This window comes from Rhineura floridana, chromosome 5 (assembly GCF_030035675.1).
Source record: "Rhineura floridana isolate rRhiFlo1 chromosome 5, rRhiFlo1.hap2, whole genome shotgun sequence".
Lineage (NCBI taxonomy): Eukaryota > Metazoa > Chordata > Lepidosauria > Squamata > Rhineuridae > Rhineura > Rhineura floridana.
Window position 1 is genome coordinate 182,983,841 of NC_084484.1, and position 570,814 is coordinate 183,554,654.

General features: G+C 44.2%; 9 protein-coding genes and 1 pseudogene across 30 annotated transcripts; 5 read left to right on the top strand and 5 right to left on the bottom strand.

Moving 5' to 3' along the window:
* Positions 1 to 632: 632 nt before the first annotated feature.
* Positions 633 to 252,307, bottom strand: FAM168A (family with sequence similarity 168 member A). 11 transcript variants are annotated; one of them, XM_061629079.1, is made up of 10 exons: positions 252,068 to 252,157; positions 201,024 to 201,121; positions 130,473 to 130,561; positions 35,950 to 36,030; positions 24,143 to 24,268; positions 14,535 to 14,677; positions 11,618 to 11,795; positions 9,256 to 9,336; positions 8,647 to 8,777; positions 633 to 5,477 (listed from the first exon to the last, which is right to left on the bottom strand). In XM_061629079.1, exons 3-9 carry the CDS (start codon positions 130,540 to 130,542, stop codon positions 8,665 to 8,667), a joined length of 792 nt encoding a protein of 263 aa, XP_061485063.1. In that variant the 5' UTR covers positions 130,543 to 130,561; positions 201,024 to 201,121; positions 252,068 to 252,157; the 3' UTR covers positions 633 to 5,477; positions 8,647 to 8,664. The 11 variants fall into 11 exon arrangements, with proteins under 11 accessions (XP_061485063.1, XP_061485062.1, XP_061485065.1 ...); XM_061629078.1 differs by lacking the exon at positions 252,068 to 252,157 and adding an exon at positions 221,361 to 221,543; XM_061629081.1 differs by lacking the exon at positions 252,068 to 252,157 and adding an exon at positions 221,361 to 221,539 and having other exon boundaries at positions 11,618 to 11,792.
* A 30,629-nt stretch (positions 252,308 to 282,936) lies between these two features.
* On the top strand, positions 282,937 to 323,037 carry PLEKHB1 (pleckstrin homology domain containing B1). The gene is made up of 7 exons (XM_061629640.1): positions 282,937 to 283,007; positions 284,891 to 284,951; positions 288,214 to 288,366; positions 301,037 to 301,139; positions 309,074 to 309,113; positions 316,961 to 317,063; positions 321,745 to 323,037. Exons 2-7 carry the CDS (start codon positions 284,915 to 284,917, stop codon positions 321,879 to 321,881), a joined length of 573 nt encoding a protein of 190 aa, XP_061485624.1. The 5' UTR covers positions 282,937 to 283,007; positions 284,891 to 284,914; the 3' UTR covers positions 321,882 to 323,037.
* A 9,802-nt stretch (positions 323,038 to 332,839) lies between these two features.
* On the bottom strand, positions 332,840 to 415,921 carry RAB6A (RAB6A, member RAS oncogene family). Of its 2 annotated transcripts, none has more exons than XM_061629092.1 (8): positions 415,303 to 415,921; positions 357,438 to 357,496; positions 349,232 to 349,285; positions 346,861 to 346,966; positions 343,593 to 343,704; positions 340,350 to 340,443; positions 336,616 to 336,682; positions 332,840 to 334,947 (listed from the first exon to the last, which is right to left on the bottom strand). In XM_061629092.1, exons 1-8 carry the CDS (start codon positions 415,370 to 415,372, stop codon positions 334,883 to 334,885), a joined length of 627 nt encoding a protein of 208 aa, XP_061485076.1. In that variant the 5' UTR covers positions 415,373 to 415,921; the 3' UTR covers positions 332,840 to 334,882. The 2 variants fall into 2 exon arrangements, with proteins under 2 accessions (XP_061485076.1, XP_061485075.1); XM_061629091.1 differs by lacking the exon at positions 346,861 to 346,966 and adding an exon at positions 346,688 to 346,793 and having other exon boundaries at positions 415,303 to 415,919.
* Positions 405,767 to 414,400, top strand: LOC133385745 (CBY1-interacting BAR domain-containing protein 1-like; annotated as a pseudogene).
* Positions 415,922 to 433,436: 17,515 nt separating the features above from the next.
* On the top strand, positions 433,437 to 470,873 carry MRPL48 (mitochondrial ribosomal protein L48). 2 transcript variants are annotated; one of them, XM_061629093.1, is made up of 9 exons: positions 433,437 to 433,655; positions 434,730 to 434,839; positions 439,459 to 439,511; positions 440,312 to 440,355; positions 442,496 to 442,575; positions 451,372 to 451,544; positions 458,377 to 458,479; positions 466,612 to 466,701; positions 470,626 to 470,873. In XM_061629093.1, exons 2-9 carry the CDS (start codon positions 434,747 to 434,749, stop codon positions 470,698 to 470,700), a joined length of 711 nt encoding a protein of 236 aa, XP_061485077.1. In that variant the 5' UTR covers positions 433,437 to 433,655; positions 434,730 to 434,746; the 3' UTR covers positions 470,701 to 470,873. The 2 variants fall into 2 exon arrangements, with proteins under 2 accessions (XP_061485077.1, XP_061485078.1); XM_061629094.1 differs by lacking the exon at positions 434,730 to 434,839 and having other exon boundaries at positions 433,438 to 433,655.
* A 5,192-nt stretch (positions 470,874 to 476,065) lies between these two features.
* LOC133385648 (cytochrome c oxidase assembly factor 4 homolog, mitochondrial) lies at positions 476,066 to 479,081 on the bottom strand. 3 transcript variants are annotated; one of them, XM_061629099.1, is made up of 2 exons: positions 478,513 to 479,081; positions 476,066 to 476,594 (listed from the first exon to the last, which is right to left on the bottom strand). In XM_061629099.1, the coding sequence occupies exon 2, from the start codon at positions 476,582 to 476,584 to the stop codon at positions 476,324 to 476,326; it is 261 nt and encodes an 86-aa protein (XP_061485083.1). In that variant the 5' UTR covers positions 476,585 to 476,594; positions 478,513 to 479,081; the 3' UTR covers positions 476,066 to 476,323. The 3 variants fall into 3 exon arrangements, with proteins under 3 accessions (XP_061485083.1, XP_061485082.1, XP_061485081.1); XM_061629098.1 differs by lacking the exon at positions 478,513 to 479,081 and adding an exon at positions 477,927 to 478,100; XM_061629097.1 differs by lacking the exon at positions 478,513 to 479,081 and adding an exon at positions 477,703 to 477,843.
* Positions 477,770 to 494,437, top strand: PAAF1 (proteasomal ATPase associated factor 1). 2 transcript variants are annotated; one of them, XM_061629095.1, is made up of 12 exons: positions 477,770 to 478,114; positions 479,203 to 479,243; positions 480,967 to 481,070; positions 485,726 to 485,815; positions 486,782 to 486,880; positions 488,251 to 488,401; positions 488,982 to 489,176; positions 490,402 to 490,493; positions 490,768 to 490,883; positions 491,263 to 491,345; positions 491,781 to 491,863; positions 493,952 to 494,437. In XM_061629095.1, the coding sequence occupies exons 1-12, from the start codon at positions 478,065 to 478,067 to the stop codon at positions 494,027 to 494,029; spliced, it is 1,182 nt and encodes a 393-aa protein (XP_061485079.1). In that variant the 5' UTR covers positions 477,770 to 478,064; the 3' UTR covers positions 494,030 to 494,437. The 2 variants fall into 2 exon arrangements, with proteins under 2 accessions (XP_061485079.1, XP_061485080.1); XM_061629096.1 differs by lacking the exon at positions 477,770 to 478,114 and adding an exon at positions 478,434 to 478,580.
* A 6,078-nt stretch (positions 494,438 to 500,515) lies between these two features.
* On the top strand, positions 500,516 to 521,405 carry DNAJB13 (DnaJ heat shock protein family (Hsp40) member B13). 3 transcript variants are annotated; one of them, XM_061629642.1, is made up of 8 exons: positions 500,522 to 500,766; positions 504,088 to 504,191; positions 506,381 to 506,542; positions 511,482 to 511,639; positions 511,966 to 512,079; positions 512,865 to 512,978; positions 516,060 to 516,136; positions 521,173 to 521,405. In XM_061629642.1, exons 1-8 carry the CDS (start codon positions 500,699 to 500,701, stop codon positions 521,324 to 521,326), a joined length of 951 nt encoding a protein of 316 aa, XP_061485626.1. In that variant the 5' UTR covers positions 500,522 to 500,698; the 3' UTR covers positions 521,327 to 521,405. The 3 variants fall into 3 exon arrangements, with proteins under 3 accessions (XP_061485628.1, XP_061485627.1, XP_061485626.1); XM_061629643.1 differs by lacking the exon at positions 511,966 to 512,079 and having other exon boundaries at positions 500,519 to 500,766; XM_061629644.1 differs by lacking the exons at positions 511,482 to 511,639; positions 512,865 to 512,978; positions 516,060 to 516,136; positions 521,173 to 521,405 and having other exon boundaries at positions 500,516 to 500,766; positions 511,966 to 512,048.
* Positions 521,406 to 522,550: 1,145 nt separating this feature from the next.
* LOC133385649 (dicarboxylate carrier SLC25A8) lies at positions 522,551 to 545,466 on the bottom strand. The gene is made up of 8 exons (XM_061629101.1): positions 545,293 to 545,466; positions 543,029 to 543,183; positions 534,047 to 534,276; positions 531,875 to 532,082; positions 529,916 to 530,110; positions 528,855 to 528,956; positions 526,530 to 526,710; positions 522,551 to 525,216 (listed from the first exon to the last, which is right to left on the bottom strand). The coding sequence occupies exons 3-8, from the start codon at positions 534,170 to 534,172 to the stop codon at positions 525,102 to 525,104; spliced, it is 927 nt and encodes a 308-aa protein (XP_061485085.1). The 5' UTR covers positions 534,173 to 534,276; positions 543,029 to 543,183; positions 545,293 to 545,466; the 3' UTR covers positions 522,551 to 525,101.
* Positions 545,467 to 548,779: 3,313 nt separating this feature from the next.
* LOC133385650 (putative mitochondrial transporter UCP3) lies at positions 548,780 to 566,183 on the bottom strand. Of its 5 annotated transcripts, none has more exons than XM_061629102.1 (8): positions 565,503 to 566,183; positions 561,400 to 561,641; positions 558,655 to 558,865; positions 556,985 to 557,182; positions 556,223 to 556,324; positions 553,980 to 554,160; positions 551,904 to 552,388; positions 548,780 to 548,979 (listed from the first exon to the last, which is right to left on the bottom strand). In XM_061629102.1, the coding sequence occupies exons 2-7, from the start codon at positions 561,523 to 561,525 to the stop codon at positions 552,274 to 552,276; spliced, it is 933 nt and encodes a 310-aa protein (XP_061485086.1). In that variant the 5' UTR covers positions 561,526 to 561,641; positions 565,503 to 566,183; the 3' UTR covers positions 548,780 to 548,979; positions 551,904 to 552,273. The 5 variants fall into 5 exon arrangements, with proteins under 5 accessions (XP_061485086.1, XP_061485088.1, XP_061485087.1 ...); XM_061629104.1 differs by having other exon boundaries at positions 548,780 to 549,035; XM_061629103.1 differs by having other exon boundaries at positions 551,892 to 552,388.
* Between the last annotated feature and the right edge of the window lie 4,631 nt (positions 566,184 to 570,814).

Here is a 570,814-nt window from a genome sequence, read left to right on the forward strand (position 1 = left end):
TTATTGTGTCCTGGTCCACTTTTTGTGTGTGTGTGTGTGTGTGTGTGTGTGTGTGTGTGTGTGTGTGTGTGTGTGTGTGTGTGTGTGTGTGTGTGTGTGTGTGTGTGTGTGTGTGTGTGTGTGTGTGTGTGTGTGTGTGTGTGTGTGTGTGTGTGTGTGTGTGTGTGTGTGTGTGTGTGTGTGTGTGTGTGTGTGTGTGTGTGTGTGTGTGTGTGTGTGTGTGTGTGTGTGTGTGTGTGTGTGTGTGTGTGTTTTAAAAACAGCACTTTTTATTGTTTAGCAGGGGAGCCACCAAACTCCTGTTCATCAATGAAAGCCCACAGACTTGTGTTCTGAAGTGCCCCCTGTAGCTTGAAGAAGCTTCCAACCAGTTCAACCATAAAGTTCCTCTAGTGAAGAATAATAAACATCAATCATTAAAAACAAAAACTTAAATAACACTTATGGTAAAAAGCGCCTTTTAAATTACATATCTGAAACTGCAAAAAATAAAAATAAAAATTGACTAGGTTATTATGGTTCATAAAATACAGGAGCAAATACTTGCGCACACACAGTTCAGTTATCCTGGAGTCGCGCGGCTGGGAGGCACCTCCAAGGGTCTTCAATGTTGATTGGGGCCAGTACAATGATTAATATGCATTTGTTTATTGATTGATCTTTTCCAAGTCTTGAGTTACAGTACATGTTTTAAAGTAAGGGTTACCTGTGGGGTTAGTTAACAGCAGTAATCAGCACTGGGGGAATTTGTCACAATGCTTTCTGTGTTTCATTATTGATGGGGAAGGGATGTTAATCACTGCAAATGTACAATAATGGATGCTTTGAAATGTAAAAACAACAATGAAGATGCAAAGACAGTGCCAACAGAACCGACAAAAGATGGCAGACAAGAAAATCTCCCCTTTTCCGTATCTGGCCACAACTCAAGCACGTGCATGCAGACCCACCCACCCACGACTTAATGGCGCACGTTGTTCCATGGCCCTTCAGTGCCCACCATGACTTCCTCTGCCTAGCACTGCTTTGTCCAACTGCTTTCCAATCAAGTTTAAAAGTATATACTCTATACAGTTATATACAAACAGAGCTCCAAAGACTACTTGTATTATTTAAACATTGGATCCCAATTACTTCAAGCTACCTTCATAAGGCCAGATTCTAATGAAGCCTCAGCTCCTGCCAAGCGGATCCAGTGCGAATTGCTAGAAGGGGGAGCACTTATAAAGAGGGTGCAAACTGAGGCCATCGGTGAAAAATAAAGGTCCACCCCCTCTGTCGACAACTTGCACAGAACTAGGGCACCGTACAAACCCAGGCAGCAGAATTTGGCTCAGTGGCTTCTCAGCCCTGTGCAGATTCTCTTGTCTAAGTATCTGTCTCCTGGGAAGGGCCCCCGGAGGCCACTGCCCACCTTTCGATATGGGGGAGATGAGCTCATCTCTCTGCTTGGCCATAAAGGATACTGGGTCACCTTGCCGAAGTTACTCCCTTCCACACTTTCTCGACTCGCAGGATGGCTGCAGGGCAGAGAATGGTAGAAGCCATTTGTATAGGCAGAAAGTGCTCTAGAGATGAGGAAGGATCTTCAAGGTTGCCTGCGGGTCAATATCCTGTGTCAAGAGTGGAGGGCTGCCTTCCAAATTCCTATCCTCTCTCCCAACTACTGATACTTCTCTTGCCTTTTTATGGAGAGGTGCCCCAGGGAAGGCATGACAAGAGCCAAATTCTGACGCCTGGCTCCTGGCTGGCTCCTTTTGGCACAGCTCCATGGGAGAAAGCAAGCCGCCTTCGGCATAGAGGGATTCCTCACCACCCACCATTCTGATGAGATGGCCAAAAGTGCTTGTAAAAAGGATCCCAAAATTGTTTGGGAGGAATTAATTTTTTTCCAGGTCCCTCCATTAAATGAAATAGCCACAATTATTAGAATTAAACATAATTTTCAAACGATTGCCTTTGTTCTGTGCAATAAAAGAGACGTATTGACTAAAAGGCATCACCCAGGAAAACTCTCACAGCCTACCTTTTTTTAGCCTTCTTCGAGGTCCCTGCCAGCAGCAAGGCTTCCGTGCTTTACATGTCACAAATTGACCGCCATCTGGGTGGGGGGGGAACCAGTGTCAAGCAAATAGGGCAGGGCAGGGCACCATGGAAATATGCCGGCAGAAAGGCTACCCTTGCTACGTCTGCTCTGAAAATGGAGGCTTCCAAATGGGAAAGGTCTTCAGGTTGACCTTTTCTTTAGCTGCTCTGTGGCCTGTCCTGCCAGAAGACCCTTCAACACAATGGTTCTAGCTGCAGGTAGCCAGAGTGACTGAGTACACACAAAGTCTTGCTTCTGGGGCAAGAGCAAACAAGGAAATCAAGAAAGGCTAGGTGGAGCCCACAAGCACTGCATCTTCATTCATTCCAGTTTATTGACCTAAAATGTTGCTAGGCTTCAGCAGCGCTCTCCACTTGCATGGTGCCGTCTAACGGATCTGTGCCTCTAACTTTCTGGGCCATCAGACGTGCTGGTCAGCATGAATTCATGGCAGGATACACGTGGCACGGGCCAGGGTCCTCATCTGAGACTCACAATTGGCTTTATACTGCTGCCTCCTAGGAAGCACTAAGACCCACTGTGCTCCCCCCGCTGCATCGCCACGAGGCTGCCCCTGCCCCCTGCTTCCTTCCCTGCCTCTTGCTCCCGGGCAGATGTACTAGCCTGCAAATCCACCCACCCCACCCATTGCGTTCGGTTTCAAATGCTGTCCTGGGCCCCTCGCCAGCGCTGCTAACTCCATCCCAGCCCATCTCCTCTGATCTCAACTACCTGCAGCCTGTACAGCCGATGGGACCTGCTTCAGGTGCCACCCAGGGACCAAATGCCCAAGAGCCAGAAGGCAGAATCCTGACTCTTCACGAACCAGCCACAGCTTACTAGGCATAGAGCTATGAGCACGCAACAGACTCTTTACCTGAAATATGGAGAAAGCACGGAATGGCATCCCCACAGATGCAAAAATGTTATTTCCACTCCACCACACCATTCCTCTGACAGTTTTCTATTTAATCGCCTCTGGTTTGGCAAATACTTTCTGGGCCTTGCTGTTTCTCCGGGGCAGGGGTAGCCAACAAGGTGCCCTCAGATGTTGTTGCGCTAAATCCCCATTATCCCTGACCATTGGCCATGCTGGCCGGGGCTGATGGAAGATGGGAGACCAACAACATCTGCAGGGCACCACGTCAGCTGCCCCTGCTCTAGTGTGCTGGAATGGTGTACCCTTCAGATTAAAGCTCTCCCCAGGCACCTTTTACCAGCAGCCACGTGAGACCAAGCTCCATTAGCCCAGCACTGAATGAAGAGGATCACAGGAGCATCACCGGCAAATGGGGGAGATCTGCAATTTCATCAGGATGGAACTTCTCAGCCATGAACTTTTCTCCACCAGCCCAGATCCCAATCCTGAGACGTGGAATTCCCACCCTGCCCTACACCCTACAGTATCACCTTATATACCCCAAAAAGACCCCAGCAGGAGACACACACACACACACACAGCACAAAGGGATCCAAACTAAAACTTCACAGAGATGTTGGGCAGTGACACACCCGCCTGTTACAGCTTGTGCCCCTTTAGGGCAATAAAGGAGCCTAGAGGAGAGGGTGAGGAAAGGAGCCCCTCATTCAATTCTCTCAGTGCTTGGCTGAAAGCAAACAAACGTTGGCATGACAGTTCTGCTGAATGGCCCCTAGCTATACATGCATCTCTCAGAAATTTGCTACACTGCCCAGACAGACGCACACACATCCCATTTAGAGCGGCTGAGCCTTGCCTGTAGCTAAGACTTCCCAACTACCTCTCGTTTGGGCTCTCCCATGTTTCATCTTTGCTTGCTGTGGACCGCCCTTGCCATGATGCATCCTGCCTTTTCCTCCTGCCTGACCCGTTGCCACCCTTTTGTCCCAGGGGCCACCATCTCAAAGAGGAGACCCCTGCCTGCCCACTGAGTTATGCTGTACTTCAGACATGGAAATGAAAAGACACTGCCCCTCTGTCTTCAGTCCTGCAGCGATGCACCCTTAACCTCTCCAGTCACACCAGTGGCTAGCTGCATTCATTCGAGTTTATACCCTACAAAGAAGTCAAACCCTCTTTTCCCAAACCCACAATCAGCTCCCTGCTTCCTTGGGCCAATTCACACAACCAAACTAGTGTGTCAGGAACGTGCCTTGGGTGAATCGAGTGTCGAGAGAGATTGTGGCAGACATGAGGTGGAGGACTTACGTGTAACCAAACAACAGGGATACTTCATCATGTGCCAAACTAAAGAAGCTGACTGGGGGAAGGAACATTTCACTTGATTTAAATTCAGTTTTCCTTAGTCTGGCTGAGTGGATTGGCCAAGAAACAGACACCAGGCATCCCAGGCCATTGGCCACTCGGTTTCTCCTTGTTGCACCCCGTGGAAGCAACTACTTGAGCCCAACAGTTGAAAACATCCACGGAGCTGCCCTGCTTGCCTGCAAAAGGTTACCATGTCTCCCTCTCTCGCCTGACCGACCTCTCCCAATCACTCTCCTCTTTGAATCGGGAACACAGTTAAATTGCTGTAAACATCAACAGAATGGCTCTTGCTCATTTAAGATCCTATGCAAGCAGCCAGCCGACTCCTCTGCTTTTCCTCTTCCTGTTGTGCAGGAGAAGACAGGGATGCCACCATTTAAAAATAAAAACAAGCAAACCCTCTGGATGATTCATAGCCTTCCTGCTTCCTTTGACACAAGAGGGCGTCACATGCCATTCATCCTTCTGCTCCTGTAAATGAAGGAATGAGCTCCACGTTTCAACGCAGATAATGAACTGTAAGTCTAATGCCAACACCTATCTGGAAGACGCCAATTTTCTTGTTTCACATTATGGAAGATGAAATAAATGTTGAATATATAGATATAGACAAATAGGTAGGCAGGTAGGTAGATATTAATGAAGCTGAAATGGGAAGGAGCCTGCCTGCCTGCCTGCCTGCCAGTGCTGTGCTTTTTCACTCTGTAACCCTGAACATCAGCAGTCAATCATTCTTGCTAGTATAAAAACCAAAACGGGCTCTGGATGAAATGCACAGCACCGGGAGACACCTGCAGCACTGAACTGAGGGACAGTGAAATGCAGACTGGGGGAGGAGGGGGCTTGATAGAAGCAGGGCTATTGCTCAGCATCAGTAAATGGCATGAAACAATTTTGAGGGAGGGAAGCAGAGAAAGCAAAGAAGAGGCGAGATGGTGAGGCCAATGGTAGGGAAGTGGCTTTTACAAAGTCAACTAAAAAAACATAAACTTAAAAAAAACCCAAATCCCTACAGAATGCATAAAGTGACCCTTGCACTTCTGTTGTTGTTGTCGTCCTTGCTGACAGACTTGGTGCCTTAGGGCTGCTGCTCCGGCACCGATGTAAGAGTTGAGTTGTTGCATACAATGTTTGACTCCAGATCTGCAAGAAAGAGGGAGAGAAGAACAGTTTGGACAGGCATTAGAAGCAGCAACACAGAAACAGCTAAGGGTGGGTTTGTATCTCTCCCGTCAGGGGCCCGGCATTTAATAGATTTCACTCTTCCAGCCAATCAACACCTTGCTTGGAACAAAGTTTCCTCAAGGTGCATCTCTCTGCAAAAAGTCAATTTAAAATCCTCATAGGATTTGCATGTCACCTGTGTTCTGTCAGTAGAAGAGAAGCATTTAAGAGGACAAATTCACACCGCAGGTGTCCCCCAGTGGGTGGTCAGATTTCTGCTGGTGGCTATGTGTTGTCATGGGCCAACTGAAGCTAGAGAAACAACAATGGTTCAGGCACATAAAAAGCAAAAGTAGCTGTGTTGGTCCATAACAACTAAAAAATGCACAGCTGAGGACCCCCCCAAAGTGTTTTGGGGGGGAAATGGTTTTGGTTAGTCTTATTAAAAGTATAATTACACAACCGTGAACTTTAAATTTTTTGAGAGAGAGTTGAAAGTAGTCTGAGAGAGGCTTCACTTCCTGTGATGTCACATTTGTTTTGTCCCACTTTTGCCTCTGCTCAAAGATATTGTGTATGTTTTTGAAGGAAATGCAAAAACCTTACTAGAGGTGAAAGCAGGACAAGCAACAGCACCCTTAGGGCTGGGAAGCAAATTAACAAGCGATTATCCCTCTCTGCCACGAATTTGACCTTTTTTAAAAACATTTCATTTCATTTTTCATTTATAACAACATGCAAAAACACTGTAAATGCGATACACAGAAATCATATTTGTTTTGTCTGGTCTGGTATACAATATGACCATTTTTATTGTCATTCTTAGTTTCTTACTATATAAATGAATTCAACTGCCCTCTTTGTTCCATAGCAGTTGGCTCACATTGCAAACAGGGGTGGTGGTGCGTAGTTGACTCTTTTCCACTTGATTCTGGCGGTCTATGGAACAGACCCCCATCTCCAGGACAGTTCCACCAATGGGCTTTTTGTTCACATGGGGGGCAAAACCTGCTGTTTGGGGTCATTAGGGATCTGCTACTCAGAACCCATCAGAATCTTCTCTCTAGCTCCCTCCTTTCCTCCCTCCAAGAGCAAGCTTCAAGTCCTCACTCTTGCAAGAGGCAACAAGCTTCCTACAGCCAACTCCTCTGTCCCACCAAGACTAGAGAAGGAAGCAGCGTTGACTCTGAATGAGCTTTACTCTTGTCACCTCAAGCAAGCGGGGCTGTGAATCTGCTAATAGGTGTTAAATATTTAAAAGGGTGTCAGGAGAAAGGAAGGAAGCAGCAGCTCTTGTCATTCACTGGGAGCAGAAATGCAGAGAAATAAAGTGTTGGTGTGACAAAAAGGTAGATTTAGGCTCAATTTCCGGATGCAACAAGCAGGAATAAGATGTTGACGGAGGCTAGAGAATCTCCTTCACTCACAGTTTTCAAAGCAAGGGGATACTGCTGGGGATACTGCTGGGGATACTGGAGATGCTGGACTTCCACCTCAAAGCTGCCTTTGGAACCTGCCAGCTCCCACAGTTTGATGTTCCTGCCTCTGATACCGCAGAACAGACTCACCTCTGCTCTCCTATTAGAAGCTGACGGTGCAGTGATGGAACTGCACCTCTTCCAGGCTGGCCTGAGTAACGGAGCCTGCAGCCTGAACTCGAGATCTCTCGGTAACAGGGAGGTTATATTTAACTCCTGCTGCCTGCTTGTTGTGTCATGCTAAGACAGCCTTTCCCAGCCAGTGCGCCTCCAGATGTTGTTGGACCACAGTTCCCATCAGCCTCAGCCAGCATTGCCAATGGTCAGGAAGATGGGAGTTGTGGTCCAACAACATCTGGAGGCACACCGGTTGGGAAAGGCTGTGCTAAGGTCTGTTTTGCCCTCTTGTGCTGAAGGTCCTGCTCTGACTGATATGCCCTGTGGCAAGAATTGGCAGTCGTTCTGGCTGATGTAGGTGGAAGAGCCCTGGCTTGTAACATTTCTAATGATCTAAAGAGGAAGAAAAAGCAATCCCACCATTGTTTCTTCCTTTTGAAAAAACTGACCCTATTTAGGAGGAAGGGTGCACATGCATGCGTCCACTTCCTAGCCCAGGGGTTCCCAATCGTGGCCCGTGGCCCACTGGCGGGCCACGGCACGTTTTCCAGGTGGGCCACACAGACTGCCCAATTCTTGTCTTTTTTTCTTGACAGGCGTATGGCCACACCATTTTCGAATTGTACCTGACAAAGTTGGCAGCACACGGTATAACTCATGAGTCATACCGTGTTCTGCGTAGTGTTTGGTTTCTGGCAGTTGCTGACAACTTATCCACTTGTGTTTTGTGGCGCGCTTGAGTCAGACACGCGTGTCACTCTCTCATGTTTATCACCTCCCAAGACACTATTTCTAGGTAAGTTATCTTGTTCATATATTTCATGGTAACAACTTCTATAGTGAAGAATATATATGGTATAATACACACATATATGGTACAATATGGTGAAAAGATACATAAATGGGGACCTAGCCTGTCTAAAGCCAAAGCGATCTATTTGGAGGGGGACCGAGAGGGGGATCTGGTTGCACTCGTGGTCCTTACACCTGCCTGTGGCATTTCTCCCACTTACATTCCCTGATGTCGCCTGCACCTCCCACTCAGTGCAGGCAAGGCTATGCAGAGACGGCAGCAGCTGTCTGCCTGGCAACGAGTGAAGAGATGGTTTATGCAGGTAAACAAAGCAAAGCCAACTTCAGTAGAGGCCGCTTAGTCTTTTTCTAGAGCAACTGGCCGCAAAATGTATCTGAGGGAGATTTTAGCCAGTTGCGACAAGAGGCTGAAACCTCCTCCGGCCTCTCTCCCAATGGTTCTAGTCTGGGCTCCTGTGCTGCTTCTCACCTCCGGGGTTGAATTTCCCCACCCTCTGTATGCACACAGAAAGACACACACATTTCCTTTAAAGTTGTGAACCCACTTAAAGGTCCCTGGCCCAAAAGCGAGAGTGATTGTTGCATTTTGGACTTTCAGTCCCATTTGGTGAAGTTTCCTGTAGTGTCCTTTAGGATTCCAGTCCTAGAGATCAGATCATGCTGCTTTGCCTACAAAGAAGCTTTCCAAATGCAATAGGCTCCCCCGCCGCCCGCCCTTACAGATCCTTGCTGTGACTTACATGGATTGGCCAATGAGATTACCAGTGTGGAGGTACGTAGCTGTAGGCAGGGGTCCCTTGAGCCCTGTACGTTGGCACAGAGACTGGATGTGCTCCAATTGCAGTGTGTTGAGGAGTGGTCAGCAGAGTGCCTGCAACAGGAAGAGGGAATCAGAGGGAACGGAAGCACTGGACGCTGCATCCCGGCACCTCAAGCAGTCGTTAGGGGTTGTGCCCCTGGCGGAGTCAGAACCAAGGGCCCCAAAGAAGGTGGGAGGAGGAATTCCCTGATGTGTGGGGCTTGGCTTTCTGGCATGAATCCCCTGCAAGCACTTGCATGGCAGGCAACCCTCTTCAATGCACACACCTGGGGGACTACACTGTATAGGCAGAGGCACCTTGACTATGAGCGGATGGAGGGCAGGGTGGGGGAAACTGTGCAAGCAGCCTTAAGGGCAGCACGGTGCAAAGGTTGACTCCTCGGGGATGGTGGAGGGCTGGCCTTGTCTGTACCATCCAACTTGGGAATGGCACCTGAGGTTGCCACACTGCTTTGGGAAGTAGGAGAGGACACAGAGGAAATCCCTAGACACCCGTTGAACAGGCCATGCAGAAGATCCAATCCCTTACCTCCAACAATGTGCAAAGTTGCACCCGTGTTGTAACCAAAGAAACAGACCTTCACTGGGGGAGGAGGGGGCGGGGCAGGAGCTGGCAGATAAAGGAGGCCATTTTATTTCAGCTTAACCATCCTACTGGTCTCAGGCATATTTGCACAATTAGCTACGGAAATCAGACATAATAAAGTGCATATATTTCAATGAATGCTTTTTTATTGAATGCTCTTCTGCCCGCCCCCAAACTGCAACAAGAGTTCTGCTGGTGGCATTTCAAGAACTACTGTTCTCCCAAATGGGTACATTGCTATTGAAATTATTGCTTGGCTGTCTTGTCCTGGCTTTCATCTACTTCAGAGCTTAGTTTACCCCCACCAGACATTCTGAACAAAAACCTGGCTTGCTTTCTTCCATTAGGACAGAGATTGCATGGAGGGTTAGCTTTCTCTCTGCCATACCATGCTGCTCTTCCTGACAACTGGGAAACTGTGATGTGGTCAAGGAACTCAGAATAAGCACTGTGATGCTTTTTCCAGCCTAGAGAGATCACCAATGCTGCGGGCCTACGCCATATCCTCGTTCAGTTCTCGTTCATGTTCTCGTTCAGGGGTGGGGAATCTTTTTGGCTCCATGGGCCAGACGCTTCGCAGGATCAGCCTTGCGGGCCAAATCTGAGAGGTGGGCAGGGCCAGGAATGGGGGGGGGAAAGAAGCCACCATTTTACAGGCTTGCTTTGTTTGCCTGTATGCACCTGTTCCTTGTTGGAGCAGTACTGAACCTTGCAAAAGTGATGTCAGCTGATTGACAGGTGGGTGTGGTTTGGGAAAATGGCCTTGCAGGCCAAGATTGGCCTATGGGCCAGAGATTCCCTGCCCTCTGCTCTAGCTCATGAAAGAGCACAAGGAAGACAGGGTGGAAGAAGGGCAGAGGAGCGACTGAAAAGGTTGTTGAATAGCCTCCCTTGGGAGCGCAGGGTGCTCCTTCACTGGAAATAGAAGGCTGGACAGTCACTTGTTAGGGATGCTGTAGTCCCAGGTCCCTGCACTGACTAGATGACCTCCATGGTCCCTTCCAACCTTAAAATTGTATGAAGGCACAGTAGTAAGTTAAGTGAGGAAGCCAGATTTCGACTGGACATCAGGAAAAACTTCCTAACTGTTAGAGCCATACGACAATGGAACCAATGACCTAGAGAGGTGGTGGGCTCTCCGACACTGGAGGCCTTCAAGAGGCAGCTGGACAGCCATCTGTTGGGAATGCTTTGATTTGGATTCCTGCATTGAGCAAGGGGTTGGACTTGATGGCCTTATAAACCCCTTCCAACTCTACTATTCTATGATTCTGAGTACCAGTGGGTGAAATGCCTCACTCTGTTAGTGGAAACAGAAAGTTTAACTTGGTAGAATACTGAGAGGATTCTGGTTTTACTGACGTTCCATCGAAGACTGGAAACAAAACAAAAGAAAGTGGCAGCAGGCACACAAAAGCTCTCGAAATGAATCACTACCGACAAGCAAGAGCTACCTGGATTCTGCTCTCAGAAAAACCAGATTCTGTGACCTGAATAAATTTTGCAACCATCAGACAAACGTGCACGATTTCTCTAGGTTTGCATCATTTGTTCTGCTTTTCAAAATGTGATTCATTTATCATATTGACACCCCTCATTTCAGCCTCAAATTGGCGCCCAAAATGGCACAGAGAGACACAATTTTGATAGGGTTATGTGGGGTGTGTCGCATGGCAGAGTATTCTGGTCCTAGCAGTCAATGATACAGTCCTCCTTCCAGGCTCTTCCTTCCAGAGGGAGGTGGGCAGAAGCAGCTGCAGTAGACGTAGCGGCTGGCTAATGGCAACGCTGCCAGCCCACAGAAGCAGCCCTTCTCATTTCTTACAATTTTGCATAATTTCCTTTTTACTAGCCATGGAGAGACATGAAGACTGCAGAAATCTGAATCGCAGCTGCCATGCTGTCAATAATATTTGCACAGCCACAAGGAAAGACTCTTTGGGCAGGGGGCTGCTTAGCAGAAAGATGTTCAGAAATCCAAATATTTGCACTTTCATGGAAGTACAGCAAGCACACAGACCCACAAAGATGTTTAGGAAGCGCAGACGAGACAATGCAGTTCTAGTTTATTGCAAATTGTACTGTAGCCTTTGGCAATGTGGTGCCCTGCAGGTGTTCTGGACTACAACTCCCATATGCTCCTTTGGGAGGAAGGGCAGGATATAAATTTAACAAACAGACAAACACACAAACTGGGGCTGATGGGCCTGTAGCTCAAAACACCAGGAGGGCCCCTTTGTTGTTGGCAAAGGCTGCTCCACTGCAAAGATTAATAAAACAGATATTATTTTTATTTAATTCTCACCTGCTGACATTGCCATGGTGGTCCCAGCTACCATCCCCATGGCCACGCCATTAGTCCTTGGGGCAGCCACAGGAGCTGGATAAATAGCAGAGGGGATGCTGTTTGGCTGGACCACAGTGGTGTGATGGATGACGTGAGGCTGTGCCGCATACACAGGCTGTGTGTAATATGCTCCCTGCTGGGAAAGAAGGGGAGGGGCACCACATTTCAGCAGGTCTGTTTGAAAAAGTCAGCACTGACACGACAGGACACACAGTCTTCGAGCTGCTAGATTCATTCAATTTAATTTAATCTACTCTTTCTCTTTCCAGTGCAGTCTTTCATTTCTGTGCAGTGCCCAGCAATTAGGTGCTAACCACCCCCATTGTCCATACTGGGTATCACACTTATAAGGAACATGTCAAAGACCTTTTCCACCTGCGAAACAGTTAAGCTCAAATTGGTACTGGGGGAGATTTCCAACAGGCAGGTCAATTTTCTCTCTGCACACTCCAGGGTTTGCTCTGTCTTGATGGATATAGCAGAACAGTACATCCTTTATTATGCAAGGGGAAAGGAGAAGCAAAGTTGGGATTCTTCTCAAAAGCACATCAGAAGAGCCTGCTCGATCAGTTCTGTAGCCTGTCTACTTCAGCATCCTGGTCTCACAGTGGCCAACCAGATACTCCATAGGAAGCCTCCAGGACCTGAGTACAACCATCTCCCCACTTGCAATACCCAGCAACTGGCATTTAGAGGCATCCTGTCTCCGACAGCGGAGATGGAACATAGCCATTGTGGCTAGTAGCCATCGATAGCCCGATCCTCCACGAATCTCTCTAATCCCCTTTTAAAGCCATCCAAGTTGGTGGCCATCACCTACATCTTGTGGGAGCAAATTCCATCATTTCACTATGTGCTGTGCAAAGACTTTCTTTTGTCTGTCCTGAATTTTTCAACATTCAGCTTCCTTGGAAGGCCCCAATAGGTTCTAGTACTATGAGGGTAAAAACCTTGCCTCTCTCCACTTTCTCCACAACATACATAATTTTATACACTTCTATCATGTCACCTTTTCTCTAAACCAAAAAGCCCCAAATGCTGCAACCTTTCCTCACAGGGGAGTCGCTCCACCCCTTTGATCATTTTGGTTGCCCTTTTCTGCACCTTTTCCGCACCTTTTCCAACTCCACAACATCTTTTTTGAGGTGAAGCGGCCACAACTGTATGCAATATCCAAAATGCAGCTGTACCATAGATTTATATAACATTATGATATTGGCAGTTTTATTTTCATTCCCTTTCCTAATGATCCCTAACATGGGATTTGCCTTTTTCACAGCTGCTGCATACTGGGTTGATATTTTCATCAAGCTATCCACCACAACTCAAAAGTCTCTTTCCTGGTCACTCATTGCCAGTTCAAACCTCATAAGCATATATTTGAAGGTAAGATTTTTTTACCCCTGTGTGCATCATTTTACATATGCTTACATTGAATTGTATTTGCCATTTTAATGCCCACTTACCCAGTTTGGAGAGACCCTTGTTGCTTTCCCTTTTTATTTCTCACCCTGAACAATTTGGCATCATCAGCAAACTTGGCACCTCACTGCTCAGCCCTAACTCCAGAAAAGTACAGGTCCCAATCCCAATCCCTGGGGACTCCACTTCTTATATCCCTCCACTGTGAGAACTGTCATTTATTCCTAGTCTCAGCTTCCTATTCTTTAGCCAGTTACGGATCCAGAAGAGAACGTGTGCTCTTATCCTATGACTGCTAAGCTTACTAAAGAATCCTTGGTGAGGGACTTTTACTGAAATCTTTTTGAAAATGGCTCCTGGATCACCCCTATCCATATGCTTATTGATTTTATTTATTTATTTTATTTGTTTCATTTTTAAACCGCCCATAGCGAGTAGCTCTCTGGGCGGTGTACAAAAGATTAAAAATACAAAAATACAAAATATCACAATAAATAAACAGTAAACAAAGAGATTTAAAATTGTAACATTAAACGCATTAAAATGCCTGGGAGCATAGCCAGGTCTTAACCTGGCGCCGAAAAGATAGAAGCGTCGGCGCCAGGCGTACTTCTTCGGGGAGGCTATTCCACAGTTCGGGGATACTCTCAAAGAACTCTGAAAGGTTAATTAGATGGGACTTGGCTTTGGAGAAGCCATGCTAGTGGTTCTTCACAAGACTTGTTCTTCTATATACTTGGTAATTTATTTGTAATAATTTCCAGTAGTTTCCCCACAACATGCTAACCAGCTGGTAACTTCCCCAGTCCACCCTCAATTCCTTTTAAAAATTGGCATTAAACTGGCCACTTTCTAGTGGGGCAAGAGGCTGATCTTAGGGACAAGTTAATATATTTTGGTTAGAAGATCAGCAATTTCACAGTTGAGTTCTTGACCTGGTGATTTGTTCTCGATAAGGCCTAGTAGTTCATCATCATGACAAATTCATATAGGATAAGGCTATCAATGGCTACTATAGGAGGTGCTGTGCCTCTGAACACTAGGGTGCTGGGAATTACAAGTGGGGAGAGTGCATTTGTGCTCATGTGCTGCCTGAGGGATTCCCATGGGCATCTGGCTGGGCACTGTGAGAACAGGATGCTGGACTAAATGAGCCTTTGTTGTGATCCAGAAGGATGCTTCTTCAGCTCTTCATGATGGCACCATTGTTACAGAATATCCTCCCAAGGGGGCCTGCAAAGTCATCACTTTGCCAAGTTTTAGGCATGACATAAAACATTTGGATTGTTCCAGTTCAATGAAATTTTGTTTTCTATGTTTAGATCAGCAGCTGTATTTTTTGGGTGTGTGTGTGTGTGTGTGTCTATCATCTGCTGTTGTTGTAAACTGCAAGAATAACAAAAGAAACACAAAACACACACACACACACACATATATATACACATACACGCACCTGAGCATACAGGTTCTGCTGTGGATAGGCACTTCGGATGGGGTACATCGCAGTTTGGTAAGGATTTGGAGATGGAGAATACGGAGGAGGTGCATTGTTGCTCTGGGTAGGAGGGACCTTGTAGGGGGTCCCAGTGGTATACCCTGTTGAGAAACAAGAAGCAAGGCCCGTCAGTCTGGCCCTCCAGGGTTAAAGCTGTTGTTGCTTGGGGCACCACCAAACAGCAGCATCCTATTAGCCATTCTCCTCACTCCCCTCAAGAAAGGGTGGGGCCTGGCTGGAGAGGAGGGGAGCCAAAAGTTATAGACCCTAGGCATTTGGGTAGCAAACAAAGAAGAGCCGTGAAAGAAAGCAACACAAACGAAGCAGGTAGCCCATGGAGGGCCAGGCTGAGCATTTCCCCCTAGGCGTTGCATGCAGACAACTTACAAGAACAGCCCTTCTAGATCAGACCAAATGACTATCTAGGGTTACCCAAGATGACTTTTGTTTTGAATTAATAAAAAGAACTAGGGCATGTAGATGGGACTCTGGATTATATGCCTTCCAATGTTTCAATGATGGAAACAGAGGCTCTCTGTACTTATAACACCTTCCATGCTCAACACAAGGCCCCGCTTTTAAGTATTGTCGAAGGTTCTTTCCTGCCTGCTATACGCTAAGCTGACCATAACAACAACTGAAAGAATACTTATTACAATGTATAAGCCTCACAATGGACCCAGATGTAGAACAGCTTCAAATCAAACATATCTAGTAACACCTTCTATGAGGCCAGACTGTTATATGGAGAGACCCAGCATCTCCCTAGAAGGCTACAAATGGGCACTATGGTCCCAGGCTATGGACTGAACGTACACGAGGCCACTACTTTGCCTGAAGTTCATTAGGTCTGGGTCTGGTCAGTGCCTGGATGGATGATTGCCTGGGAGCCCCTCTCCCATGCATATACCACCTTGGGCCCCACAAGGGAAGAAAGGTGGAATATAAATGTGAGAAAATAAATAGGATAGGGAGATTGTTTGTCTTGGGGGACAGGTACTTTTCTAGAGACAGTTAGAAGCTTGTGCTACTGCTGCTGTTTCTGTACTCACAACTGCTAACACAGATTAGAATAGTTGGGTTTTTACTTCATTGTTATCTATTTATTTTATCTGTCATTTCAGATAATGAGATAAATGGATGTTGTATTTTTATTGCCTTTATATAAATGGCTTCGAGACTTTTATTATATTAAGGGGCACGGATTTTTATAAATAGGTAGAAAGAATCACCATTGCATCCATAGCAATGCAGCGTTACTGTTCTTTAACGATCCTGTGAAAGCATAAAAGGATGTTTCATAGTAATATGGTCGCTAGCAAGAATTAAGTGAACTTGAAAATGTGCCCCAAATTAGGGAAGCTCCAGGGCACTATCTAGCTTTTCTGCTCCCACAGGAGGTGAGGAAGGCAGCCAGTCCTTGTCCATTATGGGTTCATTTGTGCAAATGCAAAATTCATCCAAAATCTGATACTGAGGCGAAAGAACACTGAACTGCAGGAAACAGATGGCAAATATAGCAATTCCCTTCAAGAGGGACGTAATTACCTTCTTGTTCACTGACCTCAGAGTCAGGCCCAGTATTAACAAACCAATTTTGAGATTTTGGGCATGAGAAGCCTATCAGGCTGGATTACTCCTGCTATGACAAATATGGGCAGTGTTTCTCTGAACACTGCTGCGCATTGTTAGTAAGGTGCTATTAACATCCTGGAATGAGTTGAGTGGGCTATTTCGAAATAGAGGTATTTTACAAAGCATCTGTTGCAGCGTGCGCCCGTCAACTGCATAATTAGAACACAAGGCAAAAGCCACTTAGGAACCCAAAGCATATTCCTATGCCACCTCTCCACGCAGTAGGTAGCTTATATGAAGTTTAACACAACAAAGGACCAATGTCGGTGCATTCAGGGACAGGAACATGGCAGGATTGGACCCTTAATGATTACTAGGATTGTAAGTGGGGGTTTGTTGCAATTCTACATGCAGTCAGTAGTCAAGTGGAGCACTTGGGTATTGAGCTTCCTACTTTTTTTTTTTAAACAGACAATAACTACTGCAACTTATTTCCTGTGCCTGGGATCCAAAGACTGCTTAGGCTCACACGAGGGCTTGTACCAGCCCAGTGCAATGTTTAGTCTCTTCCTGTCCCTCTTGGCCCGCTCCCACATCACAAACTACTTTCAAAATCACCCCTTTCAAAAACATTTGGTGAGCAGCACGGGGTGGCAAAGCAAACTTGCCAAGAGTTAAGGACTCTCTTTCAGCTCTCATTCACTGCCCAATGAAACCAAATCAAGAAGTAGGAGCAGGTATAGGAGTTGTTTCCCCCAGGATAATTGGACAAATCAGCCAGGATAACCTAAGAGGCCAATAGCCCAAGCAGAGAAATGGAATAGTGGGCACAGGAGAGCTCTTTCATACAGCTGCTGAACTGGAACTGATCTACCTAGTGAGCCCCCTGTCAGCAATGCAGCTGCAGAGGGTTTGCCAGTTGATGGTGGTCTCAGGAGCACCATCTTAGATCTCACAATTCCCCAAGAATCAGCTTGGTCTTGACTGGAAGGCCAGCAGAGGAGAGAGAAGCATTTCCAGATTTTAACCCCCCTTGCAGGTTTTCCATCCAATTCAGAAGCCAGCCCCCCCCCCCACACAATTAAAATTAAAATAAATGCTCCCAGCACCATCTGGAGAGCACAACCAAAGCTCTGCAAAAAAACCTTTAGGATCCTCTTAGCCTTCTCACTGTAACATCACAGCTTTGGCTTGAAATGCCAGAAATGACCCAGAGAACCCATCCAGCCAATGAGTGTATAGCTTCCCCTTCTCTTAAATCTAACCCAAAATATCTGGAGGGCACCAGGATGGAGAAGGCTGCTATAGGCCGAATCCCTTCATCCCCTTGCCTAAGCTCAACCCGTGCAATGCAGATCACAAGGAGAGAGCAGGCACACTGTTTCCCTGTTTCCATTTTCAAGGATTGGTTCATTTTTCACTGCTGCACACTGCCCTAATGAAGGGAGGGAGGGAAGGTCTTCTAAGTAAATAAACAAACATTGCCAGAGGTGCTTGCAGAACTGTAGCTCCAGATGTCTCAGGAATGTGAGCGGACGCCACTACCAAAGGCATCTACGTGATGTTTTTCCAGGTACAACATCATGCCACCCAATGTCATTAATAGAGGACTCAGGTTTTGTAGGCAGCAGACTCTGTGTGATTAAAAGCAGGCACCCTCCCAACATTTATGTTTCTAGCCACACAGATTTGGCAGAACAAGACAACAAGCAGAGTCATTAATTGGTCTGCCTTGGCCTGTAAGCAAAGCGCCCTCGTGACTACTCAGAGGAGCACTGTGCCTGCCTTACGCTCTCCTTTAAAGCTGCAACTAGCAGGAGCTCCTTTTAAACAAAGAGCTCAACTTGAACAGTCACACCTGCAGAACAGGGTCAAAGTAGCTGAGCTTGCCTCCGCATAAGAGTTCAACGCAACATGACCCAAGTGGAAAAGGGAACTCCTTCTCAGAGACTAGACTGTTGTGTATCGCCAAAGGTCACCTTAGCGTAATAGAGATTTTTCAGATCGCTTTGCACCCACTTCTGCTCTCTACAGGCCCATTTGCATTATTGACAAAAGTGCAGCATCTGTTTGACTCCTATTAAAAACAAGAATGGCTTCCTCCTTGCAGATACACAGAAGAACAGAAAGTTGCAACTTTGCCATAAAAGGGCAATCTGGAACATCAACACAAAACCATGGCAAGTTACCCTGCAGAGAATAATTGGCAAGCAAGGGATTTGGGTTGGGAGGGGGGAAGAGAGAAAGACAGACCCATCTAGCTCCAAGGCCACTATCATTTGGCAACCCTAAACTGAATGTATAATGGCTGTGAAACAATCCATGTTGCATTTTCCATAAGACTGAGTGCTATATGGATTTCACCGCAGGGAAGCAACGCTGGGACCTGAATCACAAGATGCAATACAGAAACATGTATTCCATTTTAAAGCCAGAATCTCACAAATCTCTCAGACCAGAACTCCCAGCAATCTCCTCCTCTGCAGTGTACTGTACTCGACAATCATGACCACCAACTCCCACTCCACACAGGAAGGGAAGGCTACCTCCCTCGGACAGCTATAAACCCAAAGCCTAGAAACCTAAAGGAAGTGGACTGGGAGGAAGGAATATGAGTACAGCCGTTCTGAAAAGAATAGTACCCTGCACATGATTACAGGAAAGCAGACAATCTGTAAGGTACCTTGATGAACCTTGTCACGGAGGCATTGCTAGCTGATTTGCAGTGTCTTATTCTCAAAATAGCTAGGAATGAGCCCCAATGTGTCTATTCTGAAAATTCCTGGGAATGAGCCCCAATCTATATGTGCAGCTGAGGGGGGGGGCAGGAGTATCACTTGAAAATGCCAATACACATGATCAGACTGCCACATGGCAATGCTTTCAAGCAACTACCAAAGACTGTGCATATTTAAAGGAACTTTAAATCCAAGGAATGACTGGATTCTGGGTCCATGGGCTACACTTCCTGGAACATGGACTGCTGGCAAGTTATGGGTTGCATCTCACAAGGACTGGGAAGAATGTTTGGCCACAGCATGGAGACGTTCATCAGGAGGGCTTTAAATCCTAAGGGGGAGGGAGATGTAAACTTGGCGGTAAAACTGATGAAGGCTTCTGCTCAGTAAGAGGAACTGAGGGAACGGCTCTAATGGGGCCTACTTATAGTCTTCATAAAAATGTAGGAAGGAAGCCAGGCTGTAAACCACATGGTCATTGATGTCTGTATACTAATGCCCAGAAAATGGGAAACAAACAGACTGACTTGAACTCTGAATACAGGAGTGTAAATATGAAGGCCAGACCACAAAGGAAGAGTACAGTCAGGTATCACGGAATTCAGGGATGGTGTCAGGCAGGCTAAAGTTGAGAATGAGCTGAGGTTAGCGAGAGATGCCAAAAGCAACAAAAAAGCTTTCTTCAGGTACATGCATAGTAAAAGACAGAGAAAACAAATGGTGGCACAGCTACTCAATGAGGATGGCAAAATGATAACAGATGACAAAGAAAAGGCAAAAGTGCTCAATTCCTACTTTGGCTCAGTCTTCTTCCAAAAGAGGGTCTATTTCCTCCTGGGAAACATGAAGTTGAAGGGGCAGGACTGCAGCTTGAGACTGATAGACAAATGGTCAAGGAATACCTCATTACTTTGAATGAGTTCAGATCTCCAAGGCCTAATGAACTGCATCCTAGAGTATTGAAGGAAATGGCTGAAGAACTCTCAGAACCGCTGTCTATTATCTTTGCGAAATTGTGGAGGATGGGTGAAGTGCCCGATGATTGGAGGAGGGCTAATGTCAAAAAGTGCCCCATCATATTCTGATTATCAAGCTAGCTAAATGTGAGCTGGATGGAACAACTATCAGGTGGATCCACTGTTGGCTACAGAATAGTATTAAGAGTGCTTATCAATGGCTCCCTTTTAAACTGGGGGGAGGTAACGAGTGGGGTACCGCAGGGCTCGGTCCTGGGCCCAGTGCTCTTCAACATTTTTCTTAATGACTTGGATGAGGAGGTGCAGGGAATGCTTATCAAATTTGCACATGATTCAAAATTGGGAGGGATAGCTTATACCCCTGAGGACAGAAAAAAAATTCCAAGGTGATCTTGATAGGCTGGAGCATTGGGCTGAAAACAACAAAATGAAATTTAACAGGGGTAAGGGGTAAGTGGAAAGTTCTACACCTAGGAAAAAGAAACCAAGTGAACAGTTATAAGATGAGGGATCTTGGCTCACAAGGTGAATATCAGCCAACAGTGCGATGTGGCTGCAAAAAAGGCAAATGCTATTTTAGGCTACATTAACAGAAGCATAGCTTCCAAACTGTGTGAGGTACTAGTTCCCCTCTATTCGGCGCTGGTTAGGCCTCATCTTGAGTACTGTGTCCAGTTCTGCACACCACACTTTAAGAAGGATGCAGACAAACTGGAACAGGTTCAGAGGAGGGCAACAAAGATGATCAAGGGACTAGAAACAAAGCCCTATGAGGAGAGATTGAAAGAACTGGGCATGTTTAGCCTGGAGAAGACTGAGGGGAGATATGATAGCACTCTTCAAGTACATGACAGGTTGCCACACAGAGGAGGGCCGGGATCTCTTCTCGATCGTCCCAGAGTGCAGGACACGGAATAATGGGCTCAAGTTGCAGGAAGCCAGATTTTGACTGAACAGCAGGAAAAACTTCCTAACTGTTAGAGCCATATGACAATGGAATCAATTACGTAGAGAGGTAGTGGGCTCTCCAACACTGGAGGCCTTCAAGAGGCAGCTGGACAGACTCCTGTCAGGTGTTCTTTAATTTAGATTCCTGCATTAAGCAGGGGGTTGAGCTTAATGGCCTTATAGGCCCCTTCCAACTCTACTATTCTATGATTCTAACTTCAGCTGATACAAAATGATACAACCTTTGGAAGGCTTAGCTATGAGGGCCACAACTAGTCAAGTGTTGCAGCATTTGCAAGAGTAGCTTTCTATCGCCTTCTGGCCTCTCTTGAACACACTGGTGAGGAAGCCTTAATGCTCAGCATCTATGCACAATGTTTGGGTGCACAGAGCAGCACACTTTGTGGCTGCTCTTCATCACCCTTCTTACAACCCTTTTTATGCCAGTTGATTTCCAGAGGTCGGGAGGAGGATGGCTTGCCGCCCTGGGCTCCTACTGAGAGGAAGAGCGGGATACAAATTTAATGAATTAATGAATAAATAAAATCATTCTAATGTCTTTTCTGGTTTCAGCACAGTGCTATAGAATCATAGAATCATAGAGTTGGAAGGGGTCTTGTAGGCCATCGAGTCCAACCCCCTGCTCACAGCAGGAAATCCACAGCTAGAGCATCTCCCGCAGATAGCTGTCCAGCCTCTGCTTGAAGACATCCAGCGAAGGGGATCCCACCACCTCCCTAGGCAGCCGGTTCCATTGCCGAACTGCCCTTACTGTCAAGAAGTTCCTTCTAATGTTCAATCTGAATCTACGCTCCTGCAACTTAAAACCATTAGACCTAGTCCTACCCTCTGGGGCAGCAGAGAACAAATCTGTACCCTCCTCTATGTGACAGCCCTTCAGGTACTTAAAGAGTGCAATCATGTCACCCCTCAGCCTTCTCTTCACCAGACTGAATATGCCAAGTTCCTTCAACCTTTCCTCATAAGACTTGTTCTCCATACCGGCTATCATCCTCGTCGCCCTCTTCTGGACCCGCTCTAACTTGTCTATATCTTTCTTAAAATGAGGTGCCCAGAACCGAACGCAGTATTCCAGATGAGGCCTGACCAATGCAGAATATAGTGGGACTATTACTTCCCTCGACCTGGAAACTATAGCTCTGTTTATGCAGCCCAAAACCGCGTTTGCCTTTTTTGCCGCAGCATCACACTGCTGGGTCATGTTCAACTTGCGATCTACTACAATTCCAAGGTCCTTCTCACACGCACTCCTGCTAAGCCGGGTATTTCCCATCCTGTACCCGTGCATTTTGTTTTTGTGGCCTAAATGCAGAATCCTGCATTTGTCTTTATTGAAAGTCATTTTATTAATTTCAGCCCAATTTTCTAGTCTATCCAGGTCCCTTTGGATTTTATTCCTGTCTTCCATTGTGTTAGCTATCCCTCCCAGTTTCGTATCATCCGCAAACTTCATAAGGCTTCCCTCCACCCTATCGTCTAAGTCATTGATAAGTCACCTCTTTGTAACTGGGCAAGTGACGAAGGAAAGGACGCAAATCCCTGCTTCGCAGTGGGATGAGTGGCTCTTGGTGGGAACACACACAGAGATACACCCTCAACCTTCCTGGAGGAAGGGCAGAATATAAATATCAAACAAGCAAACAAATGATCAAGTTTCCCATTATGATTCTAGAAATCTGCTGCTGCCCACACTGGATTCCCTTTTTTCAATTAGCACAATAAGGTTTTAAGATGTTTCTGAAAACCATGTCAGTTTCTGAAAACTACCAATGTGTCAGTACAGACTGCTGTTCTCTAATTTACTGACACGCAGTTTACATGCACTGGAGTCTTTCTACACATGACAGAGAATGGGGTGGCAAATTCTGGACTGGGCCTTTTCACAGTCCAGAATTCTGAGCACTCCCTTCCCCTCTGCTTAAAAAGCTGATTGTTGTAAACTAGCACATCAGAGATAAAAGTTTAAGCGTAGCCCTCTCCCTGCTGTGCTATGTTAGTACATGCAGGGAGGCTTTTTTTAAACATGGGCTGAGCATTCACAAATATGGGCCCCTTACTGCAAAGCCTGAAGGGGGACAGTCCAGAATTCTATCACCTCATTCTGCACAATCTATAGAACAGCTCTTAGCCCCGCAAGGCACTATTCCCTTTCACCTAGAAAATCCTTAACTGGCAGGCTTAAGTGCAAACTCTATGAAGCAATCTGTTTGTAGTAAATCAGGATCGAAGCTGCAGTGCTCACGCCATGCCAGCAGCGTTCATGATCAGAAAAGCCCCTTTAGGAATCCTAACACAGGAAACTGCCTTGTTCCAAATCACACTGTTTTATTTATTTATTTAATGTAGTTATAAACCACTTAGCTTCCAAAGTCTCTAAGCGCTGTACATAAATATTATAAAATCAATTAAAAGTAACCATTAAAACAGAAAATGCCCTTAATAAAACTACGGGGGGGGAAGGGTGCCTTCAACAGGGACGAGGCTTTTAGGATCTTAGCCACGAGGGAGTTCTAGAGTTGGGCCCATGATACTGTGCTCATGGCTTCTGGTGGATATGAGCTGTGCATCCGAGCTGTGAGAGACCACAAATGGAGCCTCCCTTGGAGATCTTGGCAACTGGGCAGCAATGCAAGGGATCAGACTGTCCTTAAGGTATCACGGACCCAAGTTGTTTAGGGCCTTGTAAATTAATACAGAAGCATTGACCTTGGCCCAGTAACATACGGGCAGCCAGGGCAAGATTTTAAGCACAAGCATTTCGTGCTTATCCATCTAGGCCCAGTTTTGTCATCTACTCCAACAGGTAGTCTTAGGTCCTTCCTGTTGCCAGCAACCGGATCCTTTTAACTGGAGATGCCAGGGATTGAGGCAGGAACCTTCTGTGTGCAAAGCATGCGTCCACCACTGGCTATGGCTCTACCCAGTCAGTGCAGATGGGAGGACTTTGCCAGGGGGATTCCTATAGCTGGGCACCATTTCCCAAGAAATATGCCCAGTGTAAATCCTATGGAAATGAATGAGGCTTGGCAGGAGCACGTGCATGTCATTCAACTTCTGCTTGTTTCAAAGATGGAGAAGAGCACCGCACTCATTGGAGGGTGTCCTGTGTAGAAACATGGCAGACCCCAACATTATTTCTGTCGCTTAGCACTAAAGGGAATTGTCACAAAAATAATGAATACAAAAAGGCAATACAACCCGCTCCCAAATCAAGAGAGAGAGAGGGAGGGAGGGAGAGAGAGAGGGAGAGAGAGAGAGGGCAAAACCACCAGGAAATAAAACCCCAGAAGTATAAAGTTCTATTTACTGAATGCTGCGGATGAAGCTTGGTAAGTTCTGTTCTCTGTCCCAGTGTCCACTGGGAGGTGAAAGGTACCCTCCGTGGCACAAGAGGACGATGTCTGAGGCCAGGCCTGTTTCATCAGAAGTGTAGCTTGAGTGAAGACAGAAGAGAAGATGTTACAAAGGGATCAAACACTGGGGAGGGGGGCAATCACAATGAAGAAGATGTGAGCATCCATTGCAAAAATGCACTTTTTTTGCGTGTGAAGTTCAGCCTTCCCCTGTGCTGTGGTGACAAGATGCATATAAAGGGACTGGCTCAGGTGTACATGGGACTTTCGGCCTGGAGCAACAGCTTGGTTTGAAACAATTTTTATAGCAGTCTGGAAAACGAGGTTCTACAATATTGAGTGGGTGAGGAGATATCTCCTGTAGGTCCAATCACCTGTGGCAGGAGTAGCAAGATCCAGAACATTTTGTGAAATGGATCCTGAGAAAAGGCAGGATGGGAGTGGGGGCAGGTCAGTTACTTCCTCACCTGCCAGCCACCTCGCTCGCCTTTTTCTCTGCTTCTGTCCAGCCCACTCAGAGCCAAGGAACACACTGCAGCTCCCAGAAGGATGCCACTGCTGAAAATCAGCCTCCCTGTGGTAAGGCATCCCACAGCCATCCCCAGCCCACCTATAATGTCTACACGTACTCATCACACATGTTTTTATCCAGATATGGAGGGCCCCTGTCCCCTCTCCTGCAACCAATGGGAACACAGAAACAAAGAGCAAGACTAAAAACGTGATGGTGCCAATCCATGTGGCAAGGGCACATGATTTGCATGCATTTCAATTTCTAGCATTTCCACTTAAAGCACAGGTGAGCAACCTGTGGCTCCAGGGACGGCAGCAGCCCTTGGCCCAACTTCACGTGACTGGCAAGGAGGGGGAAATGGTGTTGTAGAAAAAGGAAGTAAAGAAGGAAGATAAACAGAGTAGCAGAGAGGGAGGGAGAAAGGACTGGCAGGCAGTGAGAGAGACAGGGATGCCTTGTCCATTTGTGACTCCAGCCCACTGCTAGCATGCAGCCCCCAATAGATCACCCTGAGGAAATGTGGCCCTCAACAGAAATAAAAATGCATACTGACTCCTGGCTTAAAGCATAGATGAGGCAATGGTCTGATGTGGCATATGGCAATTTCGAACTTGGCATAAGAATACTTGTCATGGCTGGGGGTGGATGGGGGAGAATAAGTCACCAGAGAAGTGGCCGTTTTGCGAGGCAACTAAGCACCGACTGTACAGCGATCCCTCTTTGTCTCTCTCTCTCACACACACACTAACTCTCCCTTCTTCCATGTTTCTACGCTGTTGCTTGAATGAGAGCTCCCTTTCCAGTTTTGCAGGAGCAGCAATGGATGCCCCAGTTGCTCAGCTGCCCCCTTTCCAATTTAGAGCAACACCACAGCGCAGTTGTGAAGAAGTAAGACCATAAGCCAAGCCTGTTGGATCAGGCCGATGGCCCATCTAGTCCAGCATCCTGTTCTCACAGTGGCCAATGAAATGCTCGTGAGAAGCCCGACAGCAGGCCCTGAGCGCAAGGCCACTCTCCCTCCTGCCGTTTCCTCCAGCTGGTATTTAGAAGCAAGCTCCCACCACCTATGGAGGCAGAGCACAGCCATCATGGCTTATCCTCCATTGTCTAATCCTCTTTTAAATCCATCCAAGTCGGTGGCCATCATTGCTTCCTGTGGGAGCAAATTCCATAGTTTAACTAAGTGTTGTGGGAAGAATGACTTTTTTTAGTCTGTCCTCAATCTTCCAGCATTCAGCTTCATTGGATGTCCACGAGTTCTAGTGTTATGAGAGAGGGAGAAGAACTTTTCTCTATCCACTTTCTCCATGCCATGCATAATTTTATACACTTCTATCATGTCGCCTCTGACTCACCTTTTCTCCAAACTAAAAAGCCCCAAATGCTGCAACCTTTCCTCATAGGGGAGGAGCTCCACCCCCTTGATAATTTTGGTTGCCCTCTTCTGAATCTTTTCCAGCTCTACAATATCCTTTTTGAGGTGAGGTGACCAGTATGGTACACAATATTCAAAATGCAGCCACACCATAGATTTATAACAGCATTATATCAGCATTTTTATTTTCAATACCTTTCCTAATAATCCCTAGCATGGAATTTGCTTTTTCACAGCTGCCGCACACTGGGTCAACATCGTCAAGTTATCAACTATGACTCCAGGGTCTCGTTCCTGGTCAGTCGCTGCCAGTTCAGAGCCCACAGCATATACATGGAATGAAGATTTTCTGTTCCAGTATGCATTAAGTACACTTGTTCACATTGAATTGCATTTGCCATTTTACCCTCCATTCGTTCGGTTTAGAGAGATCCTTTTGGAGCTCTTTGCAATCCCTTTTTATTTTAACAACTCTGAACAATTTAATATCATCAGTAAACTTTGCCACCTCACTGTTCACCTCTACCTCTTGATCATTTATGTACAAGTTAAAAAGCCCAGGTCCTAATACCAATCCTTGGAGGATTCCACTTTCTAGAGCCCTCCACTGGGAGAACTGCCCATTGATTCCTACTCTCTGCTTCCTTCTACTTAGCCAATTCCTGATCCACATGAAGACCTCTCCCCTTATTCCATGACTGCTAAGCTTACACAAGAGTCTTTGGTGAAGTAACTTGTCCAAAAGTTTTTGAAAGTCTTGCTTGGTTCCAGATCTCTCCTCCCTGGCCTCCCCATCCACAAAAAGAAGAGGGTTCCTTAACAGTCTGGGCTTTTCACCATGGGCAGCTTTCCAGTTCAGGGGTGAAAAAAAAATATGAGAGAAATAAATGAAACATCAAAAATAAAATTGTCCCTCCACCCTTACATTAAAAATGAACAGACTAGAAATAATACAACAAAGGAGAATAAAAAAAACCTATCTCAACTTTAATGGCAATAAAGTTTGTGTCATAGTCTCTCTCTAAGAACATAAGAACATAAGAAGAGCCTGCTGGATCAGGCCAGTGGCCCATCTAGTCCAGCATCCTGTTCTCACAGTGGCCAACCAGGTGCCTGGGGGAAGCCCGCAAGCAGGACCCGAGTGCAAGAACACTCTCCCCTCCTGAGGCTTCCGGCAACTGGTTTTCAGAAGCATGCTGCCTCTGACTAGGGTGGCAGAGCACAGCCATCACGGCTAGTAGCCATTGATAGCCCTGTCCTCCATGAATTTGTCTAATCTTCTTTTAAAACCATCTAAGCTGGTGGCCATTACTGCATCTTGTGGGAGCAAATTCCATAGTTTAACTATGCGCTGAGTAAAGAAGTACTTCCTTTTGTCTGTCCTGAATCTTCCAACATTCAGCTTCTTTGAATGTCCACGAGTTCTAGTATTATGAGAGAGGGAGAAGAACTTTTCTCTATCCACTTTCTCAATGCCATGCATAATTTTATACACTTCTATCATGTCTCCTCTGACCCGCCTTTTCTCTAAACTAAAAAGCCCCAAATGCTGCAACCTTTCCTCGTAAGGGAGTCGCTCCATCCCCTGGATCATTCTGGTTGCCCTCTTCTGAACCTTTTCCAACTCTAGAATATCCTTTTTGAGATGAGGCGACCAGAACTGTACACAGTATTCCAAATGCGGCCGCACCATAGATTTATACAACGGCATTATGATATCGGCTGTTTTATTTTCAATACCTTTCCTAATTATCGCTAGCATGGAATCTGCCTTTTTCACAGCTGCCGCACACTGGGTCGACATTTTCATCGTGCTGTCCACTACAACCCCGAGGTCTCTCTCCTGGTCGGTCACCGCCAGTTCAGACCCCATGAGCGTATATGTGAAATTCAGATTTTTTGCTCCAATATGCATAATTTTACACTTGTTTATATAGAATTGCATTTGCCATTTTTCTGCCCATTCACTCAGTTTGGAGAGGTCTTTTTGGAGCTCTTCGCAATCCCTTTTTGTTTTAACAACCCTGAACAATTTCGTGTTGTCAGCAAACTTGGCCACTTCACTGCTCACTCCTAATTCTAGGTCATTAATGAACAAGTTGAAAAGTACAGGTCCCAATACCGATCCTTGAGGGACTCCACTTTCTACAGCCCTCCATTGGGAGAACTGTCCGTTTATTCCTACTCTCTGCTTTCTGCTTCTTAACCAATTCCTTATCCACAAGAGGACCTCTCCTCTTATTCCATGACTGCTAAGCTTCCTCAGAAGCCTTTGGTGAGGTACCTTGTCAAACGCTTTTTGAAAGTCGAAGTACACTATGTCCACTGGATCACCTCTATCTATATGCTTGTTGACACCCTCAAAGAATTCTAATAGGTTACTGAGACAGGACTTTCCCTTACTCTAGGAAGGGTATTCTACAAATCGGGGGGGGGGGACCAGAGAGAAGGCCCAATCCCTGGTTGCCTAATTTAATTATGTGTTTTAAAATTATTAAGACCCACTATGAGGGTGGATAAATTATTATTATTATTATTATTATTATTTTATTAACAACAATAGTAGTATCAGCAGCAGCAGCAGCAGCAGTTTCACATCATATGAAGCAGGAAAAGGAAACACTAAGGGTGTGTACATGCTAACTCCCAAAGAATCATGGGAACTGCAGTCTACCCTTCACAGAGCTACATTTCCCAGCACCCAGGATTCATTGGGGAAAGTCATGAGCTTTAAACGTATGGTGTATAAGTGCAGCTGTATAGCACAGCTGAAAGTGGTCAGGTTTCTTTTCCCTACTTGCCTAAATTTCCAGCACTCTCTCACAAGCCGGCAGTAAACTGCTAGTATGGCTGTACTTTCAGTCATTCCAGAGAAAATGGCCCCTTTTGAGAGGTTGGGCCATCTTAACAGATCTTGTTCTGAAACAGGGTCCTGAGTGGCTGAGGCTCAGCAAGGGCAGCTTCTCCCACCACTGTGCCACTGAGCTTCACTCTGCCACAAAGTTAAGTGGGAAGATACACTCCCTCTGAAGGAGAATGCCCTCACTTCCCATTGGCCTTTGGCCTTTAGAGTAGCCTCACAAGACAGGTGAACATCATTCATCCTCCTTCCACGCTCTGGTGGGTTCCCCTCAGTGGCCAAATTATTCCCAATATCCATCTGGAAACTTCCTAAAATTTCCCTCTGCTCTGGTAATCCCTCTGCCCTTTTATACTTTAAGTGAGGATGGTGGGACCTGTGTACCTCCAGTTGTCAGACTCCAACTCCCATTAGCATGGCCAATGATCAGGGATGATAGGAGTTGTAGTCCAACAACATGTTCTAAGCCAGCCTTCCTCAACCTGATGCCCTGCTCTAAATATTTTGGATTACAACTCCCATCATCCCCCATGATTAGCCATGCTGGCTGGGGCTGATGGGTGTTGCAGGGTATCAGGGTTGGAAAGACAGCTCTAACCCACTGAGCCTTGTAACACCTCCCACTCAATAGTCCATCTCTTTCTCTTCCTTGCCCCCCTCTAGTCCTGATCTATTACAATGCCTAGCCCTCCCACCCACGTCTAGCTTCTGTCCAGTAGCCACACAGACTCCTGAGTGATTTCTTCACCCCACCAGCGGGATTCCCAATGCAACAAAAGACACGGGCAACCCTTTGGTATAGGATCTGCCAACAGCAGTACTTCTAGTGGTAAATGGCAGTTACAAATCTCTGAATGATATCATAGCAGTTCCTTCAAGGAAAAGAAGGTTCTGCCTGACCTTCAAGTGGCCGCCTGCCAAAAAAAGAAGAAAAAAGATGGAGACATCAATAAAATACTACTTAGTTGAAATTGAATAGAGCAAAAATTCTGAAATGTAGAACAGTTTGGGAAGACATTATTTCATGCATGGCTTTCTTTAAACAGTCATATATAAGTCATTGCCCTTGTTTATACATAGCAAAGATACTGAAATACATGTATCTATATGCAATTAGAGACCTGCAGTCAAATATCTGGCTGGTTAGTTAAAAATCAATATATGGAACTCTGCCACTCACATTCCAATATCACCTTTTTCACCTCACTATAGTTCCTTCACAGCCAAAGCTTAACCTGTCTGAAACACACAACATCTTCCCCTAAACTGCATGTGAGGGTTTTCCCAAACAAACTGATTTTATTTATTATTACATTTATATTCCACCTTTCCTTCAAGGAGCTCAAGGTGGCATACATGGCTCTCCTCCCTCTCCATTTTATCCTCACAACAACCCTGTGAGGTAGGTTAGGCTGAGAGACTGTGACTGGCCCAGTCACCCAGCAAGCTTCATGGCTGAGTGAGGATTTGACCCCTGGTCTTCCAGGTCCTAGTCTGCCATTACAACACCCTGGCTCTCTATTTTCCACTGCTCTCACTTTTCGTACCTTGCTGATAATTTCCCCTGAGCAATGAGGAAGAACATTCCATGACATCACAGCAGAGCAGCTACTTTCAAGGAAAAGAATACCCATAAGACAGCTAGCAAGAAGAAGCAAGGAATACAAGTGGAATGGGATCACATCATCGTCTAAAGCAGGGATGGGTAATCTGTGACCCTCCAGATGTTGTTGGACTCCATCTCCAATCAGGCACAGCTTGCATGGTCAGGGAGGAGGCGAATTGTAGTCTAGCAACATCTGGAGTGCCACAGGTTACCCACCCACTAGAGACTCAAATGCCTTCCAGAAAGCTATAAACTCAGTGAATAAATAATGAATACAGTTAATAAAATCCCTCTATAGAAGTTTCAAGGAGCCTTCAAGATTCTGGTAAACCACTGATTTCAGGCAAATTACACAGAATTGTAGAAACTGCACACCAATCATGGGAAAAAATGTTCAATAGGAGTCAAACTATTTTTCATGAGTTACTCTAAATAAGTATGTTTCTCCCCAAGCCCTAAGGAAAGGGTGAACAGAAATTCAAATGTCAATTTATTTGAACTTTTGTTCACTATTTCCTTAGGTCTTGGGGTGCAATACAAATACACAATAAAAATCACACTAAACATAACATGCCACACAGATTCTCATCCCCAATGAAAAGCTTAATCCTGGACCCAAATGCCAGCCTTAAAAAGAAAGAAAGAAAAACTTTCAGGATATACTCCAGCATAGTTTGCAGATTGAAGACCACAGAAAAAATGCAGGAAGCTGTGATGTCCCTGTATATATAATACTGTAAATATGGTAAGTTCGGGTTTATTAGAGTATATGTGGTAAGTAGGCTGAGTGAGAGGGGGGAGTACATGGGTTGGAATGCTGATGAGTGTTGTACGATGATTGGATTGGCTAAGCGTTTGAGTGTCTGAAGGTATAAATGAGAGGATGACAGTTGAGTTGGGGGAGTTCGTTCTGAGGGTTTTGGAGGGTTGGTTGGTTTTGGAGAGGGTTGTTGGGTGGATTGGATTAGGCAGGTAGTGAGGCAGGTTATTGATGACTAGAAACATAAAGAGTAACGCATCTTATGAAACCACACACTTGTTGAATGAACCTTTAAGTAATCTTGTTATTGCCTGTGTATATAAATAAATATTTCTTGGTTTACCAAAACGCCTGGTCCTTGGCTGGGTTTACACAGACCAGAAGGGTGGGCAGGGCATATACCAAGGTGGGGAAACAGTATCAATGGTGGCAGCGGTGAAGAGATAGTGTAACATCATCAGGTATCCAGAGCAACCCAGGGCTGTAATCTTTATAGGCACAAAGATACAGGGGGGTTGAGGCCTGTAAGTGCACCCAGACACAAAGGAACAATAAGCCAGGAGGAGACGAAGGCACAGTCTCAAGGCAATATTGTTTACAGGGAGTGTCTGGTGGTGCTGCCTAGCAGGGGGATCTTAAGAGATCTTTGCTAGAGCCGGTGAGAGAACTGTTAAGAGACAGCAGGACCCTGAGGTGGGACAGTGACAAGGCGGTGACCACAGGAAGGGGCCTGACAGAAGCCAACAAGTAGGTTCGTGAAAGATGCTGCTGTAAGCGCTATCCCAGCTACAGAAAGGCTGCCTGGGCAACAGCAGGCAACCTATGCAAGCCTGTGGTCCAGGCTGCATTGGACGTACATCCCTTTGGAACCATCATCTCAATAGACTCTGAAATAGGGGGTGACCATGTATTGAATGGAGGGAAGCAAATCTCAGGCTAATTACAGCTAATTTTGTGGTTGGGTTTCAGCAAACATCCCTTCTGGGTGGGAGCTGATATAATGGATGACCTGTATTATTATCTGCTGTATTATTAATCGAAATGGGTCTAGCAAGAACTGGCCTCTGAGATAATTAAATGTACACTCTACTTATAGGGATATTGCAAGACACCCTCCCTCCAAATAAAAACAAACCTACTCACAGAAAGCAAAAACCCTAGAAAGGAACAGATGCATTATTTTTCAACAAGGAGCTGCTAGGGCTTGAAAGATACTTTAAAGATACTTGTAGTGCGAGTCGTTTCCGACTCTTAGGGTGACATCTTGCGACGGTTACTAGGCAGACCGTATATATGGGGTGGGATTGCCAGTTCCTTCCCTGGCCTTTCTTTACCCCCCAGCGTATGCCGGGTACTCATTTTACTGACCACGGATGGATGGAAGGCTGAGTGGACCTCGACCCCTTTTACCGGAGATTCGACTTCCTTCTTCCGTTGGAATTGAACTCCGGCCGTGAGCAGAGCTTCGGCTGCGTTACCGCCGCTTACCACTCTGCATCACGGAGGATCTGAAAGATACTTTACCCATCCTTTATTACAGTATAAGCCAGTTTATTACAGAGTCATTCTGCCTGGGAGGTTCCTGGCACAAACATTTTGGGGCCCTGGGCCGAAAGGCTAGAACAAGACTGTCTGGCAGTCAGGCTCACATGAAGTTTGTCAGATCAATATTGCACAAATTGCTTTAACCTGCTTTGCATCTCTTTCCAGCAAGTACTGAGATATAGGAAACAAAATCCACTTACAAGAAAGAAGATTAAAAAAGAAAATGCCTCAGAATTCCAGAGGACCAGATTATATTATTTACCTGAAAAGCTCCATCCCCAATGCCTTTTAATAATGCAACCTTGTTGGACAAAGGCACCCATCTTTTAGAAAGATCTTATATGCAAATGAGCTGGAGGAAGTATTATTAGTTGTTGTTGTGAAATAAAGCTTGAAAATCAGGTTCTGTTTTGAGTAATTCAGTACACTGGACTTATCAATAAGGTGTGCCACTTCTAGAAATGGTGGAATATGCAAGGATAATGCAGCCAACACCACATCTTTCCAGGCCTCTGTACTGAAGGCTTAGAGATCAATAAGTAGCCACTGATGGCCTTTTCCTCCATGAATTTGTCTAACCCTCTTTTAAAGCCATCCAGGTTGGTGGCCATCACTGCCTCCTGTGGGAGCAAATTCCACAGTTTAACTATGTGCTCTGTGAAGACGTTTTTTTTTCTTCTGTCCAGAATCTTTAAACATTCAGCTTCATTGGATGTCCACGAGTTCTAGTGTTATGTGAGAGGGAGAAAAACTTTTCTCCATCCACTTTCTCAATGCCATGCATAATTTTATACACTTCTCTCATGTCTCCTCTGACCCGCCTTTTCTCCAAACTAAAAAGCCCCAAATGCTGCAACCTTTCCTCATAGGGGAGGAGCTCCACGCCTTGATAATTTTGGTTGCCCTCTTCTGAATCTTTTCCAGCTCTACAATATCCTTTTTGAGGTGAGATGACCAGTATGGTACACAATATTCAAAATGCAGCCACACCATAGATTTATAACAGCATTATATCAGCATTTTTATTTTCAATACCTTTCCTAATAATCCCTAGCGTGGAATTTGCTTTTTCACAGCTGCCGCACACTGGGTCAACATCTTCAAGTTATCAACTACGACTCCAGGGTCTCGTTCCTGGTCAGTCGCTGCCAGTTCAGAGCCCACAGCATATATGTGGAATGAAGATTTTTTGCTCCAATATGCATTAACTACACCTGTTCACCTTCTAAAACAGCCTTTCCCTACCTTTGGGTCCCCAGATGTTGCTGGACAATAGTTCCTATCATTCCTGGCCATTGGCCATGCTGGCTGGGGCTGATGGGAGTTGTAGTCCAGCAACATCTGGGGACCCAAAAGTTGGGAGAGGCTGCTCTACAATATCCTTTTTGAGGTGAGGCAACCAGAACTGTATACAGTAGGGCCCTGCTTGATGGCGCTTTGCTTTACGGCGCTTCGCTAATGCAGCGGTCTCAATTAGACTAAAGCCCCACTCATATAGAGCTTGTTCCGCTTTTATGGCAGCTTTCGGGTGTCGCGCACCATTCTATTCAATGAGTGCTGCTTTTCAGCGGTTTCCACTTTTCAGCAGGGGTCCGGAACGTAACCCGCTGTATGAGTGGGGCCCTACTGTACAGTATTCCAAATGCAGCTGCAGCATAGATGTTTACAACAGCATTATATCATTAGTTTTATTTTCAATAGATTTTCCAATGATGCCTAGCATGGAATTTGCTTTTTCAAAGCTGCCGCACACTGGTCAGTCAACACCATGCATACCCCATGAACATATATGTGAAATTGAGACTTTTTTGCTCCAATATGCATAACTCTACACTTGTTTACACTAAATTGCATTGGCCATTTTACCACCCATTCACTTGGTTTAGAGAGGTCCTTTTGGAGCTCTTCACAATCCATTTTTGTTTTAACAACCCTGAACAACTTAGTATCATCAGCAAACCTGGCCACCTGACTGCTCACCCCTAACTCTAGACCATTTATGAATAAGTTAAAAAGCACAGGTCCCAATACTGACCATTGGGAGACTTCACTTGCTACATCCCTCCATTGGGAGGACTATCTATTTATTCCCACTCTCTGCTTTCAGTTTCCTAGCCAGTTCCTGATCCACAAGAGGACCTCTCCTCTTATTCCATGACTACTAAGCTTACTCAGGAGTCTTTGGTGAAGTACCTTGGTGAAAGCTGTTTGAAAGTCCAAGTACACTATGTCCACTGGATCACCTCTATCTATATGCTTGTAGACACTCTCAAAGAATTCTAGTAGAATTCTTCCTTACAGAAGCCATGCTGGCTCTGCTTCAGCAAGGCTTGCTCTTCTATATCTTGGGTTTATCTTTTAACAATACTTTCTACCAGTTTACCTGGGACAGATGTTACGCTAACTGTCCTGTAATTTCTGGGATCCCCCTTGGCTCCCTTTTTAAAGATTGGTGTTACTTTGGCCACTTTCCAGTCAGGTATGGAGGAGGATCTGAGGGGCAAGTTACACATTTTTGTTAGAAGATCAGCAATTTCACATTTGAGTTCTTTGAGTCGTTCTCTTTGAAGACTCTCAGGTGGATGCTCTCCAGACCTGGTGATTTGTCAGTTTTCATTTTTTTGTCTGTAAAGCCTAGAACTGTATCTTTTATCACCACTATTTGCTTTAGTTCCTCAGACTTGCTTCCTGCAAAAGTTAGTTCAGACACAGTGAAGACAGAGGAAAAGGATTCATTTAGCTTCTCTGTGATATCCTTATCCTCTTTTAGCATACTTTTGACAACAAGCAATCAAGGAAACCTATGCAGTATTGCCATGTATTTCACTTAAACAATGCATGCAGATATGTCTCAGTTCTTAATGAGAATACACCTGGCAACAGACTTTACAGTGTCCTGCTAAATGTTCCATACTACATGTTGTAAAAACTAATGCTGTGTTGATAATGGTAGATCTGATAACACTGCTGAGAAAATGAAATATCTGCTGAAAAGACACAGACACACTAACCACAATATGTGGCTTAAAAACAATGGATAAGGCTGAGATTTTGCATACCATCAAATGTGACTAATGGAAAAAGAAAGTTTATCTGTTTACCTGGGGCGTAACCAGGGCTGGTGGTCGGATACATATTTGGGTTGTAGGTAGGGGCAGCTGTGGGATACCCAGCGGGATAACCTGAAAAGAGAGATGAGATGCTTTAGCTGGTGGTAAAACAAGGAGCAAATATCTGTGCAGAGAGAGAATGACAAACTGCAGCAACTGAGAGCGGCAAAAGGATGACACGTCAGGAAAAACACATCAGGAAAAGCTCTAGCCAAGGACCCAAACTCTTGAACTCTGCACCACCCCGTACTCTCCAAAGGACAATTAGATGCATAGAATAACAAGATCAAGCAGGTACTTGCGTACTTGATAGCTCCCCCTTATTTCTAAAATACTCCAAGTGCACAAAAAGTGCAAAATTGTATTTATTTTACAGTGCTTGTACACAAGGTTCACAATAAGAAAATCAGATTTACTGGTGAAGTTTCCCTTCAGAGAGAAACAACAGCTAGGGAAGAAGGATTTTGATCAGGCCTGAGCACAGCAGAAAGTGACAACTGCCCATGCCCCCATCATGATCACTTCGTCCTCCCCCCCAACCCCCCCCCCATGGCTGCTATTTAGAAAACAACAGACACAAGAAAAACAATTATAATTTATTACCAGCCCTTCACCCTAAGGTCTCAGAGCAGCTTACAATTTAAAATATAACACTAAAAACGATTTAAAATGAATTACAATCACGAAAGTAAGGGTGTGTGTCTAAAAATATACCTCACAGATGTAAATGCCAAGATAAAGAGGTCTTCAGCATTCACCAAAAATTGCATAGTGAAGTTGCGAGACATACCTTTGTGGGGAGGGAATTCCACAACTGGCCACAAAGAACGCCCTTTCCCAGGCACCCCCCCCCAAGCTTCTGAGCTTCAAAAGGGCCCCCTTTCCTGATCTTAATACTCAAGAGGGTCAACAGTAGGGCCCTGCTCATACAGCAGGTTATGTTCCGGACCCCCGCTGTAAAGCGAAAACCGCTGTAAAACGGATCCCATTGACTTACATTGACCAAAATGGTGCCCGGCGGCAAAAAAACTGCCATAAAAGCGGAACAAGCGCTGTAAAGTGGGGCCTTTCTACAATTCACAACTGCTGTATTAGCGGAACGCTGTAAAGCGGGGCCCTACTGTATAGGGAAGGAGGTGGGCTTTCAGATACTTGGGGCCCAAGTCTATTAATGTGAGCACTTTGAATTGGGCCTGGAAACAAACTGGCAACCAATGCAGCTATTTAAAACATGTTGCCATTTAAAAGACAACACATATTGTCTAGTTTGGTCCTAACTGATCCGGAATGATCAGGTGCTGCTGTTAGTATCAATCCACTGGGGGCTGGGGAAGGTGTTCTTCAGGGTCCTCTCCCATGTCCACCAGATGCTCTGACTGCCACCTGTCCCTGCAGCCCTCAGAGGCTATGGCTGTTGGAAGCACCCGGGGGGAAGTAGTGACGTTCAGGGACCTCTCCACCTATTCCTCCTATTGCAGCCTTGCCAGGTGAGCGGCAGCAACCCCAGGAAATTCTTCCTCCTCCTGCTAGAACAGGCTTAGCACCCAGATGCTTTTCAGTCCCAATGCTGAACTGGTGATGGCCCCGGTCCCCCTCCCCTGAAAGGTGGTAGAAGCAAAGAGGGCTACTGGGCAGGGCACAATGCTCTTCAGGTTGTCACACAGAGGAGGGCCGGGATCTCTTCTCAATCATCCCAGAGTGCAGGACACGGAATAATGGGCTCAAGTTGCAGGAAGCCAGATTTCGACTGGACATCAGGAAAAAACTTCCTAACTGTTAAAGCCATATGACAATGGAACCAATGACCTAGAGAGGTAGTGGGCTCTCCAACACTGGAGGCATTCAAGAGGCAGCTGGACAGCCATCTGTCGGGAATGCTTTGATTTGGATTCCTGCATTGAGCAGGGGGTTGGACTTGATGGCCTTATAGGCCCCTCCCAACTCTACTATTCTATGATTCTATGATTCAGAGTCCTCTCCCCACTCCACCAGGGGTTTCTGTTGCCTGACAGCCAATGCACTCTGCATGTGAGGAAACAAGCTCCAGGTTTTTTTTAAAAATGTAGCCACTGAACCACCAAGAACACAATTACTCAGAATTAAGTATTTGCAGGATCTGTCCCCTTCTACCCCTCATAAGCCGTTATGGGACATGGCTGGGTTCCCTCTCCCTTTAAATTTATGAAGACTCCTCTTTGAAGTTAATTAGAATCATCTATTTCAACAGTCATTACCACTGCGCTGGAATAAATAACTATTTGTTCCAACCTCTCATTTTCATCAGTGTTGCATTCTGCTACTAAATCAGGTTAATTAAAAATGGTTACAGTTAATGCTGGAGATGCCAAAGATTCACTAATAGTATGTAAAGCCCATGCTATTGAGGAGGCTGTGGGGTGTACAGGATTCTGGCAATCAAACATCTCCTTGAGTGTTATTTATAGAACCAGCAACAGCACACAGAATTCTAATGAGGACATGGCTAAGTCAAAGGGAGAATCGCACACTCGGTTTCTCATGCAGAGCTCCTGACTGTGGGTTTGGGAGCCATATTTTTGCTGAGCGTTTTTTTTTTAAAGGCAACTCCACTGCCACGATGACTAATTCGCTGCTGTCTTTTCCCCACACATTGCATCCATCTTCCCTGCCTCTAAGCATTTTGCAACAAAGGGGCCCTTTACATGTTATAGCGTTGGCGTGTGAGCTTATTCTCCGAGGGTTCATTCCTGGACAGCAGTGTAACATCCAAAGGTCCGTCCCTGCAAAGGTGGAGGCCAATCATGCAGGTCCTTACGATCTGCTTTGTCCCCCTCAATCTGGCTGGGCGACCATTGCAGAGCAACTGGAACTGTCACGAGCTGAATCGACAGGAAAGCCACTGCTGGAATGTCTAAAGGGCACCAGAGGGGTGAAGCCCAGAGAACTGGCCTGGCCACTCGGGGACTCACGGCAGCTACTTAGGAGAACTTCACTGCAACAGAGAACAAGAGGGAAAGGGCTGCAGCTCAGTGGTAGCGCATCCACTTTGCATGCAGAATATCCCAGGTTCAGTCCCCAGGTAGGGCAGAGAATGTCCCCTCTCTGAAACACTGGAGAGCTGCTGCCAGTCAGTGTAGACAATACTGAGCGAGATGGACTAATGCTCTGACTCAGCATTGGGCAGCCTACTATGTTCCGTCTCCCCAGGATCAACTGGATGTGCCCATTTCTACCCCCAAAGGCCAGCCGCCAGAGGGCCTCTGCTATAACAGGGGCACAGAAAGGGCAGTAAATATACAAAGGATCCCTGGAGAGCCAAGGCCAAGTACGAGACTTGGGTGCTTCAAGCTCTAGGCTTTCTGGGTTCAACCGTGAAGCTGCCCAGGAGTCTTGAGCATTAAACCATTTTCCATTTTTGAATACAAATCATCAGGGACACTGAAGCAGGCGTGCACACACAGATGGCCCACCAGGGAAAACTGCTTGAACTAACTTAGCAGGTACTCTTGTTTCAGATTAGCAACTGCTGTATCTCAGTGTCCACTTTAACCAAACCAGCACAATAACAGGTGCCAGTAAAACAAAACACCCCCCAACCCACCACAAATGATCCTTATGAAGATATGAGAAGCAAAGTAAGAGTTTATTATTTATGAACTTAATAACGTACAACCATTACTTACCAAAGGCTCAGGGAGAGAGAGTCCCACCCCTACAGTTTGCAAGTCTCATGGGATCGTGAAGGGGTAATTCAATTCAGTAGGTATAGCACAGTGGGGAGGAGAGCCGGGCTGGGAGTCCAGAGTCTGTCAGTTCAAATCCCCGCTTGTGTCTCCTGGGTGTCAAGGGCCAGCTAAAGATCACCCCACAGGGAGTGGCTCAGGGGTGACGTGCCCTGCCACCTGTGCAGCCGTGGGCAAGCTACATAGTCCCAAGGAGCCCAGTTGCCCCCCAGCTGGCAGTTGCGGACAAGGAAGGGGCTGGCTTGTGCAGCTGTGGCAAGCTGAGCAGGCCCTAGCCAGCTGGGGAGGACTAGCCTCAGAGGGAGGCATTGGGAAGCCCCTCTGAATACCACTTACCATGAAAACCCTATTCATAGGGTCGCCATAAGTCGGGATCGACTTGAAGGCAGCCCATTTCCATTTCCAGTGCAGCTGAAGAAGATTCCCCCCAGGTCCCACAGTAGTGGGGGGGGGTAGGAGAGAGAGAGTGCGTGCACACAAACACACACACACACACAGAGGAGGGGTGCTGTACAACTTCTTCCTCTTCTTTGAGGTATATCTAGCAGTGTGAGTTGCCCTTCCCCAGTCCTGGTCATCTGGCTACGTTTGTGTGTGTGTTTTAAATGAAATGCACAAAAATACACAGAAAAGCCCTTCACAACTGACAGGGTCACATGCAAGCAATTACAACATGTGGAGCAAAACAAAAGCAAAGACTATACCCAGAGAGGTTATCACACGGAGAGAATCTGGTGTAATTACTTTGGGAAAAATACCTAAGTGAAAAGGCAGCCACGCTGACATGAAATCAATCCTTCTTCCCCCGCATTTGTCTTGCCTTTTCTTTCTCAAGGGCTATTCGCCAATTATTGTTTCTAGATCTATGTCAGAAAGGAAAGTGACCTACCTTCCGCACAGCACAGCGGACAACTTCATGAGCTTAAGCGCTTGAACTTGGTTCTCTTGTTCAAGCTCCACACAATGTACTCCCCACCAAAACAGTGGAGAGAGAGAATGCCTTGCACATGTTCAGTCCTCAGCACCTCCAGTTTTAAAGAAGGGGGGACAGGCAGTAGATGATGGAGAAAGGCCTCTCTCTGTGTGCCTGAGACCTTGGAGAACCTTTTGCCAGTCAGAGTACGCAATGGGTGGGACCCAGCAAGAATTTCCACTTGTGGAATGGAACTTCCCCCTTCCTCCCTCCCACACCCCCTAAGTTAGTTCTGTGGGTTCCCCAACTCTCCAGAGCAGCCTTGGAGAGGGCATGGGGTATACATGGGGAGGACAGTTCTGTTGTGCAAACTGAAATCCTTGCACTGATGGAACAAGTAGGTTGGGATGCCTCCCACAGCTAGAATACATGGACTAACTGTCTGACTTAGCCCAAGGGAGAGGCTTCGCTGGATCATCACCCCTCGCTGGATCGTCACCTTGCAGTGGTGAGTGGGCTTGTGTGTTCCAATGAACCCTGTGAGCGATGCCGTTAGGAGTCATGTACTCCCAGCAGGGTCACCCATGGCGGTAAGGTCAAGGGAGAGGAACCAGACAAAAAACGATCCAAGAATGTCCTCAACGGCAGAACAGGCGGAGGATAACAATGTGTATGTTACAACGGCTGTGAAGGCGGATGAAGGCTGCAGCAGATAAAGGACGTCCAATAGTCATTGTACCCATGCCACAGGATCAAAGCTGTTTTCTGTCAAGATTGTGTGTTGATCGTGGTGCACCGATCTCCCCACATAAAACAAATTCACGCACAGGCGTCTTCCATAACAAAAGTCTCATGGTGATTGGCAAATGGCGACGGTGGCAGGACTGTGAAATCCAGAAGCCCCTAGTCATGGTCTGGTACATTGGCGGTGGATACAGATACAGACGGATCCATTGTTAAAGACTATATTTTGGAAGACAACCTTACTCGGTCACGAGTGATCGCCAAGAATGTTTTGTTTTGTTTTCAGATGTGGCATTTGTGGATACTTGACTGAGGAAACAGAAAGGGACACACCACACGGCATGCTTTACTGTGCCACCCAGTTTTGCAGATTGATTCTGCAATGACATCCTTCCTCGGGCTCTGGCTGCCAAGCGCAGTGAAAGCACAAGAACGCATTCACTGCTAGCTGAAGAGTGAATATGAGAACCCAGAGAAACTAATTCATCAAAACAGCCAAATTACTGTTTGAAAGCAGTTTTTCCAGAGTTCAAGGGCCATTTGGTTTTAAAAATTGCTATGATAAACTAGGAGCCAAAGAGGAGGTTGGAAGCCCAGCTCCTGCACGTGCAGGACACAGAATAATGGGCTCAAGTTGCAGGAACACAGATTTCGACTGAACTTCAGGAAAAACCTCCTAACTTTTAGAGCCATACGACAATGGAACCAATTACCTAGAGAGGTAGTGGACTCTCTGACACTGGAGGGATTCAAGAGGCAGCTGGACAGCCATCTGTTGGGAATGCTTTGATTTGGATTCCTGCATTGAGCAGGGGGTTGGACTTGATGGCCTCGTAGACCCCTTCCAACTCTACTATTCTATGATTCTAAGAGAAGAATCAAGAGTGTTCTTAGTAAACTGAGGCCAATGCTCCAAACCAGGGATGGCAACTTTGGGGGCAATGCTTAGAGCCGGTCCCTTCCCACTTGGGCGTTCTACCAGAGGAATTAGGTATGAGGGGGGAAAGGCGTATACTGCGCCAATTTCAAAATGGCTCAGAATGAAAGAGCCAGGGTTTTCCAGTGATGCGCTATGTGTGAGATGGGCTGGTTTAAGGAAGGGCACTGGACAAGCTTGCCCACAAGAATCTTCTACCTTCACAGGACTGCTGAATTAATTTTATTTTTAGATAGTTTATATACCAATCTTCATATAAAGATCAAATAAGGAACAGGTTTGAGGCTTTAAACTTAGTTGACAGAGAACCAGAACTATGGAATGAAGTCAGAGACGTTATCAGGGAAGAATGCAAAAAGACAATACCTGTAGTTAAAAAGAAAGAAAGACCTCAATGGATGACTGAAGAAACTCTTAAAATGGTTAAAGAGAGAAGGAAAGCAAAAGCAAAAGGAGATATAAACATGGTTAGAACCCTAAATGCAACAATACAGCGACTAGTACGTAGGGACAAAGAGAACTATTACAATAGTTACTGTATAGAAATAGAAGAGGACAACAAAAAGGGTAGCTCAAGAGCCCTGTTCCAAAAGATTAGAGAAATGAAAGGGAAATTTAAATCAAGAGTACGGATGCTGACTAATCAACAGGGGAACACACCGACTGACCAATATGAAATAAAAGGAAGATGGAAGCAATACACTGAAGAACTCTATAAAAGAGATGCCAGGATGACAGATTCATTCACGGAGGAACCATATGATGAAGAACCAGAAATTTTAGAATGCGAGGTGAAAGCTGCTCTTGAAATACTTGGAAGAAACAAATCACCAGGAATAGATGGCATACCAATAGAGTTGCTACAAGCTACTGAGACTGAATCTGTCCAAATTTTGACAAAGATCTGTCAAAACATATGGGAAATTAAACAATGGCCCACAGACTGGAAGCGTTCCATATACATTCCAATTCCAAAGAAAGGGGATCCCAGGGAATGCAATAATTCAAACTATTGCCTTAATATCCCATGCAAGTAAAGTAATGCTCAAGATTCTACAACAAAGGCTCTTGCCATATATGGAGCGAGAAACGCCAGACGTCCAAGCTGGATTTAGAAAGGGAAGAGGCACCAGAGATCATATTACAAACATATGTTGGATAATGGAACGGACCAAGGAATTTCAGAAGAAAATCACCGTGCTTTATAGATTACAGCAAAGCCTTTGATTGTGTAGATCATGAAAAACTATGGAATGTTTTAAAAGAAATGGGGGTGCCACAGCATTTGATTGTCCTGATGCGCAACCTATACTCTGCACAAGAGGCTACTGTAAGGACAGAATATGGAGAAACCGACTGGTTCCCCATCGGAAAGGGTGTGAGACAGGGGTGTATTTTATCACCCTATTTGTTTAATCTATACGCAGAACATATCATACGGAAAGCGGGATTGGATCAAGATGAAGGTGTGAAAATTGGAGGGAGAAATATCAATAATTTAAGATATGCAGACGATACCATACTCTTAGCAGAAACCAGGAATGATTTCAAATGAAAGCTGATGAAAATTAAAGAGGAAAGCACAAAAGCAGGACTACAGCTCAAAGACAAGAAGACTAAAGTAATGACAACAGAAGATTTATGTAACTTTACAGTTGACAATGAGGACATTGAACTTGTCAAGGATTATCAATACCTCGGCACAGTCATTAACGAAAATGGAGACAATAGTCAAGAAATCAGAAGAAGGCTAGGACTGGGGAGGGCAGCTTTGAGAGAACTAGAAAAGGTCCACAAATGCAGAGATGTATCACTGAACACTATAGTCAGGATCATTCAGACCATGGTATTCCCTATCTCTATGTATGGATGTGAAAGTTGGACAGTGAAAAAAGCTGATCAGAGAAAAATCAACTCATTTGAAATGTGGTGTTGGAGGAGAGCTTTGCGCATACCATGGACTGCAAAAAAAAAGACAAATAATTGGGTGTTAGAACAAATTAAACCAGAACTGTTACTAGAAGCTAAAATGATGAAAGTGAGGTTATCCTACTTTGGACACATCATGAGAAGACATGATTCATTAGAAAAGATAATAATGCTTGGAAAAACAGCAGGGAGTAGAAAAAGAGGAAGGCCAAACAAGAGATGGATTGATTCCATAAAGGAAGCCACAGGCCTGAACTTACAAGATCTGAACAGGGTGGTCCATGACAGATGCTCTTGGAGGTCACTGATTCATAGGGTCGCCATAAGTCGTAGTCGACTTGAAGGCATGTTATAACAACATTGCAAATTTATTAAGAAAAAAGGAAGAAAAACCAGAAAAAGGGGGGAAACACAGGAAAAAGGGGGAAAGAGGAAAAACCATGGGAAAACAGGGAGAAAAAGAAAACCTTTAACAATGCAATAAGCATCAATACATCCTTTTCAATTTACACATACAGATAGATAGATGCCATCCCAATGTCCAAACAGGTATCCTAACAAAGTTGGCGTTTATAGAAAGTATGTTCACATGTACCCAGGGTGTTAAAGTCTTCAGACCACTGCGTAATAGATTGTGAATATTTATCCTTCCAGGCTCCAAGTATAAGTCTCTTAGCAACCATAAGGTGCTGCTTTCTGCAAAAGCCCAACTCATAGGAGAGAAACTACCTCACCTCTCAAATAACTCTGTGGGGGGAAAAGAGGGTGCCTCTCTCCTAAAAGCAGAGCTTTTGTTTAAAACAAACTTTTCACTGGTATTTTCTAACATAAAAATAAAAAACTTGCCTGCACACAGGCATGATACATCAAATGCAAAAGCAAAAAATTACATTTGCCATGGATACTAATATATAAAACTATTTTTCCTATCTTCTCTTCCCAGATCACACAGAGAACTCCAAAATATTTATGATTACAGCTCTACACAAAATAAGTATCAATTTTGCCAAATATGTGAGGCCTGAAGTGCAGGACCCTTTGCAAATGTTCACTGTGATGTATATTCAACAAAAGCTTGACATAGCATGTAAAAGGAGTCCAGAGTACAAGCAGAGCTTTCGAATGAAACATCGGAGTGCTCACTGGAAGGAAGAGGGTCACTTGCCATTTGCAAATTTATGGAGCACTGGCAGGGCCCCATTCCATTTGCAACCCTTGCTATGTTCTATAGTTACTTGCCATTTCTTCTGTTGAAAACTAAGTCCATCTTATTTCCTTGCCACTGGGCATTTCCCTCCATATCCCTTGTAGTTCAGGCCTGGAAGTGGCTTGCCTGATCAGGGGAGGCACAACACTAGTGGCAGTGTTGCTACCGTTAACCAGGGGAGGTGACGGAGAGTTTGGTGTGGTGTGGGTGAACCAGCAGATGTGTCAGATTGGCCCTACTGGTGTGCCCACACTGCACTGACCTCCCTGCTGCCTTGTCCTTCCCAGTAAATGTCAGCAACACCAATGGAAGCACAAGCAGTAGAATTTCTCTCTCCACTACAAAAGAGCAACAAGGCAGGAAGGAGCAGCTAGGCGACTAGAAAATTTTTTGAGCTTCCATGCCCTCAGCTGGGTCCAGCATCATAAATATATACTGGTGAATAATGAATTTATGCCTTTTGCACACATAGGGGGACTCTCACATCTATAAACACAAACATCTATACAGATACACATACACCTGGCTCCCCTACAGTCCTGTGAATTGCAAAACCTCAGATGCTAGAATGATTGCCCATTAATTGAGTCAGCCTTTGAAGACAGAAAACTCTTTCAAGATGGAATTTAAGGCTGCTATAAACAATATTTGCCGAAGTCTTTCATCTCTACCTGCTAAATCTATGTTGATTTGCTCAACATGAAAAGATTAAAAGTGTGCAAAAGATTCCATCCTTTTAAAGTAAGTGTAAAGTGAGAAGGAAAGAATGCAGCATTTTTGAAGCCTGGGCAGATAATGAGCACATTATGCCTTCCCCTCCCTCTTCTGAACCCATTTCAATTCTAATCAGCCCAAGAACTCCCATCAGTCAGAGATTGCAAGGCAATAGACAGAGGAGCTGAGATTAGCATGTTGATGACCAACAGAGCTTTGATCCACACCATTTCCCCTCATTTTTTTTGTTTCAATCATTTTCTCTATCAGTAGAAACTATTAGCTGTACCTGTATAGTCAGAGGTCCACTTTAGTACTTGTAATCCAGTGCAGTTATAACAGTGGTCCCCTGAAAACCACTGGGATGCAAGCTCCCACCTTTAGTTTCCCAACAGATGCTTCCCTTGTCAGTATTCGCCATGGGTTAGTGCTACATGAACACCAACAAGAACCTGGTTAGGGCCAACCAGCTTCTCTTGTAACCATGATGTGCAAATCTGCTTCAAACCAAAGTTTCAAGTTCCGCCCTCTGAAGGACCAAGGCTTTTGTGTGAGCACAGCCCACCGGAAAAGCAGAGGAGATTGGGCAAGTCTGAGGACTGACACCTCCTCAGTACAGGCAAACAACTTGTAGATCCAGCATTTGACTCAGTGGTAAGTGCATCTGTTCATGCACCCTGCAAAACCTCGGTTTATACTGTAAGTGAGGTTCCTGCTGTGATAGCTCTCCGTGTACACATGTCTGATTTTTCATGTTCACCCTGAACCAGAACAACCCTCAAGCATGGGAAGAGAATATAGAGGTTAGGTCTGTCAGGAGAGGCAACTAAATTGAAGAGCTCTGAAATTCAGACCTCAACCTCTCCATGGTCGAGATATGCACAGTACATTGGTAGTCTGTAATGCCTCTCCACCCAAAGCAGCTCTATTGTAATATAACAGTCTGTTCTATTGAAAATGTCATGCAACTGCTATTTTGCATTGCAATATGCCAGGCGGTGGGAGACAGCACACGCTCCCTGAAGTCGCAAGTTGTTGTCAATCTGGCAGGGGAAGTATGGCTACATTCTTCATTTGCCAGAACAACTGCAAACAAAACCAACAATTGTAAGAACAACACTTCTGTGCATCAACAGCAGGGTGGTGGTCATGTGCTCAATGCACGAAGGTTTAAAAATCAGATTACCCTTGACCTTAATTAATTTCTGTGTCCTAATTAACTTCAGACGGTCCATGTGTTATTTTGGACGGTTCTGGAGTAATACCAGCAGAGCAAATTGCTCTCAAATCCATTCGCTTTCGACAAACCCAAAAGCAGATGGAGCATGCACAGAATATTAGCAAAACCAGTTTTAGAGTGTTAAAAAGGCTTAATGCTTCTCTCTGGGCCAGAATCAAAATGATGCTTCAGGGAATTGGGGAATTCAGAGTATTTCAACTGGCAACGCTACACAGCTGGGTCTGCAGAAGAATCCAGCACAAATAAAGCCTAATTTCATGGGGTGGAATAGCAGGAAGGTCTTGTTCAAACCAAGAACAGATGGCATTTTCCAAGATCAATACAGTCCCAACCAGTATTAAAATGCCAACATAGACGACTGTTAGTTTTCTGTCTGTTCATCTCTGTATCTGAAAGCTTTAACTAAAACAAAAATGTAGGAACAGAGGAAGCTACTGATACCGAATCAGGCCTTTGGTCCACCTATCTCACTGTCCTCTACAGTGACTGGGAGTGCCTCTGCAGAGTTTCACCCAGTATGTACAGCGTACAGTAGTCTGGTTTCTACACACACTCACATACTCCAGGCAAGCATGAAGCATTACTGGAGTTCAAGAACACATTTCTGCCAGGCAAAAGTACTCAAGGGGAGTGCGCAGCAGAGTTGGTGAGAGGGTGTGGCCTAAGATGAGTTCAGACCGCCAAACAGAGAAGCCTAGAGGGTCACAGATGGCTGAACTGCAAAGGATGCTGTAGTGAGCTTCTGCTCAGTCTAATATAGGTACCTGCACACATCCTCAACTGCAGATCAGCACAGACTCACAAACACTCTCTCTCGCCAGTCTCCTCTTTTCAACTGTTAATTTTTTCCTAAACCAAGTTGAAATGGAGCGGTTTGTTGGTTTGCTCAGCTAGAGCCACTGACCCAAGATGGAACAAAAATGCAGAAACAGAACACACATTTAAGAATTAGCAGACACCTTGGTACGCCCTGAAGTTATGGCATACTGCAGCTCATTTCCATAATCTATTTTAAACTGAGCATGTGAAAGATGGTAGTGGTGGAAACGATGATGCTTGGGTTAGAAAAAAAATTGGCCTTAAAATCTCAAACTTTAAATGAACTTATTCACAGATACAAGGTTCAATTTATAACTAGATGACAAGACTAGAAATTGAATCAGCATGAAAGAGATGAGGGCTCAGGCAGCGGTTTTCAAAAGCACAATCGAGGTGAGAGCAGCAAAGAAAACCAGGATATGACAGTGGCATATCCTGCCCCAAAATATCTGACTCCTCTTTATTGGAGTTCAGCCTACCTGTCACCTTAGGCTATTTCACCTGGATTCCTGCTGGCTGATTTGTTTTTCAATCTGCAGTTCACTTGTGTTTTCAAATTGTTTAATAATTTGATTGTTTTTATTATTGATACTAGCTCTTATGAAATGGAAAGCCAGGTTAAAACCCTCTTAATCAAACAGGTACAGAACTTCAGTGGCTCAGGATATGCAATACCTGGGAGCACAGACCATGCTATGGTATACAGCCCCATCAAAATCTAGATAGCTGCAGAGCCCTATAAATGCAATATTACTGGAAGAATACACAAGAAACTTCCAAATGAAATACATTAAATGCCTTTGCAACTACCATTCTTTCAGAGGGATTCAGGAGAAATTGTTGTTGTTATGTGCGTTCAAGTCGACTATGACTTATGGCGACCCTATGAATCAGCGACCTCCAAGAGCATCTGTCATGAACCACCCTGTCCAGATCTTGCTGTGGCCTTCCTCTTTTTCTACTCCCTTCTGTTTTTCCCAGCATTATTGCCTTTTCTAGTGAATCCTGTCTTCTTATGATGTGTCCGAAGTATGATAACCTCAGTTACATCATTTTAGCTTCTAGTGATAGTTCTGGTTTAATTTGTTCTAACACCCAATTATTTGTCTTTTCACAGTCCATGGTATGCGCAAAGCTCTCCTCCAACACCACATTTCAAATGAGTTGATTTTTCTCTTACCCGCTTTTTTCACTATCCAACTTTCACAGGAGAAATAACTGATTAAAAACGGTGCTTTTTAATTGTGTATTTTGTAACAGTATTTAAACACACACACACAAACCCCTTCCCAGCAACTAGAGAATAATTGATGTTAAAATCAATTTCCTAGTCCACCAAATACATCTGCATTCAAGTAGATTTACCCTGGAGCAGTCCCATCATCCCGAACGAAGATCATAGTGTAATCTTGCACCAAGTTATTCCTATAACATGGTCTAAGATTCTGGCCAAAACCAGTTCACTTGGGAACAAATGCCACTGTAAAAAGGATTACAAGTAGAATAATTTGGCAATCCATAATACAGTTTCTCTCAGAAAAAGTCAACAGTATAGCCATGAGGTATAAAATAAAAAGTATGGACACATGCTGACTGCATCATTTTTATATATATCTTCATCAAGGTACATGTCTGAAGACAGTATAAATTGTAATGAAACATACTTTTGCAATTAGAGGATTTTTAAAAAGCATTTATTTTGCTTCTGCATGTCGTTTTGAGCTGCAAGAATCATGAACAATTCATTGATCAAAAATGAAAGCCAACTTATTAAACAGCAGCTTTGGCTCTACCACAACTGCTTGGCCTGAGTCTTCATAACAGTTAGAAGACTAAATGGAATTCAAACTCCAACACTAATACACACAGGCCTCAACAGAGAGCCCTCTCTACATGCAAGGAAGACAGAAATTACTATCATTAACTTTATTTATTTATTTATTGCTTTTCTTAACAATAGTGACCCAAAGCGACTTATAATCAATAAAAAGATTAAAAGCAAGAAAAAAATGAAAACTAATAAAAAGTTTAAAAACACAGTACATAATTTTTAAAGGTGGTAGGACAGCCCCACCCCCTTAAAGAGGCTACAACATCAAAATATCCCATTTTGTTCATTAACGTAATACTAATACTGACAGCGCTCCTGCTGGGAGGAAGGGCAGGATATAAATCAAATAATAAATAAATAAATAAAATTATTGATCCAGGTCTATCTGTACACACAAAACGCTACTTGGAAACAAAGAGGTAGGTTTTAAAAATATTAAATTACATGCTTTTTCCAACCCAGGATTTCTAAGGCCACACCCATAAATTATTATTTTTTAGGCAGCAGCTCAGTTTCCCACCTTTCACTGTATCCATACCAGAATGAGAATACTGTAGAGTAGGTAAGTTCCACACACCGGCCTGTTGAACGTCCAAGGTGGTGGTACAAATATGCAACAGTTAAATTAAATATGAAAACCATACCATAATGTGTCAAACAAGGCACTCTCATCAGCCAAGATTTAATTTTTTGGGAGTCAACATCAGCTTTTTGAGATAAGTGGTAACATGCCTGTAACATACTGGGGCCTGGAACAGGATTTTCATTTTGCTTTTGAAGAAGATTGAGAATCTGCAGGGAAGGGAAAAGTCTGATGGGTTTAAGGGGGTTATCCTAAGCCAGTTGTGGGGGAACCTGTAGCCCTTCAGATGTTGGACTCCAGTTCCCATCAATCCCAGACAATGGGGCCAGTGGTCAGGGATGATGAAAGCAGGTACCGCACCACTGTCCTAAGCCATTAGGTATACAGTGGAATCAAGGCTGTTGCTACTGAGCAGGAGCAAGGAAGTGATTACAGTTTGAAAAGGAGATTGAGAGAGGAGGACTGGGTTCAGGACCAAGGCTAGTAACAAGGCAGCCAGAGAGATTGGTTTAGCAAAGGCTACTCACTGCATCTTAAAGTACTGCTGTAGAAACGCTATCCGCCTTTACCATTGAGGCTGGCAATCATTCCAAAGACCAGTGCTTTGAGTTGTAAGCCTAGATAGCAGGCTATCGAGCCCGGCCCCTGCTCAATGCAGGGATCCAAAGTAAAAAATACCCAATAGGTGACTGTCTAGATCACAGACTATGATTAATGAGCATCCTTGTCTTTAGCAGAGAATACCCTGGATCCCTCCATTAGGTGCTTTTCTCTAGGGCAGCCTTTTCCAACCGGTGTGCCTCCAGATGTTGTTGGACCACAACTCCCATCAGCCTCAGCCATTGGCAATGCTAGCTGAGGCTGATGGGAGTTGTGGTCCAACAACATCTGGAGGCACACCGGTTGGAAAAGGCTGCTCTGGGGCCTAGGGCTGGGTCCTCTTTGGATAAGGAACTTCCAGGGACCTGTTTTGCTATGGAGCCATGGTCATGATGGCATTAAATTGTTTTTTAAAATTTATCAAAGCAATACAGAAACTCCTTGTAGTAGCCAAGTAATGGATTGAGGACATTCGAAGTCCAGTGTTCTCCCTATCCGGGCTCTCTAAGCTGGTCTCTGAGTTGATGTTGGAATCTCCTAGACTGTTGGTTCTTGGTGACTTCAACGTCCATGCGGAGTCCGTACTTTATGGAGAAGCCCAGGACTTTATGGCCGCCATGACAACCATGGGGTTGTCTCAACTAATATCTGGCCCTACCCATACAGCTGGCCATACCCTCGACCTTGTTTTTTATGCGGGACAGGATGATAATGATCCGGGAGTGGTGGATCTTTCAATAGCTCCACTGTCTTGGACAGATCACTTCTTGGTCAGTTTTAGATTAACTGCGATTCATACCCCCTGCAGGAAGAAGGGACCTATTAGAATGGTCCGCCCCAGGAGATTAATGGACTCGATTGGTTTCCTGGCAGCTCTTGGGGAGTTCCCTGTCCTTCAAGTAAGCGATCCTGTCAACGCCCTGGTCAACCTTTGGAACAGCTCGATGACCAGGGCAATAGACACAATCGCTCCTGAGCGTCCCCTTGTGCGCATCAGAGCAAAATCAGCTCCATGGTTTTCCAATGAACTGATAGCTATGAGGCGCACTCGTAGGGTTCTAGAGCGACGTTGGTGGAAAACTCGAAGTGAATCAGACCGACTTCTTGTTAAAGTATTCTCAAAAATTTATTCATCTACAAGATGAACTACGCAAAAGGCTTTCTTTTCAATGTCTATTTCCACAGCCGTTAATCAACCAGCGGAACTTTTTCGAGTGGTTAAAGGCCTGCTCAATCTTGATTATCAAGAGATTGACGCGGACCTCTCGCCATCTCATTGTCAAGAATTTGCCTCTTATTTTGCGAACAAGATAGATCAGATCCGCTCCGACCTGGATGCCAATTTTGATGCAGTCTCCTTGGATGTACCTTCGGCTTCTGTCTGTTCTATTAAGATGGATTCTTTTCAACTTGTTCAACCTGGAGATATAGACCAGCTTCTTAGAAGGATGAGACCTACAACCTGCCCACTTGATCCTTGCCCTTCCTGGCTCTTAAAACAGGCCAGAGAGGGTCTGGCCTCATTGGTCTGTGGGGTAGTTAATGCCTCTCTCCAACAAGGCTCTTTTCCAAGGTGCCTAAAAGAGGCAGTTGTAAGACCATTGTTGAAAAAACCCTCTTTAGACCCATTGTGTTTGGGTAATTATCGGCCAGTTTCCAATCTACCTTTTTTAAGTAAAATAGTGGAGTGGGTGGTGACCACTCAACTTCAACGTTTTCTAGATGAAACAGATTATCTCAACCCATTCCAGTCCGGCTTCAGACCTGGTCACGGGACAGAAACGGCTTTGGTCGCCTTGGTGGATGACCTCCGCAGAGAACTAGACAGGGGGAGTGTGTCCCTGTTGGTTCTTCTGGATCTCTCGGCGGCTTTCGATACCATCGACCATGGTATCCTTCTGGATCGTTTATCCAGGATGGGACTAGGGGGCACTGTTTTGGGTTGGCTCTGTTCCTTCCTAGTGGACCGGACCCAGAAGGTTATGTTGGGAGACTCCTGTTCAACCCTTTGGCCTTTGACTTGTGGGGTTCCACAGGGTTCTGTTCTATTCCCTCTACTATTTAATATCTATATGAAGCCTCTGGGCGAGGTCATCCGGAGGTTTGGAGTGTGTTACCATCAATATGCTGATGATACTCAGCTTTATTTCTCCTTCCCTCCTGATATCAAGGAAGCCGTCAAGCCCCTGAACCAGTGTCTGTCTTCGGTGATGGACTGGATGAAGGTGAACAAGTTGAAACTAAATCCAGACAAGACAGAGGTGCTTTTCATCAGTCGTGGGACTGAACTGGCAACAGGGAATTTACCTGTGTTGGATGGGGTTACACTCCCCCTGAAGACCCAGGTTCGCAGCTTGGGTGTGCTTCTGGACTCGGCCTTGAACCTGGAAGCTCAGATCTCGGCTGTATCCAAGAGTGCTTTCACCCAGTTAAGACTGGTCCGCCAGCTGCGCCCGTTTCTAAAGATGTCTGACTTGACGAAAGTAACACATGCCTTAGTTACATCCCGGTTGGACTACTGCAACGCACTCTACATTGGGCTGCCCTTGAAGACAGTTCGGAAGCTTAAACTGGTGCAACGTGCAGCAGCTAGGATGCTGACCAGGGCTGGCCTTCGTGCCCATACATCCCCCCTGTTACAACAGCTTCACTGGTTACCGATCTGCTTCCAGACCCAATTCAAGGTGCTGGTGTTGTCCTTTAAAGCCCTCCACGTCTTGGGCCCTGTCTATTTGTCCGATTGGTTGTCCTTTTATGTACCTCCCCGTCCCTTGAGGTCATCTGATGACTTCCTTCTTGGGATCCCCTCTGCTACAGAAGTTCGTTTATCTGGGACCAGAGATAGGGCGTTCTCTGTTATCACCCCTAGTCTCTGGAATGCTTTACCTTTGGAGATACGATCTGCCTCTTCGCTTTTTGCATTTCGCCGCCTGGTTAAGACGTTTTTATTTTGGGTTGCGTTTAAATTGAATACGGAATAAGATTTTTTAACTTGATTGTTTTTGATAGTAAATATAAGTTTATTGACTGTAACTTATAGTATACTAATTATTTATAGAGATTGTAAATTGCATTGTGTTTTATTTTATTTTTTTATGTCTTTTTATTGTCAGATTGTTCGCCGCTCTGAGTTTCCTAGGAAAATAGAGCGGGTTAGAAATGTTTTAAATAAATAAATAAAATAAATATTCTGATGAACATCCCTACTAGCACCCAGATACACAGCCAGGAGTTGGTCATTCTTCTGACTCATAGGCAGAGTCTGTGGCACCTAACGTTTAGTATTGATGTTCAGTTCCATGTCTCTTCTCTTTCTTTTTAAGTTCTTGCATGCAGCCTTTTAATTGCTTTTTCAATATCTCCCGTATAATCGTCTCTCCCTGTTGTTGCAAGGATTATGGACAAATAAAAAGATAAAGCTATGTTTTATTAATATGGAAATCCATGTGAAATTTGGAGACTGTTCCTGCATTGCTCCCCCAGCCCCTAGTCTTTGGAGTTTTCTAAATCTAGAGAGCAATAAAAGGAGGGTTGAAGCTAACTAAACAATCTAAACTGAGAAAGAGGCACTTAGAAATCCTATTCAAGACAGAAAGGAGGCACAAAAAAAGTGCTGGTGGCTGACAGTTCCTTGCCAGTGGGGCAGTGGAATCCACTCTGGGTTTTAGTCTAAATGTTCTGAAGTACCTTGGACAGCTCATTGAAAGGAGAAGATTATATTGGAGCCCCCAGCCACCAATGAAAACAAGAAACAAGAAAACTGACATAGGTTGGTGCCTCGAATGTGCGTTCTGCACTTTGCCTGAAGACATTCTATTGAACATAATAGATTGGCACCCAGGGAAACATCTCTGTCTTTCACCAGTCCTTCTCAGCATAAGCTCTTCAGCTGCCCTTCACCATACACACATGATTTCTACAGATCCAGTCTTGACTTGCAGTCAATGCTCCCAGTTTCTGGGCCGTGCCCTGTTGCCTGCCTTCTCTCCACCCCCTTTGCACACACAATCACTTGCCAATGTGACCCGGAAGAGAAATCTTCTGTCTCGAGGTGTTTCCCCAGGGCTTGGGGCAGGTTATTTCGTATCTCTGTTCATTGGGTGTTTTAATTACAGATATACATGAACTAAAGGGCATCCTTATGCACACAAAGCATGTACTGCAGCAGAGCTATGGATCGTCCTCAGAATATTTCACAGGTACAGCCCCTGCCTTCTTTCCTCAACAAAAGCAAGAAGCAATGACCTTTTGTAGCATTTTATAGAGCCATATGACCAACTCAGCCAACAACAGTCTTTCTACAATAATTAACTAAAAAACATTCATGTCTTTGCTTTGCCAGGAGGACCAATTCACCGTCACCATTTGAGAGAGGCTCACTAGGAGAGAATGTAAGAATCCTTTGCGTAAATATTTGGGAGTGTAAGCATCAAACACCTGTCATTCCCCTCCACAGGAAATTACTTTGTTGAGCACTACTGCCTTACCCAAATTTCCCCCCCCCTCTCTTTTTATCTTCAAGTGTTTTGAACCCTCTAACCCAGGGATGGAGAACCTGTAGCCCTCCAAATGTTGCTGCACTACATCTCACATCAACTCTGATCAATGGCCATGTGGGCTGGTGCTGATGGGAGCTGGAGTCCAACACCATCTGGAGGGCCACAGTTTCTCCAGCCCTGCTCTAAGTAATCCTGTGGCAAGGACGCTTCACTCTTCCCTGAGAAGAACAGAAGGTGCTATTCCCTGTAACTCTTTGAAGGAGGAGAACCTGATGGACCCATGGCCACAGTCTAAACTTGTTTAGATCTTATAATTCAGCAAGAGGCAGAACTCTCACTCACTCACTCACAATCATACATTATATTAAGTTTTAATGGGAGTGTGAGTTCTGAAGCTCTGCAAGTCATTTCCACACAACATCCCCTCTCTATTTCAGAGCTGCTGTTCACAAAAGGTCTCCAGTTAAAACTGGGGTTGCCAATCCTTTTGGGGCCTGTGAGCACCTTTGCAAACTGGACACACACAATGCAACCAATCACATGCCACAACCTATTCTAATAGCTACAAAGGAATTAATCTCAAATTAATTAAAGATAGATTAATTAAATTAATTAAAGATTAATTTCAGTGGGGGGGGGAGGAGAGGACTCTGTGGGCACCTAGAAAAGTCTCCTAGGAAAGTGCCTGTGTGACTGTGTGCATCACGCTGGCAACTCCTGAGTTAAAGGAACTCAAACAGCAGGGCTGGGAGAGACCCCTACCTGAGACCTTGGAGAATGTTTGTCAGAGTAGATAGTACTGGGCTAAGGGGACTAATGGTTTGACTAAGTATATAGCTTCAAATGTTCCCTGTGCTGTAAGTCAGCTATGCAATGAAGCAATGGAACCCAGAGACTAAATTGGACAAATACTCATAACTGCTGATACAATCTCTGCATGCATTTAAAGTTAAATTGGTCACAGGTCATCTCTGTTTTTGGAGACACAATGGGAACATGCCTACACACACTTCCTGTAAGCATTTTCAGCAGCTACATGAGGCTGCAGAGACGTAGCACAAGCTACAGGCTGATTGTAAAGTATAAAAGATGGACAAATGGTCACCTCTACAAAGGTAAGAGAGGATGAAAATAGCTTCCTGCAGGCTTGCCTCAGTAGCTCTCAGAGCTCCCAAGTAAGTTGTCTGTGCTGAGACAAATATGTGCAAGAATAAGTAATATTGCTTACACTATTGTTTTTACATTTCCCCTCTGGAAACATTTTAACAATATACTCTTGTTTTTTGGGGGGATAGTTTTGCACCAGAGTCCCAAACTGGCCATCAGCCTGCACATAGTACACATGATGTTCATAAAACGATCAAAAAGATTCACACACACACAAAAAACACACCACAAAATAGTAATGGCATAATGTTCACCTCCAAGATGCAAAAATCAGAATTTAAAAAAAAATCAAAGTAATCGAGTTTGCAGGCCAAAATTTGTGAGTAGTTTAGAGCTCAAGTCATTCATCACTGGCGATCACTCGTGGCTGAGTAAGATTGTCTTCCAAGATAAGGTCTTTAACGGTGGGTCCGTAAGTGACTGTGGAGGCCAATTCTGGATCCACACAGCCTCCCACAGTGAGGACATAAGTTTCCAGATGGAAGATGGTCACGATGAGGATTTGCTTGACGTGCCTTCCGCTTAGCTCATTTCTCCCTTTCGCCCTGTACTCGTGCTTCTTCAAAGTCCATAGCACCTTTGATAATGGCCGACCTCCAATTGGGACGCTCATGGGCCAAGGCTTCCCAGTTCTCGATGCTCATGTTGCATTTTTTAAGGTTATTTTTAAGAACATCTTTAAATCTCTTTTGCTGTCCACCAATATTCCATTTTCCATCCTTAAGTTGGGAGTAAAGTAGCTGCTTTGGAGGACAGTGATCAGGCATTCAAACAACATGGCCGGTCCAGCAAAGTTGGTGTTGGAGGATCATTGTTTCAACGCTGGTGGTCTTTGCTTCTTCCAATACGCTAACATTAGTCCGCCTATCTTCCCAAGTAATTTGCAGAATTTTCCGGAGGCAATGTTGGTGGAATCTTTCAAGAAGTTGGGAGTGGCATTTATAGATGGTCCATGCTTCACAGGCGTACAGTAAGGTCGGTAGTACAATGGCTTTGTAAATAAGCATTTTGGTCTCCCTGCGAATATCCCGATCCTCGAACACTCTACGCTTCATTCGGGAGAATGCAGCACTCGCAGAGCTCAGACAATGCTGAATTTCAGTGTCGATGTCAGCTTCTACAGAGAGATGGCTGCCAAGATAAGAAAAGTGATCGACATTCTCCAGCATCGCACCATTAAGCTGGACTGATGGTGCTACAGAGGGATTGGTTTGCACTTGCTGATGAAGCACTTTGGTTTCTTTGATGTTAAGCGAGAGGCCAAGCTTTTCATATGCTTCTGCAAAGACATTTAGGATAGTTTGAAGATCTTCCTCTGAATGTGCGGAGACTACATTATCATCGGCATATTGAAGTTCTATGACAGAGGTTGTAATTACCTTACTTTTTGCTTTCAGCCTACTGAGATTAAAAAGCTTTCCATTTGTTCGATATGTGATTTCCACACCAGTGGGAAGTTTCCCCTCAACAAGGTGTAGAATCATGGCAATGAAAATAGCAAATAAGGTCGGAGCAATGATGCATCCCTGTTTGATGCCTGATCCCACTTTGAATGGGTCACTTTGAGAGCCATTGTTATCCAAAATTGTCACCGTCATGTTGTCATGGAGGAGTCGCAAAATATTCACAAATTTATCAGGGCATCCAATTTTCAGAAGGATGGTCCAGAGAGCGGTTCGATTTACAGTATCAAAGGCCTTAGTCAGATCAAAAAATGCCATATAGAGAGGTCGATTCTGTTCCCGGCATTTTTCTTGAAGCTGTCGTGCAGTGAAGATCATGTCCACTGTCCCCCTGGAAGGGTGGAAACCATTTGGGGATTCAGGGAGGATGTCTTCTGAGATAGGTAGGAGGCGATTTGCGAGGATCCTTGCAAGAATTTTACCTGTGGTAGCTAGAAGAGAGATGCCTCGGTAATTCCCACAATCTGTTCTATCACCCTTCTTGAAAAGAGTGATAATTATGGCATCCCTAAAGTCTTCCGGGATCTCCTCCCTCATCCAGATTTCTTCGATGAGGTTATGCAGTTGTTGTGTAAGTGCAGGCCCACCTTCTTTAAAAACATCAGCAGGAATCCCAACAGGTCCACTAGCTTTGTTATTCTTAATTTGATTCATGACTTTACTGACTTCATCCAAATTAGGGGATACTGCAAGCTCATCTCTATTTTGTTGTTGTGAGATTTGCAAGAAGACCTCACCAGCCACATAAGAGTTACGATTAAGGAGGTTGTGGTAATACTCTTTCCAGTGCAGTGCAATAGACTCTTTGTCCTTCAGAAGTTTGGTACCATCTATTGCACATAAGGGATTTGTACCATAATTTATTGCTCCATAGATGGCCTTTGTGGCATTGAAAAAGCATGGTGCATCATGAGCATCTGCAAAATGCTGGATTTCTTGAGTTTTCTTTATCCACCAGGCGTTCTTAAGTTCTCTAGTTCTTCACTGGACCTCAGCCTTTGCACTGGCATAGATGGTTTTCTTAGCAGCACAGTTAATGTCTTTCTGCCATATCTGGAAGGCTTTCCTTTTCTTGTCAATGATATGTTCAATCTCACTATCATTCTCTTCAAACCAGTCCTGATGTTTCTTAGTTTGACATCCAATAGTTTGTTCACATGCGGCAATAATGGAAGTCTTCAGTTTAATCCAGTGTTCCTCGATGTTTTTAGGGAGTTCCGTAGGTAGATGTTTCTTGAGAGTTGTTTGAAAGCAAGCTCGCTTAATAGGATCTTGAAGGGCGTGGATGTTCATGTTAAGCCTTGGTTTTCTTCCTTGGAGCCTACGTTGAGGAACAATATTAATGGCCATAGTGGATCGAATTAATCGGTGATCTGTCCAGCAGTCATCGGCACTCGTCATGGCCCTAGTAAGGAGTACATCACGACGATCTCTGGCACAGACAATTACGTAATCCAGGAGATGCCAGTGCTTCGACCGAGAGCTCAAGTATTAGAGGTGTCACCTAAATTTAAAAATAAAAATAAAAATCCAGGATGCAAACCATAATCTCAGTACATTACAGCTATGGGAGCGGTTTTCTTTCTGTAAAAAAATACTTTATGGAAGAAGGGAAAGACAGATGTACAGTTAGGGCAGAGAGACCTATAGCTTAAGGCATACACAGTATGCAATCCTGCTCCTCTTCCAGTCTAGTACACTTTTCAGTGTAGCCTCCCAGCATTATGCCAGGCAGCTACTGAATTCCAATCACTATCAAAAGCAATAACAGTTGAGATGCAGGTTACACAAGCCTCGAAAGTTGACACTAACCTGCAGCAAAATCTTGCAACAAAAGCAACTTGCATCTCCATCCCAAGCTCTTAGGAATAAGAAGGAAGCAAAAAAAAAATGGCTTTAACCACAATTCTAAAACTGTGTACTAGGTATATTAATAAAGAAATAGGGTAGTCTACACTTCCACAGTATACCCATGGATACCTCCTTCACTCGTGGCTCTTGCCCATGAAAGCCAACATGTATTTGTTTCTAAGGGAAAATATCACTTAAGATTTTTTTGGGGGGGGGGAGAATCTTTATGGAAGTGTCACCAAATATATGAAGCTTTTTTTATCTGAATCAAAACCCACATAAGTATTTCATGATTAAATTTAGTGGGTGTGAAATTTCATTAGGTTGCTCAATTGTAAGCAGATTGGTTAATTAATTCTGAAGGATGTCAGGATTTAAGAGGGAAAAAATAATAACGGCAATTTTTTTATCTCACTTTCAGCCTTCTGCCATCTGTGCGATTATTCCCATTCATGTAATACATCAGCTTCTCGTAGCTTGGTCTTTGATGAGTTTATAAAGAATGTGACCTTATCAATCAAGGGAGGTTAACGGCTTGTAAATGCTGATAGATAGCCAAGAGCACATGGCCAAATCCTTTTGACCCCTTGGGTAAAAAGCTGAAACTGAAGTAGAAAACTCTATATTTCGTTTAGTTCCAACTGCAGTACAAAAAACAAAGCAGAAGAAGGAAGGCTAGAAGTCGCCATTCTTGGAAACATCAGCCCCAAAAGTATTAATAAAATTAGCTGATACATTCATCAAGCTGAAGTCCCAACAGGCCCTAACCCTAACCGCCAGTCTAATCAATGCATATTCCCTCTTATGCCTGCTCCCCATGTTCTGTCCAAAACTACTCACTGCACATAATCCTGTCTCTGTGCAAGTTCTCTAGAGCATCTGGAGGGCTCCATGTTGGAGAAGGTTGCTCTAGAGCAGCCTTTCCCAACCTTTTGGTTCCCAGATGTTGCTGGACTACGACTCCCACCATTTCTGACCACTGGTCAAGCTGGCTGAGGCTGATGGGAGTTGCAGTTCAGCAACATCTGGGGGCCCAAAGGTTGGGAAAGGCTGCTCTAGAGCAACCTTCTCCAACATGGAGCCCTCCAGATGTTTTGGACTATAACTTCCATCAACCCTGACCATTGGACCTGCTATCTGGAACTAATGAGAGTTGCAGTCCAACACATCTGGGGGGCACCAGGATATGGAAAGCTGCTCTAGATAATGGCTAAATTCATCAGGAATTTAGATGGGCCTGTGGCCTGATCCAGCAAGGCTCTTCTTTATGTTCTTATTTCTTATACTTCAAATCACCCCCATCCTAGTTTACACCTGTTTGACATAACCTGCACTTAAAGTCACTGTCAGATCTAGTTGAACCCAAAGTACCTTTGAACTGCAAAAATTGGCTTGAAGAATTTCTGGTTTAAAAATCTTAGGCCATGATCCAGGAGATTCAAGCTATGCATTCAACCAAAGCATTCCAGTTCTCAGCTGCAGAACAGGAAAGAACCTGTGAAGATGCCAGGTTTTGTGCAACTGTTGCTGGCAATCCATGGTCAGAAAGACAAGGTCAAGTGTCCATTCTCCTTTTCATTGTACTATGGATGTTGAATTAAATTACTGCTGAATACAAGAAACCATGCAGCACACAAGGCACTATAGAAATAGTAAGCTATTACATTAATATTTATCTGGAGAAGATTCAGTCAATTATTTTACACTCAGTGATCATGACTGCATGGCCAGAAACCCAGTGTTGACATCTGCCCAATCTGAAAAGCTTCCATTACAAGCAGAGCTAGCCTACCCCTTCCTAATTACTTGTGCCAAGTGATGCGACATCAAATATGAACCAGGAGATTACAGCCCCATGGCTCTGTCATTTACTTGAGCTGAAGAAAATTGCTGCAGACACAATCTTCTGCTTACTGATGCAGCTCTACTCTCAATTACTATTAATACTGTTAATTAGTGAATGAATCCCACATCTGCTTGGTGCTAATGCTAAATTCAAAACTGAGACAAGGGGGGTGGGAGTAAAGGATATGATACCTAAAGACCTTTTGTCCATCTTTGCTTCAGTCACAGCTCACTGAGCAAAAGGCTTATCAGAGAGCGTTCTCCATTGCCAAGTTTCCGCAGACATCACGACAACTTGGAGTTCCTACAGCACCTTTCCTCCAATAATCATCCAAATAACCACACTGGCCAAGGCCAGTATCAACAGGTGTTTCCACAGTATTGCATGGAAAGCCAGAGATGTGTTTTCCACCCCATTCTTCAAAATGGTGAAGCCATTTTGGGGGTTCACCCAACTGGAAAGACATGATGAGAGTTGGGAGTCAGTCTTTTCCACATACTTTAGCATTTATGGGACTCTTCATATTATATTTTAATGTATTAATTATAGATAATTATATCCCTCCTTTAGACAGCTGGTATAGCACAGTGGGGAGGAGAGCCTGGCTGAGATTCCAGAGTCTGAGAGTTCAAATCCCCGCTCATGTCTCCTGGGTGTCAAGGGCCAGCTAAAGATCACCCCCATAGTGAGTGGCTCAAGGGTTACGTGACCTGCCACCTGTGCAGCTGTGGGCAAGCTGCATTGTCCCAAGCAGCCCAGTTGCCCTCCAGTTGGCAGATGCGGACAAGGAAGGGGCTGGCTTGTGCAGCTGTGGCAAGCTGAGCAGGCCCTAGCCAGCTGGGGAGGACTAGCCTCAGAGGGAGGCAATGGTCAACCCCTTCTGAATACCGCTTACCATGAAAACCCTATTCTAGGGTCGCCATAAGTCAGGATTGACTTGAAGGCAGTCCAATTACATTTTCATATCCCTCCTTTAAATAATTTCACATGGAGTCTCTTTTCTTTAGGTGTACACCTTTTTTACTAGATACAACTAAAAATGTAGTGTGCAAATGCAACAAGAGTTAACACATACAAAAAAACCAAAGACATGTTCAACAGGGAGCTGGGACTAGTTGTGTATCCCTGTTGAGCATATACTTCATGGAATCCCCAAAGTTCATAGATGTCTGAAATGGCCTAAAAGGCCCTGACCAAACAAATGGTACTGATCCTTCCAATATGCACACCCAAATCTTTAATAACCAGGGCTTGGGGCGCTTAATTTTCTTGATTGCCTTGAAGAGGAGAGAAAATGTGGAGTCAAAACTGGAAAGTTATTTGTAATTCCTAAAAGGAGGGAATCGTTCAGCTTACAAAGGCTGAGATTAAATGTTAGAGAAAACGTGACACCTTGACCATAAAAAAATTGTCAATAGAACAATGCAGGACCCCATTTTTAGTAGATTTTGAAGGAAAGATTGGCCAGTTATCAGACAGAAATTCTTTAGGTATAGGAATGCTGGTCTTAGTTGCACACCACAATCTTTTTGCCAGGGTTCCATCTGCATACATAAAACAAATTAACTTTATATTCTTTTTTGAAATAATGTACACTGATTCCTTCAAGAGAAACTGATTAAAGGATCTTTTCTAAGAATATACACCAAGTCGCTTGGGGACCTTCAGGTATCAAGTGACTAATAAATAATAAATAATAATAAATAAATAAATAATAATAAACAACTTAAAAACAGAAGACTTTAAAACATGGAAACAAAACATCTTTAAAAAAATTTCAAAACAAAACAGCTTTAAAAACATCTTAAAAAGCTATTCCAACACAGATGCAGACAGGGGTAAGAGGAAGGCCTTCAGCAGGCACTGAAAAGATAGCAGAGCTGGCGCTTGTCTAATATTTAAGGGGAGGGAGTTCCACAGGGTCGGTGCCACCACACTAAAGGTCCGCTTCCTATGTTGTGCTGAATGGACCACCTGATAAGAGGGTACCTGCAGGAGGCCGTCACCTGCAGAGCGCAGTGATCGACTGGGCATATAAGTAACAAGATGATCTTTCAGGTATCCTGTTCCCAAGCTGCATAGGACTTTGTCCACCAAAACCAGAACCTTGAACTTGTACACAGCCTGTGAGTACAGAAGAGAAATACAGAGGCAGCTAGCAAATCCAACGCTTATCCTTGAAAGCTGTTTTGAGGCAAGTAAATACACTGCTAAGAGCTAAACAGCTCCTGCTTCCATGGAATGCACACATTTGAAAGATGCATTATGTTCATGAACCCAGCACATATTATTTGCTTAATGCTGATTTGGTTAAGCTTTATTTCGTCCTACTCAGCAAGGAGGTATAAAAGTCTTAGCCAACCTATTAAGATGAATCAGATGGTCTGAAAAACCTAACGTCTCTGTTTAAGAGTGAAATAGCTTTGTTATAAGCTTGAGTGCCACAGACGTATTCTTCCCTTAAAGACCGGTGAGGTATGGAGGAGACACAGTGCTTAAGAAAAAAAATACAGTGATAGAGATGCTTGAATAATTAAATAACATTCTAACACACATAAACTAATAGACATATCTTTACTGATTTGCTTATGAAGGTGAATTCTACAGCTGTGCGCCAACACAGAATAGAGATCCAAACAGCGTAGTATCTTGGGCACAATCCAGTCAAAATTAAGTGTTTGTCCCATTGATTTCAATGCCACAAAGTTAACCATGTACCCTATCGTCACCATAGAAATCAACATGATCTAAAAATGCGTAACATTTTGGAACATCCAAATCGTTGGATTTTCCATCCAACGTATGGAACATTCATCCATATTGTTTTGCTTCCATTTGTATTTGGCTTTCAAATTAAAGGAAAGAGAAGAGGGACATCATGGTACATTTTAGCTAATATCCAAGCAGCCTTTGAAAGAGAGGAAAATCATTTGCCTAGGTTAGATAACAGACTGATGGTTTTTATTTTGAGTTTTTCTTGTTGGTCCCTTCTCAGGATCTTAAAATGTATAACAAGAGCTGGATCTAACTATAGGGTCCTATGCTATTTTTCACCAGTATGGATTGTAAGTGGTTCATCCACTAGAAAGCTAATTAGCTTCCACCATGCCCAGACAAAAGGGTATCTGGCCTTTGAAGAACTTGTCAGCTCTCTTCTCATTTCCTTTGCTCATCAAGTTTTGGTGTTTGAAGAGAAGAAAAAATATCAGATCAGGCTTTTAGACTGATCAAACATAGTCACAGAATCATAGAATCAGAGAGTTGGAAGGGGCGTATAAGGCCATCAAGTCCAACCGCCTGCTCAATGCAGGGACCCAAATTAATTAAAGCGTCCCCAATAGGTGGCTGCCCAGCTGCTTCTTGAAGGCCTCCAGTGTTGGAGAGCCCACCACCTCCTGAGGTCATTGGTTCCATTGTTTTACTGCTCTAACAGTTTTTCCTGTTCAGCCAAAATCTGGCTTCCTGTCATTTGAGCCCATTATTCCATGTCCTGCACTCTGGGATGATCGAGAAGAGATCCTGGCCCTCCTCTGTGTGACAACCTTTCATGTACTTGAAGAGTGCTATCATATCTCCCTCCAGTCTTCTCTTCTCCAGGCTAAACATGCCCAGTTCTTTCAGTCTCTCCTCATAGAGCTTTGTTTCCAGTCCCTTGATCATTCTTGTTGCCCTCCTCTGAACCTGTTCTAGTTAGTCTGCATCCTTCTTAAAGTGCAGTGTCCAGAACTGAGCGCAGTACTCAAGATGAGGCCTAACCAGTGCCAAACAGAGGGGAAGTGATTTGTGATTTGGAAACTATACTTCTATTAATGCAGCCTAAAATAGCATTTGTCTTTTTTGCGCCACATCACACTGTTGGCTCATGTTCAGCTTGTGATCAACAATAATTCTAAGATCCTTCATACATGGTTTCTTTTTCCTAGGTGTAGAACTTAGCAGTTATCCCTATTTGTTTGCCGCCCTGGGCTCCTGCTGGGAGGAAGGGTGTGATATCAATCAATCAATCAATTAATAAAAACTTTGCTGAAGTCAAAATATATTATGTCCACAGCATTTCCACAGTATCAGGGAGGTCACCCAATCAAAAATGACATAGAATTAGTCTGGCAGGGTTTGTTCTTGACAAACTCTGTTGGCTTCTAGTAATCACTGCATTGTTTTCAAGGTGCTTACAAACTGATCGCTTTATAATCTGCTCCTGACTGGTCTGTAGTTCCCAGGTTCCTCCTTTTTGAAGACTGGGACATTAGCCCGCCTCCAGTCATCCGGCACTTCAGCCATTCTCTATGATTTCACAAAGATAATAGACAGTGGTTCTGAGAGTTCTTCAGCCAGTTCCTTCCATACTCTAGGGTGCAGTTCATTGGGCCTTGGATATTTGAACTCGTTCAAAGTAATGAGGTATTCCTTGATCTTTTGTCCATCAATCTCAAGTTGCAATCCTGCCCCTTCAACTTTACATTTCCTAGGAAGATCATAGATCCTCTTTTGGAAGAAGACTGAGCCAAAGTAGGAATTGAGCACTTCTGCCTTTTCTTTGTCATCTGTTATCATTTTGCCATCCTCACTGAGTAGCTGTACCACTATTTCTTTTCTCTGTCTTTTACTATGCATGTACGTTCCTATTGCTCTCAATGTGAAATAAAGGTATATGCCAACATTAGTGTAATTTCAGTGAATGCTGAACACATTTCTGTTCACCATGGCTTTTGCTAAATACTGATGTCTGCTGCTTGATTGTAATTTATATTTTTTATTTTACTTGTGTGGGGTGTTTTTATTGTATTTTGTTATTTGCTGCAGGGCCTTGAGATGCCTAACTAGGAAGTGGTATAAAAACTTTTAAATAAATAAACAATAAAACAGGGCTGCTGCAAAACATGGGTGCTCCATCTCAAGTTCTGTTCCTCTTTCTGTAATCATTCTGGAATGCATACCAGTCTCATGCTGTTACCACCCTGTGCATTCTCCCTCACCATTCTACTGATTGTCACTGGCTGTGTGAGGAAACACCGTAGATGACATCATCACAACAATTTAGAAGATAGGTATGCTGTGAGGAAAACTCAATGCAAATGTCATGCTAGTTAGCAAAAAGGATGGATTTCAGCCTTCTTTTAAATACGCAAAGGAGCCACAACATCCTAAGATTCACAGCTGAATTACCAGCATATTACCTAAACACTGGGCAAAAATGATACAACTTCAACACTTATGGAAGACCAGGTGTGAGGCAGATCAAGTATAGCATATACTTTCTCCAAAACACACACAGGAAGTCACACCAGCATTGAGCACTTAACCCTTAACCAGAGATCATCTCACCATGAGGTAACAATTTTGGATGTTGTCAGGGCTGCCAGAAAAGACAGCTAAGAGTTCTGACCCATGGGTACAATCCACTGTTCTCCTGTGCATGACCTGTGATATAAAGGGCATCTCTAAGATTAGCACAAAGATTGTGGAATCAGAAAATTGAAATGGCACATCCTCTTCCACTAATTAACATGGAATGCAATCCACTAGGAAGTTCTCTGAAAGTCACATAGAAATGAGGTAGTCAGTTCTGTGTCCCATTGGGCAACCAACCTTTCCTCATGCTACAGCCAACTTTGACCTTTCCACCAGTAGTATTTGGTTATCACAATTTAAAGTCAGACTCATCTCTCAGTCCTGCTACTCCAAAAAGACTTTATGAAGAAGTGAAAGAGGTGGGGAAGATTATATTTGCACACACACACATGCACATCAACTATGCTTCCTACAAAGAGAAATAAGTTCTTATCCTGCAAACAAACGGTGAATGGCAGCTTATGTTGCTACAGCATTTTGCACCCTTAATAGCCATTTTCCAGATCAGCAAAGCGCACTGGGTACTCTACAAAAACATGTAGGGCTAAGACCTTGCCCTGAAGGGCTCAACATCTAATTTACTGTGGCATGTAGTTCCAATTAACTCCTGGGGGTTGCGCTGCCCACTCCTTTGCACGTGGTGAGCAAGGGAACAGAGAAATCAGGTTGTCCATGTGAAACATATTTGCTGAGTCTCTAGATGGAGGAAGTAATTGGACACATGAGAAATCTCTGGAAAGATTGTTTATATTGACATAATTACCAGGCAGCAGGTGAGTTTCGCATTGAGATATTCACAGAATTATCGGAGAGTTGGAAAGAGTTCTTGAAGGGCATCTAATCTAGCTCCTTAGAGTAGCCAGAGTCCAAAGAGTACAACCATGTCTGAAACGGTGACATATTTCACTCCCTGATGTTACCAGGCCAGCCAACTACTGAGAAACAGAGACCTAAACCATTGCTTTATAGTGGTGGGGAAATGGGTGTGGTAAAAGGCAAGGCAATGAAAATTTTAACACATACACAAAACCCTCCAAAAATTATCAAACATTTGTTTTGTTTAAAAAAGGGCATTGGAATAACTTTTACCCCAATTAAAACAAACTGGAGGAATGACAGATAATGAAAGTTCTACAGGATTGGGGGTGGAGTTTCTAAATCATACTAACATGACGAAAACCCATATAATATCCCAAAAGATATTTTAGGTTTATAAAGCAGTTAAGGTAGGATTATTTATTCATACCACTCAAAGCTTCTACATGGGAAAGTCCTGTCTCAGTAACCTATTAGAATTCTTTGAGAGTGTCAACAAGCATATAGATAGAGGTGATCCAGTGGACATAGTGTACTTAGACTTTCAAAAAGCATTTGACAAGGTACCTCACCAAAGACTTCTGAGGAAGCTTAGCAGTCATGGAATAAGAGGAGAGGTCCTCTTGTGGATAAGGAATTGGTTAAGAAGCAGAAAGCAGAGAGTAGGAATAAACGGACAGTTCTCCCAATGGAGGGCTGTAGAAACTGGAGTCCCTCAAGGATCGGTATTGGGACCTGTACTTTTCAACTTGTTCATTAATGACCTAGAATTAGGAGTGAGCAGTGAAGTGGCCAAGTTTGCTGACGACACTAAATTGTTCAGGGTTGTTAAAACAAAAAGGGATTGCGAAGAGCTCCAAAAAGATCCCTCCAAAATGAGTGAATGGGGGGGGGGGGAATGGCAAATGCAATTCTATATAAACAAGTGTAAAATTATGCATATTGGAGCAAAAAATCTGAATTTCATATATATGCTCATGGGGTCTGAACTGGCAGTGACCGACCAGGAGAGAGACCTCGGGGTTGTAGTGGACAGCACGATGAAAATGTCGACCCAGTGTGCGGCAGCTGTGAAAAAGGCAAATTCCATCCTAGGGATAATTAGGAAAGGTACTGAAAATAAAACAGCCGATATCATCATGCCGTTGTATAAATCTATGGTGCGGCCGCATTTGGAATACTGTGTACAGTTCTGGTCGCCTCATCTCAAAAAGGATATTCTAGAGTTGGAAAAGGTTCAGAAGAGGGCAACCAGAATGATCAAGGGGATGGAGTGACTCCCTTACGAGGAAAGGTTGCAGCATTTGGGGCTTTTTAGTTTAGAGAAAAGGCGGGTCAGAGGAGACATGATAGAAGTATATAAAATTATGCATGGCATTGAGAAAGTGGATAGAGAAAAGTTTTTCTCCCTCTCTCATAATACTAGAACTCGTGGACATTCAAAGACGCTGAATGTTGGAAGATTCAGGACAGACAAAAGGAAGTACTTCTTTACTCAGCGCATAGTTAAAATATGGAATTTGCTCTCACAAGATGCAGTAATGGCCACCAGCTTGGATGGCTTTAAAAGAAGATTAGACAAATTCATGGAGGACAGGGCTATCAATGGCTACTAGCTGTGATGGCTGTGCTCTGCCACCCTAGTCAGAGGCAGCATGCTTCTGAAAACCAGTTGCCGGAAGCCTCAGGAGAGGAGAGTGTTCTTGCACTCGGGTCCTGCTTGCGGGCTTCCCCCAGGCACCTGGTTGGCCACTGTGAGAACAGGATGCTGGACTAGATGGGCCACTGGCCTGATCCAGCAGGCTCTTCTTATGTTCTTATGTTCTTAACCTAATCTCATTATCTGAGCGTAAGCCCCATTAAATTCAATGGTTAAATTCAATACTTCTGAGTAGACGTGGTTAGGACTGTGCTGTTAGTTTCTGAAATATGTAAAATGGAGCTATAAAGGAAAAGGGGGTAGTTGGCTGGCATCTGTAATGATGAGACAGTATAGAACACACATGATCATCATCATCATTATTGTTATTTACATTTATATCCCACCCTTTTCTCAAAAGGAGCCCAGGGAGGCAAATAAGCGATAAAACACCAAAAACATCAATAAAACCATCAGGAAAATAAAGCATCCTTTAAAAATCTTGAAAAATGACTTGAAGAACAATTCCAAAACAGATGCAAAATTGTCAGGTTTTTTTTCTTTATTTGGACAATTTAGAAATTCACATTTTGCAAGATGGAAGGGATGGTATTTTGGAGGCCTAGCATAAGTTAAAACAGATTCAATCGGCTTGGAGGTAGCTTTCACTTTTAAAAAGCATTAATCCTTGGAGAGGAGGGGTATTAGCTTTTCAAAGAAGTAATTTCCTGCTCAAGATAGCTGATGTGGAACACTAGGAAAAATTCGGCAGGAGTCTTCTGCTGAACAGTGCCAGTATCACATACTTCTGGTAGCTACCAATTATTCTGAGTGTGTCGCAAAAAGATGAGAGGAGAGTGAAGTTTCCAGCAATTTATATTTCTACAACATACTTCACATTTTCACAGTACTATTCACTATGCAATCTGCTGTATGTCTTGCCTGCCTTTCACAGAGTATGTGGAAGAAACATGTTGTACAACCGAGGGCAACAGGCAAACAAGAAGAATGCCTACTATTTTTAATTATCTTTTTGCTTCACACCTTTCATCATTGTACCCTGATAGGAAGAGGGGGGAAATCTCCCCCCAAGTATTCAGCTGACTGGATAGGAGGTTCTTCAGCTTCTCAGGTTACCCTAAGGAGCATGTGTTCACACTCAATCACCTCCCTAAAACAACATGTAATCCAGGTTTTCCTGGGTGTGAGTGTGAACATGTTCCCTAGGCTGATCCAAAAAGGTAAAGAACCTTACATCCAAGTCCACTGAATATTTACAGAGCTGGGCCCGTAGCTCAGTGGCAGAGAACATGCTTTGCATTCAGAAAATCTCAAGATTCTATCCCAGGACATCTAGTTGAAAGAGTTTCAGATAGAAGAGCTAGGAAAGACCTTGGAGAGCTACTGCCAGCCAGATTACACACAACTAGACTACACGGACTGATGCTCAAACTTGATATAAAGCAACTTCAAGGCCCCACAAATCCAGTTGCCAGGAGCAAAAGATGGACCCTACCCTAACCAGGACTCCCAGCAGCAAACAGATCCTCTTCCTCAAGTTGAATCGTTGAGAGATCTCTTAAGGTGCACTGAGCTTTGGAGAGACTGACACTGCTTCTGCCTGATTAGCTTGATAAGACACACGGCCCTCCGCCAGGTTCTCTGCATATGCCAAAGGGCTCAGGGAGGGAAGGATCCAATAGTGGCTGGCTCCGGAGTCAAGCCAAAAGTTGCAGACCCTTGAATATAAAAAGGCAGCTTCGTATGTCACAGTAAGTTGCCCCAAGGTAGTGTCACACTAGTCGCCTAGAGCAAAGTGTTTCCATTGGCCACACTTGGAGGGGCAACAGGTGGATCTGCCAATCAGTTGCAAAACCTGTTTGAGGCTGAATCTTTTTAAAAAAATGCACTGGAGCTGATCCCACCAGTTTTTACAGTAAAAAGGGGTGGAGTTTGTTTAGTGTTGTGTGCCCCCATTTTCAGGAAAGAGAGGTGGAGACACACTGGAACCGGCAGAACAGTAAGTGTGTCTCTCCCCTTTCATTCCCTTCCCCTCCAAGAGCCACAATCATGCATTACCCTTCCTTTTCCTTAAGTCTTCCATTCATTTTCTGCCTCATCTTCACATCTCAGGCCCTCCACGCCTCATTACATCTCTTGATTATTCCCCTCCTTACTCACATGAGTCAAGAATGCATCTAACATTAAAATTACATCAAGCCACTTGTATGAAAATATTTCACTTTCTAAAATCTAATGTGTTGTCGTGATAAAGCTTCTGGCACTGATTAGCTGAGCTGGTGCAGTGGCACAGAACGTTCAGATGCTCAGGGGACAGTTTATAGTCCAGATTCTGTGAGGGATGGGAAAGCTGTCAGTGAAACCTCAGTCAGGGGCAGACTGGGGATGAGGAAAGTATCCTGAAATGTACAGAGGCTAAGAGACAGAGAGCCCAGAAACTGAAGAATGAAGGAAAGGTGCAGGACAGGTGGCACACTGTCCCAGGACCAGGGCCAGCTCCAGGAATGCCGGGGCCCTTGGGCATCAGCTTGCCCTGGGCCCCAGCTTGAGTGTGCGCACACACACGCACGCACATGGATGCACAGACGCACGCACATGGCCCCCCCATGCCCCCCACCTACCTGTCTGCTGCCTTTTACCATTGCCCTTAATGAAGATGGAGGCCGCGGTTTCCCTAAGGGGATGACGCCTCCGCCACTACCTTTGTTGATGGCACGCGTGCGTGCTACATGCACACATCTCTGCCATCAACTAAGATGGCGACAGGGGCTTCAGTACCTTAGGGAAACCGCGGCCACCATCCTTGTTAAGGGCAATGGTAAAAGACAGCAGATAGGTAGGTGGGGTGTGGGGGGGGGCATGGATCGCAGAAGGGGAGCAGAGGGCCCTCCCATAGCTCCAGGGGCCATCGGGCCAGTGCCCCACCTGGCTGCCCTTTAGAACCGGCCCTGCCCAGGACATAGCATCCTAAAATAAATGGAAGGGCCCATCATCACTGACATCTCACTGTTTCTTTTTTGCTGGCCTGGTGCTAACAGGAGCACATACTCTACAAGGCTGGATTCTTTATATTGTTTCACCACATTGGTATGACATTGCATTGTGGAGGAATTAAAAGGCACTGCTGGCAAGTCATCCACACGGGACCACACTCATCAGAGTTGTTGTTAGGCCACCTGTTCCCAGGCCACATGCCGGTAAGAGAGAAAAACGGAGACAGACAGACCTATATAAACATAAAACATCATGTCATAATGCTTAATGTCTGCAGATTTTGCAGGCATGGCTTTGGAGCAGGAAAACTACCCATTCCAACTCACATATCCATCCTGTGAAGTCCCATACTGCCATAATACTGCCAATTATATTTTCCCAAAGTGAGAAACTATTATGCAGAATTGTTCCACTAGTGTCACATATGAAGCTATGATTTCTGGGTCAGCTTGGCATGTACATATCTCATATTTACACCAGCCATTGGAAGCATGAACCTGTAACCAGCTTGTTTTGACTCCATCCCTCCCACTCTGCCCATGCACCAGCTTGTTATTGCATCACTCCGCTGGAATGTAAAAATATGAACTCTCCTCCAGGCAGAGATTGTATTGCTTCTTCCAAAGAAGAGAAAATAGCCTTAGCACAAAAATTACCTTAATTCATTCCAACTCCATTGCTTGCTACTCACGTTCACATAATGCTGTAGAAGCTTCAAAAGCAAATTTTAGACTGTAGCTGCCTTACTCCATAGACAACAAAATACAATACAATACAAAACAAAGAAAAATCAATGGAAGCATTTCAAGGTTATGGATCAAGGCATGGTTGGGGGAGGAGAGAGAGAGCATATTGCGTTGCTAGTCTTTAATATAAATGTGAGCGTGGAACACTCACAAGGGCAAAAAGCCATTTTGATGTACATTGAGAGATTATGAGCAAGACATTAAAAGAACCATGCAATCTGCTTTTGACTGCTGCAGAGAGATAAAGCACAATCTTTGAAAGCAAAGGAAGGCACCTCGTCTTTAAAGAAAAATGCCAAGCGAGTCAGCTCTCCTGCCACCATTAATTCAGACTGCTTTATCTAAGATGACCTCACGCCACTGATCTCCGCATGTTTCCCCTTTCCATTGGAATATCTGGTTGCATTGTCAAGAGGACATGAAGTTACACAGCCAGCTTCAATTCACCTGAAGGAATTCCTTTGTCCTTACAAATGGCAAACTCTTTCCCAATAGGTAGGAAACTGAAGAAAATCAGATCTCTGGATTGTGGCTCAAGCAGATCTGAGTTCAAATTGGGCTCCTTCTGAGAGGAAGAGCTGGATATAAATTTAATAAATAAATAAATAAATCCCAGTTCACAGACATCGATTCATCAGCAGATGACTCTGTTTAATTTATTATCTCTGAGACCCAGTAAATCTGGCATGGGGAGGAACTGCAGTCTTCTGTGTTGTTAATGTCAGCCCACTGGCAGGGCAAGGAACAGCACTGCATCTTTAGCTTCTGTTCCCCAGTGACGATCCTGCATGTACCACAACCCCAGTTGGATTAGAAACTCTGGTTCTGTCAGTGGAGGCCCCATTCCTCAGCATTACAGGAGCTACTAAAGCAGCCTTCTGCAGTCTGGTGCCCTCCAGGTGCTGTTCTGGACTACAAACCCCATCAGCCATGCTGGCTGGGGCCCACGGGAGTTGTAGTCCAAAACAACGGGAGGACATTTAAGTTGGGGAATGCTGAGTTAAAGCACTACAGCTGAGCGGTCTCTAAGTAAAGTTTGGGATTAAAACACAGGACTTTTTTTGAAGGTGACACTGCAAACTCGAGGTGGGTGGGTGGATAGTAAGGCTAGAAGTTTGGGAGAAAAAGAAAGAATGAAACCCTCTTGCTTCACCTGTCAGTCTTCATTCCCAGATGTCCTAAGTGTAAGTGTATTTACTCACATTTATTCATCTCCCCCCCCATTCCCCCCCCCCATTAAACTTTCGATTGTAAGCTCCTTGGAACAGGAACCTACCTTTCCTTCTCATGCTCTCAAGTACCTATCCATGCCGGCAGTTCTATGCATGCTGTTTATATGAATGTGTTATTCTATGTTCAGATGTTCTTTGTCAGCTTCACGCAAAGGGAGAAGACAGCAACAGGGCCTGCTCCAGGCAAAATACTCCCCTCCCTGGCAGGGTCACGCTCACATTTTATATCAGTACTTTAAAACTGTAAACCGCCTTGGGTGCCTTGGCAGAAAGGCAGTATATATATGCAGGAAATACAGGAAAGTTTTTTGAAGGGCAGGGTGGAAATAATGCCTATAATAAATTAAGAATAAATAAATAAACAAATAACACAAATAAAATAGTTTGATACAGCTAGTCAATATGCAGGACAGGAGAGGCCATAGCCCTGGGCTCCTGCTGGGAGGAAGGGTGGGATATAAATCATCATCACCATCATCATCATCATCATCATTATCATTATTATTAAATGTAAATTTGTTTCAAACTGTTTTTAATATTGTATTTTATATTACTGTGACCCACCCTAGGACCTTCTGGTGAACAACAACAACAAGCCTTTTGAGACCTATCCCAGTCTGTGTCTGCGTTGGAATTGATTTTAATATGTTTTTTAAAAAACAGTATGTTTTTAACCCTTTTTTAAAAGATGTTTTTTAAGCTTTTTTAAAAAAATGTTTTTAAAGTTGTTTTGTTTTAATGTATTTTAAGGTCTGTTTTTATGATGTTTTTATGATGTTTTAGCGCTTTTGTTTGCTGCCTGGGCTCTTGCTAGGAGGAAGGGCGGGATATAAATCAAATAATAAATAATAATAAATAACCGCAGCAGCAGCAACAACAACAATAATCGGCATCGCATGCTTAACCTTTTCCCTTGCAGAGACCAAGAAGTCAGGAGAGTAATTAAGAAGCAGTTGCTGAAAGGGACCAAATGGAATGAGCTAAAGGGAAAAAGGGATTCCTGTCGGGAAATCACGGCTCTACCACTACAAGATCATGTCCCCTTCAGGATCTAGCTTCTCCTTGCCCAGAAAACTAAAATCAGAATAATAATTTTAAAACTAGCATGTCAGTGTATCACACTGGTGTCAAGACAGGCTTTCTGCAGTAGCCATTTATTTCAAAATGCAGGCCCACTGGCAAAGAAGCTAATAAAGACGTTAAGTCTTGGGTTTTCTGGAGTTCTTGGAGCATTACAGTGTGAAATGCCACACAGTCGAAGCTATGCACCATGCAAACACCAGAGGGGGTCAGCTAATGTCATTTGCCAGCACAGATGTGCACACTAGCTGTCGGGAGAAATATCTCAGCTCTAACCTGCAGTCACATGGACAGCTGCAAAAAGCTCCTTTTGAAATTTCAGTAGTGGGGAAGGAAGGAAAATCCCATCATTAAGGCGTCAGCCGGATCTGTGCATGCTTTGGTCTTCTGCAGAGTTATCAAAAGTGCAGCTGACCAAAAGACCCATTTGCCGGAACAGTTCCCTCCCCATTTTTTAAACTCGCTTTAAACTTAAATTCATTAATTGAGCATTCATTTAAATAAACTGATGTGACAAAAGCAGTTCTGAAGACAAATAAACACTGTTTATGTTCTTATGTTCTATTTAAAGATTAATCTGGAGGAGTGGAAAGGGGCATCTGTTTGCATGGCTGGCTACTCCTGACCATTCCCAAGCACCCTCCTATATTTCACACCATCCAAGTAGCCACAGCTCAGTACAAGGAATAAAGAATAGATATTGTTCCCGTCAACAGAGGCTACACAAACTCCTCCTCCAAAACAAACAACTCTCTGATCAGACTGCCTCCTCTCTACTAGCTAGGAATTCAGGGGCCACTCTCTCATATACTTTTTTAACTGAAGTGGTCATGCATGTATTTGCCTACAAGAGCATTCAGCATTTGCTCTTTAACAAAAGAATTATGTTGCAGATACAAGATCAGAATAGTGACATATTAAGATCCCTACCCACAGAAGTTCAGGGTGGTGGCTGCCCAGGACAGGGCATTCTCTGGGGCAGCCCCTAGTGGTGAGGCACCTGGCACCTTCACTGTACAGCTTTTGTCGTATGCTGAAGACATACCTCTTTATCCTAGCCTTTTAGATGTACATTTTTAGGATCCACCCTATTCTTACAATTGTAATTTGTTTTAAAGTCTTTTTAATGTTGTATTTTAAGTTGTTGTGACATGCCCTGGGCGGTATTCAACTAAAAAGGTATGCTAGTGCAAAGGTTAGCACTAGCACAATGGGATTCCCCCCTCTCCTCCCCCCCCCCACGCAGACTCCGTGCCAACCCCAAATCTGCTCTGGAAGATTGAGATAGTATCAATGAATGTACTACAGCACAGAGCTTGCTATTTAGCACAAAGTTTGGCACCATCTGGTTTCACCACATGATCCAAAAATTTAATGTGAGCATCTCCTGGGACACTGAAAGGGATCCTGGCAATGCACCTCTAAGTCTGCATGCTACTTCAACTGGGGTGCATAAAAACTTTGCTGACTGAGAGGTCAGGCTGGCCCTGCTGGCAAGAGAAACTCTGGCAGGGTGAATGAGGTGCTGGTTTCGGCTATAATAAAAAGACAAGGAGATCAGCAAATACTACTTCTATTTCTGAACTGATTCCAGACAAGAGACTTGTAAAATGGAAGCTGTTCTTTGAGATTAGTTTCCATTTCAAATCTATACTGGGAGACTCCAGAAAAATTCACTCCATGTTTGATGAATGAAGAAAATGGAACACAAAGGGAAGTTCAAGTACAAGCAACTCTACTTGATAGTTCTATTGCAATTTGCAGCCTGTGATTTGTAGGACTCACGGCAGGTAACAAAAAGGAATTTACACCACTGAAAACTAGATAGAAGTTAAATGTGTCTATTCATTTAATGTGTACTTTTTTTAAAATATGCAAATAGCATCCTGTTAGAGCCATACGACAATGGAACCAATGACCTAGAGAGGTAGTGGGCTCTCCGACACTGGAGGCCTTCAAGAGGCAGCTGGACAGTCATCTGTCGGGAATGCTTTGATTTGGATTCCTGCATTGAGCAGGGGGTTGGACTCAATGGCCTTGTAGGCCCCTTCCAACTCTGCTATTCTATGACTGTATGATCTGCTTCCATAAGAGGGCTACATTTCCCCTCCACATGTGCTGCGATATTGATAATTATCATTTGCATTTTAACACCCATGCATATTAAGTGCAAAGATGCACTAAACATAACATTCAGTTTGGCCCAAGGAGTATGGCTTGCAGCAGGATCCCTTCCCACCCATTCTCCAATGTTCCAAACAGCCAGCAACACCACAGCCATGGCTGCTCCACTTCTTTATGCTTTTCCTTGCACGCATGTACTATATATGCGTTCTTTATCATACGGAAACATAGTGACCAAGATGGAGTGCTGGCAGCCACGGCAGACAACAGACACATGCCAGGGGCAATGCCCCATCCCAAGGTGGCAGGCAAGTCAAGAAGTCCCATAATCTGAGTGGGAGTGTTCTGTAGCCTAGTGATTCAACACAGCCCAGATTCTACAGTGTTTATATAGTAACTAACAGAAATCCCACTTGGTCATGAAACAAACCCTTTTTGACAAGGCACTATAAAATCAACAACAGAAAGACTGCAGAGTTAACAAGGCTGTAAATCTGAATTAAATCCTACTGTAGTGGCATGAAATTCCTCAATTAAATGCTGGACAGAATGATCCCCTTGAGTGTCTCAGATGTCTGTAAAACATGTCATTTTATTTTCACTGGTTAGTGGACAGCGACAGAAAATGTGGCAATCTATATTTGTGTCTTGCCCTTTCGCATTAACATTGCATTTTTCTCTCTCTGTGAGCTAACAAAATCAGAGGGTGAAAACTTGTGCAGCCAAAATGGCAGAACATGAGCAGCAGGTATCAGCAAACTCAGGGAAATCCTAAGATTTACAGAAGTACAAAAACTCTTTAGAAAAAAATGGGGGGGGGGCACAACAAGTCAGTGAAAACTGAGCACGCTCACTAGTTATGGAATGCTCACTAGCGTGTTGAGGAGAGAGAAAACTGGAATAGAATGTCCTGGAGGATGGCAAATTTGGCTGGTCAGCACCCTAAACAGGAACACCCCACACAGCAACTATTGGTTGCAGGTCCCACTTTTCCTCTACAGATGTTAAAACGTTTGCATGTGAGACTGACGGAATGCTTTGATTTGAAGACACTGATATACAAGTTGACTATGTGGAAAACATAGAAAGAATCTCACACCCACCTCTTGCTGAAGGATTCTTCTCTTGGCCTATCTCCTTTTCCCTTAGGCACAAGCCGCACACATTCAGTTCCAGTTTAAACACTAAATACCCCAGGCTATGGTCTGAAGGCACATAAGGCCACCACCTTGCTGAAGCTAAGCAGGTCTGGGTCTGGTCAGTGCCTGGATGGAAGACCGCCTGGGAATAACATGTATGCCACCTTGGGTTCCATGGTGAAAGAAAGGTGGGGTATAAATGTAATAAATAAATAAATAAATATGTGGGATAGGATCTCCTCTAACCATCCAGGGGGGGCATTACTGGGCAGCTACTCTTTCCACACATCCCCAAGAATCAAGAAACAGGCTCTAAAGAATTGCTTATTGCTGGAAAGAGAAACACAAAGGATGCAAGAGATCTTCGCCATCAGTATCTTTCACAGAGTTATTTCACCACTTCACTCAAAGTTGGTCTCCATGGGAAGAGCAAATAAACTAAAAATAACTCAAAGGCATGACATTTTAACAATCTCGCATCAGATTGTCATGGCAATAGAAGAGTTGTGACCTGTTGTCATGTAAACCAAAGTTTGAAGATTAATGGGAAAGCAGTTTGTTCCTACTTCATGTTTACACTTTCAGACTTTAGTCTGACACACTTGATAGGGTGGATTTACACAGTATTAGGAAGACAAAAAAGGCATTGGGTTTTGTTCTTGATAGAAGTTGTTTAGGAATCATCAGAGTGGCTGGATGGCCAGCCAGATGGGTGACTAAGAAATCCAATACATTAAATTAAATTTAAGGAGGAGCTGGGGGGAGGGGGAGCAAGCAAGCAAAACTATATGATGTTATCACAACACAAAAATGAGCATATCTCTGCCATCTAGGTGTGAAGCAGAGGGAACCTAACACAAAGCTATAATGTTTGATGAGACCCAAATCCAGGTCTCTGCTCATAATCTCCATATTCTAGCAACTCTCCTAGCCTGCAGAAAGCTCAGAATCCAACCTTAGATTGCTATGCTCTGGGTTTTATATACCTATTCATCCCCTCCAAATGCTTCACCACTCAAAAACACTCAGTTTATACTTTTTGTTCGTTTGAAGAAGTGAACAAAGTGTACAAGTTAAAGAACCTAAACTACCTCAATTGCATAATATTATTCTGTTTTCACAATAAGAAATTTCAGCTTGTAAAATCTGGATTTTGAGCAGATTCCTCACCTGAGAAACAAGCATCACATTTTCAAAGGAAAAGGGGGAAAGACAGACAAGGGCTGAAGTGAACGCAGCTTTGAGTCAAAGGATCAGAAGCAGACAGAAAGAAGCATACCAGTGCCACACATGTGGCTCTTTCTTTCCATTAAGCTAACATAAGTCTTCCTGCCATCACCTCCCATGGATGGTTATTACCATGCACTTTACCTCCTGGGGACACCAATGAAAGAGGCAGCTAAATCCCTCTCCCTGGAGGGGAATGCTCATTCCTACAACATGTTAGGCATTTAATAAATGAGAGGCAGAAACATAATCCTCAAGAGGATGTGGAAGGCAATAATGTCAAAGGCAAGGCTGTAACTGCCCACCTATGCTTCACAAAAGGTAAGACAAATACAGGTTAAGGTACTTTCACTTCAATGGGGCTCAATGAGATTTATGAACTAAATCATTACAATTACAATTCATCTCAAGTACCACTGTGTGTTTTACTTCTTTGCTGAAATTTTCTAAACAATTTCATTTGTTTGTTTTAGATATATGTATATGAGAAACACAGTGCTCTGTGTAAGAAATGAAACGCTAGATCGAACCAGAGAGTGTTGCAAAAGCTCAGTTTCACTACAAGTTAAGATGAACATTTTCTGCCTTGCAAGAGTTCCAATATTAATCAGTTCAGATTATAACCTACAAAAAGCACTAGTGATTATGCTAAGAGTCATAAACGGGGGTGGCTGGGTGGGTTAGAACGGTGAATGATATTGGTCTTGCCTCCCTGAACCATTACATGTCAGTTCCAAACCCAGTTAATCACAGGCTCACTTGGCACCATCTAACTCCCTCCTCTACCATGGCAACCACCCCTTCCTTTTCAAAGGCAGACAGCAATAAGGAACCGTTGCCAGGTGTGGGCCTTGCCTCCATTAAGCTCTCAACACTGCCACAGCAACCTCTGGACACAAGAATCTATGGGGAAAATATATTAGTAGGAACCACACGGGTCCTTGTGCCCAGGACGATGCTGCTGCAGGAAAGCTGAGAACCTAACGTAAACCCAACTTCAAGGCCTCCTTGTCTGCCACCACCACCACCATGAAAGGAATGGGAGGATCATGGTGTGCAGAGCTGGGGAAGGCCTCTCGGCCCCATCAATCACTTCCCTGATGATTCCACAAGAAGCCCCAAAGGGCCAAACCTTAGGTTGTATCCAATGCAAGCCTAATTCAGATTAGACCTATTGAAGTTATTGAACATGACTAATTGAGGTTATCCGTTTCAGTGGATCTCCTCTGAGCAGAATTTAGTTCAATGCAACCCTCTGAAGTAGGCTCAAAAATAAACAATTTAATTTCCAGTATTGTGCTGTTTCAATTCTTTTCCCAACCCTGTTCCAAATAGATCCAGGCTGAATGGGAAAAGGGGTTACTCAAACAGCACAACATAAAAATACTTCAATTTATTGCTCCTCCACAACACATGGCAATATAAAATACCAGTGTCTGTTTTCAGGAACTTTACTTTCAGCACAAAGCCAGGGGCAGCTGTGTGGGTGTGGGTGTCCTAGGGGTCACCAAGCCCAACCAAGTTGAGGACTTCTAGGTTTGGGAACAGAGCCTGTCATTCACTTCTTCAATTTTCAAATGGTAAGTTGATGGTAAGTTAGTGTGGAATCTGGAGACAAACACACTGCTAAAAAAGCCCCTTTCAATCAGACATAATGCAAAACTGGTGAGGGCCAAAGCACTGGAAGGTCTTTCCGGGCTCGTGTATTTGAACAGTGCCAAGCAAGCTCATTGAAACAGCATTTTCTTCCTGCTGTCCTAGCCAGAGCTCTGGGAACCGATAAATCATCTCTAGCTGCAGATGCATTAACATTCCAGACCAGTAGTGGGTTAGATGAAATGAGGACGAAAGCCAGCAAGAGCAGAGAGAGAGAGAGGGAGGGAGAGAGAGAGAGAGCTTCTGTGCAAATGAGAGAAATCAAGACTTCCACATCCCCAAATGTTGAGGGAAACACAGATGCAGTTGAGCTATGCTAAAGGAACAAGGAATTCATAGTGCGGTAGAGAGCAAGCTACATATGAAAACCTGAGGGTCTGTGAGTCATGCTGTGTTAAAGAAGAGTGTGTGTGTATGCACACAGATTTGCAGGGATGGAAATACCCAGGTGCTGAGGTGCCCCTAGCAACTTAATAACTGGGCCTGGCAATTGAATTGCTGAAGAGGTGGAGAAGTGAATTTCCCTATCTCCCAAATATGTTAAATAGCACCTGGATGCTGCCATTATCATCTCCTCTCACATTCTCTTTCCAAACAATGCTCTCCATCCCTATTTGTTAATTTAGATTTTGAGCTAGCCTGCAATCCAGCCAAAAACAAAGTTAACACAATGAAACATGTCAGATATATCAAAACTGGCCCAAAAAAATTTAAAAAATAAATTAAAGGCAACAGAGAAATAAAACAAGTATCAAAAATAACATCAGATTTGGTTGATGTTTTAAAAGGTATGACGTGGGAAAATTAAAGTGTCTTCTCCTGGAACCAAAAGGGAGTAAGGGTTGGTGCCAGGTAAGGATGGAGGAGTCTTTTTTAAAATGGATTCATCTGCAGCTTTTGGTGGTACTGGCCCAATTCAGCTTTGCTTGCATCAGACTGCCTCTTTCATCGAGTGTCCACTTACGTCTATATTGCTGCTGCATTGTGGGTTGCAAAATTACACACAAAAATATACATATTATACATAATACATATTAAAAATTGAGCCTCATGCTGTACTATATTTTGGCATAATAATTTTGGATATATATTATTATATATGTGTTTTAATTTAGTTATATGCATTGTTAAATGTCTATGTGCTAGTTGTTTTAAGAAACCTGGAGTGTATATGGGTATAGTATTATATGCATAACAATGTGCATAATATGCAGTTTCAGCAGACTGGGGGGACCCGCTTCTCATTAGGATTAAGGAGCGAGACAGGAATTAGAAAAAAAATCCATGTGGATTGTCAGGCAATTCCATCCCTAGTGCTAGGCAAGCTTCCTTAGGAAAACCATTCCAAAGCCGGGTGTCACAGCCAAAAAAGTATTCTCACTAGTCACCAACTAACTTCAGAAGGCAGAGGAACCTGAAGAATGGCTTCCAACAGTGATCATGTGAGGAAAGAGAGTACCTCAGATATGCAGGTCGCAAACCACGCGGCTTTAAAAGGTAAGCATGAGCACTTTGAATTATGCTCAGAAATGGACGATAGTCAGCGAAGCTGCATTAAATCTGGAGGGATAAACCCACAGCTGTTGCTGCCCTGGTGAAAATACTAGCTCTAATTATCCTCTCAGATTAATAATTCTCCCAGATGATGGTGTACCATCTACCCTGGCGCTCAACAGCCTCCCTGACTAACCTGGCCGAGGTTATCTCCGGTGTGGTGTTGATGGTTTGGGATGATTTCATCATCCATGCTGATGATGCTTCAGGTCCAGCTCGGGCTTTCATGGCCTCGATGGCAACCATGGCATGGTCTCAAATGATCATCAATTCAACATACAGAGCAGGACATATCATGGTTTTAGTCTTTGCCCCATGTGGGGAACAGGGTAGTCTGGAAATAGATGGGATAGATAATCACCTCATTGTTATAGCCAGACCACTTCCTGGTGAGGTTTGGATTTGCAGTGAAGATTCTCCCCTGCACTTATTTATTTATTTATTTATTTGTTTTATTTTATTAAATTTCTATACCGCCCTATAGCCAAAGCTCTCTGGGCGGTGTACAAACAAAAACTTCCATCTACAATTAAAACACATATTTAAACAATTTTAAAACTACATCCAAATTTCAAAATCGTAAACATTTTAAGACAGACAAAAACACATATTAAAATACTAAATACTAAAATGCTAAAATGCCTGGGAGAAGAGGAAAGTTTTAACCTGGCGCCGAAAGGATAGTAATGTTGGCGCCAGGCGTGCCTCGTCAGGAAGATCATTCCACAATTCGGGGGCCACCACTGAGAAGGCTCTCTTTCTTGTTGTCATCCTCCGAGCCTCCCTCTGAGGAGGCACCCGGAGGAGGGCCTTTGATGTTGAGCGCAGTGTACGGGTAGGTTCAACACTTGTTATCAGTTAGGATAGTCCGCCCCCGAAGACTGATGGAATCTGATACATTCCTGACTGCACTGGGGGATTTCCCAGTGGATAGAGCAGGTGATCCTGTTGAGGTTCAGTGTCATTATGGAACGGTGAGACTCATATGGCCATTGACTCAACAGCTCCTGAGGGCCCTCTTTGGCACTGCAGAGCCCAACTTGCCCCTTGGTATACTGAGAAGCTGTGGTCAGTGTAATGGAGCAGAAGAGTACTGAAGCATAATTGGCATAAGTCTCACTCCAGAGCTGAACAAGTGTTCAAGCACATAATTGGGCCTACCGCATGGCTGTGAGGGCAGCAAACATACCTTTGAAGATGGTTCGGAAACGGCAGTTTGTGCAAAATGCAGCGGCCAGATTGGTAACAGGGACCAGACGGTTCGAACATATAAAACCGATTCTGGCCCGCTTGCATTGGCTGCCTGTATGTTTCTGAGCTCGATTCAAGCTGCTGGTTTTAACCTATAAAGCCTTACACGGCTTGGGACCACAATACCTGTTGGAACGCCTCTCCCGACACAAACCCACCCGTACACTACATTCAACATCAAAGGTCCTCCTCCAGGTGCCTACTCGGAGGGGAGCTGGGAGTCTGGCTACAAGGGAGAGGGCCTTCTCAGTGGTGGCCCCCAAATTATGGAATGATCTTCCTGACAAAGTGTGCCTGGCACCAACACTGTTACCTTTTCGGCACCAGGTCAAGACTTTCCTCTTCTCCCAGGCATTTTTTAACAGCATTTGAATAGCATATGTTTTAACTTGCCTATCGGTTTTTATGGGTTTTAATTTGGCACGGTTTAATTTATATACTTATTTTTAATGTTTTTAATTGTTGTAAACTGCCCAGAGACCTTCAGCTATGAGGCGGTATATAAATGCAATAAAATAAAGAAATAAATAAATCTTACTTTGCTGCTTCCGTTGCATCCTTGAGGAGCGACCCAGCAGAGTTGTTACGTGTGGTCTGGAGATTGGTCACTCCTGACCGGGGTAGTGGTGATGGCATCTGGAGCACATGTTGTCTAAATGTAACCAGCTGGCTAAACACACTGAGGATAAAGTCGCTTGTGCTGATTTAGACACTGCTATTGCAACAGTGCCAGCCAAGGTTTTCAATCCAATGCCGAACCCAGTGTTGAGGGTTAATGCAGCCTGATGATGTGAACTAGATGCTGGCAGTGATGCGCCCAACCACCTGCTCATTAGATCCTTGTCCTTCCTGGCTTGTTAAAGGTAGCCACAGCGGGATGACTGAATGGGTCAAATGCATCTCTGTGTGACAGAGTGTTGCCTGCTACCCTCAAAGAGGCTGTGGTGCATCCACTTCCTTAAAAAAGAAGCTTTTAAAGCTTTTCTTTAAAAGCCCACTCTGGACCCAATGGAGTGTAATAACTTTAGACCAGCCTCCAATACCCCTTTCTTGACAAAGGTAGTGGCTTAGAAGGGAGGTGTGGAGCAACTGCAGGCATTCCTGGATGAGACTAATTACCTAGATCCACTGCAATCTGGGTTTAGACCTGGTTTTGGATTGAATCAGCCTTGGTTGCCCTGATGGATGGTCTTTATTGTGAAAGAGATGGGGGAGTGTGGCCCTGTTATCTCTGCTCGATCTCTCCGCACCTTTGGTACCATCAACCATGGTATCCTCCTGGATCGATTCAGTGGGATGGGTATTGGGGCACTGTATTATAGTGGTTCCGTTCTTACCCGACGGGCTATGTTCAGGGAGTAGCGCTGGGTGAGTACTCCCTGGCAGTTGTGCTATGGGGTTCCGCACAGTACTATCCTTTCCCCTATTTAACATCTATATGAAGCCACTGGGCTTCATAGCCCATGCAAGTAAAGTAATGCTCAAGATTCTACCATTTTTACCATATAAGGAACGAGAAATGGCAGATGTCCAAGCTGGATTTAGAAAGGGAAGAGGCACCAGAGATCATATCACAAACATAATGGATAATGGAACACACCAAGGAATTTCAGAAGGAAATCACCCTGTGCTTTATAGATTACAGTAAAGCATTTGATTGCGTAGATCATGAAAAACTATGGAATGCTTTAAAATAAATGGGGGTGCCACAGCATCTGATTGTTCTGATGTGCAACCTACACTCTGGACAAGAGGCTACTATAAGGACAGACTATGGAGAAACTGATTGGTTCCCAATCCGAAAGGGTGTGAGACGGATGTATTTTATCACCCTACTTGTTTAATCTATATGCAGATCATATCATACGGAAAGCAGGATTGGACCAAGATGAAGGAGGTGTGAAAACTGGAGGGAGAAATATTAATAATTTAAGATATGCAGATCAGTATGCTGATGACATGCAGCTCTATTTCTCCATAACATCTGAAACAGGAGAGGCTATGATAGCTCTGGACCAGCATCTGAATGCAGCTGTGGACTGAATGAGGGCCAATAAACTGTGCTTGAATCCTGGGAAGATAAGAGGGTCTTTGGGTGCATGGTTCCCGTGTCCGGGAGACAGGCAAATTACCTGTTCTGGATGGGGTTGCACTCCTTCTGAAGGAGCAGGTGCATAGCTTGGAGATACTCCTGGGTGTCTGTTACTAGAAACGCCAGTGTCTTCTGTGGCTAGAAGTGCCTTTACCAGCTTTGTCTAGTTTGCCAGATATAGCCGTTCCTGAACCACTGTAGTCAATGCACTGGTGGCCTCAAAGCTGGATTATTGCGATGTGCTCTATGTGGGGCTGCCCTTGGGCCAAGTTCAGAAGCTCCAGATGGTGCAGAACGCGGCAGCCAGAGTGCTGGTGGGTGCACATGGCCAACAACATGCGACACCAGTTTTAAAACATCTGCACTGGCTGCTCATCATAATGCCTGCCTAGCATGTAAAAAATAATTGTATACCTGGAGAGGAGAAATATGCAATATTTAATCTACATCCTTCCCAATTTTGAAATACAGAATTCTAATGCACTACTCATAGAAACGGACAATGCAAACATCACCCAAATTGCTCATTACTAAGCTTGCCTGAATGGAAGATTACAAGTAAGTCTGGCAGACTGCTATAAGGATCCAATCTTCATTTGTTCCCACACAGAATCTACAAACTGTGCAAGCACGAAACCCAACAGAGGGCAGCCTTCCTACAAAGGATGGCTAAAGAGCCTGTTTTCAAGATTTCAAAACTGGTCTTGCAAATGTATGGGTTCATCAAGAAACATGTCCCTTGCATGATCTCATTTGTACAGTATGTTCCCATATCTTCAGATACAAGAATAGTCTCTTGCCTGGAAATAGGAATATGCAAATACACCTAAATGAAAGCCAATTATATGGCTTTATAATTAATGACACATATTGCAGGCAAGGAAGTTACAGTGCCTCACTCATGGCAGTCTAAAGATTCTAGTGAGACAGATTTTACAGAGTTCAAAAACACACATACACAAACACACTGAATGGAAAAGTGTCCTCACTTTTAAAGGTGAAGAAAGATACAAGATTTTAAGAGTGGCAGGGGCCTTTTGAAAACAGGTTTACTTCTCTGAAAAAACCCAGTTCTGGGCAAATAAACAAAAACAGTCTGGTAAGTTTCCAGCAACAGCCTTGCACAGGTTATAAGGTTCAGAGCCACATTTTCAAGTAGGCCAGGGGAGAGATAGCGGGCTAAGACATCTGAAGGCATTCACTGAAGGATTATCAAGGGGCTGGAAGCAAAGCCCTGTGAGGAGAGACTGAAAGAACTGGGCATGTTTGGCCTTGAGAAGAGAAGATTGAGGGGAGATAGGATGGCACTCTTCAAGCACTTGGAAGGTTGTCACACAGAAGAGGGCTGGGATCTCTTCTCGATCATCCCAGAGTGCAGGACACAGAATAATGGGCTCAAGTTGCAGGAAGTCAGATTTTGGCTGAACCTCAAGAAAAACATCCTAACTGTTAGAGCCATACAACAATGGAACCAATGACCTGGAGAGACAGTGGGCTCTCCGACACTGGAGGCATTTAAGAGGCAGCTGGACAGCCATCTGTCGGGGATGCTTTGATTTGGATTCCTGCATTGATCAGGGGATTGGACTCAATGGCCTTAAAGGCCCCTTCCAACTCTACTATTCTGAGTCTACTCTACCCCACACACACACATACCAAACTCCATTTAAGGAACATTTAATTTTAGATTTTACAACCCAGAAGACAGTAATAGCAGCCTAGAAAAATGTTATTATGTCTCCTTATATCTGGAGGTGTCAAGGTGACTTACATAGCAAACAAATAAATATTAAAAACATACAAGAATAATAACTCAAAGGGATCACACTCAGCACCCCCACCATAAATTTAGCACAAGCAATCACCATAAAACAGCAAACAGCTAAACAATCCACTGAGCAAGTAAGAGGCAGATATCAAAATTCAAATGTTGGGGGAACATTGAAAAAGGCTCAGGCTGGCACAGAGAAGATCCTAGACTTGGGGGCAGGCACACATCTTTACAGATAATTATGTTACAAAGATAGGACGCCATTGCAGAAAAGGCTTTTTCTCATGTAGCCAACCTCCATACCTCCCTTGGACAGGATACTCGGAGAAGATGACTTTAGTCTCCAGGTGGCTTCATATGGGAAAAGACACTCCAGAAGGTAATGGGGTCCCAAGCCATACAAGCCTTTATACAGTGGTTCTTAACCGGGGGTGCGAGACACTTTTTCTAGGGGTGCAAGGCCCAACCAAAGATTTTGGAAAACTGTCATTTATCTTAGCTAAGTTAGGCTAAAACACACATTAAAATAAAATAAAACAAAAAATGAACGGCTGCTCCACGAGCTAGAGGGAGCCCCAGCTGACGAAGCGTCAAGGCCCCAGCTGACAAAGCATCAAGGCGAGTTCGGCAGCAGGGCGAGGAGGCCAGGGCCCCCCACTCTGCCCGTCTGTTCCCTGACCTCAACTAAACCGCAGTCTCCAACCCATTGACGTAATAAACCTTAAACAAAACTATGCAGGTAAGAAGCCAGCAGGGGTGTGGGGGCTTTCCAGTGTTTTGCACCGCCTGCAGCATGTACGACTATCTGCCTGTTGGACAGAAGTCGTGGGTGTGCTCTCGGTGCAATGAGCTCCTGGCTCTCCGGGAACGACTTCATTTCCTTGAGGCCAAGGTGGTGGACCTGGAAAAGCTGAGAGAGGCAGAGAGGTGTGTGGAGGAGGCCTTCAGGGACGTTATAGCTGTGTCCCACTCCAACGATGATAGCTCTCCTGCTATCATGGACAACAATGGTCTCGGGGAAGGAGAGCATCCAGCTGAGGAAGAGGGAAACGATCCCTTAGAAGGGACCCTAGATAGTTTGGTAGACAGTGCTGGGAAGGAGTCAGTGGTCGTGGTGCACGTTGGCACCAACGACATGGGGAAATGCAGCCGTGAGGTCCTGGAAGCAAAATTTAGGTTGCTAGGTAGGATGCTGAAAGCCAGGACCTCCAAGGTGGCTTTCTCTGAAATGCTACTAGTTCCACGCGCAGGACCAGCCAGACAGGCCCAGCTTCGCAGTCTCAATGCGTGGATGAGACGATGGTGTCGGGTAGAAGGGTTCGGATTTGTTAGGCACTGGGGAACATTTTGGGACAAGCCGGGCCTGTACAAAAGGGACGGGCTCCACTTGAACCAGAATGGAACCAGACTGCTGGCACTTAAAATTAAAAAGGTGGCAGAGCAGCTTTTAAACTGACTGAGGGGGGAAACCCGACAGGAGCTGAGAAAGGTCCGGTTCGGAATAAACCTCCCCCCTGGGATAAAAACCAAAGAAATGATGAAATTTTAAAAGGGGTAGGCCTAGAAGTAGGCATTGTGAGAGCAGGGGCACAGGATATAAATTCAGAAGAGCAAAATTACCACAGGCCTAACCACAAGTGCCAAAGACACTTGAAGAGAGACACTGATTACAAGTGCCTGTACGCTAATGCTAGGAGCCTCCGAACCAAGATGGGAGAATTGGAGTGCTTGGTCTTAGAGGAGAGCATTGATATAGTGAGCATAACGGAGACCTGGTGGAATGGAGAAAACCAGTGGGATACGGTTATCCCTGGATATAAACTATATCGGAAGGACAGGGAAGGACGTATTGGTGGCGGAGTCGCTCTATACATGAAAGAAGGCATTGAATCCAGCAAGCTCGAAACCCCAAAAGAGGCAGACTCCTCCACAGAATCATTGCGGGTGGTGATACCGTGCCCCAGGAGGGACTTAATACTGGGAACGATCTATCGTCCCCCTGATCAAAATGCTCAGGGAGACCTTGAGATGAGATATGAAATTGAGGAAGCATCCAAACTAGGAAATGTGGTAGTAATGGGTGACTTCAACTACCCGGACATAGACTGGCTGCATATGTGTTCCAGTCATGACAAAGAAGCAAAGTTTCTAGATATTCTAAATGACTATTCCCTAGATCAGTTGGTCATGGAACAGACCAGAGGGACGGCAACCCTGGACTTAATCCTCAGTGGGGACCGGGACCTGGTGCGAGATGTAAGTGTTGTTGAACTGATTGGGAGCAGTGACCACAGTGCTATTAAATTAAACATACATGTAACTGGCCAATTGCCACGAAGATCCAACACGGTCACATTTGACTTCAAAAGAGGAAACTTCACAAAAATGAGGGGATTGGTAAAAAGAAAGCTGAAAAACAAAGTCCAGAGGGCCACATCACTCAAAAATGCTTGGAAGTTGTTTAAAAACACTATCTTAGAAGCTCAACTGGAGTGCATACCGCAGATCAGAAAAGGTACCGCCAGGGCCAAGAAGATGCCAGCATGGTTAACGAGCAAAGTCAAGGAAGCTCTTAGAGGCAAAAAGTCTTCCTTCAGAAAATGGAAGTCTTGTCCGAATGAAGAAAATAAAAAAGAACACAAACTCTGGCAAAAGAAATGCAAGAAGACAATAAGGGATGCTAAAAAAGAATTTGAGCAGCACATTGCTAAGAACATAAAAACCAACAACAAAAAATTCTATAAATACATTCAAAGCAGGAGACCATCTAGGGAGACAATTGGACCCTTGGATGATAAGGGAGTCAAAGGTGTACTAAAGAACGATAAGGAGATTGCAGAGAAGCTAAATGAATTCTTTGCATCTGTCTTCACAGTGGAAGATATAGGGCAGATCCCTGAACCTGAACTAACATTTGCAGGAAGGGATTCTGAGGAACTAAGACAAATAGTGGTAACGAGAGAGGAAGTTCTAAGCTTAATGGACAATATAAAAACTGACAAATCACCGGGCCCGGATGGCATCCACCCGAGAGTTCTCAAAGAACTTAAAGGTGAAATTGCTGATCTGCTAACTAAAATATGTAACTTGTCCCTCGGGTCCTCCTCCGTGCCTGAGGACTGGAAAGTGGCAAATGTAACGCCAATCTTCAAAAAGGGATCCAGAGGGGATCCCGGAAATTACAGGCCAGTTAGCTTAACTTCTGTCCCTGGAAAACTGGTAGAAAGTATGATTAAAGCTAGATTAACTAAGCACACAGAAGAACAAGCCTTGCTGAAGCAGAGCCAGCATGGCTTCTGCAAGGGAAAGTCCTGTCTCAGTAACCTATTAGAATTCTTTGAGAGTGTCAACAAGCATATAGATAGAGGTGATCCAGTGGACCTAGTGTACTTAGACTTTCAAAAAGCGTTTGACAAGGTACCTCACCAAAGGCTTCTGAGGAAGCTTAGCAGTCATGGAATAAGAGGAGAGGTCCTCTTGTGGATAAGGAATTGGTTAAGAAGCAGAAAGCAGAGAGTAGGAATAAACGGACAGTTCTCCCAATGGAGGGCTGTAGAAAGTGGAGTCCCTCAAGGATCGGTATTGGGACCTGTACTTTTCAACTTGTTCATTAATGACCTAGAATTAGGAGTGAGCAGTGAAGTGGCCAAGTTTGCTGACGACACTAAATTGTTCAGGGTTGTTAAAACAAAAAGGGATTGCGAAGAGCTCCAAAAAGACCTCTCCAAACTGAGTGAATGTGCCGAAAAATGGCAAATGCAATTCAATATAAACAAGTGTAAAATTATGCATATTGGAGCAAAAAATCTGAATTTCACATATACACTCATGGGGTCTGAACTGGCGGTGACCGACCAGGAGAGAGACCTCGGGGTTGTAGTGGACAGCACGATGAAAATGTCGACCCAGTGTGCGGCAGCTGTGAAAAAGGCAAATTCCATCCTAGGGATAATTAGGAAAGGTATTGAAAATAAAACAGCCGATATCATAATGCCGTTGTATAAATCTATGGTGCGGCCGCATTTGGAATACTGTGTACAGTTCTGGTCGCCTCATCTCAAAAAGGATATTATAGAGTTGGAAAAGGTTCAGAAGAGGGCAACCAGAATGATCAAGGGGATGGAGCGACTCCCTTACAAGGAAAGGTTGCAGCATTTGGGGCTTTTTAGTTTAGAGAAAAGGCGGGTCAGAGGAGACATGATAGAAGTGTATAAAATTATGCATGGCATTGAGAAAGTGGATAGAGAAAAGTTCTTCTCCCTCTCTCATAATACTAGAACTCGTGGACATTCAAAGAAGCTGAATGTTGGAAGATTCAGGACAGACAAAAGGAAGTACTTCTTTACTCAGCGCATAGTTAAACTATGGAATTTGCTCCCACAAGATGCAGTAATGGCCACCAGCTTGGACGGCTTTAAAAGAAGATTAGACAAATTCATGGAGGACAGGGCTATCAATGGCTACTAGCTGTGATGGCTGTGCTGTGCCACCCTAGTCAGAGGCAGCATGCTTCTGAAAACCAGTTGCCGGAAGCCTCAGGAGGGGAGAGTGTTCTTGCACTCGGGTCCTGCTTGCGGGCTTCCCCCAGGCACCTGGTTGGCCACTGTGAGAACAGGATGCTGGACTAGATGGGCCACTGGCCTGATCCAGCAGGCTCTTCTTATGTTCTTATGTTGTTATGTAACAGTATTTTTTCAGGGGGTGCGAGAGCATATTTTGGAAATCCAAGGGGTGCTGCCAGTGGAAAACATTAAGTTTATAGGTTAAAACCAGCACTTTGAATTTGACTGAGAAACCAACCAGAAGTCAGTGCAGATGGACCAGCACTGGCATTTTACATTCAGACCCTCTAGTGCCAGTTATAAATCTGGCCTTCAAATTCTGCACCAGATGAAGTTTCCAAACAGTCTTCAAAGGCAGCCCCACACATAATACATTACAGTAATCTAAGCACAAGGTAATCAGAGCATAGAAAATGGAAGTCAAACTATCCCCATCCAGACAGGAGTGTAGTTGGGCCACCTGCTGAAACTGGTAGAAGGCATTCTGTGCCACAGAGGCCACCTAAACCTCCAGTGACAATGGCCAATCTAGGAGCACCCCTAAACTATGAACTTGCACCTTCAGACAACCCCACCCAGAACTGGTTTTGCATCACTGATCTGAACCACGGAAGTGATCCAGAATGGGCAACCCCTCTTGCCCCAATCTCTGCCTGCTCTCAATTCTTGATTGTTCTCTTTCCCCCTCCCCCCAACTTTAAATACAACCTCCTCCTGCTCATTGGTGTGGTCATTGCCAATGGAAATTTTAAACATTTGGCAATTAAAAGGGTAAGGCACACAAATATCTTCGCATGCACATGCAGAATATGTTAGAGAAAGAACCAATCCTCACAATCTTAGTGCACAACAGTCATAGCTTGCAATCGTGCTGCTTTATAAACCACTTAGATTGCCATCAGTCCCACAGAGAACTCCTGCCAAGACTGGTCTCAGGAGGAAGAGGAGGCCTGGGATCCTGATGAGGGTCCCAGTGGTCTGGGTGTGGGGAGTGAGGCAGGGCCAAGTGATCTTCTCACTGACAGCTCTTCTCCTGAGGCATTCAGTGACTCAGACGAGGGGATTGTGCCATTCCCCCCCCACAAGTGAATTGCCCATCACGGATAATTGATTGCCAACCCTGCCTCCTGCAGTGAGCCCACCTGCTGCCCAGGAGGGAAGGCCCGTGGTGGGACAGGAGGAGGCTCTAGCAGAGTCGTCCCTGCCTCTGTCACTCCAGGTAAGTCATCAGTGGTGCTGGTGCAAACCGGCGGAACTCATTAGCCAGCCTACTCGTAGGACTGCCCACCTGCATCCTCAGCCCCGAGCTGAGAGGAAAGTCCAGCAACAGTAGCACATGCGAAGTGTTGCAACAACATCTTCACTTGAGTAGCCATCCCACTGTGCACCTTGTAGCAATTTTAAACCTCGCAAGCTGCATCCTGATCTATGTTCAAGTCGTGTGGTAACCCATGGATCAAAACCATTGGCAATAACTGGGCTGAGAGTCCCGAGTCTGATTCTGTTGGGGACAGCCAGGACATAGGGGTTTCCTGTCAAGGAAACTGTTTATAGATTTTTGTTAAATAAATAAATAGGTAAATACCATGGGGGACAGGAGCTTCCAATGGCTATTAAAGGGAACCTCAAATTGTTCAGAGGCAAAGAGCAAGAAAGGGCTATTGCCTTCAGGTTGTGCTTACGGGATTCCCAGAAGCACCTAGCCAGCCCCTCTGGGAAATAAGTTGCTGGGAAAGACAGATACTTGGCCTGCTTCGGCAGAACTCCTTACATTCTTATGAACTAAGGCACAGGCATGCATGCTGATGAGACGTGCAAGACTTCTGCCCTCCACCTTTTGAAAGAAGCTGTATGTTGGGGTGCTATGGAGCAACCAGAGCACTATTCAAGTGCACCTCCAGAGCATGAGGACAAGCACAGAAAGTGTTCAGAGAGGACTGCAGCGAGGAAAGCAAGATCTGCACACAAAGATTTCTCCCCCAACTTTTCTTCATTAACTATTTATGCATATACATACAGATATAAAAACAGAACTGTCTATTCCTTACAAGGTCCAGGACTGCCCAGGGAACATTCAGAAGATATTTGATGTAGTTCTTTCTTGCATGCTAAGAACTTCAGGGCCAAACCACTCCTTGGAAACACATAATATAGAAACACAGCAAACCTACATGACCCCTGGCAAGCGATTTCTAAATGTATACAGAGAGAGTGCGTGTATATATTTTCATGCTTTGCTTGGTTCCTAAGTTGCCACCTCAATAAAGGTATTTAAAAATAAAAGAAGAGGATTACTACAGGCAGAAATGCTCCCTTTTCCAAGAATGAATCCGTTTCCCTCAGCTCACCTGCCATATATTCTCATGGTGTCGATTTGAGTGGCTTGATGAGGAAATGGGGCTTTTTTTTCTATTCAATGAATAGAAAACCTGAGTCTGGACTGTATCAGTTCAGATACAGAGCTCTTCCATACCATCACCCTGCACATAGAACATTTGAATTTCAGGGTGAACCCTTTTCCATTTACATACTAGTTTCTGTGAGAGGGGATTTGTACAGAACAGCAGTCAGTCATGTGTACTACCACCTGCATTATGAAGTAGTATTGCCCAAAGGTTTTATGATTTCCTTTATTTTAAAAATTTATATACTGCTTCTCAAACATGCTTCCAAAGGGATCTACGTAACACATAGTATAAAAATTGCAATGCAAAAATACAATCCAGAACAATGTAAAGCCACAGCAGCAGATAAACAAAGATTGTCTTTAATAGACAAGGAGAATAAAAATATATTTGCCTTCTGCCAAAAATTAACAATGATGGTGCCAGGCAGATCTCACCGGGGAAGAAATTCCACAACTGGAATTTTCTGTGGGCATCTCTCTCTCTCTCTCTTGTAATCTCTCTGCCTCAGATGGCAGGAGCCTTTGGAAGAATGTGCAGACAGATTGGGGTTGGCGAGCAGGCATTTCTTTGTTGTTGTTGTTATGTGCCTTCAAGTCGATTACAACTTATGGCGACCCTATGAATCAGTGACCTCCAAGAGCATCTGTCATGAACCACCCTGATCAGATCTTGTAAGTTCAGATCTGTGGCTTCCTTGATGGAATCAATCCATCTCTTGTTTGGCCTTCCTCTTTTTCTATTCCCTTCCGTTTTCCCCAGCATTATTGTCTTCTCTAGTGAATCATGTCTTCTCATGATGTGTCCAAAGTATGATAGCCTCAGTTTCATCATTTTAGCTTCTAGTGATAGTTCTGGTTTAATTTGTTCTAACATCCAATTATTTGTCTTTTTCACAGTCCATGGTATGCGCAAAGCTCTCCTCCAACACCACATTTCAAATGAGTTGATTTTTCTCTTATCTGCTTTTTTCACTGTCCAACTTTCACATCCATACATCGAGATCGGGAATACCATGGTCTGAATGATCCTAACTTTAGTGTTCAGTGATACATCTTTGCATTTGAGGACCTTTTCTAGTTCTCTCACAGCTGCCCTCTCCAGTCCTAGCCTTCTTCTGATTTCTTGACTATTGTCTCCATTTTGGTTAATGACTGCCGAGGTATTGATAATCCTTGACAAGTTCAATGTCCTCATTGTCAACTTTATAGTTACATACATCTTCTGTTGTCATTACTTATAGCCTTCTTAACATTCAGCTGTAGTCCTGCTTTTGTGCTTTCCTCTTTAACATTCATCAGCATTCATTTCAAATCATTACTGGTTTCTGCTAGTAGTATGGTATCGTCTGCATATCTTAAATTATTGATGTTTCTCCTTCCAATTTTCACACATCCTTCATCTTGGTCCAATCCCGCTTTCCGTATGATATGTTCTGTGGTAGCCTCTTGGTCTAGACTCCTGACGGCATTGCTCTCAGCTTCTTCAACACTCTCAACCCCCCTCACCACATTAAGGTATGCATACTAAAGGGGGCAGGCATTTCTACAGGTGCCTAAGTGCTGCAGATAAGTTTCCAAGCACTGTCCAGCTGATCTAAGCACTATCTGGGACCCAGTGATGTTCTTTCAATGCCAGGGAGATTTATGTTCCCACTGTCAGGTCTTAGTCATTCAATTCAATAAATTATAGTCAACAACCTAATAATAGCATTGTGATCTAACTACAAAGGCAGCCTCACATATAATACATTACAGTGATCATTTGAATACAGTAATTCATCACAGCAGTGAAAAATTGTCCTGGGATCAGAGTGGCTGTAGGCACCAGGAACAAGTGCACAGTGACTGGACAGGTGCTTAGAGGTGTGGGTAGGGAGAAATGCCAGACTAAACAATTGTCTGACCCTGCTTGAAGCCATCTTCAAGACAAGGGAAAACATTAAGATCTCTCTCTCTCTCTCTCTCTCCACCCACACACAAACACCCACACATATTACCCAATCATGCTTTACCTGTGAAATGTCAGAGCTGTGGAGAGTCATTCATGGTTAACGTGTCATCAAAAGGGAGAGAAGGAGCATAACATGCTTGCCCATGTAAGAGTCTCAAAGCAACTTTTTGTTTATTAAAAACAGAGGATTAGCCTGTTTGAACATCAGAGGGCATAACAGCCAGCAGTTTCCCCTATTGCTCTCCATTTTAATTGGGGCCAGCAGCACAGTATGTTCCTTTGGGAAATCATTTGAAAAGTCATAATGTAAACCAGATTTAAGGCACAGGTTTATAGAGTTGGAAGCAAGAGATGCAAAAATGCATTCACACGTGCCAAAGGAAATCAAGGTAAATTCTCCATGACTGTCACCAGGCTGTGGCTTGCACAATCTGCCCCGGAATCCTAAGCAAAAAATTCTGAATCCATGATCTGAGGACTACCCAGGTAGGGATTCAGCTTTTCCACCAACACCAAGCTCTGGCTAAAAGGAGGGAACTAAAGAGTAGACACATCAGCCAGCATGGGGTCACATCACATGATAAAGACTGACCCCAACAAAAACTTCCGATGCACAGTACAAGGCGAGTCCAAGATCCTCCAGGATCAGCAAATTTGGAATACATGGATCTATTTGAGGGCTGTCCCTCACCCAGCCTAACTCTCTCATCCTGGCTCAGCCAGGGCCCAGGGATATGCCAGTTAACCCCCTCACTGCAGAGGAGCCTGGGCTAAACTCGCTCAACCAGCAGAACATAAATCAGCAGAACTTATGTTGGCACAAGTCCCCCAAAGGGGGCATTCCAGAGGCATGGCAGGGGGTGGGGTAGGGCAAGGAGAGACTCACCCCTCTTGCAAGCCTCTTTTAAGGCAGAACCTATACTGGCAAAAAGGGCAGTGTAAGTCAAGCTCTTTCTTAAAGGCTTGTTTTCCTTCCTCTAGGCTCCAGCTGGTTCAGCTGGCAGTAGCCTGGCTGCTAAATGGAGTTTGGAATAGGAGTAACTTAAGCTGTCATAGGTTCTGCCAAAGTCCTTTATTTATTTATTTATTTATTAGATTTATTAGTCGTCCATCTGGCTGGTTGTCCAGCCACGCTGGGCGACGTACAGAATAAGAACATACAAATACATTAAAACATTAAAATCTCAAACAGTAGTAATAAAACCTAGCCCACCCCAAAAGCCTGCCTGACGAGCCAGGTCTTCAAGGCCCGGCGGAAGCTCATCATAGCGGGGGCATGGCGGAGATCGTTTGGGAGGGAATTCCACAGAGTGGGGGCCACAATTGAAAAAGCCCTCTCCCTAGTGCTCACCAGCCTAGCTGTTTTAACTGGTGGGATAGAGAGGAGGCCTTTTGCGCAGCATCCCTGATGAAGCTGGAGGCGCTCTTTCCTTGACATCGCATTGCTCTGCTAAGCTAGCTTTCTGATCTGAGCAAGAACAAGGCTCAACTTTTTGCTACCAGTCTCCAGTGCTTTATCTCAAGACCCCCCCACCTCCATAGCTTCCATCAGATTCTCAAAGGGGTCTATGACCCCCAAACAAGGGTAAGAACCACTGTTGTACGGCATTATGATTTGACACAATTTACCTTTTGGACAATTCCTTCAGCTCAGATGTAACTGTGCTAATTTAAGAGATTTCAATCCAAGCATTGCAAGTACAAGATTCTCCTTTGAGTAGAGGCTATCCTAAGAACATAATTACATCAGTCAAATCCAAAGCTTTGAGGGTAGATAGGAACACTCTTGTTCAGAAAGCTCCAAAGGGTGCCTAGAACAGTCTCTCTTGTAGCTTGACTTTTGATTATGCAGTATATATAAATATTAACGCTACGCAACATAGCAGCTGTTAAAAGAACCCTATAATTCCATATAAAGGGGGCAGGAATATTAGTTTGTTCATACTGACATACATATTTTGATCCTCAGTCCCAGAGCCCATTTTGGCCCCTTACAGACATCGCCCTTATGGGTACTCTTCCTATTGAGAATACGCCAACAGGATGCATTCATTCAGCTGACCATTAAGATGTGCACATTTTTAAAAAATTGCTACTTTTGGCTGCACTTATTGGTTTATGTCATCAAATACTCATGTGGAAATAGTGACAATGGCCAGAGCTTTGAAAACATTAGCAACACCCTCAATTGCAGATCTGGTGCTCCTTTGGTGGGACATTTTGGGAGTGCCAGAGCACCATTTGTGACCTGTCTGTTGATACCATTAAAAAGGTACATCAGCAGGCTGTCAGACTGTTGATAAAGTGGGAGTGCACCAGATCCTTGCCCTATAGAGTTTAACTCCAAAAGGTCTCAATGAGGAAATGGATTTTCTCCCTTTGTTGTGAATACACATGAAATTTTTTCTCTCTTTTTTGTAATGTTTGAAAATTCAATAGTTATTTTTAAAAAAGATAGCTTCCCCTTCATTATTTCTCCCCTTTGCTACATGTTTTTGGGTTTTCCAACATCTACCTATTTATTTAGTACTTTGGTTATTTAGTACTTTCACACCATTAAGTGGTTAAAATCCTCTCTTCATTCCATTTCAATTGCCTTAACACATTGTGCCAGTTATGTTATGTTCTCATCTCCAGAATTTGTTTCATCAGTAGCACCTGACTGCATACAAAAATTGATTCCCGTTTATATAAAAGGTTTGGGTGCTTTGTCTAATGCAGTATTTCCCTAACTTTTTTATTTTTTTGTTGCTGGACTACAGTTCCCACTGGCCATGCTGGCTGGGGCTGATGGGAGTTGTAGTTCAACAACAACAAAATAAAAAAAAGTTTGGGAAACACTGGTCTAATGCATCCCTATAGAGTCTGACGCATTTGATGAGAACCCTGGCTAAAGAAATTATGTTGATTTTCAGCATTCAGATTTAGACATCATAGCATATATTGTTAGTTTTTTTTAAGGCTACATTTTGAGCCTTATTAATCAGTTTTTAGTTATTGTTCTCGATTGTTAAGGTTGTACCATTTTTAAGTGTTCTGTTTTCAATCTGGTTTTGTTAGATACATTTTTCCTTGATATATATTTTAAGTTTTGTATTTTTTTTATTTACAAAAAGCACCTTTGTGACTTTTGTTTCACATACATTTGCAATGACACTATGACGATACACTTATACTTTACTATTCCAGGTTATTTATGTATTTATAGTGTCCCTAAGGATTTGTTCCAAAAGGCACCAGGCCTGGAGTAAATTTTATTTCCAGCACATAGGTTTTTCTCTCTTTTTCCATCCCTCCCAATGATGCTTTCCTGGTTTTCTGAGTAACTCAGAGAGAACAGCACAGACTGCCCTGTCTTTCCACCACATCCCCGGACCTGTTTTTGACTTCGTTCTTGCCTCTCTCCATTTTCTTGTACATTTATATCCCACTGTTCTTCTGTCATGGAACCCAGGTGGCACACAAGTGTTTCCCAGGTGGTCACCCATCCCAGCCCTGATGAGGCCTGCTTAGCTTCAGCAAGGTGGAAGCCTCATGTGCCTTCACATCACAACCTGGGATTTTGCTTCTTGTCCACCCAACTTTGTACCAGACCACTAATGTGCCTTTTGACAATGTGTTTGCCTTTGTTTGCCTCATTCAGTGCTTGACCTTCAGCCCATCTGTACACACCATGCAATTAAAGCACAACCTGGGAACTGTAGTTTGTTAGGGGTTCTGGGAATTGTAGCTCCGTGGGAGGTAAACTACAGTTCCCAGATACTCTTGGGGGGTGTACACAGACCACGTCTTCTGCCTCTGGTCCATTTGACCCTGAGCTGCAGCCTATAGCGAAGCTAGGCCCCACGCCTGACAGAATGAGGCTCCTCATCAGGCTGCTATGGATATGGCCCATGGCCCTGTTTGATGGTAGCAGCAGTTGTTTTTCCAGGATTGTCTCTCCAGCCCTCTGTCTGCTCTTCCTGCCACTTCTACTGTTGTGTTTGTTCCTCCCTCCCCTCTCCTCCCCTCTTGGCAATTTGGCTTTTCTCATTCCGGAATGCTGTTTTGAGGAATTTGGGGGACTTATTAATGGACAGGAACTGTTTGTCACTGTGCCCAGAGTTATGATGTTCCTTGATGTAGTTGATTATATGGGGCTGTTGCCCTGGCCCAGCATGACTACTCTTAAATTTGCATTATAAAAGGCAGGCATCCAATGAAGAAGCAGCACAGACATTTCTCATCTGAATAAATGAGAGCCCCTTTTTATTAAAATGTTGAGCCATCTTTAGGAAGCAAAAAAACCAGTTTCATTCTCTTTTGTAATTCAGATTTAGCTCACCCCATGCAAAAAGAAGAATTAGAAGAAAGAGTAGGACATGAAGAGCTTTTGATATATTTTGTCCCTGGGCTTTTCTGTTTCAGGGTGTTTAAAATAAAAGCCACTCTTATGGCAATTCTTTGGCTCCTGAGCAGCCAAGACAGACATCTAAGGACTCCAGTGATTCAACTGATTCTTCAGTGCTCTGTGTATGGGCTCTCACACTGGCAACATCCAAGTTTTCCTGTCTTTTGTGCACTCGCTTACATTCCTAGGGACCTTGTTAAGCATTTCCTTTGAATTTGCCTTCCATTTCCTTTTCAAGTGTTTCTGTCTCTCCCTGGAACCTCCACAGGGCAAATAAAGGTCATCTGAGTACCTGATTAGCTGGCACGCACATTCACTTGGTCCCTCAATTCCATTCAGTTTTGCTCAAAAGCACTCTTCAACAGAGCCAGTTTCGTTCCCAGACATGCTAGTAGGCTGACTCTCCCACCCACCCACCTTCAAACATCTTACTTCTCATTTGGCTAATGAAAAAAAACATTTTCAGGTGGATGGCAGCAAGAAAATAATAAATCTACAACTGCAAATAACAGAACTCAGTAGATAGAAGAGAGGCCTTCAAAATATATTTTCTGAATGAACCTTTGTTATTAAATCCTGTATTGCCTCCCATGCAGATATATTCACTAATAGGAAAAAAAACCCTTGCGGTTTAAGAATGTACCTGTAGCCAACAGGTATTTCTATCAAACTTTAAAAAGCAGGGAAATTGGGCAGCTATAGTGAATTCACCAGGAGAGCAGAAGACCTGACCTCTCTGAGATATTGTATTGCCCTACATATTTGTAAAAATGCAACAATTTGGGTTGGTCTTTCACAATCTAATCCAATTCCTGTGTAGCTTGGAAAAATCTGGTAATGTGCCTTAGGTACATGGTGAGTGATGGCAACACCTGCAATCAGGACTACATCATCAAAGATGAATTACATATTTGTATGTTTGTTGGAGTTCTTACTTTGCTTCTTTCCTGTGTTACTACTGTGTTACTACAGAGAATCTAACCAAGAAAATTATATTTCACTCATTATTCATCCTAAAAATCTGTGTCAAATTTATTTCTATTAATTTCAAAGCCTTTTTATTGGTCACTGTCATATGATGGTAAAGACAGCCTGCTATGCTTAAACCACTCCACTTAAGGAAGGGTGGGCATGGTCAATTAAAAACACAGAGCAGACCTAGAAATTTGCTAGAATATATTTTTCACCTCCCACTGTTTTATCTTGTGCAAACTGAGAGACTCCCTCATGTCCACTGGAGACTATTCTGCAGAAATGTCAGTGCCATTATTCCATGATTGTTTCTGGAGTTTTGGTGATGCCACCCCAATTTCAGTTATCATGGGTAGCGGGAAGTATAGCCATGAGGAGGTGGTGAATTACCATAGAAGACAAGGGCAAGGCTATCTACACCTTGTTCCTTGCTGCCACTCCTTTCATGGATGGGTTCCTGGTTGTTCAACTGCTGTGCCCACTGGCCAGTGTGTGTTTTTGTTTAACGCCAGATCGGTACACAATAAGATCACACTCATCCATGATTTGATCGTGGATGAAGGTGCTGATTTGGTGTGCATTACTGAGACCTGAGTGGGTGAGCTAGGAGGAGTTGATCTGACCCAGCTTTGCCCACCTGGATACTCGGTGCAACACCAGCACAGGCTGCAGGGACAAGGGGGAGGAGTTGCTGTGGTCTATAGAACTTCCATCTTTGTCACCAGGAAACCACTCTGTCTTGGAGCTGGCTGTGAGCGCCTGTGCCTGGTGTTGGGCCAAGGAGAGAGTAAACTAGGGTTGCTGCTGGTGTACCATCCACCCTGCTGCCCGGCAGCTTTTCTGAGTAAGCTGGCAGAGGCCATCTCGGCTGTGGTATTGGAGGAGCCCGGAGATGGTGTATCTCTAAATATCTGCTGGGGAACATGAGTGGGAGAGGTATTGAGCTTACATACTACTTGTGGGATCCCTACTGGCAGTTGTTTGGCCAGTGTGAGAAAAGAAGACTTTTGATCTGATCCAACAAAACTCTTCACAGCACAGTTATATCACAGCACAGGTTAGGCTGAGAAATGGTAACTTGCTCCAAGGAGTTTCTTAGTTCAGCAGGGATCTCAAACTGGGGCTCCCAATCTAAGAAACCTTGGCCTGTGGTTTATACCACACCACTAAATCCTTGCAGCAGTCAACAAGAAACAGCCAACAAGACTTCTTAATTACTTTCACAAGATCTTACATACACAGCCGGGAAACACTACTCTAAGTCAACATTACAGAACTTAGCCATTTAAACTTAAAACACTTCAAAAGGTGCTGCTATCACTGCATATTATGCTGGAGTCAATTCTATACCACCATTGGCAACAAAGCAGCCTAGCTTCAGGCATATTCTCTGTGTTCGCCCCTTCTTGTAGTATTGCTTCTTGTCAGGAATAGAGAAATCTCACTCATCCATGCTTTAAAATTGATGTTGGAATTTGAAAACTTACTCTATACAGGGCTGGCACCTGAAACTCTAATGGTGAATCTCTTCCATGTTCCCCAAAGGCTGGTATACAGGAATCTGCAATATTTTTCTAGATTTGTTTATTGCAAAGGGATTTTCTTAAGAGTCAACAGAGGATTACAACAAAATACAGAGGGGATAGGATACGACTGGCAAGTAATTGTTGAACAGCGTTTTGACAGAGGGCTGGCATAAAAACTTAAACCAGCAGTCCACACACTTACTACTACAACTACTAGTATCAGCACTACGTGTTGTAAGCCACATAGAAGCCTTTACAGTCAAGTGATATGTGAATTTTGGTAATTAATTGATTGACTGATTAATTAATTAATTAGCATGACTACCACCACCACCACCTAAAACAAGTGAAATCACCAATACGTACATATGTTTAAATATCTGTCTGGGATACTGCATTAAATGCAACACACATTACTTAATGTAATGTAAAGAGAAAAGAGCCTCGTAGTTGCTCTATACGCAAGGCTGGAAAAATGGCAGGTGCATGAACTCCTAGAAGTTTAATGCTGAGTCTTACTATTCTGAAATATTTATTCAAGCTTCTGCAAGTCTGGCACATGAAAGATTGGTGCTGGTATTTGCCTAGACACTAGGATTTATATATGTTGGGACTGAATTTAAACCCCCAGTACCTGTAAAACTATAAGTTCACTTGTCTTACCTAAACCAGCTTGAGCATCATGGGAAATAGAACCAAAGTGGCCTTTATTTGACTTTTGATATAAAATGTCGGTTTATTTCCTGGTGACCTGACCCTTACCTACATTCCAGTGGCTCGCATAATAAAAGCCGGTTTAAGCTGGAAACTTCCCTACTATGCATTTCTTGTATCACATCTATGCCTATAACCTTGCTTATTGTTACAAATGCGCCTCGCATAGAAATGTCAAAAGCTGTTCCGCTGTCCCACAAACCTTGACTTGTAAAACCCTTTGATATGTAAGCAGAGTAATATCATGTCTGTCTCCAGTTTAGGGGGCGCCCGGTTGCAGCTGGGCCTCCCCTCAATAGTTGCCTTTGTCTGCTCCTGCATAGTGCTTATCTCAAGGACATGCGAAGTATGCAGACATAGAGTCTGAGAGATAGTCTTAATGTTTCCACTTTTGTCCTTCCCCTGGTACCCCTTTACCTCCTTACATATGCCCCAAAGCTATAACATGTAGCAATTGCTTCTTTTGTATTTTATGACGTGAACCCGATATTGTAAACTCCGGGGTAAGCCTATATAAACCCTAGGACACCAATAAACGAGGTTCCCATGCTGGCCTGCTTCGGCTTGTAAGTATTGGGTCCCCTTTGCAAAGGAATTGTCTTGTGTTACTTGATCTCTGATAGGGGGTTCATTTGCACTCAACTCCGCACTCCCGGGTGTAAGCGAGTTGGGGTTGACAGGATGACTTGCGTGTTGGGTTTGGACCTAACAATTGGGGGCTCGTCCGGGATCCCTTGTGCGGACCCCCTTTTCGCCATTGCACCCCTTAATTTGATAACAGGCGGCATGAGAGAATTTTCTCGGTTATCAATAAAAGTGGGCGGCTTTGACACTTTGGGGATAAAGCACAGTTGAGGAAAAACCCGTTATCAGACGTCATGGGAAATAAAGGGAGTGTGCCGGTAAAGGACAGCCCTTTGGGAATCATGTGTATGCTGTGGCAAGAGGAGGAATTGCCTGTGCGTAGGAGAGGCCTGAAAAAGAGAAAGATGATAGAGCTCTGTGAGGAGGAGTGGCCGCGGATGACTGCAGTGTCGGTGCCGGGTGAATGGTGGCCGAGGGGTGGGTCCTTTGAAACCGCTCCGCTACTGGGAGTGCGGAGACGGATTGGGGATACCCACCCGGATCAATTGGAATTTTGGCTCCTATGGAAAATAGGGTCACAAAAATGGGATAGTCTTACTTTGATGGCAGTGAGAACCTTGTCCATTGAGGAACCCCCTCCTCATTATTTTAATGACGATACGTCAAGCAAAAGAACGGTCTTGAACCGTTCCATAATACCCTCTGCTCCGGATCTGCTCCCAGGTCCCGGGGGCAGAGATCCCAATCCGGAGGAAGGGGCCCTTTCATATGTGTCAGACGATGAGACAGATGAAAAGGGGAAAGAGAAGGGGGCCTCAGGGGGTATGGACACGCGCCAGCGAAAAAAGGAAAAGAAAAGAAAAGAGGCAGAAGCGTTGGAGATGCCTTTGCTTGTACATGATCAGCCGTACGTGGATGGCCACGGGGGTATCCAGCGTACTGAGGTGGTTGAATTAAAGAGTTGGTTGGAATGGGACTTGAAAGAATGGAGTAGAATGGCTGGAACTTTTGGGGAACAGCCAAGGAGAATCAGAGAACTGTTAGGCAGGTTGTTTGAGAGCCACAATCCGACATACTCGGATGTGGAACATTTGTTGAGAAGGGTATGACATGTGAAGAACGTAGCAGGTTGTGGACAATGGAGACTGCATGGGCCGCAGAGGCAGCAGTAAATAGAGCTTGGTCGGACCGAGCACAAACGGCTGCAGCTTGGGCAGCGGGAGACTGGACGCAGCCTCGCCGCGCTCAGCTACAGACCGATGGAGATAGGATTTTGACACATTTGGAGCGGATGTCACAGAAACCCCCCAACCAAGCTAAATTTATGGCAATAAAACAAGAAGCCAGTGAACCTCCCAGAAAATTCTGGTCGCGCTTATTAGAGGGAGCACGTAGCTATACCAATGTGAACCCAGAAAACGTGCTGGATCATCCGACCCTCATTGCCAATTTTGTTCATCAAGCGCAGCCAGCGGTGAGGGAAATTTCAGACCCGGATGGTGGGGGGAGGCTGTGACTGTGATTTTGGAAGTAGCGGATTTTGTGTGGGACAAAGACAAGGAAAAAAGTAGAAAGAAGGAGAAGAAGGAGGATTTTGAAATGCTGGCTCTTGCAATAAGAGGCCAGCCACCAAATAGAGGATTTCGAGGCAGGGGAAGAGGTTTTCCGAGGGGGCCGAGAGCCGGAGACCAGAGAGGAAGGGGACAAATGAGGCAATCATGGCAGGGAGATAGGGCTTGTTTTCAGTGTGGAGATTACTCTCATTTCAGGAAAGACTGTCCGTGGAGGACAGGGAACGCGCAGTACACCCCTAACAACCCTTCTTACCCAGATTTTACAGGCACGAATGCAGAGTTCCCGCCCCCACCTCCACCTGCCGCTCAACAGGCACCGGCTTCATGGGACCAGTACGGCGGGCGCCAAGCGAACCAGCAATGACTAAATGTGGATAGGGAGGGGTTGGGAGTGGGGCTAATAAACCTTATGTCTCTGGCAGGTTTCTTTCTCTCTCTCTCTCTCCCAATCCAAGAACCCAGACTGTCCTTAGATGTGCAGGGGCAGGAGGTGACTTTTTTGGTAGATACTGGAGCCACGTACTCCTTGATAAATGTGGCATCTGATAGTTGGTTAAGTAAAGAAGTGAAAATGACAATGGGGGTAGACGGAAATCCCACACCTATGTGCATAACGTCACCATTGCGAGTAAAATATAATGACAAAGTGTTTAACCATGTTTTTCTTTATTCCGCTTCATGCCCTATTTCTCTAATGGGCCGTGACATGCTATGTAAACTGGAGGCTACCTTAACCTGACATGCTATGTAAACTGGAGGCTACCTTAACCTGCACCCCTGACGGGGTGGGCTTGTTGATGAGTGTATTGGGGGTGCCTGTGGGAACCACAGTTAAACACAAACATTTAGGATACAGCTTACCCAGTAACAATCATCAGTCAGATTCCATGGGACGCAAAGTGGTTTACCGTCATTGATCTAAAAAATGCCTTCTTCAGCATTCCTCTCCACCCAGATTCGCAGCATTTGTTCGGGTTCGAATGGGACCAGCGCTCTTTCGTTTGGACCCGAATTCCTCAGGGATACTGCGATAGTCCCGGGGTGTTTAGCCAGTGTCTACGGGACGACCTCGAGGGGTTCACCCCAAAAGGGGGTTCAGTTCTTGTTTTGTACGTTGATGACATTTTGATTGCGAATGGACACCAGGGGGCGCTGCGAGAAGACGGTAAGGCTTTTCTGTTATACTTACATTCAAGGGGTCATAAAATTGACCCGAAGAAAATTCAATGGCTATCAGAAAAAGTTAAATACTTGGGGTTCATTCTCACACCAGAAGGGCGACAAATGGATCCCGGGCGTGTTTCTACTATACAGAATTGTCCGCTCCAAAGACAAAGAGACAGTTAAGAGGGTTCCTGGGACTGATTGGGTTTTGTAGACCGTGGCTGCCATCCTGTGGAGAATTGAGCAAACCGCTACACGCGCTTACTGCAAGCAAAGCTCCTGATTTGATATAATGGAGCCAGGGCAATGAAAAGGCGTTTGAATTGCTAAAACAGAGTGTAGCCACGTCTATGTCTTTGAAACCGCCGAATTACGGTAAACCCTTTCATTTGTTTGTCCATGAAAGATCGGGGGTAGCTAGCGGGGTGCTGACACAACTGTATGGTCCCAGTCACTTTCCAGTGGCGTTTTATTCATAGCAAATTGACAATGTGGCTCGCGGGACCCCCACATGTACACGCACGCTAACAGCGGCGGCTTTACTCTTGACCAAGGTAAAAGGATTGACCCTCGGTCATTCCACTACTGTCTGGACTTCGCACGCACTTTCAGCTTTATTGCGAAAAGGTACCACGCAAGTGTTTTTAGCGCAGAGACAGCAACAGCTGGAAGCAGAGCTGCTAGAGGATCCTAATGTGCGGTTTGAGCGTTGCGGACTGTTAAACCCAGCCACCCTCCTGCCTGAGTTGCCTCCGCCTTTCCCGGACCATGACTGCATACAAGTTTTGCAATCTACCTTGCAGATCAGACCTGATCTGTCTGATGAACCGCTACCGGAATCAGATGTTATTCTCTTTACGGACGGCAGTTCCTATTACCAGGATGGGGTAAGATACACGGGGTTTGCAATAACAACACAATGGGAAGTAATAGAGGCAGCAGCGCTCCCGGGATGATGGGGAGCACAAGCAGCAGAAATCTACGCCCTGGCCAGAGCATGCCAGTTGTCGGCAGGCAAAAGGGTGACCATCTTCACAGATAGCAGGTATGCTTTCGGGGTCATACATTGTCATATAACACCTGTCCTGGCCCAGCTGCACTGGCTACTAATATGTTTCCGGGCCAGATTCAAAGTGTTGGTTCTTACCTATATAGCCCTTAACGGCATCGGACCGCAATACCTGGCGGAACACCTCTCCCGCTATGTACCTACCCGGTCGCTGCGCTCGACGTCGAAGGCCCTTCTCCGTGTCCCAACGCATAGGGAGGCACGGAGAACGATAACTAGAGCTAGGGCCTTCTCAGTGGTGGCCCCCGAACTATGGAACGCCCTCCCTGATGAGATACGCCTGGCGCCTTCTTTGTTATCTTTTCGGCGCCAGGTAAAGACCTACCTCTTCGCCCAGGCATTTTAAAAATTTTAAAATTTGAATTTAAAATTGAAAATTTTTAATTATGTTTTATTGTGTTTACATCCACTTGTATTTTAACCTGTTTTATTATGCTGTACACCGCCCTGGGAGCTTATTGCTATAGGGCGGTCTAAAAAATGTAATAAAATAAATAAATAAATAAATAAATTTGTGGAAATACAGGGGGTTTACAACTGCTGGGGGCAAACCAATCCAACATCTGGAACTTGTGCAAAAGTTGTTACAAACTATTCTTGAACCTTTACAGCTAGCAGTGGTGCACTGTAAAGCACACACCAAAGAGCAAGATCCTGTGACACTAGGAAATGCCCTGGCAGACCAAACTGCGCGCCAAGCGGCATTGTTTCCTATAAGCATGCCAACTCTGGCGCTGGTAACCACTGCTTTTGTCCCGCCTGTATCTGTTTCAATACCCCCGCAGGAACTGAAGCGATGGACTGAGCTAGGAGCGATCCTGAAGCAGCAGTTATGGACTATGCCCGACGGGCGAGCATGCCTTCCCAGAGCTTTGTACCACACAGCAGCGAAATGGTTTCACGACCATGGGGGTCACTATGGTACACACGCGTTAGTGGATTCGATCACGCGCTTCTGGTATGCTCCCGGAATTCAACCAGTATGTGGTGCAATAGTGAAAGCATGTCACATTTGCCAAGCAAACGGCCCAGCTTTACCAAACAGGGCCCCGCAAGGGGGTAGACCCGTACCGGCTGCACCATTCTTACACATACAAATTGACTTTGTTGATCTCCCTAAAGCAGAAGGAAAGAAACACCTCTTGGTCATGGTATGTCCCTTAACAGCATGGATAGAGGCATTTCCAACCACAAATGCCACCGCCACAACGGTGGCCAAACTACTACTGAAAGAAATAATACCGCGGTTCGGGGTTCCAGAGGTAATAGATTCAGACCGAGGAACACACTTCACAGGACAGATTTTGACAAAAGTTGAAGAAGGTCTGGGAATCAAACATCTATTTCACACTGTTTATCATCCACAATCGTCCGGGGCGACGGAGAGACAGAACCGGGAAATTAAGACTGCCTTGGCTAAGTATACTCAGGAAACAGGTTTAAAGTGGCCTCAGGTACTCCCTCTCGTTCTTTTCCATTTGCGTACCCGCCCTACCCGCGCCTTAGGGCTCTCGCCGTTTGAATTAATGTATGGCAGGCCTCCAACAAAAGGGGGGAGCTTGCCAAATGTGGATGTTTCACTATTGGGGGGGATCACATAACTGTATCCCAGTATCTTTCTCTGCAGAATAGACTTCGCGAATTGTGGAAAACTGCCGGATCCACCAAGATGGTACCCCTTGAGGACCAGGTGCATCCATACTGTCCTGGGGACTTTGTGTGGGCAAAGAAATTCGTGAGGGGCGATTCCTTGCAGCCACGATATACAGGACCGCACCAAGTCCTTTTATCTACACAAGCAGCTGTCTTCCTGGAAGGGCGAAAGTCGTGGATACATCATTCCCACGTAAAACCTGCTGTGGTGGCGGCACCTCCACCCCCCCGGGTCCCAAAGATACGCTTGCAGAGGAACGAAGAAACCGGCCAGTGGCAGGCGGCGCAACTTCCCTTTCAGGACGCAGACATCGAGTAAACATCAACGCAGAGATGCCCTGACAAGGATGGAGGATGTCTGCCTATTTGTGGGTTGCGGGCGTTTTGATTCACCATGCCTGGCCCCTATGTTGCCCCCCAAATGTGAAAATATGCAGTGACAATGACTATTATTATCTGAAAGACTTTGGACGAACAATTCCGAAAACACAGGACTGTCCAGATCCCTTCCTTTACGATGTGGATCAGATAAAGGAAGGGATGGTGAAGGCTGACATTGCGGGACATTTATGCCATAAAGCGGCTGTTATATTGCAACACAATTATACAGGCAGCTGGATAGTACATTGCATCCATGTGGAAATTGAATGGCCCATCAGACTCGCACTTCGGTGCAGACAATATCGCCCTATGCCTAACTATGGTTGTCCCCCTAATGTGGATGTAAACTCCATAAGAACAGAGTATAACATGCTCACTTTTCGGACAATAGATAATAGAATTTCTTTTCAGATCCGGACAACTGAAACACAGAAGTTTTGTGTGGGTATTGGTGTACCATCCTGTTATGCATGGCTGAATGACAAACTAGGGGCTCAGAAACCCTTACAGAAACAGGTACCACAGGCTGCACGTGAAATAAAAACATTAGGCGGGTTTAAACAAAGAAACACTAAAATAGGCGATGCGTGGGACGGAAACACATTTGTTGCCTTGATGGAAGAGACAGCCCCTAAGAAGGGCACTTGTTATGTCTGTGCACACACACCACCACACGGACAGGCTGGAGTCCCCTTGACTGGGGCCCCTTTGCCGTTAAAAGAGTATCTTTCCTTTGCTTCACATTCCAGCTCACAGGAACTAGAAGGGGGGCTGGTTCTAAGCGGGCCCATCGCCAGATCAGTCTGTGTAGGCAGCGGAAGCCAGCCGACGGGAGGGATGATGTGTGATGGCTTGATTTTCTCTACAAACCCGGGTAACTGGACATTCTTAAATGGGACACACAGAGCAGAGGGCTTAACTTGGTTATCTATCTGGCAGCATTTGCTGCGGCTGACTTTTGCAGACCATCATCTGGTGCCTTTCCTTGCGGACTTAGTGGATCACCAAACCCCAGCTGGACTCTGGTGGCTTTGTGGACACTCAGCGGTAAGGAAACTACCAGCATCAGGCTCCTGGACCTGCACTTTAGGAAGGGTGGTACCGGGGCTTCGGGTTTCCCCCACTCTGCCAACTCTGCGCCGTCGTAACAAGAGAGGCACAGAGGAGGCAGTATTGAGAGGTTTTTTTCCAATGTATGGCGCAGCCAAAACATATCAGGAACTCATAGAACTTTCTCAAGCTTTTGAACGTTTTATGAATGATTCGGCTATTTCCTTTTCGGACCTCACAAATGAACAGGGACAAATTAGAACTGTAGTTTTGCAAAACCGGCTCGCCTTGGATTTTTTATTAAGCTCCCACGGGGGGGTCTGTTCGTTAATAGGGAGCGAATGTTGTACCCACATTACGGACAGCAAAGCCGACGTCATCAAACATATTAATGATATCGGAAATATCTATCATGAGGTAGAGCGCATCGGGAATTTTTCCTTGTTTTCCGGGTTCTCTCATTGGTTTTCAGCATGGCCAGACTGGCACAAAATTTTATTTTATGTTGTTATGGTGCTTGCCTTATTGATTTCTGTTTGCTGTTGCTTGCAATGTATTCCAAATTTGATGCAATTGGCCTCAGTCTGTATAAACAAGCTCACACTGTCATTCTCCCGAAAACCGCAACCAACTTACATGGAAATGGCTTTGAGACCGATTTGGCAATCCAAGCAAGGTAATACAGCTACCTGAGAGACTAGTTAGTCTCTCAGGGCTGAAACGGGGGACTGTTGGGATTGAATTTAAACCCCCAGTACCTGTAAAACTATAAGTTCACTTGTCTTACCTAAACCAGCTTGAGCATCATGGGAAATAGAACCAAAGTGGCCTTTATTTGACTTTTGATATAAAATGTCGGTTTATTTCCTGGTGACCTGACCCTTACCTACATTCCAGTGGCTCGCATAATAAAAGCCGGTTTAAGCTGGAAACTTCCCTACTATGCATTTCTTGTATCACATCTATGCCTATAACCTTGCTTATTGTTACAAATGTGCCTCGCATAGAAATGTCAAAAGCTGTTCCGCTGTCCCACAAACCTTGACTTGTAAAACCCTTTGATATGTAAGCAGAGTAATATCATGTCTGTCTCCAGTTTAGGGGGCGCCCGGTTGCAGCTGGGCCTCCCCTCAATAGTTGCCTTTGTCTGCTCCTGCATAGTGCTTATCTCAAGGACATGCGAAGTATGCAGACATAGAGTCTGAGAGATAGTCTTAATGTTTCCACTTTTGTCCTTCCCCTGGTACCCCTTTACCTCCTTACATATGCCCCAAAGCTATAACATGTAGCAATTGCTTCTTTTGTATTTTATGACGTGAACCCGATATTGTAAACTCCGGGGTAAGCCTATATAAACCCTAGGACACCAATAAACGAGGTTCCCATGCTGGCCTGCTTCGGCTTGTAAGTATTGGGTCCCCTTTGCAAAGGAATTGTCTTGTGTTACTTGATCTCTGATAGTGGGTTCATTTGCACTCAACTCCGCACTCCCGGGTGTAAGCGAGTTGGGGTTGACAGGACGACTTGCGTGTTGGGTTTGGACCTAACATATATATATATATATATATATACACACACACACATATATATATATATATATATATACACACACACACATATATATATATATACACACACATATATATATATATATATACACACACACACACACACACACATATATATATATATACACACATATACATATATATACATACATATACATATACATATACATATATATATATATACATATATATATATATATATATATATATATATATAAATCAAGGAAACATTTCATCAACTATCAGGAAAAATCATGAGTGCATTTATTGGTGAATGCTTTATCCAGCTAAATCACTTCTGCTGATTTTTCAAAACATCACTATTTAATTACTATCACCACTCAATGTCAAAGAGAAATATATCAAATTGTGGCTCCTACTAGAAGAGCTAAATGATCTCACAGGATGCCCTGGGGAGCACCTCTGAGTTCATTACGATGAGGTGAGTCCTCCGCCCCTCCTCAAATCCATGGCAATAGAATTAGGTAACAGAATGGCTGATATTCTACAGAGCCTTTGCAGAATGGGAAAGGGGAAATAGAAAATTGGCGCTCTGGGCTCATCCAAACCAGAGCCTATCAGCAGATCAAAAGGCTCCCTACACAAACCTAACATTTTGAATGTTGTTTCAAGTACCAGAAGCAGCAAAAACTAGTTCACAAAAACTAGTGCAGGAGTATATGTATATACGCATTGTGTGCATGCATGCATCAAGTTTAACTTTCTATAACTGCTCACAATGTTTTTTCAAAGCATATTTCCCCCCACGTTTTCCACTGAAGGCTCTCCCTTTAAACAAAGGAACAGAAATAGAATATAGAAAAATACAAAATGGAACCAAATACCAATACACCAAAAACATATCATTGTGGCCTCTAAATTAATTTCCTCTAACATTCTACAGTCTTGGAAAGACAAAGCAAGGACCCCATATCATGGAATGTCAGCCCACTGTACACAGTTGCCCCAACCAACTGCATCCCAGCATCCCAGAGGAAAGCCCTGGGATCCCTTGGAAGAAGACAGGTTAGTAGAAGACTACAGCCTTTGTTTCCAATACATTTCACAAGTAACTCACTTAAGGGATACAAACTATATATACACACATACACACACATACAGTGCCTTGCAAAAGTAATCAGACCCCTGACTAATTCTCTCATATTACAAATGTACAAAGGTACATTGTAATTACATTCTGTACGATACTTTATTTTGAAACACTGACACTCAAAACACTGGTCAACACTAATTTTATTGCCAATGATGTTTGATCAATTTTAGGGTAACTTTGTGTTGCTGATTCCAAATATGGCATCGGTTTTGCTAGATTGGCTCTAATTTTTGAGATAATGCATGCCCCCATTGAAAAACATAACAAATTCAAAAAATTTAATGGTCAGGCATAGCCTACTCACAAATGACATGGAAACTGTCTCAAATCATACAAAAGTAAACACATGAAATACCCAATGGCGTTGTATTCAGTACAATAACATTAAAACAAAGTAAGCTGATTCAGATAATCACAATTAGTGCATAGAAAAACGCTGTGTGTACGATTTTCTTTATTGTGGGGCATCAGGACAATCACGTTGGAGGCTCCAGCAGTAGTCTGCCATCATGTGTCTGTCCCATCTGCCTTGATACCTTTCCTCCATCACCTTTATATCCTGATGGAACCTCTCCCCGTGTTCCTCACTAAAATCACCAAGATTATCCGGAAATCTGTCTAAGTGGCTATGGAGATAGTGTACCTTTATGCTCATATTAGTTCCCAAATGTTTAAAGTTAGCGAGCATGTTTTGCACCAGTTCTTCATAATTGTCTGCTTTGTGGTTACCCAAGAAGTTCTTGACAACTGAGACATAACTGCACCAGGCAGAAGCTTCAACATCATTCATAAATTTAGTGAAATTCAAATCATTGATGAGTTTACGAATTTTAGGACCATCAAAGATTCCTGCTTTTAATTTTTCCATAGTCAGTCTAAGGAACGATCTACAAATGTATTTGAAGCAATCACCATCTTTGTCCAAGGCCTTAACAAATTGCTTCATCAGTCCAAGCTTGATATGGAGTGGTGGGAGAATGATTTTTTCTCTGTCAACCAATGGCTTGTTAATGATGTTCACTGCACCTACAGTCATGTGTTCCCTTGAAGGCCATGTCACTTTTTCCCAATGATCTCGCTTTGCCCTACTATCCCACAAGCAGATGAAACAAGGGTACTTCGTGTATCCACTTTGCTGCCCAAGCAAGAAGTTCACCATCTTTAGATCAACACAAATAGACCACTGGTGCTCATGATAGCAGAGCTTCTGCAAGACCATTTTGATATTTTCATATTCTTCTTTAAGTTTTGTTGAGTGAGCAATTGGAAGAGATGCATAGCGGTTACTATTGTGCAATAAAACACATTTCAAGCTTCTGGTGGAGCTGTCTATAAAAAGCCGCCAATCTTCTGGTCGATATTCCGGTAGTCCCATTTGGAGAAGAAGTCCAGGAATGTTATTGCAGTATACAAGTTCTTCATCTTGGCTGAAGTATGGAAGAAGTCCCTCCTCTCTTGTTCGATAAGCTGTTATGTTAGCTTCCGGCTGTAGACAGTTCTTTTCCATTAGCCTGGATGCTAAAAGTTCAGATGCTTGCTTAGACAGACTGAGGTCTCGTATTAGATCATTGAGTTCTTTTTGGGAGAACTGCTCAGGTGTTGAAAAGCTTTCTTCATATCCACTTCCAGGGCTACCACCTGTGCTACACTCCACGTCCAGCATTTCTTTAACATCTGACAATGGAAGGTCAGGCAGTGAGGTAACACTGGTATGGGAACGTCTTCGCTGTGTGGCACAGGTCGCCTTGCTGAGTCCAAATCAGGATACTCCCACTTATGTTTCTTGTAGCGATTGAAGCCTTTCACATTCACAACACAAAAATAACAATCATCATTTTTCCACTGTCGTAGGCACTCTACACAGGTTTTGCAAACCTTATGGGGAGTCCAAGACTTATCTTGATCTCCAAGCTTCACTCCAAAGTAAGCAAGATATGCTTGTTTTACAAAGTCAGTGATGTTTTTTCTTTGTTTTTGCAGAGTGTATTCGCCACAAATGTAGCAGAATACATTAGGATTGTTTAAGCAGCCTCTTCGTGACGAACTCATACTCCTCTTAAAAAAAAATAAAAATAAACAATATGATATTATATGCAATGGATAAACTTGCAAAACAATGTTCAAGAGTAAAAAGACAGACCAAACCCTGCTGCATATGTCAGCAGCTATAGGTCGTATTGGGGTACAATCATCATTCGAGGGGTATCCATTATCTCAAAAACTAGAGCCAACTTGGCAAAACTAATGTCATTTTTGGATTTAGCACCCCCAAAATACCCTAAAGTCATTCAAACATACTTGGCAACTAAAACAAATTTTTTTGTTGTTGCGCTGTGAAATCAATTATTGTAAGGTGACATTGGTTTTATGTTGGGAAATGTTTGTAAGAAACATAAAAAACTGAAACATGTTGCTTGCATAAGTATTCAGCCCCCCCCCCCACATTAATATTTGGTAGAGCCACTTTTGGCTGCAATAACAGCTTTAAGTCTTTTGGGGTAGGTATGTACCAGCTTTGCACACAGTGTCAGAGGGATTTTGGCCCATTCTTCTTGGCAAATTTGCTCCAGGCCGTTCAGGTTGGTTGGACGTCACTTGTGGACCGCAATTTTCAAAGTGCGCCACAGATTCTTAATGGAATTAAGATCAGGACTTTGACTGGGCCACTGTAGAACATTCACCTTTTTCTTCTTGAGTCACTCCAATGTTGCTTTGGCCTTGTGCTTGGGATCATTGTCCTGCTGAAAAATGAATTTCCTCCTAAGCTTCAGTTTTTTAGTGGACTGAAGCAGGTTCTCTCGCAGTATTTCCCTGTATTTTGCTCCATCCATTCTTCCTTCAATTTTAACAAGATGCCCAGTCCCTGCTGATGAGAAGCATCCCAACAGCATGATGCTGCCACCACCATACTTCACTGTAGGGATGGTGTGTCTTAAGGCATGGGCAGTGTTAGGTTTGCGCCACACGTAGTGCTTTGAGTTTTGACCAGAAAGCTCTATCTTGGTCTCATCTGACCACAAAATCTTTTCCCACATCACAGCTGGGGCACTCTCACGCTTTCTGGCAAACTGCAGACATGCTTTCAGATGATACTTTTTGAGTAACAGCTTCTTGCTTGCCACCCTCCCATACAGGCCAGTGTTATGCAGAGCTCTTGATATGGTTGGCTGATGAACCATTACTCCACTCCCAGCCACTGAACTCTGCAGCTCCTTCAAAGTGATTGTTGGCTTCTCTGTAGCTTCTCTCACAAGTCTCTTCCTCATTCGAGCGCTGAGTTTTGAGGGACAGCCTTTTCTTGGCAGTGCCTGGGTGGTGTGATGCAGCTTCCACTTCCTGATTATTGATCCAACTGTGCTCACTGGATATCCAAACACCTGGATATTATTTTGTACCCTTTTCCTAATATATGCATTTGTATTACATTCTCTCTCACTTCTGTAGAATGCTCTTTGGTCTTCATTTTCCTTCAGATTCACAGCCTGACTAATGATTCTTCAACAGTGGGTTTTTCATCCTGACAATGTGACAGCAACTTTAATGGTTCACAGGTGGAGGCCAATGGTAAGGTAACTGTGTCCTCGACAGAGCAATTTCTTTCATCTGTGTAAAATAAGGTATCATACAGAGCAAAATTACAATGTACCATATATAATTCAGTAATATGAGTGCACTGGTCAGGGGTCTGATTACTTTTGCAAGGCACTGTATATACATACACATATATTTCAGATTGGTAATGCCTGTATATGAAAATCCTTGGGCTATCAGAGAGGATCCTGGGGAGACCACTACCTGATCAGACATGGCTCAGTGTAATCTAAGAGTTGTGTCTAATGCAAAAGTTGCACAAGATATAATATTTTGTGATATTAGTAGGGGTCCTAGGACTCATGTCTTGGATCTTATCCTCCTTCACTGGTCTCTCCAAGTTTATTGCCAACCCAAAGTTAACCCTAATTGTGCAGATTTTAGTCAATTTTGTATCCCATCCTCTGCATAATAGTATTACATGCAACACACTCTTGTTACATTGGATGTCTTGATATAACATCAGTGTTATATGCTATAACTGGCTAACTGCATTAGCTGTTGCCTTCTTATTTTCCACATACCTGAAAATTATCATTGGCTGGGATTCAAATAGTTATTTTTAAACATACCCAAAGACTTAGAATCATAGAATTATAGAATAGTAGAGTTGGAAGGGGCCTGTAAGGCCATCAAGTCCAACCCCCTGCTCAATGCAGGAATCCAAATTAGAGCATTCCCGACAAATGGCTGTCCAGCTGGCTCTTGAATGCCTCCAGTGTCAGAGAGCCCACTACCTCTCTAGGTCGTTGGTTCCATAGTCATATGGCTCTAACAGTTAGGACGTTTTTCCAGATGTTCAATCAAAGCGTGGCTTCCTGCAACTTGAGCCCATTATTCTGTGTCCTGCATTCTGGGATGATCGAGAAGAGATCCTGGCCCTCCTCTGTGTGACAACCTTTCATGTACTTGAAGAATGCTATCATATCTCCCCTCAGTCTTCTCTTCTCCAGGCTAAACATGCCCAGTTTGTTCAGTCTCTCCTCATAGGGCTTTGTTGTCCCCTGATCATCCTTGTTGCTCTCCTCTGAACCTGTTCCAGTTTGTCTGCATCCTTCTTGAAGTGCGGAGACGAGAACTGGATGCAGTACTCAATATAAGGCCTAACCAGTGCTGAATAGAGGAGAACTAATATTTCATGCGATTTGGAAACTATACTTCTGTTAATGCAGCCTAATATAGCATTTGCCTTTTTTGCAGCCACCGCACTGTTGGCTCATATTCAGCTAGTGGTCAACAACAATTCCAAGATCCTTCTCATATGTTGTATTGCTGAGCCAAGTATCCCCCATCTTATAACTGTGCATTTGGTTTCTTTTTCCCAAGTGTAGAACTACGCATTTATCTCTGTTGAATTTCATTCTGTTGTTTTCAGCCCAATGCTCCAGCCTATCAAGGTCCCTCGGAATTTTGTTTCTGTCTTCCACAGTATTAGCTATGCCCCCCAATTTTGTATCATCTGCAAATTTTGTATCATCTGCAAGTTGTTAATAAAAATGCTGAAGAACAGTGGGCCCAGGATCGAGCACTGTGGTACCCCACATTACTTCTGCCCAGTTTGAGAAGGAACCATTGATAAGCACTCCGAGTACGATTCTGGAACCAACTGTGGATCCACCTGGTAGTTGTTCCATCCAACATTTAGCTAGCTTGCTAATCAGAATATGATGGGGCACTTTGTCAAAAGCTTTGCTGATGTCAAGATATATTATGTCCACAGCATTCCCACAGTCTACAAGGGAGGTTACCCGATCAAAAAATGAGATAAGATTCATTTGGCAGGATTTGTTCTTCATAAATCCATGTTGGCTCCTAGTAATCACTGCATTGTTTTCAAGGTGCTTACAGACTGACTACTTTATAATCTGCTCCAGAGTTTTTCCAGGGATTGATGTTAGGCTGACTGGTCTGTAGTTCCCCGGTTCCTCCTTTTTGCCCTTTTTGAGGATAGGGACAACATTAGCTCTCCTGCAGTCATCCGGCACTTCACCCATCCTCCATGATTTTGCAAAGGTAATAGACAGCAGTTCCAAGAGTTCTTCAGCCAGTTCCTTCAATACTCTAGGATGCAGTTTATCAGGCCCTGGAGATTTGAACTCGTTCAAAGTGATTAGGTATTCATCGACCATTTGTCTATCAATCACAAGCTCCAATCATGCCCCTTCTACTTCATGTTTCCTGGAAGCATCATAGACCCTTTTTTGGGAGAAGTCTGAGCCAAAGTAGGAATCGAGCATTTCTGCCTTTTCTTTGACATCTGTTATAATTTTGCCATCCTCATTGAGTAGCTGTGCCACCATTTCTTTTCTCTGTCTTTTACAATAGACGTACCTAAAGAAAGCTTTTTTGTTGTTTTTAGCATCTCTCGCTAACCTCAGCTCATTCTCAGCTGTAGCCTTCCTGACGCCATCCCTACAATTCCGTGATACCTGCCTGTACTCTTCCTTTGTGGCCTGACCTTCTTTCCACTTTCTGTATGTGTCATTTTTTGTTTTCAGGTCATCTCTAAGCTTTTTGTGGAGCCACATTGGCTTCTTCTGCTGTTTTCCCCTTCTTTCCTTGTTGAAATTGCCTGCCATTGTGCTTTTAGAATTTCCTTTTTTAGAAACTCCCACCCATCTTGGACTCCTTTTCTCATTAGGGTCGCTTGCTTGCCATGGAACCGTACTTACAAGTGTTCTGAGTTTATTAAAATCAGCTTTCCTGAAGTCCAAGGTGTGAGTATGGCTAAGCTCAGCTTTTGCTTCTGTTAAAATCTCTAATCCGTCCTCCTGGTAGACAGCATACCTGGCGAGTCCACAGATCTTCTTGGCATACTTGGGTTTTGATCCCACGCAGTCGGGAGTCTCCCACTACTAGTACTCTTCTTTTTGTGGGGCGTGGTTTCATTGCCCCTGCTTGATTGAGCTTCAACCTCTTGATCGTTGTTGCACGGGGTCTCCTGTAATTCTTCCACCACAGGCTGTCCTCCAGTCTCCTCCTCGAGTGGTTGAAAGCAGTTCCATAGTTCCACTGGTGAAGCGTGTCTTCGAGCTCTTCTCCTCCTAACTGTCACCCTTTCCCACGGAGTTTCCTCCACTTCGTTGCTTCTGTCCAAAGCAGTCTCCTCTTCTGCTACCATATGCTGTTGCTCTTTCACCTCCACTTCTCTTTGCTGCTGTTAATTCCAGTGTTCTGTCTAAGAACTCCTCATCTTCTCTTATAGTCCTCAGTGTGGCCAACCGACATTCCAGGCCTCTCACTTTTTCTTCCAACAGTGCCACCAGCACTTGTTGCACATGTACGCCATGTTGTTCTCAAGCAAGAAAACAAACATGGCACACACCTTGCAGGTCACAACTGCATACCCAGTGATTTTTTTCCTTTTTACTTTGAACTTCAGATCCCATATCATATTGTGTATCATGAACAGCTTTTAAAAGTCTCTTTTGTGTCAAAAAGCAGCTTGCTATGGACCACCAGACAGTGTGTTGTAAAAAGCTTCCCTGGGCTTTGCCTCCCTGGGCTCCTACTGGGAGTAAGGGCAGGATATAAATCTAATAAATAAATAAAAGACAAGCACTAAGAACTCTTGGGTGCATGCAACTAATTGTGCAGTTGTCTGGTTCTGTTTTTTTTTTTTTTAAAGTTGTGATGAGCTTACACCGTATTTGAAAAGCACACCTGTAAGTGGAGCACCCTTAGCTATCTGTCATAGTGGGGCTGCACATCGCTTACATGGCTTACATGCAATCAGTTAATAGAAGGCACTTCCTGCCCACAGGGTTACAAACTAAAAAACATGACACACAAGGGGAAAGGGGCAGGAGGGGGAGAGGAAAAAAGCAAGGCACCCATTCTTAAATAGTAGTTCTAATAATGACCAGCTGTCACAGAAACAGTTCTGCGGTAGAAGGTGCCTGGTGGAGCTGGTCTTCCAGCAGAGGTGATGGGATGAGCCCTGCTTTTCATCTCTTCCACTGAGAATGGCTGCTGCCAGTTGACAGTTGAGGGAGAGGAATCCTGGTGGAATTAAATCTCCAGTGCAGATGGGAACTCAGTCTAAGGTGCCACCAAGATTCTTTGTTGTTTCCTTAGTAAAGCTCTTTGCCCCTGTAGCAACCAATGCCATAGAACAAACCTCATATTTTCCTACTGTGCCTTATGAGTGTGAAATTAGCTTTCAATGTAGATGCTATATGCAGCTGCCTGAATGTATACAGCACATTATCACAGCTCCATAAGCCTGCATTCGTGTTTAGAAGGCAACATATTTTAATGCTGTTAAACAGCATTTATCTTCAAGCATATTACAAAGACACACACAAAGAATCAAGCTCGGGCATGACATGAATGCTCGTACTCAGCCTCTCCTGACCTTTTATTCTCTTATAGCAGTTTCCTGATTTTCTGCTGGAATCGTCTGTGTCTGTTCCAATAGATAGTTTTCCTTCCAGAGCCTCTCTTATGCAACTCATATGGATCACCACACATCACATAATTTCTCTCTCTCTCCCCCCTCTCTCCAGGTGCCTTTACGTCTTAAGCTGACCTATCCCATCACCTTCCTTGCGCTAGCCGCTCTTCTCATATTTTAAGACTCTGCATGCCAACTGAAGTTGGTCAAAATGCCCATCTTCCTAACTTGCTACCAAGAAGATTTTTCCGAGGCAGACTCTCACTACTGGCTCCAATGGGCAGCCTGCTCCACGAGCTAGAGGGAGCCCCAGCTGACGAAGCGTCAAGGCCCCAGCTGACAAAGCATCAAGGCGAGTTCGGCAGCAGGGCGAGGAGGCCAGGGCCCCCCACTCTGCCCGTCTGTTCCCTGACCTCAACTAAACCGCAGTCTCCAACCCATTGACGTAATAAACCTTAAACAAAACTATGCAGGTAAGAAGCCAGCAGGGGTGTGGGGGCTTTCCAGTGTTTTGCACCGCCTGCAGCATGTACGACTATCTGCCTGTTGGACAGAAGTCGTGGGTGTGCTCTCGGTGCAATGAGCTCCTGGCTCTCCGGGAACGACTTCATTTCCTTGAGGCCAAGGTGGTGGACCTGGAAAAGCTGAGAGAGGCAGAGAGGTGTGTGGAGGAGGCCTTCAGGGACGTTATAGCTGTGTCCCACTCCAACGATGATAGCTCTCCTGCTATCATGGACAACAATGGTCTCGGGGAAGGAGAGCATCCAGCTGAGGAAGAGGGAAACGATCCCTTAGAAGGGACCCATTCCTTGGGGGATGAGCAGCTATCCTCTCGTGCCGAGGATATATCTCCAGGGGGTGGAGGGATCCTTGTAGTGGGTGATTCGATCATTAGGAACATAGACAGTGGGGTGTGTGATGGGCGTGTAGACTGCAAGGTGTTTTGCCTGCCTGGTGCGAAGGTTGCGGATATCGCCCGTTGTTTAGATAGTTTGGTAGACAGTGCTGGGAAGGAGTCAGTGGTCATGGTGCACGTTGGCACCAACGACATGGGGAAATGCAGCCGTGAGGTCCTGGAAGCAAAATTTAGGTTGCTAGGTAGGATGCTGAAAGCCAGGACCTCCAAGGTGGCTTTCTCTGAAATGCTACCGGTTCCACGCGCAGGACCAGCCAGACAGGCCCAGCTTCGCAGTCTCAATGCGTGGATGAGACGATGGTGTCGGGTGGAAGGGTTCGGATTTGTTAGGCACTGGGGAACATTTTGGGACAAGCCGGGCCTGTACAAAAGGGACGGGCTCCACTTGAACCAGAATGGAACCAGACTGCTGGCACTTAAAATTAAAAATGTAGCAGAGCAGCTTTTAAACTGACTGAGGGGGGAAACCCGACAGGAGCTGAGAAAGGTCCGGTTCGGAATAAACCTCCCCCCTGGGATAAAAACCAAAGAAATGATGAAATTTTAAAAGGGGTAGGCCTAGAAGTAGGCATTGTGAGAGCAGGGGCACAGGATATAAATTCAGAAGAGCAAAATTACCACAGGCCTAACCACAAGTGCCAAAGACACTTGAAGAGAGACACTGCTTACAAGTGCCTGTACACTAATGCTAGGAGCCTCCGAACCAAGATGGGAGAACTGGAGTGCTTGGTCTTAGAGAAGAGCATTGATTTAGTGAGCATAACCGAGACCTGGTGGAATGGAGAAAACCAGTGGGATACGGTTATTCCTGGATATAAACTATATCGGAAGGACAGGGAAGGACGTATTGGTGGCGGAGTCGCTCTATACGTGAAAGAAGGCATTGAATCCAGCAAGCTCGAAACCCCAAAAGAGGCAGACTCCTCCACAGAATCGTTGTGGGTGGTGATACCGTGCCCCAGGAGGGACTTAATACTGGGAACGATCTATCGTCCCCCTGATCAAAATGCTCAGGGAGACCTTGAGATGAGATATGAAATTGAGGAAGCATCCAAACTAGGAAATGTGGTAGTAATGGGTGACTTCAACTACCCGGACATAGACTGGCTGCATATGTGTTCCAGTCATGACAAAGAAGCAAAGTTTCTAGATATTCTAAATGACTATTCCCTAGATCAGTTGGTCATGGAACCGACCAGAGGGACGGCAACCCTGGACTTAATCCTCAGTGGGGACCGGGACCTGGTGCGAGATGTAAGTGTTGTTGAACCGATTGGGAGCAGTGACCACAGTGCTATTAAATTAAACATACATGTAACTGGCCAATTGCCACGAAAATCCAACACGGTCACATTTGACTTCAAAAGAGGAAACTTCACAAAAATGAGGGGATTGGTAAAAAGAAAGCTGAAAAACAAAGTCCAGAGGGTCACATCACTCAAAAATGCTTGGAAGTTGTTTAAAAACACTATCTTAGAAGCTCAACTGGAGTGCATACTGCAGATCAGAAAAGGTACCGCCAGGGCCAAGAAGATGCCAGCATGGTTAACGAGCAAAGTCAAGGAAGCTCTTAGAGGCAAAAAGTCTTCCTTCAGAAAATGGAAGTCTTGTCCAAATGAAGAAAATAAAAAAGAACACAAACTCTGGCAAAAGAAATGCAAGAAGACAATAAGGGATGCTAAAAAAGAATTTGAGCAGCACATTGCTAAGAACATAAAAACCAACAACAAAAAATTCTATAAATACATTCAAAGCAGGAGACCATCTAGGGAGACGATTGGACCCTTGGATGATAAGAGAGTCAAAGGTGTACTAAAGAACGATAAGGAGATTGCAGAGAAGCTAAATGAATTCTTTGCATCTGTCTTCACAGTGGAAGATATAGGGCAGATCCCTGAACCTGAACTAACATTTGCAGGAAGGGATTCTGAGGAACTAAGACAAATAGTGGTAACGAGAGAGGAAGTTCTAAGCTTAATGGACAATATAAAAACTGACAAATCACCGGGCCCGGATGGCATCCACCCGAGAGTTCTCAAAGAACTCAAAGGTGAAATTGCTGATCTGCTAACTAAAATATGTAACTTGTCCCTCGGGTCCTCCTCCGTGCCTGAGGACTGGAAAGTGGCAAATGTAACGCCAATCTTCAAAAAGGGATCCAGAGGGGATCCCGGAAATTACAGGCCAGTTAGCTTAACTTCTGTCCCTGGAAAACTGGTAGAAAGTATGATTAAAGCTAGATTAACTAAGCACATAGAAGAACAAGCCTTGCTGAAGCAGAGCCAGCATGGCTTCTGCAAGGGAAAGTCCTGTCTCAGTAACCTATTAGAATTCTTTGAGAGTGTCAACAAGCATATAGATAGAGGTGATCCAGTGGACCTAGTGTACTTAGACTTTCAAAAAGCGTTTGACAAGGTACCTCACCAAAGGCTTCTGAGGAAGCTTAGCAGTCATGGAATAAGAGGAGAGGTCCTCTTGTGGATAAGGAATTGGTTAAGAAGCAGAAAGCAGAGAGTAGGAATCAACGGACAGTTCTCCCAATGGAGGGCTGTAGAAAGTGGAGTACCTCAAGGATCGGTATTGGGACCTGTACTTTTCAACTTGTTCATTAATGACCTAGAATTAGGAGTGAGCAGTGAAGTGGCCAAGTTTGCTGACGACACTAAATTGTTCAGGGTTGTTAAAACAAAAAGGGATTGCGAAGAGCTCCAAAAAGATCTCTCCAAACTGAGTGAATGGGCGGAAAAATGGCAAATGCAATTCAATATAAACAAGTGTAAAATTATGCATATTGGAGCAAAAAAACTGAATTTCATATATACGCTCATGGGGTCTGAACTGGCGGTGACCGACCAGGAGAGAGACCTCGGGGTTGTGGTGGACAGCACGATGAAAATGTCGACCCAGTGTGCGGCAGCTGTAAAAAAGGCAAATTCCATGCTAGCAATAATTAGGAAAGGTATTGAAAATAAAACAGCCGATATCATCATGCCTTTGTATAAATCTATGGTGCGGCCGCATTTGGAATACTGTGTACAGTTCTGGTCGCCTCATCTCAGAAAGGATATTATAGAGTTGGAAAAGGTTCAGAAGAGGGCAACCAGAATGATCCAGGGGATGGAGCGACTCCCTTACGAGGAAAGGTTGCAGCATTTGGGGCTTTTTAGTTTAGAGAAAAGGCGGGTCAGAGGAGACATGATAGAATTGTATAAAATTATGCATGGCATTGAGAAAGTGGATAGAGAAAAGTTCTTCTCCCTCTCTCATAATACTAGAACTCGTGGACATTCAAAGAAGCTGAATGTTGGAAGATTCAGGACAGACAAAAGGAAGTACTTCTTTACTCAGCGCATAGTTAAACTATGGAATTTGCTCCCACAAGATGCAGTAATGGCCACCAGCTTGGATGGCTTTAAAAGAAGATTAGACAAATTCATGGAGGACAGGGCTATCAATGGCTACTAGCCGTGATGGCTGTGCTCTGCCACCCTAGTCAGAGGCAGCATGCTTCTGAAAACCAGTTGCCGGAAGCCTCAGGAGGGGAGAGTGTTCTTGCACTCGGGTCCTGCTTGCGGGCTTCCCCCAGGCACCTGGTAGGCCACTGTGAGAACAGGATGCTGGACTAGATGGGCCACTGGCCTGATCCAGCAGGCTCTTCTTATGTTCTTATGAACAAAGATACATCCAAACAGAACAACCACTTAGCTCTTTAGCACACATGGAAACTTCTCCCAAGATTTACAGCCTTGTAGTTGTTTTTACAATGGTCTGTTATATTTGGACAACTGCAGTTTCTGGGGAGAACTTTAAAAAGCAATCCCTTGAATAACACATTGCAATCGTCTAACCTGGAAGTTGCTGGAGCACAGGTAATCGTGGCCAAACTCTCTCCATCCAGGTGAAGTTTCAGCTGTCAGCTGATAAACAGCACTTCAAGCCACAGAGGTCACTTGAACCTCTAATGACAGTACTGGACCAATAAGACCCCCAGACCGGAAGTCTGATTTTGGGGGGGAATGCAACATGCACCAAGGCTGAATATCATTCACCTCAGTGGATGAGCCACAGTATCTCTCTCCATCTTTTCTGGACTGAGGCTGCATTCACACTGTACATTTATTCCACTATTCTACTTTAAATAGTCATGACTTCCCCCAAAGTATGCTGGGAACTATCATTTGTGAAGGGTGCTGAGAGTTGTTTGGAGACTCCTAATCCCTTCTGGGAAGAGGAATTGATTGTTAACTCACTCAGGGAATTGTAGTTCTCCAAGGAGAATAGGAGCCTCCTAGCAACTCTTGGCCCTCTTCACAAACCACACTTCCCAGGATTGTTTGGGAGAAGCCTTGAGTATTTAAAGTGGAATAATAGTGGAATAAATGTCTGGTGTGAGTGTGACCAAAGTCTCAGTGTGCTCATTTCATCCTGTCTATTACCACATCCAAGCACTGGGTTCAGGCACCCACATCTTCACCTGTGTGTGATGAAAGAGATAATGCTGGATGTCATCTACACACTGGTGACCCCTCAGACGACATATCTGTGGTCTCCCAGTGGAGATGACCTCTCCCAGTGATTTCATGTTGCTGTTAAACAGCATGGAAGAATAAAATCCTGAGAAACCTCAGCCAAGGGGTCGAGCAATAATCTGCAGGACCACCTTCTGGAAACAGCCATCCAAGTAACAACAGGACTGTTGCCAAGTAATACCTCCCACTGCACCTAGCCTGGACAGCCTATCTAAAAGGACACCATGGCCAAAGGCATCAAAAGCTACTGAAAGGTTTAAGAGAATGAACAGGGTTGCATTTCCCCTATCTTTCTCTCAACAAAGGTAATCCCACAGGGTGACAAAGGCAGGTTTTGTCCCAAAACCTGGCCTGAAACCCAAATGAAACAGATCTAGACAAACCTTTTATGCAAGAGTGACTGGAACTGTCCTGCTACTAAGTCTCATGTTGCTGATAAGGCAGAGTAAAAAAATATACCATGTACTCCAAATCAAGCTGCTGATTCATCAATACATTTGCAGAACATAAAGAACTGGAATGAGGGCATCACAACTCCCAAAAATTACAGGAAAGTCCTGGGTGTTTTTCAGTAAGGAACTCTGATGAGGAAACCTTTACACTTAAAGCAACTTAGAAAGTTAGAGAGATGGGATTGCTACTAAAGCAAGAAAACACGTGCATTAAATACCTCTATTAGGGGCTTTTATACTTTCAGCAGATTTAATTGCTAACATACCTTGTGCAATATTCACAAATTGCATACATCAGTAGCAATTCATGGCAAAGTTTATAACAACCTATGCAATGTTATTTGTGCAGAAGAAGCAGCTTTCAGTGGGGAGAGAAACCATTGGCTTTTGTAACGTGTGCAGGCTGAAGATAAGGGATTAGATCCCATAGAGCAGACACACCAAATGTTAAGCACAAATTGAAGTATCTCTTGAGACCATGCTTGGGGAGAGAAGTCTTATCAAGTAAAAGCGGGTACACCGAAGGTAACTCCAGGGTAATAATTAAATCCCAGAACAACAACAGAAACTTGGCTATACAAACTCGCTTTCTGGAAGGGTTCAGCTCATTCAAATTAACCAGCTAACTGAAGCACACTACAGAATAGTTCTTACTGCATGGTAAACTTGCATCTGGACTATACCACTTCAGACTGCAGACAGGGGCTGCTCTCAGGAACAAATGTTCCTCCGTACAAAGTTTTTTTTAAAAAGTTTGCATAAGGCTAGAAACCATCTCCCTGAATCCGTGGGCAGTACTCAACTAAACTCTTGCACTAATGGAAAGACTTCAGCTAGCACAAGAGGATTTTCCCCCTCCTTCCCCCGTGTATTCTCCTACACCATCCCAAAAACTGCTCTGGGGGGTTTAGGGAACCCCTAGAACAGATTTAGGGGGCACAAAGGGGGAGGAGAATATTCTGTTGCACAAGGAAAAATCCTAATACTGATGGAATGTTCAGTTTAGTGCTACATTGAATATACCCATAGCTTTCTAAATGCAGGGAAGGGTGGGGTTTTTTTGTATGAAGTGACATCTTATAATTAGCCCCCCACCTTCAGTCTGAAATGGTACATCCAGAAAGAGATGCATCACCTGTATGAGAACCAGGCCTCTGAACATAGCGAGTGTCACAGTATAAGCAACCTTACCGGTATAGGCCATGTTCTTCGGGTTTCCATAAGGAGCCCCAGGTTGGACGGGGCTGTAAACAGGATTCATTGTGGAAGACGTGTAAACTCTGAAAGAGAAAGGAAAAATGAATATTGGAAAAGCAGTCCTATTTTCCACCCTCACAATAGGTCAGTCAAGACTATGTTTATCATTCATGACACAGAGAAGCAAAGAAAAGATTTTATGACAAGACAACAGCTTATTTAATTTTTAGAGCCTTCAACTAATTTCCTTAAATTTTTCTCATGGTTGGCTTCCAGGACTTATAACTTGCGTCCTCATTGCAGAGAAAGAATTGCAAGAAAGAGCTTTTCAGGATTACAATGAAATGATAATTGGGAAACATCAAAAAGAACAATTCAGCTGTTCTACTGAGGGAGTCCTAGCCAAAGGACACTTCAAGGAGTTGGGGCCAAAACAAAATGTTTGGGCCAGAAATGCAAGTTCACTTCAGGCACATCCAATGCACATTTAAAGCACATGACTTTCCCCCAAAGAATCATGGGAACAATGGTTTTCCCCTCACAGAGCTTCCCAGCTCCCTTAACAAACAACAGTTCCCATGATTCTTTGGGAGAAGTCACATCCTTTAAATGTGTATTGGATGTGCTTTTAAGGTATGGTGTGGACCTGTCCTCAATTGAGTATAACATTCATTTCACAGGAAATAAATCATACCATATCATAACATTAATTATACCATCATTGTTGCATGGCAGCTGATGTGCTGGGTTTGAGATGCAGAAAATTCTGGTTCATGTCCTGCTCAGCTATAAAACTCAACTATTCCCATCATCCCTGACCACTGACCATGTTGGCTGGGGCTGACAAGAAATGGAGCCCAAAAACATCTAGAGGGCCACAGATTCCCCACTCCTGCTTTACTGGGTGGGCTTGGGGAAGTCACTTTTCCTGAGCCGCGCAGAGTTGTTGGGACCAAAAAAGAATAAACTCATGTATCTAAGGATGGTCACCATTATTTCTTTTATTTATTATTTATTTTTAAGATTTATATCCCACCCTTCCTCCCAGTAGGAGCCCAAGGCAGCAAACAAAAGCACTAAAAACACTCAAAAAGATCAAAAAACAGACTTTAAAATATATTACAGAACATCTTTAAAAACATATTAAAGCAAAACATATTGCATTGTACATTTGCCATTTTATTGCATTAAGATGATCAGCAATTCATCACTGTGTAATATGGTGAGAAATAACTCAAGATAAACAACAAGGACAGACTCCACTTATACAGATTATGATGCTCCTAAAATATCCAGAAAAAATAGAAATGGGTGGGAATCTTGCAGCCCAGGCATGTTTTCAGTCTCTTGGAAGAACATGACACAAGATTGTGCGCTCCACAATCCCATTAGCAAGCCATTATTAAGAGGGAATCTGGTAAGCAATAACCATGGTTGCAACACACTATGAAAGGGAAGGGAGCTCACAAGCAGACAGACACAATCCCAATCTGCTAACTCTGGTTAGATGGTCAAGAGCACGTTTGCACCGGGTCTACCTCTATGCCACCCTGACCTCAGGGAGAAAGGACAAGGCACAAGGAGAACAAACAATTAAATCACATAAAGGTGCAGACTTCCACTTCTAAAAGAAACTGAAGCCCACAATTTCCAGATATCATGAAATCAACGCAAGTGTGAAGGGACAGGCCTGGCTGGAGCTTTGGGCTCAACTCTGTAGTTAAGGTTTGGCAGCACTGAGGAACCACCAAGCTTTGATGGCCTACTTGTGTTAAACACAGACACAGTCTGGCTCGATGCAGCTCAGTTCTTCATAACACCAAGCTAGCTTCAAATTTATCTGTTGCCAGACCAACATATTAGCGAAAATATTCTTTCTGGCTGCCACACCAAACAGCATGTTCAGTACTATATGAAATGTCGCAGCTCCAGGCAGAGAGCTGCCTTTTAAAAAATTTAATAAACCTTTGGCCCATTATCTTTCTAATAGAGATGACTAAAGAGAGCCAGGATCTTTTTTCTCTGGCTTATATTTAGAGAAAAGCAAGGAACCCAGGAATTTGCATTGAGTTAGGCAACCACAGTTAATTATCTTAATGAAGCACATTCTTAGCTCTGATTAGTAGAAGGAAAAATCAGTCATTATGCTTTATTAGGCAACCCATTTGTCTCCACGGCTACCTAGACAATGTTAAATGTGGTACCCGTCACACTTACACCACTTCTGGCTTTCTTTTTTAAAAGGGCCTCACTTCATAAAATAATCATTCATACATAACAACAATGTGGACATTTATGAGTGATGAGCAATTTGTTAGATCATTAATTCTTTTTTTTTAATTTCCAGATAGTAAACAAGTCAAATGTTAAGCCTAGCAACAATTGGCTTGACAATTAGTGCTTAATTAATTAGCTTTCCTGTCACTTCGAAGTTAGCATTGTATTAGCAGCTCTCCAAAGAGGGATAAGATGATAGCTATAAAAAAGGCAAAGGATTTTTTTTGGGAAGGGGGAGGGATACAGACACTCCAACAGTCCCAAGTAAGAAATATTTGCAAAAGCCTCATCTCTCTACCTGAATCAAAGATCTAATCTGCTACCCAATGTTACATCCCAAAATTTACATGTCATGCATGCCAAGTTTATGGTCCTCCCAGCACTTGCAAGTTGGCACTGTTGCCCATCTGCAGTATTTTTTGTTACTGTATTTATTGAGCCATTAAGTTTACACCATAATATATGTATGTGCTGTGGCGGTTATTTTTGCCGCAGGGACCATAAGTCTTAATTTCCTGACTTGTGTGAATTTAAAATTCTCCACCAAAGTGTTTTACAGAGAGACTCTTTTAATGCCGGAGACCGTCTTTTGATTTAAAAAAGAACCTCAAAGAGAAAATATCATAGATACTTCTATGTTACAAAATCAGTGTTAAACTAATTTAACAGTAACGCCCTTCCTCTGAAAATGTAAGGGTGAGAAACTCCTACCCAGCAGAATAATACCCCAACATTTCTTGAGGAGATTCCAGGACAGTTAAACTGGCATCAAGTGCACAGTGCAGACATGCCATTGGTCTGCAAAGTCTTCCTCCAACTCTTAGCTCAGCCACCCAAGAAGATGGGTCATGAGACCTACCATTAGGGAGACAGTGAAGAACTCTGAGAAGAATGAACACCCAACAACTCAAGAAAGCAGCTATGAGGTTGCAGAGGGGTCAAAGAAACTATCAAGGTGGTCTGACAAGCAGCAACACAGCTTGTTGCAAGCCTCACCAGTAAAAATTTACAGGGGTCAGTAAGTACCATGTAACCTTCTCTCTCCAGAGCTTGGAAGTAATTAGTTACAAAAAAACAAATTACTTGTAATTTGTTACTTTTTTGAGGACCGAGTGGGTAATTCCTTTACATTTTGATTGTAATAGAATGAGGAGTACTTTATTACTTTGAGGTGTAATTGTAATGTTTCCAGCATCACTATTGGGCGTTACTGGAGCAGGGGATGTCTTCTGCTCCTCTGATTCATGGAAGAAGATTATGTGCCTCAAACTGGGCTTCTGTGCAGCGTCACTCTTCCCTCGTGCTTTCAGGGTGTTTAGTAGCTGATGAGGGAGGAAATGGAGAGTGAGACGAGGTGGAGTGGAGAAAACAATTGTTTAAAAAATGAACAGTGGTGGTGAAGAATGGAGTGGAGGGAGAAAAGGGCCAGAGGGCAAGGACGTGGATAAAGGAGAAGGAGGCACCAGCAGAATGGAGAGGAATAACAGTGAAGATGAAATGGGGTGTGTTTGTGTGTGAGAGAGTGAGTGAGAGAGAGAGAGAGAATACTGTGTTTCGCTTAATGCATGAAGCAGCCTCCACCCCCCACCCCCACTGGCTGCTTTGCTGCATTTGCTGTGTGTTAATTTTTTTGCACCTCAGAGGGAAATATTTGCTTACGGGGGTGTGCCATAGTTGGTGGCAGGCAGGGGTCTAGTTGTCCAGGGTTTCAGGGGGTCTTAGTCCCCTTACTTTTTGGGGAGCAGGGGACCAGTCTCCAGCATCCTACAAGCCAATCAGCATGAAAGGGGAGTGTGTCAGCCACTGAGAAGAGTCTTCTAAAATGCTTCCTTGTATTTTCCTGCTGATTGGAGTCAACCAGAGTGAAAAGAGGTGAGTCGGCCACTGAGACTCTTCTGTATCTCCTTTCATGCTTATTGGTTCCTAGGAATATTTGTTGTTGCGATCTGTCGTTAACAAGGATCTCATTCTCAACCCATCAGGGAAAAGGGGGGAGAGGCTATAACTATCATGAAGGGGCCCTGTATTTCTGAATTTGCCACTATGCTACTGATGGTAGGGTAGGGTCCAGGAGGTGGTTGAGTGAGAGAGATGACGCTTCCTGGCTTAGGTTCAACCACTCACCATATGCTCAGAGACACATGTTACCAAATTATTCCAAGCTACACAGGAAGTGGATTGCACTGTGAAAGACCAACCCAAATTGTGTTTGCATTTTTACAAATTTGTAGGGCAGTACAGTATCTCAGAGAGGAGGTCAGGTCTCCTGCTCCCCTGGGGCATTCACTATAGCTGCCCAATTTCCCTGCTTTTTAAAGTTGAATAGAAATATCTGTGGGCTATAGGTATGTTCTTAAACTGCAAGGTTTTTTGCCTATTAGTGAATTTCTCTGCTTTTTAATCTGGCAGGTACGAAATGTGATCCTGTGTAAGTTTGTTGAGAATGAATTGTACATTTGCATGTTTCTTGAGTTCAGTGGGATATAGTCCCCTGCAATCCTGCTTTGGATAGGTGAAACTGACCACAGGGGATGCGGAGGGAAGGAGGAGGAGAGGGGGAGGAAGGGCAGAAGGGAGGAGGGGGAGGGGAACAGGCAGGAGGGGGAGGGGAGCAGGAGGACAGGTTTGATCATTTGCATGTTTATTGAGTTCCGTGGGATTTACTCCTGTGCAATCATGCTTAGGATAAGTAAAACTGATGGGCTGGAGGGGGCAGGGGAGGAGGAAGGAAGCCGGGAGGGGAGGAGGAAGGAAGCCGGGAGGGGAGGAGGAAGGGAGAGGAGAAGGAAGACAAAGGCAGGTCATCATTTGCATGCTTACTGAGTTCAGCGGGATTTACTCCTATGCAATCATGGCTAGGATAGGTAAAACTGTCCATGGAGGAGGAGGAGGGAGAAGGAGCGGATTGGAGGGGGGCAAAGGAAGGGGGAGGGGAGGGCAGGTTTAAACATTTGCATATTTATAGAGTTCAATGGTATTTGCTCCTGTGCAATCATGCTTAAGATAGGTAAAACTGACCATGGGAATGGGGAAGGAGAAAGGGAGGAGGGGGAAGGGGATGGATGGGATTGGAAGGGGATGGGGATGGGGAGAGAGAAGCAAGGGGATAGGAAGGAGAAGGAAGGGTGAGATTGATCATTTGTATACTTTTTGAGTTCAGAGGGATTTATTTCTGTGCAATCATGTTTGAAAATGGAAATGGACTGCCTTCAAGTAGATCCCAACTTATGGCGACCCTATGAATAGGGTTTTCGTGGTAAACGGTATTCAGAGGTGGTTTTACCATTGCCTTCCTCTGAGGCTGAGAGGCAGTGACTGGCCCAAGGTCACCCAGTGAGCATCATGGCTGTGTGGGGATTTGAACCCTGGTCTCCCAGGTCATAGTCCAACACTGACCCGGGGAGGGGCAGGGAGGAGAGGGGGAGGGGAGGAGATTGGGTGGGTGGGCACTGGGCAGAAGGGAAGCCCCTTTTCTTTCCAAAAGGAAAACACTGTGAACAGTATCATTGCTTTTCAGCGTTTCCCCCACCTTTTTATTTTACAGCAGGCACATGTAGCCTCCCACCCAAATTTAAACCAAAGCTGTCCCTGGCTACATCCACACCAGGGCTTTATTCCACTTTGGACAGTCATGGCTTCTCCCAAAGAATCCTAGGAAGAGTAGTTAGTGAAGGGTGCTGAGAGTTGCTAGATGACGCCCTGTTCCCCTCACAGACCTTCAATCAGAGTGGCTGACTGTTAAACCAGTCTGGCCACTGGAGCTCTGCCAGTGGAATAGGAGTCTCCTCTCAGCACGCTTCACAAACACTTCCCAGGATTCTTTGGGGGAAGCCATGACTGTGTCATGTGAAATCAAAGTCTGGTGTGGGTGTGGCCCCCTGATTAGGCAAGCCAAGCAGCTGTGAGTCTGGCTTTTAGAACACTGACAGTTGGCTCTTACTGAGCATGCCCGACATTATCATTGAGATCAATGCAAAATTTCTTAATTAAAAATCAGCCAGGCATTTTTTAACTTTTAAACTGCAGAAGATGAAGGTCAGAGTATGGGGCAAGGTAACAGGAGTACAGGTACTCTGTATATATGGTTGATTTTTAATGAATTTCAACAGATTATGAGAACTCTGACAGAAAAAAGTCCAAAAGGGCTCTGGGGTTGTTTTGTCTCTTTTTAGACTTTGAACTCTCTATTCTCTCTGACTGTTTTGTGTATGGCCATGAAAATTTAGAGGGTTGTTAAGCAACTGTTTCTGAGTTCAGGACTTTAAGTTTTGTAAAGTTTTGTTTTGAAATGAGCTTATGGGAAGCATCAGAATGGCATGGGGGGTATTTTCAATTTAACACTGCGGAATGTGAAAAATCCACACTGGCAATAGTATACAGCCACTCTTGTGGCTGTATAACAACATTTGGGAAGCCTGTTTAAGAAAATGAGATAATATCTGCCTATAGAGCAGATATAGACCCTCCGTGGCGCAGAGTGGTAAGCAGCGGTAACGGTTCAGCCGAAGCTCTGCTCACGGCCGGAATTTGATTCCAATGGAAGGAGGAAGCCAAATATCCGGTAAAAGGGTCGAGGTCCACTCAGCCTTCCATCCATCTGTGGTCAGTAAAATGAGTACCCGGCATATGCTGGGGGGTAAAGAAAGGCCGGGGAAGGAACTGGAAATCCCACCCCATATTAACGGTCTGTCCAGTAAACATCGCAAGACGTCACCCTGAGAGTCGGAAACGACTCACACTATAAGTGCGGGGACACCTTTACCTTTATAGAGTCTCCTAGACCACAGAGATTCGGACTAACCACCCTAAGACCCCCTTGGAGATCACTTTGCCAGGAAACAATCTGATGTATACAGTGCCATCTTGCCCAACTCCTTGTGTTTGTATTTCCCCAACCTAGAGCGTTCCATGAGAGACAGCACTGAACTGTGATAAAGCCTCTTATGTGCCAGTATAGAGAGATGTGGGGAGAGGCTTAGAAATCTCTTAGGTTTTTGGTTGTTAGAATGTACCCTTTGTTGCTCCACTCACATCTGTTGCTCCATGCACTTTTCCTTCTGGTCCCACCACCACCGCCATGCAGCCCTCAGAAGATGCCCATGAGGGAATATAGTCCTCAGGCTGGAAAAGGTCTCCCACCCCTGACCTAGCCCATTAGGTTCCAAGGTACTCTGTAGGAACTGTATGAGCTTTTAGGCTATTCCGACCTTCAAATCCTACCTGATTTTCAGTGAATTCCTCATTTCCCTCCACCCTGAGCACTGCAGCAAGCCCATACTCTTAGACCTCACTAAGCCCCCCCTTCCCCCCGTGTAGACCTCACTAAGCCTCCCCACTGTACATCTTTAAAACTCACAGCCTGGAGATGGAGCGAGCAAGTGTGTGAGTGCGTGAACGACCTGGGGGAGAGAAGACAGCCTGAGTGAGGCATGGAGCTGACTACTGGAAGGCACTACTGTGAGGCCTCCCATGAAGTGGGTCAGCCAGGCCATTGCCTGCCACTGCCAAGCATCGCTGCCCATGCTTTCTTGTGGATGTCCGCTTGTTCTCCTTCCCCCCAGGTCAGTCATGCTGCAATTCACAGTGCTTGCCCCCCCCCGGGCACCGACACTCCCCATGCCAACCTGCTTGCCTCAGCTGTTGGCCCAGGCAACAGGCCTACACCCAGTCAGCCATCTTTGTATCTTGCCACTCTGCTGCCACGCCCCCAATGTCACCCTGTATGACCGCATGGCACTGTGACAGCACATCTTACATTTTTATTACATAGTAAGACATATCCATCAGATACCTTCTCCGTACTAGTTGTCACTTCCCATTTTTGGCTTTTGCTTTCTACCAAACCCTCTAGACAGCACCTGTCTACCCATCTAACTGGCAAATAATTAGTAGTATTTTCTTTCTGAACTGAAATAGATGAGAGCATTCAATGTAATTATTATTAATTTTAGTTGCCTATAATCCTTTTGTACTGTATTTGCACCAGGGCAGCACTGATCAGTCAATGTATCAAAGCTTATTTTCTTTTTTCCCCCAAACCTTAATTATTGCCTAATAAAGCTAGGGACCTCAACTTCTCTTAGTAATCTTGTATCTCCTCCTTCTCTAATTAGAGACTGGTGTTGCACATGTGCGTCCTACTTGTAAGTACAGCCAGAAGAAAATAATCTGTTTTAGATTGTTTGGTCATAGGTTGGGATGGAGATATAATCTTACTCTGGGAGCATTTCTTAATATCCTTTTAAAAATAAATAATATATTAAATAAAGTTACTAAAACTGTATTGTAGAGCACTACAATAAATTTAACAGGGCACCAGAGCTTGCCTCTCTCTTTTTTGTCTTCAGTTTGGTGCCTGTTCCCTTTTGTTCCTGCCACAATAGTTCTGGCACTGGTGACTTCAAGAATGGGTTACAGCAATGCTCTTGACCTGGAAATTGCAATTAGTGCAGAACGCTGCAGCCAGATTGCTGATACGAGTGAGACCTTGTCAGCACAGAACACCTCTGCTCAGAGATCTGCGCTGGTTGCCTATTTATTATTGGGACAAGTTCAAGGTGTTACTACTGGTATATAATACCCTTAACAGTTCAGGACCAATTTAACTGAGGGACCACCTTACCCCATTTGTGCCCACTTGAGCACTTTGATCTAGGAAACCGGCCCTGTTACAGGTACCACATAATACTCGTTCCACACTTGTAAGAAATTGTTCTTTTCACCTACTTTTTGGAACTCTTGACCTACTGACATCAGGCAGCCAACAAAACAAGGAAAAGGAACTCTTACCAACAAATGGAATCCAACAATCTGTCCACAGAGCACAACTCAGAGACCATCCCTTTATTCCACGACTGCAGTTTAAATTGCTCCTGCAGAAACTTCAAATAAACCTCAGGCAATCTGTGAACACACAGCTGAAGCAGCAAAAATACCCATTCCAAGGTATTTCAATTAAGTCTTTTCCTTGCTCTTCTATGCAAGTTTTCTTTATAAAATAAAGAGGGTGGAGTCACAGCAGCTACAGCAACAGCAGGAAAGTACTGATTAGATGCACTCAAGTGAAAACTGTGCTGTGGCTCCTCGCCTAAAAAACAGTATAATCTTGATGTCTCACTATTCCACATATCTCAGTTATTTGCTACGGTCAAAGAACCAGAGCAGCAGACCCCTTTGGCTCTTGCCTTTGGCTCACACCAAAGGCTTGTGCCCCTGGCAAAGCACCTGCTTTATATACCTGGGCAGGGCAGAAGCAATCTCTTAACATGCAAATAGTTGACAGACAGATGACCCATGACACAAATTTTTGTGGACTGTTATTCTGAACGAGAGTATATCAATTGGACCTCTCAAGAGAGGATATTGAAAATTATTTGAATAAGTTATCTACTGTTAGTGAATAGCAATGGAATATGTTTAATAAAAACATTTCAGTTGAGGAGATTTCAATGCAGAAAAAGGGCACTGGGGCTCACAGGTTTTTAGGTTTGGTTCTTAAACAGTTCAAAGAGATCCTAATACCACAGACTTTTAATGACATCTGAGAAGATGTTCCTATTCCAGACACATGGAAGAATCTTAGAATGATAATAATCCTGGAACTGGGGAGTAATCTGGAAGATATGGAACAGTATTTATTTATTCATTTATTACATTTGTATACCGTCCCATAGCCAAAGCTCTCTGGGTGGTTTACAACAATTAAAACATTAAAAACAAATATACAAATTTAAAAACACATTTAATTTAATCAGGATTTATTAATTTAATCAGGATTTATTAATTTAATCAGGATTTATTTAATCAGGATTTATTAATTTAATCAGGATTTATTTAATCAGGATCAAAAGCTCTTTACTGCTATTCTATTCTCTAGACTGTATCACTAGTATCATTCAGCACAGATCAAGCAGGGTTCACAGCAGAATGTCAAATGATCAGATCCAGTCCACAGACTTGTCAATAAAATACAGCAGAGTAAAAGTAATGGCAAACTGTTTGCAACGATACTATTAGATATCTAAAGCATTTGATCCGGTGGAGTGGCAGTTTCTTCTATAACTTTAAAATTGCTTTATCTGGAAAATAAATTTGTGGGTGCTGTTACAAAATTATATAGTAGTTCAATGGCAGTAGTGAGAGCCAATGATTTTTATGCCTCTTCCTTTGAATGATAGGATTACAGGATACAACCAGAGAAGGAAAAAACATCTGCTGAGTTTATTTGCGGATGGCATTGCAATCAGGCTTACCAGAAATAACTAAAAAGTCGGTGTGCTACACCAGCGTTGCAAGGTTAAAAACTATGAGAAGTTGGAATCCCTTTATATAAATAGTGACCCCAAAAAGCCAATAGAGATCAAGCATGCTATGGGGATTACACGTAATTTCAGATACCTGGAAGTCCAAATTCCAAAACAGCTAAATAAACTGCCTTAAACCAGAGGTGGCTGGCCTGTGGGCCATATCTGCCCCCTCAATGTTTTCTCAACCTCAAATCAGGCATTTTTATTAAAAAAAATTAAAAATTAGCTTATATATATATATTTATTTATTTATTAAATTTGTTAGTCGCCCATCTGGCTAGTTGTCCAGCCACTCTGGGCGACGTACAAGATAAAACAGTACATAAACAGTTAAAAATTTAAAAAACAGTAAAAACTAATCCGTCCCAAAAGCCTGCCTAAAAAACCAGGTCTTCATGGTCCGGCGGAAGCTCATTATAGACGGGGCTGTTGGTCAGTGACGCAGGCTGTGAGACTCACAGACAAGGTTTTTAGCAGAGAGAGAGAAACCTGAAGCAGAAGGGTTAAGCTGTGAGAACAGAGTTCCAGACAATCAAGGTCAGTGTGGCTGGCTGAGAGTGTGATAAGGTGGGAACTGGCAGGAACTCAGAGTGGGGGAAGAAATGTCAATGGAGAGAGATGTGTCAAATGTCTTTGCCTAGTAAAGACTCTTACATGAAACTTGCCTGGCCTGTCTTATTCCTGTTCTAAACGGCTTTTGGATTTAAAACCACGTCTCACCTACACACGCACGCGCCAACAGGGGTTATGGGCCCAGATTATCAGGCGTGGTAGCGGGTTCGAGAGCCAGTGAAGTGGCGTTGTTGCAGAGAGAAACAAAGCGCAAGTAAGAGGCAAGTAAGAGTGGGCAACATGGCTGTAAATCTATTATCCGGGATGCCGATGGAAAGGCTGAATGCAGTAAATTACTCCAGCTGGAAGTGGAGGATGAGAGCAGTTTTGATTAAAGAGGATTTGAATGATGTTGTGGAAAAACCCCCTCCGGCAGCTCCTTCAGCAGCGTGGCTGAAGAAAGACGAGAAAGCGAAGGCTTTTATTACTCTGGGGCTATCAGATTCACAACTGTTGCTGGTGAGTAATGAGCCGACTGCTAATCAGATGTGGGAGAAGTTAAGAGCCGCTCATGTACAGCAAACTGCGGGAAGCAGGCTGTGTTTAGCATGGAAGCTATATCAGATGTGTTTTACAGATGATGTGACTATGGAAGAGCATTTGGCTGAATTTCGTAGATTAAATGCAGAGCTGCAAGATCAAGGCGTTCATCATAATGACTTGCAGATGGTTTATCTCCTGTTATCTTCATTTGATCAAAAATGGGACGTGCTGGTCTCTGGTCTGGAAAGTCAACCTGACGGGAATCTAACTTTGGACTTTGTGGAACAGAAACTTCAACAAGAGTGGAATAGGAGACAAGAGAATAAGAAAATGGAATTAAAAGAGACTGAGACTGTGTCTGTACAACACCGAAATCAAAGAAGCAGGGAAGAGACTAAAACATGTTATTTTTGTGGATCACGTGGGCATATACAGAGACATTGTTTGAAGAAGAGGAATTACAGAAACTTTGAAACTCAGAGAGCAAGCGTGAACTTTGTTTCTAAGGAGAGCAATAAACTGATTAACTCTAAATGGCTTCTTGACAGTGGAGCGTCTAATTGCCTAATCACAGACTCTAGTTTATTTTACACTTCAAAGCCGACGCAGGAGAAGCTTTATCTGGCTGACGGATCGACTCAGGACGCGACTGCGAGAGGAACGCTGAAGATGGGTAATTTGGGAATTTTAACAGATGTATTATTGATTTCTGGTTTAAAATATAACATTCTATCAGTGAGAAAATTGGCTCAAATAGGTTGTAAAGTTACATTTGAAGGGGATAGATGTTTTGTGAGAAAAGATGGTGAAATATGCATGCAAGGGAAATTACAGAACAATATGTTTATGGTTGAATGCAAGCTTGATAAAGACATGTGTGCTTGGATAGCAGTAAATAAAGAGAAACATGATAATTGTGTCCATGAATGGCACAGAAAACTGGCACACACCCATTTCCAAAAGATACAAAACACCCCAAAATATAGTCAAGATTTGAAATTAAAACACTGTGAGCATGTGGATGAGTGTGAGGTATGTTATAAAACAAAAATGACTGTGAATCCAGTAAATAAGAGCTGTGAAAGCACGTCTACTGAACCCTATCAGCTCATACATGTGGATTTAGCTGGACCTTTTCAGTGCTCAAAAGGTGGAGCAAGGTTTTATTTAGTGATTGTGGATGATTTCTCCAGATTTACACATGTGTTCTTATTGAAAAAGAAAAGTGATGTAGAAGAGAAATTAAAGGCATTCATACAGAGAACAGAAACACAACATGGGGTTGTTATCAAGAATATCAGATCAGATAGAGGTGGTGAATTTACCAGTAATTCATTTCAAACATATTTGGAAAAGAAGGGAATAATCCAAAGTCTAACTGCTCCCTTCAGCCCATCCTCCAACGGAACGGCAGAGAGGAGGAACCGGTCATTGCAGGATTCAATGAGAGCAATGCTAGCAGATGCAGACATGAATCAATCTTATTGGGGTGAATGTATTCTGTACACTGTTTATATTCAGAACCGCCTAATGCACAGAACAATAGGCATGTCTCCCTATGAGAAACTGACTGGAAGAAAACCCAGGGTGAAACACATAGAACGTTTTGGGGCAAAATGCTGGGTACATGTTGCAAAACAGTCAAGAGAGCAGGCAGGACGCATTTTGGGATTTCAGAATTCATATTACAGAGTTTGGTTGCCTGAGAAACAACAAGTAGTGTTAAGCAGAAACATAAAGGTGATAGATAAACCTTGGAGAGACAGTCAAACAGTGATACTTGAGAGTGAAAGCAAACAGGAAGCTGCGGATGTTCCTTTCGGGCGGCAAATTCCATTAAAAACTGCATTAAAAGATTTAATTCATAGTGGCAAACGTACTGTTAAAAGACTGAGAAGTGAAGACATGACAACACATGATACAGAAATGCCAAGTACTAGTGGTGCTGGTCCGAGTAAAATTGAGAGTGAAGAAGAAATGGAAATAGATAATGTCAGGAAATCAGAGAGAAAAATGAAAGGTCAACCTCCTCAGAGATTTGCATTTAATGTTACACAACAGAATAATGAAAAAGGTGAAATTCCAGTAGAATGGGAAAAAGAGGGACCAATAGATAAAGAAACAATGGATCTAATGTGGAAGTTTTGTGTTGAGGAATGAAATAAATGTATCATCAAATAAAAGTGAACAAACATGAATCTGTGAAACTTGTGTAAATAAAGAATAAAGAGAAACTGAACTGAACTGAAACTGTAAATGTAAACTGTAAGACATTAAACCATGTACTGAAATGTATTGTAATGAAAAGTTAATGTTGTAGAAATGTAATAATTGTAACATGAAGTTTTGTAGTCTGTAAGTCTCAGGTGGGGGCTGTTGGTCAGTGACGCAGGCTGTGAGACTCACAGACAAGGTTTTTAGCAGAGAGAGAGAAACCTGAAGCAGAAGGGTTAAGCTGTGAGAACAGAGTGCCAGACAATCAAGGTCAGTGTGGCTGGCTGAGAGTGTGATAAGGTGGGAACTGGCAGGAACTCAGAGTGGGGGGGAAGAAATGTCAATGGAGAGAGATGTGTCTAATGTCTTTGCCTAGTAAAGACTCTTACATGAAACTTGCCTGGCCTGTCTTATTCCTGTTCTAAACGGCTTTTGGATTTAAAACCACGTCTGACCTACACACGCACGCGCCAACAGGGGCATGGCGTAGATCATTTGGGAGAAGATTCCATAGGGTGGGGGCTATTATTGAGAAGGCCCTCTCTCGAGTCCTCACCAGACTAGCTGTTTTGACTGGTGGGATCCAGACAAGGTCTTCTGAGGCTGATCTTGTTGAGCGGCATCCCTGTCAATGCTGGAGGTGCTCCTTCAGATACATACACATACACACACACACACACATAAACACACACAGAGCTCCTAAGGGGTCTCAACATGACAAAGGTTTTTTGGTGAGGAGTATATATCTACTCCCATAAGGCCCATGTGGCGATTCTGTGATGCCAGTTTTTTTGTTCACCCTTCAATCTGCCCCTACAAAAAAAAAAAAAAGTTCGGTCACACCCAATTTTACATGCAGCGAGGGGTTGATCGTGGGCCAGTGCAGCCTTTGGCCTCCCAAAGGGTTAGCCACCCCTGCTTTAACCATCTACTGCAAATCACCCCACGTCTACTAGTAGATCTCAGTCTATTTTCTCCCCATTCCTGCCTAGAGGTCTTTAGATGCAGAGTTAACTGGTTTCAGTAGACCTTGCTGCTATATACGCTGTTCAAATGCTGTATTTACACTATTGTTTTTGCATTACGAGTGCGGGCAGGCAGTTGTACCGGAAACATTTATTGCTCAGTTTGGTGAGTATCATCTTGCTTATACTAAAGTCTAGATTTGAACAAAACAAGGTGATGAAGATAGTCAACTACAGATCTCAACTGCACAGAGGCATTTGCAGGGGGTGGGACAGGAAGAAGGAACAAGGCTGAAAAACACAATGCAACCTAGAAAAGGGACTATGTCAGTCTAATGCAGCAAACGCAGGTAAGAATCTTGGGGCACCTAAAAGATTACACACATTTTACTGTGGCAAGAGCCTACCTCTGTAGACACAGGCTGGACATGTGTTTCATTATGGCAGCTTGCACTGCAGACATGATGGCAAAGACAATACAACACACAATGAAAAATAGAGAAAGATTGAATCCTAAAAGAAAAGAGTCAAAAGGCATACAGTAGATTTGTTCCAATGCAGACATTGGTATCCCTCACAGCAATGGCTGTACTTGGCTTAGAAGCTGTCAAACACCTAAAAGAGGAAGACGTCCTGAGAGGGTTCTGCTGGTGAACTACCTCTAGCTACTGGCCTATCTATTGCATATTTGCTGTGAAAGCACCCCACTGTCTCCACAGCACTGGGAAATTACTTTGGATGAGGTGTAAATAACAACACAACAGAGGTCTTCCCCTCACGTCTGTGTGTCAGTCAAAGGAGGGGAGGGGGAGGGGGAATAGGGAGGATCTGCTCTGAGAAAGGGAAAAGGAAGCACTGTAAACACTGAACTTGAACTTTCCATGCTGTTAATGGCTACAGTGTCACATTTGGATGCTCTCGCCTTGCTGAACAATAGAGCGCTTTGAAGGCAGCACGTGATAAAATGGAAGCAAAGCTCAGTGTTCACCAGGAGCTGCAGATGCAAGATCCACAAGCATTCAAAAGGAGATGCGAGAGGTTTACTTGCTGCCTTATTCCTTTGGACTAGTTGGGACTAGGTACAAGGAAGTGTGGCAATTTGATTTACAGTGCCTTACACTATGGGTGTCCAAGGCAGAAAATAAAATGGTGTTCCCTCTCCTGCTAATTAACAAGAGGCACAATCCACAAGGAACTGTTCCTGCTCCTGCACAACTCTGGTTCCTTTTCTTCTTTTTTTTCAATTAATCTTTATTCAAGTTTCCAAAACCAAAACAATACAAAAAGACAAAACACAAATCAACAACTAATACAATAAAAAAGGGGGAAAAAACAAAAAAAACAAAAAATATTGACTTCCGATTTGTCTTAGTTCAGCTATAAATCTATAATATATAACAAGCCTGACTCTAAATATATTATAAAATCACCCTCCTCCAGCGGTTATCTTAATTGGTTTCAAATCTCATTAACATCATATCATTTTCTTCTTCCACAAAAAGTCAAAGAGAAGTTTCCAATCCTTGAGATATATGTCCATCAATTTTTTTTCTAGATAAACATGTCAATTAATCCAACTCATCAAGTCTACTAAGTCCAGTAATTTCAAATCGCTCTTCTTCCATTATCCGTATTGATTCCATCTTCCATCTTCCATCTTTACGCACCCCATAATCTTGCTGTCATAGTCATATAATAAAAGTCTGATAGGAATTTCCTTTATCACAGATATTTTCTTGCCATCCATTCCGAACGTATCACTGAAGTATTGTTGCAAAGCCACATCTCTGTTCCTCTTTTTTACATGATACACTAGCACATCTCTTGAGGATTTTTCCATTGACACAAAACAGGGATTAATTCTGTTAACTTTCTCCATTTCAAGTTCCATCAAATCCTTCCAGTCCAGGAATTTTTTTGAACCGATAATATCTTTATCTCCAACCTCTTTAATTCCTTCAGGGACACCGCTGAGTTCCAAACCATAATATTTGTCTCCAGGATCCATCACAGCCAGGAAATCCAAATCCCCTTCCATGTCCATATTTAATCCAATCTCCATAGCTTGAACCTTGCCTTTAATTTCTCTTTCATCCTTTTTTGGTTTTCCAGATCCATCTTTATTCTCCTTTCTCATAGAATCCTGAATTTCTTTCAGCTCCTGTCTCATTTCGTCAAATTCAATTCTCAACGCTTGACTATTATTTCTCAGTTCTTGTTTTATTGACTTAATCCCATTCATTATTTTCTGAAACATGTCTAAAGATAAAGTCCCTTCTTGTACATCCATAGTCTTCTTAATTGTCATTCTTAAAGCCAAAGGAACAAAACCCCTTCAATTTTCAATGTCCCAAGCAAAGAGCAGTTTATTTCTTTATCCAGTTACAAAGGAGTTAATCTTTCAAACCAACTGGCGTCACACTCTAAACAGCTCTTATCTCTTAAATGCCCAGAAGTGCAAAAACAGCTTTAGTTCACAGCGTACAAATAACTAGTAGCAGAAAGAGTGAGCAGATTCGTCAAAAAAAAAAGTAGATCAGAAAAAAATAGTCCCAGACTTATGTTACACAAAAGTCTTATAAATCAAAAATCTCTTCCAATCAGAAATCCCTCATTCGTTGTAATCTTTATAATGCTATTTTCCATATCAGTGAAAATGTCGACCCAGTGTGCGGCAGCTGTGAAAAAGGCAAATTCCATGCTAGGGATAATTAGGAAAGGTATTGAAAATAAAACAGCCGATATCATCATGCCATTGTATAAATCTATGGTGCAGCCGCATTTGGAATACTGTGTACAGTTCTGGTCGCCTCATCTCAAAAAGGATATTATAGAGTTGGAAAAGGTTCAGAAGAGGGCAACCAGAAGGATCAAGGGGATGGAGCGACTCCCTTACGAGGAAAGGTTGCAGCATTTGGGGCTTTTTAGTTTAGAGAAAAGGCGGGTCAGAGGAGACATGATAGAAGTGTATAAAATTATGCATGGCATTGAGAAAGTGGATAGAGAAAAGTTCTTCTCCCTCTCTCATAATACTAGAACTCGTGGACATTCAAAGAAGCTGAATGTTGGAAGATTCAGGACAGACAAAAGGAAGTACTTCTTTACTCAGCGCATAGTTAAACTATGGAATTTGCTCCCACAAGATGCAGTAATGGCCACCAGCTTGGATGGCTTTAAAAGAAGATTAGACAAATTCATGGAGGACAGGGCTATCAATGGCTACTAGCCGTGATGGCTGTGCTCTGCCACCCTAGTCAGAGGCAGCATGCTTCTGAAAACCAGTTGCCGGAAGCCTCAGGAGGGGAGAGTGTTCTTGCACTCGGGTCCTGCTTGCGGGCTTCCCCCAGGCACCTGGTAGGCCACTGTGAGAACAGGATGCTGGACTAGATGGGCCACTGGCCTGATCCAGCAGGCTCTTCTTATGTTCTTATGTTCTTATAGGCTATTTTTATTTTCTTCCCCCTTAATTCCGTGAGTAAAAGAGGAGTTTTGACTCACCCAGGTTATCTTAAATGCTGTTCCTTTGACAAATCTCTTTAGCTGTATAGATAAGAAAGTGATAATCGTAGAGAGGAGAATGCTTGCCTGTTAGTCCGTATTTTTTTAAAGAAAAAAAAAACGGATCACTTGTTCAGCTGAGCTAGCTAAAAATCCTCGCTCCGTTCGAGCTGCTGGAAGACCTTCTTTCACAGACAATTCTGACGAATTCCAGTCTCCAACAATCACAACAGCGCTGTGTGGGAGATCTCACGTTTCTTCCTTATCCGGAAGAAATTATCCCCAGTCAAAAAAAAACTTTTCTGACTGGATTTATAGCTGAAAAAGTTTCATCCAAGACGAGAGCCGTCTCAGAGGCTGCACAGGCGGAGGGATCCTCCTGGGAAGTCCCAACTCTGGTTCCTTTTCAATGGGGTTTGCACAAGAGAACTTCCTGATGAACCATGCTCCATGGGTTCTATCTCTCTCTCATTTTTCTGTGCATAATATTACTCCAACAGTTGGATGCCTAACTGCACTGCAAAATTTGGAAAAATGTGAAATTTGAAGGACAATTGTGTTCTGATCTGCACGTTAGTCCAGGATTTGGGGATCAGATCAATTCACATTAGAATTATTATTTATTAAATTTATATCCTGCCCTTCCTCACAGAAGGAGTTCAGGGTGGCAAACAAAAACACTAAAAGCACTTTAAAACAACTTTAAAAACAAAAGACTTTAAAACACATTAAAACAAAACATCCTTAAAAACATATTAAAACAAAACACCTTTAAAAAACACCTTTAAAAACATCTTAAAAAGCAATTCCAGCACAGATGCAGACTAGGATAATGTCTCTACTTAAAAGGATTGTTAAAAGAGGAAGGCAGCAAAAAGGTAACAGAGACAGTGCCTGTCTAATATTTAACGGGAGGGAATTCCATGGTGTCAGTGCCACAAAGGTTTGCTTGCTATGTTGTGCAGAGTGGACCTCCTGATGAGATGGTATCTGTAGAAGGCCCTCACCTGCAGAGCACAGTGATCGACTGGGTATATAAGGGGTAAGACGATCTTTCAGGTGTCCTGGTTCCAAGCTGAGCAGGGCTTTGTACACCAAAACTAGAATTTGGCTCAGTAGCTAATGGGCAGCCAGCGCAATTCTTTCAGCAGTGCGGTGACATGTTGGCGATACCCTGCCCCACTGAGCAGTCATGCCATCGCATTTTGCACAAGCTGAAGCTTCCAGACCAACCTCAAGGGCAGCCCCACATAGAGTGTATTACAGTAATCCAGCCTGGAGGTTACCAGTGCGTGGACTACAGTGGTCAGGCTATCCTGGTCCAGAAACAGCTGTAGCTGTCTGACCACTCAAAGCTTGTAAAAGGCACTCCTAGCCACTGAGGTCACCTGGGCCTCTATATTTATTATTTATTTATTCAGCTTATATCCCGCCCGACTAGCAAACAGCTCTCTGGGCGGCAAACATAGCAACATATACAATAATAAAATTACAAAGTCAGTATAACAAATATAAAAATACACCATTAAAATAGAAATTACAGCATTTACATAAATAACTTAAATTAAAATGCCTCAGAGAAGAGAAAGGTTTTAACCTGGCGCCGAAAGGATAATAGTGTCGGCGCCAGGCGTACCTCCTCGGGGAGACTATTCCATAATTCGGGGGCCACCACTGAGAAGGCTCTAGATCTTGTTACTACCCTCCGGGCCTCCCTATGGGTCGGGACCCGGAGGAGGGCCTTCGTAGTAGACCGTAGTGTACGAGCCGGTTTGTAACGGGAGAGGCGTTCCTGCAGGTATCATGGTCCCGCGCTGTATAAGGCTTTATAGGTTAAAACCAACACTTTGAATCTGGCCCGGCAGCATATTGGAAGCCAGTGCAAGCGAGCCAGAACAGGTGTTATATGCTTAGACCGCTTCGTTCTTGTTAGCAGTCTGGCCGCCGTATTTTGCACTAGCTGTAGCTTCCGAACCGTCTTCAAAGGTAGCCCTACGTAGAGCGCGTTGCAGTAGTCCAAACGTGAGGTTACCAGAGCATGAACCACTGATGTAAGGTCCTCCTTACTCAGATAGGGACGTAGCTGGGCTACCAACCGAAGTTGGTAGAATGCATTCCGTGCCACCGAGGCTACATGGGCCTCAAGTGACAGGGAAGAGTCTAAAACGACTCCCAAACTACGAACCTGATCCTTTAGGGAGAGTGTAACCCTGTCCAGGACAGGGTATGTATCCACCATCTGACCAGAGAAACCATCCACCAGCAGCATCTCAGTCTTATCAGGATTGAGTTTCAGTTTGTTAGTTCTCATCCAGTCCATTGTCGCGTCCAGACAACGGTTCAGCACATCGACCGCCTCACCTGAAGAAGATGAAAAGGAGAAGTAGAGCTGCGTGTCATCAGCTTACTGATGACAACGCACTCCAAAACTCCGGATGACCGCACCTAACGGCTTCATATAGATGTTAAAAAGCATGGGAGACAAGACCGAACGCTGTGGGACCCCATATTGGAGAACCCACGGGGTCGAGCAATGTTCCCCAAGTATTATCTTCTGGAGACGGCCCGCCAAGTAGGAGCAGAACCACTGCCAAGCAGTGCCTCCAACACCCAACTCCGCAAGCCTCTCCAGAAGGATACCATGGTCGATGGTATCAAAAGCCGCTGAGAGATCAAGGAGAATCAACAGAGTTACACTCCCTCTGTCTCTCTCCCGACATAGGTCATCACACAGGTCGACCAAGGCTGTCTCAGTGCCGAAACCGGGCCTGAAACCCGACTGAAATGGATCTAGATAATCGGTTTCATCCAATAGCGCCTGGAGCTGATGGATCTTTGAGCACCCCAGACTATGAATCTGCTCTTTCAGAGGGAATATGACCCCATCCAAAGCAGGCAATTGACCAATTATCCACTTGGGAACCACTAACCCACAGCACCTGCATCTTGCTAGGATTCAGACTCAGTTTATTGGCCCTCATCCAGCCAACCACCAAGTTCAGGCACTGGTCCAGGGCTTGTATGGCCTCTCCTGATTCAGATGTTACAGAGAAATAGAGCTGGGTATCATTAACGTGCTGCTGATACCTCATCCCAAATCTCCTGATGACCACTCTCAAGGGCTTCATACAGATGTTAAATCAGCATGGGGGACAAGATGGCATGCTGCAGCACCCCACAACACAACTGCTAGGTGGGCCGAAAGACAATCACTCAATGCTGTTCTCTGAAAACGACCCTGAAGATAGGATCAGAACCCCTGTAAAACAGTGCTGCCGATACCCATCTCACCAAGTTGGCTCAGAAGGGTACCATCGTCAATTGTATCACAAGCTGCTGAGAGATCAGCATAAGAATAACAGGGTTGCATTCCCCCTGTCTTTCTCCTGGTAAAGGTCATCCATCAGGGTAGCCAAGGCCAATTCAGTCCCATAACCAGGCCTGAACCCAGACTGGAATGGATCAAGATAAGAATTCACAGAGGTCAAATTCCCCAAGCATCCCTAGTTGATATCTCCTGCATGTCCAAGCTACCAACTACTAGAGGCCCTTCACACAAACAACCACAGACATTGGAGGTCCCACCCTCAAGAAGTGCAAGTGCAAGCCATAAGAGGCACCCCTCAGGTGTGGAATGTGGGGCTTAGCTAGATCTTCAGGGCCTGCCTAAGTATGTAAGAGCTTAGGCCAGATGGCAACCTTGGAGCTGTCCGAGGTCCTGTAGCCTGCATCCAACTAACTATACTGCCTGCTTCTCTGACCAAGGCACAGTCACCTTCCTTTTGATCTCATACTGCTTGGTCTTAGCCAGCTTTGTCCTTCCACACAAGGACAAATCACGGCACCTAAAGCAAAACTGGCATGGTGAGAACCTACACTTGGTTTCTGGAGCTCTATCCATAAAAATAGGAAATTTGCCACATACTGAAATTGGTCCATATTTTTTGGTTGAAGCACAGCTGTGCAACCAAATATCAATCACTCCACACTTTTAAAAGTGAAAGTAAATGTTTGAGCTGTAAAGAGGGATTCTGGAGGGAACAAAAAGCAACAAAAGTAGATTTTTAAAAGCATCTAATTAAAGCAAGTTATGCACTGATAATGCCATTTATTTCAACAGATGTTTTACATCTAATTTTATTGCTGCCACTTTTAATGCGTAACACCTTTTACTGTGGCTGCTGTTGAGCTTTTATTTTATTTTTAAATCTAGGCTGTATTATATGCTCCTTGTTATTGCTTTCAGAAATTGGCTGTTAGTTGCACTTGTACTTTTTTATTAATTTATATTATATGGCTTTATGATTACGCTGTTCACCAAACTAAGTATTTTTGCAGAAGAGGTAGATATAAGTAAATAATTATTAGCGCTGTAATTTTGTTTGACATGCTTTCTCTGGAAATGGAAATTAACAGTAGAGGAGTAACGGCAAACCATATTAGAGACTTTCCCATCATTGAAAGCATGCTACATGACTGGACATCTACCATTATACTGCAGCCCCAGCTGGAACCTTTATGTCCCATTTTGTCCCACAGACACCATGAACGACAGTAGGTCTATCATGGGTCAGATTAAACTATGGCAACCTTACAGTCTATCTATGCCTAGACTATTGCAGGGATCCAGGTGCAGTAACAACATTCCACAAATATAAAATACACAATGTCTGTCCTGAAGACTTGATTGCTGAATATGCATCAGACATGGGAAGACAATAGAGTAGGAGGAGCAGAGAACAACAGACCCCATGCCCCCTACCCTCCTCGATACCATTTCCATGACATTTAAGACTGGGAACAGTCTGTTCCTTCCCTCCCCACCACTTGCTTGCTTTACACACCAGTGGAGTATAGCGGGTAGAGTATTGGATCTGTATGTTATGGGTTCAAATCCTGACTCAAGCCACAAACCTCTCTAAGCTGGTTTTGGACAAGTCATCATCACTCAGGCTATCTTCACATTATAACATAGCCTGGTAGTGCACTCTTATTTCCAAAACAGGCCAGCAGGCTTTTCTAGAGACATTGGGGTGTGACAGATTCACTTTGCAACTTTCCCAGCACTTAAAAAAATTCTTGCTGCCTCTCCAGAATATTCAATGTCTCCTGCCACATCAGCTGTCATTTGCGACATCTCCATCTTTCACCATGCAATGCCCTCCCCCCCCCATTCACCTTTGCCTGCCTGCCTTCTCCCACTCCAACAGCTCCAACTGCTACCGTGACCCAACATGAGGCTAGAAGAAGAATCCATGCTCTAAGAGTTCTAGGTGCAGTTTCAAATTTTGTATCACTGTGAGAGAGAAAAATAATGTTCATCTGTCTCTTCTTGAAGCTTATTGCTTTTAATATATTTATGATGTGTTTTCATTGCTGCATTCTGCCCTGGGTTCCTACAGGGTGAAGGGGGGGCATTAGAAATATAAATGATGATGATGATGATGGCGACGACGACGATGATGACACCTTTACCCCTTAAAAAACAGCCTTTGAAAACACATCTGTCATGGAATAAGTTTTGCAGGTTGATTTTTGTTTCTATCCACAAGAAAGTGATTGGCCCACAGAACCACCTACGGGGTTACATATTGATGTAACATAAAGAACCAACTCTTTCAATTTACACAAAAATTCTTGTCTGGGAAAAATGTTTGCTTGCCACAGCTGATGAGACAAACAGATATTTACAAGCCTGTTACAAAAACACAAGGACTGTTGGAAGGCTTTTACTAAGCATTATCTGAAATGATTAAAGAGCTGATCTACCTCATTGTCAAACAGAGTTTAATTCACAAAGCCAAGAAAGACTCAGTACCGCAATGGACTCCATAAAGAGACCAGAAGTAATAACATTCAGCAGTGATTTTAAAAAATTAAAACCCAAGGATTCTGATACAGAATCAGAGGCAGTATGCTTCTGAAAACCAGTTGCCGGAAGCCTCAGGAGGGGAGAGTGTTCTTGCACTCGGGTCCTGCTTGCGGGCTTCCCCCAGGCACCTGGTTGGCCACTGTGAGAACAGGATGCTGGACTAGATGGGCCACTGGCCTGATCCAGCAGGCTCTTCTTATGTTCTTATGTTCTTATGCTACACATGGATGGGGGTTATCAAGTTGTTTTTTTCAGTGTCATGGCTCAATTTTATATTAATTCCCATCACAAGAAGCCAGTTTTAGAAAATTCAGTGACTCAATGACTTTGAATAACTAGATCAATAGAGATTACCCCCAAGTCTTTCACACATGCTGTCAAAGTAGTAATTGTGTCTACAAAGACTTGATTACCTTCTCCATAATTTCTTCCAGTTATACCTCTGATCCATTATAGTCCATGTTTTATAGTTGGGCTTTTGTTTGGAGACATTCTTATCTAACAAGTCTCAAAAGTGTAGGTTAAAGACCGAAGCACAAAATTCCCCCTCCCCCCATGGGTGTGATCATATTCTGCCCTAGGACAGACTTTGAACTAACATGCGTCTCCATTCACATGAACATCAGGGGGGGAAATCTCATAGCTGCTCTCTCCAGAAGACAAAGATTGCACAAGCTGCTGCAGAACAAGAAGTATGAGCTGAGGGCTCACACATTAACATTGCTTACATAAGTGACGTCTTTCTGATTGATGTCCCCCCCCCCCCTGTGTTGCCCTGCACTCTGAAGCAACAGTGCTGGCTGCAGTTGATGGGAGTTGTAGCCCAAAACATCTGGAGGACACCAGAATAGTCTACTTAAACTCTCCACTTGATACAGAGCAGCCTCTGCATGGATACCTCCTGCTAGGGAGAGCCCAACACCTCCCTAGCTAATTGGTTCCATGGTCAAACTGCTCCTAACATGCTAATATTTAACCAAAATCTACCCTCCTGTAATTTAAGCCCATTACACCTCATGCTCTCCTTGGGGCAACAGAGAACAAATCTTTGCCCTCTTCTATGTGATAGCTCTTCAGGGATTTGAAGAACGTTCCTTCTCGGCCTTCTCTCTTCCAGGCTAAACTAACCAAATCATTCAACCTTTCCTCATAGGACTTGCTTTCCATACCACTGATCATCTTAGTTGCCCTCCTCTGAATCAATTCCAATTTGTCTGTATCCTTGTTAAAGTGCAGTGTCCAGAACCGGACACAGTACTCCAGAGGAAAACGGACTAGTGCAAAATAAAGGGGAACTATTACTTCCAATGACTAGGAAACTATAGTTCTTACTTACCCCAGCACTTGCAACTATTGTAGATGTTTTCCTGTATCGGTGTCACAGGCACCCATTAGACAATGATACCACCACTGCCAACTATATCACAAGTCCATGACCAACCTCTTTGTGCTATTTTAAAACAGCCTCCCATTTTTCCCCTCTTTTCTTCAGTGGCTGTGTGCTTAGACTTTTTCCTCTAGTCAACATACAGCTCTGCTTCCTCCTATTTGGAGAATTTAATGGGAACAAGGATATTGATTCACACTGTTACCACTAGTAACTAGAGAAGTGCTATTATCCCTTTGGAAAAGGAGTGTCTGGAAAGCCATAAATCTAAAGATTAGATACTCAGATATCTATGATGAAAGTTACACAGAGGCATTAATTTTGATGAGATCTAAATCTTAAAAACTAGCAACAGATTATTCTTTTTAATGTGGCTGCAGGCTATCTGGAGGCAATTAAAAAGATTTCCAAGTGTAGCAGTTTAATTTCACCCTAAGGCAATCTGTTTGCTACAAGGAAGCAATTAGCTGGATGTGCACCCAGGGGTGAGGCGATGCGGGGGCAAATGACGGCATTGTCCCCAAATGATAATTCTGCCACCCCAAAAGAAATTTTCCTTCAGACCCCAAATTTCTAGCATTGCAGTAACCTAAAACTTCAGCTGAGCTTTTAGAAATACAGTTTAGGCATCCAAAGAGAGGGGCAAGGCAAAGTTACCAAGAGGATACAAATACAGCAAATATAAGAGTTAAGAGCGTGAATGAAGTTAACGTAAGTCTTGATGGATGGGGGAGGGAGTTGGCAATCCTAAGGATTTGCAATTGGAGGAAGAAAAGGTGGGAAGGATAGTATTATAATGCACTGCAGACCATCTCCCCCTCCCCTGTAGTGCTCAGGGGAGCCTCTGTAGTTGGGGGTGCTACTAGTGCACCTGGTGGGTGTGCCTAGGCTTTTGGGCCTAGACAGTGCAGCAGCCTAGCTGAGTCCAGGGCAGGACCTGAGAAGAAGCAGAGAGGTGAGTGAGCTGGCTCTCCAAGGCCCAGAAAGCCTAATGAGACCTTACTAACTTAGCCCAGGCAATGGGGAGCTGGAATGTTGTGTGCGCGTGCATGTCTGGGGGACATATCTTCCCCAGTTCGTTAAAAAAAAGTTGAAAAATATTATTTGAAGCTGGTTCCATTTCAAAATGGTTTTGAAGAATATAATGTGGCTAGAGTCTTAGTTGCAGCAGTTTTAGACCTACACCCAACTGTGCAAATCATTATAAATAATTCACCTTAATTTAACTTTTCTCATGCAAACTTATGTACTACCAAAATAGGGTGTGTCAGATTTGCTGGTAGAGCCATCAGAAACAGTGTTAGCTTCTGCCCAGGGCCTTTCTGTAGAGCAGCGATTGTGTGCATGTGCAGTTGATTCAGCACATGTAGTTCGGAGAGACATACAGTTCCTACGTGACATGCTGTCAAGCATTTCCTTATGGAAAGTGATGTTTATAGGTATTAATTTTAATTTTTAAAGTGATACTTCTCTTAATTGCTTTCCTGGCATGGCAAAGGAAACCAGGGTAGTTTAGTTCTGGGAAGTAGCTGCCTCAGGAGAACTGAACGCACAGTTCACAAGCTGACTAAAACACTGTATGTATGTATTTATTTATTTATTGCAATTGTATACCGCCCCATACCCGAAGCTCTCTGCCAGTAGGAATCATATTACACAGATCCTCAAACTGCTTACCTATTTGCTTCCAAGCCCAATTCAAGGTACTAGTGTTTACTTTTAATGCTCCAAACCAAAGGTGGCTAACCTTTTTAAACTGAAGTACTGCATGCCCAGCAACGGGTGTGACCAGTGCACGTGTGCACACATTCAGCAGGCACACTGACCTCACATGCACACACAGAGCACAGCAAGACAGGTAGAGGGGAGGGACAAACACACACCCAGTAGAGGGGGCACACACACACATTCAAGCAGGCAAGGCAAACTGGCGGTGGTGGTGGGGAGTTCCAGAGTTCTTCCTCCTCATTACAACGCCTGCACTGTAATGGAAAGAAAAAGAAAATCTATTCAAATGACTTCTCATCTTGCAAAGAAGCCTCGTTTCCCTCCTCTGCTGCACCAATGGAAGAAGGCTCTAATGCTTAGGAAACAAGAAAAGCGCCTGAGCAATAAGACCTTCTTACAATGGCATCACAAAAGAGGGAGAAGAGGCTCCTCTGCAAGGTACCCCCCGAGACAGAGGCTCCTAATTTTTGGAGGGCTGATGGGCCCCACACAACACCACAGAATACAAAGTGCCACTGGACCAGGCTGGAGGTCCATCTAGTACAGCCTCCTGTTTCCCACACTGGCTTACCAGGCACATCCAAACATCCAGCTGCACTGACTAGCAGTGGCTCTCCAAGATCTACCTGTAGATACCAAGAACTGAACCTGGAACCTTCTGCATGCAAAACAGATGCCCCATCACTGAGCTACAGCCCTTCCCCTGGGACACCCACCAGGAGGACAACAGCCCTCACCCACTCTTACTACCCAGTGGCATATTTCTACTGAACCTGGAAGGTTCCATTCCACCATGAAGGCTAATACTCATCAACTCTCTACTCTCCGTTTGATGCCATCTAAAATAGTGGTCATTACCACATCAAGGGACAGAGAATTGCACAAATTAATTAGGTATTGCATTCATTTATATACAATGTGCAAGTGTACATTTATGGGCATCATTAGGAAGGCCAATCCTATTGTTTACTTCCCCCTCTTCTTCCTACTACAGTGCTGAATTTCCAGGCCCCCAGGGTCCTTCTCCCATGGGAGTGAATGGGCGGAAAAATGGCAAATGCAATTCAATATAAACAAGTGTAAAATTATGCATATTGGAGCAAAAAATCTGAATTTCACATATACGCTCAAGGGGTCTGAACTGGCGGTGACCGACCAGGAGAGACCTCAGGGTTGTAGTGGACAGCACAATGAAAATGTCGACCCAGTGTGCGGCAGCTGTGAAAAAGGCAAATTCCATGCTAGCGATAATTAGGAAAGGTATTGAAAATAAAACAGCCGATATCATAATGCCGTTGTATAAATCTATGGTGCGGCCGCATTTGGAATACTGTGTACAGTTCTGGTCGCCTCATCTCAAAAAGGATATTATAGAGTTGGAAAAGGTTCAGAAGAGGGCAACCAGAATGATCAGGGGGATGGAGCGACTCCCTTACAAGGAAAGGTTGCAGCATTTGGGGCTTTTTAGTTTAGAGAAAAGGCGGGTCAGAGGAGACATGATAGAAGTGTATAAAATTATGCATGGCATTGAGAAAGTGGATAGAGAAAAGTTCTTCTCCCTCTCTCATAATACTAGAACTCGTGGACATTCAAAGAAGCTGAATGTTGGAAGATTCAGGACAGACAAAAGGAAGTACTTCTTTACTCAGCGCATAGTTAAACTATGGAATTTGCTCCCACAAGATGCGGTAATGGCCACCAGCTTGGATGGCTTTAAAAGAAGATTAGACAAATTCATGGAGGACAGGGCTATCAATGGCTACTAGCCGTGATGGCTGTGCTCTGCCACCCTAGTCAGAGGCAGCATGCCAGTTGCCGGAAGCCTCAGGAGGGGAGAGTGTTCTTGCACTCGGGTCCTGCTTGTGGGCTTCCCCCAGGCACCTGGCTGGCCACTGTGAGAACAGGATGCTGGACTAGATGGGCCACTGGCCTGATCCAGCAGGCTCTTCTTATGTTCTTATGAGGTGGGGCAAGAGCTTTAATTTTACTATTTTGTAAATAAGGTCAAGTCAACCTTCACAAACACTATGTTTATTTGAAAAATACAATGAGGAAGTAGCAACTGTTGCTGAAAATTAAATACTATACGTAAAAGGTGTGGTCGGGCTCACTTTCAGGGTAAGCTCACGGAATGACAGCCCGAGTGACCTGGCACAGTCCCTCATAGCCATTAAATTTGTTGTGCAACCTCTGAAAAGCAACACATTTGTTTACTTGTGTAGAGAGCTGTTAGTAATATCAACCAGTAGCTTCAGCAATTTGTCAAAACACTGAGGTGCTACCTTTTAAACAGATGATGCCTTAAAGGGATTTATTAGCAAGGAACAGCATGGCAATGACAGATACCAAATTACATTTTCCCTTCAAAACATGAGGAAGCTGGGGAATATATTTCATTATAAAAAAATATTTTAACACACTTCTTCATTTGCAGGATAGAGGAAAGCCTCTGAAAGTGAAACACAGTGCTCAATGCCAAGAAGACCAGCCTTTCTTGCCTTGCAATTATCAGCAACATGATGCTGTGCATCTGTCTCAGGCAAGAGAGCCAGAGAAGAGTCAGAACAGGAGCTAGATATTCATGAACTCCAACGAAAGCTGTTAAATCAAGCAAAAGCTCAGAGGAGACTGAGATACATTGTCACTGCCAGCTCCTCCTCTACTTGGTCTTCCACTGGGTGGTTGCTTGCAACTGATTCTTCTCCTGAATAGACCCCTCCTCCCAAGTCCATTCATTCATTGGTGATCACTCGTGGCCGAGTAAGATTACATTCCAAGATAAGGTCTTTAACAGAGGGTCCATAAGTGACTCTGGAGGCCAATTCTGGATCCACACAGCCTCCCACAATGACATAGGTTTCCAGATGGAAGACAGCCGCAGTGAGGATTTGCTTGATGTGCCTTCCACTTAGCTTGTTTGTCCCTTTCGCCCTGTACTCATGTTTCTTCAAAGTCCATAAGCACCTTTGATAATAGGCATCCTCCAATTGGGATGCTCATGAGCCAAAGCTTCCCAGGTGTCAATGTTCATGTTACTTTTTTAGGTAATTTTTAAGGACATCTTTAAACCTCTTTTGCTGTCCACCAATGTTCCATTTTCCATCCTTAAGTTGGGAGTAAAGTAGCTGCTTTGGAAGACGGTGATCAGGCATTCAAACAACATTGTATTGTTTCTATCTTGTACGTCGCCCAGAGTGGCTGGTCAACCAGCCAGATGGGCGACTAATAAATTAAATAATAAATAATAAATAAATGGCCAGTCCAGCAAAGTTGATGTTGGAGGATCTTTGTTTCAACGCTGGTGGTCTTTGCTTCTTCCAATACGCTAACATTAGTCCGCCTATCTTCCCAAGTAATTTGCAGAATTTTCTGGAGGCAGCGTTGGTGGAATCTTTCAAGAAGCTGGGAGTGGCGTTTATAGATGGTCCATGCTTCACAGGAGTACAGTAAGGTCGGTAGTACAATGGCTTTGCAAATAAGCATTTTGGTCTCCCTGCGAATATCCTGATTCTTGAACACTCTACGCTTCATTCAGGAGAATGCGGCACTCACAGAGCTCAGACAATGTTGAATTTCAGCATCAATGTCAGCTTTTACAGACAGATGGCTGCCATGACAGGAAAAGTGATCAATGTTCTCCAGCTTTGCACCATTAAGCTGGATGGATGGTGCTACAGAGGGACTAGTTCGCACTTGCTGATGAAGCACTTTGGGTTTTTTGATATTAAGCGAGAGGCCACACTTTCCATATGCTTCTACAAGGACATTTAGGATAGATTGAAGATCTTCCTCTGAATGTGCAGAGACTATATCATCGGCATATTGAAGGCATTGAATCCAGCAAGCTCGAAACCCCAAAAGAGGCAGACTCCTCCACAGAATCGTTGTGGGTGGTGATACAGACAAAAGGAAGTACTTCTTTACTCAGCGCATAGTTAAACTATGGAATTTGCTCCCACAAGATGCAGTAATGGCCACCAGCTTGGATGGCTTTAAGAGAAGATTAGACAAATTCATGGAGGACAGGGCTATCAATGGCTACTAGCCATGATGGCTGTGCTCTGCCACCCTAGTCAGAGGCAGCATGCTTCTGAAAACCAGTTGCCGGAAGCCTCAGGAGGGGAGAGTGTTCTTGCACCCGGGTCCTGCTTGCGGGCTTCCCCCAGGCACCTGGTTGGCCACTGTGAGAACAGGATGCTGGACTAGATGGGCCACTGGCCTGATCCAGCAGGCTCTTCTTATGTTCTTATGTTCTTAAGTTCTACGACAGAGGTTGTAATTACCTTACTTTTGCTTTCAGCCTACTGAGATTAAAAAGCTTTCCATCTGTTCAATATATGATTTCCACACAAGTAGGAAGCTTCCCCTCAACAAGGTGTAGAATCATAGCAATGAAGATAGCAAATAAGGTCGGAGCAATGACGCATCCCTGTTTGACGCCTGACCCCACTTCGAGTGGGTCGTTCTGCAAGCCATTATTATCCAAAACTGTCACTATCATGTTGTCATGGAGGAGTTGCAAAATATTCACAACTTTATCAGGGCATCCAGTTTTCAGAAGGATGGTCCAGAGAGCGGTTCAGTTCACAGTATCAAAGGCCTTAGTCAGATCAATAAACGCCATATATAGAGGTCGATTCTGCTCCCGGCATTTTTCTTGATGCTGTTGTGCAGTGAAGATCATGTCCACTGTCCCCCTGGAAGGGTGGAAACCATTTGAGGATTCAGGGAGGATGTCTTCTGAAATAGGTAGCAGGCAATTTGCGAGGATCCTTGCAAGAATTTTACCTGTGGTAGCTATAAGAGAGATGCCTTGGTAGTTCCCACAATCTGTTCTATCACCCTTCTTGAGAAGAGTGATAATTATGGCATCCCTAAAGTCTTCCGGGATCTCCTCCCTCATCCAGATTTTTTCGATGAGCTTATGAAGATGTTGTGTGAGTTCAGGCCCACCTTCTTTAAAGACTTCAGCAGGAATCCCATCAGGTCCACTAGCTTTGTTATTCTACATTTGATTAACGGCTTTACTGACTTCATCCAAATTAGCGGATACTGCAAGCTCGTCTCTAGAATCATAGAATCATAGAATTGGAAGGGGCCTTGTAGGCCATCGAGTCCAACCCCCTGCTCACAGCAGGAAATCCACAGCTAGAGCATCTCCCGCAGATAGCTGTCCAGCCTCTGCTTGAAGACATCCAGCGAAGGGGATCCCACCACCTCCCTAGGCAGTCGGTTCCATTGCCGAACTGCCCTTACTGTCAAGAAGTTCCTTCTAATGTCCAATCTGAATCTACACTCCTGCAACTTAAAACCATTAGACCTAGTCCTACCCTCTGGGGCAGCAGAGAACAAATCTGTACCCTCCTCTATGTGACAGCCCTTCAGGTAGTTGAAGAGTGCAATCATGTCACCCCTCAGCCTTCTCTTCACCAGACTGAACATGCCAAGTTCCTTCAACCTTTCCTCATAAGACTTGTTCTCTATACCGGCTATCATCCTCGTCGCCCTCTTCTGGACCCGCTCTAACTTGTCTATATTTTTCTTAAAATGAGGCGCCCAGAACTGAACGCAGTATTCCAGATGAGGCCTGACTAATGCAGAATATAGTGGGACTGTTACTTCCCTTGACCTGGAAACTATAGCTCTGTTTATGCAGCCCAAACCCACGTTTGTCTTTTTTGCCGCAGCATCCCACTGCTGGGTCATGTTCAACTTGCGATCCACTACAATTCCAAGATCCTTCTCACACGCACTACTGCTAAGCCGGGTATTTCCCATCCTGTACCCGTGCATCTTGTTTTTGTGGCCTAAATGCAGAATTCTGCATTTGTCTTTATTGAATGTCAATTTTCTAGTCTATCCAGGTCCCTTTGGATTTTATTCCTGTCTTCCATTGTGTTAGCTATCCCTCCCAGTTTCGTATCATCCGCAAACTTCATAAGGCTTCCCTCCACCCCATCATCTAAGTCATTGATAAAAATGTTGAAGAGTATCGGCCCCAGGACAGAACCCTGTGGCACTCCACTCGAGACCTCCTTCCAGTCCGAAGCAGAGCCACCGACGACCACTCTTTGAGTACGGTTTTCCAACCAGTTGTGAATCCACCTGACAGTATTTCCATCTAGTCCGCATTTGACCAGTTTGCTAGTCAAAAGGTCGTGGGGGACTTTGTCAAACACTTTGCTGAAATCTAGATAGATGACATCTACAGCATTTCCACCATCTACTAAGCTAGTGACCCAATCAAAAAAAGAGATAAGATTAGTTTGACAGGATTTTTTCTTGACAAACCCATGCTGGCTCCTTCTAATCACAGCATTGTCATCTAGATAGTTGCCAATGGACTCTTTTATTATCCGTTCTAATATCTTTCCCAGTATTGAAGTCAGACTAACCGGCCTGTACTTCCCCGGATCTTCTTTTTTACCCTTTTTAAAGAGCGGGACGTTTGCTCGTCTCCAATCCTCCGGCACCTCTCCCGTTTTCCATGATTTCTCAAAGATGATAGCAAGAGGTTTCGAGAGTACATCCACTAGTTCCTTCAATACTCTGGGATGCAGTTCATCAGGCCCTGGAGATTTGAACTCATTTAGGTTAACTAGGTATTTCCTGACTATCTCCTTATCAATCTCGAACTGCAGTCCCGACCCCTTACTGAGATTGCTACCGATGCAAGGTTGGCACACTGTTCCCTTTTTGGGAGAAGGAGGCAAAATAGGTGTTGAGCAGTTCTGCCTTTTCCTCGTTATCTGTCAACATTTTGCCATCTTCATTGAGCAGCAGTCCCACCATTTCCTTGGTCTTTCTCTTGCTTCGAACATATCTGAAAAACCCCTTTTTGTTGTTCCTCGCTTCCCTTGCCAGCCTCAGCTCATTCTGGGTTTTAGCTTTCCTTACGCTATTCCTGCAAGCCCGAGCCGCTCGTCGGTACTCTTCCTTGGTGATGCGTCCTTCCTTCCATTCTTTATACATGCTCTTTTTTACTTTTACCTCCTCCACCAGTCTTCCGTGTAGCCACATTGGCTTTTTCCGATGTCTTCCATTTTTCTTCCTCTTTGGAATTGTTTGCGATTGCGCTTCATGAACTCCCACGCTTCCTGGGCTCCTTTTTTCTTTAGTCTATCTAGCCACGGGATCCTACCCATCATTTCCCTGAGCTTGCTAAAATCGGCTTTCCTGAAATCCAAGGTCCATGTTTGACTATATTCTTCTTTGGCTTTCCTCAGAATGACGAATTCCAGCATTACGTGGTCACTTTCCCCCAAGGTACCGACCGCTTTAATTCCCGTGACCAATTCGTCCCTGTTAGTTAAGATCAGGTCCAGGATTGCCGATCCCCTTGTTCCTTCTTCTACTTTTTGAAAGAGGAAATTATCAGCAAGGCCCATCAGGAATTTGTTGGAGGCTTTGTGCTTCGCAGAGTTTGTCTCCCAGCAGATATCCGGGTAGTTGAAGTCCCCCATCACTACTACTTCTTGCCTCCTTGAGATTTCAGAGATTTGTTTGAGAAAGGCCTCGTCTACCACCTCTTCTTGGCCAGGGGGTCTGTAGTAGATACCTACTACCATGTCGGTTTTATTTGTTTCTCCATTTATTTTTACCCAAATGGTCTCTACCGGACCACTTTGTTCGCTCTCTTGGATTTCCATAGAGGTGTATTTGTCTTTGACGTATAACGCTACTCCCCCTCCTTTTCTGTTGCTTCTATTCTTTCTGTAGAGTTTATAACCTTGAATGGCTATATTCCAATCATGGGAGTCATCCCACCAAGTCTCTGTTATCCCTATGAAGTCATATTTGCCTTGATGCACTAAGACTTCAAGCTCCCCTTGCTTGTTTCCCAAGCTCCGTGCGTTGGTATATAGACACCAGAAGTCTCTTTTGTCCCGATTAATATACCTCCGTTAATATACCGTGAGCTTTGCCGTGCATCCCTTTTTCCCTCCCAGTGTCTGCTGTACCCTTCAAATCGTTGCGTTTACAACCCGCTGTCTTTGGATCGGTATTTAAGCTATCATCTCCATCCCCCAGAGGCTTTAGTTTAAAGCCCTCTTGATGAGTTTTGCCATACTTCTGCCAAAGAGATTCTTCCCAGTCCTCGTGAGGTGCAGCCCATCTCCTGCCAACAGTCCCCCCTCCAAGAAGCTTAGACCATGGTCCCAGAATCCAAACCTCTCCCGTCGACACCATCTGCATAACCAGTCATTGACCTGCAGTATCTTCCTTTCCCTTTGTAGTCCTCTATCCTTCACGGGAAGAATTGACGAGAAGACCACCTGCGCCCCCAAATGCTTGACCTTCCTACCCAGAGCCTCATAGTCCAAGGTGATCTGTTCCAAGGTGTTTCTGGCAGTGTCGTTCGTGCCCACATGGATGAGGAGAAAGGGGTACCTATCTTGTTTCCCAATGAGCCTCAGCAGGTTGTCAGCGATGTCTCGGATGCGCGCCCCAGGGAGACAACAGACTTCCCGATTCATTTTGTCCGGCTGGCATACCGGTGCCAGCATACTGGTATTGGCATACCGGTACTGGCATACTGGTGTTGTGGAATTTGTGCAAGTCGATTATGAGTTATGGCGACCCTATGAATCAGTGACCTCCAAGAGCATCTGTCATAAACCACCCTGTCTGCAAAATGCTGGATTTCTTTTCTTTATCCAGCAGGCGTTCTTAAGTTCTCTAGTTCTTCTCTGGACCTCTGCCTTTGCAATGGCATAGATACTTTTCTTAGAAGCACAGTTAACGTCTTTCTGCCATATCTGGAAGGCTTTCCTTTTCTTGTCGATGATATGTTCAATCTCGTTATCATTCTCATCAAACCAATCCTGATGTTTCTTAGTTTGGTATCCAATAGTTTGTTCACATGCTGCAATAATGGAAGTCTTCAGTTTAATCCAGTGTTCCTCAACATTTTCAGGGGGTTCCATAGGTAGATGTTTCTTGAGAGTTGTTTGAAAGAAAGCTCACTTGATAGGATTTGAAGGGCGTGGATGTTCATTTTACACCTTGGTTTTCTTCCTTGGAGCCTACGTTGAGGAATATTATTAATGGCCATAGTGGATCAAATTAATTGGGGATCTGTCCAGCAGTCATCAGCACTCGTCATGGCCCTGATGAGGAGTACATCACGACGATCTCTGGCACAGACTAGTACGTAATCCAGGAGATGCCAGTGTTTCGACCGAGGGTGCTTCCATGATGTTTTAAATGTATTTTTCTGGTGAAAGAGTGTGTTTGTAATAACAAGACTATACTCTGAACATTTAGTCAGAAGTAGAATTCCATTCAGGTTGTTATTGCCAACTCCTTCTTTCCCAATGGTTTCTGGCCACAAATCGAAATCACGCCCAACTCTTGCACTGAAATTCCCCAGGAGGATAATTTTATCTCTCATAAGATAGTGTCCAGATGGGTATAAAAATTTTCCTTGATGTCTTCATCAGCATCTAAAGTTGGTGCATAAGCACTTAGAATAGTTGCCTGCTAGGTTTTGGCAAGTTTTAACCGGAGAGTTGAGAGATGTTCATTAATGCCAGCAGGAACTTCTGACGAGAGCTTCACAAGATTATTTTTAATAGCAAAGCCTACTCCATGTATTTGTCGTTCTTGTTCAGGCAGTCCTTTCCAGAAGAAGGTGTAATTTCCTTTTTCTTTCTTCAATTGTCCTTCTCCTGCTCTTCAAGTTTCTTGGAGTGCTGCTGTGTCAATATTAAAACGTCTCAACTCCCTCGTGATGATGATAGTCCTGCATTCAGGACATTCGCTATCTATATTGTCCAGGTATGTCCGTATGTTCTATGTTCCAAAATTCAAGTGTCTTTTGCAACGCTAAGTGGTGACCCCATTGGACGTGGTAATCCAGTCAGGGAGAGAGATGAGGTATGTTTAGGGCACCTTCTCTAGCCCCCTCCTCATATAATAATAATAATAATAAATTTAATTTTTGTGTCGCCTATCTGGCCGAAGCCACTCTAGGCGACGTAAATATTAAAATTCAATAAAATACAATATAATTACAGAATAAAATACAATGCAGTCAACACTAATGCAGGCGTAAAACTATGTAGGGCAATCAGAAACAATAAACAATCACAGAAAAATTAGCCCACCCCGGAGATCCCAAAGGCCTGTCCAAAGAGCCAAGTTTTTAAGGCTCGGCGAAATGCATCCATGGAAGAGGCATGGCGAAGATCAAACGGGAGGGAGTTCCACAGAGTGGGGGCCGCCACTGAAAATGCCCTCTCTCTAGTCCCCACCAACCTAGCTGTTTTCGTTGGTGGGACTGAGAGAAGGCCCTGCGTGGCTGATCTAGTTGGGCGGCTTAATTTGTGGTACTGGAGGTGCTCCTTCAGGTAAACTGAGCCCCCATATGGGGTGAGCAGAGTGGATCCTGAATAGGACTGCTCAGTTGTGGACATAGCTGCCGAACTATTCAACTGCCTCAGTCCTTGAGCCAGGACGACTGAGTCTGTATCCACCGCCCATGTGCCGGTCTATGACTAGGGGCTTCCAGATTTCACAGTTCTGCCCCCGTTGCCATTTGCCGATCGCCATGGGACTTTTGGTTTGTTTTGGTTGGAAGATGCCTGTGCGTGAATTTGTTTTATGTGGGGAGATCGGAGCACAACGATCAATACACAATCTTGACAGAGAAAGACTTTGATCCAATGGCATGGGTACCACAACGACTGGAAGTCTTTTACCTGCTGCAGCCTTCATCCGCATTCACAGCTGTATTTACCGCTATGGGTGACCCTGCTGGAAGTACATGACTCCCGACAGCATTGCTCATAGGGTTCACTGGAACATGCAAGCCCACTCACAACTACAAGGTCACTTTGTCCTCCCAAGTAGACACCAGGCAGCAGAACTGCCTCCCAGGCACTCTGGGCTTCCTGTTGGATTCGCTGCCACATTTGCTTCTGAGGCACATGCACACACATGCATATAAGCCTTTCCCTGCTGCCTCATAATCACCAATGGCTTTCCAACAGCTCTACAGAATCAGAAAGCCTATCAGGTGAGCAAGAAACTAATGTTCTGTGTGGAATTAGGCAGGAAACAAATGCTCTTTTTGTTTATTTGTGTCCAACATCTTGTTGTCAACTAATTTAAAAAATCTTCTGCAAGTATTAGCCAGAGTCAAACACATCCTTATTTTGGTTTGGTCTGAAGCCTCGTTACAAGCTCTTAGTAAGGCATCGGGAGGATAAAAATATTCATCAAGCCACTTCAGTAGCATTGCCAAGTCATTTCACATACGTTATTAAGCCACCAAAAAGAGGAAACATTCATTGTTAATCTGCCTGTCCATATTTAGGTATATAACCGATTTGCAGCAAAAAAAACCACAAGAACAAAGGAAGCTGCCTTACACTGAGTCAGACCATTGGTCCATCTGGCTCAGTACTGTTTACACTGACTGGCAGCGGCTCTCTCCCAACCCTATCTGGAGATGCCGGAGACTGAACCTGGGAACTTCTGCATAGAAACCATTGAAAAAGGAGGAGGAGGCAGAGGAAAGGGGGGGAACTATCTATAAGTGTCACTGCTTGGCCACCTGGAAGAGGTTCTCAATTGGCCTCATGTAATGAGGGAAACAGCCACTATCAGCCTTGGCTCCTATTGAGCAGGAGTAAAAGCAAAGCTACAGTGCAAGGGGAGCAAAAGCAACCAGAGTCATAAAGTACAGGCTCCCCCCCCCCCCAGCAGTAATCGTCATGCAAATTGGAGGAGATATCACCAGAGGGGAAAAGATGGAATAGAAGGAGTATATAAGAGTTAGCTCAATGCCAAAGAGGGCAACTTTTGTGGGTATGTAGCTGGTGCTAACTTTTGCAAAATGGAAAAGGTAGCTGTGCTGGCCCATAAGCAAAAAACAAAAAATCCATTATTAGGGCAATACCTTTATTAGTCAACCAAATTTCACAAAACAGTGTGCAGGTTTTCAAGGTCTCCAGAGCACTTTATCAGGAAGATGGTAAACGAAGTTCGGCCGGGGGAGCGGGGAAGAGGAGAGACTTGAATGGTGACCAAATCATGGGGTCTGTGTCTGGCCAAAGTGTCCACTGACTATCTGATGAGGCTCAGTTAGGAGCTTTTCAGGTTGCACCTGCAACCGCTAGGGAAAGCTACCCAATTTGGCTGCTAGTGGGTTTTTTTAAATCTAATACACAACTTAAAATTAATCTCTATCTTTGAAAACACGAAACCTGCTTAGCTTTCCTTTATTCCTGTTTTCCACCTACCAAGGAACCTGTGCGCTTTGCCTAAGAACAGAGGCAGACCTGGGTAAGACTAGCTTTTATGTTCCCTGAGATGGGTGTCAACCACTGTCCTGTCATTTCCCCCAGCAGGCTTAGGAGCAACCTGGAACTTGTGTCGCACCTAACAGAGCCTCGCCTGCATGTCTGCTACCTCCTCCCACATTCATCTTGAGACTCTGACCAGACATGGACGCCAGACCATCACCACCAGCCAAGTGTCTTCCTCCTCCCACCACCCACCCACCTCACCCTGTTTACAGTCTAGCCTGGTGAAGAACGTGAAAGCTGGCACACTATTTTGTGACATTTTGCTCAGCCTAATAAAAGTATTGGTACAACACGGATTTGGTAACTTTTATAAGAAACCCTGAGGAATCTAAAAATGGGCCATGTGAACTATTCCGATGAATTCTGCTTTGCTTCTGCTGGGTACCAAGTTTTAAAAAGCGGGGAGGGAGATTGCTCATATACCACACAGATGATGCAACTGTCTTACAATTTATCTTTTTTTTAAAAAAAATGATGAGGAACTGCTAATGTCAGAAAGGAACATCCATATGTTGTGTGAAGTTTGAAAGGCTGCCAATTGTACGCAGAAATAAATGTCTGCTTTTTTTAAATGCCAAGGGGAGGATTTATTGACATGTTCATCTCTCATATTATTGTGTCCTTCCATAAAAGAAGAGTTAAAGCCTTATTAAATAGGTGAAAAGAAAGATTTTACAACTGAATTTTAATAGATCTCAACAAAAAGCAATTGCCAAAACCAACAATGCTCCCACCACAAGAATGTGCAGCAGACAAACAGGCACATTTCCTTGGAAGAAGCATGCTTGCTGAATGAAAACAATCAGATGGTTTTATGGCTGCAGAGAAAAACTTTGAAATCCTCAACCATGATGTGCTACAGACTAAAACGAAATGAGGCAAGAAAAGCTTCAAAGTTATTTCTATACTTCAAGACAGAAGAGCTGGAGGCTGGTCTAATTATTTTGAACGGTTAGTGCTAGCAATTTCAGAAACACCAACAAGAATGGAAATTTCTTCTTTACAAAGCAGCATATGTGAACTTTGGTAACCTGTACTGACCATGAAACACGGGATGACTTATGGAATGGTAGGTAGCCAACCTCTCTTTTAATTAATATGAGTATATATCATTTACTTAGCATTAATATAGCACATTCCAATGTTCAAAATGCTTAAAATAATATTTATTAAGAACCTAAATAACTAGGCACTCTGTACAATTGTTGCATATGGTCTATGAAAAGCCAGACTATCATCATGGGTACATTGCAGATGCCAGACTTGAAACTACAGCGTCACGGCTCACTGAAGGCTACCAAGTGGAATTCATGGTTCAGGCAGGATTTGAGTAAGGGAATTCTGGGCTTACAAGCCTTCTCCTGCCTTCCCCAACCTGGTGCCCTCCAGATGCTTTAGACTATAACTCCCATCAGCTCCAGCCAGCATGCCTGTACTGGCTGGGGCTGATGGGAACTGTAGTCCAAAACATCTGGAGGGCACTAAGTTGAGGAAAGCTAGCTTACACAGTCTGAGGCAAAAGCAACGTATTGCTTGGAAATGCATATACTAATACTTTGAATTTATTTTATAAAAGCAGCTTTGGTAGGCCAGGATTTTGACTAGCCGAGGAGGGGGCCAACTGAAGCTGCCTTACACTGACACAGACCATTGGTCCATCTAGCTCAGTACTGTCTACAATGACTGGCAGCAGCGGCTTTCCAGGATTTCAGACAGGGTTCCCCCCATCAGCCCTACATTGGGGACCGAACCTGGGGCCTTCTGCACACATGGCAGATGCTCTGCCACTGAGCTCCAGCCCATCTCCAAATGTGGTTGGCCTAACACTTTTGCAGGCAGTGAAACAGTGAAGAGGATTTCCAGGGGCAAAAAGGGAGCGTTCCTGCTCCAAGCAGTACTCCTTTCCACTCCTTTCCCAGAGGCTCTAATCCCTCCCGGCTAAATCTGCGTCTGTGTTAGAATTGCTTTTAATATGTTTGCTTTATTGATTGATTGATTGATTGATTGATTGATTGACTGATTGATTGAATTTATTAGTTGCCCATGTGGCTGACTGTCCAGCCACTCTGGGCGACATACAAAATAGGCACACAATAACTAGACATTTAAAATCTAAAAACAATGAAGATAAAATGTAGCCAACCCCAAAAGCCTGCCTGAAGAGCCAGGTCTTTAAGGCCTGGCGGAAACTCATCATGGAAGGGGCATGGCGCAGATCATTTGGGAGGGAGTTCCACAGGGTGGGGGCCACAACTGAAAAAGCCCTCTCTCTAGTCCTCACCAGTTTGGCTGTTTTGACTAATGGGATGGAGAGAAGGTCTTTTGAGGCTGATCTTGTTGGGCGGCATCGCTGACGATGCTGGAGGCGCTCCTTTAGACAGACTGGGCCGAAACCGTATAGGGATTTAAAGGTCAAAATATGTTTTTAACTCCTCTTTTTTAAAGATGTTTTTAAAGCTTTTTTTAAAAAATGTGTTTAACGTTTTGTTTTAATGTATTTTAAGGTCTGTTTTTATGGTGTTTTAAAGTGTTTTTAGCGTTTCTGTTTGCTGCCCTGGGCGCCTGCTGGGAGGAAGGGCGGGATATAAATCAAATAATAATAAACAAATAAATAAATGAAAAAGGGCAACTGCCAAGTGTTGCACGACTGCCACAAAACAGGCAGCAGCAAATCAACAAAAGCAAAGGTGCACTGCAGGACCAGTTCCGGCACCCCCATCTCCATATGCTCCTCCCATGTCTCAAAGTGTTGAGGCTCAGAGTTCTTCAGAATAAACTCTCAGCTCAGCCCCAGGTCTAATACAGTTTTAGCAGGCGTCTGGAAAGGCACCAGTTGCTTCCAAAGAAGAAAGCAATTTGTTTCAATCGTGGCAGAGTCGCACTCGTGTGAGCAAGTGCCACTAAAGCTGCACTCTCCCTGTGGGAAGTTTAGTGAAAAACCTGTTGAGCACGTTCTGAAATCATGTCTCCTTCAAGCTTAATATTTTTTTAAAAAATTAGAAGCCTAAGAACTTTTAATACCTATAGAGGAAATATGTGCCAGGTTTCATTTTTCCAGCTTGTAGAGTAAGAGGATATGATTTAGCCGTTTCATCATAAGAAGGCATATTTCACAGAATCATAGAGTTGGAAGGGGCCTATAAGGCCATGAAGTCCAACCCCCTGCTCAATGCAGGAATCCAAATTAAAGCATATCTGACAGGTGGCTGTCCAGCTGCCTCTTGAAGGCTTCCAGCACTAGAGAGCCCACCACCTCCTGTGTCATTGGTTCCATTGTCGTACTACTCTGACAGTTAGGAAGTTTTTCCTGATGTTTAGCCGAAATCTGACTTCCTGCAACTTGAGCCCATTATTCCGTCTCCTGCACTCTGGGACGATCGAGAACAGATCCCGGTCCTCCTCTGTGTGGCAACCTTTCAAGTACTTAAAGAGTGCTATCATATCTCCCCTCAGTATTCTCTTCTCAAGGCTAAACATGCCCAGTTCTTTCAGTCTCTCCTCATAAGACTTTGTTTCCAGTCCTCTGATCATCCTCATTGCCCTCCTCTGAACCTGTTCCAGTTTGTCTGCATCCTTCTTAAAGTGCAGTGTCCAGAACTGGACACAGTAAAGATGAGGCCTAACCGGTGCTGAACATATGAAGTCATCCATTTTGAAACTGGATTAAGCTTGACAAAATGTTCACCGCCACCCTGGTACACAGACCCTCCACAGGGCTAAACATTTTAAAAGTCTAACAAGTCTTCTAAGTGATGCTCATCCAATTCAAGATTGTTTCCCTGGCTTAATTTGTCATCTTTCCTGAAGCAATTCTTAAAAACCAACTCTAGCCCTTTCACTGCATTACAGTATTCATCAGGGCCCTCTAGCAAAGCCTTTTAACAGCAACATGAGACTTCCTGATCTGCAACAAAAAAATTTATAGGCACCTGGGACAAACCAGTCTAACTCACAGCTAAGCACTTCATTCGTCTGATGAGCCAGGCAGCCTCTTTGCACAACTACTCAGATTCTATCATATTTAATGCCACTGTCTTCACTGGATTGATATCATTACCAAATAAATCTGCTATTTTAAGCAAAGGTGGTAGGAATAAAATGGGGCCTCACCATATTGTCAGCCTTCTAGTCTCTCTCTCTCTCTCTCTCTCTCTCTCACACACACACACACACACACACACACACATAGAGAGAGAGAGAGAGAGAGAGAGAGAGAGAGAGCTACTTGCTAGACAAGATTATAGAAAGATAGCTGGAGGCAAATGTTTCCAAATACCAGTTGCTGGAAACCACTGGAGGGGAGAGGGCTCTTTGCACTCAGTTCCTAATTGCAGGTTTCCCTGTCGGGCATCTGCCTGGCCTCTGTGCTAGACTAAATGGGCTACTGGCCTGATCCAGCGGGCTCCTCTCAGGTTCTTCTGGAAGGAGAATGCAACAGTCTACTTATGATGTAGGTTTTTAATAAATGTTATCTATGTAACTTGAGACAGTCTCTGCTCTGCATCCTGCCATAATATGTTATCTGATGCTAGCCTCTTGCAATCACCCCTTTTACATCAAGAGCAAAAAGATCCCCCCACCTTCAGGCCAGGATATAACCAAAGGCTATGACTGAACATCTTCAGAAGAGATGCAACTTGGCTTTTGTTTGATAAAGACATAATAGTAAATAAATAAAACTAATTTACTTATCTGAATTATGAGTTGCACTGAAGGACCCTGTTAGATTAAAAAGTGAGGTGCAAATGTTTAAAAAATGAAAAAGTATATTTAGTAGTAAGGGATGTATTATAGCTAAAATACACATTTAAAATATATTAGTTTTTTGTGTAGTATTTTATATTTCAGACCTATTTCTCACCCTGAGCCAGGTAGTTCATGTGGTGTCCTACAGGTGTAGTTGGACTACAATTCTCATCTTTCTTGACCACTGGGCATGCTGGGAGGGGTTGATGAGAGTTTGAGTCCAAGTGCTACAAGACAAAATATCAGTTTTTTCACATTCCTTTCTTTGTTCTTTGCTGATCTCCTTTTCAACTAATATTGCATACATCATTAAAATGTACCTGTCTGTGAAATGTAGTATTTGCCTTACTATGGTTCAGTAAAATGGGGATGCATCTGTTCAAGCCCATCAGCGGCTGCGGTGCTGCTAAAGAGGCACAAACTTTCAAAACTGTAACCTGAGAAACATTAATTGACATCCGATAATCCTTTACCCACCAAGCAAAGCAGCAATATGCACTCTCTTAATATAGAACCAAATGGCCCCCAAATAAAATAATCATGGTCATTGACAATACAGGCAGGGAGATAAATGCAATGACACTTTAGGGAAAACAAATGCAAGGCTTTATTGCAAGCACTTTTTCAAAGACCTGTTGAAGACATTTCCAGCTGTGCAAGAGAAGAGCTTACATCCAACAAGAGGACCACTAGAGAACTGTGGGGCAAAGCAAGGGATAGATTTTTTTAAAAAATAAAAAATAAAACTCGTGATACTTGAATCAAAGGCATTTCTTCTCCAGACCAGTCTCTACCCTGAAGAGAGAAATAACTGACACTAAGTGTTGCATTCACTGGAAAGGTGATTCACTAGAAAAGACAATACCGCTGGGGAAAACAGCAGTATTAATATGTTTTTTAATAATGTTTTTAACCCCTTTTTAAAAGGTTTTAAAAATGTTTTTAATGCTATTTTGTCTTAATGTATTTTAAGATTTGTTTTTATGATGTCTTAAACTGTTTTTAGTGCCTTGTTTGCAGCCCTGGGCTCCTGCTGGGAGGAAGGGCCGGATACAAATTAATTAATTAAATAAATAAATAATAAATAAAAACAGAAGGGAGTAGAAAAAGAGGAAGACCAAACAAGAGATGGATTGATTCCATAAAGGAAACCACAGACCTGAACTTACAAGATCTGAACAGGGTGGTTCACGACAGATGCTATTGGAGGTTGCTGATTCATAGGGTCGCCATAAGTCATAATCAACTTGAAGGCACATAACAACAACAACAACAAAGTGTTGCGGACAATTTGTACTACCCACAACCTATTCTGCTGTCAGCCTTCCACATTTTCAGTCACTGCACCAACCACTGGCAAGTAGGACAAGCTCCAGCCTTCCTCCCAGCTACAGATCCTGCAAAGGTGGGCAGAGAGAGTTCTGGATGTTGTGCAAAAGCCTGTCCCCACTTCCCATCTCCAAAGGCCTGAAGGCTGGCTGGTGTTTGGCTGCTGCATACCCACGAAAGAATGTCTCTCAAGTGCAGCATGGGGCCAAAGATGAACCCAGTTTCTCCCCAAAGCCAAGAAAGGGCGGTGGAAACAGAGCCCCAGATTTTCACAAAATAGAATCTGCACAAAACACAGTTTTGTTTGTTTTGAAACTGACCTTCCATTTTAGCGGTCAACAATGAGGATTAGGGATAGAAATTGACTAAGAGAATGGAGGTAACCTTAACTAGAGTGGCTGACCAATACTGGAGTCTGTCAAAAAAGAAAGATTAATGAAGAGAAGTAAAACATAATCTTTTTGGAATTGCCAAGCAACAGAGTAATGAACACTGCAGATTTTTTAACAATTCAGCAGCATTGTCTCATTAAAAGCAGATACTGCAGAAGAAGGTGGTTGTATAAGCAACATCTGTGTCATTTAGGCATAGTGCATCATGCACACCCACTCAAAGCTCAAGGAGATCGGATGAGGTAATCAGAATAGCTCATATTTCATGAAACACTCTGCAAGGCAGGTTTATAAATTATGCATCCTCCAAGTCTGATGAAAGCAGCTGATCCATTATATTTTGGGTGGTCGTGTGAGGAGTGATTTGTTAACACTCTAAATTAGCATTCTGAAGTAAATATTCTGAGACATCAGGCCTGTTTGCACATTCCTTTAATGTATGGCTGAAAGCAGCACCAAATCTTTTCCTAGAGTATTCATAACAGACAATAACAAACTGATGAGATTTACCATTGTCATTTCTGCTCTAAAATAGATTCCTCCTGTGGAGTTGGAAATTGGGGTTGAGACTAGTTATCCATGGCCATCCACTGCACACAGAGGTCAGCTGGACAGGTGCTAGCACATTCTCAGCCAATCGCTCCCAGGGGACAATTTCAATAGACTAGACGGCCAAGGGACAAAGCAGCAGACATGATGGGGGCACCTGCATCGTCTTATGAATATATCTGCCCCATTCACGTATTAAGTGGAGGGGACAGAGTAAAATAAAAATATTTTATTTACTTATTTATTTATTAAATTTATATCTCACCCAGAAGGAATCCAGGGCAGCAAACAAAAACACTAAAAACACTCTAAAACATTTTAAAAAGACTTTAAAACATCTTAAAAACAAAACATCTTTAAAGACATCTTTTTTAAAAACAGCTTTCAAAACATCTTTAAAAGCATTCCAACACAGACGCAGACTGAGATAAGTTCTCTACTTAAAAGGCTTGTTGAAAGAGGAAGGTGTTGAATAGGTGCCGAAAAGATAACAGAGATGGCCCTTGTCTAATATTTAAGGGGAGGGAATTCCACAGGGTAGGTGCCACCACACTAAAGGTCCGTTTCCTATGTTGTGCTGAATGGACCACCTGATAAGATGGTAACTGCAGGAGGCCCTCACTTGCAGAGCATAGTGATCGACTGAGTATATAAGGGGTAAGACGGTCTTTCAGGTATCCTGGTCCTAAGCTGCATAGGGCTTTGTACACCAAAACCAGAACCTTGAACTTATTTTAGCATCAAAAGGGACAAGTGAGAACAGGGCAATCTCCTCCCCCTTGCTCCTTTCTGGTTTGCTGCTGCTTCAGGCACTTTTTGCCCCAGCTGAGCTTACTTCAGTTATCCAATCCAGGTTGAAAGAAAAGTGCCTGGGGTGGGGGTGGGGGGGAGTAAAGCAAGGGAAGGCTCAGCTCTCTTCACGTATGTGCCCCTTTTGATGTCTGAATTAAGACTTCACCATCACCCTGCTCTCTATATGAATCAGGTGCAACGTGAGCAAATGTGGCTGCTCTCATCACATCTAGCTTGGGCCCCAGTGTGAACCTACTGACATCCTCCTCTCACGACACAAGATATCGAGGCTGTGTGCACCTCTTGCTGGGCCAGAGACTCTGGAGCTTAGAAGCAGGAATCTGAGGCTGGGATCTAGCCTTGAGTACAGTACAAAAAAAGTCTGCTCTGAGGGCATTTCCAGCAGAGGAAAAAATACAGGTGTGATCTAGAATCACCATTTGCCCTCTGTATTGCAAGGCTAGGTATCAATACCTTTGCAAGCCAACCGGATGGCACCTTCAAGGTACCTTGTGCTGAAAACAATCCAGGCCTAGATTCAGGTAGGTCTGCCCTTGGTATGTTTATAATTAGCCATGAAGATCAGTGGGACAACTCTTAGACAAGCTTTTGTGTGGGGAGAGGGCTTCCCAGGCACTTCAAAGCATGTAAGAAGTCCGTGACTACCACTGCCATTTGCCAACAGGTATTTAAGAGTGTGCCAGGCATTGTACAGTTGGTACAAGGAGCATGGTTGCTGCCAAGAAGTCTTTACAGCCTACATAAGCCCATTGTTTATTGTATTTTATCATGTTTTATTGTACGCCGCCTAGAGTGGCCACTGGCTAGATAGGCGGCCTATAAATTAAAGTTTATTATTATTATTATTATGCTGCTCTGTGCCTTTTCCTTCCATCATATTGTTCATTTAAGAACTGTTACCATCCTCAATGCCAAATAGAGCATGAATTTAAAAAAAAATAGCTGATCTGTTGGAAATTTTATTATTTTGAAACTATTTCTCAAAAATAGAACCCATTTATGAAGACATATCATAAAATAATCATCATCTGATACTATGTAGTACATGTAATGAACTTATTTTTTCCAAATAAAATGTCACGCCCCATGAGAACTGCAGTTCCTTTCTCAGAAACTTGCCCTTCAAACACCAAAATGCTCTGCGCAGGTAATTCAGGACAGGCTTGAGATCTAAACACAGCATCTGGATGTGCACACATGAGATTTCAGGTGAGTTTTGATTTGTTTTTAGCTTTTCAACACCCTAAAATCTTCCTTGAATTATGTTAAATTGTTTTCTTGGAAAGAAATAATCTAAAGCAGCCATTCCATCAGGCTATAGGAAATGGATCAATGTAAGGCTGCAGAGCCCCTCCATGAGCTCAGCTAGAAGACCACCTCCATCAGGCTCCTCCCTTCGGCTGCCATCTGCGGTAGCCTATTCCAGTGAGCTGTAGGAAAGGGAGACAGATGAGGCTACAGGGTCCCTCCATCAACTCTGCTGAAGGAGAGAGTTGATGGAGTTTGGCTCCTCTTTTCCTTGAAATCCATGCCAGCTGGTCATTACAAGAACTCTGTAAGAAAAAAATAGTGCCCACATTTTCAGTTTTCCTCCTCCCTGCCAATCCCCTTTTCCTTTTGTGTAGAGTCTTTGAAATTGTAAGTCTGCAGACAGACATTGTCTGATAGGAAGAGTGAGATAAACATAAATAAATATAGCCTTTTCTTTTAATGCACATTTTTAAAAAATGCTCCAAAAGATCTACATTATGCTGATAACCTTTTCAGCAGTAAGAAAAGTGTTAACATAAAGGAAATAACACTAGGAGAAACCATCATTGTTATACTGTTTTATAAAATGCGCAAGACTAACAATCATTCTCCTAGTTCCACTGCTCCAGCAGTTCAATCATCCAAGAGAATAAGCCTGTTTATTAGCACTTATTGCCTGCCACACATAGAAAAAACCTGAACGCACAGCCACCAAACTTGTCTGTAGTCAGAGCGTGTTTTATCGCCATATCAGCTGCAACCACTGCCAGGTCTGACAACAGCTGAACACGGCTTGGAAGAGTGCCACAAATTACTGCCGACTAAAAGCACTTAAAGCATCCTCCTGGAACTTGACATGACAAATAAAGCAATGGTTCATAACTGAATTACAGCGAGGCTCTCTGGAAGGCAACAAACGTGATGTTGAGGAGAACAGCTCAGTCGTTCCTTCATGGAGCTGAAAGGGAAAAGGGACGCAAGGATGTTGCATTGACATGACAAGAGACGCAGGCCTGGGAGGAAACAAGGGAAAAGAAATAAGATGCTGCAGTTGGAGAAACATCCCTTCGGTGAGAAGTCATTACATGGATTAAGCTCTGAGGCACACAACTGAAAGCAGCACATCGAATCAAGTTGTAAGACGGGCTAGGCCACCTCCTGACCTGGCACCCTGGGACCATGGCCAGCCCCATGCACCGGCTGCTCACTGATGGCTTCCAGCAGCACTGCACTCCCAGCCAATGTGGCACATGCGACAAATAAACAGGTGTGGCAGAACTTGGGGTGCTGAAAGTCGCCATGAGCTTTGTGAGGGGGGCAGGGAAGGCATGGGGACAATGACCACTGGCATACAAGAAGAGCCAAAGGCCCATCTAGTCCAGGATCCTGTTCTCAGTGATGCCTACACAGGTCTATGGGAAACCCACAAGGAAGACATGAGCGCAACAGCATTCTCCCCACTAATGTTCTCCAGAAACTGATATTCAGAGGTATACTACCTCCAGTACTGGAAATAGTACACAGCCATCATGGTCTGCGGCCACTGAAAGCCTTATGCTCCATGAATTTGTTTAATCCTCTTTTAAAGCCATCCAAGGGGGTGGCCCTCCTCACTATAGTTTAATTGTGTGAAGAAGTACTTTCTTCTGCCTTGTTCAATTCATGAGTATGTCACCACAGATGTTGAGACTTCCCAAAGCTTTAGACCAGTGGTTCCCAACTTTTATGAGCGTGGGACCCCTTTATAAGCTGAAATTTTTTTGTGACCCCCTCCCCCCAGGGAGGCAGGCTGGCTGCCAGGAAGGAAGGGAGAAAGCAGCCTTTCTTTGCAGCCTTGCTTCTTTTTGCTTCACAAGAAGCCCTCTCCTCTCATTCTAAGTAAGGGTGTTGTCAGTAGCAGCAGTGCAAGGAGATGGGAATCAGTGATAGTAACCCCCTCTTCTTCCTGGTAGCCCCACCCTCAGCCTCCATTGGCATCTGCCATGTATTTTATAGGCAGTTGCCTGCCCTTAGTGTGCCCTTAGTGCGCTTCAGCAAAAGGTCTCCCCTCTCGTTTGGAGCAAGGGGGAGGTGTCATCTGCAGCAGCAGTGGAAAGCAGACAGTGTAGAAGGAGTGAAGACTTTTTTAAAAAATTAATAAATAATTCATTTCTTTACTGTTCACGGCCCCCTCTGGATTACTTTGCGGCCCCCCTGGGGGACCCGGCCCCCAGATTGGGAACCACTGCTTTAGACAAAGCTCCTAAGTACCTTTGGATATGACAACTTGTCCTCTCATGAATACCAGAACTGCTACATGAATACCAGAGTTATGTGGCTAAAGCTGCTCACATGATTCTTTTCCATCCCATTGCCCTTCCTCCTCCTCCTCCTCCTCCTCCTCTCAGGATAGAGATGAAGTGGGATCAAGCAGCTCCAACCAGTACTGAGCTTGTTATTTTATTTTATTTATTTATTACTTATATCCCGCCCTTCCTCCCAGCAGGAGCCCTTTTTTTCTTTTCTTTTCTTTTCTTCGTTAGTGCCTTCAAGTCGATTACGACTTATGGTGACCCTATGAGTCAGTGACCTCCAATAGCATGGTATGTGCAAAGCTCTCCTCCAACACCACATTTCAGTAGTGAGCTAGGTTGACCAATGGTTTGATTTGATATAAAGCAGCTTCCTCTGTACCTTAGCATTATGGCAAATGCAAGGCTGAGGACCTCATGATTGTACAGGATGGGGCTACACATTCCTGGGCATTCTTCCATGTGAGGTTCCTTTGGGTCCTTCCTTTTTGGCTTCTACCACCAAGTGAAGACTGCATACACACCACACATTTAAAACACATTCTCCCCCCAAAAAAGAATCCTGGGAACTGTCGTTTATTTAGAGTGCTGGGAATTGTAGTACTGTGAAGGGTAAACTACCATCCCCAGGATTCTTAGGGTGGGAAGTTATGTGCTTTAAATATATATGGTGTGTATGTTGGGAAAATTCTTTATAAACAAACAATAAACAAAACATATTCTTTTATAAAGCTATAAAGGTTTATAACATTTTATTAACTTTGGTATTTTAAGCTGATTTTTATTTTTCTGCCATGCTAGGGTGTGTATCTGTGTGCATGTTTAGTGGCTTGAATGCTGAAACATTGGTCTGAATGTTGTTGGAAATGGAAATGGACTGCCTGTTGGAGGTGAGGCAAGAGCAACTCCTGCTTTGTTCTTTTGCTTAAGCTCCAGAAGGGAGATAGAGTTAGGGTCCTCCAGATGGACAGGCTTGTTTACCTTTACCTGTGGTGCTCTGACTGATCTGCCCCTCCTCCTTCCACCCTTTCCATTCCTTCCTTCTCTGACTGCCTGGGAGGAGACTTCCTTTGTCTCTGCTCTCTCCTAGCATGGGGCTGACTCCCACACCTGGGCATTATGCCTCCAACTTAGTTAGAACTAGGTTTGCCTTTCTATCTACTATGTATTTCTCTAAATAAAGTAGCTTTTCTTATTTTACTAAGTCTCCAGTCTCAGTGATGCTGTTGCAGGGTAAAAGCCTGCTTTCTTAGGCAAACGCACGCACACGCTGGCACACTCGCATTTCAACATCTGCTGTTACTCTCTGCTGCTGGGGTGCTGCTTTTAAACAAAATTAAGCACACACAAATACACACAGTGCAGCACTGCCTTCAAGTCAATCCTGACTCATGGCGACCCTACAAATAGGGGTTTCATGTAAGTGGTATTCAGAGGGGGTTTCCCATTGCCTTCCTCTAAGGCTGAGAGGCAGTGACTGGCCCAAGGTCACCTAGTGAGCTTCATGGCTGTGTGGGGATTTGAACCCTGGTCTCCCATGTCATAGTTAGCTGCCTTGACAGGAACTTTGCTAAGAGAAAAAGCAGAATAAATTATTCCAATTAAATAAATAAGATACACAGCCTTAATCTAGCTACAAGAGGTTTGACAGCTTCACAGTTCCCTTCACAGCAGGAAGAATAAAGACAGAGGATTCCCCAAATTATGGCACTCTTTAAAAGCTGGAACTTTAGAGCTCTGAAGTCTAGACAGAACTAATTTGTTTGTCTGTTAAAAACAGGGATTAAACAAATCTGACAGTACCATTCCTTTCTACATGTGAAAGTAAGACACCTAGGGCTAACAACATGACACAATTCCAGTAGCTACTTTGGTGGGAGACCTCTCTCTCTCTCTCTCTCTCTCTCCCTCTCCTCTCCCCCTCTCTCTCTCTCTCTCTCTCTCTCTCTCTCTCTCTCTCTCACACACACACACACACACACACCACCACCCCTAGGAGCCACAAGAATGTTGAATTAATAGTGGAAATTACACTTTAAAAGCCCAAAAGCTTTTTAAACAGACTGATATTTTACATGGAATGCACAATGGTTAGAAAACCTATTTCAGAACGTTCCTGTGCTACTAAGACATTCCTTGGCCCGAAGAACTCTAGTGAACTGATGCAAATAAGCTCTTCTAGATCCTCCTCTGGTTTAGAGAAAATTAAACCTTATTTGTCTCTTGTTTTACATTCAGCCCTTAAAAGAGCAATGGGAAGGATCCTTGCTATGCATGTACATGGTATCCCAGGCACATTGAGACAGGTGCGGGAAAATCTTTGGCCCTCCTAATGATACTGGATTACCACCACTATCCCTAGCCATCGGCCATGCTTGCTAGAGCAGATGGGAGCTGTAGTTCAGCAACATCTAAAGGGCCAAATGTTTCTCATTCCTGGGTTAAGGGATGGGAGGCTGAAACAGATGCTCTTCCAGACCAATGGACAACTGAGTTTGAGAACCCCTCCTGCCACTCAGGGTTGATCGGACTGGGTTCAATTAGCTGAAAAGCAATGAGTTAATATTGTTGAGTTTCAGGTGCCCATTGAAAACATTTGCCCACACTTTCACAGTTTGATAAATTAGAGGTTTGTTCCTCATCAGCTATATATTTCTGTTTCAACTGATCGGCTACAAAAATTCTTACTGTATATGTTTTTAGGACTGTTTTATTGTATTGTGTTCATATGTTTTTTTGTAGATTGCTCTGGGATCTTTATGAGGAAAGGCAATTTAGAAAGAAAGAAAATTATTCTTATCACCCAACCACATCACTTCATTTTCAATATCCATTGGCACTGGCCTCCATTCAGTATGGCCTCCATTCATACCACAATCAGATTTTTGTGTCTTAAAAACCCCCCTAAATATTTGCATAAAGCCTGCAACATATTTGTGTTGAAACATCTGCGTGAAAATATGTTGTCTTGGTGCTCCAGCGTAATGCCAAGACATCCCCAATGAAACAGAAGGTGGGAGAGAAGGGGAGCCAATAGCACATGAAAGAGCAAGTATACACTCGTGGGGGAGCAGTGGGATCAAAAACATACCCTCATTTGAACTTGTATGAATAAGAAGAAAATGTATTATTTTCTACCCTATTGCAAGATAAAGGTAGGATATAATTGCTCAAGACAGACAAACAAAATGCTTGTCTCTTCAGCAGGGACACAGTTGTATACAGGACCTCCAGGTAAGCTTGTGGCCTGCCGGAACCTGAACAGATGCTCTGTGCATTCTGAGATTCTCTTCTCTCCTGTAAATGTAGGTGATATAATTGACAACAGATTGCCCGGCTACAGTCCTTGCCTTACTTGCAACAGTGATGTTGCCAGCAGGAAGGCGAGACAGGGAATCTGGCAGTCCGAGGCCTCCGCATGATCCATCAGAATCTGTGTGGACTGTCAGCTCCCTACTGGCATCATTCATCTTGCCAAAAACACTGGCGTGATCAGTCAGTAACAGACTTTCCCCGGTCTCACAGCTCTTCCCTTTTCTGCCTTCCCATCCCTTTCTTCCTGAGCCAGTTTATCTGCTTGGCCATTGCCAGAGCAATCCTACATTGGCTTCTTCCTTCCTGGCCCCTTACAAGTTCTTCCTGGCACCTAGAGGTCTAATACATTTCCTCCAGCCCTAATCACAACCCAACTTTATTCGAAACTTGCCAATGTAGCTGGATCCTTTTCCTTGCTCAAACGGCTTCTCATCTCAGCTACCGTAACATCCTCTGCTTAGTCTTCCCTCCTGCCTTTTCCACAACCCTAATCAATTCAGAATGCCCCTGAGCTCACCTCTCTGCAATTGCTATGGTCATGTCACTCCCCATCAGCTTCAGGCTTCTGTTTCTTACTTTTAAACCTCTCCACCTCTTTGCCCTTACATCCCTTTTCACTTTCTTCAAGTCCAGCTACTGTTGACTAGGCCTCTCTTCCCAGCAGGCCTCTCTTCCCTTCTTGTTCTTAAGCCTGCCCTCAAGACCCACTCTTTAGCAAAGCATATCCTGATCCACTCTAACCTTGAACAGTTTACCTGCCTCTTCACACCCGTCTTCTTTTCACTCACTGTCCCTTCCTGATTCCCCTCTCCCCCCAATCCTGTCCTAACATAAATAGTTAATGCTGCTCCACACATTAAGGTGGATACCTAAAATTCTATAGATGTATAACTAAAAAAAATGTTGTGTACACACACAAAACCACTCACACATACTGTATGTGATAGGGGCACTCACACCAAATAGCTCACTCTCGCTCGCTCGCACACAAGAGAGAGAGAGAGAGAGAAAGAGAGGGAGGGAGAGGGGCCATAAGCCATTTTAGCTGGACCATAATTCAGTGGTAGAGCTTTGCATGTAGGTAATCCTAGGTTCAGTCCCTGGCATTTCCAGGTAAAGGGATCAGGAAGCAGATGATTCCCCAGAGAGATCAGCCTGAAGATAATTCCTGTTTTATATTCTTGAGAGGCTTATCTGTTTAATATGATCTCCCAGTATATATTTTTAAACTTGCTGCATTTCTCCTGCCCCACCTCAAAGAAGCTCCATGTGGCAATAAACTAGGGAGGGTGGGTGGGTGGGCACGTGCATCCATGCACACGTCCACCTGTCATCAGGAGGGGGGTTGGGCTACAGCATCATAAGCCCAGGGCAGGGTGGTGTGCAAGGGTCCAAGGCACCTAGTGAGCTTCATGGTTTAATGAGGATTTGAACCCACATCTAAACCTGGCCCTGAGGAGCACGTGTGAAAGTCTCAAAAGGGACCAGAACACCAATTGCACATAGCTTTCCATTCCCTATAAAGAAATCCACAGAAGCTGCCAAGTATGTTGCAAAAGTCTTTCCTGCCCCCATTCCTGCTTTGTTCCCAGACATGTACAGTGCCATGAAACAGTATTTGCCCCGTCTGATTTTCTGCATGGTTGCATATTTTTGGCACTGAATGTTATCAGATCTTGAACCAAACCTAATATTAGGGGAAAGGAAACCTGAGTGAACAAATAACACAAAATTTTGACACTTACTTCATTTATGTAATAAAGAAAGTTAAGCAACACCCAATGCCCCCGTGTGAAAAAGTAATTGCCCCCTTAGACTCAAAACCTGGTTACGTCAAGTTTAGCAGCAATGACTGCAACCAAACACTTCCTATAGTTCTTGATCGGTCTCTCACAGCTCTGTGGTGGGATTTCGGCCCACTCTTCCATGCAGAACTGCCTTAACTCAGTGACATTTGTGGGTTTTCAACCATGAGCTGTGCCTTTCAGGTCCTGCCACAACATATCAATGGGGTTTAGGTCTGGACTTTGACTAGGCCATTCCAAAACTTTAAATTTCATGTTCCTCAGCCATTCTGATATAGACTGAACTGTTGGTTGTCACCTGAAAGGTTATTTCACTGGATGCCAGTCCATCATGTGGGTACTAGTCTGTCATCTGATGTCCAAGGACAGGAAATGCACTGAAGCTTGCAGGCTTGAGGAAGTAGTCAGGTGTCGCTGGCTTGCAAACCCCAGTTCATTTTCAGACACAATCTTCCGTGATGAGCAGTCAGCGAACTAGTGTGCGGTCCTGTCAGAGAAGGAGAGAAACCACAAAGGCCCCGCCACAGGGAAAAACAATGTTGCAAGCAAGCGACATTAATAAGGACTACTTCCTCACCTGTTAAGAGCCTACAAGGCAGAGAATACCTGAAGAGTACAGTGCTTAGCTCAGTCCTATCTATTTACATATGTACATACTGGATTTTATTTTATTTTATTTGAATTCTTGTTTGAGTTAGCAGCTATGCCCCAAAATCTGACTGGGCAGGCCGAGATAGACTGGCATCCAGTAAAATCATATTTCAGGTGGGAACCAACGGTTCATTTTCCCTGGATGCCAGTCCATCACGTGGGACATACCAAAGCCGTCCCAGGTGGGTGGGTTGGGGCAAGCCAACTAAGTCATAGCTACAGCCTGCTGCAGTACTCTCCTCGGAAAGGAGACTTCTGCCGAGACGTAACGGTCTATTTTGTAGTGTCTAATGAAGGTGGCGCAGAGTAGATCCTCCATGGCACAGAGTGGTAAGCGGCGGTAACGCAGCCGAAGCTCTGCTCACGGCCGGAGTTCGATTCCAATGGAAGGAGGAAGTCGAATCTCCGGTAAAAGGGGTCGAGGTTCACTCAGCCTTCCATCCATCCGTGGTCAGTAAAATGAGTACCCGGCATATGCTGGGGGGTAAAGAAAGGCCGAGGAAGGAACTGGCAACCCCACCCCATATATACGGTCTGCCTAGTAAACGTTGCAAGATGTCACCCGAAGAGTTGGAAACGACTCGCACTATAAGTGCAGGGACACCTTTAACTTTACTAATGAAAGTTGAGGGAGATGACCAATTTGCTGCTCTGCAGATTTCCTTTAAGGAGGTGTTGGTTGAGAAGGCCTCCATGGTAGAGGCTGCTCTGGTAGAGTGGGCTGTTATGTCTTGTGGGGGCACGAGGCCAATGGCCCAGTAGGCCATACAGATACATTTTCTTAGCCAACGTGCTAAGGTAGGAGTGGATGCCTTCCTACCTAGGTACCTGGGATGTGCTGATATAAACATGGCATCTGTGGTCCTGAGGTCTCATGTTCTATTTATGTAGATTCTGAGTGCCCTTATGATGTTTAGGCAGTGCAGGTCTCTCTCCATGAGGTGTACCGGATTGGGACAGAATGACGGTAGGACCAGTTCCTGTTCCCTATGGTAGGGTGTGTTAACTTTGGGAATGAAGGACGGGTCCATCCTGAGGATTACTTTATCCTCGTGAGAAACACAGAGGTGGTGTGTGATAGATGAGAGTGCCCAGCTCTGAGACACACCTGGCCATGGTAATGGCAATTAGAAACAGGACCTTATAAAACAAGATCTGAAGAGGGACGGTCTCTAGTGGTTCGAAGGGGGGTTGCTGCAGGCCCTGTAGGACCTGCTGCAGGTCCCACGAAGGGAAGCGATGGGCAGTCGGAGGTTGTGAGGCGGCGGCCCCCTTGAAGAAGCGTTGGATCAAATGGTTGTTGCCAACTCGCTGCTAGGAAGAGGCCGAGAGGACCTCTGAGATGGCTGAAACCTGCATCCTGAGGATAGAGACCTTAAAACCTAGTAGGAGGCTCCTGTGTAAGAAGGCGAGGATCTGAGGAACGTTGGCCTTGGAGGGACAGATTCCCTTGGTCTGGCACCATGTTGCAAATGTCCTCCAGGTGGCCTGGTAGATTCTTGTTGTGGAAGGTCTTCGTGCAGCCAGGATGATATCAATGGCTCCTGAGGCCATGCCTGAGTGTCTCAGACTCTTCCGCTCAAGCGCCATGCTGTCAGATTCAGCCAGTTTGGGTCGGGATGTTGTATCAGGCCCTGGGAGAGGATGTCTGGTCTGTGAGGTAGTCTCCAGGGATCTGCTGCTGAGAAGCTGAGTAGCTCCAAGAATCACGGTCTCCATGGCCACCAGGGGGCGATCAGTACCAACTGGGCCTGTTCCTTCCTTACTTTCCGCAAGGTGCGTCTCATGAGGGGCAAGGGCGGGAACACAGAGGAGGCCCCATGGCCAACATTGTGACAGGGTGTCTACTGCCTCCACTCCTGGAGACCAGCGTCTTGCCAAGAACTGGGGCAGCTGGTGATTCTGCTCTGTTGCAAACAGAGCTATTTCCAATCGCCCGTATCTTTGCTGTATGCTGGAAAAGATCTGCGGGTGTAGTGTCTATTCCCATGGGAGAACCTGCTGTTGGCTGAGCCAGTCTGCCGTGGTGTTTGATTCCCCACTGAGGTGCTCTGCTGTCAAAGATGAGAGGTTGTGTTCTGCCCATTCCATAAGGAGGTTGGTTTATGCTTGTAGACTCCTCGAACGTGTTCCCCCTTGTCTGACGATATGTGCCCTTGTCGTAGAGTTGTCAGTGTATATGAGAATGTGTCTGAGGGGGAGGTGCTGGCTGAAGGGTAGAAGAGTAAGTCAGACTGCTCGTAGTTCCAGCCAGTTGATGCTGTGTCTTGCTTCCTCCACTAACCATGTGCCCTGTGTGTAGTTGCTGTTGCAGTGTGCTCCCTATCCCTGAAGGCTGACGTCTGTAGTTATGGTTCTGGGAGGATCCCTGAATGGGGTGCCTCTTAGAAGGTTGTCCCTCCTCATCCACCATATGAAAGACTGGTGGAGCTCTGTGGACAGGGGGATGTGCTTGTGTCGCAACCTTGCAATGTCTGTCTGGTGGGGAATCAGAGCCCACTGCAGAGGTCTTGTGTGATGGTGGGCCCACGAGACTATCTGTACGTTGGAGATGAAAAGCCCTAGGGCCCTCGCGAGATCCATAATGTCTGCTTTCCAGTTCTGGTGGAGTGCTGTCGCTGTCACTATGATGTTCTGTACTCTTTCCAGTGACAGAGTTATGAGGCCCCGCCCTGTGTCTAGGTGGGCCCTCAGGTGTTGCAGTTGCTGGGCAGGCGTCAGGTGACTCTTTTCATGGTTGATCAAGAAGCCAAGCTGGTTGAGAAGAGTCAGTGTCGATTTGACATGCTCCTGAGCTCGCTGAAGGCTATTTGCCCGCACTAGTAAGTCGTCGAGATATGGGTAGATGTGTATTCCCTGCAGGCAGAGGTGAGCCTCTACAGTCGGCATGACTTTTGTGAAAACCCTTGGGACTGAGGTCAGACCAAAGGGGAGAGCTCTGTATTGAAAGTGATGTTGCCCAAAGGAGAATCTTAGGAACCTCCTGTGAGAGGGAAGGATGGGAATGTGAAGAAAGGCTTCCTTCAAGTCTTATGGAGGCTAGGTAGTCGCTTTCCTGTAGAGCTTCCCTGATGGAGATTAGGGATTCCATCTTGAACCTGTGATACTTCACGAACCTGTTCAGGTGGTTGAGGTCTAGTATTGCTCTCCAGGACAAGTCTTATTTCGGAATTGTAAACAAGAATGAGTAGACGCCTAAGCCAAGCTGCGAGTGCTCCATCTCCCCTATGGCATGTGTGTCTTTTAGGTGCTGAATGGCTGCTGCCAAGATGCTTCTTCTTGCTGGCTCCCTGAGTAATGCGGAAGGCAGGAATCTGAGGCATGGAGGGGCTGACAAATTCTATGGAGTAGCCCCTGGAGATGGAGGTGAGGTCCCAAGCATCAGCCTTGATGGCCCTCCAGGTGGGGGCGAACAGCAGTAGGGTGCCCCCGATCTCCGTGGTGTCATTGTTGTTGGTGATGGCCTCTCTGCTTGGTCAGGGTGTGTTCTCGGCTGGAATCAAGACTTGTTCCAGGAATAGCGGGGGGAGGGTCTGTAATCCCTTCATCCCGCTGTTCGTCTCCCCGAATGAAAGGAATGATAAGAATTGTAAGGGGGGTACCTTCTGGGGCTGCATCTGTCTTCCTGCTTTGTGGTTGCCACGTGCGGCTTCCTTCTCTCTTTGTGATCTACCAGGACCTCCCTCAGTGTCTCGTTGCCAAAGACCTTACCACCGCCGAATGGCTTGGTGGTGAGGTTGGACCTTGCTGTGTTGTTAGTGTCCCAAAGTTTTAGCCAGAGTGTGCGGCGTGCCACAATACCAGCTGCCATGGATCTGGCAGTGAATTGAGAAGCATCTGACGTGGCATTTGCAATGAAGGCAGCCGTCTTGTGGATCTTCAGCAAGGACTTTCTGACCCGTTCTGAATCCTACTTGGGATTGTCCAGCAGCTCATCCAGCCAAGCTGCTGGCAAAGGCAGAGGCCATGTTTTCAGCTCTGAAGGATATAAGAACATAAGAACAGCCTGCTGGATCAGGCCAGTGGCCCATCTAGTCCAGCGTCCTGTTCTCACAGTGGCCAGCCAGGTGCCTGGGGGAAGCCCGCAAGCAGGACCCGAGTGCAAGAACACTCTCCCCTCCTGAGGCTTCCGGCAACTGGTTTTCAGAAGCATGCTGCCTCTGACTACGGTGGCAGAGCACAGCCATCACAGCTAGTAGCCATTGATAGCCCTGTCCTCCATGAATTTGTCTAATCTTCTTTTAAAGCCATCCAAGCTGGTGCCCATTACTGCGTCTTGTGGGAGCAAATTCCATAGTTTAACTATGCGCTGAGTAAAGAAGTACTTCCTTTTGTCTGTCCTGAATCTTCCAACATTCAGCTTCTTTGAATGTCCATGAGTTCTAGTATTATGAGAGAGAAAAACTTTTCTCTATCCATTTTCTCAATGCCATGCATAATTTTATACACTTCTATCATGTCTCCTCTGACCCGCCTTTTCTCTAAACTAAAAAGCCCCAAATGCTGCAACCTTTCCTCGTAAGGGAGTCGCTCCATCCCCTTGATCATTCTGGTTGCCCTCTTCTGAACCTTTTCCAACTCTATATCCTTTCTGAGATGAGGCGACCAGAACTGTACACAGTATTTCAAATGCGGCCGCACCACAGATTTATACAACGGCATTATGATATCGGCTGTATTATTTTCAATACCTTTCCTAATTATCCCTAGCATGGAATTTGCCTTTTTCACAGCTGCCGCACACTGGGTCGACATTTTCATCGTGCTGTCCACTACAACCCCAAGGTCTCTCTCCTGGTCGGTCACCGCCAGTTCAGACCCCATGAGCGTATATGTGAAATTCAGATTTTTTGCTCCAATATGCATAATTTTACACTTGTTTATATTGAATTGCATTTGCCATTTTTCCGCCCATTCACTCAGTTTGGAGAGGTCTTTTTGGAGCTCTACGCAATCCCTTTTTGTTTTAACAACCCTGAACAATTTAGTGTCGTCAGCAAACTTGGCCACTTCACTGCTCACTCCTAATTCTAGGTCATTAATGAACAAGTTGAAAAGTACAGGTCCCAATACCGATCCTTGAGGGACTCCACTTTCTACAGCCCTCCATTGGGAGAACTGTCCGTTTATTCCTACTCTCTGCTTTCTGCTTCTTAACCAATTCCTTATCCACAAGAGGACCTCTCCTCTTATTCCATGACTGCTAAGCTTCCTCAGAAGTCTTTGGTAAGGTACCTTGTCAAATGCTTTTTGAAAGTCTAAGTACACTATGTCCACTGGATCACCTTTATCTATATGTTTGTTGACACTCTCACAGAATTCTAATAGGTTACTGAGACAGGACTTTCCCTTGCAGAAGCCATGCTGGCTCTGCTTCAGCAAGGCTTGTTCTTCTATGTGCTTAGTTAATCTAGCTTTAATAATACTTTCTACCAGTTTTCCAGAAGTTAAGCTAACTGGCCTATAATTTCCGGGATCCCCCCTGGTTCCCTTTTTGAAGATTGGCATTACATTTGCCACTTTCCAGTCCTCGGGCACGGAGGAGGACCTGAGGGACAAGTTACATATTTTAGTAGATCAGCAATTTCACATTTGAGTTCTTTGAGAACTCTCGGGTGGATGCCATCCGGGCCCGGTGATTTGTCAGTTTTTATATTGTCTATTAAGCCTAGAACTTCCTCTCTTGTTACCACTATTTGTCTCAGTTCCTCAGAATCCCTTCCTGCAAATGTTAGTTCAGGTTCAGGGATCTGCCCTCTATCTTCCACTATGAAGACAGATGCAAAAAAATTCATTTAGCTTCTCTGCAATCTCCTTATCGTTCTTTAGTACACCTTTGACTCCCTTATCATCCAAGGGTCCAATCGCCTCCCTAGATGGTCTCCTGCTTTGAATGTATTTATAGAATTTTTTGTTGTTGATTTTTATGTTCTTAGCAATGTGCTCCTCAAAATCTTTTTTAGCATCCCTTATTGTCTTCTTGCATTTCTTTTGCCAGAGTTTGTGTTCCTTTTTATTTTCTTCATTTGGACAAGACTTCCATTTTCTGAAGGAAGACTTTTTGCCTCTAAGAGCTTCCTTGACTTTGCTCGTTAACCATGCTGGCATCTTCTTGGCCCTGGCGGTACCTTTTCTGATCTGCGGTATGCACTCCAGTTGAGCTTCTAATATAGTGTTTTTAAACAACTTCCAAGCATTTTCGAGTGATGTGACCCTCTGGACTTTGTTTTTCAGCTTTCTTTTTACCAATCCCCTCATTTTTGTGAAGTTTCCTCTTTTGAAGTCAAATGTGACCGTGTTGGATTTTCTTGGCAATTGGCCATTTACATGTATGTTTAATTTAATAGCACTATGGTCACTGCTCCCAATCGGTTCAACAACACTTACATCTCGCACCAGGTCCCGGTCCCCACTGAGGATTAAGTCCAGGGTTCAAATGTTATATTGTTGTAAGCGGTCTGCTCATTTAACTTCTCGCCAGCCTATAATCCCCTGACAAAGGCCTGTAAATCAACAGGCAGAAATTCGTTGGGTTTTTACAAACAATAAATTTCTAGTTTTCTAGCATCTTGGTTTCTGCCCCTCTTTTTTCCAGGGGCCGCTGGGGGCCTTGCAAGCAAGGAGCAAAGTCAGTGTCAGAAGAGTCCTGCAGCTGGATCAGGCGAAAGGGGGCCGGTCACGCCCTCCATTCTGCTAACACATTCTTGCGAACAGGTCCTGGCATAGGTACAGTAATGCTGGTGGAGGGCTGCTCCTGCTCCGCTTCTGAAAGAAGAGCCTTATTGGTTGCTGGTTTCTCTGCTTCCAGGCGACTCAGACCCTCTTCAGAAGGGAGAAGTAACTGGAGGCCTGAATTAGTTTCTGTGGTGGTGGTCCAGGGTTCTCCACCTCTGAGTCTGTGCTCCACTCTGTCGCCAATAAATCCTGGTCCAACAAGGGGTAGGACTCCTGGTAGGATTCCCCTCGCAGTCTGCCTCTTGATGTATCGAAGAGACTTGGCAACAGTTTCCCCTCCTCGTCTGAGGAATGTTGGGGCTCGACTGAGTGATTAGTCTTGCGTTTGGCCTTCCGCCCCCTAGACAAACTAGTGTCAGAGGGGTGACCGGCAGCAGGCGGCTGTGTAGAGCTGGGGCCACCGGCTAGTGACCCAAATAGAGCCTCCTTGAGTGTCTGTATCAGCTTGTTGGAGAACTCGAGTGGGACTCTCTGGCTAGAATTTGACTGGCTGGACAATTGCGTTGAGCATGCTATTTGATGCGATGTCCCACTGGAGTCATTGTCTGAAACATTCGCTGTGGTCAACTTCTGCCCTGTTGTGCCAGAGTCCCCCAAGAGATGCTCCCTGTCAGACTGGGTTAGCGGCGGCTGATCATCCAAGCCCATGTACCTGGCTTTACATGGGTCCTGGCTGGACTGTGCCTTTTCTCGCATCTTTTTGGCCCTCTTGGCCTTGGGAGGCTCTGCCCTCAAAGTGCTGGACTGCAAAGTTTGTGGAGCGGCTGCTTTTATTGCAGGGAGGCCCAGGGTCATGTTAGGCTGGGCCATCTGCCCAACTGATGAGCATGACTGTTCTGCTGCTTTCTGCTCTGAAGCCATGTATGTTGGCTATGAAGGATAACTCTGCCCACTGCCGCGTTTGGCGAGGGGGGAGAGCGTAGGGACCCAGGTTGTGGCCAGGAACTATCCTCTGTGGCAGGCCTGCTCTGCCCACTGCTGCGTTTGGCAAGTGAGGAGAGTGTGTAACTCTGAGTTGCAGCCAGGAAGATGTCGTCTATGGAGACCTTGCTCTGCCTGCTGCCACGTTTGGCAAGAAGGGAGAGCATTAAGGTCTACGTTGTGGTTAGGCAAATGTCCTCTATGGGGACTCTATCCTCTCTGCGTCCAGTCCAAGAAGGAGGGAGAAGAAATTAGGAGGAGGGCAGAGGGGAGGGGAACATGGAATCCCACCCCCTGGAATAAGAGAAGTAGTGAAAACAGCACCAAAAGTATTGAAAATAGTAAAAATATACAAAGGCAGAAATATTACAGTAAAAAAGACAATGGTAGTAAAAATAATATTAAAAAAATTAATTTTACTTGTAATGTTGCAGGTTATCCAGCAGAGCTGGAGATGCTGGCTCTCTGTCCCGCTGAAAGCGAATGGAGCAGCAGGTAGGTCGGGGTAAGACTTCCTACAGGGAAGGGCAGTACCTGTGCCACCAGAAATCCAAGCGGCAAGCACTGGTGGGGCGGTAGAGGGGTCTACCAATGACTGGCGGCGAACCTGACTGTTCATGCTGTGGAAAGGCTCCCTCCCACTGTGGCTGTACTGCCAGCCAGGTGGGGGGGAAAGGGTTCTATGGCAGCCGGAGGCAAGACTCTCTGACTGCCCGCACTGCGGTCCTTGTTCCCCCCCCCCCCCGCAAAAGTGGTGCCACCAGTCGGGTCAGAAAAACAGGTTTCCAGTGGTGAGTCCCCCCAGAAGGGAAGCGGTCTGGCAGCAGACCGCATCGGAACCACATGGCCGCTCGTGCTATGGAGTTACAGCGGCAGGAGGCAAGCCCCCTCTGGATGAAGGGGACTTGTGGATGCTGGAGGGGAGACCGTGTGGTTGCCCCAAACGCCACCAGAAAAAAGGGGGGGAATGGGTAAGATCCCCACCGGCTAGGGGGAGGTAAAAATGGCCACGCTTTGCGACAAAATGAGAGAGAGGGTCAGGACTAACAAAACAGGGAAAGGGCTTCCCCCTTAAAAACAGAGGAAAAAACCCAGTAGTGAAGGGAAGGCTAGAACAATTGCCCGACCCCCCAACTAAGAAGAAAGACTGGAAAGAAAGACAAAGGTAAGTCACTCACACCATCATTCAAGTGGGAGCAAAGACTGAGCCACCCATCTTGGACAAGGACAGGAAATGAACTGGGGTCTGCAAGCCAGTGACACCTGACTACTTCCTCATGCCTGCAAGCTTCAGTGCATTTCCTGTCCTTGGACACCAGCTGATGGACTAGTACCCACGTGATGGACTGGCATCCAGGGAAAATTGCTTGTGTGTTTCGGATCATTGTTTTGCTGCATGACCCAGCCATGCTTCAGCTTCAGCTGACAGATGGATGGCCTGGTGGTCTCCAGTAGAATTCTCTGATACAAAGCAGAATTCATGGTTCCTTCAATGGTGGCAAGTCATCCAGGTCCTGATGCAGCAAAGCATCCCCAAACCATAACACTGCCATCAGCATGCATGACCGTTGGTATGAGGTTCTTCATGTGGAATGCAGTGCTCGGTTTTCACCAGACATAACAGGGCCCATGTTGCCCAAAAAGTTCCATCCATTGTTCCAGAACTCTCGCTGATCGTCCAGGTGCTTTTTGGCAAACAATGTTCTATGGACAGATAAGTCAAAGATGGAACTTTTGGGGCAACATGGGCCCAGTTATGTCTGGCGAAAACCAAGTTTTGAGTCTAAGGGGGCAATTACTTTTTCACACGGGGGCATTGGGTGTTGCTTAACTTTCTTTAATAAATAAATGAAATAAGTGTCAAAAGTTTGTGTTATTTGTTCACTCAGGTTCCCTTTTCCCTAACGTTAGGTTTGGTTCAAGATCTGGTAACATTCAGTGCCAAAAATATGCAACCATGCAGAAAATCAGACAGGGGGCAAATACTGTTTCAGGGCACTGTAGGTTTATTTAAAGTTCCACATTGCCTTGACGTGAAGCTGTGGTAGGGAAATTCAAACCTAGGGGCCAAATGTGGCCCTCCAAATCTGTCTCTCTGGATTTTCCACAGGCCATGCTTCCTCCTCAGGCTACACCAGTCAATGGTCCTGCTCCATGCCTGCAAGTGCTTTTTCCTGGCTAGAATGTCTTCTCAAACTGATGTCTCTTGCTTTCCTGGATGAGGGGTAGGTAAAATGTAGCTTACTGTACAAAAATTAAGGATCACACCCCATGCTCCTCCTACTTTTTGCCCCTGCCCCCCCCGTGGCATGTGGCCTCTAGAAAGTTACTCAGAGAATGCGGCCCTCAGGTTAGAAAAGGTCCCCCACCCGACTTCCGGGAAGGGTGACTTCGCTTGTGCCTGCTTTTGAGACGGGCTCCCGCCTCAAAAGAAGCTTATTCAGATATAAATCAGTCAGAACATTTTTTTTTTGACTGATGAAATTTCTCCCGGGCAGGGAGAAACGTAGAGATCAACCTCAAAAGCCTGTTTTTTGTTGGGAGGACTGGATTTCATTAATTTATGAGATAAGGTCCAGCCAACAATGCCGGACGGACTTCCGAACAAGCTCTATCTGTTTAAGCGATACGTTTATCTTTTCTTTAAAGAGAGAACGGACTAACAGGCAAGCACCCTTCTTTCTATTATTTTTTTTACTTGGTTTAAATTGTTGCAGCAAAAGGAGATTTGTCAGATTGATCGGCTTTGGACAACTTCTGGGTGAGCTATAACTCTTCTCTGTTATTCACGAAATTAACAGCTTATCTCTGTTTCTGTCGCAAAAAGCTGTCCTGGAAGTGCATTCTAAAGATATAAACAGAAGAGGGATTTCTATTCCTGATTTCTATTCCGAGGAATATTATATTGTCTGGGACTATTCTCTTTTTGGTCTATTTTATTTTGACGAATCTGCTTCTTCACGACGCCACTAACTGTTTTGATGCTGGGAACTAAATTTGTTTTGCATTCTTGAACATAGAGAGATAAGGCAGGTTGCTCTGTTTATACTGTGATGTCATCAAGCCTGGAATATTAACCCAATTGTTGCTGAAATAAGAAGTGGTTCTTCTTTATTTTTGTTTTGCTTTGTTTTCGTGGTTTTAAAAATGGCAATCAAGAAAGTGGCTGAGAATCTGGAAGTAACTATGTTTCAGAAAATAATGGATGAGATTGAGATAACGAAACAAACCCTGCGACAGGGTAGTAAGGAGCTGAAAATTGAACTGAGCAAAATGACGCAGGAGCTTAAAGAAATAGGGGATCCTGTGAAAGAGGAGAATGAGATCAGAGATGAGAAAAGAAAAAATAAAGGGAAGATACAAGCCCTGGAGATTGGAACAAATGTGGAATTGGAAAAAGATCTGGAGTTTATGGATTTTAGAAATAAAATCTACTGTTTGGAATTTAACGTTATCTCTGAAGAAATTAATGAAGATATTAGAGATAAAGTTATCAATGGCTTGGATAATCTTCTGGACTGGAATGATGTGATGGAGCTTGATATAGAGAAAATCTATGGAATTAACTGCAGCCATGTGACAATGGAAAAACTCTTAAGAGATGAGCCAGTGCATTTTGTAAAAAAGAAGAACACAGATATGACTTTACAACAGTATTTCAGCAACTTATTCAGAATGGATGGCAAGAAAATATTTGGGATAGAGGAAATTCCCATCAGACTCTTATTATATGACTATGGCTACAACAGCAAGATTATTATGGAATACTGATAATGGAAGATTGGACACTGAAATTACTGGACAACAGGACTATTGAAGATGGAAGATGGAACTAATAGGGATAATGGAATAATGGCTATTGAAATTATTGGACCTAACAGATTCTGATGAGATGGATTAATCGAAATGTTTATTTGGACTATGGTTATGACAATAAGATTATTATAATTATTAACGAGATGGATTAATTGACATGTTTATTTGGAGAAAAATTGATAGATATATTTCTTAAAGAATTGAAACCTCTCTTTGACTTTTTGTGGAAAGAATAAAGTAATGTTTATGAGATTTGATGATTAATTAAGATAACTACTGGAGGAAAGTGATTTTATAATATGATTTAAGAGACAGGATTGTTATATATTGTAGACCTATAACTGATTTGATATGTGACAAATGGGAAGTCAACATTTTATTTTTTTTGTTTAATCATTTTTGTTTTGTTTTTTGTCTTTGAATGTTTTATGATTTTGTTTTCTATGTTTTATGAAAATTTGAATAAAAATTATTGTAAAAAAAAAAAGAAAAGGTCCCCCACCCCTAACTCAAACTTCAGCATTCAGTCGCCTCTTTCAGGCACTGCAGCATTCGGTTGTCTCTCTCAAGGCACAGCATCTCAGTGGTTCTCCCACGTAAGCTGTCTAAAATTTAAATTAGGACTTGCCAAGAAATCTGAAATCTTAATTTGCCTCTTACTAAACAACAAAGGCTTGTTTCTTTGACCCACAGCTTTTGTAGGGCATGTCTGGAGGAGGCACTTAATCACAATAATTTGCAGTGGCTCGGAAACTTTCAGATTTCATGACAGCATGGCATTTAAAAAGCTAAAAAAACAAGAATGACAAGAAAAGTCCCAAAACCCCATTCCAAGGGTGGCTTTGGATTTTATTTTAGAGAACAATTCCCAGATTTTTTAAACAAAGAGAACTGTGTTATATGATGTCTGTGGGACTGTTCTGAAGTAAACCAGACTTGCAACTTCAGTTATCTGTTTACAGAGGTAAAGCAAAGGGAAACAGGAAGTATTTATGGGCTAAGACAACCTAGCTTATTTGCTGTAACTTTGCTATTCAAAAGCACTTCACAGAAACCCAGGTATATTCAGCACAGCACGTTCAGCCTACAAAAATTTCAGCGGGCTGTACACAGAGAACAGGCACTTACCAATACAAACAAGGCTGGCGCGCCAGGAAAAAAGCAGTAAATTATACATCAGAAGCAAGAGAGACTACTTCCAGCCAGGCTTTTGAAGGCAGAACGATGTAGGACATGCTCAGTGGGAAGGCACCATAAAAAACCAGGTACAGTACACAAATCTTTTGTTCTAATCTCATCCCAGCCACTTAAAGATTTGCCATCGCTACAAAGGTTGCTGCACTTTTCCAGAAAATTGGAAATCACTAAGCTGATCACCCATCAGGGTCTGTTCAATAAGGCCTTTTGGCATCCTCGTTTCACACTGGAATTGAAAAGATGTTTATGTACTCGTCAGTTTGGATCTGACCGTGTTCTTCTCCCAATCCTTGCCAAAACCATCAGAAAATCTTACACTTCAAACATTTTATTTTTAAAAAGGAATTGCTTGGAAGTTTCACAGAGGAAGGATTTAGATCGCAGTGCTTCAGAGGACTTGGTTTCACACAGAGTGGCAGCTACTAAGTCATGTTATCTGCAGAGGCTCAGGAGGAAGATCTAAAGAGCAAACAGATGAGCTAAACTGAAGTGGTTTTCCCTGCAGAGCTAAAGAGAAAAGCCTGTGCACTTCTTCCCAGTGTCGCAAAGCCATATATCAGGGTGAGTAACCTGTGGCCCTCCAGATATGGCTGGTCTATACCTCCCATGATCCATGACCACTGGACACGCTGGCTGGGGGTGACAGGAATTGGGAGCCCAGCAACATCTGGAGGACTGCTAGTTCGCCACCTGCCAAACACAGAGTTCTAAGACCTGATGCAGTCATCTGTTTAGGAACAGATGTCAGGATAGACTGCTACTTGCACAGGCTGTTCCTTAGGGAAAAGGGAACAATGCCCCCTTCTTTTCTTGCCAGGCTTGCCAGGCCCGGCCTCCAAGAGGTCTTCTGTACCTTTAAAAGTTGTGGAGGAGGGAGGGAGAATTCCACCTTGTGGTTTTTCCCATTACAGAGTTGCAAGAACACCTGCACTTGGCTGACCTTCTCTTCTCCTAAAGATACAGAATCAGTCTCAGGCCAAGAACCTGGCAACCCTAATTACAGTCAGGGGTGAGAGGAAGTGGGTGAAATTTCATTCAAAGATGAGTCCTCTTAAGGAGCAAGATTAAAGTTTGGTACCTTTTATAGATGAAGTATATCCTTCCGCTGAAAATAGTCCCAAACAGATTCTGTCTATGACTATGGGGCCAGTGAAGTCCTCACAGCATTCCACAGCTCTAAAGTGGCAAACAAAGAACGTTATAAGCAACACAGCAAGAGGTGAAAACACATTCATAAATTGCTGTAAGGCATGGCCTTGCTAACGGCGATTGGTAAGTTTACGAAACAGTCTGGGTAAGAGCAAAACCATGAAGAACCACAGCCTTACTTCAAAACCAGACTGGCAGCATAACTGATATGGACCATCATGAAGAGTTTAATGTCTCTTAATTGCAGCCTTACCAGCTTATTTTCCCACCAAGTCTGCTGTAGTTTTAACAGCTGCGTAACCAGTGAATGAAACTTTCCCTGTGACCTGCAAAAATCTCTTTTTCGTTATACAGCTGTTAAAAGCACAGGAACCTTACCAAGAATTGTTTTACTTTTTTTCAAACAGGATTTGACCAGCTAGTGACAGTGGAGTAGTACTGCACAACTAAAGTAGAAAACCTTCCTAACGTAAAAGCAGTATTATAGATGATTCTGCAAAACAGAAAACGTTTGGAAGGAGAAAAAAGAAATTTTAGAGGGGAAAGCTTATTAGGTATCAAAGTAGCGGCCTGCCCAAGAACACTTGCTTTTAACCTACTTTTATTTCCAGTCTCAAAATCAAGGGTATCACCCAGGCAGATATTAATCCTACCCACTAACCAAGTTACGTCCAGAATTAACTCCATAAAATGAATAAAATATGGAACATAAAGGAGATATTCCAAGATTGTGGAGGCAGGATCTGAGTTACTGAAAAAAGCTTAAAATGGGATAAAGATAAAACTTTATTAAATAACAGCACCTGCTTACATCCAGGTCCTGCTTACATTAGTATCTTGTGGACAATTCAAAGACTTCCCAAAATCCAAAGCACACGCGCACAGAGAAACATAAGCACATGCAGTAGGACTGGGCAAACACCATCACAGCAACCCAGGCAAGCGCTCTGCATCTTTCCCGTTGGGCACCTTCATTCCACATTTCATCCCTACTTTCGAAAAGCCATCTAATACTATTCTCCATGTTACTAAGTTTGTTTCCCACATGCATACACCCATTTGTGAAGGCACCTGGGGACACAGGCTCACATCCAAGACTTTGGAACAAGCTGCTTGCATAACGCTGAAAGAAGAGACTCAGGAAACAGAGGCCTTCAAGCCCAATGCTAACAGAGTCAGGCGGAAGTATATGTGAAAGATTACAAAGCAGTATACAGGTCCTGTCATTCCTTCTCAGTTTTCTGCAGTTTAAGGTTACATATTTTATTTGAATATTAGGAAGGCGCCATTCTCTGCTATCTTTTCAGCGCCTTTTGAAGACTTTCCTCTTTCAATAAGCCTTTTAGGTTGAGACCTATCCCAGTCTGCGTCTATGTTAGAATTGCTTAATATGTTTTTTAATAATGTTTTTAACCCTTTTTTAAAGTTGTTTTTTTAAAAAATGTTTTTAACACTGTCTTGTTTTAATGTATTTTAAGATCTGTTTTTATGATGTTTTAAAGTGTTTTTAGTGCTTTGTTTGCCGCCCTGGGCTCCTGCTGGGAGGAAAGGCAGGATACGAATTAAATACTAAATAAAATAAATAAATATTTTAAAATAATAGCCCACCCTATCCTAAGCACCCAGGGAAAGAGAGAAAGAAAGCAAATGCATGGCAACAGGTAAAAATGAGGACCTATGGACAGAGATCTATTTGCCAATGGACATCAATGAATCTTTCGTACTTGGGATGGCAGACTGAATCATGACTGATTGGTGCAGCTTCCATTAAGTTTAAAAAATGAAATGCAATTAAGAGACATTCTAGTATGCCTGTTATTTATGACGACTCTGGACAGTAGGTTCAAAATATAGTCCCTATACTTCCAGTGTGCCATTGCACTAATCAGATAGGCAAGATGCACTCATAAGCAAACTTAAAGTCAGAGCGCAATTGCTTAAGTCACAGACATCAATTTAATGTGACATCCAAAACCACTATGACAGCAGCTTTCCAATCCCACCTCACCAAGCTCACCAAGAGGTGGCAACGGTGGTCCAAACAGGGTGTTTTGAGAAATTCCAAAAGAAAAGGAAAAGAATGGTGTTTGATGGAGTTCTATAATGAGACTTTTAGGCAACAGTGTCAGCATGGGCAGCTGCAGAACAGCTGTGGGGTGTGGCTGCTGGGGAGAGAAGACGCCACAGCCTTCTGGTTCTTGGCTTTATGAAGTCTTCAGCAGGTGACTTCAAGTTGATTCTGCAACTCTGGCCACCCAAGTACTATGTGATCCCCAGGGACTTGGAGAATTCCAGGCACGTTCCAACATTACTCAGGGCTAGAAAAACATTAAGAATTGCCTTGCTGAATCAGAATATTCATTTAGTCAACATTCTGTTCCTAGCATACTGGCTACTTGTCACAAAAAAGAGATAGTATTCTAGATGCCCTAAAATGACTGTGCCCTAGAACAGTTGGTCACGGAATCGACCAGAGGGGCAGCGGCCCTGGCCTTCATCTTAAGTGGCATCCAACACTGGTACAAGAAGCAAGTATAGAGAGCAGGGACCACAGTGCGATTAAAAATATATGTAAATGGTCAGTTGCCAACAGAATCTAACATGGTTACATTCAACTTCAAAAGAGGAAACTTTCAAAAAATAAGGTGTTGGTAAAAAGGAAATTGAAAGGCAAAGTCAAAAAGGTCAAATCATTCCAAAGGCTTGAGAGTGGTTTAAAAACACAATTTTAGAAGCTCTACCGGAAAGTAGTGGTTAGGGTTGGACTACGACCTGGGAGACCATGGTTCGAATCCCTACACAGCCATGAAGCTCACTGGGTGACCTTGGGCCAGTCACTGCCTCTCAGCCTCAGAGAAAGCCAATGGTAAACCCCCTCTGAAACCCACTTACCATGAAAACCCTATTCGTAGGGTCGCCATAAGTCAGGATCGACTTCAAGGCAGCCCATTTCATTTTTTCACCAGAGTGTATACCACAGATCAGGAAAGGTACCACCAGGACCAAGAGGATGCCAGCAGAGTTAACTAGCAGAGTCAAAAATGCTATTAGCAAGAAGGCTTCCTTCAAAAGATGGAGAACAAAAAGGAATACAAACTTTAGCAAAAGAAACACAAGCAGACAATAAGAGATGCTGAAAAAGAATTTGAGGAGCAAACTGCTAAAAGCACAAAGATTAAACAACAACAAAATATTTAAACACAAGAGCAATTAATCCTGTAATTTCCAGGGGGGGGGGGGCTACATCTTTTTAAACACTGGTGTTGCATTTGCTACTACTATTTACAGGTGCCAGGGACTGTCTAAGGAGGTGGTTGGCACAACCAGAATGATCAAGGGGATGGAACAACTCCACTATGAGGAAAGGTTGCAGCATTTGGGGCTTTTTGGTTTACAGAAAAGGTGACTAAGAGGTGACACAACAGAAGTGTACAAAATTATGCATGGCATGGGAAAACTGCATAAAGAAAGGTTTTTCTCCCTCTCTCATAACACTAGAACTCATGGACACCTGATGTAGCTAAATTCTGAAAGATTGAGGACAAACAAAAGAAAGCTTTTGACAAAGTACCCCATGATATTCTGATTAGCAAACTAGCTAAACGTGAGCTGGATGAAACAACTATTGGGTGGATACACAGTTGGCTAAAGAATCATACTCAAAGAGTGCTTATCAAAGGTTCCTTCTCAATTTGGAGATAATGAGTGGGGCATCGCAGGGCTCAGTCCTGGGCCCAGTGGTCTTTAACATTTTTATTAATGACTTGGATGAGGAGGAAAAGGGAATGCTTGTCAAATCTGCAGATGAAACAAAATTGGAAGGGACAGCTAATACCTTGGAAGACAGAAACAAAATTCAAAGGGATCTTGAATGGCTGGAGCATTGGACTGAAAACAACAATGAAAATTAACAGGGATAAGTGCAACATTATACACCTAGGAAAAAGAAACCAAATGCACAGTTATAAGATGGGGGATACTTGGCTCAGCAATACTACATGCAATAAGGATCTTGGGATTGCTGTTGATCACAAGCTGAATATGAGCCAACAGTGTGATATGGCTGCAAAAAAAGGCAAATGCTATTTTAGGCTGCATTAACAGAAGTATAGTTTCCAAATTGTGTGGTTCCCCTCTATTTGGCTCTGGTTAGGCTTCATCTTGAGTACTGAGTCCAGCTCTGGACACCACACCATAAGAAAGATGCAGACAAACTGAAACGCGTTCAGAGGAAGGCAACAAGGATTATTAGGGGACTATGAGGAGAGACTAAAAGGACTGAGCATATTTAGCCTTGAGAAGAGAAGACTGAGGGGAGATATGATAGCACGGTTCAAGTACTTGAAAGGTTGCCACACAGAGGAGGGCCAGGATCTCTTCTCAATCATCCCCGAGTGCAGGACTCAATGCAGGAATCCAAGTTAAAGCATACCCGACAGGTTGCTGTCCAGCTGCCTCTTTAATGCCTCCAATGCTGGATAGCCCCCACCTCCCTAGGTAATTGGTTTCATTGTTGTATAGCTCTAACAGTTAGGAAGTTTTTCCTGATGTTCAGTTGAAATCTGGCTTCCTGCAACATGAGCCCATTTCTTTTTCCTAGGTGTAGAACTTTGCACTTATCCCTGTTAAGTTTCGTTCTGTTGTTTTCAGCCCAATGCTCCAGCCAATCAAGGTCACTTTGAATTATGTTTCTATTCCTCCCAATTTTGTATCATCTGCCTCATCCAAGCCATTAATGAAAATGCTGAAGAGCACTGGGCCCAGGACGGAGCCCTGTGGTACCCGCTTGCTCCCAGTTTCAGAAGAAACCATTGAGAAGCATTCTTTGAATACAATTCTGTAGCAAACTCAAATTAAAGGAAGCCAGATTTCAACTGAACATCAGGAAAAAGTTCCTGTTAGAGCAGTAAAACAATGGAACCAATGACCTAGGGAGGTGGAGGGCTCTCCAACAATGGAGGCCTTCAAGAGGCAGCTGGACAGCCACTTGTCAGGTGTGCTTTGATTTGGATTCCTGCATTGAGCAGGGGGTTGGACTAGATGGCCTTATAGGTCCCTTTCAACTCTACTATTCTATGCTTCTATGTACTTCTTTATGTAGTGCATAGTTAAACTATGGAATTCTCTTCCACAGGCAGCAGTGATGGCCACCAACTGGATGGCTTTACAAGACGATTAGGCAAATTCATGGAGGATCAGGCTATTAATTAATTTATTTTATGTATTTATTATTTAATTTGTATCCCACCCTTCCTCCCAGCAGGAGCCCAGGGCGGCAAACAAAGCACTAAAAACACTTTAAAACATCATAAAAACAGATCTTAAAATACATTAAAACAAAACAGCGTTAAAAATATTTTTTTAAAAAACAACTTTAAAAAAGGGTTAAAAACATTATTAAAAAACATATTAAACAATTCTAACACAGACGCAGACTGGGACAGGTCTCAACCTGAAAGGCTTATCGAAATAGGAAAGTTAATGGCTACTAGTCACAATGGCTGTGCTCTCCCTGGCAATAAGTTTCTGAATACCAGTTGCTGGAAACCACAAGAGGGGAGAGCGCTCTTTTCACTCAGGGTCTGCATGTGGGCTTCCAATAGGCATATGGTTGGCCCCTGTGAGACCAGGATGCTGGACTAGATGGGCCATTGGCCTGATCCAGCAGGATCTTCCTATGTTCTTAACAGCAATCAGCCAGATGCCTTATCAGAGCAGCTCACAAACAGGACACAAACGTGACTGTATCTAACACTCCAATTGCAAAAGTAATGCACAATTGCATCCCTTGCCAAGCATAACTTCCTGTGTAATCCTTTGATATAATTAATTTTATATATAAAATATTCTCTTATATTTCTTAGGCATCCCATAAACACATAACCTGACTGCACTAATGAAGAATAAAACTTAAAAATAACCGTGGAAGAGAAGGAGAACAAGACTATGTGGAGACTCTTGGACAATGCTGAGTGCTGAGTGGCCCTGCTATCCTGAGCCTCAGAGATCAGCCTGATCATGCACACCAACTTGCACCATTGTCACTAATATCTCTGGATCCATCACCAAACTGTGTGTCACCAAGGAAAAGAGCCTCCTTTGGAGTGAGGCAGGCATTTTTCTTGTGCCACAAACAAACCTTGATCCCCAGCTTACACTCTTTATGAACATGAATCTGGGGCCACAAGAGGATGGACTCTGGGAGGTGAGATGGGGATGATCACATTTAGTTTCTCTCCCTTGGAACATAATAGAATGTTCACCAATAAATGACAGGAAGTTTCAAATGGCTATGGATCTCTCAAGAGACAAAAACCATTAATCAACCACAGACTTACCAACACCATCAAAGCAGGAGGATTTCAGACAACAAGTAATATGACCAGATGGAAGTAGCTAAAAACAGGTGATGCTGCACTAATCAGCCAAGGAAAATGGCTTCCACTGAGGAGTCTTCTGGGTCCTATTTACTTGGAAAGCTAATTTCTATTTCCCATCAGTAAAAAATAAAGTCCAGCAGCTCCACCGTCCACAAGCTGAACAAAGCTCTGCTTAGAAATCCTCCTCAGGGTACTGCAGTACACTCCATATGTTGATGGAAGGCAGTAAAAGGATTTTTCCCCAGACCTTCCATCTTTTTCTTGATGGAAAAGGTTCACCACCCCGCACAGCTGGAATGGAAACCGATTTCTAAGAACTAAGAAAAACACGAACTAAAACAGACTCACTATCCCATAACTCAAGGTGAAGGCTGGTGTTAAAATTTGTGAAACATAGCCCTTTCCCAATCTATTTTTCCTACTGCTTGCTGGAAGGTTATTTGTTCTTACAGTGAGGAGGCAGCAATGCCTGCAAGCCGATTGATTTTGGAAGACATGAAAGGGGAATAGTTCAGACAATGTGTGGCCATGTGCCACAGCATTTCACTGCTATCACCCAGCCTTGCCTTCTGGGTCCCCTTGCTTTCAGAAAAGTCTTGTATGATGCTCTTTACTGCCTTTCACAGCCAAGACTGGGTAAGAAAGTAACATCCTACACACAAACTAGGACCCATCACACACTTTACAGGTTGCTCTTTATTTAACAGTCACACCAGATTGTCGAAGAGCACTAAAAAGTATAGTTTTTTCCACATTTTCAGTAAATACATGCTCATTGATTAGATAGGGATCCTCATCTGTGTCTGTGATTGGGAGTATGAAAAAAAGGAGAGGCAAATATTCTGAATCAGCTAGTGCAGACGGCAAGAATATCAGCTGATGCAAGAAGCTATATTACTGCTGAGGTATCCTCATCAACTTCTAAAAACGGAAACAGCAGTACTGGAACTGGTATGGCTGTCAAGGCAGCCTTGCAAATTAGACACCAGGAGTTACTTGCTCACAAAATGTTCACCTGTGTTAGTAATTGTGATCCGACTTCCGGGAAGGGTGACTTAGCCTGTGCCTGCTTTTGAGACGGGCTCCTGCCTCAAAAGAAGCTTATTCAGATATATCAGTCAGTTTTTTCTTTTTTTTTTGACTGATTAAACTTCTCCCGGGTAGGGAGAAACGAAGAGATTAACCTCAAAGCCTATTTTTGTTGGGACGACCAGATCTCATTAATTTATGGGACGAGGTCCAGCCGACGAAGGTGGGACGGATTTTCAACAGCAAGCTCTATCTGTTAAAGCGAACGTTCATCTTATCTTCTAAGAGAGAACGCACTAACAGGCAAGCACCCTTCTTTCTATATTTTTCTTTTACTTGACTTAAATTGTTGCTGTTTAAAAGAGATTTGCCAGATTGATCAGTTTTTGACATCTCACTGGGGAGCCATAACTTCTCTCTGCTACGCACTAATTAATAGCTTATCTCTGTTTTTGTTGCAAAAAGCTGTCCTGGATTTGCATTCTAAAGATATACACAGAAGAGGGATTTCTATTCCAGATTTTTATTTTGAAAAATATTATACTGTTTTGAGACTACTCTCTTTTTGGTCTATTTTATTTTGACGAATCTGTTTCTTGACGATTGCCATTAATTGTTTCGATCCTGGGAACTGCATTTTGTTTACTTAACTATTGGAGAGATAAGGCTGTCTGCACTGTTTATACTGTGATGTCACCAAGTTTGGAGTATTAACCCAATTGTTGCTGAAATAAGAAGTGGTTTTCCTATATTTTTCTTTTAAAATGGCAATTAAGAAAGTGGCTGAAAATCTGGAAATAACTATGTTTCAGAAAATAATGGATGAGATTGAGATAACGAAAATTGAATTGAGTAAAATGAAGCAGGAGATTAAAGATATAAGGGTCCCTGTGAGAGAGGTGACCCTGGAAGGGGTCCCTGTGAGAGAGGAGACCCCGGAGATTGGAACAGGGGTCCCTGTGAGAGAGGAGACCCTGGAGACTGGAATAGGGGTCCCTGTGAGAGAGGAGATCCCGGAGATTGGAACCAACGTGGAACAGGAACAAGATTTGGAGTCTATGGACTTTAGAAATAAAATCTATTGTTTGGAACTCAATGTTATCTCTGAAGAAATGAATGAAGATTCTAGAGATAAAGTTATCAATGGCATGGATAATCTTCTGGACTGGAATGATGTGATGGAGCCCAATATAGAGAAAATCTATGGAATTAACTGCAGCCATGTGACAATGGAAAAACTTTTAAGAGATGACCCAGTGCATTTTGAAAAAAAGAACAGAGATATGATTTTACAGCAGTATTTCAGCAACCTATTCAGAATGGATGGCAAGAAAATATTTGGGATAGAGGTAATTCCCATCAGACTCTTACTATATGACTATGGCTTTGACAGCAAGATTATTATGGAATACTGATAATGGAAGATTGGATATTGAAATTACTGGACTTAACAAGACTACTGAAGATGGAAGATGGAAAATGGAACTAATAGAGATAATAGAACAATGGCTACTGAAATTATTGAACTTAACAGATTCTGATGTGATGGATTAATTGAAATGTTTATTTTGACTATGGTTATGACAATAAGATTATCATAATTAGTAATGAGATGGATTAATCGATATGCTTATCTGGAAAAAAAAATTGATAGATATATTTCTTAAAGAATTGAAACCTCTCTTTGACTTTTTGTGGAAAGAATAAAGTAATGTTTATGAGATTTGATGATTAAGTAAGATAACTACTGGAGGAAAGTGATTTTATAATATGACTTAAGAGACAGGATTGTTATATATTATAGACTTATAACTGATTTGATCTTTGACAAATGGGAAGTCAATATTTTACTCTTTATTTTTTATTTTTGTTTTTTTTTTCTCTTTTTTTCTTTTTGTTTAACTATTTTTGATTTTGTTTTTTGTCTTTGAATGTTTTATGATTTTGTCTTGTATGTTTTATGAAAATCTGAATAAAAATTATTGAAAAAAAAAAAAAAAAGTAATTGTGATCCAAAGAATTCTCTCCCAACATACAAACAAGTTCCTCTCCTGACTGCAGACGAGGGTTTATACTCATCACAAGTATAAGAAATCTCTTGTGTGTATTTTGTGGTGCATACATCAACTGGGAAGTTTTAATTCTCCACTTTCTTTTTAAATGAGAACTTAAAGCACAAGATCCCGCTAAATCTAACACAATTGAACCACAGAACCCTACCTTTTAAACTGGCAGCAGTAAACTTTGCTTACTGGAAGAATATTTGACTTGGTTTGGTTGTGCTTCTTCACCTGTGCTTTTTGAAAAAAAGTTTGCAGTTTAATGAAATTCTTTTCTTGACCTGCAAGCTGTGGACACGACCATTGGGCAAGTTTGAGATGTGTACTTTTCCCACAGATGGTGTCTGGCTAGATTTATAGTGGGTAGAAGCAGGCCTCGCACTTTGAGGAAGATTAAAAGACATTTATTGACGAGTTATTGGGGGGGGGAGAAAAGTATGCATGACAACAAAACAAAAAATTACCATAGGAGAGGGACAGAGGCTACACACATCCAGGGACATATCAACAGAGATAAAGGCCATATTTTATTTTACAGGAAATGCTATTAGATGTTTTGTATGCAAATACTTGTGGTTCAGAATTCTGGAATCCAAGCAGAGCTTCAGTACCAAAAAAAAGTGTAAGCATTACATACTGTGCAAAAACTTGAAGCAAGGTAGCAACTGGGATGGAAGGTGGGTGACTGAGATTGCAAAAATATCATACCCTTTAAACCAGAATAACCCTCATCCCCTAGTTCAAAACAGGATTACTAGCACAGATTGCAATCTCCATTCATACCCAAAAGTATGTTTTCAAAAATCTTCATTGCAAAATACTTGTAGTCCAAGAGGAAAAAGAATATTTAATACAATAAAAGATAAGTGCTGTACATTACCCTGTGTCCATGCCCCAAATTCCCCAGTGCCATAACCTGTCTCAGGACCAGAACTGGAAACATGGTTTGCTGGTTCCGATTTGGAGGTGAGGTAAAGTATGATTTATGGCAACCATTGTTTGCCCAATTTACAAATGCAGTGTAGTAGTTAGTGTTGGTCTAGGACTGGAGAGATCTGGATTCAAATTCTCACTCAACCATGAAGCTCACTGAGTGACCTTGGGCCTGTCACTACTTTTCAGCCTAACCTACTGCACAAGGTTATTGTGAGGATAAAAATGGGAGGGGGACCATATACACTACCTTGAGTTCTCTGTAGGAAAAGGAAATAAATTTAGTAAATAATGAAGAAGCCACATCAAACTGTAGTTACCACAAACCAGAAAATAAGGGAGGAGGAAATCCAACATCTGAGCTTTTGCTCAGGAGTCAAGATTCAACTTTCAATCCATATGGCACATAAATGTCACTTGGTACAAGAGGGCCTTTTGGCCATAAGGCAGGGTATAAATTTAATAAATAAAAAATAAATAAAATAAATAACTACCTACAACACATGACAATCTTTGGTCAGATCTTTGTAATTCAGAAACATACATCCATATATACATACATTCCTATCAGTTCTAATAATTATTATTAGAAATTAGAGATGCCAGTTAAATTGTCAAACTTCTGGCTCAGATTTGAGATGTGGGGCTCACGAAAACCTACCTTAAAAGAGAGGACTGCTTCACAAACCCCCAAATTCTTTTCCAACTTGGATTAAAATCCCAACCAGAGAAGAATTCAGAGTTTATGCACCCAGAATGCAGCCAGAGAGGGTAGGGTGGAAATCCAATCTCCTTCCTTCCTTTTCCTATTATAGAACTCAGTAGATATAATTTAAAAGCGAATAGAGGAAGGGGTTTAGGGGATGGGCAATTTCCAGAGTCAAAGTGGCTCAGAAAATAAGTCAAGCTATTTCTGACATTTGAGGAAATAGCTCAGCTTGTTTCCAAGCCAATCTAACTTGGGCTGAAGGAAGCTCACCCATCACTATGAAAAAATATTGCTAACTTTCACACAGTCACTACCCCATGTGGCCACAAATAATCTGAAAAACAGAGTATGAGCTTCCGAGATGTGGACAGCAAGACAACGTGCTCCATGACTGAACTGCACTGAATTCTTTGTTCTCCAGCAGCTTTTATTTTGAATCCCTACCAAGAGATGGTTGTGGCAACATAATCTCGACAAAAGTTCCCCTGATCACTTGTAAGTGGAAGCAAAGGCCAGTCTGTTCATCAGGATACAATACTTCAAAAAAGTATATATTATGTTTTCATGAAAAGATACACCAACTGCAGTTTTACAGAGTAGTTGCATGCCAGTGACTGAGAAAAAAAATGCAGCCAAAACAGAAATGCATTCTCTCCCTCCCTCTCTCCCTCCCTGTCTTTGTTAGCTTAACTTCCATCCCTGGAAAACTGGTAGAAAGTATTATTAAAGCTAGATTAACTAAGCACATAGAAGAACAAGCCTTGCTGAAGCAGAGCCAGCATGGCTTTTGCAAGGGAAAGTCCATCCTTTTTAGTTTAGAGAAAAGGCGGGTCAGAGGTGACATGATAGAAGTGTATAAAATTATGCATGGCATTGAGAAAGTGGATAGAGAAAAGTTCTTCTCCCTCTCTCATAATACTAGAACTCGTGGACATTCAAAGAAGCTGAATGTTGGAAGATTCAGGACAGACAAAAGGAAGTACTTCTTTACTCAGCGCATAGTTAAACTATGGAATCTGCTCCCACAAGATGCAGTAATGGCCACCAGCTTGGATGGCTTTAAAAGAAGATTAGACAAATTCATGGAGGACAGGGCTATCAATGGCTACTAGCTGTGATGGCTGTGCTCTGCCACCCTAGTCAGAGGCAGCATGCTTCTGAAAACCAGTTGCCGGAAGCCTCAGGAGGGGAGAGTGTTCTTGCACTCGGGTCCTGCTTGCGGGCTTCCCCCAGGCACCTGGTTGGCCCCTGTGAGAACAGGATGCTGGACTAGGTGGGCCACTGGCCTGATCCAGCAGGCTCTTCTTATGCTCTCTCTCTCTCACACACACACACATGCTCTCTCTCTCTCTCTCTTTTCTAGGACTTGCTGCCTTTCTAATAATTGTATTTTCAAATACTATGGAGGCAGCTTCATTTTCAATAATCTATTATGTGTCAGTTTCAACCCCGGATCCACCTCCCACACCCAACCTGCAGCATAGGATCCACTCTTATCTTTTTTTAATCGGACATCCACCTTTCTGCTGGCCTAGTTTCTGCTGTTTCTGCAAGCAGGGGTTCACATAGCTGAATGTTCCTCCTCCCTCCATCACTTCACATCAGAAACCAGCTTAAGACTTCTCCCTGACATCTAGTTTTCTATATGCAGGGAACTTACGTTTTTCTCAGGGAGAAATGTTCAGTCCTGCGAGCCTCCTTTTGTTATTTCGTAGTGGTACAGCCCAGAAACAGTTTTTCCACCTCAGTGAGAAACATACCCCTTTCCCCTTCACTCTTTACACCTTGCCTTCCATCATCCCCCTTTAAAAAAAAGTTTTAAAAGGAAACTTCGCTAAAGTACAACCATTCATCTTTTTCTGGATCCATTTCAACCACAGTTGATTCACTTTGGATAGCCAACTCTAGAAGGTGGTACTTGGGGGATGCTGCTTGGCCCCAGAGACCCTCCCATGTGGGCCTCTGCAGGTTCAATCTTATCCTCCATGCTATTTAAAGTGAAGAGAGGAAGGGGGTTAGGGGATGAACATCTGCCAGGCACGGAGGGAATGGGCAACATCTACCTGAAATCTGAGTGGGGTCAATTGGAGTTTTGGAGTACATTGTCTTCAGTATGCTGATGACACATAGCTATGTTTCTCCTATTCATCCCCAGGGTGTGAGGCGGTGGTTGTGTGCCGAACCAGTGGCTGACCTCAGTAGACGGATGTGGGTCAATAAACTGAAACTCAATCCATCCATATAAGACAGAGATGCTCTTAGGAGGTGGATCCTCTGCCCAAATAAATAGGAACATAGGAAGATGCCTTATACTCAATCAGACAATTGGTCCATGTACTTCAGTACTGCCTACACTGATTGGCAGCAGCTCTCCCAGGTTTCAGGCTGGAGTCTCTCCCAGCACTACCTGGAGATGCCAGGGATTGAACCTGGGGCCTTCTGCAGGCAACACAGGTGCTCTGCCACTGAGCTACAGCCCCTCCCATTTTATGAAAGGGCTGCGTTCCCCCTGAAAAGTCAGGTTTGTAGCTTGGGGGCCCACCTGGATCCATCACTTCCAACTGAGGCACAAGTGGCCTCTGCGACACAGAGTGCTTTTTTTCAGCTTTAGCTGGTGGCCCAAATGCACCCCATCTGGACAAGAATGACCTTCCTTGAGTATCTATCTTGGCTGCAAGACCCTCTCCCTGCTTGCTGGCCTCTTCCCACCTGGCCTGGAAGGGCGGGGCCTTCACTGACTGCAGCTACAAAAGGTATCACTACCTGAAGATGCCAGAAACCACCTTGACTGTGGGGTGTTGTTTAGGGGCTTCTGTTTGGGTAAAAGTTTACTTTCTGATGGTCGGTTTTTTGTTTTGCTGTTACTGGGATTATGTTCCTGTATTTTATTGTTGGATTTTATTAGGAATTATAAGGATGTATCAATTTATTGTATGATTTTTATGTTTTTGTTAACTTATTGACCATTTGAATTTATTTCTTACAGTGAGTTGTGTAACTTTTTTATGTTCATGTTGTGAGCCACCTTGTGCATAAATTGTTATGGAAAGGCAGCACACAAATAAACAGTGATGATGATGATGATAATGATCTATGCTCTGGTAACCTCACGGCTAGACTATTACAGTACATTATATTGGGGGGTGTCTCTGCAGGCAAGTTTGGAAACTGGAACACTGGGGCAGAAATCAGCAGCTAATGATGACCAGACGGTCCAAACACATTACACCTTTCTTGCCTGGCTGCATTGGCTGCCAATACATTTCTGAGCTCAACTCAAACTGCTGATTTTAACCTATAGAGCCTTACATGGCTCAAGATCCCCATATTTTGTACAATGCCTCTTGTGACATGAGCCTACCTGGACATCATGAGGGGCTCTCCTCTGAGTGCCCCCTCCAAGAAAAATTTGGAGAGAGACAACAAGAGAGTGCCTTTTCAGCTGTGGCACCCCGTCTGTGGAATGTTCTCCCCAGTGAGGTCTGACTGGCACCAACGTTAACATGCTTTAAGAACATAAGAACATAAGAAGAGCCTGCTGGATCAGGCCAGTGGCCCATCTAGTCCAGCATCCTGTTCTCACAGTGGCCAACCAGGTGCCTGGGGGAAGCCCGCAAGCAGGACCCGAGTGCAAGAACACTCTCCCCTCCTGAGGCTTCCGGCAACTGGTTTTCAGAAGCATGCTGCCTCTGACTAGGGTGGCAGAGCACAGCCATCACAGCTAGTAGCCATTGATAGCCCTGTCCTCCATGAATTTGTCTAATCTTCTTTTAAAGCCATCCAAGCTGGTGGCCATTACTGCATCTTGTGGGAGCAAATTCCATAGTTTAACTATGCGCTGAGTAAAGAAGTACTTCCTTTTGTCTGTCCTGAATCTTCCAACATTCAGCTTCTTTGAATGTCCACGAGTTCTAGTATTATGAGAGAGGGAGAAGAACTTTTCTCTATCCACTTTCTCAATGCCATGCATAATTTTATACACTTCTATCATATCTCCTCTGACCTGCCTTTTCTCTAAACTAAAAAGCCCGAAATGCTGCAACCTTTCCTCGTAAGGGAGTCGCTCCATCCCCTTGATCATTCTGGTTGCCCTCTTCTGAACCTTTTCCAACTCTAGAATATCCTTTTTGAGATGAGGCGACCAGAACTGTACACAGTATTCCAAATGCGGCTGCACCATAGATTTATACAACGGCATTATGATATCGGCTGTTTTATTTTCAATACCTTTCCTAATTATCCCTAGCATGGAATTTGCCTTTTTCACAGCTGCCGCACACTGGGTCGACATTTTCATCGTGCTGTCCACTACAACCCCGAGGTCTCTCTCCTGGTCGGTCACCGCCAGTTCAGACCCCATGAGCGTATATGTGAAATTCAGATTTTTTGCTCCAATATGCATAATTTTACACTTGTTTATATTGAATTGCATTTGCCATTTTTCCGCCCATTCACTCAGTTTGGAGAGGTCTTTTTGGAGCTCTTCGCAATCCCTTTTTGTTTTAACAACCCTGAACAATTTAGTGTCGTCAGCAAACTTGGCCACTTCACTGCTCACTCCTAATTCTAGGTCATTAATGAACAAGTTGAAAAGTACAGGTCCCAATACCGATCCTTGAGGGACTCCACTTTCTACAGCCCTCCATTGGGAGAACTGTCCGTTTATTCCTACTCTCTGCTTTCTGCTTCTCAACCAATTCCTTATCCACAAGAGGACCTCTCCTCTTATTCCATGACTGCTAAGCTTCCTCAGAAGCCTTTGGTGAGGTACCTTGTCAAACGCTTTTTGAATAAGTACACTAGGTCCACTGGATCACCTCTATCTATATGCTTGTTGACACTCTCAAAGAATTCTAATAGGTTACTGAGACAGGACTTTCCCTTGCAGAAGCCATGCTGGCTCTGCTTCAGCAAGGCTTGTTCTTCTATGTGCTTAGTTAATCTAGCTTTAATAATACTTTCTACCAGTTTTCAGCACTAGGTAAAGTCCTTCCTCTTCTTTCAGGAATTTACTGGTTGCTATTCGTATGCTGAGAGCCAGTGTGGGGTAGTGGTTAGAGTGTTGGACTATGACCTGGGAGACCAGGGTTCAAATCCCCACACAGCCATGAAGCTCACTGGGTGACCTTGGGCCAGTCACTGCCTCTCATCCTCAGAGGAAGGCGATTGATTGATTGATTGATTGATTGATATCCCACCCTTCCTCCCAGCAGGAGCCCAATGGGTAATTTGTCATTGTTCTCTTAAAAGGCCTAAGGAACCTACTACTTAAATATTAGACAGGCTCTGTTATCTTTTCGGCACCTACTGAACACCTTCCTCTTTCAACCAGCCTTTTAAGCTGAGACCTTATTCCAGCCTTTGTCTGTGTTGGAACTGCTTTTTAATGTTTTTAAACCTCCTTAAAAAAAATATTTTAGCCTTTTTTTAAAAAAAGATGTCTTTTTATGATGTTTTGAAGTGTTTTTAGTGCTTTTGTTTGCCGGTGGTACCAAACTTCTTAAGGGTAAAGCGTCTATTGCACTGCATTGGAAAGAGCATTACCACGACCTCCTTAATTGTAACTTTATTGTGGCTGGTGAGGTCTTCTCACAAATTCCACAACAACAAACCAGAGACAAGCTTGCAGTATCCCCTAATTTGGATGAAGTCAGTAAAGCCATTAATCAAATGAAGAATAACAAAGCTAGTGGACCTGATGGGATTCCTGCTGAAGTCTTTAAAGAAGGTGGGCCTGAACTCACACAACAACTTCATAAGCTCATCGAAAAAATCTGGATGAGGGAGGAGATCCCGGAAGACTTTAGGGATGCCATAATTATCACACTTCTCAAGAAGGGTGATAGAACAGATTGTGAGAACTACCGAGGCATCTCTTTTCTAGCTACCGCAGGTAAAATCCTTGCAAGGATCCTTGCAAATAGCCTCCTACCTATCTCAGAAGGCATCCTCCCTGAATCCCAAAATGGTTTCCACCCTTCTGGAGGGACAGTGGACATGATCTTCACTGCACAACAGCTTCAAGAAAAATGCAGGGAGCAAAACCGACCTCTATATATGGCGTTTATTGATCTGACTAAGGCCTTTGATACTGTGAATCGAACCGCTCTCTGGACCATCCTTCTGAAAATTGGATGCCCTGATAAATTTGTGAATATTTTGTGACTCCTCCATGACAACATGATGGCAACAATTTTGGATAACAATGGCTCTCAAAGTGATCCATTCAAAGTGGGATCAGGCGTCAAACAGGGATGTGTCATTGCTCCGACCTTATTTGCTATTTTTATCGCCATGATTCTACACCTTGTTGAGGGGAAACTTCCCACTGGCGTGGAAATCACATATCAAACAGATGGAAAACTTTTTAATCTCAGTAGGCTGAAAGCAAAAAGTAAGGTAATTACAACCTCTCTCATAGAACTTTAATATGCCGATGATAATGTAGTCTCTGCACATTCAGAGGAAGATCTTCAAACTATCCTAAATATCTTTGCAGAAGCATATGAAAAGCTTGGCCTCTCACTTAACATCAAAAAAACCAAAGTGCTTCATCAGCAAGTGCGAACCAATCTCTCTGTAGCACCATCAATCCAGCTTAATGGTGCGACGCTGGAGAATGTCGATCACTTTTCTTATCTTGGCAGCCATCTCTCTGTAGAAGCTGACATCGACGCTGAAATTCAGCATCGTCTGAGCGCTGCGAGTGCCGCATTCTCCCGAATGAAGCATAGAGCGTTCGAGAATCGGGATATTCGCAGGGAGACCAAAATGCTTATTTACAAAGCCATTGTACTACCGACCTTACTGTATGCCTGTGAAGCATGGACCATCTATAAGCGCCACTCCCAACTTCTTGAAAGATTCCAGCAATGTTGCCTCTGGAAAATTCTGCAAATTACTTGGGAAGATAGGCGGACTAATGTTAGCGTATTGGAAGAAGCAAAGACCACCAGCGTTGAAACAATGATCCTCCAACACCAACTTCGCTGGACCAGCCATGTTGTTCGAATGCCTGATCACTGTCTTCCAAAGCAGCTACTTTACTCCCAACTTAAGGATGGAAAACAGAATATCGGTGGACAGCAAAAGAGGTTTAAAGATGTTCTCAAAGCTAATCTAAGAAAATGTAACATAAGCATCGAGAACTGGGAAGCTTTGGCCCATGAGCATCCCAATTGGAGGTCGGCCATTATCAAAGGTGCTATGGACTTTGAAGAAGCACGAGTACAGGGCGAAAGGGAAAAACGAGCTAAGCGGAAGGCACATCAAGCAAATCCTCATCGTGACCATCTTCCAGATGGAAACCTATGTCCTCACTGTGGGAGGCTGTGTGGATCCAGAATTGGCCTCCACAGTCACTTACAGACCCACTGTTAAAGACCTTACCCTGGAAGACAATCTTACTCGGCCACAAGTGATCGCCAATGAAATGAATTACTCCAAGGGAAGCTGGGAGGATGGCAACAAGGGAGAGGGCCTTCTCAGTGGTGGCCCCCAAATTATGGAATGATCTTCTTGATGAGGTGTGCCTGGTGCCAACACTGTTATCTTTTCTGTGCCAGGTCAAGACTTTCCTCTTCTCCCAGGCATTTTAGCATGTGTTTTTAAATTGTTTTTTAAAAATGTGTTTTTAAATTGTTTTTTAAAAATGTGTTTTTAATTTGTATATTTGTTTTTAATGTTTTTAATTGTTGTAAACCACCCATAGAACTTCGGCTGAGGGGTGGTATACAAATGTAAACAACAACAACAACAACAACAACAATAATATGAGGAGGAGGAGGAGGAGGAACCTGGAAGTCCTCACTTCCATTTTTTATTAACCACAGTTTAGTGCTAACTCCCCTGAACCCTCAACCGTGGTTAATTTTAACTATGGCCAGTGGAAACAAACCAGCTTCACAATCCATAGTTTCAAGTTGGTCTGTTTCCAATAACCATAGTTAAGATTAGTTTGGACATCAAAACAAGTTGTGGTTAGAGTAAAACAGGAGCCAAAGTTTTGCAGCTCCCCCTCACAACCATGCTGAAGAGGGGAGGCAGAGCATGCAAGCCCAACACTCACATAGGCTCATTGCTACATGTTTAGCGTTACATGCAATGTAAGAGTTAGTATCAACAAAGGATATCTTTAGGACACAGCCTTACAACCGGTTACTACAGATAATCTCATCTCTCAAGTGATCAAACCCCCAATACATGATTAGAACAATCGTTGTGTTAAATACATAATTAAAGCAAAAAAGGACAGGAGGAGACAGCTGAATGTTTAAATAAAACATACATTTCACTTATGATGGAATGGTTGTACAACAAACACCAAAAACATTCCTCGTTTTTAATATTCCTGACTGTTACCAGAGCTGTAGCTGTTTCCTCTGTTCAACACCGAACTCCCAAGGAATTTCCTACCTTACTAATACTGCTCAAGTTTATGATGCAGAAAGAAAAGTTCACAACCTCATTCTGGAACTCCTAAATGTTTTCTGCACATGGTTCACATTCAGGCTCTTGTTCTCACATTTGGGGGGGGGTGGTATTTTTATTATTTGCTGGTTTTAAGCAGCATTATTCATTATACTTTCTCTACATTATTTAAAGACTGTGCCACCATTATAAGCTTGAGACAAAAACTACAATTTTCTCATAGTTACTAACTTATTCTCTCCCTGCAACTTCAAAAATCCAGTCCCAGCAAGACACTAAATGTATTTTCATTCTACTATTGATAAAACACAGAACAGAGATATCCTTCTGGAGGCCTCAGTTTGTATCCTAAAATACAGTCCAAACAAATGATGCTTCTATATGAATTTCCCTACAGCAGCGTCACAATGGAGTACAACAGAAAAGCATGTTTATGAAGGTGTCCCTAGTTCAGTAATTTTTAATGTAGCATTTCATTTATTTGCATTTAATTTAATAAATTTACATCTAGCTTTTTAGAAGAAACTTTCTTGCAAGGTAGCTTACAATAATATAAAAATTAAACAAATGTGTAAGAATACAAGAAAAAATATGATAGTTAACCTAAAATCACACACCCACAATAAAATTAAACTATGGCAGCTAGCAGGTAGTCATCGAAGGATCAAGACCAGGAGCCATGCTTTATGTACAGAGGCATTGCATGTAAGTATTTAAGCACTTACCTAGTAGCCATAAGGAATCATGGGCAGGTGAGAAGATACCTTTGATGTGGGCTACCAGAATTGGGGTTGGTCACCTGGCTCTCCCCCTCCCTGCTCCTCCTCTTCCCTCCAGTGCCTAGCCACTGCATGGATGCAGCTGGTGGACACACACCCGGAGTGAATAAAGAGGGACTTATTTCGTGTTGTAAGCCATCTGCAATTCTGCTTGGTCTATAAAACAACTAGTAAAAAAGTGGCAGGCTAGTAACTCTTCCAGACTTATTTACAAAGCTGTTCTGATGCCAAGCCAGATGTCAAACCAGGTTATCAAAGCAGCACTGTCAAGTTCAACAAGAGGTTAAAGTAAAAAGTTCCAGTTTCTAGGTTTTAGAGTCTAAGGTCTGGCAAACAGGGCTGAGGGGGACAGACAGGGTCATTTTCCTGGAAGCTCAGAGCAGGGTAGGCACATAGGAGACCTGAGCAGTGAGATGGTAGGGATGGAAAAGACAAATACAGGCTGCAGGTGTGGAGTTAGGAGACTCCAGACTGAGAACTAACAGGAGGCAAAAATGCAAGAGACACAATGCAAAACTAGGAAGTCAAGATACGCAAAACAGCTCAGGAACAATTGGACAGAGGATCTTCCTGTTGAACAAGGGACTTCCAACCATTAAGCCTCTAGTATTGAGCACTGAAAATGGCAACACCAAGCTAGAATTGCAGTAAAATAACATAGTTTGGAAGTTCTTTTTATTCTACCCTTATGTTCCTGATCTAAAAGCAGATTCTGTTCATTTGCAGCTTGTGCACAGCTAGATCTCAACAGGAAGGAGGACTGAATCAAAGAACCATAGAATCGTAGAATCATAGAGTTGGAAAGCGCCTATAAAGCCATCAAGTCAAACCCCATGCTCAATGCATTAAATTAATGCATCCCGACAGGTGGCTGTCCAGCTGCCTCTTGAAGGCCTCCAGCGTTGGAGAGCCCACCACCTCCCTAGGTAATTAGTTCCATTGCTGTACCACTGCAGAAGCAGGTAGCCCTGCCATCTCCTGACACTACCCATCTATGTAGAAAATTCTTCCACAGAAAATATTGTTGTTGTTGTTATGTGCCTCCAAGTCTAGCCTTCTTCTAATTTCTTGACTATTGTCTCCATTTTGGTTAATGACTGTGCCAAGGTATTGATAATCCTTGACAAGTTCAATGTACTCATTGTCAACTGTAAAATTGCATAAATCTTCTGTTGTCATTATTTTAGTCTTTTTGACGTTCAGCTGTAGTCCTGCTTTTGTGCTTTCCTCTTTAACTTTCATCAGCATTCGTTTCAAATTATTACTGGTTTCTGCTAGTAGTATGGTATCGTCTGAATATCTTAAATTATTGATATTTCTCCCTCCAATTTTCACACTTTCTTCTTGGTCCAATCCTGCGTTCCGTATGATATGTTCTTACAGTAGCCTCTTGTGTAGAGTATAGGTTGCGCATCAGGACAATCAGATGCTGTGGCACCCCCATTTCTTTGAAAGCATTCCATAGTTTTTCATGATCTACACAGTCAAAGGTTTTGCTGTAATCTATAAAGCACAGGGTGACTTCCTTGGTCCGTTCCATTATCCAACGTTTGCAATATGATCTCTGGTACCTCTTCCCTTTCTAAATCCAGCTTGGACGTCTGGCATTTTTCGCTCCATATATGGCAAGAGCCTTTGTTGTAGAATCTTAAGCATTACTTTATTTGCATGGGATGTTAAGGCATTGGCCTCCTGTAACCCAAAAAGAAATTACTGATTTGATCGCTAGCTTGAAATCCGGCAAAGCTCCTGGTCCTGATAATATACTCTCTGAAATGCTGAAAGTACACAAAGCTTGGTGGGCCCCTCTTCTTGCAAATTTCTTTACTCTGATTAATAACTCTGGATGCTTTCCTGAGTCCTGGCTCGAATCCATAGTTATCCCTATATTTAAAAAAGGGAACAACGAGGACCCAGCAAATTACCGCCCAATCAGCCTCCTTTCCGTTATTGGCAAACTATATGCCTGCTACCTAAAAGAGAGACTCTCCTCTTGGCTGGAGGAGGAAAATATCCTTGGGAGAGAGCAGGCAGCTTTCCGGAAAGGTAGGTCTGGGATAGAGCACTGTGTGATTTTAAATCACTTAGCTGAAAAATACAAGAACCGCTGGGGTAATGGCCTATTTGTTGCCTTTGTCGACTTGAAATCCGCTTTTGATTCTATCCCTAGGGAGATACTATGGGCGAAATTCGCAAAATCTACGATTGACAAGAGACTCCTTTTCTTAATTAGCCGACTGCACCACCACACATCCTTTCATGTTAGATGTAGTCGTGAAGGACATCTCACAAACCCCATTACTACAACAAAAGGAGTCAGACAAGGCTTCATACTAGCCCCACTTCTATTTAATTTTTTCATGAATGACCTGTCCCTTTATTGTCAATCCCCGGATTTCCACCCCCCTAAGCTAGCGAACCTACATTGTCCTCTGTTATTGTATGCAGACGACGCTGTTCTCCTTTCTGTTTCTAAAGTAGGCCTCAAACACCTAACAAAAGCTTTTATGAGTTTCTGTCATGATAACAAACTATCTATAAACTTTTCCAAAACTAAGATCTTAGCTTTTGCCAAGCACTCTCCTGTTCACGAATGGACAATCAATTCCCATAAAATAGAACAGGTTTCCCACTTCAAATACCTTGGTATACTATTTCACTCCTCTCTGTCCTGGACTCCCCATATCCGAGGGGCTATTTCTACTGCTCGTAACTCAGCCAGTGGCATCCGAAGGTTCTTCTTCACTAAAGGAGGACAATACATTCCGGCAGCCCTAAAGGTTTTTAGATCCAAAACTATTTCTCAACTTCTCTACGGGGTACCCTTATGGATTGGCGCCTTCAACTCTTCTGTGGAGGCAGTTCTTTCTTTATTTCTCAGACAAATTTTTGGTGTTCCCAGGTGCGTTCCAGCGGCGGTCCTTAGGTTAGAATCCGGCCTAGTCTCACTTGAGTCCCAAGCGTGGATGGCTGCCCTAAATTTCTGGCTTAAAATGTCTTATGAAAAATCCACTGGCTATCTCCCTTTACTCTGGGAAGACTCTTTCACCTCGAAATGGGCCCAAACATTCACAAACTACCTTGCAAGTATTGGCCTCTCAATTGAACATCTGATGTCCCAAGCTCCAGAGATAGTTAAACTTTCTATCCGGACTCGTATAAGAGATATGGATTTCCAATGCTCCATTACCGCAGCCACCTCGACCTGTTCTCCTATTCACCTTGGTCTGAGCTTTGCGCCAATGTTCAATGCCTAGTCAGAGGCAGCATGCTTCTGAAAACCAGTTGCCGGAAGCCTCAGGAGGGGAGAGTGTTCTTGCACTAATATGGATCTTAATTTATAAACTCAATGGCAATTCTATTTCAGATTTTTATCATGTTTAATGTTTTTATAATTGTACTATATTTTTCACACTTGCTCATATTTTAATTGTGATTTTATTTGTTGTACACCGCCCTGAGAGCTTTCTGCTATAGGGCGGTCTAGAAATGTAATTAAATAAATAAATAAATAAATTGCACTCGGGTCCTGCTTGTGGGCTTCCCCCAGGCACCTGGTTGGCCACTGTAAGAACAGGATGCTAGACTAGATGGGCCACTGGCCTGATCCAGCAGGCTCTTCTTATGTTCTTAATGCCCCTTATCTGGAAACTCTCACGATCCCCAAATATCGTCTAGCCTTCACAAAGGCTAGATTTAACTGTCTTACCTCTGCCTTACTCGAAGGGAGATTTAAACGTATCCCGTATGCAAACCGTTTATGCCTTTGCGGTGCCAGCGCTATAGAAACTCTCTCTCACGTCATCTTTGAGTGTGCCCTATATGATGATATTCGCTCCAAATTCATAACCCCCATCATAAATAAATACCCTCACAAACCGCCTGAATGTTTACTTTTCCATCTTTTGTCAACGACTAATAGGGATACTATTTTGCGAGTCGCTAAATACATTTCCGCGGCCCAATCAATAACGGAGGGCATTCATCCCTTCAGAAGCTTCCACTACCTTATTGTAACTGTTTCCCTTGTTGTTTTATAGTTTTGTTGTTCTTACCTGACTGCATCTTTGTAACCTTCTGTTATAAATGTACATAGTTTTATCTACAAATGTTTTTGGTCTATGACTGTATCAATAAAGATTTGATGTTAAGGCAATCGTTCGATAATTACTGCATTCCCTGGGATCCCCTTTCTTTGGAACTGGGATGTATATGGAATGCTTCCAGTCTGTGGGCCATTGTTTAATTTTCCATATTCCTTGACAGATTTTAGTCAAAATTCAAAATATTATTTCTTTGCAAATTTTAACAAAAGCCTCATGTAGGAACGATGTAGTTATCCATGCAGAGGTCTATAACCTTAAATCCCTTCAGTGGCCAGAGAAAATTGCTTCTAGCACTGCCTACAGTCTGGTGTTATTGTAGCAATGCTACTATTCTCTGTTTGTATATTTTTACGTCAACACTAATATTCATTTATATTCACATGCATTATCTTATGAGTCCAATGCTGATGTCTTCAACAGAGTTCCCCTGAGCAATAATAAGACTTTGTATGGCACAAATCAATCACTGCAGTGGAGATATTATCTCTTGTAAATATATTTATTTAATTTTCAAGTACATCTTCCGGATGCTAAGTCAAACTAGATTTAAGCTACAAAATTTCTCTTCATCTCTCTTTTTGAAAACTTAAATTGATTAGTGAAACAGATGCTCTGATATGACGTTAATATTTCCATAATGTACTTGTTAACATTTTTATATCTATGGATAACTGTAACACCTCGTATCATTTCCTTTCCTTATGTAATTGTGAAACCTGCAAACTCTAATGCAAATGAACTCATCATTAGTGTTTATGGCCCATTTAAATAGGGAGAAATACTCTAGATCTATGAAGCTTTACATCAACAGGATTTACCTCTTTTTAAGGTGTATTAAGAGAAGGGACACAGAAATAATCACTGGACTAGTTCCAGTCAATGCTAGAATACTAACAACACCACAGAGCAGTTTAGAACAACTTTGCTCTCCTGGTGGCATTCCACACAGGTGGCATTCCACACAGGTACATACATGGAATTCCACATAGGCTAGTCAGCAGGCAGGCAGAGGAAGGAGGGACTGCACCAACTCTTCTCTGTCCGCCCACCTGATTTACTGTCCTGCAAAGAGGCTAGTAGCCTTGTTTTCCATGCTTGCTACAAACTGGTGGAGAAAAAGAGTAGCTTGCCTAAGGCCATCTAGCAAGTACATGCTCAGCTTACCAATGAACCAGGGATCCTGGCTTTAAACAGTAGTTAGTTTAATAAACTAGCTTCGTTACTCATGGGAAGAGTCGGGGAGAATGTGTGAGCCTGCGATTTTGCTCAGGTTCATCCAAATAGAGCAAAACCAGGGGCTGGAACCTTTTTCAAGTCAAGGGCCACATTCCTGGGCATCACATACCAGTGGGGGGAAGGGGAGAGAAGTGGGTGTGGGAACTGATGTGGCTGTTACCTGGGGGGGGGTTAACATGTTATTTTTTAATATCTAATATATTAAGAAAAAAATATGCCCCATTCACCCTCCCTCCCCATATTTACATAATCAACTAAGATCACATTGAAAGAGAATGCATTTCCATCCAGTCCGAAAACATTTTCCATCTGAAAAACTTCTTTATCGCTTGGCATCATCCGCTCCAAGTGCCTGCATGTCCTTGGTGCTACCATGTCAAAGGGCCCAAAATGTCTACATAGTCTCCTGGGAGAGCAAAACTTATGGTAGTAGCAACACTGCAAATGTACAGGGCTGAGCAGCCCAAAAAACTTAACAACTGGGCTGCTATTATATATATGTTATGCAGCACAAAGAAGCATATACCTAAGAGTGGACAGCATAGATACTGTTGGTATTTCAGAAAGGAGAGGAACATGCTGGAAAGAGTATTTTCAAACAAGCACAGAATCCCAGGAGCTTATAACCCTCAGTTATAAACAAAAGGGATTAATGCATCAACAAGTGACTGTTACCTTTGTACAGTGTGCTATATATATATATATATATATATATATATATATATATATATATATATATATATTATATTTTCCTACAAACTCCCCCAAACCCCTCTCCATCCAGGAAAGTAAGAGGCATTATCACAGTTGAAGGATAGGTTCCAGCCAGCCAGAAAAAAGCACTTGAGGAGGATATGGAGCAGAGTCAGTGAGGGGCGTGGCCTAGGGAAGGGGCGTGGCCTTCCAAGGAGGCATGGCCTGAGGAGAGGTTCGCATTTGGCCCCTGGACTTGAGGTTCCCCACCCTGTGTTACATCCATGCACATTCTGGACCATTTCAACCATACCACCAAGAAGTCTAACCTTGGTCCATTGTGTCAAATTTCTGACAATGTCAAACCTCAGTAAATTTTGCTAAGATTGTGATAAGAGATACGACTGCTGAACAATCACATTTCTAATTCAACTGTAAAATGTTACAGGGAGAAACAGGGCTGTGGAGTCGGAGTCGGGAGCAATTTTGGGTGGAGTCTGAGTCGGAAGAAATGTACCGACTCCGACTCCAATTCCGACTCCTTCATAAATGGCAAATGTATATTAACGAGTAATAACACATTTACTGTAGTAAAATGGTAGCACAAGGCATTTCATCACCAGCACGTGAATCCAGAGCCTGGAAAAGTTACTTTTTAAAACTACAACTCCCATCAGCTCCAGGGATTGGGCTCGTGGGAGTTGTAGTTCAAAAAAGTAACTTTTCCAGGCTCTGGATTCACATGGTGGTGATGAAATGCCTTGTGCTACCATTTTACTACAGTAAATGTGTTATTACTAGTTAATATACATTTGCCATTTATGAAGGAGTCGGAGTCAGAGTCGGAGTCGGACAGTAGAAAAATAGAGGAGTCGGAGTTGAAGGTCTGGCGTACCGACTCCACAGCCCTGGGGAGAAAGACATGAGATGCCAACTGTTATTGAGGGAAGCACTGTAATAGACAAACAGAATTATGCACCTGCTCTTACTCGTAGAACACCACAGTGATGAAGTGCTGGGCTTTAACAATACATCCACCAAGTATTGTACACCCTGCAGGTGGATTCTTCTACGCGGAGCTGCCTTATACCATTGGCTCTTCTAAGCCATTGTAGCCTCCTTTAACTGGCTTCCCCAGCTCCGATACGCAAGAGATGCCGAGTACAGAATTGGGCACTTTCTGCATGCAGAGCATGGCCACTCCCCTAGTTAAGAGCACTACTTGGTTGCATCAAACTCCTGTGGCACCCAATTAAGTAATGGCACTAAAAGAGGCACTCCTAATTAATAAGCCTATACACATGTGTATGCCTCAACCAGAGCCCAACACAACTGAATAGATAATTTATTCCTCTTTAAAAACACTCAAGATGGCACACAATTAACTCCTAAGGAGGAGGAGTCTGAAGGCAATTCGTCTGAGAGGTTTATTTCTCTCTCAGCACTGTTCAGCTGTTAAACGGACGACATGAGGAATCCAATGCAAAACTATCGCTATTATAAAAAAAAACTGAAATATAGACAATATAATTTCAAGACGGATAGCTATGTTGGTCTGCTGCAGCAAGAACAGAGAGTCTTGTAACATAGATGAACATACTTTATTATTGGGACAAGCTTTTGTGGACTTTGTCGAGTGCCTGAGTGTAGTAAGCCATGGAGACACGCAGCAGGTAAGAGAGACTGGTAAGCTTCTTCTGGCCTACAAGGAATTACTCCTTGGCCCTAGCAATTTTAAGGACTGGAAAGCTCCCCAAAACAATCTAATTTTATGTATTTATATACATTTCCAACATTCCCCTCTCCTTTAGGCTCCAGCAAGTAAAACAAGAATATAAATACCATAAAATCACAGGGCAGGGAAGAATCTTAACGATCATCCAACCAACCACTTTTAGGAAGTGTACTAGTATAATATGTTGCAGGGTGGCTTGCTCCAGTTCGGTGCTCCCAGCCAGTCAGCCAGAGAAGCCCTTATCTGAAAAATGGAAATGGACTGCCTTCAGGCCAATCTTGACTTATGGTGACCCTACGAATAGGGTTTTCATGGTAAGGGGTAATTCAGAGGTGGTTTGCCATTGCCTTCCTCTGAGGCTGAGAGGCAGTGACTGGCCCAAGGTCACCCAGGGAGCTTCATGGCTGTGTGGGGATTCAAAACCTGGTCTCCCAGGTCGTAGTCCAACACCTTAACCACTACACCACACTGGCTCTCAAGCCCTTACCTAGGATACTGGAAATTACCAAGCCTGTGTTGATAATACTGTGCTAGAAGGCCTGGTGGTCTCACTCAGTACAAGGCAGCTTCATAAGTACTTCCCTCTCAGCCCAACACACGCTGTGGAGATAAAAGCGTGGATAACACGGCATGATTGTTGTAAGCTCCTCTCCCAGCTTCAGCCCTCACTTCTGTCCGGGGTGACATTTAAAAATAATTTCCCAGTGTGAATCAGGAAGAGACCAGTCCAGACAATGGCTCCTTCTACGGTTTATATCGGGGTGACTAATTGGCTAGCCTGTGGCCCTCCAGATGTTGTTGGGCTCCACCTCCCATCATCCTCAGTGCTCAGAGATGATGCAGTCCAACAACACCTGGAGGGCGGCAGGTTACCCACTCCTGCTTCAGCTATATCAATATAGGTTTCATTCCTCCTGTTCCAGCCATTCCATTTTACCGCCTTTCCCCTCACCCCACCAGTTGGCAGGGTTTTTTTTCCTCTCAACCAATCAACATTTCATGCCATTATTTTTAGGAGGCAGTTCATCCTTTTAGGGTCCCCCCCCCGCATATTTTAATATTTTTCAAACTTCGGTGTTACCGTAGTGGGTTAGAGCATTGGACCAGGACTCAAATCCCCACTCAGCCACAAAGCTTCCTGGGTGATGTTGGGCCAGTCACCATCTCTCAGCCTAACCTACCTCACAGGGTTGTTGTGGGTGTAAAAAGGAGATGGAGGAGAACCATATGTGCCACCTCCATCTCCTTGGAGGAAAGGCAGGATATAAATATATATAAATAAACTAAATAAATCAAATATGTGGGTGATGCAGTTTTGGCTACATAAGAGCATGCACAGGAAGACATGAATTGGTACTGGCATACATGGAGGAGGGGGGGAGGGAAGAGGAGGATACTTCATCACCCTCGTGTTTCACCATGTGAATAACTTTCCGATGATGAAAGACCAAAAAGCAAATCTCGAGCAAAACACAGACATAGGTAGCTGCCTTATACAGAGTCAGACTAATGGTCTATATAGCTTAGTGTTGTCTACACTGACTGGCAGCAGCTCTCCCAGGTTTCAGGCAGGGAGTCTCTCCCACCCCTACCTGGGGATGCCAGGAATTGAACTTGGGACCTTCTGCATGCAAGGCAGATGCTCTATCACTGAGCTACAGCCCTTCCCCAAAAGGAGATGGGTGAAACATAAATATTAGTCACCTGATCTGGAAGGTAAGTCCTTAACATATGATTCCTCATACAAAATGTGTTTAAAAAAAGGAAAATATTCTAATTTCTAGCCCACTCTATCCTGAAGAACAAAAAAAAAGTATTTCCTTAAAATGTGCTAAACAACTGATGCATACGTACGGCCTATCAAATACAAGCAAAGAAGACCTAGTAGCATTTTCACATAACACACACTCAGCCCAGACAGCACTTAATATTTTTCTTGGACATGGTAAGAAATACTATCCTTTCAAAGCATGCAATACTTTGAGAGGTGGAAGGAGACTTGCAGGAGCACTTCCCGAATCTAAAAATCATCTCAGGGACATAAGTGTTCTCTCCCCAATGTTGTTCAATATATATGTAAAACCTTTAGGTCGTATTATCCGTAAATTTGGGATTTCTTACCATCAATACGCAGATGATACGCAACTCTATTGCTCATTTCCACCAGACGCCAAAGGGGCGGTTCACCCTCTGAGCCAATGCTTGGCAGCAGTGCAGAATTGGATGAACAGTAACAAATGAAAACTTAATCCAGATAAAACAGAGGTTCTTCTAATCGGACGAGACTCTCCTCAGGAAAATAAAAACCTTCCCACATTAGATGGGATCTTACTTCCCCTGAAGACGCAAGTCCGTAGCTTAGGCATTATTTTAGACTCAGCCCTAACCCTGGAACCTCAGGTTGCAGCAGTCTCACGAAGCGCTTTTGCACAATTAAAATTAGTTAGCCAACTCCGTCCTTTCTTGAGATCATCCGATTTACGGAAAGTAACGCAAGCCCTTGTAACATCACGACTGGATTATTGTAATTCCCTCTATGTCGGTCTTCCGGTTAGAACCCTCCGGCCGCTTAAGCTGGTGCAAAGAGCAGCGGCGCGGATGCTAACAGGAGCTGGCCCTCAAGTGCACACTACACCACTCTTATATCATCTGCACTGGCTTCCTATTATGTTTCGTAATCAATTCAAGCTGTTGGTCCTAACGTTTAAAGCTTTACATAACTTGGCGCCACTTTACTTATCTAATCGCCTCTGTGAATACACATCCCATCGTCCACTGAGATCCATTGTTGAATGTACTTTGACTATTCCTTCAGCTTTTACCATCCATCAATCGGGCACTAGGAATAGAGCTTTTTCAGTGGTGGCCCCTAGTATGTGGAATACCCTTCCACTGGAGATACGGCTTTCTAATTCCCTCTTAGATTTTCGTCGACATGTTAAAACCTTTTTATTTCGCCAAGCTTTTAATATGTAAACGGTACTGTTTCATCTAATGTTAATCTTTAATTGATTTTTAATGGATATGTTAACTGATTTTATGAGTTTATTTATATTGTATGAGACTATACTGTTGTTCTCCGCTTTGAATTCAGTGAACAAAAGCGGGTTATAAATCGGCAAATAAATAAATAAATAAATAAGCCTGTGTCTGTATTGGAACTGCTTTTAAATATGTTTTTTAAACCTTTTTTTAAAAAAATATATGTTTTTAACCTTTTTTTTCTTTTTTAAGATGACTTCAAAGCTTTTTAAAAAAATGTTTGTAAAGATGTTTTGTTTTAATGTATTTTAAAGTCTGTTTATATGATGTTTTAAAGTGTTCTTAGTGCTTTTGTTTGCTGCCCTGGGCTCCTGCTGGGAGGAAGGGCGGGATAAAAATCAAATAATAAACAAATAAATAAATAAATAAAGTCTTAAAACACTCAGGACTTCAGCTGCCTCAACTTCTGTCTAGTTATTTTGCACTAGATAATGGACTACATGAGGCACACTCAGTACAACAGCACCACAACACATCACATAAAATACAGGAGACATACATTAATTTAACCTATCCTATAAACATGCAAGAAATAACTTCTTTGCCTTTTTAGAAAAGATCCTGCAGAAAACCTTGTATAAACAACTCCCCATTATCACCTTCCAAATAAAATTGACAATGATAAAGTGCCAGGTCAAAAGCCAGCACCCAGGAGGGTAGGACACTTGTGGAGGGCACTAGGACTTAGAAGGGCCCCTCAGAGGCCCAACCTGCCACCCGCTCACCCACCACCAGGCTCAGCTCCCATCTGCAGCAGCTGGTTGACTCCATGTATAGTTTATTTATGTATAGTTTATTTATATACCACTTTTTGGCCAAAAGGCCCCCAAAGTGGTGAACAACATATTAAAACATATTACAAAAAAAAATTACATAAGAAATAACCAATAAAAAATACAATAAAAATACAGTGCAACATGAACAATGCAACAAGAAGAAAGTAAACAAAATTTGCAACAAAACAATGTTTTCTTTATTTTCAAATGATGCACACAGTTACCACAGCAGACGTGGTCTTAGGAGAGACGTTCCTTCTTTTCTTGGAAGTGCATAATATCATCTGCCAAGTTGTCCCTCTCCACCTCCACGCGGCCCTTCTTGTTGATGAGCCGGTCCACCTCCCTGCTTCACTGGGGCAGCAGCACTTGCAGCCTCTCTGCCACCTCCCTTGACTAGGCTCTGCAAAAGCGCCAAGAGGGTCATTCTCAGGGCCTGGCATTCTGGGCAAAGTAGCTAGGCATTACTTGTGCTGCTGCTGAGGTGTGCCACAACAGCTAGAAAGCCTTTTTTAAATCTAGAGGGTTTTTTAAAGCTTTGAAAGAAAATCCGACTGTCACGGCAAACTGTGGCAGCAGCACAGGTATTCTCCTGGCCACCTCTTGGCCCTTACACAGAGCACAGACACTGGATTAAAGGATAGGTTGATCGTAACAAATTTATCACCTGTAATTTGGCACCTGCAGGACACTTAAATTATGCAAAGTCGCTGACGCGCTATAGCTCATGACATATCTAACATGGCCATTGCTATTAGCATGGTTGACTATACTTGCCTTAGAAAATATTTCTTCATGTTTTCCCAACAGCAATAGTAACAGACATTTCTAAATTGCAACTGAGCCTTTTAATCACAGGGTTATCACGAATTCTTACTTAGGAAGTCCAGCCAGTTACCTAGTAACCACCTGGCAGCCCAAAGCAATGGAGAATGGACTGTGCTTTGGGCTAATTACCAAACCATATGGGAAACACTAGAGGAGATCTGCTGAGAATAAAAAGTGTAGATTAGCTAGCATATTATAGAAATTAACCACAACAGGAGACCTTTGAGCCAAAATACGTGGAGCTATTTCCATGAGAATAAAATCGCAGGCATTTTTGAGTCCTGTGGATCATACCATCATTAAAAACAAACAACCCATTTAAGCAGCCCTTTATAAGATAAAAGAGCATTATTGTATTTATTGTTCCATCCACTGAGCAGAAGAGTTGAGACTGAATGATCGTTTACCAGAAGGAGCAATTTCTAGGTAATTGCAGTTCAAGCCTCCATCATATTACTCCCTTTGTGATGTGCAGAAAAAGTATCTGGGAAAGAAGAAAAAAATTGCACAGCAACATACATAAACTAGCCTCATATGTCACAGCATCTGCAATGGCAAGGGCTTTTTTTACTGCATCAAAACCTGTATTTTCAGAACATGGGATTTCAGGGAGATGCTGGCTTCATTTGTCTATACTCTGGTACCTTCTGGGTAACACTACTGCAATGTGTTGCATGTAGGGCTGCCTTTGAAGAACTAGATAATTATTAATTAGGAAAAAAACCAGAAACATGTAACAACAGTTGAGGCCCAACTACACCGGCTGCCAATTTGGTTTTGAACCCAGTTCAAAGTGCTGATTTGTCCTATGTTTGGGGACCTGATCCCTTTTCTCATATGAATGTGCCCAGACCTCAAGAGCAACATCTGAGGCCCCTTTTCTGCATACTACCTCCAAGCAAAAGGATGGGTATTTTCTGTAGTAGCTCTCCATCTATGGAATACTCTCCCCAGGGAGAGTGCTGTTGCACTCATGTCCTGTTTGCAGGCTTCCTATAGCTCCTGGTTGGCCACTGTGAGAACAGGATGCTGGATTAGATGACACTTCTTATGCCTACCCAGAGCTACTGTCATCATTTCAGCACCAAGCCAAGATATTTCCCCAATCTCCTCTAGTTCAAATGGCAGACCAAGGACTGGCAAGTGTTCAGAAGAGTGCATATTGCAAAGAAACCCTACACTTCCCTCATATATTTTCCAACCTTCCACTTTTGGTACTGTAGTACTAAACCTACTATACAGGAAGGTGACAAAGATTAATTACAAGCTGAATATGAGCCAACAATGTGATGTGGCTGCAAAAAAGGCAAATGCTATTTTAGGCTGCATTAACAGACGTATAGTTTCCAAATGATGTGAATGAAGTACTGGTTCCCCTCTATTTGGCACTGGTTAGGCCTCATCTTGAGTACTGTGTCCAGGTCTGGACACTGCACTTTAAGAAGGATGCAGACAAACTGGAACAAGTTCAGAGGAAGGCAATGAGGATGGTCATTGACTGGAAACAAAGCCCTATGAGGAGAGACTGAAAGAACTGGGCATGTTTAGCCTGGAGAAGAGAAGACTGGAGGGAGATATGATAGCACTCTTCAAGTGCATGAAAGGTTGCCACCCAGAGGAGGGCCAGGATCTCTTCTTGATCATCTTAGAGTGCAGGACATGGAATAATGGGCTCAAGTTGCAGGAAGCCAGATTTCAACTGAACATCAGGAAAAACGTCCTAACTGTTAGAGCAGTACGACAATGGAACCAATGACGTAGGGAGGTGGTGGACTCTGCAACACTGGAGGCCTTCAAGACGCAGCTAGACATCCACCTGCCGGGAATGCTTTATTAGATTCCTGCATTGAGCTGGGGGTTGGACTCGATGGCCTTATAGGCCTCTTCCAACTCTATGATTCTATACCCTTTAAACTAAGGGTAGGGAACATTCAGACCTCAAGATGTTGCTGGGCAACAGCTCCCATTGTGCCTGCTCACTGCCCATGCTAACTGGGAGTCCACAACACCTGGACAGCACAGGTTCCCCATCCCTATCGAGACAAACTCAAAGACTAGAGTACTAGTATCTGAAGAACCACCTCTTCTCATATGAAGTTCCCCATCGATCTCATGCTATGAAGCCCTGCCCTCCATTCCCGACACCAAGGGAGGTATGGTCGGTGGTAGCACCATACAGGGCTTTTCGGATGGCACCCCAGTTGTGGAACTGTCTCCTGAGAAGGGTTCAACTGTCCCTGTCCTTAATGGTTTTTAGGCAGGAAGGAAACACATTTTTATTCCACAAAGCTTGTACAGATTTTTAAATGATGTATGTTCCTTCTCTTTTGATGGTGCTTTTAAAGTAACTGTTTTAAGATTTTCTTGCTCTTCTTTTTTATTATATCAAGATTTGTCACAGACCACTTTGCAGACTTTTTTGAAAGCCAAAAGGGTGTATGTAAATACTTTTGTAAAAAAAATAATTGGGATTAGTTAAAAGAGTAAAGATTTGAATAAGAAGTAAAAGCTATTAACTCTGACTATACTATCATACTGGGGGGGTGGGATAAACTTTAAAAGGAATTCAACTGACAATGCAAAGATAAGCTGTGATCCTAAAACACTTACCTAAAATTGTGTCTGCTCGATTCTCTGCGCTAACAGCAGTGCACCTGAGAACATACCTCAACAATCCTCTAAGAAGGTTCCTGTTGTGCCCCAGGCGAAGGGAGAGTTAGATCAGGGAGGGGAGTCAGATGAAGACGAGGCTCCTTGGAGAGTTGGAGGATGGGAGACAAGTGGGGAGGGTTCTGGCAGCCCTCAATCTCCCATGCCTGGCACTTTCACTGAGGTATCTCCTGCCCCACCTGCGAGTCCAATGCCTGAGCAGTTGGGAAGCGACTCTCCGATCGCACTATCTACTCCTGTGCAGGAATCCCTGCCAGACGCTTCAAACGCTTCCCAGCCAATCAGCATCCCACTTCCAGAGACCACGCTGTCACCTAGCGAAGCCCCAGTCAGATGGGCCGTCTGAGACTCAGCCCCCCTCGCCCCACGCGATGAGGCGCGAGAAGAGAGACTTTCAGAGGGTGAAACTCTGTCAGAGCTGTCGTTTACGCACAAAGACCTTCCCTACTAAAGCAGGTGCCTCCCAAGACTCTAGTGCTGAGTCAACTCTCCCCACACGCTGCAGAGACTGCTTAGGTAGAATAGCTAGGGCAAGTAGTGAGTCAGGGTAGACAGGTATATGAAGCGTACAGCTTTGGATATAACCGTAACTTTAATAAAAAGGGGAAAAGACATCACCTCTGAATCCTTCGCCTCTAGGCAGGACAGTTCTACAGTAGCAGTCTAAGGCATGCTCACAGTTCATGCACAGAGCTGGGTAAGTCTTTCTGCTCTGGCTGGTGCCCTGCAGAAATCAAAAATTGCTGTAGTATCAGTAGTTTGCTCTCATATAGATAAGAAAGAGGAGAAGCAAGTACTAGCCATTAGTAAGTTACTAGCCAGACTGGAGAAGTTAGACCAGGGGTGAGGAGCCTCCAGCCTCCAGGCCAATCATGGCCCTTCAGGTGGTAACATTTGGCCCCCAAGGCCATTTTCCCCAAACCACACCCACCAGCCCATCACCTGACTGAAGCTGCTCTCTGGCAGGGACTGCTCTATCACACTACAATGAAGTAAATAGCCAGGCATGCTTGCTTTCGCTACACGCATAGCAAAAGCAAGCAAACCTGATTTTTTTGAAAGCTGCCCTGCACCAGTCGTTTTCAGAGGTTGAAGGGATCAGCACAGGAAGGACTTTCCAAGCCTCGTGCCTCTTCTGATAGCGGGGCTTGAAAGGAGGGGCATGGGGAGCCTTGGAAAGCGCATCCAGTGCTGATCCTTCAAATTGTGTAGCAATGCCGTGTGATTGACCAGTGGGTTAACCCACCCACCTGTCACAGTTGACCCACGGGGTCAGGCCAGATAAAGATCTAGCCCACAGAGCCAAAAAAGGTTCCCCACTCCTGAGTTAGGCAATACAGCCAGAAAGAATAATTTGGTTTGGCACAGAGTTTTGCATAAGAAGCTATCTTATACTGACTCAGTATAAGGTATAATGGTCCATCTAGCTAAGTATAGTAACCACAACAGTACAGTATAGAAACTGGGACATTTTGCATGCAATGTACATGTACTCTATCACTGACCAGTTGATTAAAAATCTTAACAAAATGACACTCCTATTCAATTATCAAGTAATCTCTCTCCCAAGAAACTCTAAGAGAGGAGGCAATTCAAGCCTGTTACTTCAATCTTATAACAATAATCTGTTGACCATAGGTGAGGCCCTCGTTGATTTTTCCCTCCAATAATTAAATCATTTATGTTAGGGCCTTAGCCAGTCCACACGCTTTTGTGGGTCAGTTTGATACTGATGCAAAAAAGAGCTAAGGTGGATGTTGCTTTAACCTGTTAATTACAAGTAAGATCTGTTGGATCAGACGAAAGGCGCATCTAGTTCAGCTTCCTGGTCTCAACCAGATGTCTATGGGAAGCCTGCAAGGTGGAGGAGCGTTTGGGGTTAACAGAAGTGTTTGAGACAAGACATTTGGGAGATGGTATAAAAGATGTGGGGTTAATCTAGTGTTGAGAATAACAGCAGCGCATTTATGTTTTGAGCTTTGGCCTGTATATATAATTTTGGGGGGAAATCCCTAGCTTTGCTGTTTTGCTGTTTTAATGTTCAAAACAGTAAATAAGAAATATTGTTTCCAATGCTGGTTTTTCCCCATCTGGCAGGTAAGCCAGTTCCAAGCGCGGTCTTCAGCATCCATTCATCTTGACGGCCCTTGCCCCGCCCCACCCCGCCCCACCGCTATGCTATGACCCTGGATGACTTAAAGCCATTCCTCCTTGATGAGTACAGAATGAACATTTGACTGGCAGTGCACAATCACTCTGGGAAGTGGTGGATGGCAACTCACACTCTTGACTTGGTACCACAGTTTCAGCTGTCCACATGTATTGATAAGTCCAGGTAGTTCAAACTCAGCTCACAGCAGTACCGTGTTTAGGAAAGGGCAGCTCACTACATTGGAGACTGATCTGGGGCACTTTGGGTTGTAGTCAACTAAGTCCTACTCAGAGTAGACCCAATGAAATTAATGAAACAAAGTTAGCCGTGTCTATTAACTTCAACGGGTCTATTCTGAGTAGGACTAGCATTGAATAACAACCTGAAACTCCAAGGTATGTTCAACAGAAACTCTTCTATTTAATTATCAGCTCCAAGTTATAATATGCTAAATATCACTCTCGGTAGTCTTCTGGGTTAAGGTAGAACATATCAGCATAATCTGCCTTTGAGGGTTGCTGGAAGGGCATTATCATCTTTGAAATGAAGGGCTGGCGGAATCACGTATCCCCATTTGAGAACAATTACCATTTTGTTTCCTTGGGCTTAGTTCTGCTGTGGTTTGTTAATGCGCTCAGATGCGGCACTAGAGGTGCAATACAGACTGCAAAATTAAAGCAATTCTGCAGAACAAAACGTACTGCAAGCAGTCCACAGAGCCTCCATAATAGTAAAGAATAATTATTCTTTAATAATTAAAGAATTACCAAGTGGAATTATATCACTTAAAACTTTTTAAGTGTGTTCAGTAAATAAAAGGGGACATCTTGATTCCATTCCCAGTAGTCCCTCCCTTACAGCTGCTTTGTAAACAAATCAAAGAAGCCGGCATGGGGAAATTTGGCAGATAGGAAGACCCTGGGGAGAGCTGGCAACCCAGCCCAAGATCTGTAGGGATATGGTGACAAGCCTCCCTGTTCAGGCCCTCGGGAAGCAGTGTTTGTTTCCCTCTGAGCAATTACAATTCCTCTGCTCTCTACAGGCCTAAGACAAGAATGTCTGCACATTGCCTGGTGCCGCAAGGTATGAGTACATATGTAACCTACGCAAGGCCACCACCAGACTTTGTTTTTTATTCTTCCCCAGGGATGTTTGTTGGATGCTCGTGCCCTATTTCTGAGAATGTGTTTTTGCCAGTGAGAGAAATCAGTTGTGTGTAGACAGTGAGCGCAGGACGAAGCTGCTTGACCCACCCAGGGGGAGAGCCTGTAGCGGGGAGTGGAAGAGAATCTCCCTGGGTGAGAAACAGAGGGAAGTGTTTGAAACATCCCAGGTGAAAGGCAGGGTGGTTTCCGGGGTTTTGCCTCAGATGGGTAAATGTATTGTTTTGCCCGTGTTCTATCGCTGTGCTTCGAGATGGGTAAAGCATGTGTTTTTAAATTGTTTTTTGTGTTTTAAAATTTGTATATTTGTTTTTAATGTTTTTAATTGCTGTAAACCACCCAGAGAGCTTCGGCTATGGGGCGGTATATAAATGTAATTAATTGTGTAATTAATTAAGGGAATTACATGTCTGGGCCAGGGACAGTGGGACTGCCATTCTTCTGATGGTTGGGAGGGAGGAGGAGATATGGTGGTAGACAAAGGTATGGGGGGGGGAGGGCTACTGCAAAGCCCTTGCCCTGTATGCTTCACTCACCACATCTCAGAATCTGGGGACGCCAGTCAGCCAATCACATGGTCTGGCGGCAACTGCTGCAAAATGCCAAGTCGTGGATGGCGGGCCAACTTAGTGTGTATAACTGAGACCTGGTTGGATTGGCTGGGTGGCCCTACACTCACCCAGATGTGTCCACCTAATGCAGTCTAGGTCAAAAGAGCGGCGGGGGGAAGGGTCACTATCACCCATAAAATTCCATCTCCCTTGCCAGGAGTCCAAGTCCACACTGTTTGAGGGACTGCTTGTGGTGTTGGGCCAGAGAGACAGAACGGGGATATTGCTAGTGTACTGTTCACCTGGCTCCATTACAACCTCCCTATCTGAGCTGGCAGAGGTAGTCTCAGATGGAGTGTTGGAGAACCCCTTCACAATAGTTTTGGGAGGCTTCAAGCTGAGACTGCCTCAGGATTTCATGGCCTCTATGGCAACTATGGGGCTGTCTCTGTACATCACTGGTCTGACACATATAGCCGGACATACCTTTGACCTGTTTTTTGCCACTCAGTGGATTGGTAATACTCCAATGACTGGGGGACAGACTCACTGTGAGCCCATTTTCATGGGCGGACCATTCTCTAGTGAGGTTTGGACTGAATGCAGCTACTTCATGCTGCAGGAGTGAGGGACCTATTGAGACGGTCTACCCTCTGAGACTTACAGAATTTGAAGGATTTCCAGGATGCTCTGGGGGATTATCTGGCTGACATGGCTGGTGCTTCTGTTGAGCCTCCTGTCATACTACGGAACAGTGAAATGTGCAGAGTCATCCTGAGAGCCCTTGCCATTGCTGTGGAGCATGCAGGCCACCTTGGTACTCTAATGACCTGTGTGCAATGGAACAGGAGGGTAGATGGTTCAAGCGCAGGTGGTGTAAACCTAGGTCTGAACCTGACTGAGTACATGTGAGGTCACATTATTGTACCCACCGTGTGGTAGCGGTGGCAGCAAAGAAAACCTACTACTCCGCCACCATTGTGTCTGCAAGTAACTGCCTGACACAGTTTTTCTGAGTGGTGAATGGACTTTTGTCATCTGGCTAAGATAGCTTTACTCTGACACCCTTAGCAGCCTGCTGTAACAACTTTGGGAGGTTCCTTAGGGACAAAATTGCTCAGATTCAGACAGAGTTGGATGCCATAGTTACAGCAAGTCCCACAGAAGCATCCAGTGCACTGTCTGTTCCTTCTGTACCTCAACGTGCAACCTTCACTTGAGGCAGGTAAGATGGTGGTGGTAGAAGCATGAGACAGACTAGGGATACTTGAGGAACATGATCTTGGTAAATTCTGATATAAACAGAGCTGATCCACTCAAACATGGATCTAATGTGTGGATCAGATCTTAGTTATCTACCAGCACTTCCTGGATGTTTCAGTATAAATTCTCGGCTCAACACATGTTATTAAAATATCTTTAAACCTGAATATTTTGAAATAAAATACATTTAAAAATGCATTAATGCAAAATTTCAGAGAGATTTTTTAAAATTAGTAAGAAAATGGAGTAGAGCAGACTTATGGGTAAGCACATGAAAAACAGACTGATGCTAAGTGCTTTGGAGTCTAGGAGTCCCTATTTCCAGCTGTGGCTGGTTCGCTACCTACAGCCTTTCTTGGATAGAGAAAATCCGGTCAAAGTGATCCATACTGGATTATTATAAAGTTCTCTATGTGGGGCTGCCCTTGATGACAGTGCGGAAGCTGCAACAAGTGCTGAATGATGCAGCCAGGGTGCTGACTGATACCACCAGCAGGATTCATTATTCTGGTCCTGAAATATCTGCAGTGGTTGCTAATGCATTTCCAGGCCCAATTCAAGATGCTTATGTTGATAAAGCTCTAAATGACTTAGGTCCCAAATATCTGAAGGAAAGTCTTCTCTCAAATATGTCTGCTTGGCCGTTAAGATCAGCAGGGGAGGCCCTTCTGGCTGTGCCACTGCCCCATGAAGCTCATGAGATGGTGACACATGACCGGGTCTTCTAATAAAGAGATAAAAAAAAGAAAGCTTATTAAGACATCCAGATAAGCAGGCAAAGTCCTGTGGGGTACAGAGGAAATCAGCCGGGGGGATAGGGAGTGTTGATTTGGCCAGGTGTTCATAGTTTCTCCAACCCCCTAAGAAACATCCTGATCAAGCTAAGTACCTCCAGTCTCAATAGAAAGGGATTTCAACATGATCAGAATCATTGTATTTACCTTATGAACATGACAAAATCAAAACACCATATAACCATGACCAAAGACTTGCAGACCTCCCAGACCCCCTCTCCCTGTACAACTAAGATAATCCAAGAAGTACTTCCTCAAGGCACCAACTTTAAGAGAAGCGAGCACCATGATGGGAATTAGCATGACCTTCTGGGTAGTAGCCCCAGAGTTGTAGATTGAACTGCAAAACTGTACCTCAGTATTTTCATTGAGAAAGTTGTATAAAGCTCATGGGTGCTGTTTAACTTCTGCAGACTGTGGAGAGGTTTTTAAGATTAGTACTGATTTTGGAGGGTGTGTTTTAATTAACGGTGTGTTATATGTATGCTTTAACTGTGTAATTAAGGATTTTTTTAATAATTACGTTGGGATCTTTGTTCCTACTATGAACTGCCTCGAGCTTACCAAGAGGCAGAATACAAATGTTATAAAACAAATAAAGAGACTCCAGTCTGCACGCTTGGTGTTTTCCCACTTCTGTTTCAAATGAACAGGAAGTGGGGAGGACATTATTGTGCTACTGTGGATGCTTCTTTATTTTTGTTATTTACAACATTTTTATGCTAGTTTTAGCATATTGTATTTTAGATAAGTTTCACTGTTGTTTTCATCAGCTGCTTTGAAAGGCCTATTTCTGGATTAAAAGACATAATTTAAGTAACATTTTAAAAATTCTAGATGAAAAATTCTTCTTTGAACGTAACAGCAGTTTATTATTCCCTGTATATCAAAACCGTATCATATTTTCAAGTTGTATTCTGAATGTGGCTTTCCATTTTCAGATCTATAAAAAGCAGAATATGGATTTTGTGAGTGTGCAAGCGCACACACACATGTATGTGTCCCCACAACATCCCTTTGTAAGAAAGCCTATTCATTAGGATAGATCTGAAACAAAAAAGTGCCCCCTTCCAAAAGCCCTATACCTCAGCAGTCTAGCCCTTGATGCAGTCCACCATACTTGTTCTGAAGGGCTGCTACATCCTACATGCAATGGCCTGTTATTCACAGCTCTCCAGAGAACACTTGTCGTAAGTCTTTGTTATTACGATGATTCAAAGACATGAGAGACACAACAGCGTAAGTCAAGACAAAGGTTAGCGTGATCATCTTGAAAGTTTATCGGCTCTTCAGTGAAAAGAAGCGGCAGAAGTTATGCTGTCATCCGAACCAACAAGATGCCTCCCCTGCAACCAACCATCTGGCCCGGGGCTCCTCATTACCCAGGAGTCCCCTTTCATGCTATGCTGCGTTTGCTGACACATGGACCCTAATTCTTGTGAGATGTGTTACAGCTGGGGTATGGAGAAAGGAGATGAACACTGAAGATCCCTTCGCACCTTCAAACTGGGGTCTAACATCAGGAAAGTAGGAAGCTGCCTTATACTGCGCCAGACCAATTTCTCCCAGCCCTGCCTGGAGGTGGCCGGGATCGAACTCGGGACTTCCTGCATGCAAATCAGTTGCTCTATCACTGAACCATGGCGCTTCCACACATTGTGTTTGGGAAGTTAGTAAAGGTTACAACAAAGCTTACTGTGGCTGACTTTGCTTTTTTTCTGATGTTGCTAAGCTTTGTGAAAAATATTTTGTTAATTAGCATTCTGCTATCTGCCCTGTTTGTGTTTAATTTCCAGACTGATTAATGATGTCTCATACTCAAGGCATGTTTTTGTAGTCCCAATAATTTGTGCGTGTGTGTGCGTGCGCGCGTGTGCGTGCGCACGTGCGCATGCACACACACACACACACTTCAAGGGCAAATGATTGCTACAACACTGAATATTCCTACTGTTAAGGAATTTTAGATGCTCCCAGTATGCCCAAAGAACAACACCAATTACATGACACTAATCTGCACCACTGAAGTCCCTCTATGCTTTCCCATTCAAACAAATCTTGATTTAGGATAAAGACGTAGTCTCTGCTAAGTATGGAATGAAACATTTTATTCAGTACTAGCAAAATGTTTATCATTATGATAGCAGCGTGAGCATGTGTGCGCACATATACAGTATAGGAATATAGGACCCATCACACAACCTCATCTCCAAGTGCCGCACTTACATTTTCCCAATAGGAGTGAAGGGGACAGTGGTGGATGTGGGGCTACATCTGCTTCTAAAACCCTGACAACCCCAGCCATTGAAAGTCAAGCCTTCCAAGCGCACAGCACCTTCCCTCACAATCTGAATAGCCCAATCCTGCTTCTTGGCAGAATGCTGGGCGCTGCCTTTTTTCCAGGTAAAAGGAGGTGGAAAGGAGAACTTTGCAAGCCTCTCAGCACAACTCCTTTCCACCTCCAACATCGGGCAGCTTCAAAGAGCAGCACTGGTAGAAAGAAGTGGTTTCCACTGAACAGAAACCGCCTTCTTCCTCCCTAAGCCAAGCATGCTCCTACCGCCCGACAGCTGATGAGCAGTTGGGAGTGTGGCTTACGCCAGCAAAGGAACAATCAGGAGCCCACTTTAAGTTCCCAGTTGTTCCTTGGAAGCCCTGCCCTTACCTACCCCATGTATGACATCAGGTGTAGGATGGGGTAGGTGTGGCTTCCCCAGAACGGCTTAGCAGTCCACATGGGGAGGCCTGGCATGCCAAGTGTGGCCCATGGGCCACAGGTTCCGCACCCCTGCTCTACTGCATGTTGTGACAAAACCAAAGTTATGTGGGCTACGATGTTGTAGTGCAAGACAGGAAAATTTCTAAAATGCCATTTCTACAGTCTCACTCTTCACTTAGCAGAATTGCTTTTGGTTTTTATTGCTGATGTTTCTACTGTGAAATTGCTTCGAAATATTTTATGGGAAGCTATTCCTAAATACAGACAAATAAATAAATAGTACCCCATGTTAACAACTTGTTCATACACACCACATTAGTCTTAATTAGGGGCTATCTTACACCGGAGCCACAAAACCTGGAGTCGGCCCACCTCCAGCTGCGATAGCCAACAAGCTAAGAACTCTCCCAGAGAAAAGCAGCAGAAAGCCTTACAGCAAGATACTGAAATTAAAGGGAAACCTGGGAAGCATAGAAAGTGCTGGAACAGAGCTCAAATCAAGAGCTTCAGCAGATATAATCAAGCCTGAAAGGCATGAAGTGAAGACAAATGAAAATATAAACTGGACTGAAGGGCAGACGAAAAGCTTGGGAGGGAGAGCACATGAACAGCATTTCCCTTTTAACAAGCTCATCAACTCCAGCCACCCAGCATTTTACAAAAGAAGATAAAAAATCCAGCCATGATTGTAGCATTTTTTAAATGAGTCAGAAATGGTTGTTACGCTGAAGTATATGCTCAGCCAGCCTAAACAGGGTGCCTTCGCAACTGAGACCATTTAGGGTTTACCTGCATTTCCAAGACCGATCAGAGCAGATGAAATTTAGCTATGCTTGAGCCGACATACTGTAGGGAGTCAGAACAGAGACAATCTTCTAAAACATCCTAGGCTGTTGCCTAAGAGATGTTTTGTGTTCTCAGAGAACTGCAATTATTTCTAATTTGGATTTCTCAGATGTTGGACAAACATACAGGACCATCAATGCTCTTTTCTTTCTCTTTTTTCATGCACATGAACCATTAAATATTTTGCAAAAAATGTTCATTATAGCTTCTCTTTTTAGATGTACTTCAGTCAATGTTCAATTTGACAAGTGACACAGCAACCAATAAAGAAGCTGACAGCTGCATTATTCAGTATAGAGAAAAATAATCATATAGGCATTTCGCATCATAAGTTTACCAATGATCAGATTTAATGTTTAAACTATTCCCAAGCACTGTTTCTTAGCAAATTAATAACAAATTATTCATCTAACAAGATGTTTCCTTTCCCCCATTATGGAAAAAAAAATAAAGAGTCCAAACTGCAACAAGCCTGATCAGCATAATCAGTGGCTGCATCAAGGATTGGGAGATGACAAAGGCCCCTCTATCAGCCAAGGTGGAACAGCAGGGTTCATATTCCAGCCCTGAAACTTACTAGGTGACCTTGAGCCAGCCACAGTCTCTCAGCCTAACCTACCTCACAGGGTTGCTATCAGGATAAAATGGAGAGAGGGAGAATGTTGTACATCACCTTGAGCTCCTCGGAAGAAAGGTGGGATATAACTGTAAAAACTAAAGGAAGTAAATAAATAAATAAAGTAAACTGCTATTTGGTTCCTCCCCTCAAAGATCATGGTACACACTTTCTTGCTTTCCTTTTTCCTCTCTCTTGGTTTTAGAGCGCACCTATTAAACTGTAAACCATTCTTCTAAAATTAACAGCCTGAAGTGCATTGGTGAAAAGGCAATATAAAAATTAACATATTTATTTATAAAAGTATTTCTGTACCACCATATCATAAAAAATATCACAGCAGTTTACAATGTTAAAACACAAAACTATCCCAGTCTGCATCTGTGCTGGAATTGCTTTTTAATATTGCTTTTTTAAAAAATATGTTTTAAGGATGTTTTGTTTTAATATGTTTTAAAGCGTTTTTAGTGTTTTTGTTTGTCGCCCTGGGCTCCTTCTGGGAGAAGGGCAGGATATAAATTTAATAAATAAAATATTGTTTGAAATAAAAATATAGATAATCATTAAAGTAACTGGCTAATCAAAATAAAACTTAAACAGCTGCAAAGGACTACAGGTATAAAACTGATGCATAAACAATAAGGTATTTTAATTAAAAAGAACACTTCCATGATTCTGAGGACTGCAACTCATGCCTGTAAACACACACTGCCACAAGTGCTACCTACTAAAATCAGTTAGATATCCTGACAGCTAATCTGGAGGAGACCAGATCACGGACAGCCTTGCAGGATCAGGGCCAAGAGGCATGCTGCAATAGCAGGTGAATTAGAACGTCCAAGATCTATACAAAGGGTAAAGTCCCAGAATGTAGTCCTTCTATACGACATCAAGTAGGGAAGAGCTTGGAGAGCAAGTAGGTTGGAACTGATTCTTTCCATTCAAACATTAGGAATGGCAGACCACAACACCAAGGATCAAGGAGAGCTTGAGCCTCTAGGACCCAAGCCAGAAAGCAGGACAGCGGCAGGGGACTGAGGCCTATATAGCCTAGGTACAGAAGTCCTAGCTATTGCTCATGCAAAGAAGCAGAATTTATACCAGCAACAGCTGATCACAGCCAAGAATGAGTGAATTGCTTCCAGATGCAAAATGAAGCAAAAAGCCACTCAACTATTTGGCAGTTTGTTCCAGAGTAACTCCATGGCATTGCACAGAGACTACTGAACCAGTTATTTGGGTTCAAAATGTACTACCCCACCTTACCACCACCACCCAATAGCATTTAATAAGATACTGGTACTTTGATCCTAAATCAGGTTATCATCTACTAGGAATAAATGCCATTGATTCAAATAGAAGTTAAAATAATTATGTGGATTAGCACTGCACTGCGGATCCAGAGGTTTTTTTTAATTAATATTGTTTATCCAAGGGCAGAGGGAAATAACACAGAGTTATTGTTCATTTGCATGCAGAAAAAATGTATGCAAACATTACAAGTTATTGTGCTACAAATGCCTTAGTAGCTGAAATACATGTTTCAGCACCTACAAGTAGTTAATATACATAATTTAATCAATCAGGCAGGTCTTGCACAAAAGGCCACAACTGAAAAATTTAAATGGCCAAGATGTGCTTTAATGGCAGAATGATTTCTTGCCTGCAGACTGTACCCCCGTCTCATACTCTCCTCTGCCTCTACTCAGACTGTGCTCTAATCAGCAGCCGCTTCATAGTTAACATTTCATCACCAAACAACACTTTTGATTCAATCAAGCTCAGCAAAATTGTGTCCCTCAAGATGCTTCCATCATCTGCATTTCTTAAGGAAATGCCCTTCCTTTCTCCATCCTAACTTCTCATACTCTGCTGCATCCAAAATCATATTTTGATTGAAACATAGATGGAACCAATTGCCTTTTTCCCTCGTTGGTTAATACAACATCCTTTGTCTGTAGGAAGGGAGGGAGGGAGAAAAGAGGGAAAACTCAACATGCTCATTTTTCCACATTTGACAGTTTTCAGCACAAACTGAATTCCTTCTGGATGAAATTCAATCAACAGGAAATACAAGCTATAACCTGAATGCTTATCACGAAAGGGGGGGGAGGGGGGAGAGAGAGGGGGGGGGAAGAGAGAGAGAGAGAGAGAGAGAGAGGAACTGCTGATGCAAAAAAAGCCTTTCAACAATGAATAGTTATTGTATTGCCATATTTCATGACTGTTTACAGAGAATAATAAATCCAGGACTACTTTCACCCCGACACAATTAATCCACAATATAATGATAAATTTAATTGCCCTTATTATTGCAGTCTCAGTAAATGAACTCTTGAAGCAATCTTTTTAAATATTAAAAAAAATCTTTTATCCCCATTTCAATCTGTATTCATGATAGAAAATTAATGCAGCCAAACATCTCTCAGGCTTGCAATATATCTGCTTTCAGGCCACGGATGTTACATGATGACATTTTCAATCACATCAAATCCAAGTCATCTTAAAGCTTGGGTTCCAACACATCAAGAAAGACAAGGCAGAAACCATGCCCGTCCCACACCCCCTACAGTTACACAACACCAGTCCGCTTGTTTTTTTCTTAGTATATACAAGGACAGCCCTGGCTACATTTTAAGCAAACATCCTGGCACTGAGTTTTATTTCATGTGATCTTTACCATTTATGCAATATCCAACGTGGCTTACAGAACAAACACATTCCCCAATTCCATCTCCACAAACCCAGAGTCACTTCCAAAAGCTGCTCTATACAATCCTCAGAAGAAGTTGCAAAGGTCTGTAATATTTGCCATTCAAGAACCACAGTGGTCATAAGTAAGTACTTGCGTGCTCCTAATTCCCCTTCCAGCTCCTGAAGGAAGGGGGGGAGGCAAATTAGAATCCCACTTCTTACCTTCCCCGCACTCTTGCAGGATGCACAATTCCTCCCAGAGTATCTCATCGCTGGCCAGTCTGGTAAGATACACCTAGGAGTCCTGCTTTCACATGCCAATGCTCTGCATGGAACATACATGGCCCTTAAGAGGCACTGTGCTTATGAAGCACTGCTACAGAAGCTCAGCTTACAACATGTACTTTTAGGTTGCAATCCTGTACACTTAGTTGGGCACTGAACTCAAGGGGAACTTTTGAGTAGACATGGACAGAATTATGGTGCACCAGATGGCTATACACCATCTTTACACACTGCCCATTTCCACAGCTGTCCCTATATTTTGGTCCTTTCTCTCTGCAAATGCCAGTCCTCCCAACTCTCTTCCCAAAATACTATTCCCTGCTGGCTGGAGGGCCCCACTGGGCAAGAAATAATTTTAAAAATGAATAAATTTAATTATTCCACCCCAGCCCCCTTCCCACCAAGCTGTTTGCTCCCCACCGCTCATGCCTCTCTCACCATCAGCTGACCTCCAAACCCTCAACTACCCCCTTTGCCACTCGGCAAATGTTAAATAACAGCTTCATTAAGACAGTTGAGCATGATGCCCCCCTCACCCACTTATGCCATCAGCTTTCAGCCTCTCTCATACCCACCCAAATGTTTTTATGCCATACCCCTCATGCCTATGCTAGTGCCACAATCAAGATCACTATTAACACTATGCAGGCATCCTTTCGCCACTCCTTGCTGGCATCCCCCATACACCCATTACCAGTGTGCACCTTGCAATGCACTCCTCACATAACCTCTGTCTGATTTTCAGTGTGTTCCCATCAGACCCTCCCCCCAGAACTATGCCGTACTACGCCTTCATGATTTCCACCATGCTCTTTCCCTGGACCATCACTCTAAGTCTCTAGAAAGATTCGCTACACCATTCCCATGTACTAATGTCCTGTGCTAAACTGCAGCGTTCAAAGCCATCCCCCTGAAAGCCCCTATGGGCATGCCCCCATCTTGTTTTTAATCAATACTGTCCAACTAGCATCCCAAGATCATCCCAAATCCATTTACTTATCCTTTTTACCATGCACACATACACACATTTTCCCTTCCTGCACCTAATGTCTGTGTGCTACCCCCACACCAGCAGACAATGCTCCCCCTCTGTGCTAGTCTCCTTTGACCCCACTATACCTGGCATCTGTCCTCTGTGTCACCACCATATGTGCCATGTCAATGCCCTTGACCATCTCCCATTGCCTGTCCACATCAATGCCTTGTGCCAGCCTTTAGCTGTCAGAGGGGAAGTGGCGCATTTGGACACACTTCCTCTGTCCCTCTCACAAGCATCCCAATGAAACCCACTGAAGTTATAGCTCTTTTTAAAGGCCATCTCCCCAAGAGATACTGCCACTCTCTAAGGTAAGTGCTGTACAACCAACTCATAGCAGTGCCCAGTTCCAAACATGTTGCCAATCATGGCATCCCATCTAGGTCAAACCCAGAAGCCCCCACAGAGGCCAGCATCCCTTCGCTGTCCCTTCTCCCACTCCGTGCTAATCTACAATGCCCCTTAAGTTCACAGCAAAAGCCCTTTAACATTTCAGTCTTTTTACCGACAAAGAGCTCAAGCTGGTGTACACAGTTCTCGCCGCCATTTAATCCTCACAGCATCCCTGTGAGGCAGATTATGTTGAGAGATAGTTGCTGGCCCAAGGTCACCAGGGAACTTCATGGCTGAGGGGGGATTTGAACCCGGAGCTCCCTTCTCATGCAACCGCTGCTCCATGCAGGCTTTTCCAATCGCAACTGACATGCACGCACACATAGACAAATGCAAGCATTCGGACGCTTCATCTGCATGCGCCACACCACGCACAGAGCCACCAAGGCACAACTGAAACCCTAGAGGTCCCAATGCCTGCACCCACCATTTGGGCTACCCAAGGCCAGGTGTCCCACGCCAAGCCCACCCACCCCTGTCACTCAGCAGTGCATTTCCATCCCCAGTCCTCCTCGTAAAAAACATTCAAAGCGGTGCACGTCAATGAACCCATTGCATACCCATATGCATGTGCACACACGCGTATATACACACAGGCACAGATTGCCCCTACGGCCGTCTGCCCATAACCACCGTCGCTGCCCCCTCCCACCTAAAAAATAATGATATGGGGATACCCCCCACAAAGAGTAACCCCGCGCAGGAGTGGCCCCCAAGAGCCTCTCCAACACCCCACCCCCGCAAAAAAAAAAAAACCCAACTCCTGTGCATCCACAACCAGCCCCCACGTTGGCCAAATACTGCAATGCTCCGACTGGATGCCAACACGAAATGAATTTGAACACACACATCGCACAAGAACTTGGGGGGGAATACAGAGAAAGAGACCCCCCACCAGGGCAGCCAGTGCCCCACGACCCCCTCCCAGTAGGATTCCCACCGCTCCCCCCCCGGAGGCTCGGGGGCGCCCCTCCCCCCGCCCACAGCGGAGGGGGGAGGGGTGCGCGGCGGCGGCGGCGGCGGCGGCGCCCCCTCCTCTTCCTCGTCTCTCCCACCTGCGGGTCGCGGCAGCAGCAGCGGCAGCAGCAGCGGCTTCGTTGGCGTCTCCCTCCTGCTCCTTCGCGGTCCTCTTCGGCTCCAGCCTCCCCTCCTCGCTCCTCGCTCGCAGAGCCGCCGCCAGAGGGGGAGGGGACAGGCCGCTGAGGGAGAAGAAGCCGGAGCTTTGTGGGCGAAGCGCGCGAGGGGGACAAACGCAGAAGCCTGACTGGACTGAGGTGAAGGGGAACGTGCCGCCGGGCAGCAGCTGGGCGAACCGTTAGAGGAAACCCCCCCGCCGCTCGCGCCGCCGGGACTACATCTCCCAGCACGCCGCACGCCGCTGGGCTGAGCCACGCCGGGCGCTCGACGCGCCGCTGGGCATCCTGGGGATTGTAGTCTCGCACGAGCCGCCGCCTCCTCCTCGGCAATGGAAGGGTTTTGGAAGGGGGCGGGACGAGGGAGAGAGGAAGGGGGCGGAGGGGCGCGGGGCATGCTGGGAGTTGCAGTAGACCAATCGCGTTGGGGAGACGGGACATCAGTGCGAATAAATCCTCAGTCATTATTGTTCCTGTTATAGTCATTGTACGTTTGTTTATAGAGCTGCCCACCAATGAGCAATTTCCTGGGCAGCTTACAGCAAAATGTTAAATTGTTGTTGTTGTTATTTTAAACAAAATAAACAGCAACAAGCTTCCTTGTATATAGAGGCGGCATAAAATAGCTTGAAGCCCAGTTTTAAAACGCAGTATATATGTGCATTGCAGCTTAGGCTGCAATCCAATATACGTCTATTCAGAAGTAAGCTCCACTAGGTTCAATGGAACTTACTCCTAGGTAAGAGTGTATTGGATTGCAGCTCTGAGTATACATGTACTGGATTGCAGCCTTAGTCATTTATCCGTGCTATCTTTTTTAATTATATATTTGTTATATTTCAATAGCATCCATCAACTAAGTCTTGCTTAGCTTTTAGGAAATGTTATTATTGAATTTTAACATGAATAGATAGGAATACTTTTGTTTATTATGTAACCCCCTTTGAGAAGATGGTGGTGACGACATAAGGAGGCATTAAATATAAATAAAAAAATAAGTAGCCCGTCCTCTTGAGCGGTTGGTTCTCTCCCGATAGCTTGTCAAGCCGTAAAAGTTGGCTCCCCAGTTGGGCTCACAGCATGCAGTGAAAATCAATACCATCATCTCAAAATGCAATGCAATGCAGAAAATGCTGCCGGGTCGGGTGGAAGCGAAGGTTCTCCTCTGGTGCATTTAGGGGTTGGAAAGTGGACATGGGAAACACCTTTGGGGGGGGGAACCAATTTTCACAGGCAAGATCTGGGGGGCTTAGGGGGTCCTGCGCTCGGTACTCGAGGAGGGAAACTGACAGCCTTTTAGACTGCAATCCAATACAAGTCTACTCAGAAGTAAGCTCCATTGGGATCAATGGTTACTCCCAGGAAAGTGTGCGTTGGACTGCAGGAGCCTTAATGTCCCAAGATGTTAGAGCGGGGGGGGGGAGAGAAAGTGCAAGAGGTCACTTCAAAATGATGGCACTGTGCAGCTCTGGAAAACGCGACAGTATGTCCCCCCGCACCTCGCAGGACCGGTACAGGTAGGGCAAGATCCGGCAGCGACCTGCTCCGCTCCTACAACACTTTTGTGTATATAATATATTAAGGACCATGTGAGATTATTTAGTATGTCCACCAAGGAGCAGTCGGACGACCAATGTGGTTACAAGCCCTTTCCATGAGCAGAGCCTGATGGGAGATGTAGTTGCGCGCAACACCAACCCAGAAACTCACCTAAAGCTCTCGCTGCAGGACCCACAAAAAAGGAGAGGAAGGAAAGCTTGGCATGCTGGGAATCGCAGGGCTTGCTCTTTCAGTCTCCGTCCCCCCCCCCCCGTCCCTTTCCTGCTTCAAGCTTTCCCAATTATGCTGGGAACTGTAGTCCCCACTGCTTGGCTGTCTCAGCCGTATCGTGCGCGCAAAAAGACTCTAGGAGGCAGCAAGGAACAAAAAATGTCGAATTCCAAAGGAGCAGGGACAAGAAAGGAGAGAGCCTCGTGGCTTCATGTAGCACAGGGGTTCCCAAACCTTCCCCCCTCTATGGACCGCTTGAAAATTGTCTTGGCGGATCACTTCATGATTTTTCTGCCTCTCGTAGCAGTTGTAATGTGCTGCACGCTGGATGGTTTTTAATTGCCTTTTAGCCGCTGCTGATTTTCTTTCTTCTTGTTGTCATGTGCCTTCTAGTCGATTACGACTTATGGCGACCCCATGAATCAGCGACCTCCAAGAGCATCTGTTATAAACCACCCTGTTCAGAGCTTGTAAGTTCAGGTCTGGGCCTTCCTTTATGGAATCAGTCCATCTCTTGTTTGGCCTTCCTCTTTTTCTACTCCCCTCTGTCTTCTCATGATGTATCCAAAGTATGATAACCTCAGTTTCATCATTTTAGCTTCTAGTGATAGTTCTGGTTTAATTTGTTCTAACACCCAGTTATTGGTCTTTTTTGCAGTCCGTGGTATCCGCAAAGCTCTCCTCCAGCACCACATTTCAACTGAGCTGATTTTTCTCTTATCTGCTTTTTTCACTGTCCAACTTTCACATCCATACATAGAGATCGGGAATATCATGGTCTGAATGATCCTGACTTTAGTGTTCAGTGATACATCTTTGCATTTGAGGACCTTTTCTAGTTCTCTCACAGCTGCCCTCCCCAGTCCTAGCCTTCTTCTGATTTCTTGCTTATTGTCTCCATTTAGGTTAATGACTGTGCCCGAGGTATTGATAATCCTTGACAAGTTCAATGTCCTCATTGTCAACTGTAAAGTTACATCAATCTTCTGTTGTCATTACTTTAGTCTTCTTGACGTTCAGCTGTAGTCCTGCTTTTGTGCTTTCTTCTTTAACTTTCCTCAGCATTCATATCAAACCATTACTGGTTTCTGCTAAGAGTATGGTATCGTCTGCATATCTTAAATTATTAATATTTCTCCCTCCAATTTTCACACCTCCTTCATCTTGGTCCAATCCTGTTTTCCGTATAATATGTCCACGTATACATTAAACATATAGGGTGATAAAATACACCCATCTCACACCCTTTCCGATTGGGAACCAGTCGGTTTCTTCATATCCTGTAGCCTCTTGTCCAGAGTATAGGTTGCATTTTACTGTACTACAATTCAAATTGAAATTCAAGCATCTGAGGGGCCACAAAGGCCACATCCCTATTTTAACGCTTTTAACTTGGCTGATGTTAGTCCATATCTGACTTTACCCACTAACCCCGAATTGTGGAACAGCTTACCGGAGGAAATACGCCTGGCGCCTACGGTTCTTTCTTTTAGGCGCCAGGTTAAGACCTGGCTATACTCCCAGGCATTTTAATGTTTAATGTTTTATGTTTAATGTTTTAGTTTAATGTGTTCCTCTTTGTTACTGATTTTATTCTATATTGTATTTTAATCTCGTTTTGTACACCGCCCAGAGAGCTATTAGCTATGGGCGGTCTAGAAATGAAAATAAATAAATAAATAAAACCCATGTCCCTGTGTGAGATATCGGCTGCCTTTGGCTACTCAAGGATGGGAGCTCCTTACCATCCTCATCCCAAGAACAGTGGTGCCTCACCTTTGATCCTCCATATGCCGTTGTGGTACAGGTCCTCATGATCATCCCTCACTGTGGCTGATGGGAGCTGTAGTTTAGTAACTCCTGAAGCATGACAGGTGAGCCACCCCTGATCAAATCATTTAAATATGGCTCACTTAGGAGAACCTCCTGGTGCCCCTTGGCACTGGTGGCCTCTCCCTGGTTTACGACTCTTAATTTGTGGATGCAAATTAATTGGCATTTTAAATAGCACGAGGCCTGTCCTTTCTAAAGAAATGAGCTAGGTGGAATGGAAAATACAGCCTAGTTTGAAACCAGTCAGGTTGCGCTAACCTTTGCTTAGTACAGTACAAGCTAAAAACATGCCTTCCACTACTAGATCAGCCTTTGCCAACCTGGTGCCCTCATCCCTCCAGATGTTTGGTACTATGGGTGCACTGGCTGGGGCTGATGGGAACTATAGTCCAAACATCTGGAAGGCAGCCAGTTGGCATCAGACTCTGAAGTATTTTTACTGACTCTAAACCTAGCACATCAACTAAAACCAGTGTCTACCTTTGCTGCTAAATAGAGGTAAATTTCTGTTTACCTCTGCTCTGCTTCACATGGGAGTGGTATGTTTCGCTTACCCCTACAGACAGATCTGAATAACTAATGGCTTTTATATTTTCAAAGAGACGGTGCTTCCTTATCCAAGTGTGGTTTGGTGCAACCAGAGATCTTCTGCACTCTGCACAAATTAATTCAAGTTGCCTGCAAAGAGTTTTCTTCATGTTGCTTCAAATCATTATTGCTGAGCTTGTACTGAGTCAGACCATTGTGTCATGTACCCCAGCACTATCTACACTGACTGGCAGCAGCTCTTAGGGATTTCACATTGTGGTATCTACCAGCTCTACCTGGAGACGATGTGGAGTGAACTTGTGACGTTCTGCACACAAAGCATGCCTAAAGCCAGGGCGTTGGGCTGGGGAGAAAGTGGCAGCTTGTGGAAGTAGCAGGCAGTAGAGAGGGAAAGTGACAGCTTGGGGAGCAGCAACAGAGGGCACCCTTCCCAGGCCCCCTCAAACTTGCCAGTGCTCCACACAAATATCTCCAGCATGTGAATGATGATGATGATCTCATTGCCATGTCTGTCTTGCATCCTGCACAATGCATTGTGGGTGGTTGAGGGATGACTCTTTTGATCGGAGACCATTATCCTAATACAAATATTTACTACCAATAAATCAGCTACCAGAGAAGAGTCCATCCTCCAGGGATGTGTTTTCCGGCAAAGACATTGAGGAAGAAGCACAATCATTTAAGTGCACCGTGCTGCGGCTTGTAGCCTGCGAGAATGTGATGCGCTACCTTTGCGTGAATTTTTTATAAAGCAACAGGCATGAAATATTTAAATAAACCCCCGTAGGAGACATTCGTCACTGAACAAAACAAGAGGAAAGCAAGTTCAGTTTGAGTGCAAACATCTGTTACTTGCATCTACTCTTCAAATGGAGAAGAGCAGGGAAACTTGCCAGCAGGGCAGTTTGAGCAGTGCAGCTACCGCTGGTGGTGATGTGTTCCATGGTGCGTTCGTGGGAATTAGCTCATCACTTACACAGCCACCATTCCTGGGGCAGGGGACCCCTCCAGATCTTCTTCGTGTGCATTCATGATTATTTGTGCTCATGATGGTATTGTGGTGGTTATACTCAACCCTGCTTTCAATACTGGTTGCACCTGCAAATGTTTTGGGTGGGCATACTGCTTCACTTCCAATTGTGTGTGTCCCTAAGCATCCTCCTGAAATCCTGTAACATTTTATACCACCAATATTCCAGGGCTTGTTGGTTTGCTTTTTGTCCCACTTCTATTGTACTCTAGCACAAAAATGCCCCTCCAGACACAGCCTTGTAGCCAGACTTACTTGTTAGGTGGGGCAGCCACATTTCTAGGTGTGGCATTTGTAGGGGGACACCCATAGCCCCAGCTAATTCCACCACTCACTGGTGGAAAGGATGTGAGGGCCAAGCCAGACCAGGGGAAGTTAAAGGCAGTGATCTGCTCCCTCACTCCTCCTCCATGCAGATAGTATGCTAACTTACATGATTGAAGTTTAAGGTGTTGAGTTTTCTCACCCTTTTTTGAGAGATCCCCAGGAATACCAGACTCAAAAGGTTGGCTTTGCCTGTTGGAATATATGGGGTTCAACTCCAACTTGTGGGTTGAGGCTGCATGGGGCTAAAGGCGTAGCTAGAGAGGAGACCTCTTGGTTGCTAGGCTATACCTGTCCTTTGATCTCCTGCTGTCTCTTCCTTCCTGCTAGGCTGATATGCAAGGGATGTTGATCTCAGTTCCTTCTCTCCTTCCAGTCATTTTTTCTACTTTCTCGAGAGGGGAGCAGACATCTTCTCTTTGTCTCTCCTCTCAACCAGCATGAGGGCTAGCACTGGGACCAGTGCCGGCTGCTCCAACATAGCTAGTTAGCTAGATCTAGAACTCTTTCCTATCAAGTATGTACTTCCAGAATAAAGTAGTTATTTCTTATTTTAAAGCTTAAAGTCTCTGTCTGACTAATTTGCCGGGAAGGTAGAATCTTAGCAAAGATTCAAACACACACACGTAAGCTCGCTCAAAACTCTCCATTCTGCTACACAACTCTGCAGGGTCCTACAGGACATTGGGCCCAACGTCCTATATTGCCTATAGCTACAGCCCTCTTTCACCAGTGGTCTCTCCCCGTGTTCTGATTCTTCATGGACTGAACTACTTTGGTAATGACAATGAGCTCCGGAGCTTGGCTTTGATGCTGCATTAGGTATCTCAGATTTAAATTGCACCCGAAAATCAAACTTGCCCATACTACAAGTTAAGGGAAGGGCAGAGAGAAAATAATATTATAAGGTGTTAACTCCTCCTTGAGAGTCCCTCTTTCTATTCTTGTTCCTGACCTTTAGACTAAAGAAAAACTAAAGACTAAAGAAAAAAAGGAGCCCAAGAAGCATGGGAGTTCATGAAGAACGTATTACAAAAAGCGCAATCGCAAACAATTCCAAAGAGGAAGAAAAACGGAAGACATCAGAAAAAGCCAATGTGGCTACACGGAAGACTGGTGGAGGAGGTAAAAATAAAAAAGAGCATGTATAAAGAATGGAAGGAAGGACGCATCACCAAGGAAGAGTACCGACGAGCGGCTCGGGCTTGCAGGAATAGCGTAAGGGAAGCTAAAACCCAGAATGAGCTGAGGCTGGCGAGGGAAGCGAGGAACAACAAAAAGGGGTTTTTCAGATATGTTTGAAGCAAGAGAAAGACCAAGAAAATGGTGGGACTGCTGCTCAATGAAAATGGCAAAATGTTGACAGATAACAAGGAAAAGGCAGAACTGCTCAATGCCTATTTTGCCTCCGTTTTCTCCCAAAAAGGGAACAGTGTGCAACCTTGCATCGGTAGCAATCTCAGTAAGGGGTCGGGATTGCAGTTCAAGATTGATAAGGAGATAGTCAGGAAATACCTAGTTAACCTAAATGAGTTCAAATCTCCAGGGCCTGATGAACTGCATCCCAGAGTATTGAAGGAACTTGCTGATGTACTCTCGGAACCTCTTGCCATCATCTTTGAGAAATCCTGGAGAACGGGAGAGGTGCCGGAGGATTGGAGACGGGCAAACGTCGTCCAGCTCTTTAAAAAGGGTAAAAAAGAAGATCCGGGGAATTACAGGCCAGTCAGTCTGACTTCAATACCAGGAAAGATATTAGAACAGATAATAAAAGAGTCCATTGGCAACTATCTAGATGACAATGCTGTGATTAGAAGGAGCCAGCATGGGTTTGTCAAGAAAAAATCCTGTCAAACTAATCTCATCTCTTTTTTTGATCGGGTCACTAGCTTAGTAGATGGTGGAAATGCTGTAGATGTCATCTATCTAGATTTCAGCAAAGTGTTTGACAAAGTCCCCCACGACCTTTTGATTAGCAAACTCGTGAAATGCGGACTAGATGGAAATACTGTCAGGTGGATTCACAACTGGTTGGAAAACCGTACTCAAAGAGTGGTCGTCGGTGGCTCTGCTTCGGACTGGAAGGAGGTCTCGAGTGGAGTGCCACAGGGTTCTGTCCTGGGGCCGATACTCTTCAACATTTTTATCAATGACTTAGATGATGGGGTGGAGGGAAGCCTTATGAAGTTTGTGGATGATATGAAACTGGGAGGGATAGCTAACACAATGGAAGACAGGAATAAAATCCAAAGGGACCTGGATAGACTAGAAAATTGGGCTGAAATTAATAAAATGACATTCCATAAAGACAAATGCAGGATTCTACATTTAGGCCACAAAAACAAAATGCACGGGTACAGGATGGGAAATACCCGGCTTAGCAGTAGTGCGTGTGAGAAGGACCTTGGAATTGTAGTGGATCGCAAGTTGAACATGACCCAGCAGTGGGATGCTGCGGCAAAAAAGACAAACGTGGGTTTGGGCTGCATAAACAGAGCTATAGTTTCCAGGTCAAGGGAAGTAACAGTCCCACTATATTCTGCATTAGTCAGGCCTCATCTGGAATACTGCGTTCAGTTCTGGGCGCCTCATTTTAAGAAAAATATAGACAAGTTAGAGCGGGTCCAGAAGAGGGCGACGAGGATGATAGCCGGTATAGAGAACAAGTCTTATGAGGAAAGGTTGAAGGAACTTGGCATGTTCAGTCTGGTGAAGAGAAGGCTGAGGGGTGACATGATTGCACTCTTTAAGTACCTGAAGGGCTGTCACATAGAGGAGGGTACAGATTTGTTCTCTGCTGCCCCAGAGGGTAGGACTAGGTCTAATGGTTTTAAGTTGCAGGAGCGTAGATTCAGATTGGACATTAGAAGGAACTTCTTGACAGTAAGGGCAGTTCGGCAATGGCACCGACTGCCTAGGGAGGTGGTGGGATCCACTTCGCTGGATGTCTTCAAGCAGAGGATGGACAGCTATCTGCGGGAGATGCTCTAGCTGTGGATTTCCTGCTGTGAGCAGGGGGTTGGACTCAATGGCCTACAAGGCCCCTTCCAACTCTATGATTCTATGATTCTAGATTTTCCTTCCTGTTGGTCAATGAAGGGGAAATATTTTAATTGGCTTCTATATAAAGGATGAACTGAGCAATTGGAAACTAATTGTCGAAAGCAACTGGATTTTTCTTTTACTGGTTGCTGGATTGGGTTTTTTCTTTCAGCCCAGAAACCCTGAAAAGGCCTCATGCTGAGCTGCACACATTGGGGAAATCAGAAATTAGTTCTGAGTTATAGCCTAGGACGCCAGCCAGCCAGCCAACAGTAGTGTGCACTGCAGTGCTTCTGTTCCTCTAGAGCTGTAAGACCTCAAAAAGAAGATAAAATAGCCACTGTGACTGTCAGTATAGTGAGCAGTTTAAAAAAGTAAAGGGTAACTTAGAGTAGATATGTTTTGAGATCACTGTAAATTATCTCTTTATTTCACCCTTCAGCTATAAGCACCCAATCCTACTCTAATCATAACAACTGGAGAATAAACAAACTCATACTTATTGCGGGCAAACAAATATGCTTTTTTATTGCTGCCTGGATAGAGAACACAACTGAAACTGTAACAGAAAGCAGAGCAAATAAAAGTTGAAGTGATGGTGTCTAACTCTAGCCCAGAATGGAAATGGACTGCCTTCAAGTCGATCCCGACTTATGGCGACCCTATGAATAGGGTTTTCATGGTAATCGGTATTCAGAGGTGGTTTATCATTGCCTTCTTCTGAGGCGGAGAGGCAGTGACTGGCCCAAGGTCACCCCGTGAGCTTCATGGCTGTGTGGGGATTCGAACCCTGGTCTCCCAGGTCGTAGTCCAACACTCTAACCACTACACTGCCTCCCTAGCCCATAATACAAGTTCTATTAACTCATCAAGGAGCATGCTTCTATACAGGCTGATCTTTTTTTCAGGATCACTTAAGTAATTATAAGGTGATTGTGATCATGAAAAATTTACCCTCAGTCAGGGAAGTCTTGAGTAAGCAGACTTTGGGGGGGCTCTTCCAGATGAGGCTTTTGTTGTGCACTCGCACTGCCTTATTCACCTACTTATTCAGAGAGTTCTGCTCTTAAATTGCTCCTGTTCATAAAACAAGTTGTAATTCTTTAAATGGAGGCTATCATTGTCTGTCATTGTCTGTTCTTCTTTCAACAAGCCTTTTAAGTAGAGACCTTATTCCAGTCTGCATCTGTGCTGGAATTCCTTTTTAAAATGTTTTTGAACCTTTTTACAGTATATATATAAAAAATGTTTTAAAGCTTTTTTAAGAAAATGTTTTTAAGATTTTTTTTTTACAATAATTTTTATTCAAATTTTCATAAAACATACAAAACAAAATCATAAAACATTCAAAGACAAAAAACAAAACAAAACAAAAATGATTAAACAAAAAAATAAAATGTTGACTTCCCATTTGTCGCAGATCAAATCAGTTATAGGTCTACATTATATCACAATCCTGTCTCTTAAATTATATTATAAAATCACTTTCCTCCAGTAGTTATCTTAATTAATCATCAAATCTCATAAACATTACTTTATTCTTTCCACAAAAAGTCAAAGAGAGGTTTCAATTCTTTAAGAAATATATCTATCAATTTTTCTCCAAATAAACATGTCGATTAATCCATCTCGTTAATAATAATAATAATCTTATTGTCATAACCATAGTCCAAATAAACATATCGATTAATCCATCTCATCAAAATCTGTTAGGTCCAATAATTTCAATAGCCAATATTCCATTATCCCTATTAATTCCCTTCCATCTTCAATAGTCCTGTTAAGTCCAGTAATTTCAGTGTCCAATCTTCCATTATCAGTATTCCATAATAATCTTGCTGTCATAGCCATAGTCATATAATAAGAGTCTGATGGGAATTTCCTCTATCCCAAATATTTTCTTGCCATCCATTCTGAATAAGTTGCTGAAATATTGTTGTAAAGTCATATCTCTGTTCTTCTTTTTTACAAAATGCACTGGCTCATCTCTTGAGAGTTTTTCCATTGTCACATGGCTGCAGTTAATTCCATAGATTTTCTCTATATCAAGCTCCATCACGTCATTCCAGTCCAGAAGATTATCCAAGCCATTGATAACTTTATCTCTAATATCTTCATTAATTTCTTCAGAGATAACGTTAAATTCCAAACAGTAGATTTTATTTCTAATATCCATAAACTCCAGATCTTTTTCCAATTCCACATTTGTTCCAATCTCCAGGGCTTGTATCTTCCCTTTATTTTTTCTTTTCTCATCTCTGATCTCATTCTCCTCTCTCACAGGATCCCCTATTTCTTTAAGCTCCTGCGTCATTTTGCTCAGTTCAATTTTCAGCTCCTTACTGCCCTGTCGCAGGGTTTGTTTCGTTATCTCAATCTCATCCATTATTTTCTGAAACTTAATTACTTCCAGATTCTCAGCCACTTTCTTGATTGCCATTTTTAAAACCACGAAAACAAAACAAAACAAAAATAAAGAAGAACCACTTCTTATTTCAGCAACAATTGGGTTAATATTCCAGGCTTGATGACATCACAGTATAAACAGAGCAGCCTGCCTTATCTCTCTATGTTCAAGAATACAAAACAAATTTAGTTCCCAGCATCAAAACAGTTAGAAGCAGATTCGTCAAAATAAAATAGACCAAAAAGAGAATAGTCCCAGACAATATAATGTTCCTCGGAATAGAAATCCCTCTTCTGTTTATATCTTTAGAATGCACTTCCAGGACAGCTTTTTGCAATAGAAACAGAGATAAGCTGTTAATTTCGTGAATAACAGAGAAGAGTTATAGCTCACCCAGAAGTTCTTTAAAGCTGATTCATTTGACAAATCTCTTTTTGCTGCAACAATTTAAACCAAATAAAAAAAATAATAGAAAGAAGGGTGCTTGCCTGTTAGTCCGTTTTCTCTTTGAAGAAAAGATAAACGTATCGCATTAATCAGATAGAGCTTGTTCGGAAGTCCGTCCGGCATTGCTGGCTGGACCTTTTCTCATAAATTAATGAAATCCAGTCCTCCCAACAGACAGGCTTTTGACGTTGATCTCTACGTTTCTCCCTGCCCGGGAGAAATTTCATCAGTCAAAAAAAAAATGTTCTGACTGATTTATATCTGAATAAGCTCCTTTTGAGGCGGGAGCCCGTCTCAAAAGCAGGCACAAGCGAAGTCACCCTTCCCGGAAGTCCTCACCCTTCCAGGAAGTCCAAGATGTTTTAAGAAGTTTTTAAGAATGTTTTGTTTTAATATATTGTAAAGTCTGTTTTTATGATGTTTTAAAGTGTTTTTAGTGCTTTTGTTTGCCACCCTGGGCTCCTGCTGGGAGGAAGGGCAGGATATAAATCTAATAAATAAATAAGTAAGTAAAATAATGTCACAAATTAAAAAGACATTTTTTTAACAATCTGGCGGGGAAGCACAGCTCTCGGGGGGGGGGGCAGGGCATCCATTTGCCCTATCCTGCCTCCAGGGCTGTCCAGACATGAGTAAATAATGCAGTAAAACTGAGGAAGCATCATACACTAATAAGGCGGAATGATGTGTGGACGGTCCAGTATAAATCCGCCACTAATACACAATTATTGCATCAGTTATGTGTTACAGAACACGGCCACACACAAAAACCAGTCCAGAAGGGCCCAGTGAAAGCAGCCTTCGCAACCAACTTTTACTGAAATATTTTAAATATTATTATTAACAACAGCAATAACCTTCACAGTACATGATGCCTTAAAGAGTAACATAAACAAAAAACCCAAAGGCTGGTTCCTGCCCCAAGAAACTTACAATCTGACTTTCAAATAAGGGTTATGTCAAGGAAGAGACACAAGCATAACATGTGCTTAGTTCTATTCCAAAGATACATGAACAGAAATTGCAAGTGTAGGTTCGATATCTGGCATGCTGAGAATCTCAGTCTTAGGCTTTGGGAATTTGTTTTGTTTTGTTGGATGTTTCTGGTCCTCAGGAAGAGACAGGAGAGGCAGACTTGCAAACCTAGTAAAACAGATGACATCTTAGGACTTGTTAGCAGAAGATGTGAAAAACAGATGCACAAAATGAGAACAGATACATCTCCCCTGTGGGGAGATGAACACACAGGTGAGCTTCAGGTTGCACATCTTCCCAAACCAAAGAATCATGGGTCTTTTCTGCATGTTATAAAAAACACACTGTGCACACTCAGTAACCACCTTATGGATGCTTCTTGCAACATGTGAAATGGCCCTTAGAAGGGGGGGTGGATTTCCAATAGGCCAGAGAAAGGGAGGTGTTTTTGCTGCCCCCACCCCTTGGCTATGAATCCTTTCTCCAGTTCTTCCAGTCCTTGCAAAATAATTTTAAAAATCTATGTCTACAAACACACACACACACTGACTATTGCAATGAGCTGTGCAGCACTGCTTACCTTGATGCAGAATCTGCAGTGGTACAAACCATCGGCTAGTATCCCTCTGGTTATCCCTTTCTCCCAGTATAACCACCACAGCCTGTCTGAACACTTGAGCCAATACTTAGCTAGATGGACCAAAGGCAACTTCTGACGGACCTGTGTTCCTAAGAAGCTGGTTTATAACAAATCAGGCCATACGATGCCTCCACATCATATATATAAGGCACATGGCTTCCCCCAAAGAATCCTGGGAACTGTAGTTTACCCCTTCCCACAGCGCTACAATTCCCAACACTCTTAACAAACCACCTCCCAGGATTATTTGGGGGAAGCCGGGTACTTTATCCTCCTTTAGGATACACAGCTTAACGTAGTGAGGGGGTTTGAGAGTGTCAAAGAAGCTGACAGCAATGCCGTCAGGAGTCTAGACCAAGAGGCTAGACTCCTAGCAGGGGCACCCAAGGCGGAATGGTCAAAGCTGAGACACCAGACTAAGATGCATCCAAACTCAGAGGAAGGCAATGGTAAACCACCTCTGAATACCTCTTACCACGAAAACCCTATGGACAGAGTATCCAAAATGCAACATGAGATAGTGCTGGAAGATGAGACCCCCAGGTCAGATGGCACTCATTAAGCTATTGGGGAAGAACACAAAATGTCAGATGTCCAAGCTGGATATAGAAAGGGAAGAGGTACCAGAGATCATATTGCAAACATATATTGGATAATGGAATGGACCAAGGAATTTCAGAAGAAAATCGTCCTCTGCTTTATAGATTACAGCAAAGCCTTTGTGTAGATCATAAAAACTACAGAATGCTTTAAAAGAAATGGGGGTGCCACAACATCTGATTGTCCTGATGTGCAACCTATACTCTGGACAAGAGGCTACTGTAAGGACAGAATATGGAGAAACCGATTGGTTTCCCATCGGAAAGGGTGTGAGACGGGTGTATTTTATCACCCTGTTTGTTTAATTTGTTTAATTGATAGGACCAAGATGAAGGAGATGTGAATCAATAATTTAAGATATGCTGACGATACCACAGTACTAGCAGAAACCAGTAATGATTTGAACCACATACTGTTGAAAGTTAAAGAGGAAAGCACAAAAGCAGGACTACAGCTGAACATCAAGAAGACTAAAGTAATGTCAACAGAAGATTGATGTAACTTTAAAGTTGACAATGAGGACATTGAACTTGTCAAGGATTATCAATACCTTGGCACAGCCATTAACCAAAATGGAGACAATAATCAAGAAATCAGAAGAAGGCAAGGACTGGGGAGGGCAGCTATGAGAGAACTAGAAAAGGTCCTCAAATGCAAAGATGTATCACTGAACACTAAAGTCAGGATCATTCAGACCATGGTATTTCCAATCTCTATGTATGGATGTGATAGTTGGACAGTGAAAAAAGCTGATAAGAGAAAAATCCACTCATTTGAAATGTGGTGTTGGAGGAGAGCTTTGTGGATACCATGGACTGCAAAAAAGACCAAGAATTGGGTGTTAGAACAAATTAAACCAGAACTGTCACTAGAAGCTAAAATGATGAAACTGAGGTTATCCTACTTTGGACACATCATGAGAAGACAGGATTCACTAGAAAAGACAATAACGCTGGGAAAAACAGAAGGGAGTAGAAAAAGAGGAAGGCCAAACAAGAGATGGATTGATTCCATAAAGGAAGCCACAGACCTGAACTTGCAAGCTCTGAGCAGGGTGGTTCATGACAGATGCTCTTGGAGGTTGCTGATTCATGGGGTCACCATAAATCATAATCGACTTGAAGGCACATAACAACAACAACAAATGAATGGTGTGAATGTGACCATTGTTCCTTCTTGGTCAGTACTGTGTATAACAGTTTTGTCAAAAGTTATATGCCTCTGACATCTAGTCAGTGGGGAACACAAGTAGATAGAGCTGTTGCACTCAGGTCCTTCTTGCAGGTCTCCCACGGACATATGGCTGGCCAGTATTAGAGCAGGATGCTGGTTTAGATGGGCCGCCTTTGGCCTGATCTAGCAGGGCTCTGCACTGATTGGCAGTGACTCTCCAAGATATCAGACAAGGGTCTTTCCCAGCCCTACCTGCCAGTGATTGCATCTGGGATCTTCTCCATGCAAAACTGGTGCTCTGCAGCCCCCCCCCCCCAATCTACAGTAGCTGCATACACACCATATGCAACAATTCTGGGAACTGTAGTTTGTTAAGGGTGCTATGAGTTGTAGCTCTGTGAGTGGTAAACTACAGTTCCCAGGACTCTTTGGGAGGGGAGAACGTGCTTTAAATGTATGGTGTGTATGCAGCTAACAATAAGCCACTCTATTAGATGTAGGTGCTTTTCAGGATTTCTGCTCTCTCAATTTGTTTTATTAAGTGATAAGCTGCAAAGGCATGTGAAGCACTTTCATCTTGTTACCTTCCTTCCTGTGTTAATTGTCTGCAGAATATATTTTGAGCTGTTCTGACCGTGCTGTTGCTATCTGTGTGCTCTAAGAAGCCCAATAAATAAATGCTAATAATGGCCTTGGAAAAGATTGCCTGCTCAAACATCCCTAAATAGGCATGCAAATTTATTTAGACACTAACCTCAAACAAGCACCACACACACACACACATGGCAGAAGTGCCAATGCTCCTGTCTGAACCCATTAGCAGCTCTGATGTGAAAGCATAAGTCTTGCAAATGTGATTTGCTCACAGATAGGGCTGATAAAATGTAGAATACTTGATCGTTTCATTAGAGATATGCTAAGAGATATGCCATTTCTTGACCCCTCTGATTTAAACAATTATTGCCCTGTTTCAAAAATGCCCTTTGGAAGCAAGTGCTTATTGGTCAATCAGCTCCACATTTTCTTGGATGAAACTGATTATTTATTTTAGATTCACTCCAATCCTGGTTTCCAGCCGGCCCTGCCTTGCTGCAAGCACTGACCCCCACAGAGGCAAGGTGAAGCTGCAGCTGTTCGGAGGTTGGCAGGATAGGAACAGAGGAAGCTGCCTTATAAGGAGTCAGACCGTTGGTCCATCTAGCTTAGTATTGTCTACACTAACTGGCAGTGGCTCTCCAGAGTTTCAGGCAGGGGTCTCTCCTAGACCTACCTGGAGATGCTGTTGTGGATTGAACTTGAGACTTTCTGAATGGAAAGCAGATGCTCTGCTACTGAACTACAGCCCTTCCACCAAGGATGGACCATGTGGACCAGGATACCTGAAAGACCGTCTTACCCTTTATATCCCCAGTAGATCACTGCGCTCTGCAGGTGAGGGCCTCCTGCAGATACCATCTTATCAGGAGGTTCATTCTGCACAATACAAGGAACGGACCTTTAGTGTGGCGGCACCTACCCTGTGGAATTGCCTCCCCTTAAATATTAGCCAGGCGCCATCTCTGCTATCTTTTCGGCGCCTATTGAAGACTTTCCTCTTTCAACCAGCCTTTTAAGTTGAGACCTATCCCAGTCTGTGTCTATGTTAGAATTGCTTTTTAATATGTTTTCTTTACTAATATGTTTTAATCCTTTTTAAAATATGTTTTTCCCATTACAGTGTTGCAAGAACACCTGTACTTGGCTGACTTTCTCTTCTCCTAAAGATACAGGATCAGTCTCAGGCCAAGAACCTGGCAACCCTACCTACATGCGGCCATCCAGGCCTCTCCATCTGGCTCTCGGGACTCTTATCAGGCCACACCCCTTCCCAGGCCAGACCCCCTATCCCCAGGCTTTGTGCCTCAATGGCCCTGCTTTGCACCCACCTTGAGTGCTTTTGCTTGGCTGGACTGTGCCTTTGACCTGTGATCATGCCTCTTCCTTGCCCAGATGAAGAAACAGAGAGGGGTGTGTGGGACATGGGAATACGTAGAAACTTTTGCCATTCAAAGGTGTGTGCCACCCACTTTTGCCTCTGGCTCCGCCCACCACAGACATGTGGTCCTTGGAAGGCTACCATGAGGGGATGTGGCCCTCCATCTGAGAAAGATTCCCCAAGCCTGCACTGCAGACTTTAACAACCTAGAAAGTCTGGCACCATCCTAAATTTATTATATGCAGTGTCTTCTTTTTTTGCTCCAAGGTAGCCTTGGACTACATGTCCCATCAGCCCCAGCCAGCACAGCTGGAAGCTGTATCCAAAATATCTGGAGAGCACCAGGTTGGCAAAGGCCGTACTAAGGCAACAAATTATTCCAGACTGTAGGCAAAACCTGCAATACTGACAGAGAGGAAATAGTTGAGAGAATAATTAGACTCAACTGCAGAGTCCACCTCCCCACTGAGTGTTGAGCGAATACTTAGCAGGCAGCCTGGAGCGGATAAAAATCCCTGCCACAACTTTGACATTTCTTGCCTATGGGAGCTACTTTAATTATTATTATAAAATCACTTTAAGAATCAGGAGGTGCTTCACCTTAATTCCAAGCCATGCATTTGTATATGTAGCAAAAGACCAGCTTAGGCAGAGGATCGCCCACCCTCCCTTAGCAGAGGATAACACTTCCTCCTATATGCAGGCATAATTTTGCCCCCTCCCCCTTTGTAACCAATTGGTACTTTGCTGGGTTAATCTAATTCCTTCTGATGATTTGGCTTGGCAACTCCATCAATGCACAAAAGGGGGAAGAGAACCTTTAGACAGCAAAGCTATTGCCTGGAATAGAGGGCCTAAGTACTTAAGGGTTGCCAAGTGGTTATTAAACAACTTTTTTTCTTTATAAGCTGCCTTGAGGGCCTTTGGCCAAAAGGTTATAAATAAATACTATATTATTATTATCATCATCATCACCATGAAGCCAGGCTTTGATTGACTATAAACAATCCAACCAGAGGATGTATTTGTAAGGCTCCGAAGTCATAAGCGCTGGAGGGAGGTCAAGTCTACGAACTCCTCTTAGGTAAATTGCCTCTTATATGCCATATATAATAATAATGGATATTTCTCCCTCCCCTCATCCTGATGCAGGGGTAGTCAGTGCTGTGGCGTCACCCCCTCAGATGTTGGTGGACTGGACTGCAACTCCCATCATCCTTGACCTTTGGCCATGCTGGCTCGGGCTGATGGGAGTTGTAGTCCAGCAACATCTGAAGGGCTTCAACTACAGTACCCCTGTCTTAACACATAAGGAAAGACCAATGGCCCATTTTGCCTTCCCTGATCACGCACAACAAATGCTTAAGAGAACATGCACATTATATAGCCACCTGTTGGGGATGCTTTAAGTTGGATTCCTGCACTGAGCAGGGGGTTGGACTTGATGGCCTCATAGGCCCCTTCCAACTCTACGATTCTATTATTCCTTTTTGTGATTCAGCATCAAAGGGCAATAACTGAGGCTTCAGTCCCTTACGGAAACCTCGGCCACCATCTTTATTGATGGTGTTAGGTCCAAACCCAACACGCGAGCCGTCTCTGCCTCCTCAGCTCGCAGACACCCGGGAAGGTGCGGAGTTGAGTGCAAGATCCACTACCAGAGGCTAAAATAATACACACACACAATATTTACCTTTGCAAAGGGGACCCAGTACCTTCAAGCAAGATGCTATTCAGAAGTGGGAACCCTGTTTATTGAAAGGGCAGAGAGTTATATAGTTTCCCCAAAGATAATAAAACCGGGGGGGGTTATGTGTCACTACATTCAAGAAAACTGCTAGTCATAGTAATATCAAAACATTTAGAAATGGGGTGCTTGAGATAAGAAAGCTCTCAGACATTCGGTTTTCTACTAGACAAAGTATCAGTGAAGATAGAAGGAAAGGGGTGCTTTTAGAATAACAAAGAAAGGCACATCTTGGTTTCTTTTCAGCTAGGGGTTTGCATAGGTATGCGGCCTTGAGATAAGCAGTGCAGTTAGAAGAGAACACAGAGACAGATAATGTGGGAGGAATAACTACAGGCAGGGCCATTAAATCAAAAAGACCACTTGAGTTACAACTTAACATTTGTAGGGATATGCGTGTCAAGGCCTATAAGCATATGAATCAAATACAAGAATGTTTTTATGATACAGGATGGCAACTTTATATGAGCCATTTCACTACTAAGCATATAGATATAGAAGAGGAAATGAAATCCAGCTGAAACAGGCTTTTATTAACCAAGAGCCACTGGAAGGTCACAAGTCAGGTCACAGGGAAATAAACCGATATTAAAATCATATCAAGTCCAAATACATTTCCATCCTAACAGTCCCCCCTGTCAGCCCTGATTGAATTCTGTAGTGGCCCCCGAACTGTGGAACAGCCTCCCCGAAGAAGTACGCCTGGCGCCGACGCTTCTATCTTTTCGGTGCCAGGTTAAGACCTGGCTATGCTCCCAGGCATTTTAAGCGTTTAATGTTATAATTTTAAAAAAAAATTTGTTTGCTGCTTATGTTTACTGTTGGTAGGTTGATTTTATTGTGATATTCTGTATTTTAATCTTTTTGTACACCGCCCAGAGAGCCACTCGCTATGGGCGGTTTAAAAATGAAACAAATAAATAAATAAATAAATCACTTATTCAATCAGAAAGCTGAATACTTGACTTTTGCTTTGGCTCCCACAATGGTGTTAACGCCATTTCTAACAAAGTGGATTTCGGCTTCCTAGTAAAAGAGGCCAGTGTTTTAGAAAAACAATTAGACATTAACTGGATTATGTTGGGAATGCACTGGAGACAACAGCATCCCAAAACTAATAACACAGCTATAAGCACAACATAAAACAATATCTTATGCCTACTCGGCCAGTCTGAAAACCAGTCAAACCAACCGTCTAATGGAGAAGACTTATCGATTTTCTCCACATCGTGATAGATTTGTGCTATATTATTCAAATGTTTTACAACATCCGCTTTGCTGTCTGTAATGTGGGTACAACATTCATTCCCGATCAACGAGCAAACACCGCCGTGGGAGCTCAATAAAAAATCCAGGGCTAACCGATTTTGGAGAACTACAGTTCTTATTTGTCCTTGTTCATTAGTTAAATCAGAAAATGACACCTCTGATTCATTAATGAATCTTTCAAAAGCCAATGAAAGCTGAACCAAATCCTGGTAATTCTGCGCTGCCCCATAATGAGGAAAAAACCCTCTTAACACAGCAGTTCCCGCACCCCTCCTGTTCCTGTGCCTAGACACTGGAAGCAGGGGTGTTACTCTGAGCCCTGGGACCACCCTTCCCAACATACACGTCCAAAACCCTTCCTGTGGTAATTTCCTTACCGCAGCATGTCCACAGAGCCACCATAAGCCAGCCGGCGTCTGGCGATTTACCAGGTCCTCCAAAAAAGGGATTAGCTGGTGATCAGAAAAAGAAAGATGCAACAAATATTGCCAAATTGCAAGCCATGTCATTCCACCTGTAGAGTGGGTTCCATTTCTAAAAGTCCAGTTTCCAGCTCCGAGCGGAAATATCACACTTTCGCAGACCATTCCCCCCTGCACTTGGCGGCTGCTACTCACACAAACCTCTCCGGCTACAGACCCGCTAATAACCAAGCCCCCCTCCAGCACTTTCGAGCTTGAATGGGAGGCGAAAGAGAGATACTCTTTCAAGGGCAGCGGGCCCCCGGGAAGGGGTACTCCCGCTTGGCCATGTGGAGGCGTGTGAGCGCATACATAACAAGTACCTTTCTTTGGGGCTGCTGCTTCCATTAACGCCACGAAAGTATTTCTGCCCCATCCCGAAACCGGACCTGTATTTACTTTTCCCTCTGTATCCAATTTTGTTGACTTTGGATACTGTAAAGGGTCAGGTCCAATCTCGTCCTTAACTCTTTCTTGCAACCAAGCAAAACATGAGGGTTCATCAGTGCTAACACAAAACTTAATCTTACGTTCCTTGGATTTGTAAGAAATTAAACCATATTCCTTTCTTATTGTTGCTTCATCTACATCCGATGGACATCCATAATTTGGCAGATACCTATAGGATCTGCACCTTAAAGCCAATTTCAAAGACCATTCTGTATCTATGTGTATGCAATACATTTCCCACTTCCCTGTGTAATTGTGTTGCAAAATAACTGCCTCATGATGACACAACTGTCCCGAAATGTCCGCTTTTACTTCTCCTTCCATTACTTGATCCACACTATACAACATTGGATCTGGACATTCACTTGACTTTGGGACAGTTCTTCTAAATTCCACCAAACGATAGTAATCAGCATTAGTACATATCTTTGTGCTTTGAGGACAGCATAGGCAATTTATACATGAAAAAAATGAAAACAATGCAAACAACAGAACACAGGACTGAAATGAGAAACAAGGCATCTTGCAGTTGAAGCGTGATGTCTGCTTAAGAATCCCGTAGGTTTCTAAAATAAGTTCAGTTTATATTAATGTCTTGGAATGGAAAATGTTCCGTATGCCACTGTCCCGTTTCTCCACTCCTGCGCAACTTCAGTTTAGGAACCAGCGGTGGTGGTGAGGCGGTAACAACAGCCGGTTTTACGTGCGAATGATGAATCCAGGACCTTCGGCCTTCTAGAAAAACTGCCGTCTGAGTTGAAAGTAAAACCTGATGTGGTCCTGTGTAACATGGCTGTAACAAATCGCCCCTGTGTGAACAGCAGAGAAAGGTAGGTGAAGTGCTGGGGATGGCTGGGGATGGCGGGCGGTTCGGAAGCTCGTCTTGTGATCCGCGGGATTGTGGAAGGGAAGCAGAGGGGCCCGGGGCAGGCTAATGCCCAAGGGCCCCCGCATTCCTGGAGCCGGCCCTGGTGGCAAATACACTCTGCAAAGACAAAGAAAAAAGATCACTGACTTTGTAAAACAAGCATATCTTGCTTATTTTGGAGTGAAGCTTGGAGATCAAGATAAGTCTTGGACTCCCCATAAGGTTTGCAAAACCTGTGTAGAGTGCCTACGACAGTGGAAAAATGATGATTGTTATTTTTGTGTTGTGAATGTGAAAGGCTTCAATCGCTACAAGAAACATAAGTGGGAGTATCCTGATTTGGACTCAGCAAGGCGACCTGTACCACACAGTGAAGACGTTCCCATACCAGTGTTTACCTCACTGCCTGACCTTCCATTGTCAGATGTTGAAGAAATGCTGGACGTGGAGTGTAGCACAGGTGGTAGCCCTGGAAGTGGATATGAAGAAAGCTTTTCAACACCTGAGCAGTTCTCCCAAAAAGAACTCAATGATCTGGTACGAGACCTCAGTCTGTCAAAGCAGGCACCTGAACTTTTAGCATCCAGGGTAATGGAAAACAACTGTCTACAGCCGGAAGTTAACATAACAGCTTATCGAACAAGAGAGGAGGGACTTCTTCCATACTTCAGCCAAGATGAAGAACTTGTATACTGCAATAACATTCCTGGACTTCTTCTCCAAATGGGACTACCGGAATATCGACCAGAAGATTGGCGGCTTTTTATAGACAGCTCCACCAGAAGCTTGAAATGTGTTTTATTGCACAATGGTAACTGCTATGCATCTCTTCCAATTGCTCACTCAACAAAACTTAAAGAAGAATATGAAAATATCAAAATGGTCTTGCAGAAGCTCTGCTATCATGAGCACCAGTGGTCTATTTGTGTTGATCTAAAGATGGTGAACTTCTTGCTTGGGCAGCAAAGTGGATACACGAAGTACCCTTGTTTCATCTGCTTGTGGGATAGTAGGGCAAAGCGAGATCATTGGAAAAAAGTGACATGGCCTTCAAGGGAACACATGACTGTAGGTGCAGCAAACATCATTAACAAGCCATTGGTTGACAGAGAAAAAATCATTCTCCCACCACTCCATATCAAGCTTGGACTGATGAAGCAATTTGTTAAGGCCTTGGACAAAGATGGTGATTGCTTCAAATACATTTGTAGATCGTTCCTTGGACTGACTATGGAACAACTAAAAGCAGGAATCTTTGATGGTCCTAAAATTCATAAACTCATCAATGATTTGAATTTCACTAAATTTATGAATGATGTTGAAGCTTCTGCCTGGTGCAGTTATGTCTCAGTTGTCAAGAACTTCTTGGGTAACCACAAAGCAGACAATTATGAAGAACTGGTGCAAAACATGCTCGCTAACTTTAAACATTTGGGAACTAATATGAGCATAAAGGTACACTATCTCCATAGCCACTTAGACAGATTTCCGGATAATCTTGGTGATTTTAGTGAGGAACGCGGGGAGAGGTTCCATCAGGATATAAAGGTGATGGAGGAAAGGTATCAAGGCAGATGGGACAGACACATGATGGCAGACTACTGCTGGAGCCTCCAACGTGATTGTCCTGATGCCCCACATAAAAGAAAATCGTACACACAGTATTTTTCTATGCATTAATTGTGATTATCTGAATCAGCTTACTTTGTTTTAATGTTATTGTACTGAATACAACGCCATTAGGTATTTCATGTGTTTACTTTTGTATGATTTGAGACAGTTTCCATGTCATTTGTGAGTAGGCTATGCCTGACCGTTAAATTTTTTGAATTTGTTATGTTTTTCAATGGGGGCATCCATTATCTCAAAAATTAGAGCCAATCTAGCAAAACCGATGCCATATTTGGAATCAGCGACACAAAGTTACCCTAAAATCGATCAAACATCATTGGCAATAAAATTAGTGTTGACCAGTGTTATGGGACCTAACTTTTAGAGTGTTAGGTGAAAGCTGCTCTTAAAATACTTGGAAGAAACAAATCACCAGAAACAGGTAGCATAACAATGGAGTTGCTACAAGCTACTGAGACTGAATCTGTCCAAATTTTGACAAATTTTTGTCAACAAATATGGAAAACTAAACAATGGCCCACAGACTGGAACCATTCAATATACATCCCAATTCCAGAGAAAGGGGATCACAGGGAATGCAGTAATTATCAAACTATTGCCTTAATATCCCATGCAAGTAAAGTAATGCTCAAGATTCTACAGCAAAGGCTCTTGCCATGTATGGAGTGAGAAATGCTAGACGTCCAAGCTGGATTTAGAAAGCAAAGAGGCAGCAGAGATCATATCGCAAACGTATGTTGGATAATGGAATGGACCAAGGAATTTTGGAAGAAAATCACCCTGCGCTTTATAGATTCCAGCAAAGCCTTTGATTGCGTAGTTCATGAAAAACTATGGAATGCTTTAAAAGAAATGGGGGTGTCACAGCATCTGATCGTCCTAGGGCTATCAGTCCTCCATTTTTCAGCCGGAGACTCTGGTTCTTGGTGGTCCCCTCTGGGTCTCCGGGTGACTCACCTTAATCTCTGAACTTTCAGCTTTTTCATTTAAGAAAAAAAAAAAGTAAGTTTCTAGGTAGTCTGGTTGCAGAGATAAACACCAAAACGTCAGCTGTCCCCCCACAACTTCTTAGTTGCTCTAAATTCTGCTCTAATCCCTGCCTTTTCAGATTTTTAGCCAATAAGAAATCAGGGTTGTGATTGACAAGGAATTATAGAGCCAAAAATATAGAATCAAATTGAATTGTCTGCCTTCAAGTCGATTCCGACTTATAACGACCCTATGAACAGCATTTTCATGGTAAGCGGTATTCAGAGGGGGTTTACCATTGCATCCTTCTGAGGCTGAGAGGCAGTGACTGGCCCAAGGCTCAGAAAATGTGCTTTTTCCTGCTTTTCTGAACATCTCACAGATTGAATAAGTAAGCTTTCAGTCTTTTTCTCTCTTGTGTGTAGGAGTCAGACAGGTTTAAATTTGAAGAGGGCAGTGTTTTGCAAACTTCCCAAATTGAAGCTTTAATCCAGTACTTGCTTTTCCAGAGTAAACATACCCAGAGTAAACCCCATTTAGGATTGTGCTGTAAATTGACAGGACTTTTGAGTGAACATAGGAAATAATTGTGTTTGTGTTGTATATCTTTCTCTCTCCCTCCAATCCCATTCTTATTTTTTTTTTTCAATAATTTTTATTCAAATTTTCACAAAACATACAAGACAAAATCATAAAACATTCAAAGACAAAAAACAAAATCAAAAATAGTCAAACAAAAAAAAAATAAAAATAAAAATAAAAATAAAAATAAAAAATAAAGAGTAAAATATTGACTTCCCATTTGTCAAAGATCAGATCAGTTATAAGTCTATAATATATAACAATCCTGTCTCTTAAGTCATATTATAAGATCACTTTCCTCCAATAGTTATCTTACTTAATCATCAAATCTCATAAACATTACTTTATTCTTTCCACAAAAAGTCAAAGAGAGGTTTCAATTCTTTAAGAAATATATCTATCAATTTTTTTTTTCCAGATAAGCATATCGATTAACCCATCTCATTACTAATTATGATAATCTTATTGTCATAACCATAGTCAAAATAAACATTTCAATTAATCCATCACATCAGAATCTGTTAGGTTCAGTAATTTCAGTAGCCATTGTTCTATTATCCCTATTAATTCCATTTTCCATCTTCCATCTTCAGTAGTCTTGTTAAGTCCAGTAATTTCAGTATCCAATCTTCCATTATCAGCATTCCACAACAATCTTGCTGTCAAAGCCATAGTCATATAGTAAGAGTCTGATGGGAATTACCTCTATCCCAAATATTTTCTTGCCATCCATTCTAAATAGGTTGCTGAAATACTGCTGTAAAATCATATCTCTGTTCTTTTTTTCAAAATACACTGGGTCATCTCCCGAAAGTTCTTCCATTGTCACATGGCTGCAGTTAATTCCATAGACTTCCTCTATATTGGGCTCCATCACATCATTCCAGTCCAGAAGATTATCCATGCCATTGATAACTTTATCTCTAGAATCTTCATTAATTTCTTCAGAGATAACATTGAGTTCCAAACAATAGATTTTATTTCTAAAGTCCATAGACTCCAAATCTTTTTCCTGTTCCACGTTTGTTCCAATCTCCGGGGTCTCCTCTCTCACAGGGACCCCTGTTCCAGTCTCCAGGGTCTCCTCTCTCACAGGGACCCCTGTTCCAGTCTCCAGGGTCTCCTCTCTCACAAGGACCCCTATGTCTTTAATCTCCTGTGTCTCCAAACAATAGATTTTATTTCTAAAGTCCATAGACTCCAAATCTTTTTCCTGTTCCACGTTTGTTCCAATCTCCGGGGTCTCCTCTCTCACAGGGACCCCTTCCAGGGTCACCTCTCTCACAGGTACCCCTATATCTTTAATCTCCTGCGTCATTTTACTCAATTCAATTTTCAGCTCCTTACAACCCTGTCGCAGGTTTTGTTTCGTTATCTCAATCTCATCCATTATTTTCTGAAACATAGTTATTTCCAGATTCTCAGCCACTTTCTTAATTGCCATTTTAAAAGAAAAATATAGGAAAACCACTTCTTATTTCAGCAACAATTGGGTTAATACTCCAAACTTGGTGACATCACAGTATAAACAGAGCAGACAGCCTTATCTCTCCATAGTTAAGTAAACAAAATGCAGTTCCCAGGATCGAAACAATTAATGGCAATCGTCAAGAAACAGATTCGTCAAAATAAAATAGACCAAAAAGAGAGTAGTCTCAAAACAGTATAATATTTTTCAAAATAAAAATCTGGAATAGAAATCCCTCTTCTGTGTATATCTTTAGAATGCAAATCCAGGACAGCTTTTTGCAACAAAAACAGAGATAAGCTATTAATTAGTGCGTAGCAGAGAGAAGTTACGGCTCCCCAGTGAGATGTCAAAAACCGATCAATCTGGCAAATCTCTTTTAAACAGCAACAATTTAAGTCAAGTAAAAGAAAAATATAGAAAGAAGGGTGCTTGCCTGTTAGTGCGTTCTCTCTTAGAAGATAAGGTGAACGTTCGCTTTATCAGATAGAGCTTGTTGTTGAAAATCCGTCCCACCTTCGTCGGCTGGACCTCGTCCCATAAATTAATGAGATCTGGTCGTCCCAACAAAAATAGGCTTTGAGGTTAATCTCTTCGTTTCTCCCTACCCGGGAGAAGTTTAATCAGTCAAAAAAAAAGAAAAAACTGACTGATATATCTGAATAAGCTTCTTTTGAGGCAGGAGCCCGTCTCAAAAGCAGGCACAGGCTAAGTCACCCTTCCCGGAAGAGATCCCTCCAATCCCATTCTTAAAGCAACTAGGCAGGGCTTACTTAGGTATCACTATTTTTATTATGTAGGAAACTAATATTGATTTTTTTAATGTTCTGCAGTGATCAACTGGTTTTGACAATAAACTATTATATGGGGTGTATGTATTTTTACATCTCCAGTGTGTGTGTGTATATAGGAATCTTTCCAACAACCCTGTGAGGTAGGGTTGCAGTCTGGAAACCAAGGCAGCTCACAGTAAGAAACAAATCCCTTTACAATCCAATAACCATAAAAACAAGTATAAACAGTTGCAAAACAGCTTAAAGTGGCATGATTCTGAATTGTGGGTTGCGTGAATGAAGTTGCTTATCGCTTGAGGTTGCAGTTCTGTCCCTGTTTGAGTAAGCTCCACTGAATTTATTGGGACTTGCTTCTGAATAAATGTAGGATTGCACTATAAAAATCTTTACAGGTTGTGAAATAATAAATCTATTTGATAGTCATGCTTATATAAATATTCCTTCATTTTTCATATTTTTGGTTTTTGGTTAGGAATCCTGACTGGTTGTGAGATGCTTAGTTTTCTGCCTTACTCATAGGAATCTTGTTGTGGTTGGTATGATATTACATTTAAGAAATTATCACTGTCTTTTGTTCTTCCTTTTCTATTTGCATTTCATTTACTTTTATCCTCACTCCCTTTCATCCATAGAAGCAACAACAGTGGTTCCATGTGCTCCGCTCAACCTTCTTAAACCCACTAATGATGCACCTTGTTGTTTGGTTCTTGTCCAATAGTGGTAAAAGAGAATTCACATACTGGGCAGTGTGGCTGCAATTGTTGTTGTTCCCAAGCTGCTGCCTATGAAGGTAGACCAGATCAAGTGTGCTTTCTCTGTAAATTATATTCACTTGAATTGGGTTGGCTTTTAAAGTGAGTTTATGGCAACCCACAGGCGAAACAGAAAAGGGTAGAGAATCTTCTTACTCATTACTCAGACCTCTTTCTGAAGTGAAGGGTCAAATCTGTAAAGAAATTTGGATGTTAAAAGATAGGGGCAGGGCATTCCAGGCAGGGGGTTGCCAACCCTACTTGGATATGGATATCTTTGCAGAGGATCCCTAGTCAAGCTTTACCAACAACACAATCCAAACCATATCTACTGAGAAGTAAGTCCTATTGAGTTCTATGAGGCTTAGTTCCTTAGTAAGTGTGTTTAGAATTGCAGATCTTTGGGGGCATCCATCTTTATTCCTGAGTACTCCCATATAACATCTCCACAACAGTAGGCTCCTTTCTTCCTACAATGGCCTTCTGGTGACTGGCCTGGCTTGGCCTGAGGGCACTTGAACCCTTTTTGCCAGAAGTGAATTGGCTAGATTAAATGTTCCCTACCCAGGCTCCATCTTTTAGCTAAGATTTCTATCTTAATTTCCAATCAGATAAATGTTTTTGTATGAATTGTATGCACCAAGCAACTGTGGTTGATGCTTAATGTATCATGCTTAATGACATCACTTGGACCTGCCCCATGATGTCACTTGGACCACCCTGTGACATCATTTGGACCCACCCCATGATGTCACTTGGACCCACCCCATAATGTCACTTGGGCCCACGCCCAAAATCTCAGGGTTTGGGATGCTTCTGACCTGGCAACCCTTGTCCTGATGTGCAACCTATATTCTGGGCAAGAGGCTACTGTAAGGACAGAATATGGAGAAACCAATTGGTTGTATTTTATCAACCTACTTGTTTAATCTATATGCAGAACATATCATACGGAAAGCAGGATAGGACCAAGATCTTGTAAGTTCAGATCTGTGGCTTCCTTTATGGAATCAATCCATCTCTTGTTTGGCCTTCCTCTTTTTCTACTCCCTTCTGTTTTTCCCAGCATGATTGTCTTTTCTAGTGAATCATGTCTTCTCATGATGCGTCCAAAGTAGGATAACCTCAGTTTCATCATTTTAGCTTCTAGTGACAGTTCTGGTTTAATTTGTTCTAACACCCAATTATTTGTCTTTTTCTCAGTCCATGGTATGTCCAAAGCTCTTCTCTAACACCACATTTCAAATGAGTTGATTTTTCTCCTATCCGCTTTCTTCACTGCCCAACTTTCACATCCATACATAGAGATAGGAAATACCATGGTCTGAGTGATCCTGACTTTAGTGTTCAGGGATACATCTTTGCATTTGAGGACCTTTTCTAGTTCTCTCATAGCTGCCCTCCCCAGTCCTAGCCTTCTTCTGATTTCTTGACGGTTGTCTCCATTTTGGTTAATGACTATGCTGAGATATTGATAATCCTTGACAAGTTCAATGTCCTCACTGTCAACTTTAAAGTTACATAAATCTTCTGTTGTCATTACTTTAGTCTTTTCGACATTCAGCTGTAGTCCTGCTTTTGTGCTTTCCTCTAACTTTCATCAGCATTCGTTTCAAATTGTTACTGGTTTCTGCTAGTAGTATGGTATTGTCTGCATATCTTAAATTATTGATATTTCTCCCTCCAATTTTCACACCTCCTTCATCTTGGTTCAATCCCACTTTCTGTATGATATGTTCTGCAAATAGATTAAACAAATAGGATGATAAAATGCATCCCTATCTCACACCCTTTCTGATGGGGCACCAATTGGTTTCTCCATATTCTGTCCTTACAGTAGCCTTTTGTGCAGAGTATAGGTTGCGCATCAGGACAATCAGATGCTGTGGCACCCCCATTTCTTTTAAAGCATTCCATAGTTTTTCATGATCTACACAGTCAAAGGCTTTGTTGTAATCTATAAAGCACAGGGTTATTTTCTTCTGAAATTCCTTGGTCTGTTCCATTATCCAATGTATGTTTGCGATATGATCTCTTGTTCCTTTTTTCTTTCTAAATCCAGCTTGGACGTCCAGCATTTCTTGCTCCATATATGGTAAGACCCTTTGTTATAGAATCTTGAACATTACTTTACTTGCATGGGATATTAAGGTGCCTTCTGACCTGGGGGTCTCATCTTCCAGCACTATCTCATGTTGCATTTTGGATACTCTGTTCATAGGGTTTTTGTGGTAAGAGGTATTCAGAGGTGGTTTACCATTGCCTTCCTCTGAGTTTGGATGCATCTTAGTCTGGTGTTTCAGCTTTGACCATTCTGCCTTGGGTGCCCCTGCTAGGAGCCTAGCCTCTTGGACTAGACTCCTGACGGCATTGCTCTCAGCTTCTTCAACACTCTCAGACCCCCTCACCATGTTAAGCTGTGCATTTTAGAGAGGGAATTAAAAGTTAATCAGCTGTTTGTCCTTAAGAACCTGGATTGTATTCAGAAATAAATTTAACAGGGATAATTCTGGGGTTTTGTGTACCATCTTCTTTATTTTTTCTGTTCTATAAACACCATATCCCAAAATTTAACCACCTTAACACACGTCCACCACATGTGGGTGAAAGAACCCTTCTCTAAGCATCCCCTCCAGCAACTGGTGGCTCCATGTCAGTGGGGCAGAGGAATCTGCTCTGGGTTTTACTCCTGGTCTCCCAGGTCCTAATCCACCTTCTGATTTCTTTGTCCTAAGGCTACAAACCCTATACAGGCTTACCTGGGCCTACGCTCCACTGAAAACAACTTAAGGCAACCTTAGCCTACCCAAGGGACCTTCTTTCTCCAGTTGTAATGGATGCAACAAAACAAATCGGAGGGAATCAAATGCAAGCTCTTGGCCCCTTGGGAACGAAGGCGAGCATCTCCTCCTCTTGCATTCTGGGAGCTGGAGTCCGTCGCAGGTTGCACTGCCCAGCGCCAACTACGACTCCCAGAATGCTGAGCAAAAAGAAGAGCGGGGGGGAGGGGGGAGTGTCTGCCTCGATGGGTTTGCATCTGCCAGAGGTTTGATGTTGCTGTCCCGGCAAAGACGACGGTGGCAGCGCGCTGCTGGGGCTCCCTAGGTAAAGCAGGGGCAACTTTGACCTGATGGGCCTGGGGAGGGATGGCCAAAAGGTGTGCAGGGTTGTTGCTGTTTTGTGCCCAGGAAGGCAGGCGCTGAAATACCTGCTCGGGTGCGCATCTTTGCAAACAAGAGGCGGTGCATCTCCTTGTTTGCAATGGATCACAGTCGGGCAGGGGGAGCCCCCCCACAAAAGGCAGCCCTTAACTCCCCCTCCCCGTTGTAATGCTGCCCGTTTCTAGGCTTGGTGGCACCTCGCGTGGCAAGGGTTGCGTGTGGGGAGACCCACTTAGTCTAGACCGCGCTCCTGAAGGCAAACCCGGTCTGTTCATTCTAGGGAAATGTTCCCTGCCAAGGTGATTTAACGAGAGGATGCGAGGCGCTCCTGGCCGTCGCGCGACGATCCGAGGTCATCTTCCAGTGTAGCTGTTGCACTTTGGTGCGGACGCGCGTTTCGTCGGCGAGCTCGGACCTCTCGTTTATGCCCAGTGCATAACTTAGTGCTGCCGTTTAGCTCTGCCTGCTGCAGACCCGAGTGCAGCAGGCAGAAACTTGGGTCGAGCGTGCTGAGGTCTTTCCCTTGCCGTCATTCCCCGAGTTCGCCTCCCTCTCCCTCCTCCAAAATTCTCCCCTTATCCGGTCAGGTGGATCCTCCGCAAGCGCGATTACCTGGGGGAAAGCCACACAGAGTCAGAGAGGTCCTGGTCCCCTGAAGTGTATATTTGATGGAAGCCTCAGCGGCACCTTTCTCTCGCCCTCTTGCCTTTTGAATGTTGTGGGGAAGTCCTCACTCTCCCACCGCTTCCTTCTTTCATTGACTTAAAACAGATTAAAAAACACACAAATTAATTTATTCAGGATTCCAGTGCTCCAGTGGACCACTGTGATTCTCTAGACCTGTATCTTCTTGCAGCGGTTAGAGTGCTGGACTAGGGTTCAAATCCTCCACTCAGCCATGAAGCTGACCTTGGTCCTGTCACTTGCCTCTCAGCTTAACCTACCTCGCAGGGTTGTTGTGGCGATTAAACAAGAAGGGGGAGAACCATGTACGCCACTTTGAGCTCCTCGGAGGAAAAGTGGGATATAAATGCAGTGAATAAATAAATTTCTGCTCCGGAGTCCTGGCTACCCCCTGGATTCCTCCACTCCTTTGCCTGGGCACCTCGCATCTCTTTGAGATGGCATTTTTGGACCTTCCTTTCCTAATCTCATTTGCAAATTATTCAAAGTTCCATGCTGTGTGTGTGTCTATGCAAATTAGTGAAATTACATGTTTTCAAATGGTTTTGCTTTTATTTACTGTGGCAGAGCCACTGTTGAATGGTAAGAAGTGGGTGGGTGTTTATACTCTCCTGTGGGCTGCCTTCTTTCTGAGCCTGATTGCGTTTGCAGCGAGGATCTGTGCATTCAGCCTTTCGAAGCACAGCAAATGGGCATTTTGCAGTAATTCAGCACAGGAAAATGAGCAGAGGACGCACTTTAAAGCATTCTTTGCTCTAGGTATGTTCTAGATGGCTTCAAGTAAACATAGAATCAAAATGCTAGTCTCTAAATCCCACAGAGGGAAGTGAGCTGCCATTTCCCTCTCTCTGACTGCCCTTCACCCGTAATTTACATAACAGAGATAATTCGAGAGGAGCATTTTAAAAAAATCTGATTAGCACAGACTTGTGCCTTTATTTAGAAGCCCAGTGACCCCAGTGGCCACTTTTTCTTTCCGCCCCCATCCTGCAGGTAGCTTGCATATAGTTGGAAAATTCCCACTAGTGAAAACCAGTTGTTTTCAGGGAGAGCTGGCAAATGAAGGTGATGGGATGCACTGTGATAGTTAATATTCCTAACACCAGTCTTTTATTTTCTTAAAATCTTCTTCTGCCTGGATAGATTTGTGGAAAAATCTCTGAAGAAATGGCCCTGTTGAAGTGTGGCTGGCTCTGGAGACAGAGTAAGTGGATCGGTCAAATATCTGTGTGGGATGGAATGCGAGTCTCTTTCTTTGAGAGGAGGGAAGGTTGTCAACATTGTCATTCACCACCCCCATCCTCATTTGTTGTGTTCATAATGGGGTACATAATGTGAAAGTTGGACAGTGGAAAAAGCGGATAAGAGAAAAATCAACTCATTTGAAATGATGCTGGACTAGATAGATGGGCTTTGGGTCAAACCCAGAAGGGCTTATGACATTTGGTACCAGGAGCAGAAAATCCAAATGGCATTCCCCAAAGGTGAAATGCAACAATCCCGTTAACAATGTTCACTTTGCTTTCCTTTAATGATGATACTCCAGCTGTTTAATGGTAGGACAGGTTCAGAAAAATAACATTTGATGGATTTAATGCACCGGTAACCATTGCAAAGTATTCGCCATAATTTGTAAACATTCAGCAGGAACGAGTTTGTCTTTAGGGTCCTATCTGGAGGACTTGAAACATTCCCTTTAAAAATATCACATACACAAGAGAGAAAACCCAGATTCTTAGAACTGCACAATTTCTGTGTCTGTTTTTTGCTTCTTTGTTTTTTGAGGCCAGCTTCAATATTCGTGCTTATTAATTGCTTTGGGCTTGGTTTTCTGTGGAATAGCAGCATAAGTACTTTATAAATAAGTAATTCTATATGCCAGTTTTGGGTAACAGCTGTTTCCTAGACCTTCACTTCCCCTTCCAAATATCTATCTCCTGCATTGTTTGATGTGCATTGATACTTTGAATGGGCTGACTGACTCAGATAGGAGAAACTTTGTAGCAAGGGTAAGGAGTTTGTGACCCTCCAGATGTTGCTGGACCAGAAAGCTCATTGCCCCTGACCACTGGACATGCTGGCTGGGTCTGATGGGAGTTTATTTTATTTATTTATTTATTTATTTATTTATTATTTGATTTATATCCTGCCCTTCCTCCCAGCAGGAGCCCAGGGCAGCAAACAAAAGCACTAAAAACACTTTAAAACGTCATAAAAACAGACTTTAAAATACTTTAAAATTAAAACAAAACATCTTTAAAAACATTTTTTTAAAAAAAGCTTTCAAAACATTTTGTTTAAAGTTAAAAACATATTGTTTTTTTTTTTTTTAAGGTTTAAAAACATATTAAAAAGCAATTCCAACACTAACACAGACTGGGATAAGGTCTCAACTTAAAAGGCTTGTTGAAAGAGGAAGGCCTTAAATAGGTGCCGAAAAGATAACGGAGATGGTGCCTGTCTAATATTTAAGGAGTTAGAATCTAAAAACATCTGGAGGGCCACAGGTTCCCCACCTGCTAATTTCCAGTGCTAGTCTAACCATGTCTACTTAGAAGTAATCCTATGGAATTCTATAGGGCTTACTCCAAGGTAAATGGAGTTAGGATTGCAGTCTTATTTAATGTCGCTTCTCAGGGTTGTATTCAACTTATTCAGAGCAGACCCATTGAAATTAATGAACCTAAGATGTTTTGTTTTTAAGATTTTTTTTAATATTTGTTTTTAGTGTGTTATCGCTTGCGGTTGGCCAGCCCAGGACCCATTTGGGGGGGGGGAAGAGTGAGACATACATTTAATAATAATAAATAATTTAGTCATTTATATTAACTTCAGTGGGCTTACTCTGAGTAGGACCAGCATTGAGCACCAGCCATACTGCTTTTCTACCAAGGCCAAATAAACCCAATAACAGGCAAAATATGACAGGCAAAATAATAACAAATCATCAGGCTTATCTCAGGCTATTGGTAGTAAATGTAATGACCGATTACTAATTCAGTGCCCTCTGCATGTTGCTGGACTGCAGCTGGCATGGCCAGCAGTCAGGGATGACAGGGGTTAGAAACATAGGAGGCTGCCCTATACAGAGTCAGACCATTGGCCCACCTAGATCAGTATTGTCTACACTGATTGGCAGCAACTCTTCAGGACTTCAGGCGTGGAGCCTCTCCCAGGCCTACCTGGAGATGATGCCATTGGCGATTGAACCTGGCCTGGGACCTTCTGCATGCAAGGCAGATGGTCTGCCACTGAGCTATGGCCCTTCCCCTGCTAGTGGCAGTCTAGCAGCCTCTGGAGGACCCCTTGTTGCTTCCCCTTGCTTCAGGAGTTCATGGATTCTCCCCCGCCCCTTCCATGCCTGGGCTACTCCTCTTTATGTGGAAGTAAGCCCCACTGATTTCAGCAGAAGGTGAGCTGAGGACTCTAGCCTAGGCAACAATTCATTCCAAACTGCTCTGCTTGAGGGATTATCCACCTGAATAACCGCTTAAGCTACTGAGGCAGAAACCTCTTCTTGTTCTCCTCACTGCCCCGCTCCCCTTGACGCTTGACCATCTGTTCCCCGTCGCTCTCTACAGAGAGCTGGAGACACGAGAGCAACACAGTGGATTCCCCTCCTTCTGGGTAGCCCATCCGTCAGGACCTTCTTGAATCCTTCCTAGGCATCTGTTCTTTTAATGCCCATGTGGTCCCTGGACTCCAAGCTCCCATCAGCCCCAGCCAGAGCGGCCAGTGGATGGTAGAGACCCCTGTCCGAAACCCTGGAGAGAGCTGTCAGTCAGTGTTGGCAATACTAATCAAGATGGGCTAATGGCCTGCCTGTAAAAGGTGCCTTCTCATGCTTATTGCTGCTTCCTTCATCCTTCCAGAGCCCCAGAGGGTTCAGCCCCTCCCCCATCCCTGATGCTCATTCCAGAAAAGGAAAATATTAATCTGTTTGGGATTTTTTATGCAAGCAAAATTTTCACATTCCTCTTTCTTTCCTCCCTCAGTGACAGGCTTCTTTGTTGTGTCAAATGCTCTTAGTTGGGCTGTTGGTTGGGGGTATTTGACACTGGAGTCTTGCCTCTTTAGAAAGAACAACCTAGCTGACAAGGCAGAATACGAGAGGAAGCGGCTGAGAAGTGGAATCAGCAGGCCTAGGAGCATGATCCACTGAGAGTGCTGCCTGCATGAGCCCCACTGAAAGCGGGCAGCATTCCTGGTGGGTGGTGGCCCACGCTTTGGCTGCAAGTGACTTTTTTCTTTTGCAGAGCTGGACAGGGATTAATGAGCTGGGCTAGGGATATGTAAATAAACTGGCACAGTGACCTCGTAGCTCTAGGGAAGGGCTGGCAAATAAGGCATGGCAAATAAGCCATGGCATTAAGACATGGCTCTCTCATCTCTTATTTCTTGGGCTGTCCAGTCACCTTTATTCACCTTCCCCTCTTTCTTTCTTCCCCCCCTCCTGGCCTCCACAGGCTCAATTCTGAGACGCTGGAAGAGAAACTGGTTTGTCTTGTGGGTGGACGGCACCTTTGTCTACTACCACGATGACAGCGGTCGCGATATGGCCGGCCGGATCAACATCAAGTTCAACTGCAGAGAGGTCAGGACGGGCCGCGAATGCCGTGGTGAGTCTGCATGCTGCTTGTGAACTGTGTTTGTGCATGATCACACAATGGCAGAGTGCATAGATGTTTTCTGACTCTGAGATCAAAACCCACCTCAGAAACAATCAGGTTTTTTTCTTATGCAAGTTCCTATTCCTTAAGGTTGAAAAGCAGGGCTGAACCAAAATGCCCAATACTTCTCACAGAGCCTTGATAGACTTTCAGAGAAACAAGGGTATATTAAATCTCCTGGAATATGTATATAGGAAGCGAGTCTGTAAATATATTTGATATCCTGAATTTTCATTAGCCATTCTGCGAGAACACACTTCAGATGCTTCCCTGAGTCCATCCCTGCCTGCCTCACTGTTGCCACTGACAGGCAAACTACAATTTATACAGCAGTTTTGCATATGCAATAGAGGCCCAAAGGCCCATTCGGTGTAGCAAAGTACCCACAGAAGGAGCTGTGTTGCAGCAGACAAAGATGCTTAATCCTTCCCCAGGCAGCTCCTACCCCCCCCAACTCCTCCCTCCTGTTACATCACCTGTCCACCCTGTGGGATTCCAGACCCAAGGCTGTGAGGGGTCTGATGCACTGTGGTGAGGGGGGAAGAAAGAGGAAGAGCTGGTAAGGAAAAGCAAGCAAAATTGTCTCATTTTGTAAGCTTTACAACAGGGGTGGCTGACCTGCGGCCCTCCACATGCTGTTGGACTAGGCCATCCAGCAGCCATGCTAACTGGGGCTGATGGGATCTGAGAGTCCAGGAGCAACTATTGGGGGTCACAGGTTAGCCATGCCAGCATTAGGGCTTATTGTTCCGAGCTTGGGGCAGATTTGCACTGTACTGTTGGGTTAACAGTAGAGTGGCTGAGCATCTGCTTTGCATGCAGAACACCCCAGAGTTCAATTCCCAGTGGCATCTCCAGGAAGGGCTGGAAAAGATCCCCTACCAGAAACCCTGAAGAACTTCTGCCAGTCAGTGTAGACCTTTGGTGTTTAACATGGTTGCCCCTTGCTACATGTGGCAAAATGGCTAGTGACCTGTGGCGAATTGGTGCTTTACTTCTACCACCAATTTTTAAAATAAAAATTTAATATAGTAATACCTCAGTTAACAGATCCTCCAGGAATGAAGCTCCTTTTAAGGAAGGCTTTTGAAAAGGTGAAACTGACCAGCTTTGCTTTATTATGGATAAACTTTCAAGCCTGTGCCTTGCTTTAAGGTGAAACTGACCAGCCTGTTCCTTTGCTTTGCCAGGGTGAAACTGACAAGCCGGTGTCTGCTTTACATTAAAGAGATAGCTGGGGAGGGAATGATCCAGTATGATTCAGAAGAGGAGAAGGAGGGGAGGGGGAAGAAGCAGGAGGGGTGGGTGCCACGTAGGCACCCTTTAAAGCCCCTGTTGAAGCTGCCCCCACCATATACGAGCAGGTGTAGAAATCTATCCCTGTTCCTTCCATGTTGTTCCTAACTCTGGTGCCAAAGTTTCTGTTAAAGAAGTAATGTCCAGGAACGCATCAACTTTGTTAACTGAGGTATAACTGTACAGTTCTTTTATACCAATTCAAGAAAATGTCCACCCTCTGCTGTTAACTACCAAAGATTTGGCCTTGGGTCCTATACAGTTTTCCAGTTTTGAAGAGTACAGAATTGGTTTTGAATTAGTGCAAGATCCATTTAACGTTGACCGTTACAATTCTCAGCTGGCTCTGCAGACCATCTTTTCCTGTGGTTAAAATGGTGAAATCAAAATATAGGTTGCCAATATTGGATGAAAAGTAGGAGGCTGTTGAGATGTAGTCTCACTGATTTTATGCCTGATTTCGTGGCATATGAAAAGATATGCCAGATTTCTCACTCATTCTATCAATAAATAATTCAAAACATTATTGTGCATTTTTCTATTCTCAAAAGCACCGTTAATTATTATTTTTTGGTCATATGGCAAAAATGTTAACATGTTTGCCAGTTTGGGCAAATATTTTAAAAACCCTGCTGGACACCCCTGGTGAGCTAGATAGACCATGCTTTGATTCAGTACGTGTCAGCTTCCTATTTCATTTTTACCTTTTCAGTTTTGCATGGTACCAGGTCATGTTTTCCATGTTGGAGGAAGCTTTGAGAGATTAAAAAGTTCCTTCTTGTAGAAAATGTGTGATTGTCATAGCAAGGGTGGGGAACTTCTGGCCCACGGGTAAAATTTGGCCCTGCATGGGTCCCAATTTGGCCCACAAGGCTGTTTCCCCCAAATCATGGCCACTTGCCGTCATATGTGACATCAGGTGTTGGGCAGGTAGAGATGTGGCTAGATTGGCAGTGCAAAAGGCTTCCCTGCAGGGAGCTCAGTCAGGCAGCTAATCCCTGCAGAAAGCTGCTTTGGCAGCCTTATGTTCACCTGCTGTTCTAAGCACCCAGCAATCAGCTAGTTGATTCCCTACCCCAGGTTTAAATAAATTGCACATTTTTAATAACTGGAAACTATCTCCAAAAACCATCTGGTTTTATTCAATTATCATGAGGATTAGTAGCTTATTTTTATTTTCCAAGGTATCCAGAGGGCATTATTTGCATCATGGATATATATTATTTATATCTTTTGGTTGCAAAACTGGGTCACCTTTAGATTTTGCCAGGAAGAGAAGCTCCTCCCCCTTTCTGACTGGCCCAGTCTTTAGGTCTGGTCCACCAACTATAGACGCCAATGCGCATTCTGTGAAGATGCCAAATTGGGGGAGAGGGGAGGGCAGCAGGAGAGGAGAGGAGCGGGTCTTTATGCAGGGTAGAGGTCAGTATCCTTTGGAATGGGGTTGAAATGACTCCCTGCTCCTCAAACAAGGGCTCACAAGGGCTGTGGACAAGGGGTGGATTTCTGAAAGAGAATTCTCCAATCTGCTATCACGGGAAGGACCATAGCTCAGTAGCAGAACATCTGCTTTGCATGCAGAAAGTCCCAGGTTCAATCCCCAAGGGCATCTCCAGGTAGAGCTGGGAGAGACTCCTGCTCCTGCCTGAAACCCTGGAGAGCCTCTGCCAGTCAGTGTAGGCAGTACTGAGCTAGATGGACCAATGGTCTGCATCGGTATAAGGCAACTTCCTATGTCCCTAGATCCCCACTCTTGGGATGTTAAGCGAAGAGCACTCTTAAGGCTGTGGGAGCCGCTGAGTTTACTCAGTTCAAAGTCTGCTTCTCCCTCCCCCTTCCCCATGGCTGCCTTTTTAATTTGAGCAGAAGAAACCCCCCCCCAATGCATGTGTGTGTTTGCTCTTGTACTGCATGGTACGACAGTGCTGAGTCACCAAGAGCATTCTCTTGCAGACAATTGATGGAAAGAAATAGTCCAAACAGAAGGCTGGTTCATGTAGCATGAATCTGATTTCTGAGTCTCCCAGCAGCAATAATGCAATGCTCTGCAGTGGTCCAGCCGTCTGCCGGTCTCCAGCGAAGTCCTGTAGGGTCCAGATTCCAGGATATTGATGCATAATGCTTACCAAAAAAACCCTTTTAAGTCATCTGTTCATCTTGTTTTGCTCCCTGGCTGCAATTGGGGCCAGAAGGAATCTGCCTGAAATAATTCTACTAGCTTGAATGCCTGCAAAAGTTTAATTCGTCTTCTCAGAATTTGTGGGGTTTTGTCACAACAACATTCCCAATTTTATTATTTATTTATTATTTATATCCCACCCTTCCTCCCAATAACTGCTCTTTAGAGGTAGAGATTTAAAGTTGAGGAGGGGACGTAAAAGTAGTTAAGCCAGGGGTGGACCTCACAGTGTTCCTACTTCCATCATCCCTCCTCACATGCCATGCTGGGTGGGGCTGATGGGAGTTGTTGTTGATGATGATGATGATAATGATGATGATGATAAAGATCTGTTGGGTCAGATGAAAGGCCCATCTAGTTTATTATTTATTTATTTATTATTTGATTTATATCCCGCCCTTCCTCCCAGCAGGAGCCCAGGGAGGCAAACACAAATGCTAAAAACACTTTAAAACATCATAAAAAGACCTTAAAATACATTAAAACAAAACAACGTTAAAAACATTTTTAAAAAGCTTTAAAAACATCTTTTTTTAAAAAAAGGGTTAAAAACATATTATTAAAGAAAACATATTAAAAACAATTCTAACACAGACGCAGACTGGGATAGGTCTCAACTTAAAAGGCTTGTTGAAAGAGGAAGAGTTCTGGAGTCCAAGAACATAAGAACAGCCTGCTGCATCAAGCCAATGGTTTATCTAATCCAGCATCCTGTTCTCAGAGCAGTGAACCAGGTGCCTGAATATGAAGTCTGCAAACAGGACCTGAGCGCAACGGCAGTTGTCCCCCACTGACTGCTATTCAGAGGCATATTGCTTCCAGCAGTGGAGGCAGAGGGTAGCCATCATGGCTTGCAGCCACTGATAGACAAAATCCTGGAGGATCAGGCTAATCCTCTTTGAAAGCCATCCAAGTGGGTGGCCATCGCTGCCTCCTGTGGGCACGAATTCCACAGTTTAACTTTGCACTGAGTGAAGAAGGACTTCACCTTGATTTAGGGGCAGAAGAGACCAAAGAGCAATCGCATCCAGCACCCCTCCTGCTTCTCGCAATGGCCAATCAGATGCTTCTGCACATTTTATAAGGCAGGAAATGGTGGTTAGGAAAAGGGGTGTTGTCATGCTGACAGGAGGTTCATGCCCTGCCCATGCGGTGGCAAAGGGCCAGAGCTTGGGAAAGTTACTTTTTTTGAACTACAACTCCCATCAGCCCAATCCAGTGGCCATGCTGGCTGGGGCTCATGGGAGTTGTAGTTCAAAAAAGTAACTGTTCCAAGCTCTGCAAAGGGCACAAAACTATGCATTGTGAATACCTGGAAACTTTTCTGAAGAGTTGTCCTTGGCCGTGTTCTGGATCCCATGGAGAAAGCAACAAGGCTGAAGGCCAGACAAAGGTTGCTGGACCCTGGAGAGCCAGACAAAGGTTGGGAGCAGACTGAGTCTTTGAAGTCTGTGCCTCCAGGCTCCACTCCCACGTAGAGAACGCCAGGGGTCTTGAAAGGCCAACCCTCCTGCCTGAAGACAGGCACTCCATCTCCATTGCATGGCCTCCCTCCTGGTGCACCCACTGTGCTGCTGGACTGGTGATGTGTGGTGGGAGGCATCTGGTTCTTCAGGCTCAGGAGATGGTGCCCATGAGGGTCTGGGTTCTGGCCCTATAGGCCCTGGCGGCCTGGGGGGATCCTCTGGGAGGTTCTGCCCAACAGGTGCACTGGTCTCCCTATGCTGAGCAGTCAGCTCTGAGCCCTGAGCCTGACCCGGCTCTCCATCTGGTACCCCTGCAGCCTCTTGACTCCGTGTCCAGATCACTGCTAGGTTCAAGGGTCAGGACAGTCATATTAGGACATGTTCATTTCATTTCATTTCATTTCATTAAATTTATATACCGCCCATAGCCGAAGCTCCCTGGGCGGTTCACAACAATCAGCATAAAATACAATGAAACACATATTTAAAACAGTTTTTTTTAAAGCTTAACATTTAAATTTAAAACATAAACATTTTTACACATACTAAAATGACTGGGAAAAGAGGAAAGTTTTAACCTGGCGCCGAAAACATTTCATTTTATTAAATTCATATATAGTCTTAACCTCATGCATAGTAAACTTGACAAGTGCTCCTGTTTGCTATTCCAGGCAGCTGGTCAGGCCTCTTCCAAGATATTCCATTCGGTTGTTTTTCTTACATACACACACAAACACTTTTCTAGTTCTGTATGAATAGGCTCAAGCCACATTTTGTAGCTGTTGACCGCACTCAGTTCTCATTGGGCTATTTTGGGGTCGCCTCTCTCTCTCTCTCTCTCTCTCTCACACACACACACACACACACACACACTGTTAACTTTGAGCTTCCCCTGAGCCCACTGAGACGTTATGCTTGTGCATGGGTGGGGCTGTTTTGACTCCAAAACCGATGGCACCCGTGCCTGGACATCAGAAATGGAGGGAATTGGTATTTTTATAGTAATGATTGGTAAGCGACTGTAACTATTATTTCAAAGTAAGAACATACTAACTTGTTAATACATAGCTTACAAGATTATAAAGATGGTGCAAGGAGAGTCTGGACTAATTCTAGACCTAAAAGATTATCTGTCAGAAGTAATATGCTGCTGAATTCCAATTGCTAGGAATCGTGAGTGGGGAGAATTGCTGCTGTTGCACTCACGTCCTGCTTGCAGGCCTGTCTTTGGGGCATCTGGCTGGCTAATGTGAGGACAGAAGGCTGGGCTAGATGAGCCTTTGTTCTGATCTAGCAGGCTGCTCTTACATTATCCTTGTACCCAACCAAAGATTGTGTGATCTGCAGGAGAGGGCCTCCTGCAGATAGTATCTTATCAGAAGGTCTGTTCCATGCACTACAGGAACTGGGCCTTTAGAATGGTGGCATCTACACTTTGGAACTCCCTGCTGTTACATATCAGACAGGTGCCATCTCATTGTCTTTTTGACACCTGTTAAAGACCATCCCTTTTCAACCAGACTGTTAAGTGAAGATTTTTTATCCCAGTCTGTATCCGTGTTGGATTTGAAATTGTTTTTGTACATATGAAATTGTGTTTATAGAATTATAGAGTTGGAAGGCCATTCAGACCAAGGTATCCCCAATCTCTATGTATGGATGTGAAAGTTGGACAGTGAAAAAGGTGGATAAGAGAAAAATCACCTCATTTGAAATGTGGTGCTGGAGGAGAGCTTTGCGCATACCATGGACTGCAAAAAGACCAAGAATTGGGTGTTAGAACAAATTAAACCAGAACTGTCACTAGAAGCTATAATGACGAAACTAAGGTTATCGTACTTTGGACGCATACTGAGAAGACAGGATTCACTAGAAAAGACAATAATGCTTGGAAAAAACAGAAGGGAGTAGAAAAAGAGGAAGGTGTGAAAATTGGAGGGAGAAATATCAATAAGATATGCAGACACTACCATACTACTAGCAGAAACCAGTAATGATTTGAAACAAATGCTGATGAAAGTTAAAGAGGAAAGCACAAAAGCAGGACTACAGTTGAACGTCAAGAAGACGAAAGTAATGACAACAGAAGATTGATGTAACTTTAAAGTTGACAATGAGGACATTGAACTTGTCAAGGATTATCAATACCTTGGCACAATCATTAACCAAACTGGAGACAATAGTCAAGAAATCAGAAGAAGGCTAGGACTGGGGAGGGCAGCTATGAGAGAACTAGAAAAGGTCCTCAAATGCAAAGATGTAGCACTGAACACTAAAGTAAGGGTCGTTCAGACCATGGTATTCTCTATCTCTATGTATGGATGTGAAAGTTGGACAGTGAAAAAAGCGGATAAGAGAAAAATGTGGTGTTGGAGGAGAGGTTTGCACATACCATGGACTGCAAAAAAGACAAATACTTGGGTGCTAGAACAAATTAAACCAGAATCTTCCCGTGCCAGGATGTGGAAGAACAAAGGCCCAGCAGAAACCGCAGACTCCTCACCACAGTAAACTCCAGGCACAAAGAACCTTTGTTCCAAACAGCTTTGTTTTTCATCCCACTTTTGCATTCTAATTCAGGGTTAAAGGCAGAACTTCTGAAGACTTGACTTCAGGCAGATAATTTGGACCTGCTGGGGTCCAACCAAGCACACTTGGCCGCTGCCCCCCCCCTGCCCTAGATGCACAGCAGGGATGGTTGGGAGGATTTTTATTTTAAAGGCACCCTGCACGAACACATTTCATACATTTAAGGGCAACATCATGTTGAAAATAGATTTCTGGGCTAATTCATATGGCTCCAATTAAGCCTTGTTAATTACACTCCCCAGAGGGTTTCACAGGGAGGCCAAGAAATCCAGACGTGCTCCCATTTTGCATGTGGCATTAGCCAAGAGCAGATGTTAGACACGGTGCCTGCCTTTAAAGCCTCCTCTCTCTACTGCTGGTCTCGTTTGAATTTTGCCCGGGCATCTCCTGGGTGCCTCTGGGACTGTTGCCAATTCTTGTGCCGTTTGTTTTGTTGTGGTTTCAGCAGGAGCCGCTGAGTCGGCAGTTTCTCCCCAAGGTCCCAATTATGCCATTGGTTGCTTGGCTTGCCGAGGGATTCAGCTAGCTTTGTTGCCTGAGGTTGCTTCTTTGATTTGCTACAGACTTTTCCGCATTTATCAGTCCATTGTGGCTTTTGAATCTTGAACGTCAAAATGACTTGGGCTGTTCCTGGGCTTCCTTGTGGGTTTTTTGGGAGATGAACTGGGGGTGCATTTTGTGTGCCATCCATGGCTGAGGCTTTGAGAATTCTTGCTTTCATTTTTTAAAAAAAGTTTATAGACCTCAAGCTCAAATGCAAAGATGTATCACTGAACACTCAAGTCAGGATCATTCAGATCATGGTATCCCTGATCTCTGTGTATGGATGTGAAAGTTGGACAGTGAAAAAAGCAGATAAGAGAAAAATCCACTCATTTGAAATGTGGTGTTGGAGGAGAGCTTTGTGCATACCATGGACTGTGAAAAAGACCAATAATTTGGTGTTAGAACAAATTAAAGCAGAATTGTCACTAGAAGCTAAAATGATGAAACCAAGGTTATCATACCTTGGACACATCATGAGGAGACCTGATTCACTAGAAAAGACCATAGTGCTGGGGAAAACAGAAGGGAGTAGAAAAAGAGGAAGGCCAAACTAGAGATGGATTGACTCCATAAAGGAAGCCACAGACCTGAACTTACAAGATCTGAACAGGGTGGTTCATGACAGATGCTCTTGGAGGTCACTGATTCATAGGGTCGCCATAAGTCGTAATCGACTTGAAGGCACATAACAACAACAACATCACTGGACACTAAAGTCAGGATCATTCAGACCATGGTATTTCCGATCTCTATGTATGGATTTGAAAATTGTACAGTGAAAAAAGTGGATAAGAGAAGAATCAACTCATTTGAAATGTCATGTTGGAGGAGAGCTTTGCAGATACCATGGACTGTGAAAAAGACGAATAACTGGGTGTTAGAACAAATTAAACCAGAACTGTCACTAGAAGCTGAAATTGTGAAACTGAGGTTATCATACTTTGGACACATCACGAGAAGACATGATTCATTAGAAAAGATAATAATGCTTGGAAAAACAGAAGGGAGTAGAAAAAGAGGAAGGCCAAACAAGAGATGGACTGATTCCACAAAGGAAGCCACAGACCTGAACTTACAAGATCTGAACAGGGTGGTTCATGACAGATGCTCTTGGAGGTCACTGATTCATAGGGTCGCCATAAGTGGTAATTGACCTGAAGGCACATAACAGCAACAACAACAGACCACAAGTTTAAAAAAAAAAATTGAGGGAGTGCATTTGCTAAGGCTCAAAGGATAAGATGTAAGCACAACTGGACAAATTGAGTGCAGCCTTATTCGAGGGGAAGAGGGTGCTTGAAAGGGCCACTGAAACCCCCAACATTGTGCTAGTACAAGCTAGGCAGCACATATGGGCAAAGGCACATTGGAAGCTGTCTTATACTGAGCGAGACCTCTGGCCTATCTAGTTCAGCATTGTCCACACTGACAGGCAGCCGTTCTCCAGGGTTTCAGCCAGGGACCTCTCCCAGTGCTACCAGGAGATTCCAAGGACTGAACCTGGAACCTTCTGCATACAAAGCAGATGCTCTTCTTCTGAGCTACAGCCCTCCCCGTTGTTCTCAGCAATTGTGTTTGCAAATTAACAGCCATGTTTTGAGGCTACTTATTTTAACTGTGTCTCAAAGGTGTACAGGGAAGCTGGTCCAACTGATGTAGATTCATTGTGTTTAGTTTTTTCACCTCTCCACTTTATGCAAGATCACACACGAGCCAGTTCCAGTGATTGAGTTACAGCCTCGAACTGAACCTACATTCCAAATTCTGTTTTTCATGGCCTTTGGCTAGTACAATAAATTTATTATTGATTGATTGATTTCCCCCCTAGCAATATGTTCATGATTGTAAGCCTCTTTGAGTTCAGTTTTGTGAAGAAAAGCGACTAACAAATGTAATAAATAAATAAATTATTATATGCAAGATGAAAAGTGGATTCAGATATTCTAAGGACCCCTGGCATATAATGTGTCCCATTTATAATAATAATCTTATTTTTACATTTATTTATTTAAGTATTTATGTACCGCTTTCTCGCAAAACATCAGGATACTGCAGCCTGCACAACATTTAAAGGCAGTGCAAAGCTATCATTAAAACGGCTGGCTACTCAAAAGACATTTTAAACAGATGCATAAGCTTGTTGGCAGAAAAAGTCTTCAAGAGGTGCCTGAAAGCCAAAATAAGGGTTCCTGCTGAATCTCTGCTGGAAGAATGTTCCGGGGCACGGATTGGCAACACTAAATTCCCAATTTCTGGTTGAGGCCAGAATTTATGTTTCATTTATAATCCATCTTTCCTGTAAGGAGCTCAAGGGGGTGTACTTGGCTGAACTAGCACATAGCGCCACCCTCATTTCATCCTCACAACAGCCCTATGAGGTAGGCTAGGCCAGTCGTTCCCAAATGTTCCCCCCCTCGCAGACCACGTTTACACTGTGGGTGGTCTTGGCGAACCACTTCATAGTTATTCTGCCCAGTGTCACAATTGTGCTGAGCTGGATGTTGTATGATTTTTAATTGCACTTCTATTGCTGCTTTTATTTCTTATATTTGTATTTTACTGCACTGCAACCTGCGTTCACTAGAATCCAAACTGTAATACAATAAAGTACAAGGAGGGAAAGCAGCAATAGAAATAAATATGAATTAAAAATCAATATGAACATTTAAAACGGACATGCCTCGGGCCACCTGAATGAAGCTCATGGGTGACTGGCGGCCCACGGGCAACAGTTTGGGAACCCCTGGGTTAGGAGAAGACACAGTGACTGGCCCAAATTAATAACCCCAGCAAGCTTCATGGCTGAATGGGGATTTGCACTCTGAATGGGTATTTGAGTCGGATCATTGGGCCTTCCAGGGTCCAACCTGGTTTCCCACAGTGCCATTTGTGAGCGTGTGCTGAGATGTCCAAGCTCTCACTAGAGATGCTGGGCATGAAAGGCAGGGACTGTTCAGCTGGTGTCCTCATGGGATCACAGAGTTGGAAGGGGCCTATAAGGCCATCAAGTCCAACACCCTGCTTAATGCAGGAATCCAAGTCAAAGCCTCCCTGACTGGTGGCTGTCCAGTTGCCTCTTGAAGGCGTCTAGTGCTGGAGAGCCCACCACCTCCCCAGGTCACTGGTTCCATTGTCGTACCACTCTGTTAGGAAGTTTTGCCTGATGTTCAGTTGAAATCTGGCTTCCCGTAACTTGAGCCCATTATTCTGTGTCCTGTACTCTGGGATGATGAAAACGAGATCCTGGCCTTCTTCTGTGGGACAACCTTTCAAGTACTTAAAGAGTACTATCATATCTCCCCTCACTCTTCTCTTCTCAAGGCTAAACATGCCCATTTCTTTTAGGCTCTCCTCAAGGGCTTTGTTTTCAGTCCCCTAATCATCCTCGTTGCCCTCCTCTGAACCTGTTTCAGTTTGTCTGCATCCTTCTTAAAGTGAGGTGTCCAGAACTGGACTCAGTACTCAAGATGAGTCCTAACCAGTGCCAAATAGAAGGGAACCAATACTTCACGCGATTTGGAAACTATACTTCTGTTAATGCAGCCTAAAATACCATTTGCCTTGTTTGCAGCCATATCGCGATTCAGCCTGTGATCAACAACAATCCCAAGATCCTTCTCACATGTAGTATTGCTGAGCCAAGTATCCCCCATCTTATAACTGTGCATTTGGTTTCTTTTTCCTAAGTGTAGAATGTTGCACTTATCCCTCTTAAATTTCATTCTGTTGTTTTCAGTCCAATGCTCTAGCCCAGCCTTTCCCAACCAGTGTGCCTCCAGATGTTGTTGGACCACAACTCCCATCAGCCTCAGCCAACATTGCCAATGACTCAGGCTGATGGGAGTTGTGGTCCAACAACATCTGGAGGCACACCGGTTGGGAAAGGCTGCTCTAGGCTATCAAGTTCCCTTTGAATTTTGTTTCTGTCTTCCAAGATATTAGCTATCCCTCCAAATCTGCAAATTTGATAAGCATTCCCTGTACCTCCTCATCCAAGTCATTAATAAAAATGTTGAAGAGCACTGGGCCTAGGACCGACCCCACTCATTATCTATCAATGGTCCCTTCTGACACTGGGGAGAAACACTCTTTGAGTACAATTCTGTAGCCAACTGTGGGTCCACCTGATAGTTGTTCCATCCAGCCCACATTTCGCTAGCTTGCTAATCAGAATATCACTTTGTCAAAAGCTTTGCTGAAGTCAAGATATATTATGTCCACAGCATTCCCTCAGTCTACCAGGGAGGTTACCCAATCAAAAAATGAGATAAGATCAGTCCAGCAGGATTTATTCTTGATATATCCATGTTGGCTTCTAGTAATCACTCCATTGTTTTCAAGGTGCTTACAGACTTACTACTTTATAATCTGATCTAGAATTTTCCCAGGGATCGATGTCAGGCTGACTGTTCTGTAGTTCCCAGGTTCCTCCTTTTTGCCGTTTTTGAAGATAGGGACAACATTAGCCTCCGTCTGCTCCCTTTTTCTTATGCCCCTTTTGTTTGTGTGTTTGTGTCTGCCTATCTCTCCTTCTGCCTTCTAGACATTCAGCCTCCTGAAGGGAAAACCCGTGAGTGTCTGATGTGCATTGTGCAAAGAGACGGCTCCAAAATCATGCTCTGTGCTGAGAGTGAGGACGATGCTGTGTAAGTTGTTGAACGCTTAAATTGGCACAACACAGAATGATGACCACAACCCAGGGTTGAGGATGTGCTCTGAATAGACATTGTATTACAGTGGTGTTTTATGTATGTCAATAAATATAATTAATAACAGCCCCATTCTACAGATGGATAACTGAGGCTACAGTTTGCCCAAAGGTGCTCAATTTCATATTTTAATCTCAATATTTAATCTTATTAAATGTCAGTGTTAGAAGGGAAAAATGGGGCTGGAGCATTCTGCTTTTCTCGTAATGTTTAGTATGGCCTTAACAGATCCTTACGCAAGGCACTCTGTTCCTTTACCTTGCACCAATATCTGTAAAATGGGAAGAAAAGTGATCTAGCACCCAAGAATAACTGCCATGATCCTGAAGCCTGCAAAATCGCTGAAAAAGGGTTACATGTGATGATGAACTGAGGCCCTAGCAGAGGTGAGGAATGTCCGTGGTCCCTCAGATGTTGCTGGACTGCAGCTGCCATTGCCTCTGACCATTGGCCATACTGGCTGTTGGGACTGATGGGAGCTGGAATCCAGCAACGTCTGTGGGAGAGGGGCACAGGTTTTGGGGAGTCCCTCCTCACTTGCTTTCTGTCACTCTCTCGGGTCCAGTCAGCTAAAGGATTAGCCTCAGTCCTTGTTCTGTTGTTTACACTTGGTGCTGATGCAGCTTCCTCCGTGCCCTGGGGGAGCACTGTTTGGATAAGCCTGTTCCCTTCAGGGATGTGATAACACTTGAAAAATTTCCACCTGCTTGTGTCAGGTTTGTGTTTACAAACTGGAGTGTGATAAGGGTGTTTCCCTCATTCCTGACAACAGAGCAGTTGGAAATATTCCACAGCAGCTTCAGCTGAAGGGGGCTGGGCAACGTACTTCAGAAAAAGACTTCCCTGAATTTGTGTGCGTGCAGTGGAAACCTCTGGCGTAGAGCTAGATTTCTGAGCTATGACAACTCACATGTGATGCGTCAGAGCAATGGTTGTTGGGCAAAGACCACACTCCCCCCAAAAGCAAGCCTGCCCAGACCTGGGACAGGTACATAGAAACACAGGAGCCTGCCTTATACTGAGTGAGACCATTGGCTCATCTAGCTCAGAATTGTCTACACTGACTGGCAGCAGCAGCTGTCCAGGGTTTCAGCCAAGCAGCCTATCCCAGCCCTACCTATAGATGCTGGGGATTGAACTGGGGACCTTCAGCACACAGGGCAGATGCTCTGCTACTGAACTACGACCCTTCCCCTGGTTGTCGGTCCTGGCTATAGGCCACAGCCCTGAACCACAAACAGGAAAAACCGTGTGGATGGACTCACCCATTGAATCTGAAGACAGCTATCGAGCCAGGAGTCTTTCAGGGACTGCAACAACAACTGAAGATTGGGGGCAACTTTTCTTTCTCCGTCAAGGGCCACCTTCCCTTAGGAGTAATGTGCAGGGGTCCATATGCTGGCAGTGGGTGAAGCCAAAGCATTCCAGATCAGTGGTTCCTAATTCCCCCCCCCCCACGGACCACTTGAAAATTGATGAGGGTCTTGGTGGACCACATTTTCTGCTTGCTGTTGCAATTGTGATTCCATAGAATTCAGATTGTTATGCAATAAAATGTAAGAAATAAAAGGAGCAATAATGAATATTCAGTGCAATGGATGGGCCATCTCCCATTTTCAACCACAAATCCACAGACACACTGTGAACCACCTGAATGAAGCTCACAGACCACTGCTGGTCTGTAGACCACAGTTTGGAAACCCTTGTTCTAGGATAACTAATCCCAAATAAAACTGTCCTGCTTTAATTTTCAGCATAGCTTCCTCAGATTAGAATCCTCAATCCCATGCAAGTCTACTCAGAAGTATGTCCACTGGATTTGATGGGGTTACTCACGAATAAGTATACAGAGGATTTTTCTGCAGTATTTTGTTGTTGTTGTTATGTGCCTTCAAGTCGACTACGACTTGTGGTGACCCTATGAATCAGCGACCTCCAAGAGCATCTGTCATGCACCACCCTGTTCAGATCTTGTAAGTTCAGGTCTGTGGCTTCCTTTATGGAATCAATCCATCCCTTGTATAGCAGACCAATAAGAGCTACTTTTGGTTCTGACATCAAGATAAAGGAGAGCAAAATAGCTGATAATGAGGCAGCAGATTTTCTCCAATCGCTTGTGACCGATAGACTGAGCTTATTTGTATGCTGCCTTTCCACAGCCAGCTGTGCCCAAAGCAGCTTACAACAAATATTCAAAATACCAAAATACAAAGCACTGGGATGGGGTAGAGAAGCGAGTTTACAACAAACAACAATAAATTCAAATAAGAGAATCAGAATAAATCCTATTACAAAAGAAACTGGCTGCATATGTGTTCCAGTCATGACAAAGAAGCAAAGTTTCTAGATATTCTAAATGACTATTCCCTAGACCAGTTGGTCATGGAACCGACCAGAGGGACGGCAACCCTGGACTTAATCCTCAGTGGGGACCGGGACCTGGTGCGAGATGTAAGTGTTGTTGAACCGATTGGGAGCAGTGACCACAGTGCTATTAAATTAAACATACATGTAAATGACCAATTGCCAAGAAAATCCAACACGGTCACATTTGACTTCAAAAGAGGAAACTTCACAAAAATGAGGGGATTGGTAAAAAGAAAGCTGAAAAACAAAGTCCAGAGGGTCACATCACTCGAAAATGCTTGGAAGTTGTTTAAAAACACTATATTAGAAGCTCAACTGGAGTGCATACCGCAGATCAGAAAAGGTACCGCCAGGGCCAAGAAGATGCCAGCATGGTTAACGAGCAAAGTCAAGGAAGCTCTTAGAGGCAAAAAGTCTTCCTTCAAAAAATGGAAGACTTGTCCAAATGAAGAAAATAAAAAAGAACACAAACTCTGGCAAAAGAAATGCAAGAAGACAATAAGGGATGCTAAAAAAGATTTTGAGGAGCACATTGCTAAGAACATAAAAACCAACAACAAAAAATTCTATAAATACATTCAAAGCAGGAGACCATCTAGGGAGACAATTGGACCCTTGGATGATAAGAGAGTCAAAGGTGTACTAAAGAACGATAAGGAGATTGCAGAGGAGCTAAATGAATTCTTTGCATCTGTCTTCACAGTGGAAGATATAGGGCAGATCCCTGAACCTGAACTAACATTTGCAGGAAGGGATTCTGAGGAACTGAGACAAATAGTGGTAACGAGAGAGGAAGTTCTAAGCTTAATGGACAATATAAAAACTGACAAATCACCGGGCCCGGATGGCATCCACCCGAGAGTTCTCAAAGAACTCAAATGTGAAATTGCTGATCTGCTAACTAAAATATGTAACTTGTCCCTTGGGTCCTCCTCCGTGCCTGAGGACTGGAAAGTGGCAAATGTAACGCCAATCTTCAAAAAGGGATCCAGAGGGGATCCCGGAAATTACAGGCCAGTTAGCTTAACTTCTGTCCCTGGAAAACTGGTAGAAAGTATGATTAAAGCTAGATTAACTAAGCACATAGAAGAACAAGCCTTGCTGAAGCAGAGCCAGCATGGCTTCTGCAAGGGAAAGTCCTGTCTCAGTAACCTATTAGAATTCTTTGAGAGTGTCAACAAGCATATAGAGGTGATCCAGTGGACATAGTGTACTTAGACTTTCAAAAAGCGTTTGACAAGGTACCTCACCAAAGGCTTCTGAGGAAGCTTAGCAGTCATGGAATAAGAGGAGAGGTCCTCTTGTGGATAAGGAATTGGTTAAGAAGCAGAAAGCAGAGAGTAGGAATAAACGGACAGTTCTCCCAATGGAGGGCTGTAGAAAGTGGAGTCCCTCAAGGATCGGTATTGGGACCTGTACTTTTCAACTTGTTCATTAATGACCTAGAATTAGGAGTGAGCAGTGAAGTGGCCAAGTTTGCTGACGACACTAAATTGTTCAGGGTTGTTAAAACAAAAAGGGATTGCGAAGAGCTCCAAAAAGACCTCTCCAAACTGAGTGAATGGGCAGAAAAATGGCAAATGCAATTCAATATAAATAAGTGTAAAATTATGCATATTGGAGCAAAAAATCTTAATTTCACATATACGCTCATGGGGTCTGAACTGGCGGTGACCGACCAGGAGAGAGACCTCGGGGTTGTAGTGGACAGCACGATGAAAATGTCGACCCAGTGTGCGGCAGCTGTGAAAAAGGCAAATTCCATGCTAGGGATAATTAGGAAAGGTACTGAAAATAAAACAGCCGATATAATGCCGTTGTATAAATCTATGGTGCGGCCGCATTTGGAATACTGTGTACAGTCCTGGTCGCCTCATCTCAAAAAGGATATTATAGAGTTGGAAAAGGTTCAGAAGAGGGCAACCAGAATGATCAAGGGGATGGAGCGACTCCCTTATGAGGAAAGGTTGCAGCATTTGGGGCTTTTTAGTTTAGAGAAAAGGCGGGTCAGAGGAGACATGATAGAAGTGTATAAAATTATGCATGGCATTGAGAAAGTGGATAGAGAAAAGTTCTTCTCCCTCTCTCATAATACTAGAACTCGTGGACATTCAAAGAAGCTGAATGTTGGAAGATTCAGGACAGACAAAAGGAAGGACTTCTTTACTCAGTGCATAGTTAAACTATGGAATTTGCTCCCACAAGATGCAGTAATGGCCACCAGCTTGGACGGCTTTAAAAGAAGATTAGACAAATTCATGGAGGACAGGGCTATCAATGGCTACTAGCCATGATGGCTGTGCTCTGCCACCCTAGTCAGAGGCAGCATGCTTCTGAAAACCAGTTGCCGGAAGCCTCAGGAGGGGAGAGTGTTCTTGCACTCGCGTCCTGCTTGCGGGCTTCCCCCAGGCACCTGGTTGGCCACTGTGAGAACAGGATGCTGGACTCGATGGGCCACTGGCCTGATCCAGCAGGCTCTTCTTATGTTCTTATGTTCTTAAACAGCCCAGACTTAAATGAAAAACAAGAAAGTGGCCAGACACTGGAACTCTTGGTGTTGGTCTTATTGCGCTTCAAGGAGCCTCAGCAGAGCCTGGTTTAAGTACATTTCGGAGAGGAGGGATCCTTTCACCAGGTTAGATTGCTTACAGCTGGCTCCTTCTACCTCCTCACAAGGAGACCAACAGCCACAAAAAGGGAAATGCCAAGGAGGGCAAAGATGGCAAGTCCTCTTTCCCCAGCCTCCTAACTTGCGCAAATGCATTGTTCTGACCCAGCCTTCCACAACCTGGGGACCTCCAGATATTTTGCACTACAACTCCCATCAGTTCCAGCCTCTTACAGCTGTGCTGCCCGGGACTAGGGTTGCCAGGTTCATGGCCTGAGACTGATCCTATATCTTTAGGAGAAGAGAAAGTCAGCCAAGTGCAGGTGTTCTTGCAACTCTGTAATGGGAAAAACCACAAGGTGGAATTCTTCCTTCCCCCTGCAGAACTTTTAAAGATACAGAAGACCTCTTGGTTGCCAGGCCCGGCCTCCAAGAGGATCTTTAAAAGTTGGGGGGGGGAAGGGAGAATTCCACCTTGTGGTTTTTCCCATTACAGAGTTGCAAGAACACCTGCACTTGGCTGACTTTCTCTTCTCCTAAAGATAGAAGATCAGTCTCAGGCCATGAACCTGGCAATCCTACCCGGCACCAATAGGAAGTATAGTCTAAAGCAGCTGGAAGACCCCAGGTTGGGGAAGGCTGCTATGGGGGCATATTAAATGCCAAACAAAAGACCTCATTGCTGGACTGAATGGCTGCATTTCTGCCCCCATCTGTGTATGTGGAAGAAAACAGGCCTCCTGCGGCTCCCAGAGCTGCAAAGCCCATGCAGTTATGTAGGAAGGGACTGAATTTCTGCTTAGGGTGTGTGCGTGTGTTTGCCCAGCACCATAATCCTGGAGGCCAGCTACTTTGGCTGCTGGGTCTGCAGATTCCAGAGAGGGCATGCGAGAGGGTCATCTGGGTGGGTGGAAACAATAAAATGCCTTGCAAAAATGAGCTCATTGTGATCTGCGCTCTACAAAGGTTACTGGCACCGGCCACTTGTAGCTAGTGGGTAAGTGTACCTTTGTTATTGCCCCATGCAAGCTCAGAATTTGGACACTGAGATTTTATTTATTATTTGATTTATATCCTGCCCTTCCTCCCAGCAAGAGCCCAGGGTGGCAAACAAAAGCACTAAAAACACTTTAAAACATAATAAAAACAGATCTTAAAATACATTAAAACAAAACAACTTTAAAAACATTTTTGAAAAGCTTTGAAGACATCTTCAAAAAAAGGTTAAAAAACATATTGTGTTTTTTTTAAAGGTTTAAAAACATATTAAAAAGCAATTCCAACAGAGTTGAGACTGGATTCTAGCATCCTGGGTATATCTCTTTGCATTTGGTTTTTTAAAAACACATACACACAAGTTTCTAGTCCCTTATGGAAACAAAATATAGGCTTGGAAGTGCATGGGCAATGCCAGGGAAAACCTCAGAAGCCAAAGGAGGTTGCTGAGTAAGGCTGTGAGTAGCCACAAGAAGGTCTGTGTTGCTCCATGTCCTTCTCTCGCAGCCAACGGGACAGAATGAATAAGCAGGGATATGTTCACATAACTTACTTGGGTTGCAGGATTTGGATTTTTGCTTGCCACTGCCGAGTGTACAGAATACAACGTAGGTCAGACTGTTGCCATGGACCTCAGCTCTCATCAGCCCCAGCCAGCATGACCAATGGTCAGGGATAGTGGGAGTTGTGGTCTCACAACAATCTCTGGAGAGCAGAAGAACACAAGAAGAGCCTACTGGATCCATCTAAGCCGGCATCCTTTTCTCACAGCGGTCAACCAGATGGGAGGTCCACAAGCGGGACCTGAGTGCAAGAACACTCTCTGCTTCTGCGGTTTCCAGCAACTGGTATTCAGAGACATTCTGCCTCTGACAGTAGAGGCAGAACGTAGCCACCAGGGCTAGTAGCCACTGATAGCCTTTTCCTCCATGAATTTGTCTAATCCTCTTTTCAAGCCATCCAAGTTGAAGGGAGTAGAAAAAGAGGAAGGCCAAACAAGAGATGGGTTGATTCCATAAAGGAAGCCACAGACCTGAACTTACAAAATCTGAACAGGGGGGTTCACTACAGATGCTTTTAGGGTGCCTTTGTGTTATTGTTACATTAAATATTAATAATAATAATTGGGTGTTAGAACAAATTAAACCAGAACTGTCACTGTAAGCTAAAATGATGAAACTGAGGTTATTATACTTTGGACACATCATGAGAAGACATGATTCATTAGAAAAGACAATAATGTTGGGAAAAACAGAAGGGAGTAGAAAAAGAGGAAGGCCAAACAAGAGGTGGATTGATTCCATAAAGGAAGCCACAGACCTGAACTTACAAGATCTGAACAGGGTGGTTCATGACAGATGCTCTTGGAGGTCCCTGATTCATAGTGTCACCACAAGTCATTATCGACTTGAAGGCACATAACAACAACCATGCGCTGCATGAAGAAGTCCTTTCTTTTGTCAGTCCTTTGCTGCCCCTGGACTATGTCGTATCCCGGTGGAGGGGAACCTGTGGCTCCCTAGATGCCGGTGGACTCCACCTCCCGTCGTGCCTGACCATTGGCATTGCTTGCTGGGGATAATGGGAACTGGAGACCACCACCATCTGGAGGGCATCTTGTTGGCTACTCCTTGACTAGAGGTTACCTCTGGCCAGGCTGTCTCTGCCCAGGAAACCTCCTTCAAGAGGGCAGAAGCTTTTTGTTTGTTTAAATGACTAAAATACCAAAGAGAATCCTAGTTTAAACACACTGAAAATCTTAGAGTAGAGCTGCTGGCGACTATGCATGGTTCTTTCTGCAGTAACTGGGGCAGGGATCTGGGAAAGAGGGGAGTGGACTTTGAAAAGCATCCATCTCTGCTGGGTTCCTCACCCCCTGCTGCCCTGTTTTTGTTCACAGAGCTTGGAAGACAGCGATTCTGGAGGCCCAAGCAACCCAGGTGAGCCTGCCTTGTGTTCCTTGTCTGTTGTCAGCCGTTCCCGCCTCTTGAAATGCTCCTTAACGGGCAAGCGTCCTGCAGTTATTTGGGTTTCCAGTCCTCCTTGCCATCGAAAGAGCATGAATAAATATGATTCAAGGAGAGCTGTGAACTGCATTACAGCATTCAAATATTGTAAAAACCAGGCTTTTTTCTTGAGAGAGTTTCTGTTTGCAAGTTTCTTTGAAGAGGGAGGGAAGTGGGGGAATTGAAAAGAGAGCTGGGCTCCCCAGGTCTTAAGCTTCATTGCTCAGGGGTTTGGTTGGAGAATGGAGGCCCCAGTCCAATTTTGCAAGAAGAAGCAGCAAGCTTCCAGGTCAGGGAAGACACAAGGAGATGATCACTACTTGGTTTGACACCACAGTTTGGAAGGAAGGCCAGTCAGCCTCGGCAAGAAGAGCCAATGATTGTGTAAGGTGCTCTTCAGGACATTTCTCTGCCTGAGCTGAAGGACGAGATGGCATGGCACTCCTCCATTCCACATACAGGCGCTGACCACATTGGCAGCTAAATCTTGCAGGGCAGGGCAGCATCCTCCATGGCACCAGGGCGGCACTTGGCTAGCTTAGAGGGCTCAGGGGAGATTGGGTGATACACCCAGCTCTGTCCTCCCACACCTTGCAGCTGCTTTGTGTGCCCCCACCCTCAAGCATCCTGGGGTGAGCTGCCTCACTCTGCCCAACGATGGGGCCGGCTCTGACCAACAACACAGATCTTCTAGTGCAAAAGGAGAGAAAAAACCCACTCTCACCCACTGAAAACAAAGATGGCTCTAGTGGATGCTCATTATTTGTGTCCTCTCGTTATGACGCAAGCACAGATCCAAGGTGAGATCTGGTTTGAGGCTTGGTGTGCTATAGGATTGCAGAGTGCTGGTGTTGCTTCAGCAACAGTCAAACTGAGACAGAGCCTTCTCTAGCAGGAGCTGCTGCTGCTGCATTCTGATTGCTAGACTCGCCCAACCTGGAAGGTGCCTTTTCATTTAAAGGGCCCCAGCCCATTGCACCAGGCTTGTGCTTCAAAAGAATGGAGGAGGCTCCGGTCTCAATGGGGCCTCTGCGATGGCGTCCTCTGGGTCTAAGGAGGTCAACACTCGATCTTGTGGAATTCCTTGCATGCAGTTCCCTCTGGGGCTATTTATTTAAATATTTATAATCCGTGCTTTCGTAAAAAAAATACAAGGCGCTGTACCCCGTACAAAAATTGCAACAGTAATAAAAGCATCAAAGAGAGCATCAGTAAAGCAAATCAATCAATCAATACTGGTTGGTAGAAAGAATTTCACATGGCAAGGTGTGACATCCTTCCCCAGCACCACCTGTGAAGCTCTCACTTGTGGCTACCAGCAGACAGGAACGTCATGTTTTCTTCTTACCCTTTTCAGCTCTAGCACAGATTCAACAAATCCCACTGCTAGGCAGCACCACCAGTCACTTTCTGTAACCCAAACTCCCAGAGACTTTGCCTAAGTCTCTCTATAGCTTGTTACTTTGTGACTGTGTGCCTATGCTGTTCCGAACCCCCTTGTATCTTTATATTTAAAGCATACAATTCTGGGTTGCTCTGGATACGTGACTTGTTACAATCTCTCCCTTCACCCCTGCCACCATTAGATACAGTTTCTGTTCACTTGCCCTCCCTTCTGGTCTGTATATTCCCTAGCCAAGGATCAGGCCTTTGGTAAACCAAATAAGTACTTATTAAATATCAGAAATAACAAGATTACTTAAGGAATGTTTCACAAGCATATGGTTTCATCTATATTCTGTTAGATACTTGACTTTTACTAATTGCCTCAGAACTCCAACTCACTCTCAACAACCCCACCTCCAAACACCCCCTCAACCTTTCTCTCCACCTCTCAATTCACCACCTTCTAAACACCACCTCCCAGATTCAACTGTCATTCTTCCATTTATACTCCCAGCCATTCAAACTCTCAGCCAATCATCCAGCATTCTACCGGTCATGTACTCCCCCCTCCTCTTTCACTCCACTTACCATATGTCTTCTATATAAACAGCACTTACCATATTTACACTATAATCAGGAACATCACACAAAGACCTGTCTAAATAACACCATTACTGGTCTACCCAGTGCAATATCGTCTACACTGACTGGCAGTAGCTCTCTAGGGTTTCAGACAGGATTCTCTCCCTGCCCTACCTGGAGATGCTGGGGATTGAACCTGGGCCCTTCTACATGCAAAACAGATGCTCTACCCGCTGAGTTACGGCCTTTCCCCAAAAGAGGGCAGGAATGATTCATGCTGAACCTCTACAGGCAGAGTGTTCCACAGGGGAAGGCCTGCCTCACTAAAGCTTTTAATCCTTTTTTAAAAACAATATGTTTTAACCCTTTTTTAAAGATGTTTTTAAAGCTTTAAAAAAATATTTTTAAAAGTTTTGTTTTAATGTATTTTAAGGTCTGTTTTTATAATGTTTTGATGTGTTTTTAGTGCTTTTGTTTGCCGCCCTGGGCTCCTGCTTGGAGGAATGGAGGGATATAAATCAAATAATAAATAAATAAAGGCTCGGTCCCTGGTAAAGGCCAACTGAACCTCAGAGGCATGGGGAACCACTAGGAGGGCCCCACCAGCGGATCTTGGTCAGGGCCAGCACCAGAGGGCAGCCAGGTTGGGGCCTGGCCAAGGGCCCTTGTGACTCAGAGGGACCCCCTGAAGAGCTCCTCCTTAGGGTGGGAGGATGGTGCTCCCATGATCCATGGCAGTGTCGGGTCCAGAAACCTGACCTGCCACAGATTGTAGTAGGGTTGCCAGGTTCATGGTCTGAGACTAATCCTGTATCTTTAGGAGAAGAGAAAGTCAGCCAAGTGCAGGTGTTCTTGCAACCCTGTAATAGGAAAAACCACAAGGTGGAATTCTCCCTCCCCCCTGCACAACTTTCAAAGATACAGAAGACCTCTTGGTTGCCAGGCCCAGCCTCCAAGAGGATCTTTAACAGTTGTGCAGGGGGAAGGGAGAATTCCACCTTGTGGTTTTTCCCATTACGGTGTTGCAAGAACACCTGCAGTTGGCTGACTTTCTCTTCTCCTAAAGATACAGGATCAGTCTCAGGCCCTGAACCTGGCAACCCTAGATTGTAGAGAAGGAGCTCCCTGGTACCTCCCAATTCAGACAGCAAGGGCTTCAATAAAACACACACGCCCCATCTAGATCTCCCATCAGAGTGGGTGCTACGTGTGCTGTGCATGTCTGCCTGCCATCACCCACTATGGCAGTGGGTGCTTCCCTAAGGGGCTGACGCCTCTGCCGCCATCTTGGTTGAGGGCAGGCATGCACGCTTCATACAACACGAGAGGTATGTGGGGCACACGGGCAGGCTTATTAGTCCTGTACTGCCTCTATTGGGGTGTGTGTGTTGGGCTACGGTGGGACCCAGGGCAGGTTGGTGCCCGAGGGCTCAGTCATGCTTGGCGCCGGCCCTGACTTCAGTGATCGAGGTGGTGCATAAGGGACCAGACGATCCTTAAGGTATCTTGGGCCCCAGCTGTTTAGGGCTTTGTGAATTAACACAAGAACCTTGAACCTGGCTTCGGTTTTGTTTTAAAAATCAGCATTTTTCACTCTTGGGTGCCCCAAAGGTACCAGCTTTGCCCAACCAGGTGATACTGGTGTCAGGTGAGGCCTGGCATCCAGCCCCGCTTGCCACTTCTGGGGTCTTCAGCTGCACAGAGGCCAGTCATCGTGGACGGGTCTGCTGTGTCTTGGGCTGATCCGTCGCATCCGCCTGCTCAGGCAATCGCAACCCAAAGCCGTATAGCACCTTCAGAGACTTAGATGCTTGATGAGTGAGTTGGCTAGGTGAATTCAGAAGCAGCATCTTCAGCCTGGGTCAAGTTGACCCTGGAAACACAGAGATCTAATTAACACTGGAAGGCCCGGAGCTCAATGGTAGAGCAGCGTCTAGGCACGCAAAAGCAGTAGTGTAGTGGCAGATTCAGAAGTGCAGGGTCCCTTCACATTAATCACAGCCATACCCCCCCGTATTTTGTTTTTGGGGTTTTTTTTGCTTTGGGGTTGAGAATGAGATCCTTCATAATGCCTTGGAACCAATAAGCATGAAACAGGAGAGTGTTAGCTACTGAAAACAGTCTTTTCACTGGCTGATGCACCACTCTGATTGGCTCCAATACGCAGGAAAGGACAAGGAAGCACGTTAGAAGACTCTTCTCAGTGGCTAACGCACTCCCCTTTCATGCTGATTGGCTTGTCGGATGCTGGAGTCATAGGGACCCTGCTCCCCCAAAAATAAAGTGTCTAAGACACCCCCCCGAGACCCTGCATGACTACACTCCTCCTCAAAAGGCCCCTGGTTTGATCCCAGGTAGGGCTAGGAAAGAAGACTCCTGTCTGAGACCCTAGAGAGAGACACTGCCAGTCAGTGTAGGCAGTACTGATCTAGATGGACCAATAGTCTCACTTAATATAGAGCAGCTTCCTATGTTCCTGTGTTCTCCATAGAAAAGCTGCCTTATACCAAGTCAGGCCATTGTTCCATCTAGCTTAGTACTGTCTGCACTGACTGGCAGCAGCTCTCCAGAGTTTCAGGCAGGGAGTCTCTCCAGATGCCTCTGGGGATTGAAACTAGGACCTTCTGCATGCAAGGCAGATGCTCCGCCACTGAGCTACGGCCTTTTCTCCGTATGAGTCATAATTTGGGGAAGGGACGTACCTCAGTGGCAGTGTCTGCTTTTATTTATTTTATTTAATTATTATTTGATTGATGTCCTGCCCTTCCTCCCAGCAGGAGGCTTTTCCTGCCGAAGGTCCCTGTTCCAGTCTCTGGCGTTGCAGGGCCTGAGCTGTTAACGGTGCCCTGGACTGACACCGTGCTCTGTCTTTCATGCAAACTGAAGGGGCACTGGGGGCATAGTGGGGCTCTTATTTGTGCATCAAACCGAATTGACAGCCCCCCCTCCGATGACACATCTGCATGGTGCATGGAGCTTTGCTCAAGAATTGGACAGCCATGCTGTGGCAACTCTATTTTTAGCTGAGCCTCTTCCCAGTTTCCAGGCCTGGCCAGTTGCAAATCAATAAGTGCAATCAGGCTGACAATCGATTGCTTTGATGTTGCTGGAGTACCGCAGGCACTCCAGATTGAATTCAAATGTCTCTGGCCTTTTGAATCTAAGACTTGACAAGCTGTTCGAAATCAGGATGGGAAATCTTGGCCTCTGCTGTTTTCTGCCCTTCTTCCCTACATCCCTTTTGACGTTCACCCTTTATCTGCCTCTCCTTCTCTCCTGAGCACCAGGCAGCTGTGCTTACATCTTGCAAGAGGTTTTCCCCTTCAAGAAATTCATGTTCTTCTTTCCTCATAGCAGCAGTCAACGTTCCATGAACCTTGCCCTTTGACAGTGAAACTGTTTGTGAACATTCTGTGACCCGACATATACTTAGCCAATTGGGGTGTTGGGAAAGGACATCCTCACAGAGCAGCAGTGCATGTTGTTTAGCCTTATCCGTACAGTGTGTGCATGTGTCTTTATACACTGCACGCATGCACACGTGTATCAAGTGGGACCTGCAACAAAATGTTGCGATATATTCTCTTCCTCTAATAGGAACAATGCTGTTCCAGCCAACCAGTCATGGCCTTTTCCTGCAGCCCATGGTTTCCATTCTTTTTCAGTGATCCCTCAATAGTCTGTGGCAACTAAGCATGCTCAGTCCTTATTGGCTTGCTTTGCTGGGGTGGGGGGAGAGGGAAGTTGCCCCTTCAATTTTTGGAGTATTAAAATATTTTTTATACTACTGCAAACTTCAGGGTTCCCCTGAACAGACTGATACCTTCCGCTTCGTTTTCTTTTGGTTCCCCCCCTATTTTGGCCCCAATTCCAGTAGCACTTACCACCTAATTTTGGTATTAGAAGGAGCAATATATACTCAGCTGAATATTGCAAATTGGGGTGTGATAAGAGGGGAACTCTGCCAGGTGCAGCCAGGAGAGTTCTCCATTATTTGCAGAATAGGCTAGTTCTTACCTTACACGCTGATGCAGGCACTGAGGACTGCATAAGACTCCGTTCTGGGATTGGGTGGCATGCTCGATTCCTTTCGCCCCTGGCTTTGCCCCGTAGTCTTTGTGAGGATAGAGTGTCTTGGACTCAGGGGTGAATTTTACATTCTGGGGGCAATTCCAGAGAATGACATATGACATCAGGCATGGGGCAGGCCATGATGCTTTAATGGCCACAATCAAAATTTGTGTGGACTCACCCTCAGTCTCCTCCTTCAGTTTACCACTGTTTTAAATTTTTTTTAGTTAGTAGCTGTTTTAAATATGTCACGGTTTTAAATATGTTTCTAATTACTAGTTTTTAACTGTTTTATTGATAATTTTAATTTTTAACTGCTTAGAGGTCTTTACATTCAAGCAGTATATGCATTTTTTTAAAATCAATCGATCAATATATATTTTTAAATATGGGCTATGTCACGGGATTTGTGCCCAATGTACAGATGTCCCCTCCTGTCCTCTGAACTGGGGAGGGCTAAAGCACCTTGCTGCTCCACTGGGCAGGAGGGAGGCAGGCAGAGGGGTCTTTCCAGTATATAGGATGAGGTTTAAGTTTGCCTTTGCAGCACTTTGAGGCTGTGTGTATTTTTGCTGTTGGCAGCATATTGGCAGAAGGAGTAAAACCAACACCAGGGGGAGGGCAGGGCACAGGTTTTTTTTTTTTTTATGAACAAAGCAAGTAACTAGTACTTAAGGTCACCGAGTCTGCGGTCAAGGCCAAATGGAATTGGAATGCAGAGGTGGAATTTGCATAGCCTTTTCCCTCTCCTCCCAGGCTTAGTGCCAAGGCATGGCAAAGACATGCAAATGGTGTAACTTTTTGCAGAATACAACTTTCTTGATGCAGACTAAGAATTGTGTATGGTTTTCTTTAAAGAACAGAGGAGGGACTACCAGGGTTTGGAGGAAGCTACCTTGTATCTGGGATGACCTTGGCTCCGCACTCTCTTCACAGTGGTGTATGAGACAGAGAGAGAGAGAGAGATGCTGAAAATATAAATAAAGGGTGGCTCACAATGACAGATTATGAAACGAGAAAATGGCTGCAAAAATCAGCTAAGTCCTAAGGAGGAGAAACCACAGGAATTATCGAACTGCAGAAAGTCTCTTTTGATCAATCAAATGAATGAGCGTAAGATAATTCCCACTAGAGAGGGCCCATGAGATAACTTTTCAGAGTGTGAAAAGAGCTTTTCTCATAGTGCACACCTTATTTCAAAAAGTGATCCATTTTAAATTCACTTGTTCAAAATTTTTCTTGGACATTTTTTTTCTTAATAATGTTATTTGTTATTTAGTTTAATTTTTGTAAATTGTATTGCTTTCATTGATGTATTCTTATGCTTGTGTTTATTTTTCTTTGTAAGCTGCCTTGAGGGCCTTTGGCCAAAAGGCGGGTATAAATAAATTTAATAATAATAAAACACAAAAAAGGACAAGCGTATCAAGAAAACCAGCAACAGACTGAACCAGCTTTAAAAAGTCACAATGTTAAACACTTGGGAGATTTTAAAAAAAGGTTTTTCTCCTGCCATTGGAAAAATAACAGTGGAGGGACCGGGCGAGCCTCCCAGTGAAGGGAATTCCACAAATGGGGGGCCGCCACCAAGGAGGCCCAGTCTCTTCTTGCCCCCCACCTCATCTCAAAATGCCAGGGACATCCAGAGGAGTGCCTCCAAAGCTGATTGTCACACATAGGCATGGTGCTGCAGGAATTAGTACCGCTAATGTTCTGTTTTGTGCCTCCTCCTGGCTTTCCAGCTTCATCTGTATGACCCCTATGACGACTATTACCAGACGGTGCCCCTCGACTCCCACCAGGCAATGTACGTCAGCTCCAATTACTATGGCAACCAGTACGGAGGTATGTGCCTGTCCTTCTCCCTTGTGGTCCCCCTCCCGGGGCACTTCAGCTTTGCTCAGCTGGTGGCTGGGCTGGCAAGGCTCTTTTCAGACCATCCCTGCGAGGTCAGGCAGGGAGCGGAGACTGGCCTTTGCACAGGGTCATTTCGTGGGCCAGAGCAGAGACTGAGTGTTGCAGCTGGTAGCTGTTGAATCTACACAGTGCCTAATGTTTTTTAATTTATTGTTATCATCATTTTTGTTTCAAATATTTCTAATCTGCCTTTCAAGATTTGTAGCCTTTCCCAGGTGGTTAACCCTTAAGAGCAAACATATCTTTGCAGTAATCAGCATTAAGAGATACGATAGATTGCAACAAAACAGTCAGTTTTAAGTAGGAACACAGGAATCTGCCTTCCACTGAGTCAGACCATTGGTCCACCTAGCTCAGTATTGTCTGAACTGACAGGCAGTGGCTCTCCAGAGTTGGTACCTGGAGATGCTGAGGAATGAACCTGGGGCTTTCTGCATGACAAGCAGGTGCTCTCCACTGAGCTTCCTCACTAGGGAAGCCTAATTCTAGAAAATTCAGTAGAAGCTAACAAAAGAATCCAACCAGCAGCTTATACAACAAAACCTTTCAATTAAACTCCAGGGAAAACAGGCATGTTGGTTGGTTTGTTTTTTGAAAACTTTATTTAATACCTGAACTGATGGAGCCAGCCATATCTCTCTTGGGAAGGAATTGCAAGATGAAAATTTAGGGAGGGGGGGAGCTGTATTTGTTTTTAATGTTTTTAATTGTTGTAAACCGCCCAGAGAGCTTCAGCTATGGGATGGTATACAAATGTAATAAATAAATTGTTTTAAATTGTTTTAAATTTTTAAATATGTGTTTTTAAATTTGTATATTTGTTTTAATGTTTTTACTTACTGTAAACCGCCCAGACAGCTTCGACTATGGGGCGGTATATAAGTGCAATCAATCAATCAATCAATCAATCAATCAATCAATCAATCAATCAATCAATCAGGGAAGTCTAGCAGTCCTGTCTAATGCAGCCTTACTTAACCTGATGCTCTCCCATGTTTGGGACTACAACTCCCATCAGCCCCAGCCAGCACAGGTGGCCCTCTCTGTGAACAACTTTTAAATTGAGGAGGAGGAAGCCATTTATTAATAATAATATCAATTGCATATTTGCAAATATGATTTTATTGTCTTCAGAGTTTTGTAGAAATGATGTTGCTGCTTTGCAAAATCGGGCTTTGTATTTTTTTATCCTGTTTTTACCTTGCACGCTGTTTTGATGGCCTCTGCCTGTGAAGCGGTTTATAAATCTGTTAAATAAATAATAAAAAGATACGTTTCCTATACATCTGGGGCTGAGTAGGAAGTTCTGTCTGGTGTGGAACAGCCCTGAGCAAAGGGCACCTCCGTTAGAAGCCCAGGAAAACAGTGCCCCATAATTGTGGCAAAGCGCTCCCTGCAGCCCTCTCTTTCTGAACATGGCACATTGGTGGTGCAGAGCCCTTGGTCAAATCCTCCTCCCACCCATGGGAGATACAGAATGCCCAGCTTGAAAGGGGTGGCCTTCCGGATGCTTCCAACAGCATTCATTAGACAGAATTCCAGCATCTTAGCACCTGCTGCCATTGCTAGCAAAGAGGCATCCTGAAGTCTAGGGTGACACCTGGTGGTAGCAGTGGTGAATTTCCCTCCATGGGCAAAAAGCAAAGGAAGCCGTGAAGGTCCACTAGGCACAATGCCAAAGTCCCCAATCAGACAACACCAACCCAAATTTCACAAAAGAGTGAGCCAGCTTTTGAGTTCTCCAGGGCTCGTTGGAACCCTGACTTGGTTACACTAATCTATGGTGTGATCGTGTTTGGAATCCTGTGTACAGGTTAGGTCACTTCATCTCAAAAAGTATTTTATTTATGTCCTGCCCTTCCTCTCAGGAGCCCAACAAAAACACTAAAAACACTCCAAGCATCTTAAAAACAAAAGACTTTAAAAACATATTAAAACAAAACAATTCCCTCCCCTTAACTATTAGACAGGCGCCATCTCTGTTATCTTTTCAGCGCCTGTTGAAGACCTTCCTCTTTCAACAAGCCTTTTAAGTACAGACCTTATCCCAGTCTGCTTCTGTGCTGGAACTGCTTTTTAATGTTTTTAAACCTTAAAAAAAAAAGTTTTTAACCTTTTTTTTAAAGATGTCTTGAAAGCTTTAAAAAATGTTTTTAAATATGTTTTGCTTTAATGTATTTTAAAGTCTGTTTTTATGATGTTTTAAAATGTTTTTAGTGCATTTGTTTGCCGCCCTGGGCTCGTGCTGGGAGGAAGGGCGGGATATAAATTAAATAATAAATAAATAATAAAACATCTTTTAAAACATATTAAAACAAAATATAACTAAAAACATATTGTAGAACTGGAAGGTGTTCATAAAAGAGCAACCAGAATGATCAAGGGGTTGAAGCAACTCGCCTTTGAGGAAAGGTTGCAGCCTTTGGGGCTTTTAGTCATGAGAAAAGGTGAGTAATGGGGGGATATGATAGAGATGTATAAAACGATGCATGGCATGGAGAAAATGGATAGAGATTTTTTTTTCTCCCTCTCTCAAAACACTAGAACTTGTGAACATGCCATGAAGCTGAATGCTGGAATATTCAGGGCAGACAAAAGAAAGTCCTTCTTCACACAGGACATTGTTAAACTATGAAATTTGTCCCCCCAAAAGGCAGTGATAGTCACCAACTTGGATGGCTTCAAAAGAAGATTATTGGCATCATTTCTTTGCCATTCCTTTCCATAGTTAAGCCGCCCACAGCTAAACCATCATTCCTTTCCATAGTTAAACCATGCTCAAGGCAGCTTACAACATCAAAACAATTACATGATTCATTCTAACAGTTACAAAAATATAACAAAATGTTAATAGTCATAAACAATAAACTGATTAGACAGATTGATGGGAGGATAAGGCTATCAATGGCCACTAGCCTGGAGGGCCACGCTCCCCCTCCACATTTGGAGGCAGTATATGCCTCTGAATGCCCCTTGCTGGAAACCGGAGGAGGGTAGAGGGCTCTTGTGCCCCGATCTGCTTGCGGGCTTCCCGTTGGGGCATCTGGTTGGCCACTGTGAGAACAGGACACTGGACTAGATGGGCTCTGGCCTGATCTGGCAGGGCTGTTCTTATGCCCTGGAGAACTCAAAAGCTTACTTGCTATTTTGCAAAATTTTGGTTGATCCTAATAAAGGTACTACCTGGCTGTGGGTTGTGGAATTTCCTTGGACAGTGTCTGTGCCCTTTCTGTCTCTTTCACTTGTAAATGCCCAGGGATGCAGGTTTACACTTTTAACCCAATTTGTAGTTTGACTTGAAGATTGGGCCTGCCTGCTTCCTGCTTCACCCTCGCTCCTCTTCACTGCCAGATCAAGAGAAGCATCCGGGAGCTCTTTGCAAGTGAAGCTCCTTGGTTTGGGGAGTTGCTGGCCTGGAAAAGTGCAAACTCCAGAAGAAAAGAGTTTTATATTGCAGCAAATGCAAACTCTTGCTTCCAGCATTTAAAAGGACTGATTTCCAGGTCCAAAAGAAGCATTGCGAGGTTGTGCTGCTCCAGTCAAAGAAATTAAGCACTTTGTTGGCTTCAGTGGGGAAAAGTTTACCATTCAGTGAACTCTCCCACTGGAGTCAACGGAAGTAGAAAGACTTAACGATGGAAAGTGGTGCCTGTGATATTTGAGAGAAGTCTTCATCATGAGCCCTTTGAAATCAAGTCTTTCATAGGACACCAATTGCTGGGAGTCACAAGAAGAGAGAGTGATGTTTCACTCAGTCCCTGCTGAGGGGCCTTTTCCCATTGGAGCATCTGCCTGGCCACTCTGAGAACAGGATGCTGGACGAGATGAGCCCCCTTTGGCCTGACCCAGCAAGGCTCGTCTTAAACCTTTGACTGGTCCACAAAACACTAAGAGCTACCAGGGAAAAGGAGGAAGTGGTGGGGAGGGGTGGAGAGATAGTTTATCACTGGGCAGCCTAGCTTACTGTACCCTTCATGAACTTAGAATCATAGAATAGCAGAGTTGGAAGGGGTCTATAAGGCCATCGAGTCCAACGTCCTGCTCAATGCAGGAATCCAAATCAAAGCATTCCTGACAGATGGCTGTCCAGCTGCCTCTTGAAGGCCTCCAGTGTCAGAGAGCCCACTACCTCTCTAGGTCATTGATTCCATTGTCGTATGGCTCTAACAGGAAGTTTTTCCTGATGTCCAGTCGAAATCTGGCTTCCTGCAACTTGAGCCCATTATTCCGTGTCCTGCACTCTGGGACGATCGAGAAGAGATCCCGGCCCTCCTCTGTGTGACAACCTTTCATGTACTTGAAGAGTGCTATCCTATCTCCCCTCAGTCTTCTCTTCTCCAGGCTAAACATGCCCAGTTCTTTCAGTCTCTCCTCATAGGGCGTTGTTTCCAGTCCCCTGACCATCCTTGTTGCCCTCCTCTGAACCTGTTCCAGTTTGTCCGCATCCTTCTTATTCAAGATGAGGCCTAACCAGTGCTGAATAGAAGGGAACTAGTACTTTACACAATTTGGAAACTATTCTTCTGTTAATGCAGCCTAAAAAAGCATTTGCCTTTTTTGTAGGCACATCACCCTGTTCTTCTTGAACTTCTTGTTCTTCCCCACACAGCACCCGGGACAACCCACGTCATTTTCCGCGAAGATCCGTACCGTGTGTCCGGAGACCAGATGGCCTTGGGTCTGCTGGCGGGAGCAGCATCGGGGGCGGCGCTGGGCTCCCTCATGTGGATGCCCTGCTGGTTCTGAGTCCAGTTCTACCGTGGCCTCCACCCAAACCTAGCTGCTCAGCTAAGACACCCCCGCTATTCCCCTGGAGAGGGAGGGAGCAAAGGGAAGCTGCTGTGTTTTGTGGATCAGGGGTGGGCAGCAGCAGGATCAAAGCCTCCTGGGACATCTCTGCACAATTTGCAGGAGATCGACAGCTGTTTCTTAGTGCTAACTGTTTTGCAATAGCAACAGCAGAAAGGCTTCCTCCCCCTTCTCTCAAGAAGGCCATTTGTGTCTGTGATCTCTAATAACTCCGATGCAGATAGGCCCAGTGCAACATGGGATGCAGTAGGAGCCTGGCCACTCCCATCCTCAGGCACCATTTTTCATTTAGGCGCACCTCCTGAGCTGCCATTTCCCTTCCACTTGGGTACTAGTAAAAAGATAAAATAGCTCCCCAGTGGCCTGAAGTCTGCCCACACCTGTTGCAATATTCCCATTCTGCACTCACTCACACACACAGCTCCCCTGCTAGCCATTCCTTTGCTTGGTGACCCCCAGCTAGGCTTACTGAAAACTGGTCTTTGTGGATTATTGAACGTTGCTGTCAGCGTCATTACCCTACTGCACAGAACACAGCCTGGCTGTCCCACCATCATCACCACCCTTGATGGAGACCAGTGAAAATACTGGAACGATGACACTGGCGCGCAAGACTTGCCAATAATTTCCCTGCTCTGAAAAAAGCGCTTGCAGAAGGCGGCAGATGGTACCAGAGGACTCCCACTAAGCACCAGATGTGAAAGGTTTTTGAAGCGTTCTTTCCGGCAAGGCGCCCCTTCATTTAAGGCCTCCATAACAGGCAGAAATTCAGCAGGTTGCTCTTTTCCTCAACAATGGGGAGTGACTGCACCTGTTGAATTACTGCTTGTTAAGGGCACAGAGCCCTGCTGGGTGGGAGAAAACAACCTTTCAGGAGCTTGTTGAGTTGGCTCTGCCTGTCCCAGTTCATTCAGTGAAAGGAAGGCCTTTGAGCTGCTGGGGATGTTGACTTCAACTGGTCCTTGTTTACTCCATTTAAGAGAACAGCTTGGGTAGACACCAGTAGTGTAGTCGTCCAGGGTCTCAGGGGGTCTTAGACCCCTTACTTTTTTGGTACCAGGGTCCCACTGTCCCCAGTATCCTATGAGCCAATCAGCACAAAAGGTGAATATGTTAGCCACTGAGAAGAGTCTTCTAATGCTCCCTTGTCCTTTCCTGCTGATTGGAGCCAATCAGAGTGAAAGGAGGAGAATCAGCCACTGAGAAGACACTTCTCATTAGCTAACACACTCGCCTTTCATGCTTATTGGCTCCTAGGGATGTCTGTTGTGGGAGAAGGCGTTAACAAGGATCTCATTCTCAACCCAGCAGCAAAAAGGGGGGAGGGGCATGGCTGTGATTATCACGAAGGGACCCTGCGCTCCTGAATTGGCCACTACACTACTGGTAGACACCCTCTTGGATTTACAGTTTCATAAATGGGATCCTGTCTTTCCCAGACACCAGAGACGATGTGACTGCGCTCATTGGGCGAGTGACCCTGTAACTGTGGTTTGCTGCTGGTTAGAGTAGCCACTTCCAGATCCTTGTTAATGCCTTCTCCCGCAAGGACATCCCTAGAAGCCAAACAGCACGAAAGGGGAGAGTGTTGGCTACTGAGAAGAGTCTTCTCAGTGGCTGACTCACCACCTTTCACTCTGATTGGCTCCAATTAGCAGGAAAGGACAAGGAAGCAATTAGAATACTCTTCTCAGAGGCCAACACACTCCCCTTTCATGTGATTGGCTTGTAGGATGCTGGAGACATTGGGACCCTGCTGCAACCCTGTTCCCAAGAAAGGAAGGGGTCTAAGACACACACACCCAAGTCCCTGGATGACTACACCCCTGGTTGTCAATGAGGAGCACAATAATAACAATAAAAAAATAACCTTTGCACAGAACTGTAGGCCTTAAGCTGCTATTGGCGGGTTGACGTAAGGCTGAGTGATAATGGGTTGCTCCTCCTTCAGCAAGTGAGGCCCCTGGGTTTGCTACCAGCATGGCAACTGAGCAAACGCCAGAAAAACAGTGAGAGGAGAAGGCACTGGATGCAGAGGAGGGAAAAACAACCCGAGAGAGCAAGTGCTCCAAAAGTGCCACAGTAATAAAACAACAGATGAACATGTTGGCCCTTTGAGAACTCGTTCCCTCTACAGAGGAAAGCACCGCTCTGTGACCAGACTAAACCCTCCACGTGCCCTTTCTGACGACATTAGTATACAAACTCTCTTTCTGGCTGATCCAAGGTTTATTGAAATTTCTTTTCATTTTCATATCCATTATTGGCCCCTTTCTCCACAGACATTCCCAACACAGGATACGAGATGAAAGAAAAATGACTCCCCCTGGACTGATCCCATTCCTGTGGGTTAAAACAGGAGTTGCTGGCTGGCCAGAAATTCAGGCCGTGCAGCGCACTCAGCAAAACTGCTCTGGAGGCTGGTCCATAAGGGTGTGCAGGATGTCGCCCCCGCCAACCTCAATCGGCCCCCACCTGCCGGCCTCTTTCCTTGCAACCAGTGCCCGACGTGGGAGAGCTGTCAGTCAGCTTCAGAGTCTCAGTGTTGCCTGTTGCAGAGCGCAGGGAGGAGGAGGTCAAGACTGGAATGAGGTTGCCCTCTCTGCCATTGGCACCTGCTGTCCGGGCTCTCCCCCACCAGCCCCAATGGGCATCCTTAAAGATGGAAGTGGCTTGCGTGCATTGCTTTTGGCTCTGCTTTCCCTCCCTAGGAGGTGAGTGTTCCAGTGTAATCCCTGCTCCATTGCATTCAATCGTGTAGGATTCTGACCCATTTTGCCGCTGTAGTTATATCTTGGGGGTGTTCTTACACGCTGGAGCCTGAACTACAAGATACATGGAGTTCTAGGATTTTATATATATATATATATATATATATATATATATATATATATGTGTGTGTGTGTGTGTGTGTGCGCATATACACCCACACACACTCTCTCCAGTGACAAAACAAAACAGAGTTAAAGCAAAACCGTTTGGCTTCTGCCTTTTTCAGTTGCTCTGATGTGAATCACGGGTGCTGTGGCAAGTTTAAATGTTTTGCTTTAAAGCAGTGGTTCCCAAAACGTCTCTCCCCCCCCCCCGGCCACTGGAAATTGCTGAGGGTCTTGGCAGACCACTTAATGATTTTTCTGCCTGTTAATTGTAATGTGCTAGATGCTGCATGCATTTCAGTTGCATTTTTATTACTTTTATTTCTTATAAATTGCATTTGATTGTATAACAATTTGAACTCCATAGAATGAAATATATTAAAATTAAAAATCAATGTGAATACCCAGTCATGCAGCACAATGAGGCTCAGAGACCCTGCTTTAAAACACTAAACTCTGTTAGTCTTTGTAATAAATATATTGTAGGGATTACCTACATATTTCTGGGGTGTGTACATGCAAACACACACATTTAGGAAGATATACACTGCACTTTGACGGGAGGGCAACGGGCAAAAACATCCCCCCCAACTTTATTGATGCCTCCCTGGCTGCAATGTGTGCACATGTGTAATACATACATATATATTTATATATATATAAAGGATTGTGACACCTGCTGTTCACGTGTAGTTCTGCCCTTCATGTAAGGCTCTGCGCTGTCACTTTGCCTCATAAGTGAAAAGGCACTCCAAAGAAGATTCCGTTATTTTTGTACACAGGTATGACAGGATAATGCTTACGGACTGCGCATATTTTGAAAGGGAAATGGCCCAGAAGAAGTGCATGTGCACTTCTGACGTGTCACGGATGCATATGGAGAAGTGTGCTGTGCCTGAGCATCAGAATATCTCTCGTGGGTGAGCGTGTGGCTATAACAAGGCAGCCAGTGGGTGGGTGAGGCTGATAGCGACAGGGCTGCCCTTCAGGACATCAAGTGACGGCTGCAGGCCTTGCCTAGAAAACAGGATGCTGGTGGGAGCCCCTCAATATTCGTAGCACAAGCCTAGATTTGCTTCGTTCACCACATTTCAGTCTCTCCGTTTTTTCTGTGTCAGTTTGCAGAGCTTGGTCCTGTCCACTGTTGTTGTTCAAAGCACTAATGATTATGTATATTTTGGAAGAAAAATGCTATTTAAGAATAATAAAAGGTGCTGTTCACTGCACTGACGTCTGTTTCCTTCTGAGGGTGACTGTCATACAGGATCAGGCCCATGAATGATGTAGAACGGCCTTTGCCAATGTGGCATCCTCCAGAAGTTTTGGACTACAACTCCCATCAGTCCCAGCCAGTACAGCCATATGGTGCTAGGGCTGATGGGAGTTGTAGTCCAAAATATCTGGACTTCCTCAGATTGAAGGCTGACTCTAGGAGCAGGTGGACCAGTCAGCATTTTCACTGGACAGGCCCTTATGCCTTCAACAACTGCATCACAGGTAGAAGATGAACAGAGGAAGTCTTTACTCTAACAACATGTAAGTATTAAGGGAAGAAGCATCTGTTGAATTTCTGCCTTCTAAACAGCTGTTAAGAGGCAAAGGAGAAACAAATGCAGTAGCACCTCTGTTTCTTCCACAATTTAAATCAGTCTTCTTGTCTCTGGCTAGCCCCACCAATCCTTAAAATGTATTGTTAAATGTATTGCACTTGGGGGACATGAAATCCTGTTTTTGAAGACTGCTGCAACAATTCTAACTTGTGGTAGTCTTTACTATTAGAATTAGAATTATATCCCACCCTTCCTCCCAGTAGGAGCCCAGGGCAGCAAACAAAAGCACTAAAAATACTTGTAACACATAAAAACAGACTTTAAAATTTAGTAAAACATTTAAAAACATTTTTTTTAAAAGCTTTGAAAACATCTTAAAAAGCAACTCCAGCACAGATGCAGACTGGGATAAGGTCTCAACCTAAAAGGCTTGTTGAAAGAGGAAGGTCTTCAGTAGGCGTCGAAAAGATAAGAGATGGCACCTGTCTAATATTTAAGGGGAGGGAATTCCAAAGGGTCGGTGCCACTACACTAAAGGTCCGCTTCCTATGTTGTACAGAACGGACCACCTGATAAGATGGTATCTGCAGGAGGCCCTCACCTGCAGAGCGCAGTGATTGACTGGGTATATAAGGGATAAGACGGCCTTTCAGGTATCCTGGTCCCAAGCTGTACACCAAAACCAGAACCTTGAACTTAGCCCGGTAGCTAATAGGCAGCCAGTGCAATTCATTCAGCAGCAGGGTGACATGGCGATACCCTGCCCTAGTGAGCAGTCTCGCTACCAAACTTTGCACCAACTGCAGTTTATGGACCAATCTCAAGGGCAGCCCCACATAGAACCTGTTACTGTAATCCAGCCTGGAGATTACCAGTGCATGGACAAAAGTGGTAAGGCTATCCTGGTCCAGAAATGGCTGCAGCTATCTTACTAGCCAAAGCTGGTAAAAGGCACTCCTAGCCACTGAGGTCACCCCTGGACCTCTATCGACAAAGATGGGTCCAGGAGAACCCCCAGACTACAGACTTGCTCTTCCAGAGGAAGTGCAACTCCATCCAAAGCAGGCAACTGACCAATTATCTGAACTTGGGAACCACCAACCCACAGCGCCTCTGTCTTACTAGGATTCAGACTCAGTTTATTGGCCGTCATCCAGCCCACCACTGAATCCAGGGAGCGGTCCAGGGCTTGCATGGCTTCTCCCGATCCAGCTGTTACACAGAAATGGAGCTGGGTATCGTCAGCGTACTGCTGACACCTTGCCCCAAATCTCCTGATGATCTCTCCCAAGGGCTTCATATAGATGTTAAACAGCATGGGGGACAAGATGGTACCCTGTGGCACCCCACAGCACAACTGCCAGGGGGGCAAAAGACAATCACCCAATGCTATTCTCTGAAATGGTCAAGGAATACCTAATCACTTTGAACGAGTTCAAATCGGCAGGGCCCAATAAACTGCATCCTAGAGTACTGAAGGAACTGGCTGAAGAATTCTCAGAACCGCTGTCTATTATCTTTATGAAATCATGGGGGACTGGACAGGTTTGATATATATTATATACTTATAGCTGACCTGCGACAAATTGGAAGTCAAGATTTTTATTGTACTATTATGTTTTTGTTTTTTGACTTTGTTTTGTTTTGTTTTCTGAAACGTTGAATAAAAATTATTAAAAAAAAAAATCATGGGGGACTGGTGAAGTGCCGGATGACTGGAGGAGAGCTAATGTTGTCCCTATCTTCAAAAAGGGTATGGAGGAGGAACCGGGGAACTACAGACCAGTCAGCCTAACATCAATCCCTGGAAAAACTCTGGAGCAGATTATAAAGCAGTCAGTCTGTAAGCACCTTGAAAGCAATGCAGTGATTATTAGGAGCCAACACCGATTTAGGAAGAACAAATCCTGCCAAACAAATCTTATCTTGTTTTTTGATTGGGTAACCTCCCTTGTAGACTGTGGGAATGCTGTGGACATAATATATCTCGACTTCAGCAAAGCTTTTGACAAAGTGCCCCATCATATTCTGATTAGCAAGCTAGCTAAATGTGGGATGGAACAACTACCAGGTGGATCCACAGTTGGCTCCAGAATCGTACTCAAGAGTGCTTATCAATGGTTCCTTCTCAAACTGGGCAGAAGTGATGAGTGGAGTACCACAGTGCTCGATCCTGGGCCCACTGTTCTTCAGCATTTTTATTAACAACTTGGATGAGGAGGTACAGAGCATGCTTATCAAATTTGCAAATGATTCAAAATTGGGAGGGATAGCTTATGCCCCTGAGGACAGAAACAAAATTCAAAGGGACCTTGATAGGCTGGAGCATTGGGCTGAAAACAACAGAATGAAATTCAACAGGGATAAATGCAAAGTTCTACACTTAGGAAAAAAACCAAATGCACAGTTCTAAGATGGGGGATACTTGGCTCAGCAATACGACATGTGAGAAGGATCTTGGAATTGTCATTGATCACAAGCTGAATATGAGCCAACAGTGTGATGTGGCTGCAAAAAAAGGCAAATGCTATATTAGGCTGCATTAACAGAAATGTTTAATGCTAGTGTTCGTATTGCTGAAGACTTAGGATATGTCTGCACTGCAGGCATACACCATTCAAATTTTGTACGTCGCCCAGAGTGACTGGTTAGCCAGCCAGATGGGCGACTAAGAAATCCAATAAATAGTAAATAAAATATAGTTTCCAAATCGCATGAAGTACTAGTTCCCCTCTATTCAGCACTGGTTAGCCCTCATCTTGAATATTGTGTCCAGTTGTGGTCTCCACACTTTTAGAAGGACGCAGACAAACTGGAACAGGTTCAGAGGAGGGCAACAAGGATGATCAGGGGACTGGAAACAAAGCCCTATAAGGAGAGATTGAAAGAACTGGGCATGTTTAGCCTGGAGAAGAGAAGACAGGGGAGATATGATAGCACTCTTCAAGTACATGAAAGGTTGTCACATAGAAGAGGGCCGGGATCTCTTCTTAATTGTCCCAGAGTGCAGGACATGGAATAATAGGCTCAATTTGCAGGAAGTCAGATTTCGACTGGACATCAGGAAAAACTTCCTGTTAGAGCCATACGACAATGGAACCAATGATCCAGAGAGGTAGTGGGCTCTCCAACACTGGAGGCCTTCAAGAGGGAGCTGGACAGCCATCTGTCAGGAATGATTTGAATTGCTGCATTGAGCAGGGGGTTGGACTTGATGGCCTTATGGGCCCCTTCCAACTCTACTATTCTATGAAATCAGGCAGATTATTAATTTTAATAAAAGCATGGATTAAAAAAACTTCAAGCAATGTCTTAAAGAGGCATTCCTTCCACTGAAAGAATGCCTGCTCCAATACATATATAATATAAAAGTGTCCCATCCTGTAGTCCCCCCCTCCCACCATTAAGACTACAATAGTCTGCATAATCCTGTTTGCTGTGTGTTTGTTTGAAACCCAAACTCTCTCTGTAGTTTGAAGGAGAATGAATCAATGTAGAGCAAGCAACCAGAAGGGAAAGATTTTGCACCAGGTCCTGTCGAAGTAGTCTGTTGGAGGAGCCACAAAGTTACTAATAAGGTGCCTCTTTGTAAGTTGTTTTCGGGTTAAAAAGGAGTAGTGACCCTTCGTTATTTGTCAATCTAGATCCTTTCCTGACATCCAATTGATGACTACTGATCACTTGCTTTCCCACCTTTTTCATGTTTCCTTGGTCTGAAGGCACATGAGGCCAGCACCTTGCTGAAGCTAAGCAGGGTCTGGTCTGGTTAGTGCCTGGATGGGAGACCTCCTGGGAACTATATGTAAGCCGCCTTGGGTTTCTATCATGAGAAAGAAAGGTGGGGTATAAATGAAATAAATAAATGAACTCCCATGGGCAGGCTAATCGTCTGACTCTGTATAAAGCAGCTTCACATTCTCCATATATGCATTTCCCCAATACGTGGGTGGACTGGGACAGTGGAACATTTGCAGAGCAGCTCTTTTGCCTCCTCTGCAGGATTCCCTCACTGCTTTCTTCTCAGCACTTTTGCTGCCATTCTCCTGGCGCTTAAAATGGCCATGTTGTCATCATTGGCATTTTCAGTGCCATCTCTGAAGGAGTGCCTCCTCCCACATCAACCTGCCTTGGTGTTAAGGTGACAGGGAAGGGAGGCCCTGCTGGTAGTGCCGCTGTAGTTTGAAGGGTGGTGGAGCGTGTGATGTTCCTATATTAATGTATATATGGTAAGTGTTGTTGTTTTAGAAGATACATGGTAAGTGGAGTGAAAGAGGAGGGGGAGTGAATGGGCAGTAGAATGCGAGATGATTGGCTGAGTGTTTAAAATGGCTGAATGTATAAAAGGAAGAGTGAGAGTGGAATCTGGGGGGGGGGAGAAGAGAACTGAGTGGGTTGCTTGGTGGGGTTTAGAGAGTTGTTTGCCAGGAGGGAGGTGGAGTTCGGATTAGTATTGAGTAAAACCATATGCTTATGTGCCTTAAGAAGAAATCTTGTTAATCTTGTTAGCTTTGTTATCTGTAATAAATACTTAATTTGGTTTACCAAAGGCCTGATCCTTGGCTGGGGTTTCACAGACCAGAAGGGAGGGTAAGGTAATGACCAAGGCTGAAGGGGAACTGTAACAAATGGTGGCAGCGGTGAAGAGAATAACAATACCAGTATTCAGAGTCTCTGGGAATACTAGTATTGGGACGTTACTGGTGGTTGCCTAGCAGGGGGATCTGTTGAGATCTGTCCTAGAGCGGGGAGAGAAACCATAAGAGAGAGCGGTCCGGACTGGTGGAGTCCCTGGTGGTGCCTAGAGACAGGCAGTAACCACGAGCAGGTAGGAACCTGACAGGGAGAGCCAGGGAAGGACGTATCACAGAGCGCAAGAGGGCTTTCTCTATGGTGGTCCCCTAGGCTATGGAATACCCTCCTCTCTCAGGTGCAACTTATACCAGCACTTTAGGATTTTGGATGATTTGTTAAGACAGACCTCTTTAACCAGGCCTTTTGGTGGAGTCTTCCCTCCTCTTGAATTGCTGTTCTGTGCTCTGTTAATTTCGGTATTGGTTAGTTTTGTGATTTTATTTTAAGATTGTAATATAATTTGTGCTGATTTTAGTCGCAATATTTTTTGTAACCCATGGTGGGATCATTCAGCGAAGGGCAACCTAAGAAATAAAACATATGTACTCAAAACTTAAAAAAAAAACAAATGAGGGTCTAGCACACTTCAGCTAATACCCTTCCATGGACATAGATCAGGAATATTAATACTGCTTGTCCAATTCAGCAACATGACGTATATAAGCTAGGATGATCAGAGGCTTGATTATGCCACTTTATATCAGAAGCTGCAAAACATACTACCTGTTACTATGCAAGGTGTTTCCTTGCTACTAGTTGTAGTACAAAGGTGAGCACCTTTGCAGCGAAAATGGTGATATGCTTCTAATTAGCTACACAACGGCAGTAGATTTAAGAACAGCTTTAAGGACCATTTCATAGTATCCTCTGACCATCACGGTTATAATTATAGCAATCAACCAACAGGTGGCACTATAGAGATGTCTATTATCCCACACCTCCTGTAATACAGAGGACTCCTAGATCAATAGGGGTAGAGCAGCTATACAATCAGGCAGTCCTTGACACCGCACAACATTAAATGAAGTATTTCTATGATATTTATGTCACCTTTTTCACAAAAGTGACTCAAAGCATCTGTATCTGAACCCAGGTTTACTCTCCCTCCATACAACAAACCATATTTGGAAACCTTAAGTGTCACACACATCTGAATATATCTGCCGTTTGGCCATTTTGCTACCTTGTGAAAAAAGAGGTACTGCTGGAAAGCAGAGAGGGAAGTAGCCTGGTCCCAGGCCATGTTCTGAAGGCACATGAGGCCAGCTCCCTGCTGCAGGGTCAGGTCTGGTCAGTGTCTGGATGGGAGACCACCTGGGAACCGTATGTAAGCCGCCTTGGGTATCTACCATGAAAAGAAAGGCGGAGTATAAATGTAATGAATAAATAAATAATAAATAAGTTATTAGACTGCTTGGGGTTACATGCTACCTCTGTTTCACCTGGGCCAGAGCCACCCTCAGCCACTGGCCAAACGCTTCATCCCACTAGGAATTGCATATGGCTTCCCCCTTATTTTAAGAGAGCCACCAGTACCTTCGTGACACCAGCAGACATTACACTAAACCCCATAATCACCTCAGATTCATTTGCTTAGCCAACATACCACACCCGAAGTGCCAAGGCTGATAACAGCCTGGAAAGCAAAAGGGCCCCAACTGAATGGTGACCCCCAGAAATGAACTGCAACAACTAGCCTCAGCTACATCGTCCAGATGCCAACAATGCCACTAGCATAACCACGCTTGCAAGACAGAAAGCTAGAGGCTTGGATGAGGATTGGGGGGGGGGGGTCATTCTTATCTTAGTAGAGTAAAATGAGCAGACATGAAAGCTGTTTGTTTTTAGTGTTTTGATTAGATACTTTATTGGAAGCAAAAAGTTCTGTGCATGTTTAAAAAAATCCAACCCGTGTACACATTTTCATTGCTTTAAGAACCCAAGCCACAGAAAACTCAATATTTAAAAGCAGCAGGATGGATCATGTTTTTACTTTTTTCTTTTCTTTTTCTGCACACGTAGAATACAACAATACAGGAAAAGTAGCCAGGTCTCCTTTCGTTTCTTTTCAGGAAAACAGCACCATCTGTCACCATATTTAAATGCTTATTTCCAGACACATTACTTCCAAAAAGAAAAGAAAATCACCTCTTCAATATTGCATTAAAAGCATTTGTGTGTCTTATTCTGCCTTTTAAAAATATGACATTGCTGGTATATGCAAAGTTACTGGAAACTCAGGTCAAAGTGATGAATTTGCCATTCCAATTCCACAATGCAGGAGAAGAGGCTTTGCGTGTGCACATCCTAAGCTGGAATGTTTGGGGAGGGGGCTTTTCCCCTAAAGCAGAGGGGATTTCAAGAAGGAGAGGGCGAGCCATTTCTCCCCCACCCGCTTTAAACGATCACTTAGAAAAATGGAGACGCATGAAGCCTTCCCTGTATTGTACCCAGTTCCCAGATGCAAATATTCTTCCTGCAAACAATGTATTTACATTTGTGTTAACTTGCACAGCAACTTCACAATGACTAGTACAGATTAAGAGAGTGCACTTCTAGAGCGAGGATGTGAATGTGTGTCCACGTCTTAGTGTGTTTCTTCGATAGCTACATCTTGTGACATTGCCAAAGCTCTAAATGGATTAACAAATGCCTTAAAAAAAAAAACCCTGAACACAGTAAAAAAAAATAAAGCAGAGAAATAAATACTGAAGGAAACCATGGTTAACTGAAGTTCACTTAAAACTTAATACTAAACAACCAATTATTTAACCAATCTATGCAGAAATAACAAGTACACTAGACTGAAGACCCAACATAAAAAAAATGCTGAAAATAAAGGCAAAAATCTGCATAATCGTATGTTTTGTTTCCATCTTTTGTTCCCTTCCTTCATCATTTCAGGGACTTTTAAAATCTACTTTTACAAATAACGCCCTCCCCACCGCTTTTCCACATAGCTTCAACTCAGGAATAGCCTTTTCTGCTCTGTCCCTCCTCATGACACATTCACTTTACAATATATCTTTAAAAGCTTGGCAGCTTGCAGGCTCTCTCTGTTTGGAGACTGATTCAGCTTAGCCAAGTTGTCTTTACTGCCAGAACCTACTTGAAGCTTCTGTGACTCCTCCCACCTCCATTCTGAAGACATGCCACCCTAATGCAATAGCCAAAAAGGTGCATTTCATTCTGTGGGATGTCAATATAAAACAAAGAGCAGTTTCTAAACTCAGTTGACAATATCTGTAACCTTGCCCCTTTACAAAAAGCATCTTATTAGCAGGTGCCAGAAGGCCGCTTGTCCGTATCATAAAGGAAAGGAAATAAATTAACATGCAACAGCCAGCCCTGCCTTTCAAAAAGGCTATTGTTTGGGAAAATGGCCAGAGGATCTTGACTGAAAAGGCAAAGAGGGCTGTTTTGGTTTTGCAGAAAGACAGGCCCAAAATCTTATCAACATTTACTCAGCAAACCCCTTTTCACCAAATCCAAATGTTTCTGTTCCCATTTACATTATTTCTAGAAGTGCAATATTATACTGTTTTTAAAAAGGAAAAAAATCAACCAAATTTGTACCCATCTTTCTGCTTGGTTTTGTTGTTAAAGAATTACTGAAATATGCTAGGATCATTTTGGCTCTTTGTAAAATCTCCTTATAAATAACGAAGACACTGACTTTCTTTTGTGCTTGTGAAGCTAACAGATCATCTTCATGAGACAGGCAGCAATGATGAACCGCGCTACGTCACTGATAGGGGTGGGGTGAGGAGAAGGCAAACCAATAGTCACACTGCTGTCAACGAGTCAGGGGAGGGGAGGGGAGGGGAGGGGGAAGAAGCAGTGATGGTCTGGAGAAAGGTAAGAGAAAAGCCATACACTATTAGCACGAACAGCCCCCTTCACTGACTGGCTGCTCTTGAGGCTTTTCAAGTTTGATGTCGATCACTGGAGAAAAAGCAGTTAAGGGAAGTAAGAACAGGCAGGAGGAAGCCAGCCCACAGGACTAAACCCCTCCGCTCAGGTCTCATTAAAAGCCCAACCATTCAGAAGGAGCAAGTGGAACAGTCAGCACAGGCCAGTAGCTCAGGATACACGGGGGGGGGGGGGGGAGGAGGTGCTGTTTGAAAGCACCTCCCACTCCAAACTTCTCCCTGCGGATGCAGATTTTGTGCTTTTTTGGCAGTCCTCGCTCCTGCAGGAGCAGACCTCCTGGTGTTTGTGGCAACTGCATCAAGAGCAACCCTTTGGGGTAAAAACCAGAGTTTCCTCAGCAACTACAATATGTGCTGGAAGCTGGATTCCAACATGTCCTGAAGCCAGAAGGTGTCTTTGTGGCAAACTGATACTGATCTCCTTTCCCTAGGCTACACAGCTCTCCATCATGACCCTAAACAACCTGAGTACTACTGTCCCCCCCCCCCCCCCGCATTCTAGCTGGCTATTCTAAGAGCTGTGTAACTAAGGACTCGTGTCCCAGTTTCCCCTCTTTTTTCCTCCTTCCCAATTCCTTTTCATTTTGTGTCGTATGTTTTAGATTGTGAGCCTGAGGGCAGGAACTGCACTATTACTGATCTTTGCAAGTTTGCTCTGGGAGCCTTTCTGCGGCTGAACAGCAGAGCGAAAATGCTTCAAATGCAGTAATACGACAAGCTAAACATTTTATATTCTGTGGGTACTACAACACAAACGTGGCAATACCACCCTGGACCTTTGAACATTCACCTTCCAGCAGTGCATGTCATGTCAGCCCAGCACGTTATCAGTGCCTCCCTGATCAATCTGATTAGAGAAACAATTCACACAGCCACAACTGTTGACAAGAGAGAAAAATTAAGGAGAGCCGGAAGGCAAATAAAGTGGCTATAAATAGCCAGAGCAAACAGTGACAAGGGAGTTGCCACTGACCAAAGTTCTCCTTTGGTCACTCAACTCCCTACATTCGAGAAGAAGTGGCCTCTGATCACACCTTATTCGAAGACTGGACTCTTTCCCCTAACATCAACTTTTGACATTAAGCTATTACATAATAAAAAACACCATCACTAGGGTTTTGAGTGGATACATCCGTGAAGAGTTATGACGCCATTTCTGTTCTGCTACCTTAGTCAGGGGCTCACCAGGGACCAGTGCTTCCTGTATTTTTCCCATACCCCTCTATCATTGTAGCAACTCAAGCAATGGGTATTGCTTCACAGCCTAGGTCTAACCAGTCCCCACATCTGGAGTCCAGCGCCAGTTCCCCTCCAAAGCAAGCTGGCTTGCAAACTCTTAGGTTTCTTGGCCTTCCCCTGCAGTGTGTGGCTGCGCCTCATTTCTTCAGCAATCTGGGAATTTGTCTGCGCTGCAGGAACCTCTTTCAGAAGGGCTGATGCACTTGGGCATATCACACCCTGTAACTCACCTAAACCATTGACAGTCACCACCTGGAGTCTCCTTTGAAGATCTACCACTTTTTTTGGAAGGAACCACCCTGCCATTCAGTACCTTGCCGTTCACATCCTTCCCCACCCCACTTCCCAATTCAGAAAGCTGTGCTTTCTTAAGGCCCATGGCTCCTCGCTTACCCACTACCTTACTTAATCCACAGACTGGAAATATTGTGCAAAAGGATACTGTCTTCTCTGCTTTTGTCCTGCGTGCTTTCCATCCCAGGCAAGGCAGCAGCGACACGCCGGAAAAGCTGGAGGGGGGGGGGGAACCAGAAAAAGCAAATCAGAAGTGCAGTGACCAAATTCAAGATGGGAGGCCTCTGTTGCATTACACGCACTTGCACTGTCAGACAGGATTCTGTGCTTTAAGACTCTCTAATTGTATGATTCTACAAAGGGCAAAATAAAAGCCAGACACATTTCCCCCAAGATTTCTGGACAGACTGGCATCCTGGCAAACCGAGGCAGCTAACACATGTTATTTTAAGTGCACCTCCTTTTAAACGGGAGGTGGGCAATTGCTCATTCTTTAATTCAAGACAAATTTGTTCTAAAAGCCAAACTGTTCTCAAGACGCAAGGATGTGGGTGATCCCCCAGCATTTATTTAAGAGCACTGTAAATACCTAGCAGCATAACCAGGGGTGGTCTGCAAATAGCATCCTAGATGACATTTTAGTCTAGCTCATAAACCACATATGATAAAGGGTGACATTCAATGCTAGTCCTACTCAGAGTAGACCCATTGAAGTTAACAGACATGACTAAAATTAGGCTCATTAATTTCAATGGGTCTACTCTGAGTAGGACATTTCATTTTTTATTCTATAGAAAAGTATTTTCAACACATTAACCAAGAAGGAAAAAGAAAAGGAACAATAAAATAAAACGGGAAGACAGGCATCGCAGCATATATAGACGTTTCCAATCACAAGAAACCCACATTATGTCATCACATCATCACATTCTCCATGGAACATGGCATTGCAAATGTCCATCATATATCATCCCATCACATCACGTATTTCCATAAACGTCTCTGTGTTGGTGGCTGTTGCCAGCTGAGCAGGACTTGAACACAACCAAAGGTTTCCATCCCTCCTTTTCTCACGGAGGCCATCAAGACATCATGAGAACCATTTCCGAAAGTAGTAAGCGACCTCACCATAGAGTCTTCCAAACTCTTGACTCCCCAAACCCATCCCACGCTCATACTTTCTTGCTCTAGAAAAGAAGGCATGGAACATGGAATGCAGAGCAACAGCAACTCAGTATGAAGTGGAGGAAGGAGAGGAAAAACTAGCACAAGCGCAGTCACTGAAGCATGCAGATAACACAGAAGCACAGAATACCGAACAGAATCAGACGCATGTTGTGAAAGAAATGCAGATTAGTCGAGTTTCATTACCAGTGATTATGATTGGCTTGTGTAAATGTCAGTCATGGGACAAGCAGGGTAGTGATGTGTAAGCCACCAGGGCAAAGCCCTGAAGGGGCAATGCACCCCCCTTCTCCCCCACTTATGGCAACATAGTCAAAGCTGGGACACACCAACACTCCAGGAAGCGTCTGTGGCATTTCAATCTGTGCTCTCAGATCTGGTGTAATATTTCATTCACGGAATTATCGCTCTTCTAAGAAAAACTGATGGGTCCTCTTTTCACCATGATTGGGCGATCAGGGATCCTGAAAAGATCTGAAACCACCATGCTTTGCATCTTCGCCTGCTCATCCCCACTTCACAGCTTCCGTTGCCGGTCGGAACAAAGGAATTCAAGACCCCTGCGGTGTCTATGGCCCCACTAGCTCCTTTCTCGACCTGCCTGTGTCAGAGGGCTCCCCTCTGCAGTATTTCCCAGCACTTAAATATCAGTTTTTTTTTAAAGAACGGCTTTTCGAAAAAGGGAGTTACTTGATAGGAACCAATTAGATTACTGCACTGAATTCCAGCTGCTGACAACTGGCATTTAAAGACATAGCAATTGCTTCTTTATATTTAAGCTAGGAACAAAATTATGTCGTATGCTAGGCTGTGCACCAGAATTACTAAGTTAAAGAGGGGGAATTTGGCAAGCAAGTCAAGTCAAAGTGGATTTACCAGTCAGAGCACACAGAAATAAATCCAATTAGGGGAACATCACAAAAAGCTAGAAAACTGCCTGGGAATTTAAGGCCTTTACACTCCAGTGTTCCTTCCTTCATGTTCAGTGCCCATTTTATTTTTTCTCCCTAGGCTATGGGTTTTTATGCAGCATGAGGGAATCTGGTATGGCAAGACAGAAGTGCAGCTTCATCCTTCAATGGCAGCCTCATCATCCTTTGGTACTGAAGCATTTGTTGATATCCAAAAATGAGCAACCCTGTTTCACTCCTCCCTTCGCAGCTTTTCAGTAAGTCTCCCATCCTGCCTCCTCCTTTCAAGACTCCTTTGCTTTCAAAAGCATAGCACGTGGACTTTCAACCCTTCCTTAGCAATCCTGAGATCTTGAAATAATTTTAAGGTACTGTTTGGTTTTACAATACATTTTTTTGTGTTATTGTCTCATTTTCTGTCTGGTTTGTTTTTATGTACACCGCTTAAAATGCAAATGATTAAGCAGTATATAAATGTCTTAAATAAAATAAAAGAAGCCCTGCTCATCGCACACACACTTACCAAAACTCCAGGAGAATTATGTATTCACTTTTATTTTATCCATTATATTTATATGCTACTCTAACCGCCCCACCCCCGAGAGATCATTGTAGCCTTCATGACACATGGCTGACTAAGAGAATGGGACTGAGTTGGAGCAGGCCCTAATTTGGCAGCGGTCACATACCAAGGATGCGAAGCAGGTTTACTGCTGCCCCTTCCCTGCTTACTCCTCTGAGAGCTGCTTCGCACTTTTGGTGAACACTGCGTACTTGCTGTGTGTCCCCCTCAACAAGTTTAAGAGACGTGCATCTCCCCCTCAAACAACGTGACACAAACAATACTAAACACACGTGCTGTGTGAAGTGTGAAAGGGAATTTGAACAAGGAGGCCTATTGCAAATCTCTGTGCTACTCTCCGAAGCCAGAAGAGGAATAAGTTGCCACCTGGTGGAGAACAGATCCTCTTTATTGAGACCTGAAACAACGCTGGCGATACCGGTGTTAACAACAGACAGCGTGCAGCCTGTGTTGGATTTATTGGTGATTGCAACTTGCCAGTAAGCGAACACTGCTTGCAGTGACCTTTTATTACAATCCTGATTGGAAAGTATTATTATTACTACTACCACCACCACCTCTACTACAAGCAAGGGACTCTGAAGTTACTTATGAGAAAAACCATGCTGTAAGGCTGTATAAATTACCAGGTAACAGGAAGTAAGAAATCCATGAAGCCTTAGGTGTATTGTGGGAATGGAAAAAAACACACACAAGAATCTTGTTGGAACCTTAAAGATAGTTCACTTCATTGTCACAAAGGTCCCCCCCACTAGAGCCCCTCTGTGATTTTATATCATTGTCTGCATTTTTTTTTGAGTTACCATGAGGACTAGAAACATTTGAAAAGGCAAAATGGTATTCTCCAATGCTCTGTGCTAGTGCATTATACAAAGGGCCAGTTCATAAGATGTTTTCAGCATACAAGGATATGGGTTGACCTGATCCTGATAGAGTTGGGCACACTGGTGAAAATAGCTATTTGACTGGGTGACAATGGGATGACTGGCTATTTGACAAAGCAATCCAACAACCACATCCCCATGAACTCATGTACAAGACCAACAAAGCCAAAACAACATTCTGGGAAAAATGGAAAAAGCTGTGCGAATCAAACTCCTTTTGTGAAGCAACTGCAGTTGTTCAAAGCTGGAAACATTACCTTCCTCCTTTACTACAAGCACACCCCCTCTCTATTTGGGATGCTGCTTCCTTATCACTTACCTGTTTTACATTGTATCCTGCCTTTGCGCTAGTTTCAATAAACATTACATTCAGCTCTTTGGCTTTCCTCTCCCCTTCTTCAATAGATACTTGCCTGGAGAACAAAGAAACACACTGGTCAAAATGACTTGACAGGCACCTGCAATCATGGCTGCCCATCTCTCCAATAGTCGCCTCCCTCATGCCTTCCCCACAAAACGTTTCAGAACTGCCACCAGCTTCCACATTCAAGACAGGAACAGGAACTACCAAGCCCTGCATTTTTCTAGCACTGTCAAAAAGTGACCCAGTAAGGGAGAGCTTATACTTCAAGGTTTTTGCACAGGAGGACGCACAAGGGATGCATATAACAAGGGATGCATATTTCAGGAGGGGATGAGGCCTTGGGGGGGGGGGAGACACCTTCAGTGAAGAGATGGGTGTTGAGCTAGTATTTGGAGGAAGACTGAAGTTCCAGACACATAGGGAAGCAAAAGACATTTAAGAGAGAAAGAAATGTTGAGGTGGTAGACCTGATATAAGAGGCCAGGATATAAATCTTAAGTAAGGGCAGAGATAGGTTACGGCAGGCCTAGAAAGCATTTTAAGGGCAGAGTTTGTGCTGGATGTGGAAGAGGATTGGAATGTCTCATTCTAGTGACCTAAAAGAAATGAGTTCTCTGGAAAGTTTCCTAACTCTTTGTGAAGAGGTCTGACCTCTTCAAGAGCACACCTTGAACTTGATTATTCTTATTCCCAACCTCTTTTGGTTCTTTCCATGAGTAAGTGACACATAAATCATCATCAGTTATTTCTCCAATAATACCACGGGCATTCCTCTTGAGATAATCTATACTTCTACAAGTCTGTAGTATACACAGAGGAAACAAATGTCTGCCACGATAGCTTGGCAGACAGAACATGGCTTTGTTAAAAGCTAAATATCTGCCAATTGTCTGCGCTTCCCGTAGGCATCTGGTTGGCCACTGTGTGAACAGGATGCTGGACTTGACGGGCCACTGGCCTGATCCAGCAGGTGGTTCTTGTGTTCTTAAGAACCAGGGGAAAGTCTCAGCACAAGATATCCTGCACATAACCCAAAAGAAATCCCTAGGAAAGTTAGAGGGCCATGACATATTTTCAAACCAATTCTAAACCTGACATCCACATTTAATCTCACGTGAATATAAGATTACTACAATAAAAGGAAAAGGCATCTCTGTACCCTTGGATCAAGATTACTTGGACTTGTTTTAATACTAGTTTGACCTTTTATTCAAGCCAGATTTTAAAGAGCACTCAGAGCTGCGCTCAAGAGATTATTAAATATGGAATCAACAAAACTAATATCCCAAGAAGAGACATTTGTAATTGACTAGCCATTGCTCACTGGTGCAGGCAAGCAACTCATTCAGCCACCGTATACACTAGAGATGAGCCCTCCAGATGTTGCTGGGCTATAGCTCCCGTCATCCTTGACCATTGGCCTGGCTGGCTTCTGGGCTAATGGAAGCAAGAGTCCAACCACAGATATTCCCCACCCTTGATGTATGCAGGGGAATCTCCAAAACAAAAGGAAATGGGGGCAGGTACCTGCTTTTGCTAAACTCAGTGTAAGCATCAGTAACTCATGGATATCTAGGTCTGTGCAAAGTGCAGATGTAAAGGAAAGTCATTTGCAGAAAATTATTCCTAGTGTGTAATGAGCGTTACATTTCTTCTTTTGCAAACTGACATACTGAACCACCTGATACTGAAAATAATATGAGCATATGAGTTAAAGATGTGTTACTGTTATGATTTCCACATTTTCTAGAGAGCCACAAGGGAAAGAATTCCTATGTCTGCTGCAACTTCTTGGGATCGGTTTCAGTTGACGCAGCCTGATGACGTGGACAAGGTGCTTGCAAAGATGCAGCCAGCAACGTGTCCTCTCGACCCTTGCCCTTCTTGGCTTATTAAAGCTTGCCGAGGGGGTTTGACCGAGTGGATCCAAGGTGTGGTCAATGCATCATTGCGGGAGGGAGTGGTTCCAGTCGCCCTGAAAGAGGCGGTGATCCGGCTGCTCCTGAAAAAGCCCACCCTGGACCCATCGGTTTGCAAAACTACCAACCGGTCGCAAATACCCCATTTTTAGGGAAGGTGATTAAGGGGGTTGTGGCGTAGCAATTGCAAGTACTCTTGGATGAAACAGATTATCTTGACCCATTCCAATCTGGGTTCAGGCCTGGTTATGGGACTGAATTGGCCTTGGTCGCCCTGATGGATGACCTTTATTGGGAGAAGGACAGGAGGAGTACAACCCTGTTATTTTTACTTGATCTCTTGGCAGCTTTTGATACTATTGACCATGGTATCCTTCTGAACCAACTTGGGGAGATGGGTGTTGGAGGCACTGTTTTGCACTGGCTGCCCATTAGCTACCGGAGTAAGTTCAAGGTTCTGGTTTTGGTGTACAAAGCCCTATACAGCTTGGGGCCAGGACACCTGAAAGATCGTCTTACCCCTTATACACACAGGGGATCACTATGATCTGCAGGTGAGGGCCTCCTGCAGATACCATTTTATCAGGAGGTCCGTTCTGCATAACATAGGAAGCAGACCTTTAGTGTAGTGGCACCAACCTTTTGGAATTCCCTCCCCTTAAATATTAGAGACGTTATCTTTTCGACTCCTACTGAAGACTTTCCTCTTTCAACAAGACTTTTAAGTGGAGATCTTGTCTGCGTCGGTGCTGGATTTGCTTTTTAAGATGTTTTTAAAGCTTTTAAAAATATTTTGTTTTAATACGTTTTTAAAAATGCTTTGCTTTAATATATTTTAATGTCAGTTTTTAGGATGTTTTAAAGTGTTTTTGTTTGCTGCCCTGGGCTCCTACTTGGAGGAAGGGCGAGATATACATTTAATAAATAATAATAATAATAAATACTTTTTAACACAATGGAAGTTCAGCTACTCAGGCCTCCACACAGGAAGCTGCCTTATACTGAATCAGACCACTGGTCCATCCAGCTCAGTCTACATTGACTGGCAGCAGCTCTCCAGACAGGGGATTCTCCTACCTCCACCTGGAGATGCCGGGAGTTGAGCCTGGGACTGTCTGCTTGCAAGACAGATGCTCTACCACTAAGCAACGGCCCTTCTTTACAGCCCTGTACCTGTGGAGTTGCATACTGTACACCATCCTACTGTAACACACTGTAGACTCTCTCAATATGAAAGCTGATCAGACTAGACACAATGGCAAAAAATAAATCCCCTTACCTCTTATCTGCAAGATCTGTTTTGTTTCCTACTAGCATTATGATGACATCACTACCTCTTTCCGTTCTGACATCATCAATCCATTTTGTGGTTTGCTGGAATGAGTTTACGTCTAGGAAGGAAAAGTGAACAACAAGGTGAAAGTCGCCTCACAGTAGTCATATCACTGTCAAAGCATCTGCACATGTTGCGCCAGAAATTCACCCCGATTTTGGTGTGCCAACGACTGTAGTGAAAGGATTCTCAGCACACCCAGCTGGAAGTGGGTCTGAACTGATAGCATATGTCATATTTTCAGCTCCTAAAAAAGAGCTTCAATCCAACTATTACAGTGTTGCATACTCTCAAGTATTGCATGAGATGCCGTTCCAGCAGAATTCTTCAAACTGCATTATGGGGAACCTCCCTAAAAGTGGTTGGGGGAGAACCTGCTATTTCCCCCTAGTACAGGGATAAATCTCCCTAAGAGGAAAGAGAGAGAAAAGAATCAAAATCATTTACATGAAGCTCTCTTTGCGTATGAGCCAAGGAAACAAAGAAGAGGAAAATAACACCATGGGGAAAGTAGTATTAAGGGGGTGGATGCAGCGCTCTGCCTCCCCTGGGCCATTCAGCGTGCACACAGGGAGAGAGGCTGGTGTTCGTATGGAAGCAGGGGGTCAAGGCCATGATCCACAATGTGGTAAGTGTTGTTACTTAGTTGCTTAAACACAGACTATGGTCCCCAACAACAAGGAGCCTCACATGTTAAAGTGTTTTTAGTGCTTTTGTTTGCCACCCTGGGCTCCTGCTGGGAGGAAGGGCGGGATATAAATCAAATAATAAATAAATAAATAAAATGTTCACAGCTTTTTAAAGAAGCAATTTATTATTTAATTTGTTTTGTTTAAAAAACTACTACTAATAAAACTCCTAGAGTAACTGAGCTACAGAGTTCATATAAACTGAAGCCTTGCAAAGAACAGAACAAGAATATTTCTGTATGTTTGTTTTCCTCTTGTAAATTAAAGACTTTTTTGAATGATCCAGCTTGTTTTAAAAAAGGAAAGTTAACCAACCTCTTGGTGCTTCTCTTTAAAACATCCTGCATAACTCTGCAAGCAGGTCTAGACAGAACGTGGATCAAAACTTACCACCGCTCTCTGTTTCATCTAATCCAATCGCTCTCCACCCAAAAAGACCCTGGGCAGAGGGAGGGAGGTTCCAAAGCGGGCAACACTCTTGATGGCCATGGGCTTGTTTCTATCAAGCCTCTTTTGGAAAAGAGTTTGGTAGAAAAGTGGAATAAAAGTTTACCAAACAGTGGCTGCCCAGGCAGTTCACAGCCATTGAAATCCAGCACAAAAAGATGGCCAAGTCCTGGCACAATTATAGAATCATAGAATAGAGTTGGAAGGGGCCTATAAGGCCATCAAGTCCAACCCCCTGCTCAATGCAGGAATCCAAATTAAAGCATTCCTGACAGATGGCTTGCCTCTTGGTTTCTTGGCAAGGTTTCAAGGCAAATCGGCTGCAGAGTCTGAACTATTTTGCATCTGACAAGAATTCAGCCCATCCCAAGTTGTGAGCAAGAGAAGCGTTACGTGTAAAAACAGTATCCGCTGCAGAGCTGACACTGACCTATTTCCACCTGGGGTTATCTGAGGCTGGATGCTTCCCTTAGACTAAAACAGAGAAAGTTCACATGGCAGGTATGGATTTCAGTGACAACTACCGAGCACTGCCTGCCAATCGCTCGACAGCACAGCAGCCTGGATCCTATGGGAAGGTAACTCCTCCCCCCCCCACTCCTTGCAACTCCTGAAAAGCCTCTGTGGAGGGTTGGGGGATCCACCTGAACAATTGGGATGGGGTGTGTGGTCAACTGGTGGGGGGAGGAGATGATGGGCAGCTTTCCTTCTATGAAATTCTGTAAGTTAGGATCCAAGCCAATATGCTTTCCTTTCATTCTTGGCAACACTGGACTGATCAAAACCTTAAGAACTTTAGCTGTATCCATTCAAGCTAAGCCTAGCAGGTTAAACCACTTTGTGTAGAAAAGCCTTCATTTTTCTCCGATCTTCATGCCTGAACCACCAACTCTTTTAGAATTCTGATTTTGCTCATTTGTTTGACAATTTGAGGTGAAGATGCAAAAACATCAGTTCACTGCAACTTAAGATTAGGGTTTTTTTTAAAAAAACAAACAGACAATTTGCTTGTATTTTTCATTTCTTTCAGGTGAAGGTAAAGAATCTAAGTTTAGTTTTTAAAGCTGTACATACCTTAGTTGGAAATGAAAGAGCAAAACTGATTAGGAAGGAAAGGAAAAAAGAGAGTCTTGTGGCATATGAGAAGGGGATGCCAAAATCCTTGGAGCTCATACCCAGATATTAGGAACAATGGAGAAGCAAACAGTAGATGACTCCAGTGGAGAAGCTCAATTTAGGAATTACAGTTTGAAGAAGCCAAACACATGACAGTGACACCCACAGAACAGCAGAAAACTAAGATGGTGATGAGGTCAGCTGCTTTTCAGGAATTTTGAGCACACAGGGTGGGGGCGGGTGTAAAGAATGGAACAAACAGAGACTTTGCTTCAAAGGTGAAAACCCTAGCACACCTTTGTGCAAAAGCACCATGGTCCACTCAAGAACAGAATGCATAGGAGAATTACAGAGCGCTTAAATTTAGGATGCCAGGGCTTTAGCCTGCAAAGACTTCACTTCCAACCTGGAGGTCCTTTTTCAAGTCCCCCCAATGTGCATGTTAATTTTGTATAAGTAGTGAGGAAATGCTTTCTGCACATGCTCAAAGTCACACTTCATCAATGCTTTGCACATTACAGGTGCAAGCCCTGACTAGTTATAGAGTTCGGCTCGAGTGCATCCAAGTCAAAACACGTTCCTACACAAAAGACGTTTGAAAAACAGTGGAAAGTATCCAGCTTGACGCTCCAGACCAGAAAGCGTTTTCATGCTACAATGAGGAACAAACGGGTGACTGTGGTATGGCATGCACAGGTAGGCTTGAAGGTGTATTTATGAGAGAGAAAAAAAGAGGGCGGGAGGGAGAGCAGAGAGTACCAGAAATGCATAAATTTCCCCCCCACTCACTTGTGATATCATAAACAACAACTGCAACAGTGGAGTCACGAATGTAGCTAGGAATCAAGCTCCTGAACCGCTCTTGACCTGCTGTGTCCCATAATTGCAACCGTACCTAACAGAAATCAGTCAAAACAAGCAAGAAAAAAAACAAAGTCAAAGGCAGAGCAAAATATACCTACTTGTGATATCGTAAACTACTACAGCAGCAGCAGAGTCACGGATGTAACTGGGAATGAGGCTACGGAAACGTTCCTGACCCGCAGTATCCCACAGCTGCAACCTGATCTGTGGGATGGGAGAAAATTAAAAAAAAGCCAAACTGCCACTAAAAATGAATAAATTTTGATTGCTTTTTTAAAATAAAAAAGCGAAGTAAAAATGATATAAAACTCATGCATGGAAGGAATCACTTTGGGGTTGCGAGCAGAAGCAGAAGGCTAGGACGTTTCAGTGGCGGGAGGGGAGTCCAAGGCCCTCCCCCTATTTGGAGGGCAGGAAACAGAATGCACAGCGTCCAATCAGGACAGTGCCAACTTTTGATGTGGGCGTCCTGCTGCAGCTTGCTGGAGGCATTTAGAAGCAAGGACAGTGCCATGGGCACTGTGGCTGAAAGATCAGACCAAATCTGATTTTCCATGAGAAACCAGTGGCTACCAATACCAGTAGTGCAGTGATCAATGTGCTTTATGAGCAAAGCCAACCGTTAGCCAACAGCCATGTACAGAGAATAGCTTTGGTTAAAAGGAGCTTGTTAAAAAACAAACAAACCAGCATTCATGACAAGGGGGACATTTGCTCCTGATGTGAATTCAGAAACATAAAGCAATCTGACAATACCCTAGAAAGGCCACACCAGGGCTTGGAACAGTTAGAAGCTTAGGTTCGTCAGGGGCACGCACACTGCTGAACGCTGATCCAGTGCTACAAGTAAATGTTCCATTTAGATTCTATTAAAGTAATTTCCGCCAATACATTTCTTAGCACACCAGCTTGGGAAAGGCAACTGCCATGTTCAGAGACAGAAACAAGAGGTGGCAAATAGTGGGAAACAAGTAGACAGACACCATGTTGTATTTTACTACGTAGAATGTGACATCCTGCAAGCCCCCACGCTCGCTGTTAAAAACTGTTTTATTCCACTCAGCCTTTGGATAATGGGAGGGCATCATTGCAGTTACACATTCTCAGATGTGAGAGGTAGTTTTGTACCAGTTGAAGGATTGTTTAACAAACTTCTTTACTGAGTTATGTATGTTATTATGTACCTGGTATTATTTATTGTATACAGTGCTGTGACGAGCCCAGTAACCTTTGGATGAAGAATGGGAAATAAATACTACAAACACACAAGCAAACTTGGGAAGCCCAAGACAGCTCAGTTCCACTTAGTGGCCTTGGGTCACATCTGCCTTAGTTCTCCATTTGAAAAGGGCACGGTCTGGAAGCATGTCATTATTGGCTCTACCTTGGAAGGTGGACTATAGTGCTATAAATACAAAGTAAAATATATCCTTCACTACCCTCAATGCTATTCTAAGGATAAATGAGAAATAATGGAAATGAAATTTTAAATTAGAGATGGGCAAGCTTGGGTTGGTTTTCCATTTTAAGCGGAAAGGCTTATTTTTGTGGCAGCCAAATTTGAGGTTTTAAATCAAGCATTTCCCCTCCTGGTGAGACCTATGTTAGGAGATGGCATAATTGTTTTAATCGTTTCTTTACTTCATAATGTGCTTTGCTTTGAGACATATATATGGCAACTAATAAGCTAAATAAACAACATTTATTGTTATTGTATCATTTTATTCTTCAGTTGAGGGACAACATGTATTATAAATAAAAAAACAGATGTACATAGCATTCCGTCCAATCAAATATCTGGAAAATGGCAAAGTTTGAATCCTCCTACCTGAGAGGTGAGGAACCTGTGGCCCTCCAGAGCTCGCTGGTTTACATCTCCCATCATCACTGGCCACGCTGGCTGGGAATGATGGGAGTTGGAGTCCATCAACATTTGGAGGGTTACAGATTCCTCCCCACCCTGTCCTAGCCTAAGAGCAGACTCTCCAATAAAGAGATACCACTTTACTTATTTTGCATCTTTAATTATTGTGTTCAGATAGTGTTTACCCACTGTGTTAATTGCTAGCTGGCTTAAATGATCTTCTCTGCAATGCAAACAAAAAAGCCAATTTGCTGGAAAATGTTCCATAAAATCCACACGTGTACCCCTGAGATTTAGGTTTCTGCTTTCACATAAAGTCTGTCCTACAACAATGTCTTTTAATTGTAAGCCCCCAAACGCACATTATGCTGTTCATTTTTCAAGCCAATGTAGGCATGCAATATGACATCTTGAAGAGTTTGCACCGACAAAGGCAGTATCTCCTATTATGACCCACTACATCACATGTGACTACAGCACCCTCAGATGACCTCACCTGGAACTCTGGGTTGCTCTTACATTTGAACCTTTCTAAGTTCCACTTAGATAAAGCATATGCTCTCTGTACTAGAGTACAGTGTGGTTACTACAAAACTCTTACTCACTGTGCGATCCTCCAAGTACATGGTTTTTGATAAGAAGTCGATGCCAATAGTTGCCTGCAAAACAAAGTTTTCATTAGTGAGCAAATACATGCAGTCATTTTCTCTGGACATCTGTGTTCCCAAGAACATATGATCTACTGCCTGATTTGTCACAAATGTGGAAAGCACAAAAATACCTCACATTTGCCACAATGAATCCACTTACTCATGCAATATGAAATGGTAGGACAAAGCTTCTTTCTGATCACAAACAAATCATCAGCAATAATCACAATAATCTATGGACCATGTAATTTGACCAATGGTAGGAGTGATCAGAACCACACAAGAGATCTGAACTCTCCTTTAAAAAACAAAGATCCAGCTTCTATCCCTCTAATATGCGAGAGTCTGTGCACACACTCAAGAATGGGAAACAGTTATAAAGGATTGTTAGCCTTCACGCAGACTTCTGGGGTACATTTGGACTCCAGGTGCACTTTTCATTGTGCAATTTACATATAAGTAGTCCTGCAGGGATGTCCTCCTAGGACACTGTCATAAGCTGTCACCCGTGCAATGTACCCAAATTTCAGCCAGTTTCCACTTACCTCTTTCCCTTCTGGAAACAGAAAAGCAGTGGGGTCCAAATATACCTCAGCAAAAAGCCTTGGGGGCAAATTGTGTTGTTTACAATCACTATGCACGGTGAAGGGGCCAGCTCAGAAAAATTCTGCCTCCTATGAATAAGTATTTTTTGGCTCAAGGTGGTTTGGTATTGTCAAGCACACATTTATGCCAACAATACAGGCAAAAATGGTCTCTGGGCGGCAAAGTTATTCCATCCTTCCATTGGAAATCTCACTGGGGTACAAATATGCCCCAAAGAATGCCAGTGTGGGTTGTTTTCTTTGCTGAGTCTGCATGCAAGGGAAGCATCCTCAGAGTCAGAGGATTGAACAGTTTCATCTGGCAAAGATTCATGCAAGTATTTCTGCCTCCACAACATCAACTGTTGTCACCACCACACATGTCTGTGTCTAAAATTCCATATTTACTCAGTACCAGTAGCATGTTATGTGCCATACAGGAGATGGATGTGATGCAGCCTCTGCTCAGAGATCTATAATGGGGACAGAGAATTTAGGGAAATGACAGAACCAGCAAGGGAACAGGGAGGAAAACCATATGATGTTGGAGAAAAACTGGTGAAACTGGAATGCCTTGGGAAAAGCTTTAATGAAGAAGTTACTTTTGGATCTGAGAGAGGAAAGGTTGGGGAGGGAGAGAGGAAGGAGCAGTAAGCAATGCTAGAGAAGACTGAACTTTTATTCTGAGGGTGTCATATTGGCTTCTGTGCAAAGGACTATTAAACACTATTTGGGAAATGGAAGATGTCCTCTCCACGTAAAATTAGTTGGGGGGATATGCAAAAGGCTTCTTTTGTAGCGGATGTCATAGCTGTTTTGTAGAAACCTAGTTAGTGTCTCCCCCAACCACAGAAACTTTGGGTGATGATTTATGCCATTCCATTCCAGGGATTTTCAAATGGATTATGAATCCTTCTAGTCTGACAAGGTAACCCGATCATTTCCAGCCAATAATATGCCATTTTATGATGAAATTCTGGTCACATCTAAAGCTCAAAGTTCAACTTATTTATCAAATCCCAGTTGAACACCCACTGCAACAAGGGTGTAGCTACATCACAACTTTAAACTGCCTCAACAAGTCAGATTCTCTTTCCAGGGGATCCTGGGAACTATACTTCTGCAGGGGATCTAACAGAATTCTCAGCAACCTCATGAAATGACAATTCCCAGGAATCTTTGATGAGAGTTAAACTAGTATGTTCTTTGCACAGATATGGCCTCATGACTGCTCAATAAGTAGACAAGGAACCAAGGAGAGGTTGGCAATGTGGCCACTACACGTTTTTGTGGGTTTTTTGTGTAGGCTCAACAAACCTGCTTTAAGATTCGAACAGAATCCCATGCAGATACATCTCCATTACAAATAGGATTGTCTGCTAAGCTGCCTTTCCTCAATTCCTCTGTCTCCACCCAACACCACAGCAACATTCTGCTCTGCCAAATGCTGTATCTATTTGGAATTAAGCAAGTGACCGGGGGGGGGATTTTATCTGCAAGGTGGCTGAAACAATATGGCTTCGTATGTGTTACAAGTGCCAAGTGGACATCTGTATGCCTGCCAAAGCAGCAAAACCTGGTCTTCAGCACAGAGCATATGCATGCACGCAGAGATTCATATGTAAAAACAGGAGAATATGTAACTATGAAAATACCTGCATACACTGAAAGCAATTAGAAGTGGAGCCATTTACACTCTGTGCTACGAGAAGCCTCCTCTACCAAGTGTGCCATTTCATCTCCTTCAATTTTTTTGACACCCAGCAGGAAACGCTGCGCTGATTTGCAAGCCTGCACTTCTGCTGTTCTCGTGAAGGCGGCTTATTAATAACTGGCAGGCACAGCAGCTGGCATGGCAAGCCTGTGCACCGCAAACACGCACACACACACAGCACATTTTAAATACCATCCTTCTACTTTTTCTAGTGCCTGACAACAGGACAGTATCAGGACAAGCATGAGGTAATGTTTGCTTCCTTTGGCTGGTCCTTTCTGACTAGGTGGCATTCGTCCTTACCACCAAATCTTGGCCAGGCTTCTCGCAGGCTTCGGGCTTCCAGACCTGGCTTCTCACCAGGAAGAAGTGGCTGACCTAGAAAAAACCTCTGAAAGGGGGGGGGGGTTGAAGAAGAATGGCAGCTCCCTTCCTCCCACCTCGGCTCTATAAGCAGGAGGAGCACCCAGTCCCCGCTCCTGAGAGAGGGGACAGACCTTTATGGCATTCACTGAGGACTAAATGCCTCTGATGAGAACCGAGCAGAACCAATGACCTTCTCCTGTGCCCAAGTTAACTTTTATATCTGTCAAAGAAAAGGGTGTTTCACTTCACAAGGATTTGGTGACACCAAACTGGCTCCAGAGATTTAAAAATGCTGAAGACGCTATACATTTTCTGAACAAAAATGTCAGACAGCCTCTTATGCCAGACTAAACGGACTGCAACTCAATTTTAGATTGATGCTTACATTGGTTACATAATCATAAGGAGAGTTTCGCTAATTTCCACACAGTAAATACCATATTCTGACCCTCCTCCACGTGGATGAGATTTCAAAAAAGTTAAGTCACAGGGCACTGTAAGTCTCAGATCTTGTCATATGAGGGACCTTCAGAAAATGAAGTTTTCACTATTTGAAGTTCTCAACAGTGACTTTACCACATTAAAAATAAAAAGTATTGTGATCATGAGGCCAAAGTCTTGCACAACTACAGCTTTTGCCTCAGTGCCACCATGGAAGAGGACCCTCAAATTGGGTTATCTAATCTGACATATTACTATCTGCTTTCAGGGCCAAATTAAGATATGACAGGACAGTCAAGTCTGGTGTACACAGCTGCCCCTATCACACATAAAGCAGATGGGGGACTGAGGGAGAGTGTATTTTTTAACATGGAGTCTAATTTTTAACATGTGGCACAGGTGCAGGGAGCTCAATTTTATCTGCCTTGTATTACCAGAGACTTCCCCCCAAGTCTTACTCCAATAACATAAGCAAAAAAAGCTTGGGGGGAAATGCCTGATATGACAGAGCCCATGGAGTTAAGTCAGAGGATGTCTACCTCCCCTCCACAGCCATGTGCTTCTCTCCATGTTAAACATTAGAAACCACTTTCTGCTCTCTCTGTGTGTGCATGAGACAAAGAGTGTGTGAATTGGCAGACATGAACAAAACATAACTGTCCCCATCACATTTAGTTTGGTCCCCAGTTATGTTCATTTTTAGTAAGTTTTCTAAAAGATTTCCTTGTAATTTACTCCCAGTTTTGATGTGTACTTTACCATCCAGTGTAACCTTTGGCAATTAGGGTTCACTGAAGAGTTGGAAGGGACCTCAAAGGTTATCTAACCCAACCCCTTGCCAATGCAGGAAACCTACAGCTATAGCATCCCTGATAGGTGGACATCCAATCTCTGTTTAAAACCTCTAGCAAAAGACAGTCCATCACCTTACTAGGCAGTCTGCGCTGGCATGAAGAGTCAGGAAGTTTTTCCTAAGTTTTGACTAAATCAATTTTCTTGTAATTTAGACCCATTCATTTGGGACCTACCCTCTCAAGCAACAGAAAACAAACTTGCTCCATCATGTAAATGACAGCTATCATCCTTCCTCTTAAATCATCTCTTTTTCAGGCTAAACACCCTCAACCCCTTCAATCTTTCCTAACAGTCTCCAGGCCTTTATCATTTTTGCTACCCTCCTCTGAACACATTCCAATGAAATATTTTGTTCTATAAAGCTATTAAAATGCTGGCCAGGAAGACTGGGATCTTCTTCCATGGAAGAGGGAGGTCAAAAGAAGGAGAGGCAAAAATCTGGTTTGGATGCTTGAATATCCTAAGGAGTAGGGATTGGACTACGATGTACTGCTCTAGGACTCGCAAGTATTCTATGGGGAACATGGTAAAACAGGCAGGATTGCTTCCTGTATGAATTCTGACAAGCCACCTGTTCTTTCTAAACACATAATTCTCACTTCACCACCTTTTGGGAAATTTGATTGGCCCCCACATTAGAACTCATCAGGCATAGGCTAAAGACATTTTTATTTGTCCAGGCCTTTGGGTCTTAGGAGCTGGTTCCCAGTCGTAGCACTGTAGGTGACTATTACTGTTGGTCAGTGACGCAGGCTGTGAGACTCACAGACAAGGTTTTTAGCAGAGAGAGAGAAACCTGAAGCAGAAGGGTTAAGCTGTGAGAACAGAGTGCCAGACTATCAAGGTCAGTGGCTGGCTGGGAGTGTGATAAGGTGGGAAACTTGCAGGAACTCAGTGTGGGGGAAGAAATGTCAATGGAGAGAGCTGTGTCTAATGTCTTTGCCTAGTAAAGACTCTTACAAGTAACTTGCCTGGCCTGTCTTATTCCTGTTCTATACGGCGCTTGAATTCAAACCACGTTTGATCTATACACGCAATCGCCAACAATTACTGCTAATTTGTGTAGATTTCATTGTGATGTCATGGTTCAATTGTTTTATTACTATATGGTTTGTTTTAGGTAGTTTCATACTGATAGCCACCCAAGACTCCTATCTGAAGGATCAGCAGGATATAAAAACTCATTACAGTAAATAAATAGGCCATTCCCCAATTTCAGAAGTGTAGCAGTACAGACCAGCGATTCTCCAGTACCAGTGGGGTGGTTTTGAACATTCAGAATCACAGCCTTCATTTCAGAGTTTAACCCTTATGCCGTGAAAATCATGTGTGTAGTGAAGGCTCAAAAGCCGCAGGGGTGGCCTTAGTGCCTGCCCATACAGTTCCTGATCCATCTCCCATGACTGGTTTTTGCCACCATCCCTTTACACTGATGATGATTTGCTAAGTATTCTTTAAAGAACTTACATTTGGAAGCAGTGAAAGTTTCTTCTGAACGATGCAAATTTAGGTGAAGTTTGTGCAATTTATTCTGAGCACACAACTGGGGTTCCCCTTGAGCAAAAGTAGTTTTCCTTCTCCTTTGACAGGAAAGACACAGGGCTGGCAAATATGGTTGTCGAACACAATGAGCATGTGGCATACAAGCATAAGATAATGCTGAGACTCAAATCAGACGGACAAAGGCAGTTAAGCCAGCCTTGTAAGTAACTGTTCTGCAGATGCACCTGTCCTTTCAACACGGCTGCTGTCCCCACAAACTATGGCCACTGCTGCCTGTCTCAATCTCTCCTTCCCCCACAACGTGCTGTGTTTACTTAGACATCAGAAAACAAAGGAATGGGGGCACACTCATCTAACAGAGCTGCCCTATTCTCATTAAGGCCACAAACATAACTAAAGTACTGTAGTGTTTGGTGGATGGGTAGGTGCAGTTCAGGGACAAAGGAAGCTTGCCCAATGCAAGTGGAGATAACGTGAAAGACAGAGTTAAGTCTGTTCAGAACAAGGCCCCTCCACCAGAAATACCTCACGGTTTCAAGCTTTTAGGCATTTGCTTTAATATAATAAACTAAGCAATTGTAGATTCCTTTCTATGGAAATAGTCATATTTTTATCAAGCACTGATGGTCAAAGATCCAAGCAAAAAACTAGGTCACATGTTCCACAGAGGAGGAAAATTAGGACTTAAAAAGGACCATGAAAAAGACATAGGATTACATAAAAGAACTGCTTTAATGGCTCTGTAATTATAGTAGGCAGAAATGGAAAGGATGCTTGCCCCACTGGGAGGCTTGAGGCATATCCAAGTTGTCCTACGTCTCAGAAGCTTTGCTGAATCTGCTGACCTAACAGGAATTTCTATTTTGCCATGAGGCCAAGCGTTGCTCAGGTTGTGGGAGTGACTCCTTCATAACCGGAAGTAAATCTGTAAAGAACCTTTACAGTACAGAACGAGCATCCTAACAGTGTCTTAACAAAGACTGCACATGTAAACAGATTTTCTGTTTGAGGCTTAAACCCTCCACGTGGGCTGTCATTGATGGCCTAGAGCATTTGGAGATGGGTGCACCTTGCTTCCACCACATGCAATTGCTCCTTAGTGTCTTCTAGGCTCATTTGGCTGCTGCATTTTGGACCAGTTGAAGTTTCCGAGTCATCTTCAAGGTCAGCCCCATGTGTAGCGCATTGCAATAATCCAGTCTGGAAGTTACCACAGCATGGAGCACTGCGGCCAAGTCATCTCTGTCTAAAAGGGGCTGAAGCTGGCAAAGCAACTGGAGCTGGAAAAAGGCACTCCAAGCCACTGAGACCACTTGAGCCCCTCCAGTAACAATGATGGCTTCAGGGGTTTCACCAAGCTTTGGACCTGCTCCTTCTGGGGGACTGCACCCCATCCAGAACAGGACGTTTCTCCACCATCCAGACATGAGAACTCTAGACATGTAACACCTCTGTCTTTTCAGAATTCAGCCTCAGTTTATTGGCCCACATCCAGCCCATCACTGCCTCCAAGCACCGGTTCAGCATGTCAACTACCTCTCCTAATTCAGATGCAGAGATAGAGTTGGGTGTCTTTTACATACTGATGACACCTCACATCAAATCTCCTGATGACAGTTCCCAGTGGCTTCAAATAGATGTTAAATAGCACAGGGGACAAGATAGAACCCTGCGGGGCACCACAGGATAGCTCCCATGGTGCTGAACAGAAGCCTCCCATAGCTACTTTTTGGAAGCGGCCCTGGAGGTATGAGCGGAACCACTGAAGCACAGTGCCCCCAACCTTCACCTCCCTGAGATGCTCCAACAGGATACTGTGGTCAACAGTATCAAAAGCTCTTGAGAGATTGAGGAGAATGAGCAGGGTTGCGCTCCCCCGCCCCGACAGACGTCAGCAACCAGGGTGACCAAGACAGTTTCAGAGCCATGTCCAGGCCTGAAGCCAGACTGGAGATGGATCCATGTAACCAGTTTCTGCCAAGCATGGCTGAAGCAGAACCGCCACCATCTTCTCCAGCACTTTGCCCAGAAGGGGGATATTTGCCACTGGGAAATATTTGCCCAGAAACACTGAGCGATTTATTTTCTCTTTATGTGTTCCAGAGCTAGACCCTGGTGAAGTCTGGATCAAATAAGACCATCAGCCTAAAGGTAAAAAATAAAAAATTAGGGGGAGGCAGTGCCCAGGAGAAGGGGAAGGCACTTTGCCCAGGAACCCTTCAATCCTGGCAGTGCCTCTGGGCCCAAATCCCCAGTATGGGACACAGTCAAGGCTAAAATTGCAAACAGCAACAGCATAATTGAATTACGCAATATACATTACAGTAATTATGACATCACTTTTTTAAGCAAAGGGATTTGTGCCTTTTAGCATACATGAAGCCACTTCATTATTTATAAACCATATAGGTACTTGTGTAGAACCACAAGTTTGCACCCACTCCCATTTTGCTAAAAGGGCAAAAACTGGAAACATTTCCAGCCTTGCTTTCAATTTCTAGATGCTGGCATGAAGTCCCCCCCCTCCTTCTCATTATTATTATTATTTTATTATTATTATTATTAGGCCATGGCCCATCATCTCCTGCTACACAGCATTAAAATCACATGAAAGTCTCCATAATTGGGAGCCCATTTGGCTACGTCCCTGCATCATACGAGTGGACATTTGGAAATCATGAAACAAATACTGCCTTACCTGGTAGGTGTTGTCAAAGCTGTCATACATGAACCTGGTGATCAAAGAAGTCTTCCCCACTGGAAGGCAAAATTGAGAGAATGTTAGGCACTTCCCAAAAATATATTTTGTTATAGCAATACACTATCATATAATCAAATCCACAAAGAGGGAAACTATCTGTTATAGAGAGCACTTTGATACCTAAGGTGCTTTGGGAGGGGAATTTTACAGCAACACCAGAGCAGGCGACTAAATAAAGTTAATAGTTGTACATTTTAAAAAAACACCCAGCTCTCGTGGCTGGCTAGAACCCCCAAGACAAAGGACTTTTAAATGAAGTTTTGTATGGATAGAAACAGGGCTGTGGAGTCGGAGTCGTGAGCAATTTTGGGTGGAGTCGGAGTTGGTAGAAATGTACCGACTCCGACTCCTTCATAAATGGCAAATGTATATTAACTAGAAATAACAAATTTACTGTAGTAATGTGATAGCACAAGGCACTTCATCACCACCACGTGAATCCAGAGCTTGGAAAAGTTACTTTTTTGAACTACAACTCCCACGAGCCCATTCCCTGGGGCTGATGGGAGTTGTAGTTTAAAAAAGTAACTTTTCCAAGTTCTGGATTCACATGGTGGTGATGAAATGCCTTGTGCCAACATTTTACTACAGTAAATTTGTTATTTCTAGTTAATATACATTTGCCATTTATGAAGGAGTCGGGCAGTAGAAAAATAGAGGAACCGGAGTCGAAGGTCTGGCGTACCGACTCCACAGCCCTGGATAGAAAAAGAATCTATGTATCTATCTATATATTTTATAAAATATATTCATATATTCCCCACATACATAAAATATCAAGATGGTATACAGCATAAAAGAGAGCCAGTGTGGCATAGTGGTTAAGGTGTTGGACTATGACCTGAGAGCAGGGTTCGAATCCCCGTACAGCCATGAAGCTCACTGGGTGACCTTGGGCCAGTCACTGCCTCTCAGCCTCAGAGGAAGGCAATGGTAAACCCCCTCTGCACACCACTTACCATGAAAATCCTATTCATAGGGTCGCCATAAGTCGGGATCGACTTGAAGGCAGTCCATACATACATACATACAACATATTCATTTCATTCATTGGCGATCACTCGTGGCCAAGTATTTATTTATTTATTTATTTATTAAATTTATATACCGCCCGACTAGCAATAGCTCTCTGGGCGGTGAACATAAAATAGCATAAAAATACAATGAATAACAAAATAATACTAAAATACAATCAACCATCCAATACAATAAACATTTTTAAAATTAAATCAGTGTAACTTAAAATGCTTCAGAGAATAGGAAGGTTTTGACCTGGCGCCGGAAGGAGAGCAGAGTCGGCGCCAGGCGTACTTCCTCAGGGAGACTGTTCCATAGTTCGGGGGCCACCACTGAGAAGGCCCTAGATCTTGTCATCACCCTCCGGGCCTCCCTGTGAGTTGGAACCTGGAGGAGGGCCTTCGTAGCAGAACGTAGTGCACGGGCCGGTTCATATCGGAAGAGGCGTTCCGCAAGGTATCGTGGATTGTCTTCCAAGATAAGGTCTTTAACAGTGGGTCTGTAAGTGACTGTGGAGGCCAATTCTGGATCCACACAGCCTCCCACAGTGAGGACATATGACGTGCCTTCCGCTTAGCTCGTTTGTCCCTTTCGCCCTGTACTCGACTTGAAGGCAGTCCATACATACATACATACAACATAAAATACCGTACAACAATATAAAATAGTTTTTATTCAGTATACTCAAACGGGGAAATATGACAAGGCTCTTACACTGGGATTGTTCTAAACTGACTTTCCTTTGCAGAACTTTTGAAGAACTTTTCATCCAAGTTATTCAAGATTTTTACCTGCAAGTCACACAAAGCTTGTTTCAGCTTACATAATGGCTATTTGTGTGGGCCACAGTGGATACATTTTCCTATCATATGGTAAGAGGATCTCTTCCATATTAATGACTTCAAGCCAGGTTTGGTACTGGAATCTTGCCATTTTAATTCTGTTATTGCATCAGATTGCTACAGTGACAGCACATTGACATCTCTTTCCAGAGAATATCAGAATCAACAATAGCCACTTCCCGCTGTGTCTGTAATTAAAGAAAAGCAGTGGGCTCTGCTCTTAACATGCACAGATTTACATTATGCAAGAAACACCCACTCAAAGGTTCGAGTAGTCACAGGAATGGGACTTGAGAATTCAGTGACAGGGATATATTCCTATCTTCCAACCACTCCACCCTTTGTCACAGAATACCAGCTAGAATCTGTGCTCCCTATGACTGTTCTTATATTTTGTATTGCCCTCACCGTATTTTGTTGTTGTTTTATGCCTTCAAGTCAATTACGACTTATGGTGACCCTATGATATATTCATAGGATTTTCATGGTAACAGGTATTCAAAGGTGGTTTACCATTGCCTTCCTCTAGCACCCGGTATTCCCAGGCAGTCTCCCATCCAACTACTAACCAGGCCTGCTTAGCTTCTGAGAGCAGATGAGATCAGGCGTGTTCAGGGTAGTATGGCTGTAGCCTCATCGTATTAGACAGGCAAAATAGCTTGTATCGCATTCAATCCCACCCTGACACCCAACAGACCTGCAGGAACACCGTTCAACATTCTTTATACTCTCCAAGTACGGCCTTATAACACCAAGTAAAGCATTACAGTGTCAGTGTGTACTCAATGTTCTTGTTAAGACCACCGCTGCTACATTAGGTTTTCTGGCCTAGGACTCAATGGTCTGCAATCAAAGGAAAGGGCTTGCCCGCAAAAAGTCCTGGGTCTAATCACCAGCATAGCCAGATAAGGCTGGGAAAGACCTTTGTGTGAAACCGTAAACTGTCTGTCAGCATAGACAATACTGAGCTAGGTGGACCAATGGTCTGACTTGGCATAAGGTAGCTTCCTAAATCGTCTAGATCAGTGGTTTGCAGAATTCCACCATCAGGGAATCAATGTGGAAAGGATTCATCTGTGCAGGAACTCTTGAATATCTACCACAAAACCGACGTATGTTGCAGCAGAGGATTCAGCCAGCTGGGCCAGGGAACAGCTGGCTGGGCCAGGGAAGTGATTAATGCCTCTCTGCGAGAGGGGGTGGTCCCTGGCTCCCTGAAAGAGGCAGTAGTGAGACCACTCCTGAAGAGGCCCTCCCTGGACCCAGAAAATCTTAATAACTATAGGCTGGTAGCAAATGTTCAATTCCTGGGCAAGGTCCTGGTACGAGTGGTTGCAGACCATCTCCAGACACTCTTGGATGAGACCGATTATTTGGATCCATTTCAGTCGGGTTTCAGGCCTGGTTTTGGCATGGAAACGGCCTGTATGATGACCTTTGTCGGGAGAGGGACTGGGGGAGTGTGACTCTGTTGATTCTCCTTGATCTCTCAGCGGCTTTAGATACCATCGACCATGTTATCCTTCTGGGGAGGCTAGCTGAGTTGGGAGTGGGAGGTACTGCATTGCGGTGGTTCCACTCCTACTTGGCAGGTCGGCTCCAGAAGGTGGTGCTTGGGAAACATTGCTCGGCACCCTGGACTCTCCAGTATGGGGTTTCGCAGGGGTCAGTTCTGTCCCCCATGCTGTTCAACATCTACATGAAACCATTGGGTGCGGTCATCCGGAGCTTTGGAGTGCGTTGCCATCAGTATGCTGATGACACGCAGCTCTATTTCTCCTTTTCATCTTCTTCAGGTGAGGCTGTCACAGAACACGTTCTATAAAATCTGCAAGTATTCTGTTGAGATCTATGTTTTTATCTTCACATAAAGTTCGCCATACAGCTATGTGGGCAGAGCTTGCTCCCCATAATGAGCATCTGGTTGGCCATGATGAGAACAGGATGCTGGACTAGATAGGCCACTGGCCTGATCCAGCAGGCATCTTCTTGTATTTACTGCCTGGGGCTGATGAGAGTTGCGAGTCCAACAGTATCTGGGGGCCCAGAGGGTCCCTACTCCTGGGCTACATCACTGTCTCATGTAATCTTTGAAAGGAAGGGTAAGGATATAATTTAATAAAAACAAACAGTGAGCATGCCCTTTAGAACATACCTACAACTCTCTTGGGGTTGCATATTGCAGAAAAAGATCAGCAGTGATCAACAAACACTCTTTTCTCTGAAAGCTTGTCCACCACTGTTCATCTTTTTGTTGAGGAACTGTCATTTGTCCCTAGGCTCCCCAGAACACAGCTGAAAAGTCACTGTGTTAGAGCCTCATACTATACTATTAAATTAACAGTAACTTATTATTAGCAATGTCTTATAAAATTTGGACAGTTGGCACAATCATAAAATTGCCCTTTATTTTTCCTTGGTTTTTCTTCTTGAATTCACGGATTGAGTATATGCAACTGAAGGTCCCTAAGTCTTTAGTGGCTTTGACTATGTATGTTTTTTCTGTATCTGATGCAACTACTATGCTATTACTAGTGGGGATGTTAGTATACTAGCCATGTATCACCCTGTAAGCACAATTATAATGGTAAGATTGATGGAAGTCCAGTATGGGGCAAGGTCTAAGTTTTTCAAGATATTGTCAAAATGGCTACCAAGACCCCAGATATTACTGAATATTGTTACTTCAATCAGGGAGTGTTCTCACCATGGCCAAACAGGCAACTAGAAGGGAGGTAAGGTTGTGTTCTACTCTGACAGAAAATATTTCCATTGTTTGCTATGGAAATCAAGTTTTATTTTGCTACCACAATTCTGAATGTCCTTTTGTATTCATTTAGAGGACTGTCAACGAATTTGCAGGCCAGGTTTGATAAAATACTTAAACTTAATCGATTGGTGCTTAGTTTTAGATAGCATTTTGCTACCCCACTGATTTCTGCTACTCTATAACCTACTGTGGGTTTTCGCTTTAGTTTTAGTTAATGAAATATTGCTCTCATCTGGGAAAATGGGAATTAGAAAGTTATTGATTCAAGGAAAATTCAAACAAAGTCTTTGAAATACAATAAAGTGTGACTTTTAAGGAAAGTCTCTTACAAACCCTGAGGGACTAAACTAAATTAACGCCTGTTAACTACAGGAGATCAAGCTAGCATCCAGAACATAAGACAGCCAAAAAGTAGTGACTGAGAATAAAGCAGAACATGACAGAGGGGGAACCAAGAGCAGAAATGTAAGAAAGATGCAATGCCTATTTTGCCATGCAATGTTTTTGAATTCTTTTCTGGTTTGTCATGGTGGGTTACAATACACTGCACTGAAGTGAGTTACGCTAAAGGAATTGTAAAAGCCTCATGCTAATTGCTTTCATTAGAGGTTAACCCACTGAGTTTGGTGACTGAGTGGAGATTTAACCCTGGTCCCCCCTCTATCTAAATCCCACACAAGCCAATGCATCTCAATAGTACACCCTATGAAAAGCTCACCATTCCTCCAAGGAACTCAAAGCAGCACCCAAGGGGGCCTTTCTGGCCAAAAAGGCAGCACAGAAATGTGACATAACATGATAATCCCATTTTATCATAGTAGCCTTGCGATTTAGGAGAGTGATTTGCTCTAGGCTATCCAGGTCTCCCTGGTCCAAATCCAACACACTCTACATTGAAGAGGAAGGAAGGGAGGGGTATAAATTTAATAAACAAAATAATTACATCACAATCTATCTCTGTATATAGATGTCCATAGTTCATTCTGCTGAAGTAATATAGCTTCCATGTTTAGAATGTAATGCATCATTCTAGATCTACTTTATCGACCCCCATTTTGAGTTTTTAAACTAAACCTCCACTTGTTATACCTTTCAGGAAATTAGATTTATCTGTAGGGTTTGTCAATGTACTATTGCACGGCATATTAAAAAGCAGGCCAGTCCATAGCCCCGTGCTAATCAAAGTAGTTACCAACAGGCTTTTAGAATCCCTCTCTGACAGCTCCAACAGAAGATATTGCCGGAACTGCAAGAACTACTTTTGCTATAGTGAGGCATACAAGGGGAAAATGTCTAAGAAATTGTGATGGAAGAGACCTATTGGGTTATGAGTAACAAACAAAATGTCTTCTTGTCTAGCAAGGCAGAACTTGAAGTACAGTTTTATTGAAGGTGGTTAGCACTGGTCTACTCTTGTGAAGAACTGAAATAGCTTTTTTCACTCTCAGAATAAAAAAGGGTGTTTACCTTCTAGAGACAACCAAATAGATGGAGCCTTCAATGGACTTTGCAGGAAAGCATTGCAAGTGATTTGTTATACTGAGCCAAGCAGACTGCCAAGCAACAGCCTAAACTGAAGTAGCCAAATAGCAGGCAGACGTGGATCCCAAATCAATTTTATCCGGCTTCCAATGACTATCAAACATTATTTCAAAGTTGTAATACAGACTCTATACTATTATCTTGCATTCTGTGTGCAATATATAAACATATATATATGTAATACTACATCTAACTATATGTGGTCCAAAAAAGGTTAACAAAGCTCCTGGATGTTGCCTACTTTGTGATGGAGCCTGCCAACATATGACTAGTAGGTGCCAAGGCCCCAGCTAAGGACCTGATTCTCCCTGAAGCACCCTCCCTCCCTGGCCTTGGGAAAGGTGAGGGGCAAAAGAATCTGACACTTATGGAGCAGCTCTTTCCCATCAGCTAAGGATATCATGTACAGAGTGGAAAGTTCTGTGACTAAATATCAGACATTTAAGAGTATATTTCTGAAAGCTAGCCTGGAAAGCTAAAAAAGCTATTTCAAGTAGTGAGCAGCTGCCCACATGGATTCAAGCAGTCGGGAACATCATGTACTGCTAGGAGAGCAGGAGGAGAGACTACTGCCTCAGTCATTTGTTCAGTGGCTTCTGTGCACCATGGTGAGTTTTCTGGCAGATGTTCACACAAAATGGTGATGTCCGAGAATTCTGCCACTATCCAAATTAAACCATAGATGGATCTGGCAAGCAGCTAGTGCCCTGGGGCAAGGAAAGGTCCCTTCTGGGCAGAGTTTGGCAGCGCTGTCCTTCAGACAGCTCTAAGACAGAAGACAGGTGGACAGGCCTCCATGGCCAGCACTGATCTACAAAGCTACACAATTATACAACTACTTTAGTTCAGCTATTTGAAAGAATTCTTTTTGCCAGTGTTTAAAAGCTAAATACAGACAACCAGTATGGTGTAGTGGTTAAGGTACTGGACTACGACCTGGGAGACCAGGGTTAGAATCCCCACACAGCCATGAAGTTCACTGGGTGACCTTGGGCCAGTCACTACCTCTCAGCCTCAGAGAAAGGCAATGGTAAACCCTCTCTGAATACTGCTTACCATGAAAACCCTATTCACAGGGTCGCCATAAGTCGGAATTGACCTGAAGGCAGTCCATTTCCATTTCCAAAAGCTGAATACAATAATAATAATAATAATAATAATAATAATAATAAATTTATTAGTCGCCCATCTGGCTGGATGTCCAGCCACTCTGGGCGACGTACAAGATAAAAACAATACATTAAAACGTTAACATTTAAAACCATAACAATAAAAACCTAACCCACCCCAAAAGCCTGCCTGAAGAGCCAGGTCTTCAAGGCCTGGTGGAAGCTCATCATAGAAGGGGCATGGCGGAGATCATTTGGGAGAGAGTTCCACAGGGTGGGGGCCACTATTGAAAAAGCCCTCTCTCTAGTCCTCACCAGTCTAGCTGTTTTAACCGGTGGGATCGAGAGAAGGTCTTCTGAGGTTGATCTTGTTGAGCAGCATCCCTGACGATGCTGGAGTCTTGCAACTATTTCAAATTTGCCCTATCCACCTCTTCACCAGCATCGTCAGCACTGTTTGATTGCAGAGTTTGAACTGCATGTTTAGTCAAGGAACTGATGCATGGGTGGGGAAAGGCACACATACTACCCTGCTTGAATGCCATACTATTGAGAAAAAGATTCAACAACTGATCAGGGAAGCTTTCTCCCCCATTTAGAAGCTATTCTGACTGGAGCAAAAGGTTGAAAATTCATTTTAAGATGTATGGACAGCTTTCCAAAGTCAAGTGCAATAGAAATCTTAAACACAACCTCAATACACAAAAAGTGTAACCCTAAACTTAAGAGTCAGAAAACACATTTAGAAGATAACAGCACGCCCCAACATGAAATCACATTCAAGAACTTGACTCGTTTCAAAGCCTGCATAACTCCTCCTGCACTCATTGCATGCTTAAAACAAGCATAAAATATTACTATTTGTACTCAAATAAGGGAAAGAACCTCCAGCATTTTGATTTTTCAATTCTCATCCCATCAACTCCAACAAAGTAAAGTAAGATCAGTTCATCGCTGAATCAATCTTGACCCCAGAATGGAGCTTGAATCAGCTGACTGGTGTTAGTAAAGTGATTGTTAGAACTTCAGAAGGACCTGCAGTGGAGCTTCCAAAAGAGAAGTTGCTAGGCCCTCTGGTTACAATGAGCACAGCTACCTACGATCACCAGGGCCTACTGATAATGGCCCACTCAGAGAGCATGGGCAAGAGAACTCTGCTCACTATCTGCATGAGCTCAGTTTGAGCCATTTGTACAGCAACATGCTATTAACGCCAGGACTCTACTCCAGAATACAAGTAAGACTATGTTTGCATGTGTACAAAGTGCTGTTCCTCACCGATAAGTAACCGTTACCGGCTCTATGCATCTGTCGGGAATGCTTTGATTTGGATTCCTGCATTGAGCAGGGGGTTGAACTTGATGGCGTTATAGGCCCCTTCCAACTCTACTATTCTATGATTGTACAGGGAGCTTCCAGAACAGATGTGTTTGAGATATATAGATTAGGACTGCAGCACCTCCCAGTTTAGAAATGACCTAGCAGATTCCCAAGTATCTCCAAGTTTGCTCTACTTGGGAATCTGCTGATCAACGTAGTCGGTGACTAATAAAGCTACTATCATCCAGGATCTAATCCTGGATGAATGCGCCAACCTTGCCTGTATCACCGAAACCAAGCTAAATGGCCAAAGTGGAGTAAGTTTTTCCCAGCCGTATTCATCAGGCTTTATGGCACTCCAGCAGCCTACATCCAGGGGATAGGGAGGCGGGGTCACAATTGTCTACTGGGAATCCATCTCCCCTGTCAGGTATCCTGATCCTAACACCTCCAGCTCTGAGTGTGTGTGCCTGGCGTTAGGTCACGGAGACAGATTAGGGATTCTGTTGGTGTACCATCCACTTACTACCCAACTGTCCTTCCCTAAGCTCATAGAGCTGGCCTTGGCGTTAGTGTTGGAGTTCCCCAGGCTGATTGTTCTGGGTGACTTCAACATACATGACAACGCTGGGCTCACAGGTCCACCTCAGGACTTCATGGTCACCGTGACAACCATGGAACTGTCTCTAATATCATCTGGACTTATGCATGTCGCAGGACACACACTTGATTTGGTGTTTTGGAACAGGAAGAGGGTGATCTGAGGGTGGAAGGCTTTTTCGTGACTCCGTTGTCATGGGCAGATCATCACCTGCCAAGGTTTAGCCTTTGTGCCCCCAGTAACCTTTGCAGCGGTAGAAGGCCAATTAAGATGGTCCGCCCTCGGAAACTTGATCCAGATGGCTTCCCAAATGCTCCGGAGGATGTTCCCAGCATGGCTGGCAATACTGCTGAAGACCTGGTTAATCTCTGGAATACGGAGGTGACCCAGGCAGTGGACATTATCGCGCCGAAGTGCCCTTGAAGGGCTCGTAACACAGCTAGGTTTAATCAAACCTTGGGCCTGATGAAACATCAGGGACGATGACTAGAGTGACACTGGAGAAAAACTCAACCTGCTTCTGACCAAACACAGGCTAGAGCTCATTTTTGAGCCCGTCATGTGGCGATGATGGCAACAAAGAAATCTCACTTGTATGCCACCAATGCATCTGCTCACTGTCATCTCACGATGCTTTTCCATGTGGTCCAGGGTCTCTTGGGATCTGGCCTTATTCTGGATCCTAAGCCCTCAGTGACTTGCTGTGACATGTTTGCAAGGAACTTTGCAGACCAAATCACTTGCATTCCGACTGACTTAGACTCCTCATTAGCTACAATTGTGCCAGATGTCCCCAAGGCTTCATCTGGTCAGTTTTCTACTTTTCAGTTTGTAAAGCCTGAGGATGTGGACAGGATTTTGGGAGAAATTAGGACCACTACTTGTTCTCTTGACCTGCGCCCATCCTGGTTAATCAAATCTGCCAGAGTGGGAGTGGCTGGCTGGTTGGCATATTTAATACATACCTCCTTAAGAGAAGGTTCCATGCCAACATTGTTGAAGGAGGCTGTAATAAGACCTCTGATAAAGAAACCTTTGTTAGACCCTGCAGATCTTAACAACTTCTGCCCAATCTCTAATCTCCCCTTTTTGGGCAACATGATTGAGAAGGTAGTGGCTGCTCAGCTCCATGTTTTCCTGGATGAATCAGATAGACCCTTTCCAATCAGGTTTCAGGCCTGATCAGGGGCAAAGGACCCAGGCCCTGCAGGAGAAAGAAAGCATCGCCCCAAGGGAAGGAGAGGCTGCTGCTGCTGTGCTGCTGCTGCTACTGTGGGACCACCATCTCCACCACCCTTCCCTGAGGGACTTCTGCCTGGCAGGACCAGGCCCCAGGTACCCAGCCAGCCAGGACTGATTCTTACCACCTGTCCCTCTTTGGAGGGATACATAAGCCGGCTGGCTGAGGTGGCCTGGGAGACCCAGGCCCTGCAGGAGAAAGAAAGCATCGCCCAAGGGAATGAGAAGCTGCTGCTGCTGTGCTGCTCCTTTCTTTCTTTCTTTTCTTTTTCTTTTTCTTTTTTGTTGGTGTGTTGATGCAATTTGAGATGAATGGGTGCCTGATTATATGAATGTATGTCTGAGTGAGTGTGTATGTTTATATGCTGTATATATGGCTGTATATATAGCTGTTTTTATACGCTTAATTGTTGTATATTTTAGTTGTATTATGTGCTTCGGAGAGAGTTTTATCCATCAGGCGGGGAGACTTGAGGGGGCCCCAATTGCCGTAGTGACGGGCAAAGGAAGGTATGGCGCTGTGAGAAGGACGTGCCAGGTAAGGGGAACGCGGTCCAGACATGTTGTGGCTGTGCCTTGTTCCGGTCCTTCCCACACCCGCAAGGTCGTTGGTAGTCCTATCAGCCAACTCTCAGATCTCCAGTTGCTGTTATTAAATGCCAGATCGGTATATAATAAAACCTCCCTCGTCCACGATTTGATTGTGGATGAAGCAGCCGATCTGGCATGTATAACCGAGACCTGGGTGGGTGAGCAGGGAGGAGTTGGTCTCTCTCAGCTCTGCCCACCGGGGTACTTGGTTCAGCATCATGGTAGATCTGAGGGTCGGGGAGGTGGGGTTGCTGTCGTCTATAAGAGTTCCATCTCACTCACCAAGCACCATGTTCATTCAGTTACTGGCCTGGAGTGTTTGCACCTTGTGTTGGGCCAGAGGGACAGGCTGGGAATCCTTTTGGTGTACCGCCCACCTTGCTGCCCAATGGCTTCCCTAACTGAGCTGGCGGAAGTGGTCTCGGATATATTGTTGAGGTCCCCCAGACTAATAGTACTGGGGGATTTCAACATTCATGCCGAGACCACTTCGTCTGGTGCGGCTCAGGACTTCATGGCTTCCATGACAGCCATGGGGCTGTCTCAATATGTTAGTGGTCCAACACATGTATCGGGGCACACTCTAGACCTTGTTTTTGCTACTGAGCATGGAGAAAGTGACCTGGATGTGGGGAGTTTTACAACACTCCCTTTGTCATGGACAGACCACTGCTTGCTGAAGTTTAGACTTTCAGTAACCTCTTCCCTCTGCAAGGGTGGGGGACTTATTAAAATGGTCTGCCCCCGCAGACTAATGGATCCTGAAGGTTTTCAAAGGGCTCTGGGGGATTTTCCGGCTGATAGGACTGGCACTCCTGCTGAAGCCCTGGTCGCTCTGTGGAATACGGAGATGACCCGGGCTGTAAACACGATCGCTCCTGCACGCCCTCTCCTGTGTAGAGCTCATACAGCTCCATGGTATACTCCGGAGCTGAGAGCGATGAAGCAAGATAGGAGGAGGCTTGAGCGGAAATGGAGACGAACTCCCGACGGATACAATTATGCGCTGGTTAGTGCTTCGACTAAGCTCTATGTAGGAGCAGTGAAGGCAGCTAAAAAACATCATTTTGCTGCCACTATTAAATCATCTCTTTGCCGCCCAGCGGAGCTCTTTCGAGTTGTCCGGGGGCTTCTCCATTCAAACCCTCCGGACACGGTGGAATCATCGGAGGCCCGCTGTAATCAGTTTGCCGATCACTTCCAGAATAAGATCTCATGTATCCGCCAGGACCTAGACTCTCAAGTTATAGCAGTAGATCCTAGTGAGATGTCCGGAGCACAGTCTTGTCCTGTTTTGTTGGATGAGCTTCAGTTGGTTCAACTCGAGGACGTGGACAAGGTGCTTGGACAGGTACGTGCAACCACTTCGGTACTGGATCCTTGCCCCTCCTGGCTAAAAACTAGTAGGAATGGAACAGGTAGCTGGGCCAAGGAAGTGATAAATGCCTCTTTACGAGAGGGAGTGGTCCCGGGCTGTCTGAAAGAGGCAGTGGTGAGACCACTCCTGAAAAAGCCTTCCTTGGACCCAGACAATTTTAACAGCTACAGGCCAGTGGCGAATGTTCCATTCCTGGGCAAGGTCTTGGAACGGGTGGTTGCTGGCCAGCTCCAGGCGCTATTGGATGAAACTGATTATCTAGATCCATTTCAATCGGGTTTTAGGCCCGGTTTTGGCACTGAGACAGCCTTGGTCGCCCTGTACGATGACCTATGTCGGGAAAGAGACAGAGGGAGTGTAACTCTGTTGATTCTCCTTGATCTCTCAGCGGCTTTTGATACCATCGACCATGGTATCCTTCTGGAGAGGCTCGCGGAGTTGGGAGTTGGAGGTACTGCTTGGCAGTGGTTCCGCTCCTACTTGGCAGGTCGTCTCCAGAAGGTAGTGCTTGGGGAACATTGCTCGACACCGCGGGCTCTCCAATATGGGGTCCCGCAGGGGTCAGTTTTGTCCCCCCTGCTTTTTAATATCTACATGAAGCCGTTGGGAAAGGTCATCAGGAGTTTTGGAGTGCGTTGTCATCAGTATGCTGATCACACGCAGCTCTACTTCTCCTTTTCATCTTCTTCAGGTGAGGCTGTCGATTTGCTGAACCGTTGCCTGGCCTCGACAATGGACTGGATGAGAGTTAACAAACTGAAGCTCAATCCAGACAAGACTGAGATGCTGTTGGTGGACGGGTTCTCTGATCGGATGGTGGATACATACCCTGTCCTGGACGGGGTTACACTCCCCCTAAAGGACCGGGTTCGTAGTCTGGGAGTCGTTCTAGACTCTTCCCTCTCACTTGAGGCTCAAGTAGCCTCGGTGGTTAGGAATGCGTTTTACCAACTTCGGTTGGTAGCCCAGCTACGTCCCTATTTGAGTAAAGAGGACCTTACATCAGTGGTACATGCTCTGGTAACCTCACGTTTGGATTACTGTAATGCGCTTTACGTAGGGCTACCTTTGAAGACAGTTCGGAAGCTACAACTAGTGCAAAATGCGGCGGCCAGATTGCTGACAAGGACCAAGCGGTCCGAGCATATAACACCTGTTCTGGCCAGCTTGCACTGGTTGCCAATATGTTTCCGGGCTAGATTCAAAGTGTTGGTATTAACCTATAAAGCCTTATACGGTGCGGGACCACGATACCTTGCGGAACGCCTCTTCCGATATGAACCGGCCCGTGCACTACGTTCTGCTACGAAGGCCCTCCTCCGGGTTCCAACTCACAGGGAGGCCCGGAGGGTGATGACAAGATCTAGGGCCTTCTCAGTGGTGGCCCCCGAACTATGGAACAGTCTCCCTGAGGAAGTACGCCTGGCGCTGACTCTGCTCTCCTTCCGGCGCCAGGTCAAAACCTTCCTATTCTCTGAAGCATTTTAAGTTACACTGATTTAATTTTAAAAATGTTTATTGTGTTGGATTGTTGCTTGTATTTTAGTATTGTTTTGTTATTTATTGTATTTTTATGCTGTTTTATGTTCACCGCCCAGAGAGCTATTGCTAGTCGGGCGGTATATAAATTTAATAAATAAATAAAGAAATAAAATAAAGACTGCCTTGGTCATCCTGCCTGATGACCTACGCTGGGCATCAGACAGGGGGAGTGCATCCCTGTCAGTGTTGCTGGACCTCTTGATGGCTTTTGATACTATCGGCCATGATATCCTTCTGGGCCATCTAGCTGAGATGGGATTGGGAGGCACCATTCTATGGTAGCTCCAGTTCTACCTTCAGACAGGTCCCAGAAAGTGGTACTGGGAGACTACTGCTAGACCCCCTGGCCGTTTGCCTACAGGGTACTGCAGGGTTCCATTCTGTCTCCCATCTCTTTAACATCTATATGATACCACTGGGAGAGGTCATCCGGAGATCTGGAGTACAATGTCATCAATATGCTGATGACACACAACTCTATCTCTCCCTATCACCTGATTGTGGGGAGGGAGTGCTCATCCTAAACTGGTGCCTGGAGGCTGTGAAGGATTGGAGGTGGGCTAACAAACTCGAACTTAATCCAGACAAGGAGGAAGTGTTGCTGGTCAAGGGGAAAACTGTGCCAGGAATAGAGCTGCAACCTGTTCTGAATGGGCTCACGCTCCCCATGAAGGAGCAGGTCCGCAGTTTGGGAGTCCTCTTAGATCCTGCCCTGCTGCTTGAATATCAGGTGACTGTGGTAGCCAGGAGTGCTTTTGGCCAACTCAAACTGGTCTACCAGCTGCGCCCGTTCCTGGAAGTGGTTGACTTGGCCACAGTGACACATCCATTGATGACACTGAAGCTTGATTACTTTAACTCATTCTATGCAGGGCTGCCTTTGAAAACGGTTCAGAAAGTGCAGTTGGTTCAAAAGGCAGCAGCGAGAATGTTCAATGGATTGTTGCACACGGATCTTATCTCCCCTGTGATTTATCGACTCCACTGGCTCCTAATTTGTTTCCAGGCCCAATTCAAAGTGCTGGTTCTGACCTTTAAAGCCCTAAATGGCCTTGGACCAAAGGGACTGATTACGCCTATATGTACCTGTCCATGATTTAAGATCAGCTGCCCCTGATTTCCGCTGCATGCCTGGAATGAAAGATATCAGACTAGCAGGCATGTGGGAGAGAACCTTTTTAGCTGTAGCCCCCAAACTTTGGAATACCCTACCCCAAGGACTTCCCGGAAGTGAGTGCCCAGCTGGTGATTGTCTCTGAGAGATCTCTGCCTCAGAGGAAGCTTATTTCAGTTTAAAAGCCAGCCAAGAGGAAACTTTGACTGGCTTAAATGTTCTCCAAGGTATAGGTGAACCGATCAGATTTTCCACAGGACTTCGTTGAGCTGTCAGCTGCTGGAATTGATCAGGAACTCCCTGAGATAAGAAGGCATACCGATCAGCTGAAGACGGAGTCAGGACTTCCAACATGCTGTACTGAAAAAAAGCGAAGCGTTTTTTTTTCTTCCTAAAAACGTTCTTAACCAGCGAGCCTCCTTCTGTCTAAATCATATCATTTGGCTTAAATTACTACAATAAAAGGGATTTGTTTACGAATCAGCAACTGAGAAACCTGGGTGAGTCATACTTTGTCTCATTTAAATATAATTAAGGAAGAAAGAAAATGTAAACAATTTATATATTTTTTTTTTACGACAAAAAGCTGGCCTGAATTTGGAGTTTTAAAGATTAAAAACGGATGAGAGGTAGTTATTATTTGATGGAAATATATTTTGGACTATTTTTCTCCTTGGATTATTTCTTTTTGGACGAATCTGCTGTTCATATATGTTACTAATCACTTGGTGTTGTGAACCAGAATTGTTTTGCATTCCTGGACGTAGATAAGAACTGTGCTGGCCGGACTATAATAACAGGCCTGGAATATTAACTCTTTTGTTGGTGGAGAAATATTAAAGAGACACAGGGTAAATTACCGAAGATTTGCTTTGAACTGATGGAAAATTTAGAATTGGTGGATACCTGGAGATATATAAATGATAACGCAAAGGAATTTACTTATTTTTCAGAAAGACATAAAACATTCTCGAGGATTGATATGATTTGGATGTCTAAAAATCTAGTGAAAGATATTGTTAAAATGGATATATTACCAAAAACTTTTTCAGACCACAATCCTGTGATATTAACTTATAAAAAAAAAATCTTGGATTTAGATGGAGACTAAATGAATCTTTATTACAGAATGACAAAGTAGTACAAGAATGTAAGAAGAAATTAAAAGAGTTTTTTTGAACATAATTTACATAAAGGAACAAATGAAAATGTTGTTTGGGATACAAGTAAGGCATTTATGAGGGGATATTTTATTAAATGTAACTCTGAATTAAAAAAAAGAAACAACAGAAAATGCAATTAATTTTGGAAGAAATAAAACAAAAAGAAGAATTGAAAAAGAATCCAACTAAAGCTTCTATTGTAAATCAAATTAAAATGTTACAGAATCAAGTATCAATGCTGACAGTTAGAGAAATTGAAAGGAAACTAAATTTTGCTAAACAAAGGACTTTTGAATTTGCAAATAAACCGGGGAAATGGTTAGCATATAAATTAAGAAAAGAACATCAAAAAATATTATTTTAAAGATACAAGAAGGAGATGAGATGCTGACAGATAATGTAAAAATCAAAAAGATTTTTCATCAATATTATTCAACATTGTACAAGTGTCAGGAAATCCCATCTGAAAAAATAGAAGAGTATATATCTAAACAGAATTTGCCTAAAATTACAGACTTCCAGAGACAAGCTATTAATGGCCCTATCACGTCAAGAGAGATATCTGAAGCTATAAACAAAATTAAATCAGGAAAGGCGCCAGGACCAGATGGGTTATCTGCAATGTACTATAAATGTTTGGAGGAAGAACTCTTGCTACCTTTACAGTATACAATGAATTCTATTTTGCAAGAGGGAAAGATACCGGATAGTTGGAAAAATGCTAACATAACATTAATACTCCTAAAGAGGAGCAAGATTTAACTAAAACAAAAAATTATCGGCCGATATCTCTATTGAATAATGACTATAAAATTTTTACAATGATCTTGGCAGAAAGAATGAAAATAATATTGCAACAATTTATCCAGGAAGATCAATCAGGGTTTTTACCTAAAAGACAATTACGTGATAACATCAGGAATGTCTTGAATGTGTTGGAATATTTAGAACAACGAAATGATAAACAAGCAGCTTTGATTTTCTTAGATGCTGAGAAAGCATTTGACAATTTGAATTGGAAATTTATGTTTCAGGTTTTGGAGCAAATGGATTTTGGAGACAATTTTATAAAATGGATTAGATCGATTTATACATCTCAGAAGGCTCAGATAATTGTTAATGGAGATTTAATGGATTCATGTGAAATACAAAAGGGTACAAGACAGGGATGTCCATTATCTCCCCTTCTATTTATTCTGGTTTTAGAAGTGCTGCTTAGAGATATAAGGCAAGATAAAAGGATTTCGGGATTAAAGATAAAAAAAGAAGAATATAAACTGAGAGCATTTGCTGATGATTTGATAATTGTATTAGAAAACCCTTTGGAAGGAATTAATGTATTGATGGACAAATTAAAAGAATTTGGACCGTTAGCAGGATTTAAGATCAACAATCAAAAAACAAAGATGTTGGTGAAAAATTTAACTTTAAGGGAACAGAAAGAGTTAATGGACAAGACAGATTTTACAATAGAGAAAAAGTTAGGTATCATTATGACAAATAAAAATTCAAAGTTGTTTCATAATAATTATGAAAAATTATGGACAGAGATTAAGAAAGATCTGCTAAAATGGGATAAACTACAATTGTCATTAATGGGTAGAATATCTGTGATAAAAATGAATGTATTACCGAGAATGATGTTTTTGTTTCAAACAATACCTGTAATATCCTCTGATTTACCTTTTAAACAATGGCAAAAAGATATCTCTAAATTTGTATGGCAAGGAAAAAAACCAAGAGTTAAATTTAAATTACTACAAGACGCCAAAGAAAGAGGAGGACTGGGATTACCAAATCTGAGACTTTATTTTGCTGCCTGCTGTTTAGTCTGGATAAAGGAATGGATTTTATTGAGGAATAAAAGACTATTGGATTTGGAGGACCATAACCTGAAGTGGGGATGGCATGGATATCTATGGTATGACAAAGTAAAAGTAGACTTTAATAATCATTTTATAAGACGTCCTCTGTTGAAAATATGGAATAGATATAAACCAAGGTTCTATTTGAAAATACCATTATGTGTCTCAAGTCAAGAAGCGTTTTACAGAAGAGAAATGGCTGGAAAAGAGAAATGGTTAACTTATCAAGAACTATTAGAAAATGTACATGGAGAATATATAATGAAAGAGAGAGAACAACTGATAAAGGAAGGATATAGTTCTCAATGGTTTGCCTATTTACAATTGTTAGAAAGATATAAAATGGACAAGAAAATGTATGGGTTTGAAATAAGTAAATCTGATTTTGAAATAGGTTTGTGCACAAATGATGAAAATACAATTGCGAAAATGTATAAACTCTTACTGAAAATGGATATGGAAGAAGAACAAGTAAAAGAGTGTATGGTAAAGTGGGCAAAAAATTTTGGTTATAACATACAAATGGATCAATGGGAAAATATGTGGAAAAAAGGCTTGAGATTTACATTATGCTATAATCTTAAAGAAAATTTCTATAAAATGATGTACCGTTGGTACATGACTCCAGAAAAGTTGTCAAAAATGTATAGTAATGTTTCTAATGTTTGTTGGAAATGTAAACAACAAGAAGGATCATTTTATCATATGTGGTGGCTGTGTAAAAAGGCAAAATCATTTCGGGCACAGATAGGTAGGATGATGCAAAAAATTCTAAAGATAAATATTCAGTCAAAACCAGAATTTTTCTTATTGGGTTTTATGGATAAACAAATAGAAAAGAAATATGGAAGAATAATATTATATATGATTACGGCAGCAAGATTATTATATGCACAAAAGTGGAAAATGGAATCAACACCAACAACGGAAGAATGGCTATTGAAATTAATGGACTTAGTAGAGATGGATAAATTGACATGTCTACTTAGAGAAAAATTGACAGACACATTTCTTAAGGAATGGAAGCCTCTCTTAGACTTTTTGTTGAAAGATCAAAATAAAATGATATTGGGATTTGACGATTAACTAAGATAGCCTATGGAGAAAAGTGATCCTGTATGTATATATTAAGGGACAGGTTTGATGTATATTATATACTCATAGCTGATCTGCGACAAATCGGAAGTCAACTATTTTATTTTTATTTTTTTGTTGTATTGTTATGTTTTTTTACTTTGTTTTGTTTGTCTTTTGAAAAATTTGAATAAAAATTATTAAAAAAAAAAAAGGAATACCCTACCCCAAGAAGCCCGCTCTGCTTCCTCCCTGATGGTTTTCCGGAGACTTCTGAAAACCATCTTGTTCTGGAGATCCTTTGATGGTAGAAGGTAGAAGGATTGAAGGTAGAGCCTGAAACTAATTTTATTTTCCCTCCCTTTTTCTAGTTTTACTTTTTTAGTTCCTTCTAATATCACTCCCCTATATTTCTCAACTGTATTATATGCATATTTATCTATTTTAATGCTTTTATTGTGTATGATTTTATTGTGAGCCGCCCTGAGTGCCCTATTGTAGGGTAGAAGGGCAGAATAGAGATATTTTAAATAAAATAAATAAATAAATATTGTATTAATAGTAATAATAAGCAGGGTTTTTGCCAGGACATTCATTTGATCAGCCTGCTTGTCAAAAACGACATACCTTGATTTTTACAAAATAGTGTCAGATCAGTCCACAGCCATGCTACATTAAAGGGTGTAGGAAAATACTGGAGAAGCCACATCTTTCACAGTGCTGCAAACGCATATGGAAGAGCCTATTACCATTTCTGTTTTGTATTCTTCTACATTCCAATGAAAAGGAGATATCAAAGGCATGTAAGGGCTTATATGAAGAAAGATTAATGTTCTGCTTCTTTCATTGCTGATTTAGCCAGTTCCATTGATGTTCATTCTCTCCTCTTGTCTTTAGAGCACACAAACACTAGCCTCTTTCCATATGGGCCATAATTCTATATTTGTCACACTGTTTTTTCCTACTGTCCAATTAACATGCTCCTTCCTTTGCTGCTTCTGTAAGAGTCCATCCAACAGCACACTGCAATAAAAAACACTACTGCTGTAATTGCAAGTCATTGCTGTAATTACTCTGGGCAGCAATATCAGGAATTTGAGGGAGTGGGAGGGAAAACGAGCAAAAGAGAATAAAACCGGGGGGGGGGAGGCTGAAATGTCTCCGCACAAATAGCATTGCTCCTTCTTCTCATTAACTGATACTGGCCAATTCTGCATTAAGGTTTTGAAAGCTGGTCTCTTAAATCACTTCCTTTAGACAATTAGTCCCACTGCGAGACAATTTGATGCCTACAAATAAAGCCACAATTCAGTTGTATCGGCCAGATGCAGCAGCTCCTCCAAGTAGGATTCCTTTTCTTTTTTTACAATATTTTTTATTCAATTTTTCATAAAACAAACAAAACAAAATAAAAAACATAGCACAATAAAAATAAAAAAAATTGACTTCCGATTTGTCACAGATCAGCTATAAATATATAATATATATCAAACCTGTCCCTTAATACATACAAAATCACTTTTCTCCATAGTCTATCTTAATTAATCATCAAATCCCATTATCATCATTTCATTTTTATCTTTCAACAAAAAGTCTAAGAGAGGCTTCCATTCCTTAAGAAACGTATCTGTCGATTTTTCTCTAAGTAAACATGTCAATTTATCCATCTCTACTAAGTCCATTAATTTCAATAGCCATTCTTCCGTTGTTGGTGTTGATTCCATTTTCCACTTTTGTGCATATAGTAATCTTGCTGCCGTGATCATATATAATATTATTCTTCCATATTTCTTTTCTATTTGTTTATCCATAAAACCCAATAAGAAAAATTCTGGTTTTGACTGAATATTTATCTTTAGAATTTTTTGCATCATCCTACCTATCTGTGCCCAAAATAATTTTGCCTGTTTACACAACCACCACATATGATAAAATGATCCTTCTTGTTGTTTACATTTCCAACAAACATTAGAAACATTACTATACATTTTTGACAACTTTTCTGGAGTCATGTACCAACGACACATCATTTTATAGAAATTTTCTTTAAGATTATAGCATAATGTAAATCTCAAGCCTTTTTTCCACATATTTTCCCATTGATCCATTTGTATATTATAACCAAAGTTTTTTGCCCACTTTACCATACACTCTTTTACTTGTTCTTCTTCCATATCCATTTTCAGTAAGAGTTTATACATTTTCGCAATTATATTTTCATCATTTGTACACAAACCTATTTCAAAATCAGATTTACTTATTTCAAACCCATACATTTTCTTATCCATTTTATATCTCTCTAACAATTGTAAACAGGCAAACCATTGAGAACTATATCCTTCCTTTATCAGTTGTTCTCTCTCTTTCATTATATATTCTCCATGTACATTTTCTAAAAGTTCTTGATAAGTTAACCATTTCTCTTTTCCAGCCATTTCTCTTCTATAAAATGCTTCTTGACTTGAGACACATAATGGTATTTTCGAGTAAAACCTTGGTTTATATCTATTCTATATTTTCAACAGAGGACGTCTTATAAAATGATTATTAAAATCCACATTAACTTTTACTTTGTCATACCATAGATATCCATGCCATCCCCACTTCAGATTATGGCCCTCCAAATCCAATAGTCTTTTATTCCTCAATAATAACCATTCCTTTATCCAGACTAAACAACAGGCAGCATAATAAAGTCTCAAATTTGGTAATCCCAGTCCTCCTCTTTCTTTGGCGTCTTGTAATAATTTAAATTTAACTCTTGGTTTTTTTCCCTGCCAAACAAATTTAGAAATATCTTTTTGCCATTGTTTAAAAGGTAAATCAGAGGATATTACAGGTATTGTTTGAAACAAAAACATCATTCTCGGCAGTACATTCATTTTTATCACGGATATTCTGCCCATTAATGACAATTGTAATTTATCCCATCTTAACAAGTCTTTCTTAATCTCTGTCCATAGTTTTTCATAATTATTATGAAACAACTTTGAATTTTTATTTGTCATAATAATATCTAAATATTTCAACTTTTCCTCTATTTTAAAATCTGTCTTGTCCATTAACTCTTTCTGTTCCCTTAAAGTTAAATTTTTCACCAACATCTTTGTTTTTTGATTGTTGATCTTAAATCCTGCTAACGGTCCAAATTCTTTTAATTTGTCCATCAATACATTAATTCCTTCCAAAGGGTTTTCTAATACGATTATCAAATCATCAGCAAATGCTCTCAATTTATATTCCTCTTTTTTTATCTTTATTCCCGAGATCCTTTTATCTTGCCTTATATCTCTAAGCAGCACTTCCAAGACCAAGATAAATAAAAGAGGAGATAATGGACATCCATGAGTCCGTTAACCCCCCATTAACAATTATCTGGGCCTTCTGAGATGTATAAATCGATCTAATCCATTTTATAAAATTATCTCCAAAATCCATTTGTTCCAAGACCTTAAACAAAAATTTCCAATTCAAATTGTCAAATGCTTTCTCAGCATCTAAAAAGATCAAAGCTGCTTGTTTATCATTTCGTTGTTCTAAGTATTCCAACACATTCAAAACATTCCTGACATTGTCACGTAATTGTCTTTTAGGTAGAAACCCCGCTTGATCTTCCTGAATAAATTGTTGCAATATTATTTTCATTCTTTCTTTCAAAATCGTTGTAAAGATTTTATAGTCATTATTCAATAAAGATATTGGCCGATAATTTTTTGTTTTAGTTAGGTCCTGCTCCTCTTTAGGTGTTAATGTTATATTGGCATTTTTCCAACTGTCCGGTATCTTCCCCTCTTGCAAAATAGAATTCATTGTATACTGTAAAGGTAATAAGAGTTCCTCCTCCAAACATTTGTAATACACTGCTGATAGTCCATCCGGTCCTGGCGCCTTTCCTGATTTAATTTTACTTATAGCTTCAGATATTTCTCTTGACGTAATAGGACCATTAATAACTTGTCTCTGAAAATCTGTAATTTTAGGCAAATTCTGTTTAAATATATACTCTTCTATTTTTTCAGATGGAATTTCCTGACACTTGTACAAAGTTGAATAATATTGATGAAAAACCCTTTGGATTTTTACATTGTCTGTCAACATCTCATCTCCTTCTTGTATCTTTAAAATAAGATTTTTTTGTCGTTCTTTTCTTAATTTATATGCTAGCCATTTCCCCGGTTTATTTGCAAATTCAAAAGTCCTTTGTTTAGCAAAATTTAATTTCCTTTCAATTTCTCTAACTGTCAACATTGACACTTGCTTCTGTAACATTTTAATTTGATTTACAATAGAAACTTTAGTTGGATTCTTTTTCAATTCTTCCTCTTTTTGTTTTATTTCTTCCAAGATTAATTGCATTTTCTGTTGTTTCTTCTTTTTTAATTCAGAATTACATTTAATAAAATATCCCCTCATAAATGCTTTACTTGTATCCCAAACAATATTTTCATCTGTTCCTTTATGTAAATTGTGTTCAAAAAACTCTTTTAATTTCTTCTTACATTCTTGCACTATTTTATCATTCTGTAATAAAGATTCATTTAGTCTCCATCTAAATCCAAGATTTTTTTTTTTGAAAGTCAATATCACTGGATTGTGATCCGAAAAGGTTTTTGGTAATATATCCTCCAAGTAGGATTCCTGCAAATGGTTTTCAGTGTTCCAATCCCTTCTTTAGTTAAGATTCTCTTATTTCGGATTCACAACCTCTCTTCACTGTAGAGAAGGGCTGCATGTAAGTGCCTGTTCAGCCTTATAATATTTTTTGAAAAATCAAAGCATTTTAAGTCCTCAGGATTGTAGAGTACAGTTTGTGAACATAGAAGGGGCAGAGCCATTTGTATCCTGCAATTACCAGCTGAATTCACCACCTCAGTGTTTCTTAAAATGATTCCAAGGGCAATTTCCTGGATTAAAATAGGAGGCACACTTTCCTTTCCACTCAAAAAGGCACTTGCTCCTTGATCAACTCCTAGCCACCTACCACCACCAGTCAGTTTTCTTGCCACGGAGAGACATTACAGTTAGTATTACCTCCTATCATCTTTGTTTACTGCATCAACCCATGCTTTCTGGGCAGTGATGATCTTTTGAGCTTCCACAACACTCCTTCAGGGAATCCTAATGCATCATTAATCCCATTATTTGGGATAATATCAGCGCTCATGTACTGGCAACAGGAGAATCAAATATTTCAGCCAATTCCATTTCACAGTTTGATTGCTATACAACCTGGTGTAGTATGTATGTTTCATTATATTTTTTAAAAGACAAATGTACAGACTGGAAGATCTCCTTGGTGCTGAAAGTATGGGGGAGGGGGGAGAAAAGAGATTGGATAGCCATCCTCCAGGTATTTGTTTTGTTTACCACTTAACTCCTATTATATAGCCACAAGAGCCGCTATATACTATAACCAGCATGTTTTTTTCATATTCCACCATGTTATTTATTTATTTATTACATTTATACCCTGCCTTTCTTTTCATGAAACCCAAGACGGCTTACATATGGTTCCCAGGCGGTCTCCCATCCAGGCACCAAACAGACCTGACCCTGCTTAGCTTCAGCAGGGAGCTGGCTTTATGTGCCTTCAGACCATCGCCTGGGACTATAGCCTGCTAAATTGACAATAGCACCATGCCATTCATCTGCTTCCTATAAGCTCATTTCAAAACAAAATCGTACAAAATTTATAGTCCTGAACTCAGAAAGACTTGCTTAAGAACCCTCTAAGTTTTCGTGGCAATACAGAAAACACTCAGAGAGAATAGATAATTCAAAGTATAAAACAAGAGGGGGGAAATCCAGATCCCTGTTGGACTTTTCTGTCAGTGGTCTCATAATTTGTTGAAATTAATTCAAAATCAGTTATGATCACCGAGTTCTTGTAATCCTATTCCTGACCTTGCCCCATACTCTGCCCTTCATCTTCTGCAGTTTAAAAGTTTTAAAAATGCATGGCTGATTTTTAATTTAAGAAAATTAACATTGGAGTCTATCATAGTGCAAGCATGCTCAGTAAGAACCATCTGCCAGTGTTCTAAAAGCCAGGCTAACAGCGGTTTGGCTTGGCTAATCAGGGGGCCACACCCATGCCAGATATTTTTCCACTTCAAACAGTCATGGCTTTTCCCAGAGAATACTGGGAAGTGTAGTTTATGAAGGGTGCTGAGAATTGTTAGGAGACTCCTATTCCCCTTATAGAGCTCCAGTGGCTCCACTCCAGTTGAGTGGTTTAACAGTCAACCCTCTTCCCAGAGAATTATGGGAACTGGAACTCTGTGAGAGGAACAATGGTCTCCTAACAACTTTCTGCACCCTTCACAAACTACACTTCCCAGGATTCTTTGGGGGAAGCCATGACTACTTAAAGTGGAATAAATGTCTGGTGTGGATGTAGCCAGGGACAGCTTTGGTTTAAAACTGGGTGGGAGACTACATGCATCTTCCATACAATAAAAAGGTGGGGGAACCCCCCCCCAAATAATGATACTGTTAACAATATTTTCCTTTTGGAAAGGAAAGGGGCTTTCCCTCTGCCCAGTGCCCACTCACCATATGCTCAGAAGCACATGTTACCGTGGATTGGACTGTGAAAAACCAACCCAAATTGTGTTTGCATTTTTACAAATTTGTAGGGCAGTACAATATCTCAGAGAGGAGGTCAGGTCTTCTGCTGCCCTGGGGCATTCACTATAGATACCCAATTTCCCTACTTTTTTCCCCTATCTGTGGGCTATAGGTATGTTCTTCAACCACAAGGTTTTTTGCTTATAAGTGAATTTCTCTGCTTTTTAATCTGGGAGGTAAGAAATGGGATCCTGTGCAAGTTTGCTGAGAATGGGTTGATCATTTGCATGCTTACTGAGTTCTGTGGGACTTACTCCCTTGCAATTATGCTTAGGATAGGTGAAACTGTCCACGGTGGAGGAGGAGAAGGGTGAGGGTGGAGGGCTGGAGTGGGGAGGGGAGGAGAGGAAAGGGGTAAGGGAGGGGTGATACGAATAGGGGAGGGGAAAGAGGAGAGGGGAAGGAGGGGAGAGGTTAGGTTTGATCATTTGCATGCTTATTGAGTTCAGTGGGAGTTACTTCATGCTTAGGATAGAGGAAAGGGGGAGGGGGAGGAGAAAATTGGGTGAGTGGGCACAGGACAGAGAGAAAGACCCTTTCCTTTCCAAAAGGAAAACATTGTTAACAATATTATTATTTGGGGAGATTTTCCTCACCTTTTTATTCTACAACAGACACATGTAGTCTCCTACGCAAATTTAAACCAAAGCTGTCCCTGGCCACATCCACACTGGACATTTATTCCACTTTAAACCTTCATGGCTTCCCCCCCCCAAGAATCTTAGAAAGTGTAGCTTGTGAAGGATGTAGAGAGCTGTTAGGAGACGCCCTATTCCCCCTACAGAGCTACAATGGCCAGAACTCTCTGGGAAGTGGGTTGACTGTTAACTCACTCTGGCCACTGGAGCTCTGTCAAGTGAATAGGAGTCTCCTAACAGGGTTTGAATCCCCACACAGCCATGAAGCACACTGGGTGACCTTGGGCCAGTCACTGCCTCTCAGCCTCAGAGGAAGGTAAAACCAACTTTGAATACAGCTTACCATGAAAACCCTATTCATAGGGTCGCCATAAATTGGAATCAGCTTGAAGGCAATACATTTACATTTTTAACTACTCTCTGCACCCTTCACAAACTACACTTCCCAGTAGTCTCTGGGGAAAGCCATGACTATTTGAAGTGGATTAAATGTCTGGCATGGACGTGACCACCTGATTAGGCAAGCCACACAGCTGTTAGCCTGGCTTTTAGAACACTGGCAGGTGGTTCTTACTGAGCATGCCTGTGATATGATAGACTCCAATGTTAATTTTCTTAAATTAAAAATAAGCCATGCATTTTTTAAAACTTTTAAACTGTAGAAGATGAAGGACATAATATGGGGCAAGGTCAGTTAATAGGATTACAGGTACTCTGTGAACATGGCTGGTTTTTAATTAATTTCAACAAATTATGAGACCATTGACAGAAAAAAGACCAACAGGGGTCTCTTGTTTTATACTTTGAACTCTGGATTCTCTCAGAGTGTTTTGTGTATTGCCATGAAAACATACAGGGTTGTTAAGCAAGTGTTTCTGAGTTCAGGACTTAAGTTTTGTAAGATTTTGTTTTGAAATGACCTCATGGGAAGCAGCAGAATGGCATGGGTGGTATTTTCAATTTAACATGGTGGAATGTGAAAAATCTATGCTGGATATAGCATACAGCGACTCTTATGGCTGTATAATTTCTTGCCACATCACTGCATAAGTTACTTGCCCTTCACTTGGTGGGAGGGAGGGGGGAGGCAGAATCTGTTATGCTCAAGAGCAAAAGCATGGAATAGTGTGCTCCTGTTTCATAAGTTAAATAGCTTTGAAAGACAGGACGTGGCATGCCAGAGTCCAGGCAAGACATGAATATTTAAGAGTACATAATATACTGTGACTTGCATGTTAAGAAAGAGGAGTAAGGGAATTTGGGAACTCGCAATCAAATTTACTTCAGTGCACAGAAATATGAATATCTAAAATTCTCTAAAAACATCATCCAGATGCAGAAATTAATGGTTAAAATTTAAAATATCCTGCAGACACAAAGCAAGACTGCAGCCTTCTAAACGGCCTCAGCATTTTCAATTGCAAAACTAGATTCTCAAGCGTTAACACACTAAGTAGTCCTCTCCACTGGCATACTAAGACAAAGCCCTTTAAAAAAAAGAATAGTCCATGAGCTAAGTATAGTCCATGAGCTAAGTATACAAGACTAAAAGGATGAAGGAAGCCTGTATGAATATTTATGATTGTCTGGTGTAGATGAAGCAGGAAAGAAAGTTACATAATAGAGAAATCGCATGAAACAATGCTGAATGACATGCAGCTAGCAGAGGAGCATCCTTAAAAGACATAAAATGATGAACACTCTGGCTCTACTGAAAAAGAAAAAAAATCAACCCTGGATTAGTCCCAACCCCAGTAATGTGCTAATACCAGAAAGAAACAGTCTCCAATCTGGGCACAGTGAAAGCCTTCATTCTGCAGGCCACCTTGTTTCAGAAAGCACTTGAGCAGATTATACTATTCTAGTGGGTTTTTTGGTATGGGTTTTGGCTTTACTTATGTGGATGTTGGCTGTGCTAGGGGGCTGTTTGGATATTAATTTGTTTTGATTATTTCATTCCTCTTTTATTAAATTGTATTTTAAACAGCCTTGGAAGTCCACCTTTAGGTCTGAAAAGAAGCTTATTTTTTAAAAAAATAGATGCCACAAAAATATTGAAAATTCTGTGCTCCTATACAGAATATATTTCAGAAACATTGTGTACTTCTTGCAAGGTTTTATTCTAAAGGACAAAGCTTGCGTTTTTACAATTTGTTTGGGGTTTTTTTACATGTGGGACTAACATGTAAAAGGATCTACACTACTACAGTGGGAAGGATCCCCCATTTTTACATGACAGACTGCGAAACAGCCCTGTCTAACTATGCAAGTTGCACTGAGACTACAGATCTGAAAGGAAGCAGACTCCGGCCCATCCATCCATCAATCAAAGGTCAAAGGGCTGCACAAGTGGGAGTGTATGTGGGTGTGTTTTGGTGCTTTTTTGTATTATTACAACCTATATTTGATTGAAATGTGAGGTATACATCTTCAAAATAAAACATTTTATCCAGAGTGTGATGAAGCCAATACTGCCTTAATACATAAAAAATGCTGCTGCTAATGTATTTTACTTAATGTAAATTCTCCATATGCCATGTGTAAAAATCCAATTTTTAAGATCTACAGTCTAACACTATGAGAATATCCTTATCTGGGAATAACATGGCCAAACTTTCAATGTAAACATATACAGTACAGATCATTTCAAAACAATACTGACATCTTTGGTTGCTGACTTTACATCAGCAACCTATGCTGTCTCCGGTGCAGTTGAGAGCTTCCTAGAAAGCAGGCTACACCTGAAGATCAGCGCGGAGAAGCAGCAGACCCTACTCTGCCATCACAATCTGCCTACCACCAAGTGCAAGCTGAAGGACTTAGTTCCAGTCAGTCTATTAGGCAACACTAACGTAAACAAGGTTTTTCATGGCTGCTTGCTGACTACCGGTGCATTCTTAAGCGTGCTCCTGTACCTTAAGAAGAGCAGCAACAGCAGCTCTTTACAAAAAGAGCCAGATATTAAGCAATTAGTAGTCAGATCACACCTTTATAGAAAAAATGATTGGGAGGAGGTGCAATGCGAGTCTGGGAGAAGTTTCTATTGTGCTGTGCTCTCTTGGAATTTTCACGTTGCCCTAACTAGGGATGCATTCGTATTCTGCACCCAAGAGTATCAAAAGCTGCCTTAGGGGCCCATTGGGTAGAGAGGCAGGGTTCAGATAACCATAAAAATCTGTATTTCAAGACTATGCAAACTCTGTGTTATGTTTTTGTTCTTAGATTTACATTTGAAAACATTGTTAAAGGTAAGATTATAAAACACGTAGAACAGGGATGGGAACCTTTTGCAGCACAGAAAAGCTCTTGGGGGCCAGACACACACACAATCACACCCCCTTCACACAGAGGCACCCCATACCCCTCTGGTTAGAGCAGAGGTGACATATGACAAGAGGGCAGGGAAACAGTATAGGTGAAGGGATCTGGCCTGGAGGGAGAGCGCTGAAAGGCCAGATTGCAAGGCAGCACACGAAGGACATAAAACTTTCAAAATACACTGCAAGGGTCAAGGGGACCCAACCAGCCTTTGGGATGGAGTTCTACAATCTGGGCTCTGCCACTGAGAAGGTCCCTCTAAGCACATCTCCAAAAGTGGCAGAACATGGAGAAGGGCCTCAGACAACGGACACAGCACACAAGCTAGTTCATGTAAGAGAAGCCGGTCATTAAGTCCACTGATAAAAGATCTAAATAGCTTATTAGGATCAGGCTATAGCCAGCAGTTTGATTGTGCATGAAAATGAACTGGGAGCAGGTACAAATGAAAAAGAACCATTGTTTTATGTTCTGAGAAACAAACACAGAAGATTGTTGCATTTTGCACCAGCTGTAATTTCAAAACACTCTAGGACAGCCCCATGTTAATCGTGTCATTGCTGGACCCTATGCATTTACATACAGTCAGGTTAGAAGTGGATGAACAACAGAGCAGCCACAGTGAAGCCATGATGAATTAAGATGGAAGACAATTTTGTGCTGTGTGTGTCAGTTTTGGCTGAAGATTGCTTATAATTTTGTGGACACTGCATAACAGCTTCTGATAAGACATTGGTACAAAGTTGCTAGATAGCCAAAACGATGTTGAAGTGAAAGAATAATATAAATGTGGTTTTGAAACTCTGTCAAAAGTGCCAGTAGAAAATTACTGATGCAAGGGCCTCAAGTATTCATTTTATCCCCCCCCAGATTATAATTCATGGTCGACATATTGTGGGGTTCCACCCACAGTTATTGAAATTCACGTTCAATTATTGGGAAAATCCAACCTCCTGATCCAAGTTTGCTGGGTGATAATAAAGGGCTGTATTTTATGTACACCGCCCAGAGAGCCTTCGGGCTTAGGGTGGTATATAAATTAAATTAAATAAATAAAATAAATATTTACATTAGAAAAAAGCTTTTTCTTAGGGGAAAGAGATTGCCTTTGGATTACTTTCTCTTCTCTTCTGGTTGCTCTCTGCTCTCGCATGCTTTGCCAAGCAGAATGCGTCAGGCCTACTCACTCAGAGATAACTATGTCTTTCTTTTTTCAAATATTCTAGCAAATTTAGAGTAATAACACACAAGTAGTGGGCTAGAGGGAGTTTAGGAGGAAAATATGATTTATTCTGTTGGTTGATATTTTTATTGTTTTAATTAGTTTATGCAAAAATATATATCACATCACTTTAAGATATTGTCCAAGTCACTTTAAGTTGCTGTAATATCAAAGCATTATCTTTATTTTGTTTTCTGTCAGTTCTATAACACTAAGTTTATGCAAACATTGCCAATGTAACTGTTATTGCTTTATTCTGTCCCATCGTTATTGATTGTATCATGGTTTTGCATTACAACATCTAATTATTATGAACTTCACACCTTTAATAAACCGGTGTATTCGTTTCAGATATAATTTGGAGTTTGTGGTTTTTAGCAATAGATTGCATTTTCCTTCTTGTTTCACAAGGTTGCTGCTGAGCAAATAGAACCAAGGTGAGGAATCCAATGAAGGCTGATGTATGGGCCAGAGTTTGGCAGTGTATACATGGGCCTTGACTGGCTCCGCTAATTTATAATTTAGAACCTAATTTTCACCCCACATAAAGCACACTGTAGAAGATCAGCCTGTCCCAACCTGGTGACCTCCAGATGCTCTGTACTATAACTTCCATCAGCCATAGCCAGAATTGCCAGTGATCAGGGATGATTGGAGTCATAGTCCAAAACATCTGGGAGCACTAGGTTGTGGAAGGCTGCGACAGTCCAATTTGGATTCAACCAGGGCATGTCACTTAAATTCTGTATTAGCAGATGACAAAATAAAAGATATTAACCAAGGTTGCTGAGAAGCTGTATCTCCTGCCTCCCAGAATTATCGTAACAGCAAGAGGCATCCCCATCCATCAATCAGAGAACGAGAAGTTGCAGGGAGCCTGTTCCCTACCAGAAGAACCCTCAGCTACAACTGCCAGTTGCCCTGGAAATGTAGAGTGGAAAAGAAGTGCACTCTGTCTGTCATGGGACCAAGCACTGCTGGCTTATGTATCCAGATCACATGATACTGCTGAGATTAAAGAACTTCAAAACCTATACCTGAATTTGCTTGATTTCCTCTTCCTTAACTCATTCCTTTCTATATTACATATTCTAGAATACGAGTCATCAGATCACAGAAACACCTAGGAGGCACGAGTAGTACAGAGCAAGAAATTATTTTATAAAACCTTTTAATATCATGAATCAGGTGACAAGATACTTCAGGGAGGTTTCTTTTTTCCACAGCCTGAAGATTACACCAATTACGTTTCTCCCAAAGATAAGAGGAAGAGCTAATTCAGCAATTACTAGCAACAAATGCCAGACACAAAGGCTTTAGGACCCCTCTGAGCTGCACCTGCCACTGCATCCTTAAGCACTACTTCAGCAGCAATTCACACCTAAAGATGCAATCAAGCACTTCAACAGCAGCATTCCAACCCCACAAGAGTTTGGCTCCCTGAATATATTACTCACAGAAATATCTCAGGAAAAAGTTTCTGTAGGAGGCTGATTCCCATGTTATAATGTGGACATTAATGTTCACTTTAAAAATTGTTGTCCGAATGAAAAATGTAGGTCTGCCCTTAGTTACTAAGTCTACTTGGCTTATGGAAAGGTAAGCGATCAAGAGTGAACCTTCCTCTTTAAGAACATATAATAGAAACTTACCAGAAAATCAAGCATAGTTCTTTTCAGGAATCCCTTTTATTATATTTTTACAATACAGCTGCCAAAACGCCAAGCAAGAGCGTTTTGGGTGTTTTTTTACAACTGAGACTGAATCTTTGAAGGATTTCAGAGACTGCGATGTGGGTAGGTTTCAGGCACATTTCAAAACTTGAAAAGCAACACTTTCAGCATCTGTTTGACTAAAACTTACTGTAATCTTATCTTAAACCTCTTGTCGTTATAAGCAGCCTTTAGAAGATTGTATTTTTATTAATTTTATTCACTAAACGTACACCTTGAGTTGGTTCAAAATGTGGCAGCCAGAATGTTAACTGGATCATTGAGCAGGGATCTTATCACCTCTGTGCTTTATCAACTCCAATGGCTCCCAATTTGTTTCTGGGCCCAATTCAAAGTGCTGGTTCTGACCTTTAAAGCCCTAAATGGCCTTCAACCAATGTACCTAAGGGACCACTTATATCCACATGTAATTGCCCGTGATTTAAGATCAGTTGCCTCTGGTCTCCTCTGTGCCTGGGATGAAAATGTCAGACTAGCAGGCCCACGGGAGAGAGCCTTTTTAGCCGTTGCCCCCAACCTTTTGAATACCTTACCCAAAGAAGCCCACTCTCCTTGCTCCCTGATGGTTTTCAAAAGTCTCTGGAAAACCATCTTGTTCCGGACAGCCTTTGGGAGGGACTGAAGGTTGAGCCTAAAACTGATTTTATTCCCCATTCCTTTTTAGTTTTACTTTTTTAGTCCCTTTTAATATCACTCCCCTATATTTCTCAACTGTATTTTATGCGTTTAATGTTTTTGTATTTTATTGTGACCCATCCTGAGTGTCCTATTGTATGGTAGAAGAAATATTTTAAATAATTATAAAAAATAATCTTAGAATGCACCTGTGCGGATGATATTCTAGTGAAAGATAGGCATGGCAACAGCAGCCAATCCAAAGAGTTTCAAATTTGTACTTTAACACAGGCTGGGATTCAAACATCTTACAGACATGTTTTATCTATGAGGTCACTGAAAAACTGCCATGAGAGTTCCTTCCCTGAAAAGTAGTAATAAGCCAGATACTTCCTCGAGAGGCATATTTGCACATGAGAGCATTGCCTGAGAAAACAATGTTTATGAGGAACAAGTATTTTTAAGGTATTTCAGTTCCTTGAACTCTTCTTGCACCCAGCTGAGTTAACTATGAAAAGGATTTGTTAAGCGTTGTTCTGAATATATCTAGCCATCACGTGTCTCAAAAGATTTTAGGCAATAGATACAAGTGCATGTTTAGGATTCAGGACTTACTAGTCCTAACTGACTACTTTTTCAAGCACAGAAAGTGGTAGAAATGCATTACAAGTAAAAAAAAAAAGCTGACACAAAGCTTGAATATTTTAGTTACATAATTAACATTTCATGAACATAGCCCTTGTAGACCAGGAGGCATTGTGCATTTCTTCTACAATGCTATTCATGTGATTTCCACTGCAAGTCTATAAAAAGAACATTTTAAAGCATATTTTAGAAACAATCAACTACAGTCTCAGCTTTATACCCTTTTGATCAGATTAATTTTGGAAGATATGTACCTGTTGTAAAGGTGTTTGTATTCAGGCATTAGAACTCATAGAATAGTCATCTTTAATTTAGGGCTTGAACTAGTTCTATTATTTAAACATAGTTCATAATTTATCAGATAATTTGTCCTCCCTTCCCCTTTTCCCCATTCAAAAATGTTTTCTTAATCATGTAGTAGCTTTTCAACAGATGTCTCTCTTGTATGTCAGGCATTTTAAGCAAAATAAAATCAGGTCTTCCAGAAGTGGTGCTATAGAATGATGGGTTTGGTAACTTTGTCTTCTTACTTCACAAAAAAACCTGATACACTTTCAGTTATGAGATCAATGCAGGTAACCTCTATAATTCTGGAGGGAAACTTAGCAAAAAGAGTTATTAAAAGAGTTTTTAGTACAAATATGTACTTTTTCCAAAGACAGTATATTTATAGAGAAAACATTATCAGGCAACAGGCTACAGTATCTGTGCGTAGCATGAAACCTCATTTAGTTGCAATACTAAATTTGATCTTCCTTAGTTGTGTCCAACCTAGACATCACTTTTGTTATTTTTAATGCAGTCTCTCAAGCAAGACTGATGTTTCAAGGGAGGCAGAAATGGAAGCAGCAATTGAACTGACTAGGCAATCCCATCAGATGAGAATTTTACTAGTGGATGCCTTATTCCCACTGGTACTGTAGAAAGCAATGCTTTCAAATTCTGTGCAGATCATACCAGTGCAGTCAGTTTCCAACAACAGCAGAACTTCAAGGACAGCTCAATTAAATCATAATCTGTATGTCCCAAATGATTAGTTCTCCATTTGCATTTTATCAGATAATAGTTTTTAAGGTTTGCAGCTAATATTACAGCTTTATGTAGTTATCAAATCCCAGTAACCAAATGCCACAATAGCAAATTAATTTTTCTTCATTTTATATTTTGCTCTTCTACCAGCACACTGAATACAATCCTCTTTTCCAATTTGGCCCATAGATGCAAACAATCAGTGAGGCATTGTTCAAGAGAACACCTCAGTTTTCCATTTGGTTGTCAGGCTTTATTTAAGCTTATTTTCAGACATAAGGCACCACCAAGACGATATTAAATCTTTTTAAGTGGCCACGTTTATGGGAACTTTCACCAAGCCAGAAAAATGTGAAATGACTGCTGATGCCATCTACACAGCACATCAGGACTAAGTCCTTGAGGTATGGTTAATCATTCATGATGTCCCACTTCAATGTGTTACATCTTCCTTTCTCTACTAATAAAAAACAATCTGTGACAATATAAGCACTCACCAGACACTACACAACTGATCAAGGGTAATTTATGTTATATGCCAAATATGCAAGTGGCTAACATCAATGGAGGACAGGAATGAGCAACATGGAACACAAGAATACTTGCCATAGAGCTAGAATAATACATTGTAGAGTTGGAAGGGGCCTATAAGGCCATCGAGTCCAACTAGAGTCAAACTGGGTCTCAAGCAACCCAATTTGACAGGAAACTCCAGTGCTTAGAATCCGCATGACATTGTTAAAGACGCTCAAGGTATAGTTAGCACAAAATAGTGGGGGAAGGGTGGTGCAGGAAATTACAAATGGCCAAACACTTTATGAAAAATCCCATTATAATTTACCTTGGTTTTCTGTGTCGTGGAAGTAACTCTTCTCCCTCACTGCTTTGAAGTGCAGTGGAAGCCATGCAAGGAACTACCAGTCTAAGGAGCATACACAGTTAGAGATGACTGGACTCGTTCCACCGGCCTGTAAAGAGTCATATCCCTGTAGTATCATCATCTGGAGGAAGCCCAATCTCCTTGTGCTTTGACAGCTTTAATCTTCCAAACAAGGGTAACACAGTAATAATTCAAAGCTACAATCGCTTTCCCTAAAGTTAATTAACTTTATTTTATATTTGTGAGCAAAACTGAGGACAGTCTGTACACTCTCATAAAAGCCGCAAGGTTTTATGGAAAGCCTCTAGCTGATTTAAAGCAAAGCTATATAATTCCTGCCTTTAAAGTCTCACAGCTATTATGCATCTCAGAAGACCAAAAGGTTTTAACAACATAATAAGACTCACTGCAATATCAAACTAATGGACAAATTAACCAAGGCAGGCCATTCCTACCGACAACAGACTGCAGTCTATAGCATGCAGCATGGTTTATTTGCTAGCCAATACAACAAGTAGGCTATAGTCATGGTCCAACTGACCATACTTCTGGATACAGGCATGTATGCAAAAAACCTTCCTAGCTCCATCAGCAGTAATTGGGGGAGGAGAGGCTCCACTGCAAGCGCTTGATTGCATACATCATGCAATGGTAGCAATGAGAAGAGCCAACAGCCAAAACCAAGCGGAGTGGCATCAGCTAACAAGAGGCATGCACATGAGAGACAACAAACTGATCCAGAAAACTGTTTGTTCAAATGTCACATCAGCCATGAACTAACTAAAGGTAAAGGTGTCCCCGCACTTATAGTGCAAGTCATTTCCGACTCTTCGGGTGACGTCTTGTGACGTTTACTAGGCAGACCGTATATATGGGGTGAGATTGCCAGTTCCTTCCCCTGCCTTTCTTTACCCCCCAGCATATGCCGGGTACTCATTTTACTGACCACGGATGGATGGAAGGCTGAGTGGACCTCGACCCCTTTTACCGGAGATTCAACTTCCTTCTTCTGTTGGAATCGAACTCCGGCCGTGAGCAGAGCTTCAGCTGCGTTACCGCCGCTTACCACTCTGTGCCACGGAGGATCTATGAACTAACTAGGTGGCCTTAAAAAAGCTGCTGACCTACATGAGATGCAACACTGCTCCCCCTACAAACAATGCTTTTGGGAGCAAGAACAAACGCTCTGCTTGATAAATTTTATTTAAAAACAACAGTCCTTGACATTCAAACTGAGGCAATTCAAATGTGGCCTACAGACCAGGATTACAAATCACGGTTTGATCCTAACATACAAATCAGGTTGAGAGTCAACACTTGAAGTAGTTTCATGATTTCAACATCACAGGAAACTACAATTTAACAAATATGACATCACCAGGAACACAAGGAGGAGGGGGAAACCGAGTGCTCAAGCCAGGCTTTGTTCCCACACCAATAAACCATGGTTTATTGGATAAGAAACATTATCCCTGAACTGGGTCACATGCTTAGCCTCAGCCACTTGCAATATATGAACACCACCCACCTACCTTACAAGTTTATTATAAGGATTACTAAGAAGGCGTTTGAAGTGCTTTGAATATTTAAATATTGTTTTCTCTAAGTAGCATTAGAGTAGCATTATAATCAGCACTAAGACACAGCTGCATAAACAGAACAAACTTTACCCTATCTGCTAGAACACCCTTTCCATGTTACATCTACAATACAGATGAAGCTACAGCTGGGCCAGCAAAATCCAGCCGTAGCTGTTCGAGATCCCCACCCTTCCAACATCACTGTTCAAGATTTATCTGTGGATATGACTGAAAGTGACAAAGACAGAACATATCTCCTGGAACTCTAGTCATCAAATGAAGTACATAATGTTTATAGATTTCTTTAATCCAAGTTGGTATTAGAATGATTTACAGAAGCAAGACCAAGACAGGTGTAACTACAGATGTCATTCATGTCTGCCTGCGTGCTCAGAGTATCAGTACTCTTTGAACCCAAGAGGCCATAGTTTGAAACTTTGTGAGCCATCAACTCCTAGTAAAACTGGAAAACCAGAAAAGCAAGCTTTGGAAAACAAATTTTTGCTACCCATGACCACAATAATCCTGGACATGCTTCTAAAAACTGACACTTATTGAACAAGAGGCTTTCCAGTTCTACACGTTGAAGTCCTCTTCCCTCCTTTATAAACATTCACTAGTAACTACACCCAACTGGCAAATCAGTTCTGTTGTCTGGTTTGAAGTGATTTTTCAGCCAATGTGCATAACTTCCCTGGAAGATCCACTGTATGCTTCCCTGTGGGTCAGGGTGGGAGGAAAGAGTATGATATGAGTAATGATTCACTTGAGATGCAGAAGACTGTAGCTTACAAAGGGCTGTGCTCAGCAATGTGAGTAAAGCAGCTGCAGCTGAAGGGAAGTAGGAATCCAAGCCATTCTTTGAGGGCTTTGAAAATTTTTATTGTAAAAAAGTTACTGTTGGGCACTAGAATGATTGTACAGAAGCAACCAGTTGAAGAGGCATTGGAGCCAAGTGTTTTTTCCTCACCAGGCAAGAGCAGTTAGAGACCCACGAAATGCAACAGATCAGGAGGAAGACTGAAGCACATCAAGGAACTATACAGCTTTAATGGATGCTGGATCTATGCAGCTGTTTTAACAGAGGTTAGATCAGCAAGATGTTTAAACAAGGTAATAGATACAGGATTGTGGAATAAGAGGGTGTCAAGGTACCTTTTCACTTTCACTTTATTTGCAGAGCCATACGCCATCGCACAAGTCCAACACATATTCCGTTTTTAAAATAAGCAAAGCTAAAAACAGTGAATATTAAAAAGCCAAAACAGTCCGTTTGAAATTAAGAGTAATACAGTTCACAATAAGGGATCATTATAAACTATAAACAGCTCCGAAGGGCTGTATAGGGCTTATCAGACCATGATCATATAAAAGGGCCTTATGGAGATTACTGTTACCATGTAGAGCCCCCAAAGGTGTCAGTTCGATATATAATTTCCTTGTAGTTTTTGAGCTGCCAGGGCAAATAAGGACACTCTATGCGTAATATAGGCTTCTACATCAGACATAACATATTTTTTCACGATCTGAGACCAGGCATTGACTTGCCAACAAGCCCTTCAAATACTTTGCTCGAGGATTCAAGTAAACAGGACAAGACAACAGATAATGGGGAAGATCCTCCACCTCCAATGTTCCGCATATGCAGAGTCTCTGAGCCCATGGCATCCCAGAAAAATGACCTTCCCTTACCGCATTTGGCATGGTGTAGAAGCAAAGCACTGTAAATGCCTGCCTAAGAATTACAGGGATAGACAGAGTCAAATATGCTGCTCTGGCGTGATCAAGTTTAAAAAGCCAGTACCAGCGAGAAGCTCTAGAGTTAATCAAAGTCAGTCTGTCTAAATAGACACAATGTCGGTAGATAGCATCACGTAGATTCATTTTATTAGCTAGAAGGGAAGGATCCTGAGGCAATATATGATAAACTTGGAGTAGGTTGTCTGTTCTTATACTCCATAGCCTAACACCAGCAGCCTGATCAAAACAGAGATTTAAACATATTTTGGCTGGTGATTCTTTCATGGATCTCCGAAAATTAACAAGAATATTATGTATACGGGCTCTAAGCAGGGGAAATCCATCCCCTTGTTTCTCTGAGTATATGCATTCTTAATGGACTTCTTGGGATTTTTTTAAGGCAGGCAGCCGAAGTGTGACTGGTTGTACCAATAGAAAGAAAGGTTCCTTGAACACATCTGTACCAACAACAAAGGGTTAAGAACCATCCTTGGTCACCCATATACTTATCCACCACCCACATCAAACAGACACAAAGTGCCCACATTGTAAGCCTACTTCAAATCAGTAGATAGTTTGCTACTTAAGTGTACTTGCTCAAAAGGGGGGATTATTTAATCTGTAATAATCATGTTCAACACTGCACAAGCATTGAGGTATTTTTAATACCTACAGGAATAGCAGCTTAACACAGTAGGATATAGTCACAGATCTTTGAATTATACTAATATTGCTAGACTAAATGCAATATGTAGTTGAGCTGCCTAAACCAAAAGTTCAAAATAAAATGCACAAAATGATGTCTAGAAAGGAACTTGCTCTTACTGACCATTTTCAAACACAGACAGGACCTAAATGACAATAAAACCTCAGGATAGGAGGCATGACTGGACTTGAGGGATATCAGTGTTAGGTAGACAGTGGAAAGAGATGCTTCAAGGTGACCCATGTTTAATGACCTAAACATATGCAAACTGGCATATATTTGCTTGTTTTGGCAAAATTCTCACAGCTTCTCCTCAACAGAACAAGGAAAAATGCACCCTCCTTCTCCAACCCTTCCTGTTCCATTTTCCTCCAGCTCCTGAGATGTCAGCAGGTATCCCTCATATGTTTTTCAAGATCTAAAACACAAGGATTTGTAGGATGTAAAGTTCTCCACCCAGTGCCAAATTCTAAACTTCCGTAATGCCACCACCCAAGTGGAGAATACATGTTGTTGTTATGTGCCTCTAAGTCAACTACGATTTATGGCGACCCTATGAATCAGCGACCTCCAAGAGCATCTGTCGTGAACCCCCCTGTTCAAATCTTGTAAGTTTGTGGCTTCCTTTATGGAATCAATCCATCTCTCCTTTGGCCTTCCTCTTTTACTACTCCCTTCTGTTTTTCCCAGCGTTATGTCCTTTTCTAGTGAATCATGTCTTCTCATGATGTGTCCAAAGTATGATAACCTCAGTTTCATCATTTTAGCTTCTAGTGATAGTTTTGGTTTAATTTGTCCTAACACCAAATTACTGGTCTTTTTCACAGTCCATGGTATGCGCAAAGCTCTCCTCCAACACCACATTTCAAATGAGCTGATTTTTCTCTTACCCGCTTTTTTCACTGTCCAACTTTCACATCCATACACAGAGTTCAGGAATACCATGGTCTGAACGATCCTGACTTTAGTGTTCAGGGATACAACTTTGCATTTGAGGACCTTTTCTAGTTCTCATAGCTGCTCTCCCCAATCCTAGCCTTCTGATTTCTTGACTATTGTCTCCATTTGGTTAATGACTGTGCCAAGGTATTGATAATCCTTGACAAGTTCAATGTCCTCATTGTCAACTTTAAAGTTACATCAATCTTCTGTTGTCATTACTTTCGTCTTCTTGAAGTTCAACTGTAGTCCTGCTTTTGTGCTTTCCTCTTTAACTTTCATCAGCATTCATTCCAAATTGTTACTGGTTTCTGCTAGTAGTATGGTATCGTCTGCATATCTTAAATTATTGATATTTCTCCCTCCAATTTCCACACCTCCTTCATCTTGATCCAATCCCACTTTCCGTATGATATGTTCTGCGTATAGATTAAACAAATAGGGTGATAAAATACACCCCTGTCTCACACACTTGGTTTCTCCATATTCTGTCCTTACAGTAGCCTCTTGTCCAGAGTATAGGTTGCACATCAGGACAATCAGATGTGGTGGCACCCCCATTTCTTTTAAAGCATTCCATAGTTTTTCATGATCTACACAATCAAAGGCTTTGCTGTGATCTATAAAGCATGGGGTGATTTCCTTCTGAAATTCCTTCATCCATTCCATTATCCAACATATGTTTGTGATACATACGAGCCTGAAAATCATTCTTCTTGCTCTCTTGATGGGACAAGAGGGACCAATGTTAGTAATTTTTTTAGAGGTAAGAACTGATCCATCATATGCTTACCAGAAAAGAGGACAAGGAAATCAGAGCCTTTCAGATAGCATTACTGACTAGTAGCATCTGTGTCAGAATTGCTTTTTAATATGTTTTTAAATCTTTTTTTAAAAGTACATTTTAACCTTTTTTAAAAGATGTCTTAAAAGCTTTAAAAAAAATGTTTTTAAAGCTGTTTTCTTTTAATATATTTTAAAGTGTGTTTTTATGATATTTTAAACTGTTTTTATTGCTTTTGTTTGCCGCCCTGGGCTCCTGCTGAGGGAAGGGCGGGATATCAATCAATCAATCAATAGCAGGGAACTAAGGACCAAAAACAAAGGACACATGCTAATGTTTTTCCTGTAACCAGTTACCTCCTGCCTGATGAAGTAAATGTGCCTATTTATTCCTTAACGTAAGAAGAACCTGCTGGAATGGCCCATCTAGTCCAGCATCCTGTTCTGACAGCGGCCAACCAGTTGCCCATGGGAAACCTGCAAGCAGGACCTCAGTGCAAACAGCACTCTCCCCTGCTGCAGTTTCCTGTTACAAATACATGTTTATTATGTTTTTTTAATTTTATTACATTCAGGTATTTTAAGTGCATAAAATTAGCCTGAGGCAATATTAAACACACACAGCTAATATATTCTGCACTTTCAATATCACCAACCAAAAGCAGAATTTTACTAACTAAAGAATGTATTATTTCTCAAGTTACGCATCCTGAGACTCTCTGTATGTTTCCAGATTTACATTGCAGAGGAAAGATTAAGATCATGTGGGCTGTGCTGTGGAGTCACAATAGAGCCAAGGAAGCATTCAGGTGATCAGAATTTTACCTGTCTCTATGCCATGGGTAAGAAATTTTACACCAATAGATTTTCATGATGCGAAGTTTGGCTGTAGGGAAGGTTAACAGTTCAGTGACAGGTCTTTGCATACAGAAGATGCCAGGTTCAATTCCCAACGTCTCCAGATAAAAGGATCATCTGTAGCAAGGATGAGAAAGAGCACTGCCAACTGTTTGTATGATTTACATTCTGTGTCCGAGACCTTGGAGTACAATGTATATTGTACAATCATGGTGCTATCTCAATTTGTCATCAGGACAATGCACATGGCAAGGCATACCCTCAACTTATGTCTTTGCCTCAGGGTATGAGGGGATGGTCTGGATACTGGGGTGGGGGTTCGCAAATTACCTTGTTGCCATGGTCAGACCTCTGCCTGATGAAGTTTTGTTTTCCAGCACCAGTTCCCCCCTGCAGGGTTTGGAGATCAGTTAGGATAAACAACCCTGGAGCTTTATGGAATCAAATGGATTCCTGGATGGTTTCCCAGTAGCCAGCGATTCAGCAGAGCTCCTATTAAAATGTGGGTCACAGTGGACTGTAGGCACAATCTCTTCTGATGCCTTCTCCAGTGCTGTGGAGCCAAGTATGTTCTCTAGCTTTCTAGGGAGCTCTGGGCAATGAAAGCCGGGCAACAGCTACAGCACAAGAAGCATTAAGACTCAATGTGATGCTGTCTAAATATAGTGTTAAGAGTGTATAACTGTGCCTACTGCGGAGCAGTGAAGGCAGCGAATAAGGCCCTCTTTGCTGTCTTGATCACCTCAAAAAGCAAGCTGGAAGAGCTAACTTGAGCAAAAAACTGTTTTTAAAGATGTTTTGTTTTAATATATTTTAAAGTCTGTTTTTATGATGTTTTAAAGTGTTTCTAGTGCTTTTGTTTGTCGCCCTGGGCTTCTGCTGGGAGGAAAGGTGGGATATTCCAACTTGAATGCTGCCATTAGTACAGTGCCAGGTGATGTGTCCAATGCACCTTCTTATCCCATCTTGTGAGATCAGTCTGCTTTTGTGGCCTAAGGACATGTAGCTGTTTTGCCCACAATATGCCCTCTCAACCTTTGCTCATCATGAGGAAGGGGGTTAATTGGGTAGGTCCAGGGAGTGGTTAATGCATTTTTATGGGATGGAGTGGTGCCCACCACTTTTGAGGAGGTGGCACTGCATATACTCCTGAAAAAAAGCCCTCCTTTGACCTATCACCCCTTTTTGGGGCAAGGTGCTCAAGCGAATGGCAGCAATTCAGCTGCAGGTACTCTCAGAAGAAACTGATTATCTTGACCCATTTCTATCTGGTTCAGGTCCAGATTTGAGACAGAATAAAACATGATCACTCTGACAACTGACCATGTTTGAGAGAGATACAGTGGACTGCAATCCTGTTGCTCTTGCTTGATTTCTCAGCAGCTTTTGACACCACTGACCATGATATCCTCCTACACTCTCCAGGAGTTGGGAGTTCAAGGAACTGTATTACAGTGGTTCCATTTCTACTTGTGGGACCAATTCCAAAGAATAGAACTGGGTGATTACACGTAAACACCCTGTCCAGCTATGTTGTGGGGTGCCACAACATAGTACCATCCTGTCTCTGCTGCTATTTTACATCTAGGAATATTTTTAAAAAATTAAGAATGTGCACAACTGAGTGAGAATGAGTAAAAGGAAAAGAGTAATATTTCAGGCAGATACATGAAAGGGTAATGTATGAATACAGGTAGCCCTGGAAATTCCACACACTGTGAATCCAACATCCTGGGACAAAAGCCACTGCTGCTTCAGAGTTCTGGCAATGACATGTTCAATATTTCTAGCTGTCATGATTACACAGCAAGGCTTGCAAGTCAGAGGCACAGTTCCTGCTTCAGGTTCAGGAACAAGAGAAGTAGAAAAAAAATGGGTGGGGGAGGAATGAGATATAACAGAAAAGTACTATCATATGGCATCCAATGGACTGCACGTCCCTCCAACAGACAGCAGTTATTTACAAGCAGTGTCACATGTACACCTGTAATACTCCACGAGAACAAAAAATCTCCCAATCTTGCTTCAAAGCAACTGATGCCCACTGTAGTAGTTCACTATATTGCAAATGCATTTAAGTACCATGGGTATATCATGGACTTTCAAGATACCATGGCAAGATGCTGTCCTAAAAAGGAATACATCTCTTTAATTGCAATTTATTCACATTAGCATCCCTTAACGGGAGTATTAAGTTCCAGTATGTGTCCCTGAGAACCTTTAAAATGTTTTTATATGATATGGCTTTATGACTGTTATCATAAAAGTAGATTAATGTACATGAGAGTACCATAAACATGGATTAATGTACAGTCATTTCCACTTTGTGGTCAAACTAACAAAGCAATGTACTAGGAGAAGGTACCTGGTTGGCCACTGTGAGAACAGGATGCTGGACTAGATGGGCCACTGGCCTGATCCAGCAGGCTCTTCTTATGTTCTTATGTAGACAGAGGTGCTGACACAGGAAATGATTCAATGCATTCAAGTGAGCCCCTAGCACACTGCATTCATGAGTATGACCAGAGGCCAAATGATGAAGCCAATGGGATTTTTTGCCTTGAAACAACTCTTAAACTTTTAAGGCTTATAGCATGAATCCTTCCAGTTTACCTCAGATTTAAGGATGGTTTTTTAATGAGCCTGTATAAACAAATTCTGGGAAGAAAACAATGTGAAGGCTGAAACTCAAGACACATATTAGTAAAGCAAGATTGAGAACAGGTGTGGGCAGGGCCGGCTCCAAGGCCAGGTCGGGCCCTGGCTGAGGGGCCCTGGGGCTACAAGGGCCCCTGAGGGGGCCCTCTGCTCCCCTTCTGCAATTAGCGGCAGGATCGCTGCCACAGATCGCAGAGCAGGAGCTTCGGCGCCCCCGCCATTCCCTCATTCAACCTACCTTTCTTGGCTGTGTTTTGCAACTGCATGCGCAGGGCTCCCCTTAACCAAGATGGTGGCCGAGGCTTCCCTAAGGGGTTCAGGGCAGCCCTGTGTGCACAGTGCTCGCAGCCGCAAAACACAGCCAAGAAAGGTAGGCTGAATGAGGGAATGGCGGGGGCTCTGAAGCTTCCACTCTGTGATCCACGGCAGCGATCCTGCTGCGAATTGCAGAAGGGGAGCGCCAGGGCCCGGGTCAGGCTGGTGGCCAAGGGCCTCGACATGCCCGAGGCCAGCCCTGGGTGTAGGGGAACCTTTGGCCCTCCAGGTGTTGTTGAACCCATGTTGGCCATGGAAGATGACAATTGCAGTTCAGCAATATATGGAGGGCCGAAGATTCCCCACAACTGATTTAGAATGAGTTACATGAGAAAAAACTAATGCAACCGAACAGACCAAAGAGGAAGGATTGTTTCAGTTATTTAAGTGACCAACAAAAATGAATGAGAACGGTTTTAGATGGGGCCTCTTCTATGCCACTTGGCCACTGCTGCCAATTTGCTATTGACCCAAATTTGCCATGTCCTTGCTCACATATAGCCCTATATAACACAGGGCCTGGATGTCTACTCCCATATAGACCTGCCCGTCAGGAGACGGCTATCCTGACGGTGCTGCTGTTAAGTGAGGCAAGAATGCAACAAACCAAGGGACAGCCTTTTCTGTGCTAGCACTTGCTTGCTCTATAGAACTCTCTCCCCTCTGAAATAAGGGAAGTGCAAGGGAAGAGCAATGAGATTTCAATGAGCTTTCAATTTCTAACATATACATCTCTACCCAGGCCTTTGTTGGCTACTAATTCCCAGCTTGAAATAATATTTATTGTAGGTAGAATTTGACAGTGGTCTTAAGGTTTTAATGTTCGTTTAATCCTTTTTTATTTCGTGAACTGCTGTGCCTCTGGGGCTTGTAAGCAGAACTAATCGACTCTTCAGAGGCAGGCAGGGCCTGTTCCAAAATCTGCAGTTGTCTAATTGCAGCGCTGGAGATACACACTATCCCAGGATCTATTTGGACGTTTTTCAGCCTGCCTGTGCAATTTCAGGCTGCAGAGAACATGTCAGGAATTTGACAGGTGGCCACCCTTATTCACCTGCCTTTTTATTCTTCTGACCAATACCTGACTTAAATCAATTTAAATGCTTTAAATCCTCAATTTAAATAAAAAATGTCAATGTTCAGCTTTTTATATAATTGGCTGGTATAATAGTGAAAACATCTATTTACATCTAAACAGAGCTTTACACTACCCAAGAACATAGGTCCAAATCCCTGACAGCCCAAGATGCCTTTCATACTACAAGAGCTCATATCTGCTAGGACAGGGGTAGGCAACCTGTGTACCTCAGCCTAATTTCATGCAAGCAGCAAGGAGGGGAAATAAGGGGGAAGAAGATGGGAAAAGAAATGAGAGGACAAGAGAGGGAAGTAACAGACAGGTGAAAAAGATCTGAATTCAATACCAAAAAAAAAATGTATTTGCTCTTAAAATGAAATCCATTACTTTACCAAACTATAAATTAAGCCAAAGGCTACTTTTCTATGTGATTTTTTAACCATGGGAAAAAACACATGACTTTGTAGGTCAAACATGATGTTACACTGGTTCAAAACTCCAAACCCTGTTCTGGTGTTACATGAACAAGCTTTAGGCTCGCATGTTCTGATTTTGCAGCAAGCCAGAATTTGCTGGTTCAAATGTTTCACTGAAAAAATAGGGTTTAACTGCTGCAAAATCAGAAGGTGAAGGGACAGAGTGCAAGCTCAATGCTTATTAACATAATGCCAAACCATAGTTGGGGTTATGTCTTAGCCTACACAGTGACCACGTTCAATGCAATGTTCAGATACTAAGGAAGTCAAAGTCTGTTTTGGCATCCCAGCTACAGCCACTGGTCTGCCTTTATATAGAGGGAAATCCAGTCTCTAGTTCTTTCAGAAACATTTACTTTTTCAAACAGCAAGCTATCCAAGTAAGGTATAATAATATAAACAGTCCTTTTTTGATAAAAGAATTAGGTGTAGCTGCTCATATCTTGATAAAAATGGCTGCCACAGGTAGGAAAAAAAAGAGGTGCCGCTACTCCATACTGGCAAGTACTGTCACAAAAAAAGCCCTGTTTATAGCATGATTTGAACACTGGGTCCTTTACATACCTCTCAGTTATCTTTACAAGAAACTTGTAAATTAGGTCATATCACCCCCAGTTGGCTGGGGAAATGCCTGTTTTGGAAAGGATCACACAATGACTGAAGATCCATTTCATAGCTCAGGAACAGAGCATATTGGGAAAAGGTATAAAATCTACACACTTTCCCTTCAACTCCCCCAAATTTTAGCCAAATCACACACCTTGTAGACAGGCCTATGGCCAGTTTAAAAGTTCAGGACAGGAGCACCAAAAAGAGTTGGGGAGCAGACAAAAATCTGTAATAAATCAAATTATTTATGTTTTGTAAAAAATAAATTAGGGGGTGGGCCCCGTAGTCCCCCCTACCTACAGTTCTGCTTGGGGCCTTCTAAAAATGCTAGTCTTACACACAGATAGTGAATACTTAAAGAATGTTTTGACAAAAAAATGCCCATGGAGCCAAATAGTTCTTTACTAAACCACTCAATAGGACAGGAATGTTTTCCCCCCAGAAGTGCTGATTTATTAACTTGAACAGTTGGTAATTCAGTAACCTCATTTATTCATTTATTTTATTTTCAGCACTAACATCCTGTCTTTAAATTCTAAAAAAGCTTTTCTTAGAGGTTACATCTAGTTAGACTCAAGACAGAAGTTGCCCATTGTGTCAAGATTAAGCCACACATTATTGAAGTCTCAACCTAAACTTCTAAGATTATGACCAGGCAGGTAAAAAGACCTGAAGCAAAAGTTGCTGAACCCCTGAATGTTATGGGGCCATAATAAAACTTGAGAGAGGATCTCAAAGCAAAGAAGCAAGAAGCAAAATAGCTCTCTTGGCTTGAAAAGACACACCAACGAAATCCATCAGATTGGCACATTATTTCACAGGCTAAAATGAATTACAAAAAGCTTCACTGAATGCCACTTGGATAAGTCGGCAATTGGAGGAAACCACTAACAACTCTGAAAAACAAAAAATAAAAAACATAAAGAAAATGTTTTCAGAATTTATAACAATTAAAATGCTATTCCATGGAAAAGCCTTAATGATTTACACTGCCACCTACCAAAGTATACAAAATATTAATGAGAATGAAGAGGGGTTTCAAAGTTTACTTTATTCATCAGACATTCAGTCTCCTCTCCAGAGAACTGCTCATCCAAATCTTATCCTGGAATAGCACAGATTTCCAGGAATCAACTGAAAAAAGGAAGATGACAAGGATGAATAGGAAGGTTAAGGATTAGACACCCCCAAGGAAGAGAGAACATTTGAGACTAGAAAATGTTTTTTCGGCAAATTAAGATTTTTTTTAATTATGTTGATGCTTGATGATAGATTAAGACATCATTCAATTTGGTCTATGACCGTAAATAAAAATCAATCAATCATTAAGACATCATTAACATCCATTCAACTGATCATTGTTATCTGACCACTTATATCTCTTAATGGTACGAAATATAAAAGTCTACTAAAAGTGGATGATTCAACAATATAAACTGAATGTTGTGTCCATGAATTTAGCTCTGTATGAGAAGATTATTTTATCATTCAAGTTTAACATTACATTAAATATATTTCGGAATACTTTCTATCCTTTTCATAGATTACCTTCATAGAAGAGATGCATCTGCAAGCATAAGGGGACCAATTCTAAACTAGTACAAGCCCCAGACCCTAGCAACCAAGTACATCTTCAGTTTCTTTTTGTTTTCTTTTGCTTGTTAAATTGTTTTGGTTATGTTTGCTGCCCTGGGCTCCCTTGGGAAGAAGGGTGGGATACAAATTCAATAAATAAATAAATAAATCTCTATTCTTGCTTGGCTAAGTTACACTCAGGAATTAAGTGATCATTAAGTGACTGGTAGCAGTAAAAGTTGTAGAATGCTATCTCAGAGATCAGCTGACTTTTGACACATTCTGCAAATCTCCAATCTTATTTATGTTATGTTAATGTTTATTTATACCCAGTTATTTAGGGACTGGCTTAGAATGTAAGTGAAATTAACAACAGTTTTGTGCATGGGACATAAAGTATACAAGCTGAAGAACCTGGTTGCTGCCCAGCTCCAGGCGCTATTGGATGAAACCGATTATCTAGATCCATTTCAATCGGGTTTTAGGCCCGGTTTTAGCACCGAGACAGCCTTGGTCGCCCTGTACGATGACTTATGTCAAGAGAGGGACGGAGGGAGTGTAACTCTGTTGATTCTCCTTGATCTCTCAGCGGCTTTTGATACCATCGACCATGGTATCCTTCTGGAGAGGCTTGTGGAGTTGGGAGTTGGGGGCACTGCTTGGCAGTGGTTCCGCTCCTACCTGGCAGGTCGTCTCCAGAAGGTAGTGCTTGGGGAACATTGCTCGACACCGTGGGCTCTCCAATGTGGAGTCCCGCAGGGGTCAGTTCTGTCCCCCATGCTACATGAAGCCGCTGAGTGCGGTCATCAGGAGTTTTGGAGTGCGCTGCCACCAGTATGCTGATGACACGCAGCTCTATTTCTCCTTTTCATCTTCTTCAGGTGAGGCTGTCAATGTGCTGAACCGTTGCCTGGCTGCAATAATGGACTGGATGAGAGCTAATAAACTGAGGCTAAATCCAGACAAGACTGAGATGCTGTTGGTGGGTGATTTCTCTGATCAAATGGTGGATATGCACCCTGTTCTGGACGGGGTTACACTCCCCCTGAAGGAGCGGGTTCGTAGTCTGGGAGTCTTCTTAGATCCTTCCCTGTCACTCGAGGCTCAAGTAGCCTCGGTGGCACGGAATGCGTTCTACCAACTTCGGTTGGTAGCCCAGCTACGTCCCTATCTGGACAGGGAGGACCTCACCTCAGTTGTCCATGCTCTGGTAACCTCTCGATTGGATTACTGCAATGTGCTCTACGTAGGGCTGCCTTTGAAGACGGTTCGGAAACTACAGCTTGTGCAAAACACGGCGCCAGGCTGATAACGAGGACCAGGTGGTCCGAACATATAACACCTGTTCTGGCCCGCTTGCACTGGCTACCTATATGTTTCCGGGCCAGATTCAAAGTGTTGGTTTTAACCTATAAAGCCTTATACGGCGCGGGACCACAATACCTCCTGGAACGCCTCTCCCGATATGAACCTGCCCGTACACTACGTTCAACATCGAAGGCCCTCCTCCGAGTTCCGACTCATAGAGAGGCTTGGAGGATGGTTACAAGAACCAGGGCCTTCTCAGTGGTGGCCCCCGAATTGTGGAATAGTCTTCCCGTTGAGGTGTGCTTGGCGCTGATATTGCCATCTTTTCGGCACCAAGTTAAAACCTTTCTCTTTGCTCAGGCATTTTAGTTTAATATGTTCAAATTGGTTTTAGATTTGTGGATTTTTATATATATGTTTTTGTACCGATTTATGTGATTTTATTGTATATACTTTCTGTTGTACACCGCCCAGAGAGCTATGCTAGTGGGGCGGTATAAAAATTTAACAAATAAATAAATAACAAATAAATAACCTAGAAGACAGTTGCATGAGCATGTCTTTGCTTTGAAAGACAAGTCGTTTAGCAAGAACAGGAACCAGCTGGTGGATCTAAACAGAGGTGATAGGCTAAGCATACTTGTCCACACTGAAGGCTCAGTCCAATGCACCACAAAAGGCAAGCAAAAAAGGGTGAATCCCTGGAAATGCTGCAGACCCCAAGCTCACTAGACCCACAAAACTAGCCAGTCCCACCTGAGCTGTTCTTACTGCAATGTCTGCCCAAGGAAGCTGTATTTGCTAAGCCAGTCACAGCCAAGTCTGTAGAGCTCTAGAAACCAGCAACTACCTTCTTATAGGACAAATGTTTCCTTCGTCCTAGAAAAATGTTCCTAGACAAAGGAATGACAATGCACACAAAGGCTATGTGATCACAGTGATAACACAGTGGGGATTAGACCCACTACATGCAAATTAATTTTGGTTAGTAGGAATTGCACCCACTCAACATGCAGCTCAGACTGTATACCTCCTACTGCCACCTGTACACCGCACTTCACTGTCTGATCCTTCACTCCACCCCACATCTGCACTGCTCCATTCTAGCCACAGAGCTTGCTGCAATACTATTCATGGCTCTCTCTTGATAACCAAGGGATACAGGATAGTTCTATGGTACTTTTGCCAGCCTAGGGAACAGCACTGAGCTTAATGTCTGACACTGCTGCCTTAAGCTATAACACCAGATGCCTTGAAGGTTTCTTCTTTGAAAGCCTTCTACCTAGACCACATTCACACCATACATTCATCCCACTATTATTCCACGCTAAACAGTTGTGGTTTCCCCCAAAGAATCCTGGGAAGTGCAGTTTGTGAAGAGCGCTGAAAGTTGTTAGGAAACCCCTATTCTCCTCACAGAGCTACAACTGATGAAACACAGCAACAGTGAAATGTGGATCACAGTCAAAAGTACAGAAACAAGGGCTGCTCAATATTTACCCCATTGCAGCATGCAACAACTTCACTTTCATAAACTGCTTAAAGGTGGCATCAGGACAACTGTACCTGCTAGGTGAATTACACCAATGGAGAAACTCAGGACTTTAGCATTCACAGAACTCCACATATCTACCTGCAGAAGTAAAATGCTTTACACCCAAGTATTTTTACTTTAACAAATGACACAAAATTGTGGTCTGAACTAGCATTCCTCCCACTTTTACTGACAAACCATGCTATCAAAAAATTTGTGGAACTTCTATAAAACAGATGCATAGTTGTTGCTGATACCAGTGTTTATTTTCTTTATTATTAGTTTTATTTTCTTTATTATTACTTTGATATTCCACCTTTACTCAAAGGAGCTGAAGGCACTGTACATTGTTCTTCCTCTTTCTATTTTGTCTTCAGAACAACCCTGTGAGGTAGGTAATAGTAAGAGACCATGACTGACCTAAGGTCACCCAGTGAGCTTCATGGTCAATTGGGGATTTGAATCTTGGTCTGAATCCAAGTCCATTATAGCACTATATCATGACAAACTTTGAGTCAAGCCCAGAGAGAATCTTCCAAGCAACTTTACAAAGTGGACTAAAGATTCAGTCCGTCTCAGACCACTATCTTAACCCGATCAACTGCAGCTGGACTGACAAACTGAAGAATCATTATGATTGCACCGGTATGCACATCTTTAGCATTCAACATATAGAATTTATAGGTGGTGATGTAACAAAAAGCATTAAGATGAGGATATGGGTCAATCAGCAGCCACAGCTTAAAAAACACCCATGAAAGCTATAGTCCAAGGTGATATAGACAAAGATGGAAAGCCACAACATTCTTTAGAGCAGATGCAACTTTAACCTCAAAACTAGAACACACTTCTATTTTTGAAGCATATGTAAAAACAGAATTGCTGCAAAACATCCAATCTCAGGCGGAATCCTTGATCACAAGGTATCTGTTGTGCAAGGGTTGGGGTTTAATAAACTTAGTTGAGAATCAGATACACATAATTAATGGGAAGATTTATGCAGCCGGCACAAGAGGCCAGATATGAGCCTTGACATACTGCTTTAGAATAACTCCTCATAACCTATCAGTCACTTCACAAAATGGCAAACGGACAACTACAAGAACAGGTGTAGCAGAAGGAGATGGTTTCTGCCTGACAAAACAAAACTAACCAAAGCATGAAACAGAAACAATATTCCAAACATACACCTCAAGGGCTGCCTGCTTTTAATACGTCATTTTTTCTAAGGGTTGCCACCATGCAAAGATCTGTTCAAGATAATCCAAGGTAACAATTATGGCTGTCTCAAAAGGAAAGTGTTTTTTAGAGTGCTCATACATTGCTCTTGTGGTAGAGCATGTATCTCTTATAACCCTGTTTTTAATCGAAAAATGCCTGGAGGATGCTTATCATGGCTAATAGCAGCTTACAGACCAAACTAGAAGCCATTTAATAATAGTATGACACTAAATACCAGTAGGTGGGGGGCACACAGTAAGGAAGGGCTACAGTTCCACTTGTGAGCACCTCAGATACATCTAGCTTCCCAAAGAAAGAAAGATGTTTCTTGGACCTTTTGTCATATCCAGAAGGGCTCATATGTTCCTGTTACAGTCACTCAGTCGGAAAGAACACCAGCCTTTGTAACTTCCAAACCCTGCTAATACTTGGGATTACAGCACATACCTACATACTTTTATACAGCATCTTAGATACTAAGTGGTATTAAACTTCACAGTATACAAGCCATGTATGGGAGTTCTTACATCTCAACATGTGATTTCTCTACAAAAATAATGAAATCAAGGCAAGGTTAATAGCAAAATAATTTCACAGGGCGAACGGGACAAACGAGCTAAGCGGAAGGCATGTCAAAAATCCTCATCGCAACCATCTTCCATCTGGAAGCCTATATCCCTACTGTGGGAGGCTGTGTGGATCCAGAATTAGCCTCCACAGTCACTTACGGACCCACTGTTAAAGACCTTATCTTAGAAGACAATCTTACTCGGCCACGAGTGATCGCCAATGAATAGCAAACTAATTTCACTTCTATTCCACCTTTCTACATAAAGTACAATCAAAGCAGCATACAAACATGATTAACATAATCAGTGTGATGTAGTGGTTGGCATGATAAGCTAGGATGCAGAAGACCTGCATTCTAACACCCATTTAGCCATGAAGCTCACTGGACAGCCTTAGATTAGTCCCTCTCTCTGCCTAATCTGACTCAGGGTGGTTGTTAGGATAAAATGTGTGTGAATATTTCCGTAAATAAATATAAATACATAAATAAAAATAGCAAAATTAAAACAGCAGATGATATTATACTCCATACATTGCTCAATGTTTTACAAAACCTTGTAGTCATTAATCTAGTAATATTATTTCTGAGGATGAAGTCATCTATTCAAATGAATAGTTTGAAGTGATGCAAAATTCAATGCATTAGAACTGCATTGATTTCTTTGGAAACTTCACAAATATTGGTTTTTCAACGTACATAAAGATATCTGATATCTAGGTCAGCAATCTTTACACCACCTTGGCCACTGCACCATGTGGATTGATCTATCAAATTATATACATTGCATGAACCACATGCAAGTTCTTCTGTTACATTACCTAGGATATACTGAATTTTGGATTAAGAAAAATTCCATGATCTATTAAGGAGGAAAAAATATCTTCCTTAGATGCCCATCCCAAAGGTTTTATTCAAACTAGATTTCTGCATCAGATTATCAGGCAGCTGCAGCCAAAAGGTGCCAAGCCAGCACTTTGCCTTCATTTTATCAATATTTACTTTGTACAAACACCCATCTTTAAATCCTTGCAACAACAACAAAAAACCCTGCTTGAATCTCAAACCTACATATCCTTTAACATGCTATTCACCCCAAACATACCTTACCTATACAGAAATACACACAAAAAGCTCAAAATATAGATTAATTTCCTTTCACTCATCTCTAAAGTGGAAAACTGATACAAAGATTTCAACGATAGCAAAAGAGAATATATCTCTGCTTTAAAACAATGTTTTGAGTATTAGCATATACATGAATTAAATATTTGAAATCGTTCTTCCAATTCTAATGCTGCTCACAATTATTCTCTCCCCTGCATTTGGAAGCAATCCTTTTTATTCCTAATTGCATCACTGACAGCGCAATCTTATTATGCTTACCCTGAAGTAAGCCCCACTGAATTCATGGACAAACTCCCACGTTAATGTGCACAGGATTACAACCTCTTTGATGGGAAGTCGGGATTGCAGAACCCGAGAATGTCTATTGTTTTTGGATACAAAAATATGTCCTTATACTGGCATCAGATTACTCACCATTTTATCCAGTATAATTAATTGACAGCAGCTCCCATGGTCTGAGACTACCCTCCTAGCCCATCTATCTAGAGATGCCAGGAAAGGGGCTTCTGCATTCACAGCAGTAGTGCCACGACTGAACTGTGATCCCTCCCCTTCAGGAATGAAATGAAAAATTGAAATGGACTGCTTTCAAGTCAATCACGACTTATGGTGACCCTATGAATAGGGTTTTCATGGTAAGCCATATTCAGAGGAGGGTTACCATTGCCTTCCTCTGAGGCTGAGAGGCAGTGACTGGCCCAAGGTCACCCAGTGAGCTTCATGGCTGTGTGGGGATTCGAACCCTGGTCTCCCAGGTCGTAGTCCAACACCTTAACCACTGCAAATAGTTGCCTGCAAACTGTTGGGGGGGGAAACAAAACCTAGTCTCCTAAGGAGCAAGTGGGCATGTAGATGAAGGGAGGATGGTGAAGAGAGGAAAAGTTAACTATGGTAAATGTTTAGACTACTACAATCATTGAAGTCAGTTAATTTTCTGCAAGGAAACTGCATTTAAGTCTAAAAACATGTATTAAGTAGAATTGCCAGTCTTCTCAACTCATTCCACACCCAATAAAGCCACAGAAATGGAGAATGCATGAATCAGCAAGGTTGTGGGAGGTTTTCATAAGAAGCTTATGTGCTGTTCTCTAGATCTTCTATTCTTGAAGTTTTTTTTCTTTCCCCAAGATGGCTAATTTTTTCTTTCACTATATGGAAAGTGTACCAGGGCCAAAGCACTGTGCAAAGCCCATATATGAAAGAGTGTCCACAAAACCATGAATTGCCCTTTCCAAAAAATTATCCATTCAGGGATTAACCTCTGGGAACGGTTTTGGTTCTTTCAAAAGCCCACCTAACAGCATTCCGTTCAATTCTTAGAACACTGTCAAGGATGAGGATTGTTATACAGAGAATAAAAATAGTGGTACAATAAATAATTTGTACATTATCCTTAACGAATGGGAATTTGTCACCCCTATTCTTTGATTAGATTCAGAACCATGCATGGACTAGAAGACAGACAAATGAGAAATACACACACTAATAAACCTTCCCATTTTTTCCTGAGGAGCAGTCAGGATCATGGTTAGATCTTTCAAGCAAGGAAGCCAAAAATGAATTCTCTCACACCTAGAACAACTGAAATACTAGAAATTTCCAAGACATGCTATGACTTTTTTTAATCTTATTTTTATCTATTGCCTGCAGGGCAAGGAATGGTGTACAAAGGGCAAGAAGACCCCAATGGAACTGGGGAGATGTTACATTTCAGTGGGCTCTGGATCAGTTTCTTCTAAATGGGGTTGGAAGGGGAAGATAAGGCTTTCACCCCAGTTGAATGATTGTGGCTCTGTTCCTTCCTGGAGATGAGAAATAGCAATGTTCCCCTGTATGTCAGGATCAGTGGCTCTTCCTTTGGCAGAAAATGGAGAGGAAAAAGGAAAGATGACAGTCTCAGAAGCAACCACCAGAGTGGTGGCAGGAGAGAAGGTGCTCAATAACTAGGAGTGGAGGGAGGCACAGAGACAGTCAAGTGCTTTCCCCACCATTCTGTAACAGTTTCACTGTTGATCTCCAGCCATGCTAGAGAGAACAGCAGACAGGATTTCAAGAGTTCCAGGCTTGAAAGCAGATTCCTGCACGGATTGACACCTCCTCTTTCACAATCTGAATCAAAGCCATTTTTCCCTCAGAGGAAGACCATGGAGCGGGCAGGAAGGTTGGATTGCTGCCCTGATGATGGCCTTGATCAGAGGGAGCTCTTTTTGGTGGTGGGGAGATGCTTAGGAATAAGCAAAGAAGGTACAAGGAGAAGGGAAAGGAGACTGGCTACCTCCCCCATTTATGTGGAGGGGGGCCCAATTGGCCAAAGATAAGGGGAGGGAGAAAGGAGATTCTCTCTTTCCCTTTCCTTCCCCCTCCATCGGCCCCACAGCAGAATATCGGCCAAAAATGCTCATTTGAAAGAGGACCTATACATATATATATACACACACATACACATGTAATTGCGATTAGCAAAGCAGATTATATATATATAATAGGCAGACATACACAAATACGCACTCACACACGTAATTGTGATTAACAAAACAGAGATTATATATATATCTATATATCTATATCTATATAGATATATATAAACACACACACACACTTTAGCCCCACCCACGGCCAGGTTCTCTTTCCCTTTCCTTCGCTTGTCAGATGAGAGAGAGAAAAGAGAATAAAAATAAGGACGAGGAGAGGAGGGGGGAACCGAGTCCCCTGCCTGCGCCTGGACTGGATCCAGAGCCAGCTTGGAAGGAAAACTGCGCCGTGGTGAGAGAGTAAAAAGAGCCGCCTCCTTCCACGCAGTGCCAGGATTTTGGGCCCGGCCTCAGCCCGCCCGCCGGCCCCTCACTCACCGCTCTGCTCCCCGAGGAAGACCAGCTTGAATTTCCGCAGCGGGTTGCCGAAGTCGCCGCCCGCCGACATGATCAGGACGACGAGGACGGGAAAACCGGAGAAGGAAGGAGCCGCCCGGCTGCCTCGCTCCGCTCCGGGGAGAGAGAGAAGGAAGGAGGGGTGGAAGGAGGGGGGAAGGGGGAGAGGTCACAGCCGGGGGGGTTCGACCCCCTCTTTCGCTTTTTCCCCCTCACGGAGCGAGCGGGGGGTGGGGAGGGAGCAGAGCAGACCCCCCAAAAAGGGAGCGGCTGACGGGAGCGCCGGCGGAGACTGAGGGGGCGGCTCTCGTTCTGGCGGCGGCGGCGGCGGCGGCAGTGGACAGGCAACCGTCAGTCAGTCACGACGCAACCTAGGCTGCTCCGGTGAGGCAATTCGAGCCCCGCCTGCGGCCTGCCTCTCCCCTCACACTCAGCCCCGCCTCCTCACGACGCCTCAGCTATTCGCCGCGCGCGCTGCAAAGCGTAACGAGCCAAAAGTACACGCCCGCTGGGCTGTCACTCAAATCGCCGGGAGACACGTTTGCAGCACCCGGCGGCGGCGGCGGCCGAGCTAACCTACGCCACACCACTGAGCATGCGCAGCAAGGCACTAGAAGGGCGCAGCCCAAAAGGAGGAGCGGGGTGGAGCTTGAGGTTGAAGGTGGCCTCCGGCTCTTGCGTGGTTGCGCGTGCGTGCTCGCCCGCCATCGGCCAGGATTGATTGGTTGAGGGAGCCTGTGGGAGGCGGGACTTTGTCCTTCCCAGCCCCCTTGTCTCTTCATTTAGTATTTTCCAGCATTGGTTCTGCTCTGTTCTGGCGTGGCGTTCGGTATGAACGGTGGTTGCATGTTCTGTGAACTCAGTGGCTTTCCCTCTTTAAATAGCTCTTTTATTTTTATTATATTTTGGAGCTACTTGAAAATTGCTGAAGGTCTTGGTGGGCCGGCTAACGATTTTTCTGCCTGTTATTGCAACTTTAATTCCATAGGATGCAAATTGTTACATAATAGAATATATTATTATTAAAAATTCTATCCCTTCCTTCCAGAAGGGCAGCAAACAAAAGCACTCTAAAATATCTTAAAAACAAAAGACCTTAAAATGTATTATAAAAAATCTTTTAAAAAACTTTAAAAACATCTTAAAAGTAATTCCAAGCAAATATAAAGAATATACAATAGAATGAGCTACAATATCAGAAACAAAAGAAGCATTAAAATATAAGTAAAACCAATATGACTACTCAGTACAGTAGATGAGTCACCTCCCATCTTCAACCACAAATCCAACAAATGTGCCACGGACTGCTTGGATGAAGCTTGTGAACCACTGGTGGTCTGGTCTATGGACCACAGTTTGGGAAACCCTTTGTTAGAGTAGCTGGAATTGTTAGGAATGGTAAGGAATTGTAGAATCCCTTCAGCTGCAATCCTAACCCCATCTACCTGGGAGTAAGACCCACTAAATTCTGTAGAACTTACTTAAGAATAGACTTGGTTAGGATAGGATTGCTCTGTTTACATGGATTCAGTAGTACTGGTTCCCAAGTTCATTCATTCATTTGCGATCACTCGTGGCCGAGATAAGGTCTTTAACAGTGAGTCCGTAAGTGACTGTAGAGGCCAATTCTGGATCCACACAGCCTCCCACGGTGAAGACATAGGTTTCCAGATGGAAGATGGTCATGATGAGGATTTGTTTGACGTGCCTTCCGCTTAGCTCGTTTGCCCCATTCGCCCTGTATTCGTGCTTCTTCAAAGTCCACGGCACCTTTGGTAATAGCTGGTCTCCATTTGGAACGTTCATAGGCCAAGACTTCCCAGTTTGTTCATGTTACATTTTTTTAGATTCGCTTTAAACCTCTTTTGCGGTCCACCAATGTTCCGTTTTCCATCCTTAAGTTGGGAGTAAAGTAGTTGCTTTGGGAGACGGTGATCAGGCATTCAAACAACATGGTAAAACCCCTTCAGACATTACAAGTGAAGGAGAGCATGTGCATGTACAGCAAATGCCTGAAAGGAGGGAGGGAACCTTCATGTGCTCCGGCTTCCAGACCATCTTGTGCTGTACATAGGTATGCTGAGCACAGGGACATTTCCTCTTTATGTGAATGCACATGTTTGTGTAAAACAATATGGACATGTTTTCTTCTTTGTTGTTTAATTTTCAGATATTTTAAAATTTCTGAAGTTTTAACATTTTCAGGTTTAGTTTGTTTTAAATTTTGTATATTTTCACTGTAAGCAGCTTGTAAGAGTTAGACATTATTAAAATAAAAAGTTCATTTGTACAGCTCACTAATTGTGTACATAGACTCCTTGAACATTAACATGTGAATTACGGTTTGAGTATACAGCTGAACTGTTTGAAGGCATGGGTACACAGATTCTACACTTGTTGAACGTAATGTATGAAGAAGCCTAGTGGTTTGCACGTACAGCGCAAATGTCTGAAGGGAGAAAGCCTTCCTACATGGAGGGAGGGAGCCTTTCCCCAGGCTTCCACATGATCTGGAACCCACTGAACTTGGATCACCAGCAGATACTCAGGAGTAGTCCCAAAGGGGGGCAAAGAGGACAAGTGTCCCCAAACAAGGAGCTCCCACCCACCTAGCATATTTCACCCGCCTATAAATATTCTTTGCCCCTTCTGCAGTAGTGTAGTGGCAAATTCAGAAGTGCAGGGTCCCTTCATGATAGTCACAGCCATGCCCTTCCCTCTTTTTTTCGATGCAGGGTTGAGAATGAGATCCTTGTGAATGCCTTTTCCCACACGACATCCCTAGGAGCCACTAAGCAGGGAAGAGGAGAGTGTTAGCTACTGAAAAGAGTCTTCTCAGTGGCTGACTTGCCTCCTTTCACTCTGATTGGCTCCAATCAGCAGGAAAGAACTAGGAAGCATGTTAGAAGTCTCTTCTCTATGCCTAACACACTCCCCTTTCATGCTGATTGCCTCATAGGATGCTGGAGACATTGGGACCTTGCTTCCAAAAATGTATGGGCTCTAAGACCCCCTGAGACCCTGGATGACTACACCACTGCCCTTCCGTGCCCCCCCTGAATATTTTTTCTGGTGTTCCCCTCATTTTATTCTGGTGCTGTTGCTGTAGATACTGTCTTCAATGTTCCATTTAGGATCATAAGAAAGCCCTGCTAGATCACACCATAGGTTCCATTTAGTATAGCAGGGGTGGGGCATAAGATAGATCGGGATCTGCAGATAGTTCTCTGGGTGATTTGCAGTAGATAGGCAAGGCTTACTGATTCCCAGTTGTTTAACAATAGTGACGATGGTGATGTTGTTCAAACTCCCCGCAAGCAAATCAGAATGAATGCTTAACAGGCATGTCTTTGGAAGCGGCCATTTGAAGATAGCCAGTGGATATAGCAGCACACATTGAGAAGAATGTGTACAGTAGCCAACTAACCAGAAAGAGCTGGCATAGCCTGCTCTTCTGCCTTTATCAGCAGCTGGATCTGCAGAAATCAGCAGCTGACATTTTCACAGCATGAAAAAGAGCACTACCAGCCTGTCAAGTCTGTACCTCAAGCTGCTGCTAAAGGTATCGCTACGGCGGGTAGTCAAAAAAGATGGTAACCCTGACAACATGCTGATTCATAAGAATGTGGAATGCATCCAGAGTAATTACTGTTCCTAACACCTACTGTGAATGGACAAAAACAGAGAGAGATGATTTGTCCAGAAATAACGCATGCCTAAAGCTGTAACACTATCTGGTTGCAGCCGTCTATGGACAAGTCAGTGCTTTCAACTGTATCACTGTTCTCTCGGCGAGCATTCCCTGGGGTGGTCCAGAACTACAATAGGAGATATTCAAATCATTTTCTGACTAAGGTTTTTAAGTGACTTATTGAAAACACTTTAATCACTGTGAGTGAGCTTCAGTAGGCTGGAAAGAGTGGGAAATGGCAGCAGGGCTCTTTAGGCAAGGCAAGAGGAAGACTGGTGAGTAGCTGCAGGAGAGAGAGCTCATTTAGAACAGCCATTGTTGCACCAGCTGTGCGAGAGTGTGAAGAGCTTGCTAGGGAACGCCTGAGCTTGGTCACCATGTGGCGAGAATATATCTTGCACAAGTCCCATTGAAATGAATGGGAGCTGCCTGCCTTTCTACACAAGAACACAACCTACTTTTGCACTGTTCCCATTCATTGCAAGGAGGTTTACAGCACAGAAAAACTCCCTGGTGGATTGTGCCCACTAGCTGAGTCATGGGTTGCCAAGCACCTGTCCCCAAAACAGAAGCACATGCCTGCTCTGCAGCAACAAATGTTTGCTGATTTCTCCTAATGTTATGGCATTCTTGCATAATTTTTTTCTTCCACAAACCATTGTGATTTGCACTTGACTTCTGGATTTTTCACAGGGAAAAATGCTGCATTGTGGGCTCTGGTCTCTTGAAAGGCAGTGGCAGGGCAAAGGAGGGGCACTGGAGGGTTGATGTTCTTCATGATCCTATTCCCAGCACACCTGGTATTCCTGATGATACTGCTGATACTCTGGGCAGATAATGTAAATGGTTCTGAGCCCTTAGCATTTATTGGGGCAGTGGTTTATTTTATTTTATTTGATTATTATTTAAGAACATAAGAACATAAGAAGAGCCTGCTGGATCAGGCCAGTGGCCCATCTAGTCCAGCATCCTGTTCTCACAGTGGCCAACCAGGTGCCTGTGGGAAGCCCGCAAGCAGGACCCGAGTGCAAGAACACTCTCCCCTCCTGAGGCTTCCGGCAACTGGTTTTCAGAAGCATGCTGCCTCTGACTAGGGTGGCACAGCACAGCCATCATGGCTAGTAGCCATTGATAGCCCTGTCCTCCATGAATTTGTCTAATCTTCTTTTAAAGCCGTCCAAGCTGGTGGCCATTACTGCATTCTGCATTTGATTTATATCCCGCCTTTCCTCCCAGCGGGAGCCCAAGTGGTTGACCAAGAGAGATATAAAACGTTCTCCCCAGCCCTGATAGTGACAAAGAGACTGGGGTGGTGGCAGCACAGATGTTATCTCAAGTCATGTGTGGAGAACCTTTGGCCCTCCTGATGTTGTTGAACTACAACTCCCATCAGCCATAGCAAGCATGGCCAGTGGTAGGGATGATGGAAGTTGTAGTTCGGCAACATTCAAGGTTTCCCACACCTGTTCGAAGTCTTCACTCCAGTCAACCAGGCATTCCCGCTGCCATTACAACTGCACCTTTTGTTAGCCAAAGGAACATGCGGTAGCATCCATCCTATCTGCATCTGCTGCGCTGCCTAGTCCTGAGAAAAGTCTTGGCTATAGAGTTCAATCTTCGGGGCATAGGAAGTTGTATTTACAGAGTCAGACTTTCTAGCTCAATAGTGTCAAGAATAGCTAACTTTGGTCAAGCTGGAATGGGTCACCAGAGAGGATTCTGGGAGCCCATGATTACCTAGGACTCCCTCCTGGGGGAGATCCGCAGCTCAGGGTCAGACAGGCAATTTGCAACCTGGGCAGGGGGATGTAACTGATTCCTAGCTGTTATCCCTTATCAGCTTCCGGAGATTAAAAGTCAGGAAGAGGATGTGTGTAGACCAGAACCCCTGGGTGATGAAACAGATCAGCCAAAGTGTCAAAGGGGAACAGGGAATGTTTTTGTTGCCCCCCCCAAGGACACTGTGCCCGGGCAAACGAAGGGCGCCTGAGTAGCTCCGTCGGGTTGCCAACCTGGGGGTCCTTTCCCAGGAGGAAGCCCCACTGAACACAGCGGGACCCCTTTGGAGTTCACATGCAGAAGATCGCGCCAAACGATCTCATCTTGAGCTTCAGCTTGCCAGCGCACCTTGCGGACTGGCGCCATGGGTCGGTATGCCAGGGCACCTGACAAGGCCCCTGCTCCAGGATTTATGGCTAATTCCGTCTTGCCTGTTGGATCTGGTGGGGAGGCCCCTTTGCAGCTGCCTTCCCTTTACGATCCATGCATCTGACCCTATCCCAAGCCAGGGAAGATTCATCCTGCATTCTCTCTGCCCAGACCAGAGGGGATGGGATGCGTTCTTCTGACCCTCGCCATTTTACTCCTCCTCTTCTTATATTTGGACATCTCTTGGCTGCCCATCTCCAGGGTCAGCAGGGCAGGACTAAACGAAGCCTGTGACGAATCCGCTTTCAGCATCTCGGATCCTTCAGCCATTCAGCCAATGGCCTCCTCTTGATTGATGGACAAAGAGAAGTCAATCTCCAAGGAGCAACAGCAGATGCAGAGAGCTCTGGGCTCCAACTGGGAGGAAGGGGCAGGATATAAATGTAATAAATAAATAATACATACATAAGCTCTGCGGGGCAGCCGCCCGTATTATGGCCTGTGTGAGAAATATTCAGCAACGTGGCATGGTTCACATTCTCTAATGCAGATACATATTATTAATAACTGATATGTCCCACTCAGAGCAATTGATTATTACGTCCATTGATTTCAATAACAGTAATAATACTTATTATTCAATCACTTTCCACACATATATATCACAGAATAATAATGTACAGTAGGGCCCCGCTTACCGGCGCTTCGCATTCCGGCATTCTGCTAATGCGGCGGCTTTCAGTTAGGGGAAATTCCCCATTTTAAAGCCGTTTTTGCGCTTTTGCGGCATTTTGCGGCATTTTTGCGCGATGCGCCCTATTATACTCAATGAGTTCCGTTTTACGGCGATTTCTGCTTTACAGCGGCAGTCCGGAACGGAACCTGCCGTATAAGCGGGGCCCGCCTGTACAAAATATGTACATATTTCCCTGCTTTAAATGGATGCAGCCTTATTATTACCATTATTATTATAACAACAACAATAATAATTTTTGAGTAAGCCTTCCTCACTAAAAGCAAGTTAGAAGCACAATAAAGCCTCAGAGGAAGGCAATGAATATTGTAGCGCTTACCATGAAAGCCCTATTCGGAATTGACTTGAAGGCAGTCCAAGGCGATTTTAAATGCTTAGGACTGAGACTGGCATTTTGCCGCAAACCCGTGTTGCCAAAATATGGAACGCTTCACGAATGTGTGTGTCATCCTTGCGCAGGGGCCATGCATTCCTCTGACCCTCCCCATCTTACTCCTCCTCTTCTTATATTTGGACATCTCTTGGCTGCCCATCTCCAGGGTCAGCAGGGCGGGACTAAACAAAGCCCATGACGAATCCGCTTTCAGCATCTCGGATCCTTCAGCCATTCAGCCAATGGCCTCCTGTGTGCTGTTTTGACTGATGGACTCAGAGAAGTTAGTCTCCTAGCACAGGACTAAAGGAGCAACAGCAGATGCAAAGAGCTCTGTGAGGCAGCCTCGCAGGGCCCTTATGACGGCCTGATTGAGAAAGGAAGAAGGAAAGTGTGCGTGTGTGTGTGTGTGTGTGTGTGTGTGAGAGAGAGAGAGAGAGAGAGAGAGAGAGAGAGAGAGAGAGAGAAGCAGGCCTTGGACTCAGCAGGGGGAACAAGCATCTGAATTATCAGTGAGTCTATATACGATTGTCCCAGTAACTTTGTAAGAATCGTATCTTGAAAGGAGAGGGTCCGTGCTTGGAGAGCCAGCATGATGTGTTCGTTAAAGAGTTGGACCTGGGAGACCTGGGTTCAAATAACAACTCATCCATCGGGCTTGCTGGGTGACCTTGGACCAGCCACAGTCTTTCAGCCTAACCTACCTCACAGGGTTGTTGTGAGGATAAAACAGACAGGGAGGAGAACCAGGAATACCACCTTGAGCTCCTTGGAGGAAAAGTGGGACATAAATATTATAATAATAACAACAACAGCAACTAACTACTATTAATAGTGTTTCGTGCCACCCCAACCTCCGAGCGGTGAGATTTCCAGGGGGCCCTGCGCTCATCTTGGGTTTGGTTTCCTTGGGCAGAAGGTCAGCGGAGACTGTGGTGTCTTTATGAAATATGGTTTATTTATTTATAAACGTTCCAACCTGAGCTTAGGATGGAGGGGTTCAAGGCATCAGCAGTCCAATATGCAGCTTTTCCATCAGTGTTCCAGGAGGCATCTGAAAGCCATGGTGCAGAGAGCCGGTCTCTCTGCCTGCCTCTCGTTCCCAGCCTTTCTCTGATGCAACTAAAAACACAAGCCTCTCCTCGGCCCCAGGAGGTGGGGGGCTCTCCTGAAGAGTTTCAATGACAAAAGGGTATTTCTGACCCGTCCACCAGTTGCTGGGCATCTGATAGACCCATTAACAAACCTGGCCACTCTTTTAGCTTAACAAAAGAAACTCATCCGACCAGCAGAGTGAGTTTCTCACCCCAAGGCACTGGATTCCAAATTGGAGGCTGGAAGGGGACTCATAGAAATTATCAATTTCAACCCCCAAACTCACAACAATATAATGCATTTGCAATGCTTTTAAAGAAATGTATTTTGCTAGCAGTTTTTGCAGTCTTACAAATTGTTTCATTAGGCTCTCGAGACCCCCAAGACACCTCTGAAAAGATTCTGAAAAACCAAAAACATAATTTTAAAAAACCCAATTTATTGAGAGATTGTATGTGTGTGTTTTAAAAGGGGTAGGCCTAGAAGTAGGCATTGTGAGAGCAGGGGCACAGGATATAAATTCAGAAGAGCAAAATTACCACAGGCCTAACCACAAGTGCCAAAGACACTTGAAGAGAGACACTGCTTACAAGTGCCTGTACGCTAATGCTAGGAGCCTCCGAACCAAGATGGGAGAACTGGAGTGCTTGGTCTTAGAGAAGAGCATTGATATAGTGAGCATAACCGAGACCTGGTGGAATGGAGAAAACCAGTGGGATACGGTTATCCCTGGATATAAACTATATCGGAAGGACAGGGAAGGACGTATTGGTGGCGGAGTCGCTCTATACGTGAAAGAAGGCATTGAATCCAGCAAGCTCGAAACCCCAAAAGAGGCAGACTCCTCCACAGTATCGTTGTGGGTGGTGATACCATGCCCCAGGAGGGACTTAATACTGGGAACGATCTATCGTCCCCCTGATCAAAATGCTCAGGGAGACCTTGAGATGAGATATGAAATTGAGGAAGCATCCAAACTAGGAAATGTGGTAGTAATGGGTGACTTCAACTACCCGGACATAGACTGGCTGCATATGTGTTCCAGTCATGACAAAGAAGCAAAGTTTCTAGATATTCTAAATGACTATTCCCTAGACCAGTTGGTCATGGAACCGACCAGAGGGACGGCAACCCTGGACTTAATCCTCAGTGGGGACCGGGACCTGGTGCGAGATGTAAGTGTTGTTGAACCGATTGGGAGCAGTGACCACAGTGCTATTAAATTAAACATACATGTAAATGACCAATTGCCAAGAAAATCCAACACGGTCACATTTGACTTCAAAAGAGGAAAGTTCACAAAAACGATGGGATTGGTAAAAAGAAAGCTAAAAAACAAAGTCCAGAGGGTCACATCACTCGAAAATGCTTGGAAGTTGTTTAAAAACACTATATTAGAAGCTCAACTGGAGTGCATACCGCAGATCAGAAAAGGTACCGCCAGGGCCAAGAAGATGCCAGCATGGTTAACGAGCAAAGTCAAGGAAGCTCTTAGAGGCAAAAAGTCTTCCTTCAAAAAATGGAAATCTTGTCCGAATGAAGAAAATAAAAAAGAACACAAACTCTGGCAAAAGAAATGCAAGAAGACAATAAGGGATGCTAAAAAAGAATTTGAGGAGCACATTGCTAAGAACATAAAAACCAACAACAAAAAATTCTATAAATACATTCAAAGCAGGAGACCATCTAGGGAGACAATTGGACCCTTGGATGATAAGGGAGTCAAAGGTGTACTAAAGAACGATAAGGAGATTGCAGAGAAGCTAAATGAATTCTTTGCATCTGTCTTCACAGTGGAAGATATAGGGCAGATCCCTGAACCTGAACTAACATTTGCAGGAAGGGATTCTGAGGAACTGAGACAAATAGTGGTAACGAGAGAGGAAGTTCTAAGCTTAATGGACAATATAAAAACTGACAAATCACCGGGCCCGGATGGCATCCACCCGAGAGTTCTCCAAGAACTCAAAGGTGAAATTGCTGATCTGCTAACTAAAATATATAACTTGTCCCTTGGGTCCTCCTCCGTGCCTGAGGACTGGAAAGTGGCAAATGTAACGCCAATCTTCAAAAAGGGATCCAGAGGGGATCCCGGAAATTACAGGCCAGTTAGCTTAACTTCTGTCCCTGGAAAACTGGTAGAAAGTATTATTAAAGCTAGATTAACTAAGCACACAGAAGAACAAGCCTTGCTGAAGCAGAGCCAGCATGGCTTCTGCAAGGGAAAGTCCTGTCTCAGTAACCTATTAGAATTCTTTGAGAGTGTCAACAAGCATATAGATAGAGGTGATCCAGTGGACATAGTGTACTTAGACTTTCAAAAAGCGTTTGACAAGGTACCTCACCAAAGGCTTCTGAGGAAGCTTAGCAGTCATGGAATAAGAGGAGAGGTCCTCTTGTGGATAAGGAATTGGTTAAGAAGCAGAAAGCAGAGAGTAGGAATAAACGGACAGTTCTCCCAATGGAGGGCTGTAGAAAGTGGAGTCCCTCAAGGATCGGTATTGGGACCTGTACTTTTCAACTTGTTCATTAATGACCTAGAATTAGGAGTGAGCAGTGAAGTGGCCAAGTTTGCTGATGACACTAAATTGTTCAGGGTTGTTAAAACAAAAAGGGATTGCGAAGAGCTCCAAAAAGACCTCTCCAAACTGAGTGAATGGGCAGAAAAATGGCAAATGCAATTCAATATAAACAAGTGTAAAATTATGCATATTGGAGCAAAAAATCTGAATTTCACATATACGCTCATGGGGTCTGAACTGGCAGTGACCGACCAGGAGAGAGACCTCGGGGTTGTAGTGGACAGCACGATGAAAATGTCGACCCAGTGTGCGGCAGCTGTGAAAAAGGCAAATTCCATGCTAGGGATAATTAGGAAAGGTATTGAAAATAAAACAGCCAATATCATAATGCCGTTGTATAAATCTATGGTGCGGCCGCATTTGGAATACTGTGTACAGTTCTGGTCGCCTCATCTCAAAAAGGATATTATAGAGTTGGAAAAGGTTCAGAAGAGGGCAACCAGAATGATCAAAGGGATGGAGCGACTCCCTTACGAGGAAAGGTTGCAGCATTTGGGGCTTTTTAGTTTAGAGAAAAGGCGGGTCAGAGGAGACATGATAGAAGTGTATAAAATTATGCATGGCATTGAGAAAGTGGATAGAAAAAAGTTCTTCTCCCTCTCTCATAATACTAGAACTCGTGGACATTCAAAGAAGCTGAATGTTGGAAGATTCAGGACAGACAAAAGGAAGTACTTCTTTACTCAGCGCATAGTTAAACTATGGAATTTGCTCCCACAAGATGCAGTAATGGCCACCAGCTTGGATGGCTTTAAAAGAAGATTAGACAAATTCATGGAGAACAGGGCTATCAATGGCTACTAGCTGTGATGGCTGTGCTGTGCCACCCTAGTCAGAGGCAGCATGCTTCTGAAAACCAGTTGCTGGAAGCCTCAGGAGGGGAGAGTGTTCTTGCACTCGGGTCCTGCTTGCGGGCTTCCCCCAGGCACCTGGTTGGCCACTGTGAGAACAGGATGCTGGACTAGATGGGCCACTGGCCTGATCCAGCAGGCTCTTCTTATGTTCTTATGTTCTTTTGTTTATGTGTCTGGAGAGAGAGAAGTCTACAAAAGAATTTGGGACAAGTCTGCCCAATTCTCACCTAAAATGGCAGGAAAACACTGAGTTTGCAAAAGAGAAAATGAGAAAAGCTGTAATTACGATGGAGATGCGAGAAGGGAAGAATGTCAAAGTAGAAATCAAAGGAATGAAGATGGTGAGGGAAGCCACTCTTTGATGGTGGTATGCGACATCAGAATCGGGGGGATGCCTCTAGAGTGCATTTCCTTTGGCTCCATTACTGTAGTTGAGTATCGCACAAGTAATGCCATGCTCCACACCACAGCACCGGCCAAATTGTCAGTATTCTTTTCCGAAAAACATCTTTCTTCTGTAGCTTTGCGTATATCGATGCCTATTTCTGAAGGACAATATTAAAATGTGTGCCACTTTGAATGTTTTGGAAAGGGCAGGAAGGAGCGTAACTGCCTTCTCCTTCAGTACGTGGCAGCAGAGGTGGAGGGAGGAAGAGGCCATGGCAAAAACGTGAGTGACTTGGAGCATCCCCAGAGTCACCGTGCGATCTGAAGGGCTCCATAGCAGCTTGATTTGAAGGGGAGTACTCAAAGAGTGCTTGTCAAGGGTTCTTTCTCAAAGTGGAGTGAGGTAATGAGTGGGGCACCCCAGGGTCGGTCCTGGGCCCAGTGCTCTTCAACATTTTTATTAATGGCTAAGGAGGTGCAGAGAATGCTTATCAAATCTGCAAATGATACAAAATTGGGAGGGACAGCTTGGAATACAGAAACAACATTCAGAGATCTTGATAGGCTGGAGCACTGGGCTGAAAACAACAGAATGAAACTGGAATGGATTCAGAGGAGTCCAATAAGGATGATCAGGGGACTGGAAACAAAGCCCTGCAAGGAGAGACTGAAAGAACAGTTCATGTTTAGCCCTGAGAAGAGAAGACTGATGGGAGATATGACAGCACTCTTCAAGTACTTGAAAGGTTGTCACACAGAGGAGGACCAGGACCTCTTCTCGATCATCCCAGAGTGCGGGACACAGAATAATGGGCTCAAGTGACACTAAGCCAGATTTCCGCTGAACATCAGGAAAAACTTTCTGTTGGAGAGGTACAACAATGAAACCAATGACCTAGGGAGGTGGTGGTCTCTCTAACACTGGAGGCATTCAAGAGTCAGCTGGACAGCCACCTGTCGGGGATGCTTTAAGTTGGACTCCTGCCTTGAGCAGGGGGTTGGACTTGATGGCCTTAGTGGCCCCTTCTACTCTACCATTCTATTATTCTATGGTTCACTCAATAAGTCCATTAACGCACAGGATGACTTGGCTAAACTATTAGATTAGCAAAGGAAACTAGTCTCACCAGTAGAGCAGGATTCTTGCTTGCATATCCCAACTTCAGCTACAAGATCACAGGCTTGAAGGGGACCCAAAGAAATCATGTCTCTCAACCCTCAATCCCATAACAATACGTTGTACCTCTTATATCAGAAAGCAGCCTGGCTCTGAACGCCAGTTGCTGCTGGGAATCTCACGTGGGAAGAGTTGCTCTTGTGCTCAGGGTCTGCTTATTATGGGATTCGCACAGGGCCATCTGGTTGGGTACTGTCAGAACAGGGTGCTGGATGATTCGATGGGCCCCTTGGGCTTGACCCTGCAGCCAGCCTCTTCCGGATGGTCTGATGTCCTTAGCCAAGAGTGGCTGGGGTGCAGAAGGGCAAGGCTTTCGCTGGGGCCCCTTAAGAACAAGATTGACATCTCCAAAAGGTAACAAAGTGCCAGGTAATCCACAAGGTGCTTAAGGCAGCAGGCCGACGGTGGCACAGATTTGCCTCTGGGAAAATTAGAATAGCTGGGCACTTTGCAGCTTGCCCAGGATTTAAAAGAAAATGCTGGGTGGACGGAGCCATCAACCCCTTCCTGCCCCCCCCCACCAAACACACTCCAGGGTCAGATAGATGGGTGCTGATGACCCCCTCACTCCCATGGGCAATTCATTCCTGAGGCTGCAAACACTCTCGCAACCATCTGGCTATATATAATGTTGTGTTCTCTTAAAACCAAAAGTTTTAACCAATCCCTTGCCAGCCCCTCATTCTACAGTCCCCCACACACCCACCCAAATCTCCTCCAGACCCTCGTCCCTTAGGGTTGTGTCGGGGAAAGCTGGTCGTGGGGGCACTTTCCATCAAACCAGAAGAGACCCAAAGGAAGGACAAAAGCAAAATTAGTGTGACTTAACAATGTTTATTATACACAACAAAGATAATGCAGATGTGCGGAAGGAGGTCTCTTTCCCAAACTGCAGTTCCAGCATCAGCGTCAGGCATCATAAAAACAGATCTTAAAATACATTAAAACAAAACAGCATTAAAAAAAATTTTTACAATTTTTTTTAAAAAAGGGTTAAAAACATTATTAAAAAACATATTAAGCAATTTTAACACAGATGCAGACTGGGATAGGTCTCAACCTCAGGGCCAGTTCTAAAGGGCGGCCAGGTGGGGCACTGGCCTGATGGCCCCTGGAGCTACAGGGGGCCCCTCTGCTGCCCCTCCACTCCCCTTCCGCAATCCGCCCCCCCACTCCCTCCTACCTGTCTGCTGTCTTTTACCATTGCCCTTAATGAAGATGGCGGCCGTGGTTTCCCTAAGGTACTGAAGCCCCTGCTGCCATCTTAGTTGATGGCAGAGATGCAGGCGCGTAGCATGCACACGTGGCATCAACAAAGATGGTGGCAGAGGCATCATCCCCTTAGGGAAACCGCGGCTGCCATCTTCGTTAAGGGCAATGGTAAAAGACGGCAGACAGGTTGGTGAGGGACCGTGCGTGCATTTGCACACACACACGCCGGGGCCCAGGGCAAGCTGATGCCCAAGGACCCCGGCGTTCTGGAGCCAGCCTTGCTCAACTTAAAAGGCTTGTTGAAAGAGGAAAGTCTTCAAAAGGCGCCAAAAAGATAGCGGAGATGGTGCCTGCCTAATAGTCAAAGGGAGGGAATTCCATAGGGTAGGTGCCGCCACACTAAAGGTCCGTTTCCTATATTGTGCAGAACGAACCTCCTGATAAGATGGTATCTGCAGGAGGCCCTCACCTGCAGAGCACAGTGATCGACTGGGTATATAAGGGGTAAGACGGTCTTTCAGGTATCCTGGTCCCGAGCTGTATAGGGCTTTGTACACCAAAACTGTTCTTACAATGACCAGCCAGATGCCGATGGGAAGCCTGTAAGCAGGACCTGAGGGCAAGAACACTCTCCCCTCCTGCGGTTGTCAGCAACTGGTTTTTGGAAGGATACTGCCTCCGCTATGGAGGCAGAGCATAGACATCATGGCTAGTAGCCACTGATAGCCTTCTCCTCTATGGATTTGTCTAATCCTCTTTTAAAGCCATCCAAGTTGGTGACCATCACTGCCTCTTGTGGGAGCAAATTCTATAGTTTAACCATGCAGTGTGTGAAGAGGAGTTGTCTCTCCTGAACCTTCTATTTAAATAATGACAGCTTGTTTTAAGAACCGGAACAATTTAAGAATAGGACCCTCTGAAAAATTAAGTGAATAAGGCAGGGCAAGTGCACCACAAAAGCCTCATCTGGAAGAGACCCCAAAAGTCTGTTCACTCCAGACTTTCCCTGACTGAGGGTGGATTTGTTATGATCACAATCACCCTATAATTACTAAGTGATCCTGAAAAAAAAGTCAGTATAGTATCAAGACCCTTGAAGAGTTAAATATTAGAATTTTGAATTATGGGCTAGAGTTAGACTCCATTCCCTTGAACATTCCTTTGCTCTGCTTTTCAGTTTCAGTTGTGTTCTCTACCCAGCCAGCAATAAAGAAGTGTGTTTGTTTAAATAAGATTTTGTTTATTCTGCAGTTATGATAAATAGAGCAGGATCTGGTGCTTTTAGCTAAAGGGTGAAATAAAGAGATAATAAAATGATATGAAAAAATATCTACCTTAAGTTACCCTTTCCTCTTTTAAAGCGCTCACTATACTTACAGTCATAGTGACTATTTTATTCTCTCTCTTTTTGAGGTCTTACAGCCCTCATAGAATAGTAGAGTTGGAAGGGGCCTATAAGGCCTTCAAGTCCAATCCCCTGCTCCATGCAGGAATCCTAGAAGGACAGAACCACTGCAGTGCATGCTGCAGTTAGCTGGCTGGCCCCTTAGGCAGTAACTCAGGCCTCATTTTTGATTTTCCCAGTGTGTGCAGCTCAACATGAGGCCTTTTTAGAAGCAATTAGCAAATTTGGTTTTTCTTGAAAAAGAAAGAACAGCTTACCTTAATTTTGATAAAATGTTAACATTATTTTCTTTGAAAAATAGAAAGGCGCAACTGTTCTAAAGTATGCTTTACGACGCTGAAGTTGGTTCCTAGTTCCCAGTTCCTTATTTGTGTGAAATTTCAGTCACTAACAAAGAAGAAAAGTTGACAGCTACAGCAACGTCAAGCCAAATTTAAAATGCCCCTGAACCCCAAAATAAATAATGGGGTACCCTGTATGATATATCGCTGTAATCAGGAGACTGATTTTAGGCAGGGTACCCCCAGTTACTTACTTTTTCCTGTATGCTTTTTTCTGCTTTGGTTTTGGATAGATGCCCTCCCATGTGCCCTGCACCCAGCAGAGGCTCTGGGCCGGGCGGGACGCAGTGGCATCTTGTAGGGGACACCCTCCCCTTTCCGGGGGTATACGATTTGTCCTGGCCCAGAGCAGATTTTGGGGTGTGTACCCCCAGTTACTTATTTTTTCCTGTATGCTTTTTTCTGCTTTGGTTTTGGATAGATGCCCTCCCATGTGCCCTGCACCCAGCAGAGGCTCTGGGCCAGGCGGGACGCAGTGGCATCTTGTAGGGGACACCCTCCCCTTTCCGGGGGTATACAATTTGTCCTGGCCCAGAGCAGATTTTGGGGTGTGTACCCCCAGTTACTTATTTTTTCCTGTAAGTTTTTGTCCAGTTTGATTTTGGATAGATGCCCTCCCATGTGCCCTGCACCCAGCAGAGGCTCTGGGCCGGGCGGGACACAGTGGCATCTTGTAGGGGACACCCTCCCCTTTCCTTGGGTGTATGATTTGTCCTGGCCCAGAGCAGATTTTGGGGTGTGTACCCCCAGTTACTTATGATTTATGATTTTATGACATAATTATGTATTTATGATAATATCGGAATCCTGATGATTTTGATTGTATAGATTTATTGTCAGTCTTGACGGGGAGAGTCTCCTGATTACAGCGATATATCATACAGGGTACCCCATTATTTATTTTGGGGTTCAGGGGCATTTTAAATTTGGCTTGACGTTGCTGTAGCTGTCAACTTTTCTTCTTTGTTAGTGACTGAAATTTCACACAAATAAGGAACTGGGAACTAGGAACCAACTTCAGCGTCGTGTATGCTTTTTAGGTGCTATGCATTTTTTTCTCTCTGAAAAGGTGTATCGTGAACCTGCCATTCAAAAAGGTTTCTTGCTTGTTTATCAAGCTCTTTTATAAATTTACGAGTCTATAATGCAGTTAAATATTTTACAGAGTTAAGGACTCAATCTCATTGACTTCAACAAGAAAGTTATGCAGACTGTTCTCAGCACCTGTCTCCCTAAATACTTGACTATGGTTGTTGCATTGTAATGTGATCTTACTGTTTCTAAACATTTTTTTTGTATTCATGGTGTTGTGATACAACAGTAAAACAGAATTTTTAAGAAAACAAACTCCACACTAGTTTTTAACTTCTTAGTTATAGCACAAATTATTTTGTTTGGTTTACACCTTTTGGTAGCCCTTGTTCACTGCATCCTTAACGTTCATTTTATTGTGAAACCAAAAGTATGCCAGTTAATTCCTGCTGTTCCTACTAAATTATCTGTTAACTTACATAATGAGCTATGTAAAGGTCAAATGAACACTCTGCATGGAAGAGGAATCACTGCCTTCCCCTTCCCCTGGCTTTCATCCTCTCCAGCAGTGTGAGCATAGGGGAGGGAGGAACTGACTGGGGCTGTGTGCCACCCCCCGTCAAAATGCCACATCTAGAAATGTGGCTGCTCCACCTAACAAGGAAGTACGGCTACACGGCTGTCTGTAGCCTCACATTGGCTATCCCTCAACTACCTATAGGTACAGTGTAAATTTCAGACACAGCTTCAGCACACATCATGCACACAAAATGGGGAGGGGGGGAAGCATCCTGCATCTATTTAATAAGAGGTAGGAAGGTATTAAGTAGTCCTGGTGGGGCTTGCGTTAAGGTACAATGTTGCACACAGGCTCACTTCCTTTGCAGACTTCGCTGCAAAGCAATAAATGATTTTTTAAAAACACCACCAAAGAGACAGATTCCGCCTTCCTGTCGGTCTTTCGACTATCCGTTCTTAGCCAATCAGAACAGCAGTTGGGAGGAGGATGCCGCTGATTGGCGGCGGCGGCTGTCTCCTCCATTTACCCCCTGCTCTTCTATTGGAAGGCTACTGAGGAGAAAGGGAGAATACAATTGAGGGGGAACTGTGTGAATGATCTCGGGAGCAAAGGGGACACGTTTTGCTGTTGGACCTAAGAGCCTAGGGGGCGTGTGTTTTGTGTCGGACTTATACAGGCTCGTGTTTCTCCTGCTGCTTCGCCGTGTTTACTGCCTGGAGAGTGGCTAGGAGCCGCTGAGGAGTATGAGCGCGGCTCTGGGCAAAGTATGTACGCCGGGGGGGCGGGATAGAGGGATGAAGAGAAAGACAGGGCGTTATCTGTTCCTTTTCCCATCCATTGATATTATTATATTCCCATGATTCTTTGTGTCTGAGTGGTTCTTGGGCTCCTTGGTACTCTAATCAATAGGTTTTGGCTTCTCCCAGAATCCTTTCTGGTCAGTGCTGTGTGTATGTGTGCTATGTGCCTTCATGTGCCTTCAAGTCGATTACGGCTTATGGCGACCCTATGAATCGGTGACCTCCAAGAGGATCTGTCATGAACCACCCTGTTCAGATCTTGTAAGGTCAGGTCTGTGGCTTCGTTTATGGAATCAATCCATCTCTTGTTTGGCCTTCCTCTTTCTCTACTCTCTTCTGTTTTTCCAGCATTATTGTCTTTTCTAGTGAATCCTGTCTTCTCATGAAGTGTCCAAAGTATGATAACCTCAGTTTCATCATTTTAGCTTCTAATGATAGTTCTGGTTTAATTTGCTTTAACACCCAATTATTTGACTTTTTTGCGATCCATGGTATCCGCAAAGGTCTCCTCCAGCACAACATTAAAAATGAGTTGATTTTTCTCTTATCCACCTTTCTCACTGTCCAATTTTTCTTGGGTCAGTGCTACTGATTCTAAACTATGTCAGTGTTTTAAATTTAGTTGTTCATTGTGCTTGGGCAATTGATGGCTTGCCAAGGGTTTTAGCCAAAGACCCTTCGGTTGCAATCCTACGTGGGGGAGGGAAGCCGTAGTGAACTCAATGTGGGTTCCTATTGAGTAGATATGCATAGGATTTGTCCCTTTAAAGTCACTGTGGATGCTCTCCTGAATGGGATGGGGTGTGCTTGTGTCTGAGAGCAGTGCCCTATTGGGAGGTGGGCGTGTGTGATGAAAGGAAAGCAGTTACTGCTTTTAAAAATGGAGACAGAATTGAAACTTGAATGTGGCTGATAGGGGATATATCAGTTGTTCTCTGGGAATCAGATGCAAGGTTTAGTGGCTGTGCTGCCTGCTGATAGGAGCTCAGAAGTGGAACCAGCAAAAAATAATTGCCGTATATCCTCTCTTCCTAACAGATCCACAACCCTCCAGAATGCCAGCCGTGTCCTCCTTCAGGATACTCCATTCTATCTTGCATCTACTCCAGTTTTCAGTTTTTGTTTTTTCAACGGACATTCAATATTTGGTAGATTCTGAGCATGCTAGTTCTGCATTGTACTGTTTGGGAGATCCCATTAAGTCCCCCAACCCCAGGGTTTTTTTTGTACCTCAATACACCTTAGTGTTCCCCAAAGCATACACCAGCTGCTCTCATTTATAGGAGACATGCTTGTTTTCAGTGCCTGTGAGGGGCAAGAGTTCCTGATGTATGCTAATGCCTAACTCTGTATCTGATCTGTTTGCCAGTGGTCAAGACAAGCATGCACCATCAGTAAGTTCTAGGGAGAACAAAACAATTTGCCTAACAAGCGCCACCATCACTGGTAACCTGATCATTGGGCATTTCCATTTGTTAAGGATAGGATCCTCCTCCTCTGTTTTGCACATTGAATACTATTAGGATCCTGCGTTGCGCCACTCAGCGCACAAGGCCAAATACAGTTTAAACTTAGAATACTTGTTCTGAATTGGCTTGTTTTCATCTCTACTTCCTAAGATTGCCTTCTGTTCTGTGATCGAAAATGTGGGTTATCATATCTCCCTCTGTCTGAAAATCTCTCCCCTTGACCATCAGTTTTACCACAGTATTCCTCTAGCATTCTTGTGACCCAGTGGAAGCTGGCCCGTTAGGGCAAGTGTGGCACCATGCTTAGTTGCCCCATGATGTTCAGTATGCACGCAGCCAACCTCCACCGGCCTATCTCCTTACTTACAACCAGTCTAGGAGGTAGCCCTGGCTGGCAACATCGTCTTCCTCCTTAATCTCAGTGTTGCCCTTATAGAACTCAGCAGGGAGGAGAGGATGGGGACAAAACCAGACTTCATTGGCTCTGCCTGTCATTGGCTCTGCCACCTCCTACAGTTGTGCTCCCTGACTTCCATCCCACCAGTCCAGTGGACACCAACCACTGCTGTCCTGAACCTTGTTGTTGTTATGTGTCTCCAAGTCGACTACGACTTATGGCAACCCTATGAACCAGCGACCTCCAAGAGCATCTGTCATGAACCACCCTGTTCAGATCTTGTAAGTTCAGGCCTGTGGCTTCCTTTATGGAATCAATCCATCTCTTGTTTGGCCTAGCCACCCCTTTTGTCCCAGGTAACTCCTGCCCTCAGTATTTGTCCTCAAGAAACCATGTTGTTCAGCCTTTCTGATCATCATGGGTCTTCTCAGAACCCACATTATTATTATTATTATTATTATTATTCCGCCCGTCCTCCCAGCAGGAACCCAGGGCGGCATTAAGGTGACATTAAGGCTGTTCCAATCCATCCAGGAAGCCCAATCATTAATGGGGCCTCTTCTTAGATCAGTTGTTGCAACCCTATCTAGCTCCTCTCCTTGCCTCTTTCCCACATTGCCTTGCCTCCTTTCCATGGTTGTTATTTTCCTCTGGTTAGTCAGGAACCTCAAGGGGACATGAAGTCATGTGTTCTCCCTTGAAGTAACTCTTCTATTTTTGGAACTGTTGTGGGAGGATTCTAAGAAACCCAGGATGTTTATACAGTGTAGTGCTCAAAGGGTTAGGCTTTCCTACCTTTCGTACCTTCTACATAGGCTTTCCTACCTTCAGTCTCTCCTTCTCACCCCCCCCTCATTGTAGCCTCTCTCCTGCATGCTAATGGATAACAAAAGGTTTCTTGCTACCTAGGACTCTTGAAGCAGAGAGCAGACATTCTGAAAATGTTTTTTTGCAGGTAGGGAAAACCTCTGGCCTGCAGGCCACGGTAGGCCCAATAAGGATCCTAATCTGGCTTTGGGGGCCATTTTCCCCCAGCCACGCCCACATGCCACATACAATGCTGGGAGTGGATGGCTGAAGCCTTGGCTGCAAGGGAGCAACTGGGATTTTCAAAGTGGATGCCTGATTGTTCCTCTACAAGCAGGGCTTCCATTTGGCACCTTTTAAATTCAGCATCGAATGCAGGCCTGATGGAATCAGTTTATCTTGGGAGCTCCTGAACAAAACTCTTGAGTGGGGGCTATTTATTTATTATATTTATATACCGCCCCGTAGCCGAAGCTCTCTGGGCGGTTTCCAGCAATCCATCCAAAGGAACACTTTTCCTTTGCAGACCAGCCTTTGCAGTAGACGCTGTTGCCTTGATCCAAATTTGTGAGGCATGGTAAAACCAGGAAACCCAATCCTTCCCATTCCCTCCCCTTGGAACAGGTAATTATTAGTATCTCCTTCCATTTCTCTCTCTTACTGCCTCCATTTTGCAAACATCACTTTATTTCTGCTCTTGAGTAGTCTAGCCTTATGCAGGCTTCTCCAACCTGCTGCCCTGCAGATGTTTTGGACTGCTACTCCCATCAGCTCCAATCAGGATAGGCAGTGGTCAAGGAAGATGGGAACTGTACTCCAAAACATTTGGAGGCCACAAGGGTGGGAAAGGCTTTTTTGGTGCGCCTCTGCTTCATTTTCAGCCTGCCAGATCCCTAATGGTACTCTAAATGCAACAACAGTAAGATTTCCAGCCTCCAGTTATTTCTACCTCTGTCACTGAAACAAGTTATATATAAACTGTTGGTCCAGGAAGAGTAGGATGTGTTGTTGTTGTTTATTAAATTTCTATCCCACCCTTCCTCCCAGAAGAAGCCCAGGGCAGCAAACAAGGGACAAAACACTAAAAACATCTTAAAATATCTTTAAAAATATATTTTTTAAAAAAAATCTTTTAAAATATCATAAAAACAATTTCAAGACAGATGCAAACTGGGTGAAGGTTTCTTCGGAAAAGGCTTGTTGAAAGAGAAAGGTCTTTGGTAGATGCCAAAAGACAACAGAGATGGTGCCTGTCTAATTTTTAAGGGGAGGGAGTTCCAAAAGGTAGGTGCCATAGCACTCAAGGTCCGCTTCCTATGTTGTGCCTGCAGAGCGCAGTGATTGACTGGGTATATTAGGGATAAGGCAGTTTTTCAGGTAACCTGGTCCCAAGCTGTATACAGCTTTGTACACCAAAACGAGCATCTTGAACTTAGCCTGGTAGCTAGTTTTACAATTATATTCGAAACATTTTGCTGTCCTGTAAACACTGGACTTTGGTGATTCAGGCTGCACAGCTATTTTACTGTTCAATGCTATTTTGTCACTTATAATGATAAATAACTTCTTTCTGAAACCAAGTTCTTGGTAATTCACCCAGTCATTCAAGTACAATGCAACCTCCGTACCACATAGCTTGACTCTAGACAAAAGGGTGGTATTTTGTCGCTTTGTCGCTAGAGGCCCAGGTGACCTCAGTGGCTAGGAGTGCCTTTGACCAGCTTCAGCTGCGGCCGTTTCTGGACCGGGATAGCCTGACCACTGTTGTCCATGCACTGGTAACCTCCAGGTTGGATTACTGTAATGCGCTCTATGTGGGGCTGCCCTTGAGGTTGGCCTGGAGGCTGCAGCTGGTGCAAAATGCGGCAGCGAGCCTGCTCACTGGGGCAGGGTATCGCCAACATGTCACCCCGCTGCGGAAAGAATTGCACTGGCTACCCATTTGCTACCGGGCCAAGTTCAAGGTTCTAGTTTTGGTGTACAAAGTCCTATGCAGCTCGGGATCAGGATACCTGAAAGACCGTCTTACCCCTTATATACCCAGTCGATCACTGCGCTCTGCAAATGAGGGCCTCCTGCAGATACCATCTTATCAGGAGGTTCGTTCTGCACAATATAGGAAACGGACCTTTAGTGTGGCGGCACTGACACTTTGGAATTCCCTCCCTTTGAATGTTAGGCAGGCGCCATCTCTGCTATCTTTTTGGCGCCTTTTGAAGACTTTCCTCTTGCAACAAGCCTTTTAAGTTGAGACCTATCCCAGTCTGCATCTGTGTCAGAATTGTTTAATATGTTTTTTAATAATGTTTTTAACCCCTTTTTAAAGTTGTTTTTCAAAAATGTTTTTAATGCTGTTTTGTTAATGTATTTTAAGATCTGTTTTTATGATGTTTTAAAATGTTTTAGCGCTTTGCCGCCCTGGGCTCCTGCTGGGAGGAAGGGCGGGATACAAATTAAATGAATAAATAAATTTAATGCTACTGGACCCATTGAAGTTAATGAACATGACTAACCTAGGGTCATTAATTTCAGTGGGTCTAGTTAGTTGAATATCAGCCAGTGATCTCAGAATATCATGCCTCCATAGCTACATATGTAGACATACTTGTTGGCGTGTAAGATGTGATAGGTATAGGCGCAGGCTTAGTAGCATTCCCTTGGTAACATTCTCCATATCTGCTATTTCCTTTTTAAAGATTGAAAGCCAGTGGATTGACTGTCAAGTAAATTGACTTAAGGGTATGTGTAGCATCTTGAGCTGAAGACAAGGGTGTGGCTTCAAGAATGGATTTAGCCTAGCGTATTCCCTATTCCTCTGAAGATTATGCTGTTGAAATACACACATACGACAGAGTGTGCAAAAATAGAAATTGCAGTCATCTGTCTTTCTGTTGTTCTTTCTGCGAACACCAGCCTTTAGGGCTTCTAATAACAGGTTGAGAAGTTTGCTGATGGCTTGCAAATTTGGAGCTTTGAAGTAGGGGGCATAGGCCAAAATGAATTGCCAAAGAGCTGTCCATTGCCTTGGGAAAACTCTCTGAAGTCTTCCTTGCGTTTGAATAGGATTTAAATTTTTTCCTCCTTATCCCACTAGGTAATCTACCTTGGAAAGGAACCCCTTTTAAAACAGACACCAGCTTTTATCAGGTAAGGTGATTCAAGTTTAAGCAAATAGGGTATCCTGTCCTGAGCAAATTTATTGTCATTAATAGGATGATAGCAGTAAAAGAACCTGAACAGGTCATGGATTGTGGCCTAGTTTGGGGGTCTGTCTGGAGGTGTATTGTTGTCCTCATTTGGTGCTTTACCACACAGTCAGTGAGGGATAAGCCATCAGTTAAGGGGGGGGGGAAACCCACCTGATCCTTTGCCTATTTACTTAGAATCAAGTCAACTTTTGTTTTATTTTTATTTATTTTATATATTGCATTTACATACCGCCTTCCTGCAAAGGCACCCAAAGCAGTTTACAATTTTAAAATACTTTGATTAATGGGGCTTACTTCTAAGTAAGTTTACATGTAATTTTCAACCAAAGGCTTTCTATTGAGAATCCTTTTGCTTTGTGGCTTCTGCCACTTGTACGGACTCCAAAATTCCCTGTGCTGATCATTAGGGGAAACAGAGGAAGCTGCCTTTATACTGGGTCTGGCCATTGGTCCAACTAGCTCAGTATTGTCTACACTGACTGGCAGCTTCTCTCCAGCATTTCAGGTAGAGGACATTCCCAGCCCTACCTGGCCCTCAGCCCAGGAACCACGAATCTCCTGTGTCCAAGGCAGATGCTCTACCCTATCTGCATGCAAAGTAGATGGTCCATTCCTTATCATGGAGTCCCGTCGTCAAATTTAGAAGGTGCTCAGTATTAACCTTAAAAAGGTGTTGAAACATTTTGTAGATGGAAGCATCAGCAGACTTCAATAATCAGCTTTCTTTTTCTCCTTTAGTCTTGCTTTAAGGACATCCAGAAGGAATCCCATCTGTTCTGCAGGTAAGAATTGTTTCTCTGAAAAAAACAAAAAACTTGGCCATTCAAAGCAGAATCCTCTTCATCACCTATAGCCTGGGTGCTCTGCTCTGCTGTGTTAAATGGAAGTTCCTGTATATTCCCTCCCCCCCCCCCCGGTGGTGAGAGGCAGCCTGAGGACAGATAGATTAGACCTTACCATGTGAACTTTCCCATCATCATCATCATTATTAATGTAAAAGCGCCTAAAATGTGCTAGACCAGCTTTTGCCAACCTAGTGTCCTCACTGATGTTTTGGATTGCAGCTCCCATCAGCCACAGCCAGCATGACTAATTGCTTGATCCTATGCGTATTTAGCCCCATAGCCGAAGCTCTCTGGGCAGTTTACAACAATTATTCCCATGTGTGCATGTAGGAGCATCATCGCATTTGACAATCCCCACACAGTTTCCATGTAAGAATGGTAAGAAGTGAAGGGGTGTGTGTGCGTGCGTGCGTGCGTGCGTTCGTGCACATGCCTTAATTCCATCATATGCACCGGGCCTGTCCCAATGTAGTTGTGCTCTGTTCCTGAAGAGGGCAGAAGAGCTCCAGTAAGTGAAAGAGATTTTGCCTGCAATTGCTGGAAACGGCAGGAGGGCAGAGTGCTCTTCCGCTCAGCTCCTGCTTCCCATTGGGGCATCTGAAGAAGAGAAGAGAAGACTGAGGGGAGATATGACAGCACTCTTCAACTACATGAAAGGTTGTCACACAGAGGAGGGCCGGGATCTCTTCTCGATCGTCCCAGAGTGCAGGACACAGAATAATGGGCTCAAGTTGCAGGAAGCCAGATTTCAAATGAACATCAGGAAAAACTTCCTAACTGTTAGAGCCATATGACAATGGAATCAATTACGTAGAGAGGTAGTGGGCTCTCAGACACTGGAGGCCTTCAAGAGGCAGCTGGACAGCCATCTGTCGGGATTGCTTTGATTTGGATCCCTGCATTGAGCAGGGGGTTGGACTTGATGGGCTCACAGGCCCCTTCCAACTCTACTATTGTATGATTCTATGATCTGGTTGACCCCTGTGAGAACAGGATGCTGGACTTAGTAAGCCATTGGCATCACTCAGCAGAGCTTTTCTTATGTTCTTAGATCCATAGGAAGCTGCCTTCTTACAGGTTAGACTGTTTATTCGATTAGCCCTAGATTGTCTGCTCTGCCTGAAAGTGCCTCTTCAGGGTATCAGGCAGGGGAAAGGTGCCAGGGGTTGAATTTGGAACCCCCTCCATGCAAAGCACGTGTTCTTCCCTTGAGCGATGACCCTTCCCCTTATGGAGCCTAGGCAGTGATTTTTAACACTCCCTATCTACAGGGATCCTTTTACATACAGGGTCTTGTGCCAAAGGACCCCTTCACACCTGCCACTAAAGCCCTGTGCTTTGCAGATGACCCTGGGACATATCCTAGGGCAAGAGTGGGGAACCTTTGGTCCTCCAGAGGTTGCTGAACTACAACTCCTGTCAGCCCCAGCAAGCATGGCCAGTGGCCAGGGATGATGGAAGTTGTAGTTTAGCAATATTTGAAGGGCCAAAGATTCCCCACAGCTGTTCTAGAGTGAACATCAAGCTTACAGAGGGCCTGGCCCCTTGGACCTTGCTATCGCCCTGCACAAACTGGGAAGGACCCACTGCATGTTGATGGGGAAAGGTGGACAGCGATGGTCATGCTGTCTTTCAGGAAAACTTGCTTGCTATTAGTGATGTTCTCATCGAGGAATCGCCGATAAGCTTCCAGAGAACCCCTGGGGTCATAGAATCATAGAATAGTACAGTTGGAAGGGGCCTATAAGGCCATCAAGTCCAACCCCCTGCTCAATGCGGGAATTGAAATCAAAGCAATCCCGACAGATGGCTGTCCAGCTGCCTCTTGAAGGCCTCCAGTGTCGGAGAGCTGACTGCCTCTCTAGGTAATTGGTTCCATTTTCATATGGCTCTAACAGTTAGGAAGTTTTACCTGATGTCCTTGGAGCACAGTTTGGAAAGCACTTGGCTAGTGGAATGAAGATTTCTAAAAGCCCAGCACTGGCTGTGATTGTCCTTGGAGCTTGGCAGATGCTTTTCCTGCATTAGAGCGAGGAGTCTTGAGGCCCTTCAAACACTCCTGTTATGTTTCGTAAAGGTAACACGCTGCTGGACAGGCACTACCGGTCCCGACCTACCCATGGCATTGGCCGATTCAGACATCTACTTCCCCCAGTGGTAAGCATCTCGGATCTTAGATTCTGCGGTTTGTGTGTCTTCTTAAAGATGAATTTTCAAACGTGGATGGGGAAAACATTGCAGTGTAAACTGTTTGGGGTAGATGGGTGCAGCTGGAGGGAGCCTGTTGTATTTCTTTGCAGAGCACAATCATGGACAACTTTGTACACTCCTTGGAGGGAAGGAGCCTATTAACCTGAAATGACTGTAAGCTATTCTTGTCCATTTCACTGTTTTGCTCTGCACCGAATAGATTACTTTAATTGAGTTTTAACAGTTTCATTCATGGAACAAACGGCATGCACAAAATATAAGGGCAGTTATCTCCGCAATCTCAAGCCCTCCTGCTTGCTCTGACCAGGGTGGGAGGTACGGGACATCTCTTTTTTTCCCTTCCTTTTTTGCCACACCAGCTCCAGACTGGTGCAGTTTAGGATTGGGCATCTCAGGGGATCCATGGCACTTTGGACCCAGCAGATCTTAAACCACTGGTGCCCAGAAATGTCTTCTCTTGGGGTTCGTTTGCAGACTACTGCTGCGGGAGGAATCTCCACAGCAGCAGAGGCCTCCCTGCCAGTCAGGATTAACAGACCCCTTGGGTGGGGAGGGGGTCACCTCGGTCTTATTTTACCCCCCCCGTGGCACAGATTGGGGGTTAGGATTGCATTGTAAGTAGCCCCCTAGCTGTTGTGCTGTGGGGTGCCGCAGGGTACCGTCTTGTCCCCCATGCTGTTTAACATCTATATGAAGCCCTTGGGAGAGATCATCAGGAGATTTGGGGCAAGGTGTCAGCACTACGCTGACAATACCCAGCTCCATTTCTGTGTAACATCTGAATCAGGAGAGGCCGTGCAAGCCCTGGACCGCTGCCTGGACTCGGTGGGGGGGGGGATGAGGGCCAATAAACTGAGTCTGAATCCTAGCAAGATGGAGGCACTGTGGGTTGGTGGTTCCCGAGTTCGGATAATTTGTCACTTGCCTGCTTTGGATGGGGTCGTACTCCCTCCGAAAGAGCAAGTCCGTAGTCTTGGGGTGCTCCTGGATCCATCTTTGTCGCTAGAGGCGCAGGTGACCTCAGTGGCTAGGAGTGCCTTTTACTAGCTTTGACTGGTAAGATAGCTGCGGCCATTTCTGGACCGGGATAGCCTGACCACTGTTGTCCATGTACTGGTAGCCTCCAGGCTGGATTATTATAATGTGTTCCATGTGGGGCTGCCCTTGAGGTTGATCTGGAAGCTGCAGTTGGCACAAAATGCGGCGGCCCAACTGCTCACTGGGACAGGGTATCACCAACATGTTACCCCACTACTGAAAGAACTGCACTGGCTGTCCGTTAGCTACTGGGCCAAATTCAGGGTTCTATTTTTGGTGTGTAAAGCCCTATGCAGCTTGTTTGTTTGTTTATTGAATTTCTTAGTCGCCCATCTGGCTGGCTGTCCAGCCACTCTGGGCGACGTACAAAATAAGCATACAGATACAATAAACATTAAAAATCTGAACACAAGATAATAAAATCTAACCCACCACAAAAGCCTGCCTTTTCATTCTTGGGACCAGAATACCTGACCGTTCATCTTACTCCTTATACACCCAGTCGATCACTGCGCTCTGCAGGTGAGGGCCTCCTGCAGACACCATCTTATCAGGAGGTCCGTTCCACACAAAATAGGAAGCAGACCTTTAGTGTGGCAGCACCTACCCTGTGGAATTCCCTCCCCTTAAATATTAGGCAGGCGCCATCTCTGCACCTGTGTTGGAATTGCTTTTTAAGATGTTTGTAAAGCTTTTTTAAAAAGATGTTTTAGTATGCTTTACAGATGGCTTTGTTTTAATATGTTTTAAAGGCTTTTGTTTTTAATATGTTTTAGAGTCTTTTTAGTGCTTTTGTTTGCTGCCCTGGGCTCCTTCTAGGAGGAAAGGCTGGATATAAAGAAACAAAGAATGAAAAACATGCAAGATTTGGCAGGAGGGGAGGATCAGAAATGAGGTTTTGCCTTTTAAATAAGAGATTCATGTTGCCAGACAAAAAGATGTCAGTGTGAGACCCAAAGTTTTATTTCAGCTCCAGGTTTTGGCAGCAGGCTGTCGTTCCTTTCTTCCCTGTTTCAATATCTCTGTGGCATGGTTTGATTTTGCTGTGGAAATGAGTGAAAGCAATTTAAGTTGCTTGAATTGAATCATGTTCTGTTGCTGAGGAGCAGCGAGAGGAAAAGCCACTCTGAAACTTTTCAGAGATCTAGAAATCTGAAATATGGGGGGGGGAGCTTTGTAATTTGGAAAGATAATGAACCAATAATTCATCTGGGCAGAATGTCTTGAAGGCACCCGAGAGTTCTCAAAGAACTCAAATGTGAAATTGCTGATCTGCTAACTAAAATATGTAACTTGTCCCTTGGGTCCTCCTCCGTGCCTGAGGACTGGAAAGTGGCAAATGTAACGCCAATCTTCAAAAAGGGATCCAGAGGGGATCCCGGAAATTACAGGCCAGTTAGCTTAACTTCTGTCCCTGGAAAACTGGTAGAAAGTATGATTAAAGCTAGATTAACTAAGCACATAGAAGAACAAGCCTTGCTGAAGCAGAGCCAGCATGGCTTCTGCAAGGGAAAGTCCTGTCTCAGTAACCTATTAGAATTCTTTGAGAGTGTCAACAAGCATATAGATAGAGGTGATCCAGTGGACCTAGTGTACTTAGACTTTCAAAAAGCGTTTGACAAGGTACCTCACCAAAGGCTTCTGAGGAAGCTTAGCAGTCATGGAATAAGAGGAGAGGTCCTCTTGTGGATAAGGAATTGGTTAAGAAGCAGAAAGCAGAGAGTAGGAATAAACGGACAGTTCTCCCAATGGAGGGCTGTAGAAAGTGGAGTCCCTGAAGGATCGGTATTGGGACCTGTACTTTTCAACTTGTTCATTAATGACCTAGAATTAGGAGTGAGCAGTGAAGTGGCCAAGTTTGCTGATGACACTAAATTGTTCAGGGTTGTTAAAACAAAAAGGGATTGCGAAGAGCTCCAAAAAGACATCTCCAAACTGAGTGAATGGGCGGAAAAATGGCAAATGCAATTCAATAAACAAGTGTAAAATTATGCATATTGGAGCAAAAAATCTGAATTTCACATATACGCTCATGGGGTCTGAACTGGCAGTGACCGACCAGGAGAGAGACCTCGGGGTTGTAGTGGACAGCACGATGAAAATGTCGACCCAGTGTGCGGCAGCTGTGAAAAAGGCAAATTCCATGCTAGGGATAATTAGGAAAGGTATTGAAAATAAAACAGCCGATATCATAATGCCGTTGTATAAATCTATGGTGCGTCCGCATTTGGAATACTGTGTACAGTTCTGGTCGCCTCATCTCAGAAAGGATATTATAGAGTTGGAAAAGGTTCAGAAGAGGGCAACCAGAATGATCAAGGGGATGAAGCGACTCCCTTACGAGGAAAGGTTGCAGCATTTGGGGCTTTTTAGTTTAGAGAAAAGGCGGGTCAGAGGAGACATGATAGAAGTGTATAAAATTATGCATGGCATTGAGAAAGTGGATAGAGAAAAGTTCTTCTCCCTCTCTCATAATACTAGAACTCGTGGACATTCAAAGAAGCTGAATGTTGGAAGATTCAGGACAGACAAAAGGAAGTACTTCTTTACTCAGCGCATAGTTAAACTATGGAATTTGCTCCCACAAGATGCAGTAATGGCCACCAGCTTGGATGGCTTTAAAAGAAGATTAGACAAATTCATGGAGGACAGGGCTATCAATGGCTACTAGCCATGATGGCTGTGCTGTGCCACCCTAGTCAGAGGCAGCATGCTTCTGAAAACCAGTTGCTGGAAGCCTCAGGAGGGGAGAGTGTTCTTGCACTCGGGTCCTGCTTGCGGGCTTCCCCCAGGCACCTGGTTGGCCACTGTGAGAACAGGATGCTGGACTAGATGGGCCACTGGCCTGATCCAGCAGGCTCTTCTTATGTTCTTAAATAGGAGCAGTTTATCCTAGCTTGTCAAGAGCCAGGAGATATTTTAATTGTACTAAATGAATTCCATCTCCTTCCTGCTCCCCCTCCCATTCACCGGTACCAAGGACCAACTGAAGCTGGTCTTCTGCCAGGATAAGGATCATGCAAACTGGAAGCCTGGACTGAACCACGGGCTGGGGGGGGAGCAACATAGAACTGCACTTGGCCAAAGGCTTGCAGAGCAGCAGGTTATTGGGGAGGAAGAGCATTGCATTGTGGTAACAAAGCAGAGACGTGGTCAGCAGCTGGCCAAGGGCCTGCAGTCAAGAAAGAGGGCGTCTGTGGATAACCAGGGGCCATTCACAGGGAGGCTGAGTGACTGTGTTCATCCTAAAGCTGTGAACGTGAGCTCTCTGAGACACAGAAGCCAGTTCCTGCTGCCACAGAAATATCTTTCAAATGTCCCTGTGCCAGGGGAACCGAATTGTTTGAGCTGTCCCAGACATCCAACCATGTAGAGCCTATTCTTGGTTTGCCTGCAGCTATGTCTAAAGCAGGAATTGGGAACCAGTGGTCCTCCAGATGTTACTGGACTCTAGCTGCCATCATCCCTAGCCCTTGGCCATGCCGGCTGGAGCTCGTGGGAATTATAGCCTGACAACATTTGAAGGGCCACAGCTTCCTCATCCATACTCTGAAAGCTGCTGGAAGACTTCTTGATTTCTGCCAGGTCCCTTGTCTGAAGGTGGTGCACTATCTTGTCCTTTCTGAGAAGTACACAGCGGGTGGGGCTTTTGATCTCCCGCAGACAGCTCTGGGATGAACGGCCATTCAACAATGCTTATTTTCGTAGCTTCTCTAAGTACGTCTTATTGGACTTGCTCCCTTCCAGTCACCAATAGCCTGACATGCAGAAATGAAGCAGCAGAAGCTTTTCCTGGCATGCAAATGGAGTGATGGGTATGCTTTCCCTGCTTGATTTCTGCACGCTGCACTGCTTTGAAAGGCTTGGGAGCAGACCTAGTGAATTTGCTTGGCCAGGCTAATCGGCAAGCCCTGATCTGGTTGGTTGTCTAGCCTAAGTGACCTTCAGAGATTATTTTCATTTTCCCTGGAGATTCAGTTCTTCATCGTGTATGACAGACTTTGGCAACCTGGTGGCTTCCAGATGTTTTGGACTGCAACTCGGACTCCTAGCAGCAAACGCTGGCTGGGGCCGTTGGGAGTTGTACTGCAAAATATCTGGACAGTGCCAGGTTGGTGAAGGCTGATGTGCTGCTTCTTTGGAGCAAGTGTGATTGGATGCAAAGCCCCTAGCCCAGCCTTTCCCAACTTTTGGGTCCCCAGATGTTGCTGGACTACAATTCCTATCATCCCTAACCATTGGCCATTCTGGCTGGGGCTGATGGGAGTTGTAGTCCAACAACATCTGGGGACCCAAAGTTTGGGAAAAGCTGCCCTAGCCTCATCACCCCTTGCTCTTGGCTTGTTGTCCTGGGGGCAGGGGGCAGAATAAGGAGCGCTCAGTCAGACAACCGGTCACCCACTTGGGTCAGCAGGCAAGGCAGTGAGGCTGATAGGAATAGTCATGCCATGGCCTAGGGGGAATTAGACTTTGTGGGGAAGATGTGCTATCCCCAAGCAGCCCCAATGGAATGAATATTTTCTTATTGTATGCAAGATGATCAGGATCAAAACGCAGATAGAAATCAAAGTAGGACCTGCAATGGAAGGTTGCGGCATGGAATGCTGCTGCTCAGGATCCCAGACACTCAGCATTCCGTGCCCTGTGGGCATGCACGGTCTTCACTGGGCTTTTTTCGGAGTGGCGGTGCTTCCCTCCTGAGGAGTCCCCCCCCCTAAAGGTTGCTTTCCTTCTGAAAGACTTGGGGCTTCCTTGAGCTTCTTCACACCTCCCTTTTGGGTGTGGATGGTGCCCTTTTGGCTACATAAGCAATAGCACTTGGTAGGATTTTTATTTTATGTGGTATTTATATTGTGATACCAACACTCTTCGGTAGGGATCCGACTATCCTGACTGGAGTTCACTGGAGTCTCCTCCTTTTGAACCAAGCAGTGATAGATCAGGCAATTTTAAAGAGTTATTACAACAGAATTTAGCTATGAAAAAAAATAAGTAAAAGGCTATTGCAAAGTAGAATAAACAACACATACAAAAATTTCTCACACATCTGAGGCCAGGTCCTTCTCTCCTGCGTTTGCTTACCTACTTCCTCCATTCCAGATCTTGCCTGCCTCTCGTATCTATCTGACTATAGTCTTTTGCCCCCTTTCCCAATCTCCCTCCAACTTGAGGTTATATATATATATGAGAGCCAGTGTGGTGTAGTGGTTAGAGTGCTGGGTTAGGACCTGGGAGACCAGGGTTCAAATCCTCACTCTACCATGGAGCTCAATGGGTGACTTTGGGCCAATCACTGCCTCTCAGCCTAACAGGGTTGTTGTAGGGATTAAATGAGGAGGGGGAGGACCATGTACACCACTTTGATCTCCCTGGAGTAAAAGGTGATAGATTAGATAGATAGACAGATATATACTTCTTTTTATGTCCTAAGATCCTAGCTGTGTCTCCATAATCTTGAACCGTCTTGATATCCCCTTAATGAATCATAAAATGATCTGTCAGCTATATACCTATATGAATATGCACATGTCATTTGAAGTCCTACTGCTGTCAGCCTGAACAGCAGAAACAGAAGGACTTTTTATTATTACGGAAGCCCAACGGGCCTCTGCTAGAAGTTGGGCATTTTAGTGTTGCTGGTCCATTCTGTGAGACACTCTTCCAGCAGAGATTTGGAAGGTGTCTTCGCTTTTGACTTTGAGGCATGAATACTTTTTTTAAAATACTGACAGGCCTATACAGTTGTTTAAAATGTCTCGTTAAGCAGCCAGTTATCTTAATGATAATTTCATGCTGTTTTTTAATGGTGGTTTATATTTTGATGTGTGTGTATATATGTAGTTGTTTATTAAATTTGTATCCCACCCTTCCTCTCAAAGGAGCCCAGGGTGACAAAGAACAAAATATCTTAAAAAGCAATTCCAACAGAGACATAGACTGGGATAAGGTCTCTGCTTAAAAGGCTTGTTGAAAGAGGAAGGTCTTCAGTAGGACCAAAAAGATGACAGAGATAGCATCTGTCAAATATTTAAAGGTCAACACCAAAGGCCCAATTCCTATGTTGTGTAGAACGGACCTCCTGATGGGATGGTTCCTAAGGGAGGCCCTCACCCTGCAGTGTGCAGTGATTGACTGGGTATTTAACGGGTGAGACGATCTTTCAGGTATCCTGGCCCCAAGCTTTATAGGGCTTTATTTATTATTTATTTACCTATCCTGCCCTTCTGCCCTAGAGTAGAGCACTCAGGGCAGCTCATAATAAAATCATACACAGTAGAAAACATGCAAAAAAACATTAAAATGTTTAATGTTACAGTAAACATTTAGTTACTGTAAACCGCCCAGACAGCTTCGGCTATGGGGCATAAATACAATAAATAAATAATAAAATGGATAAAAATACATAACATGGAGTTAACCATCAGTTAACCAAAACAGTTAACCAAAACTAGCACCTTGAACTTGGCCCAGTAGTTAACAGGCAACCATGCTTACTCCCTGACAATTTTCTAGAGGAGGGATTCTTGACAGGGACAGTTTGTTGTGTATGGCGCGAACTGGAATTCTTCCTTCTCCAGATTTTGTTAAGGATGTCCTCTCCCCTCTCCCATCCAGTCACCCGCTTTAGAGTGGGTTCCATCCCTACTTGTAGAGTTCAGGGTTGAAAGGTAAATTGCTTTGAGGTTTTATTTACAGTTGAAGCTGCATCTGGATCTTGTTAAATAAATAAAAGGTATATTTGCAACTTCATGTTCTAGGTGTGGCTGCGTTCCCCCACTTCTGTCCTGGGTTAGGCCAAGGAGCTTTTATGGCTGCAGACGCCCCTGTGGCGTCCTTCCCTGGCTCTCCCTGTCAGGTTCCCACCTGCTTGTGGCTACTGCCTTTCCCTAGGCACCACCAGAGACACCGCCAGTAAGGATCGTCATTTTTATGTTTTCTCCACTCCGCTCTAGCACAGATCTCACTAGATCCCACTGCTAGGCAACACCACCAGTCATGTCCTGTAACCAATACTCCCAGAGACTTTGCCTGAGTCTCTCTATAGCTGGTTACTTTGTGACTGAGTGCTTATGCTGTTCCCAACCCCCTTGTATCTGTCTCTATAAAGCATACAACTCTGGGTTGCTCTGGATACTTGTCTTTGTTACAATATCTCCCTTCACGTTGCCACCATTAGATACTGTTTCTGTTCAGCCTTGGTAATTACCTTGCCCTCCCTTCTGGTATGTATATTCCACAGAGAAGGATCAGGCCTTTGGTAAACCAAATAAGTATTTATTCAATAATACCAGGAAATAACAAGATTACTTAGGATTGTTTAACAAGTGTATGGTTTCATTTAGTGTCACTCTTTATGTTTCTGTTCATTTATATACTTTCTAAATATCAGCCAAATATAATCCAAACCTCCCTCAGAACTCTGCCAACCAACCCTCACCAAACGACCTCACTCCAACCAACTCAACTTCTCCCTCCCCACACAACTCTCATCCTCGCATTTATACCTTCAGCCAGCCAGCCACTTGGCCAATCATCATCCAGCATACTTCAGCTTCTAACCCATGTACTCCCCCTTTCTCTTTCAGTCATTTACCATACATCACCTAATAGACCCGCACTTACCATATTTACAGATGCTAACTTACAGGAACATCACAGCCCCCAACTGCATTTGAGAGAATTCTGCTTCTTTCTTCTCCACAGGATCCCAAGACAAAGAAAGGCCGAGTTCAGATGAAGGAGATTGACTCTGGGACGGAACACGAGTACGGAGACTTGAACATAGTAATGACTGGCTACGACATGACCCTGGTTGAGCATTACGCCCAGTACGTCCACAAGCTCTGCAACAGGCTGTCCATCAAAGTGGAGGAAAGGTATATCTATGCTGAATGTCAGTGCGTGTTCTACAGTGTGGGAGCGACGCTTTGGCTGACGTAATTGCATGGCAGGGGTGGCAAGCCTGTGGCCCTCCAGATGTTGCGAGGGCTCCTGGCTCCCATCATCTCCAGCCAGTGTGGCCAGGAATGATGGGAGCTGTAGTCTGATGACATCTGGAGGGCCACAGGTTCCCTCATCTCTGTGTTCTACAGGTGTTAGGTGGAGCTGTCCATGGTGCTGGACTTGTAAGAGCTGATCTGTCCATGTTGCAGAATTGTGTGGTGTGGGTTTTACCTAAACTGTACTACTTCAGACTGCAGGTTGGGAGATTGTTTACATGAAAAGTTTTCTTAGGAAAACAATCAAAAATTAATCTCTCTGCACATAGAAAACTGGTAGGGTATGGGGGAAGAACCTTGCCCAAAACATGTCTGAAGTGGTGCAAGCTTGAAAAAACCTGCACTATGAAATTCTGCTCACCTATAGATTGGCTTTAAAATGTGAGGTGACAAGCATTATTAGTACTAGTATGAGTATTAGTATTTTTTACCCACCCTTCACCCAGAGGTCCCAGGATGGGTTACAACAATTTTAAAACACATAATTAAAAGAGTTAAAAACAACCTAAACATCACAGAAAATAGGGTGGGTCCTAAAAATATACATCTCAGCATGAATCCTCCGCTTCTGCTATGCTGAACCCTTTCCCCACGCTAATCCTGGATGACTGGACGCCGGCTGCAAAGACTGGGCTGTGCAGAGAACACTTAAAGGCAGGGGCGGGGGGACCTTTTTCCATTCGAGGGCCATATTCCATTCTGGACAGCTTTCCAGGGGGCCACATGGCAGTGAGGAACACAGCTAGAGGCCAAAGTAGGCAGAGCAACAACTGTAAATTTTACCTTTATATGGTGGGCTTGCATCTGCACATGCTCACACACCCTTCTGTCCCTTCAGGCAAGCAAGTGGCATAATTAGAGTTCAAGGACATGGTCTAGCAGGGCAAAGTCGTTTAGGGAGGGGCGTGGCCTCGGGAGAGGAGGTGTGGTCTGGAGAGAGTCCTGAGGGCCAGATAGAGAAGCCTGGAGGGCCACTTTTGGCCTCCAGGCCTGTGGTTCCCCATCCCTGCTCAGAGGCATTCTCTGCAGTCGCTCCTAGGGTGGCTACTAGGCAATAAGAATTGGAAAGACTTTGCCTTTGAGAAGAATTGTGCTGAGAGGAGATATAGAATCATAGAATAGTAGAGTTGGAAGGGGCCTATAAGGCCATCGAGTCCAACCCCCTGCTCAATGCAGGAATCTAAATCAAAGCATAGCATTCTTTGAGTACTTGGAAGGTTGCCACACAGAGGAGGGCCAGGATCTCTTCTCGATCCTCCCAGAGTGCACACGGAATAATGGGCTCAAGTAGCAGATTTCGACTGAACATCAGGAAACTGCTAGAGCAATATGACAATGGAACCAATGACCGAGAGAGGTAGTGGCATTCAAGAGGCAGCTGGACAGTCTCCTGTCGGGTATGCTTTAAGTTGGATTCCCGGACTGAGCAGGGAGAAGGCCCTGGCGGCCTTCCTACTATTCTATGTTTCTGTGAGGATAAATAACGTGGAAAGGTAGATTTAGGAGTGACTCCCTAACTGTAAGAGCAAAGTGCCAAGGCTGCCAGCTGCTGAGGAGGTCATGTGTGAAGTGTGTCACACCCACAGGGAGGGGCTAACAAACATGTGACAAGGGAGGTGCAGGACTGTTGGTTAAAAGACTGTGTTGATGCCTTTGCATCATCATTCAATAAGTGGGAAAAGGAAACACAAAACAAAAGTGAGAAAGTGTGAGGAATCTTACATATCCTCAGAGGATTTATTATTATTGCTATTTGTCCCTAGAGAGACTCCCCAAATGTTGCAGTGTATCCTCATTCCCTAACTGGCGTGCTTCTGTTCAGGCTGCCAGCCGGCCATGCCCTGCTCCAAATTACTCCATTCCATCTCTCACCACCACTCCTCCAGTTTTCCTCTTCTCTTTTCCCACTGAAGCACAACTCTATGGCTACTCAGTCCTCATTGGCCTATTTGGGGGCAGGGGGGAGGTTTCCTCCTTAGGTTTTTTTTCCCTGAATATTTTTCTACTTCTGCAAATCTTGAGGGTTCCCCCAAATCTGCTAATATCTCTTGCAGTGCATAAATTGTGTTGTTTTGACTGCATAAGAATTGGCACTCACCCCTGAACCTCACAAATGAAGGGAATGGTGACAGGATGCCCCATGTTTTTATGGCAGGAGTGGGGAACATTTTGGTTCCATGGGCCAGATCCTTATCAGGATTGATGTCACAGGCCAAATTTGAAAGGCGGGCAGGGCTGTCCAGCTGTCAATGACATGGTGTTGTATGTTGTCACTTGATTGACAGGTGGGTTGTCCTGCCCACTTGTCAAAATCCTTTTCATGGGGTTCCCAAGCTGGCTGACAGGAGGGCTTATTTCTCCCCTCCCCGCTAGAATCATGAGAAGTGCTTCCCTCAGTGGTGCACCTGTTCCCCAAGCAAAATTTAACCCCTGCTTGACAGCTGATGAGCAGGGATTAAATCCTGCTGGATTGGCTATAGGAGCCTGTTTTGTCCTGGCAGGCCGAGATAGGTCCATGGGCCAGCGGTTCCCTGGTTTGTGGCAAAGGGATTGTCTAGAAGAGCACGGATGGGGGACATCTGTGGCCCTCCAGATGTTGTTGGCCTACAACCCATCATCCCTAACCTTTGCAGTTATAGCCCAGCAATATCTGGAGGGCCACAGGTTCCCCACTGCTGTAGTCTAGGTGGTCACCTAATTACATTTCACCTGTGTGATTCTTTGGATGCTCACCCCGCAGTGATTTGATCTGGTGATATGACTGTTCTGTGGTCCATGCAACTTAAAAATCTTTATTGGACACTTCTAATAGACACTGGTTTTGTGCCCACAGGCCTATGCAATTTTTTTTAAAAAATTGAGCTGCCAGTCATTCTAATGATTTTTTGCATTGTTTTAAAATGTTGTTATGTTTTTGTACACCACTGTGATGTTTTGCAAGATGGCGGTATATAAATACTTTTATAAATAAATATGCTAAGGCGTCTAGTTCCATGAAACTTTGTATTATCTTTGGGAAAAGGAAGGGATTGTTTTTTACCTTTCTGATGTCCTAAAATCTGTTGCTTTTTAAAAAAACAACTTACCTTGTATTCTGTTCTGGACTGTCAGGATTGCTGGAAATTGTGTGTGGGGGGAACATCTTGCCTGAATTAGGGCCTCTGAGAGGCCATGAGATGGTCAGTTCTCACAGCTGAACTCAGTTAATTAAGCAGTAAGTAAGAACACCTGCTTATCAGCCTGTTACCTTAAGGCCACAGGCCTGGGAAGGTTGAGAAGGTTAGAGACGTACGTGACCGTTAGGCGCAAAAGCTCCAGAAGATTTCATCATCAGAACTCCCCCTGATTGGCTAATTAATTCCTGGCTGTTGCTGGGCTTTTCCCCATAAGAACAGAAGCAAGAGTTTGGTCTTTGTTCTCCAGTGTTCTTTGGAGCTACCTGATGTTGGGGTTCTATCTTCCATCTGTTATCCAAGCTATACATCTCTGGGGAGATGTGGAACCATGATGTTACTCTGCTGGTTTGCCCTATTGTCGGAGTATAGATTAGGCTAGATGGCTTTGTTATTTTTATTTGCGATTTGAATTGTCTCTGTATTTTACCTAGCCCTGGGGGGTGTTTGGTTTAAGGAACTATTTTGCTGCAATAGTTTTTGCGCTTATATTTTATTTTACTAAAGCTGCCTCTTATTTACCAGTGTGTGTTCATTTCAGGGGGAGATTAGCTCTGAATCTAGCACTTTGGCCAATTAGCCACAGACTACCAGATATTTGGGTATTTTGTCTTAAGGCTCCAAGACAAGGAGTGTGTTCTTGGCTCTTATCTTCTGGAATCCTTGGCAGGTCTGTTCCTTGCACTCTTGGTTTCCCCTTGGCCCAGAGTGGGTGACCAGGTTTAAGGGGTAGTGGCTGTCTACCTACCTTGCAGGGTTGTTGTTGGTTTACTCAGCCCTGGTAAGTGAGATACAGGTTGTGTCTGGCCGGGATCAATTGCCCTGGGCTTGGGAGTTGACCACAGTGGGAACTGGTAACAGTTCTTGACATGGAGATTTTAGATGAGACAGGAGATGTGTGTTCAGATCACACATGCTTTTCAAAAAATATTTCATTCTGAGCTCTGCCTCTCTGCCGAGAGTTCAGAGACTCCTCCATTCACCTTCTCCAGCTTGATCCTTTTTCCTCTATTTGGCTCTTTGAAAGTTCTAGGAGCAGATCAGTTCGGGCAGAGCAGCAAGTTGGCTTTCTTCTGCCATAAGAAGAAGCCCCCTAAAAGTAGGACAGGACATCCTTTAAAAAATTGTGTTGAACGATCTTTACAAAGGTATTGGATAAAGTCTGGAGAAAGGCCAGCTAGAAAGGAACTACGCTGTGAGCTGGAGCATAGGAGACTGCCTTTTACTGAGTCAGACCATTAGTCCATCAAGCTCCATATTGCCTACACTGACTGGCAGTGGCTCTCCAGGGTTTCAGGCAAGAGTCTCTCCCAGCCCTACCAGGGGATGCCAGGGACTGAACCTGGGACCTTCTGCATGAAGGGCAGATGCTCTGCCACTCACCTACGGCTCAGTGCTCCCTCCATTAAGATAAATGCCAAGGTGCGTAGTGGGATGTGAGCACAGAATACACTCTTCAAATCAGAAGGCTTATTTTGCCCAAGTGTGTTTGGGTTGTAAGTGTTTTACGTACTTCTGTAAATTTCATTTTTTGCAGGATGTACTTGGAGAGGCATTGGTGTATCTGCAGAATAAGGGCACTAGAGATGTTAAAAGGCATGGGTCAGAGAGAGCTCTACCCTCCCTTGAATGTTGGATATATTTTCAGATTTTATCTCCATAATAATAATGGCTAGAAATTGCATGTCCTCTCTAGGATGCCCACCTTAACGTAGTGAGGGGGTTTGAGAGTGTTGAAGAAGCTGAGAGCAATGCCGTCAGGAGTCTAGACCAAGAGGCTAAGCTCCTTGCAGGGGCACCCAAGGCGGAATGGTCAAAGCTGAGACACCAGACTAAGATGCATCCAAACTCAGAGGAAGGCAATGGTAAACCACCTCTGAATGCCTCTTACTACAAAAACCCTATGAACAGAGTAATCCAAAATTCACAACAGATGGTGTTGGAGATCACTGATTCATAGGGTCGCCATAAGTCGTAGTCGACTTGAAGGCACATGACAACAAGAAGTTGCATGCACACACACAGATTATTGTTCAATTCGCAAACAGCAGAAGCTGGCTGGAACCAATTGCAGTGTGAGCTAACTGCACATCAACATTTGTTCTTTTGGGGTGTTTCCTGATAAAAAGTAAATGCGCAGTAGTTACCTAGCCCCGTATATCACTGCCTGGCAAATGCGCTCCTCAGATGGGGCACTGCTGAGAGTACTGCATGCTCCTGAGGTACTCTTAGTTTGTAATAGAAACCAGGCTTTTAGTGTTGCTGCTCCAGCCCCCTGGAATCAGTTGTCAGCCAGAATTAGACTGACATGCATCATCATCATCATCATCATGAGGTGCCTACTGGACGTTTTATTTAAGAAGGCTTTCTCTGAAATGTGACTGTCATTTATGAAATATTAATTGTGCACCTGCAGGTTTTATTGCAGAGCTTGTAGAAATGGTTTTAATTGTTCTTAGAATTTGTATTTTTTGTATTTTATCTTGTTGTTCACCTCTTTGATTGCTTCATTCTGTAAACTAGTGTATAGATGTGTTTAATAACAAATAAACTCCAGACATAATTTTTTAAGGTGGCAGGACATTCTCAGAGAATTGGAATGTTAATATTTAAGACATTTATATACCACTTAATCATTTACATTTCTAAGCGGTGTACATAAAAACAAACTATACATAAAATGATAAAAATCATCAGAAAACCAAACACGACTTTAAAATGCCTGTTGGAACGAGAAAGTCTTAATCATGTGCCTGAAGTTCAGCAAAGAGAGTGCCTGTCTCCTCTCGGCTGGGAGGGAGTTACACAGGCTTAGGCCCACAACACTGAATGCACTTTCACTTAAATCAAATTGCTAGCCTTTACTGCTGCAGAGATAGCCTGGTCAAATTGTCCAAACCAGAGGGGAAGCTGAGCAAGGCGTCAGGGTTTAAGCTTAGTTCTTGCTCCTCACAACTACTAGAAGCAGAGGAACTTGTATGCATCATTTGTGCAGATTGCAAAATTCAAGTCTTGGCATCAAATTTTGATTAGCATACTCCTCATAAAAGCCCACCTAGGGAGCTTCATAGCTCAACAGGGATTTTCATCTGATCTCCTGAAGCCGGCCAACCAGCCACTGTGTGTCAGCTGCAACACACCGGTTATCTTGAAAATAAATCTCTGGTGTACATTTTTGCCTCCCCAACCCCCCCCCCCCCATTACCAATCCCCTAAGCCTTTGGGATGAAGCCTGCAAATAAATATGCCTTGCTGATTTTTGCAAAATCCATTTTCATTGCAGATTATCCAATTCTCTTGGCCCAGAGGTAGGAGTTTAGTGTAAACAGAGCTCAGTGAATACCAGGGAGTTTTGCCCCATTTAATGAAGGCAGTCAATCTTGTTTGCATCGCTAATTTGTCGCAAAGGCTCCCTCTCGAGCCTCATTCCCTGGGTTGAAAGTTCGTGTCTTCCTGCTGAATCGTGCAAAAGTCTCTCTCCCCTCTCCCTCTTTCCTGCCTCTAGAATACGGATAACTAAGCTGCTGTTTCCACAGCTATGCCATGCCCACTAAGACCATGGAGGTGATGCGGCCACAGGAGCAAGGGTCCAAGATGCACCTGGATGCTGTTCTTACAACCCACCAACGTGTTGTTCAGGTAGGAGGTCTTGCCTGTCGGCCCGCCCTTTTGTTTTTCCCCAATATTGTGTCATCGTGTTGTCCCGCGGTCCTTCAGCTTAGTCCCCCAGTGGGTTCTTTGGAGCACCATAAAACCAACGGGGGCAATGCAGAAGATGCACTTCTTTATTTAAAGCCATGTGCTCAAGAGGTGACTGTGACGCCCTTCTCTGGCTCTCCCTGTCAGGTTCCTACCTGCGCGTGGCTACTGCCTGTCACTAGGCACCACCAGGGACTCCACCAGTCCGGACTGTCCTTTTTTATTGTTTCTCTCCCCGCTCTAGCACAGATCTCAACAGATCCCCCTGCTAGGCAACCACCAGTCACGTCCTAATACTAGTATTCCCAGAGACTCTGAATACTGGTATTGTTATTCTCTTCACCGCTGCCACCATTTGTTACAGTTCCCCTTCAGCCTTGGTCATTACCTTACCCTCCCTTCTGGTCTGTGAAACCCCAGCCAAGGATCAGGCCTTTGGTAAACCAAATTAAGTATTTATTACAGATAACAAAGCTAACAAGATTAACAAGATTTCTTCTTAAGGCACATAAGCATATGGTTTTACTCAATACTAATCCGAACTCCACCCCTCTCCTTCTCCACGCTCTCCTGACAAACAACTCTCTCAAAAACCCACCAAAGCAACCCACTCACTTTCATCACCTCATCCACCCCCCAGATTCCACTCTCACTCTTCCTTTTATACGTTCAGCCACTTTAAACACTCAGCCAATCATCTCGCATTCTACTGCCCATTCACTCCCCCTCCTCTTTCACTCCACTTACCATGTATCTTCTAAACAACCAACACTTACCATATATACATTAATATAGGAACATCACATTCCCCCCCCCTTAAAACAACGGCAGAGTATTATTCCTGTTCCAGGATTTATACGTCGCGTTAACAAATAAAAGTCTCTATGGGGAAAATGTCTTTCTTTGTTCCTCCGTCTGGTCACGTCACTGCAGTCCCAGCCACTTGCCTGGAAAGTCCATCGGCCAGTACATTGTCCTTGCCTTTGATGAACTGGAAGTCCACTTGATAGTCCTGTAGGGCCCAGGACCACCTCTGCAGCATAGTGTTATGGTTTTTCATAGTCTGCAACCATAACAAGGCCCGATGATCCGTAGTCACTGTGAATCTTTGTCCCCACACATATGGGCGCAACTTGTTCAGTCCCCACACGACCGCTAGGCACTCCTTCTGGACCGACGAATAGTTTTTCTCCCTCGGCATCAGCTTGCGACTCAGGTATGCCACTGGATGTCTGGTGCCTTCTCTCTCCTGTAGCAAGACGACTCCCAGCGCGAGGTCCGACGCATCTGTAGCCACGATGAATGGTTTCTCATAGTCTGGTGCTATTAATATGGGTCCTTGGCACAAGGCTTGCTTCAGTAGATCAAAAGCCTTCTGACATTCATCCGTCCATACCACACGCTCAGAACACTTCTTCTTTGTTAATTCATGCAAGGGGGTTGCTATTTCCCCAAAATTTCTCACAAACTTCCTATAAAATCCAGCCACACCCAGAAATGCCCTTACTTGTTTTTTGGTTAAGGGGATCGGCCACGCTTGTATTGCCTCCACCTTGCTCCATAAGGGGGTGATTTTCCCACTCCCCACCTTATGTCCTAAATAGATTACTTCCTTTAGTCCAAACTGGCATTTCTTAGCTTTTATTGTGAGGCCTGCTTTTCTTAAGGCCTCCAATACTGTTGTCAGGTGTTGGACATGCTCAGGCACTGACTTGCTAAAAATGGCCACGTCATCGATATAGGCCACTGCAAAATCTGACATGCCTCGCAACACAGTATTGATTAGCCTCTGAAATGAACTTGGTGAGTTCCTTAGTCCCATGGGTAAGGTCACAAACTCACATAACCCATCTGGTGTACTGAAGGCAGTTTTGGCTCTGGATTGCTCGTCTAGTTCCATTTGCCAAAATCCTTTACAGAGATCTAGTGTAGAGATAATGGTTGCTGCCCCCAATAACTCTAACATTGCGTCTACCCTAGGCATAGGATACGCATCTGGGACAGTAATTTTATTGATTAGCCGATAATCAATGCAAAACCTTGTCGTTCCATCTTTTTTCGGAACCAGGACAATACTTGAGGCCCAGGGACTGATGGATTCCCTGATCACTCCTAATTCCAGCATATCTTCCACCTCCTTTTTGATCTCATTCAAAACTTTCCCATTCACACGGTACGGAACAGATCTGATTGGGGCATGATCTCCAGTATCAATGGAATGTATAACTATACTGGTTCGGCCAGGTTTGTTGCTAAAGAGATTCCTATAGGTTTTCAAAACTCTCAGAATCTCTTCTTTTACTTCCTCCTTCACCTCCTCTGACCATTCCACTTGATCTACCCCTCCTTTGTCTTTGCTTTCCTGTACCAAATCTGGAAGTTCAGGCCCACTTCCCTCAGGGAATAAGGTAACTTGCAACACCTGTACATCCCTGGTATGGTAAGGCTTCAACATATTTACATGAACCACTTTGCTTTTGTTTAATTGGTCTGTGGTGATTACATACGTCACTGTGTCAAGCCTTTCTCTGATGGTATATGGTCCTTCCCAGTTAGCCTGTAATTTGTCATGTTTCCTGGGTATGAATGCCATAACCATATCTCCCACATCATACACACGTTCCCTGGCTGTTCTGTCATACCAGTAACTTTGCTTCTGCTGAGCTTGACTGAGATTCTCATTCACCACTTCCATCATTTGTTTCACTGGTTCACATTCATCCTTTCTCTCAGCAGGCATCCACAGTCTATATAAAATCCCATTCTCACACACAACTTGATTCCTCAGTTTGTCAGTGAAAGGAATGTGTTGGGTCAGAGCTTGTTCCTTTATTTGATTCAAACTGATATCTTTATGCAGCTCTTCCCTGAATTGCTCTGCCTCTTCTCCAGAGACCAGCTGATACAGTTTGTCTCCTTCAGCAGGCCTGCTAGTGGTTGCTATGGTGACCTGAGGCTGGTTAACAGATTCCACCCTGTTTGTTTCAGCCCCCCTTAATATGGCTTCTTTTTCTCTGCCAATTTGCTGTCTGGTCACTACATATATCTTTCCTTGGGCTCCCATTACATCTCTTCCCAGTATTACTGGTTCTTGTTGCTGGGCATTAATGCCTACTTTATATCGGCCCTCTCGGCCTCTCCAAGTCATTTCCACCAGGGCCACAGGCAAACTTTCTGGTTGACCCCTCACTCCTTGGATAGTCACAGTTTCCTGAGGTAATATTACCTCAGATTTTATTAAATCTGGCCTCAGTAATGTCTGAGCGGCACCAGTATCAAGCAATGCCCAATAATTTGCCCCCTGTACACTCACTTCCTCTCTCAGACTTGAATCAAGGTCTGTTACTTCTGTCCAGTTTATCTGGCAGAACTGAACCTTTTTCGCTGTTTCTAAAGCCTTGGGCTCTATTTTCACTGTCTGAGCAGGATTACTAATGGGGTTGGCAACCTCACATTGAAAACGTAGGTGCCCCGGTCTACCACATTTGTAGCATAATTTCTCCTCACTTTTAGGGTACACAGATCCACTCTGGGGTGTCCTGTGCCCTTCAGATTTTACTGGAGGACTCACTCTCTGTGGTACCACATCCCTTCTGCCAGCGTTATATGGTCTGGGTTTAAAATCTCTTGATGTTTTCCCCACCCAGCCAGTTCTGTTGGAGGCGAAGTGATCCGCCATCTCTGCGGCCTCCTGCACCGATGTAGGGGAACGGTCTTTGACCAGGAGCCTTATTTCTGGTGGTAACTGATGGTATAATTGATCCAATATCATGAGGTTTTTCACCTCCTCCACAGACTGAGCTTTTGCACTTGTCAGCCATTTCCCAAATATGTCCATCAGTTTTGCCCCCAGCTCCACGAAAGACCTCCCTGTCTGTATCTGGCAGTTTCTGAAAAGCTTTCTAAAATAATCAGCCCCCAGTCTGAATCTTTTAAACACTGCTTCTTTGAATTCAGCATAGGTGACGGGCCTGTCTGAGGGGAAATATTGGTATACCTCAGCCAATTCCCCTTTAATCAGGTTTGATAAATACTGCATGTATTTATCTTCAGGTAGCCCCCACAACTGAGCTGCTTTTTCAAAGGTTGTGAGATAAATTTGAGGATCTTGACCAGGCTCATAGACAGCAAAGTCCTTTGGAGTAATTTTTATTTTTGCTCCATCTCTGTCTTTCCTTGTCTCCTCAGAGTGGAATTTCTCTCTTTCAAATTTTAACTTTTCTACTTGTAATTCAGCATCCAATGCTCGTTGCTTCTCCCTCTCCTCAAACCCCAATCTCATTATCTCAATTTCCAACTCCCTCTGTTTTTCCTTCTCTGCACCTTCCATCCTCAATCTCTCAGTTTCCAACTCATGCTCCCATCTTAACTTCTCTCTCAAGTACTCTATATAAGCGGGATTGCTTGAGTATCCTTCTGGGGTCTCTTCTCTGACAGGTTGTTTTTGCTGGGCAGTAGCAAATCCTATAAGTGCTACCCTCAATTCATCTACCCCTTTACCCTCGTGAGGTAAATTGAATGTTATGCACTTCTCCACCAGCTCCTCTCTTTTCATTTTTATGTATTCAGCCATGGTGTTTGAGTTCACTCACTCTTTGCCACACACTCTTTGCCAGTCACTCTCACAAGAAATCTTGTTTTGTTATTTCTGTTTGCCACACCACTGTTCTGGATTCTCTAGTATTCGTATCTGGATTCTCTGTTGTTCGTATCCCACCTCTACCACCACTTGTGACGCCCTTCCCTGGCTCTCCCTGTCAGGTTCCTACCTGCGCGTGGCTACTGCCTGTCACTAGGCACCACCAGGGACTCCACCAGTCCGGACCGCTCTCTCTTATGGTTTCCCTATCCGCTCTAGCACAGATCTCAACGGATCCCCCTGCTAGGCAACCACCAGTAACGTCCCAATACTAGTATTCCCAGAGACTCTGAATACTGGTATTGTTATTCTCTTCACCGCTGCCACCATTTGTTACAGTTCCCCTTCAGCCTTGGTCATTACCTTACCCTCCCTTCTGGTCTGTGAAACCCCAGCCAAGGATCAGGCCTTTGGTAAACCAAATTAAGTATTTATTACAGATAACAAAGCTAACAAGATTAACAAGATTTCTTCTTAAGGCACATAAGCATATGGTTTTACTCAATATTAATCCGAACTCCACCCCTCTCCTTCTTCACTCTCTCTTGACAAACAACTCTCTCAAAAACCCACCAAAGCAACCCACTCATTTTCATCACCTCATCCACCCCCCAGATTCCTGTCTCACTCTTCCTTTTATACGTTCAGCCATTTTAAACACTCAGCCAATCATCTCGCATTCTACTGCCCATTCACTCCCCCTCCTCTTTCACTCCACTTACCATGTATCTTCTAAACAACCAACACTTACCATATATACATTAATATAGGAACATCACAGTGACCCTTCTTCTATTCTTCTTATTCTTAATTAGATTTATTAGTCACTTCATCATTTGAAATGTGGTGTTGGAGGAGAGCTTTGTGCATATCATGGACTGTGAAAAAGGCCAATAATTGGGTGTTAGAATAAATGAAACCAGAACTATCACTGGAAGCTAAAATGATGGAACTGAGGTTATCATACTTTGGATACATCATGAGAAGACCTGATTCACCAGAAAAAAAAAATAATGCTGGGAAAAACAGAAGGGAGTAGAAAAAGAGGAAGGCCAAACGAGATGGGTCAACTCCATAAAGCCACAGACCTGAACATGCAAGATCTGAACAGGGTGGTTCATGACAGATGCTCTTGGAGGTCGCTGATTCATAGGGTCGCCATAAGTCGTGATCAACTTGAAGGCACATAACAACAATGATACCTTGGAAGCTCCAATCCTATGCACACATCGCAGGAATGAATCCCATGGAACGCAGTGGGGCTGGCTGCCAAAGAAATGCATGTGGGCTGGTACTGTGAAGCTGGTAATTTTAAATTGGGAAGCAGCTTGCAGCAGAGATGTCAAAGCATGCCCTGGTGGTGTATATGCTTTTGTGACAAATTAGAGATTTGAACAAGATTGGCTGCCACCTTTAAATGGAGCAAAACTGCCTGTGCTAACTGAGGTCTGCGCTGCTTTAGATCACTGTGTAGGCCTTAATTAAGAAAATAGGAAGCACCCTTAATAGTGAGTCAGACCTTTGGTGCATCCAGCTCAGTACTACACTGAGCTAGCAGTAGATCTCCAGGGTTTCAGACAGAGCTCTTCTTCTCTTTTCTCCACCCCCCCCTCCAGTTGTGGGCCCTATGTTGTGGGCCACAAAGGAAAAGCAAATGGGATTAGTTGTCCTCAGGCTGACAAAATTTAAAGAATCAGTGCAAGAACGTCACTTGCTAAATCAAGAACAAGAAGAGAAGACTGGAAATAGTCCTATTCCTGTCAGTAAGCTCTGTTCAAATGCAAGACCAAGCTTCCTGTCATCCTCCTAACCAAAGCTCTGTAGCTGCAGTTTGATATTATCTGGGCTAGGAGTATTTTGGTAACAAAAATGCTGCAGACCAGTGCTGTCCTGTTTGTGTGAACAAGCCTTCAGAAAAGTGTTGCTCCTTTTATATGTCTGTAAGCACGTTGATTTTCCACCCTTTATTGCTGCAATCCAAAATATTAGATGGCCGTCTTGGTTCAAAAGGGGGGCAATCTCTTGCCATTATTGGCAGTTCTGCTTCTGAACTGTGACTCCCTCTCCCCTTGTGAGCATACCTATAGTTTTGTTTGTGGTTTTTAGCTAGAGCGGAGACAATTTTTTTAAAAAATTGGTCAATTTCCACATTTGACAAATTTTGTATAATTGAAATTCAACATCCAGATTTCAGGAATGTGTCTGGAAATTGAAAATTGACTTTAAAAAAATTGAATGCAGCTCTTGCTAAGTCATGTTGCATGTCACTAATGGAGTCAATCTGGTATACTTGGGGGGCAGGCAGATGTCAGGTTTGCAGGATCTACCTTGATTTCATTTTTATATTATTTTTTACTAGAACCCTGAGATCCACCAGCCACAACCAGGTGTAGGATAGTGCCTCTGTGGGGAGAACATACTCTTAGAACAAAGGGCCAGGGTCCTTCTGAGCACATGCTTAGTCCAGATGTTCGTTTTTGCTATGAGTGCACAGTTCTGTTGTACTGAAATCCACTCCTGGTTTTCACCCCAAGCTTTCTTCATTTCAGCAGCCCCATTGGCCTCTATGTTGTTGCTATTGTTAAACAGTTGGGAATCTGGATCCTTGCTGATCTATTGCAAGTCACTCCAAGATCTATTATCATTTTTATCATTATTAAAATTTCTATCCTGCACTTTCCTCCAAAGGATCCCAGGGCCAGTAGACCCCAATTTTCTGCCTTCCCATCCCTTGATAGTGAATAGGGCATGAACCTCCAGCCTGCAGGCCTAATGAGACCCGGCAGGGGCCCTAATTTGGCCCATGAGGCAATTTTCCCCAAGTCACAACCACCTGCCGTACAGGTGTGGGGCAGATGTGTCTTCCTGCCCAAAGCCAGTTTTGCAAGCATGGCTGAACAGCTTGCAAAGCCCTGTGCCTTTGCCTGTGTGGTTTGATTTCAAACTGTGCGGGCAAAGGAAAATACTTGACAGTGATTGATGAATGGGAGGCTCCACCCACCTGCCGAGATGGCCTACAGGAGTTAGGGGAAGTCAGGATCTGGCTTGCCAGCTGAATCCAGTTCCCCACCCATGAGATAGAGTGTTGGAGAAGGGAGGCTGGCGGGTCGTGGGTGTCAAATTCTCCGACAGCTAAGGAACTCCATAGATGTCCATAGGCCAGTCCTTCCTTCTGTGTAGGTGTATAAAATGCGGTAAGCTCTTCGGAGGAAGGGTGGGCTACAAAGGTGAGGAAGAAATGACTCTTCTCAGACCAGTCACAGAAATGTGCAAACAGTCCTGGTTTCACTCTGTGCCTTTGGCTGTTGCTGGAAATGGGTCCCTCGTGATGTGTGCCACTAACATAACAGGTCCAGTTCTGTGTTTTTGTTCTTTCCCCACCCCACCTCCTCCAGTGATTCATTCTGCTTTGTTTTTCTCCTCCCACTTCCAGATCAGAGGTTTGAGTGCCACATTCGCTCCTATTTTCTTGGAAGTCATTCAGAGTAATCAGCCTGAGGGAGTCCATCTGTTAGTGAAAGAGGTATGTGGAGTCTTACTGAAGCATTCATAGAATCATAGAATAGTAGAGTTGGAAGGGCCCTGTAAGGCCATCAATGTTTAGCAGCTTGGCTCCTGGCTTTTTAATGGTCATGACAACAAGTTCTGAGAAGTGTCCCAGGACACACTCTCTCTCTCTCTGTCTCTGTCTCTGTCTCTCTCTCTCTCTCTGTCTCTCTCTCTCTCCCACACACACACACATTTGGGATAGTTTGATACCTATTTGGAACCAAGTCCTTGCATGGCATGGTGCGGAGCCTCCATAGTCAGGAGCTGTATCCCTTTGAATACCAAATGCCAGGCACAAAATAACAAGGAAGGGCTGCCTTCATGCGCTGTATGTGGGCTTCCCAGATGCATCTGTTGGTCATTTTTGGAAACCGGATGCCAGATGAGATGGACCTCTTTTGGACAGGCCCAGCTGAGCTCATGTAGAGACAGTGACTTCCAGAGCTATTTGGCAAGCTTGACTTTTCCAAGGGTTATGAACCTTGGTGTCTCCGCTGCAAAGCCAATCCTCTTTGTCCTTTTGCACCCCTGGAAACCTATTTTGGAATAAGCAAGAGTATGTTTAAACGAAATGACTGCTGTGACAACACTGGAAGCAACCACGGTTGAGCAAAATATTTGCATACTTCTGCTCTGAGCACAGAATTTGAGGGTTTTTATTTATTTATTATTTAATTTGTATCCCGCCCTTCCTCCCAGCAGGAGTGCAGGGCGGCAAACAGAAGCGCTAAAACACTTTATAACATCATAAAAACAGACCTTAAAATACATTAAAACAAAATAATGTTAAAAACATTTTTTAAAAAGTTTTAAAAGCATCTTTAAAAAGGTTTAAAACCATTATTAAAAACATATTAACAAGCAATTCTGACACAGATGCAGACAGGGATAGGTCTCGACTTAAAAGGTTTGTTGAAAGAGGAAAGTTTTCAAAAGGCGCCGAAAAGGTAGCAGAGATCGCGCCTGCCTAATATTTAAGGGGAGGGAATTCCACAGGGTAGGTGCCGCCACACTAAAGGTCCGTTTCCTATGTTGTGCAGAACAAACCTCCTGATAAGATGGTATCTGCAGGAGGCCCTCACCTGCAGAGCGCAGTGATCGACTGGGCATATAAGGGGTGAGACGGTCTTTCAGGTATCCTGATCCCAAGCTGTACAGGGCTTTGTACGCCAAAACTAGAACCTTGAACTTGGCCCTGTAGCAAATGGGCAGCCAGTGCAATTCTTTCCACAGCGCGGTGACATGTTGGCGATACCCGGCCCCAGTGAGCAGTCTCACCGCTGCATTTTGCACCAGCTGCAGCTTCCGGACCAACTTCAAGGGCAGCCCCATAGAGTCCATTACAGTAATCCAGCCTGGAGGTTACCCGTTCGTGGACAACAGTAACATATTTATTTAATATATTACTGAATATATATGGCTGCTCAACACCATATGCTCAGTGCATTGTTCTTGGTACGGCTGCTTTTAAAACAAAACTGAAATTCTAGGCGGTGGGGGAGAGCCAAAGCCGTTTGCCAAATTCTTTGCTTTGTGAGGGCTATAGCACATCTGGAAGCACAGGAAATGGGAAGTGCTGGCAGCTGGCACATGAGGCCTCGGCACACAAGATGACCAACCAGTCTTGTACTACTCCCATTTATTTCAGTGGGGCTTGTGCATAACTTTCCCAGTGGGCTTGTGCTCTTTTGGTTTATTTTTAATTTATTTTCTGTCTCTCCAAGAAATTGCAGAGACTTTGGAATTTTGCCAGCACCATTGTGGCTTAGAAAGCCTCTTTGCGCCACCTGGCTGCTTAATGGTGTGTCACCCTTTTCTTTATGCACCATCACGCACCCAGGCAGATTGGATTAATCCCAGGCAGCAGCATGAAGCACAGCTAAGGAAGACCAGGCTGTCGTAAAAGCTTAGGGGTGAAGGATCCTGTTCAACAAGAGAGTTTCTAAGCACTCCAAGAGCCAAGAACTGTGTAGACAGTGATGGTTCTGTTCTGCTGTCTGCAACAATAGAATCCTGAAGTGTTTTCTGCATCTGGTGCACAGGCATAAAGGTCTCGAGATCTAGCATGATTCTTGACATCAGGACAGAATCTGCTTTCAAGATTTCTGTCCCGCTGTTGGCCTAATTTGGGCACACTTGAAAAAAATTCTGCATTGACATCACAGGTGTGCTGTGCTCTTCCAGCCCCAAAAGTTTACTTTGAGAGTGTGTTAAGAGTAAGACTCCCTCTCTGAGACTTTGCTTCTCCCACCCTCCATGCAAACAGCTGTATATTTGCATGGTGTTGACTGAGCCACCCTCCCTGGTATCACCTAAGGCTCATCAATGAGGGCATGGGTTCCTCTCCAGTCCTGGCAGATACTTTCCTGGCCCACGTTACTGCCACTGCCTGAGGGTGTGCCATGACATTTTACCTTTCTGCTTCCACCAAGTAAAGATTGAACTGGAAGGGAAAAGATAGTGGCTCACAAGGTTGCACCAGGTAGCTTAGCTAGCTATGATGTTGGTTATTCCGGAGGTTTAATTAGTTCTTATTTCTAGTGGCATGCAGTTTAGGGTTGCAACAGGTAGCTTAGCTAGTTATTATTTTGATTGTCCCGGAGGTTTAATCTGTTCTTATTTCTAGTGGCATTTAGTTTCGCTGTCTGGTTCCTTGTCACATGTGAGGCATGCCGGGCCAAGTTCAAAGTTCTGGTTTTGGTGTACAAAGCCCTATACACATTGGGACCAGGATACCTGAAAGATCATCTTACCCCTTACATACCCAGTTGATCACCATGCTCTGCAGGTGAGGGCCTCCTGTAGGTGCCATCTTATCAGGAGGTCCGTTCCACACAACATAGGAAGCAGACCTTTAGTGTAGTGGCACCGACCCTTTGGAATTCCCTCCCCTTAAATATTAGACAGGCTCTATCTGTGTTATCTTTTCAGTGCCTAGTGAAGATCTTCCTCTTTCAACAAGCTTTTTAAGTAGAGACCTTATCCCAGTCTGCATCTGTGCTGGAATTGCTTTTTTAGATGTTTTTAAAGCTTTTTTAAAAAAAGATGGTTTAAAAAAGCTTTATTTTAATATGTTTTTAAAGATGTTTTGCTTTACTATGTTTTAAAGTCTTTTAAGATGTTTTAGAGTGTGTTTAGTGTTTGCTGCCCTGAGCTCCTTCTAGGAGGAAGGGTGGGATATGAATGAATGCTTTATTGTTCAGAGCCATAAATGAATGTGGTAAGGCTGGATGGACTTTCTGAGACTAATCTGCCTGTGTGCGCCCTTGCCCTGATATAGCCTTTGCATGACTGCTGTTCCCTGGTCTGTCTGTTGCCTGTCAGGAGGCAATGGTTTAGAGCCTAAGATAAGTTTTCAGGAAGTTCACAGCCAGAACGTTTTCCGCACCCTCCTCCCTGCCTGTGACTCCCACCCCAAATCCTCCTTTGATGGTCAGAGGCCAGCCTGAATTCCCTTACATTACCTTATCTTGGGCTACAAGCCTCATTTTGGAGGCTTCCTCAGCAGGCCACCATGCCCCGTCCTATGTTATTTGTGAGGCTGCTCACCCCAACCATCCAGAGAGACTTTTTTTGTGGGGGGGGGGTGGCTTCAGAGAGAAATGGAGACGGGGAACTCTCTTTGCATGAACTTCCTTAAAGTTAATTTATCTTAGGGACCAAGCCAAAGTGGGGGGTTGGAGTGTGAGGAATTCCATGCATTTTTAAGATTGCTCCTGCCAATGGAACTTCAACGTGTACAATAAACCTTGGTACTTTTGGAACTAGGTTCTCCTTTTTGCTTTCTTTTTCTAACTTCAAGCCACCTTTTGGGGGGGCCCAGCTTTCCCTGCTAATATTCATTTGAAGCCCTATTCATAATGCCCTGCTGTCTCTCTTTCTCTCCCTCCCTCCACAGCATACGGAGGACGACTTCAAAGTTCGGCTGAAGGCGCGTCCAGAACTGGAACAGCTGCTGGCCCAAATGAGCTGAGCCAAGCATGTGGCTTGTTGCAAATACCCGTTTTCCATCAGTGTTTGGACCGGTCTAGTTGACTTCCTTACAACCTTCCAGTTCCACCTGTGGAAAAGAACCTCTGTGTTTGCTGCAGAAGCCAACTCTGCCACGATGGGCCTTATTTTCATAATAAATGGTGGAATCTTTAAGGTGTGCCGCAGTGTGCAGTAACTTGACTCTGTGTAGCTGAGAACGTAGGACAATTTCTGCAACTGGAGTTAAAAGTTCATTATATCGCCTATGCCAATTCAGACTTATACTTGCAGAATCTACAGGGCTTTTGGTTAGAGTATTGGTAGCACAGCACTCCGTACAGGGCAGGCCCTAACATTAGGCAGAGAGGGAGAAGGCGGGGGTTGCCAACCCAGTGCCCTTGGGTGCTGATGGTCTTCATTGGTGTCCCCAGGCAGGGCATCCAGATTCTGAGCTTTCATTTAAAAAAAAAAGTTAAGTCTCTAGTCCTCCTAGAACATTGTCAAAGCAAAATGTGCAGATACCCTTCTAAGGAATTTCTTAGAAATAAGCCTCCCTGGTCGCTTCTGCTGTTAGTGCTTTAGCCAACAAGTGAAGTCAGAGCTGTGATTGATAAGTGAGGAGTTTGGACACCAGGCAATAGGAATCCCTGGGATCCTAAAGAGCTTCTGTTTTCCCCTCCCTTTCCCCTGCACTTCTCTTGCTTCTCTCTAAATTTCTGGTAGTCGTTGAAATCTCTTCCTCTTTTTCTAACAACCAGGGTCATCTTTCCTGTGGTGCATTTGTCCAAGATAAGGTACTCCCTATAAGTTATTTTCTGCAAATACTGCTACACAGTAAGCGGGGGTGGATGTTAAAAAAGCCCCTCTCCAAATGGCAAATGCAAAATGTGAAAACTTTGTAAAGAGGCGTCGGCCTGTCACTGCTGTACAGGAGCTGATGTCCAGGCACTCCTGAACTTTATGGTTAACTTACAGTACAATCATATACATGTCTACTTGTCAAGAGTAAGTCTCTTTGTGTTTAATGGGGCTTACTTCCAGGTAGGTGGGTACAGCAAGACAGCCTAGCCTTTGATTTGGGATTGGCATTGGGGAAAACAGGGTTATTGTACCTTCAATAGTTTATCTCCACAGTTGGGACCAGCACAACATAGCTGACTTCCCATGGTAAACATGAGGTTTGTCTGGGGTGAGAGGAGAGGGAAGTAGCAATGACTGTATTGTCTGTAACACTATTCCCCCCCATGGCAGCCATTTTCTGACTGGGTACCCACAGCTTATTGTTATGTGTCTTTAAGTCGACTATGACTTATGGCGACCCTATGAATCAGCGACCTCCAATAGCATCTGTTGTAAACCACCCTGTTCTTGCAAGTTCAGGTCTGTGGCTTCGTTTATGGAATCAATCCATCTCTTGTTTGGCCTTCCTCTTTTTCTATTCCCTTCTGTTTTTCCCAGCATTGTCTTTTCTAGCGAGTCATGTCTTCTCATTATGTATCCAAAGTATGATAACCTCAGTTTCATCATTTTAGCTTCTAGTGATAGTTCTGGTTTAATTTGTTGTAACACCCAATTATTTCTCTTTTTCACGGTCCATGGTATCCACAAAGCTCTCCTCCAACATTCATTGGTGATCACTCGTGGCCGAGTAAGACTGTCTTCCAAGACAGGGTCTTTAGCGGTGGGTCCGTAAGTGACTGTGGTGGCCAATTCTGGATCCACACAGCTTCCCCCAGTGAGGATATAGGTTTCCAGATGGAAGATGGTCGCGATGAGGATTTGCTTGATGTGCCTTCTGGTTAACTCGTTTGTCCCTTTCGTCCTGTACTCGTGCTTCTTCAAAGTCCATAGCGCCTTTGATAATGGCCGACCTCCAATTGGGATGCTCATGGGCCAAGGCTTCCCAGTTCTCGATGCTCATGTTACATTTTTTTAGATTCGCTTTAAGAACGTCTTTAAACCTCTTTTGCTGTCCACCGATATTCCGTTTTCCATCCTTCAGTTGGGAGTAAAGTAGCTGCTTTGGAAGACAGTGATCAGGCATTCAAACAACATGGCCAGTCCAGCGTTCCAGTCCAGTGTTGATGGTACCCACCGCACCCTCTCAAAATTCAAAATGTGCCCACTGATCCAAAAAGGCTGGCGACCCGTGTTAAGGTGTTGAAGGGCAGAGGTGTGTGTGCCATGCATGCTGCCACCCTCATATCTGCCGGAGGATCTGTCCCATCACCTGAAGAAAGACTCGGGTGCTAGTCTGGATAGTTTTTGTGCACAGAATGAGGGAATGTGCTACCTTGTCCTTTGCCTTTTGGGTTAAGCCCTGTCTTTGTGCAACACTATGCTCCTGTACACCTCCAAAAATCTTCCTGAGCTCCATCTGATGGATAGCAACAGCACAGCTGCTGAGGCAGGAAAGGCAAAACTGATCAAAGAGTGCTGATTTTTATTAAATTATGTTTCTCAGTACCACTGGACTATGACAGTAAATGCTGTCTTCTTAACCCTACTGGTTTGCATGATGGAAAATTCAGACGGTCCCTTGGGGTATAGGCCATAGCTCAGTGGAAGAGCAACTGCTTTGCGTGCAGAAGGTCCCAGGTTCAATCCCTGCTGGCATCACCAGGTAGGGCTGGGAATGTTCCCTGCCTGCAACCCTGGAGAGATGCTGCCAGTCAGTGTAGACAATACTAAGCTAGGACTCATTGATCCAACTCAGTATTAAGGCAGTTTCCTATGTCTCTAACCCATCCCATCTGTTCTGCTTTCTGTAGCAAGTGCAAGCAGCAAAGGAAGATTACAGAAAAGTGGAGGATTGCTTATTAAATTCTGGGCCTCTGGTCTACAATGTTATGCCTTTACCAAGAAATCTATCTGTGCTATTTCTGTAACCCAGGGTTTCCAAATGTCTGATAAGTAAAGCATGTGTCTTCAGAATTAAAATAGGAGACACACTTTGACTAACTCTGAAAATAAACTTTTTAAAGTGCAAGAATTATCTGCACTCACACAGTGTGATTCTGCATGTCAGTTGTAAGCATTCCTCTTCAGACTGGGGCAGCCCATTCCATTGGATCTCTGCACGGGGAGTAATTAAAAGATCTAGTTTACATCCAGTTGAGCCTATGTGTAGATACAACAGAACTATCCCATACCCTGCAAGGGCCAACTGATTCCCTGCTTTAGCATTTCTTCCTTCCATTCAGAGAGGCAGATACCCACAGCTGTGGAAATGTCCTCTGGCCTCAAGGGAGCCTTTAATTTCACATAGTGTTAACTTCCGGAACAAGAGGATTGGGGGCTATTTCAAGCAATACAGCTTTTGAAGATGGAAATTGCTCCTGTGTGCATATGTGCTAAAACATTGTGACTGGCCACAGCTTCTCTTTATGCATAACCTGCATGGAAACAAGAGGCACATGTGATCACTTACATGGCTTCCTGTATGCAGTTTTCACTTTCCCTCCTCATGTTAATGCTTTTCATGAAGGGAATGGGTAATATCTAGGCTATGGTTTCTGAGGAAAACAAGTAGTATATTATTTATTAAATTTATATCCTGCCCTTCCTCCCAGTAGGAGCCCAGGGCGGCAAACAAAAGCACTAAAAACTCTTTAAACCATCATAAAAAAAAAGACTTTAAAATATATTCAAACAAAAACATCCTTAAAACATCTTTTAAAACATTTGTTAAAAAGCTTTAAAAAGATCTTTTTAAAAAAGGTTTAAAAACATCTTAAAAAGCAATTCCAGCACTGACGCAGACAAGGTCTCCACTTAAAAGGCTTGTTGAAAGAGGAAAGTCCTCAGTAGGAGTTGAAAAGATAACAGAGATGGCACCTCTCTAATATTTAAGGGGAGGGAATTCCAAAGGGTAGGTGCCACTACACTAAAGGTCCGTTTCCTATGTTGTGTGGAATAGACCTCCTGATAAGATGGTATCTGCAGGACGCCCTCACCTGCACAGTGTAGTGATCTGCTGAGTATATAAGGGGTAAGATGATCTTTCAGGTATCCTTTGTACATCAAAACCAGAACCTTGAACTTGGCCCAGTAGCTAGAGGACAGCCAGTGCAATTATTTCAGAAGCGGGGTGACATGTTGGTGATAGCCTGCCTCAGTAAGCAGTCTCGCCGCCACATTTTGCATCAGCTGCAGCTTCCGGACCAACCACAAGGGCATCCCTACATCAAGTGCATTACAGTAATCCAGCCTGGAGGTTACCAGTGCATGCACAACAATGGCCAGGCTATCCCGGTCCAGAAATGGCTGCAGCTATCTTACCAGCCAAAGCTGGTAAAAGGCACTCCTAGCCACTGAGGTCACCTGGGCCTCTAGTGACAAAGACGAATTGAGGAGCACCCCCAGACTATGGACCTGCTCTTTCAGAGGGAGTACAACCCCATCCAAAGCAGGCAACTGACCAATTAACCGAACTCAGGAGTCACCAACCCAAAGCATCTCCGTCTTGCTAGGATTCACTCAGTTTATTGGCCCTCATCCCGCCCACCACCGAATCCTGGGCTTTCACGGCCTCTCCTGATTCAGATGTTACAGAGAAATAGAGATGGGTATCGTTAGCGTAGTGCTGACACCTCGCCCCAAAGCTCCTGATGACTGCTCCCAAGGGCTTCATATAGATGTTAAACAGCATGGGGGACAAGATGATACCCTGTGGCACCTCACAGCACAATTGCCAGACAACTGCTGAAAGACAATGTTATTCTCTGAGAGTGACCTTGGAGATAGGATCGGAACCCTTGTAAAACAGTGCCTCTGATACCAATCTCACCAAGTCGATCCAGAAGGATACCATGGTCAATGGTATCAAAAGCCGCCAAGAGATGAAGTCGGAATAACAGAGTCACATGCCCCCTGTCCTCCTCCCGATAAAGGTCATCCATCAGGGCGACCAAGGCCGATTCAGTCCCATAACCAGGCCTGAACCCAGACTGGGACTAGTATAGCCCCAAAGTCAGCAGGCACAACACCAGGTTCTAGATTTTGAAGTTAACACAAATCTCTAGCAGGTTTCTTCCTCATTCTCTGAACTGGTCTTACAAGCAGTTCAACAAGTATATACAGTATACACACCATCATTTGAACCTGCCTAGTTTTGAACTATTTTTCCAGAGCAAGTTGAATGATAATCTAGACCTCTGAGCAGTTCATAAGACCAGTTGCAAAACCAACTGGGGTGGAGGTGGGGATTTAATGTGAACTTTAGTATAAGAAATCTGGTTCAGAAGTGCAGTTTGTTTGTATGCCTCAAAAGAGAGAAAATGACTGCACCTGAAGTGGAGAGTGATAACGAAATGCGTATCCCTACCGTTCCCCTTTAGAAAACATCAAAAGATGAAGAAAATGAAGAGGATATAAATTCCATCTTTATTTTTTGGCAAGAAGAAGTAATTTCTTCTGTTAAAAACAAGAAGAATTTAGTGACATGATTTCTGTGAAAGGGCTTCCAAAGTCAACAACCTCTCTCCAGTAGGAACAGGCTATTCCCATCCCTTTGATCCACCAGCGGTTTACAGAGGACTCAAATTTTGCTCTGCCCTGGCAGAATTCAAGCATTTCTGCCAAGCAAAGGATAGGAACTGCCCGTCTTGCCAGTTTGACTCGTGTCAGCTTGTGGCCTGGTGCTGTTTCATCCTCTTTTGCAGCTCTTCTGCCCGCTGCTTCTGATGTTCCCTCATGCAGTCCTTGAAGGTCTGCACTTGCTCCTGGCACTTCCGCCAGTCTTGGTGCTCAGCCATGCACTCCAGCACTGCATAGTGGAAAGGGGCGCAGCCAGTGCGCAAGATCATTTGGTCAAAGGGATCCTCTTCTTCCTCTTCTTTTGGTTTCTGGCTCCAGTTGTGACCGGAAGGGTTGCCACTTGACATCCTGGTTGATCTGGTGAGAGGGAAAGAGGAAAGGAAATTAGCATCAAGAAGGGGGAAACGATCACCCCATTGTCAGAAATCTTTGTTGCTTGCACAGTGACTTGGAGATGGATAAAGGCATTTTATAAATGTGTTAAGGCGCCTGCATTCTGTTAAACGTAAAAGAATGTGGAGGGTTTTATTCAAATTTCTGCAAGTGTAATCAGTGAAGGCCTATGATTAGTACATTAAGATTGCAATCCTAACCCCATTTACCAAGGAGTAAACCCCACTGAATTCAATAGGACTTACTCCTGAGTTTACATGATTAGCCCTTCACAAACTAGAGTTCCCAGGAGCTATGACTGTTTAAAGTGGCATAATACAGCCTTAAATGTACAGTGCAAACGGAGCCTAAGTGAGGCTTCACTGCCAAGCACAAAGAGCCTCGGGTTTGTAAGTGTAACCCCTATGGGTTATATTGGTTTGGTCCAGCGGGTGGAGAAACCTTATGGAAGGATTGTATTAAGGAGTTGAGTACAAACCGTGAGGAAGCTGAAGAGAAAAGGAGCTGTTAATGCCAGGGAGTAAGGACTAGGCCCTTGTCACCTTGAATTAGGTAATGGGGTTTTACAATTATGTGTGTAAAGGGGATGGAAGAGTAAATTAATTCTTTTGTGGCTTTATGTATTTGAATTTAAATTATATTTTATTTAGGGCTTTGAAGTTTGCAAATTTGGAAATTTCCAAATTTTCTCTACTGGACTTTCTGCAAGCAACTTCTTCATTTATGTCTTGCTGAATGCATTGGACTTTGGAGATTATTATGTTAAGAAGATATATGATATATTCTGTTGGCATACATGGTGTTATGTTCCTTTCAGTTATTGTTTAAATATATATATATAAAACAAACATTGTAATTGCGTTTGCAGTATTCGTTTCAACGAGCCCCATAGGACCCAAGAAAGAGGTACATAAGCTCCATGGGGGAAATCAAGCCAGCGCAGTCGCTGCTCTGGCCTCCCTTCCAACTGAAAAGCAGCCCGACTTTCCGAGAGTCAGCTCTCCAGTGGTGGTTCTGCCTTCTGTATGGAGGGAATGAGAACCCAAAGAAGTGAACAATATATTTAAAGCACCTGTACACCACTTTAACAGTCATGACTTCCCCCGAAGACGCCTGGGGATTGCACCGCCGCTGCCGTAGCCTCCCTTGCAAAAGCTGTCCGCGCCCGCGCCTGCTTAGCTTCCCGCGCGCGTCAGGCGCCCCGCCCACCGAGCTACGCAGGCAGAAAACCCGACACGCGCTAGCTCAGCGCCCCGCCCATGCGCCCAGGTCTCCCCCTCCCCCCATTCCGCTCACCTGAGCCGCCTCGGCCCCGCCCTGCGCCCCCCTGAGGAAACCCCAAAGGGCCCCAAACTGCTTCCCTGGTGGGCGGCCTCCGGGCCTTCCGGGGGGAGGGCAGCGGGATGCGCTTTCCGGGGCGGCGCCGAGGCAAAGATGGCGGCGCCGGTGGTGCGGATCCAGAGCGACTGGGACCAGGTGCTGAGGTGGGCGAGAAGACACGCCCACCCTCCTCCCGGCCTGGCCACACCCACTCGGGGCCACCTCGACGGCCTGCGCCCCTCAGTCTTGGCAACATTTTTTTTTAAAAAAAGGCCCCCTCCCCGCTTTTTCAGTGCCCCCCTCAAACGTGGCCCTTCCCCACACTACCCCCCCATCCCGCCGGCCGCTCAGCGGGTTATTCAGCCCCCTCCATCACCGCAGGGGCTCCTCCTCCTCTACTCAGTCTTCATTTCAACCCCCCCCTTAAAAAAAGTGCTGTAGGTCGGGCTCCCTTCCTCAGGTGCGTCACCTGGAGCCTCGGGAGTTTAGCCTCCTCCCCAGGCTCTGCAGGGCGCAAAGGCTTTCCAGGCATGCAGAAGGACTTCGTCCTGCTTTCACTCACCAGCTTTTGGCTCCCCTTGCTGCTCCTTCAAGAAAGATGAGGCTGGCTAGCTGCGTTCTGTTTGACTGGTCAGGAGTGGCCCTTTGCGTGGCCTCCACCGCCCTCTCCTCCCTGGCCATCCAGGTTATGGCACCTGGCTCCACCTGTAATTTCTTTCCCGCAGCTGACTTGTGGAGGACAAAACATGAGGAAACTTCCTTTCCTTTTCCCTACACAAATTTTCTCTTTTTGCCTCTTAAATGCACCCCAGTTCCCTCAAGTGAATGTCCCATGCCCTGCCCCCCCTTCAGCCCAGAATGAAGTCTGTTCCTGCTGCTGTTCCTCCCTCCTGCCTTGCATTGCTTTTCATCAGAAGCCCCAGGGAATGAATTCACCTGAAAGGCTCTAAACCCCCCTTCAGTTATTTCCTGTGCAGTTGTTCAACTTCACCCTCACTCAGACCCCCAGGATAATTCTGTCCCTGTGCTTTACCCTTATCCCTACTTTCCTTTGAGGACTACCCTCACCCCCATGCATCAGCCCATCATCCTGGTGATAGCCAGCATGGTGCCCTCCCATGTAGCTGGCCTACAGGTCCCATCTACCCTAGCCAGCAAGGCTAAAGATCAGGGATGGCAGAAGCTCTAGTCCATCTGGAGGGGATCATGTTGGCTACCTCTACACCTAACTGGTGTTTTTTCATCTTTGCAGGAAGAATGAGGAGGAGGCTTGGTTGAGCTGCAAGAGCCCAGGTGAACTAGAAGAGTCCCCTCCCCTTATGTGGTGATAATGTACAGTTCCATTATCTACTTGTCAAATGAGTTTTCTCTTCTTCATTCACCCCTTACCTTAAGCTGCAAACTCCAAAATCCTGCCAGATTCAAATCCCAAATTAGAGATTTTCAAACTATTACCATCATGGCCTCCCTAAATCAAGGAAAGAATTCATCGAAATTAATGCCATTGATGAAGCTAGAAAAACAAATGTATTTATTTTTTAAGAAGTCAATCAGTTTTCAGGTGACAGTCTTGCTGACAAAAAACTTAATTGTAGTCACCGGTACCTAATAGTTAGGTGAACAAATTCCTTAGATTTTAATAAGCCTGTTTCTGTTATTTTGTTTTATTTGCACAATTGATTCTATATAATGTTAGTTTTGCATCAGTGAGAGTTGGATAACAAACCTGACAGAACTGTTTTGATTGAGCATCTTGCAGTGGAGCCCTTTACTCAGAAGTAAACCAAATAAATTCATAAGTACTGGGGAGGTGGGGGACAGGGACTCTTGTGGCACCTTAAGGTTCATCTGATGAAGGAGACCATAGTGCATGAAAGCTTGTACTGTAATAGTCATTAAGGTGCTTTTTTTGCTGCAAGAGACTAACCCCTCAAAGTAAGTAATGGGATTTACTCAGAGGTAAGTGAGTATAGGATTGCAGCTTTACTGTTATATTTTTTATTACTGTACCTTTTTACTAGCCCTTCTCCTGTACTTCTTACAGTAGGTGATAGTGCTTTTAACAGTACCAATTAAGCAAGTGAAATGTTTCCAAGGGAATGAGAGAGGCATATTTCATGAGTGGGATTAAATAAATAAAGGTACTACATTTCTGTGAGTTAGGCTTATGTTAAAGGCACAGAAGCAATCTTGATAAAGTGTTATGATCTGATATTGTCTTCTTGTGTTTTTATTATTGTATTTTGATTTTCATTGTAAGTTTTTTTTTTTAGATATTTAGACTTACAGCTCTGATACTCCCCTGCTGGGGTGATGGACAGATTAAGACAGTCTGCCCCCGGAGACTAATGGAATCCACTGAATTCCTGAATGCCCTGGGGAGTTTCCAGTAGATAGTTGTGCTCTTAACACAGTTGCCCCTGAGTGCCCTCTCCAGCATTGTGGAGCCCGGTTTGCAGCCTGGTACACCAGTGAACTACGGGCAATGAAACAGGCTGGGCGACGACTAGAGTGCAAGTAGTGAAAGATGTGCCATAAGACTGATCGGGCATGAGTAAAACATCATAACCATGCCTACTGTGTGGCTGTGAGGGTGGGGAAGAAGGCTCATTTCTCTGCCACTATCGCATCCTTGTTGAAAATAAAATATAAATATTTATTTATTTGTTATTTGATTTATATCCCACCCTTCCTCCCAGCAGGAGCCCACGGTGGCAAACAAAAGCACTAAAAACACTTTAAAACATCATAAAAACAGACTTTAAAATACTTTAAAACTAAAACAAAACATCTTTAAAAACATTTTTTTTAAAGTGTTCAAAACATTTTTTTAAAAAAAGTTTAAAAACATATTAAAAAGCAACCCCAACACAGACACAGACTGAAAGGATATCTTCAATAGGTGCTGAAAAGATAACAGAGATAGTGGAGATTAGCATACCTATATTAGAATTAATACTTCTAAAATGCTTAACTTGTTTCTGTCTTTTGCTTTTGTGTCTTTTGCATGCTGTAGGAAAATCTACTTTGTATGGAACCCTGACTTGTCAGGGAGTGAGCTCAGATGGAATTCCTGAAATCACAGCCTCTGAAGGATTTGCTGTCAGTGAAATAACTAAGGTACTGTCAGATCAGTCTATGAGGTTGAAGAGCAGACTGGCTGCTAGTAGTGAGAAGTAATTTAGCCATATGACTTTCCATGTATGATTTATAGCAGGAACTTGATCTGGATTAAATGGAGGGGGGAAGGGATTTGATGAGGACAATGTTGTGTGGATGCTGGGCAAGACTTGGGTGCATGAGCAGCACCAAGTCGATAAGACACTGCTGTGTGTGGAAGCTCCCTCTTGTCGTAACTGCATGTATTTATTTGTTAAATGTATATTTTTACCGTCAGAGCCCCAGTAAAGATTATGAACTCATGGGTTTGGGCTTCCCGTAGGTCTCTGGTTAGTTACTGAGGGAATAGAATGCTGGAATGGATGCCTTTGGTCTGATCCACCAAGGTTCTTAATGTTCTTTAAATTTAATAGCACCAAAGAACAGAATAAAAATGTGTAGCATTAAAAAAATTTCTTATGAGGTCCTCCTCCAGGTCCTCCCTCTAAGGGAGGCTTGGAGGCTGGTGACAAGGGAGGGGCCTTTTCAGTTATGCCCCCCACCCCGTATGTGGAATGCTCTCCCTAGCAAGGTCTGCCTGGTGCCTTCATTGACATCTTTTTGGCATCAGGTAAAGACATGTTTTTTCCTAGGCATTTGATAGACTGAGATGATGATTTTGTTATTAGTGTGCTGCCAAAACTTCCTATGGTTGTTTATGGGGGTTGTTTGTTCTGTTGTATGGATTTATGTACTTATGTTTTAATGTGTCATAAATCTCTTGGAGACCTTCAGGTTAGTCTAATAAATAATAAGCGCTGATGAGATGCTACAACTGATGACTGATGCTTGAGTTGGGAAAAGTGAGGGATATCATTTCTGTTGTTCATATCTGGGAAAGAAATCTCTAAGCACCTGCTCACACATAGGTATTAAGAAGCCTGGAAAAGTCCCTTACTCGTATTAGATTAGCTGGTTTCAGGCACTTTATTTGAACTTGAAATATTAAGTGTTAGTTTTTTTAAAAGCACTTTCTTTATGGGTTTGTTTCCTTGACTGCTTTGCACTTGTGGCAGTCATTGGTTTGCAGTGTCTGGAAAAATACTTGTATTACTGGCAGACAAATTAAGAGGTCAAACTTATACCTTGAGTCAAGCTTATTTAGAGCTGTAGTAGGACTGAGTCTTAGTTTAAGCAACATGCAAGCAGGGTGTTGTTTACCTTAGGATAAATTCTTCTTCAGAAAGTGCATATTCCATACATGGAACTCAGTTGCAACACATGTGGGAGTGGGGAAAGCTGCTTTTACTGTCTGTGGAGAAGAAACAGTTAATTATTTGCACTTTGGTACATCAGAGAACTGAGGGTAATGAAACAGGCTGGATGATGGCTAGAGTGCAAGTGGTGAAACACGTGCTGTGAGGCTGATCGGGCACAAGTAAAACATCATAACCGTACCTATTGTGTTGTGGTGAGATTGGTAAAGAAGGCCCATTTCTCTGCCACCATCACATCCTCAAGAAGCCACCCAGTGGAGCTTTTCTGTATTGTCGGGTCTGTTGACATCAACTCCAGGAAATTGAGTTTTAGACCCTTCGGTGGCCCACTGTGAATTGTTTGCGAGGTACGTTGAGGATAAAGTTACTTGCCTCCGTAACAGTTTTGATGCCCCATTCACATCTACTGTAGTCCCCAGAGAGGTGTCCAGTGCAATCTCTGCTGCAACTTCTTGGGATCAGTTTCAGTTGATGTGACCTGATGACATGGAAAAGGTGCTTGCGACAATGCGGCCAGCAATGTGTCCTCTTGACTCTTACCCTGCTTGGTTTATTAAAGCATGCCGAGGGAGTATGATCAAGTGGATCCAGGGTGTGGTCAGTGCATCATCGTGGGAGGGAGTGGTTCCAGCCACCCTGAAAGAGATGATGATCTGACCACTCCTGAAAAAACCCTCCCTGGACCCATTGGTTTGTGACAACTATTGCCCGGTTGCAAATACCGCCTTTTTGGGTAGGTGATTGAGAGGATTGTGGCACAGCAGTTGCAATACTCTTGAGTGAAACAGATTACCTTGACCAATTCCAGTCTGGGTTCAGGCCTGGTTATGGGACTGAATCGGCCTTGGTCACCCTGATGGATGACCTTTATTGGGAGAAGGACAGGGGGCATGTGACTCTGTTATTCTGACTTAATCTCTCAGTGGCTTTTGATACCATTGACCATGGTATCCTTGTGGGCCGACTTAGTGAGCTGGCTATTGGAGGCACTGTTTTACAGGGGTTCTGATCCTATCTCCAGGGTCATTTTCAGAGAATAGCATTGGGTGATTGTCTTTAGGCACCCTGGCAGTTGTGCTGTGGGATGCCATAGGGTACCATCTTGTCCCCAGTGCTGTTTAACATCTATATGAAGCCCTTGGGAGCGGTCATCAGGAGATTTGGGGCGAGATGTAAGCAGCAACCTGACGCTACCCAGCTCTATTTCTCTGTAACATCTGAATTGGAAGAGGTCATGCAAGCCCTAGACCAGTGCCTGGACTTGGTGGTGGACTGGTTGAGGGCCAAAAAACTGACTCTGAATCTTAGCAAGACACAGACACTGTGGGTTGGTGGTTCCTGAGTTCAGATAATTGGTCAATTGCCTGCTTTGGATGGGGTCATACTCCCTCTGAAAGAACAGGTTCGTAGTCTGGGGGTTCTCCTGGATCCATCTTTGTCGCTAGAGGCTCAGGTGACCTCAGTGGCTAGGAGTGCCTTTTATCAGCTTCAGCTGGTAAGACAGCTGTGGTAAGACAGTTCAAGGTATTATGGATCATATAGCCTGACCACTGTTGTCCATGCACTGGTAATGTCCAGGCTGGATTACTGTAATGCATTCTATGTGAGGCTGCCCTTAAGGTTGGCTCAGAAGCTGCAGCTTGTGCAAAATGCTGCGGCACAAGTGCTCACTGGGCAGGGTATCATCAACATGCTATCCCACTGCTGAAAGAATTGCACTGGCTGCCTATTAGCTACCGGGCTAAGTTCAAGGTTCTGGTTTTGGTGTACAAAGCCCTATATAGCTAGGGACCAAGATATCTGAAAGATTGTCTTTCCCCCTTATGTACCTAGTCGATAACTATGCTCTGCAGGTGAGGACCTCCTGCAGATATCATCTTATCAGGAGGCCCATTCTGCACAACATAGGAAGTGGACCTTTAGTGTAGTGGCACCTACCATTTGAAATTCCCTCCCCTTAAATATTAGACAGGCGCCATCTCTGTTATCTTTTTGGCACCTACTGAAGACCTTCCTCTTTCATCAAGCCTTTTAAGTAGAGACTTTGTCCCAGTCTGCGTCTATGTTGGAATTGCTTTTTAAGAAGGTTTTAAAGCTTTTTTTAAAAGATGTTTATAAAGATGTTTTGTTTTAATATATTTTAAAGTGTTTTTATGATGCTTTAGAGTGTTTTTAGTGTTTGCTGGAAAAGAAGGGTTCCCACTGGAAGAAGAGGCGGGATATAAATTAAATAAAGAAATAAATAATAAATATTTACAAAACAACTCTCCTGCTTTTCTAAAACATAAAATTTCATTTAAAGATTTCTAAAACATGAAGCGCCTCACAAGTACTGTAAAACAATAAAATGTATTTATTTGCTTCACATCCCACGCTCTCTGATGGGCTCAGAGCAGTTTACGGCTGTGTTTTCTAAAATATTAATTTTTTGTCCTCTAGGGTCTGCCAATCTAAGGCAACACTCAAAATTACACATTATTGCAAATAAAGCAAAAATGAAACTAAATCAGAAAAACAAAGCAGAAAATAACCAGAACTGGCTGTATGGGCAAAAAAGCAACTGGTCTACAGGCCTTCTTAAAGAGCCAGTATTTAACTTGGCTCTTGAAGGACCAAAGTGTTAGGCCTGATGGGCCTCCGTAGGGAGGGCATTCCATAATATGGATGCCACAACTGAAAAGGCCCTGCCTCTAGCAGATACCTACCAAACCTCATTTGGCAGAAACACACAGAGCAGTGTCTCAGATACTGAACAGAGTGTACAAGGGAGTATGTACTGTGGAAGGCAATTCATAAGGTACTCAGGTCTCAAACTTGTTAAGGCTTTGAGGATGAAAACCAGCACCTTGAAGCTGGCTGATAGGCAGCCAGTACAGATCATACAAAAGTGGAGTAATATGTTCCATTCATCTAGTGTCAACCAACAATCTGGCAGCAGGGTTTTCATCCATCATCATCTGTGTACACTTTCCAAGGGCAGCCCCTCATGCAGCATGCTACAGTAGTCAAATCTAAAGGATATGAAAGCAAATGTTATGTTGTCAGCTATAGCTTTTTTGTCTGAAAAAGATCCAATGAAATATCATATGATGGATGAGAATTGTTGCTTTTCTGATGCAAATAGCAGTTCAAGATACAATTACGGGCTTGAACAGATGTCCCAAAATCAGTTCAGTACAATTACTCCCAAGTTATGACATATAATATCTGAAAACAGAAGATAGGTGTATGGAGAGAAAGTAGGTTCACTCTGAAAGATATAGGAAACAATTGTGGCTACCTGCTTTCTTGTCTGGAGTTTTCATCAGATTGGTGGGTTTAGCAATGAGCCAATGTATAGATAATCTGCTGCTGACAAACTCTAATGTTATCTCTTTGTTTCTGTTCTGCCTACTTCAGAAAAGTCTGCTTGTCTCCTGCCCTCGTGAAAATGTCTCCACCAAATTTCTGGCACCCTACACAACCTTCTGTAGAATTCATCAAAAAAGCGTAAGTATTTTTACGAAGTGGCTTTGAATGAGCTGAATTTAAATGAAGGTGCCAGTTAAATGAGTTGCAGTGTTATTTGATAACTTGTCACAGTAGCTTTGTTCTAATTCAGTTGAAGCTTCTGTCCTTTTTGCATCATCTTCTCAGTTGTGTGTGTTTTGGTGAAGTATGGCCTAGATTCTGTTAATGCAGTCAATCCTAATTCCGTCTAGGAAAAGCTTTGATCATGTGTCAGATTGCAACACCTGGATTCACAGTAATATCAGATTTTGTCATTTTCTAGAGGGCAGGTTAAGTAACTCACTTAATTGTAGATTCTCTGTACAGTCTATCCCCTGTTGGAAGACAGGCCAGCAGGTGGCATTTATTTTGTTATTTTAATAAATGCTCTGTTGAAAACACCTTGGGTGATGCACAACATAAAACAAATAGCAAAAACTAAATTAAACCCCCAAGTATTCATTCATTCATTTTTTAAAATTTATTTTTAAATTTATATCCTGCCCTTCCTCCCAGTAAGAGTCCAGGGCAGCAAACAAAAACACTAAAAACATCATAAAAACAGACTATAAATTAAAACATCTTTTAAAACATATTAAAATAAAACATCTTTTGATGATTGAGGGTTTCATGCATCTTTTGCTCTATAGTTCCCATTAAACACATGTAACTTATTTTGTACACAATTTTAAAACATCTCTGTTGGATGTGGCACTCAAATCCTGAGAACCATTTTTTATAATATAACTGTCTGATTTGGTGTTTTCATGTCTCCTTGAAGAACCTGTATTTTATGAATGTGTAGTTTAATTACATGGAACAGAGATTTTGAAATAAATACTTCAACCTGTGGTTTGTTCAGTAACCCATGAACTGAACTGTGTAATAAATTATGCCAGCGACCATTAACATTATGCTTTTATAAATTGTGGTTATTTAATGTTTCTTTCTTGCTTTCCATTTTAGATCACTTGCCTTGACATTTCTAGTGGTGGAGGGCTTGGAGTGTCAACCAGTGCTGATGGAACTATGAAAATTTGGCAGGCAGCTAATGGAGAAGTTAGAGTAAGAGCCATATTTATTTGTGGGGTGTGGGACATTGAATTTTGCATTTTAAGAAATCTACCGTCTGAAAACCCACATTTTGAGCCAATTCATGCTGTTCAAACTCCAGAGTTTTAAGAGCAGTTTGAGATCGCTAGAAGGTAGAGCTGTTGAAAAAGAAACAGCTTGATAAATCTTAAGTGCATAGTTGTATCTGTACATGCACACCTCTGGATCATAGCAAGAAAGTCATTTCTGGCATTTAACCTAACTCTGCTTTTCTGTAGTTTAATATTACTGAGGTCACTGATCATAGGGTCGCCATAAGTCGTAATCGACTTGAAGGCACATAACAACAACAAACCTGCCTTCTCAGTGGGTAGGGCAATCCGTATCCCCCCCCACTTCTTTTCATAAAGAATTGTTGCTGTTGTTATTTATATCCCCCCCTTCCTCCCAGAAGGAGCCCAGGGTGGCAAATAAAAATACTAAAAGCTCTCTAAAACATCTTAAAAACATAAGACTTTAAAACATATTAAAACAAAACATCTTAAAAACATATTTAAAAAATCTTTTAAAACATTTTAAAAAGTCATTCCAGTACAGACACAGACTGGGATGAGATCTCTACTTAAAAGGCTTGTTGAAAGAGAAAGGTCGTCAGTAAGGACTGAAAAGATGACAGAGGTGGTGCCTGTCTAATATTTAAAGGGAAGGATTAATCTAGGGACTTGGTCACCTTCAACATATTGAGGATCAGCTGACTTCCATATCAGTGGCAAGTCCAAACACTGTGACTGGTTAAACAAGGACTGAGGAAGTTAACTCTTCTCTCTGTTCTACCCTGCTGCTCTCCCGCTGCAAACCAGACTGCTTTCTGTGTAGTGCATTTAGCAACAGTGGCCTAGCTCTCACTGAGGTGCTAAACATGTGTCTGGACTGTACCGTTTCAGATGGGAGTCTTGCAAAAAGAAGTATGCTTGGGAGAAGGCTTGACTTTAACACTTCTTTTTGACATTCTAGTTTTCTATATATAGGGATTTGTTTATCCAGGACTCAATCATGTGAGCTCCCACCTTCAGTCTTAAGTGGACATAGGTTTAGCAACTTGGTGAGAAATAGGTCTGGCATGTTGTGGAGATCCAAGCATAAGTGTACTTCATTTGAATTAGCCTTGATCATGGCTTTAGGATACTGCTAGAACCTCGGTGATGATCTCTGCAAAGAAACAAAACAGAAGATGGTAATCTAAGATGCACTGATGTCACGGAGGCAGTGCAGCCATCCGGTGTGTTTGGCAAATAAATGGATGTCTGTTGCTAAGTAATAAGGCAGAGGATGAGATAAGACTTGTAACTGTGGCACTAACACCTAATTCTTTCTCTCCCCAGAGGTGTTTGGAAGGCCATGTGTATGATGTGAATTGCTGCAGATTTTTCCCATCAGGCATTGTGGTTCTGAGTGGAGGGATGGATGCCCAGCTAAAGATCTGGTCTGCAGAAAATGCCAGCTGTGTTGTAACATTTCAGGGTCACAAAGCAGGTACGGAAAACTGACAACTGAAAAAAGTGCAATTGCAACAGTAGTTGATTTAGGCTGAGTTTGTGCCAGCTGCTTGGATGCTTTCAGCCACTGAAGCCACTGAGTGTGTAGCATCTCATACATCACGTGCAGCATCTGTCTGGTGTTGCATGCTCATAAGTATAGGTAAAATGGTACTATCCCTGTGCAACACCCTGCTAAGCTATGTTGAATGAATAGTGGCAATTTCCAGCCAGAATCCTGGGAACTGTAGTTTACCCTCACAGAGCTACAATTCCCAACACTCTTCATAAACTATACTTCCCAGGATATTTTGGAGGATGCCATGCGCTTTAAACGTGTGGTGTGGATGTGATCTAGATTGGCTGGCAACTCTGCAACTGTTGATCTGGTTCTTTAGGGTTGTCGTAGCTACTGCCTCCTTTAACATTCTTGCTTGAGTCGCACTTTGGTCAGGACTGGGGGGAGCTGCTGTTTGTGTGATGTGATGGGGCTAAGTGTCTGAGTCCCACCGCTGAGGGTGTGCGCTGAACTGGATTGATTTTCTTTTGCTTTTCCTATGATTCCTGCTGTACGGTAGGAATTCTGGACACAGCCATCGTGGATCGAGGAAAGAATGTGGTCTCCAGCTCTCGGGATGGCACTGCCCGCCTCTGGGACTGTGGGAGATCTGCCTGTCTGGGGGTTGTGGTAGATTGTGGCTCTCCAGTCAATGGTATCGCCTTGGGTGAGGCCGACAACACCTTAAACTTGGGCTCGCCTGAAAAAATACCTAGTAAGTAACTGCATTAAGCAAGTGTTCATCCCTTTAAAAAGGCTGGCGGGGGGGTTCTCTGATCTGTTGCCCATAAAATCATGCTACAAATTGCATATCTGAAATTAACTCCTGGTCTGGGAGAGAGGAGGGACGTTTTGTATTGGCTGATTAGATAGAGTCAACAGGGCCGGGGAGAAGGCATGGCGTGTGCTATGTCCCTGAGCTTTATGTGCAGAAGATCCCAGGTTCAGCTCATGGCTGCTTAGTTTCGTATTGGCCATGTATATGGCTCAATCACCCTTTCCCTACCTGGTGCTTTCCAGCTGTTTTGGATTACAGGTCACTTCAGTCCCAACCAGCACGGCCATGCTCTGGGGGTTAAGAGAAAGTTGCAGTTTTAAAAACCTCTGGAGGGCACCACGTTGTGGAAAGCTTGGCTATATAGATTAATGGTCCAACTCAGCATGAAGGAGCTTCATGTGATCATATGACAAATGTAATAGTTAAAAGAAAAAGGTAAAGGAGAAGGGTAGCATTGATGCTTACCTGTGCCTTTTTACGGATGCAAGAACAAAGAAGCTTATGAGTCAATGTTTTTTTAAAGAGCCTGTTTTTCCATACAACAAAATGAAGTTTGAAAAAGCATACTGAGAGCTAAGACAACCTTAAACACACACAGTTTAAAAAACCACATATGTACCTACCATTTTTTTAAAAAAGTATTGTCTGTCCTTGACGTATCATCCATGCACAAATATGCTGTGTTTAGTGAGCAGGGCTTAAGGGCCACATAGTAGAGACTAGAGGCTCCAATGTCAGTGGGGCAGTGAAAGCACCTTGGACAGCTCCTTGAAAGTTTGGACTAAAATCCAGAGTGGATTCACTGCCCCGTTGACATTAGAACCACCAGTCTCCACTGGGGTCATATCAGACATGATTTGGCCACTCATTATGTTTGGATATTCATGTGTCTGTCCTGTTACATTTATATGAAATGGAGTTTGTTGCTTCAGGAACGTTTCACCCAGATAGACTCACTTTTCAAATAGGTGGTACAGTATCTGGAATGGTGGGGAAGTAAAATGGCCAGGAGCTCCCTCTCCTGCATCCCCCTTCTCATGTAAAAATCAATAATTGTGAGCCGCAAATATGGCTGGCCCTATTACCCCTGGTTTGGCATTTGAAAACAGCAAAGCGAGCAGCTATTTCTCTCTGCTCATCCTAATGTTTCTGTCTCACACAGGTGAGCGTGAAATTGGAACAGATGGGAAACTGTTGCTGTTGGCGCGAGAGGACAAGAAGTTGCAGGGGGTGGGGCTGCAAAGCAGGCAGCCGGTAAGACGTCTCTCTGACCATGGTTAACACTGCTTGTTCTGCCTTCATGTATGTTGTGCCAGCTGCATGATCAGTACGCACATGAGGCAGCAACCTTGCTGGCACTAAGCAGGTCTGTGTCTGGTTACTCTGCCTGGGAACATGCTTTCAGTGTAGAGTGCTTTACTTTTCCAGCGTAATCTCAGCTGCCTTTTTTTCCTAGCTAGATTTTGTCCTCTCTCATGGAGCAGCACCACAGTTTTCTTTTCGTTCCTTTTCATTGCTTCCTCCTCAGGTTTTTCTGTTTGTGGGCACTGATGCGTTTAACTGCTGTACGTTCCTCTCCAACATCTACCTCCTGGGTGGAGCTCAAGATGGAAATATATACCAGCTGGATGTGAGAAATACCAAGTGAGTAGAATTAAAAGGCAGTTGTTACATGACCTTAGCATAGTTATTGCTTCCGATGTTGCTCCAGTCATGAAGGTCATGGGGAGGAAATGCATGGGTAGGGCTATCGTAGCTCAGGGACAGAGTGTCTGCTTTGCATGAAGAAGGCCCCAGGTTCAGTCCCCAACATCTCCAGGTAGGGCAGGGAGAGACTCCTGGAGAGCCACTGTCAGTCATTGTAAGCAATACTGAGCTAGACGGAACGATGGTCCAATTCAGTATAAGGCAGATTCCTGTGTTCCAGTACAACATGGCTCTTAAAGTAGAACCCTGGCCAACTGTTAACGATGTGAGCAACTCTTTGTGATAAAAGTTGGGTGGTTCTTCTTTTTCTTTTTAGGGCTGCAGTTCGAGTTGTTCAGAGATCAGGAGCACCAGTGCTTTCCCTGCTGCCTTACAGAGATGGATTTATCGCCAGCCAAGGTAGTGCTCCTCTTCGCTTCCACTATCTCATGAATAACAGCCTTTGAAATCGCCTTCACCATGAGTTTTCAATTGCTATGAAGAGGTAGTAACTTGTTTCCACAGACAAAAACAAAAACACTTGCAGAAACTGCAGAGGGGATTCATTTAGGATCCAGCAGGTTTTGATCATTTGATTTCCAAGTATCTTAGAGTTGGTTGGGCAAAGAAATAAAATTGGTATCCTATCATGCAGAATGTTAAGGCTTCTGATGTAAATTGCACTTTCCTATTTTTAGAGTTTGTATGGATGGTTCTGTTGTTTCTAGAGTGAGTTGAATTTATTTTGTTTTTAGTGCTGTGTTCTGTGTGTTTTATCCTGTTTTATTTTCCTTTTACACTGTGGAGTGGTCTAAACATTTGTTTAATAGTAACACATTTTGTACCTATTTCCAGGAGATGGGACCTGTTTTATTATGCAGCAAGATCTCGATCACGTTGTTGAACTCACTGGGCCAGACTGTGACCCTGTATATAAGGTACTGTAAAAGAAAAAGACCCAGCTTTGTCTTGGTCTGAGCAGTGGAGCTTCACTCAAGGGGAAAAAAAGGAAACTCCAAGAAACAAGGAGAAAAGGAAAAGCAGGGGAATCAAATTGATTATGAGAAAATATTTATTTTTATTTTATCATACTGTTTTTATATCCAAACGTTGTCTGTGAGAAAAAGACTTTGCACCCAGATTTAGTCATAGACTGTAGACCAAGGACTCGAGAACCTGGAATGGAAAGCACCGTGTGGCAGTGACATTTTAGTTGCAAGATAAAGCGGAATAAAATAGCCCACACCAGCAAATCAGCCTTCAAAGGCTAAGCTTAAAAGATGGAACTTGGATCTCTCTTGGAATGGCAGGAGATACTCCGCCATGCCTTGGGAGGGAGCTCATCCCAGAGCCTCCAAGGGCCCCTGGGGGAAAGGCCCTTCTCTCACCCACTGCAAATCTCTCTGTTCTGAGCAGAGGAACTTGAACAGGAATGCTCTCTCAGGTCTTAATGGCCAGGGCAGGGTTCATATTGAGAACTGTAAAGACAAAACTAGCACTTTGAATTAAACCTAAAATAATTGAAATAAAGGGTGGTATTCAGTGCTGGCCCTCAGAGTAGACCCATTGAAATTAATAGACTAAGTTAACTTAAGTTCTGTAAGAGTTTTTGATAGATATGTATATTGCAGCAAAGAACAAAAATAACTGGTCTGTTAAAACTGCTGGTTGAAAGAATAAATTAACTTAAGGTTTGTTACTATAAAGAGGTAAAGTCATACATGCCAAAACAGGCATGAGGCCTGCACTTAGGGAGCTATCACTGACTGACTGAGAACAGACAGGAAGAGAAGGGAGGAGCAAAGCCTGCAAAAACAACAAATGCTTCAGAGGAGGAATCAGCAGAGGGAAGAATAGATAAGACAGAAAGCTCAGAGCTTGGAAGTAACTAGTTGCAAGTAACGAATTACTTGTAATTCATTACTTTTTTGAGGAACGAGTGGGTAATTCCTTTACATTTTGATTGTAATAGAACTAGGAGTAATTTTACTACTTTTGTGGAGTAATTGTAACGTTTCCAGAATTACTTTTGGGCATTACTTGGGCGGAGAGCAGGGGAAGCCTTCTGTTCCTCTGATTTGTGGATGAAAATCATGTGCCTCAAACTGGGCTTCTGTGCAGTGTCGCTCTTTCCTCATGCTCTGTGGATGGGTAGGAGGCGACAAGGAAGGAGGCGGAGAGTGAGATGAGGTGGAGTGGAGAAAACAATTATTTAAAAAAACAGATAGTGGTGGTGAAGAATGGAGTGGTGGGAACAAGGATCCGGAGGTCAAGGACATGGATAAAGGAAGAGAAGGAGGCAGCAGCAGAGTGGAGATAAAGAACTGTGGAGGTGAAAGATGACAGTGCGCGTGCGCGTGCACTTGGCACACAAAGTGGCCTCCACCACCCTCTCTGGCTACTGTGTTGCATTTGCAGTATTTTAACTTTTTTGCATCTCGGGAAAATGTTTGCTTGAGTGAGTGTCCCTTAGTTGGTGGCAGGGCAGGGTCTGGGAGGTGGTTAAGTGAGAGAGATTATGCTGGCTGGCTGAGTGGGGGGGGTTGCACTTGGTTTGACGTGCAAAGATCTGAGTAGTGGCCTCAGCCTCCCTCCCCACCACCCTTACCAGCAGAGAGACCACCATTGCTATCTTATGAATAAAAATAATTATTCTACTACCTCTGTGTTTATTTTTAATGTTGTTTTAGGCTACTTAGATGTGCAGCAGCCAAGGCCAGCACCTTGTAGGCATTTTTTAAAGTAACTGAAATGTAACTGTAGTGATTACTTTGACGGAAAAGTAAAGTAATCAGTTACTTTCAGAGCAATTGTAGTTGTAACGGTAATTACTACTTTTTTGGGCCATGTAACTGTAACTGTAATTTATTACTTTTTAAAAGTAATCTTCCAAGCTCCGAGAAAGCTGATTCAGGTCATTTGTTACATGCATCGGTGCTTCACTCCAAACAGGTTCTTTCATTTCAATGGGTCAGCTTTTTACTTTTCGATCAATTCAGATGCCTCTTTTGTTTTGCTCTTTCTAGGTGGCTACATGGGAGAAGCAGGTGTACACTTGTTGCAGAGATGGGATAGTGAGGAGATACCAGCTTTCAGACCTCTAACTGGAGCTACGAACATGACTACAAATACTAGGGATTATTTAAACACCAATTTGAAACGAGACATACCAGGATGTGCCGCGTTTCCAGGTCTTTGTACCGGTAGCATGACTGGAGTATGCACGTGTAAGATGTGAGGACCATGCTGAGACGCAGGATCCAAGATCAAGCTATAGGTAACCTTCCTGCAGAGAGCTGTAAATAGAACAGTTTTGAAAGTTTACACCATTTCTCTGCACTGAACAGCCCAGAAAGTTTGATGGGTTAATAAGGTCTGTTTTGTATTTGCAAAAGTGTTTTTTGATATCCATTGTGTGGCTGGTGATTGTTCGTAAGAGAGGCAGTAGGAGTTGATCTGTGTGAGGAAAATTGAGGCCAGCAGACTTCAATAAAAGGGATGTGTTTTAATAACCCCTGCCCAGCCTTGTCTGATTCTTTTATTTATTTATTACATTTACATACTGCCCCATAGCTGAAGCTCTCTGGGCAGTTTACAGCAATTAAAAACAAATATACAAATTTAAAAACACATTTTTTGAAAAACAATTTAAAAACACAATTTAAAAAAATTAAAAACAATTTTCTTGAGTAGAACTGAAAACTGCAGCAACCTTCTGTTTTCATCTCCTGCCCTCCTTGCAGAATTACTCTTCTGCGGTAATTCTCGCTGCCCACCAACAAGCAGTCTGCAAGTTAAAAGTTTCCATCTTGAAATAAGGCTGCTTTGATCTCAAGCTGTTTGTTCAATTAAGTTGATCCTCTCAGGAATAGCATCTATGGTTTTATTTTTAATCCTCTTCTCTTACAGTTCCTTCACTTGCCACTGATCTTTGATTTCCAACAACAATTACAGAGGGTTGTTTACGTTGTTTGTGGCTCTCAGCTGGTCTCCTTTCATCTTTGACTATAAGAAATTGGTGTTCATCTCTCTCATCTAGCCTCATAACATGGAGCGTATAAATTACTTTTGAGGTGCTGGGCAGGAGTAGCTTGGGGGGTCTGCTGCAATCTGGTGGGACTGAAGCAATCTATTTTTACTTACCTATAATTATACCCTGCCCTATCCAAGAGACACAGAGTAGATAGAAACAAAATGAAAAGACACAAAATAATCAACTAAAATAAAATAGCTAATATCATGAGAATTGGATCTTTCAATCTGTTATTGCCTTGAAGACCAAAACCTTCAGGAGAAGAGAGTGAACAAAACAGGGAAGTAGTAACCTCTTCTAAACAATCCCTTATTATTACAACCAGCATGGATTTTTTGCAGCCCGCAGTGTTAAACTGAAAATAACCCCCATGCCATTCTGCTGCTTCTCAGAAGCTCATTTCAAAACAAAAATCTTACAAAACTTATAGTTCTGAACTCAAGAACGCTTGCTTAATAACCCTCTAAATTTTCATGGTGATACACAAAACACTTGGAGAGAATCCACAGTTCAAAGTCTAAAAGAAGAGTAAAATAATCCAGATAACTGTTGGACTTTTTTCTTGTCAATGGTCTCATAATTTGTTGAAATTAATTAAAAATCAGCTGTGGTCACAGTATTTGTAATCCTATTACTGACCTTGCCTCATACTCTGACCTTCATCTTCTGAAGTTAAATTAATTAAAAATCAGCCATGCATTTTTTAACTTTTAAAGACAATTAACATTGGAGTCCATGATAGCGTAGGCATGCTCAGTAAGCACCAGCTGTCACTGTTCTAAAAGCCAGCCTCACAGCTGCTTGGCTTGGCTAATTGGGGCCACACCCACACCAGACATTTATTCCACTCTAAACAGTTGAAGTGGAAAATTCCACTTCTGAGGGTTGTTGGTATTAGTATGTAGATAAGGTGGAAGGGGACGGATGTTGCGACAGGACAGGGCAGACGAAAGATGAGTATGTGCGTTCTTACTTCCCAGTAATGGAGAATTACCTGATGAATCACAGAGCCAGGTGCAAGCGGGAAACAGGTAAAGCCCCTTATTGGGTATGTTGGGACACATGACTGCACCTTGCATAAACTTATAAAAGACCCTTGATGTGGGGAAGAAGGCAGTCTCCCGCCATAGCACACGTTAGCAGGGACTCCTTACAATTGTAAGTATAATAAACAGCTGTTAGCTTCAGACTGTCTCCGTGTCATTTCCTGGACAAGAACATTGAGGAGAAAATTCCACAACACAGTCATGGCTTTCCCCAAAGAATCCTGGGAAGTGTAGTTTGTGATGGGTGCAGGAGAGTTGTTAGGAGACTTCTGTTCCCTTGACAGAGCGCCAGTGGCCAGAGTGATTTAACAGTCAGCCCCTTTTCCGGGGATTGTATCTCTCTGAGGAGAATAGGGCATCTTCCTAGCAACTCTTAGCACCCTTCACATACTACACTTTCCAGGATTCTTTGGGGGAAGCCATGACTGTTTAAAGTGGAATCAATCTCTGGTGTGTATACGGCTAGGGACAGCTTTGGTTTGTGTCTGTAGTAGAAAAAGGTGGGGGAAACCCAGAAAAACAATACTGTTAAGGTTTTCCTTTTGCCCAGTGCCCAACCACCCAATCTCCTCCCCTACTCCTCTTCCTCCTCCCCCACCCAGGTCAGTATCATTCTAAGCATGATTGCACAGGAGTAAATCCCATTGAACTCAATAAGCATGCAATTGATCACCATATGCTCAGAGGCACACGTTACCAAATTCTTCCAAGCTACACAGGAAGTGGATTGGACTGTGAAAGACCAACCAAATTGTTTGCATTTTGACCAATTTGTAGGGCAGTACAATATCTCAGAGAGGAGGTCAGGTCTCTGGCTCCTCTGGTGCATTCACTATAGCTGCCCAATTTCCCTGCTTATTAAAGTTTGATAAAAGTATTTATCTATTATTCAATTTATATCCCGTCCTTCCAGCAGGAAATATCTGTTGGCTATAGGTGCATACTTAAACCACAAGGTGTTGTTGCCTATTAGTGATCCTTAGGTAGACTTGCATAATATTCAGCATTATACTGGCCTGAAACTAGGATCTCTCCTTCAGGTATCCTTTGTGATATGCTGTAATACCCTCATCAGCCTCCTTTATCTAGTGTGTTCAAGAGGGAGGGATGTTTGGTTTGATTGATGGTGAAATTTCTTAGAACCAATCAAAAAGTAGCTTGGGGTGGGGGGAAGGTATCAAAGTCGCATCAGCAGGAGACCTCTTGGAGATGGGTGATTTAGGTTGTAATCCTATATCCACGTACTGAGAGTAAGTCCCATTGAAGTCAGCGTGCCTTAGTTTTGAGCAGACATGCACTGTATTGCACTGTTAGGTTATTTATCACTGCTCATGCCACGGAGGGGAGCTGAAAACCAGGATGTTGGTTCCCCTCTTTTAGGGATTAGACACATTGCGCACGGGGTTGGACTTGATAGCCTTATAGGCCCCTTCCAACTCTGCTATTCTATGGTACCCACAGCCTTGCCTTGCGTATTCAGGGCAAAATTCAGCAGTGTACATGACTTGCGGATAATGGAGGAAGGGATCGCTGGGTGGAAACCAGAGTTCTGAAACAAAGAGGCATTCTGGGTGTATGTCCATATCCCAGATCCTCTGCCTGCAACAGTAGAGAGCTGCTATCAAAGAAAGGAAGGCTGCGTGTACATTCTTGTTGACTCTGCATCCTGTGTGCTCTGGTTTGGGAAGCAGTGTACACATGACATTAGCCACAAACTAATGTTTAAAAATGTAATAAATAAATAAACGATATCCTGTTTATGAAATACTGTGCTGCAGTTTTCTCCAAACCAGCTTCGAACCACATTGAGGAAAAGAACACCCTCGGCTGTGTCTTAAAGCCAGTGATGTGTACACAGCCTAAGATAACACTGGGCGAGCTGCACCCCAGTGGCCTGACGCCAGGTATAGGACAGCTTCAAATGCTGCAGTAAGCAGTAGAGGACATGTATTAGCCTGTAAGTGTAAAATCTAGGAGGGGGGGGGCTGGATTGAAAACTGGGGAGCTAGCATCACACTGAATGCTGTAACAAAACAAACACAAAATTTCAAGACCACTTCCTGGAACTTCTTTGTGATAAGTGAACTAGATGGAGAGCGTGTGAAATGGAAAGTAGAAAGCTGCTTTATTATTAGGCTAGGATATTTGTCCATCGATTTGTCTGCTCTGAGAAGGAGCTCACCAGAATCTCCCAGCACAGAGGCATCTTGCTACCCGATTCTTTTAGCTGGAGATACCTTATTGCTAATATTTACATTTCTTAGTCGCTTTTTATGAAAAAAAGAAAGTGAGTTAACAAGAACAATTAAAACCAAAAAAATTAAAACTATAATATAGAGGTTGGCAACCCATCACCCATGGGCGCTATGGTACCCGTGAAGGCCTTCAGTGGTTCCCCCAGCAGGTAGCCCAGAATCAGAGCTTTAATTTTAAAAAATGCCCTTCTCGAAAGTAAGTTATGGAGCAAAATGTGCAGGTACCCTTCTAAGCAATTCCTGTGAAATGAGCTAGTCTGGCTGCTCGCATCTGTCAACATTATTAGCCAGTGAGTGAAGTCAAAGCTGTGATTTGAAAGTGAGTTGTTTGGATACCAGACAGTAGGAATCCCTGTGGTCCAAAGGAGTTGCTGTTTACCCTCCCTTTTTAGTACACCTTTCCTGCTTCTATTTTTTCCCTTGGAATCCCCATAGTTTGTTCTTCCTTTTTCCCTAGCAACTTATATCCCGCCCTTCTTCCCAGAAGGAGCCCAGGGTGGCAAACAAGAGACAGTAAAATGCAAAAGATTACAACTTTAGTAAACTAAATACAATAAAGCCAGGTCTACAGTTGTTATTCCATAAAAGGTCTGGGTCACATTTCAGAGAAAGCCTCCTTAAACAACAACAGAAAATGTCTTCAATAGTTGCCTACACATTGCTAGCACATGTGCAGTTAGATGGCACATGACAGTTAAGCTGTCGTTTGATGCACCGGAGCTGATGAGGTTCATTTTGAATTGTTAGGAACACATTATATACATTGATAACGTGTATATACTTAACCAAAAAACTAGCACTGCATGCTAAATACATCCAGCAGGCATAGTAATACTGGCATGCACAGGCAACCATCTGTGGTGTGAGAATTGCAGTGTTACAAGTAAACAAGAATGTCCCTGTTTCAGAGATGGGGAATCTGTGGCCTTTCAGATGCTGGTGGACTCAAACTCCCATGAGTCCCAGCCAGCATGCCCAGCAGCCAGGGATGATGGGAGTTGTAGTCCAACAAATATAGGGCAGGCCTCAGGTTCCCAGTCCCTAACTATAGGAACGTAAACCATTATTGCCACAGCCCAGTCCTGTAAATACTGTAATATATACATTACAAACAGAAAAAGGCTATTACTGGTTAACTGATCTTGTTTTATTTTTTTATTAATTCCCTTCCTCCATTTATTTATTTATTAAATTTCTACCCCTTCCTCCAAGAAGGTGCCCAGGGCAGGAAACAAAGGAAAAAACATCTTTAAAACATCTTATAGTGCCACCAGGATCCAACAAAGAGTCCTGTGGGGCCTTAGAAGACTGCAATCCATGTCTACAGTACTCAGAAGTAAGCCCCATTGGGTTCAAAGGGACTTCTTCCCAGGTGTGTACTGGATTGCAGCCTAAAAAATTTATTATGGCACAAACTCGTGTGGACTGTGGTCCAGGAAAACATATGCCACAATAAATGTGTGGTCGGCCATTGTGAGAACAGGATGCTGGACTAGATAGGCCACTGGCCTGATCCAGCAGGCTCTTCTTATGTTCTTAGTCTTTAAGGTGCTGCAAGAGGGGGGGGGGTTGCTGCCAAAGCCTAGTAGGGTTACTCACTCCTCTGAAAGTCAGGGGGAAATGTTAATTTTCTTACATTTATAGTCTGCCTTTCTTCCACCACGGAGATGGAACCTAAGGTGATCAGAAGACAGTACTTCATCTTCACACCGTGCACAATTAAGCTGCAATGTTCCCTCCCACAGGAGATAGTGATAGCCACCACCACGGAGCATAAGGTTACCAGGGTGTCCTAGCTATGATGGCTGTGCTCGGCCTCCGCTGTTGGGGAGCCAGTATGCCCCTGAAGGCCAGTTTCTGGGATGCGCAGGAGGAGAGAGTTGCGCTCAGGTCCTGCTTGCAAACTTCCCATGGGCACCTGGTCGGCCAGGGCGAGAAGAGGGGATTAGATGGGCCACTGGCCTGATCCAGCTACAGGGCTCTTCTGATGTGGGTCCCAGGGGTCACCCACCCACTGACCACACCCAGACCTACTGGACGCCGCGCATGTGCCTTCAGAGGTCCGGCCGGTGCCCCGAGGCGCCTACAATAGGAAATGTAGACGGGAGGCATTGGAGAGGAGAGGGAACCCTCCATCTCCAGCCTTGCTGCCGTTAGGGCAGGGGCTCAGAGCCGCCCCGGCAGGGCCCCCGGGAACCCCTCTTCCAGCATGGAGACGCCCCGGCAGGCCTCCGCTTCAGCCTCCCTGCACCTCGCGCCCTTCTTGCTGCGATGGGCGGAGAGATGGATGGACGGATGCCCGGGCAGGCTCCGGAGGCGGGCAAAGGGACTCCAATTCCCGCCATGCACCGGGCCCGGTGGCGTCCATAGCAACGGGAGGGCCGGTCGGGGGCCAGAGCAGAGCAGGGAGGCCGGTCGGGCCGGGGAGGGAGCGCCGCGATGGGGCAGGACTACTACGCCGTCCTGGAGCTCACCCGCAGCGCCAAGGACGCCGACATCAAGAAGGCGTGAGCCCGGGAGGGGTTGGTGCGGGGGAGCCCTCGCGTGTACCTGATGACGCGTGTTCGTTGCATCACATGCATGGTTCATGCGAGCTTGCTTGTGTGCCTGTGTGTGTGTATGTATATTAGTTGATCAACACATTTCTTTCCTCCGAGTGTACATGGTTGCCCCCCTCCCCATTTTATTCTCACAACAGCCCTGTAAGGTAGGTTAGGCTGGGGGGGCTGCCGCAAGGTCACCCAGTGAGCGGCATGGCCCGAGTGGGGGATTTGAACCCTGGCCTGCCAGGTGCCAGCCGACACTCTTAACCGCTGCACGCCATCCTGGCTGCAGATTGTACAGTATCTCTCTGGGTCTTAACAGGTGATTAATTTAGTTGTGCTGTTGTTAAATGTTTGTAATTAGTGTGCACAACTGCTGCCCTTGTTATTGTGTTGTTCGTCACCCTGGGCTCTGTTGAGAATATTAATAATAACTGTAGGTATATGATCTCACCGTCCACGTTACATGGTGCTATGTACAGGCAAGATAGGTGCAGTGGCAAATTCAGACGTGCAGGGTCCCTTCATGTTAACCCTTTCCCTTCCTTTTTAAATTTTAAAAAATATTTTATTTATTTTATTTATTTGTTAAATTTTTATACCGCCCCACTAGCATAGCTCTCTGGGCGGTGTACAACAAAGAAATACAAATATATACAATAAAATCCCATAATAAAATACAACAACAATATAAGAGAGTAAGAAAACTAAAAACAGTTACAGCACATGTTAAAACTAGATTAAGTTAGATTAAAATGCCTTGGAAAAGAGGAAGGTTTTGACTTGGCGCCGAAAAGATAGTAACGTCGGCACCAAGCGCACCTCATCAGGGAGACTCTTCCACAGTTCGGGGGCCACCACTGAGAAGGCCCTAGTTCTTGTTACCACCCTCCGAGCTTCTCTATGAGTCGGAACTCGGAGGAGGGCCTTCAATGTAGAACATAGTGTACGGGCAGGTTCATATCGGGAGAGGCGTTCCAGCAGGTATTGTGGTCCCGCGCCGTATAAGGCTTTATAGGTTAAAACCAGCACTTTGAATCTGGCCCGGAAGCATATTGGAAGCCATATTTATTTATTTATGCTGTGGGTTTGAGAATGAGATCCTTGTTAATACCTTCTTTCACAATAACAGATATCCCTAGGAGCCAACAAGCTTGAAAGGGGTGAGTGTTAGCTACTGAGAAGAGTCTTCTCCATGGCTGATTCACTTTCACTCTGATTGGCTCCAATCAGCAGGAAAGGACAAGGAAACACCTGAGGAGACTTCTAAGTGACTTCTAAACACACTCCCCTTTCACGCTGCTTGGCTCGTAGGATGCTGAGACAATGGGACCCTGCTCCCCCAAAAAGTAAGGGGTCTAAGACCCCCTGAGACCCTGGAAGACTACACCCCTGTTCCCCACCAGAAGGGACTTGCAATCTAACCCAGGCCTCTGTGTTTGTGGATGGAATTATGCCCAGCTGATGGTCTGACAAGGCGAATGTCACGCTAGGGACCATTAGGAAAGGAACTGAAAATAAAACCGCCAATATCATAATGCCATTGTACAAATCTATGGTGCGACCACACGTGGAATACTGTGTGCAGTTCTGGTCTTGTTATGTGCCTTCAGGTCGATCACAACTCATGGCAGCCCTATGAATCAGCGACCTCCAAGAGCATCTGTCATGAACCACCCTGTTCAGATCTTGGAAGTTCATGTCTGTGGCTTCCTTGATGGAATCAATCCATCTCTTGTTTGGCCTTCCTCTTTTTCTACGCCCTTCTGTTTTTCCCAGCATTATTGTCTTCTCTAGTGAATCATGTCTTCTCATGATGTGCCCAAAGTGCATGAAAAATGCAGTTCTGGTTGCCTCACCTCAAAAAGGATATTGCAGAGCTGGAAAAGGTGCAGAAGAGGCCAACCAAATGGATGAAGAGGATAAACCGCCTTATGAGAAAAAGTTGCAACATTTGGGGGAATTTTAGTTTAGGAGGGACATGATAAGAGGTGTATAAGATTATGCATGGCGTGGAGAAAGTGGATAGAGAAAAGTTTTTCTCCCTCTCACATAGCACTAGAACTTGTGGATATCCGCTGGATATGGCAGCCTAAGAAAATATTTCTTCACACAGCCATAATTAAAGTGTGGAATTTGCTCCCACAAGAGGCAGAGATGGCCACCAACTTGGTTGGTTTTAAAGGGGATTAGACAAATTCATGGGGGATAAAGCTATCAGTGGCTACTAGCCATTATGACTGTATTGCCATCCAGCATTCCTTTGGGAGGAAAGGCAAGAAAGAAATTTAAATACATACGTATTGCCTCCAGCATACCAGTTGCTTGGAAACAGTAGCATAGTGGCAAATTCAGAAGTGCTGGGTCCCTTCATGATAGTCACAGTGTCGCCTTCTTCCCCTGCTTTTTTGCTGTTGGGTTGAGAATGAGATCCTAGTTAATGCCTACTTTCACAACGACTGACGTCCCTAGGAGCCAATCAGCATGAAAGGGGGAATGTTAACTACTGAAAAGAGTCTTCCCAGTGGCTGACTCGCCTCCTTTCATTCTGGCTCCAATTAGCAGGAAAGGACAAGGACACATGCTAGAAGACTCTTCTCAATGGCTAACACGCCCTTGCATGCTGATTGGCTCATAGGATGCTGGATACATAGGGACCCTGCTCGCAAAAAGGTAAGGGGTCTAAGACTACCCCCCTGCTTGGAATCACAAGTGGGGGAGGGCTGTTGTACTCGTGCCCTGCTTGTGTGCTTCCCAGAAGAGTCGTTTGGTTGAGCAGGGTGCTAGACTAGGGTGGGCCTTCAGCCTGACCCAGTAGCTGGCCTCTTCTTATGTTCTTGCCTGGTGGAAGGCGAGGGGTATGCAGACCTGAGTGCTCCATTGGAATTAATAGGGGAGGGAGGAGGTTTGTGTGCACTCATAGGATCAGAGAAATAACCAAAACCAGAAGACAATTACAGGGACATCCTCCGTTCTGAACCTCTTGTACAGAGACAGCTCCAAAGTAAAATTTGAGTAACAAACCTTATTTTTTACTTGAATGAAAGGGTTTGTACAACTGATTAATGCTGTTAGGCCTTTTAAAATTGCTTAGCTAAAAAGACTTTGCATTTGTACGTTTGGGGAAGTAGTAAGAAGCTTAAGAGAGAGAAAGAGACTCCAGGTAAGGCTGGCAGTGTCCCAGCCGCTGCCAGTCAGTGTAGGCAGTACTGATGTAGATGGCCCAATGGTTTAAGGCGGCTTCCTGTGTCCCTGGGAGTGCAACCCCTCTATTCTGTTTTGCAGTTATCGGAAGCTGGCTTTGAAGTACCACCCTTATAAAAACAAGGAACCCTGGGCTGCAGAGAAATTTAAGCAGCTTGCAGAAGCCTATGATGTCTTGAGTGATCGTAAGTAGGATCATGTAACATATGCTTTTAAATCTGTTATAAGTCGCCTAGAGACCATTGGGTAAGAGGCAACTAACAAATGAAAAAATAAATAAGGGAGAAGTTGGCCATGTGCTTTGATCTGTTTTTAGCTGTTGATTGTAATTATACTGTGATTTTTTAAAAAATGCCCGTTTGTTAACCGGTATTTTGAGGTCTGGTTTATTTTGGGCAAACTGTGTAGAGGTTCTATTTACAATCAAGCGGTACATACATTTTATTGATTCAGTTCATGCTGTGCCCATTGAGAAGGATCTTATACTTTATTGTAAGCTGCCCAGAGAACTCTGGTTATGGCATGGCCTATCATCATTGCAAGGGAAAGTAAAATGTGTGCGGAAGTGAAGGAGGTGGAAAAATGGATGTTTTGCAAGGGGCGGAAGCACAAAAGATGGGGGCCAAAGATAGAGGGAAATAGGAGATCGGTATTCCCCCAAGTCACTTCCTTCCCCCCCCCCCATAATCTCTTGCAGGCAGGGTGGCCATTTATATGTCACCAAAAAAAAGGAGGGGCACAGGTTTGCTCAGAAATTGCATATGCTAATTTATATGTATAGATGCAAATTAGGCATAATTACTACAATGCAGACAGAAATGCAATACGTCTCTCCACAGCAGAGGAGCCCGTGACCTGTGTGCCTGCTCAAACTGCTGGCCAAGTGATAAGAAAGTGGTGCTCGGAGACTACTGCTCGACCCCTGGCCGTTGGCCTGTGGGGTACTACTGCAAGGTTTCATTCTGTCTCCCATGCTCTTTAACATTTATATCAAACCGCTGGGAGAGGTCATCAGGAGATTTGGAGTACAATGTCATCAATATGCTGATGACACTCAGCTCTATCTCTCCCTACCACCTGATTGCAGGGAGGGAGTGCTCATCCTAAACCGGTGCCTGCAGGCTGTGAAGGGCTGGATGTGGGCAAACAAACTGAAACTTAATCCAGACAAGACGGAAGTAGTGCTGGTCAAGGGAAAAACTGCATCAGGGACGGGGTTGCAACCTGTTCTGGATGGGGTTGCACTCCCCTTGAAGGAGCAGGTCCGCAGTTTGGGAGTCCTCTTGGATCCTGCCCTGCTGCTTGAATATCAGGTGGCTGTGGTAGCCAGGAGTGCTTTTGGCCAACTCAAACTGGTCTACCAGCTGCGCCCATTCCTGGAGGCAGTTGACTTGGCCGCAGTGACACATGCATTGGTGACATCGAGGCTTGATTACTGTAATGCACTCTATGTGGGGCTGCCTTTGAAAACGGTTCGGAAATTGCAGTTGGTTCAAAATGCGGCAGCCAGAATGTTAACTGGAGCATATCACCCCTGTGCTTTATCAACTCCACTGGCTCCCAATTTGTTTCCGGGCCCAATTGAAAGTGCTGCTAAACGGCCTTGGACCAATGTACCTGAGGGACTGCTTATGCCCATATGTATCTGCACGGGATTTAAGATCATCTGCCTCTGGTCTCCTTTGCATGCCTGGAGTGAAAGATGTTAGATTGACAGGCACGCGGGAGAGAGCTTTTTCAGCTGTGGCCCCCAAGCTTTGGAATAATCTACCTCAAGAAGTTCACTCTGCTCCCTCCTTGTTGGTTTTCCGGAGACTTCTGAAAACAATCTTGTTCCGGAGAGCCTTTGGGAGTGACTGAAGGTAGAGCCTGACACTGATTTTATGCCTTCTACATTAAATTTTACCTTTGTAGTCCTTTTAGTACCAATCCCTATATATATGTATATATGTGTGTGTGTGTGTCTGTGTGTGTATATATATATATATAGTAGTTTATGTATTGTAATAGTATTTTATGTATTTTAATTTATTTTAATGTTTTTGTGATTTTACTGTTTACAATTTTATTATGTACATGTTTGATTTTATTTTTGTAAGCTGCCCTGAGTGCCCTATTATAGGGTAGAAGGGCGGGATAGAAATATTTTAAATAAAATAAATAAATAAATAATGGTTGATGGGCAACTTCAAGGTCCCTCCTAATCTCCCTTCTTAGGGTTCTCTGTCTTTAAACTGGGCTTGGACCAGGCAGAGGACACAGTCAGACAGAGGACAGTCATCCGTAAAGGCTGCTCTGCTTCCCCAACTTGTCTCCCGTCTGTTTTCGTGCCAAGATGCCTCCCATCCCCACGTGCTGTCTCCTTGTTCCTTAGCGGTGAAGAAGGGCGTTTATGATAAATTTGCCGAAGAAGGCCTTAAAGGAGGGATTCCTTTGGAGTTTACAGTCGACACCCCTTGGACGGAAGGCTATGTGTTCCACGGAAACCCTGAGAAGGTCTTCCGGGACTTCTTTGGAGGAGACAACCCCTTTGCTGGTAGGTCCAATTTATTTATTTGTTTTTATTTAATTTAATTTATATACCGCCCTAAGCCCGAAGGCTCTCTGGGCGGTGTACATAAAAGGTAAAAGCAAGCACAATATATAAATACAATAAATACAATAACTCAAGAAACAAAAACACACAAACAATACGAAAACCAAACAACATCCAGAATACAACATAGTAATAAAATACTGTAAAAATACACTTTAAAATGCCTGGGAGTATAAAAAGGTTTTCACCTGGCGCCGAAAAGATAGCCGCGTCGGCGCCAGGCGCACCTCATCGGAGAGACCATTCCACAGTTCAGGAGCCACAACCGAAAAGGCCCTATTTCTAGTCACCATCCTCCGAGCTTCTTGATGGGATGGTACTCGGAGGAGGGCCTTAGATGTTGAGCGCAGTGTACGGGTAGTTTCATATTGGGAGAGGCGCTCCACCAGGTATTGCGGTCCCATGCCGTGTAAGGCTTTATAGGTCAAAACCAGCACTTTGAATTTAGCCCGGAAACAAATAGGAAGCCAGTGCAGACGGGCCAAAACAGGTGTTATATGAGCGGACCTTCTGGTCCGCGTCAACAATCTGGCCGCTGCATTCTGGACTAACTGTAGTTTCCGAACTATCTTCAAGGGCAGCCCAACGTAGAGCGCATTGCAGTAGTCCAATCTAGAGGTTACCAGAGCATGAACGACTGAGGCGAGGTCGTCACTGTCCAGATAGGGACGTAGCTGGGCTACCAATCGGAGATGGTAGAAAGCATTCCGTGCCACTGAGGCTACCTGAGCCTCAAGAGACAGGGAAGGGCCGAAAAAAACTCCCAAGCTACGAACCTGTTCTTTCAAGGGGAGTGTAACCCCATCCAGAACAGGGTGAACATCCACCATCTGGGCAGAGAAGACACTCACTAACAGCGTCTCGGTCTTGTCTGGATTAAGCTTCAGTCTGTTAGCTCCCATCCAATCCATTATTGCGGCCAGGCAACGGTTTAGTACGTTAACAGCCTCACCTGAGGAAGATGCAAAGGAGAAATAGAGTTGCGTGTCATCAGCGTACTGGTGACAACGCACTCCAAAACTCCTGATGACCGCACCCAGCGGCTTCATATAGATGTTGAAAAGCATGGGGGACAGTACCGATCCCTGTGGGACTCCATAATGGAGAGTCCAGGGTGTCGAGCAGTGTTCCCCAAGCACTACCTTCTGTTGACGACCCACCAAGTAGGAGCGGAGCCACTGCCAAGCAATACCCCCAACTCCCAACTCTGTGAGCCTTCCCAGAAGGATACCATGGTCGATGGTATCAAAAGCAGCTGAGAGATCAAGGAGAATCAACAGGGTCACACTCCCCCTGTCCCTCTCCCGACAAAGGTCATCATACAGGGCGACCAAGGCTGTTTTGGTACCAAACCCAGGCCTAAAACCGGATTGAAACGGATCAAGATAATCAGTGTCATCCAAGAGTCCCTGGAGCTGGCCGGCCACCACCCGTTCCAGAACCTTTCCCAGGAACGGAACATTCGCCACAGGTCTATAGTTGTTCAAGTTATCTGGGTCCAAGGAGGGTTTCTTCAGGAGCGGTCTCACTACCGCCACTTTTAGGCAGTCAGGGACCACACCCTCTCGCAAAGAGGCATTGATTACCTCCTTGGCCCAGCCGGCGGTTCTGGTCCTGCCAGCTTTCACCAGCCAAGAGGGGCAAGGATCCAGCACAGACGTGGTCGCCCGCACCAGTCCAAGGATCTTGTCAACATCCTCAAGCTGCACCAACTGAAACTCATCCAATAAATGAGGACAAGACCGTGGTCTGGATGCTTCATTGAATCCAACTGCTATAATATTGGAGTCTAAGTCCCGACGAATGCAAGCGATCTTAGTTTGGAAGTGTCCAGCGAACTCATCACAACGGGCTACAGATGAATCTATAGTATCCCGAGGGCCAAGATGTAAAAGCCCTCGTACAGTTTTAAAAAGCTCCGCTGGGCGGGAGAGTGATGCCTTAATACTGACAGCAAAATAACTCTTTTTTGCTGCCCTCACCGCTGCTGTATATCGCTTAGAGCAGGCACTTACCAAGGCATAATTGCATTCATCAGGAGTCCGCCTCCATCTGCACTCAAGCCTCCTCCTCTCTTGCTTCATCGCTCTCAGCTCTGGGGTATACCATGGGGCTGTATGAGCTCTACATAGGAGGGGGCGCATGGGAGCGATCGTGTCAACCGCCCGGGTCATCTCCGTATTCCACAATCCGACCAGGGCTTCGACAGGAGTGCCAGTCTTCTCAGTCGGAAAATCCCCTAGAGCCCTTTGGAAACCCTCAGGATCCATTAGTCTCCGGGGGCGGACCAATTTAATAGGTCCCCCACCCTTGCAGAGGGAAAGGGTCGCCGTAAGCCTAAACCTCAGCAAGCGGTGATCTGTCCATGACAATGGGGTAGATGAAAAATCCCCAACCTCCAGATCACCACCTCCCTGCCCAGTGGCGAAGATCAAATCAAGGGTATGTCCCGACACATGTGTCGGGCCAGTAACAACCTGAGACAGCCCCATGGTTGTCATGGACGCCATGAAGTCCTGAGCCGCCCCAGATAAAGCAGTCTCGGCATGAACGTTGAAGTCCCCCAGTACCAACAGTCTAGGGGACTGCAACAATATCTCCGAGACTACCTCTGTCAGCTCAGTTAGGGAATTTGTTGAGCAGCAGGGCGGGCGGTACACCAACAAAATTCCCAACCTGTCTCTCTGGCCCAACGCAAGGTGGAGACACTCCAGACCAGTCGTCACCTGTACAGGGTGCTTGGAGAGTGAGAAAGAACTCCTATAGACCACGGCAACCCCACCTCCCCGACCTTCGGCTCTACCATAATGCTGAACCATGTACCCAGGTGGGCAAAGCTGGGAAAGAGCAACTCCTCCCATATCACCCACCCAGGTCTCGGTTATACACGCCAGGTCAGCCGCCTCCTCCACAATTAAATCATAAACAAGGGAGATCTTATGTTGTACCGACCTGGCGTTTAACAACAGCATATGGAGATCCGAAGGCTGACTGATAGGACAACCAGCAGTCCTGGGGATGTGAGGAGAACCGGAACGGGTCACAGACACTACTTGTCTGGGACGAGTTCCCCTTACCTGGCATGTTCTCCTCACAACACCATACCTCCCATTACCCGTCACTACGCTAATTGGGGCCCCCGAAGGTCCCCGGTTGATGTATAATACACTCTCCCAGGCACATATTAAAAGAGATTAAAAACACCAATACACACACACCTGGTCACATTCATACCAAATAATAACAAATAATACCAAAAATTTATATCAAAATACACAAAAATTCACACACGTACACACACTTAATCAATAATACAATACAATAAACATACACTCAATACACTCAAACAATATTAAACTACAACACAATTCCAACTAAAGACTCACATATAGTAACAATTCAATCATTCACAAAACATAAACACATTCAAAGCTATTTATTACATCCAGGTGGCAGCAATGAGTTAAAATGTTGCAATCTCAGAGCCGCAACTATATTAACAACACCGGCCGTTCTTAAAAGGACGCAATAGCAGCAACAATCATACAGTCATTCACACCACACTAATCCATACACACAAAAAACAGCAGCCAGCGATGAAATTGTTCCTCTCCAGCCAGGGCAAGCAGCGTAGCAGAGTGCTGCAATAGCAGCCACAGGCATACTGGGTGCCCCAACAACGTCCAAACCAGGGCACAGACAGGCAAACAGCAGCACACCAGCTTCCTCCTCTCTTGCACGATGACGATAGCAAGGCCACAACGACAGCACCAGACAGTAACAACGGCCACACTCACACACAAGCGGGCAGGCAACAACGTCGATGATGCAAAGCCAGGGAATAGTCCTCAATCCATAACGGCAGCCGCGTCAGGCAATGCCCTCGCCCGAACGGGCAGGAGACAGCAAACGACAGCAACACAAGGCCACAGAATAGCATCCGGGCAGAGCCGCATCATCCAAGAGCCACCTCTTTGTCGAAATACTCCATCGTCTCCGATACACCCTATTCTTAAGTGGTTTCCAGTTCATCAAAGCCATTCCCAGGGGATTCCATTATTAAAGTCGGGCGGCAGATGGTAAATGGTGCAAGCATCCTTCTGAGGCCACAGGTGAGGGTGCTGAGAGCCCTGCTGCTGTCAGCTTCCCAGTACCTATGAACGTAGAAAGCTGCCTTCTGCAGAGTCTGACCGTTGGTCCCTTCAGCTGAGTATCAGCAGTGGGTGTTGGGCAGAGAGGAGTCTTTTCCAGCCCCACCTCGCGATCCCCTTTTAATTGGAGAATGCAGGGGTTCAGCCTTCCTCAACCTGGTCCCCTCCAGGTGTTGCTATCAATCCAGCAGACACAGCCCATGGTCAAAAGACTGCAGGAATTGGGGTGGAACCAGGGTGTGCAGAGTAATTTTTTTAACACTTTCCTGCCTTGTAACACAGTCTGTTTCTTGATCCCCAAATGGTCAGAACATTTCCTCTCTTTCTTTGAAGATAGAGGGCTACTATTTGGGGTACAGTTTCCCCGCTTTACAGTGCTTCGCTTTACAGCGTTCCGCTAATACAGCGGTTGTGAATTGCAGAAAGGCCCTGCTTTACAGCGCTTGTTCCACTTTTACGGCGGTTTTTTGCCGCCGGGCGCCATTTTGGTCAATGTAAGTCAATGGGATCCGCTTTACAGCGGTTTTCGCTTTACAGCGGGGGTCTGGAACATAACCCGCTGTATGAGCGGGGCCCTACTGTATTCATAGGGCCTCCTTAGGGTTGGCACCCAGGCTTTGGAACTCTTTGCCCCCAGGCGGCCCATCTTCTTCCCTTTTCAGTTAGTGATGCTTTAAAAAAAAATTCATCCACACACACTCTCCTAACACAGACTTTTCCTTGATTAGAATTCTATACTGGAGAAGGGGCCGAAGTGAACATGGCATTTGGGGGGCTGCGAGGGAGGGGAGCGAAGAAGCAGGACCCTCCGATCGAGCGAGATCTCTACCTTTCTCTGGAGGATTTATTCTATGGATGTACCAAGAAAATCAAGATTTCACGCAGGGTAAGGATAGGATCTCCCTGGCGGGGGGGGGGGGCTTCATGGCCATATTAAGGCAGAGATTCTGCACTGAAATATTCTGGAGTGGAAGACCCAGATTTGGGGAGTACATCTGTGAATGTGAATGAAATGCTTGTTAAATCTTTCCACTGACTTCATGTCTGCTCCTGGATCCAGCACAAAGTCCTTTTTCCCCCCTTCAAAAGGTTTGTTCCCAGGCTACCACATATTATAGCTAGGCTCTAAAATGGTTACCCTGAGATTCTCAGTTTCATTAAGACTTCCCATCACCAGGAGACTTGCCCATGCCTGCTTTCTAAACTCCTCAGGTAATGAATGATGATGGCCATGCGTCCACCATTAAAGATAAAATTTTAACGATTGATGTACGGCCAGGATGGAAACAAGGAACCAAGATTACCTTTCAAGAGGAAGGAGACCAGGTAATGACATTGTGTGGGGTTGAGGCTGCTGAAGTCTTTTAGCCTCCCTGCTCATTATCATCTTGATATATAATAAAAAGGCAAGGCTGTCATCATGCAGCAGTTTGCTTGGCCACCAAGAGGTGGTGCTGCAAACTACAGCATCATAAGAGACATCTGAGAGCTGCTGGGCAAGTGGAGGAGGATGACAGAGGCCGGCAAGTAGAAAGGGAGGGGTGAGGTTTGGCGAGGTGTAAAAGGAGGGGGTGTTTCGGCAAGCAAAGCAAGCAGGAGCCCAGCCTCTACTGTCTAAATGTTTTTGTGATAATACTTACTACTCAAGGGTTACCATATATAAATCTGTGCTAAAATTAGCACTTGGAGAAACTTCAGAGGTAGGTTCCCCCCACTCCTAGTCAGACCCTCTTTTTCGGCTCCAAGGATAGTGTGATGTAGGATTTTCACAGGGCTTGCTTTCTGTCCCAAAGTTGCCATTTTGAGTTGGGACAATGCTGTTGTGATTAGCCTCGCTAGCTGTAGCATTAGCACAATTTTTGCTTTTGATTGCAGCGCCGTGTGTGTGTGTGTGTGTGTCTGTGTCTGTGTGTCTCTCTCTTAAAGGGAGGTAGCAAAGATAGCATTTCCTAGATTTTGGGGGTGGGGGTGGGACTTGCACCTGTATGTAATCCCCGTGCTTGAATTACTAAAGGGATCAGGGAGCCATCTTCTTCCCTGCCCCCAAATGTTCGGCCCAGCACTGGTCTAAACCACCAACCGCTTGGGCTTTTCGCTGTCATTTATTTTAGGGCCCGAATATTATCCCAGCGGACATCATCTTCATTGTAAAGGAGAAGCTCCATCCCAGGTTTAAAAGGGAGGATGACAACTTGATCTATGTGGCCAGCCTGCCTCTGGGAAAGGTAACAAAGGCCACTTAGCCCCCTGTTGACGTCCCTTTGACTTGGGTGTGGGGAACCCTTGCCCCTCCCTCCCTCCCAAATCGTGTTGGACTCCAGAGCTTGTCAGCACCAGTCAGAATGGTCCGTGGTCAGAGAGAAGGGAGGTGTCATCTAGCAACATTTGGAGGGCCGTAGGTTCCCCAAGAAACCCCTCACTCGGGAATGGGGAACTGTCCAGATGTTGCTGCTGGGCTATACCTCCCATCAGTCATGCTGGAGGCATGACATCAGCTGACGTTCTGTTTACCCCAGGTGCTGGGAAGGGGAGTGCAACTGTCAGTGCAACTGTCCTCTCTGTCAAAGAATTGTCCCCCTGGGGTCCCTTGCCCTCAGCACCTCAAGGGGGATTCTTTGCTTCCAAGAACAGTCCCAGTACCTTTGGGTCTCTGCTTCTCAGGCAAACTTTCCCTCCTTCAAGATTAAATCACTGAGCTGCTGAACTCCCCCAGTAGGGTGTCCCAGGGATCCACAGGCTCCCAGAATTCTCTCTGGTTGACTCATTTCAGCTTGACCAAAGTTAGCTATTCTCGACACTCTCCATCTTCCCCGAGTGTGTAGCAACAGAATACGGCCAGGGGCGCGCACCACAGAGAAATAATCATGCCCTCTCACCCTGGCCTCTGCACTCAGCCTCCTCCCCAAGAACAGTTTGCATACACAGGGGCAGGCTGAGCTGAAGAAGTGACACTTCTAAAGAGCCCAAATTATTATCTAAGGACCCCAGCAACATGGCGTTTCCTCACGTGGCCCTTCTTAAAGCAAGAGACTAGTCCTTAGAGAGAGAAAAGTCACAAATCAGATTGAGGAGAAAAATCAGGATATATATAGAGGAATGGAGGCAGGGTGGGGGTGGGGCAGAGGAGAGAAGGTGGTTTTTTTCTCCCCCAGCCATGCCCCTCCCTTTCGATGTTTCTAGCCTGAGCGTAACAGTCCAAAGGAGAACTGAAGTGGAGGGATTCATAGAATTCAACAGAGCCCCAAACCTCTAAGTCAGGAGGCATTTTGTACTTCTCTTGCCTTCAGTTCTTTCTTGTTAATTGGGTTTTAACTTCTGCTATAGTGTGTATATCTATGTGGGGCTGCCCTTGAGGTTGGCCCAGAGGCTGCAGCTGGTGCAAAATGCAGGAGCAAGACTGCTCACTGGAGCAGGGTATCGCCAACATGTCACGCCGCTGCGGAAAGAATTGCACTGGCTGCCCATTTGCTACCGGGCCAAGTTCAGGGTTCTAGTTTTGGTGCACAAAGCCCTGTACAGCTTGGGACCAGGATACCTGAAAGACCATCTTACCCCTTATATGCCCAGTCGATCACTGCGCTCTGCAGGTGAGGGCCTCCTGCAGTTACCATCTTATCAGGTGGTCCATTCAGCACAACATTGGAAACTGAGTGTAGTGTAGTGTAGTGGCACCTATCCTGTGGAATTCCCTCCCCTTAAATAATTAGGCAGGCGCCATCTCTGCTATCTTTTCGGCCCCTTTTGAAGACTTTCCTCTTTCAACAAGCCTTTTAAGTAGAGACCTATCCCAGTCTGCATCTGTGTCAAAATTGTTTAATATGTTTTTTAATGTTTTTAACCCTTTTTAAAGGTTTTTTTTATTGTTTTTAATGCTGTTTTGTATTAATGTATTTTAAGATTTGTTTTTATGAAGTTTTAAAGTTTTTTGGTGCTTTTGTTTGCCACCCTGGGCTCCTGTTGGGAGGAAGGGCGGGATACAAAATAAATAAATAAATAAATGTGTATGTATGTGCCTATATATGTCTTTGTGTGTGTGTGTATTTTATTTATTTATTTATTATTTGATTTATATCCCGCCCTTCCTCCCAACAGGAGCCCAGGGTGGCAAACAAAAGCACTAAAAACACTTTAAAACATCATAAAGACAGAGCTTAAAATACATTAAAACAAAACAACTTTAAAAAAAATTTTAAAAAGCTTTGAAGACTTTTTTTTTAAAAAAAGGTTAAAAATATATTGTTTTTTAAAAAAAGGTTTAAAAGCATATTAAAAAGCAATTCCAGCACAAAAGCAGACTAGGATTAAAGCATTCACACACACCCCGTACCTCCGTGCTCTACATGCCTCTGCTGAAATGGGCTGTTGTCCACAAACACCACCGTCTAAAAGGGTCTGCAAATAGAGCTTTGAGTGCCACTCCTGCACAAGAATACAGAGAGTGCCCCTGCCCGACTTGTGCATCCAATAATCACACACCACGTTAAATGCCGGGCCTTGGGTTTCTTTTGCCCTGGGCCCAACACACGGGTCCCCCCGCAAGGGCGAGAGGTGCCTTCTTTGGGAATTGGCAGTTGTGCAAAAGCAGAAAGTGCCCCTCACTCTTCCTCCCTGTGTATACCAGACATCTCAAGCCACTCCCGCGGGGCTCTTTGTCGCCTTGCTTCCATCCGCACAGGCAGGCAATGGGCGTTTCATTCTAGCCCTGCTGTTCACATATGGGATTAAATGCCCCATTAGCCATTCTGATCTGACCCAGTAGTTCCCAAACTGTGCCAGAGCTCACTGGTAAGGAAGAAGTCAAAGGCGCCACTGAGCCTGAGGTGACCACCCACAGAAGAGGCTGCCCACTGCCTCTCTTCATGAGTCGCTGTTCTTGCCTTCTTTCAATCAGCCTGTGCTGGGGACAGGAAAGTCTCTTCCATTGCTGAAGTGGGTGATGTTGCAGCCGTCAATCGTTCCTGCTGGAGAGACTTCAAACTACCCTTTCTCTGACACTTCCTGTTGCCTCTCTCCAGAAAGTGTAGTTGTGGTAGTGCTTGCTTCCAAGCAAAAGGCAGGCCCGGCACAGCGATTCATACAGAAATTTGGTGGGGGGGGGGGTTTCTCCACCAAACAGCAGCTGATCCTCAAATGCTTTACGCGCACTGAGATCCAAGCTTTCCAAACGTGCACGGGTGAAGTGTAACTCGGATTTTAATCCAGAAACTGTCCAGAAACTCAGCTGTTAAGAGTTTTAATCCAGAATCTCAGCTGTCAGAAATTTTGGGAGCCATGGCCTACCCTCACCCCGACCCTTTGCCTCGCAGGCTCTGATTGGGTGCACAGTGGATGTCAGAACGCTGGACGAGAGGCTGCTCAACATTCCCATCAATGACATTGTCCAGTAAGTGCCTGCAGGAACACTGGGGGAAGGGCCGCTGCCTAGTGGCAGAGCATCTGCCTTGCAGGCGGAAGGTCCCAGGTTAGGGTTGCCAGGTCTCCGGTTTTCTGCCGGAGTCTCAGGGAAAAAGGGGCCGTCTCCGGCCTCCGGCTAGAGTTTATTTAAACTGGCGGATCTCCGGCTTTTCATTGGCCCCCTCAGCCACGCATGCGTGATTGATACACGCATACGTTGGGCTTTGGCTGGCCGCCTTCCCGCCCTTTTTCAGTCCTGTGCTTGAGGCCCATCACAGAGCATGTCTAGCCGCCGCCCCTACAGGGACCCCCCCCCAGCAGCAGGCCCTGCCCGCTAGCGAGCGGCACGGAGCTACAGCAGCAGCCAGCGCCCACACACAACTGCAGGTGAGGTGCTGGCTGGACGTGGAGCCTGCAGCCGCCTGGGTGCGCGAGGGCAGCCTCCTGGCCCGCGTCTGCCACAACGTGGGCTCCGTCCAGCTGCCGCCCCTTCAGGGACCCCCCCCCCAGCAGCACAGCAGTCCCCACGGGAGCGGTTGCTAGGTCCGAGCGGCCTGGCAGCCCCTGAGCCATGAAGAGGCGGTGGCAGCGAGGCTGGGCCGGCTCCTTCTTAGGCACCCAGCCCCGGAGCCAGTTCCCCTGCTCCGGAAAGGGCGGCTGGCGTCTTCTTCACCCCTCCTGCTGTGGGCGCCGCAGCTGGGCGGCAGTGGCCGCGATGGGCCCCCCCAACCAGAGACTGCTGAGCCCCATCGCGGCCGCTGCCCACTGGGCGGCCGCAATGGGGCTCAGCAGTCTCTGGCTGGGGGGGGCAATCGCTGCCACCCAGCCGCAGCGCCCACAGCAGGAGGGGTGAAGACGCCGGCCGCCCTTTCCAGAGCAGGGGAACCGGCTCAGGGACTAAGAAGGAGCCAGCCCTGGCCGGCCTCCACTCCTGCTGAGGCTGACAGGCTGCATAGGCCCCGTCTCCTAGCAACCGCTGCCGAGACGGGGCCCACGCGGCCTGCTGTCAGCCTCAGCAGGAGTCGAGGAGGGCAGGCCGGGCCGGCTCCTTCTTAGCACCGGAGCTCCTGCTCTGGAAAGGACGGCCGGCTGCTCCTCGCCACCGCCACAATGAGGCTGAGAGAGGACCCCTGGCATTGTCTGCACCCTCCTCCTCCTCCTGCTGCTGCTGCACAAGAGGCCCCAGGTGAGACCGATCCCCCGCTTCGGCAGAACCCTGTCTTTGGACCAAGGCGCCCCTGTGCCGGGCGACGTGCCCATTTGGGCTGTGCCCAGAAGAGGAAACTTGGCAAGGGGGGGACTAGCCTCCCGAGAGGATCTCCGGACGCTGTCTCTTGGGGCGGCGCCGGGGGCTTGCAGTGACTTCAGGGAAGGGGATCGGGGCGGCACGCAGCCCAGGGCGGGGGGGGCAGATGCCAACTTTTCATGGCATCCCAAGCTAGCCGAGCCCTCGTCTGCCCCGAGATTCGCACCTGGGGTGTTGGGGTCTGCCATCTCTTTGGGGGAAGTTTTTTCCGGGGGGAGGTAGTCTCTGCCCCCCTTTCCTCTCTGTAGGGAATGCTTTGGCCAGGGATCAAAGCGCACCTTTGCGCTCAGCCACTGGGGCAGCGGCGCATGGGCATGGCTGAACATCAGGCTGGCTGGCGAGCGTCTGTCTCTCTCTTGCCCGGATATGACCCACCCCCGCCGCGAGGCTCTCAGCCCCAAACAAAGCTGCACATGGCACCTCAGGACCACCACCCCCGCTGCCAACATCGAAGGCCACTTGCCCTCCCGCCCTGGTATGGAAAGAGGATCCCCTTCTGACAGAAGGATGTCTTCTGCCGTGGGCGATCTAGGTGTGGTGGCTTCCCTGCCCAGCAAGCCACAGGCTGGTGAACATCAGTGGGACAGGCAGAGAGGTGGTCTTCCTCTGAGTAATCAGTGCCCTGTAATGCCTGCTTGTTGGACAGGCTAGGAGCTCATTTTGTGTCTTGGAACCAGAGGGTACTGCAAGGGGTGGGGAGGGAGGGCGGAGGATTTTTATGGGGTGAGGATTGAACCGGGAAAGAGGTGGCACTCATAGGGGGAACTTTCTTGGGGCTGGATGAGAGACTGGAATCCTAAATACACTTACTAGAGAATAAGCCCCATTGGGGGCTGGCTTTTGAGTATACATGTGCAGGATTGGGCTGGGGGGAGTGGCATTAGTGCACCAAAAGCTTGCCTAATATACCATTGAACAACAACCTCCCTGCCTCCTAACGAAGCCTGGGAATTGCAGGTTTTATTGTTGTGCAGGTTATTATTATTATTGCAGGTTATTTATTGTGGCGTAGTGGTTAGAGTGCTGGACTACGACCAGTGATCAGGCATGATGGGAGTTGCAGTCCCGCATCCGGAGGACATCGTGTGGTCCACCCCGCTATAAGGATTCCTTTAATGCAGGGCTTCTTAACCAGGCACACACACAAGATGAACTCCAATGCAATAAAATAGATTTTATTTATTTATTTATGGAGGTCCATAGCTTTCACCAAATTCTCAAAGTGGTCCATGACCCCAAAAAGGTGAAGAACCCTTGTTGTAATGTAACTTGTGGGATTTCTGTAGTATGCATTGGAAGCCTCTCCAAAACCAGTTGTAGAAAGTCACTTCCAGCAAAAGGAAAGCCTGTTGTTACAGAGCCGGAGAAATATATTGTGGCATCCTGTGAGGAATTCCTAAATCTCAGGTTCTACCAGGTCCATCTAGCTCATTATTACTAACACTGGCTGGCAGCAAGTCTCTGGGGTTTCAGACTGGGGACATTCCCAGCCCTGCCAGACTGGGGATTGAACCTGGGTCCGTCTGCATGCAAAGCAGAGGCAGGTGTATCCTCTGTAAGTTACCCTTGTTGCATGCACAGTGGTGACATCCTCCCCAGTTCTAGTCAAATCAAGAATAGCAAGGTATAGCGAAGACTTGATACCCTGAAGCTGAACTCTGCCTTGTGTGCGAGTCTGGTAGAGAAACAATACACATACACAGCTTTGTTTTTGCAAGGCTTAAGCCCACTAAGAGAGGCAGTGTGGTGTAGTGGCTAAGGTGTTGAACTGTGACCTGGGAGACCAGGGTTTGAATCCCCACACAGCCATAAAGCTCACTGGGTGACCTTGGGCCAGTCACTGCCTCTCAGACTCAGAGGAAGGCAATAGTAAACCACCTCTGTCTGAATACTGCTTACCACGAAGACCCTATCTGGGATCAACTTGAAGGCAGTCTATTTCCATTTTGCATCACCCTAAGCTTGTGAGAAAGAATGACCTTGTCACAGATGGACCTAGGAACACCCTGTTTTAGGTAAGATTTCTATTTTAATCTCCAGTCAGAGAATTTTTTTGGAATAGTATGCTCCAAGCAACTGTGGTTGATACAATGTATCATGTTTAATGAAGTCACTAGGGCCCACCCTATGACATCACTAGGGCCCGCCCTGTGACATCACTAGAGCCCGCCCTGTGACATCACTAGGGCCCACCCTGTGACATCACTAGAGCCCGCCCCCATTTTCTCAGGTTTTTGGATGGTTCCTACCTGGCAACCCTATCCCAGGTTCAGTCCTCAGGGGCATCTCCAGCTAGGGCTGGGGGAGACGCCTGCCTGAACACCCCCGAGAGCCGCTGACAGTCAGCAAAGAGTCGACGTCACTGAGCTAGGCAGGCCAGCGGTCTGACTTAGCGTAAGACATTTTCTAGTGTTCCTATGAACTCGGTTCTGGGCCTGCAATGGTGGGGAGTAGTAGTTTGAGAATCTCCAAGACGGAAGAGGGATTGCTTGCCCGTTTCTCAGCAGGGCTGCAGCTCAGTGGTAGAGCATCTGCTTTGCATGCAGAAGGTCCCAGGCTCAATCCCTGGGACACCCCAGGGAGAAAGCCCTGCCTGGAAAGCTGCTGCCAGTCAGTGTAGACAATATTGAGGTAGGTGGACTAATCATTTCGCTCAGTCTAAGATGGGTTCCTATTTTATTTATCTCAACTGTTTACTTACCACTTCATCACGGTGGTTTCTGAGCAGCGCATATAAAGATTACAAAAAGCATACAATGGATAAAACGAATTAATACCAAAGAGGCGACTTCCTTGAACTGTCTGCTGGAATAGCAAGGCCTTCGTTCGGCATCTGAATGGCATTCTGAATGGCAGTTGCTGGGAACCGCAGGAGGGGAGAGTGCTGTTGTGGTCAGGACCTGCTTTTGGGCTTCCCATTGGAGCAGCTGGCCGGCCACTGCGAGAACAGGACACTGGACCAGATGGGCCATTGGCCTGATCCAGCTACAGCGCTCTTACGTCCTTAGCAAGGATGGGGGGCCCTGTCTAATCTCATGGGCTTGCTGTGGTTTTGTCCAGCAGAAGAGAAGTGAGAAGCTGGAGCGGGATGCTTGTGGAAATATCATTTAGCACCCTGCTAGTGGCCACGTAGGACTCTAACCTCAGCTGGGGGGGAATTGCACAGACTTGGGCCCACAACACTGACCGTGTGGCTCCTAGTGGATGTGAGCTGTGCATCTGAGCTGCAGGGGACCAGCAAAAGAGGCTTGCCCAAAGATCTTGCTGCTCAGGCAGGGAGATAAGCGAGCCGGCAGGCCTGTCTTAAGAAACTCAGTATAGCATGGGCAAGCACTCCAGTGACCTCCAGGTGCTGGAGACGTCCAAATCTGGCTGTGGCTCGTAGGAATCCAGGACAGCTGAAGGGCAGCAAGTTGCCTACCCTTGTCTTGAAATATAAATTGAATTCAGGTTTAATTGCGAGTAAAACCCAATTTTAGAGTGGCCAGCTCACAGTGTGTAATGGATCACATCCTTAAGATTGCTTTCTGTCCTTGTGCAGAGATTGCTTTCTGTCCTTGTGCAGGACATACATTTAACATCTGAGCCTAGAAACATAGTCCTTGGCTAGGGAAGAGTCCTGCTGTAGAGAGGAGGTCAAGGAAATCCTTTTCCCTCCCCCCCCAATCCCCCAGCAGCTTCTGAGGTTTGACTAGGGTCTCTATGTCTTACCTTTCCAGCCCCAAGTACTACAAAGTGGTGCCAGGGGAAGGGATGCCCTTGTCCAGCGACCCCACCTGCAAGGGGGACCTCATCATGTGTTTCGACATCATCTTCCCTGCAAGGCTGACCCCTGCCAAGAAGGATCTCTTGAGGCATGCCCTTTTGACTTGAGGATGGGCCAACCACACTTGCACAACAGGACACCCCTTTTGCTTCCGTTGAACCCTTTGAAGAAATAAACGTTTCTATTTTATCCAAATTCTGTTTCCGTCTCGCTACCAGTTATATGCAAGCATTGTTTCTTCCTCCCCCATCCATGGATACACACATCCAACTCATTCAAAATGGAAATGGACTGCCTTCAAGTCAATTCCAACTTACGGAGACCCTCTGAATAGGGTTTTCATGGTAAGCGGTATTCAGAGGGGGTTTACCATTGCCTCCCTTTGAGGCTGAGAGGCAGTGACTGGCCCAAGGTCACCCAGTGAGCTTCATGGCTGTGTGGGGATTCAAACCCTGGTCTCCCAGCTTGTAGTGCAACACTCATTCAGTGAGCTGAATAAAATAATTTAGGGGGAAGGGGCCGTAGCTCAGTGCTAGAGCATTAGCTTTGCATACAAAAGGGCCCAGGTTCAATCCCCAGTAGCATCTTCAGGCAGGGCTGAGAGAGAACTCTGCCTGAAACCTTCCACAACTGTTGCCAGTCAGTGTAGACTATGCTGACCTAGATGAACCAAAGGGCTAACCCAGTGTAAGGCAACTTCCCGCAATCCTACTCATATCAGCTTTTTATTCAGGATCTTGAGGGCTGGAATCTTAGCTTATCTTTAGCTAAGTGGCAGAGCATCTGCTTTGCATGCAGAAGGGCTAAGGTTCCATCCTCAATAATATATCCAGCTAAGGCTGGGAGACAGCCCTGCCTGAAACCCTGAAGAGCCGCTGCCAATCTGTGTAAACAATACTAGGCTAGATGGACCAAATGTCCGACTCAGTATGAGTCCGCTTCCTGTTTCTAAATGAGGCCTAGGAAAGCACAGCAATGCAGAGGCGTATTCGTTCTGCAGACAGAAGGCCGCTTCCGTGCACAGGCCTCCCTTGCTGGATCGGACACGTGTTCTCCAAGGTAACCTGTGCAGCTTGCCATCACACAGGAAAGAGTCTTTAGCTTGTGGTTAACCAGCAGGAGGGCTGTTAGTGGCCACATACTGCTTATTTTTGGTGTTAGACCTCCAGAACATGAGCGAGATACTTCCAAAGGACAGCATAAAATCCAAATGTTGGAATTTATCCAGGTGCACATGTTTGCTTGGTTGATATAAGCCACAGTATGCATAGTACATTAGATATATTTGTGATGGGGGACGGGGAGAGAGATGTTGCACTAACCAGAATGGGTGAGCTTTCTACTTTAGCTTTATTTTAAAAAATGAGACGTGACAACACAAAGGTGTTTTTTTAAAAAAACAACAGTTCCATCACCACTTTGTACCATCACAAATAGCTTTACAGAAAGGTAACACACACAAAGCCTCAGGATGCATGTTCTCTAAAAGGTTAAAACATCAAGTTACCAGCCTGTAAGATGCTTCATTAAGCCCTGCAGAAAAATTGTTAAGGAGAGTCATTCCCAAGTCAGGAAACTGTAACAGTATATAGCTACATACGCACACACTACAAGGAGCGCCTGAGCTGCCAGACTGTGACTTGGAGAGACCTCCCGTTTCTTTAAGACACCTTCAGCAGAGGAGGAGGAGGTCAGATGCCCTTCTCCGCTTCCATTCCCATCAGCCAGGCTCTACCAGCAAGCTAGATGGCAAGTGGAAATTCCTTTTGGTCCTATTGAGAAAGAGCAGAAGGGAAGCCCACAGTGTCCTTCTCTCACACACATCTCCAGGGATGTTGGCCATGAAGCTTCTCCAAGTCACAAGTGTGCAACCCTTAAAAAAAAAAAAAAGGACCAGAGTAATTTTTTCCCTGTGGGATAGTGGTGGTAGTGGAAGCCTATATAAAAGATGCACCCATTATTATCCATTTATGGTGCCCAACAGAAGCCCCTCCCAGGGAACTACATCCATTCTTGCACTTAACTCCTTCACAGGTCTGGGCTCCTCAAGAGCTCGATTCCCAAATTCACTTCCCGGTGGCAAGGGGGTGGGAATTAGCTGTGAAGGCCTATCTTCTGCTCCAAGCATCAAAGGCAACCAAGCTCAAAGTCAGCTTCAAAATTTCAAGCAATGCTCTTACCAAAAGCTTTGGTCAAGAACATGCCTAGATCGAAAGGCAGAAACACCAAGGGAGGCTTCCTTGTTTTGTTGTAAGCAAATTCTCCGCCTGACTTGGTACAGAGTCCCACCATGGCTGCTCAATACGAGGAGAGCTTCAGGAAGTGACATTCAGCACCCTCACCCCACCACCCTCGGAGTATTGATCATCAGATAACATTAAAGCGAAAAGCTGGAGGGGCATGACAGCTGGAGAAAAATGGAAGTGCGTTCCAAAAGGCATCATTTTTCCAGGGAGTGCAAACACGCATACCTGCATTTGGTCCCACCGTCACCTCGTCAAACAGGTTTTCTATACTGTACAAAAACCTGCAACTCCCTTTTATAAGTGAACATGCACCATGAACAGCAACTCCCATTTCAAATCACCTTCCAACTCTGAAAACGCAGGAATAAACAATAGCCTTTTTATACCCTCCCCACCATTTATGAGCCCACAATTAGAGATCAATTTGTATCCCAAGCTTACAACTTTGTAGCTCAGTCTGCCATTTAGCCATCGAGGGAAATGCAGCTGGGTGATGCTGATGTACTGTGTTTGATCTCCCTTCTTAATATCAAATTAAAGACTGTTCTGATTATAATTACACTGATATCATAATAGTTGGAGATGGAGGAATATGCTGGCACTCTCGCAAGCTGTAAAGCCATCCCCAAGTTCTCTATCCCTTTGGGATCCAGTTTGCCTGCCGTGCCTTGCAGCTTGGCCTCGATTCAAAAGAGCCAAATTAGTCACAATAGTAGCAAATGTGTATGCAGGAAAAGGGCTCTTGCTGAATCCCTATGAGGTGCGGAGATTTAGTGCCGTGTGAATGGGAGAGTTAATCCCCTTCCAACCACTTTCATTTCCTGCCCCCCACCTCCAGTGGGTGTCAAAAAGCTAGAAGTAAGCCTTGCCTAGAGTAAATTCCTTTTAAAAAATAAAATAGATAAATAAAAAATGCAACGCTTTCCCTCCCAAATGCTCTTCTGCTACCCAGTCTGGACTGTATTTATAAACCCACAGCACCACCTTATAAAGAATCAGCAGGATCCAGACCGGATTTTGCCATGTCCAGTCAGATTCAGACGACTTCACAAGTGACTAGTCCTGACTCACCCAACCTGGGGCCCTCCAGACATTTTGAACTACAACTCCCATCAGCCCAGCCAGGCTGGGAAAGGCTGGGCCAGCCACTTGTGAATTATTCCAGCATCTTCCTTTCCTTGGGAAAACATGGCTCTGGGCAATTGGCCAGCGGATGTTACCTACTACAGCCTCAGTCAAAGCACTTTCTGTACAACAAATGTATAATTTTGTGTAATGTGTATGTTACATATAGAAAAGCTGGATGGGGGAGTCCACACAGCCCTCTTGCAAACTGAGCCCCTGCGGTCTAAATTCTTCAGAGCTTAATAAAGCACTCGCATCCAAACAGGCAAATCCGAAGAGCAGAGCTACAGAGAACGGACAACACCACATTAAGAACAAATTACTAAAATAGAGAGAGAGAAGCAGCCAAGCGCTCCTCCTCCTGATGAACAAGAAGTCACCGAAATGTTAAGACAAAAGTAGTTTTCAAAAAACACTATAGGGAAGGTTCTACAGATATGGGGGGATTCAAATTGAGGATTTGTTATGTGTGCACACGTCTAAGATCTGTAAACAGCACCCATCAACAGGCTCAGCAGGGGGCCTCCCAGGATCCGCGGGCCGCCATCATGGCGCGCTTCAGCTGCTCGTAGGTCACGAACATCACCACATTCCAGGATCCCAGCCGCAAAAACGAGGGTGTAAAGCTAAGACAGAGACCAGGAGCTAGTGTGAGACCCATTGGTAGACAGCAAGGTAAGATTCACCCAAAGGCACAAGCGCAATCCAAACAGCAGCATGGCAAGGCAACATTTTTAGGGGCACCCACGGAGGCAGTGGGGAACCCAAGCAGTGCTCCCCAGATTCCACCTTGGCCCCTGGCAAGTGGGCCTAGGTACACATCTGACGACGTAGCCTAGATGTCTTGGGTAGAACTAATTCTTTCCTCGCTGTCTTCATGAGGCTAGAATTCAGGATCACCCAATGAAGGAAGAGGGCGGCTGGTTCACGCACAATGCGTAACTAACGTGGGATTCAGTGCCATGGGGTGGGGGGTGGGGCCTGGCCAAGATAGCCTTAAAAGGACATTCAAGGGAAGCCGGGACAATTAAATAGCAATTGGCCATCATTGCTAAAATGGAGCCTGCATATTCAGAGGCAGTATACCTTAGGAGTAGCAGATACAGGGACAGGCAGATGCCAATTAATAATAATAATAATAATAATACCACCTTCCACAGGAGCCCAGGCAGAGCTTGGAAAAGTTACTTTTTTGAACTACAACTCCCATCAGTCCCAGCCAGTGGCCATGCTGGCTGGGGCTGATGGGCGTTGTAGTTCAAAAAAAGTAACTTTTCCAAGCTCTGACCAGGGTTGCAAGCAACAAGCGATAGCACAAAAAGAGCATCTTAAAAACAATTCAGTACAGATACAGACTGGGAAAAAGGTCTCTACCCCAAGAGGCTTATTGGAAGATGAAGATCTTCAGCAGACGCCAAAAGGCAACAGAGACGGTGCCCGTCTACGGATAGAAACACACTCACTGTTCTCCTCGTTCCAGTGTATCTCCACCTCTCTCTTCTGAAACAGGGGCCCACAACGCTAGTCAAATCCCACCCTTTTTTACTATAAAACCTGGTGGGGGCCCCTTGAGTGTTTTTTTTTTAATTCATCTTCAAAGAGATTTCACAAATAACCGGCAGATCAACCCATTCCCCCTTCAGGTGTGGCTAACGGATACGGTTTGCTCTGGAGACTGGTTGTCCTAAGAGTTGTGTGCTGCTCAACCGGGCAGCTTCCCTCTCCCCCCAGTTCTAAGGATGACTTTTCTTGGCAGCAAGGGAACCCGCTTCTTTGGGAGGGAACAGGAAAACACAGAGGCTCCCAAGAAACAGACAGCCTTGAGTCACCAGCACTGGGTGGTTGTGAACACACTTGCTGTCTCGCACCAGCACCCAGCTCCCAGCAACCTCATGCGTTGTGGAGAGCCCCTCTTTATCCAAGGGAGATGGATGCTTACCCTTTGTAAAAAGCCAGAGGGCCTTCCTTCTGAAGCATGGAGAGGGCGCACTTTACAGCACTTCCGTATTGGCCGGGGGCAGAGTTCATATATCTGGTCTTCACTACATCAACAGGGGAAGCAATGACAGTCGTGCAGAAGCCGGCTCCAAACGCAGAGGTGAAATGGCAAGGGAGGTTATCTGCAAAGAGGGAGTGGGGGGAAAGGAGGGAGGCGTCGTGAGTTGGGCAGATATTTTGCTAGAAAAACGAGGCCTATGCACAACTACTATGGTTCTGACGCAGGCTTGAAGCAACTCCCTAAGTTCCATGAGCCTATGTTAAAAAAATGCAAATGTACTGCCTTCAAGTTGATCCCGACTTATGGCAATAGGGTTTTCATGGTAAGTAGTATTCAGAGGAGGGTTACCATTGCCTTCCTCTGAGGCTGAGAGGCAGTGACTGGCCCAAGGTCACCCAGTGCGCTTCATGGCTGTGTGGGGATTCGAACCCTGGTCTCCCAAGTCGTAGTCCAGCACCTTAATCACTACACCACACTGAGCCTATGTTAACATTCCCATGTTAAATCATGGCCCAGAAATTATTTTTGGAGTCAGCCAAGAGCGAGGCATCCCTACAGATAACTTAAGGAAGTTGCCTGCAAGCAGTAGTCAGGCTGGTGGGGCAGAAGGGAGGACGCCCAAAGAGTAGGCGGACCAAGCCAGTGGCAGGCAGAGCCAACCAATTGTAGTTTTGCTCCCATCCTCCTTCTCCCTGCTGAGTTCAGCAAGGGAAACACTGAGAATGCAGGAAGAGGAAGCTGGCAGGTGGTGCCACCCCTGTGGGTTGGATGGAATCAAGGAGGCAGGCAGGTGGGAGCCGGCTGAGGACAGGCAGAGGGCAAATGGGGCACTGCCCCATTACAGCCTTCACTGCCTGCAAGTTTTCTTCGCAGAGGAGGGCCGGGATCTCTTCTCAATCATCCCAGAGTGCAGGACACGGAATAATGAGCTCAAGTTGCAGGAAGCCAGATTTCGGCTAAACATCAGGAAAAACCTCCTAACTGTTAGAGCCATACGACAATGGAACCAATGACCTGGAGAGGTAATGGGCTCTCCGACACTGGAGGCCTTCAAGAGGCAGCTGGACAGCCATCTGTCGGGAATGCTTTGATTTGGATTCCTGCATTGCGCAGGGGGTTGGACTTGATGGCCTTATAGGCCTCTTACGATTCTACGATTCTATGATTCGCTTTCCTATGCGGTGAGATTATATATATATATATTATGTACACGCACAGACACACATAGTCTTAGCATAAGTACAAATTTACCCTGTCAGGGATTCCAACACAAAGCTCCAGAACAGGCAGTGTGACGTTAAAGCACCTTGGACAAGGACTTGGGAGACCAGGGTTCAAATCCCCACTCAGCCATGAAGCTCACTGAGTGACCTTGGGCCAGTCACTGCCTCTGCACCTAACCTACCTCACAGGGTTGTTGTGAGGATAAAATGGAGAGGGAGGAGAACCATGTGGGCCACCTTGAGCTCCTTGAAGAAAAGGTGGGATACAAATGTAAATATATAAATATAAACAAATAAATAAAAGTGGCTACTGTTGAATTGCACAAAGCCCTTGTCAAATTATTAATACTAGTCATTTACAGGTGAGGCACACCAAGAATGAGAGAGAAGCGATTAGCACCAAGGCCAGCCATAGCAGAGATTTTTTTTAAAAACTATTTATTTAACTTATTAAATGCATATCCCCCCCCTTCCTCCCAGAAGGAGCCCAGGGCTGCAAACAAAAACATGAAAAGCACTCTAAAATATCTTAAAAACAAAAGACTTTAAAACATATTAAAACAAAACATCTTTAAAAAAAACTTTAAAAGCAATTTCAAAACAGATGCAGACTGGGATAAGGTCTCTACTTAAAAGGCTTGTTGATTTGAAATTGTATGTTTTGTAATTATACTTGCCAATATTAAACTATAAGAACTCTTTGGGAACATCCGCAAGGGTCTACTGGTAGATCCCAATCTACCTTCTGCCTGCCCCTGCACTACACAGCATGGGTGTGAAGAGCCTTTCCAATCCGGTATAGGCCTGTGAAAGGGCTGTACCACAGTCTGCACACTAGAATCAGCCTAAAAGCACACGACTTCCCCCAAAGAACTCTGGGTTCTGTGGTTTCCTCCTCACAGAGCTACAAATTCCCAGTACCCTTAGCAAACTACAGTTCCCATGATTCTCTGGGGGACGTTATGTGCTTTAAATGTATGGTATGAATCTGCCCTAGAAGGTTCCTGAAGCAAGAGTGTCCAGTCCTGTCCATCATTCCCACCTGTCATGAGGTTGTATTTCAGAAGGGCGTCCTTTATCAGGTCGTAGGTCACCAGTTCAGCACAATTCACAATAGCATTCCGGGTTATATTAGGGGAAGTCCCTAAACAAAAAAGAAGATGCAGCACATTTATAAAAGTGTAACTGGCAGCACTGGTTTACAATAAAGTTATGAAGTCAGAGGCCAGGCCACAGTACTGGATTCAGATTAAGGAGGTGCAGGTCAGGACCTCAGGTTTCATGCTGCTTCACTTAAAAAAAAAAAGCAGCATCCTGACTTAACTTTTATTTTCTTTTTTAAAAGCAAGATTCTAGCCCTCAAGACTGAGGGGGATACACATGGAGCGAGCTGCAAGAACCCAGAGCAGTTCTTCAATAATAAGAAGTCTGGACTAGGGATGGTGTAGAACATTCGCAGAATCAGATTTAGTATCCAATTCTGGGGTAATCTGAAAGTTCGTCTCATCGTTGAACAGGCTCTCCCTCTTGGCATGCGTTTGCAACTGTTAGCGACACCGTAATTTTTTTTAAAAAAATCCGCAACGAGAATTATGTCACTATTTACATAATTATTTTTGTAATCTGCTGCTGCTGTATACATTATATAAATATGCAGCAGCATAAAGAATAATGGAGAAAAATACATAATTTTTTGGAAAAATAATGGGGGGGGAAGGGAGAACGGGGAATCGCAATAACTAGTGGAAGACAATTTATGGCAAATAGGAACTGGCAGCCCATTTGATGAATTGAAAAATGGAACAGAATCAGAAAGCGAACTACATTCCTAGTCTGGACCATGATTTGTGGGGAGGGGGGGATAAATCAGAGGGTGCGACTTGTGGAGGACTTCCCCTCCACCCGCAACTTGAGCACTGATCTAGAACAATATCTTTCCAGTGATCAGAAGGGGATGAAGGCTGCAGCACAGCACCAGCCTCCTGCCCACACACCTAGCACAAATTGGCTCTCACGCATTTAAGGACTCAGGCAGCATTGCCCCCCTCCCGAGACGGAACGTGTCAGTCCCTTTAAGTCCCAGTGCCCTCAGCCTCTACCAACCTTTCCAGAGGCCTCTAAATCCTTCCTCTCTTGCAATGGTCTTGTAGGCATCCAGGGTTCCCTGGTACCGCCTGCCACCCTCCACCCGGGCTTGAGCCTGGAACCTCACTTTCACCACGTCTGTGGGCTGAGCCACGGCCACAGCCATCGCTCCAGTGGTGCACCCGGCAAGGAGACGGCTGCCGATGCCAGCATCTGCCAAAATCAATGAGAGAGTGGCCTGGTTAGAAAAGACAAAGAGAAGTAGAGCACATGCAACTTCCAACTTCTTGCAGAAACAAGATCCCCTGTTGAACATTGCTATGATAAGCAATGATGAAGCCTTGGTCCCCTTAAGCAAGCCTCACAAGCAAGCCCCTCCCCAATGTTAGTAGCCCACTAGTAAGCCCTTTGCAACACATCATTGACCTAAACCAGGGGTGGGGACACTTTTTGGCCCTGGGGGCCAGATCTTTACCTGGCCCCATCTTGTGGGCCAACTTCATCTTTCAACAAGCCTTTTAAGTAGAGACTTTATCTCAGTCTGTGTTGAAATTGCTTTTTTAGATTTTCTAATGCTTTTTTTTTTAATGTTTTTAAAGATGCTTTGTATTAAAGTCTTTTGTTTTTAAATGGTTTTTTTGTGTTTTTGTTTGCCACCCTGGGCTCCTTCCAGGAGGAAGGGCAGGATGTAAATTTAATAAATAAATAATAAACTTTGATAGGTGCACGGGGCAAAACACTTGTTAATCACATTGCCTAATGACATCACATGATCGGCAGGATGGATGTCCCACCCACTTGTCAAAAGCCCTTGGGGGGTTCCCAAGCTTGGGAACCATAGCGCAAGGTGTGTTGCCAGTCTTATGCAAGCCTCCCTGCACAGCTCCCTGGACAGGTAGAAAGGAGCCACGTAGGAGCCCTCTTTGAACAAGGCACATTCTTCTCCACCCTACCACTGATGGGCGGTTGGGGGACTGCCTTGCTTCAGCAGAGGAACAAAGAAGCTCACATTAAGCTGCCAAATGTTCCTTTGAAGCCCCACCCTAACTGCCTGGCACGTGACATCACGCATGATGGGTGTAGGACAGGTGGACGAGGCTCCCCCAGAATGGCTTGCTGGGCCAAATGGGGAGGCCTGGAAGGCCAAATATGGCCCAGAGGCTGGAGGTTCTCCACCTGCTACCGCAACATAAGGCAACCTGGCTGCATTTCATTTCACAAAAGCTTCCCTGCCTGATCACCTGAAGAGTAATTCCTACTCACCACAGGTGAGCAGCTGTTCACAAGTCTACCTTATATACATCTTCCGTGGCCCAGCCTTAGAATACCCCAAAGCTTCCTAAACACAGTCTTATATATCCTAAGACTTCCAGCTTGCAAGCGTAGGATTTCCTACTGGGCAAAATATATATCAGCTTCTTATTTATAAAGTCTGTAGCCCTTAAGGCTCTGTAGAAAGACTTGGAAGTATTTGGGAGAAATCCTGCAGCTGCAGCTGCCATGCTCAGCTCTTTGCCCCTAACAGAAGCAGAGTTGCTTGTTCTGCAGAGTTTAAAACTGGTCACAAGTTTCAGTTTCACTTCACTGCCTTAAGTCACTTTCTAGCCTCCACTCCTTCTAAGCCCATGCCAGCTTTTGGCAATGTGCAAACCCGAGGCTCACCACTGCTGGTGCACATGACACAACACCACCATGGTTTGTCCAGCTGGTCTTGGCAAACCAGATCCTGTCCCTGGCGGGTTTAGACAGGCCCTTACGCACCAGGTGTCAGGAGCCTCTCCCAGCCCTACCTGAGAGATGCCATTGGGGACTGAGCCTGGGACCTTCCCCAGCCCTGCAACACATTCACAGCCAAGCTGTCCATCTGGGTTTCAGCTGAAAGGCCGTGGGGTCTGGAAGCGAGGCTACCACGTGGTCCTCAGTCCTGGCCCCTTCCCCTCTCCAGGAATGAGCCCCGGAGGACGCCAGCCCACTTACACTCCGAGCCCTTGGTGTAGAACTGCTTCACCGAGTCGTACAGCCCGATGCGGACGGAGGCAAAGCTCATCTGGCGCTGCAGGCCGGCCACCAGCCCGTTGTAGAGGCTCTTGGGCCCTTCATTCCTCACCATCGTGGCCATGGTGCCAAAGACCCCTCTGTACTGCGCCGCCCGGGCCGAGGCAGCCAAATGCTTCTCTCCTTGGATCTGCTCGGGAGAGGAAAGGGAGGAGAGCAGGGAGGGAGATGGGATGAAGAGGCTTTAGGATGAATTGGAGCCCTGAGTGACTGAACTCAGGAGCGGCGCTGGCACCTGGTGTCGAGGGCAGCTGCCAGGGCCACCGTGCCTTGGAAGGGCCCAGTGCTAATAATGCCTGGCTTTGGCCCTCCTTTGTTGCTGAACAGGTAACCAGGCTGCTTTTCTAGCCACCCATTTCCCACAATGCCCCTGACCTAGCATCTTTCCGGGGCATTGTGGGTAATAAGAAGGGTGGCTAGGCACAGCTGCTTGAAGCCACTTGGGAGTGTTGTTGTTGCTGACAGAGCTGACTGAGGGGGAAAGGGGCCCACCACTCTGCACAGGACTTTTCTCAAAGCTTGAGCTGGCCCTCCTTGCGCTGGAGGGCAATCTAGGTTCCATCCCCAGGAGAGTGGAGGAGGAATATACCTCCCCTCTTCTCCACGGCTGGCCCAAGACAATATGGCTGCTCAGGTAAAGCACAAGATGGCGCTCTCTCCCCCATACCATACACAGAATCCAACTGAACTGGCAGCTGACCATACAGCATATTCAGCTCTGTCCTCCAACAGGTCAGGGAAGGTTTGCAAAAGGTTAAGATTATCTTTGCCACACAGCCTCCTAAACCTGCTTGTCCCAGTTACTCTCATCAAAGCTCCTCCTCTTCCCAATTATGGTGCGGAGAGGCCATAATTTAGAAACTGTTATCAGATCTACTGACGATCAGATTTACTATTTCCTCAAAGACTGCTCAATCAAAGGGTTCAAAAGCCTGGGGAGGTGATGCAAACCAAGCAGGCTCTAGCAGCTGGTTAGTCACTCTCTAGGTCAGAGTTCATCATCATCACTGTTTATTTGTATGCCACCTTTCCATAGTATTTTACGCACAAGGCGGCTCACAACATGAACAGGAAAAAAGTTACACAATTCACTGTAAGAAATAAATTCAAATGGTCAATAAAAAAAATCTTACAAAACATACAATAAATTGATACATCCTTAAAATTCCTAATAAAATCCAACAATAAAATACAGGAGCATAATCCCAGTAACAGCAAAACAAAAAACCGACCATCAGAAAGTAAACTTTTACCCAAACAGAAGCCCCTAAACAACACCCCACAGTCAAGGTGGTTTCTGGCATCTTCAGGTAGTGATACCTTTTGTAGCTGCAGTCAGTGAAGGCCCCGCCCTTCCAGGCCAGGTGGGAAGAGGCCAGCAAGCAGGGAGAGGGTCTTGCAGCCAAGAGAGTTGCTGTTTATTCCAATTGTTTGTTTTCTGCACTGATAGACTCAACACAGCAAGAGCCCTGCTGGATCAAACCAAAGTCTAGCATCCGGCTGCCAGCAACGTTCCCGCTCTCTTCTCAAAGACACGCGTGAAATCACGATAGCGAATCTGTAACTTCTGTGGCTGCTGCTCAGTGTGCACATTCACATCAATCCCCTGAGAAATATCTGATGCTCCAGGGAAACAGGTGAATGAGAAGCGTTTCTGCCAAACCTTTATCCCCAAGAGATACAATGGCCTTCTTCACATATTTTTCCTACAAGGCGCCAGTGTATAGCACTCAGGTGAACTTTACACGCAACGTTTGTTTTGGTAGGTGTCTGTTGTTCCCATCACTGACATCAAATTGTCTGTTGAACTTCGACTGCTGGATTAGAGGGCTGCAGAGATGCTAGTAACTTAACCCATTCACTTGCAAGGTTACATGCAACGCTCTGGCAGGGCCCCTAGCACAGGCCTGCACCAGGAAGGGAAAACTGTAAGTTGTACTTAAGGGGACAACGGATACACTTAATTCACTGTGCATGAAAGTAACGAGGAAGCAACAAGGCAAGCATGCGTGGTCACACGCACACGCCGTGTGTAGACCTGTGTGAGGAAAGACATGGAAAGCAACCTTCAGGCTTACATCTACAGGGGCTCACCTGCAATCTGACTTTTGCTGTGTCCAAGGGAAAGGTGATCAGGTCTGCAATGCAGGCAGCTGTGCCAGCTCCAACAAACTTCACAGTGGCTGTGGGAGGGACATCAGTGGGCTTGAATCCAACCATTCTGATCAGCTGCAAGCTGGTTGTATGGAGATGAAGGAAGCAGCAAGGAACACTGCTGGGTGCTGATGTAGCAAATAGACAAGACCAACAAACTCTGCCCCTGTCTGGGAAGAAGAAGAAAACCCCTCCTTACAATCCAGATATAAAATATGGAATAATGTCTTTGGTCTATCAAGAATATCCACCCTACAGATGGGAAAGCCATGGATTACCCATCTGGGTCTACACATCATGACACCCCAAAAGTCACAGAACCAGCAGTCTCTGCTGCAGAGACATCATTAACCTCAAGGCCTCCTGACACATCTACACAGCCATAAACCTGGGCTTGCCTGCACTGCTCCTTGTCTTTATACCGCTTCTGCATTTTATTTTACTTTTCAGTGAAAGCTGCCCCAAGAACTCTGGTTGTGGGGCAGGCTCCTCTTGGCTGCTGCTAGGCAGACAGTAGCAAGAAAATGGAAATCAGAAGGAATGGTTCCACTTAACGTGGCAATATGCTTTACGGGAAAAAGAGTCAGAGCAAATATTTTTATTTTTATTTTATTTTATTTTATTACATTTTTAGACCGCCCTATAGCAATAAGCTCCCAGGGCGGTGCACAGCATAATAAAACAGGTTAAAATACAAAAACACAATAAAACATAATTAAAAATTTTCAATTTTAAATTCAAATTTTAAAATTTTTAAAATGCCTGGGCGAAGAGATAGGTCTTTACCTGGCGCCGAAAAGATAGCAAAGAAGGCGCCAGGCGTATCTCATCAGGGAGGGCGTTCCATAGTTCGGGGGCCACCACTGAGAAGGCCCTAGCTCTAGTTATCGTTCTCCGTGCCTCCCTATGCGTTGGCATAGCACCAAGACAAGACAATGCGGAGGATGACTTTTATGGCCAATGGTATGGGCTCATGCAATGGGCCAAAACCGGATCAAACAGATCTTCGGCTCCAATTGCTTATAGAACTTTATAGAGAAACTTGCTGGGCTGAGATGCACGCACACAAACAAATCATCTTGAACCTTACAAACTTTACCCATTACAGGAGAGAGAAAAAGAAAAAAACCTATTTGTCATGTATCACAAATTCACAGGATTATGTCACACCATGGATGGTTGTTGTTGTTAATGTTAATACTGCAAAAGCAAATTAAAAGATTTTTTCTAAAGGAATCAATAAATAGGGGAGTAGGAGACCTTCAGATGGCAGAACGAGTGGGAGAGAACGTCACAGAAAAGGATTAATAAACTACTCTGTGCTGCTTTTAACTAATTGTAATTGGTTTTTCAACGTATTTCTTAATTTAAAATAATAACATTTGGACAGTACTGAGCTGGATGAACCAATGGTCTGACTTGGTATAAGACAGATCCCTATGTTCCACTGCGTTCAGTTCTGGTAGTGAAAACGAGTCCTCAGGCTCAGGATATCCTTAGGGGCACCCTGTGCTTTCAGTCTTTTGCACTTGACTCTGGCTGGGAAACATCATGGGGGTCTAGGAAAAACCCAAAGTCAATTACACAAGCATGGCATCTGATCTTCTCTGATCCCAAGAAGGTGACTTTGGTTCCTGTCATTGCATTGTCCAGAAATAACTGAAAGTGGGCGAGTACTTGCAGGTCCTGGACTCCTACTGATGACTAAGGCATTGAAATCAATGGGCCAGGACCAGGGCTGCTTGTTTTGAGTGTCCCTACTTCCTCCTGCTGGGGCTAGACAACAGTGTTCCGCTTCTCACATTTTCAAGTTTTGCTTAGTTGAAGGCTGTTGCCCTAACAACATGTGTCAAAAAATAGCCTCAACTTCCTTCTGACTGGGCTGGTGCCTAAGCAACTGACAAAAGATATCAAGGTTTACGAACATAAGGACATAAGAAGAGCCTGCTGGATCAGGCCAGTGGCCCATCTAGTCCAGCATCCTGTTCTCACAGTGGCCAACCAGGTGCCTGGGGGAAGCCCGCAAGCAGGACCCGAGTGCAAGAACACTCTCCCCTCCTGAGGCTTCCAGCAACTGGTTTTCAGAAGCATGCTGCCTCTGACTAGGGTGGCAGAGCACAGCCATCATGGCTAGTAGCCATTGATAGCCCTGTCCTCCATGAATTTGTCTAATCTTCTTTTAAAGCCATCCAAGCTGGTGGCCATTACTGCATCTTGTGGGAGCAAATTCCATAGTTTAACTATGCGCTGAGTAAAGAAGTACTTCCTTTTGTCTGTCCTGAATCTTCTAACATTCAGCTTCTTTGAATGTCCACGAGTTCTAGTATTATGAGAGAGGGAGAAGAACTTTTCTCTATCCACTTTCTCAATGCCATGCATAATTTTATACACTTCTATCACGTCTCCTCTGACCCGCCTTTTCTCTAAACTAAAAAGCCCCAAATGCTGCAACCTTTCCTCGTAAGGGAGTCGCTCCATCCCCTTGATCATTCTGGTTGCCCTCTTCTGAACCTTTTCCAACTCTATAATATCCTTTTTGAGATGAGGCGACCAGAACTGTACACAGTATTCCAAATGCGGCCGCACCATAGATTTATACAACGGCATTATGATATCGGCTGTTTTATTTTCAATACCTTTCCTAATTATCGCTAGCATGGAATTTGCCTTTTTCACAGCTGCCGCACACTGGGTCGACATTTTCATCGTGCTGTCCACTACAACCCCGAGGTCTCTCTCCTGGTCGGTCACCGCCAATTCAGACCCCATGAGCGTATATGTGAAATTCAGATTTTTTGCTCCAATATGCATAATTTTACACTTGTTGATATTGAATTGCATTTGCCATTTTTCCGCCCATTCACTCAGTTTGGAGAGGTCTTTTTGGAGCTCTTCGCAATCCCTTTTTGTTTTAACAATCCTGAACAATTTAGTGTCGTCAGCAAACTTGGCCACTTCACTGCTCACTCCTAATTCTAGGTCATTAATGAACAAGTTGAAAAGTACAGGTCCCAATACCGATCCTTGAGGGACTCCACTTTCTACAGCCCTCCATTGGGAGAACTGTCCATTTATTCCTACTCTCTGCTTTCTGCTTCTTAACCAATTCCTTATCCACAAGAGGACCTCTCCTCTTATTCCATGACTGCTAAGCTTCCTCAGAAGCCTTTGGTGAGGTACCTTGTCAAACGCTTTTTGAAAGTCTAAGTACACTATGTCCACCGGATCACCTCTATCTATATGCTTGTTGACACTCTCAAAGAATTCTAATAGGTTACTGAGACAGGACTTTCCCTTGCAGAAGCCATGCTGGCTCTGCTTCAGCAAGGCTTGTTCTTCTATGTGCTTAGTTAATCTAGCTTTAATCATACTTTCTACCAGTTTTCCAGGGACAGAAGTTAAGCTAACTGGCCTGTAATTTCCGGGATCCCCTCTGGATCCCTTTTTGAAGATTGGCGTTACATTTGCCACTTTCCAGTTTGCAGATGATCTTTTGGGTGGGTGGGGGTGGAGAGCAAAAGAAAATAATCTGGATTTATTTTTTTAAAGTGTATGATGTTCAAGCAGCCACCAGACACATGCACAGCAATAGGGGATTCCGGTTTGGTTTTAAGTGACTGGAAGAAATTCCACTTTAAAGTGAAAGCCAGTGCAGAATGCAGCAGCTCAACCACTCACTGGGGTAGAATATCACCAGCATGTTACGCTGCTGTTGAAAGAATTGCACTGGCTGCCCATTACCTGCCAGGTTAAGTTCAGGTTCTGGCGTACAAAGCCCTATACAGCTCGGGACCAGGATACCTGAAGGACTGTCTCACCCCTTATATACCCAGCCGATCACTGCGCTCTGCAGGTGAGGGCCTCCTGCAGATACCATCTTATCAAGGAGGTAAACATAGGAAGCGGACCTTTAGTGTAGTGGCACCTATCCTGTGGAATTCCCTCCCCTTAAATATTAGACATTATTAAATATTGTTATCTTTTTGGAGTCTACTGAAGACTTTCCTCTTTCAACAAGCCTTTTAAGTTGAGACCTATCCCAGTCTGCGCCTGTGTTGGAATTGCCGTTTTAGATGTTTCTAAAGCTTTTTTTTAAAAAGATATTTTAAAAAATGTTTTGTTTTATATATTTCAAAGTCTGTTTTTAAGATGTTTTAGAGTTTTTTAGTGTTGTTTGCTGCCCTGGGCTCCTATCCGGAGCAAGAGTGAGATATAATTTAAAATAAATATCCAATCAATCACTGCACTCTGCAGGTGAGGGCCTCCTGCAGATACCATCTCATCAGGAGGTCCGTTCTGTACAGCATTGGACCTAGGCCTTTAGGGTGGTGGTCCTAACCCTTTTGGAATGTCCTTCTATCACCTATCAGACAGGCACTGTCTCTATTGTCTTTTCAGCACCTGTTGAAAACTTTCCTCTTTCAACAAGCCTTCTAAGTGGAGGGGTTTTTTTTAATCCCAGTCTGTTTCTGTATTGGATTTGAAATTTATTTTTATACAGTACGGCCCCGCTTATACGGCGGGTTAGGGACCAGGCCCCCGCTGTAAAGCAGAAATCGCCATAAAGCGGAACCCCATTGATTATAATGGGGCGCGTCGTGCGAAAATGCTGTGAAAATGCTGCAAAATCGCAAAAACGGCTTTAAAATGGGGAACTTCCCGCCGCCGCATTAGCGGAATGCGAAGCACTGGTAAGCAGGGCCCTACTGTATATGCAATTGCTTAATATATGTGTTTATTTGATTGGGAAATCACTTCACAATGCTTCATAAGAAGTGATTAATAAACGAACTAAAATGATAATAATAATTTAAGTTGCTGAAGGGAAAGCGCCATCACAGTCCAGCCTACCTCACAGGGTTGTTAGCGTTATGCCTGTGTGTGTTGCATTAATAATCATTGGACACATCACTGCTTTGGTTTTCCTTGGTTGGTTCTGAACTAACATGCACAGAGACAGCACAAGTTCAGAATGGGTTGAATTTGGACATAAGGCTAAGCCAAAGCAATCTTTGCCAACCTGGTGACCTTCAGCTGTAATGGTTGGGGCTGATGGGAGTTCTAGTTCAAAACATATGGAGGGCACCAGGTTGGAAAAGACTGGCTTAGTGACACAAAAACAAGCCTAGTCTCCCCCTGCACTCACATACTACCCACAATCCTCTCCTCTGATGTAGCCACAAGAAGACTGGAAGCTTCCAGGTCAAATTAACAATAGTTTAGGACGTCATCCACACCCTAAACTTTGGTTAATCATATGGTTTTCTGAAACAAGACAGCTTCATAAATGACAGTTTAGAAGTGGCTCGTTTCAAACAAGTCATAATTAAGATTAACCACGATTTGTCAGGTGAGGATGACACAACAAGCTGCAGTTAATCTAAAGCAGAAGCAAAAGCTTCCAGACGCTTCCACAGGAGCACAAGAGTAGCCTTGCTGGATCAGGCCAAGGGCCCACCTAGTCCAGCATCTTGTTCTCACAGTGGCCAACACTATACTCCAAAGGGAAGCCCATAACCAGGACTTGAGTTCACCTCTCTCTACTTGTGATTACTAGCAACTGATATTCAGAGGCATACTGCATCCTACAGCGGAGGTAAAACATAGCCATTATGGCTAATTGCCATTGATAGCCATTATCCTCCATGAATTTGTCCACACTAGTTTTAAAGCTGTCAAGACTGGTGGCCATCACTACATCTTACGGTAGAAAATACCATAGCTTAACTATGTCTTGTATAAGGAAGTTCTTACTTTTTACTGCCTGAAGCATTTCCTGAATCGCCCAGTACTGGAAGATCCTAGGTTCTAGTTGTTATGAGAAAGGAAGAAAAATGTCTCTGTCCTAGTGATCGCACTGAAGAGAAGGGGTGTGGAGAAGCCCACAAGTCTAGAGAGAAGCCAGGGTCATCCTCGTAATGCTAAACTATGGTTTACACCTAAACCAGCACAATGCCACTGTGCACTCCTGAGGACACAAATACTACTAGACAGAGAGTAATTGAAGAGGCTCCGTTCCCTAAGAACACTGGGACAGACAAGAAACTTTGTCCTAATGATCTTCTTGCACAGATCTGAAAATCTGATACGAGACATCCTCTGCAGATAATACAGGTAAGACTCAAGTCCACCAGGGTTAAGAGAGCCATGCCAGAATCCTGCCTTAAAATGATGCAATCACAGCCCAGTTCCTAGCATGTCGTAGAGGCTTCTGTTGCAGCTGCTCTAAACTTTATCAAAGATCCGTCGCCATGGAAAATGTCCGAGGGTTATCTATTCGCTGCTCAAACCGAGTCAGCAATAACCAGAACTGAGCTGAGTCACACATTTCACGTGGGAAGCAGGAAAAGCTCTCCTATATAGTTTCACAGCTTCCTCACTGAGCAGACTACAACAGAGACGCTCCTTGGTACCAAATGCAATCTATTATTTATCCATTTATCTGGGCCAGTCAGCATGTGTCATTTACCAGAACTCCTCTATGCATCAGTCCCATCAGAGAGAGAAAAAAATTATATATAAATTTTTTAAAAAGCTTCGGAGGAGGTTTTTGTTCAACATTATCAAGGTGGAAGATGGGAAGGCAGCACCCAATCCAATGCAGCGAGTGCAAAGATTTATGCTTGCACAACATAACTTTCCTAGTCTCCTCCCCACGCCCTTCCCAAACCTGCTCCAGAGGGTTGGGGAACGTCCAGAAAAGATTTAGGGGGCACACGAGGGGGGAGGAGTTCTGTTGCACAAGCATATCTCCTTGCGACAGTGGAATGAGTGACTGGGCACTACACTCAGGATTCTCTCCCCAAATCTCAGGACCCCCCAGACCACACCCCTCACCAGTCCTGCTCTGTGGCCCCTCAGCTGCTTTTGCCTGACTGAACTGCATCCTTGACCTGTGATCACGCACCCTGCTGGCCCGCACACAGAGAGAGATGTGTGTGTTTACAGGTAGAAAACCCTGGCTTTTGCACAGCACACGGCACCAGCTTTCTCCCAGCCCCATGCTGTGGCACCCGTACGACCTTAAAGAGAGTTTGCCGTTATGATTATCTTGCAGTACACTCGACCACAGCCTTCGCCACCCTGGTGACGCCTTCCAAGAGTGTTGGACTACAATTCCAAAACAATTCCCTGTGGTCCCATCAGCCGCAGCATCGTGTGGCCATGCTGGCTGGGGAGATGGAAGTTGAGGGCCAAACCACCTGCAGGGCTCCAGACTGGCAAATGCTGCTCTGTGAGGTATACCAGCACCATGGATTTGAATAACATACACTCGCCAGGAACTGCAGCAAATCGATACCTGCTGTTTGATCAGTGCAGGAAGAACAGGGTTTGGTGGGCGGGGGGTGTATCTTCAGCAATGGGTACTCTGACTCCACCCCCAAAAGATTTATTTTCATACAACTACCTCTGCAGCGCATTTTCCTGCAGAGATGGCTTAACATTTCAACCACTGCAAAACAAGGCTTTGGGCATTATTGCTTGTTTAGTACCGAGGGAGGATTTGTTAATTCCTAAAGTTTTCAGAGTTTTGCTGAGATCATGGGAATCTGGCCTCACAGGAACTGGCTAGAAGAAAACTGGTTTAATTATCATAGCCAGAGATCACATCCGTGGGTGTAGTCGTCCAGGGTCTCGGGGGATCTTAGACTCATTATTTTTTTTAGGAGCAGGGTCCCAATGTCTCCAGCATCCTTCGAGGCAATCAGCATGACAGGGGAGTGTTAGCCACTGGAGAGAGTCTTCTTATATGCTTCCTTAATTTTTCCTGCTGATTGGAACCAATCAGAGTGAAAGGTGAGTCAGCCACTGAGAAGACTCTTCTCAGTAGCTAACACTCTCCTCTTTCCTGATTATTGGCTCCTAGGGATGGCTATTCTGATCTCATTCTCAACCCCACAGCAAAAAAAAGGTGGGGAGGGGGCATGGCTGTGACTAACATGAAGGGACCCTGCATTTCTGAATTTACCACTATGCCACTGATCACATCAATATGGTGAAATACCACTATAAACAGTGGAGCCTGTTGGCTCCAATGTCAGTGCGGCGATGAATCCTCTCCGGGTTTTAATCTGAACTTTCAAAGAGCTGTCTAAGGTGCTTTCAGCTGTTTGAAAGTTCAGACTAAAACCTGGAGTGGATTAACTGCCCAGCTGACATCAGAGCCACCAGTCTTCACTGATTAGAAAAGGTTTAAACAGATCAGTTACACCAAGCTAATATGCCAAGAAAAAAAGGGGCTTTTTTTCATCCTGGATATGTTATGAACAGAGTAAGCAAATGTTTGCTTAAGTTATTCTGCTATCCATGGACAGAGGTAAGAGGTTGTCCAAGGCAATTAAATCCTTTCTGGGGCAGTTAAATCCCATCACACCCCTAATGAAAATCCACCAAAGCTGGGCAGGCTGAGTAGATCACAACAGGTGCCGTCTGCACATTTTCAGACTTAATGTATATTGACTTGCTAAAAATGAAAGCAGAAATATTTAGTTCTCAGAACATTCATAAATCATTGCCAATTCCTGTAATGTGTGCAATAGATGCCTAGAACTGCAGAACAGACTTGTGACCCATCAGGTGGCTTTGGACAAGTCCCAGATAGAGATTCTAAATTTTAATTCTGCATATTTTTTTCTCCTGCGTCTGGTATTCATGGTGAGCAACAGGATATATGGCCCCAGAAATCTCATTAAAGCAAGCTCTCTATAGCTTTTGAGATTTCACCCACATATGTCCAAACATATCTTCACAAGCAACCAGGACTAGAATCTTAAAACTTACTTTTTAAAAGCTTCAATTTTTAGGAAGAACAGTATTGCAACCAACACCCCATTTTCCCATCCTAGTGTGCAACTGCAGCATGCACAGCTGCGATTTACACCCTACTAGTCCTCAAAGTTGTCGCTTGAGCCTTATCGTTACCTTATTCAAGTATATCAGGATGCCGGCAGCTTGATCAGGATTCTCTAAAGGTATCCCGTTCGTCAAAATTGTTCAACACCACCACAGTCCGATTCCCTTTACTTTCCATAGAAAGACGGGCTGAAAGGCGACACTTAATAATCATACTACTTATCCTGCAGAGACAAAAAGAGCAGAGAAAAGATGTCTGAAAGTGGGCCAACGGCTCAGGTTTATATTGTCAGTATTACAGAGGGATGCAAAATCTAACTTCTGTCAGCCATCACTAAACCCTCCTCTGCCCTTCCCACACAATTTGCATTAAGAGCTAATAGGCATTCACAGCTCATTTGAGTCCAGCAATCCCCAAAGACAGAACCAGTTTAGACTGGCACCAATTGCCTCTTTCCAGCTGAAGCACAGGAAATAAAGGGCCATCTTCCAGGAAACCAGTGCAAGGAAACACCCAGTCAACCCCCAGATTTGGGTGAACTTTGCAACGATAATAAATTAAGAGGGCATGTAGCAGCAAGAGGCACTTTGTGAGGCGTATAATCTCCCTTGCAGGAGGTAGCCCAGCTTTTGCAAGACCTCATTAGGCAGCCACACTTGTAGCTATCCTATCCACCCTTTGGCACACCAAGATGGAAGACAACAAGATCAAACGTATCTCCACGAAACGTGAGAAATGTTAATAGCCCAGAAGTAACCTGCAATCAGCCTCAATATAAAGATGTGCAAAAACAGGTCACCGCAAGCTTTAATAAGCCCCTTTCCTCTGGCAACTTTTTTTCTTTTTAGCCAATGTGGTATAGTGGTTAAAGTGCTGGACTAGGACTCCCCACTTGGTTATGAAGCTTACTGGGTGACCTTGAGCCAGTCACAGTCTCTCAGCCTAACCTACCTCATAGGGTTGTTGTGAGGATAAAATGGGGAGGAAGAGAACTATGTGTGCCACCTTGCGCTCCTTGGAGCAAAAGGGGGATATAAATATAATAAATAAGTGATCTTGGGAGTGCAGCCCAACTTGGCATAAGGCTTCAGGAATAATGGCTGGCCATGTGCTGATCTCTTAATAGGCCACAGAAAGAGGCATCCCTTTCTGATCAACCCAGGAGAAAAGGATGGGGCGATTTGTCGATCTTGGTTTCTCTGCATTTCTCACCTTTCCAGTCTTAAACTCAGTTCTCCACCTTTGCACGTCAGTTTGTGAATTTTCTTTTATGTCCTCATGAAAACTCATCAGCATTTTACTCCAATTTCCCCCCAATATGCTATATAATGCATTTTCACATTACCATCACTAATACATGCATTTTTTATGCAGACCTCACCCTACAATATGCAATTTTGTCCAGCTTGGAGAACTGGATTGCAAAGTTCGGAAATGTACAAACTTCAAAGGACGGGAGTATTGTGGCTCTCACATTGTTTTGTAAAACGCAAATTAGGCAAATTCGCCTTTAAATATGAACTGAATTAAATTTCTCCTGCATCCCTAACTAGAGGGAGAGTCTTCAGCGCCTTCCCCCAGCCTGGTGTTCTCCAGGTGATTCTGAACTACATCTCCCACCAGTCCCAACCAGCATGGCCAATGGCCAAAGATAAGGGGGGGCAGTAGTCCATCAGCATCTGGAGACCCCCAGGCTCTGCCCCATCCCTCCCTACAGAGTTGAGATCAAGCCCCATCTACCCTCCCCAGGCTTATGCAGAAAACATTTTCTGTCACTGTTAACTGGCCAATATGCTAGAAAAATAAGTGTTTATTTGTAATCCTAGCCCGATTAAACTAGGATTACAAATAAACACTTATTTTTCTAGCATATTGGTTTTCCTTCCTCATATTCCCCTGGTTTTATATGCTAGCCACTTTCTGCTATTGTTAACTGGCCATCGGTAATTGCACATTTGTGTTTGTTTAAAATTGTGTATATATAAACCGCTTTGATTATGCGTGTGTCAGAGAGAAATTGGGGTATACAACAATTTAAATACATAAATATGCAGAAGAAGGGAGTAAAAATTAGGCAGGGGGAGAGAAACAAGGACTCCAGGGGAAATAAGTGGGGCGCGTAGCCTATGCCAAGCATTACTCTTAAGAATGGCACAGAGAGAGAGAGAGATGCCTGCTGGCAGCTGGGCAGAGCTAGGGGGCTCGACTGCCCCCGCAAGGGGCAAGAGGACCTCACCCCAGAGCAGGGACCCATCACAGCATCACCTGCTACAGGCAGGTTGCAGTAGAGGCAGCAGGGAAAGGGCCCTCCGCTCCAAATCCGGAGACTCACCTAATACCGAAAACACCCGCGAGGGAAGCAGCGCACAGAGAGTGTTGGGAGGGAGCGCCCAGATGCGGCGGCGATGGGCACGAAGAAGGAGAAGGCGGAAGGCGGCGGCGGCGGCGGCAGCGACGGCAATGGTGAGCGAAGGCAGGACCGGCACAGCCCGCCGCCGCCTTTTATGCCGCGGTGCCGGCACCTTCCCCGCCCGGCTTGCCACGCCCACCCCCCGCCCCGAAAGGCTGGCTGGCCCTCCCGCGGCCTCAGCCCCAGCGCCGGCAGGATTCAGCGCCGGAGCGGCGTCAGGGCCAAGAAACAAAGAAAGCAGAGCCCCACGAAAGGAGGCCGAGGTCTGCCAGAGAGGGTGCGCGCCCCGGGACATGTGCAGAGTGTGTTTCCCTTTCGCACCCCGCGTAACGCCAACGCGGGAGGGAGCATGCCGAGTCAGCGGGGGACGGGGTCGCTTTAGAGCCCGATCCGCGGCACCGACCTCCAACGGAGGCTGGGCCGGGCAACCAAGAGGTCTTCCGTATCTTTAAAAGTTGTGCAGGGGGAAGGGAGAATTCCACCTTGTGGTTTTTCCCTTACAGGGTTGCAAGAACATCTGCACTTGGCTGACTTTCTCTTCTCCTAAAGATACAGGATCAGTCTCAGGCCCTGAACCTGGCAACCCTAGTTATATGTAACATTTGTCACTCAGAGTAGACCCACTGAAATTAATGAACACATCTTTCAATGGCCTGCTTTGAGTATAACAAATGTTAGATATAAACTGCTATTCCACATCTCGACAGATGTTACAATGCCCATTTTTAGAATATTGTGCACTAGCTCTCTGTTTCATGCAGACGTACCCAAGCTGTCTGTTTATCTTTACTGCAGTGGCAGGATTATTCTTATTTGAAGTCTTGCAGTGTACACTGTGGGATGGGTCAAATAATCAGCTGTCAAGAGATAATTATCTTTATGTACAAAGTGCATGAATTAACTGTGCAATAGGGGGAAATAAATCCCTTCCTTCCTTCCTAACAGCCCTTAGCACATGTTGGTGGGATCCTTTACAGTTCCACTGCAACCTGCCTTTCCAATACTGTATCCCCACTATTTACTATTATTAAAATCTTTACTTTACCAATCCCTTGCCCTCTGCATCTTCCTTCACCTTGTCCACCTCCTGTTGATGTTACACCTACTGGTCAGAAGCCACCTGTGTGTTGCTCCGTGCCGAGAATAATATTGACACATAACTGGGAATGGCCGTAGTTCAGTACAGAGCGCACCGTTTGCATGGAGAAGGTCCCAGGGATGGGAAAAACCCCTATCTGAAACCCTGGGGAGCTGCTGCCACTCAGTGTGGCCAATACTGAGTTAGATGGACCAGTGGTCTGACTCAGTAATCATGCGCCGCTTAAACCTGTGTTCACAGGGATGTATTCCCAACAGCACCCTCTTTGACCAGTGTGTGACATGGCGGGTTACTAACATCTTAGGAACATGGAAAGCTGCCTTACACCAAGTCTTGCCAGTAGTCCATCTAGCTCCATATTGCCTACTCTGTTTGGCAGTAGGTCTCCAAGATTTTAGGCAGGGTACCTCCCAGCCCTATGTAGAGATGCTGGGGACTGACCCTGGGATCTCTTGCTTGCAAACCAGGTGCTCCACCGCAGAGCGATGGTCCTTTCCGTGGTAAGAGCCAATACACACGCAACGCATGCCCTCGTGGCTCCAAGCTGCTGCTTATGGCTGGTGGAATAGCCCCAGCGATAGTTAAAGCTCCCTTATCTCAGAGGAGATCATTCCATTGTTAGACGTGGAAAATAACCAGGTGGACAGCGCTTGCGTTAATCAAAAACAACAATTCTGCCAGCAATTGTCGATCTCTCTGAGACTTTTGCTAGGCCTGGAGAACAGCAGAGAACTTAAAGGCTTCAGTGGAACATTTTGGAGGGCCCTGTAGCTCAAAACTAGAGCACATGCCATGCATGCGGAAGGTTCCTACTGCCCTGAGCAGGGGTGGGGGACCTGTGGCCCTCCAAATATTGCTACTATAACTCCCATCATCCATGGCCACCAGCCAGGCTGGCTGGGGCTGATGGGAAATTGAGTCCAGCATCTGGAGGGCCACAGCCCATAGGTTTCCTATCCCTGAGTTCAGGATCTTGGGGAGCAGCAAGGTCACAGAAGGATCCCTCCTTGAAACCTTGGTGAGATGCTCCGGTAAGAGTACAAAGACACACCAATAATTTTGCTCAGCCTAAGGTAGCTTCATATCAGTGGCTTTGTCAGTGGGGCACTGGAATCCGCTCCGGGTTTTAGTCCAAATTTTCAAAGGTGCTGTCAAAGGGGCTTCATAGTTGGAAACAAAGTTTGGATTAAAACCTGGAGCGGATTCCACTGCCCTGCTGACATAGAGCCACCAGCTTCCGCTGCCTCATAGGTTGGTAACTGCCTTTGAAGCTCAGTGATCAAGACTGGTAGTCAGGACTCACAAATATATGCCCATGAACAGCCATCCCTGCCCATGTCACACAACAAGGATATATATGATTATGTTTTTTAGAAATAGGACTATCACTTTTTTAAAAATTTGGTTAACCTTAACCCCACCATTTAAAAATCAAGATTGCAGTTATAAGACACACTTATTTAAGAGTAAGGCTCCCTCAGGTCTATTATTCTTACATAAGAGTAAACAGGCTTACCCTGCACATTGAATATACCTGCTTCCTGATTCATTGGGGTACCTCTTGAATGGATCAAAAGACTTAAAACATTGAAAAATCCAGCTGATTGTATAGAATAAGGCTGAACTGTCCATTAATCAGTTACAAAAACCTTTGATAGAATAAAAAGGTACCTCAGTGAATCATGAAGCAGCTTTTTAAAAACAAAAAAACAAAGCAGAAATTTATTATTTTTTATAAATCTATTTTATAAGAAGTACTTATTAAAAACTTCAGAGGCCAAGTGCTATGATACATGGAAACATACTCTAAAGGAAAGTATGCTTCTTGTTTCAAAATTATTGATGCACATTTGATCAATCAGTAGATCAGTAATCAACTCATATGATTAATCAAATCAGATTTCTATAATCAGGCGTCCCATACTGCTGCTTAAGTATTACTAAGGGCATGGGAATAGCAGACTCGCTATCACCACCACCAGACAGATTACAATGGCTTTTGAAATTCCCTTCAGTGCAAACAAAGTTTGTCAGCATGGTTCATGAGTTTGCAACTTTGCATTGAGCAGGGGCGCTTGGACTCAATGGCCTTATAGGCCCCTTCCAATTTTATGATTCTATGAAAAACAAAAGCTCAGAGCTCCCCCCCCCTTTCAGGCACCACATTTCTTTGAAATCCAGGCATTGTTTGAAGGAAAATGTAACTTTTAATTCTTCCTTTTGCATTCAGCCTGAAAATGACAATGACAAATCTTGGGATGGCTGCTGGATGAAATATAGCCGATGCAAATATCAAAAAGCCATTCTGGAAAATAGAAAAACTTTATTGGGGGGAGGTGGTACAAAAAGGGGGACATGATGGAAGAGCTTTGATCTCCTCCTAGTGAGGGGGTGAGAAGGGGGGCACTGCTTCCTTATCCAATCTGTCTTCTTTACAGCAGGAGTCCACCTGCCAGCAGAATTGCAGGAGGTTCAGCAGGGCAGGCTCTGGTGTTTTGCAGAGGCCATCTCTAGGCAGATGAGAGAGGAATTTAGGTTAGCCATGGGAAGGAGGTTCTGAACCAGTCTGTAAGAAGCACAAAAAGACCCCTTTAGGTCCCCCCAAGGTACAGGATCTTCCTACAGGACATGCCCAAGTAAGAACAGCTTTCCTTGTTGTCCATGTTCAAGCGGTTGACGCTGTGAGCATCTGTTTCCCACAATCTTATTGTTTGTTTGTTTTGTTTCTTGATTTATTGTATTTATTGTATTTATATATTATGCTTGTTTTTATCTTTTTGTACACCGCCCAGAATGCCTTCGGGCTTAGGTCGGTATATAAATTAAACTAACAAAATAAAATAAATAAATAAATAAATAAATAATCTATAGTATACCCACAGTAGTTTTACTGACCCAGTTTCTCTTTGTTGTTGTTATTATGTGCCTTCAAGTCAATTATGACTTACGGTGACCCTATGAATCAGCGACCTCCAAGAGCATCTGTTATAAATCACCCTGTTCAGATCTTATAAGTTCTGTGGCTTCCTTTATGGAATCAACCCATCTCTTGTTTGGCCTTCCTCTTTTTCTACTCCCTGCTGTTTTCCCCAGCATTATTGTCTTTTCTACTGAATCATGTTTTCTCAATTATGTGTCCAAAGTATGAGTTTCATCATTTTAGCTTCTAGTGATAGTTCTGGTTTAATTTGTTCTAACACCCAATTATTTGTCTTTTTCGCAGTCCATGGTATGCTCTCCTCTAACACCACATTTCAAATGAGTTGATTTTTCTCTTATCCGCTATTATTATTATTGTTATTGTTATTATTATTGTTGTTGCATTTATATACCGCCCCATAGCAGAAACTCTCTGGGCGGTTTACAACAATTAAAAACATTAAAAACAAATATACAAATTTAAAAACACATTTTAAAAAGCAATTTAAAAACACATGCTAAAATGCCTGGGAGAAGAGGAAAGTCTTGACCTGGTGCCAAAAAGACAACAGTGTTGGCGCCAGGCACACCTCGTCAATGAGATAATTCCAGAATTTGGGGGCCACCACTGAGAAGGCCCTCTCCCTTGTGCCAGCCTCCCAGCTTCCCTCTGAGTAGGCACCCGGAGGAGGGCCTTTGATGTTGAGTAGAGTGTACAGGTGGGTTCGTGTTGGGAGAGGCGTTCCATCAGGTATTGTGGTCCCAAGCCATGTAAAGCTTTATAGGTTAAAACCAGCACCTTGAATTGAGCTCAGAAACATACAGGCAGCCAATCTCATTAAATGAAACTCAAACTTCTTTAGCCATTTTTCCCGTTAGGAGACAGATGTGTTCCTCCTGTCCTGATTTTTTATTTCAACTCCTCCTAGTTTACTACCACTAGGTATAGGGGAGAAATCTGATTCAGTTCTTACTCAAAGCCAAATTTATTAACTTGATACTTTCTGAAACAATATGAGAACCGAATCACAGACACCCTTCAAAATTTGCATGTATCCAAATTTTGTGGTGCAGTTCTCCAACCAATGTTTACACAAATGCATATATTAGGGGGAAAATATGTATAAAAATATACATATATATTATTGAAAATAACATACACAAATGCATAATATAAAATTACTTGCAAAAATTACATTAGCCAAAACTGCAATTTCAGGTTGCACAATTATAGTTGACTAGTAGGTGTTGTGCAACAAATCAGCTTTCCAAATGGGTAGACCTTTTGTATTTAGAAAAAGGATGGAAAAATATACTGGAAAGTGTGGAATATAACACTTGCATTGACACAATAGGCTCATCTACATGGTGGTTTACTGTGTGTTTGGTGCTACTCACATCTCCTTTTAATTCACATGGTAACTGGTAAACAGAAGCTATCACACAGTTTCCCCCCTGTAAATCTGTACTAAGCCAATCCTCTGATAATACGAAAAGGGAAGAAAAAACCTCTTCACTCCGTAACTCTAGTGCTTGCAGACACTTTGCTCTGATGCTTTTAGGTGGGTGTGTTAATTGATCCCTTCTCCACACCCACTCCCTCCTCCTCTCTTCATTCATTTCGTTTCCTGTGGGCTGACAAACAACTTCTGGCTGCTCTCCCCCATTCTGCTGGCCTTTTTTATGTTGCTACAAACAGTGCCTTTATTGTCTTTCCCCACCTAACTTGTGTACAAAAGCATAATACTGTTCAAACAAAAATTTGTATTTCAGCTGTATCCTACCAGGCAAAACACAGATATTAATGCTTTCAGATTTTTTTTTAAAGGAACCCACTGCAGCATGCTTGGTTGCCAAGCAACCTGATGGAGTGGAAATGTTAAATTGGAGGGTGTGGTCATTAGGAAACTGCATGATTGATCCTTCCCCTCAATGTGAATAGAAGACACCAAGTTTGCAGCTGGCTTTGAGCCCTTACTGTGGAGGGTGCAAACAGAAAACGGAGGTAAAAACAGCGTCTTTAGTACAAAGTAATGTTCCCATGTGGATAAGCCCAAGATCATCTAACCTCTCCACGAACAAATCAGAATTAATGCTTGTTAAATAGCCAACATCATCTAATCCTCCTGCAAATGAATCAGGATGCTCAATAATCAGGTTGTTTGGAAGCGCCCTAATAAATTTATTATGGTATAAGTAGGGATAGCCAACGTGATGCCTCCAGATGTTTTAGATCTCAGTTCCCATAAACCCCTAACCAGTATGGTCAGTGGTCAAAGACAATGGGAGTTGTAGTCCAACAACAGCTAGAGGGCACCACGTTGTCTACTCCTGGCCTATGCTTTAATCGACTAGAGTCCCCTTCATCAGATGTATGATGCATAATATCATTACTACTGTGCGTCTCTCTCTCTGCAGTAAGACCGAACTAATCACTCCCCTCCCCTGCCCCTCTCCCCAGAACACTGCAGCACTACTAATATTCACTACTCCATATACGTACCAATAGATTTACCTGTCAGTCTCAATCCTTTGACCTGTCCATGCGACATCCCATTCGAACCTGGACGAACCTTCTCAGGAAGAATGTACCAGAATCTCTCTGTCATTTTTTTTTTCCTGGGCGGAGGAGGGCCTCCGGAAGTCATTGGCACTTCTGCTTTTTAAAGTCTTTTTTCCTTAGCTGAGATATTATGCATCACCGAGCCGACGAGCCCATACGGAAGCAATTAATATAATTGCTGTGTGCATCTTGCCGCCATGACAAGAGTGTTTTGCAAAAGCTTGCCGTCCAAGGCCGTGTCTTGAATTTCCACTCCCGCCTACGTCTCGTGGGGAGTCCCCGGCGTGATCCTCCTTCTCATTCCTGGAGGCAACTTCTGGCTTCAGAAAGGGGACTCCCGGGCCACCTGGGCCAGAACCATCAGCCTCTTCAGCTGCTCAAAAGACACAAACATCACCACGTTCCAGGATCCCAGGCGCAGGAACGAGGGCATGAAACTGAGGAGGAGGAAGAGCACAACAGCATGCAATGAAACCACGAGCTGCCTTCTCTAGAGAGGCGCAGGTAGAAGCGGCTGTGGGCGTTGCTAGGGGGTGGGCCATGGGGCCAGAGCCCCAAGTGGTTCAGGGCTTGCCAGGTAGCGCAAGGGCAGTGCCAGTTGCTAGAGAAGGCATCTACTTCTACCTAGGCCAGGAATGGGGAGCGTCAGGTCCAGGGGGCCAAATGGAGGCCTCACCCCTCTCTATCTGGGACTCTCCCCAGGCTGCCACCACCCTTTCAATTATTATTATTATTATTATTATTGTTGTTGTTGTTGTTGTTGTTGTTGTTGTTGTTGTTGTTGTTAGCAGCAGCAGCAGCATCTAGGATCCGCACGTCACCCGGAGGTCCAAGGATGGGTTACAACCATTTAAAAATACAGCAGCGAAGACAATTAAAAACAACCTTGAGTGTTTTTGCCTGGCTGGGATGAGATGCCAGGGGTTGAACCTTGGCTCCTCCTGCAGACAGAACAGATGTTCCGCGACTGAGCCCTTCCCCACAGAAGCAACATCAAGGACAAATCTTCAGCTTTTTGGTAGATTGGCAGTGCTCAACAGGAAACCTAGAAAGCTGCCTTATAGTGAGTCAGACGACCGTTGGTCCATCTAGCTTAATACTGTTGACACTGACTGGCAGCAGCTCTCCAGGCAAGGAGTCCTTCCCAGTTCTACCTGGAGATGCCGGGGGCTGAACTTGGGGCCTTCCCTATGCAAAGCCTTTTAAAAATATCTAAAAACAGTGTCAGGGAAATTCCTGTATCAGAAGCAACCATAAATCAAACTGTTTTTGTCAGTTTCTCATGCAGTCAATCATAAGCCCCCCCCCAAATATGTGCATTTTAATTGTACCTATTTAATGCATTCTTCCCCTAAAATACACATTTTGTATGCTTTTCAATGTTTCCCTTAAAATACTGTTTTTAGGCATTACTGTAAATCTGTAAAATATCTGTAAAATATGACAAAGGCCAAAGAGATGGATTGTACTTACCATATGTATTTAAGTTTAGATTATTTCTTTTGTAATATTGAATTTATTTTATGTTTGCTAAATTGTTTATTTTTGTCTTATTTGAATGTATTGCTATGTTTTGTAAACTGACTTCTCTCCCCTACCCCAGTGCTTTTATTTTGAGTGTTTGTTGTAAGCTACTTTGTGTACAGGTCACTGTGGAAAGGTGGCATATAAATAAACCCAATCACTCAGTCAGTCAGTCAGCCAGCCAATCAAATGTTCAAGTAGGAAAAAAGCTTTAAAGTTCATAATTCTTATTCAAGCTAGGAATTTAAGCAAAAAACATATTTATGTTCCCAGGCCTTTGCTGGTGTTTAATTTTCCAGTATGTGTTAATGTTTTACCACTGCTTTTTAGTTAATTACGACGTTTAAAAACCTTGTTTTGTGATTTTCTTGTTCATGTTTTCTTTCTTTTTTTTAAGATTGCACATTCCTTTGAGACTAATGAAAAGGGCAGGATAAAAATGTATTTAATAATAAAATAAACGTGACGAAAGGGGAGACAAAAGGGCATGCATGATGCACTTACCCTTTATAAAAAGAGTTAGGTCCCTCTGTCACCGCCATGGTCAGCATACAAGTCAGAGCGTTTTTGTACTGTCCGGGAAGGGAGTTCATGTATCTTGTTTTGACCACATCCACAGGCGATGCCACCACAGTAGCACAGAAACCAGCTCCAAAGGCCGCAACGAAATGGCACGGAAAATTGTCTGTTGGACACAAGATTGTTCAGGGCTTGGGACAATGAAAACTGGGAGGTTCCACGCCTTAGAAACTCCCTCCGTGAGCTACTTCCCAAGAGTCAGATGCCAAGACCAAGGACAGGTTGAAACACACATGCTTGTTGTGAGGCAGTGTGATGTAGTGATTAAAATGTTGGGCTATGGACAGGGAGGCCTGGGTTCAAACCCACCCACCCCGCCAGCCATGAAGCTCACTGCATCTGTGTCGGAACTGCTTTTTAATATGTTCTTATATGTAAATGTAGATGTACTGCCTTCAAGTCGATCCCGACTAATGGCGACCCTATGAATAGGGTTCTCATGACGCTGAGAGGCAGTGACTGGCCCAAGGCCACCCAGTGAGCTTCATGGCTGTGTGGGGATTCGAACCCTGCTCTCCCAGGTCATAGTCCAACACCTTAACCACCTTCTTGTTAAAAATGTTTTTAATCTTAGAAGATGTTTTGAAAGCTTTTTTTAAAGTAACGTTTTTGAAGCTGTTTTGTTTTAATGTGTTTTAAAGTTTGGGCTCCTGCTGGGAGGAAGGGCGGGATATAAGTCTAATAATATTATTATTATTATTATTATTATTATTATAGGTAATCATAGGCTACCCTCAATTTCTGTCTCTCAGTTTAATCTACTTCACAGGGTTGTTGTGAATAAAAGAGGGGGAACCATTTATGGTTAGAAGTAGCCACTTAAGCAACGTCAAAAAAAAAAAAAGCCGCCCTGGACTCCTACTGGGAGGAAAGGAGGGATATAAATCTAATAAATAAATAATAAAAAATTTAAAATGGAGAGCAAAAAGAGTACACAGATTTGTATAAAGATTGCAAATGGTAATTTATATGTACATATGGAAATTCAGAAATAATGACTGTAATTTAAACAGGAACACAAGAAGCTGCCACACTGAGTCAGTTCACTTAGTCCACCTAGTATTGTCTACACTGACTGGCAGTGACTCTCCAGAGTTTCAGATCGGGGGCATTCCCAGCCCTACGTAGAGATGCCAAGAACTGAACCAGGGACCTTCTGCATGCAAGGCAGATGCTCCATCCCTGAAATATGAGACATACCACAGGGAGTCAGACTGTGCTCAGTCTGCTAGCCAGCAGCTAACTCTCAATGGGCAACTTGAAGGCTCCTCTCCCTTCAGGGGGTTCTTTATCGTTAAACTGGAATTGGACTGGACGGCCCTTCAAATAGACCAGTGATTCTCAAACAGTGTGCCCAGGCACACTGGTGCGCCCTAAGAGGTGGCTAGGTGTGCCTCAAATATTATGAAAGTATATTTTAAAAATGAGAAGAAACCCATTTGTACAGGGTAAGTAATAGTTTTCTATAGTTTGTTATTTTTATTCATAGTTTAAAATATATTAATATATTTTTAATTTTGTACACAAAGTGCGCCAGAAATAGTGTGCCGCGAACCCAAAAAGTTTGAGAACCACTGAAATAGACGATGGTCATTTGTAAAATAGGATTGTGTACGGCCACTCTATGTATGGCTTCATACGGCAGTCCTTGCCAACCTGGTGCCCTCCAGATGTTTTGAACAGCAATTCCCATCGGCCCTAGCCAGCATGATCAATGGTTATGGAGAATGAGAGATGTAGTCCAATAACATCTTGGCGGACGGGTGGGCGGGGGAGGGGCAGAGGGACAAGTTCACCATTTCTGCCTGAGGTGCTCCTTTGGTGTCGCCTAGTAAATCCTCTTTCCACTAGTCACCATCCAGATGTTTCTGGGAAGCTCAAAAAGAGGGCAGAAAGTGCTGCTCGCTGGCCCCTGTTGATTGTACCCAACACTTGGTATTCAGCGATAGACTGGCTATGAATATGGAGGTTTCATTAAGTTGTCACAGGTCATTGAGACGGTCACTGAGACTGACGGCTGGTGTTGCAGAGTGGCTAAGGGGCTGGGTCACCATTTTGAATCTCGCCTGTGCTGTGAAACTCATTCAGTGGCTGGAGGTAATTTTTAAGACTACTGGACAGGTTAGTGGAGCAGACCTAGGCTTGCGGCTTCTTTCCGGCCTCCTTACCTGTCATGAGGTGATATTTCAGCAGCGTCTCCTTGAGGAGGTCATAGGTTACCAGCTCTCCACAGTTCACGATGGCATTACGGGTGATATTTGGCAGGGTACCTGCAGGGTGGTGGTGGCAGAAGCAAGCGCTTAATGTCAGAGAGACATTCATGGTCCCCCGTTTGGATTCCAGTGGATGTCCCTGGAGGCTCAGGTGGCTAGTGGTGCCTTTTTCCAGCTCTGGCTAGTTTGCCAGCTTTGCCCACTCTTGGACGGAGAAGACTCGGGCCACTATACTCTACACTCTGGTAACCTCCAGACTGGACTATTGCAATGCATTCTACGTGGGGGTGCCCTTGAAGGTAATTCATAATCTTCAGCTGGTCCAAAATGCAGAGGCCAGATTACTGCTGGTGGCCAGAGTTCCATTTAACGCTCGTATAACCCGTTTTAAAACAGCTGTACTGGTTGCCAGTTTGTTTGTGGGCCAATACAAGGTATTCAGAAGGATGTTTAAAGCTAGTATTCAGATATTAGGGCCCAAATTTCTTAAAAAACACTTCCTTTCCTATAGGCCCTGTTGGGTGCTGATGAGCAGAATGGAACCCTCGTGATAGTTCTACCATCCTGGGTACCTGTTCTGATTTTAATATTAATTGAATTCATTTTAATTTTTTTCTTTTTCTTTTCTATTTATAACGTGACCTGGGACCTTGTGGTGGAAGGCAGCTAAGACATAAAATAAAGATTAAAAATGCAGAAAGGCTGAAGACAAGATACCTTTCCAGAGTCCTCTGACTCCTTCTTCCCTAGCGATGGTTCGGTAGGCATCCATGGTCCCGTTGTACCTCTTGGGTCCACTGACCGCCCTGAAATGTGCTTGGAAGCGCACTTTAACCACGTCGGTGGGCTGGGCACAGGTTACTGCCATGGCTCCGGTAGTGCAACCAGCAAGCAACCGAGTGAGGATGCTGGCATCTGAGAGAGAGAGAGAGAGAGAGAGTATGAGTGGCTTTGTTAGGTGGGTTATTGCTACTAAATAGCCCACTCCATGATTAGGAGTGTTAGAAATTTTGGGGTGTGCGTGTGCATATTGCAGCAGAGTGCAGAAATAATTGGTCTGTTAAGACTAGTAGCTGAAAGAATAAAGAAACTTAAGGTTTATTACTACGAAGAGGTAAAGTCGTACATGCTGAAGGAGCTATGCAGCTTCCACTCAGGGAGCCATGACTAACTAATTGAGAAGAAAGACAGGAAGAAAGGGGAGGAGGAAAGCCTGCAAAAACAACAAACACTTTAGAGGAGGAATAAGCGGAGGGAAGAGTTTCTATCTACCTTTCTGTCAGTCGCCCACCCCTATTGGTTCAGGGCATTTTTTTAAAAAAGTTTTATTTAATTTTTAAAGAGAAACATGCAGTCTTTTTTCTCCTTCCCCCCAACCCTTCCTTTCCTCCCCCCCCCTTACAGAATTAACCATGATTTCGTTTTTCCTTGCAAGTTTCCAAACATGTAGGCTCAGTTCATTTGTGACATGGTTGGTGCTTCACTCCCAACAAAGAGGACATAGTTTGGAAGCTCATTGTGTTTTTGAATTAGATACCCATCAGAGCTTGGGGAGGTGGGGTCTGGAGACACAGCAAACGTAAGGCTGTTCCAGAGATTGTTGCTCTTTTGCGGTAGGATTCAATCACATACTAATTCAGGTTGCACACGTTAGGGAGGTCTTGCACAACAGACGGACTTCCCCAAAAGAGCAGACTTTTTGTGATAATGAAAGTGATGGGGAAATGCACTGGACAGGGTGGAATAACACTTGCTGGGATGCAACGTCATTGAAATGTATAGTGAAAGGATGGAAATGGCTCCCACAGGAGGCAGTGATGGCCACCAAGCTGGACAGCTTTAAAAGAGGATTAGAGTGGTGTAGTGGTTAGTGTGTTGGACTACGACCTGGGAGACCAGGGTTCAAATCCCTGCACAGCCATGAAGCTCACTGGGCGACCTTGGGCCAGTCACTGCCTCTCAGCCTCAGGGGAAGGCAATGGTATACCCCCTCTGAATACCGCTTACAATGAAAACCATATTCAAAGGGTCGCCATAAGTCGGGATTGACTGATAGCCTTGGACTGCCTTCATTTCAGACAAATTCATGGAGGAGAATAAGGCTATCAGTGGCTACTAGCCATGATGGCTACGCTTTCTCTCCACGTTCAGAGGCAGTCTGCTCCTGAATACCAGTTGCTGGAAACCGCAGGAGGGGAGAGCGCTCTTGTGCTCAGGTCCTGATACTGGGATCCCCAAAGGAAGCACCTGGTTGGACACTGTGAGAACAGGACGCTGGACTAGGTGGGCCACTGGCCTGATCCAGCAGGCTCTTCTGATGTTCTAACCTCCCCGCAGACAAATCAGAATGAACGCTCAATAAACCGGTCATCTGGAAGCGTCCTTACTGTCTGATCCCTTGGGAGTGTAGAACTGCTTGACCGAGTCGTACAGCCCGATGCGGATGGAGGCAAAGCTCATCTGGCGATGGAGGCCGGCCACCAAGCCGTTGTAGAGGCTCTTGGCTCCTTCCATCTTCACCATGGTGGTGATGGTGCCGAAGACTCCCTTGTACTTGACATTCTTTGCCGCCTTGGAAGCTTTTGATTCTCCTTGGATCTTCAAGGGAAATGGAGATTGTGATAGGAAACTAGCAATTCCCCACAGGGCACAGCTACACAGGAAACATATATCGGTTCTGTACCAGATTAAAAGTCCTGGCTCTAACTATGTCAGAGAGGGACTCTCTGTAACTTGAGCACTGCTTCTCCAAAGCAGGGCCAGCGCCAGGCATGACTGAGCCCTTGGGCACCAGCCTGCCCCAGGCGTGTGTGCGCACAGCAGCAGAACGCAGGAGAGAGGTAGGTGGAGTGAGCGAATGAGTGCGCACCCTGGAAGCTCCATCCCTGCAATCCGCAGCAGGGGAGCACTACCCTCCCACCCTAATGAGGGGCCCTTTAGGGTCCCTCGGCCAGGGCCCAACCTGTCCGCCCTCTGGCGCCGGCCCTATCTCCAAGGTTCTGGCTCTGGCGAAGGAGGGGTATTTGTCTAACCCTTTAAAAATAATATCAGAGCTGTTTGCTCCTTCCTCAAACTGCAGGGAGCGTCTGTGATGCTTCCAGGATTCCCCCCAACCCATAATTATTTTATTATTATTTTTGTTGGCACACAAGGCCAGAATTGCACCAATAACAACGAATAAAAACAAAATGCTCTGCAGGTGACTTCTTCCTCCATTACGTCAGCTGCAGGCTCATGATTTTTTGCTTTTGCTGTCAGAATGAAGATTCGTGAGGTGGATGGGGTACGGTGCAAGGGAAGAGCCATAGCTCAGTGGGGTGGAGCATCCATTTAGCATGCAGAAGACCCCAGGTTCACCCTCCAGCATCTCCAGAACATCCCCTGCCTGAAACCCTGGAGAGCTGCTGCCAGTCAGTGTAGACACTATTGAGCCAGATGTACAAATAAATCTGTCTCGGTAGAAAGCAGCTTCCTCTGTTCCTAAATTAAATGTCATATCGAATCACACATGCCAGGAGGTTGCCGAACAGCCGTGTCTACAGGACTCTACTGTGGAAGCAACCCTGGTAAAGACTGAAGCCAGCATAATGCCATCTGGCTGTTTCTTCCCTCTGCTGTCATTCCCCTAGAGGGGAAAAAGGGGGCGCCCTAATCCTCGCTATGTATGTCGCACAGCCTTTGCGGAAGCTTCTAGGCCTTGGCACGTGATGGTGATGTCATCAGAGTGCACCAAAGACTTACCAAGGCCTCCAGAAGTTGGGAGGGAGGCGGAATCGGGCAAGCCTGCCATAGATTTCTAATGAGAGGTGTCCTCAGTTCTGCCACATGGCCCTCTTGACTGGACCCTCAGAGCTTGGAAAAGTTACTTTTTTGAACTACAACTCCCATCAGCCCCAGCCAGCAAGGCCACTGGATTGGGCTGATGGGAGTTGTAGTTCAAAAAAGTAACTTTTCCAAGCTCTGCGATATCCTCCACCAGAATCTGTCATTATCTCTGTCTCCCTCCTGCTCTTCTGTTTAAGCAGCCACGGGGTTCTGAACCGGACAATTCCACACCAAGGCCCCATCTGCGCTATGGATTTAAAGCAGTATCATACCACGTTAAACAGCCATGGCTTCCCCCAAAGCACCCTGGGAAGTGTAGTTTCTTAAAGGCACTGGGAGTGGTTAGAAGTCCCCAGAATGGTTTAATAGGCAATCCGAGAACTCTGGAAATGGTCGCTCTGTGAGGAGAATAGGGGTCTCCTCAACAACGCTCAGCACCCATAACAAACTACAGTTCCCAGGAATCTTTGGGGGAAGCAAGGACTGCTTAGTATGATACTGCTTTAAATGCATAGCGCAGATGGGGCCCAAGAATAATTAGTGGCCCTCAGGGTGGGCACAAGACATTTTGCTGTCTGAGGCAAAGATGGTGCCCCCTCCCTGCTCCATGTACAGAAGCCAACTGGACTAGCAGCTTGTTTGTTTATCACATTTCTGATCCCACCTTTCACTGGCATACATGGTTCTCATCCTCATTTTTATCCTCACAACACCCCTGTGGGGTAGGTTTGGTTGAGAGCGACGGTAACTGAACCAAAGCCAACCAAGTCCAGGTCCAGCACTCTAACCAGTCCACCACACTGAATCTTCCGTCACTACTACTGATGCTGGGATAGCATTCACCACCACACCTTGGGCAGGAGGCTCGTTTAGAGTAGGCGGGGAGAGGCGATGCTGTGTAGCGCACAGAGTGTTGGCCCCCAACAGAAGGAAATGTCTGGTGGTGGTGGTGGGGCTTAGAGTAGCCAGGAGGAGAGGTGCACGGTTGCCTCTCGGCATCTGCCGCCTGAGGCAGATGCCTCACTTTGCCCAATGGTAGGGCCAACCGTGCCGTTCCTCCAAAACGGGACTCGCTCCCCCATCACTCTTACAGTGATTTTATCTTCATTGTTTTTAGATTATTATTGTCTAATGTATTTGTATGTTTATTTTGTACATTGCCCAGAGTGGCTGGATAACCAGCCAGATGGGCGACTAATAAATTGAATAAATAAAAATAAATAAATACAGTTCCCGGTTTCACTTTGATGTGTCTCAGCATCACCATCATGGAGGTGGTGAAGTCTCAGCCCTCGGGCAAAACTCACTTGGAGCCGGACTTTCGCTGTGTCCAAGGGAAAGGTGCAGAGGTCGGCAATGCACGCTGCCATCCCAGCGCTGAGAAATTTGACGGTGGCTGATGGGGGCAGGTCCGTGGGCTTCAGACCAACCATTCTGCGGGTGTTGACAAAGGCGTTTCAGCTCCAGAAACTGGCACTTCTTCTGAAGGTACGTTCAGTCCGTGACTTCGATGAGAGAAGCGGCTTGGTCTTTGGTGATATGGATGAGCCTGGGAGAAAAGAAATCATTCTAAAGAGGAGGGCTGGGATCTCTTCTCGATTGTCCCAGAGTGCAGGACACGTAATAATGGGCTCAAGTTGCAGGAAGCCAGATTTTTATTTATTTATTTATTTGATTTATATCCTGCCCTTCCTCCCAGCAGGAGCCCAGGGCAGCAATTTTGACTGAACGCTGGGAAAAATGTCCTAACTGTTAGAGCCATACGACAATGGAACCAATTACCTAGAGAGGTAGTGGGCTCTCTGACACTGGAGGCATTCAAGAGGCAGCTGGACAGCCATCTGTCGGGAAAGGTTTGATTTGGATTCCTGCATTGAGCAGGGGGCTGGACTTGATGGCCTTATAGGTCCCTTCCAACTCTACTATTCTATGATTCTATGAAATCCTGTCATTTCTTACTGGATCCAGAGGAAATGGATACCAGCCTACACATATCGGTAGACCGGATAACATATGAAATTGCCTTCTGTTAAGTCTAAGTCTTTGTCCATCCAGCCTAGTACTGTCTACTCTGACTGTTAGCTGCTCTCCAAGGTCTGAGGCACAGAAGAGTCCCCCCCCCCCATTAATCTATTGGTTAACTGGAGGTGCCAGGAACTGAACTGGAGGCCTGCTGCGTGTGAAGCAGATGCTCTGCAACTAAGTCAGGGACAGGGAGCCTCAGGCCCAAGGTGGTGGCAGTGGCAAATGCAGTCCTCTAGGCCTCTGTATCTGGACCTTGGGATGGTTGGGCGTTTGAAAAGTGCTTTGCAAAGCGGTTTGCAAGCATGTGCTTAGCTGTTCCCAGGCTTCACACACAGGGCTGGCAAAGCTGCTTCTGCAGAGATCATCAGTTGCACAAGTGACTACCCCACAAGGAACTCAATGGCACAGCTGATGATCCAGCTGTGTTTCTACTGACATTGCATATGAGAGATCAGGTGTGGGGAAGATGGTTAGGGAGGAAACAGCCTTGTGGGGGAAACTGGGACAAGCTCCAGGCCAAATCTGGTCTGCGTTAGAGGATCATAGACCTGCAAGCAAGAGACCAAGACGACGTCCCCTCTCTGCTCCAAAGGAGAGAGCGAGGCATCTGTTTGAGGCATGTATCAATCGTCCCCCCGAAGGCCATAAATCAGACCACTCTATTTCTCAAATAGAGAGTGTGAACAAGAATCCCTACCAGTGGTTGCTGGTGAGTGAGCGCTCGGGATGACAGGGCATAGAACGGAACAGCTAACAGTGGTGCCTATGGAAGAAATGCGTCCAGACATCTCTAATGTCATGTTTATGATGGATCCTTTCAGTAGCCTCTATTCCTGAGGCTTCATCATATCAGACTAGGAATACAGGGGGCAACTCTGGTAAGAGAAACTGAAGGAGTCGGTGCCTGGATGTTTGCAGAATGACTGATGCTAACATGGAATCTTGGAAATGTCAAGCCTCAGTGTCCTATTTCTAAGGCTCCAGGGACCAAATAGCTAGGAAAGGATGAACTCCAGAAGCATAGCTGAAGTCCAGTAAAATCCTATACAATTCTGCTCCAAAGGAAACCTCACTCTAGGTTCAATGGGGGTTACTCCCAAGCAAGTGAGCATGGAATTGCAGCCGAAGTCTGTTGATGCAAAGGGCATTCCGGGCTCTGTAGCAGCTAACAGACTCCAGTGGCAATCCTGTGTTTATTTACTGTCTTCATTTTATAGATTTTTATTCAGCTTTTCAGGCTATATACATATCTATCTGGGACGGAGTAAGTCGACTGACATCTGAGTAGGGACGCATAGAATTGCATAGCATCACAGGTTAGTGCCACATAGCATTTCATAGGGCACAGTCCTTTTCCTACAATCATAGAACAGCAGAGTTGGAAGGGGCCCATATGCCCACCAAGTTCAATGCAGGAATCCAGCTTAAAGCATCCCCAACATTTTGTTGGGTTCACCAAGCCGCCCTGGGCTCCTACTGGGAGAGAGGGCGGGATATAAATCGAATAAATAAATAAATAATAATAAATAAATAAATCACCTAACATGTAACATGCCTCAGTTCTCCTAACCTGCTAAAATAGGCTTTGCTTTCAGAAAAGCCATGCTGCAATTAATGCATTAGTCATTAAGGTGCCATTGGCTATTTTTAATATTGGGCAAGGGAGCGTCAATCAATTTGCAAATGGTCCCTCCTCTCCTTCTCCCCTTGCTCCCCACCACAACACAGGATCACTAATTGGTGTGACCAGGGAGGAAATGGCTTCCTAACCTTGACAATGATGATTCGACCCACCCTGTGCACGACCAAGTCCTATTTACTGCATCAAGGGGTATCCTTCACTGAATGGCCTCAGCCCATACCTCACTGCTAGTTGTGGAGGAGGCCCTTACTCTCTCAGAGGAACCTGGACAAAATAAATGTTTGGGGGAACATGCTGTTCCTGTCCTCCGCTAGCAACCAAAATGCTACTTTTACTGACAGCAGTTTCTATAATCTTCAGCGTACAGGACATACCTCAGCACTGTTATGATTCTTAAGTCTTTGTTGCTGAACTTTGGCAAAATAACTATGTGCTCTTATTTTCCCCCACAAAAAAAATGAACAAACTAAACACTGATAACATCAAATGGCCATGCTCCTTATTCTGATTTACTCTAACAAACAATGACTCTGCGAGGTAGAAAGTCTGACTTAGATGAGCTCCCCCTCCCCATCTGCAATGAGCTTTATAGCTGAGTGGGATTTTCCCACTTCTAAACCTAACACTTGAGCCACAACGCCACACTATTGAGACAGACGCACTTGCCTACTCTGATAACCTCTGGTTCCTTTCTTGAATATATTGCAAATACAGAGATTGGAGAACATTCCTGCATAACAAATCCTTTTCCAGACTAGTCCAGAGAGAGACACACACCCCAATTCAGAGGCCACAACAATGCACACAGGTTGATCAGCAGCCTATAGCAGAAAGGCTGGTGTGATTTGGGGTGGAGTGTTCCTTCTAGGTGGAGATGTGGGTGCAAGTGGATGCCTTGGGTATTACAGCTGTGCTCAAGCGAAAGTCACACTTGAGCCCCATTAAAATTAATGAAACATTAATTAGTTGCAATGGGGTGGTGGGGTTAATGATTCCAGAGTCTGCAATCACTTAGAAGGCAAGTGCATTCATAATACAGCCCTTCCCATTGTCTAGTTTGGCCTTCGCCAATCTAGTGATCTCCAGATGCTTTGGACAATAACTCCCATTAGCCCCAACAAGCACAGATGCGCTGGCCAGGGCTGATGGGAGTTGCAGTCCAAAAAATCTAGAGGGCGCCAGGTTGGCAAAGGAGTAAGGTTGAGTGAATATGTGACTTTTGGTTTCTCTCCCATTTTTTCCACTCTTAAATTCAGTTCTCCACACTTCCACATCAGTTTGTGATTTTTTTTAAGTTCTCAAGAAAATTCATCAGCATTTTAGTGCTGATTTCTCTTAACATACACCTTTTTTGTATACAGTTTTGCCTAATGCACACATTTTTGAACAATATAATCCATGTTTGTTATCTTATTTTTGTTAATATATTAATATTAGTGTATTAATATGCACATCTTACCTTAGCATATGCATATTTGTACACATGACATGGCTGGAGAGATGCAAAGCTGCAAAACCCGGAGAAGTGTGAATTTCAAAGGATGACTGTGTTTTGGCTTGCATCTTTTTAAAGAAAGTGCAAATTAGGTATGTTCGCCTTTAAATGCCAGCCGAATCAAATTTCTCCTCCTTGCCTACTGAAGGAGGCTGCTGGAGTATACATTAAGAGCTTGTAATCGAACCAATTAACCCACCGTCAGCAAAGCAAATAAATAAACCTTACTTGGCCACAGATATTCTCACCTCCAATTCCTTGTGGTATTCCTGTAGTATTCCAGTAGAAAGCCAGTACGTAAATATTGTAAAGAAAATTCTTAATAAATCAATGCATTGGATCCACGGTGTAGGAGCAGCCACAGCATTTCTGTTCAGCTGGAGCATCTGTTCGTACTTGAACCCGCTCCACTCTCGTCATCTTGTCTAGACCCTCATTTATAAGGTCTGCTGGGGTTGGCATTTTAGCTGGATGCAGATGGGTGAAAACAGAGATCAGGTCTCGGGGTCAGTCAGTCCAAAAGCACAAACATAACACCTCCCCACACACCCTCGAGTGACTTAAAATAGAGCTAGGCTGCTTACATTTAGAAATATCCTCAGGGTGTACCAGTTTTGCGTATGTGCTATTTGGTGGGTGTGCTTACAGAAAATGTGTGCCGAACATTGGAGACCAGCTTCCAAGTGTGCCTGCTTATAAAGTAAGATGCAATTACTCCTGATTACCCTTTTTTCAAGTTTACAAAGTGATTTAGAGTCTCACTGTGTTTGCCCTTACAACTGCCCTGTGAGGTAGGCCTCGGTTGTTCCCATCTTACAGATGGAAAACTGAGGCTGATTGCTAATGGATTCCTGAAGACCACTCGGGGATCCCTTGGCAGAGATGAGGTTTGAACTAAAGTCTCCAAGATGGCTCTTTTTTATTCATTGGAAATAAATAAACAAAAACAAATAAAATATGTGATTTCATTTAAAGAACATTAAAGAATGTGTTAAAGAACATAATCCAATGACTTTTATGCATGACTCTTTTTATACATGTATTTCAGCAAAGTCTATCACTTTGTTATTGTTTGGTCTGCAGGAAAGCCAATTGTCTTTCTTTTTTAAGTGTAACAAATAAATAATAAAACATGGTTTAAAAATAATGATGCTGTGGAACATAAACGTTTGTTTCTCTTTATTGTCTCCTTTAGTGTTGTAAAGCCTAAAAATCAAATAACTGTGTTTAACAATTGCTTTTTAATCTTTTTTTAACCTTTTTTTTTAAAGATGTCTTTAAAGCTTTAAAACATGTTTTTAAAGTTGTTTTGTTTTAATGTATTTTAAGGTCTGTTTTTAATGATGTCTTAAAGTGTTTTTAGTGCTTTTGTTTGCCGCCCTGGGCTCCTGCTGGGAGGAAGGGCGGGGTATAAATGAAATAAATAAATAAATAAATAAATAAAATAACAATATCATCATCAACAGCATACTTGGTGCATTACTGCAGCATAAGCAAAATGGAAAGGTCCCTGCTGCAAGGAGCTTACACTCTAAAATGTCACCATGAGAAGAGAACCTTGTGGGCGGGGGCATTTTTCAGATGGAGGGCCACATTTGCCATCTAGGCAAGCTTCTGGGAGCCACATGCTACTGGTGGGCGGGGCTAGAGGCGGAGCAATTAATGTAAATATTGCCTTTGTACAGTAGGCCTGTTTCTATACACACTCACACACACCCGCCTCTGCCCTCCATCCGGGCAAGCAAGAGTCACTGTCAGAGTTCCAGGACACATCCCAGCCAGGCAAAATCATTCAAGAATGGTATGAAGTAGGGTTGGTGAGATGTGTTGCCCAAGGAGAGGCCTTGAGGGCCCACTTGCTTGCTCTCCATTGTCATATCCACACTCCTCAGTTCTTTCCATGTGCAACTTCTCCCACAACAGCCCTAGGTACCAACTGGCATGAAAGGGGAGTGTGTTAGAGTGTGTTAGCTACTCTTCTTAGTAGCTGACTTACCTCCTTTCACTCTGATAGGCTACAATCGGCAGGAAAGGACAAGGAAGCATGTTAGAAGACTCTTTTCCGTGGCTAATAAACTTCCCTTTCATGCTGATTGGCATATAGGACGCTGGAGACATAGGGACCCTGCTGTCAAAAAAGTACAGGACCTAAGATCCCCCAAAACCCTGGACCACTACACCCCTGCTTCCAAGGACAGCAGAACTATCAAAAGGGTCCCTCTGCTGATCTTAACAGCTGAGAGGGTGTATAAGGAAGGAAGCAGCCTCTCAGATATTTGGGTGAAGCTGATGTCACTTGATTCCAAGAGGGAGGTTGCATTTCCCAATTCCGGGGGGGACGGATGACAATGCCCTCTTTTGACTTGGCAAACTTGCTATAACCTTGCAGAATGAGGCCAGCTCACCTGCATAACTTGCTGATGACTCTGAGGTTCATTTCCGCCCTGATAATGCTGCCTTTCTTGATGGTTTGGTCTGGCAATAATGACCAGTTAGTGTGTTAAAAATAGGTATTGACACATATCCAGGGGACCTGGAATTTCACAAGGTTTCAGTGCTCTACACCTGCTTTGACTATTTAGAGAAGTCAGCTTCAGTGCAATGGGCAAGGAAGACAGACGCTGAGCTGAAGGGGAGAGAACCAGCTGAATGCCCCCCCCTTACAATGCTCAGGGGGCAACTGGGTCTATGTGGCCTTTGCGCTGGATATTTCACACATGCCATGTGCTCTGAGGGCACATGTCCTACCAGCTCTGGCTGTGACCCTGCAGTTAGGGTAAGCTACATTTCAGCCACCAATTGAGACATCTTATGACTAGCAGGTCTGACAGATAGTGGTGTTTAGCAGTGGAACTGAGCTGGGGGATTTACTGGAAGCTGTTATGTGAGTAGTCCTCATTGTGCATACAAGAGGTATCACTATCTGTTTATTTGAATGTTACTTTTCTGCAAAACTGTGCCCAAAGTGGCTCTCAACATACCAAACGAACAGTAAGTATAACCATTCAAAAACATATTAGAAAAAAATTATAGAAGATAATATCAGTAAGTAAAAACCATGCTTTGTACTGTTTTTCCATTACTTCCTCCTTGACCCTTTTAACTGGAGAGGCCAGGGATCGAACTTTGGAACCACCTGCATGTAAAGCAAGTGCTCTGCCACTGAGCTCCACCATTCAAACCACATGCTCTTTCATCATGATGGAGCTGCGGCTCGACTGTATAACCTCTCCAGATTGCTGGTGGGTGCTCAAGTTCTCTCCCACATAAACTCCCATTCACCTGCAAAAACGATTATTATTTATTTATATTTTTATTTATTTACATTTATACCCCCCTTTTGAAGAAAGCTGGTATAGCCCAGTGGGGAGGAGAGCCTGGCTGGGAGTCCAGAGTCTGTGAGTTCAAATCCCCGCTCGCGTCTCCTGGGTGTCAAGGGCCAGCTAAAGATCACCCCACAGTGAGTGGCTCAGGGGTGACGTGCCCTGCCACCTGTGCAGCCGTGGGCAAGCGGCATAGTCCCAAGTAGTCCAGTTGCCCCCCCAGCTGGCAGTTGCGGACAAGGCAGGGGCTGGCTTGTGCAGCTGTGTCAAGCTGAGCAGGCCCTAGCCAGCTGGGGAGGACTAGCCTCAGAGGGAGGCAATGGGAAACCCCTTGGAATACCGCTTGCCATGAAATCCCTATTCATAGGGTAGCCATAAGTTGGGATCGACTTGACGGCAGGCCATTTCCATTTTCTTTTCATGATAGAAACCCAAGGCGGCTTACATATGGTTCCCAGGTGGTCTCCCATCCAAGCACTGACCAGACCTGACCCTGCTTAGCTTCAGCAGGGAGCTGGCCTCATGTGCCTTCAGAACATGGCCTGGGACTAGCTACTCAAGGACATGAAAGACTAAGCAGGAACCAAGATTTTGTCAGGGATATTTTTGCCCCCAAACGTTTAATGCTGCAGTACCATGCACATTTGCCAAGCAGTAAACCCCACCAATCACAGAGGGATGTCGTTCCAAGTAAATATAATGTAAGAACCTAAGAAGAGCCTGGCCGCTGCATTAGGCCAAAGGGGAACCATCTAGTCCAGCATCCTGTTCTCACAGTGGCTAACCAGATGCCTCAAAGGGAAGTCCACAAGCAGAACCTGAGCACAATAGCACTCTCCCAACCTGTGGCTTCAAGCAACTGGATTCAGAGATTGATTGCCCCGAGCGTGGAGGTTCTGCTATCGCAACAGACCTCCATCAGAAGAGAGGCCCATCTAGTCCAGCATCCTCTACTCACAGTGGTTAACCAGATGCCTTCGGGAAGGCTGCAAGCAGGACCTGAGTGCAACAGAGTTCTCCCCCTTTATGATTCCAAGCAACTGGTATTCAGAGGCATCCTGCCTGTGGCATGTATAGCATTGCACTGTTGATACATCAAATATTCACATTTAACTGCTTATAGTCAGGGGTATAGTCATCTGGGGTCTCAAGGGGTCTTAGACAGAGCTTGGAAAAGTTACTTTTTTGAACTACAACTCCTATCAGCCCAATCCAGTAGCCATGCTGGCTGGGGCTGATGGGAGTTGTAGTTCAAAAAAAGTAACTTTTCCAAGCTCTGGTCTTAGACCCCTTACTTTTTTGGGAACAGGGTCCCAGCAAGGTCCCTACTTCTCCAGCATCCTACGAGCCAATCAGCATAAAAGGAGAGTGTGTTAGCCACTGAGAAGAGTCTTCTAACATGCTTCCTTGTCCTTTCCTGCTGATTGGAGCCAATCAGTGTGAAAGGAGGTGAGTCAGCCACTGAGAAGTCTCTTTTCAGTAGCTAACACACTCGCCTTTCATGCTGATTGGCTCCTAGGGACATCTGTTGTTGTGGGAGAAAGCATCAACCAGGATCTCATTCTCAATCCATCAGCAGAAAAGGTGGTGGTGGTAGCTGTGGCTATCATTAAGGAACCCTGTACTTCTGAATTTGTCACTAGACTACTGCTTATAGTCAGGGTTTTTCTAATTTGCATTGACGTCTGATGATCTCCCCTATATATCCCTCAGTCTCCCACTTCCTTTCTCTTCCCTGTGCATCTCTCCCCCCCCGCAACAGGTCTGCCCCACTCCAGGGTAAAGGATTGTCACCACTAAAGCTCCAGCACTGTATTCTAGATCAGGGGTTCTAAAACTGTGGCCCGTGGACCACCAGATGGACCGCGGCATGTCCATAATAATATTCATATTGCTTTTCAGTTGCATTTGTATTGCTTCTTTCAGTTCTTACGTTATATTTTATTGTACTATAATTTGAATTTGACGGAATGCAAATCGTAACACTATAAAATGCAACATATAAGGAATAAAAGAAGGAATCAAAATACAATTAAAAATCATGCAGCATCTAGCACAGCACACTGCAATTGCTACACCAGGCAGGGAAAAAAACATTAAGTGGTCAGCTGAGACCTTCAGCAACTTTCAAGTGCACTGTGGGGGGGGAAAAAGTTTGGGAATGGCCGCTATAGACAGATCTAACAGTTTGCAAAAAGAGAGCCCGTAAGGGACAGCTTGTTCTGCCAATTAGCGGA

Excerpts from the sequence above, each read along its gene's own strand:
- LOC133385650 (XM_061629102.1), bottom strand. The coding sequence starts at position 561,525 with ATGGTTGGTCTGAAGCCCACGGACCTGCCCCCATCAGCCACCGTCAAA. Across the intron at positions 558,866-561,399 it reads CAGCGAAAGTCCGGCTCCAA|ATCCAAGGAGAATCAAAAGC; the intron begins GTGAGTTTTGCC and ends TTTCCCTTGAAG. Across the intron at positions 556,325-556,984 it reads AGTCAGAGGACTCTGGAAAG|GTACCCTGCCAAATATCACC; the intron begins GTATCTTGTCTT and ends ACCACCCTGCAG.
- FAM168A (XM_061629088.1), bottom strand. The coding sequence starts at position 130,542 with ATGAATCCTGTTTACAGCCCCGTCCAACCTGGGGCTCCTTATGGAAAC. Across the intron at positions 24,269-35,949 it reads CAGCCCTGGTTACGCCCCAG|CTACACTTCTGATGAAACAG; the intron begins GTAAACAGATAA and ends TCTTCACTCAAG. Across the intron at positions 14,678-24,142 it reads AGCTTCATCCGCAGCATTCA|GGTATACCACTGGGACCCCC; the intron begins GTAAATAGAACT and ends GTTTCTCAACAG.
- MRPL48 (XM_061629093.1), top strand. The coding sequence starts at position 434,747 with ATGCCAGCCGTGTCCTCCTTCAGGATACTCCATTCTATCTTGCATCTA. Across the intron at positions 442,576-451,371 it reads GACATCTACTTCCCCCAGTG|GATCCCAAGACAAAGAAAGG; the intron begins GTAAGCATCTCG and ends TCTTCTCCACAG. Across the intron at positions 451,545-458,376 it reads TCCATCAAAGTGGAGGAAAG|CTATGCCATGCCCACTAAGA; the intron begins GTATATCTATGC and ends CTGTTTCCACAG.
- PAAF1 (XM_061629095.1), top strand. The coding sequence starts at position 478,065 with ATGGCGGCGCCGGTGGTGCGGATCCAGAGCGACTGGGACCAGGTGCTG. Across the intron at positions 479,244-480,966 it reads GTTGAGCTGCAAGAGCCCAG|GAAAATCTACTTTGTATGGA; the intron begins GTGAACTAGAAG and ends TGCATGCTGTAG. Across the intron at positions 486,881-488,250 it reads CAGCTAATGGAGAAGTTAGA|AGGTGTTTGGAAGGCCATGT; the intron begins GTAAGAGCCATA and ends TTCTCTCCCCAG.
- RAB6A (XM_061629092.1), bottom strand. The coding sequence starts at position 415,372 with ATGTCGGCGGGCGGCGACTTCGGCAACCCGCTGCGGAAATTCAAGCTG. Across the intron at positions 346,967-349,231 it reads TGTACTTGGAGGATCGCACA|ATCAGGTTGCAGCTGTGGGA; the intron begins GTGAGTAAGAGT and ends CCCATCCCACAG. Across the intron at positions 343,705-346,860 it reads AGTAGTTTACGATATCACAA|ACGTAAACTCATTCCAGCAA; the intron begins GTAGGTATATTT and ends TTTCCTTCCTAG.
- LOC133385649 (XM_061629101.1), bottom strand. The coding sequence starts at position 534,172 with ATGGTTGGATTCAAGCCCACTGATGTCCCTCCCACAGCCACTGTGAAG. Across the intron at positions 530,111-531,874 it reads CTACACCAAGGGCTCGGAGT|ATGCTGGCATCGGCAGCCGT; the intron begins GTAAGTGGGCTG and ends TGATTTTGGCAG. Across the intron at positions 525,217-526,529 it reads CCTCTGGCTTTTTACAAAGG|CTTTACACCCTCGTTTTTGC; the intron begins GTAAGCATCCAT and ends TCTCTGTCTTAG.
- DNAJB13 (XM_061629642.1), top strand. The coding sequence starts at position 500,699 with ATGGGGCAGGACTACTACGCCGTCCTGGAGCTCACCCGCAGCGCCAAG. Across the intron at positions 500,767-504,087 it reads GACGCCGACATCAAGAAGGC|TTATCGGAAGCTGGCTTTGA; the intron begins GTGAGCCCGGGA and ends TCTGTTTTGCAG. Across the intron at positions 516,137-521,172 it reads CCCATCAATGACATTGTCCA|CCCCAAGTACTACAAAGTGG; the intron begins GTAAGTGCCTGC and ends TTACCTTTCCAG.
- PLEKHB1 (XM_061629640.1), top strand. The coding sequence starts at position 284,915 with ATGGCCCTGTTGAAGTGTGGCTGGCTCTGGAGACAGA. Across the intron at positions 301,140-309,073 it reads GAGAGTGAGGACGATGCTGT|AGCTTGGAAGACAGCGATTC; the intron begins GTAAGTTGTTGA and ends TTTTGTTCACAG. Across the intron at positions 317,064-321,744 it reads CTATGGCAACCAGTACGGAG|CACCCGGGACAACCCACGTC; the intron begins GTATGTGCCTGT and ends TTCCCCACACAG.
- LOC133385648 (XM_061629097.1), bottom strand. The coding sequence starts at position 477,725 with ATGACTGTTAAAGTGGTGTACAG. Across the intron at positions 476,595-477,702 it reads ACTGTTAAAGTGGTGTACAG|ATCAACCAGGATGTCAAGTG; the intron begins GTGCTTTAAATA and ends CCCTCTCACCAG.